Genomic DNA, 536607 nt, shown 5'->3' with positions numbered 1-536607 from the left:
TGCCCAGATTGGGCCCTCATTTTACAGACCGAGCCAGCTCCCGCTGCGGGACTCCCCAGATGAAAACCTGCAGGGGGCGGCAACAGCAGGGGCGGGAGGAAGGCGCTCCTGGAGCACCCGGGCCTGCCCGGGGAACCTGTGCGCTCAGGGCCCTGCTGGGGCCCAGCGTCGGTGTCCTCCGAAGCCTTCCGTTCGCAGCCTTTGGCCCGGGTCCTCCATTGCCTGGCTGATGGCTGGAGGCCAGGCCTTATCCATCAGCCAACTGAGAACCCTGAGAGACTGGCCCCTCAGAGAACCCCGGGGAATACAAGCAGGTAGCTGGAACAGCCACTGCCTGCCTGTGCCCAGAGCCTGGGGCCCAGCCCAGGAACTCAGCCCTGAGGCCCTGATTCTCAAATCCCCAGGAGGGCCCCACCCCTTTCACAGATGAGGTGACTGGAGTCCTCTTAATTGGCCCCGGGTCCCCAGCAGGTCTGAGCGGGCCTTTGACCACAGGGCAGCGGGCAGGGCCCAGGATCTTGGCAGACACTACCCGTGACAGCCCAGGGAGGGCAGGTGTCCCGGGAGCTGGCCCCTGCCACAGGCCTGTGGCCACCACCAGCATCTTTCTGGCCAAGGCCCTTTGACCCTCAGGGCTGATGCAGTGACATGATGTGTGTGTGTGGTTCCAGGTTCTTACATGGACCCTCTGGGTTCTCCTCCCCGACGCCTGGATGCTTCGTGCAGCAGCCGAGAAAGAGTGGTTCGAAGCCACTACGTGCCGGCCAGACTGAACTCAGGGGTCAGGAGAAACCCTGAGGCTTCAGCGAGGGAGTGGCTTTGTCCCCATCTCAGGCGCCAGCAATTTACAGACCCCAACACAGGCCGCACATAAGCATACACTCTGCAGTCAGAATCCCACACAGGGAGCTGCAGGGTGGGCTGTCCTGGACCCCGTGTGGACCCCTCTCTCCCTCAAAGTCTCTCTCACCTGAGGAGGACAGAGACAAGAAGTACCCCTGATTGCACCAGAGACAGCAGTGGACGGTCACGGTGCTGCTTGCCTTCTCGTTCGGGCCGTCCTGCAACTGGACTGGTGCCGGGCATTGGCCCCTTGTGGCCTCCATCTGGGCGGGGTCCTCTGTGTGGGTGCCCAGCTGCGCCCTGTGAAGGCAGAGGCAATGCAAATGCACGGGACACAGCCCTCTGGCCAGGAGCTTATGCGGGAGGGAAGGGGGAGGGATGAGAATGGCAAGTTTTTGGGTGGAGCAGTGGGCCCAGCAGAGGGAGTGGCCACCTCCACTGCCAGGAGGCTGCGGGACAGGAGACTGTAGCTAAAGTGTGATGTCCACGGGGGAGGGCTGAGGCACAGGGGAGCGGACAGCGGGCAGCGTCTCCTCTCAGAATCCGTAGTTTAATCACGTCTTTGGCCAATAAGGAAAGAGTCGCAGGTCCTGGGGATGTGGCCATGTTTTGGGAGCCACCACTGAGCTCGTGACAGGCACTGAGCCTGCAAGGGGGCAGCAATCTGGGGAACTCAGGAGGTTGCAGATGGTTCTGGGAGGGGCTGGGTCTTGGCAAGAGATTAGATTGGCGAGGTCACAGAAGTGGGGACGACTGAAGCTGTGATGGTGGTGGTGGGACAGATTTAAGATGTCTCTGCAACATGCGAACAGTAGGATCAACAGGCCCTGGCCCCCCTCTGGACTCCAGTTTCATCCTGGCACCAACAGCCCATAATCCCAGGTGCAGCGCAGGGGGGCTGCTGTGGGTTTCGTTTTCCTAAATGACCCTTTAAGGGCTGGTTCTGGGTTCCCGATGCCAGGGACAGACCCCCGCTGCTCAGGTGATTGTGGTAACCTCGCCCCCATCCGCCCTCCACTGGGCAGCCAGCAGCTGCTTCCCAACACTCAAGGCCCACCCTGTCATTGCCAAGTCCAAGCCGCTCACTGACGTCCCTTGTCCCACTGGCTGAAGCCCAGACTGCCACAGAGGAAGCAGTGTGACATCGTCTGATTTCCAGTCCTGTCCCTCTAGCTGTGTGACTTTGGACAAGTTGTTTAACTTCTCTGTGGCTCATCTATAAAATGGAGATGATAGAAATACCTCCATCATAGTGTTGTTGGAGAATCAGAGCTATTATTTAAAAATGCAAAGAGTACCTGCTTTGGCTGTTATTGTGGCTTTGGCCTCTAATTTGGTAGCCCTGAGGTCTCTGTTCTTGGGAGAGTATGCAGAGCCAGGACGAGGTGGCTGATGCTGGTCATGGGTGTGGGGTTAGTGCTCAGACGGACAAGGAGACTCTAGCCCCAGGTCCTGATGAGCCTTCTGGAGCCCCGAGAAGGAAAATGCCTGGTCCCGGCTACACAGCGCCAGGCAGAGCCAGGGCGGGCTCCAGGCTCAGCCAGTGGGCTCCCCAGTGCCCAGCCTGAGCCCTGCACAGGTGACACCCGTGTTGTGCGGGTAGCCACCAGTGCCGTCAGCATGTGGAGGCTGCAGTGACTGCCCCTTTTTCCCACAACGTGGCTGTGTCAATCAGATACCTTCATCCACATCTTTTTTTAATTGAGAGGGAATTCACATACACAAATTCCACCACTTTAAAGTCTATACTTCATTTAGATTTTTTATGTCCTCACAAGGTTGTACAACCATCACCACTAATTCTAGAACATTTCCATCACCCCAAAAAGAAACCCCATACCCAGGGACCGGCCCAGTGGCATAGTGGTTAAGTTCGAGTGCTCTGCTTGAGCAGCCCAGGGTTCGTGAGTTCCGATCCCCATTGTGGACCTAGCACCGCTCTTCAAGCTCTTCAAGCCATGCTGTGGGGGCCTCCCACATAAAACAGAGGAGGACTGGCACAGATGTGAGCTCAGCAACAATCTTCCTTAGGCAAAAAGAGGAAGATTAGCAACAGATGTTAGCTCAGGGCCAATCTTCCTCACCAAAAAAAAAGTAAAAACCCATACCCACTAACAATCACTCCCCACCCCCCAGCCCCTGGAAACTACTAATCTATTTTTTCTTTTTTGTCATTGCCAAGACACTTTGTTTTTAAAGTTTTTTCCAGCTTCATTGAGGTGTAATTGCCATTGATAAGGTTAAAGTGTACGGCGTGATGATTTGACAGATGCATACATTGAGAAAGGGTGACCACATGTCCGTCGCCCATCTCCTCACGTGGTTGCTTTGCTTTTGTGGTGAGAAATCTCAGCTCTGCCTGATCTGCTCCTGTGGGTCTGCCTGTTCGGCACACGTCCTCCTTCCTGAGGGTCCTGAGTTCCTCTGCCCCATTCCCTGAGTCACGGAGTCAGTCAGTGCACTGACACAGACTCTGGAGAGAAATTGGGGCTCTGGATCTTTCTGAAAGTGGGAAGAATCGGCCCACCTGGGCGGGGTCCTCCCCGTCTCCCCTTGAACCTTGTACTCCAGCCACACCAACGCCCCATTCCCAAAGCATCCACCTCCAGGCCTTGGCAAATGCACCCCAGCACCCTGTCACTTAGCAAACTCATCTTCATCTTTCAAAGCTCAGAGCCAGTTACCTCCTTTTGGAAGCCTTACCTGGCCCTTCTTTGTGCTTGTCTGGCCCAGAGGGCGGGTAGTTTCACTTTTTCTGGATCAAAAGAGCAAATGCTGCAGAACCACTCAATCTTCCATTTCTCTGACGTGAACGGGGCCTGGCGTCCGGCGGCTACTCGGAAATGTGTGTTCAGTTGAACGGGCAGCCACGCGTTCACACTCACAGCAGGTGCAGACGTTTACGTGTCAAGTTTGTAAAGCCAAGTTCAAGGGTGTGTTAGAAAACTCACTGTCTGGGTCAGGTGGAAGGCAGGCCTGCCCGTGACAGCACGGTGACATCCTCCTGCGGCAAATTCTCACTTCTGGAAAACTCCAAACCTTACTTAAAATACATAATGTTGAGAAATGATCATAAAGTCAGTCCCTGGAGCCCTTGAGTGTTGGCGCTGCCTCCGTCCCCCCAGCGCTCGGCACACAGGAAGGACCAGCGAATGGGTAAGAAATGCTTCTCTGGACTTGCAGAAACTGAGTCAACCACCGGTGTCCTGGGCTCCAAGTCAGTGGGTGACGTCATGTATTTAAACAGAACTGTGTGTGTGCAGGAGTTTGGGGAGTTTGGGCAGGTTATTTCTTTGTGGTTGCCTGCATAGACTTGATGAACCACTCAGCAATTCCTAATTCTTCCCAGTACGTTTCTAAGATCAATCTTGCTTGGCTGTGAGGCCCTTGACCTTGGTGGGGGGCGGGGGGGGTGGTTGTGAGCAAGGAAGAGACGGCCGTAGGGCCCTGGTGAGTGGTCCTCTCTGGACCTCCGTTTCCTCATCTACAAATCAAGGGACTGCTCACAAAGGTTTTCTTATTTCAGCTCCAAGATTTGGGATATAAGAAAAGATTTGAAAAATGTTCCCCATTTGAGTCCCGCTTTTGGATTTGAGGTCAGAGCATTGCCGTTTGGGGTGATCGATGGGCATAAAGTCAGCAGAAGTTGGTTTTTTCGGTTGGGTAAGCGTCTCCAAGATGCTGGCAGCTCCAAATTCCTCTGCTTTGCCCATTTTCTTCTCTCACAGTCCAGGCTGCTTTCCAAAAGTTCAAACCTGTCCAACCCTAAAATTAAGGACATTAGAGTAGAAAATATTCAGGGCAAGGAATGGTGTAGCTGTCCAGCTGGAATGAACCTGAGAGGATATCCAGGGACCCCAAGGTTTTCTGTCAGGAGGGAGGGGGGAGAAAGAGAAGCGGTCCTCCCAACAGAGGCTCGTCAGTGCTCCAGGGGAGGGGAGCACACCCACTAGTTACGTTTTATTCTGGGGGGGGTGGGGGGAGGCTCCAATTCAGAAGGTGCAGCTCCACAGTCTTGCCCGGGGAGGAAATGCAGATGGAGTGAAGATGTATTTATCTTAGGTCGAGGGCTTTTCAGAGCTCGAATAACCTCCTCGTTCTACACCCCTGTTTTACAGCCAGCGAAACTGAGGCCATCGAGGAGTAGGGTGCATTGTCACCGGCCACTCAGCAGAGAAGTGACCCCGTCCCTGGGCCTTTCTGCCTATTCGTTGCCCCTGAACCACAGCAGTGAGCTTGCAGACCAAGCCAGACCCCTCTCCACGCTCGCTCCCCAGGGCCCCCCTGCCCTGGCTGCACCAGCACTCTGTGCTGGCCCGCCCTTTGCCCTCCGGACCCACTCTTTGTCTCACCCTCTCTCTAGGCCTGCATGGGCGCCCTCTGGCCCCTCAGGCTGGCCCTGTCCATGGAAGGTCACGACTCCTCCCTGGCAGCCTCGGGTCTTCCAGGACCCCAGTCACCTCTCCCTGCCGTCCTCCTGCTGGCGCAGGGACGGTCACACCTCCCGTTGCATTCTCAGCCACCGGGCCACCCCTTCTGGGCCCCACACCTGTATTTATTTGAAATAAAGCCTCCTCAAATGAGCCCATTTTAGTAGCTGTCTGCGACCCCTTGGTGTCTGAACTGATACAAATGCGAGGGGAGAACATTTTTGCTCCTGCCTGGCTCGTCCCCAGAGGCCCCAGGAAGACACCGGGCAGACCCTGCTCCAGAGGAAAGAACTGGAGGATGGTGAAACACTTTCCCTGCCATTATCTTTTTTCTTTTTCTTTTTAGCTTCCCCCAAATTCTGAAGTGGAAGGGGCAGGCATTGTTGTACCCATTTTACAGGTAGTGAACCAGCCTTAGGGTCGAAGCGACCGTAGTAACAACAGCTAACCCCACTGAGTGCGGGCCAGTGCTCCCTCGGCTGTCTCTCAGTCCCCTCAAACCACCTGCTGGGGGTCCTGTTCTTGCTCCATCTCTCAGATGAGGCCACCGGGGCTTAGATGAGATGTGGTAGTTAAGAAATGCTCGAACATCTGTTGGAAGAAGGGAGAAAACCAGATGTTTTGAGGACCTAGTTCAGGTGTAGACTCCCTACCCAAACCGAGCCCCCACCGCCTGCCCCAGCCCGGCCCTGCCCCCTGCTCGTGCCTCTGAGCTGAGGATCTGGCTAAGCCTCCGATTTCCCCTTCTTGACTCCAAGTTCCACTCGGGCCCCAAAACAGGGAGCAGAAATCCCATCAACCTGGAGATGCCCCTCAAGTCCTGAGTGTGCAGCCGGTCAGGCTAGCTGAGTGGCCTTGAGCAGACCCTGGACCCTGCTGGGTCTCAGTTTCCTCCTCCAGACAATGAGGGGTTGGGCTAGAATGATAGCGTAGTTCCCCTCCAGCTTAAGAGTCCCCCTCCCATGTGGTTGACTCTCGCCATGACAAGAAGGGCCCAGGACAAGTCAGAATCGGAAGTGTGGAGGGCATGTTGAGGTCAAGGTGTCACACAGGCCCCGGGAGTAACCCACCAGTCAGCAATTCCCAGCTCTGTTCAGAAGCGCTCCAGGCGCACCCCGCCCCGCTAAGTCCCAGGTTTCCAGCGTGTAGCAATAACTTGTATTAAATTATTTAGCTGGTAAATGATTACGAAAGCACTTTTGCCAAAGTAAAGAACCACAGAAAGGCCAGCTTCTCATAACAGTAACACCACCGTACACTCGAATTAATTATTGAATCTTTTAAAAGCCCACAGATGGATGAGTGCAATTCATTGCACACCCCGTGGAGCCAGGGTCCCTGGGAGAGTGTCTGAAAGGCACAGGTCCCCGGGCGCACTGCACATTGCGCAGCGCAGCGCAGGGCTAGACCGCGTTGCAGGCGGCTCCGCGGTGACCGAACGGGGCTCTTCCACGGGTGACGTCCCCGAGCCCGGGGCTGGGGTCTGGTGTTTGCAGAGAATGAAGTTAGCACGTGGCTGATCCACAGGCTCTGAGCTGACGGAGGACTGCTGGCCGTGGCATGATTTTTTTTTTCACATCCATAATTTATAAGCTTCTCTCTGTCCGGCAGGCGCCCCTTGTTTCTCCAGGTCAGCTGGGGAAGAGGAGTGGGTTCCTTGTGAGCAGATTTTCTAAAAGCTTAAGTTTTTAGCCCCCCCCGCCCCCAGGTCTAATTGTCCTCATTTGGACCAGAATCATTCTAACATGCCCTGCCTTCCAAAACAGAGGATGTTGGAAAGAATTTACCTCTTCTTGAAGAATCAGGTCAGCTTTATGCACAGAGCTGGACCCGGGACGCAGGGCTGGGAGCCCTCGTACACGGAGGGGCCCCGGGCCTCTGGGCTTCGTGCTGGGGCTGCTTTTGTTGCTATCTCTGACCATCCTCACCACTCACCCCATCGCCTCTTTCCCATTTGCTGTGAGCAGAGGATCCAAATTGCCAAATTTTTATTAGAATGACATCAAATAAAAGAGTAAGGAGGCTACAATGGGTTGAATAATGTCCCCTAAAAATTGATGTCCACCTGGAACCACAGATGGCAGCCTTATTTGGAAATCGAGTCTTTGCAGAAAAAAATTGGTTGAGGATCTCAGGATGAAGTCAGCCTGGATTTAGAATTAGCCCTAAGTCCAATGCCCAGTGTCCTTCTAAGAAGAGGAGAGGACACATGGAGAAGGCCGGGTGATCAGAGTGGCAGAGAGCAGAGTCAAGCTGCGACAAGCCAAGAGCACCAAGGACTGCCACCGGCCACAAGTAGGAGACAGTCATGCCACACCTTCTCCCCAGAGCCTTCAGAGGGAGCACGGCCTGCTGACACCTTGACTTTGCACTTCTGGCCCCCAGAACTGAGAGAGGACACAGTTATGCTGTTTTAGTCCCCACGGTGTGTGGTCGTTTGTTATGATGCTTCCTCTATTTTCTGTGAGACGCCGCCACAGTGTGGCTTGATGAACAGTGCTAGGTCTGCTCCCAAGATCTGGGCCTGCGAATCGCGGACCTCCCCAGGAAACTAATGCAGAAACTCCACAGCCCGAAGAGCTGACTTAACGCCTTTACACTTTATATCTTAACCTAGTGCATGTTTTGACCTCATGTGCACTTGTGTGTGTGTGGGTGTGAGAAGGACTGGCCCTGAGCTGACATCTGTTGCCAATCTTCCACTTTTTGCTTGAGGAAGATTGTCACTGAGCTGACATCTGTGCCAGTCTTCCTCTATTTTATGTGAGACGCCACCACAGTGTGGCTTGATGAGTAGTGCTATGTCTGCGCCTGGGATCCAGGCCTGTGAACCCCGGACCACTGAAGTGGAGTGTGCAAACTTAATCACTACACCACCGGGCCAGCCCCTCATGTGCATTTTTTAAGTAGCCTGTTACCTGTAAGGAGACCTAAGCTTAGCAGGTGGAGCACCTGCTCAAGGGCGCATAGCTGGAGGTGGGCTGGAGCCGGGCCGGGTCTGTGTCTCGGGTGCGTCTGTTCCTGCTGCATTCCTCCCCGCTCTGGCCTGTGAGCTCTGGGAGGGCAGAAATGGGGCTCCTTCATCCTGTCCCCCAGGCCTAGCATGGAGCCTTCGCGGAATACGTTCTGTATAAATGGTGCTCCGGTTGCATCGAAGGGACTTGAAATAGGCAAGAAATGGGGAGGGGGAACGGAGGGTGGTGACGTTCTTTGTTCTCTGGGCCATCTAGGCTTCCAGAGATGGTTTTTAAACTTCTAACAACAACCCTTGAAGGTGGAGTGACAATATTTCCTAGCAAAAGATGCATCCATCCCTGTGAAGTGGGGGCTGGGCTGTTCCCCGCTTCACCCCACGTGCAAAGAGATGAGATTTATAAATGATACAGCTCATTGTGTTTTTTCTGCAAGATTAATTTTATTGTCCCATTATCGGCTCCTTCTGAATCCATTCAGGGGTGGAATATGTCTTAGCTTTCATCTCTGGAGCTTTCATTAATAATTAGGTCACCTTTTAGCCAGGAGCCCTGGGTGGCTCAGGCTGGGGAAGATTCCAGCTGGAATGGAAACCCTCAGCATGTTATAGTGCTCTCGCTGCTCTGGTCCGGGGAAGGGAGCTGCCTCCAACAGCTGATGTCAGGAGTCAGGCAACTATGACCCCATTTTACAAGAGAGGGGCCAAGGGTCACCTCTGCAGGCTGGTAGAGTGGGAAGTCGTGTAACACAGATTTGAGCCAAGAACAGCTTGCCCCAAAGCCAGTGCTGTCCCCACCCTGGCACATGAGCAACTGTCCCTCCAGGGTTGAGAGAGTTGGAGGATAGAGTTTCACTCTCCTGAGATCTAAAAGATAAACCAATTGGAAATGCTGACATTGATTAATTCTTCTTCTTCTTTCTTTTTTTTTTTTTTTTGCTGAGGAAGATTTGCCTGAGCTAACATCTGTGCCAATCTTCCTCTATTTTGCACGTGGGTCACCATCACACCATGGCTGACAAGTGGTGCAGGTCTGTGCCCAGGATCCGAACCTGTGAACCCAGGCTGCTGAAGCAGAGTGCGCTGAGGAAGTTTAATGGCTAAGCCATGGGGCCGGCCCTAGTTCTCCATTTTTTTGGTTGGTAAAAGATGGGGCAAGTGGTGGAAGGGTTGGAGGTTCAGATACAAATGACAAAGCACCAGCTATGTGCTAGACAAGCTCTGTTTCTCATCTCTGGTCTTCACCATCATCCTAAAAGGTAAATCGTATTTTCTTCTCTTTTCCAGATGAAGTAATGGAAGTGCTGGGGCCAGATGTTGAATGATTGGCCATCATTTGGGACCCAAACAACACTTCTTGGACATTTAGGATGTTTATGATTTTTCACAGTGATAAGTAACAGTGTAATGAACATCTTTGGGGACATACAAGTCTCTGTGCACAACTTTGATATAACTGTTGACATAGGAATTCCTAGAAATGGAATTAGTGGTCCAAGGGTATTGGTATTTTTGATCTACTATCTCACAGAAGACTGGAAAGCTAAATACTTGATTTTCCAGGCTCCCTTGCAGCTAACGAGGCTATGAGACTCAGTCCTGGCCAATGAGTGCTATACGCAAGTCTTCTGGGAGTGTCTATGGGAAAGCTTTTGTTTTCTTGTGGAAGAGGGACATACAGGCTGGCAACACTCTTCATCCTTCTTCCTGCCTTGAATGCAAAAACGATGTTTGGAGCTGCAGCAGCCTTTTTCTATCCATGAGGTTCCAAGTCTGAGGATGGAAACCAACGCTCAAAGTGTGGTCATCTTTGAAATGACTACACTGCATAGCAGACAAACTCTCCCTGCTCTTCAAGAAAATCAAAGACTTATCTGCTTAAACCCCTTTGGGGCAGGATTTCTGTTCCTCAAAGCTGAGCAATTCCTAACGGAAATAGGCTCAGACAGGTTAAGTATACCACAGATGAGGATTATTCCCCAACATCCATTCTCTCCAATTTCTGTTGTAATAAAAATTTTCTCCAGGCATTTGTCTCCTCAGAGTAAAAACACCACTGTCCCGCCTCCCTTCCATCTAGGCGTGGCCCTGTAAGTGAATTCTGGCAAGAGGGAAAGGAGCAGAATTGTTGTGTGGCAGATCCTAGTAACCTCCCTAAGGGACACTGGGTGCCCACTCCTTGCCTCCATCTTCTTTGTGCCTTCCTCCCTCCTACTGCCTGTTATGTGGGTACCACCTTCTTGGACCGTGAGGATAGAGGCCCCACCTAGGATGGTGTAGCTGGAGCTGGAAGGAGCTGGGCCCCAGGACTTCATGAGGCACAGCCCCTCCCGGGCCCAGCCCACTTACCTCCAGACTTTGCATCCAGCTGTCTTCTTTGAGCCACAGTTATGGGGGATTTTCTGTCATAGAGAAACCTAGTCCCTGCTGTATTAGTTTCCTATGGTGGCTGTGACAAGTGACCACCAACTCATTGGTTTAAAACAATACAAACTTACTCTCTCACAATGGTGGGGGTCAGAAGTCTGAAACCAGCTTCGTTGGGTAAAGCCGCAGTGTAGGCAGAGCTGGCTCCTTCTGGAGGTTCCAGGGGAGCAGCTGCTTCCTTGGCTTTCCCCCGTCTGCTGACCACCTGTATTCCTCAGTTCATGGCCCCTCCTCCACCTTCAGAGAGCATCCTCCAGTCTCTGCTTCTGTCGCCGTCGCATTGTCCTCTCCTCGGCCCCGACTCCTGCCTCCCTCGCACAGGACTGTTGTGATGAGATCACGCCATCAGGATAATCCAGGATGATCGCCTGTCTCAAGATCCTGAACTTGATCACATCTGCAGAGTCCCTTTTCCCATGCAAGGTCACAGTCATGGGTCCCAAGGATTCGGACATGGACGTTTTTGGGGAGACATTATTCAGCTACCTCACCATCATGGACTGAGTGTCATGCCCCCCATTCATGTGTTGAAGCCTAGCCCCCAGTGCGACTGCATTTGAATTTAGGACTGTGAGGAGGTGATAAACACTGAATGGGGTCATAAGGGTGAGGCCCTAATCTGAGAGGGCCAGTGCCTTTCAAAGACCAGGAAGACACCCCAGAGAGCTCGCTCTCCCTCCGCCTGTGAGGGCAGTGGGAAGGCGGCCGCCTGTGAGCCAGGAAGAAAGGCCTCACCAGGAATGGACTTGCCGGACCTTGATCGGGACATCTGGCCGCCAGGAATGTGAGAAATAAATGTCTGTTGTTTACGCCCCCAGCCTCTGGTATTTTGTTATGGCGGCCCGAGCTGACCAATACACTCCCGAGCTAATCCGCTCAGTAGCTTGCTCACGGTCACCAGGTTGGCAGGAAGGGCAAATGTGGGATCTGGCCCGGCTCTGATGCCAAAGCCCATACCCCAGAGGCCGGCCTCTGATCAGTCAGCGCAGGCAGCATCCTGATGGGTTCTGAGGCCTGGGCGCTACGTCGGTGTTACCAAGATTTAGCTGCGATGTCACAATGTCAAAGATGGGTATGAAGGTTGCAGCGGGCAGAATTTAATAACAGGGATCTGGGGAATGACATTTCCTTCTGTCACTGCGAAGAACGACTCCAAACTCCCTAAAATCCACGAAGCGAGGTCTGGAGTGTGCGAGTCAGTGGAGATCAAGCTACGCTGCCAGAACAACGGACCCTAAAATCCAGCGGCTTCAACAGAGAGGCTCCTGCTTGTGTCCCCCGCGGGGCACTGTGCTTCTGCTGTCCATCCTCTTTATTCTGGAACATGGAGGAAGCAGCAACTCCTCTCCAGGACATGCCGATCGTGGAGCAGAGAGAAAAGAGAAGCCCCCTCGCGTGATGGCTCTTAAGTTCCTTCTCAGAAGCCCACGTCACTCCCACTCAGGTTTCATCAGCCAAAGCAAGTCACATGACGGGAGATAGACTCTTCTTGTAGGGAGAGACAGTGAATAACGGCTAATAATAGTCACTGCGGGCAGTTTTTAAAGACTTGACCGATGGTCTGCAGTCTATAGTTTCTCCTGAGTCCTGGGAACTGGATGTCAGGGCTGAACTGTGTTCTCTCAAAATTCCTGTGTTGAAGTCGTAAGCCCTGCACTTCAGAACATGGCTGTGCTGGAGACGGTAAAACGAGGTCGCTACCATGGGCCCTGATCCAGTCTGACTGCAGTCCTGGTAAGAAGAGGTGATCAGGACCCAGACACGCACAGAGGGACGACCAGGTGGGGACACAGGGAGAGGACGGCCATCTGCACGCCAAGGGGAGAGGCCTCAGGGGAAACCAGCCACCCACACCTGCTTCTGGGACTTCCAGCCTCCAATGCTGAGACAGCACATTTCTGCTGTTTAAGCCCCGAGTCTGTGGTCCTTTGTTATGGAAGTCCTAGGAAACTAGCATACTGGGCTTTAAAAGGTATTAATAGTTATAATTTTGGTAGAAATGATATAAACCTTTATGTTTCAAAGAGTTGGGTGACTGCAGTGACACAGAAAATAAGACCTTGCTCCAGACGTCCATGAACTCCCCTCATACACCCTCCAGGGTGTCTGGAAAGTGTGATAGGAACAGACAGGCCTGAACCCAGACCCAGCTTACCGCTCGCTTGCTGTGTGATGGGAGGCAGGCCACTTAACCTCTCTGAGTGCAAGTTTTCTCATCTGTAAAATGCGCCTGCTATTCCCAGGGATAAGAGTGTTGGGCAAGCTAGCTCAGCGTGGCTCCAGTCCTCACCTTTGGTGGGCTGAGAGTAAATATTAGCAAGCACTCCTCTCAGTTTTCACGATCCACTGCTCCTGACTCAACCACCCCACATAGCCCTCATTCATTCATTCATTCAACAAATCTAACCGAGGGGCTCCTCTTACAGCCAGGCCCGGCACATGGTGTCAGCAATCCAGAGAGGGGTGGACGCAGTCTCTGCCCTCCCAGGGCTGTCCCGGAAAGCCAGCTTCCCTCTCAGAAGCGCTGGCCGGTCTCCCCGTGGAGAAATGTGGAAGGATCTCAGGCTTCCACGCTGGAGCCCTGCTCAGCTCCATTGCATGCACCACGGCACTGAGCGCTCTGCTCCCTCAGCCACGAGCAGAGGCCTTCCTGCTGTTGACCGGCCCTCCCAGGCTCACTGCCCCACTGGAGTGACATGGTAACCAGTCAGCACTTTGCCAACTCTAGAGCACGGGCATGTTGGCGGAAGCGTTATTTTTTTCTGAACAGTAACCGTAAATCTTAGCCCTTACTGAGCGCTGACCGTGCCTCAGGCCCTGTCCTTGGGGCTTCACTTGGATTCTCTCTTGAGATTTTTACCACATCCTCTGTGGCAATGACTATTGGTGTCTCCAACTTACGAAGGGGGATACTGAGGTCCAGAGAGGTTCCCTGCATCCCCATGCCAGTCCTCGAAGACTGTAGGAGCAGACGACCTTTTTCAAACCAAGGGGTTAATGGTTGGTAATGGCCTGACCCAGAGTCCAGGGAGATTGGAGGGAAATGGCCAGTGGCTGGAGCAGAAGGGGATGAGACCTGAACCACAGCCACGGCCCTGGGGGTGGCAAGGAGGCTTGGATTCTATACCAAGGAAGCAGTTTTTCAGGTATGAGATTGAAAAAAAGAGGAATCGCCCAGAAGCCCTCTGAGCCTGCGAGGAAGAATGGACCCCCGAAAGCCTCCGTCAGGAAGGGAGGTGTTTACAGCACTTCCTCTGGGAGGTTGGGGAAGAGGAACGCCCATGGGGCTTATCCAGATCGACTCGCAGGGAGCCACCTGCCAGCCCCTTCGAGATGCTTAACAACCCCAGAGACGGATATTTACTGCTCGTGAGGTATCGTTTCTCCCCGGACAAGCTCTGAGCACAGGCCGTGTCTTCCAGCTGGAATCCAGTCTCACTAGTAGAACGGCATCTATTGGGAACAACCCAACGTAAGGACACCTGGCCTGCCGCGCCTCGCCCTGAGCCCGCCACAGCCGGGCCGGCCCGCTGACCGGGGGCCATTCCGCTGAGCTCCACGAGGTTCCTGCATTTGCAGAAACACCACTTGAACGGCCTCCACACACAGAGTTGAAACGCCGTGGTCCGACTGACTTGCGGCAGAGGCAGACGTGCAGGCTGACAGTGACAACACATGTGACAAGAGCCCCCGTGGCGCAAGGAAGGTGAATGGGCCAGACGGGGTGTAACACAGAATCTACCGGCACTGGGGCCGATGCCCGCTGAGCATTGAAAGTGCGTCATCATCCGTGATGGGATTGGGAAGAAGATGTCACTATGCTTATTTTATACCCAAGGAAACTTTGGTTCAGAAAAGTTCAGACTTGCCTAAACTAAGGTCACGCAGTTAACAAGAGGTAAAGCGGGATCTGAACTCAGGTGTTCTTTGCCCCAGGCGGTGGATTCCACAGGAGATCATGGAGGTGCCCGGTGGCTCCAGCATCCTCCTGTGCAATGGGGCCAATGAATGGAAGACACGTTTTGTGAGAATTTTCAAGTTTCCTGTGTATTAGCTTCCTGTGGCTGCTGTAACGAATTACGCCAATCCGGGTGGCTTAAAGCAACAGAAGTGTATTGTGTCACAGTTCTGGAGACTTGAAATCAAGCTGGCAGCACCCCCAAAGGCTCTGGAGAAGCATCCAGCTTGGCTCTTCCAGCTTCTCGTGGTTCCAGGCTTCCTTGGCTTGTGGCCACGTCACTCAATCTCTGCCTCCAGCTCTGTGTGACCTCCTCCTCTGTGTCTGTCTTCTCTCGTGTCTCTTATAAGGTACTTGTCATTGGAATTAGGGCCTACCCTAAACCCAAGAACTTGATTACATCTGCAAAGACCTTTTTTCCCCCCAAATAATGTCACATGTCCAGGAGTCAGGACACACGCATAGCGTTTGGGGTGCCACCATTCAACCACTACACTTTGTGTAGTGGGAAAGTATTCTTTTCTCATTCAAGGGAATTCAGATCCCCTTGGCTGGGGAATGTGATTGCTCCCTATTTCATCAGAGGTCTCCTGGCATCCCGTGGAGAAGTAGCGTGATTATAGCAGGGACTCATGGAGAAGGCAATTTATTCTCCCACTTCTGGAGGGCAGAAGTCCAAAATCAAGACGTCCCCAGGGCCACACTCCAGGAGACTCTGGGTACAATCCTTCCTCGCCTCTGCCTGACTTCTGCCTGGACGTGGGTCCTGGATGTTCCTTGGCTGGTGGCCGCATCACTCCAACCTCTGCCTCTGCTGTCCCATGGCCTTCTCCCACGTGTCTCTCTCTTCTTATGAGGACACCCGTCATAATATAATATAATATAATATAATATAATATAATATAATATAATAATAGATCAGAGCCCACCCTAATGACCTCATCTTTATCTGATTCCATCTGCAAAGACCCTATTTCCAAATGAGGCCACAGTCACGGGCTCCGGGGTTAGAACCTCAACATGTCTTTTGGGGAAACACAATCCAGCCCCTAACACTCGCACATCAATGCGTGCCAAATGTCCAGACAGGACTCTCAACGTCCACCTGCCACCCCTACCGCCCGTGGCCAAAATCGTAGGTTCTCTGACTCGACTTCTGTCCTAGCTTCCTTCTCACGTACTTTCCTTGGACAGCTTCAGACAGAACCTAGACAGCTCTAAAAAGAGAATCTGCATGTACCAGACTCCCTCAGCCCTGGCTCCAGGTGTGAGTTTCAGTTAAACTCAGGTCGTCTGGGTGGGCCCTAACCCAGTATGACTGGTGTCTTTATACAAAGAGGACATTAGGACACAGGTGTGCAGAGAGGGACGACCATCTGAAGACACAGGGAGAAGAAAGCCAGCAAGGAGAGAGATGTCAGAAGGAACCAGCTCTGCGGACACCTTGACCACAGACTGCTAACCTCCAGGACTGTGAGAAAATGCACGCCTGTGGTTCAGGCCCCCAGTCCGTGCTGCTTCGCTACGGCAGCCCCAGCGAGCCAACACAATCAGCCAGAGGCGCGTGCCTGAGTCCTGAGCTTGGAATGAAGCGGAGAGGAAGTGGCAGCACACGAGGCCTTCCCCCCCGGGGGCATGTGTTCCTGGAGCCCACAGGTGGGACAAAGCCCTTCAGTCTCCATCTTCCTGGGTGCGGCTCAACAGTGGATTTCTTGATGGCCCAGTTCAGCGGAGCTGCCCCGGAAGTTGTTCCTGCTCCTTCAGCTGTTCCGAGACTGTGCGTGCATCGAATTCCCTGCGTCAGCTCACTCTCTGCCAGGAGCAGCAGGAGTGGTTTCTGCCCAGCCCGAGTGCTGGCCCATACCCTGCTCCTCTCCCAGCCTTCCCCACCACGAGCAACACCTGGAAATCATCACTGATTCCGTCCATTGGCTCACCAATCCCCATCCAGTCCGTCAGCAAATCTTGTCACTTTCACCTCCAAACACAGCCCCAGTCTGACCTCACTCACCGCCTCCATGCTACCCACCAGCCTAACCAGCATCCTCTTCGCCCGGTAGCTGCCTGATGCTCCCTGCTTCCCCTCTTGCCCCTGTAGCCCATGCTCCACACAACAGCCAGATGGTTCTTTTTTTCTGGGATATAAAGCATACTCTTCATTTCTTTTTTAATTTATGTACAGAAAAATTCACTTTTTTAGGTTGTACAGTTCAATGAGCTGTGTAAGCAGCATCACTATCAGAATTCCCTCTACTTGTCCCATCTCTAGCCCCTTGGCCAGCACTGGTCTGTTCTCCCTCCTCGTGGCTTTACCTTCTCCAGAAGGTCATGTAAATAGAATGATAGAGAATGAATAGTCAGCTTGGGTATGCCATAAAAACACCATAGACTGAGGAGCTTAAACAACATGAATTTATTTCTCACAGTTCCGGAGGCTGGAGTCCAAGATCAAGGTTCCAGCCTGCTGTGGACTGAATGTTTGTCCCTCAAAATTCCTATGCTGAAACCTAACCCCCAAGGTGATGGGGCAGGAGGTGGGGCCTTCAGGAGGTGGTTAGGTCATGAGGGCATGAATGGGATGAGTGCCCTTAGAAAAGTCACTCGAGAAGGCTGCTTGTCCTCCCGCCATGTGAGGTGACAGCTAGAAGGTGCCGTCCATGAACCAGGAAGTGGGCTCTCACAAGACACCAAATCTGCCGGCACCCTGATCTTGTTCATTCCAGCCTCCAGAACTGTGAGGAATACACATCTGTTTGTAAGGCTCCCAGTCTGTGGTATTTTGTTGCAGCAGCTCAAACTGACTAAGACACAGCCCGTCTGGTTTCTGCTGAGGGCCCTCCTGGCTTGCAGATGGCTGCTTTCTCACTGTGTCCTCACGTAATGGAGAAGAGAGAGTAAGAGAGCTCTCTGGTGTCTCTGCTTATAAGGACACTAATCTTATTGGACCAGGGCCCCGCCCACATGATCTCATTGAAACTTAATTGCTCCTCGAGACCCTGTCTCCAAATACAGTCACGTTGGCGGGTAGGGCTTCAACACAGGAATTCGTGAGAAGAGGACAGTTCAGTCCACAGCGGAGAGCACGCGGCTTTGGGTCTGGCTTCTCTCTCTTAGCACAGCACATTTTAGAGGTGCTCATGCTGTTGAGGGTGTCAGCATCTCCTTGTGTGGACACGTCACAGTTTCTCACCCGTTGAAAGATATGCAGGTGGCTCCAGGTTAAGGCAACTATGAACAGAGCTGCTATACACATTGATGTACAGTTTTTGTGTGGACATAAGGATTCAAATCCAGGAGTGGGGTTCGCGGGTCATATGGTAAATGTATGTTTAACTTTATAAGAAACAGACACTTTTCCAAAGTGGCTGTGCCATTTTGCATTCCCACCAGCAATGTATACGTGTTCCAGTTGCTCTGCATCTTCATCAGCACTTGGGATTGCCAGGTTTTGTGTACATTTTTTTAGCTTTTCAAATTGGTTCCTAGCAGTATCTCTTTGTGGTTTTAATTTGGGTTTCTCTAAGGACTAATGGTGTTGAGCATCATTGCTTTTTCTTGCCCTTCATACCTTTTCCTTGGTGAAGTGTCCATTCAAGTTATTGGCCATTTTAAAAATTAGGTTGCTTGTTCTCTTATTGTTAACTTTTGAGAATTCCTTTATATTCTGGATACAAGTCCTTTGTCAGATGTGTGATTTGCAAATATCTTCTCTTAGTCTGTAGTTTTTCATTTCATTTCCTTGAAAGTGTCTTTCAAAGGGAAAAAGTTTCCAATTTTGATAAAGTTCAATTTATCAACTTTTTTCTTTTATTCATTGTGAGTCTAATACCTAAGAATTCATTGCTAAATCTAAGGTTGCAAAGATTTTCTCCTATGCTTTCTTTAATCATTTCGTGGTTTTACAGTTTACTTTAGTCCTATGATGCATTTTGAATTAATTTTTTTGTATAAAATGTGAGGTATAGGTTGAGGTTCATTTTTTTGTATATGGATGTCCAATTGTTCCGATCATTTGTTGAAAAGATTATTATTTCTCTATTAAATTGCCTTTGCACTTTTGCCAAAAATCAATTAAATATCTGCTGAGGGACTTGTACTGAGGATATATAAAGAACTCTTAGAACTCAATTGCAAAAAGGCAAATAACCCAATTGAAAATGGGGGAAAGATCTGAATAGATACTTCTTCAAAGAAGATACACCAATAGCCTGTAAGCACACAGGAAACTATTCAACATCACTAATAATCAAGGAAATGCAAATTAAAATCACAGCAAGATACCACCTCACACCCACTAGGATGGCTATAATAAAAAAAGACGGGTAATGACAAGTGTCGGCCCAAATGTGGAGAAACTGGAACTCTCCTACACCACTGGTGGGAAGGGAAAATGGTGCAGCTGCCCTGGGACATGGTCTGGCAGTTCCTCAAAATGTTGAACAGACTTACCATACGACCCAGCGATTCTTCTCCTAGGCGTATACCCAAGAGAACAGCAACATATGTCCACACAGAAACTTGTACATGAATGCTCATAGCAGCATTGCTCATAATAGCCAAAAAGTGGAAACAACCCAAATGTCCATTAACTGAATCGATACATAAAATATGGTATATCTGCACAATGGACTATTATTCACCAATAAGGAGGAACAAAGTACCAATACACGCTACAACATGGATGAACCTTGAACACATTATGTTAAGTGAAGGAAGCCAGACACGAAAGACCACCTATTGTATGATTCCATTTATACGAAATGTCCAGAATAGGCAAATCTATAGAGATTTGTAGATTAATGGTTGCCTAAGGCTTGGTGGGAGGTAGAGGACAGGGTGATGGGTACAGTACAGTTTCTTTTTGGGGTGATAAAAATGTTCTAAAATGGATTGTGGTGTTGGTTGCACAACTTTGTGAATATACTAAAAATCATTGCATTGTATGCTTTAGATAAGTGAATTGTATGGCATCAGAATTATACATCAATAAGGTTTTTACCAAAGTCAAAAATCAGTGGGCCATATATTTGTGGGCCTACTTCTGAACTCTATTCTGTTCCACTGATCTATGTGTCCATCCTTTCATCAAGACCACAGTATTTTGATTAGTGTAAGCTTTCTTAAGTCTTGAAATCAGGTTTTGTCAGCCGCCAGCTTTGTTCCCCTATTTCAAAGTTATTTTGGCCATTTAGTTCCTTTGCCTTTCCATATAAATTTTCAATCAGTTTGTTAATGAATACAAAAAATCCTGCTCAGATTGTAATTGGGATGCATCATATATCAGTTTGGGGGGATCTGACATCTTGACGGTATCAACTCTTCCAATCCATGAGCATAGTATACCTCTCCATTTATTTATATATTCTTTGCTTTCTTTCACCAGTGTTTTGCGTTTTTTGCATACAGGTCCTGAACACATTTTGTTATATTAATACCTAAGTATTTATTTTGGGGAGAATAATTATAAACGGCACTATTTTTAAAATTTCAGTTTCCAATAGTTTATTTCTAATGTATAGAAATATGATTGAGTTTTGAATATTGACCCTGTATCCTGTGGTCTTGCTAAATTTACTTATTTCTGGAAGCTTTTCTGTACATTCTTTGGTATTTTCTACTTAATCATGTCATCTGCTGATAGTGGTAGATTTATTTATCTTCCCAATCCATATGCTCTTTATTTCTTTCCCTTGCCTTATTGCTTTGTCTAGGACTTCCATTATGATGTTAAGAGCATAGGAATGGTGAGTGCATACATCCTTGCCTTTTTCCCATTCTTAAGGCGAAAAGCATTCATTTTTCTACCATTAAATGTGAGTTGGTTGTAGACAGTTTTGTAGATATCCTTTTTTCCAATTAAGGAAGTTCTATCCTAGTTTACTAAGCGTTTTCTGGGTTTTTAAAAATCATGAATGGATATTGATTTTTGTCAAATGCTTCTTCTCCATCTATTGATGTGATCTCGTAGCTTTTCTTGCGTAGTCTTTAACGTGGTGAATTACAGTGATCAGTTTTCAAATGTTGAACCAGCCTTTAATTCCCCAGATAAACCCCATTTGGTCATCATATACAATTATTCTTCTCATATGTTGCCGGAATTGATTTGCTAATATTTTGTTGATTTTTCCCTCTGTGTCCAGAAGAGATTTTGGTCTGTAGGGTTTTTCTTCCTTGTAATGTTGTTGTCTGGTTTTGGTATTAGAGGAATGCTGATCTCAGAAAATGAGTTGGGAAGTGTACTCCTTCTGTTTTCTTGAAGAATAGTTATTTCATCCTTAAATCTTTAGTAAAATTAGCCAATAAAACCATCTGAGCCTGGAATTTTCTTTGTTGGAAATTTTTAACTTTGAATTTCTTTAATAAATATAAGATAAATCAGATGATCTAATTTATTCATGCACGAGTTCTGGTAGTTTGTAGAGCTCAAGGAATTGGTCCATTTCATCTATGCTGGCGAATTTAACTTATGAGTCTAGAGTTGTTGATTTTCTCCTGTTAATTAATACCTGTAACATCATATGATAACATGTGTCTTCTCTCTTTATTCTTGCTTAGCCGGCTAGAAGTTTCTCTCTCTCCCCCTTGCCAATCAGGCTCCAGCCCCCAGGGCTTCTTTCTCTTCTTGAAACAGAGTTACCCTCTTCTGGGCTCAGCACTTGCTGGTGCCTCAGCTCATGTCCTATAGAATTGGGATCCTTGAGTCAGAAGGGCCCTAAAATGACCTCTGGTCATGCTCCCTCCTAGGTGCCGTGGAGTGACTCTGGCTGGTGTCAGGCTGCCTCAGTATGGGTCGCATCAGGTGCCCAGCTCACTCATCATGTCACACTGTTAGCAACTGTGCTTGTCAAAGGCAATAACAATTACCACTTATCAACAGCGGTCACACAGCTAGCGGGTGGAGAACCCACACCTTTCACTCCAGCGGCCACTTCCCTGGGCACTCCCCTCTGCCAAGTTCTGGCTTCTGTCCCCTGGACCTCCAGGCTTACCTGCATGCCCTCTTCTCTGTAACATCGTGCTGGGCAGTGCCACCGCCGGAGCCAGACTGCCTGATCAGAGCCCAGCTCTGCCCTAGGTCACCAGCTGTGTGACCTTGTGGAAGTTACTGAAACTCTTTGTGCCTCAGTTTCCTCATCTACAAAATGGACCTGATAACAGTTTCTCCCTCTTAGGGATGTTGCGAGGTTAAGTTCGGATCATCATGTGGCTTGGACAGGGTAAGAGCTCAGTGGATGTTAGCTCTGGGTTTTCATCATGCGAACGTATCGTATTAGTGGTAGAAAGTACGCTGCCTCTGCCCCAGGCTCTCTCAGCACCTCCATCCGCTCTCACCCGACCTGTCCCTTCCTCTCTAACCTCTTACCTTCAAGGTCACGTGCAGGTCCCACCAGGACACGCGTGTGTTTGTGACGTGTCCTTCCCACTGTGAGTCTAGGACCGACCCAGGATTCCGATGCTGTGAGAGAGGCGTGGATGCGCTGCTCGGGGGACACTGGGAGGTGGCAGCCACAGGGGATTACTCCTGAGGTCTGCAGACAGGACCCTGCGGAGGGGCAGAGAGAGCCTTCCAGAAGCAGCAGGTCATTGGCACGACCGAGCAGGGCTCGGCGGCGCACGTGGGAAGGCGAGCAGCTGACGCTGCTGAGGGCAGCAGAGGCCAAGCCTGGAAGGGCCTTCAACCCAGTTGTGAACAACGGCCCCCACGGGCCTCCAGGCCCTAAGCCCTGACCCTGCGCATGCCACCCTATATGACAAAGCGACTGGCAAATACGATTGAATGGAGGCTCTGTAGATGGGGAGGGGATCCCGGTTATGTAGCAGACCCCAACTGTAATCATGGGTGTCCTTTGAGGGGGGAGGCTGAGGGAGATTTGACACAGGAGAAGGCCGTCTGACAATTGAAGGCAGACGCTCCATGGCTAGCTTTGAAGATTTGAACATGAAGGGAGGGGCCGCCAGCCAAGCAACGCAAGGAAGGCAGCTCTGGAAGCTGGGAAAGGCCAGGGAAAGGCAAAGATTCTCCCTGGAGCCTCTGCAGGGACCACGGCCCTGCTGACACCTTGATCTGGGGCTCGGGGAGACTGCTGTCCGACCTCTGCCTCCAGAACAGTGAGAAAATTAATTTCTGCCATTTTAAGCCCCCAGTTTGGGGTAACTTGTTACAGCAGCCACAGGAAACTCATACACCAGCCTAAATAGATTTTAGCTTTCTCCCAGGGTCACGTGCCCCAGTGAAGGGTCTGAGCAGGCGGGTGACACAGTCAGGTGTCTTAGGAAAGTCCTGCTGGTGACAGGATGAGGACAGAGTCCCTGTGGTGGCTGAGCAGGCACAGAGGGCTCTGTATTCAGTAGGTGGATCTGTCACCCCTACACCCCTCGCCCCAGGTGAGCTCCCTCTGTCCCCTACCAGTGGCTACTAAAGCCGCCTTTCCCTCCCTGCCACACCTCTTTGGGGTGCTCCCCAGCCCACAGTGGCCCCATTGTCTTCCATATGAGCTCCTACCCATCCCTCAGAGCCCCATACAAACACCACTCAACCCCCAGACATGGGCCCCACCGCCCCAGTTGGCGAGTCATGTCTTCTTGCCCCAGGAGGGTGTCCCACATTTGCTGAGCACTCGCCGCCTGCCAGACGCTATTTGATGCTTTGCACAGATCAGTAGGTTGACTCGAATGATACTGCCGACATCCAATTATTTCTGACTTGCAAAAATGAGAATTCAATACGATTCAACCTAAATACTTCAGTTAATCCTTAAAATAATTTACAAGTTAGGTGCTACTTATAAGCGAGGAAATGAAACTTAGATGATTTGGGAATTCATGCAGTCACAAAGCTCCTGTATTAATTTCCTGGGGCTGCTGCAACAAATGCCACAGCCTGGGCAGTTTAAAACAGCAGAAATGTCTTCTCTCACAGCGCTGGAGGTTAGGAGTCTGAAATCAGGGCGTCAGCGGTGCTGTCCTCAGGGGAGGATCCTTCCTGCCTCTGCCAGCTTCTGGGGCGACAGCAGTCCTTGGCTTCTTGGTAAACGGATGCATCACCCCAGTCTCCGCTTCCGTCTTCTCCTCTCTTTCTGTCTCAAATCGCCCTCCGACGAGGACACTCGTTATTGGATTTAGGACCCACCTGAAATCCAGGATGCTCTCATCTGGAGAGCCTTAATTTGATCACACCTGCAAACACTCTTTTGCCAAGTAAGGTAGCATCCCAAGGTTCCAGGCATTAGGATGTGGACACTTTTTCTGGCGCCACCATCCAGCCCACCACATGCTCCTATGTGTGTCATCGGGCATGGGGCACTGCATCCACGCTCAAAGCCAGGACTCTGGTGCTTGATTGGAACTTGCTCTCGCTCCACTTCCCCACCTGGCTCACACTGTGCTCATGTGGCACCTGCCCCGTCCCCACACGGGGGCTCCACTGTGGCCCTGGACCCAGACCCCAATCATCCGCAGCCTCTCCCTCACTCTTCCCACCACGGCAGCTCAGAACCCCTCGGGAGGTTATTCTTACTCCTTGGCATGAAACCAGACTAAAGATAAACATTCACTGCTTCTTGTCAAAGAATTCTAAGAACCACGTGTAGGAGGAGCCCACGCTGACAAGTGTGTGATCTCTCGGCAAATATTTGATCAGCAAGCATCTACTGGGCACAGCTGGGTGCTGCGGAGACACAAAGATGAGGTGGCTGAATTCTAGTGAGGACCCCACTTGCGAATGGGGGTGCACGGCTCGCACAGAATGAGCCGTGATCTGATGCAGAGGGGGACAGCACAGATGAAGAGAATGAGAGATCCTAGGATCTCTGTTTCCAGAGAAGGACCCACACCCTGCTTCCTTCCTGACCTTGCTGAATCCTCTCAGTGGTCCTCTGTATTATTATTCCCACTTTAAGGGAAAAGAGAGTTGTCTAGAGAAGGTAAGTCACTTTGCCAAGGTCACACACCAGCAAGCAGTGAAAGTGGGTTTTGAACCCATGTCCCTTTGACTCTTTTGTCTACACTGGGTGGATGGAAGGGGAGTGAACAGAGATCTGGAAAAACTTTGTTTGGACCAAGGGTGGCTCCAAAGCCACTTATTTGCTCATCCACCACCTCAGCACCCACACTGGGCTCTTACCGAGGGGGACACAGAGATTAGCCCTGTTTTCCGGGGCCTCGGTGTCTGGGGAGCAGACAGGCACCGGATCACATTTCAGTGGTGGTGTTATCAAGGATGCCACGACCACCCAAGTCAGGGAAGGCCTCAGGCAGGACATGTGCGCGGGGTGGGTCTCGCAGATGAATGGAGTTATTCGGGCATGTTTGGGTGGGCGGACTGGTGGGCATCTATGGGGAGGAGGAAGCATGGGCAGGAGCTGAGGGAGGTGGAACGATGACCCCCCCAGAGTGCTCCCAGGGGAGGGGTGGTGCCAGAACCCCAGGGAATTTGGCGGTGCGGGGACATTGAGACCAGAGAGGGCCGAGGGCAGGTCCCAGAGGGCTTCCACACCCACCCTCCGGAGCTCAGAGCCTGGCCTGGGCCCGGGAGGCTCCTGCACGACCATGGGGGTAGCAGCGCCCCACAGGCCTCCCGGCCCAAACCCCAGGAGCATCCAAACCCACAGGCACCCTGTCAGTCTCTCAGCCTGTCTGTCCACTCCGGGGCGGCCTCGGGACAGACAGGAAACCTTTTGGCTTGAAATGATCGTTGCCCTAAGTGTTGGACTGCGCTCTGCAAATGTTCAGAAGACTGAGAGCTCACAATGACCCGAGGAACGGCAGAAGTGGCCCAAGGGCCAGCGGTCCACTTCACTGCACCCCAGTGACACTGAGCCACCAGGCGTGGCCTCCAGGCTCCAGTGGGACTGCAGAGGCTGCAGTGGCCGGAGCGCCATCAGTGGCACCAGAACGCCTTCCTGATGGACACATTCCTGCCGAGGAGTCCAGACGACTGGCGTGAGCCCATTAAACGAGCCCCCAAACCCGCTCTTCACTGGCTGCAGCCCCCTCGGCGTCTCCACCGAGGCCACTGAGGCCACCGAGGCCCGCGAGCCTGGCTCGATGCTGGTGCTGGGCGTGCCACCGCCCACCCACCGCCCTGACCTGCAGCTGCAGGGGGCCAGCTCTCCAGGCAGCATCGAATCTCAGGCCGCAAGGACAGTGAGAGGCTGTTCCCGGGGCTGTGGGAAAGGAAAGAAAATGCGCTCCCTGCCGACAGGGACCTGGGGGAGGGGAGGCTCAAGACACCTTGCCAGCATGAAGGGAGCCTTCTGGAACAGAGCGATGCAAGGAGGGAGGAATGGGGAAAGAACGGAGGGCTGCAACCCAGCCTCATTGCACATGTTTATAGGCCCATCCTAAATAGCCCCACACTGCCAACCTTTGGAGTTCTCGTGTCTTCTTGTTATAGCTTTTCTGTGCCCCACTTCAGCTACCATGCCTTGCTGCTCCCAGACCTGCCTCCTTGCATCTATTTGATCAGAGCCGTGGTCAAACTGTGGGTTCTGGAGCCGGCCTGCCTGGGTTCAAATCTCAGCTCTGCTATTTATTAGCTGTATGACCTTGGGCAAGTTAATGAACCTCTCTGTGCTTCTATTTCCTCATCTCTCAAATAGAAACGATAATAAAATTATATACTTCCTGAGGTTTTGGGGAGGATTAAATGGGGAATAAACAAGTAAGAGCTTAGAATCCCACCTGGGGGATAATGAAAACTCAAGAAATGTTAGTCGTCACTGTTCCCCGTCTGCTGAAGGCTGGAAACCCGATGACCGAGTTCGCTAGACTCAGGCCTAGAGGACAAAAGAGTTTTTGTGAGGAGCTGGGGAGCCACGTATCAAGGAACTGTGGTGTCTGTTTTGAGAGCTTGGACCTAGAATCTTTTTTTCTTTCTTGCAAGCTCTGACGTTCGTAGCTCGTCCCTCGCAGGTGAGGTTCCTGGAGAAGTGAGTGCTCCCCAGTGTGCACCTGTGTGTCGCTGTGTGTGCCCTGAAAGGAGCCTGGCCTTGCCCTCCAGAGGCCAGCAGACGGTGGGCGCACAGGGCTGTGTGGCCCTGTGCCAGCTCCCCTGCAGACGAGCCCAGGATGGGGAGGAGTCCCCGTCAATGAGCCTGTCCTCCAGGCCCCTGCCAGACAGGAGGTCACACGCATGACCTCTGATGCCCACAAGATCTCAGCAGCTGCTGTGCGAACCTCAGAGAGGGTGGGTCACTTTCCCAAGGTCGCAAAGCCAGCTCCACACTCCAAGTCCATCTTCCTCAGCAGGCTGCCTCCCCGCCCAGGCCCCACACCTGGGGAGGGGACCTCTGAGAGGAGTGAGTGCCGATGGCTGCAGAGGTGTTCATTCATTCATTCATTCATTCATTCACTGGACTCACACCGTGAGTCAGCCCCTTGGAGGGCTTTGAGACAGAAGGACCAGACGAGCCCTGTCCTACATATGGGAGCTTTCGGCAGAGTCAAGAGATGGGTGAGAGACCCAGGGTCTCCAGCACCAGGGTCTGAGGCCCCCTTCCTCATTTCTGCACCTCTGGGACCCTCAGGGATTCACCAGAAGGCCATGGGGGCACTTAACTGAGTCTGACAACCAGGAAGTCTCCCTGTAGGAGGTGATGCATGATTGAATACTGATGTGCAAAGCAAGTGAGTTGGGCAGAAGAACTGGCATGAACCTAGACCCAGGGATCCTTGAAGGAGCCCCAGTCAGGGCACCCCAACTGGCCAGCCAGTCCTACCGGACAGAGCCAGGACTCAGGAGGGGCCAGGGGGAAGGTGGGGCTGGGGTGGCTGGGGAGGCTAGGCTGTGGGAGCCGTGGGTGCAGTGAAGGAGCTCAGCTCCACACTGGGTGACGGGGCGCCCTGGAAGACAAGAAGCAGATGACACAGAAACCATCACTGTCGACATTTGCTGACTTCTTTTTCTTGCTAGGGCTGCTCTTCCTGCCAACTCAATTCTCACGTAAAACCCTAGGAGGAGAAGGTGGGATGGTGCAGCCGCCGTGGGAACAGTCTGGCGGCTCCCCAAAAACTTAAGCAGGGTTATCATCAGAGCTGGGCAAGCCCGTTCTGGAGACACAGTCAATTCCGCTTCTGTGTATATACTTGAAAGAATGGGAAACAGGACTCGAACAGGCATGTGGGCATGCATATCCACAGCAGCACTGTTCCCAACGGCCGGGAGGTGGGGACAGCCCGAATGTTCACAGAGGATAAACAAAACGTGGTCTCTGTGTACAATGGAATAACATCCAGCCTTAAAAAAGAAGGAAACTCTGACACAGGCTAACAGATGAACCTTGAGGCCATTACGCCAAACGAAACATGCCAGTCCCAAAAGACAAATCCTCTGTGATGCCACTGATGGAAGGTACCTGGAGGAGACAAATTCACAGAGACAGACAGCAGGACGGTGGGGGCCAGGGGCCCAGGGAGGGGCAGGGGAGTTAGCGTTGAATGGGGACAGAGTTTCAGTTTGGGAAGATGAAAGAGTTCTGGAGATGGATGGTGGGGATGGCTGCACAGCAACGTGAATGTGCTTAATGCCGCTGACCTGGACACTTAAAAATGGTTAAAATGGTAAGTTTTATGCTATGTGTATTTCACCACAAATAAAAAGATTTTAATGGTTAAAATGGTAAATTTTATGTTATGTATATTTTACTACAATAAAAAAACAAGAAATTTTAAAAATTAAGAAAGGAATAAAGTTCTGACACGTGCTGTCACGTACGTGGATGAATCTTGAAAACATTATGTCAAGTGGACGAAGTCATACACAAAAGGTCAAATACTGGATGATTGCACTTATGTGAAGTATCAAAATAGGCAAATTCATAGAGACAGAAAGTGGGTCAGAGGCTCCGGGGTCTGGGAGGGACCATGAGGAAGTATGGACTAATGGGACAGAGTTTCTGTTGGGGTGATGAAAAGATTTGGCAATAAATAGTGGTGATGGTTCCACAACATTGTGAGAGTAATCAGTGCCCCTGAACTGTACACTTAGAATGGTTAAAATGGCGAATTCAATGTTATGTGTACAGTGAGTGAGGGGAGGCGCAGGAGGGAAGACGGCGTGTCAGAGCACGGGGCCCCGCAGAGCACCCCTACGGGGTTCGACAGACCTCTGCAGGTTCAAGGAGGAGCAGGCCTGCGGCGGGAGGCCTGAGCAGGCGGTGGGCTGGAGGCTGGGGGTGGGGGCAGAGGGGACAGGTGCACAAGACACAGCGCGTGTGGGGCCCATGTGGGTTTGCCTTCCAGCAGCTCACAGTGTGGCCTCATGGGATCAGGACCCCAGAAGCTCAGTGTGGAGGGGGTGGGGGGTAGGGGGGGCTCTCGTGGGAAGGACCCAGTTGACACTCAGGGAACAGGTTCCGAGCTGGGTGGGATTTACCCAAAGGCAGGCAGGGATATTTCTGCTTGCCCTTCGCCTCCATCAGACTGTCTTTTCTGAATCACGAAGCCTCAGGGAGGGCAGGTCTGGTGAGGGAAGAATGGAGAAGACCCTAAAAATAGCTTGCACACTAAGGAAGTGCACTGGGGAGAAGCATTTAGCGAGCCAGAATCCTTTAGTCTGGGTCATAAGATGCTTTGGGCTGGGCGGCCATTTTTCTTCATTGTAAAGAGAGAACCCAGTGTCACCCACCATCATACTCCTGGGGAGGCCCCGGGGACGTCATCAAACAGCCACAGCTGAGGGCTCCTGTTACGTCAAGAGAAAGGAAAGCTGAGCCTAGGAAAATGCTGGGGCCCAGGGAGCCCTTGGTGGGTGAGGGTGGGAAGGGGTGAGAGACCTCTGAGGCCCTGGGGATGCTGAGTTCAGCTCCCAGCAGCCCTGGGGCCTCCGTGACCTGAGCTGGTCCATGTGTCCAGCCCTGTCCCCTGCCACCTCTCCCAGCATCATCCACTGCAGGCTGGTTGGGCTCTCCCAGAGCTGAGGGTCCCTCACAATCCTGTGCTGTTGACAGGATGGTCCCTTGGCTGTTCCTGAAGGACAGTCTCCCCTCATCCATGCAACTAGGCTCAAATGTCACCTTTTCTGGCTACCCTGCCCCACCCAGGCCTACAGGGACAGTTAGCTGCCCCCCCATAGCCTCCCTAGTTAGAGTGGGGACCCTCTACGGGGAGGGCCCACATCGTTCATTCTGGAACTTTGTCAGACCTGGTCCATGGCAGGTGTGCAAACAACACTCACTGAACCGAACTGGATTAAAATGAAATATATTGAATAGAAATGAAATGAATTAAAACAAATCATAAATACACTGACTATAGGTGTATGTAATGAGTTGAAAGTTGACGCCCCCCACCCCAAAAGAAATGTCCACGTCCTAACCCATGTAACCTGGGAATGCGAGCTTTTTTTGGAAAAAGGGTCTTTGCAGACGTAATTAGCTGAGTGGACCCTAAATCCAACGACAGCGTCCACATGAGGCACTCAGAGGAGAGACAGAGAGATGAGAAGACACGCGAAGTGGACGCAGAGACTGCAGTGACGCAGCGACAAGCCAGGGAACACCTGGAGCCACCAGGAGCTGGAGGAGGGGAAGAAGGACTCTCACCCGGAGCCTTTGAAGGGAGCTTGGCTCTGCAAAACGCCTCGATTTCAGACTTCCGGCCTCAGAACTGTGAGAGAATAAATTCCTGCTTTTCTTAAGTCACCCGATTTGTGGTACTTTGTAACGGCAGGAACATGAGTACAGGGGTAGCAGAAAGAATGTGAGATATTTGGGTTCAGACAACGCCAGCTCTGCCCCTTGCAGTCTCGGCTAGATCCCCAAGCCCTGTAAGTCTCAATTTCCCTACGTATTAAATGAGGACCCTAATCCCTACCTCTGGCGGTCATTCCAATGAGCAGATCAACCTGGAAGTTCCCGATCGTCCATGACATGCAATCGCTACTCACCAAATCCTCAGGGGGTCTTTATTACAGTTGGCTCCATGCCAGGTTCTGGGGATTCACGGTGAAGAAGAGACAGGTCCTGCACTTCAGGAGTTCACAGCCCAGAGGAGAAGATGGCTGCCAAACGAATCATCACAGTGGAAGCAGATGAGAGCTGGGAGGGGATAAAAGATTGTGGGAGCAGAAGAGGGAAACTAACTCACTTGGGGACAGTCAGAGAAAAGTTCACAGAGGAGGAGGCAACTCATCTGGGTTTTGAAGGATGTATAGGAGTTTGAGGAAGAGATGAATGGGAAGTGGATTCCAGTCAGAAGGAAGAGCATTGGCGAAGGTGCAGAGGAATGAAAGGGCTTGGCTTGTGGCTGGGTGAGGATGAGGCTGAGAAGTTAGGCAAGCTGACGGGAAGACCTGGCCTTCCAGTCCGGGCTTGGAGTTATCCTGTCCTCACTGGGAAGCTATTGCAGAGGTTGTGGCGTGGGAGTGAGCTGAGTGGATTTGTCTTTTGGAAAGATCAGTGCGGAGGAGGGAAGAAAGGCGGAGGGGGAGCAGGAGACCAGTGGGGGCTGCGGGGGCTGGGGTGGCTGTGCCACCTGCCCAGACTGCTCCAAAACCTCACGTCCACTCAAGTGCTCCTTGTCTTGGGGGATAATTTCTAGGCTGGGACAACACCCCCCACCCCCAGGTTCCACTTCTGTCCCAGAGATGGTCCTCTCGCCAGAATTGTTTTTTTTCCTCCTCCAGGGAGGTGTGGACCCCCTGATGAGGTTCACCATCGCAAGCACAAGGCCTTTCTTTCCGACAATTCTGTACACATTTGTGGTCCTGCTGGATACATGATGTGTATCCTTTTTCACTTAGCACAGCATTCTTCTAAGTTAGGAAAAACTCTCTGTGAACATTTTTCTATCAAGCTGATATGCCCCTGTTTACTTAATCTCTTCTGGCTAGACATTCAAGCTACTTCCAATTTATTTTTTACCACGATTTTTAAAAAATGCTGTAATAACATCTTCGTACAGAAAATCTGACCGCATCTCTGGTTATTTCCTTACGAGAGATTTTTAGAAGTGGAATCACTGAATTCAATGGTATGAATCTTTGGCGGCTCTTGGGAAACACTATCAAATTACTTCCCCAAAGCGGCCACAAGCAATGTAGGAAACTGACTGTTTCGACACACCATTACCAGCATTGATGGTTACCATTTAAAACACAAACAAAACCTTTCACTACTTTGAAGGGCAAGGAAAGGCATCCTGTGTCAGTTGGTACTTGTCTGACCACCAGCGGGATGGACACATTTCCAGGCTGGTTAACTAGCGGCCCTTCCGCCCGTGGCTCACCTGTTCATACCCTGTGCCTCTGACCTCTCATGATCACAGCAACAGCCTCGGAGCTCCCAACACAGACCAGGGAAAAAGGCCTGGAGGGGAAATTCTAGAAAGGACAATGAACAAGCCAAGAGCAGAAGTCCCTGTTTTGCAGGATGGGATTGCACAGCTGGCCCCACAGGTGACAGAGCTCGGGGCACCGTGGGCACTGCCAGTGGCTCCCCCAGCCTCTCCTGTCCTCTCTCTTTGTGCTGGAGCCTGGGGCTAAGAGCAGATGGGGCTTATACTGGTTGAAGAGCATCTCCCCCAAATTCCTGTCCACCTGGAACCTCAGAATGTGACCCTATTTGGAAGTAAGATCTTTGCAGATGTATTAGTTAAGATGAGGTCCTGCTGGAGCAGGCAGGCCCTAAATCTGATATGACCGGTGTCCTCATAAGAAGAGGAGGAGAGACGCAGAGACAGACACAGCGGGGAGACGGCCACGTGACGATGGAGGCAGGGATTGCAGTGATGCGGCCACAAGCCAAGGAGCCACCAGAAGCTGGAAGAGACCATGAGGGACCCTCCCCTGGAGCCGTCAGACAGAACACGGCCCTGCCAGCACCCTGCTCTCAGACTTTGGGCCTCCAGGACTGTGAGAGAATACCTTTCTGTTGTTTCAAGCCAGCCAGTTGGTGGCAATTTGTCACAATGGCCACAGGAAAGCAGCTCAGGGCTTACGGAGGAGCAGGGACAGTGGGTAGGACGAGCAGGTGGGCAGGGGCCAGGTCACCGAGAGGCACCAGCTCTGTGCTCTGCTCAGAGGCTGCGCACATGTGAACGGCCAGAAAGACCCCAGGGGGATAGCGGGGAGCTGGCGCTCAATCCCAGCCCTGCCCTCAGAGCTCAGTGACTTTGGGCCGGTTATGTCACCTCCCTGTGCCTCAGTTGCCTCTTCTGTAAATTGAGGACGATAACCAGTCCACGCAGGGCAGTTGTAAGGATTAGAGGATGTGACGACCCAGTGACACCCGCTGACACAGAGTAGTTGCCCAGAAAATGTTATTCCTTTTTCTCCTTCGCTGTTTCAGCGTGGGCCCCACGTCAGACTGCCTGGGTTCAAACTCTAGCTCTGCACGTTCTCAGCTGTGTGACTTGCCAAGGTCCCGTCCCGAAGCCTCAGTTTCCTCATTCGTGAAAGGGAGCCATTACTAGATCAAAGCAAACAGTGCATGCACGGCCCCGGCTCACAGGAAGGGCTCGGCAGAGTTGTCACTCGGCACGTCCAAAGTACTCTTCGGTTTAGGACTGGGGTCCTGTAACGCCTCACTACACAAAGCCTGGCCCCTGAGCCGGCAGTACGGGCCCCACCCAGGAGCTGGTCAGAAAGACAGACTCTGGCCCTTCCCTCAGCTGCTGAACCAGAATCTGCATTAACCCACCGCCCAGGGGGTTAGTTGTGTGCACAGTACAGTGTGAGAAGCTTGACTGGCATGGTGTTTCTGGACTTTCCCCGCTCTAAGAATCACCAGGAAATGGCCCTGACCACACACGCCCAGACCCCATCCTGGACCAGGCAACCCCCACCCTCTGGGGTGGGGCCTGGGAACCCCCAGGTGATTCCTCTCACCTGGGACGTTGAGGCCTCCCTTGCGATGGGAGTGTCTCCCACCTGAGCAGGGCGTTCTCCTGCAGGGGAAGCTGGGTCGCTGGGCCAGGAAGAGGAGGCAGACACTCTGCTCATCGCTCGGTCCTGCCAGGTGGGGGCACGGAGGCCTGGGGCGAGGGTTACAGAGCTCAGATGAGGGGATGGACGGCAAAACACCTGGCACACCATCAGAGTGAGGGATGAGTGCCCAAGAGATCATTGCTGAATCAATGAATGAGTGAATGAATGAATGAACAAGTGGCAACAGAACCCTGGGAAAAGGCAGGAAACCACTCAGAGTTCTTGCAAGTGTTCCAGCCCCTCAGGGCAGGAATATCTGTGCAGCTAAAGCCTGCAGTTTATCCCCCTGCCTGCATTTCATACTCGAATTCAGCTAATCGTATGTGCGTCCCTAACGCATGCACGCATGTGCACACACACACACGGGCTCAGTACTGGCACCCTGACCTCTCCCCTCATTCAGGATCCCTCATCCCTGCCCCTGCCCTCCCTGGTGGATGAGACTGGTCTGCAGGGGCCCCAGGTGCTGCCCTGCTGTATTAGCTTTGAGCATCAACCAATCTCCGAAAATACCTTGCTCACTGTGCGCCTACTTGTCTCCTCCAGTAAAAAGTACCCTCCGCGAGCTCAGTGTCCTGGTCACACAGCTGGGTCTGCAGCACCTGGTGGCTTCAAGTTGCGTCCACTCTGCCTCCATCATCCCATTGCCATCTTTGTGTCAAATCTCCCTCTGCCTCCCTATTATAAAGACACTGTGATGACATTTAGCACCCACCAGATAAGCCAGGATAACCTCCCCTCTCAAGATCCTCAACGAAACCACAGCTGCCAAGTCCCTTCTGCTGTACACTGTGGCATTTGCAGGTTCCAGGGAGCCGGACCGGGATATCTCAGGGGGCACTGTTCAGCTGACCCCGGGGGACCTCGCAGAAAGGCATCTGCGCAGGGCGGCCCGCTGGAAGCCAGGCCTGACGGGGTGTGGTCAGCAGATGGAGGCCCCAATGACTGGGCAGGGGGCTGGGGCAGGCTCCAAAGAACCCACCCCAGTGCCCACAGAATGACCAGAGGACTGGGTGACTGCCATGGCCTCCTGCTCAGGGAACTCATTCTCCCTCCGGAGGGCACGGCAGCCTCGCTGTAGGAAACCTGGTCACCATCCACCATGTACGCATGCGGGAGAAGGGACCTCCTCTATGAAGGCTCTCCCTGGGCTTCCGGACGAGCAAGCCGCCCCTTGAAAACGTGAGTTAATTAACCTCAGCTGCACGAGGACTGATTCTCGCAACGTTACCCTGCCGAGTCTCCCATCCTAGGACAGTCTACCTGTGCCGCCAGGAATGACCACGGGTCTCAAGCAGGTGAACCTCACCAGCGGGTGTGTCTGTTTCAGGAACGGCTCTGACGTTCTGAACTAGAAGCTCAGCCTGGGCCGTGGGCCTCCACGGGGGGTCTTACCAGGCCCGAACCGTCCTTTTCATACTGTTCCAACACTCCTGTGTTCGACACGAATGCGGGATGTCTGTGACGAGGAGACTGTTTCCCTCGGGGGAGCTGTCCCTCTGCCTTCGCCTGGCACGTTCCGGAGACCATTCGTTCCAGCACATTTGTATCTGTCGATGTGAACAGGGACGAACCAAGCCAAGGGTGATGGGTGTAACACGGACGGCGTGCAGCCCCTGCCCCCAGCGTCTCACAGTCTAGTGGGCGAGACAGGCACGGAAACCAGGGGGCACAGGGCCCTGCCAGAGAAAGGGGTGCAGGTAGTGGGCTGCTGTACCTGAACCAGGCCCAGGTGAGCCTGTGAATGACCGTCCTGTGATGTAGGTAGGTACGGACCTTGGGGATGATGTGCGAACCCCCGTGGGCACCCTGCACCCACCCATCTGAGCACACTGATCCCCCATCCATCGCCTTGACTAGGTGAGAGGCCGGGGCGCTGATCTGAGGCCCGAGGCGTTGTCCTGGCCCACTATCACTGGCTCCAGGAAGGGCTGAGTGTCTCCGGCCAGCCCCAGGGCACCTCCTCTCCCCTCGAGCCTGGAAAGGAGCTGGCTGATGAACGGAGCTGGTCCCTGACGGTGCAGCCAGATCAGAGTCCTGCTTCTCTTGATTTTGTTTGTCCAACTGGGAGGTCCGTTTGAAATGCTCAGGTTCCGTAATTGCATCCTCTGGGGTATTTGCAGGGAGTGCCAGGTCGCTGCCGGACGGGTCCTCAACAGCCGGCAGAGGAGGCCTAGCTGGGTGTGCCGGCGGGACTGGCGGAGGCTGGGGCTCGGTCTCCGCCTCCCAGGAGGTTGACTCCCAGAGACTCGCCTGCTGGGTGACCAAGACTGGCAAAAACAGGGAGGAGGGAAAGAGAAAGGGCTCCCGGAAGAGGGGGCACCGGGGCAGGGCCTGCCATTCCCTCCTCCCACCTTCCAAGAGCTTTGAAAGCAATCGAGTCCTCATGTTCAGCCTTTCCTGCTTGAGATAACTAGAGGGGTTTCTGCTTTCCTGGCGGAACCGCACAGGGCCTCCCGTAGAATATGCTCCTGATCACCTTTGATTCCTGCCATTCCTTGTAACTGTGCTGTTGCTGTGATGTCCAGGTGACCGTCCTTGCGCATCCATCACAAGCACTTCAGATGCCACCGTCTCTGCAAAGGCTTCTCAGCCGGCAGTGCACCCTGACTGTCGCCTTCTCCCAGCTCAGTCGTGCATTCGTTCAATGAACTCTTATTGAGGGTCTACTCTGTGCCAAACAAAACAAACAAAACTAGATATTCCATGGTGCTTGTCAATTCCATCCTATTCGAATGGACGGCACTGATTTTACCTGAGCCCTGTGCTCCTGGAAAACAGCAAGCAGGTAGAAATCCTCTCGCGCTTTCGTATTCTGGAAAAACAGCTACTGCAAAGCAGTAACATTCCCCATGTGACTCAGTTATGGCTCACAGATGCCCCCTTGTTTACCTGTGACGAGGAGAGACCCAGACCCTCCAAACTCATTCTTTGCTCTAAAAGATTAGCTGAACTGTTTGTCCTCAGTGACCAGCCTGGACATGTCCGTTCATCTGACGCCACCAAACTTTTTTTTTTTTGAGGAAGATTGGCCAAGCTAACATCTGTTGCCAGTCTTCCTCTTTTTTTTCTCCCCAAAGCCCTAGTACCTAGCTGTATATCCTAGTTGTAGGTCATTCAAGTTCTGCTATGTGGGACGCCGCCACAGCATGGCCTGATGAGCGGTGTGTAGGTCTGTGCGCAGGATCCGAACCCGCGAACCCCGGGCCGCCAAAGCAGAGCGAGTGAACGTAACCACTTGGCCACCGGGCCAGCCCCTTGACCAAACTTTAGTGACACTTCCCTCTTCCCTCCAGGCTTCTGAGCTTTGGCCACCCTCAGCCTGGGCCAGGAAATGACCGCTCCTTGCACCATCCCAAGGACGCTTGGCAGACGGCAGGAGAGATGTCCTCTGATCTACTGTCCCATTGCTCCACCTGCCCGGCCCCTCAACCCCCGACAGGGATCGCCCCCGCCTTGTTCACACCTCCCTGCAGAAGAAAGGCCTTCGCTTGGGGTGCTGACCACCTCATGGTCTCACTCTTCTCTCTGTTGCTGCTGTCCCTTTCTCTCCTCTTGCAATAATCCATTCCAATAAAGTCTCTCCTTATCTAAGTCCAGATTTGTCTGTTTTTTATATGTGCTTGTGTCTTATTTTTACTCATGGTAAAAAGTACATAACATAAAATTTACCATCTTAGCCATTTTTAGGTGTACCGTTCAGCGGTATTAAGTACGTTCACATTGTTATGCAAACATCACTGTGGCCGGCCCAGTGGCGCGGTGGTTAAGAGCGCATGTTCCGCTTCGGCGGCACGGGGTTCACCGGTTTGGATCCCGGCTGTGGACATGGCACCGTGTGGCAAGCCATGGTGTGGTAGGCGTCCCACATGTAAGGTAGAGGAAGATGGGCACAGATATTAGCTCAGGGCCAGTCTTCCTCAGCAAAAAGAGGAGGATTGGCAGCAGTTAGCTCAGGGCTAATCTTCCTCAAAAAAAGAAAAAAAGCAACATCACCACCATCCATCTCCAGAACTTTTTCATCTTGCAAAACTGAAACCCTGTCCCCATTAAACAACAACTCCCCATTCTCCCTCCCCACCCCTGGCCCCCACCATTCCACTTTCTGTCTCTGTGAGTTTGATGGCTCTAGGGACCTCATATATGTGGAATCATACAGTATTTGTATTTTCGTGATTGGTTTATTTCACTTGGCATAATGTCCTCAAGGTTCATCCAGGTTGTAGCGTGTGACAAGGTTTCCTTTCTCTTCACCGCTGAATACTATTCCATTGTATGTCTTGACTGTACTTTGTTTATCCTTTCATCTGGTGATGGACACTTGGGTTGTTTCCACCTCTTGGCTACTGTAAATAGTGCTGCTGTGAACATGGTGTACGGATATTTCTTTGAGGCCCTGCTTTCAATTCTTTTGGCTATATACCCAGAAGTGGGACTGCTGAATCAATTTTTAATTTTTAAATATAAAATTTTAATTGAAAGAACTTTTGAGGGAGCTCCACGCTGTTTTCCACAGTGGCTGCCGCATTTTACATCCTCAGCCACAGGTCACAAGGGTTCCAATCCCTTCGCATCCTCACCAACACTCGTGATTTTCTGTTTTTTCGATAGTGGCCATCATAATGGGTGTGAGGTCAGATTTGTTTCTGTTTGACAAAACCAGTACATATTTTTGACACAGCACTCGCTGTGCTCCCAGCACCGGGGGATGCACACGGGTGGTCGGAGGGGTGAGAAGGTGACGCTGCACTGTGTCACCGTGCAGGAGGGCAGGAGGGGGCCCTTCTCTGGGCCAGTGCCCTGCAGAGGCCCCGGGCTGCAGGGGCAGCAGCGAGTCATGTGGGTGCTGCTTGAACGATGTGTCAGGGGCTGCGAGGCGCTCCCACACAGGCCGTCTCAAGAGAGGCACAACCTAGCGAGAGATGGACGCTCGGAACCAACTCAAAGACCGGCCGGACCGTGAGAGCAAAGCAGAAAGGCTGGAAGAACCATGGTCTGGAGGCCTGAAATAGAAATAAGGAAATTCTAGAACATTCTCTCCTAAAGGAGCTTTTGAGATGATTTTGTCTGGGGCCATCATAGACCTTCATCTTTGGTGCAGCTGGTCGGGTTGGCAACGTTCACCTACAGCACCGTGTTGAGGAGGATCCTGAGGTCAACTCGAGCTCAGGAAGAAAATGCTACAACTGAGGGACCAGCAGTGTCACTAGGAGTGCAGGTCTGGGTGAGCACGGAATATACTGGAAACTCCTGATGGTAACCCCCTCGATTCACAAAGGCAGAAAGCAAGGCCCAGAGAGACTGTGTGCTTTTCCCAAGATCACACAGCAGGAAGCGGCAGAACACAAATTGCCTTAGGACCCTTCTCTCAGCCGGGTGGGGGATAAATCCAGAGCAGTAGGTCGCTCCTGAGGCTCCCTCCTCGCCAAGCTGCTGACCTCACCGGCCACATCTGCAAACACCCGGGAAGCTCCCTGTCACACAGGACCGGGAAACGGGACTCCTCTCCCCTGGCACCTGGCTGGCCCCCGCCCTGCGGTCTGGCCCGAGCCCCAGCCCATGGATGCCCACATCAGCTATTTCTCTGGAATGAAAACTGACACTAGCTGCTGAAAGAGGATTGTAAAGCCTTAAAACCACAGGGCTGGAGGGAAACAGATTCTAGTCTACTGTTTCCCAAAGTGATGATTTCATGGAAAAAAAATTCAGTGGCAAAAAAGTTAACTATAAGAAAAATAAGAACACTGCCAAGTAACATTTATTTCTAAGCACCACCCAGGTGCCAGGCACTGCGTTCAGCACCTGGACCTATCAATTCTATGAGATGACCAGCTTAGCCTTCAAGAAGGGCTGAGATTCCAATAACAGCTTCCTTCTTTGCTTTGGCCACCAGGAGGCTCATGGCTGAAGGTGAAGCGCCCGTGTGTTAGTCGGCAGGATGTTACGCGCATTAGCTTGCTAGGGCTGCCATTACAAAGAACCACCACTGAGCGGCTCAGACAACAGAAGTTTCTTGTCTCACAATTCTGGAGGTCAGAGTTCAAGATCAAGATGTTGGCAGGGCCATAGCCTTCTGAAGGCACCAGAGAAGGTTCCAGACCTCTCTCCTCGCTCCTGGCAGTTTCTTGGCTTGTGGCAGCATAACTCTAATCTTCTGATGGCGTCCTCCTTTTGTGTGTCTGTGCCCAGAATTCTCCTTTTATAACGATACCATAAGTCATCAGAGTAGGGCCCACTCCCCTCCAGTATGACTCATCTTAACCTCACTAATTCTATCAGAACTAACCTATTTCCAAACAAGTCCACATTCTGAGGTAGTGGGGGTGGGACTTCCATATACGAGCTTTTGTGGGCCATGTCTGCCTTCTCGCTCTGTCATCACATGGCCTTTCCCGGGTGCGTGTGCAAGGAGAGAGAGAGGAAATGAGATAGGGTGTCTGTCTTAGGAGGACACTAATCCTGCCAGAAGGGCCCCTCCCTTATGACCTCCTTTAACCTTAATCACCTTCTTAGAGGCCCCATCTCCAAATGCAGCCCCCCTGGGGCTCAGGCTTCCCCCTATGAATTTGGGGAGACACAAACATGCCGTTCATAAGCACCCACAATGGTACATTGTACATTGCTACGTAACAACTATAGCCCTGGTGTCACCTGCCTCTAGTTTCGCTTTGTCTCCCTCTCCTTGTGTTTGCATTTCTACAGTTCTCGGAGCGAGGCAGGTCTCGATGAGCAATGAAATGATGGAACGGCCCCGTGCTGATGCACAGGAGGCCGAATGGCAGGAAACGCAACGACGTTCCTGGGAGTCTCTTCTGTCCCCAAGACCAGTGCTTTTCACACAGTTGTCCTTGGAGCCCCCTCAGGGTCCAGGGCTGCTTGGGGACCGAGTGATGAGGGGCCTTGCACACAGGGCGCTGGCCCCAACTCCTTGAGTCAGAGAGGCTCGTCTTCTCTCACTGTCTGGATTGGGCTTCCGCCTAACATGTCATGGATTAAAGGTCCCATGGCCGAGACCGACTGGAAACCCCGAGGCCCAGCCAGCACCAGCCGGTCAGCCAGTCAGAGGAAGCATCTCTGTTCACTCTCTCTGTCTCCTTTCCTGCAGGTCAGACAGCCTCCAGCCAAGGCCCCTCAGAAAATCACCGGGTCATGTGAGAATCCGAGACCAAAGTGCAATGACCGATTCCTTTAGCAAGTGGACTTGTCTGTCGCTGGCCTTGCTGCTGTGGCCTCTTGGGTTGGGAATCATAGGTAGATTCGTTCTCTGGGTCACTCAGGGCACTGCTGGCCCCAGGCCCTGGGGGTCTTAGTGCTGCTGCCTCTGCAGGGTCACCCAGCAAGATTCCCAGCCACCCTCTACACCAGGGACTCCGGCCTGTTTCTTGCTCTATGTTATAGGTTGAATTCTCTCCCCTCCAAGTTCATGTGTTGACGTCCTAACTCCCAGGACCTCAGAATGTGACTTATATGGAGGTCTGGCCTTTAAAGAGGGGATTAAGGCAAAATGAGGTCAGTTGGGGGGCCCTGATCCAACACAATTGGCGTCCTCCTAGGAAGAGGGGATCAGGACACAGACACGCACAGAGGGACGACCAGGTGAGGACGCAGGGAGAAGATGGCCGCCTGCAAGTCAAGGAGAGAGGCTCAGAGGAAGCAACCTGCCCACACCTGGATCTCAGACTTCTGACCTCCAAACCGTGAGAAAATAAATTTTTTTAAGGCGCCTGGTCTGTGGTACTTTGCTAGTACAAACTAATACATTCTATGTTTGGAAATCTACCAAACTCAGGCATCAGTTAAATAGTAAACAAGAGAAAATTTTGTTTCCATCTGGACAAACCTTCACTTTCATAAATCTGTTAAAAATCATTTTGTAAAAAAAGGTAAAATCATTCCTCTCACATAGGTTAACAATGAATCTGTGTTAAAGATTTTATTTAAGTCATTAATCAGGGAGGGAACCGGGCAGACGTTCTAACTGGTTCCACAGAGAATGCAAAGAACGGACACACTCTGAGAGCGGGGATTCTGAAGTGAATATGAAATGGAGGCAGGCCTGGGTTTTCACAGCGGGGAGAGAAGCCAATTCAAGCTCTGCTGGACAGACCGGAATTTGCATGTCCGCAGACGAGAATTATTTTGCATTCCTATTAGCCCCAGGCTGAATTAGGTTATGCTTCTGCGTTACATTTAACTATAAGGGGCACTATTTTGAAAATCCTTAATTTTGTTTCTCTTTTGCCTCTGAGACCACAACCTTCTTCATGATGATCACGAGCATCCATCCGCCCTGTGTGGGGATGGGGGTGAGATCAGGAAGATTCCAGAGGAAGCAGAGAAAGATCAAGACCCTATTCCGACTCTGCCAGGCAGAACGGGTCTTCCAGCAGGATGATAGCTTCGAAAGCCAGCGTTTTGTTAGAGAGACAGGATTTTCAAAATTCCTTTCTCTCGTCTGTCCGCACATCACGGGCCAGGCCCAGCTGGTATAGAGGATTCTCAGGAGATGGCGAGGCCGTCGGGATATTTTTGTCCTGAGGGTAGAGGGAGAGGAGCAGACGGGGGTCAGACACAGGCCATCAGACAGGTCCTCAAGCCTCCTCCTCCAGGCAGCCTGCGGGAGCTTTAACTCACTGAAGCCACCCCCTAGGAGCAGGGGCAAGCCACGTCCCCACTTCCTGCTTAGCTCTGGCGTCTCTTTTTCTTCTGTGGTACAGGGCCCCAGAATTATGACCTCAATTTTTCGGGGGAGACACAATTCAGTCCATAATAGCTACTATCTTGTTTCAGAACTTTTTCATCGTCCCAAGCGGAGACCCCAAATTCAGTAGCAGTCACTTCCCATCTCCCCACCTTGCCCCTGGCAACTACTCATCTGCTTTCTGTCTCGACAGATTTGCTCATCCTGGACATTTCATAAACATGGAATCATATAGCATGTGACCTTTTGTGTCTGGCTTCTGTCACTTAGCATCACGTCTTCAAGGGTTCCCCATGAGGTACAGCCACTTTTCAAGCCCATTTGTACAGAGGAGGCTGGGACAACCCTGGGGAGCTGTGCCAAGCTCACGAAGCTGGTGAGCGGAGCCCCCCTTTCAGAGCCGTGAGGCAGGGGCCTAGGCTGTGTCACTCTGGGGCACCTCCTGCAGGAACACTGGTGTGTGGGACATCGCAGCACTCGACAAGGTTGAAATATAAATGAGCAAGTGACTTCTCCTAGGACACATCCCTCTAAACCGGGGAAAGAGAGAACGCCACCTGGCCAACAGGCTTCCTGGTGGGCTCGTGGGGGCTCCCGTGGGTGAAACGCTTTGTGATCTGCAGGGTGTCACAGAAATGCTGCGCGCCCAGGCAGGTGACTCTGGGCCAGCTTTAGCATTTGAGGTCACCCCGGCCATGCTCTCTGCTTATTGTGCAGGGCATACCGCCATCTGGTGGTTGGAAGAAAACCCAACACAAAACAGCCAGAGGGATCCATAAATTTCCCTGTAAATTCACGGAAAAGAGGACTTTTTTTGTGGAGCACCTGCTGTCTGCCCAGATCTGTGCTGGACCCTTCATAAACATCCTCAAGGTGAAGGGAAGTGTGGTGGGGATACTACACAGGGACTCAGAGCACTGAGGTCAACATACATTTTTTTGACAAGGGAAGATATTGATGATAATTTTGCTATGAGAAAAAGCAAAATACGTATGGTATGAGCTGATTAAAAAATTGTTTAAGTGGCTGAATTTATTTGTATCTGAATGCAAAGCAAACGGTCTGGAAGGAAATAAACCAAGGTGTAATCAGTGTACCACCTCACTGGGTGTTGGAGGGGCTTAATGAGATAATGCACGCGGTAAGTCTTGAAACTTAGCTGTTGTCGTGAGTACTAGAAATGTGTTTATCATCATCATCGTCATCTCTGGGTGATGAAATTATTTTTTATTTTTACTTACGTGCTTTAGGTGCTTTTTCTCTGTTGTTCATGTTACTCAGAAAAAAGAAGAAATTAAAGAGGAAGAGGGTGACAAGCTCCCACCGAGACACGATCGATGAGTTTCACGAATATCATGGCAGCAGGTTCTTCTCTCAAAACCCATCACTAACTGGCACGTGAGCCCTGCATCCCAGGCTGGCTTTGGGCTCTGCCACTAACTCTCCCTGGGACCTTGGGACCCAACACTGCCACTTCCCGGCTGGGTGGAACTGGGCAAATTCCTTCATCTCTCAGGGAGTCGCTTTCCTCATCTGTAAGTGGAAACACTCCGAGGCTCGACCTTGCAGGGTGGTTAGGAAGTTCAAACGAGTTGACACTCGTGCAGCGTTTACCATCGCGCCTGGCACACGATAACGCAAGGCGTCTTTGCTGCTATCACCTCCCATCTCAGGGCATCTACCCAGTGAGGGATTGAGACGAGGTCAGGGTTTCTTCAGGTACAGCCCTTACACCACCTGCCTCAGAAGCATCTGGGAAACCCGCTAAAATGCAGATTCCTAGCCCTTGCCCCTGACCTACAGAATCAAAATCTCCAAAGATCTGCATTGTTAACAAGCCTTTGGGCAGAGCTCATGGACAGCTGAGACCCAGGAAAACAGGAGATAATTTCCAAGGTCTCTTCTGGCTCAGACATTCTAAGATGCTGGGAATCTTCTGAAGACCTGCCCAGCCTCTTAACTTTTGCACCTGAGTTTTATAATAAGAAAGACACTTTGTGGCCTTGGCAGATTCTGTAGGAACCCAGTCACAGGCTGTTCTCAGAGCACTAAAATTGAAGACGCCTCATTCCATAGTCAGGACGCTGAAGTCCAGAGAGGGGAGGGCATCGATCACGCGGTTGGCTGGTGACGGAGCTGAGAACACAATCCACATCTCCTGACTCTGGGATCAATGGTGTGTGTGCACACACACGCACACACACATGCGCGCTCTTCTTCTGGCTGTGGATGGCCCAGGCCGTGTGCGCACCACAAGGTCAAGGCCTGGCCCACTGCCAGATAATTTGCTGTCCAAGTGCACATTCACACACTTGCAAGCCTCTTCATCACTTCTAAGTTTTTCTTTATTTAGGTTAAGGCTTTGGGGCAGAGTGATAAAGAAGAAAGGAAAGAGACAGGATATATGAATTATAGGAGATTTAGATTTAATTTTTTTCCTAAAATTTTATTCTATAAGAACAAACTCTTGTCCTCATCAAGGAGATTTATTCAAGGAGTGTTCCCTCAGCCCAGGCAGGTCTTATTCTTTGAGCCTTGGGCAAACTTAGTGCATGGCATACAGGAGGCACTCCATAAATGTGGGCTGATGAAAGCGGGGTAACTCTTATGGTTTTTAGTCTGAGCAACTGGAAGAATGGGCTTGCCATCCAATGAGGGGGGCAAGAGCAGGGAAGAGGACGAGGAGCTAAGTTTTGAAAAATTTCAGTCTGATGTCTGTTGGACACTCAGATACAGATGACGGCGAGGCAGTGGGGTACAGGATTCTAGAGTTCTGGGGAGAGGCCCAGGCCAGACAGAAGTTTGGGTGTCATGAGCAAAAAGATAGCACGTAAGGTCATTAGACATCAGAAGGCCTAGGGAGAGAGCAAGGACAGGCGGGGTCCTGGGTCTGTGCTCTGAGGCCCCCAACTTTTAAGTGTGGGCTGATGAGGGGAAAAGGAGTCTGAGATGAGCAGGCAGTGAGATAAGGGGAAATCTAGAGGGAGGGGTCTACCGGGAAGTCCTGGTTCTTATCTCATGGAGGAAGAAGGGATCAATCAATTTACTGCTGAATGGTCAGTAGTGCCCAAGACTCAACTAAGATGGGGATTGAGAATTGACCACTGGGCTGGTAACGGGGACCTGGACACAAGGTGTGTCAGTGGAGTAGTGGGGACAAAAGTCGTCTGATTGAACAGGGTGCCAGAAAGAAAAGAAAATTAGAGGATCAACCAGGAGGTCCAATATTTTGACGAAAATGTATTCCAAGAACATTCCGTTGGCGATTATTTACTGAGCACCTACTCAGGGCCAGGCATGCGCTGGGCACTGGGGGTACAGCAGTGAACAAGAGACGAAAATCCTGGAGCTTACATCCAGGTGGGGAAACAAATAAAATCTATAGTAGGATGGACAGTGGTAAGTCCTAACAAGAAAAACGAGCTGGCGGGGGGGGAACCGAGGGGTGGCGGTGGGGGAAGTTTGCAGTGGTAGAGGGGGTGCAATCTACAGGCACAGACCAGGGAGTTTGGTACGTGTCGGGGAGCTTGAGGGGTCCTTCCTGTTTGCTTCTACATTCTTGGAGAAAGAGGAAGACCGTGAGCAGGAGGACGGAGCAAGGAGGTGTAGAAGTTGGATAAGAAAACAGGAACTAACCGTCTAGGACAGCAGGGGTCTGCATCAAGGAGGAAGGATTCGAGATGGCCCCAAGGCTCACCAGACGTGAGCTGTAGTAGAAAGCAGAAAACGGCAGTTTCTCACCAGCCTGGCTCAGCTCCCCAGGTGCAGGAACAGAGGGCAGGGTCAGAGGTTTACTGGGTAAGTTGGATAGAGGCTGGAGGGTGGAGCAGTGCATGGTGGGCCATGGGGTTTAGCCTGGGAAGGTGGACAGGGACATGAGGGGCGCGAAGGGCAGTGAGAAGATGAGTGGATCAATGGACTGTAGTCCTAGTGCGGATGAGGAGCTGTTGGGGCTGGGGTACGGGAGAGGGAGGAGCTGGAAAGAGGCAGGGCAGTGGGTGAAAACAGGACAAGTGGGAGGAAGGAGGGGTTACCACACACGTGAGAGGACCACACATCAAGTTCCCTCCCAGCACACCCAGGGACCTAGGTTCTTGCCCTTAGAGGCTGCACCTTTTTGCGCAGGTCCCTGTACCCACTGAACCTCGGTCCTTCCACCTGTAAGCAGGGATAATGCATGCTTGCCGCACCAGCCTTGCAGGACTCAGTGCAGTGAGCGGTTGGGAGAGCCAGGAGTTGACCCTGAAGCTGACTTCAAAGTGGATACTCTACTCTGCAACCATGCGGTTTTTCCACGAAAATCTTCACCTGCCCGTGTTTCTCTCGTCGGTGTAATATTTCTGAGTTAGAGCTGATAATGATAGCTTTTGGGGGTGCTTTCAAACACTGTGGTCCTCTGGGGAAGCAGTTTTATAGGCAAGTAACTTGCGTTGCGTCATACAGGTAACTGCATTTTCACGTGCTTGATCTCACTTCTACATTCTAGCGAGAGCTAAGGACGCACCTCATTTTCTCAGAGGCCAGCAAGGCTGCAGCCAAGGTGAGGGGAAGGCCAGTCAGGCCACCGAACCTGGGGGAGGGATTTTTCAAGAGCATGATGGGACCATGTGAGCCTTATATGAATGCTGGAAGGTATTCATATCATACTGTAGAAAACAAAACCCAGAGAAGATTCTGAGGGTGAGCAGCTTGCCACGATCTAACCAGTAAACGGCAGGCAGGATTCAGGCTCTGTTCCGACAGCTTCTGAGGCCCGCTGGCCCGGGATGGCCGACTGAAACCAGGACTTACCCTTGCAGGGGAGCCCTCGACGACGTTCATTTTTTTTTTTTAAGATTTTATTTTTTCCTTTTTCTCCCCAAAGCCCCCCAGTACGTAGTTGTATATTCTTCGTTGTGAGTCCTTCTAGTTGTGGCATGTGAGACGCCGCCTCAGCGTGGTCCGATGAGCAGTGCCATGTCCGCGCCCAGGATTCGAACCAACGAAACACTGGGCCGCCTGCTGCGGAGCGCGCGAACCCAACCACTCGGCCACGGGGCCAGCCCCTTGACGACGTTCATTTTTACACCACTACAGTCTTTAGATTAATAATGATGTTGGAGAAAACACACAACATTATATAGAAAGGCAAGTTTCCTTTACTCAAATTAAATTATAGCACGAGTTTCATATACAAATAAAATCTTTGTGTAAATAAAAATACAAAATGCTACAAATTTCAATTATGTAAAAATGCAAAAATAACATTGGTATTTTACATATACATACATATTTCTCCCTTTAACATGACCAAATTGTACAGCAGCTGACCCAAAGTCTGCACCCTCCCATGCGCAAGTCAGTGAGACGGTCTCTCAAGCCTTTGGCTTCTGGGACGCAAGCTGTCCACTCCCGTGCCTGCTCCCCCGGGGAGCCAGCGGCCTTTCTTCCCAACCCCGAGCTCAAGATGCTTCCAATTATCAGCCAGCATCAGGAAGGAAATGGTCCAACCATTCTCGGGCTGCCCGGAAGGGGCCGTCACAGGGAAGCGGCTCTCCTGGAGCGTTGATACAAGGCTGCTGAACTCAGAAAATGCCTCTGATGCTGAGCACCATGGACGGTGGGCATCACTGCTCCAGCTCGTTTTCATTCTGCAGCGTCTTCATCGCCAGCCCCCAGAGAGTCATGCTGGAGAAGAACTGCCCTTCGGAGTTCCTGTAAGCCGTGGCAGACACTCGGCTGCCCAGGGGGTCACTGCAGTGATTGTCCAAAGCGGCCAGCGACGAGCGGACCATGGCCATGCCGTCGGCCTGCAGCGGCTCGTCGCTGGCTGAGGCGTCCACGTCCGAGTAAGCGTACGCCTGATGCGGGGCCTGCTGCATCTGGGGCTTCCCAAGTTTAACAGGATCCAAACTGAGCTTCTCCTGGTCACCGCCTCCGTGAGGCTGGAGCATCGAGCGGAACTTACAGTAGGAGCCGGCAGAGTGACTGTCAAATTCTGTCACTGAATCTTCCACTGGGTGGACAGGGAGCTTGACAGACACGGGCATCAAAGTCACAGCCATGTCTTGGGAAAAAGAATCTGAGCTCTGAGACTTCTCCAGATCAGAGGTCTCGATGGCCTGCGTGAACTCCTCCAGGGCGTCCTGCCCCTCGTCGTCGGCTCTGCAGTGCATCTTTTTGTGCCGCCGTAGCACGGCAGAGCGTGTGAAGCACTTGTTGCAGATCTCACACGTGTATGGCTTCTCCCCAGTGTGAGTGCGGACGTGCCTGCGGAGGTCACCTGAACCCCCGAAACACTTTCCTGGAAAAAGAAAAAGAGATCCTTTGAGAAGAGGGCATTGTGGAAGAATCCTCCCCTTCTAAAACACAACGATTCTGCTTTAACAGGAGCCGCGTTGAGCCCTGCCGTTGCCTGCTCACCCAGAGGACTACTCCGTGCTTCTCCCATCACAGGCCCCTCCAACCTGCAGCCTTTTGGTTCTGGGGACCTCAGAGCGAGCCTTCTAGAGACTCTGTCTCCCTGAACAGGCATGCCATGCTAGGTAAGCCGGATGCCTACCCCTGCCGGCCCAGACAGTGCTGGGTGAGCTGGGTGCCTGCCCCTGCCGGCCATGCTGGGTGAGCTGGGTGCGGGTGCCTGCCCCTGCCGGCCGTGCTGGGTGAGCCGGGCGCCTGCCCCTGCCGGCCCGCGCAGTGCTGGGTGAGCCGGGCGCCTGTCCCTGCCGGCCTGGGCAGTGCTGGGTGGGCCGGGCGCCTGTCCCTGCCGGCCTGGGCAGTGCTGGGAAGCCCTGTCAGTTTCGTTTAAATTTCCATAAATCCAACACAGCCAATCTATAATTTAGAAACATCTCTGCTAAAGGTACTTCTGTACTCATCGTTTAACATAATTTTATGTACACCTCTTCTAGTTCTATTTCCTTTCTCTGTGTGTATGATAAAGATAGGGGATCTATTTCCATGACTGGATTAGGTAAGAAGATCAGAAGAGAAAAATCAATAAATAACCTTACAGAAGTCATGATAGACTACAAAGGTCTGCGAACAAACTTCACAATTATGTGGACTTACATTTAGAACTTCTCACTTATCCACGTGTCACCATATTTGAATTCTTACCCATCCAGCCCCAGTCCAGCAATGGTGGGCCATTCACAAAAAAACAGCCTTTGAACAATCTAACTAGACATCAATGCACATGTGTTAAAATGTGGCTTTTTCCCACATAAAAAATACTGAAAGCTACGGCACTAACTCTTTCTTTGTTTTTACTTCCACATTCTGCCCACAACGTCAGGCTCAGTCTCCTTCACCTAACACTATAGTAAAAGCATTTTTACAGTTAACTGCACTGTCTTTACAACATATGTATAATATGTTTATTCAGACAAGCGCCATTTTGTGGATTAGAAGCTGCCTAAGCTCCTCTATTTCTTGCACATTTGGGCTGTTTCTACCTGCTTCCTACTCTACTTGATGTTCAGTTAGCCTCATTCTTTTCATTGTTTCCTTCAGATTCATTCTCAACAGCAGAATTACTGGGGAAAGACGACAAGCATGTCGAGGGTCCTTATTACGTGTGAAGTTCAGCCACAGTCGAGTTCCCACCAAGGGAGGAGTGTGGCAGGTGTCTCTCCTTTATCCCTCAAGTCAAGACAGGGGTGCAGGCTCGACACGTGTCCCCGCCATGAGGGCAGAGTGGAGTGGCTGCTGCCTCCTGCAGGGAAAATCGAGCAAGCCACGGGGCAGCAGAGAGGGTCCCCTCTGCAGTGGCGAGGCCTGCGGCCCTGGCGCACAGAACAGGAGTGGTTCCCACATCGGGTGAGGGTCACGCCTGCAAGAGAGCCGCCTGGGGTGCTTTAAATCCGGCCTGAGAGGGCTGCCCAGGGGGCCACGAGACCCTCAACAGAGAAAGGCTCCTCGGAGTAATCTGCTACAAAACCAAGGGCTGGGGGAGAAGGTCCAGCTGGAGGAAAATGCGAGTCGGCATGTTAGTGCAGTAAAATGCTGCGGGAAGGAAAAGGGAAGGGAAGGGAAGGAAAAGGGAAGGGAAGGCTGTCTTTGGAAGGAGCAGGAAATGAGAGAATGAGAGAGAGGGAGAGAGAAGGAGGGAGGGAGTGGGGAGGCAGGGGAGCGGGGAGGAGGGAGAGGGAGAAGCATTACCTTACACGGCCCAGAATGCGAAGCCATCTGAAAACAACCTGTCTTTTGAACCCAAGAAAATGAAAGCATACATCCATATGTGAACTTGTAAATGTCCACAGCAGATTTGCTAAGCGAAAGAAGTCAGTTACAAAAGACCACATCTTGCATGACTCCATTTATATGAAATGTCCAGAATAGGCAAATCTATAGGGATAGAAAGTAGACTAACGGTTCCCTATGGCAGGGGGCTGGGAATGGGGAGTGACTGCTAATGGGTATAGAGTTTCTTTCTGCAGGCGATGAAGTGTTCTAAAATTAGACTGTGGTGAGGGTTGCACAACTCTGTGACTATACCAAAAACCACTGAATTGTTCACGTTAAATGGGTAGATTTATGGTATGGGAATTGTATCCCAATAAAGCTGTTATGTAAGAATATTCCTGCTCCCTTTCCCACTTCCCCCCAAGCTGGCCTCGTCAGGGTCAGAAACCATGGTTAGTGAGGTGGGGAAGCGGTGGAAGCCTAAGCTGGGGAAGAGAGGGTCCCGCTTGGCTTCCTCCCCTACAGGCGTCTTAGCCAGCGGCAGGTCCCAGCTGGGGAGGGAAGAGAAAACTTAACCTTAAATCAAGTTGACAGTTGCAATAATAATTTGGAACTGACACTTTAAATTAGTGATTTGAGACTGCATTCATGATTTAAAGCGATGCAATTTTATTTTTTAAAAGTGATCAGAATAGTCAGGGAGTTGCCTAAATCTGTATCCAGGAGATAAAAACAAAGCTGCCTTCTGCTTACATCCCAGAAGTCCTGCCCTATTTCAGATACCAACTACAATTAGAAGGAGCCACAGCCGGACTCTGAGCATTTTCCCCGCTTGTTCTAAACAGGAAATCATAAAAATGTTTATTCACTTATTCACCCATGATTCAATCTGCATTGTCTAGTACTTGTCAGGGGCACATATGTGCATGCACACTCCCCTCCCCAGCCCCCGGTTCTTCAGAGGCTCCAACTCTCTGTGATCTCAGGTAGCGGATGGCTTAACTCAGAGTCCCCATGTCCTCATCTGTGCAGTAATGTCCCTTGAAACCGAGGGCCGCCAGCTTTGCCTCGCCCTCCTTGATGACTTCACCGATGCGTCAAATGCCCGGAGAAATGCCCTTTGTTTCACACTACAGTCATGCGCTGCATAACGACGTTTTGGTCCACGATGGACCACATAAACGCCGGGCATTCCATAAGATTAGTACCAGAGAGCCTAGGTCTGTAGTAGGCTATCCCATCCAGGTTTGTGTAAATACACTCGACGATGTTTGCATGACGACATCGTCTAACGACACATTTCTCAGAACGTATCCTGGTCGTTAAGCAATGCCTGACTGTACACGATCTCACGGAGCCTTCCCTCTTGGCCCCACCGCGTGCTCCCGATGCTCCAGCAGGACGGACAAACCTGCAGCTCCCGCACCCTGCCCTTTGGGCTGCTGTGCTCTGGCACCTGCTGCTGCACAGCACGCTCTTCCCGACTCTTCCAATTGCCTACGCCCCACAGACACGGACCAGGAGCTCGCAGCACCTGGGACTCCTTATCAGTCATCTGAGTACCTGGAGCATTGCAGACAGCTCCTGATACCTCAGAGACACTGAACAAACATCTGATATGTGAAGGCGGAATGAGAGAAGACCACATGGAGTGGTAAAGAAACGGCGTCACTCCCATTTACCTATGAGAAAAGGGAAGACTTATTCGAGACTCCAAAACAGCCAATGACAGAGCAGGCATGAAGACCAGCGCCCTTCCCACACCAGGGATGCCCAGCTGACCGCCTGGTGTGGAATGGTCAGAAACTTACCACAGGCAGAACAGCTGTACGGCCGCTCACCCGTGTGCCGAATTCTGTGCTTCACCAGCTTCCTCTGCATATTGAAAGACTTTCCGCATTCATCGCAGGTGAACACTTTATCAGCCGTGTGCGTCTTTTTGTGCTCCTTCAAATTACTGAAGTTACTAAATCCTAGAGAGACCATGACAGGTGTTCAGCTGAAGGACTGAGAACGTTGGAATCAGTAATCTTCAAGAAAAAAACACTCAGCTATACCTCGACCACAGATGTCACACAAGTGTGGCTTTTCTCCTGAGTGAATAATGATGTGACGTTGGACATCACCAGAGGCTGCAAACCTGTAATATAATTTGGAAATTCAATTAAGAGCCTTTCTACCTTACTGCAAATTTATAATTGCAAGTCATTGAGAGCGGAGGTGAACTGCTTCCTACACTCCTTCAGTAATCAGAAGTGGCCTGATTTCACTTGAAACATGCATTTTTAAAAATCTTTACTTTTTGCTCTTTTTTAAAGGAAAGTAGAAAACGATGCAAATGTTTCGTTTTTAAAACATTATTTTCTACCTAGTTTCATTAGTCTTTCTTCTTCAGAGATGGTCACTAACTCAACTCAGGGAGTAAGTCCAATCCAGGCCTTTGAATATGAAAACCTATGCTCTTTCCTGTCTGCCACACTTGATCACACAATGATATGTTATATTTTGGGGGAAAATGTTGCATGTAGATATGATTTTAAATGCATGCCTTACTTTTAAGTGGAGTTCAGAGGCTCACATTTAAAACACCACACAAATCCAGACACTCAGGGACCAACAGTGAAGTGGCAGCAGCTGGAGCAGCAGGGGTTACGCAGCTTGGCCGTGAAGCGAGCAGTGCTCCCTGGGCAGTGCACTGGGCCCGCACGCAGGCAGCCACGGCAGTCAGAGAGACATGCTGGCTGGGGAGCTTCCCCTCTTTGCCTTCTACCATCTGCAGAGACAAGTGTTTTCCTGCAACTGGATCAAGAGTTGCTTCTTCCCTGGTGTCCCAGGTATGTGCCTCAGAGGACTCTGACTTTAATGGTGCCCATGCCATCTCTTTCCCCCATACTCTAGAGTACGAACTTATCAAAGGCAGAGAATTTGTACTCTTTATTTTTACGTTTTCCTCGCAGCACTTAGCATACAGCAGGTGCCTAATAAATGTTGAATGAGTGACTGGTTAAACAGATGAATGAATAACATGCTATGTGACTGGTACAGTCCTGACTGATGCCTGTTGTCCTGGCACAACTATCAGATGAGAGCATGTGGACTCCTGCCAAATGACCCCAGTGAGGGGACGGGTCCACAGCGGAGGCCTGTGTGCACCTAGGGGGGACCATCTCCACATGTGCATTCCATCTCCAGAATGCGACTCTGTTGCCATGTCAATTCTTCCTTCCCAAGTCAAAGCCCCAGCCAGCCCTCAGGGTCAGCTCGCTCCTTCCTGCTGAGCTCACAGCCCCGCTTACGGTCCGGCTGGCGCCCTTCCTCGTGCCCTCTCTGCTGATGTCTAGCATTCAGGCCGCAAGTCTCACGTCCCCTACTAGCCACTCTCCTCCGTGGGCACTTTCATCTAGTTGAATACACATTTTTGGAATGAACAGTAATTTTAGTATAAAATAATTATTTCCTGTAAAATCCCTTTTCCTGAGACTTGTGTCCTAGATTTTCTTTCTTTCAATTAAGACTTCTTTTTCTTTTTGTCATTCTCATCTGTGTCACAAGAAAAGCCAGAGTGTTTGACTTTACCTGTGTCCCTCAGTGAGGGTGAGCCCACGGGCAGCTCAGAGAACACTGACTTTCAGAGCTACCCAGACTAGAGCTGTTCCTTACACGTGGAAGAACGAGCCCAGCACTGACCTCTTTCCACAGATTTCGCAGATGTACGGTTTTTCACCAGAATGCCGACGTAAGTGAGTCTGCAAGTTACCTGCCTGCAAAAATGGAAAAGAAAAAGCATACCAATAATGAAAATTTTTTTTAAAAGGTTATAAAAATTCAAAAGGAAAACTGACAGACTTAGTCAGGTTCCATTGCAAATTCCAAACGAAGACTACAGAAGCACAACTCAGAAGCAGCCACGTGCAAGGCGATCGGGCACCGGCCGATTCTAACCCTGGGGAGGGGCCCCTGCCCAGCAATCTGCAGAACACAGATGCGCCTCCATTCTGTGCTCCTGAGTGAACGTGCTCTGTGCGAGCCCTGTGTGAGCCTGGCTCGGCCCAGCTCAGGCAGCACTGCGCTGCTTCTCTCTTAAAGCGGCCCAACATGCTGTGGAGGCTGTGCTGGTGGTCACTAAGCTTGTATTTTAAGCAGATCTTGATGTCTTTCACTTTGTATATTTTTTAATTTGAACCATCTACATGCAAGCATCATTTGAAAAACAAAGTAGTGCTTCTTCTTGGTTATTTCAGTATTCATTGTTCCTTCCTAAAAACATGCTTTGTTCATAAAGAAGGTAAGACATTTCCAACAACTATTCCCCTGGTAGCACAGGCGTCCTGCCTGACAGGTCTGTCGTTCTAACTTCTGTGCAAAGATGTAAATCAGGAGATTCACAGGCGTCACTCAGTTGTGGGCCTTTTATGCTCCTCATTTCTGCAACTAGCAGCATTTTACAAAGAATAACTTATTTAAAGGGATATCACAAAAGAGATTCCCATGTACTCATCAATAGGAAATCAATATTAAATTGCCTAAAGTACAATGAAATTAAAATTGCAAAGCCCTCAGATATTAAAAAAGCTTCTGGCTAATGTTTCAAATTACAATTTGGAAACAAAATCTTCCATTGCTAAATTTACGTTAATAGTCTCAATCTGTCATTTCCCACACAATTTTTTATAGTGTTTTGTTACAAAAACAATGAAAATAATGAATACACCCCAGGGTAATAATGTGCAGGTAGGATGGACAAAATAAGCCCAAAGGGGAGAAGTAACAGTATTACTCAACTAATAAACTTGGCTTTGTAAATGTGTAAACTACATTTTAAATAAAATGCAAAGACAGCTCGTGGTTATAGGCTTGAAGATGGGTCCAAAGTCCACCTGTGAGTGGAAACTTACAGATATATCGAAAGTTGTCTGGATTTTATGTTACAAAACACAGAAGATTCTTTCTGTCTATGAGACTCTGGGAAACACTGGGTTAGATGCTACACCTCAGAATATGATAAATGTGGCTCAGGAAACACTCTGGCTCATTTTAGACAGCCAAAGAGAAGGAATTTGGCTGAACACTGGGAAATACCCAGCTTTCAACAGAATAACCATTAATGATAAGAAAGCAGCAAGAGTCCACAGCAAAATACTTCTGGCTCACTGAGACCTTTACACACGTCACCAATTTCCCTTAGTAATCACTTTTTCTATTTTCTAAATGAAAAACTGAGATTCAGATAAATAAACTAGCTGTTCTAGTTACATGGCTGGGTCAGAAATTAATATTAGCTTGTGTGAGTCTAAACTCTCGTCTTCTGTGAGGGGAAAACCTGGATGTGCACGTTTCTGGGAGTAACTTGGCCTGTGCTGACTGCTCCCTAAGACGCAGTCACTCTGCCGCTCAGGAGACAGCTCACTGGAGTTCAGATAATGCACACCGACTCTTTTAAATCAGCCACTTCCAAATTTCCGAAAAGCTCATCAGTTATGTAACAATTTAAATAACACCATCTGCTCAACTGTTAGATTAAATCCCTCTTGTTCCAAGTTATTTTGCAAACTACGTATTACGACTGAAACGCATTCTGAGCCAATTCGTACCAACACTGCATTTTTCCTTTCTAAATAAAGCATAACGATCGCTTGTTTTCAAAGCAAATATAATTGGAAGGTCTTCCACCTAATACTATAATAAGCAGTAGTAAAGCACTGTATAATTTCTTTAGCTATTTAATACTGGAAACGTATAATGAAAATAATTATCTTTCCCCCAGATAAAGGAGCACATATTAGTCTGAGAAATAGTGTAAAAGTAGATTAAATAATGGAAAGGTTCAGACACAAAAGTCCAATAATGCATTCAGATAATTTATACCAAATTACATAGCAAACTGGGGCCCAGATTATTTGACCTTAAGTCAAGTGTGTCTATTTTTGCCAAACTTTGATACATTTTTGCCCTAATTATATCTTCAGTACACAGACCACATCTCAGAGATGATCTGCAGTTTGATCCCTGAAAACTGTCATTTACTAAGAGCTTACTGAGGAATGAAGCGCTTCGGTAAGCAGCTGCAAACAGGACTTCACATTGTCATCACCATGTCCTTGGTGAAGCATTGCTCACAGTTACAGAGACGGAACGGAGGCTCAAGGAAGGAGAGAGCCGGCCTCAGCCCTCCAGCTGGGACCGACGCTAACTCAGCTCATGCTGCTGAGGTGCCAGAGGACATTTGCAGCAAAGGAAGTTCTACTCTTTCTAAGCAAATACCATTTTAAATTAGGATGGAGTTACCAGAACTCTCAACTGAAAAACTCTGTTGTAGAAAAGAACTAACATTTGATTGGCAGTGTAAATTTAAAAATAAACTCCTAATATGTAGTTGAACAGCAGTATTTAAATATGATCAAACCAAGCATATATTCTCTACAAGAACTCTTCCAATAGCAGATGGTGGTTTATATAAAAAATAGTCAGGGAACCATAAAACTTTGGTGATAAAAGGGAACTCAGATCTTAAAAGTCATTGAGTTCAGGAGTTCTAAGACTTTAAAAGCGAAAAAAATCTGAAGATTAACTTAGAGATGTCACCTAGATAACAATGATCATTATTTTTAATAAAATGACATTTAACACCGAAAGTGTGGGAAATATCAGCTGGGAGTTGAAAATTTCGTAACTTAGGACAAGTTCACTAAAATATTCTTACTTTTGCATTTTCACCACAGATGGGACGAAACTCTGCCACCTCTGGCATCAGGGCCCTGCAAACCATATCGCTAAGCAGCCTCCTCCAGAAGGCGGCACCCTTCACTCACTCCAGGACACAGGAGCCACCCCACTCCTAGCAGTGTCCTAGCAGCGCTCCTAGCAGGACACCGGCCCTCTCAAATGCGTCTTTGTGCACCAGCTGCTCAATGCTTCTATTTCCGACTCCTTAGAGAGACAAACAACCCTACTCCTCTCCCAAAAGACAGCAAAAAGCATCAAGGTTCTCTCTTCCTGTTTCTCATGGGACAGGCACTCCAGACCTGTCCTATCTTGGTTTTCTCCTCTGGATGCACTGAACGGTCCAGGATCTACTTTGCACAGGAGACGTCACTCCAAACGGAGCCTCACTCGTACTCTGAAGGACGGCGTGACTCCGACTTCCTGAGGTCGGGGCACGGAAAGTGCCCAGAACGGTAGTAATTCACGTGCATTCTGTTGTCACGACCCAGGCTTATCCTGCTTGCTGACTCATCACTAAGGTGGTGGTGAACTTTTTAAAAAGACTAACCCCACTAAATACTAAATTGAGTAAACAGCATAAAAGATTAATTCTTCTTGGTAAATCTGTTTTCTAACTTTTGAATCTTCCAGAAGGGAAAATATTTACAAACTCTCTTCTACCAAAGAAAACACTGGCAACTACATGGGACCATTCCAACCCACTGGAACCAGAAACCTTTATTCCAGTTCATATGAGAAATGAAGGTTGGCTCAAGGCGAAGGACGGGCTAGTGGGCCTTATTTACTAAGCACGCCTATGTAAAGACTACTGACTGCCCCCTGGACCTGGGAGGCCAGAGGCTTCCAGGCTTATCAAACGCCTCCTTGTCTTCAGGGCTCACCTAAGCAATCTCTTAATACATTTCACAGCCTCATCCCACCCCAAACACCACTCCTTCCAGGTGGAAATGACAACTTTCTTTTCTCTCCCATGCTGTTCCCTGTACATATTTCTGTCACAGCACTTCCAATGTTTCATTTATACATCTGTTTCTTCCTATAAACAATGAGCTTCTCGAAGGCTTATTCATCTTTGTCCCCAGCACAAGGCAGAACTTCTTGGACACTGTAGGCTTGCAACAAATACTTGTTGAATGAAGTTTTTTTAGAGTCCTTGTTCACAAAAATTTCATCATTTCACTATGAAATAAAACAGCAATATACAGCTGAAAACCATAATTATACATAACTCTACATTCGAAAAACCTGACAGAAATACAGACATCAACACAGAGGAAAAGAGGATTTTTGCAGTGTCCATCATTCAGGACTGCCCTCGGTGGGACTGGGGAGGGGAAATGAAGGACAAGGTCTGAAGTAGTGGACAGGCCTGTACATCAAAACTGCTGTGTTAAAAAAACACCACCACTCGAGCTCCACCCCAAACCAACAGAGTCAGAACCTCTGAGGGTGGGTCCCAGCATCAAGGCCAGGGGAGGAGGCTGAGGGCAGACTCGAGATGCTTGAATGTCGGGTTTCACTTTATTTGGTTAGCAAGGAAGAGTCATGGAAAGGTTCCAAGCAAGAAAAGGACAGAAATTTTTATTATCACAGTTTATATGTATAAAGGGCTTTCATGTCCATTTTTTCATTTAATCTTCCTAATATCCCCATGAGGGAGTATTATCTGTATTCTAAGAATTAGAAAAATGAGGCCCAGAGAAGTTGTAATTGCTAATTATTAATGGTCTTTAATCCAGGCCCTATGCTTTCCCACTACACCCAAGCTGGTAAGATCAAAACGGTGGTGGTGGGGGCGGGTGTGCCTTAGGAAGACTGACCTGCAAGAGCAGAGGACTGAAGACATGAGAAAGGAGGTGATGGCAACAGGATAGGGAATAATGATGTTTCCTGAGTACATGCTAACTAAGCACCAGGCAGGATTCTAAGTATTTATTAACTCATTTACTCCACACACTCTATTGGGGTCACTAATATTATTTATCCTTGTTTTACAGATAAGGAAACTGAAGTGCCAAAAAAGTCAGGTAGCTTGCCCAAGGTCACAGCAATAAGCCAGAGGCAGGATTCAAATCCAGACTGTCTGGCTTTAGAAGCAAGTTCGGAACTCCCAGGCTAGGCTCGTATGAAGCAGCACAGCCTCAACGAGAGCAGCAGCTGGAGGACTGACCGCCTGTTCAGTCACCAGAAACTTCCTGCACACTTAGTGGGTGCTAGGCATTCTCCTGGATGATCAATAAGACACGGCCCTGGCCTGGACTAATACACAAAGCAAGACATTAGGACATGGGAAAATGATGAAGGGGAAAGTGGAAGCGTTGGCCCCACAGGGAATGTGTCAAAAGATGGCACTGCTCTGGCTGTTTCTGTGCTCCACAGGGCCTACCGACCCAACCCTTACCAGAGCTCTCTACTCCTCTGTCAAGGCCCAGCTCGAAGGTCCCTGCCCCAGTGAAGCCGCACTGGCCTGTGCTGCTGCTACAGGACTCTTCGCGCCGTGTGCAGAAACAGCTGTGCGGTGACTGTTTCCTCTGCAGCACTGCGCACGTGCTCAAGAGCAGCTTCTATCTTATTTACCTCTGGAATGCCAGTTCCTGGCACATGGCGGATGAGGTTACCTTCCATTTCAGAAGGAAAAGTAGGTTCCCACAAGCCATTCTATTACTTTCAAAATTTTCTGTAAAGTACTAAAATCTCTAGGTTTCTTTATGTCCAGTGCCAGATCAGTACACAGCCCCTAGAAGGGCCCAACAGATGCTGGCTGAATGAGAGAATTGATACATGTCCTAACGATCTTAACAGAGGTCAGCTCAAAGGCAGTAAGAGGAGGGAATGAAACTGTTTGGCCTTTTCCCCAACGTTCTCGCATGCACAGTCCCAGTAAGAATATGAAGACATCTGTCTTGGATCCAGCCCAGCATAATCTGCAGCCTCCAGGTGGACGCTCAATGTGGATTACCGGGAAAGAGAAGAAGTATACTACAATTGGATTAATGGGGGGAATAAAAGGTATTGTGAGAGTTCACATGCTTATCAAAAATGCTATTTTTTCCCAACGAACTGGAAATTGGTTTTCTTGAAAATTATTTTCTTCTGAGTACGAAGTCTGTTAAGTTACAAATATCATCAGAGGCTTCTCTCACAAGTCCAAAAGTATATCTTACTTATAATAGAAATAAACACTGGGTTTCAGGTTTCCAATTATTAACAGTAAATAAGAGTATTCCCACCTGAGAGAAATGTTTCCCACAAATGTTACATTCAAAAGGTTTCTCACCTAAAACAAAACAAAACAACAACTTGTAAAATCATTAGTAATACTGGCACAATGATTTCTGTTTAAAATGTTTAGATGATCTCCTGTGTCCGACCTTTCAAAACAGAGCATTTACCGTAACAGTAGGAAAACTGGGACTCTCTGCATCCTCCTCACTACTCATCCTTAGATGACAGGCAGAGATGATAAGTGAAATCTATATTTACTTTTCTCTACAAAGTTAAATTGTTCTCCAAAGAGAAACCTATGTTAAAATCAAACTCATTTATTTGCATTCACACCATCCCCAGGCTTTGGACGGTCTTCCCCTTCAGGTGACAATCGAATGTGAGTTTTCTGGCCGAACAGCACGAGCCTTGTTCGCCTGTCCTTCAGCCTGACTCCTTCACTTTGCCAGCGATTCCTAACAGAACTAGGGTGACGCATTCCCACCCCCCGAGGCTCAAATACGGGAATGCCCCAAACAAGGTGGGACCTCCTGAAAGCGGACAGGGAAAAGGCCCTCTGCACTGCCTTTCAGCCGTGGCTGAACCACACTAACAGGGAAACAAGATTTCACTCAGGGAGCTGGGCTCCCTTGCTGACTGCTTCCTCTCCTCTGATTTTAGTGACTGAATAACTATATTTTGGCATAGAATACATTGTAGTGAATGGAACTCCACTACAAAGAAAGCACAGCAGTTCTGAATACACTCTCTAGAAAATGATCTGCTCAAAAGTATACTTCAAGGCACCACCTTGAATCTACATAACCCTAATGAACACACTTTGAAGACCAAGAACTTGACATTTTCCCCATTCCCCTCAAATCAAGTGGCTTAAGATCCTCTTTAAAAAATAGCAACGTTTCTCTTCTTACTGTACTGCTGGGATGTACTAGCTTGCTGGCTTTCTGGGCTCCTGCCAGGATATTTTTACTTTGATCTTTTCCTGAAACTGTTGAACAGCTTCCTGCAGGATGAGGGAGGAGCTTCTGACCCTGAGTAATTACAATCACATTAACTCTGTATTCTGGGACTGTATTTATGTCTAAAATTATGGGGATAATAGATAATGTTAAGATTCCACTATGAGACACAAGAGTTTGGAAAAGAGGTCCCTGTTTACTAAAACCCACAAGTGACCAGGGCTAACAAGCCTACGCCAGTGGTCCTCAAACACTTCGCTCTCAGGACCCCTTCCCACTCTTAATCGAGGCCCCTCCAGGGCTTTTATGTGGGCTATATATGTGGGTAGAGTCCACGTTAGGAATGAAAACTGAGTGATTTTTAAAACACATGACTAGACATTTCATTGGCCACCAGCGCGTGGCCTCGTCACACATCCTGTAGCCTTTAGCCGACTCCACTGGACACTTAGGAGAGAAGGAGAAGGAAAAGGCAAGTAACACCTCATACTACGATAGAAGTAGTTTTGGCCTCACTGACTCTCTGAGAGCGTTCCCCAGATCACACTTTGGGGACCGCTGCCCTTCTCAATTGAGTAACTTACCCTAGGAAGCACCTCTGCCACCTAACTGTCTGACTGCTGTCAATCAGAGACATTCTCTCAGAGTAAACGATTTAATTTTTGTTTCCTTTAAAGCTAAACAATCAAGTTTCTCAATAAAAATTATAGTGATCATTAGGCTCTAGGAAATTTAAGCAAGCAGAATGAGCTAAATTCAGTTTTTTCAGGGCAAAACTGAGTCAATGATACTGCCTTCTGTATGGAGTAATTCTGAACCTCTAGTAATAATAATAATGATTTATATTCAGATACATTAGGATTTATAAAGGGCTTTCACAAATATTAATTGTCTCCCAACAATACAACAAGGTAGTAAACATCTAAGCAAACTGGGAATCCAAAGCGATACTAGAAGGTCGCACCAGTAAACGCAATACATGAGCACCTCAAGAGCAGTGATTTTGGAAGCCTCCTGCAGCATGTTACTACTTTTCATGCCCATGAGGCAACCGTCATTAATTTATAATGTATATTAGAGTCCTCATGTCTAATTACAGGGAGGAAAGTAATATATACGTATCGCATAACATAATCTTTATGTATTGTATAACACTTAAAAAAGCTTTTGGAAAAAGTAAACTTTTTGTGGAAAGAGGAGGAGGTATGAATTAAGGTAAGAAAACTTTGAAAACTCAATGTTCAAAACGGAAAAGTTTTCATTGGAAAATATCAAATGGTTAAAGCTGATCCTTATTAAAAAGTTCACCTCTTGGGGCCGGCCCCGTGGTCGAGTGGTTAAGTTTGTGCGCTCAGCTTTGGCAGCCCAGGGTTCAGATCCTGGGTGCGGACATGGCACTGCTCATTAGGCCATGTTGAGGTGGCATCCCACATGCCACAACCAGTGGGACCCACAACTAAAATATACAACTATGTACTGGGGGGATTTGGGGAGAAAAAAAAAAGTTTACCTCTTGCCTCCTGAATCACAAGTTTTAAAATCAGATCTTCAAATCACTTCCAAGAGAACTTTTAGAATTACCCAAGCTAAATTTAGTCTGAATTAAACTACACTATGCTTTTAAAAATTACATTTAATCTAATTCTACAGAGACAACTAAACACAGCTTATCTGTTTTAGAATTAGTTTGAAATTTTGAGTGCATCAAAATAATTACTATACTTTAGGGATGGAAGGTTTATCAGATAAAACTGTAATTAAAATAAAAAGTGAAACTGGCTCTACAAAAGCATTCACATAACTTCAAGATTATCCTTTAAGAGGCATCACCAAAAATACAAAATAAAAAGTCGCTAAGACTCCTTGACTTTGTGGGTGGATATCAACGACGTCATCAAGCAACAGCAAAACTCCTTACAAAAACAGGAGCAGGCAGCGGGGTGGGATCCCCTGCGTCACTTCCTCTGCCTTTGCCTGGTGCGGAATCAGTGTACCTGTGTGAGACCGTTTGTGAAGCTCCAAATTGCTCGGGTGTTTGAAAGGTTTCCCACACAACTCGCAGGCGTACTGTCTCTGGGACTGGAGCGTCTGGGACTGGTCCTCCAGCGCCGCAGGCTCTTCCGGCCTCTCCACTTCATTAGCGCAATTAAAACGCTCAGAATTGACGAGTGCTTCACTTTCTTTTTCTTCAGGACTTTGGCCGCTATCTTTCTCTACAGTATTTTCATGAGCACATTCAATCCTCTTTGTTAAGCTGTCATCTGACTTGGGGTCAGACGTGCGTTCTGCAGATTCCTGTGACTTTAGGAAATTGAGCTTCTTCAGGTGAATGGCCTTTTTGAGCCTCATCTGCTTGGTGGGTTGCTGGCCTGTGCTGTCTGACACAGGGTCTGCGGAAGATTCACTCAAAGGCTGGGCCAGGAAGTTGGAAGGCAAGTGCTCAGCAGACTCCAGGACACATTCGGAATGACCAACAGCACACGGCTGGTTTTCTATGGCACCGAGGTCTGTGGCTGTGTTGAGGGTGAAAGGCTGCTCAATTGTTCTCTCGTGACTGGGACCAGTAGCTTGTTTATAGTACTGCTTACTGTAAAAATTCCTGAGTTTGTAGTAGCAATTTGGCTGTTTGAAAGGCAGTTCTGTGCAGCTGCCATCAAAAGTACCAGGGGCTTCTTTAGACGCTTCACTTGTCGAGTGAGGTGGATGACCTGACGGTGGAGCGCGAGAATGCGGTTCATCCAACGCTTTGCCGTGCTGAAGGTCTGCGGAGCACTCCTGCAGCAAACGAGCAGGGTGGCTCTCACTCATAACACAGCCAGCGTCAGCCGTCAAGGCGCCCTGCAGGGAGAAGGCACTGGGACAAGGCATGCCAGACGGCTGGGCTACGGCAGCTGATTTCAAAAACGTGTGACATAGATTCAGAACATTCTGAACTTGCAAACACTGTGCTATGTCCAGCATGACTTGTATATTGTCTTGGTTAAGATCTAGATGAGAAGTGTACATGAAGTCCAGGATCTGCCCGATGCCGCTTACATTTTTAATATCCAAGTGAAAAACATCATTCTTCTGGCCTGAGGAATTCTGAAAGAGGCTCCTGATAAAAGAAAGGACATCTGCTTACAGTGGTAAGAATTCATACATTCTGGTAACTTTTTCTTATAAATAATATTCATATTAATATTCAAAATTACTACCCTTCTACAAATGCCAAGATTTTAAAATTACGTTTTCATCCTTTAAAAAATTGTGGCAAGCCATCCAATAAAGCAATATCCATGAATTAGTGTGTTGAATATCCAACCTTCCAAATAGATCTCAAAGAAAAATTCTGAAATATACTCATTGTTCTTTTTCAAAATCTAATTATCCATATATGTTATTAATTGCACACAGATAGGGTATAGCAAACTAAAGGACACACATTTTTCAATAATTTATGTTTAGTCTGACAAATTATCTATTTCAGGTCATAAAACACATACAAAAGTATTCCGTATCTAAATGCCTTAAAAACATTTAAAAATAAAAATAGCTAAAAAACCCAAACCTGGATACATGCTCACTTAAAAAATTTTAATATTTTAATCATGGCAAAATATACACATGTTAAATTAAACACTTAAATGTGGCTCAAATGGTAAATTTGGTGGCATTGAGTACATTTGCATTGTTGTGCAACCATCACCACCATCCATTTCCAGCACCTTGTCATCATCCAACAAAAACTCTACACTCAGTAACAACTCCCTATCCTCTCACCCCCAGCCCCAGCAACCACCGTTCTCCTTTCTGTCTCTGAGTTTGACCCCTCTAGATAGCTGATAAACACTCCTTCTGTAATCAGTAATTGATTTGGCTGTTAGAGGTTTTTCAGCAACCCAACGGTCCATAAACCAGCAGTGAGAAAAGCCCTACGAGTCAGTGAGGAAAAAAGGCACCTTAAAGCCCAGACACTTCATTCTGGGCACAAGTCAAGTTCACAGGACAACAAATTTGTACTGTGTATAAAACACCAGGCTGAGTAAGGTAAAGTATCTTGCAAGTTTGTTGAAGACATTTTATCAAATGTAATCATCTGCTTTGCCAAAACGGCTTTCAGTTCTGCTCTTACCTAAGGAAAGTGCAAAACAGAAGTGGGGTGGGGAGAACTCACAACAGCCAATGTACCACAACACCTAAACCCAACTATCCTGGGGAGATGGAAGAAACAGACAACAGCCAAGCCAGAGTCTGGGGCCATTCTGGACAGGGACAGAAGGCACCGCTACCTCACTGAGCTGACCCATTATACTGTGCCCTTATAGCACTGAGAGCAGCTGAGGTTTAATTTGATGAATCAGGATTATCAAGGAAAGATTAAATCATGTTCCATATATTGTTTACTAGTGCAGCGAAACGGCATAGATTTTAGGGGAAAAAAGGTACTAAAAAAAGAAGCCTAGTGCCTAAAGGGAGATAAATCTCAGTTACCAGAAGATATATGTAGAAACTTAACTCTCATAACGTTAAAATAAATGAAATACTACTTCTTTGTATTATTTATAAGTAAATCTTTCATATAAGCAATAATGATTATAGGAATAAGTAAACTGACTTCAAACCTGTTTTCTTAGAACACTCAAACGAGAAACCAAAACTAAAATGTTTTAATTTTTTAAAAACCCAAAAAACAGTATGTAGGATGTTTTCCCCTCTCCAATTTCTTATCACAGAAAAGTTCTTACCAGAAATTCTATTCTTCAACCTTTTCATCCCGAAAGGATAAGAAACATATACAGAAGACTGACATTAATTAGAATTATTAAATTAGTGCCAAAACACTTTCCATAACCCCAAATATATTTTAATTTAAAGGCTCTCTTCCTCTCAGGCTACTTTAAATACAAAAGCAAAAAACCCACAAGGCCTTACAAAAGGGCTGTGAAATTCAAGAAGAAAATAAAATGTAGTAAAATACTTCCATGCTAGCTTTTTCTCCACACAATGAGAAGAACAAAGTCTAAAATACGTACCTAAAATACTGACTGAACGCTGCTAGAACATTCTTATGTGCTTTAAAGCAGACTCCTTTCACCACCAACATACAGTCACACAGCAGGCCTTGAATACGCTGCTCGTGCAGTTGCTGGAGGAGATGGCAGCTGTGAGTAGCAACTGGGTCCATGCTCAACCATTCAGGAGACCTACAACAGAGAAAGCGGATCAAACAGCAATTCTCCATGTCATGACTGGAAACTAAATGGCACCAAAGCCCACTGATGGATCTGTGGTTCACTGTCATGAATCCTTGTCACAGTTAAAACAAACATAAAAACGTTGTCTCTTAAGCATCTAGACAAGTGCTGTTCAACAGAACTATCTGTGATGATCAAAATGTTCCATATCTGCACTGTTCAACATGGTAGCTGTCGGCCACGTGTGGCCACCGAGTGCTTGAAATGTGGCAGGTATGGTCAAGGAGCTGAACTTTTAACTTAATGTATACTTAAGTAGCCACTGCATTTGACAGTGCAAATCTAGAACATGACCATGAGAATACGATATGCACTTCTCTCATTTCTACTTAGGAATACTTCAATGAAAAAAAAATATATAAAAACACTTACGAAGTTAGAAAAAAGTCAAGTGAATAAGATCAAATCAATATTTATTGGGCAGCTGTATACAAGGCACTGAATTAGAAGTTGAGGAAATTAGGAGCCTATTTGAGGAGAAAAGGTACAAGTCAAAATAAATCACCACCACTAGACAATGAGAAAAGAGGCATCTCAAAGCAGCGTGTCCATTCATTCATTCACGCCTCTGAGAAGGAGCTCCTGTAGCAGAGACCTGAAGGAAGTAAGAGACTGAACTGTGCAGGTACCTGGGGCAGAAATACTAGCAAGCATGACTGGTCTGAGACAGGTGCTTGCTGAGCTCAAGACTGTGGCTGAAGCCAAGAGAGTGGTAGGAGATGCTGGGGGTCGGGTGGGGTGGGCTGGGGAGGGTCAGACCACGTAGAGCCCTGCAGTGCCCTTTAAGATCCCTGACTTTGATTCCAAATGAGATGGGAAGCCATTACGTGGGTACAGACAGTTCCATCATCCAACACCTACTTACTGACTGACCACCGTGCGCCAGGGTGTAGGGTTACAAGAACGAGGAAAACACGCCAGGTCCCCCCGCCACGAAGCTTAAACTCTAGGGAAGGAAACATACACAAAAAAGTGCATGACACACAACTCAACAAAACAGTTCAAGTCAGACACACAGATGAGTAAGACACGGGCTCTGACGTCCAGGAACTCAGTCCAGTAAGAGATGATTTATGGACAATGAATAGCAGGGAGAAATGAAGTCAGACTGGAACAAGACTGTGGTGGTTAAAATGGTAGTTTTATCTGCTTTATTTGCTTTCAGTCTCAGTGCATTATATAAGTAATATTCAGTAATCAGCATTACTGGAAAGTCACTAAACCACAAAGCTAAAATCTAAGCTTTCTAATACAACCCCTACTTCTATTATTTGTATTATTATTGCCTTATCTCCTATTAGTCCCGCTATGTGCCGGCCAAAATAACCTACCTGCAGCTCCCCAAACAAGCTACATTCTTGGCCAGTTTTTAGCCCTAGCCCACTACTCCTTAGCTATGTGACCTTGGGCAAAAGACTTTTCCGTGTCCTACCTTCCGCATCCTATCTCACAGGTTATTGAGATGACTGTGGGAACCCATGGACATTCAGAATAGCGCCTAGCACATTAAGTATTCAAAAAAATGTTATCTGTCAGGAAAAACCTGGAGAGCCTGTTAAAAGTGCAGATTCCAGGACACAGGCCCAGAGTTCTGTTTGGTCCAGGGTGGGGCCTAGGTATCTGCATTGTAAGCACTGGGGTGACTTTGAAGTATGTGGATTGCAGACCTCTTCCTCACTCTCAACCAAAAGCCTCTGGTTCTGACAGTTCCCGTCCTGGGAATACTTGCTTTACATCTGACTCTCCCACCTTCTGGACAATGCCCTCTCCCTATCAGGGCTCAGCTGAGCCGTCTCCCACTCCTAGAAGCCTCTCCTGACATTCTTAACGTGTTTCCTCTTCCCCGTTGGTCCCTCCTCAAGTCTGTCTCTGGGGTCACTGTTTTGTGATCTTACCCCATACATACTTCTGTAACACAACTCGTCATTATGTTCCAACATCTGTGTCTTCAACTCTGCTGTGAGCTCTGAGGGCACCACCTTATTCATCTTTGCCTGGCACGTAGCAGATACTCAACCACTAAAATTCATGCTAACTAACCTCTGTTGCTAATTAACGATGGTTAGTAATGTTTTCTATTTATGTCTTTTTGACTCCCTCTACAGTCCCCACAACAGCTCTTCTAAATCTTTTCCATTCTCTCCACTCCCACACGTCTGTCTCCCTCATCCATAAAAATGACTGTGACCCTACCTTAAGAAGGTTGAGCCCATGGATAACTGGATACAACCTGGATGCCTTTAATTTCTTTTCTCAACTCCCAATTTCCCACTCACCCCTCCCTCAATCCCTTCAGCCTCACAGGATGAAGTGTGTCTTCTACCCAAAGCAAACTTCCCTTCTCCCCTCGACCCCATTCCCACCTGCCTCTGCCAGGATTTGCTCCATCATCACCCCTTTCATTGCTTCACTCTCCTCCACGGGCTCATCAGTTCCTACAAACACACCAAGATTACTCCATGTTGAAGAAGAGGAAAACAAAACATGAGACCAAAACCCACCCTCTAGGCATATCTATTCATCCCAAGGCTCTCCTACTACATTTTTCAAAACAGCAATCTACACATCCACTGTACTTTCTCACGACTCCTTTTTCATTTCGCAACTTTGCTGCTCTCACTGTGCTGAACAGACCTGCCCATAACGGCCTGTCCTCAGTCCCACCCTCCCAGCTTTCTGCAACATGTGGCACTGTAGTCTGCCCACCTCCAACTCGAAACTCCTCTTTCCCTACGATGCTTCCAGTTTTCTTACTGTATCCCTGATCTGTTCTAGCTCTACGCTGGACTTCTTACTCTGCAAGCCCCCCAAATGTGAACGTCCCTTAGGATTCAGCACCTGTGCCCTCTTCTCTCTCCCTTAACAATCACATCTCTTCTTGGCCTTCATCCGTTCTAAGCAGACAACTCCTAAACTGGAAACTCTAGCTTCGACCACCAGTTCCAAATATCCAACTTGCTGCTAACATCTCCAACGGTAAGACCCCTCAACTCAGCATCTCCAGCACTCCTCCCCCATCACGTCACCCCCAGCTCTATACTTATTCTGGTCTCCCTATTTCTTTACTGAAAGCTTAGTTTTTGCTAGGTAGAGTTTGGGGTATTAGCATGCTCTCCGGGTTTGAGATCAGAGTGGGATTCAGAGAAAATGGGGACCAGAGATGATGTCACCTATAAAGAGCAACACTGAAACACTGGGAGTGGGTTATACTACCCAAAACAAGAATATAGAAAGGGAAGCATTATGTCAGGTGATGGAGCACTGTCCCCAGCTTTGAGTCCTCAAAGGCACTGAACAGCCAAATGACTGAGTAATCAGTTACCCACCCCTGCTCCATCAGATGTCTGAAAACTAAAGGCCTCCTGGTTTATTTTTATTAGCTATCATTTACTGACTGCTTACTAAAGCCCGGGCACAGTGTTAAGCATATTATATCCATTAACTCAAAGCTTCAAGAACCCTATTATCAGCATTTTACAAGTGAGGAAATTAAGAAATGGGGATTTTAAGTAACTTGCTCAAGATCATAAAACTGTTATGTTCCAAAACCAGGATTTAAGTCCTGGTTCCTAAACCCTGGAGTCTATGCTATCTCCCAAGAGAAAAAAGACATTAAAAACACAACACAAACCCTTCCTCCATAGACTTAAATGTTAAAATGCAGCAAATATTCTGAATCTACCTTAGACATTTTCTAGCTATACACAAGTGATAAAGGAAAAAAATGCTTTGGCATGACCCTTAGAGTTATGATGATATGCAAATTTATGAACTATTCCACAATTTACTTTGACCATAAAAATTTTAACCATTCTATATTATTTAGTGTAATTCTCTAATTGCTTCATGATGTCAACCCTGTTCCTCACCAATATTATAAAAAGCTCCGGAAAAAGAATCAGTCTTATATTTCTTGTGTCCTATGAATAGCAAGCATAAATAATAATGTATCCTGTACCTAGTAACCCATATTTATAAAATGTTTCCTATATGCTCAGCACCATTCTAAGCCTTTTATACACAGTAACTCATTTAATTCTCAAAATAAGTGTAAGACAGGTACTGCCACTGTCTTCCTTGTACAGATGAGGACAGTGAGCCACCTGGCAGATTAAAGACGACCACAACTTCTTCGACTCTCCTCCTACGGAACACGTGGGATCTAGGTCTCCTCCCCTCGAATCTGAGCAGCTTCTGCCTTAATCAGTAGAAGAGGCAAAAATAAGGGCGTGAAGCTGTGCTCATCTCTGCGCCCAGGACCCAAGAGCTAACAGCTTCCACCTTCCATCTTTTGGGACATTGGCCCTGGAAGGCCTGCGTTGGCAGTCAGACTGTAAGACGCCCAAGTGGAGAGACTCAGGGGGCGGGAGAAGACTCCGTGGAGCTCAGCCTTCCAGCCACCCCTTCCCAGGACCAGATATGGGAGCAAAGCCACAGCGAACTCGCCAGAGCAGCCCCCTCAAGCTGAACACCACGTCCAGTCGACACCATGTGGAGCTGCAGAACTGTCCAATGGAGCCCTCCCTGAATTCCAGACCCACAAAAATGTGAGATAAAATAAAATAATTTTTAAGTTACTGTTTTGGGGTAGTTTACGGCACAGCAAGAGATAACCTGATCAGGTACAGAGAGGACAGTCAGACAGCTAACGAGTAAGAGGTAATCAAGGAGGGGCAGAGTTGGGATTTCAACCCAGGGAACCTGACTCCAAAGCCCACCCCTCACCCACTATTCCAAGTTACATGTGCAGATCAAAGGCTTTCCGTGGATGGAATCAGTTGCTTCTTTAGTCTACTGCCAATGCCTGATTGTCCAGGTAACCCCACAGATAAGCACCTTACGGCACAGCCCTCTGAGGATGACCGCGCGGCACACAAGGTGGTGTGGTGTGACACAAGGAGTACAGGGCTCTCCTCCATCTTTGCAGTTAACTGACTTTGTGACGAGGAGCAAAAACCTCCGGTGTCAAGACGTGTTCTACATCTATCTTATTGATCAGCCTATCTCTGGTATCCAGAAGAGTGCCCTGCACACAGTAGGTGCGCAATACATAGTTTTTGGATGAATGGAGACTCTGGGTCTGTTTTCTCACCTGTAAAACTGGAGAGGTCCCCCACTGGGTTAGATAACCTCCAAGGGATCTTCCTGTTCTAAATGCTGCAAATCTATACCAGGAATGTGATGATAGGAAGATGAACGAATGGCATCAAAAGGAAGTGAAATACAGGAAAAGAGAACAAACAAAGGCTTAGACGGATGTGAAAGAACAGGTGCTTCCAGAGGGAACAAGTCAGAATGGAATTTTAACCTACAGAGAGGGCTCCTAGAGCAAAGCCCTTCTGTTCGGTGAAGCAATTCACCAACTGGTCAAACACCAAAGGAGAGAATCTGGGGAAGTCTGCTCAGCAGGGCCAACAATAGATTAGTTTACAAGGGCCCACAGTTCATGCCCCTCAGCACCAAGCTTGCCTTAGAGTGGTCCTACCTTCCCCTCTGGCCACCATGTTTTTCAAATGGCTTGTCCTCTACCCCTCAACCCAACTTCAACGACAAAAGCACTGGCTTCAAGCAAACAAGCCTGGATTCTTGTCTCAGCTCTCTACTGACCTATGATGCCAGGCGGGCCACTTCAGTTAAACTGATACTGTGTGCCTAATTTGCGCACGACGTTTTTGTGAGGGTGGAATGTTGATAAACTGAACAATACATGTGTCCTGCCCTCCACAGGCTGTCTCGGTTGTCCCATCATTCACTTAACTTTACAGACACCAAGGGTATGTCAGACACCCAGCCCATGATGGTGAACAACTCAGATCTGATCATCTATGCCTTCCGGAAGCGCCAGCCTAGCGGGAGAAACAGGTACGGCACTGTACTAGGGACGTTAAAGGAGGGAAGTACAAATTAACTTGGGGAGGACGGTGAGGGGAAAACTGCCTGGAGGAAGAGACATCTCTGCTGAAACCTCCAAGTGAAGTCGGCCTGAGAGAGGGAAGAGAGTCCGCCCTGAGTTTTCAGGGGGATCAAATGAAAACAAAACCAGGGGAGGGCAACCAGGAACGAGGCACACATAGGTGCCTGGCACAGCGCCCTGCTTTCAAACCTCTGGGCCATTCTGTCACCTCTGTCGGAAAATATTTCCCTTCTTGTCCACTGTGGTGAATTCCTTCTGTTACGGGCTGAACTGTGTCCCCCCAAATCCACATGTTGAAGTCCTAAGCGCCAGCATCTCAGACGTGACTGCATTTGGAGGCTGGGCCTTTAAAGAGGTAACTTGAGGTCGTCGGGGTGGGCCCAGATCTGACTGGTGTCCTCACAGGAAGAGGCGATCAGGACGCACGGAGACACCAGGGATGCTCGAGCGCAGCGCCAGGAGGACGCGGCAAGAAGGGGGCGTCTGCCAGCCAAGAAGAGACCACCGCGCTGACACGGCGACCGTGGACCGCGGCCCCCGGGGCTGTGGGCACGCGCGCGCCGTCTGAGCCCCCGGGCTGCAGCGTGCGGTTACTGCGGCCTGGGCACCAGCACGCCTTCTGTGCCAGGCCCGCCGCGCTCGCCTCGAGTGACAGGTCCTTGTCGCCCCCGCCCCGGGCTCACGTCTGCCACGATCCCCTGCTCACCCCCCGCTCAACTTTCAGCCCCGCGCTCCGGCCACGCGCACCAACGGGGCGCGTCTACGCAGACCCTGCCTGGGGCGGAGAGGACGGACCACGGCGACGTGCACTCACGGACGGGCCCGCGCCGAGGGCTCCGCTCCCGCGAGCACGGAAGACCGCACGCTGTCACGGCGGCCGACCGAGGCACAGGCGCCAGCCTGAGGCTCGACCCCGGCTCGCCTGCAGCGGCGGAGGGCGTGCACCGAGGCGGCAGGCCCGGCGGGCGCCCCGGGGGCGGCGCGGGCGGGCTCCAGGCCGAGGACCGGTCTCCCGGGGCCGAGCCGCGCAGACTCCGCCGCTCTCCGCCGACCCTCAGACCCCCACAGGTCGGCCCGGCGGCCGCCTTACCCTCGGAGGCCGCGCCGCGCCCCGCAGTCGCCTCTTCCCCGCCACCGCCCCAGCCCTCAGCGCCGGGCTCCGCCGGCCGCGGAACCTGCCCGACCACGGAACCTGCCCGACCACGCCCCCTCGCCAGGCCCGTCCCGCCCCCCGGCTTCCGGTGGCGTCACTTCCGCCTGGGGTTAAGCTGTGCGACCGCCGCGCGCAGGCGCAGGGCGGCTGCAACCCGATTTCGGCGCCGGGAAGCGCTGGAAGGAGGCGGCGGCTGCGCTGGGCGGGAGGCGGCGGTTCCACGTGCTCTAGCGGCCGGTTGAAACCGTTGGCGGGCGGTGGCTGAGAGGTGAGGGCGGTGGCTGAGAGGTGAGGGCGGTGGCCCAGGGGCCGACCCGGGAGGCTGGGGCTCGGAGCGAGGAGGGGCGGCGGCGGAGTGGCCGCCTCCTGCACGTCCCCACTTGGCCCCCCTCTGGCTCGCACGCGGGGCAGGAGGAAATCCATTCTGATCTCATTCGGGCCCCGGGGAAGTGAAAGCAGTCCTGGACTCAGGATGGCCGGTTCTACCCGATTGTAGAACGGAGAGGTCCTCGTGTCGGGAGCCCCCTCTCCTCGGCAAGCCAGGGTGGTTGTCACGGCTGGTCTGGGCGTCAGGCTTGCTACATGTTGGGCATGAGGCTCCAGCCTTCCCCGAGTCTTGGGGAGCTCGGTCCCCAGGGAGGAGGCCGTAGAGCATAGTGGCTGAGAGCACGGACTTAGGACCAGAATAACTGCGTGTGAATCCGGGTTTGCCACTACCTGGATGTGTGACCTGCTGCAAGTTACTTAACCTCTTTGTGCCTCAGTTTCCTGGTCTGTCAAAGGGAATAATATAGAAGCTAACTCAGAGGACTGTTGGATTGAGTGAGCACAAACGTGTTAACCACCTACGACAGGGCTTGGCACATGGTAGGTGCTCAGTAAATGTCAGGATTTTCTGCAGCACCTGCTACCTCTGAGGAGACAGGTAGGGGAGCAAGGTGGGGTGTATTTGCAAGGCTGACTTCGCCGCAGAGAGGGCCCGCTGGGACCTGTTCACCCTGCACCCTGGTTCCCCCAGCGCGCAGCATGGTGCTCACAGGTGGTAGACTTGCACAGTTATTACAGCAGCAAAGGGATGCCGTGTAAAACAATGCTGGTGATGTGTGAGGGGTGAGGTGGAGTGGGGGAGGCGTGGTTTAACTTCTCCCAGCCTCAGTTTGCTCATCTGTTAAGTGAAGAGAGGTATATCTACCTCTGAGGGCTTTTGCAGGGAGCGAGGGGGAGGTCCCGCGTGAATGTACGGCGCCACCGTCATCACCCCCACATTCAGGTGGTTAGGCGGGATGGTGGACACTGTGTACTTGTCTGTCCTTCCCTTTTCCCGTACCCTTGGTTTCTTGGAATTGTACCCCCCGGAAGGGGCTCAGGGCTGGTCTAGTTGGCCTGCCCCATTGTTTCACAGATAGGAAAACTTACAGTTCAGAGGGGACCGTGACTTGCTCAAGGTAACTGCTCATTGGGGCTGTTGCCAGCTTGGACCCTCAGGTGAGCTGTGGTGGTGGTGGTGGTGGTGGTGGTGATGGGGTTTTAGGTCTGTGTGTGTATATGTGTGTGAGAGAATGTTTTAAGAATAGTTAATGTAGTTTTTGTAAAAAATAAACAATACCAAAATGTAGAGGGAGGAAGGTAAAAAAATAACTCCAGATATAATCCCAGAACCAAACTTGAGTCATGTGATCAGGGCACAGGATGGTGGAGTAGGCAGGCACCCATGGGGTGGGGATCCAGAGGAGACTGGAGTGAATTTATGATGCTGCATCGGTGGATTGAGGGTCATATTTAAAGAAGCTTGGGTTTGGAAGGAGACTGGTTGCAATAGTATTGATGTACAATTAATAAGTCACAGGAAATTCTTTCTACTATTGGGTAAGGATGAATCTTTCACATTGGTATCTTATTTAATTTTCCACTCAATGCTCCAAGATAGATATTAGACCCATTTTACAGATAAAGAGATTCTGGAAAGTTAAGTTACCTCGAGGTCATTTAATTTTTAATTGGCAGATGTGGGCTCCAGCTCAGATCCTCTGGCCCTGAGTCCAGGTCCAGGTCAGCAGAACCTGGTCAGTCTTGATGACAGGAGCCTGAGGTGCCTGGATTCCTTCGCAAGTCCCCGGTCCCTGAGTGAAGCTGTCTGCTGCCCTCAACTCAGCATCACTGTGCAGCACCTGCCATCCTCTGCTGTGACATGGCGCTCTCTGTGCCCAGTGCAGGCTGGCCTTAGAATGCAGACTTAGGGTCCTAGTATTTAAAATGGAAGGTCACAAGCTGTACGACATCTGAGCCTCGTAGGTGGGGTGTCCTGAAAGTCCTAATGCAGCACATTTTCAGCTTTCCCAACTTCCGAAGTATGAATGTTACGAATTTGCTAAAGACATCATTTGAAAGTTTAAGTATTTAAATTTTTTTCATATTTATTTAGTCTCGTGAAATCTAAGTTTAATCTTTTGCTTTAGGCAATGCTTGCTGTCTTCAGTTAGAGGGACTGCATTTTTATATGGGGTCTTTTTGTAAGTTCAAAGTATTCACACTTATGACGTTGCTCAGCTGCCCTGTCTGCCATGCAGTTAGGATGGTTCTGAGCTTGCTGTTCACAGCCCGCTCGCCATACAGACACATATGTGTACTGCATAAATGAAAGGTGTTTGCAGGGCCGACCCTGTGGCGTAGTGATTCAGTTCACACACACTGCTCCATCAGCCCGGGTTCACAGGTTGGGATCCCGGGTACAGACCTAAACCACTCGTCAAGCTGTGCTGTGGTGGCCACCTGCATACAAAATAGAGGAAGATTGGCACAGATGGTAGCTCAGGCACAATCTTCCTCAAGCAAAAAGAGGCAACGAATGTTAGCTCAGGGCCAATCTTCCTCAAGCAAAAAGAGGCAGCAAATGTTAGCTCAGGGCCAATCTTCCTCACAAAAAACAGAAGTTTCCCTCAGAGGCTGGGTCAGGTGTAAGGTATAATCAGGGTGACACTTGGCTGGTGATGGGGTGTCCTCTGGGCTCTGAATAAGGGAGGGGTAAGCGCCTTCCAGGCCTTAGCTCATTAGCAAGCAGGCAGTCATGCTGTCCCCACTTCAGATCAGTGTAGAAATGCAGCGATGCCTCTGAAGCTCCAGAGGAAGGCCTGAGAGACAGTTCTGACTTAACTGTGCAAGCTCCCTACCCTGGCTTTAAAAACGAGCACATCTCTAAATGGGAACATTGGCCGCAAAGGCCATATGGAATGGTTGGAGAGGTATCTTCCCGTGGGTGTGTGAGCACGTGCTGACCCTCTCGGGAATCCGTGTTTCCGAGGTGCGGCCAATCCCCAGAGGGATGGCATGCTTTGCACGGATACTCCGAGCGTCTTTTTTGTCAACGTCACTGGCTCCTTTCAGCTGATAAATTTGGTTTTCAGCTGTCCGTCTCAGGCCTTTAATTCCTGACCTTCCCTGACAGACTGAGCCCCCAGCTGGATCTTCCTCCCTCTCCCTGCCCCTCCTCGATGAAGACACAGAATAGGCCTCAACAAGGAAGGTCGGAAAGCCCTAGGCCCTAGCTTAAGTTGGAGGGGGTGTCTTTTCATTGTTGAATCTTACTAAGAAAGTACTTTTAAAGTTTTCAGCAGATAATTTGGCTCAGTGCAGCTGTTTCTGCCTTGGGTGTCTGGTGACAGTCCGTTTCTTGGTGACTAATTAATGGTTTACTCCTGTTCCTACACAGAAGTGCCCCAGAGACTCTGATGCTGTGGCTTTCGCTCTTGCTCCGGTCTTTGTTCTCCGTGAGAGGCAGGGTGGTGCTCGCCCTGTCTGTCGTTCACTGAGCTTCCGTCTGCCGGGCGCAGAATGCTAAGCTTCCAGAGAGCTGGGTCTTAGTCCCTGTGACGCCGGCTCCATGGGCATGTGACTGTTTCACCCATCTTTACGATATGATGAGGAGATGTGCGAGGTGGCCGCACGTCCCAGAACACTCATGTTAGCTCTCCTCTGGGTTCCGTGTTAGGCTGTGCCTGACCACGTGTCCTCCCTTGCCACCCTCCCCTGATGGTGAGCTGGGGAGGGCCCCCCGGGCAGGGGCCTGGTTTTTGTATGTGGCGTATCAGGCAAACTGATGTCCGACAGTCTTCCTCGGGGCAGGAGGCCTCCATGAGAGACTGGCTGGGCCTGTGTGAACCCTGGGGTTGCAGCCAGGATGCACCTTTCCATTCAAGGCAGAATGGGTGGGGACAGCCCTGACCTTGCTGAGTGGTGACCTTTCCAGCAGGGACCTGGAGCATGCCAGTGGAGGGGAAGTGGTGATTTCACGCCTGAGGATTCTCATTTGTGCTAAAGGATTCTTGCGTGAGGTCTTACCCTGAAGCTAACTGCCTCAGTTTACTTGATCCTTATCTTCATTTTCATGATGAGGAAGAACGCCCTGGGTTAGACAGTTCTCAGTGTTTTTGCTGTGAAACTTCTTTATGATGTGAAATGACAATACTTTTAGAATCTAGTGATTAAAAAATCATATAACCATGGAAAGTTACTGTGACTTCTGTAACACTTTGGGTGAATTTGTGTTTTGCTGAACACAATAGCATATCCCTGAAATTTCTAAGTGGTGGTTATGTATATGTGCAGATGTGCTTAATCTTGGGGTGGTGCTCAGACGCCTGGTCTGTGAACGCCCCCCACAATTGAGCACCCGGCGTTTGGGACACCCGGTTATGGGTCCATTTCTTTCTGAGTGATCTGACAAGAAGCCACGCCTACTCCCTGTCCACTAAGACCGGAGGGCACATCTTCCTATTTTAACACCTGTGGAGACATTATTAGGCCTGTACGAATGCTTTTTGTGCTTATAAAAATTATTTTTAGGCCTCTTCTCCCCTTACTAAGCCTCCTTCAGTTCCTCTTGTGCTATGTTCTTAGCGTATGTGGGGACCTGAAATAATTTGCAGTGCACACCTAAAGGCGTTAGAGAGAGAAAGAGAACATGTGTGTGCACTTTACTTTATTAGAAAAGGTATGATATTTCACTCAGTGCCCCCAAAACTTGTCATCTCTGGAGCCAGCCTGCCAAGTTTCAATCCTGGTTCTGCTGCCGTGTGACCTTGAGCAAGTTACTTAGTCTCTCTGTGGCTCAATGCCTCATGTTAATTGTGAATAATAATAGTTCTTCCCGCATAGGGTTGCTGTGAGGATTAAATGAGTGAACAGACGTAAAGCCATAGAATAGTGCTGGCACGCGGTGAGCACACGCCCCACAGACATTAGCCCTTGTGATCACTGTTATCACTTTACTTGCATGGTGGTAGTTTTATGTAGATTGCTAATCAACTTTGCTTCTGTTGTGTAGTTATTTTCATGTGAAATTGTGGTTGAGAAGTTACCTGTATGAATCATTTTTTTGTAATGGAAGTTTCAGATTACAATGGTAATTTTATTTCCTTTTAAATTTTTTTAAGGACAAGACTTAAACCTATCTGGGATAGAGAATATTTAACCATTTAGCTAAAAATGGTATTTTTTACATGCAATGCATGTGGTGAATCAGTGAAGAAAGTACAAGTTGAGAAGCACGTGGCTATTTGCAGAAACTGCGAATGCCTTTCTTGCATTGACTGCGGTAAAGATTTCTGGTAAGTTCCACATAATTCCTGTAGATCCATAGTAAAGGTCCAGATCAGTTTTGGAAGCCCCGACCCCACAAAGCTTTAAAAAAAAAAAATGAAGCAAATTTGAGGAAAGAAATTAAGAAAAAAATTAAAAGTGCTTTACAAGACCATTTGCTTTTTAAGGACGGTTTAAAGAGACGACTAAGGGAAAGGGAGTAGAGGGGTTAGATCTGATCAGTCTGTGGTGCTCGCTGTCCTCTCCTTTCACCATTGCCAGACCCAGGGAGGTGACCACGCCAAGTCAGGTTTCAGGGGTGCCGTGTGTTGATCACACTGAAGGGATGGATTTATAGACCAGAAAATGAATTAATTCACAGTGGGGGGGGATATCTGGAAGAAGAGCCTAGGTCCTCCCCAGAAATTTGGAGGTGACAGGGAGAGTCAGCTCTTCCTGGTCCTTCCACTGAGGGGGCCCCTGGTCAGGTGAGGACCCAGCAGGAGGGGACCAGATGCGCTGTGTCTGCAGCAGGGCCATTTGCAGATGGCTAATGCTGATTCCCTTCAGCTTCAGAGGCTTCAGGTGGAAAGGCAGCTTTTGGGGCATCTGCCCCAGTGTCCTCTGTGGCATTTGGATGATATTTGCTATTTTAATTTCATTCTACAGAAGTGATATTTAAAAAAAATTTGGGGGGAGCTGCCAAAGTCTTTGTTTATACTCAGTCCTAGGAAGAAGCTTGATATATAAAACCGGAGAAAGTTGGGCTATTTCTCCATAGAGGACTTTGCCCAGACCTTGTCCCAAACATCTCCCTGAGGACCCCAGAAGGCTTCAAAAAGGTTATATGAGACAGACTTGAGTTTCCTTTTTTCCAAGATTCTGAGATCCAGAACTTGTTAGTAACCTGATACCACCATTTTATACCAGCGTTTTTTTTTTTTAATCTTCTTCTCCCCAAGCGCCCCTGGTACATAGTTGTATATTCTAGTTGTGAGTGCCTCTGGCTGTGCTCTGTGGCATGCCGCCTCAGCATGGCTTGATGAGTGGTACCATGTCTGCGCTCAGGATCCGAAGCGGCGAAACCCCAGGCTGCTGGAGCAGAGCACATGAACTTAACCACTCCACCACAGGGCTGGCCCCTATACCAGCTTTTAACTTATTCTACAATGGATTATTGATTGTCTACTATATTACCAGGAAATCATACAGATTTTGTAATTTAAGATAAAGCCACCCTATTGCGAAAAATTATTTTCTTTTTCTGTTTATATTCACTTATGACAAAAAAACATTATGTATCAATTTGGTTTAAGATGTTAGTATATAAAAATGGATGGAAAGTTTCGTGGTGGGTTTTATATTGATTAGTTTGTAGGAAGGAATGTGGCTATGATCAGGGGGTTATAAGCATAGTTAGTGAAATAGGTGGGGTATTTGTGCAGTGGACAGGTGTGAAATACAAGTGTGGCCCGCAGAAGGTAGGAGCAGCATGCTCGAGTGAGACAGAGACTCCAATTTGAGCATCAGTCTAACGGTGGAACCTTTTATCACTTTAAGGGGTGACGACTATAAAAATCATGTGAAATGCATAAGTGAGGATCAGAAGTATGGTGGCAAAGGTTATGAAGGTAAAACCCACAAAGGCGATATTAAACAGCAGGCATGGATTCAGGTAAGGTCTTTCTGCTTCATCGTGTAGCTTCATCTGACATCTTCCACTTTCTTTGGAAGCCTGAGAAACTAAGAATAAATGCCTCATCCATGCAGACCAGACCCAGAAACGTGTTAGGATAGACCTAGGTTGAGCAACTAAACTTTCTTGAAAAAGAATTCTTTATTTCTCTGTTAATACAGTTGCAATGTATTTTGCCTTTAATCCATATGTTTTACACGTTTCTTGCAGAACTATTTCAGAATTCTCACTAGCTTTCCGTTGGCTAAGCTAGTGTATCTGCTTCTAGTGATAATGCAACTTTTATAACTCAAACCATGTTAATCTCTCATGTCTGTCAGTCATGAGACTGGGCAAAATAAAGACATTTTCATAGATACGAGGAATTTTCTACTTAACTAAAATAAAACAAAAACATGTGCAAGAAAAATGGCAAAATCAACAAAATCCCTAATTCACCGAGAGGTATGACTTCCAGAACGTTATTCACCTTTTACAGAATAGATAGCAGGAGGAAGGATTCAGAAAGGAAGGTGGGAGACAGAAGACAAACGTCATCTGTGGAAATTCTGAATTCTCCTAGAAACCAAATAAATAGTTACTCCCTTTGACGATAGAGCTTAAACCTGAATTTGCTAATATGGACCAGTTTACTGAGTTAGCTGACTCCTGGGTGGGGAAGTCTTCTGTTCACGAAGGACTAACCAAGGCTGCTCAGTGCAGATTGGGGAGCTAGTGAAACCCCTTATCTGAACTAAGATATTTAAGCTGGCGACCGTCAGCCACACTTTTGGGCACTATATCTGTAATCTCCCTGAGGACCAGGTGATACTCCTAGGCCCCTGAGCTGAAGTACCTGGGTGTGTGAGTTCCTTCTCTGTTGCCATCACATCTTGAATGAAATCGTCTACAGCAGGGGTTAGCCAGTGGGTCAAATCCGGCCACCCCCCTTTGTAAGCAGTTTTCTCAGCCCCCAGCCGTGCCCATTAGTCTACATACCGTCCGTGGCTGCCTTAGTGCTGCAAGGGTGGTGCCGAGTGGTCAGGCCCTGAACGGATGGTCCGCAAAGTTTAAAATCTTCACTCTCTGGCCCTCTGCAGAAGAGGCTTGCTGACCCTGCCCTAAACTGTCAGGCTTCAGCAGCTATGTCACAGTCTCAGCAATCAGGAACTTGACTTCGGGGTCTGTCATGGTCCACTCACCCTCTGATTCTGATTCCTCCCTAACTCCCTGGTTGACGTTGTTAACAGACGGATAAGACTAAATGTGGCGTGCTGGGGGGATAAACGGGGCCTCCTGTGACCCATCTGACAGAGATGGATTTGGGGGTTTTGTTCTTTTCCTTAAATCCTTAAAACCTTTATTTTTAAAGACTGAATTTTGAAATCCTGTCAGTGTTAATGTTCGCCAAGCATCCTTCCAGATGTCTCTGGGCTTACACACAGAGTGGATCAATGGGTTAGGGAGAGATATCCCACTGTCTTGGGTCACAGCGTTTCCTCCACACTGTTGCCCGTGCCCTGTCCTCTCCTGACTCTGAGCTCGCTGCTCCAGCCGCTGCTGAGCCAGCCTGACTTCTGCCGTGTTCGTCTTTTTCTTGATTTGTTTTCCTCCCTGGAGAAGTTTGCCTTATCCTCGCCTGAGTATCCTGTATCCATTTTTTTCTAGTCTGTTTATATATAGCTTCCGTTCTTTCCTAACACAGGGACATTTTCCTGCATTGTGTTTGTTTAGCCGCATCATTTGTCCGTATTTGGCTCATCGGTGACCATCTTTCATGTGTGCTCTTGTCTCCCTAACTTTAATCAGTACCTTTCCTCTGCCTTCACTGTGATTGCCATAAGCATTTTCTTAGGTCACTTATTTAATTTTAATCTCTGTTCTGTTCTTGCTATTTCAGATTTATTTATCAGATCTTAATACTCTTGTCTTGGTCCTCAATTAATTTCCTAGTACCTATAATATCCATTTTTGTCTGATTCTTTGGATCACTTTTGGTTTGTTTATACATTTTTTCCAGTGTTTTTAATTTGTGGTAAATTATACATGACATAAAATTTACCATTTTAACCATTTGTAAGTATACAATTAAGTACACTCACGTTGTGCAACCATCACCACTATCCATCTCCAGAACTTCTTCATCATCGCAAACTGAAACTCTGTCCCCAGTAAACAACAATTCCCTGTTCTCTCTTTCCCCAGCCCCTGGCCCCCACCATTCTACTTTCTGTCTCTGAATTTACTGCTCAGGCTACCTCCTATAAGTGAAATCATACAGTATTTGTCCTTTTGTGACTGGCTTCTTTCACTTAGCATGTGATGTCCTCATAGTTCATCCATGTTGTTGCACGTGTCAGAATGTCCTCCCTTGTTAAGGTTGAGTGGGATTCCATTGGATGGATGGACCACATTTTGTTTATCCATTCATATGTTGGTGGACACTTGTGTTGCTTCATCTTTTGGCTCTTGTGAATAATACTGCTGTGAACATGGGTGTGCAAATATCTGTTCGAGTCCCTGCTTTCAGTTCTTTTGGGCACATACCCATAAGTGGAATTGCTAGATTTTTAAAGTTTTTTGAGGAACCTCCATGCTCTTTTCCATGATGGCTGCACCACTTTACATTCCTACTAGCAGTCACAAGGCTTCCAATTCCTTCACAGCCTCCCCAGCATTTATTTTCTATTTTTTTGATAATAGGCATCCTAAGAGGTATGCAGTGGTACCTCATTATGGTTTTGATATTTGTTTCCCTATTGATTGATAATGTTGAGCATCTTTTCATGTGTTTATTGGCCATTTGTATATCTTCCTTGGAGAAATGTCTGTTCAAGTCCTTTGCCCAGTTTTTAATTGGGTGGTTGGTTTTTTGTTGTTGAGTTGTAGTTCTTTACATATTTGGGTAATTAACACCTTATCGGATAAATGATTTGCAAATATTTTCTTCCATTCCATGAATTGCCTCTTCACTCTGTTGATAGTGTCTTTGATGTACAGAAGTTTTAAAATTTTGATATAGTCAGTCCAATTTACTTTTTTCTTTTTTGTGCCTTTGGTGTCATATTGGATCAAGAAATCATTGCCAAATCCAGTGTCGTGTCACTTTTCCCTGGTGTTTTCTTCTAAGCATTTTATGGTTTTAGCTCTTACATTTAGGTCTTTGAGGTGTTTTTTTTTTTTTTTTGAGAACGATTGGCCCTGAGCTAACATCTGTGCCCATCTTCCTCTACTTTATATGTGGGACGCCTGCCACAGCATGGCTTTATAAGTAGTGTGTGCGTCTGCGCCCAGGATCCGAACCGGTGAACCCCGGGCCGCAAAAGCAGAGCGCATGAACTTAACCACTATGCCACTGGGCTGGCCCCACCATTTTGAGTTTATTTTTGTAAACGGCATTGGAAGAGTTCAGTTTTACTCCTTTGCCGTGGATATTCACTTATCCAGCACCATTTGTTGAAAAGACTGTTCTTTCCCCATGACTGGTCTTGTCACCGTTGCTGAAAATCTTTTGGCCATATATGCATGGGTTTACTTCTGGGCTCTCTATTCCACTGGTCTGTCTGTCTGTCCTTATGACAGTAGCCCACTGATTCGATTACTCTAGCTTTGTAGTAAGCTTTGAAATCAGAAAGCATGAGACCTCCAACTTTGTTCGTTTTCAAGATGTTTTGAGATTCCATGTGCATTTTAGGATGGAGTTTTCTATTTCTGGAAAAAGAAAAATTGTCAATTGGATTTTGATTGAGATTACATTTGAATCTGTAGATCACTTTGGTTAGTATTGACATCTTAATGATACTAAGTCTTCCAATCCACCAACACAGAATGTCTTTCCATTTATTTGTGTCTTTAATCTCTTTCAGCATTAATTTACAGTTTTCAGTGTACACGTCCTTCACCTCCTTGGTCAAGTTTATTTCTAAATATTTTACTTTTTTTGGTGAGGAAGATTGGCCCCAAGCTAACATCTGTTGCCAGTCTTCGTCTTCTTTTGCTTGAGGAAGACTGTCCCTGAGCTAACATCTGTGGTAATCTTCCTGTATTTTTTGTATGTGAGATGCTGCCACAGCATGGCTTGATGAGTGGTGTGTAGGTCTGCCCCTGGGATCTGAACCCCAGGCTGCCGAAGCAGAGCCTGTAAACTTAACCACTACACCACTGGGTCGGCCCGTAAATATTTTGTTCTTTTTGATGCTATTGTAAAGGAATTGTTTTCTTAATTTCCTTTTTGGACCATTCATTGTTGGTGTATAGAAGTAGAACTTCCTTTTTGAGCATGGATTGCGTGTCCTGCCACTCTGCTGAATTTCATTGGTTCTAACAGGTTTTCTCCTGGAGGTCTTTAGGGTGTTCTACTATAAGACCATGTTGTCTGGGAACAGAGATAATTTTACTCCTTCCTTTCCAATTTGGATCCCTTTTCTTTCCTGTTCTTGCTTACCTGCTCTGGCTAGGACTTCCAGTACTGGAGCGAATTCGTGAGCAGAGACACTGATACAGAATCTGGACTTGAAAGGTGAACCCTGTATCCATTAGTAGGACACTTTAGTTTGGCTTTCATGAAACTCACATCAGGTATTTATTGTTTTTGTTTTCTCTTCCTTTTTTGCAGAAAATTAATGAATTAATAAAAAGACCCAATGTCAGCCCCAAAGTGAGGGAACTTTTAGAGCAAATTAGTGCTTTTGACAATGTTCCCAGGAAAAAGGCGAAATTTCAGGTATGTGTTTGATCTGACTCCCGACTGGAGGGGATGCGTAGCTCCTTGGTGACTGAGCATGTGCCTGTCAGAATGGGCTAAGGGGGGGTTTCTTCTTTCTGTTCCTTACAGAATTGGATGAAGAACAGTTTAAAAGTTCATAATGAGTCTGTTCTGGAGCAGGTGTGGAATATCTTCTCGGAAGCTTCCAGCACTGTAAGTCAGATCTAATTTTAAATTTGTAGTGTGGCAAAAATGATTAGTCAGAATGAAATGGGAATGTCTTGTCTTTGGAGGTCAAAACAGCCTTCTTTTTCAGAGCGCCTCTGTGTGCCTTCATTTATGGGAGGAATAAACTGAGTGCACTGCAGAGAAGATGTCCTTATTGTGCAGAGAAAGGCATTTAATCCCCGTGTTTGATAACAAGAGCAGCTAACTGGAAGTACTGGCTTAAACATCAGGCAGCGGATGCGCTGGAAAGAACAGGCGCTCTGGGTGTCTGACACACCTGGTTGGAATCCCTGCTGTGCTGTTTGCCGCACATTTGATCTTGTGCACATTATTTAACCTCTCTGAGCCTCAGCCTCCTTTTCTTAGAAAAATGTGGATGATCATCTTCATTCATTTATTCGGTACTTAGTGAGTGCCTGATCTGTGCCAGGCTCTGAACAAAAAATATAAAATATCTTGGGTGGTGATAGTGCCATGAGGAAAATAAACAGGGTGAGGACGTCGAGAGTGACTACGAGTCCTCTCGGGTGGGGGTGGGGGTCCCAGAGCGCCCTTACAGCTGTGCTAGTACAGCAGACGAGGCTATAAAAGCGTCCCCTCCTGCCCTGCGTTTGGTGGGCACTTGATGAGCGTTCATCTCCTTCCTTCTGGTGGAGGGAGAATTCCCTTAGAGTAGCTCAATCACCCGCCTGTCAAAGTGGTTTCATCGGAGACCCCGGGTGTAATATACAGGTGCAGAGTCTCATTTGATATCCGGTAGCACACTGTTGGTTACATTGTTAATTTAAAATTTTCCCATTAATTCACTTGTATTTGCTCCTATTTGGAGCTTATATCCCATTTGGAGACTTATATTAGTAGTAGTTTGACAAAAGGTAGTGGGTGTTTTATTCTAATCACATTGTCAAGAGTTGTTTTGCTTTATAGCAAGGAAATAGTTTTTGTATTAAATTGGGATAAAAATGAAACTTTATCTTGGCAGTCTAGCCTTTGTCTCTTTCAGAATATATGAATTGGACCTTTGAAACCTTATAAACAGTCATTTAATTGGCATTTATGTGGCAGCTGTTTTTTAAAGGTTATTTCCTTTATTTTAACTAAGAATCAAATATTTGAAATTACCTAGTTCGACTATATAGTTTAAAAAAAGTCTTTCCCATTTCCCTTCTGAAGCTGCGAGCATGTTAAGAATTAAAAACGATAATCACTAACAGCTCGTGGTAACTCTGAGTCTGAGAAATATGTGTGCTTGCCTTGCCTTTGCCCCCTGAGCCTCACAGCACGCCCCAGTGTGTGGGTGTGCCGTCCGTTCACCTGCAGTGTTCGTCCTCCCGTTGCTCTGCACCGGCCTGAGGTTGGGTGCTTCACCTCCTCCTCTACCATGGGACCATCTCTAGCCCCGCATACATAGTACCTGGTGTTGTGGGTGCAGCATAATCAGGCCGAGGTCCTGCCTTCACAGACTGTGCTCTAGTCGGGGAGACAGACACATGCGGATGTGGGTTTGTGCTCTAATGTCAGGTCATGATAGGTGCCAGGAAGAAACAGAAGGTGGGGAGAGGGGCAGAGTGAAGCAGGCGCTCTGTTAGGTGAGAGTCAGTGGAGGCGTCGCTGAGACCTCATTTGAGGAGAGCCTGGCATGAAGTAGAAAGAAGACAGGGCATGAATTTGTCTAGTCATTTCTTGAGTGCCTGTGGTCTCCCACCCTCCCTCTCCAGTGGCGAGGAGTTGGTCTGGACGTGGAGGGGACACGCCAGCTAGAGACTGGGGCTGACGTGTGCGGAAGGAAGCCGAGGTCTTCGGCACTGGGTGGTTGTAGTAATACCCGACTGTCAGACAGGAACAGAAGTGCGGGATGGGTGGGGAGTGTCTTTGTCCCCTTCTTCCGCCCGAGTCCGGTTCTGAACTCTTCTCTGCCTTCGACCCCGCATGCGTCTGGACTAGTGGATTTCTCTCAACTGCTGCCGAGAAAACGCCAACCATTTAGTTGAATGTCCGTCTCCTAAATGCTGCTCTTCTGGGCAGGGGCGAGCGTCCGGGTCTGAGTGAGGCGTGGCCTCTGTAGAGTCTTGTGCGTGAGCAAAAGCCGGCCCTTCTTTATTTGGTCCACCTTCGGGGGCAGTAGTTCTCCCTTGTGACTGAGTCTCCTGAAGGTGGAAGACTGGAGGTGACTGTCTGAGTCACCTGGCTGGTGACTAACAGAGATGGAACTTGGGCCCAGGTCTGCAGATGCTTAAGTCCAGTGGTTTCTACCACAACTAAAGCGACCTGAGAGCTCCTGCCATTGACCCCCTCCTTCCCCTCCAGACGCATTAGGGCTCCCAGAGCAGTTCAGCAGATTGCTCATGTCGTCTCCTGAGAAGGGGCTGGCGTAGAGACTCCAGCGTATTTAGAGTCAGGGAGCACAGCAGGCACTGGGACTAGCCATGCTGATCTGTGCTGATTTGGATAGGGTATTGCAGTAAACGGACAGCTGACCTTGTTCCAGTGCTTGTGGTCATTTAGTTCCCCATGGTTCCTGACCCTCCGTCCAGGTGTCCCTGACCCCTCGTCTAAGGTACCCATCTAATCTGAATGAGGATGATAATAACAATACCTCTGTCTAGTCCTCGATAGTTACAAAACCCTTCCCGCTCACCGGGCCCGTTTACTGGGCATGTCCCGTGCTAAACACATGGCATATCTTATTTGATTTGTTGATATGCATCAACTGCATAAGGTAGGTGTTACTACCTTTGTTTTATAGATGAGGAAATTGGTTTAGAGCAGCTAAATAACTTGCCCTGAGTCACCTGGCTGGTCGTGAACAGAGCTGGAACTTGAACCCAGGTCTGCAGATGCATAAATCCAGTGGTCCTGCCACATCTAAGTGCTCGTCTTATTGCAAAGAAAAGTGAATAGTGAGCCACAGTTAAAGGTCTGGCTTGCGTGACGGAAGGATGCTTCAGTTTTCCCTTGGAATGAAAATGTCTGTTAAATGCAGAGAGGGGTGTGGGCCGAGGCAGTTATTCCCAGTTCGTATATTTATTGCTATATTTTAGCTATTGTTTAGCATTTAGCACAGTTATAAAATGGTAAGTAATAAAGACATTTTTCTTAGAACATTTTCTTCAGTAGATACATGCAATGGTGTGAACAACTGTGTCTGGAATGAGTATTTATGTGTTTCTTGGTTTTGCTTAATAATAAGGAACCTGTCAGTAAGGAGCGAGATCAACAGCCACTCAACCCAGTGGCGGATCCACATGCAGAAATCTCCGCCAAGGTTCCATGTTCCAAAGCAAATGATACCACGGAAGAACAAGCAAAGGTGAAGAAGAATAAAAGAGAAAGGAAGGAAGAACGGCAGAAGAAAAGAAAAAAAGAAAAGAAAGAACTAAGATTAGAAAACCACCAAGAGAATTCAAAGAGTCAGAAGCCCAAAAAGCGCAAAATGGGGCGGGAGGCCGAGCAGGAAGCTGGAGGGGAGGACAGCCCCAAGGCCAGCGGCTCCGCAGGGAAGCCTAGCCAGAGGAAGAGGAGCAAGGGCTTGTGCGCCGAGGACGGGGCAGTGGGTGGAGGCGTGGACGAGGAGGAGGCAAAAACCGGTCCAGGAAAGAGAAAGCGGAAGCATTCGGAGAGTACGTGGCTAGCTTATGTTCCCAGGCTTGTTAAAAACATTTTGAAGCTGTGAATTTGGGATACATAAAATCCATTAGACCTTGCATTTTGAACCAAGTAAGGCAAAGAGCATAAGCTTTGGGATCGGGCCGACCTGGGCTCAGTCCAGGCAAGTGACCTCCCTCTCAGCTCCCCATCTCCTCATCTCACGTGGAGGAGGAGAAACCCCACGGTGCTGGTTGCTTGGGGAGTGGGAGAGGTGATGGATGTAAGGGGCCTGACCATGTATGGCTCTCGTTAAATGGTAGCTTCTGTCATAAATGCAAAATCTTTTTCTTTCAATCTTTCTAATTACTTAGTTGAAGCAGAGTCCAAGAAGAAAAAGATAAAGTTCCCAGGACATTCTGAGGGTGAAGAACCAGAAAACCATGAGGCTTCTGCAAAAGGTATTGCTGCCATCATTTGGAAAGCTTTGCCCTCCTTAGGGTGGGGAAGGAGGAGGGGAAGCAGGGCTTTCTGGCAGGTCGTACCCTCCAGAGGCATGTGGAAAAATCTGAAAGCAAAGTAAGTTCTGTAGGATGTGACTCCAAAGAAATGAATGAGAACTGTGTGAGCCACTCTTACAGTGTCTCTGTCTAGCTTTAAAGATAAAAAGTAAAGCTGTCTGGATTGGAAATAGATACTGTGTTTGGAATTTAAAATAAACCCAGCATGACTCTCTGAGCCCCTGCTCCCTTTCCCCTCTCCTTGCTTCCCCTGTCGCTGCCTCTCATTACTCTCCTAGACGTGCCCTGAGGTCCAGCCAGACTCGGCTGTTCCCTCTCCCCACGTCTGGGCCTGTTCCTGGTGTCTCCTTGCTTGAAACTCCATGGCCACCTCCCTAAGCCAGAAGGTGTATTTGTCAGAATCCATTCCCTGGCCTTCCAGCTTCCTCTTAACTGCTGCCTCCTCCACAAAGCTGCTGCTACTCCTCAGGCCCAAAGCCTTCCCTAGGCTCCTACCAGTCAAGAACAGACCCGAGGACTCAAGTGGGAATCGAGGCTTTATTAACGGAGGGTCAGTGACTGCCCACCTTGGGTTAGATCTCTTAGCTTGGAACCCTTCCCCAACTTTGTATAAATGAGGCTTTTCTGAAAATAAATTTTTCGTTTTGAGATAATTGTAGATTGACATGCAGTTATGTGAAGTGATGCAGACTTGTGTATCCTTATGTATCCATGTATCCTTTCCCCATGTACCCATGTCTCCAAGGGTAACACCTTACACAGCTATAGTACTGTCTCTCCCCAGGGTGCTGGCACTGACAGAGTTAGGAGACAAAGGTTTCCATTGCGCAAGGATCCTCCTGTTGCCCTTTTATAGCCACGCCCACTTCCCCCTCACTCCCACCCCCTTCTTTGCCCCAGCAATCACTAATCTGTTCTCCATTTCTATAATTTTGTAATTTCAGACTGTTGCATTTAGTATGTAACCTGAGATTTGCTCTTTTCACTCAGCATTATTCTCTGGAGATTCCTCCAGGTTGCTGCACATATCAATAATCTATTCCTTTTCGTTGCTTAGTAGTAGTCCATGGCATGGATGTACCACAGTTTGTTTAACTATTCGTCTACTGAAGGATACCTGGACTATTTCCAGGTTCTGGTTATTATGAATAAAGCTGCTGTAAACATTCATGTACAAGTTTTTGTGTGAACATACATCATTTTTTCTGGAATGTATGTTCAGGAGTACAGTAGCTGTGTAGTATGGCAGTTGCATGTTTAGTTTTTTAAGAAACTGCCAACTTTTTCAAGAGTGGTTGTACCATTTTATATTCCCACCAGCAATGTGTGTGTGATCCAGTTTCCCCACATCCTGGCCAACATTTGGTGGTGGTACTGTTTTTTTAGCATTCCGATAGGTATGTAGTAAAGCTTATAGTGGTTTAAGTTTGTATATCCCTAATGATGTTGAATATCTTTTCATGTACTTATTTGCCATCTGTGTATCTCTTCCTTGAAATGTCTGTTCTTGTCTTTTGCCCATTTTCTAATTGGATTGTTTGTTTGTTTGTTTTACCTGTTGAGATTTGAGAGTTCTTTATATATTCTAAATATTAGTCCTTTGTGGGATGTGTGGTTTGCAGGTTTTTTTTTTCCCAGTCTGTAGCTTGTCTTTTCATCCTCTTAACAGAATCTTTTGTAGAGTAAAAGTTTTTAATTATGAAGAAATCTAATTTATCTATTTTTCCTCTAATAGATCATACTTTGGGTGTCAAATTTCAGAACTCTTTGCCTAACCCTAGATCTCAATGATTTTTTTCTTATTTTTTTTCTAAATGTTTTATAGTTTTACATTTTACACTTAAGTCCATGATCCATTTTGAGTTTTTTTTTTTTTTTTTTAGGAATATTAGCCCTGAGCTAACATCTGCTGCCAATCCTCCTCTTTTTGCTGAGGAAGACTGGCCCTGAGCTAACGTCTGTGCCCATCTTCCTCTACTTTATATGTGGGATGCCTACTACAGCACGGCTTGATAAGTGGTGTGTAGGTCCGTGCCCAGGATCTGAACCAGTGATCCCTGGGCCGTTGATGCAGAGCACATGAACTTAACCACTATGCCACCAGGCAAGCCCCCATATGGAGTTAGTTTTTATATAAAATATGAGACTTAGTTCAAGGGTCATTTTTTTGCCCATCAATGTCTAGTTGCTCCAGCACTATTTGTTGAAGAGGCTATTTTTTCCCTCATTGAATTGGTTTTGCACTTTTGTCAAAAATCACTTGGGGTATTTGTATAGGTCTATTCTGGGTTCTTTATTCTATTTCATTGATTGTGCATCTGTCCTTCTACCAATACCACACATTCTTGATTACTGCAGCTATCTACAGTAAACTTGAAGTCTTGAAATTGTGTAGGCTTATTTCTCCCACTTTATTCTTTTCAAAATTAAGTTTTAGAATAATCTTGTCTATATCTACAAAAAAATCTTGCTGTGATGATGTAGGAATTGGATTATACCTGTATATCAATTTGGGGAGAATTGGTATATTTACCCTATTGAGTCTTCCAATCCATGAACATGGTATATCTTTCTATTTATTTAAATCTTTGATTTCTTTGATCAGCATTATGGATTTTCAGCATACAAATCTTCTTCTTCCCAGGAGCAGAAGTCCCACAGATGAGTCTTTTAGCCCACTGTATAATAATTATTTGTAGCTGTCCCCTCTCTTAAGCTCCTTTTGCTCATCTTTGTCTTGCTTACTGCTCTTGGACAGCCCCGTGATCTTAGTGGATGCTTAGTAAATCTTTAGTTCATTAGATACCACTCTGTCTTTTTACAGGAACTTGTAGTAGTGATGGTACTTAGGATACTTAGTTAACCTGCTCACTGTAAGAACGAGTACTGTGAGGGTAGTCAGTACTGCTGGGCCACTGTGATTGGATGGGTCAAGTGCCTGCTACACGGTACCATGGTGTCCTGTTCATTCAGGGTTAGTTCATTTTCCAGGTAGCAAAGAGATGTTGCAGAAATCATTTCTTTATCTTCCTGGTGATATAACTAAACAAAATGTTTTACAGATTATTCTTTATATTATAGGTAAATTCAACTGGAAGGGAACTATTAAAGCAGTCCTGAAACAGGCCCCAGATAACGAAATAGCAATCAAAAAGCTACGGAAAAAGGTATGGTGTACGAACCCAGGTATATAATCTCGGGACAATCAGTTCTTTATTTTAAAATGTACAGTTTGTTGTTTTACTCTGAAATAGTATAAATGTTGTGTATCTTGGTGACTTTCATGCTGCTCCAGGAGCCTCTCAGGGTTTGTGGGGAGGGAATGGGGCCAAGTCCCATGACACTTCCTCAGCCACCGCAGTGCCTATATTAAGTGTGAAAATTATTGTTCTAGATATTTTTCTATCTTTTGATTATTCCAGAGCAATGGTTTCTTCTTTTTGTTTAATTCTTTATCAGTGTCTGACACAGGTAAAGTGCTCATGTGTGTACAGTTGCACAAGTTTTCACAAGCAGAACACACCTGTGTAACCAGCACCTGGCTTGCTATTATTTTTTACTATTGGCCTACTTCTGGATTAAAGGACTTTTTAGGTCAATTTTCAGGACAAATACACCCATTTGACAGTTGTTTCTCTTTGTGAAGGTTTTAGCTCAGTATTATGCTGTGACAAATGAACATCACAAATCTGAAGAGGAGCTTCTGGTCATCTTTAACAAGAAAATCAGCAAGAACCCCACCTTTAAGTTATTAAAGGACAAAGTCAAGCTTTTGAAATGAACATTTTTATATTTAAACATTGAATCCATTCTCTTGATTTCTTCCTTTCACTGCTGTTTGTAAAACATGTAATGAATTATAACAACTCATTTTCCTTTCCAAAGTTGTATTTTTAAGTTAAGAAAAATATATATTTTTGGTAGAACTTTTATGAGAAAGTAAAATATATTCTTGTCCAAAATTCTAAACTTGTGGTGAAAATTATTATACTTTAAAATTATTATACTTTAATGTGGAAAATATTTTTAAATGTGACAAGTCAAAAAATAATTCCTTCTTTGGTCAGACTAAAAAGTAGTTGTTTTAACTACATCATTGCTATGCATTTTCAATTAGAGGTTTTCGTGGGTTTGTTTTTGTGTTGTTAGAATGCATATGTGAGTTGCAGCATTTCATCCAGGGACGGCCATAACAACGATCTTGTGTGAGTGATAACCCTTACCTCGCCAGCAGTTCCGCTCTTTAGAGGCTGTCTCTCTGTAACAGTTTGGCCTGTCTACGCTGTGGCTCAGTCTATCTTCAGCCAAAGACAGATTTGCAGTGACTGGATTTTGGAGTGTGGCCTGTGACCAGGTTCAGAGAAATAGCTCGTTTGAGACCGAATCCAGTATTTAGCTGTATTGCTGTTCTGGTGATCCAGTGGCTTGAAACGCTGTCAGAAACGGTATTGTAAGTCCTAGTTGATTGTGCTGGAGGAGAGCTGTGTGCCACTTTTTGATATTTGAGTAGATTTTGCCAGAAGTCCCTTCAAAGCTGGTGCGTGTCGTGAGCATCAGCCCTTTAACCAGTGTTGACTGTCATCGTTAACAGTACCTCCCGGTACAGGGGAAAGCAAGGGTGGGACACGGAACAAGTGTTAAAAGGACCAGGCGGGAGGATCAACAGGAGGAGGGGGCAAAGGGCCCACAGAGATGCTCTCTGAGCCTCTGAGTTCCCGGATGAGCCGAGGAGCCGGCCTCTCCCTGGACTTGCAGGTGAGCTGAGTGGCATTGTCTCGTTCTGATTTGGGGATGAGCCGCTGTGTGATGAGGGGATTCAGTGGCACTGTGTCAGGATGAAGGAGGACCTAGGCTTTAGAATCAGGTCCCAGCTTGGCCTCTTAATAGGTAACCCTCTGAACCTCACTTTTTTCGTCTGGATAATGGGACAGTACAGGTCGCTCCTGGGTTGTGAGTGAATGAACTAACCCGTGTAAAGCTCACAGCACCATACCTAAAACTCGGTAGACAGTCCTTCAGTGGTTGCTGTCGCTACTGTTAGTGTTTCCAGTAACAGTTTTGAGCCATGAGAAGCTTTAGATGTTTTGGAATGCAAAGAAGAAGTGAAGTTTGACCCAGACCACATGTTCAATTAGGGACGAAAGCAGAGCCCAGCTGTGACTCCTGAGGCCAGCCCAGGACGTCTTCCTGCTCCAGGGAGCAGAGTGTGCTCCACTGTCCTCCCAGTGCACAGTGAGGGTGCAGAGCTGCTCCTGAGGGTCACATGTCGAGGTACCAGCACTACAGTATTTCAAGATTTATGCTGATTTCTATCTTTCTTTTAGTTTTACTGTGGTGCATTTAAGGCAAAATTAAGGCAAATGTGACAAAACTAAAACATAAACTGTGGTAGGGTCCTCATTTCTGCCATCCTTGTAGCCACTACCCAAGGTTCTTGAGTTAGAACTTGCCAGCAGCACAGGACAGACATGGGGTGGCTGCTCAGGCATGCCAGCAGAGCGTCCATGCAGTGGGGCTGCAGGAGGTGGCCTCTCAGTTCCCTCGAGCCCCACGAGGATGAAGCAGTAAGGCTAGCCATGGCCATTCTGAACGATCAGTGTCATGGAAGGGTCTCTTCATTGGAAACTGCAGTGGTGGCGGGAAGGGACCCCATGCCTGCAGCTGCCCCTGCGGGTCTGGCTGCAAAGCACAATCCACAGGTCCCTCCCGAGGTTCTTTCACAGACCACCCTTGGTTTTGGCAGTCGCTTGCCTGACTTGGACTCAGACACACACGCTACTGGAGCTCCAGGGACTTTAGAAACCAATCTCATGGTATTTGTGTCAGGCTTTACAGCTTCATTTTGTCACTGGTTTCCTTATCTGGGACCTTCCTTTCTGGCATTTGTCCACCATGTGCACTGGCCATTTTCTGTGATCCTGCTTATAAGCAGGATTTGGGAGAAGATGGGCTGTATCTTGCCTTCCAAAGGATTCAGATGCGCAACTGTCTTAGGCTGGGGCCCTCCTCTTGTCAGACACACGAGGCGTCTGCAGTCCCAGGAGGAAACCGAGGCCAGGCAGGAGAGAATCCAGGGCTGCCCTTCCCTCTAACCAGCTGTGACAGCCAGACGCGGGCTGATGCAGAAGTCTGAGAATCAAGCAACTGATGGCAGAGGGGCATGTACAGGGAGAAAGTTTAACAGTTGCAAAACCCAGTTTCCCCAGGTTAATCTTGCTTCAGACAGGTCCAAGAGGCTTGCTGCCTTGGTGAAATAAGATGACCCCTCTGCGGAGAGAGGATTTCAAGGACCCCGCTCCTAGTCTCTGCTTAAACCCCCTCACAGTGGGTAGGAGAATAAGCTAATAAAAAGTCAAGATTAAGAGCATTTTTACAAGTCTGCAGATTTTTAAGAGAACCTTTGAAAAGTTCTCATATTATCCTTCTAAACATGTCATTTTACTTTCAAAGTTATAATTGGGCTGACAAGTTCCAGTTAAAACAATTTACTTTGCTGATCTCACTAGCCTGTAATTACCTCTCTTTTCTAAAATAGATTTCTAGGAATGGGGCGGGGCAGCAGTGGTCTTTGGTATGGATTGTTTTTTAGATAGCACTTTTGCAGCTGAACAAGGAAAGTTTTAAGAGATCAGTGGTTTTATCCAATTCATCTCCATTAGTGAAAGCTATTGATAAGATATCAGTTCTTTATTCCACCATGGAAGACTGATCCTCCTAGCTGTTTTTTGGTTTTCGTGTTGTTTTGTCTCTGGTGAACTTGGACTCCAGCATAAATAGGAGATAATTCTATATTGCTGACTTTCACCTGAATATAGAACCATGCACCATAGCACTCTTCTTATTGTAACTTCTTCCCTTGTGGAAGGAAACTGAAGGTCAATTAATTATACTCACATAAGCTAAGAGAAAAGGCATATTACATATATTTACCAATACTTCCTGGTCACTAGATCTCAGCATACATTCAGCTTTTATCCCTTCTCCAGTTAAGCTTTCAAAAAATGGTTAAAATAGGCCTTCTAAATCTCCTTTTTTACTTAGTGAGCCAAGGAGAGCATATTATGTTTCTCATTTACTGGGTACAGAAAGTGTTACTGTATATTGACTCCTAAATTACATGTGAGCAAGAGGTGGTTTGTATAGTTAATCCTTGTTCTTGTTCCAGGAGGCTGGGTTTTGGCAGAGGAGTTGATGCACGTGAGAAAGCTCACCCATTTCCATTTCAGAGGAGGAATCACTGATCATAAGCATGTTGTGGGATTTCACAGTTAAAGAGATTCTGTTGGGAAGCCAGCTCGCGTGCACTGAGTTTTGCTCTCCCTCACAAACATGTTTGGACCTGAATCCCCTGGTACCCTCAGTGGCTGAAATTCTGCACTCAGCCCTCTTGTTGAAACTGCTCTCAGGCAGGAGGACTAATGAGAGAATTCCAGAGTGCCCACCCTGGGCTGGCTCTGTGCTGTCTTTAAGGAGAGGGAGACAACCAACCTTGAGGCCGGCACAGTAAAATGTGCTGGGGGTGTACTGGTGGCAGTCTGGGCTCAGAGAGGGCGGGAGTCATTCCGCCTGGGGTGGGGATGGAGGGAGTCAGGTTAGTGAAGCCCCCTGGATTGATTCGTGAAAGGTGTTTCTTAGCCCCCTGATGTACTGAGTCAGCTTTCTCTTATTCCTGCCACCTGACCTCCTGTCACCAGCTCGCGGCAGGCAGTGGGGTGCAATGCTCTACACAGGACTCTGTGCCAGAAGGAGACTTGATGTCCAATCCGCTTTGTATTTTACTAGCCAAGAGCCCCGCACGGGCAGGTTATGTTGCCTCCCTGAACTCAGGGGTTTTGTCTATTGTACTGACTTCCCAGGTTGAGAGAGCGAAATATCATACACAAAGCATCTGGCTCACAGTAGGTATCTGGAAACACCTCCTCTTGGAGTGCATGAAGTATGTGCAGCGGCAGTGTCTGCCAGTGAATGCGGCACTGGCCCGGCACACAGCTCCCCAAGGACTGGACTGCAGAGCAAGGACTGGTGCAAGAGCAGCCACAGTGGCCAAAGCAGGTGGCGTGGCAGCATGTTTAGATGAAGAAACCACTTCAATTCTGAAGCAACACTCTAGTTGACAGTGAACATGTAACCATTTTTCAGGTCACAGATACAGTCATAAAACTGCCCAACAAACTCAGATGGGTTCATTTTTTAATGTAAACTTTCTATTGAAGTATACACATAGAAACATAAAAACCTAAATGGACAGCTCAGTGAATGTCACAAAGTGCACACACCTGTGCCACTACTACCCAGGTCAAAGAAATAGACTATTTCACCCAAGGGGAACCAAAGCCTGCCTGCTGTCAGCAGGGACTGGTCCAGCCTGGTTTTGAACTTTATGTAAATGGACTCCTAGGGCATGTGGCCTTTTGTTTCCGGCGTCTTTCACCCAAGATTCCATGAGGTGCATCCACATTGCTTTGTAGCAGGTGTTTATGCTGTCTTCATTGCTGTACAGCATTTATCTATTCTACTGTTGATAGAGTGTGCAACTGTTTCCAGGGTGGCTGGCTTTCTAATGAAACCAACATCTTTCACACGTCTCCTGGGGCACGTGCTTTCTCATTTCTACTGAGTGTTCTAGGAGTGGACTTGCTGTCATCAGGTATGTTTCAGCTGTAACAGATAGGGCCAAACGGTTTTCAGAGTGCTGTTACCAGTTTACACTGCCACCCTCAGTGTCTGAGGGCAGATGAGGTCATTTGCCCAAAGATGCACTGAAATCTATTTCTCCAATTTCCATCTCTATGTCTGTCTCCTCAAAATAGCTGTTATTCAGTGCTGTCAAGTAAAATCATTGGGGGTTACCACTAGATTATAAACCTGTGGAAGACTGGATCTCCAAGTTTTCATAGCAGATTTCAGTCTTCAGTGATGTTGAAAATAAAACAGAATTGCAGTTTCCCCCAGCTTAACAAATGACATCTTAGGTGCTCTCCATCTGTGCTTTTAACATTTAAAGAAACTCAACATCTTGCCCAGCTCGCTTATTAGATTTTTCAACTTCTGTAATTTGGGGTTGGACCTTCCTTCTAACTGTCTGTCTTGGTTACAAAACAGTGAGGGTTTCTGAGAAACAATTGTCTGCACTGTGAAAAGAGGAGTGTCTTTGTTCTGAGTGCAGAGGCTAGTCCGGCTTTCTCTGTTATGGGACCAGGGAAGCTTTCATTCATTCCCTTTGATATAAGTGACCGAACTGCCTCTCTGGTAGTTTAAATTGTAATTGCTGAGTAAACACATATGTTGGTCAGAGTTGAAGGGTCAGACAGCGCTGGGAAGGCCAGGCCTTTGTGTGGCCACAGAGCAACTATTGTGAGCTGCTCTGCCTTCCTGGTGACCTCAGGCCGACTCCGGGGGAGGCCCCGGGTAGTCCATATATTAGATTTCTCCACCGTAGATCAAAGGTGGGTACAGGCTCGGTTCTCCTGGCAATTCCTAAGAGCGCTGCTCTCGGGATTTGGCATCAAGTTTGCATCAGGATACTAATGGTGACGTTGCAGGATAGCCCTGCTCCGACCAATTTTATCCTTAACAGGCAGGTATTTTATAGCTAAAACCGAAGCTGCAATCTCTCTTCTAGGTTTCAGAAAAAAGCTAAGGTAATAGAATTTTCCCAATTGTAAGGTGTCCTTGCATAAAATTTCTTAAGCTTCTTGGTACGTGTTACCACACAATTCTGGTTTAGATGCTATGAGAACTGGCATAAACTTTTATAGCACTTGATTATTTTTCACCTATTTTATCCATATTTCACGATGTTCCACAAAAGCGCCCGATATTCCACTAATTCAGTGAGTTTGAGAATCCTGGGTCTGTGAGGAAAGCCAGTGGCTCCAAACCTTGTCGTGGCAGCAGGCACTGTATGCTGAAGGCTCCCTGTGCAGCGCTGCGCAGGTCCCTGACGTCAGGTCTCCTGCCAGCGTCATCCTGCCCTTGACGCTGTGATCCATGACGTGGCCATCACTCTCCTCACGGGCAGGTGCTCTGCTCTCCACTGCCCATCTTGAAAGGCTGGTGTCTTCTCCCCCTTGTTTTGTACTTGAGGGCCCGCAGGTCACCACAGGAGTTGTGGCTATGGTATTGGAGGTGACGTCCAAGGGGAGGTTACAGAGTCCAGCTGACCCTCTGTGAGTGGGACTTTGCCCTCCAGTACAACTTGAAATACCTTGGTTTTTCTACGATTGGCAGGGGATTTCCCTATGGGCTCTGTTAAAATATGTGTTTGCATATTTACTTTTGTGATTTTCAGTACACCTAGCTGAGCAATGTGCGAGTCTCCTAAGGAATGACACGAAATTTCTTATTGGCTTAAAAGCACTCCCCAGTTTGCATTTCTGTACTGTTGTCTGGCATACACTAAGCCCTTAGACTAGGGACAGCAAATCGGTTTTATCTGACCTATCAACTCTAGTCAATTGGTGGTGATTTGCTGGTGTTCTTCAGGATATGCGGGCCCTACCCTGGCTCTGAGGAAGGGGAAGAAATGCTGTGATCGATCAGAATGCCTGCCATGGGTCTGGGTGGGAAAGGGGCAACAAGGTCACCACATATTCCCTTCCAGGCTTCTAACGGAACAACGTGGTCCAGCAGCCTGGAGCCAGCATCCAGCAAGAAGGAGCCCCAGGCACTCTGACTTCTCTGTAGCTTCTGTCCTGAGATACTCTGAGTCACCAGAGGCAGTCAGCAGGGCAGCCCAGAGCTTAGGCCCTGAAGTGAAATGTGCCTGGGTTCAAATCCTAGCTCCACTCACCAGCTGTGTGGCTCTGGGCAAAGACCTGGGCAATGACGGACCTTTAAACTCTGACAAACACGAGGTGTTTACTCAGCAATTACAATTAAACTACCAAACAGGGAGTTTAATCACTTATATCAAGGGAATGGAAGCTTCCTTGGATCCCATAAGAAAAACCTGTGCCTCAGTGTCCTCATGTATAAAATGAGAATCATACTGGTAACTACCTCGTATGGTTGCTACGAGGAGTAACCAGTTACTCCATGTAAGGTGCTTGGTCAAAGACGGCCACTGTTTTCATCATCGCCGGTCCTCCTCCCCCTCCCTCTCTGCAGCTGAACTCTTCCTACTGGCGTGGCCACCAGCCTGACCCCTTCCAGCCCTTCAAGGCTGTACTGCTGTGACCTGCTGCTGCTCCTCTGGGATTGACCACATACCACTCCTGGGCTGCCCTTCCCCACTGCCGAGATTCCACTTCCCCAATAACAACAACAACAACAATAATACTTCCCTTTTATGGAGTACTTCCTATATATCAGGCATGGTACTAAGCCCTTTATATATATACACACTTACATGCCTATATATATAATGAAATCTTTCAACCACTCTAGGAGGGTGATATTATTGCACCCATTTCATGGATGAGGAGGTGCAGAGAGCCTAAGTGACTTGACCCAGGTCACAGAGTCCGTAACAGAATCAGGATTTGAATCTAGATGTCTCCTTGATAACTTAGATTTTTTTCCTCCTGGCCAAATTTTTCCTTTGGTTAGGACCCCCTCCTTGTTTCTACCTGCCTTTTCTTAGCACTGATGAATTAGATAATTATTATAAAGATTTTCCAGGTAGAGATTTTTTTAAAGAAATGTCCAAGCCAAGGATTTCCAAGTGGTTTCCACAGTGACTCGGGATCAGAAAGTCCTTTTCATGGTTTTATCCAATTCATGTCCTTTGTGGTTACCGGATCTCAGAATATATTCAGCTGTTATCCCTTCTTCCAGTTAAGCTTTCAAAAAATAGCTAAAATCTGCCTTCTAAGTTTCTTTTTTACTTACTGGAAATGGATGATAATGGGAGGTAGAATATGTTATTTAAAATATGTGGGCTTTTTGAAAGGAAAAAAATGAGCTTGTTTTATTTGATCGCATGTACACAGTGACAGGCCAAGTTCTAGGCACTGAACAATTTAGGTCATGTCAACGACAAGACTGGCATTAACAGCCTGAGGATTCTGGGCACCTGGGGAGGGCAGACAGCCAGGGTCAGCCAGGACACACCTCCATTCTCCTTTGGGTTTGCAAACCTGGTAGCAGCTCTCAACTTAAATGTGAGCAAGTCACTATAAGAGATGGTCCTCCCACAGAACCCCAAAGACCCAAACATTGCTCCCAAATTGGCCACAAGCCAGAAATTTCAGGAGTTACTGTGGATGCTTAATGGTCAAGGATTCCTGCCTACTGGCCTCTCCGTTCTAGGCTGGTTCCCTCCCACTCGCCTCCAGCTTGTCTTTCTAGTTTTGGGAATGGTCCTTTTTCCCCTGTCCTCATGCTTTGGTTGAGACCAGCATCTCTCTTCTGATGAGAGAGAGTGGCAGCCAGAAGGAAGCTTCTCCTCTCTTCTCCCCAACATCTTATCCCAGAAAACAACACAGTGCCTGTCCTGAGAGGCTCACGAGGGGCGTTTTCTGCTAGCACAGTAGACATCTGTTGGGCTCACACTGATTTCCCTTCTGTGAGAATTCCCTCCATCTCCCACTGCTTAAGAAGAAAACCCCAGGCAAAGCGCCACAGGTGTGAGAGTCGGAAGCAGGCTGGCAGGCACTGAAATGAGAAGGGCCCGAGGGATGATGGCGGGCCCAGCACCATGTGCTGCAGACACAGTGTCCTCAAAGCTGAGGCATGTTTGTGTGCCCGGAGCTCTCCTGGGTGTCACCTTCATTCACACTTGATTGAAATCTTATTTTTCTTTCAATCTTGTGAAATACTTCAGAGGAATTCCAATAAGCTTCTTTAAAAAAGAACCATATGTATTTTATGATTATAATGGTTATTACTATGGTGGTTGTTATTGTTATTATTATTTTTTGTAGGCTGGTAAGAGTTGGTTTCAGTTGTGGTTAACTAAAGGAAACTCTCGGGGCTGGCCCTGTGGCCGAGCGGTTAAGTTTGCCTGCTGTGCTGCGGCGGTCCAGGGTTTCACTGGTTCAGATCCTGGGCATGGACATGGCACCGCTCATTAGGCCACATTGAGGCGGCGTCCCACATGCCACAACTAGAAGGACCTGCAACTAAGAAATACAACTATGTACCAGGGGGGATTTGGGAAGATAAAGCAGGGAAAAAAAAAAAAGAACCTCTCCCAGTATACCTAGTTGAGTAACAGGCAAAGAATAACTAGGTTGATTTGAAGAGGGGTCAAGTGACATTTACTGTGTACTATGTACTAGTATATATACTAGCACTGATTGAGCACTTTCGACCTGCCAGAATTTCCCACTTAGACCTCACTGGGCAAGCTCATTCAAGCTCTCACTTCATCACAGGCTATAAGAAGTAAAGAAAACAAAACAACACAAAACATAGGTAGGAACATGATCAAACTTAAAAGGAAAACAGTAAACTGGAAAAAATAAACTTGCCACAAACCTGACATTCAAAGATATCCTTGATCCATAAAAATAAGCAAACAATGAAAATCCCAAAAGGAAAATGATGTGCAACTAGCTAATTAATATGTGAAAAAAATCTGTTAGTAAAGAAAAGAAAAGTAAAATGTCAGATGCCCCCCCACCCCCGCCCCAATTATCAATTGGGAAAAATTTACCAAAATGAAAAAGCCAGTTGTTGGTACAAATGTTGAAGAATGTTTCTCCTGCCCACTGCTGGTGGCAATGTAAAGTAGTACAGTGTACCCTTTCTGTAGCCGGCTTGAAAATATCAATCAAAAGCCTTTAAAATGTTCATATCTTTTGACGTAGCAATTCCAATTCTACAGCTTTTATCAGGGAAATAAGTTGTGTAGAAAAAGAGACACATATTTCATTGCATTATTTATATAATCAAAGCGGGATTTTTAAAAAACTGGCTTTCTGGGGCCAGCCCTGTGGCACAGCGGTTAAGTGCACACATTCTGCTTCGGTGGCCCGGGGTTTGCCAGTTCAGATCCCAGGTGCGGACATGACACTGCTTGGCAGGCCATGCTGCGGTAGGCGTCTCACATATAAAGTAGAGGAAGATGGGCATGGATGTTAGCTCAGGGCCAGTCTTCCTCAGCAAAAAAAGAGAGGAGGATTGGCAGCAGATGTTAGCTCAGGGCTAATCTTCCTCAAAAAAAAATAAAATAAACTGGCTTTCTTCTTGGAATGAAGGGCAGTACCCCAAGTGATATACATTAACATATACTGAGCACTTTCCATATGTCAGGTGCTTTCCTAAGAGCTTTATATATATGAACTCATTCCTGGAGGCACTCAGTCTCACTGGGGACTACTGGGGCAGACACATGGCACCATGAGAGAACAGGGCTGTACTGGGCCAGCCTCAGGGTATAAGTAATAGAAAACCACTCAAATTAGCATTAGTTTGGAAAAAAAAAGGTGTTTTTTTTTTACTCAGAAGTCTCAGCAATGGATAATAACAACAGGCAAGACTTACTGAGAGCTTTCTGTGGGCTACCCACTGTTCTAAGCTCTTTGTATGTATTTTTAATCTTTACCCAATCCTGTAAGGTGGGTACTATTCTTAACCCCATTTTTCAGCTGAGGGAACTAAGGCAAAAGAGAAAATAAGGGGCCTGACCACAGTTGAAACAGCAGTAACCAGAGAACCAGTAATGACAGCCAGCCAGGCAGCTGGCTCCAGAGCTCATGTTCTTAACTAGGTTCTTAACATGGCTGGATTCAGGAGTTGAAACAATGCAACCAAGACCTCTTGGCTTCGCTTGCATCTCAGAGCTTCCTTCCTAGGTGGGCTACCTCCATGTGTCCCCATGGTGGCAGCCCCAAGCCCACATTGCCCTCACAACTCACCACACCAACAAAGAAGTTGTTCCCAACAGACCCTGCCTAAGTCCTGGGGACTGACACGTCTGGTTTGCGTCATATGCCCTCCCCTAGGACAAGGTCAGCCTCCTGAGCACTCTGCAGGACCACTACAGAAAGGAGGAAAAGTGGTTTCTCAGAGGAAGGTTGCTGGGTGGACACATGCATGCCCACAGTGAAGACCAGTTCATTGCGATCAAGGGCCAAAGCAGAAAGTGTGTAATGGAATTCCTGCTACGTGCCAGTTGTTTGCAAGGCACTAGGGAGCTACTAAGACATGGTTGTTCCCCCCGATCAACTGCGGAGAGCACAGGCAAAAGGAAAATTGCAACAAAGAGTAACTGGAGCCTGAGGATACGGTTATAACTGATGAAGACGTGAGTAGGAGCCAGATCTGGAAGGCTGGGCAAGCCCGACTAAGTGGTGGTGAATAGTAACTACCACTGCTTGAACTTATACCACATGCCAGGCACTAGGCTAAGCAATGGGTATATATTTATCTTAACTCTGGTACCCATTGTGCCACACATGAGGAGACTGATACTGATAACAATGAAATAACTTGCCAAGGACCCATAGTGATGCTGTCAGGATTCAGTAATCTATAAACACATTGGACTTAACCAAGTTGCTAAGGGGAAGCCAGCAAAAGTCATAATCAAATTAATTTTTCCCTGCAAGTAATCCACATTGAAAATGAAATTTCTTGGTTGGTAGCAATCTGATATATATCTATCATTAAGGTCCGCAGTACACACATTTAAGAAGTTATTTAATGAGCCCCAGCAAAGAAGATGTGGTCATTAAATATTGGATTTTTTCCAAGCTGCTTTTAAGTATCATCAATATGGTGTGCAAGTAGTGCCATTTAAAATATCAAGGAAAAAAAGCTGGAAGGATTTCAGATCCAAATACAAAGACCCTGAAACAACCAAAGGGGAAACAGGATCTGACCGAGCACACTACATATGGAAACCCTGGAATCGGTGCCAGGCTCTTGGGAATATTCAGTTACGAGGGAGACCCAGCACTGACCCTTCTGCCAGGAGACAATCAACAGAAGACTGTATTTGATAGGGATTCACTTCCTGTTAACCAGACTTCTAACCCTGTACAAGAGAGAGAAGAAGGGAGGGCAAAGACCCCAGTTGGCTTTGAAGAGATGAACGCTGATTCTTTAGGAGTCTGAAAAGAAAAACAAAAAACAAAGTGGGAGAAAAGAGGTATTGTGTAGAAGGCCATATGATCCACGTGGCTGTTAAATTCTTTGCTCCAAAGGGTTTGCTAGAAAGGCTGAAGAAACGGCAGAAATAAGCCAGCAGAAACTTGAAATTCTTTTCTGGAATATTTCTCTTTACAGTTTTTCTGCAGATACCCACGACGTACAGGAGATCTTCAAGAGTGGCTACTAACTAATCCGCATTCTACTTGCTGGGTGGCTTTCTGGGCTATGCATCCCCGTATTCAACCCACCTCAAGCCACTCTCCCTCCTCCCCACACTCCCCAGGAGAATGAACTGCTCTCCATTCGGTACTCCCATAACCACATACGCAGTGTTTCTGTTATGGCTTTGTATTGAAATTGTCTTCTCCACTAGATTCTAACTTACCTCTGTCTTCAGCATTTTAGCAGACGCAGCTGCTCAGAACACATTTGTTAATTAATGAAACGCTTCCATACTTTTATAAACATTACACTATCCCGTATTATGTCTCTGTGGTCATCTCTGGTCCAGGAGCTCCTCAAGGGCAAAGTCATGTCTTATTCATCTTTATTCCCATTGCCTAGCATGGTGCCTAACAGTTCGTAGCAAATAGTAGGTGCTCAGTAAGCGTTCAATGGTTAAGCACAAAACTTCTCAACATATGACCCGATAGGAAGGGGGTAGTAGAGTCATAAACAGGATTATTGATGGAGCAAAACTTGTGAATTAGTGACACAGTCTTTTTCGGTTTATGAGCGTGAGCGATGGGAAATGGCAGTTTTCTGGGAAAGTACACATTTAGCTCCCAAGTTCCCAGCAGGGGCAACTTCTCATAAGTCGGAAGCAGGGGGCTAACATGAATCGCATACAGGTGCTTCGCATTTAAACTTCACAACAAACCCATGAGGCAGGTATCCTCTCCGTTATGTAGAAGAAGAACCAGGCCGGCGAGGTTTATTTCTTGCGCAAGTCCACCTAAATGGTCAGTGCCAGGCCCGGGGCTCGACAGCAGGCGCACCGGCCAGCCCAGCGGTCCTTTCCTCCTCCTGGGGCTGCCTTCGACACTTTCAAGTCTAGCTGGGCGACTCTTGAAGAGGAGAATTAGGAAAGACACTAGGGGCTGTGATGCTTTGGACACAGGGGAGCCAGGGAAGGCTGCGGAGGGACAGGGCAAAGGCAACCAAGAGGCGCCACACAAGGGCGCATCCCTGCATGCCACGCAGAGCGGCGTCAGCAACCTTGGTCCTTCTGGCCTTCCGTAGCTCGGAATAAAAGGGATATCTTCCGCCGGGAGACGACTAGTATCTTGAAATTCAAATCAGGTTTGCGGACTCGAGCGCAAAGATTAGGGAGCCAACTCGGACCTACATTCCCATTAACCAAAACTCCGAAGACCAAAGAGTCTCCACCCCTCACATAAAGACACCCCTCCGCCGGAAAGCCGATGGCGGAAGTTCCGGCGGGCTTGACGTCACTTCCGCCGGGGTTCTGGGCGGTGCCAAGATGGACGCTTCGCGGGCGCGGGAGCGTCTCCGGCGGCGGTATCTGTTGCCGCCGGACGCCGAGGCCCCGGTGGACGGCGAGAGCTCTGCCGGGCCGGGTGAGGCGCTCCCCCGGGCGCGCTCCGAGCTGCGCCCAGGTTCCCGGAGTCGAGGCCCCCGGAAACGGCCGGCCCGCGGGCCTCCCGCAGCCCTCCCCAGTCAGGAGGGACCGGGTTTCATTTTTCGAGGCTTACCGAATAGTTTGGGAAGTCGGGTATTTGGTGTTATAAAAGATCCTTAGAGAACACGGAGCCCTGCGTATCTTCCTCTCAGCTGCGCTCCAGGATTCCCAGGAGAGCTGATTGAACACCTGTTGGGCAACATCCATTAATGTTAAAGATGCCCACCGTTCTTTCTACGAATCTACCAAAGGAACATACTTGTATCAGTATGTCCACAAGGACGTGTGTGTAGTGTTTCACCTCAGCATTGCTTGTAATAGCGAGCGACCGGAGACATCTGATGGCCTGTCAGCAGAGAGCTGGTTCAGTACGTTTAGATGTATCCATACATGACACACCAGGCCGACTTTTATATACCGATGTGGGTGATTTTCAGAGGGAGGCGCAGAACAGAGTCTGGTATGCCACCATGTGGGTACAAACCAGATCACGTGTGATGTGTGTTCACCTGTAGTTGCGTAGAATTTGGAAGAATTCGGTATAAGTTGACATTGGTAGTTGCTTTTGGGCTGAGGAACTGCATTAAGGATAGGAGAGAGAGAGATTGCATTTTAGCTCTTGTCTTGTACGTTGTAAGTCCTGTGCATTTCTTACCTTTTCAAAAATAAAGAGAAGAAACATCATGCCAGGCATGCTTATGTATAAATTTTGAGGGTATCTTCCAGAATTTGTTCTCTCAACAAGTTCCGCAGGGATCCTGACGGTCAGCTAAAGGTCAGGAACCTCAGATGTATACTAGTGGTTGTCATATGATCTAGAGGAAGGGCGTGTCACTCACCTGGGGAACTTGTTAGCAGTAACTCACCTGAGCCAATCCCAGCCACCTGTTCTTTCAGATCAGGTCCCAGATGGAAGAAATTTGACTTGTCCATCACCTGAATAGGCGGTGCTGTGCCAGGACTAGCCCTCCCAAGTGCCCTTTCCATTTTTGAGCTGCTTCAAGTAGTTGTGTTTAAAATAATTTAAATATGTAATTAAAAGTATTTTTTGAAAATCACAAGTCTATTTTGTCCTTTAAGTTTTGCTGTTTGCATTTTTCTTAATTAACAGGACTAATTACATCTCTAGGTGATATATGAAACATAATGTTAAAATTCCTACACTACCAGGTGGCATCATTCTTTCTGAAAGACTATGAGTATGCAAATTTGGTTTCAAAATTCATTTAGAAGAATAAAGTTGATTGTTTCGAACATGTTTTTTAGCAGGCTCCTATAATTTCTGCAAAGAAAAACCTACTTTGATGGCTTTACAGAAGAAATTGGTACTATAATGGGAGAAAACCTGGTTCTTAGAAAACACTAGGAATTTATTTTATTTGGCTTAAAATAAGTGTGATTTTTCTTCATAAACTTATGGTAACTTGATAAGTTGAAACCTTCCTTATTTGCAGAAGCCTCTACGGCAGTTGAGAAAAAGGAGAAACCTCTTCCAAGACTTAATATCCACTCTGGATTCTGGATTTTGGCATCCATTGTTGTGACCTATTATGTTGATTTCTTTAAAACCGTTAAAGAAAACTTTCACACTAGTAGGTAAGAAAACTTTATTGCTTCATACGTTGAACACCCTTGTCTTATTTTTTATGTTCTGTTTTGTCAGTTGAATTCTTTAAACATTTGGTAAGCACCTGCCCTCTGCTGGGCACCGTGTTGGAGGTACTGGTGATACAAAGATGAGTGAGAGAGTGTATGCTCTGGGCGTATACAGGAGAGTGGGTGAGAGTGGAAAGTATTTCAGTGTGCCTTTTCAGCACAAATGTGTTGTAGGATGGGGAAGGGAGTGACTTTAAGAAGCACCTAATCCATTTGTAAAACATAGAGGGAGAAAGACTGACTGCAGGTCTTTATGAAGATAAAGTGCAGGGGTAGTGGGAGGAAGGAATGAGAGTTGTTGTGGGTGAGAATTGGGTCTTGGGACTTGTTTTCAGAGGATAGTTACAGCTAACAAGGTAACTACAGGGTGTGAGTGAATTAGAGTTGAGGTCATTAGTGGGAGGAGTCAAGCTTTGAGGCAAGATGTCAAATAGTCCATCATTCACGAAGATTGAGATCTCCAGTATAATCTCAGGAGTTGACATGGAGGAAAAAATTGTGAATCATATCCCAGAGTCCTCACTGAACATTGAAGAATGTTCTGGAGGCCCCCAGAATACAGAAGAAAGAGGGAGAGATATTGGTGAGTGTCAGAGCTGGCATTGGGAGGGGTGGTTTGCATAGGTTGCAAGCATGACTGGAAGTACTGTCAGGGCTAGAAGACAGGTGCAGACAGGACTGTTTGATCCTGTGTTATCGTTGGGGGACACAGAGTTCTCCAGAATCCTTCAGGAGGAGCAGTGAGTGCCGGAGGGGAGCCAGGAGCTCGATGGAGCACACAGTCAGGGAAAAGCAAGCATAAGCGAGTTGATTTAAACTATTAGAGGGAGAAAGCTTGTTCCCCTCTTATTTCTGTGAGCAGGAACTTTCCTTAAACACTTCCATCTTCCTGGCCCTCCCCGTCACTTGCTCCTTCCCTGGGAGGTGGTGTGACTATCTGATTGAGTTTGGGATGAAGAACTAGACGTGTAGTTTAGCACCTTCTTTCTTTTGGGAGCCAGCTGCCCATGGGAAGCACAGACTCTGGTCCGCTTTTCTTTGCCATCGTTTTATGGGGGCAGCGCCAACATGAGAAGATCTCTAGGTTTTCGTTTCAACTTGGAATCTTGGGTAAGTCTGTCTGTTTCTGAGTTTCAGTATCAGGAAGCACTTTGTCACTGGCTTTGTCACCAAAGCCATCTTCCCGCAGCTCTGTCAGTTAAAAAGCTGACAACTCATGTTCATCATCCTCACTCCTTTGTCTCTATCAGTTGGTTTAGAGCTTGGGCTGGGAAAAGATGGAATGGTTACTTCACACACCACCAGTAGCAGCTGCCCCTGTGTTCATCAAATATTTCGTGAGAACCTGAAGTGTGTTCACCTGTGGTGACAATGATGCATAAGGCACATTTTTAGCCCTCCAACAGCTCCTTCTAGGCCAAGACAGGGAGATGCATAGGTCACGTGGTGCAGGCTGTGTGAGTGTATGTATGGGATGCTACGGCAACATCTAGAAGGGCACCTGATCCAGAGCAGTCTTAGGAGGTAGACCTGTTGGAGGTTTTAGGAGAGATAGAGGACTTCTCTATCTGTGTCCTTATATTAAGTATTCTTAGGAGTTTAACTTTAAGGAAATGATGAGGTAAGGAATAATTAGCCGTAGAAGATGTTTGGGGGCACCTGCAGGAGTAAGTGGAATGCCAGGGAGCATACCGCTGTGGTGTGGCAGAGCCAGGACTCGGGACCAGGGCTGTGAGAATGAAAAGAGAGTAGGAGTCATAGGCCTGGCCTCAAAAAAGCATCATCTTAGAGAAAAAAGACCTAAGTGCATCCTCCGAGGCTGAAGATTTTGAGTAGCATGGTGTTCTTGCTGAGGGCCTCAGTAAGCAGTGGGGAGCTTGAGCAGCCGTGGGATAGAGTGGTACTCAAAGATAGTTGAGGCTGAGTTCTGCTTTCTTAAAAACGTTCATTCCTCTCACACCTGAGGGAGTTCCTTTCTTTACCCTGCTGTTAGCCAAGTTCAGAAGCTCGAGACATTAGGGTTCTTTAAATCTATGCAAGGCTACGGATTGTATGTTCAAAGATAGGAGAGACAAGTCAACATTAAAAATAAAGCAAAACATCCTGATGCTTTGGAAATCACCATTTAAAAAAAAATCCTGGTTGTTTGCATCAGAATCAACTGTGGAGTTGATTAAACTACAGCTAAAATTACAATCCCAGATGCTCAGGGCCTTCCAGACCCACCAGGTCAGAAACTGGGGCAAGATAATTTCCTTTTAGAAAATCACAAAGGTGACTCAGATCAGTAGCCAGGGCTGAGGACCACTGACTGGCAGTACTTTATTTTGTTCAGGCAGTTTTCTCGGTTTTTCTGTCCTTTCCCATATCTGGACAGAGCAGCCGCACTAGGATTCCGTGTGAAGTTAGAAACTGAAATGAATAGAAGGAAGGATTCTGACAAAGCAAGGAGATCACCGTAACTCTAGCACGGTGTTCCACAACCTTTCTTTATTGTCACCTCCTAAGGAGCCGTTTTTAACCATTTTTTCCTAATCACCCCCTTATGTGCTGCATGCATATTTGTGCTTTGTACATAGAAAAAGAGTGAGATTTTTCTTCACTTTGAGGGTGGTATCGCCCCTGTTGAGAATGCATACTCTAGCAGAAGAGAGCTCTTTGAAGACCCCTCAAGAGGAACATGGAAATATTTTTCTCATGGATAACATCAGTGGAATAATGATCGCTACTGAGGTTAGCTGTGTGAGAAACACTTTCCTAAACACTATTTGATTCTCATAGCTCTTCTATGCGTTAAGTGTTGTTAATATTTCCCAAGCACACTGAAGTTAAGTAACTTGCTCAGAGTCACAAAGCTAGTCTTGCTGGAGCTGACATTCACACCCAGACAGACAGATTGCAAAGGCTGTGCTCCTAACCACTGAATTATCCACCTCTCATCATTCTGAATCCAAGAATTGCATCATCATAAAGAGCCTTAAAGGAAGTCATCACTTCCTTGCCATTGTTGGAAGTCAGCTCAGTGCCTGTTAACCGGACTTTTGCAGCCATCTGTTCCATCTCTCCTCTACCCGGAGCACCAGTCTTTTCCCCTTGGAGAAGCAAAAAATAGTGAGGGTTTGGGTTGATTTGGGAGACTGGGAAAGGGACTTCATTCCCCAAGTCTGGCCACCTCACGTGACCAGCAGGGGCTGGAAAGAAGGGGCTGATGAGGTTGCCTCACACACACTGAGTCAGGTCTTGGATGGAATTGGAAGGAGGAAAAAGACGTGGCCCTTGGAGGAAGATTGGAGACATTCTAAAAATGGGAAGGTTTCATTTAGAAACCATTTATGAGAGGCAGTTTGAATTAACTATCTTCCAAATTGATTTTCAGTATTCCAAGAAACCCTACTTAGAGGAGTTAATGGTACCCTTAGAGAATCTTTATTATTCTAACACTTAAAACTTCAGAAACAACCAGAAAGCCACTACCTTTCCTGGGTTTTTTTTTTTTTTTTTTTTTTTGCTGAGGAAGAGTCACTCTGAACTAACATCTGTTGCCAGTCTTCCTCTTTTTCCTTGAGGAAGATTGTTGCTGGGCTAATATCTGTGCCAGTCTTCCTCTATTTTGTTTGTGTGTTGCCACCACAGCATGGCTGCCAATGAGTGGAGTAGGTTGGTCCCGGGAACTGAACCTGGGCTGCTGAAGCGGAGTGTGCCAAACTTGTCCATGGGGCCAGGCCTCTTTCCTGGTTTTTAAAGAAAATGCCTCACTGTTCCAGGGTTCTTTTTGGGTTGGCTAGTTTATGAAAGTGTGTGTGCATGCATGTATTTGAAGTCTTTTTTCATTCTTCCATGTGTCTCAGCCTCATCCTTTCTCCCCCATCTCCCATTAGATGGGGACTTTCTGGAAGCTGGATTGAGGAACTGTGGGTCCTTCTGTGCTCCTTCCCCAGCTGATATTCTTCTTAGAAATAGATTTGTAGGCTGTCAGTGCAACCTGTGAGACATCTGCTAACTTGCCACGTGCCATCAACCCTTACGTTATTTCTGTCTCTACAGCTGGTTTCTCTTTGGCGGTGCCTTGTTGCTCGTCAGCTTGTCGATTGCATTTTACTGCATCCTCTACCTGGAGTGGTATCGTGGAATTGGAGATTATGATGTCAAGTATCCAACCTTGATACCCGTTACAACTGCTACTTTTATTGCAGCAGGAATTTGGTAAGTTGAGTTTGAAATGACTAATAGGAATAAAAAGTTTTTTGATCAAATGATGGACATGGTACAAAATTCAAAGGAAGAAAAAAGAATAACAGGAAAATAGTCTCCCTATCATTCCTAGTCTCTGATTCCCTCTTCAGTAGTATCTTTCTCTCTTTATTTATGTATTTATGTATTATGTATTATTTATGTATTATTATTATGTATGTATTTAGTTATTGAAAACACAATATACACGCTCTTTTGTTTTTTCTCCCCAAAGTCCCAGTACATACTTGTGTATGCTAGTTGTAAGTCCTTCTGGTTCTACTATGTGGGGTGCCTGTCACAGCGTGGCTTGATGAGTGGTGTGTGGGTGTGCACCCAGGACCCAAACTGGCGAGCCCCAGGCCGCCGAAGCGCAGCATGCAAACTTAACCACTATGCCACCAGGCCAGCCCGCCGTCTTTTTTCTTCTTAATGGAGCCCTATAGCTTGGAATTCCTCTGTGTTGGTGTGTGTAGATGCGCCTCATTCTGTTAGTCATCACTACATGGACGTACCATGATTTATTTCACCAGCTCCCTTTTGTGGGGTTTACTGATGTTTTTATTCTTATGCTGTTATAAACAATGCCATAGTCAGTATCCTTCTTCATAAGCTCATAGGTACTCAATGAAAAAAATACTGATTTTTTTTAATGTTTATAAAAGTATACTTGCTCACTGAAGAAAAGTCTGTTACAGAAAAACACAAAGGAAATAAATCCTATGATCCTGCCAATCAGAGAGAAAAACTACTCTTTATACATTGTGTATGGTCCTTTAGTTTTTTTCCTTTCTTTAGAGTAAGTGAATTTTGATTTTGGAGAAACCACATACCTTTGTACATATTCAGTTTAAATATCTGTTTTTTAATGATTTTCTGTAGTTCAAGTGTAAGGGTCTTTGACATATATTACATTGTGATGTGATTATTATTACTCCTTCCGTGATGCAGGTAGACAAGTGTGTTACTTTACATTTTCTATTTTTTTTTTGAGGAAGATTAGCCCTGAGCTAACATCTGCTAATCCTCCTCTTTTTGCTGAGGAAGATTGGACCTGAGCTAACATCTGTGCCAGTCTTCCTCTACTTTATATGTGGGACGCCTGGCACAGCCTGGCTTGATAAGCAGTGCCTAGGTCTGTGCCCGGGATCTGAACTGGCGAACCCCAGGCCGCTGAAGGAGAGCACACAAACTTAACTACTACGTCACTGGCCAGCTCTTACATTTTCTTATAAAGCTAACATCACTCCCGGAGATGCTATTTTATTTTTTAGCTATTTTTCAAAACATATATTTAAATCAATAACTATCTGAAACACTTATGTAATTAACTATAATTTTCCCTTATTAACTTCTGCTCTTATGAATTCAGTCCATAAAACTCATTTGCACTTAAAAAATGTTTTATTCTTACCTTGGTGAGGGGAATAGTGTTTTTCTCAATAGAAAATTAATAGCAGTTTATAGACAATTACTTTTTTCATTCTGTTTCTAACAGAAAAATAACCTTTAACTGTCTTTTGTATTATGATCGTTTGATATAGTGTTTTAATTCATGTTCCGTTAGAGACACTAACTTTAGGAGACTCACGTTTCTATTAAGCCATGCTGACTCGTTAGAAGACCTTTAGTGACTCCAGTTCCCAGAATGTTTTGAAGAGATTGTGGTATTTCGAGTATTGGCTGCATCATGTATCTGAGAAACATGATAGATGTGTATAAAGTTGCTGGGTGAATGAGCTTTTCCAAACTGAGTAGAAAGTGAGTTCTTTAAGTCTGGATTCTACAATGGGATACATTTGTGTAGATTACAGGTGGAGTTGTCAGCTGGGTGTTTTTTGTCCTTTTCTTTTCAGCTTCAACATAGCTTTATGGCACGTGTGGTCATTTTTCACTCCACTGTTGCTGTTTACGCAGTTTATGGGGGTTGTAATGTTGATCTCACTCCTGGGATGACTCTAAAGGTAAGATTTCTGGAATGGTGTTTCCGATAACGTACTCATTTGAAAATGTCTTTCATGACAGTTTTCCGCTGACACAGCAATAGCAGACTACTTGTGAATTATTTCAGTTGTGTTCACACTCGAGCTGTTCATCCATTGAACTCTGCGATGAAAGGGCCTGAGACCCCTTCCCATTTGTATAATTTAGTTCTAAGTGACTACTACTTAGAGAAGGCACACTGCCTTTCAAGAATCTCATGAAGACAATTTTTTTTCCCCTTTCAATATAGGTGAAGTGCACACAGACCATTTTATACTGAAGTCAACTTCCATCAGTTTATACACAAGTGGCTATTGGCTAGATTTTCTCGAGAAATGGGAAGCTGGGAGAATGGGTAATTTTACCCAATTGGGCAAAAAAGTCTGCCATTTTCTAACTATTCTGGCTACCTCATAAATGTTTGATGGAGGACACATCAACCTTTTCCTTCTGTGTTACTTATAGAGTCTCTGCCTCCCCATAGACCGTTGCATCCCTGGGCCTGCTGTCTTACACAGTGGGATCTGTTGGCTGAGTATCAGATAACTCTGTTATTTAATAAGTATGTCTTAAGAGTACTCACTCTGTATGCTTAGGGACATGGGAAAAAAGACAGATGGGCCCTCTTTTCATGTCACTTACATCAGGACTTGGAGGAAATACTCCATACGTCAGTTTACAGGTAGGAAAACTGAGGCCCAGAGAGGTAGAAGTTAATACAGTAAGTAAATTATTGGGGTGCAAAAGAAAACTGACAGTTCAGCCAGCAGATGGCATGTTCTTCCTTTGGAGTTTTAAAGGGAACTCATTGTTACCACGTAGAGAAGAAAGGGATGTTATTGTTGCTGGTCTGAGAGTAATTGCCAGCACGTAAGTGACCATGCTGATGTGTAGAGTCCCCTCTGCACGTTGTGCTGTGGACTGTTTGGATTCTCACAGTCTGCTCTCGTCCCGGTTGATGGGTGTCGCCACAAGAACATTCCCGCATCTGACCCTGGCTCCCACCTCTCCCTCCTGATTTCGTTAAATCTTTGGCTGTTCAGTTTTGAGGTTTTACACGTTTGGGAGCTTATGACTGACTGTTGATACAAATGTATAATTGGTAATGGAGAACCAGATAGTGCTGCAGGCCTGTAGATGGAACTGTGCTTTTTTAATATAAAATCCAACAGTTTAAGATAGAATGTTTCACTTGGGACATAAAAGCTGGTTTTCTTTCAGATTTAAGGGCATGTCATTTTAAAGTGAATGATTAAATACCCAGCTATCTGAAAGCATCGCAGACATAATGGAAGAGCTACAGTGTGTTTTTGCCTCTACGCAGTGAATGGTTTCCTGAGAGGAACGGTAACTTTATAGATCTGTGGTTGAAAGCAGAATAAATTATATTTCATTTGTTTCTTCTTAAACTCACGTGGTGATTGAATTTTTTGTATTCAAAATAGAAATAACTAATTTGGAATGTTAATCTGTTTGAATCATTGGAGAAATTATTGGTGTAAAACTTTAAACAAAGTTTCAAAATAGGTACATAATGTACACTCAGTATTACAGCTAAATTGTTCACTTTTCCATTTAAGGGGTAGCAGTTCATTGTACAAGGTGACTGGATGTGTGTGTAACGGAATGATGCTGTCCTGTGCCTTTAAGCCAACTGCAGCAGTTACTATGTGTCTCACTTTTATAATAGTTTTGTTAGGTGAGAGGACCAATTGAAAATATTTTATGTGTTCGCATCACTTCACATATTATGATTGTATAAATTATTGGGTTTTTAGCATTTGTTTAACATATGGACTTTTAATCATTTTTAAGTATGTATAATTTTTCTTTAACATTTAAATTAAATATTTTTATAACTTTCTTGTGTGTTTTATTAATACAAACTTTGGATTAGTTCTGTTTCCAGCTATTAGCACTTTGAGTTTACCAAAGAAATAGCCTTCTTTTTAGAGAAGGCTACTCTGCTCTTCACAGACCTGTGAAAACAGTATTTGCACTTTCAAATGCAAATCTGTCCACATTAAACCCGAACATCATAAGCACTGTGACATAGAAAGTCCCTGATGTGGATTCTTTTTCCCTGGAAAGGGACTTCCTGTGATGAGCAGATTCAGTCTGCCTCAGATCACACCCTGCACCTGCTGCTGTCTGACCCTGAGGAGTGTTCATCTTCCTCCAGCTGGCAAGGGCGAATAATAGCTGTCTTGTAGGGTTGTGCATAATAGGAACCATGTTTAAAAAACACATATTGCAGTGCCTGGCACACAGTAGGTAATCACTCTGTAAATGGTAATGGAGAGGGAAAGAAAGAGAAAGTAGATCTAGGATCTGGGGTGGGAAAAGGCAGGCATGATCAGTAAGCAGAATCAAGGCCAGTCTGTGTACACACATATGTTAGGGTGTGTAGAGAGACTTTCATTTATAGTAAGGAGCAAAGTCAGGCAGGGTCAGAATCAGGTAGCCAAGTCACTCAACAGTGGGGGGGTCCGGTGCCTCAGAGGATGTGGGAACCCCAAAAACGATTGCTTGCCCGCCTCAGGATTTGTCCCTGTATCCCCTGGCCTCCCAACTGATATCCTGGATCAAATATTAGTGTAGCTTACTGGGGATGTGCTGGCCTGTTTAGTAGAGAGAGAGGGATCATAGGCAAGGTGCTTCAGGACTGAAGAACATATTGACAAGAATCAGGAGAGTGCCCGGGAGTAGATCCTGGTGGTGCTGGGTTAAAAGCAGAATATCAAGTTGGATAAGGGAGAGTTTGTCCATTTAGGCACTCCCTTGTCCTGGAGGATTTAACACCCTGGCAGGGGCTTCAGGGGATGGCTCTAATCCACTGCAGCTGTGGTTCTTGGAGACTTGGAAACATTAAACAAAGTAGAGATGTCAGGGTTGCCATGATGAATTGTGGAGGAAGGGATCATTGGGCCCAGGGAAGTGGGCATGCTCAAAGGGCTCTGCTTTAAAAGGTCAGAAAACCCACCAGCTGACCATGTTCTTGGGAAAGGCCCAAAAGACTTTAAATATAAGGATACAAGAAATAGGCTCAAGGGGAGGGGACGGTCATCATTGGGTTGGTGTGAACTGAGGTAGGAATGCTGTTAGAGAACTGGTCTCCCTCGTAGCAGCTGGAATGATCAGACACCGTAAATACCAGAGGCCATGCCAGTTTCGCTTTTCCTGGTCGGGTCTAACAGGGCACCTTTGCAGCCTGACCCCAGAGTGACTCTGCTCTTGTTATCTGCCGTAATAACACATCTTGATTGTCTTGACATTCTACACAACGTCTCATCAGCCCACTCCATTGATAATGCTGTAGTCGTTGGACTGATGAGCAGGAGGGAGCAAGTACTCAATGCCTTCTGTGTCACGGAGGGTAAAGATAAACCCTACAAAAATTCAGGGCCCTGTCACTTCAGTGAAGTTTCTGGGGGTTCAGCGATCTGGAACATGTTGAGCTAGCACCTCCAAGGTACTCCTTGTACTGGCTCCCATTAAAAGAGGCACAGTATTTATGGGAATTTGTAGATGTTGGAGGCAACATACAGCACATTTAAGTGCGTTACTTTCACCTGTTTACGAGGGAGCCCACAGGCTGCTGGTTTTGAGTGGGTATTAGAGCACGAGAAGGCTCTGAAGCATTTCCAGGCTGTAGTGCAAGCTGCTCTACCACTTGGGGCTTAGAACCCAACAAAGCCGAGGACACGTGAAGCGTTTGTGGCAAATAGTGATGTGTGGAGACCCTGGCATGAACAATTGGAGAGCCACAGTAGAGACCACAAGGATTATAGAGCAAATCCATGCCCTCTTCTGCACATAATTATTTCCTTTTTGAGAAACAATGTCTCACTTGCTACTGGGCCCTGGTAGAGACGGAACACCTAACTCTGGCGTGAACTGGATGTTACCTGATCTACTAAACCACAAGGTTGGGCGTGCACAGCAGTAATACATTGCTGAGTAGAAGTGGCATGTAAGACGACTTCAGCAGGGCTGTAAACCGTGAGTAAATTGCGTGTGCAGGTGGCTCAGGTTCCTTTGAGACTGACTCCTGCTGCATTGTCTCCTCTCCTTTAATCCACACCTGTGGTCCCAGGAGGAGTTTCTCATGATTGAGGAGCAAAAGCTCAGGCTTAGTTTACAGGTGGTTCCGCATGATATGACGGCACCACCCGTCACAATATGATGTCCAACCATGTGGACACCTGCCGCATTACAGCCCCACCCACGTGTGGCCCTGAAGGGAAGCTGGTAAAGGAAAATCATCTCAGTGGGGAGAATGTGGTATATATGGTTGTCCGCTTTGTCTGGATTGAGAGATGTCCAGAGTCCGAATCTACATGAGCTCATGGGTGATTGCTAACAGACTGCCAGTTTGGCTGGATAGTCAGTGATTGGAAAGAAAAGAACTGGAAGATTGGTGACAAGGAGGATTGTGGAAGAAGTATGTGGATGGACCTCTCAGAATGGATTAAGACTGTGAAGATTTGCGTCTCACGTGAATGTGCACCAGCAGCATCCCCTGCAGAGGAAGGGGATAAAAGGCATGTTCTGTGGGTATCTGTCAGCCTCTGCCTAGCTACTCTGTGCTTGCACAATGGGTCCATGTACAAGGTACCTGGTGGCAGGGATGGAGGCTGTGCATGCACTCAACAACATGGAAGTCCCCTCTCCGAGGCTGACCTGGTTAACGTTAGTGCTGAGTGCAGAACCTACTGTGATGATTTGAAAAGAGGGGCCTAATGTTTTGTTTTGCTTTGTTTTCAAAGAAGAGGTTTTTTTTTTTTTTTTAAAGATTGGCACCTGGGCTAACAACTGTTGCCAGTCTTTGTGGGGTTTTTTTTCTGCTTTATCTCCCCAACCCCCCCCGTACATACTTGTATATCCCAGTTGCAGGTTCTTCTAGTCGTGGGATGTGGGACGCTGCCTCAGTGTGGCCTGACGAGCGGTGCCATGTCCGCGCCCAGGATCTGAACCCTGGGCCGCTGCAGTGGAGCGCGCGAACTTAACCACTCGGCCACGGAGCGTGCCCCGGGCGTAATGTTTTTGACACTTCTCCCATTGAGGGGGATCTTTATCCCCTTCCCTTGCATCTGGGTGGGTTTATGACCGCTTTTACCCATAGAGCCTTCCAGAAGTGATGCTATGTGGCTTCTAAGGCTAGTCGTAAAGGCCATCCAGCTTCTGTTAGTTCTCTTGGAATGCTTGCTCTCCAGATGTTCCCTCCTGGGATGCTCCCTCTTGAATCCCAGATGCAAGGCTGTGAGAGGTTCAAGCCACATAAAGAGGCCATGTGGAGGTGCTCTGGTCGACAGTCCCAGCTGAGCCTAGCCTTTGGGTTATCCCATTCCAGGCACCAGAATGTGAGTGAAGACACCTTCAGATGCTTCCAGCCCTGGCCACTGAGTCACACCCAGCTCTTCAAGCCTTCCTGCCTAAGGCCCTAGACATTGTAGACCAGAGCAAAAACAATCCCTCCTTTGTCCTCTGCAAATCCTGACCCGCAGGATCCAAGAGCACGACAAAATGGTAGTGGTTATATAGCACTAAGTTGGGGAGTTTGTAATGCCACACTAGAACAGCTGCTGACCGCAGAGACCAACGCCGAGCTGCTGATGTGGCACCGCTCCCTGGGGAGACTTGCCTGGTGGACGTTTGATTATATTGGACACCTTCCATCATGGAGGGAGGAGGTTTGTCCTCCCTGGGTAAGACACGTATTCTGAAGATGTATTTGCCTTTCCCTCCCGTAAGGCTTCTGCTAGCATTCCTATCTGCATACTTCAGGAGGGTCTTACCATTGCCATGGTATTTCACACGACATTACTTCTGATCAAGAAATTTATTTCCTAATAAAAGAAGTGACCTTGGAACCCACCAACGTCCAGGACTCAGAACCCGTGCCTAGTGTTTTCCAAGAGATCTGTGTAGAAAAATATGACATCAGTGGAAAAAGTAGCTAAGTCTGAATAAGATCTGTAGTTTATATTTTTATATCAATGTTAATTTCTTAGTTTTGACAAAGGTACCCATGATGTCTAAGATATTAGGGGAAGCTGGGGAAAGCTGGGGGAAGGGTAAACAGGAATGCAACCCTTCTGTAAGTCTAACATTATTTCAAAAGAAAAAGTTAAGGAAAAAAGGAGCTGGTATTGACCTTGCCCCGGCGAATGGTCGCCATGCTATGATGCCAGATGTCCTCTGGGGGAAGGCTTGGAGGGAGAGTCACAGGGCATTTCTGACAGTGTCACAGGGCTTTTCCCAAGGAGACCCAGCCCCCTCTTCCTTCAAGGACTCCAGGCCTGTGAACTGGCTCAGGTTTGGGAATTGAGTGAGAGTTTTTGACTCTCTCATAATGATTCAAGGTAGATCTCTGTTTACCTTACCTAGAGATTTTCCAGTTCTCTAGAGCAAATAATGCTGTAATAGGCTGCCTGTTGTGGGTTGAATTATGCCCCTCGAAAGAAATGTTGGAGTCCTAACCCCTGGTACCTGTGAACGTGACCTTATTTGGAAATATGGTCTCTGTAGATGTAATTACGATATAAGTTAAGATGAGGTCCCCCTGGAGTAGGGTGGGCCCTTAATCCAGTATGACTAGCATCCTTCTAAGAAGAGGAGAAGAGACAGACACATAGGGAAGATGGCCATATGATGACGGGGGCAGAAATTGGAGTTATGTGGCCATAAGCTAAGGAACACCAAGGATGGTGGGTGGCCCCCAGAAGCTAGAAGAGGCAAGGCGGCATCCTCCCATAGGTCCCCGAGGGCGCCTGACCCGCCCACACCTTCATGTCCAACCTCTGGGCTCCAGAACCGTGAGACAACAAATTTCTGTTGTTTTAACCCACTCACTTGGTGATACTTTGTTACAGCTGCCCTAGGAAACTAAAACACTGCTCACCTCTTATTCTTAGAAACTCTGGATTACATAGCCACCACCAAAGGTAACTGGGGGCAAAATCTTCTAGCTGGCACTTGGGTCCTGTTCCCATGAGGGAACTATGCCTGTGTTCTCTGTAGCATTTAAGCCCTGCCACGTGACCTCTGTCCCTCTGGAATCCCTTCATCCTCATTGAAATTGGGGAGCCCATGTCTCAGGGGCAGCACATCTCAACATCATCTGCACGACACTCAGCTGTCACTGGAAAGCAGCTGCCTGGTCAAGGCATTTCCAGTCCCTTACACTGAGGTGAGCCATGTGACCAGCTCTCACAGTGGCATGTGGGTGGGAGTAACGTGCTCCGAAGGAGGTGAAAGCGAGGGGCCTGGATGCCATCAGAGCCCGTTTCTCACACCCATGTCTGCCCACCACTGAGCTGGGGTTAGTTATAAGAAATTGAGGGTCCTCTGTGGCTCAGACCTTTGAAAAAATTTCATCAGCAGAAGGCAGAAAGCAGTGTGGGCAAATTTCTTGATCAGTTTTAGCATTGTCTTGAGTAGAGAGTAAAGGGGAAGTCTTTAGTCTCTCTCGTTTGTGTCCTGAAACTTACACTTCATTGCTTATTAAAAAGAATCAGGCTTCCTAGAGAAGGGAGTCCCCCTGATTTTCAGATGGGGATTGCACATTATTTATCTTTGTGCTCTAAAGGAGTAAAGGTAATGCGAGCTTCTGTAACAGGTAAATTTCAAAATCACAGTGGCTTAGCCCGATAGAAGTTTCTTTCTTACCCATGTCAGGTCCAGCTTCAGCAGGAAGAATCTGCTCCACCGCTCACTGTGGGACTCAGGCTGGCAGGCTCTGCGTCCTCAGCACGAGGCTCCCAAGGTTGCTCTGGGTGTCGGTGGGACGTCCAGCTGGTAGGAGGGGTAGGAAAGAAAACGGAGGATCACACGAGGTTTTCCTGGGCCAGGCCTGGGAGAGTGCACAGCACTTCTGCCTGCACACCACTGACCAGAACTTCGTCACCTGGCCCCACCTGGGAGCACTGGGAATTCGAGTCCCTGGCTGGGCAGCCGTGTCCCACTGACAACTCTGCGCTATGAAAAGGGTGCAGGTGTTTGCTGGATAGCTGGTGCCTCTCCTGCACGGCCTCGGCTCACTGTCTCACACTGGAGGTGCTCAGTAGATCAGAAAGTCTCGGTACACTGTATTTGGCAGGCACTTTCCAAAGTGCTTTGTATGAACCAACTCATTTTGTCCTCGGAGAAACTTTTGTAAGAATAGTTCCTATTAAGAGCTCCATTTTACAGATGTGGAAATTGAGGCACAGTGAGGTTTAGTAACTTGTCCAGGGTCACACAGCAGTGAGTGATGGAACCAGGAGTCAAACCTCGAAGCCTGGCTTTAGGACTCACCCACCTGACCACCACTTGATAGTGCCTTTCTCTACAAATCTGATTTATGAAAAAGAGATAATGGATGTGAATGTGCTTTATAAAATTGTAAAGTGAAGTAAAAGGAGAAAGAGATGGTTTTTCTGGAGGCCTGGGACATTCACGGAGCCCCTGCCATCCACAGTCACTAAGTGCTGACTCTATCTCCTTCTCACCCCCGACCCCCAGGTCCCGTGGCAATTGGTACAAACTGTGGGCTTCATCTTGTTGTCCCCAGGCCTGGCCCTGTACCTGGCACATGGGAGGCGCTCAGTACACATTTCTCAATGAATTAGAAAAAAAAAAACAACACACAGTGGGTGCCAGGGAGCAGAATGAATCAGACATAGTTCTTGCCTTTGGAAAGCTCAAAATTGGAAAGACAGTTAAAAAATAGATTATACCATGTGGGAAATAGAGGGATGGAGAGGTGGACAAGTTAAGTCCACAGGAGGCCGCAGAGTGAAGGGGCAGGGTGTCTTAGTTTCCTGGGATTGCTGTAACAAAGACCACAAACTGGATGGCTTACACGACAGAAATTTAGCATCTCACGGTTCTCAAGACCAGAAGCCCAAGAGGAAGGTGTTGGCGGGGCTGGTTCCTTCTGAGGGCTGTGAGGAAGGATCTGTTCCAGGCTCCTAGTTTCTGGTGGTTTCAGGAGTTCCTTGGCTTGTGGATATCATCGTCCCTCCATACGTGTCTGTCTTCAAAAGTCCCCTTTTTATCAAGACACAGTCATATTGGATTAGGGCCCACCCTAACCACCTCAACTTGATCTTGATCATCTGCAAAGACCCAATTCCCAAATAAGGTCACATTCGCAGGTGCTGGGGTTTAGGACTTTAACGTCTTTTGGGGGGACACAAGGCAATACATATATTGAGCACCTGCTATGTGCTGGGCATCACCGTTTACAAGCTAGAGATGCAGCAGTGGACAGGTCAGGCGATGTCCTTCTCATAGAGCTCGTGTTACAGTGGGAGAGGCAGGCCACAGGTGTATTCACATTCCAGGTAACGATGTGTGCTGAAAAGGAATGAAGCAAGGTCAGGGGATGGGGCACAGTTGGGAAGATGCAGCAGCGGGTCCCAAACCCTTGTTGATCTGATGAGGATTCGGAGGCCTCACTTGCTCATTTGTGCAGCGTCCATCCATTTGTGCATTCATTAACTCCTTGGCTTATTTACTGAGCATCCACCTGGCTTGGCTCTGGGGACACCCAGCTGAAGGTCACACTCTAAGCTTGGTACTGACAGACACGTTCCCTGGTCGCTACCTGACTGTTTACAATCATTTCTGTGCGTGTGTTCCATCCTCTCTCTGGAACGCCCTCCCACACCCTACCTCATGTCCCCTGGCCAGCTCCTGCTGCTAGGATAAAGACTGTGCACGTGCTGCCCCTCCAAGAAGCTCTCACCCTTCCAGGCAGAATCTGGGCTCACCCAGCCCTCCCCTCCAGGCAGCCCTGCTCACAGGGGCTGTTTGCTGGGCCTCCCCCACTGGGCCATGAGCTCCTGGAGGGCAGGGCTGAGTCTCACCTTTGATGCTCTCCAGCTTCCCAGCGAGTTCTCAGTAAATACTCAGTAAATATTGAGTGTGTCTGCATCTGCATGTCAGCTCCAGGAGGACAGTCTTTCCCAGCAGAATCCCCAGCACCTAGAACAGCCTGGCAAATGATGCAGTGTTGATAAGTGTTGAGTGAATGGATTGAAAAAAATGAATGAAGGAAAGGCAAGCTCCCCATGTTGACTCCCTCCCCGTCCAGGGCTCTTGGCAGCCAGGACCCTCTAGCACTCAGAACTGACTATGTCATTTGAACCCACTGCAAAATGAAAATGTGAGCCCCCTTGTTCAAAAATGAAGAATTTCAGGGGCCCGCCTGGTGGCGCAGTGGTAAAGGTTAAGTGCGCATCGTCCGCTTCGGTGGCCCAGGGTTTGCTGGTTCGGATCCTGGGTGCGGACATGGCACCGCTTGGCAAGCCATGCTGTGGTAGGCATCCCACATATAAACTAGAGGAAGATGGGCAGGGATGTTAGCTCAGGGCGAGTCTTCCTCAGCAAAAAGAGGAGGCTTGGCAGCAGTTAGCTCAGGGCTAATCTTCCTCAAAGGAAGGAAGATAGGGAGAGAGGGAGATGGGGAGGGAGGGAGGAAGGAAAATTTCAGTACAGCAACAGCAGAGCATTAATCCAAGGCGGAGAGGGTGTCTCCTGGGTGCTGAGCCCTATGTTGCTGCACGGGTGGCTCGCCTATGAGGCATGCCTGCCCTCTCCGAGGCTCCAAACCCCCAGTGGCTCCCTCCCAGCTCCTGGCTACGGCCCCTCCCTCAGCCATGCCTGCCCTTAGGAAGCTCTTTTGCAGAACCTTCCAGGACCTCCTCTTAGAGGCATCTAAGCTGGGCACCCTGGCCGACGGTCAGCTTACGGCGGGCTAGAGGGGCTGAGGAAGGCGCTCGGGTGCCCGCGGTTCCAGGGAGGATCCTGGGCACCCCCTACCCCCAGCCCCACTCGGTCCAGAAGCAGCTCCCCATTCCCGTGGAGGAGGGAGAGAGATGATCTCTTTTCTTGGGAACTGGCTCCTGATCCGGGCATTCCTGGCAGACACACAAGTACATCAGACCGACAGACAAACATAGACGCAAAGACACCTCCTCCCCCTATTCATAGATCGAGGGATGGGCGCTGCGGCACGCCGCTCCCCCCACCCCCAACCCCCGCCCGTCCCAACCAGACACACCCGAAGACAGATGGCCAGACAGACAGACTCGCACAGAGAAAACATACCGCAGAAATACGCAGGGACGAGGACAGACAGACTCACGCACGCGGACGCTTCCAGGCTCACCGAGACTCTCCGGTCCGCGAGGCAGACGCTCAGGAGCCGGGCACGCACCCGCGGAGCCCCGGGCGCCCTGCTCCGCCGCAACCACGCCCCGGCGCGACCCCTTGGCTCCCCCCTCACACCGGGAGCCGGCGGGAGGCACCTGTAGCCAGCCAGGCTTTCCGGGGCCCCTGGCAGGGCTGGGTCTGCCGGCGTGGGCGCAGGGGAGAGGGCTGCTGACAGCAGGAGGGGTCGGGGCGCGCGGGGAGGGCTGCGGGAGGACGCGCGGGGGTTCTGCAGGGCAGACCCACGTTGGAGGCATCAGGGGCGGGGAACGGCCCTAAGAGGAAGGGGGCAGTGCGCCTTGGGGAGCACGCAGCAGCCGGGATCAGCTCGGGTCAAACGGGTAGGGGACGGTGGTAAGTGGACCGGGCGGGCACCTTGACCCAGGGCAGGGCGAAGAAGCGGGGAGCGCAGGCGTCGGACGGCGATTAGGAGACTGGGGCCGATTCTCAGAGGGCGTCGGGGCAGGAACTGGAGGGGGGAGCAGGAGTGAGGGGCTGGTTGACAGAGGGGTCAGGGCAAGGGCAGGGGTCAGGGCAGCAGGTGGGGCCCGGGCCGCAGCCACTCCAGGGACTAGGCTCGGTGCGGGTCAGTCAATGATGCCCGAGGGCCAGAGGGCTCCTGCCTCTCCCCAGGCGGCTCGGAGCGCGGGGGATAGAGAGTCCCCGGAGTCCCCGGCTCCTCGGCGGGGCGCCGTCTGCGCCAGCGTCCCGCAGAAGCTGGCCGAGGCGCTGAGCAGCCAGTACGGGCTGAACGTGCTCGTGGCGGGGCTGCTGCTCCTGCTGGCCTGGGCCGTGCACGCCTCGGGCGTGGGCAAGAGCCACCTGCTCTGCTTCCTCACGGCGCTCATGCTGCTGCAGCTGCTCTGGATGCTGTGGTACGTGCGCCACAGCTCCTCGCACCGCCGCCTCATCCGCCTCAAGGACACGGAGGCCGGCGCGCGCTGGCTCCGAGGTGAGTCTCCCAGCCGGCGGGCAGGTGCGCGGGAGCGAGCGCACCGCGAACCCAGCCTGCTCGCCCGCCAGCTGCAGCCTGGCAGCAGCCGTGCGCCCTTTCCTCCTTTGACTTCTTCCGTTTTGTCTTTTCTGCCTCCCTCTTCCTGAGCATCTTTTTTGGCTCGCCCCTCCTGCCCTTCCTTCTCTCTTTCTCGCTCTTCCTTAAGCCTGGATTATTGCAGTAGCCTCTTCTTTCTGCCTTCAGGCTCTTGCCTTACATTCCATCGTTAGAGCTACAGTTACACAAACCTGTTCACATCTTTCCTTGACTTAAAGCCCTCCAATGGTTCCTCTGACCCCAAGCTGGAGACCACAGTCCCTTTCCTGGCATTCAAGGCCTTCTAAAATCTGGCCCCAGATGACCTCTTTAGGTATAGCCCCTCATTCTGTGCTCCAGTCTCAAAGGCTTTTGGTTCCCATCACAGTATTTCATGTTTCTGTGCCTTTGCATATTCGGTTCCCTCCTCCTAAATGCCTCCCACCTGCCCTGCTTTCCAAGACAGGATTCAGGCCACACCCCATCCTCCCTAGTGAAGCTTTTCCCACCTCCCCCACTTGATGGTTCTGGCCCCACTTCACCCCTCCCTGTGCCCTGGGTAAACACCGTTGTTCTTGTTGACACATCTGCCCCCTCCACTGCCATGGGGAGCTCTGTGATGCTCGTCTCTTGGTCCTAGAACTGCTGCAGGTCCTGACATAGAACAGGTGGTAGGAAAGTGCCTTTGGGATGAGTGAAGTAAGGAATGAGTGGATAAACCTCCAGACAGTGGGGAGAATGTCTGAATTCCTGAATTCCAATGTCAGTTGCTGGGAATTCACAACCTGTTGATTGACACATTGTCAAAATAGAAACAGTCCACTCCTCAAGGCGCTTTCACTCTTGAAAGGGAGACAGACAAGATGCTGGTCAAAGGGAGGAGGCATGGGGAGTCTAGTTTCGGAGAAAGCTGCTGTCTGAGAAATCTTCATAGGAGAGGCTGAGTACATTTTGCTCGGAGTGGTCCACACACGTAGCACATCTCTGTTTGAATTCTCATGTTAGAGCTGAATTGAAATCTCCCTTCGAGTGTGGCTTTCACTCTCCTTGCATGCCCTTGGGCTGGGTACTTAATCTGTAGCCCCTACCCCACCGCTGTTTCAGCGTGCGTAGAATGGGACTCACGCACTTGGCAGGACCAGTGTCTGCTGGCTGTGGGGCGGGTGCCCAGCGCACTTTCGTCCTTCCCACCCACATTCCCTTTTCGAAGGTCTGGCCCCAGCGCTGCCCTCTGCACGTGCCTGGCAGGCATCCCTCTCGCTCCCACAGGCCGCCACGGCTCTCTCTGTGTAACGCTCTTCTGCTCCTTCTTGGTCTTTGCCTTGTGCTGTGACGAGTGGGTATGAGCCTTGTCATCTGGATGAGATCTGAGGTGTCGGGCTCAGGGACTGTGTCTGATTCATGTTGCCTTTGGAAAAACTGCACACAACTCCAGGATGGCCCAAATTCCTGTTCTGGAAATGGTTGTTTTAGGGAGGTTCGTGGCTTTGTGACTCTGCCAATGGCAGTGAATCCAGTGCCATGTCAAACAAACAAGCAAACGGCAATGAAAGGGTCTTTTGAGGATATTAACTTAGGCTAAAAATACCACGCACACTGGCAGTGACCTATGCTTTCCTATAGTGGGAGGATCCTGTCTTTGTCCCTCCCTCCCTTCGTCCTCCTCCATCCTTCAGTTCTTCCTTCTTCCCTCCTTCCTTCCCTCCTCATCATTCCTTTCTTTCTCCGTCACCCCTCCTCATTCCTGCCTCCCTCTCCTCCCCTTCTGTTCTGTTTTCTTCCCTCCCTCTCTCCCTCCTTTTCTCCTTTCTTTTTCTTCTTCTCTCCCCTCGTCCTTCCTTCCTCTCTCCTTGCTCCCTTCCTTCCTTTATCCTTCTTTCCCTGATCTTCCCCACTCTCTCCCTCCTTCCAGAAAGACTCCAAGCATTGGGGCCTGAGTCAGTTGGTGAATGGTGGTGTCATTTCCCAGGGTTGGGAAGACAGAGGAAGAAGCAGGAGTGGGGATGCAGAATCAAGGTTTCTCTTGTGGATGGGTTACATTTGAGATGTCTATTTGACCCCAACCAATGATAGAACAAATGAGGCAATAGAGAGAGAGCACATAGTAGGTGTTCAATAAATAGTGGCTGTTTCGACACTCAGCAAGTTGCCTCAATAACATAACCATTCAAATGAGGCGTGTGGGTGGTGGAAGTGGCGCTGGCCCTGGAAGGCATGACTTGATGCCTCAGCTATATTACTGCCACCTTTCTGAGGCCCGGTTTCCTCAGCAGTAAAATGAGAATCCTGATTGCCTCTCAGGGAGGAGCTGGGAGATGTCGAGGGAGCACAGTTGGCCAAGCCCTCTCCATCCCTGTAAGAGAGGCGCAGTTCGTCAGAGAAGAGGAGGCCAGTTATCCCAAAGGAGCGTCGGGAGGCCACGGTGCCAAGGGAAGTGCCTTCAGCCCCAGCAGGGACTGGGTTTCTCTGGAATCGTAGCTGGAAAGACGGGTTTGACTTAGCTCTGCCCTGGCTTCTTTGACAGTCTTGGACGTCTGGGGCTCTGAGACAGAGCCAGCCTGGGGCATTCCAGGCACTGAGGTTTTCCAGAGAAAGTTCTTGGGTTTTGTTATGGGCTGTGAGGCATTTCTTCGAGCGGGAAACATTCTATTCCACCTACTGAGTGTGAGAAAGTGAAGACTTCCTTTGGAACAAAAAATATTGACCTATGTAAAAAAAAAAATGCAATAGAGATGGTGGATTATTAATCCAGCTCCTGTATTTGCTAACTAAAGGCATTGATTTCTTTTCGAAGAAATGACCACAGCCTCTGTATCTTGTGTCAGCCCAGTATGCACAGTGACATGAAAACCCAGTGAATAGCTGCTTCCTCCCATTAATTACCAGAGGCCTGCTTTTGTCCTGTTTCTAGTCTCTTACAAGACTGCGGTGGTAAAGGTAGTTTTTTTTTCTTGTTTCTGTCCTGTCTCAAGCCCAGGGAAGTGTTATTAACACAAAGTTATGGGAATGACAATGATAAGAGTAATAGCTACATTTATTGGGTGGTTTGGAATGCTGGTACACTAGAAGCATTGTCCCAGTTATTTGTCACAGCAATTCTTTCTTTGTGCGCGTGAATAATCACCCCCAAATTTACTCCTTTTGTGAAGTCAGATTTTTACGTAGTGCTTTTTTCTTAAAATTTGGCACACCTGTGTGTATGACACATTGCCTCTCTGTCCAGCACGCCATCCCCGGAAATGGGCTGCTCAGAGCACTATGCTCATCGTCCTTTAAGGGACTGGAAGTAAAGGGGCAGATGTGAGCTGCTTATGTAAGATCAGCCCGGGGTGGCGGCTGTGCAAGTTGTAGAGATAAAGGTCGGACACACAATGATGGGGTTTGGAAACAGGCTGTCCCCAAGTGTGAGAGAGTGAAGGTTGCTAAGAGAGATGGGACCGAGGACATGTGTGAAGAGGGGCAGGCGTCATGGGGATGGTGGCAGAGAGCAGAGGAGAGGGACTCAAAGATGCAACAGGAGTCCCTGCTGCTCAGGGAGCCCACAGGCTGGTAGTGCAGCCAGGACTCGCGAGGAACCACCGGAGGATGGTCGACGGGATTGCAAAACCTGGTGTGCGGTCACACGGCAGCGTCCGGTGCCGCAGAGGAGGGAGTGGTCAGGCTGGGTCCTCGTGGGATTCCAGCCCGCCTGCTGACTTCAGGACAGATGCAGCGAGTTCCTGAACATCGATCCAGGCTGCACTTTGTTCTCCCTCCTCAGAATGCGTGCTCCTCTTATAGCCTCACTCTTCGGCAGACACAGCCTCTTCCAGACACTCCTCGTTTCCTGGAGCTTCTGTCCCTGCTATGGGTATAGCAAGCGCCAAGTCAGCGTGTCCCAGCAATTCTTCGCCTTCTTGTTAAAGACAGCTTTATTGAAATGTAGTCCACATACTCCGCAATTCGCCCATGGAACGGGCACAAGTCAATGGTTCGTAGTATATTCACAGACATGTCAACCATCACCACAGTCCATTTTAGAACATTTTTCTCATCTCAAAAGGAAGCCCTGCACCCTTCAGCTGTCATCCCCCTATACCTCTTATTCCCCCCTAGCCCAAGGCCACCACTAATCTACTTCCTGTCTCTAGATTCGCGTAGTCTGGACATTTCCTGCAAATGGAATCACGTAACATGTCATCTTTGTGACTAGCTTCTTTCACTTGGCGTAGTGTCTCAACCTCACAGCGCTTCTCGAGGTGGGTGTTATCACCCCCATTTACCAGACCAGCAAGCTGAAGGGGCTTCAGGAGGAGGGTTGAGCCCCCATCTCTGGAAATATTCGAACAGAGTGAGAAAGAGAAGAGAGACAAGCTCCTCGCTTTGGGGTGGATGATATGATAGCAACAGGTGACCGAGAGGGCAAACCCCCTCACTTACATTTGGCTCCTGTCTTCTCCATCGAGCGGGAGGATCTTTGGAACTTGCAGAGAGCAACAGAGAAGGGAGCCGAGCCCACAGCATGGAGACAACTTTTGAGGTGGCTGGGCAGGACCTTTGGGTCTGGTTTTCTTCCACAGCCTGGACTGAGCTCCCATCTGTGCCAGGCCCTGGCTGGGCTCTGAGGATGCCAGAATGATCAGGCCCTGCACGGAGAGGTGCAGGAGAGGGCGAGGACGGTGCAGACGATGAGGGGCAGTGGAGCATGATGTCTGAGAGCATGGCCCCTGTGCAGGGCATATAGATCCTCTTCTCTGCCTCAGTTTCCTCATCTGTAAAATGGGGATGTTGATACTGCCTGTCACATAGGGTTGTTACGAGAATCCGTAAGTTAGTACATATAAAATGCTTAGAGAAGCCTCTGGCACATAGTAAGAGAAATGTATTATTATTATGAAATAAATTATTCAGTATTATGATGTGCAGGGGTGGGTGGGTGGGCAAAAGAGTAGCCTGGGCATAAGGGGGTTTGGAGGTTTAGGGAAGGGTCCCCAGAGGAGGATGTTTTGTTTTTGCTGGAGTCTGGAGCAAGTCCAGAGATGCTGGTAAGATCTGTGGTAGGTAGAACCCTACACGCAGACTTCAGACCTTGGCTTTGTCCTGTGGGTAATGGGGAGCCATTGAAGATTTTACAGAGAGGGAGGGATGTGATTGTATTTGCATTTCAGAATGATCGCTCTGTCCTCAGGGTGTGACCCGAGTTTCAGAGGAGTAATACAGGAGGCTGGAAGATGACCCTGAGGAATCAGGTGACAAGGGGAGGAATAAGAATATGTCCTGAATTTAAAAAAGATGAAAGAATACAGAGAATGTAGAGGACTGAGCACAGCAGTGACACCCAGCAAAATTCTGGAGCAAATCAATGCACAGGGGGTTTTGAGCAATTCCCTCAGGAAGGGGAGCAGTGACCCCCAAGACCCAGCCTGAGGTCACTATGAGAGAGTTTTACCTAACTGCATGCACTTTCTGACTTATTTGTTTGTTTGGATGGGATCCCTGGTCTAATAGAAAATACGAACATAACGTCAGGATTTCAGCATCAGCAAGAGCATGTGGCTGCCCAAAAAGCTGATGATGGTTTGGCATTCCTTGGAAAGGAAGTCAGACTGCACGTGGCGTGTCTTGTGCCCCTTTGAGCCTCACGTGGGCACCTGTAGGAGGGGGGCCCGGGAGGAGTGAAAGGATGTTCAGTCCGGAAGAGAGAGGATGTGGAGACGGCAGGGTAGAAAATGCTGCCGCCTCACTGCCTCAGCTCCAGGCCCTCCTCTGGCTTTCCGCAAACAAGAGTCCCTTCTTCAGGGAAGCCTTTCCTGACCCTTCAGACCCGTGCGGCTCCTGGGATGTGAGTTCTCAGAGCACCCTCTTCATCGTCTTCCAGCACTAATCAAGCAGGGGGTCGTGTTATTCAGCGTGTTCGTTGATCTAACCAGATTGTGAGCTCTCGAAGGCAGGGATCCTGTCTGAATGTGCTCCCCATTGTATCCTGAGCTCCCAGCCTAGCACCCGACATGTAATAATATTTGTTGATTACATTGATATTTACTGAATCATCAAATGAGTGAATGCATGGATGAATGAATGAGTGAGTGAGGGATGACAGAATCTCCAGGGAAGAAGATGGCACTTCTGGGAGACTGACTGCAGTTCGAAGTAAGGAAGAACATTCTAATATGAGCACCAGTTGGTGATGGTAGGGCGCACTTTGAGAGATGGGGCGCCTCCCCGGAGGAGGGGGAGCTCTGGTCCAGGTGGAGGCCAGGTGGCCGCCGGTCTTGATGCAGTGGGAGGCATCCTTGCATGAGATGGGCGATGCAGACTAACTCTGTGGGACCGTCCACCTCTGAGAGCCCACAGTTTAAGACTGTAGACTCCTAGGAGGGGTCTGGGTGCCTAACACAGAGGATGGGCCTCCCTTCTGCCAACAGTAGACTCTAGGATTATTCTCAAGTCATGTGACTGGTAAACTTTCTGATTTAAACTTTTCTTTGTGGTTGAGTGATGATGATCATAACATCCTATTTGTAGAATTTTCTATGTGTGGGGCACTGTTCTGGGTGCTTTTAATGTAGTGACTCATTTAATCTCCTCTACAACCCTATGAGATGGGCAATCTTATTATTATCCACATTTTACAGATGAGGAAACTGAGGCACAGAGAAGTTAAGTAATTTCCCAAGGTCATCACCTAATAAGTGATAAAAAACAGGATTTGAAGTCAGGCCGGCGGCTTCTACCCTGCACTGCACTGTCTTTTTATAGCACAATCGATTTATGTCACTGTTCCGTGGACGTCCAAAATTACATTTTCTCTTTTTGAGGTATGCAAGGTGACATTATAAAATCAAGTTTATTGATTGTGTGATTCAGTTCTTCTGCGTCCTCTCTTATGTTTTGTCTGCTAGATCTGTCTAGTTCTGAAATCTTCCACTCGATTCTTTCAGACAGTAAACATACCAAGCACAAACTATTTTATCTGGGCGCACATGTGACTAGTACCTCCTCCTCATACATTATGTCTTTTCTCATGTGTAATGATAACGGTAGAAGGATTCTTTATCCTATTTTTATTACATTTAACCTTAAATTCCTTATGATGTGATATTAATATCGCCGTTCCTGCTTTCTTTTTGTTTGTGTTGCCTGGTTCATCTTTGTCCACCCCTTTATTTTCCACTGTTATCACTTTGTTCAAAGTGTGATTTGTATAAAGAGCATATAGCTAGGTTTTATTTTCAATTCAACATTCCCATCCTTGTCTATTAATTAATGGGAGATTTAGATCATTCTAATTTACTGTAATCATTTATATGCTTGACTTTATTATTTCTGTTTTTCTTTGTGATGATTATAATGATTTATTTTACATATTGTTCCGTCATTTTCCTTTTCCACACGTTTACTTTTTGGAGCACTTGAACATCTTATTGTGATTTTCCTAGTCCATTAATGGCCCTCTTCCTTTTCCTTGTTCTCACAGTCAGGTAAAAATTACCCCATTCTTATCTGAAAACAAAATACCACACATTTCCCCCAGCAAGACACACTGCTTCCTGCTCCAGGATCCTCCCACTTCCTCTCTACTCCTATGAGACCTGTAGAATACATCTGCATCCCTCTTTTTGCCCTTTCCCCCTAGTACCCATCTCTCTACCATGAGACCTTTGAAAGGTTTTTTGTCTCTGCTCCCCACCCAGACCAACCCCAACTTTATCCTGTATCACAAGTCTTTATAGGGCATGTAGATTACACATTTCCAGATAGTTTATCCTCATCCATTTTGATTTAACTTCTTTTATCTTGTTTTCTTTCCTATTAATCTATCTACCTACCTACTGGACTATTCACCCACCCGCCTACCCATCCATCCATCCATCCATCCACCCATCCATCCATCCATCCATCCACCCACCCATCCATCCATCCATCCACCCACCCACCCATCCATCCATCCATCCATCCATCCACCCACCCATCCATCCATCCATCCATCCATCCATCTATTTTACACCAACTCTTGCTCCCTCCCCTCCACTCCCTTCCTCTTTCCTTCCATTACGCCTTCATTCACCCCTCCAATTTTTACAAAGTCTGTTGCTCACTGTTGTTCCGTCTCCTCTTCATCTTCCCCAATTTTGAGGACTCTCTCCCAGTTCACTGGTTGTTTGGTTAAAGCCCTTTGTCAGACGAGTTATGTGGATGATATTCTTCCCTCATCCTCTATTCTCTGTTCCGTTGTCACCTTCTCGGAGACTCCTTTCCTGACCACCTACCATCAGCCTCGCTTCTCTTTGCTGCTTTACTTTTCTTCATGTATTTAGCACTTCTTGACATTTCTTCTGTGTTTATTATTCACTTGTTTGTTTTCTGTCTTCCCCATCGAGAGCATATACTTCATTTTATTGACTTTTTTATATCTACAGTGCCTGGAACAGTGCCTGGATCATAGTTGGTGCTCCACAAATGGTTGTTGAGCAAATTATGTTTTGCATATCCTCGAATACCTTTCTGTCTTTTCCCTGACAGGTGGGCCGCATCTTGTCTGGGAATAGGATTCTTGAGCTGCAGTCCTTTCCTTGCAGTGGGCTCTAGCTACTCATCCACTGGCTTCTGGTTCCCATGCTGCAGATGAGAAGTCTGGCGCCAGCTCATCCCTCTATATTTTGTGCACACCCCAATTTGTGCAATATAATATGTGCGCATTTTTGTTTCTCCACCAGTCTTGTTTTGAGCCCCTGGCAAAATGCCTTATGTATAGTAGGAGTCCCCAAAATATTTGCTGTATAAATAAGAGGATGGATGGATAGATAGATGAAGGAAGGAAGGATTTTAAGAGTGTGAGAAGGTACATGATGTATTGATCACAGAACTTTTGAAATGTCACTGACAGAGATGTTCTGGACCAGTGGTTCTTAAGGTGGGGTCCCAGACCAACAGCATCTGCCCCACCTGGGAACTTGTTAAAGATGCAAATTTTGAGTCTCCACCCCAGACCTAGTGAATCAGGAACTCCGTGGGAATAGAGCCCAGCAATCTGTTTTAACAAGCCCTCCAGGTGATTGTGATGCACGCTCAAGTTTGAGAACCCCTGCTGTGGACCAGTCTCATTTTACAGAGCAGTGACTTGTCTGAACTCACGTTCCATCAGCGGCACAGCCGGGACTGATGCCCAGGTGCCCACGGCTACACCCTGTGCTCTTGTCGCCCCAACCAGGTTGCTGTGCCTCATCTTGTTAGTTCTCTTTGTGCTTGCTAGTTCTCTTTGTAATCAAAACGAACCATGCATTTGTCAAACCATTTCAAAGGACTGGGATTCAATCTCCACTCTTACAAAGTTTCTGATTTCACTGGGGTTTTTCCAGGCTTCAATAAAATCTGACTTAGAGTCGTTTCTATAAGGCTTTGAGCGATGGGAAGGAGCCAGGCGATTGCATTACCCTTCACTGCAGGCTTCTGAGGCTGAGCTGTAAGGTTATAGCTCACTTACAGCTCATGCCCTCTCTCTCTCTTGCCATAATGCATGTCACACACGATCCAGTTTCCTCCCGTTGGTGGGAGAGAATGTGTGAATGGTGGTCAATGTTGGCCCAGAAGAGGGATTAGGAATGCTGACGTTGGTCAAGTCCCCATGATCACTATGTTTTTCTCCCTAATTTCTTCGTTTGTTACAAGTTTCTTCTTAATGTATTTGCTATATTCCTTTCTAGGCTTTTTTTCGTATGCATATTTTTTGTTTGTTTTTATTTTTTGTCAAAGCCATGCTGGATACACCATCAACGAGTGTTTTCTTTCTTCTCTTCACCCAGCATAGACCCTTTCCCTGATGCTACCATGGATCCTCCCATCATTATTTTAAAGGAAACTTTCTATTTCAGAAAAGCTTTAGATTTACAGAAGAGTTGCAAACGTAGTACAGAGACTTCCGTGTACCTGTATATCCCTCACCCTTATTCTTCTCAAGAATAAGCATTTTAGGATTAGAGAACTGAGATTTTTGAGCAGAGCCGTGACATTCTTCGACTGATCGTTTTTTGCCAAAAGCTTCTAGAGGCCTTCTGTTGATTCGGCCAAACTTTTCTTGAATGTGTATCATTTGTCAGACCCTGGGATATGCATGGGGTGGGTACCGTAATAAACAGGACATCATACTGCCTTCTGGCTTCAGATTATCGGGCCAATAGTAGCACTTATTTTATAGATATATATATTTATTTTTAATTGTGGTAAAATACATATAACATAAAATTTACCAACAATCATTTTTAAGTATTGTTCAGTAGTGTTCAGTACATTCACATTGTGTAATTAATTTCTAGAACTCTTCCCTCTTGCAAACTAAAACTGTCCCCATTAAACAGCGCCCCATCCCCCTCCCCCCGGCCCTGGTAACTCCTATTCTACTTTCTATCCCTGTGGATTTAACTGCCCTAAGGATCTCCCGAGTACAATCATACAGTGTTTGTCTATCTGTGAGTGGCTTGTTTCACTTGTGGAAGATTCACATGTGAGAGATTATCCTTCCTCTTTAAAGCTGAATAATATTCCATTGTATGGATAGACCACATTTTGTTTATCCAGTCCATCAATGGACACTTGGGTTGCTTCCACCTTTTGGCTATTGTGAATAATGCTGCCAGGAACATGGGTGTACAAATATCCCTTTGTGTCCCTGCTTTTGATCCTTTTGAGTATATACTCAGAAGTGGAATTGCTAAATCAAGTTGAAATACTATTTTTAGTTTTTTGAGAAATTGCCATACTGTTTTCCATAATGGCTGCCCCATTTTACATTCCCATCAACAGTATGCCAGGGGTCCAATTTTTCCACATCCTTGCCAACATTTGTTGTTGTTGTTTTTTCTTTCTTTCTTTCTCTCTTTCTTTCTCTCTCTCTCTCTGTCTCTCTCTTTCTTTCTTTCTCCCCCCCCACCCCGCCACTTTCTCTTTTCTCTTTCTCTCTCTTTTCTTTTCTTGATAGCAGCCATCCGAATGGATGTGAGGTGATGACTCATTGTGGTTTTCTCAATTGCATTTCCCTAATAATTAGTGAAGTTGAGCATCTTTTCCTATGTTAATTATCCATTTGCATATCTTCTTTGGAGAAATGTCTATTCAAGTTCTTTGCTCATTTTTTAGTTGGGTTGTTTCTTTTTTGTTATTGTTAAATTACAGTTCTTTATACATTCTGGATACTAATGCCTTATCAGATATATGATTTGCAAATATTTTCTCCCATTCTGTGGGTTGGTGGTGTCCTCTGATGCATAAATTTTTTTCATTTTGATGTAGTCCAGTCTATCTATGTTTACTTTTATTGCTTGCGTTTTTGGTGTCATATCCAACGAATCATTTCCAAAGCCATCTTGTAAAGATTTTCCCCTACATTTTCTTCTAAGAGTTTTAGGTTTTACTTTTAAGTCTTTGATTGCTTTTGAGTTAATTTTTGTATATAGGGTAAAGTAGGGGTCCATCTTCATTCTTTTGCATGTGACTATCCAGTTTCCCGGCACCATTTGTTGAATCGACCGTCCTTCTCCCATTGAACGGTCTTGGCACCCTTGTCAAAAATCATTTGACCATATACGTGAGGGTTTAATATAACTCATTTTGAAATGACATCAGTGCATATTATTTATATGTGTGTGTTTCTACCCCCCCCCCCCCAATTTAGGTAGTATCACATTGTTTGCAGCCATTACCATCATCCTGGGATGCCTTAAAATTGGGTACTTCGTTGGATTTTCTGAATGTTTATCAGCCACAGAAGGAGTGTTCCCTGTGACACACGCAGTACATACTCTGCTGCAGGTAAACCACACAATGTTTATTTATGTTGTCTTGGGTCCTGTTAAGTATGCTCCAGGGTGTAGAAAATGGGGGCAGCACACGGTGAGCTTGAGTCCGTCTCTGAGGTTCGGGTCTTCAGCTGCCTCCACTGTAAAGTGGGACTCTGTGTCCCCTTGGTTATCTTTGTGGGAGACCTATGAAGCAGAACTGCCATGTTGGAGAGTCAGGAAATTCTGCCAAGCCAGGGTCCACCAGAAAAGGCTTGGGGCAATTTTAATATAACACCTTTATGGAGATGTAATTCACATACCGTACAATTCACCCATTTAATGCATATAATTGCGTGGTTTAGTATATTCATAAGGTTGTGCAACCATCACCACAATCAATTTTAGAACTTTTTCATCATCCCCAAAAGAAACCCTGTGCCATTACAGTCACTCTTCTGGGTCATTGAAACACTTTTTGTTTGCCTACTTGTGGATTAAATTCTTTTAGAAATGTATGAGAGGTTCCTTCTCAGCACTGGTCAACTTGGTGTGGCTAAGAAATAAGGATTTGCTGTAAGTAATTTAAACAGATAGCTTAGAATCAGAAAAATCTCATGTTTGAAAAGAATCTTAGATGGGCCTCCAGTATAGCTTCCATTCTTAGCAGAAGTCCCTGGTGATGGCTGTCAGAGTTGGGATCCCTGTTACTCTAATAATAAAAGTGATCATTCATATTTCTGTAGAACTGTAGAGTATGCAGAGGTACTTTTCATTTATCACTTCGTGCAATGACTCCAACAACTCCACAAGAACAGGTGTTGGAGCACCACGTTCATTTCTAAGGAAGAAGCTGGAGGTGAGAGAGGACAAATGACTTGCCCAAAGCCACAGCCAAGACACGATGATTCTTCTCCTTCACATGAGTCGCCCTGACGACCATAAACGTGGCGCGGTGATACTGTCGCTGCTCAGAGTGTTTCTGGATTCCCAGGTTAAGAAGGTCCTCCGGGACCAATTTTCCACCTCCAGAAGGCCACTGATGCCATTGATGAGCTCTGTCCTTTATCACAGCGGTCTCCAGTTTGTGTACGCACGTGACTTGCCGAACAGCTCTCAATGACCTTAGGATGTTTCCTGAGATCAGACATTCTTACAAGTGAAGCTCTTTGAGAGGACGTGCCGTGTGAGCTCGGCAGCAGTGTGGCTCTGCGGTGGCGTGGTGGCTTCCTGGGGACAAGTTTGAAGGGGTCACCTTGCATTTGAGTTGCTATGGGCTGCAATGGCCAGCCACGCCCCCACAGTTCATATGCTGAGTGTTAACCTGTAGTACCTCAGAATGTGACTTCGTTTGGGATAGCGTCTTTACAGAAGTCATTAAGGCTAAAGACTAAATCAGGTCCTATGGGTGGCCCTCATAGAGCAGGACTGGCGTCCTCGTGAGAAGAGGAGAGTAGGACAGAGGCTCACAGAGGGAAGACCGTGTGAGGATGCTGGAGGAAGACAGCCATTTACAGGCCAAGGAGAGAGGCCTCAGAAGGAACCAACCCTGCTGGCACTTTGGTCTTGGACTTCTGGCCTCTAGAACTGCGAGAAAATAAGTTTCTGTTGTTCGAAGTCACCTTGTCTGTGGTGCTTTGTTATGGCAGCCCCAGCAAACTAATACAAGGGTTAACTGGGGGTTTATTCCAGGGAAGTCAAATCTCACGGTATGAGAGTCTTACAGTGACACCAGCGGCAATGTGGACAGCCTCAGTGAGACCAGAAAGAGCTAACTTCCCTCCTTCCCTCCTTCCCTCCGAGCCGGGCAGACACTGTGTTCGGTTCTGGGGGTACCAGGGTGAGCACCGCGGGCTGCGCCCTCCGGAGCTGTCAGTCAGATGGGGAGACAGTCACAGAAACAGACAATGACAACACGGGGGCTCGAGGCCTTGACCCAAGTCCTCCGGTGATGAGGGCCGGGGGGGGGGTCTCTCGTCAGCTTTGGGGAGAGCGGTGGTTTCTGCCAGGGAAGAGCCCCAGAGCTGTCAATGAAAGAGGGGTGTGGTGTGTAAGAGGCCATTGAAAGAGGACATTTTGGGGATGTGCAGTCTTTCTACATGACCAGGGAGAAGATGTGTGGGGCTGTGTGGGGAGGTGAGCTGGGGTGACGGGCACAGAATGGAGCCATGGTTTAGCATAGGGCTTATAAGCATGGACTCTGGGCAGACCTGACTCCGACTCATACCAGCTGTGTGACCTCAGGCAAATTTCTTAACCTCTCTGGCTCTCACAGTTCTCATCTGTAAAGTGCCTATTTCATGGGGTGATGAGGATTGGAGATGCTGATGTGTGTAAAGCACTTTTCAGTGAACACTTAGTCAGGGCTGATGGCTGCTTAGGAGCTTGGACTTTATCTTGAGGGCAATGGGGAGCCATTGAAGGCTTTAGACAGAGGAATAACCTGGAGAGATGTGAGTTTTCAAAATAATGCTGTTACTTGGTGGGTTGGAGATCTGGATCTTCTTAATTTAAGGCATTTTATCAGTCAGTCAACCAATTAATCAATCATTCTCTACTTTACTACGTGCCTTTGCTACATTAGGTGACTGGAGAGTGAAAACCATTATTTTTAAAAATATAGTATTTTTTTAAAAAAATTGTAAAATACACACAACATAAAATTTGCCCTCTTAGCCATTTTTGAGTGTGCAGGTCAGCAGTGCTGAGTGTATTCACATTGTTGTTCTACACATCTCCAGAACTCTCTCAGCTTGCAAAAATGAAATTCTCTTCCCATTAAACACTGGCTCCTGAATCCTCCGCCCCCAGCCCCTGGCAGCTGCCGTTCCGCTTTCCCTCTCTAGGAATTTGACTCCTTTGGGGGCCTCGGATAAGTGGAATCACACAGTGTTTGTCTTTTGTGACTGGCCTACTTCACTTGGCATAATGTCCTCAAGGTCCATCCACGTTGCAGCCTGTGACAGGATTTCCTTCCTTCCTAAGGCTGAGCAATGTTCCATCATATGGAGAGGTCACATTTTGTTCATCCATCGATGGACACGTGCGTTGCTTCTACCTTTTGACTATTGTGAATAGTGCTGCCATGAACATGGGGACACAAATATCTTTTTGAGACCCTGCTTTCAATTTTTTTGGATATGTACCCAGAAATGGAATTACTAGGTTGTATGGTAATTTTAAAAAATTTATTTTTAAATTATAGTAGAACATTACTGAAAAAATTGGAAACAAGAATAAAAATACATCTAACTGTAAGCCCATTAATGGAAACATTTGTTATTGTTTTTATCTATTTCCTCCATTCCTTGTACTCAAGTGTACATTCCTGTCAAAGTTTTACACAGGAGGTGTGGAATTGTCTATTATGGGTTTTTCACTTTAAAAAAGTTATAAATGAGGGGCTGGGTCTGTGTCCTAGTGGTTGAGTTTGGCACGCTCCGCTTTGGTGGCCTGGGATTGTAGGTTCAGATCCCGGGCACAGACCCACACCACTTGTCAAGCTACACTGTGGCGGCAACCCACATATAAAATAGAGGAAGATCGGCACAGATGTTAGCTCAGGGCTAATCTTCTTCAGAAAAAAAAAATTATAAATGAAACAGTACATAAAATATTGACCACCTTAAATTAATTTTGTTTCCTTAAAACAGGTGATTTTATTTTATTTATTTTGGTGAGGAAGATTGTTGCTGAGCTAACATCTGTGCCAATCATCCTCTGCTTTATGTGAGATGCCACCATAGCGTGGCTTGATGACCAGTGTGTAGGTCTGTGCCCAGGATCTGAACACGCGAACCCTGGGCTGCAGAAGCAGAGTGGGCGAACTTAACCACTACACGACCAGGCCAGCCCCCAAACAGGTTATTTTAATCAAACTTTGCTCAATAACAGAGACGGCACTGCACATGTGCCAGACGGGAACCCATAGCCCTGGGATGACCCTGGAACCAAGAATCTTCCTTCAATAAGGAAAACCCAGCTTCAGGCAGCCCAAGCTGGCCATATATGGACTGATTCAAGACTAGCCAATCAGCTTACATGGGCCCAGCTGTAGCTTAGAAGCCCCTAACTCCTTAAGTTTTGCCCCAAACTCTGGATCCGAGAGACAGATTTGAGAGCCTTGCCCCCTGTCTCCTCGCTGCTCGACCTCGCAATAAAGCCTCTTCTCAAAAGCTGGTGCCATAGTATTGGCTTTGAGCCCTTACTTGGTAACATAACTTCTCTGTGTTGCCATGTAGTCTTTATAGAAGCACCAATTAAGTAGCTGTCTAACTTAGAATTCATTGGTGAATGCTAGATTACTTGACCGTTTCCCTATTGTTGGGCTGAATGTCATCTTTACCAGGAGTCACTGCTATCCGTTTTTTAAATTGTCAGGTATTTCAACAATCATACCCCGAAAGTGTTTTCCAGAGCAGGACAGTAAGTCTTAGGTAAAACAAGGTGGAAGAGATGGTCTGTATAAGTGTATTTTCCTTTGTGCTGTCTGGCTTTCTTTTTATGGCACTTAATTGCAAAATGAAGATGAAATGAGACAAATTTATGAAGTGCCCAGCATGGTTTGGCATACAGTAGATGCTAGTACAGGGGTCCCCTAATCCATGGTTTTGCTTTCCGTAGTTTCAGTTACCCGCCGACCACCATGGTCCAAAAATATTAAATGGAAAATTCCAAAAATAGACAACTCCTGAGTTTTAAATTGCACACCATTCTGAGTGATGAAATCTCACGCCGTCTCTCTCCACCTCATCCGAGGTGTGACTCGTCCTCTGTCCGTTGGATCCACGCTGTAGACGCCACCCGCCTCTCGGTCACTAAGCAGCCGTGTCAGTTATGAGACCGGCTGTCGCAGTATCGCAGTGCTTGTGTTCAAGTCACCCTTATTTTACTTAATAATGGCCCCAACGTGCAAAAGTAGTGATGGTGGCGATTCGGCTATGCCAAAGAGAGCTGTGAAGTGCTTCCTTTAAGTGAAAAGGTGAAAGTTCTCAAGTTAATAAGAAAAAAAAGTCATATGCTGAGGCTGCTAAGATCTATGGTAACTTTTATTACAGGATATTGTTATAATCATTCTATTTTATTACTAGTTATAATTGTTCATCTCTTACTGTACCTAATTTATAAATTAACCTTTATCATAGATACATATGTATAGAAAAAACACAGTATACATAGGGGTCTGTGCATCTGCGGTTTCAGGCACCCACTGTGGGTCTTGGAACCATTCCCCGCAGACAAGGGGGGTGGACTAGTGTATGTGTTTGTGTCTAAAATTAGGCCCCAAATATTTTAGGAGCTCAAATGCTGCCTGGTACCTGGGAGGTGCTCCTTCAATGCCAGTGAATAAGTTGACAGTGGAGAATGTTCACTGAAAATGTCCCCACTCCAGGCACTCTTCTAAGTAGTTGACATGGATTATCTTATTTAATTGCTCATGACACCCTCCAAGGCAGGTTCCGTTGTCACCCCCACTTCACAGATGGGAACCACATGCAGACGGGCTCCTTGGCTTGCCCAAGGCCACGGCCGCCAGAATCCGCGCAGGTCCAGTACCAGCCTCCTGGCGTTCGGCGCTTGCCTCGCGTTACTTCTAGTGACTGCACGCCAGGGGCCGGGGCCACATGGGTAATAGAGTGAAATAAAAGACCAACCCAGATCAATTCTGTTCTTCATTTAAAGGACACAAAATTGGGTTTCTGGCCACTGGCGTAGTAACTGTTCAGCGGATATTTCTCGGATGAAGCCTAATGTGGATGATATAAATGGGTTAACGGGCTCGTGACAGGCAGGCTGCCACCCCCAAACCCTCTTCCACGGCAGACATCCTCAGTCGGTCATGGCACCATTTCCTCCTGAACCTGGGGCCTCACCCTCATTCTCCCCAAAGTGCTCTGGGGCACTGTCCCCACTGGGGAGCGGCACTGCCACCCAAGACGAGGATATCGACTCGCCAGTCTTAGGGTGGGAAGTCACTCCCTAACATTTTCCCAAACCTCTTCCTTAAGTCTCATAGCTTCTCAAGTGTGCAGATATGATGATCTCCCACTGATGCGTCTTGCTTTTCTTCCTTTCTTTCCGTCTAGGTATATTTTCTTTGGGGGCATGCAAAGGATGTCATCCAGTCTTTCAAAACACTGGAAAGGTAAAAACCGTGGGTAATTGAATTACATATTGAATTTGGTGTTCCTCTAGAACAAACAAAACTCATGGCCGCCGTCTTACTTGGGTTGTAAACATGAGACAACTCTCCTCCCCATCCTGACGGGCAGAGCCCTCATCGTGGCCCAGAAGCAAGACCTCCCACCTCTGGCCTCTTCCTGGGGACCGCCTTGGAAGTAGGAGGATGTGTGTTTGAATTTCCACTCTGCCATGTTAGACATTTCTCCTTTGCGATCCTCAGTTTTCCTCATCTGTAAAATGGAGATAATAGCATAGCCAATCTCTGAGGACGGAAGGAAGTGATCGATGTTGGGTCTATGACTACCTCCATCCACCTCTCTCTTGGGGTGATTGTGAGGATCAAGAGAAAGAATCTGTAGGATAATGGGGTGAATTACCTCAGTGCCACCTATTATTATTACGTAAGAAAGCCCTATATGCACACATGAACGCTGCTCTGGGCCAGGTACCCAGACATTTACCATGAGGATCTTTCATCCAGGGGACCTCTGAGGGACTGGGACATGGCCCTTCCTTGGCCTTGCTTGTTGAGTGACTGGAGACAAGTCACTCCCTGTCTCTGGGCCCTTTCCTAGACTGGACAGTGAGTGGCTTGAACCAGAGATGCCAATAGCTTGATTTAGCCTGTTTGGTTTGTAGGGAAAAGTGTGGAACATTTTTGAGTTACTTATCACCTTTAGGTTTTCGATTTAGACTTCTCTAGAAAATTTAGACTTCTTCAAACAAAATGGAAGATTTGGCAATGCAAAATGTGCATGTCACCAAAGGGCTAGAACTGAATCAGTGTTGTTCCCTCCAGATGGGAGCTGCCCCCTAAGTTTGCTCCAGTCCCCACCACTCCCTAATGCATGCTAGACCTGCTACATTCACTGACATTTTGTGCCAGGCCCTGAAGGCTTAGGAACTTACCACCCTTGGCCTTACTGTTTTTTTCTGGTCTTTTGAGCCAATACTCTACTATCCTACACTTTTAGTACATACAGGGACTTTTCTCCTGATCTGAGAATTCCTCTTGTTGGTTTGAGTCCTTTTCTTTTCCCAAGGGCGAGGTTTAGAGGAACAGCAGCTCCGAAAGCAGAGCTGGAAACATAACTTGAGCTCAGAAATGGCTCATGGAAGCCTCTGCTTTATTGTGGTCCGGGTTTATGGGATCCGAGTATGAGAAAGGAAGCTTGGCATGAGGAAATGGCGTCTGCCTTTAGTTTGTAGGATGGTTTCCAGGTCAAACCAGAGGGAGGCTGCTGGCTCGCAGGGAGCTTGCATGGCAGCACGGTCTGCAGCCGTGGGCGGCATTGGCATCGGCATCACCCCTCAGGTTCTGTGGGCCTGGCTGTGGACAGCGCCATCTGGACCAGGAAAGTGGAGAAGAAAGGAGAGCTGTGTGCATTATGAGTCAAAGAAAAGCCAGCCAGTCTGAGGCAAACAGCATTGTCTGCGTTTGTCAAAAGCTCTATACAAAGCCTTCCAGAGGCCTCGGGGAAGGCTGGCCACAACCGATAGCAACTGGGCCAGCACCAGGGGTGAGCAGATGGGCAAACACCTGCCTCCCACATGCCTAGGAGGCTGTTTCCTTCTCCAGTTGTGCCTGGACATTACACAGCTGCCCAAGGAAGCCAGGGCTCAAATGAAGGGAGATTTTGCAGGCCGTCGCTCATGGGAACCCTAGAGGGGTCAGCTGGGGCTAAAACTCCGAGGAGAGGCAAGGTCAGGGTTGAGGAGCCAGCTGCACCGTTTTTCCTGTGGACAGATTATGCGAGAGCGAGCTCTTGGTTAGGCAGCGAGGGGCTTGCTTCCTCCGGGCCTCTGCTCTCCAACTGAGGCATGACCAGCCACAGAGAGAGCTTGAAGGAGTGCCTCTCTCGAATCCCGGGATTGGTCACACCTGTGGCATGCAAGGCCCACTGTTAAGTACCCTGGAAGCTACCAAAGCTACAGTTTAAACCGGCAGGCATGGCGCAACTTCAGAGGTTTTGAAGCAGTCAGTGACCCCACTGGAGCCACATTTGCCCCACATCTCTCCTCTATTCCCCAGAATCCAGTGTCCACCTTCCGCTTCATCCCTTTTCTTCTTCCTTTGGAGGCAGTATGGCATGGAGGCAAGGGCAGGCCTCTGCCGTCAGACTGGAGCAGCCCTGCTGCTTACTAACTCTTCAAACCACAATGCGGCTATTTACTCTATTTGTGACGATGGTCTAATTCCTGAAGCTGTCTGAGCCTCCAGCAGCGCAACAAGGTTGTCACAGAACAGACTCTTCCTATATTTCCACTCTGCCGTCCTCAGTGGGTCAGGGTTTCAGCCCATGCAGGTTGCTTCATGGTTACAAGATAGCTGCCACAACTCTAGCCTTCGTATCTACATTCAAGGCTGGAAAAAAGGAGGGAGGCACAGTCAGTAGGCTTTTCTCATTCTTATCTCTTTCATCAAGAAAGCAAAAGCTTTTCAGTAGTGCGCAGTAGACTTCACCTCACATCCCACTGGCCAGAATGGCCATGCCTCGCTGCCAGGGAGGCCAGACAGCAAGTCTCTGGCTTGTTTTGGTGTCTTTAGAGGTAAGTGGCAAGGCAGAGGAGGCGGATGATGATCGTTGGGTTGGCCAACCAACAGAAAGGGTACACCCAACTCTCCAGATTTCCAGTGTAGCCCTTTCATCTTTCACTTATTGTTCTCTCCTCTTCCCTTCTGGAAGAAATGGTTTGGGGTATGGCGGGCTTGGTTGCCTGCTTTTAGTAAATTTCCATCCCTGTATCACTGCTTCCAAGACCCAGTTTCTTTGTGTCCCGTAGACAACGCATTGAGTACAGGCAGGTTCGAGGTTAAGGCAGAGTGCCAAGACTATGGTTTTGGAAGGTCCTGTGGTACTGCCCCTCCCAGCCAGACGGGGGCTCCACCCAGAGCCTGAGCTGCCACATGAAACTCGAATCGTGGCTAGGAAGGAGGGATGTGTGTGTTGTGTGTGTCTGTTGTGTGTGTGTGCAACATGTCTGTCTCACCCCGTGGGGCTTGGCGCTTCCCAGGGCTACTCAAGGACTGAGTCCTTGTGTTTTCAGGTTTGGGGTGATCCACTCGGTGTTCACCAACCTGCTTCTGTGGGCCAACAGTGTCCTGAATGAGTCCAAGCACCAGCTGAACGAGCACAAGGAGCGGCTCATCACTCTGGGCTTTGGCAACATCTCCATAGGTGAGTGGTAAGGGCTCCGGTGTTGGAGCATCTTGGAAACCTGCAGGGACCAGATCGCGCAGAGATGGAGGGACAGGTTCCAAAGAGCCGCAGGGTCCACCCAGCTCAGCATCAGCCAGACAATCCTCTGTTGTTGAAAATCCATCGAAACCTCCTCAGTCTCTCGTCCTGCTCCATGGCAGGGTGTGTGGAGCATAATTAAAGGTTTCTCCAGTGACTCAGGGACTTGTCGGCCCCTATCATTTTGATCACCATTTTTCAAGGTCCAGTTTGATATGGAAATGAAGGTCTTTGTTTATACCTATGGAAGATTGGTGGGTGTTTGTGTTTGTGTTTTTAATTAAGCCTTTATTACCAGTTCTTCCCACTGGAAGTATAGCTTTAAAAAATCCACGGAAGTCTGATGGTAGGTTGTGGTTAATAGGTTTTAGTTCATGGAAGTTTTTATTTAACTCTACTTGGCTTATGACTTTGGCCCATCTTTATTCCTCCTTGCTCCTATTTGAGAGCCTGTAGTGCTAATCTTTCTATTTTTGAATTCTATCTTCCAAAGTTTTTTTTTCATTTATGACCTATCGCTTCTATATTAGAACATTGGGGTTGAGAGGAAAGTACATTGTGCTGGGAACTGGATGTCTCAGGTTTAGGTCTTGTTCCCATCACGTACCAGCTGTGTGACCTTTGGAAGCCATTCAACCTCTCTGAGCCTCCCTTTTCTCATTTGTAAAGTAAGGGGACCTGAACCATGTACTCTGAAAGCGTCCCTCCAGCCTTAATGCACTGCACGTCTATACTCACTGTATGACCCCAGGCCGGTCACAGAGAGCAACTTTAAACCCGTTTCCTCACCAGTGGGTGGGGATGATGAAATCAGGGGCACGTGCTATTATTTCGTCACCACCCCCTGCTAACAGCCCCCTCTCGGCAAGATCCTTCTCTCTCTTTGGGCCTCATTTCCTCGGTATCAACAACAGTGACGGCAATGACAACAGTGACAAAAGCACAGCTTTGTTAAGCATTTGCTGAGTGCCTGGTGCAGTCCCAGCCACTGCATGCACCTCATTTACTCTTGTCCCAACAGTCTGAGGTGGACGACGTTGACCTCGGTATGCAGATGAAGCCATCCAGTCACAGAGAAGTGACAAGCCCCAGGTCACACAGCGAGGAAGTGATTGAGCCAGGATTTGATCTGGCTCCTGAGCCCTTTGTGAAAAGATGGGATTACATTATTTTATGAAAAAGGACTCCGTCAGCTCTAACCCTCTGTTAATCTGACCTGTCCTCTTGACCTCTCCCCGTCTTTTGCATGGTACTGGCTGGGTTCTAAGTGGTGAGGAAACTCCTTATGCTTTGAAAATTGCAGAGTATTTTGCAAAAGGGAGGGTGATTAATGCTACCATGAGGCTTTTCCACCTGCTTTCGTAAGTAGTACATGCGTATCCTAACTTAAAACCCTGCCATAGAGTAAAGAAAAAACCCACGATGATGCCTACCCAGAAACACCGTTAAATGCTGTTAGCATTTGCTGATTTCTTTGTAGTGTGCTGTTAATTTCTAGTTGAAATCGTGCTGTATATATTCAGTTTTTTCTTGACTACAACCCACAATGAAAAATAGATTTTACGTTGCAATCCGAATGCACACATACCTGTGTGTGTACACATATGTCATAAAATAGTCACCTTACTATGTCAGAGACACTCTCAAATTTCTGTTGTATTCGATGCCATTCCTTCTATTACATTACAATTCCATTCTGTTAAAAAAAAATACTGGTTGATACCCTATAAATTTATTTCACAACCAAATACTGGGTTGTGATATGCATTTAAAAAATAGTCGATATATAATTTGTTCTTACTTTTTTCCATTGTTATTGTAACATGATTATTTTCTTGTATCATTAAAACACAACTTAATTATAATTTTTAATGGTTGCTTACTATTCCATTGTGTGGATGTATCAAAATTCACTTAATTTCTAAATTGTTGCACATTGGGATTTCTCTCTCTCTCTCTCTTTCACACACGCACACAATTTTACCTAATGCTTTGATTACATTTTGACTTCCTTAAAATTGACTGAAATTATAGGTCAGACTATATCGATATCATCTTTTAGGCTTTTGTTACGTATTGCATTATTTATTAACAGCATTTTCCCTCCCTGTTATGAAACAGTTCTTTATACCATTGCTAAGGGTCTTCTGGAAGCTAATTCCAACTCGCGCTCCTGCCATCGCTTTGGAGGGTGCCCATGTCGTGTCATACTTGCCCACGTCTGATATTCTCAAGAGGACAATCTTTGCTAATAAGAAGGGGAATTTTCTGTCACAAAGTTATCGTTTAAAAAATAATTTAAAAATCACATATGGAACTCATATTCACAAAGAAAGCTTAGAAAATGCAGTGAAGCAAAATCTAGAAGAAAATAGCACATTGTGCACCATAAACTTACACAATGTTATATGTCAATTGTATCTCAGTAAAAGGAACATAAAAGGACATATAAAAATTTCATTTACTGAAAAGAAAGGAAGAATCACCTGCCCTTTTTCCATACAGAGATAACCATTGTTAACAGTTTAGTTTATGTCTTTCCAGATTTTCCTATATCTGTCTGTCTCTCTATCTATAGATCTGTTTATCACATATGTATCTATAATTTACAAGAAGAGAGTCATACTCTGTCCCTCTTGGCAGGCTGCTTTTGTTCAACAATATCTTGTGAACGTCTTTATATGTTGATAAGTAAATTTCTACAATGCCATTATACTGGCTGTATGATATTCCAGTGTGTGGATAAAATATGATTCATGTGGTTAGTACTCTTCGGGGATGGTCATGCTTGTCAATTTAACCATGATATTAAATATGATAATAAGCCATGAACTAAAGCTTTTGATTCAATGGGAAAGCCTGAGTATGAATCCACAGTGACAGTGTTTCTTTGTGCTTGTCCGCTTCCCCGCTGAACGTGCTAACCGCCCTCCCCTGGATCTGCCTCTCTCTCCCAGTTTTAGATGACCACACACCTCCGTGTAATTGCACACCCCCGGCTTTCTGCTCTGCCATCTCACAAGGGGTTTACTATCTCTACCCTTTCAACATAGAGTATCAGATCCTGGCTTCCACAATGCTCTACGTCCTGTGGAAAAACGTCGGACGCAAAGTAGACAGTCATCGGCATCGGAAGATTCAGTTCAGGTTTCACGGGGTCACGGTGGGCTTGGTCCTGGGCGTGGCCGTGCTGGCCGCCACCATCGGGGTCGTGGTGGCGTATCTGATTCAGATCGGGCGTTCCAAAACCAAGAGCGAGTCGGCACTCATCATGTTGTACCTGTACGCCACCACCTTGCTGATGCTCATGGGGGCTGCAGGGCTGGTTGGAATCTGGATTTACAGGATAGATGAGAAATCACTAGATGAGTCCAAAAATCCGGCCCGCAAACTGGACGTGGACCTCTTGGTGGGCACTGCCTTCGGCTCCTCGCTCATCTCCTGGGGCTCCATCTTGGCCATCTTCTGTGCCGAGTCCTGCCCCCCGTACACCTGGTACAACCTGCCCTACTCCGTCCTGGTGATCGTCGAGAAATACATCCAGAACCTCTTCATCATCGAGTCCACTCACCGGGAGCCCGAGAAGCTCTCCGAGGACATCAGGACCCTGCGGGTGGTCACAGTCTGCACCGGCAATGCCACATCCCTCACTTCTTTCTCCCTCAAGCATGGAGCCGTGGCTGGAGACGTGACTCCCCAGGGCAGCAAGATGCCACCTGCAGTCAACGGAAATACGTGTCTGAGAGAGGGCTGTGGCAAAGAGGAGGAGGAGAGGAGCCGGGAGGGGGCCCCGGGCCCAGCCTGCCACCCCCATTTCCTGCAGGGCAATGCCAAGAGACGAGTCTTGAGGAATATCACAGCCTTTTTGTTCCTCTGCAATATTTCGGTAATCTGCATCCAGTTATCTATTTATTTTAAAAAATTAATTAATCTATTTTCCTTGCCTTTTTCAAATAAGGGATGGAGGCAGCTTGTAGTCAAAATAATTTAAGTGTAAGGCTTAAAAATGAGGCTAGAACGTAGGCTTATAGTCTACAAAGCAGGTCCTTACTGAGTACCTGCTGTGTGCCAGGGGCTGGGTGGGAACTAAGGATTAAAGGGGAGAAAACTTACTCTCTTTCCTCAGAAAGGTCAAAGCCTAGTGGGGGAGGGAGACACGTTAAAAATAGAATATGATGAGTATGGCAAGGGTGGGACAGGCGTGTGTGCGAGGGGTAATAGGAGCATGGGTCCGGGGGGAGTTCAATGAGTAGGGGATGCTTGAGGTGAGGCTCAGTCTCAATTAGGAGTGCTTTTGGCTGCAAATAAATAGAAAGCTTGACCAGCAGCATCTTCAGTCTTAAGATAAGAATTCTGGAGGTTGGCTGCTCAGAGTTGGCCTGGCAGCTGAACCTTATCACTGAGGATCCAGGCAATGTTCATCTTTCTACCTGACAGTGCTCGGTGTGATCCTTGTTGCCACATGGTCATAAGATGGCTGCAGTAGTACCAGGCATCACATCTGGGTTCAAGACAGGAAAAAGGAGGGAAGGACTGGTGCCAGGCAATGTCTCTCATGTGGCCACCCCTCGCTGCGAGGGAGGCTGGGGAAGTGGATAGTTTGCTTTCCAGCCTCTATGATGGAAGGTAGCAAGAAAGAAGAAGATGTACAGTCAGTCAGTCACTAGCATCTTCTTTGGCCTCCAGGAATGGTTGGAAGTCAAAGCAATGGTGGTCAAAGCAAGGAAAAGCGTTTGGAGCAGAGGGCACACAATGTGCAAAGACACAGAGGCGAAAGACACCCTGGCTGATTTGGGGAGCATGAAGCAGTTGAGCATGAATTCCGTAGACGTTAAGCAGAGCAGCAGAGCGGGAAATGGGATGGAGGGTCCAGTTACATGGTCTGGCCGGAGCAGACTTCCTAAGCCTGCTGAGTCTGCTCTTTATGCTGAGGGCAATAGAGGACGCTCTTAGATGTGTGTTTTGGAATGACCCCTTAGCAGCTGTGTGCAGGAAGGAGGCCGGAACAGAAGCTCTGCAGGTGCCTAGATAGAAAATGATGGGAACTTGAGCCAGGGCAGTGGCGGTGCGGATGGAGAGAAGAAAAAGAAATGAAAAACATTGTGTGCTGTGGGATTTGTTCTAGAAACTTGTAGGGGGATGGCAGGGCTTGGTAAAAGGAGGGAGAAGCAGCCTTTGGCACCACATAGGCCTCTGCAATGACTGGCTGGCGGGATGGTGGGGACGCCCCGGTCTATGGAGCCTGCCGTCATCACAGCCAGCTCTCCACTGCCAGCCTCCTTATCATCAGGGCCACTCAGTTTCCCCAGCAGCTCATTGGCTTTGAGATTCCTCCCCATCAGTTCAGCTGGTGTACACCCAGGGGCTGCAGCATTGGACATAAGTTACGCTAGGGCCACAAAAGTGGAGGGTCCATCCCAGGCCAAAATGTGTCTGCTAATCAAATTGGATTCCCGCTTTGGGTCACTGGGGCCTCAGTCCCCCTTCAGGTTTGCAGACAGTTAGGAGGAGCTCTGAAGGAGAAGGGGCCCCAAAAGGGTTTGGTTCTAGGTGGGCCCTCTTCTTTCATCTAAGAGACATTTATGGAGCACTTGCTGTATGCCAGGAACTAAGTCAGGGCTGTGGGCACAGCAGGGAACAAAGCAGTTAAACAGGAAAACGAGAGAGAGGTGTTAGTGAGTACGGCGGGGCTGCATTTTATGTGAGAGGGGGTGTATCTGCTCAATTTCTTATAAAGTCAGGGTTGGTTCTAGAATTCCCCTAAAGCATATTGTTTTTGGACGTACCCCGAGGTGTGAGTGTATCTCTTTCTGGTAAGTTCAGGAAAGCCACATTCCCCTTGATGGTCCTTAGCTTGACCACCGGGTGAAGCACTTGGCTTGTGTTCTTGGACTGGCTCCAACAGGAATAGCACTGCTTGTGATACTAGAATCTGTGGGTTCCTCCCAGGGGGAGGATGCTCCTGTCTCCTCACCTCTGTTCTCCGCGCCTGATGGCCCAGGCCTGCCTCCGATCAGCCAGAGGATGGAAATCACTGAAGACGATGTCTTAAGATGCCGGGAGCCGACTCGAAGGGCAGCACTTTGAGACCCTGTGGATGATCCCATGCTGTGCCAGAGACACCTGGCAGAGGGCAGGCATGGTTCTTCTCCAGGCCCAGGAGCTGGCACAGAGGCTGCAGCTGGAGGTGCCGGTGTGCATATCCACATGAGGGAGTCAGCGGCTGGGGAGCGGGCAGTAAAGGGTGGTGGACGTGAGGATGGAGGAGTTCAGGGCACTGTGAGAACACTGGGGTCAGGGAGGGCCTCGCTCCTGGAGAGGGGGGCTGGTGGGGGTGGGGCAATCTGGGCAGAGCAACAGGCACGAGGAAGGCGTGGATGCAAACCAAGGCAGGGCTTGCTGGATGCGCTCTAGGAACTGGAAGGAAACCCCTGTATCTAGAACACGAGGAAGGGCCCAGAGGCTGAGGGGGCGCTGGGGCGAGTCACACGGCCTCGTAAGCCAGGACTTAATCCTAAATGCAACAGAAAACTGTCCACGGGTTTTACGCTGGGAGTGACAGGAGTTGATTCACGTTGTTTTCTTTTTAATTTAATTTTTAAGTGTGGTAAAAAACACATAACATACAATTTACCGTCTTAGCCATTTTTAAGTGTGCAATTCAGTAGTGTTAAGTAAGTCACACTAGTGTGCCAGCATCACCACCATCCATCTCTCAACCTTTTTTCACCTTGCAAAAGTGAAATTCTGTAGCCATTGAGCAACTCCCCATCCCGCCCAGCTCCTGGCAACATCATCCTGCTTTGTGTCTCTATGAGTTCGCCTACCCAAGTGCCTCATGTGGGAGGGACCACGCAGTGTGTGTCTCTCCGAGACTGGCTTATCTACTTAGCATAATTTCCTCCAGGTCCATCCATGCTGTAGTGTGTGGAGGGAGGGAGGTGTAGAGGATGACGCCCAGGTCCTGACGTGAGTTCCTGGGTTGATGGTGATGCTATTTACGGAGATCGGGGGCTCTGGAGGGGGAGCAGGCTTGGGAGGGGGCGCAGTGTGGAAGGAAGTACGTGAGTTTGGTACTGGACATGCTCAGTTGTAAGGTGCCTCTGAGACATCCAAGGGGACATAGCCAACAGGCAGATGTTCTGCTTTTCTATTGCTGTGTAACAAGCAACCCCAAATGTATGATAAAAACAACCATTTTATTATGTTTTATGACCTTGCGGTTTAGAAACTCTGGCAGTGCTTGGCTGGGAAATTCTCCTGTTCCATGTGGTGTTGACTGAAGCTGGTGGACGAGCTGGGCTGAAGGGTCCAAGATCTGATGCCTTGGTGGAGTGGCTGAAGGGCTGGCTCAGCTGGGACTCTTGGCTGCAGCATCTGCATGTGGGCTCTCCAGCATGCTGGTCTAGGCCACGTGACTTCTTAGTGGGCGGCTCAGGGCCCCAAGCCAACCTTCCAAGAGATTGGAAGTGCCAGTCCCTTAAGGCCTGGGGGTGGACATTGCATGGCATTGGTTTTGCCATATTTTATGGGTCAAGCAGCGACAGCATCACCCAGATTCAAGGGAAGGGGACATAGGCCCAATGGGATGAGTAGCAAGAAATCCGGCCAATTTCACAGCAGATAGAAAGGTCTGGATTTCAGGAAAGAGGTCCAATCATCTCTCCTTCCTTTCTTCTCATTTTCCCCCTCCTCTTCCCTCTCTCTCTCCCTCCCCCCATTCCTCCCAGCCTTCCTGAAAATATATCCTCTGAGCACCTACTGAGGGCCAGCGCAGCTGTGAGTGACGAGGGTGTGACATGACCGAGATCTCTGGCCTTCCTCTTGTGGGGCTTACAAATCAGATGGCAGGACTGTCAATAAACGATCAAAGGGGAAAACCCCTTAGAGGGACTCGTGCTCTACAGAGAATTGAGAAAGGAGGCTGTGCGAGACAGTGCTGGGGCGGCCACTGTAGATCAGAAGTCCTGGATGGCGAAAAGGCCTCTCTCCGGGAGTGACATTAGAGCTGGGAGCTGAATGGCAGAGAGGAGCTGGCCGCAAGGGTTCCAGGAAACAGCAGGTGCAAAACCCCAGGTGGGAGTGAGCTTGTCTTGTCTGAGGAAGAGGAAGACGGGCCATGGGTGGGGCCGGGTGGGTAGGGGACAATCCGAAGAGCGGGGTTGGAGGCGGTAAGGGATCAGCTAATGGACGACTTCACGATCCCGTGTAGGGGCTCTGAGGACTCTGAGGGTTTAATCAGGGAAGGGACACGATCATATTTAATGCGGCAGCTGAGTGTTGACTAGGCTGTGGGGTCAAGAGTGCAAGCAGAGAGGCCAGTCAGGAGCCCACTGCAATGGTCCCGGTGAGAGATGAGGGTGGCGGCCTGGAAAAGTGGAGGTGGAGAAAAATGGGTGGAAGATGACTGAGCAACTGGGAGGAAGATGTCACTGAGGAGGTGGGGCATGGGGAAGGCATGCTGAGTTTGAGATGCATCTTAGACACGCTGGTAGCCAATGGGATACACGAGCCTGGAATTCTCGAGGGTGGACCAGGCTGGTGATTTAGGTTGGAAAGTCACAGGCTGATAGCTGGTATTTACAACCAGGGACTAGGTGAGATCATCCAGGGGTGATGAGTATAGAGAAGTGAAGGGGACCCAGGAGTGAGCCCTGGGATCGGCCAACATGAAGGGACTGAGCAAAGAAGGAGGAGCTTGAAAAGCAGAACAGGAAGAACCAGCTGGAGTGGTTGGAGGACCCCTAAGAGTCTCAGAACCCAGAGAACACAGTGGCGTAGAGATATAACCCAGGGAGAGTCCTGCATGTGCATGCTAATGAAAGCCACATGTAGCAGTTATTGATTGCTGTGTAAGAAATTACCCCAAACCTAGCAACTTAAAACCACAAACGTTTATTATTCCACAGTTTCTCTGGGTCAGGAGTCCCAGCGTGGCTTAGCTGGGCGCCCGGCTCAGGGTCCTTCAAAGGCAGCTGTCAAACTGCCCACAGGGGCTGCAGTCATTTCCAGACTTGACTGTTGTGGGGAGGGGATCTGTTTCCAAACCCACTCGTGTGGCTGTTGGCAGGATCCAGCTCCTGGAAGGTTGTTGGGGTGAGAGTTTGAGCTCCTTGTTCGCTGCTGGCCTGAGCCCTCCCTCGGTTCCCGGCCACACGGCCTCCCCATCAGGCAGCTCATGGCATGGCCGCTGGCTTCCTTTCTTATAAGAGGACACGAGCAACATGGACTTGAGAGACCTTTTGTAACCTCAGAAGCCACATGCTGAGACTTTGTCATATTCTATTTATTAGAAGTGAGTCACTAAGTTCAGCCCAACTCAAGGGGAGGGGGCTCCACAAGGATGTGGGATCACGGGGGGCTGCCTGCCACAGCGCACGCGTGGAGGAAGTTGCAGACGTGTGCATCTGAAAGGGAAGCAGGCGAGGAGCCAGACAGTTCAAGGGGAGGGGGAGGAGGAGGAAGTGGGACAGGGAGACTGACAAGGGGCGACCAGGTGTAGGTTCCATGAGCATCAGAAGTACTAGGTTATTGCTTTAGGTTTTGCAAACTTAGTTGCCATTTTATTCTCATCTGAGACCTCTGAGACAGGTGTTAGTATTCCCATCTTACAGATGAGGAAACCGAGGCTTGGAGAGGTTAAATTATAGTCTGTAAGTCACACGAACGCAGGTCTGGTTCCAAAGCATGTGCTTCTCCCCCTGATCAGGGGGATGTGGACAGGGCCTGGGCTGCCTCTCCAAGGCAAGGACAAGCCCGAAAGGAGACCACAGAACACGCCAGCCCAGACCTAGCGGCTGGGATCTCCAAGCACCAATGTTGGTAAAGGCAGGATGGTAAACAGGCAACCTCTGCTGTAGGTAAACACTGGGGGCTGTGGGAACACAGAGGGGTTTCCTGCCCTGACCTGATAGATCTGGGAGGGCTTCCTGGGAGGGCTTCCTGGAAGGGGTGGTGTCTCAGAACTTGGAAGAAGGTAGGATTTAGCAGAAGAAGGAAGAGTGGGAGTCCCCAGAGAGGAAGAGGCAGGAGCAAAGGCCTGAAGACTTGGGGGAGAGAGGCACATTTGGGGACTGTGCATGGCCTGAGGAGGCTGGCAGGATGAGGGACATGGAGAAGCGATGGGTTCCGGATCACGGAGGGGATCTGGACTTGCTCCTGAAGGTGCTCAGGAGCCACTGGCGAGTGAGAAGCAGAGGAGCGACAAGGTCAGATGTGTGCTTGATAAAGCGCACTCCCACAGCCACGCAGGGGTAGACGGGAGGTGCCGGTGGAGTGGGGCGGTCACTTGGAGGTACAGCAGCAGTTCAGGTGGGGGATGCCGAGCCCCCGACCAAGGTGAGGGCCGTAGGGGTGGAGAGAGTCACATGGGTTTGAAAAGCGTTCATTCAGGAGGGCGACTGAGGAAGGGAGAAGGCTCAGGGGCCCCAACGGGCTCCGTGGAGATGAGAAATGCTGTGCAGATGCTGTGTCATCCTTAGCACGGTGACATCCCCTGAGTCCTGGGACTTGCGGGGGCCTCCTAGGCAGAACCAGGACGCACTCCTCTTCTCTTGCAGCTGTGGATCCCTCCCGCCTTCGGCTGCCGCCCCGAGTACGACAACGGGTTGGAAGAAACTGTCTTCGGCTTTGAACCCTGGATCATTGTGGTCAACTTGGCCATGCCTTTTTCCATTTTCTACCGAATGCACGCAGCTGCCTCCCTCTTCGAGGTCTATTGTAGGATCTAGTCTGGGGCAACGTGAAAGTGAGCCAACGAGAGAATGCCTGGGAGCCACCTGGGAATGGCCAGTTGGGCAAATATTGCCTTACACATGCGAGGAGGGCCGCCTTTTGTCTGCAGTGGTTGTATTTCCCATGGGATGGAACGGCCCATCACCCCGGATGAAAGCAAACCAGTTAGATAAAAATCAACAAGGCGGCTGAAATCTGTGCCTGGTTGGTTAATTCTAATCAAACCCAAATTACTTCATCTCCTTCCAAATGAGATCTTCTGTTTTAGAAAACTGTGATCCCAGGTTGGAAAAAAAATTTATCCAGTTTGTTTTTCATAAAAATCATTTTCTGTTATCATGTTACTACATGCAACCTTTTTCTGACCGTCTGCGTTAGTATCATCGGCCTTAAATTTTATCCCTCCCAGAACTGATAAATGTAGAGACAATCACATTTAGGTTATATTGTACTTTCTGAATATGTCTCATTTTTTGAACAAAGTTATTTTTATATAGATCAATACAAAGACATATTTCTTCCCTGAAATTCTGCCACATTTTTGTTCGTGATCATTTTGAAGTTTTTAAAAAAATAAACCTTACTGTTCTGTCTCTCATTATAAATACATACATGCTTATTATAGGAAATTTGGACATTTGAGAAGAGTAGAGAGAAAAAAAATCACCTAGGATGCCATTGTTCAATTGACAATCGCTTTTTAACATTTCGGTGTATTTTTTTGCCGTGTGGATGCAAAGGTTCTTTTTACTGTTGCTATTGTGATACTTGCCAGCTATGAGGCGATAGATTCAATTTTGTATCCACTTTTTTCCCACTGAACAATATGGCATAAACCATCCCCCCACATTGTGATAAACTCTTTGTAAATATCGTTCTAACACTGTAATGTCGTCTACTGAGTGAATGTTCTGTAGTTAACTGAGTTTCCTACTGTTGGTTTTAGAGTGTTTATAACTTCTTATTTTTATAAATGACTCTGCAAAAATCAACCATATTTGTAAAGTACTTCCTATATTTAGAATTGCTTAAGATACATACTCAAAATCAGGATGCCTATTCCAAAGGTTATATTTTAAGCCTCTTAATTGACATTTGGAAGGCCTTTGTAAATGCTTTTCCATAATTATTTTAAAATCATAATAAAATTACTTCACTTGTTGTAAATACTAATGCGAACATCTTTTCATCTGAGTGTATTTCTTTTTTTGACAGCACAGGCAGTGGGACATTAAGAAACACCGAATTTTTTTACATGACTAAGATAGTTTATGTTCATTTTAGAATAAACTAAAAAGTGGGCAGATAGACTAAAAGCGAAGTAAAACATCATTTATCATACCTTCCATCTAGGGCAATGGTTTTCAACCCGGGGCTGTCTTGTCCCCAGGGGACATTTGGCAATCTCTGGAGACATTTTTGATTGTTACCATGAGGGGGATTACTGGCCTCTAGTGGGTAGAGGCCTGGGATGCTGCTAAACATCCTACAATGCACAGGACAGCCCCCCCGCAAGAATTATGTGGCCCCAAATGCTAATAGGGCCAAGGTTGAGAAACTGATCTAGAGGTAATCGCTGTTAATTTTTGGTCCCTAGGTCCCTATTAGTGCGCACACAGTCTCACACACACACAGATGGGATTGTCTTTATGTATGCCGAATTTGCACGTCACTTGCTTTTTTTCCTTTAATACACCAGCATGCTTCTTAAGTATTTTAGGGTCCCCATGGCATTGATTCTCACACTTTAGTATGCATAAGAATCATCTTGGGATTCCTGCCCTCCCAGCCGAAGTTCTGCTTCTGTTGGGCTGGAGTGGGGCCCAGGATGCTTAAATAAGCATCTCAGGTGATGCCAACTCCATTCCAAAGCATCATCTCAGGAGTCCATGGACCCCAGGGAAAGGCTCCTTGACGCTGTGTACTCTTCTGCAGTATGGCTTTGGATGGCTTCAAAGCACATTCCGTGGAGGGATGTACCATTCCTCATTCAGTCCAAATCCTGATGCTGGACATTTAGAGACATTTAGATGGTTTGTTTGTTTGTTTCTTCTTTTCTTTTCATTTTTTGCTATCATAAAGGACAGCACAGCAAGCATCCTCGTGGCTGAATCTTTGCACATTGGTAGCCCACCCCGTATGAGATGACTGAATGGGCATGCCAGTGTCTCCAAGGGACCCCATTTTGGTTGGTGTTAATCTTCCCCTGTGATAAGCACATCAGTACAGCCATTGGGCCGCAGCCTGTGGGTTTCGGGCTCTGCCAAGGAGATAAAGGAATCACGGCAACTCTGGGAACAAATGATCCGGGTGCGGTGTTTTCAGAGTGGACCCGGGGCACCATCAGAGCTCGGAAAAGTCAGCACGGTCTTGCTGGGCGCAGGGCTTCTGCGGAGTGACCTTAGAGATAGAGCCTCACCTGGCCCTAAACAGAAAGAGCCCGCAGCCTTGGGGATGGCTGTTCCAGCCAGGCGGCTTCAACCCACAAGCAGTCAAGCATCCTGACTCAACCAGCTTAGGCAGCAAAGGAAAATTTATTACCTTAGTCCAAGGCAGTTCTCAGGAGAGTAACTGGAGTGTGCAGTGAATAAGTGTCAAGATCTCAGGGTTAGAGTAAGAGAAATACATATTAAAACAGTATGAGATACCATTTCCCGTTTATCAGATTGGCAAGGGTTGGCAAGAGGTGAAAGAAAGGGAACTCACATGCACTGCTGGCAGGAGAGCAAGTTGGTAGAGCCAGACTGGAGAGCCACTGGCAATACTGACTAGGGCTGAAGGCACACATTCCTAAGACCTAGCAATTCCACCCCTCGGCACGTGCTCCAGAGACACCCTCACACAAACGCATAAGGAGAAACGATCAGAAACGTGCACTGCAGCAGTGCTTATAATTGGGAAAACCTGAAAACAGCCCCAAAGCCCTGAGTTAGGAGTATGAATAGATAAATTATGGACTATTCTTACCATGGAATATTACACAGGCGTGAAAAATGAACGGACCAGAACTATATGTGTCGACATGGGTAATCCCCCCAAATAATACTGAATTAAAAATTGACTAGCATAAAAGTATAATTGGTGTGATATCATTAATATAATGTTTAAAAACAGACAAAACAATTCTTGATATTATTTGGGGGTTACATAGATATGTAGCAAAATTATAAACACACATGAAGAAAGAATGCACCCAAGTTCAGTGTAGTGGTTACCTGTGGGCTGGGAGGGAGGGAGGGGCAGGGCTGGAGTGGAGACAAACAGCTGAGTGCATGCTGTGGCTGAAATATCTTTGAAAAGTGGCTGGTACAGAAGTATTCATTATATTTTCTTCTGTACTTCTTTATGCGCATGAGATATTTCATTATAAAAACATTTGAAAGAAAGCATAAGAAAGACAAAAAGTCATCAGAGAAGGTGAATTCCTAATATTCATCCCCCATTGCTGGGAGGAGCGTCTGGTGTCCCTGGTGGGTAGATGATGGTAGATCCCCGCGTGGGTGGCTCAATGCCATTAGCTGTAAACATCACTGGCTGGCTCCCCAGGCATGATTCTGTGTCATCAGGAAACCCAACATGGACTTGCCTTCCCAATGCCCTGGGGACAGCCAGGAACCCAACGCTGGTTTTCAGGAGCATCTCTGACTTGTCTCTTGCAGCCTCATCCAAGGGGAGGCGGTGCATTTGGAAGCTGGAGCTCAGTCGTCCCTGAACCCGGTCAAGCCAGGCTTCGAGCTGTGTGTTTTGGGTACCACGGCTCTTGGTGAGGCCGAGTGGAAGGATGAGAGCTTTGGAGCTGGACCCCCAGGGTCACAGCAAGCCCCTGTGGCACCTGGGTGTGCGTTAGAAGGGCTGTGCGCCCCTTCCACAGACACTATGAACTCTCGCGCTAAACCCCGCCAGCGTCCGCCTGGCCGCCGAACGTGGAGTCAAAGTCTCTCCGTCTTTCCGCGGCAAACACCAGGGACGGGACCCAGCTGGAGGAACGACCGTGCCGCCAGGCCCATGCGTCTGTCTCTGTCTTCGGAGGCTGAGCTCGGCGCACCTGCTCAGGTAGGCATCGCCGCTCTGATTGATCGGAGGAAACCTTCGGCCACGCCCACACGGCAGTAGGTCGTAGCGATTGGACTATGACGCCTTTAAAAAGCTCATTGCCTTTTCCTCTCTCTTAGCCACATCATCTTAAAGACAAAGTCAGCTCGGTAAAAACACCCGTCAAACAACTGCTTGAGGATATGATACAGAACAAGCCACCAAATGACAGAATGCTCCCCTTTCACTGAGTTCTCAGTTGCTACACTTGGCTCAAAATGGGGAAGAACCGAAGCCGCTGGAGAACCAGCAGGTGCCTCCGCCCCCGGGAGCTCCGCTGCAGAGGAGCATCACCGGCAGGGGGCGCTGGTGCCTTTCCTTCTGAGTCCTGGTCGCCTGCGCTGTCAGATGAGCGATGGGGACCTGGTGCGTGGGCAGCAGCCTCAAGGGTAACAAATGAGAGGATGGGCCGAAGCGCCCGACTGCACCCTCTCCACAGCGTTGGGTTCCTGGCTGTGTGTCAGAGAAGGCTGTCACCGCCCCCAGGGGAGGGCATGCTGAGAACTAGTTACGTTTCCACAAGGATGTTCCCTCCACCTGCTCCCACAACCTTTCACTCCCCGTGGGGCATCCTTGTCCCTGGCAAGAGGCTTTGGAGGAACAAGGTGGTTGCAGGGTGTTCCCGTGAGAGGGGAGTCCCCAGCATGAGGGTGGGGGGAACTTTTTGGGGGAGGAGGCTGGGGCAGCTGGCAGGAGGGGACTTCCATGGGGTCTGATGGGGAATGACCGGGACACCAGCTCCTTCTAAGAGCAGCTCCTAGGGGACCATGGAGAGGGGGCAGGAGAAGGATGAGCGCAGTGTTTTAATGCTCAAAAGGGATGGTAATTCTGGTACGGTGTTTCAGCCACGTTAATATCATATGAAACACCACAACAATGATAGTGATGTTAATTGTCTAAAAAAATGTACATCAAATCAAGTCACACCTGCTAAAAACTCTTCAATAGCTTCCCACTGCTTTTAGAAGAAAGCACAGACTCCCAACCGTGGTCGATGCAGACCTTCAAGATCTGGCCTCTGCTACTGCATCTTCTCATGCCAGTCCCTTCCTCTGCCTCCCCTTCCCTGGGCATCCCTACCTGTGTGGCTGCAGCCATATATGTCTCCCCTCACGTCCTTGCATATTCCATTCTTCTGCTCCTCAGGACCTTTGCACGTGCTCCTCTCTTAGGAGCATGCTTCTTCTGGCTCCTTGAAATGGAGGAGTCTCTTTCTCATCCTTCAGGCCATGTGTAGAGGTCCCTTCATAGTGAGGGGTGCCCTGGTCATCTATCTGAACAGACCCCTCGTCATGCCTCTCCTTGGCACCCTTTGCCATTAGTTGTTTAGTTATTTATTCGTGCCGTCTCTCCAAGACAGGGCTGTCCACCTGGTGAGGGTGGGGCTAGGCCCCTTTCTCTCCCGGGGCCTCATCACATGGTTGCATGAACATGTGTGCAGGCTTCACAACAGCAGACTATTGCAGGGCGTAAGGAAGTGCCAGGAATGCGATGGGGGCTCACGGTGGGCATGTTTCCTTGCATCACATAGTTTTCCAGACCTTGGCAGAGTCTCTGCCTGCTTCCAGCACACACTCCCAGCGCTTGTTCACCTTTAAGGCACAAGATGGCGCTCGGAGCCTGGTTGTTAGCAAAGAGTCCAGAAGCGTGAATCAGGATGTGCTCTCCTCTGCTTGCTCTGGATCGTGGGGGGTGCTTGCTCTGGATCGTGGGGGGCGTGGGGCCATCTCCCCAGAGGCTTTCAGGTGAGTTCAGCTTTCCTTCTCGGACAGGGAAGAATGCGGTCCAGGGCGTGACAGATGCGCCTGCTTCCCCTCGGCGCTGCACTTCTGCCGCAGGCCTGGAAGGAATGGCATGGCCCACGCCCTGGGCAGGACTGAGCCACAGAGCCACAGGGTGGGAGGGTAGCTGTGTCCACCGGCTCACAGAGCAGGGGTCTGGCTGGTGGGGGAAGAGGGGAGTGTTCACCTTCCCAGCTGAGCACAGACCCCAAAAGGGCAGCCGTCAGGTGATGTGATGGCACGAGGATGATTAAGACCATGGGCGCTGATGAACTGCAGAAACCCGTGAGGCTCTGTCCCCGATGTTAGAACCAGGGGCTCCTCGAGGTCTAGGCTGGACCCCAGAGGACAGACAGGATTACAGCGAGTCTTGGGGGTGCAGCCTCAGGGAAAGGGGCTTGATTCTCCCGCCCGCAGGAGCATGCAGAGCTGGGGCTGCCCTGTGACAGGGCCCTGCAAATGTGCTTCCCTGGCAGAAGAGCGATGTGGGGAGAGGGGCAAGGCTTTGAGGTCAGGTCCAGGTCTCTGCCGTGGTGACCTTCCCCTCACTGAATCTTGGCTTCCTCCGCTGTAAGACAGTGGAAACAGGATCACACAGCTTACAGAGTCCTTGAAAGAATGAACTGAGATGATGCACTGAAGCCCAAGCTGTGGAGTCTGGCACATGGCAAGCTCTGACCAAGGCCACATGGAGCATCCGAGGTCTCTGCCTCCAGGCGCTGCTGCTCAGGTAGACCAGGCATCTCTCTTTGCATGGACATGGTGCTGTGCCAGGAAGTTCTCAGATTGCTGGTCCTCTACGTGGCTCAGAGAGCCCGTGGGAAGGGCAGATGATGTCCCCTACAGCTGTCCACGTCCTAATGCCTGGAACCTGTGAATATGTCACCTTAAAAGCAAAAGGGACTTTGCAGATGTGATTAAGTCAAGGACCATAGAAGGGGAGGTTATCCCGGAATATGTGGGTGGGCCCTAAATGCAATCGCAAGTGTCCTTATGAGAGGGAGTCTGACACGGAAGAGGAGGAGGTGATGTGATTAGTGAGGCAGAGGCTGGGTATGCAGCCACAAGCCAAAGAATGTGGCAGCCACCAGAAGCTGGAAAGGCAGGGTTGGGGTTCTCTCCTAGGCCTCTGCCAATGGCCTCCTGACAGCTTGATCTTAGCCCAGTTAGGACTCATTTTGGATTTATGACTTCTAGAACTGTAAGATAATAAATTTGTGCTGTTTTAAGCCACTAAATTTGTACAGCAGCCATAGGAAACACATACAGTCCCTTTGCCCTGCTTTTTTGTGCCTCACACAAAAAGTAAAAAATGGGACAAATGGGAACTGGGGAATGTAGTCATGGTTGGCCCAGGAAAAAGCTGGGTGGTCTGGGGCACGGCACAAGCCCCTCTGTGTCTTCTGTCTCCGCTTCGCTGTCTGCAGAGAGGGTGAGCAGCGTGAACAGGGTCTGGGCCTCGATGACACCCTCCCTCTGGCACTGTTCTGCCTCTCCGCGGCCCCCACACCCGGCGTTGTTTGCAGGCTCATCGCCCTTTCTTGGCCATTTGGTGTTGGAGTGTCCAGGGGGCGACACTGGTCCTCTTGGATTCTCCTTGCTTTTCTTGGTGATCTAGTTCACGGCCAGCCACTTGCTCACATGGAGATGCTGCTGACTCCTAAATCTGCATTTTCAGCCCTGCCTCTCGGCTCCCCGCTGCTTATTTCCAGTAGCCTACTCAGATGTCCCCAAGGCGCTTTAAATGAATGTGTCCAACACCAAACTCAAGCTTTCCCACTCCTCTGGCCAGTGGTCCCTCCATATTTTCCATGCCATGGATCGTACCTGCCTCTGTCATGCACACCAGGTGTACAAGGGCTGTCTTTACACCACCCTTATGCCTCCTCTCTCGTCAGGGGCCGCCACAGATCCCCTGCCTCTGCCCTCTTCTCCCCACTTCCACCTCCATCACCCTACTCTGAGTCCCTCTCAGCTCACGATGGGTCTTCTGAAGTAGCTTCCTCACTCGTTTCTCCAGTTCCTCCCTTGCCCTACCAGTGTGTCCTTCTCACTATGGCTGGAATGGTGTTTGAGAAAGGCAACTGTGCCCATGTCCCTCCCCTGCTCAATGTCCTCCAACGGCTTCTCATTGCTGTTGAGATGGAGAACCTTACCTTGGCCCCCTGGGTCCTGCGTGGTCTTTCTTGCCCACCCTGATCTCATATCGCTTCCTTGTGTTTCACTTTTCCTCTGTGCTTCATCACCCTGACCAGCTTCTTTAGTTCTTTCGTGTGCTATCTGCCCTCCTGCCTCAGGTCCTTTGCACTTGCTGCTTCCTCTTCCTTTCACCTAGTTAATTCTACTGATCTTTCAGATCTCCATCCAAACAACAGGGAAGTCTGCACTCACCCCTAGACCAGGTCTGGAGTCCCTGTTATGAGTTCTCGCAGCCCCACCTAGCCTTCCTTCACTGTGGCTACCTTCCCTTCTAATCACACAGTCATGTATTGGGTTGTTTGACTAGTAGTCCTTATTTTTTTTATCACTTAACTATAAGCCTCAAGAGGGAGAGACAATGTCTGTTTTGTTCCCCAGCCGTATCGCCATGGCCAGCAGAGCTCTGTAATTATTGTTGCATGAACAGACAAATGGGTGGAGGCTCAAAGATCTTTTGAGATAAAAAATGGGAAGTGAGAAATAGTTCAATATTATGGAAAGTTCAGTTAAAAAACATGTATTTTTTTTGATATTTGTCTGTGCGGGCTGAAAAGTTATTTATTTATGTGCTTTTGGAAAGACTCAAGTCTGTGAGGTCACATTTTCCTGGCACTTGATCCTAAGTAAGCTCTGAAGGGGCTTCCGCGCTCTGGGTGGAGGGCTGTGGTGGCCAAGTCACCGGGATTGCCCCGAGAACAGGCTGGGGGCTCGCGGGGGTGAGGCTGGGTCTGCAGCTCTCTAATTCCGATGCTCAGTTCCGGCAGTGTCGACCCGAGCAAATATTAATGGCGGCACACACTGTTCATTGCCTTCCCGGTAGCAACTCCTTTGCTTGCTAAGAAAACCCTGGTTTTGGTTGGGGACACAAAGCGCCGGGTCTCAGGCGATGAATCACAGTTTGTTAAGCCAAGCGTGGGCGCTGTTCCCTTCTGCCTGATCTTGAAACAGTTTACAGCCTGCCTTGTAGCTAGGGGCGGCCGTGTGGCTCACTTCTGGCTAATGAGACTTCCGGTCCTTCTGAGAAGATTTTCTTCACTGGTGACAGGTGACAGACACATCAAGAAAAGTTCCCCTGACATAGTGTCCCCCATTTTGCTCCTGGAGTTTGAACTCAGTCATGATGCCTGAGGCTGTAACAGCCATCCTGTGATGGTGAGGCTCCGAGGGCACAAAGCCACAATGTTGGGAAAGGTGGAGCGTTTGATGAAAAGACAAGAAGAATCTGGGTCATCCTTACCTCCCTGAGCCTTTGCACCAGCCTCTCTGCCTGCTCCCTCTGAGTGTCCTCTTATGTTAGAGAATTGAATGTCTTTATTGCCCAAGCCAGGAAAAGTCAGGCTTTCTGTTACTCGCAGCTGAAAGCATTCTTAATCAACATATTTATTTAAAATTTCTTTTATTTTGAAATAATTTCAAACTTACAGCAGAGTAAGAGTCAGATGAACTTTCATGTGCCCGTCACCGAGACTCACGGATTGTTATGGACCACATTCACTTCACCTCTTACTTCATATATATGAGAGGAGAGGAGAGGAGAGGAGACGACATTGATCTTTTCCTGAAGCGGTGGGAATTTAGCTGCAGGCTTCTGCTCCTTTTCCCTTAAACATTTCACCATGTGTTCTCTAAGAACAAGGAGAGTCTAATGATCGAATTCAGGAGATTTAAGGCTGATGCCATACAACTGTCTAATTGTCAATAATTGTCAGTTGTCAACGGTCTAATTGTGAATGACTGTCTAATGTACAGTCCTCATGGACGTTTTGCCAAGCGTCCCAGTAATACTCTTTAAAGGGTCTTCTGCCTGATCCAGTTGGCGTGCCTCCTTAGTCTCCTTTAACCTGTAGCGCTTCCTCCATCTTCCTTTGCTGGGACATCGATGCTTTTGAAGACTTCAGGTCAGTTGTCGAAGGTCCCTCAGTCTGGGTGTGTCTGATGTCCCCTCAGGGAACGGGAATCCCAGTAAGGATGCTGTGGCCCTGGGGCGTCCCGTCACGGGGCACTTGGCCAGTCTGTCCCATTCTTGGTGGTGGGAACTTTGTTCACCTCATTAAGGGGGGGCCTGCCAGGGTTCTCAACTGTAAAGTTAGTATTTTTTCTCTTTGTAATTAATAAACAATATGCTTGGAGGTGCTTTGAGACCGTGCAAATACCCTGTTCCTCTCCAAACTTTTACTTAGTGATGATTCTTGTCTAAATCAATTATTACTATTATGGTTGCAAATGTGATTTTCTAACTCTATCATTCCTTTGACATTTATTAATTGGCATCCTACTGCAAGGCCGGCTCCTCCGTCTCTCTCTCCCTCCCTCCCCCATTCCTTCCTTCCTTTCTCTTTTTATAAATATGGATTCACGGATTATCATTTTATTCAATCGATTACAATCCATTAGTATTATTAATTCTGATGCTTACATTGTCCCAGAGTTGGCAAGTAGGAGCCCCTTCAGGTTGGCTGTTGTGTCATTTCGACACATCTCCATCACTCTGTGAGCACTTTCTTGCTTCTGGTACCATGAGGTGTTCCAGGCTCACCTACTTTCCCTCCCCAGCTCTGGCATCAGCCATTTCTCCGACCCTCTGAGTCCTTCTGGGGAAGGATGATGTTTATAAGCCAAGATCTGGGTGCCCTGTGGAGATTGAGCAACATTCAGTCAGACGCCATGAGAAATGGAGCAACGTTTACTCATACATACATGTGTTAGTCACGCTAGAAATGGAGCAACGTTTATTTATACATGTATTAGTCACGCAAATTCATGCTAGGCTAGGCTGCAGTGAGAAATAACCCCACGTCTCCGTGATGGGGAGCAAGAAGTGTACGTCTGCCTCATGCAAAGTCTGGTACAGGTCACTGGGGGCCTCCTCCGTCCGGGAACCCAGGTATCCAGTCAGACTCTGTCTTTGCAGCTCTGCCGTCCCTGCACGAGTTCCTCGCTGCAGAGAAGAGAGGGGCGGGAACCATGCTTGTTCTTCGGTGCTTCCAACAAGGAGTGCTGCATCACTCCTGCTCGCATTCCCATCTGCCAGAAGCGCGAGGGAGCCTGGGCAGCATGGAGCACAAGGGAGGCTGACGCGCCTCATCCCTTCTACCACGTGTCCATTCATGCAGCAAATATGGACCGGGTTCTGCCTGGCCAGGCTGACTCCAGGAGGCTGAGACAGCTTCACCTCAGGGGGTCTGCTGCTGGGGGAGGAAGGTTGGTAAACAGTAAGTGAGCAGACCATCACACTACCATGGGCTTGCGCGCTATAGTAGAGGTGGGTGCCGGGTCCTGCAGGAGCACAGACACAGAGCGTGTCACCCCCTGGAGCCTTGCGGTCCATTGGCACTGGCTTTGAAAGGCCAGTGGGAGTTTGCCGCCATGCAGAAAAGAGTGGGGAGGACATCTCCAGCAGGGGGAGAGCAAGCAAGGGCACAAGACCTGAAGGAGCGGGGTGTGCTGGGAGAAGAGGGACCCATTTGGGGCGGGTTAAAGATGGGGTCTGCTGGGGAAGGCTTGGAAGGCAAGAGACGAGGCTGGCAACCAGGTAGGTAACCAGGTAAACGGGTAGTGACCAGATTGTAAAGGGCCATGCTAAGACCTTTGGAATTAATAGATTAATCTTTGTTAGTTGAGTTAGTAATTCATAACACGAGTCATGGGAATCATGGGACATGCTTAAGTAGCTAAGGGCATCATATCTTTAGGAGAATCATCTTGGCGTAGAGCATCAGGTGGAAGGGAGAGAGGACAGCAGGACCTGGGCCTGCCACGAGGCTCTGGGCAGCATGTGGGCACAGAGCGATGAGGACCTGAACTGCAGGTGGCAGAGGGGATGGATAGAAGGGATTGGCTGTTGGAGCCATGTGGGAACAATGAACCAATAATGGTTTCCACTTACTGCAGACTGCATGGGTGATATTATTTGCTTACACTTTTTCCTGGCCTCCACACCTTGCTGGGGCTTCCCCGTGGACGGGGCATATTTCTTGCTTGGCCACATGACCTGCTTTGATCAGGGGCACGTGAGCTGACACATGCTCTGTCTGACTGGAGGCTCCAGGTGTAAGTGTGGTTGGGGCAGCCCTGTCGGCTCCCACCCAGCACCCCAAGAAGAGCAAGCCCAGGGGAACCATTGCCCTGGGAATGAGAGACTCAAGGAGCAAACTGAACTGACCCCCATCTCAGGGCAAAGCTTTCTCAGCTGACCACAGACCATTAGGGAGAAATAAATGTTGGTTGTTTTAAGCCACCGAGATCCTGGGGCTGTTTGTTACACAGCGTTATGGTAACAAAACTTGACTAATACAGAGACTTACCGTGTCCTACAGACAGCATGTCATTTATTCATAATATCTCTGCGTAGTAAGTACTAGTGTTACCATTTTAAAGATGAGGAAACTGAGGCACAAAGAAGGTTCAACAGCTAGTAAGTCAGAGAAGAGGGTTTGAGCCCAGGACTTTCTGAGTTGCAAGCCCATCTTCCTTCCTCTGTCTGCGAGAAGATGCTAACCTTCTGAGATAGCTCTTCTGATCTGCCAGAAGTGGCCGATCCCAGCCTGCTGTGTTTCTGAGCTGGGGAGGTGGGGAGACCCAGGGACTGAGGCTTGAAGAGGAGGTCACCATCAATGGACGTGTGCTCCGGGTGGCTTTTCCAGCCACGGGGATGCACGTGGCTGGGTCCTCTCTGCCTTTCTGCCTGGGCTCCACTGAGCCGAGCTGAGCACGCTGGCAGGGCTGGCACAGGGAGCTCAGGTGTATCCTGTAGCCAAGGAACCAGGTCTTTCTGCCTGTAAAACACAGTTCAGTCTTTTGACACCAGCTGTGGCAGCAGCGGCAAAATCCTGGCTCTTGTCCTATTGATTTTGCGATTTGTCTCAGTGAAGCAAATCCAATTTAAAATATATCTTCAGAAAAAGGAGGATCAACGAATTCAAATAGAATAATATTTGCTGACGGATTAGGAAAACCCTCTCTGTGCTAAATTGCTCTCAGCAAATCCTCTTAGTATAATCTGGCAGGAGCCAAACGTGTGAGCGGATCATGTCCTCGCTGTCAGCCTCTGAGAGCAGGACTCTGGCTGGAGAAAATAAGAAGACGAGTTTATTAGCTGTCCCGTTGGTTGGAGTCCGCGCTGATGAGGCTGGGTTCTGAGGCTGACTAAAGACACTCCTCGGTTTTAGTTGCTGGCTCTGCCCAGCTCTTTTGAAGAATGTGGGAAAGAGGCTGGGTGAGAGAAGGCAGCCACCACTTACACAAAACCATCATCCCCAGCAGACAAACCGCTCCAGGAGCCCTCCTGTGAAGATGGGAGAGACACGAGCTGCAGATTGTTACTTTGCATGCATGAGGTCTTATTGATAGAAAACTCTCAGTTTCCAAAAATGATGAGAAACATGGTCTTTTGGACAAACAGAAGGAAAAGCCTTAGAGTTCTGAAAATCTATCCTTTCACACATGAAGTTTCGTGCCTCTGGGCCTTTGCACATGCTGTTCCCTTTGTTAGGAATGTCTCTCTACCTCAGATGCTGGTGGGCTCTGTTTCACCCTCCAGCTTGAGTGTCCTCTCTTCTGTGCAGCCCTTCTCGGTGCTGCCCACGCAAACTGGCAGTCCATCCCCTTGCCCTCACGCCACCACTGAACCTTGTTTATTCCTTGTGCCCGGCAGGGCTTCTTCGGTCACAGGAGACAACTGAAACTCAACTCAGACACACGTTAGCAAAAGGGAGATTGATTGGCATTTGTAACTGCAAAGACCAGGGTCTGACTGGATCAAGGGGTCCAAAGATGTCATTTCCTCTCTCTCTATTTCTTTTTCCTCTTCCCCTCCCTCTTCTCCTTCTCCCCCTCCCCTTTCCCTCCCCCTCCTGCTCCCCCCACCTCCTCCAGTGTCATAATTGTTGCATTGTAAGCAACACAGGGATCTCCTGGAGCCCAAGACACGGGGCAGTCCACAGAGTCAGGAGCCCTTGAGCCCAGCTATGACTTGTGTACCTCTCCTCCCTGCTCCCCGCATAGTAGGTCCTCAGCAAATGCAAAATCGTGTGGGGAGCGTGTGTCTGCTTTTGTTGGTTGAACTGTCTGTCCATTGGTGTCACAGTGTCAGGCACACAGCCCCCTCTTTTCTACTCGTCCACCAATAAAGATTTGTCAAGCACCCACTCATTGTGTTGATTTGGGGAATTCAAACTTGAATAAGACGCGGTTCCTTGATTTAAGAAGTTCAGAGTCTAGAGGACCAAACAGCCATGTAAATGAACAATGACAATACAGTGTCATAATTGCTGCAGTATGAGCCCACACAGGGGTCTCCTGGAGCCCAGGACACCCACTCAGTGCAGAAGAGTCAGGTGGGCTTCCTGGAGAGGTAAGTTAGAGTGAGAAGGAGGGAAGGGCGCCCACATTGTTAAGAGCTCCATATCACTTAGAAAGCCATGGTCCGTATGGTCCCGTCTCCAGTGTTGTGTCCAAGAAGATAATTTCCAAGTTCAAGTAGTTTTCTTGCATTTCTTAAGTTTTGGGAAGGCAATAGGTGATCTTTCTCCAAAATCCCCTTTTCCTTTCCTATCCATTTTCCTACGACCCCAGTTCGCTCACCACTCTCACAGCAAATGCCCCTGAGCATTCAGTCCCTCTCCCACTCTTCTCCTGCTGCTCTTTGTTACGAAGAGACGAACACAGTCTCTTCCTTCTGGAACGGTTCCTTCCTCCTCCAGCTCGCAGGTCCAATGATGCACCCACTTTCTGACTCTCCCTCACAACAGCCAGGGCAGGAGCCTCCGCAGAGACAGCCCAGGCCCCTGTAGCGGCACAGCCAGACGAGAGGGAGGCTCGCAGCCACTCATGCGGGAATTATTTTGGCCTCATCACACTTACCTTTTAAACTACTATTAACTCATTTTGAAGACGAGAACACACGCTCAGAGAGATCAAGCAACTTGCCCAAGATCCCACAGCTAGCAAATGCCCGTTCTCCCTGCCTGCCGCGTCCTTCCTTCTCTCTGTCTCCCCATTTGTCCACTTAGCTGTGATTGCAATGCAAAAATGGACTTCCCCGGGGAAGCCCTGCCTAAGGGTCTTGTCCAGGTCAACCCCCTATTGGACACTTTCATAATGCTGCGTACTTTGCCTTCAGAGCACTTGTCTCAGTTCTAATTATACATTTCTTTGGATGATTCTCAGGCTAAGGTCTGTCTCCAACCCTCGACTATAACCTCGCAGAGGGAAAGGACAATATATATTTTTTTATACACCCTTGGATTCCCAGTGAATGAAAGAGCATCTGGGACATAATAGGTGCTCAATAAATATTTGCTAAATAAAAGAATAAGGAACTGAAATTCAAAGCCCTGTCTCCAAAACCCGCGTTCTTTTCTGACATCATAAGTCGCTGCTCTCCAGGAGGACAAGACGGGGTGGAGGTCGTTCTGGGATGAGGAATTACCGTATAACCATTAGGGAAATTACAATTGGTGGGGTCTTTTTTTTTTGGCCCTTGGTAGTAGCTTGCATCCAGGCTGTATGTGAGGGAGCAGGAGCAGCAGGAGGAGCACTGAGCAAGGGGAAGAAGACAACCAGACTCCAAAGACTTCACATGACTAAGGACCAGGGATGGTAGGGAGCGACGGGGGGTGTTCCATCTGGGCAATGACAGGACCATAGTGATTTCCGAGAAGGATCACTCTGCCTGCCATTGATTGGAGCGCGGACAGAGGATCAGGGCAGACCTGGAGGCTAGGCTAGTGTCACCATAAAACAGGTTGGAGAAGACGCAGTCCTGGACAGGGACGTCAGTGGAGAGAGGAGTGGTCCAGCTCCTAGAAGATGGGGAGAAAGAGGAGGTGAGCATGACTCTCCAGTTTTAGGTGTAGACACCTGGACAGACAGTCTTGCTGCCTCCAGCAGCATAAAGCCCTCAAGGGGCAGAAGGTGTCAAGGGGAAGAGGCTGGACAAGGCTGCGCAGGCGGGTCTGAGAAGCGGGGCCCTTGTAGGTGTTGGTCCAGGGGGCAGGTGGGGGCCAGGAAGAACGGAACAGAAGGGTCTGAGCAGAGCGAGCGATTAGGGAGTGGGTGAGAGTCCAGCCTTGTTTCTAGACCTTGACGCAGGGCAGCTGTTTGGGTCAGTCCCAGATGGAACTGTGTAGCATGCTGCTGCCGCATCCATTTCTCTCCCCGGCGGCCTTCAGCTGAGCTTAACACGAGAGGGATGGAGGGGGAGGAGACGGAGAGGGAGAGACTTGGTGGTTCACAAATGGAACTTGTCGCTGGGGTGGGGTGAGGTCCAGGAACACTGCTCTCCCTTTCCAGTGTTTTCCCACCATTCTTTTCAAATATCTGGGCTTTGGGACACCTGTGAAGCATCAGTTTCCTCTTCTGTCACGCACTGAGATACTCATCCATCCCTCTCAAGGTTAAAAAAGAGGGAGCCGGAGGAAGTGCCCTGAAGGGCAAGAGGCTCCCAACGGGCTGCAGGCTCCCTTCCTCCTCTTTCTCTTTGGGGTTCATTCAAAACTACTCCCCAAATGAAAAATCGCTTAAGGTTGGGGGTGGGGTGGGGAAAAGGCTCTCCCAAGAGGTCAGGTTAAGCCCCAACCTTAGGACGGATGTTGGGGGGAGGCTGGGAGAAGTCGCTCTTAGGAGACACGGCCGCCAGCGCGTCGCTGAGCCTTTACACTGCTCGGAGGAGCAGGAATCCTTACCCCATTTTGTGGATGCGGAAACCAAGGCTCAGCGAAGTTAAGTAGAGCGCTCAAGGTCACACAGCCAGGAATAAAGTCCGGATTGGGACTCAGGTCTGTGAGTCCCTACAGCCGCTCTTTCCCCATCTAGAAGCTAGAACTCCGCGCCACTGCCCCCCGCCCCCATCCCTACCCACTTCGCTGTTCCTCAGACTTGGCCAGGGCCAGGGCACCAGGGCTGGGCCAGGCACCTCGTCGTCTTCCCGGGGCGCGTTCTGCCCTCACGGGGAGAGGGTCGGGCCCTGGAGCGCCTCTCGCCCCGCCGGTTCGCTCCCTGACTCCGGCGGGCGGTGCGCGGGAGTGAGGGCGCCAAGCGCAGGTGGGGCGGGCGCGCGGGAGAGGGGAGCGCGGAGGCGCGGGGGGCGGGCGCGCGGGCCCGGGGAGCTGCGAAGGACGAGGCGGCGCAGCAGCGCGGCTCCCGGCCCCCGCCCCCTCGGTGGCGGTCCGCTCTTCCCTTCTCCGGCTCCGAACCGGACACAGCCGCCGCCGCCCGGCGCGCTGCCGGCTCCCGGGAACAGCTCCGCGGCCACCGACCGCTTCCTGCCCCCAGCGCCGGCCCTGGAGGGGCGCAACGCGGCCACCGACCCGGAGGTGCTCAAGGAAGCGAGAGGGGTCCCCGCGCGCTCCAGGGCTCCGGCGCAGCGCACGGTGAGCTCCCCCCGGGGCTCAGGGATCCCTTAGCCGCGGGTCCCGGCGCGCCACCCCCTGGGTGCCCGATGGGGCCGCCCGGGGGGCCCAGGGCTGAAGTTGGGACAGCGCGCAGCCCACCCCTGCTGCCGAGCCCGACATGCTGCCACCGGGGCGCAACGGCACCGCGTACCGGGCGCGGTTCGGGCAGCAGCAGCGGGCGCAGGGGGGCACCGTGGGGGGCTCGGAGGGGGCGGCGCCGCTGGGGCCCGCGCAGGTGGTCACCGCCGGCCTCCTGACCCTGCTCATCGTCTGGACCCTTCTGGGCAACGTGCTGGTGTGCGCGGCCATCGTGAGCAGCCGCCACCTACGCGCCAAGATGACCAACGTCTTCATCGTGTCTCTGGCCGTGTCCGACCTCTTCGTGGCGCTGCTGGTCATGCCATGGAAGGCTGTCGCCGAGGTGGCCGGTTACTGGCCTTTTGGGGCCTTCTGCGACGTCTGGGTGGCCTTTGACATCATGTGCTCCACCGCCTCCATCCTGAACCTGTGCGTCATCAGCGTGGATCGCTACTGGGCCATCTCCAGGCCCTTCCGCTACGAGCGTAAGATGACCCAGCGCGTGGCCTTGGTCATGGTCGGCCTGGCCTGGACGTTGTCCATCCTCATCTCCTTCATCCCGGTCCAGCTCCACTGGCACAGGGACAAGGCAGGCTCCTGGGGCGGGATGGACCCGCCATCCAACCTGGCCAACGGGACGCCCTGGGAGGAAGCCGGGGAGCCAGAGGGGAGGGCAGAGAACTGTGACTCCAGCCTGAACAGAACTTACGCAATCTCCTCCTCTCTCATCAGCTTCTACATCCCCGTGGCCATCATGATCGTAACCTACACGCGCATCTATCGCATCGCACAGGTGCAGATCCGCAGGATTTCCTCCTTGGAGAGAGCGGTGGAGCACGCGCAGAGTTGCCGGAGCCGCGCAGCCTGTGCGCCCGACACCAGCCTGCGGACATCCATCAAGAAGGAGACCAAGGTCCTCCAGACCCTGTCGGTGATCATGGGGGTCTTCGTGTGCTGCTGGCTGCCCTTCTTCATCCTTAACTGCATGGTCCCGTTCTGCAGCGGACACCCCGAGGGCCCGAGGGCCGCCTTCCCCTGCGTCAGCGAGACCACCTTCGATGTCTTTGTCTGGTTCGGTTGGGCCAACTCCTCGCTCAACCCCATCATCTACGCCTTCAACGCCGACTTCCGGAAGGTGTTTGCCCAGCTGCTGGGGTGCAGCCACCTCTGCTCACGCACCCCGGTGGAGACAGTGAACATCAGCAATGAGCTCATGTCCTACAACCAAGACACCGTCTTCCACAAGGAGATCGCAGCCGCCTACATCCATATGATCCCCAACGCTGTGGCCCCGGGGCACGAGGAGGTGGACAAGGAGGAGGAGGAGGGCCCTTTCGATCGTATGTCCCAGATCTCTCAGACGTCCCCCAATGGTGACCCTGCTGCAGATTCAGTCTGGGAGCTGGACTGTGAGAGGGAGATTTCATTAGGCAAAATAACGCCTTTCACCCCAAATGGATTCCATTAAGCTGCATAAGAAACCAGCCCCTCATGGATCTATATAACTGCGCAGATATTAACGAGCATGCAGAATACACGTGCACACATACACGCTTGCAGACACACACACACGGACACACACGTTTCCCGTGCTGCTCACTTTATCACGTTTTCTGTCTGTATAGCAGCCCGTGTGCTTAGGAACCTCACTACTGATTTGTTGTTGAAAGAATTGGCTGAGGCAGTTGGAAGTAACTCAGTCAGATATACCCCAGCCTAGCAGAGATGGACCAGTGATCCTGTGAGAGAAGAGAAGGTGGTGTTTGGTGCTTAAAAAAAAAAAAGTGGTACTTGGTTTTAAAAGATGTACTCTCCCCTCCCCTTTTAAACAAACGGATTGTTCAGTGATTTCTGTTTGGGTTGATTTTAAACAACAGGTTCACTGTCTGTGTAGTGCTGATGGGGGGCGTGGCTTTCCTGTCCCTTGCTTCCTGTGGCCCTGTGTTTATGCAGTTTCTGCTCTCCGTGTGTCTCTACCACAGCGGAGGAATTCTTGCTGATTTGTTCTGGTGTCTAATAAACACAAATTATGTGCGTTTTGGGGTGATTATCTTTGCTTTGCCAGACTAATTTTCCGGACAGCTCCTGGAGAAGCCAGGACAGCATCCTTACAAAGCAGACAGTTTGGCCCTTAATGATACATACAGGGGCAAGGGGCCTTGCAGAGCTTCCAATTTCTCAGGTTTTTTTTGCGTGTTAGACACACACGTCTCGAGTCTGTGCTAAAAGCTGGCTTCAATGCCATGGCATCAGATGTCGACTTCACAAGCCTGGAATTCTAATTTTTTTTTTCTCATTTGGAATCTTCTTTTTAAAATAGCATAACATAAAACAATTCTCCCGATTCCTAGGCAGATGCTACCAGTTCACTGAGAAGATCATATAGATTAATAGTTAGAGCTTTCTCCATCTCAAATCTGTAGTGTTTTAGAGTTACGTGGCTTTTGATAAATCGTGCTTTCAAAGGACTTTGAAATGTGTGAGTCGATGTGCTTTAAAAAACAAATCCCACTTTTCAATAGGTATTTTGATTTGTAGATAATAGTAAATGAGGGAATGCATTTTAAATAAAATGGAAGAGCCAGAGATGTAATTTAAATGAACTTGAAATTGGAAAATCTGTTGGTTGAGGTGCCCAGCGAGGTCCCATCTTTTCGTTTTTGCTCTCGGCAGTCTGCACCGTGGAGGGGAGGGTTTTCTTCCAGAGCCATTCCAGTTGAGAGCGTATTATTACCATCAGATCTAAATGTGAGCATTGTTAATGGAAGCAAATGAAATGTGAATATGTAATTTCTTACAAATCCCCACTTTGAGGCAGGCGTCTCAAGGACAGTTCAATCAATTTTGATCTCTTTATAATTTTATTGTCAGTCTACCGAACTATGCCTCGTTCAATGCAAAATGTGCAGTGCCTGGCACATAATGCTTAATAAATATGTGTTGAATGAATAACTGTCTATTTCTGGAGCAGTGAGATTGAAAGCAAATCGTATTTGATGCATTAGCTTTCATATATGATTTAGTCAAACTGATATTACGTCTGTGTTCAGTTTTTGACCTCTTGTGAAACGATAGCTAAGTGGACCATAGGGAAAACATCAGGGGCAGTGAAAAGCGCCCTGCTCTAGGATGCAGGAGGTGGCTATGTGACTTTGAATGAGCCAGTTGACCTCTCTGGGCCTCACTTTCTGTCTGTGTCTGTAAATTGAAAGACTTATACTAGAGCACCATTTTCTGAATTCTGCATCACGATGCAGATGGTAATGGATGGGAGCTAGGCTGAAGTAAGTTCAGCAAACCCAGGTACAATATCTGTTTTCTCGACGGGGCTTCTTAGAGCTCTCCTATGCCTGGTGAATCCCCAAGCAGGAGAGAATCCTGCATTGTTTCCCAGCTGTGTGACCTTGTGGATCCTTGTTTGGTGGAATTTGTTATTATCATCTCTCTGGAGACCACAGTTGCAGGGAACGTGGTTGGAGAAACTCTGATTGATCTGGAAGTCTCTAAAATTCAGCTGTTCTATTCTAAACGACAGGTTGTTATAGGCACAATCTTTTGTGGCGAATATTCTAGGGCTCTGTTTGAATAATTTCTGTGTTAGGAAAAATGAGTTATGGGAGCACTTTGGAAGTCCCTTCTGCAAAATATCAATCATCATTCATTACGATTATTTACACCTACTGTGTGCTGGCACTGTTCTCGGGATGTGGTCACAGTCAGAGACTCTGAGGTCTTAGAACTTACATTTTGGTGGGAGAGAGACAAGCAAATGACCACTGCTATTGTGTCCTCTACTGCGGCGTACTAGAATATATAGCCTCCGATAGAGCGTGTCCCTGATGAGCGATGTGATGCAGAATAAAACCGAGTGAGTAGAGGGCTGAAGCTGCTGTTTTATTTAGGGTGGTCAAAGAGGGCTTCTTGGAAGAGGTATATGGAGGGAGACTGGATGAAAAGATGAGGTGGGAGCGATGCTCCTAATGTCTAGGAAGAAGAGTGCTCCAGGGGGAGGGAATGGCAAGTGGAAAGGCCTAGAACTGGGCCTGTGCTGGCACGCAGGGAGAAGAGAAAGGTGGCAGTGAGGCTGGAGGCCAATGAACGGTTAGTGCTTATGATAGTAAGAGCAGTAAAGCAGGCCCCACAGAGACTCATTCTGTGCTGGATACACGCGTGTGCTAATTCCTTCAATGCTCACAACCCTGGGAGGCAGACACTTTGTGACCCCCATTTTACAGTGAGGAAACGAAGTCATTAGGAGGCTAGATCACTAGCCCAGGCTCACATAGCGCCTGAGTGGCCGAACTGGACTTGAACCCGTGCAGCCTCACTACGGAGCCTTTAATCTTAACTGCCATGCGGTGCTGAGAGGGGCCGAGGGGCATGCCCGATCAGCAAATGCACGACGCCTGGATCAGAAGGTTCCTGTTCGTTAGTTAATTAGCCGGTTAACCGACGTGTTCCCATATCCACACGTGAGCTGACCTTCATCATGCACCTGCTCTGAGCTCCCCTTCGTGTTTTGAGGGGAAGCAGCAGAGGGCAGTGGAGAGAAGAGCCGGTGTCTGCAGCCCCGACGTGGATGGCCATGTGCTTTCTGAGCCTTCTTGGATCCCCACAGTAACCTCGCAGACCATTATTTTTCCATTTTACAGATGAGGACACTGAGGCACAGAGAGGTGAACTTGCTTGTCCAAGGCCATATGACTAACAAGTGGTGAGACCAGGTTTTGCACCTAGGCCAGTGGTTCTCAATTGGGGTGATTTTATCCCCCAGGAGGATGTTTGGCCATGTCTGGAGGCATTTTTGGTTGTCACAACTGGGTGTGGGGTGCTCCTGGTTGTGAGAGAGGCCAGGGATGCTGCTAAACACCCTACAATGCACAGGACAGTCCCCTACACAGAGAGGTGTCCAGCCCCGTGAGGCCCTGACCCAGGCTGACGGACTCCAGGTCCCAGCCGCCTGCCCACAAAGCCACGCAGCCCAGGCTTTGACGCTCCAGGGTCCGAGTTCGAATTTTAGCTCCCCCACTTCTTAGTTGTTGCAGTTTGGGCACCTCTCCTAGCTTCAGTGTCTATGCCTGAGAAACGGGTCCGTCAACCCCAGAGGTTTGGGTGAGGATTAAGTGAGTGTGTATAACACTGAGGTTATTTTTGCGTTATTCTTTTTCCTTGTCTTTTCTCCTTCTTTAAGGGACGCTATGGCCTGGTACATTTTAAGAAGACTTTGAGGCTCCTAGCTTGAGTAAAGTATGTCGTCCTGAAGCTAACAGCCACCAGAGCTGAGAGTCGCTGTGTCTTGCCCCCACTGTCTTCTCAGCCCAGAGCAGTGTCTGGCATGGAGTAGGCTCAGCACATGCAACGTCTCTCTCCACCTCGCTCTCCTACACACACCCACCCCCCAGTCTTAGGTGCTGCAATGGTGTGAGTAGCTAGGTGTTTACACAGCGAGTCCCTGGTGGTGTTACACATGGTGGTGCCATCGTACAACACACCTGGATGCTCTTTTATAACTAGCACAGTGCCTCCACCGTGACCCTCACAGCCTCACAAACACGGGGTAAGGTCTTTCCGGACTGCCCATTAAACAGATGAGACAGTTGACGTGGGGAGGGTCCAGGGACTCAGGCAAGGTCACCCATCCAGAGAGACACACTCAATTTGAAGGTGACCTTAATTCCTGCACTCTATCCACCCTGCTGGGCCCGGGAGGTGAGTGGTTAGCGCTCCCTTAAACTCTGTGTCTTGCTCTCTTCGCCCTATTCCCGGCTCTGTGTGATCAGGTCTCCCCTGTGGTCTCTCCAGCATAGTGGCTTCAGAATCTGGGGACTTCGTACATGGGGGCTCAGAGCTCACGGGTGCGTGCCCTGAGAGGGGTCAGCCGGGTGGACGCCAAATCTCCCTTTGTGACCTGGCCTCCAGGAGCCGTACTCCTTGGAAGTGAGTCCCCAAGGCCAGACCTTGTTCAAGGGCAGGGATTAGACATCACCTCTTGATGGGGAGAGTGTCAAGCAATTTGCAGAAGAGATGCTTTATGTTTTACTAAAAAAAATTCCAATGTGATTCACACTTACAGAAAAGTTGCAAAATATTACAAAAGCATCCTAAATACCCTTTAGTCAGGTCCCCAAATATTAATATTTTACTATGTTACTTGGTGTGTTCCTCTCTGCCCCCGTCTCTCTTTTCTGAACCATTTAGGACATGATGTTCATTTACCCCTGAATAAATCAGTGCATATTTCCTAAAAACAAGAAATTTCTTATCTAATCTTCAGAACTTATTCAGATTTCATGATAATGTCCTTTCTCACAAAACAACCCAAGACCGTGTGTTGCATTTAGCTATTATATCTCTTTAGACCTTTGTTATTCTGAAACAGTTCCTGCCTCTTTGTCTTTCGTGATTTGACTTTTGTGAAGAACACCCAGCCAGTCACTTGGTAGAATGTCTCTAAATTCAGGTTTGTCTGGTGTTTCCTCCTGAATAGATTCTGACGAGTGCTTTGGGCAGGAAGACCAGAGGAGCGAAGCTGAGGTCCTCCCAGGGCGTTGTGTCGGGGGCACGAGTCAATTAACCCCATTACTAGCGATATTAGCCTTGATCATGGGTTTACAGTGGTATCCACTATAAAGTTGCTATTTTACCCTGGGTAATTACTAAGTAGCCTTTGGAGAGCTAATTTGAGACTACGAAAATACCCTGCTATTCCTCATGCTTTCACCCTCTGGTTTTAGCATCTGTTAAAATCCTTTCCCGAATCAATTATTGTTGTGATTGCCAAATACTATTTTTTAAAATTCCATCATCTTTTTATTGCTGGTTTTCTACCGTAAGGAAGGACATTTACATATCTATTTATTTGCGTCAGTGTAGACACTTGGATTCCTTGTTTTTCCAATAGGTTATAAACCTTTACTTTCCACATTTATTATAATGTTTAAATTGTCCCAGATTTGGGCAGTGTGAGCCCTTTCGAATTGGCTCCTGCATCCTTTTGATATGCTGTCATTATTCTCCGAGCACTTTGCTATTATTTGGCACAAGATATTTCAGACTCATCCTATAGATTCCCTGCCTGAGCCCTGGAATCAGCCATTTCTCCAGGGAGCTTCGGTTTCTTTTAGTGAAAAATGGCATTTAAAAGTCAAGATCAGGGTGCTGTTGCTACTGAGGTGACATTGCTTCTAGACTCTCTCAAAGGACAGAGCTGGAAAATAGATATATGCATATACATACACACGTATATTCATATGTGCACATGCACAGCTCCACAAGCATCTATTTGTATATTTCTATATCTAGCTACGTATATATATAAGACCCATGGGTTCATTCTGATACCTTGTGGACATATTTTAAAGTCATCACCCCTGTTCAAATTCTGACTCTCTGACTTCTTAGTTCACGAGAATTAGAAGTCAAAGAGTTCCTGCCAAGGTTTTTTTTCATATTAAAATGGGGATAACAGCTGGACTTACCCTGTAGTTTATTGTCAGGGTTATGGGATATGATGCCAGTGGAATGAGTCAGGCCGTACACACAGTGGGAATTCAGAAACTGTCAGCTCTGTGACTGTGTCTGTGACTGTGTCCTGAGAGCACAGGGCAGGACCTCTCTGTGTCCACGTAGTAGTTCCGTGCTCCATTTTAGGGTTAGTGCAAGGACCAAGAGCTCCGGGGCCAAGATTCATGAGAGGGATAGAGTGGGTCCACAGCAAACCAGGTGTGGCCACACTTGGAACAGGCCGAAACAGGACCAGATGTCAAGCTTCAAGGAGAGAAATGGTTGAGACGAGAGGAGACCTAAGAGGAGAATGCTCTTGAGATCATATGGAACCCCTTGGAGTTCTAGGCCAGTTCAGAGGACTTAAAGGGAACATGAATACCCAACTCACAAGTGGGGGCAGAGCCATCAGACTTTTGCTTTGACACTGTCAAGGAGATGCCATTGTGACATTCCTGGTTTGGGGCCTGGGGACGCATGTGTCCCATCTGTGGGATATTAACACAATGCTGCGCCCAGGGGAAACACTTAGAACATTGTTTTCTATTCTTTTCTAAGACCATCTCTGGGGGAGCTGGCACTCCACCAACAGTGACAGAAGAATGGTGATAACCAGCATTTGTTGACCACATACTTTGTGCCGGATGCTTTATATTTATCTTTGCATGCCATCGTTGGAATATTCTTGTGAAGTAGGCACCATTATCTTCATTTGAAAGATGAGGAAAAGGAAGCTCAGAGAGGTTCAGTAATTCACGTAAACTTATGTTTCTAGTGAGTGAAAGAAGTGGGCTTTGAAGAGAGGACTGTTCAGAAAGAAGGTCCTGCACACACTGAGCCATGATCTGTCTCCCCGGAGAGTCCCCCTCTGGGGCCTTACGCAGCTGCTTGGAAGGACTCAGACGGAGGGTCACCTCTTCATATATATCGCCCCATGGGTCTTCTCTGAGCTAAACATCTTGGAGTTCTGAAAACATTTCTTGCCAGACCTGGTTGTAAATCCTCTCTCCATCTCGGCCCCTCTTCCTTGCTCTTCCAATAGCCCTTTAACAAGGGGCAATTAGACCTCAGTTGTCTACATCAGGTGGGGTCTGCTCAACATAGAGGGGGCCCTAACTTTCCTCCCCCCCAATAATTTCCAGAATTGGGAAAGCGTGTCCAATATGCTTGTCAGGAATGGCAAACATGTCCCAGTTCATGTGACCACTTGGATTCCTTGGAGTGGCTCTCAAGAATCCTGTGATGAGAAAGATTTCAAGGCTGCATCCCAACTGCGGAAACGAGGGGTCTGACTGATGAATGACGTCTGTTTCGGGCTTGGGAGGTGGGATGTGTGACATGTTCGAAGCATTTGCCGTTGTGGGTCTCCCGTAGTCCTCAATCCTGTGTGTCCCATAGACCCACCTGAGGATTAAGATATTAATGTCTGGGACTTGCCTCAAACCAGCTGAGTCCTGATTTCTGAGGGATAGGGCCTAAGCCTTGGTATTTTACAAAATTTAGATGAATTTGAATGTGTAGCCACAATCAAGAAACACCACTGGTCCACACTGTCATTAGGCATGTTCCAAATGTATCTGCTTTGTCTCCTCAAATTGCCCTTTTCCGACAATATTCAATGGGCTCTTATAGGCAGACTACATCTGACAATACTCTAGATCTCTTATTATCTTGCATTATCCTTAATATTCTGCCACAAAAAAGAACTCAAATGGCTAGTCTTTGTGGTAGATGATCTAAGTAGTTAAACCAACTCAAACTTCACTGCAGGTATGGCTAGAAAGTTCTCATTGATGGAGAACACTAAGGGTCCTTTTACCGAGGGGAAAACAATCCAGTGGGCTCAGCTATAATATTTTGCCTCTGATTCTGACTCCTCACTGAGATGCAAATGAGATGCAAAAAAAGAGTATATACTAAGTACCTAATAAATATTTGTTGAATGAATGAATGAATTAGTGGCATACAAAAATCAAAACTCTTGTTAAAAATCTGGGGAAAAAAAAGCAAGAGACATAACAGTTATCTTTCGGCTGTTACACCATTGTATGTTAGAGATCTGTATCTCTTTAGTTCCACAGGCCCATGGATGGAGAGGAACTGTGTCTAGGAGCCGTGTGTGAGCAATTGTGCCCAAGGAGCTTCCTCCAACCATGGATCTGATTAGATGAGATTCTGGACTTTGAGCTGATGCTGAAGTCAGAGGGGACTTTAGGGATCTTGGGAGGAAATGAGTCCATTTTGCACGTGGGAGGGGTGTGAATCACTGGGGGCCAGAAGACAGACTGGTCGCCAGCCTCTGAGATGGCCTCCAGTGATCCTTTCCAGCGCTCTCTCTTACTCTTTTGGTTTCCTGTTCTGCTGGAATCCGGCTGCAATGTGGTGAGCCGTCCTACAGAGAGGACTAGCAGCGTCTCCCTCAGTTGAGCTGTCAGATGAGACTGTGGCCCCAGCCAGCACCTTGACTGCGGCCTGTGAGAGACCTTTAGCCCGAAGGCCCAGAGAAATTGCCTGGGCTTCTGAGTCATAGAAACTGTAAGATAACAAATTCTTGTTGTTTTAAGCTGCTAAGTTTAGTTAATTTGCTGCTGAGTAATAGATAACTAATACAGAAGAGAAGGGAGGGAACAGCATCTGTCGAGCCCTTCACTCTCCCCAGGCACTTTGCAGACCTTTTCTCCTTTCAACCTCCTGCCAACCTGAATGAAGAAATGGAAGTTCAGAGATGCTGGGTGAGTGCCCGGGGTGGGATGCCACCCTAGAACCTGTACTCATTTCCCTATTCCAGGATGCTACCCAGGAGACATTGTCCATGTTTCTGAAGTCAGTAACTGGATGACTAATGCTGTTGTTAAAATTTTTGCATAAAATGAGCCATGATTAGTGTGTCTACACCGGCAACCTGCTGTTGCCGACCCCCTCGCCTCCCCAGCCAAACACACACCAGGGCACTTATGCACACACACATGGACACAGATGCCCACACAAATACATTTGCAAGCATGTGAGCTCACATATGCACCCTTAAACACACACAAGCCCACACATGTGCCCTTACATATGTCTGTCTCCACCTTCGTCGTCTAAGGAAAGACCCTTTACAACAGTCCATACCTAATTCAATAAACACTCAACAAGGGTTTCCAGCCTGAACAGAAATGGCCACTGTCACTTTTTTCTTTAGCAATATTCCACGTACTTTAAGCAAATTTGAAATCTGGCTGGAGACTCGAAATTATTTTGTCCACCCCCTTCATTGTCCACATGTGGAAACTGAGGCCCAGAGAAATTGGGGGACTTGCCCAAGAAGCCCAGCAAGGTCCCACAAACTAGAATCCAGGTCTGCGGACTCCCGCTGCCTGGTCTTTCCGCAGCACTGTGCACCTTGGGCGGGGGCGGGCGTGGGGGCGGGGAGTGCTCCCTGTCCTCCACCCTCCGTCCCCAAAGGAGACCATGAGTGCCAAAAAGTTCGTTCTCCATTGTTCTTTCCATGTAAAAGAAGCTGATGGCATTTCTGCTGTTCCCACAACATCCCCTGTTAAGATAGAATGTTGTTTGTGGACTAAATACAGATGCAAATGCAAAGGGATTTGGTTAATTCTGATCGAAAGAAGTGTGGAGAATGGTAATTTACAACTGACAAATGTTAGCTCTTTGAAGGGCAAACAGAGTTTCAAAGACTTAGGTTTTGTTTGTTTTTGGTATTTCATGAAAGAGAAACGGGCTTTTCAAGCAAAGTGGCAGGCAGGAAGCCATTTTCAAAGAAGAGCTAAGGGGAAAAGAGAACTTCAAAAATATATGAAAACAAACTCGAAGGCCCGGCTTTCATCACTGCAAGCGCTTCCCTCAGGGAGAGAGGCCGTTCGCGTGAAAAGAAGTTAAGCAGCTTTCTGTCCCCTCACCCCACCCCCAGTTCTGGTAAAATGATTCAGACATTTCAGGCAACAAAGAATGAGCATCAGGTCAGGAAGCAAGAGACCTGGTTCACGACCCCGGTGTGGGAATTTAAGCAAATGCTTCAATGACTGAGTTCAACCCCCTCATCTCTAGTAATGAAGAGCGTGCTGACGTCACAGGGTCATTACTAATGTAGAAAATGCTCACTTACTAGAATTCACTCCAGACCGGACGCCACGTTTGGACCTGTGCAGAGGTCTCCTTGATCCTCTATGGCAGCCTGCTATGGTCTAAATGTTCGTCTTCCCCCCAAATTTCCTATGTTGAAACCCTAACCCCCAGCTGATGGTGTTAGAGGGCGGGGCCTTGGGGAGGTGACCAGGTCATGAAGGCTTTGTGGTTGGGATTAGAGCTCTAATCAAAGGGGCCCGAGAGAGTCCCCACACCCTCTGCCATGTGAGGACACAGGTGCAGCACCGACACTGTCTAGGAAGCAAGCTCTCACCAAACGCGGAATCTGCCGGCGCCTTGATCTTGGATTTCCCAGCCTCCAAAACTGTGAGGAATCATTTCTGTGGTTTGTAAGCCACCTAGTCTGTGGTATTTTGTTACAGCAGCCCAACCTAAGACAGAGCCCTATGAATAGGTCTGCTCATTCCCATTGTACAGCTAAAGATACTGAGGTTCAGAGAAGTCCTGTTCCTTGCTCCAGCTCACACAGCTAAGAAGTGACAAGGTAGGGATTCACAGCCATGCCTGTCTGACTTGACACTATCCCACATGATAAGAAGGTGATGACAATAAACTGCAACCGAAAACAAAATAAAACCCACAAGCTTCAAAAATGTATTGATTGCCTACTCTGTGGCCCTGTGCTAGGAACCCAGGATTAACGATGGGTTAGCATCATGGTCTCTGCTTCCATGGACCCTACTCTGTGGAGCCCTCAGCGGCCCGGGAGGAAGGGGAGTCTGGGGGTGGTGGTGAGTGGGGACAGTGCTTTTGGATTCAGCTTTGGACTCACGGTTAAGGTGCACAGGGGCCATCCAGGTGGGTGTCTGGGGTGAGCACCAGGGCAGAGGTCTGGGTCTGGGGCCACCGCCTCCAAAGATAACAGGCAACACTGACCAACAGCTGACTTTGTGCCGGCGCTGTGCCAAAGGGTTTCCAGGTGTTAATCCAGTCAGTCCTCACGATGGTGCTGGCGCGGAGCAGCTAGCATGATCCCCTCCAACATGCCCTCTGTTTTGAGTCACTTTCAGTCTTGCAAGAGATCCCCTGTGCCTTTATTTTGCTCCATTTGATTCTTCCGGACTCGGTGCATGTCGGAAACTTTCTCCCTGAGAGCTGGAGAGCTTTTTCATGATGGCTGTGTTGAAGGAACCTCAGGAGAAGCCATTTGCACACTAAGAGGAGCAACTATACCTCAATTCCTGATCAAACAGACAACAGGAAAGGGTTCGCCGGCAAGGACATGGTGAGGGATGCATCGACCTGGTCGGAGCACAGGTCTCCAGCCCCAGGCCCGTTTCCCTGCAGAAGAACAGGGCACGTCCACGCTCTCTGTCCCCAAAGGACCTCAGGGGCACCAGAGAGCGTGCTGAGCAGCGGGTCATGATAACACCGATGAATTGGGTGCTTGCTCCCTGCACAGGCACTGTGCTAAACATTTTATAAATCTTAACTCATTTAATGTTCACAAAAAATCTCTCTTCCCTGTGCCTTCCTCCCTCCCTCCCTCCCTCCCTCCATCACGTTGCAGTATTTCTAGCCAGGGGAAACAGCAATTAAAAAATCTACATAGGCCAGCTTTCCTTTCAGTTACCTTTCTTTTTAATTATATAGACATGTACTATACCTGGAGGGCCTCTCCCTGCCTTCTCTCCTTGTTCTCCTCTCCATCCCTGGCAGACACTGTGGATCGGGTACCTGATGGATACGCTCTTTCCAGATCCCTTGCCCGTCTCTCACCATTTCACATGAAACATGGAAAAATGTTCACAAAAATTTTATGTTAAAAAGGCAGGCTATTGGAGCTGGTCCAGAGGTGTTGTGGCTAAATTTGTGCTCTGCTTTGGTGGCCTAGGGTCCGCGGGTTCAGATCCCGGGCATGGACATAACACATCGCTCATCACGCTATACTTTGGTGGCGTCCCACATACAAAATAGAGGAAGATGGGCACAGATGTTAGCTCAGGGCCAATCTTCCTCACCAAAAACAAAAACGAAAACAAAAGGCAGGCTGTCCAAAAGTGGCAGCCATCCAAGTGTCTATCGATGAATGACTAGATAAACAAAATGTGGTCTATACATCTGAGGGACTATTAGTCAGCCTTAGGAAGGAAGGAAATTTTGACACGTGCTACAACATGGATGAACCTGCAGGACATTAGGCAAAGTGAAATAAGCCAGTCACAAAAAGACAAACATCGTTTAGTTCCACTTACCTGAGGTAACTCTATCAGTCAAATTCATAGAGACAGATAATGGAATGGTGGCGCCATGACCTGAAGGAAGAGGGGGATGGGGAAGTCACTGTTTAATGGGCAAGAGGTTTCAGTTTGGGAAGATGAAGACGTTCTGGAGATGGATGGTGGGGATGGTTGCACAGCAACGTCAACGTGCTTGATGCCGCTGAACTATACACTTAGAAAGCAATTGAAATGGCAAATTTATGTTCTGTATACTTTACTACAATAAAAAGGTAGGTTATTAAATAATCTTCTATAAATATTACATAATCTTCTAGAACAATTTCAACAATTACAACAATATAACATTTGTTGCTTTTTCTGGATTATGTAACAAATACATGTTCAATGACACAACTGAAAAACCCAGAAAACCTCCAAAATAAAAGTGGCTCACATTTTCACCCTCAGAATGAACAGCTATGCATGTTTTGTTGTGTATGATTTCCGTCTTACATTTCCATCCTCACACACATCCTCACCCATTTGGAAACCTTTCTCTAATAACAAAATCGGAATCTTCTTGTTCTCACACTCTGGGAGTTTTTATCCCTCTTACTTAAAAATATCATAAATAGTTCCATTGTCTGGATGAGTTTGGTTTTCAAGTTATTTATTCATTCAACAAATATCTAACGGGCACCTATTCTCTGCTTAATTCTTGTCCCCCTACAAAGTTCACAAAATGTTACAGTGAATACCTGCTAACTACGACCTTGATTTTCCATGAACGTGTTGCCATCCTTGCTTCTCTGCTATCTGTCCATTTATTCATCCTTAATTCATCTAATTTTTGAAGCATTTTAAAGTAAATTGCAGACTCAGTACATGTCCATCTAAATCCTTCAGTGTGCTTACTACTAACTAGAGTTCAGTATTTGTTTGAAGTTTTCTTTTGATGGAGCATTTACATACAACAAAATGTTTATATATTAAGTCCATACTTCCTGAGTTTTGAAAAACACCACCGGAACATCATCCTCACCCCTGGAAGTTCCCTCTCGTGCTTTCTCGGACAGTCCTTGCCCCACACCCAAGAGACAACCATTGCCCTTTTCCATTATAGAATAGTTGTGCCTTTCTAGAATTTCATGTCAATGGAATCATCTGTATGAGGTCTTTTCATCAGCAGAGTGTTTTTGAGACTTAGCCATGTGTCAGAAGTTTTTTTCTTTTTAACGCTGAGTGATATTCAATTGTGTGAATAACCAGTTTGTTTTTCCATTTTCATGTTTGGATTATTTTCACTTTTTAGCTCTTATGAATAAAATCGCTACGAAAATTCTGGTATGTTTTCTTTTCTCTTGGTCTGTGTGATGGTTAATTTTATGTCTCAGCTTGACTGGGCCCGGGGGGGGGGGGGGGCGTGCCCGGATATCTGGTCAACCATGATTCTGGGCATGTCTGTGAGGGTGTTTCTGGATGAGACTGAGTAAAAGAGATTGCCTTCCCTGACGTGGACAGGCCTCATCCAGTCAACTGAAGAGCTGACCAGGACAACAGGCTGAGTGAGAGGGTACCCCGCTCCCCCAGCCCGGCCTGACTGCTGAGCTGAGGCATTGGGTACTGGGGGAAGAGCAGACCTATTTGTGGGGCTCTGACTTAGTCAGTTCAGGCTCTACAACAAAATAGCTCACACCAGCTGGCTTAAAACAACAGAAATTATGTTTTTTTGGCCTTTGGCCTTGGAATGAAACCTCGGCTCATCTTGGGTCTCATGCCCATCTCCTGCTTACCGACTGCAGATCTAGGGACTCCTCAGCCTCCATAGTTGAATCAATGAATTCCTCATAACAAATCTCTCTTCATATACATATATATATATACATCCAGCTGGTTCTACTTCTCTGGAGAACCCTGACTAACATAGTCTCCGACTGGCTGTTAGGTAGACGCGATGCCATGGAAACTGGGCAGTTCCAGAGGCCATTTCTGGAAATTCGAAGGGTAAGGTAGGTGGCCAGCTATCCAGCAGTTGGCACTGAGGTTTCCAGTGGTCTGAGAATCTAAGCAGCAGAATCTGTTCCTGTGGGTCTGGTGGGGGCATTCAGGAACCCTGTCCTCGGGAGAGAAGACCAGCACTGGGCTGGGAATGGAAAGAGTCTGTCCCTAGGCAGCCCAATCCAGGAAGGGCAGCAGTAGTGGCAGTTGCACAGCTGGGGTTCAGGTAGAGCCCCAGGCTGGCCAACAGGTGGATTAACTTATTAATTCATTGACTAACTCATCACAGAGGGGTTAGCCGCTCAGGCTCTGGAGTCAGGTTGCTAGGTTAATTCCTGCTCTCCTACTTAGCTAACTATATGACCTTGGGGATAAGTTGTGCCTCAGTTTCCCATTCTGTTGAATGGGGATAATTATGATGCCACCCCGTGCAATGCTATAAAGATGAAATAGGAGACTCTATACAAAGCACCTGGGACAATACCTGTCACATTGTTAGTACTGAATTAACTCATCGTTAGTACTGGGCTAGGTGCCCAGCGGAATCACAAGTGGCACCTTCTCAATCAGTCGGAGCATCTGCATGGTCCCGGTCACGCACCCCAACACCCACTACAAGCAGGGCCTGCCAGAGAGACCTCATTTTCTTCATGGGTTATTTATAACCAAATCATAGAGGGAATTGTTATGTAAGGATGCTGTTTCCCTCCCTCCTCTGGGTTGTTACTCTCTGCATTTCATGTAAGGCTCTGGCTGCAGCCATCAGACCTAACGAACGGGCTTGTGAACTGGAAAGTGCTAAGGGCAAAGGAGTCGTGTTCCTCTCATCTGGAAGAGATGAAGAAGCTCAGAGATAAAGGGGGCCTTAGAGATTTTTCTGGTCTAACTGTCCCATGTAAAAACTTGAGGATCAAAGCACTTAATTAATGAAGTTGGATAGTTATGAGAAGGGCCAGCTTTAATTCCGGCTTAATCACTTATAATGTGTGTGATTTTGAGCTGGTTACCTAGTGTTTCTGGGTTTTCTTTCTGGAAAGTGGGAGGCTAACATCTATTCTGAGATGATTAAAGTGTACAGGAGGCTGGCATATGGTGGACACTAAAATGATGACTTCCTGCCAGAAGAGGCATGCCGGAATCACTCTTCTCTTCCCGTCCCCCACGCTACTTCAACCACAGTCATGCTGGTGCAGAACCACAGACTTCTATGTTTCCTGGCTCTCCATGTGCCTCATTTTTCATGAAGACAGAATAAGCAGGATCATTTGGGAGTTCTTGTTCCCCTAGATGGACAGAAAATACCAGTGGGAGGCAGGCAGGGTGGAGCTGACGGACAGAGGTAGACGCACCCCATGATCTCCATGACTCATTCTTTGACAAGTTCTTGATCTTAGGTAAATTGCTCTGCAAATCCAGTTTTCAATGCTCCCTCTCACAGACTGCTGCCCCTAAGCTCCTCTCAACAGCAGTCCTGGTGCACCCTCAAAGCCTGGGCTCCAGAAAATGCTGGATGGACAGGAGCAGGCAGGAGTGTGGTGGAGGTCTAAGTGTCTTGGACTGAGAGACTCGGGTCTTGGGACTCCCTCTGTCACTCACTCAGTGTGTGACTGGTGGTCATTTACCAAGCCTGCTTCAAAAAACACAACACACACACACACACACACACACACACACACACATTTTTTGGCACTTGCTATTTTATGTATCTGGAGTGGGACATTCCCCTTGTCCACTGTGAATGAACCAAATAATCTGTCTGTAAGACCAAAGAGACATTGAAGAGATGTCTCAGCAAAAACAAAACAAACAAACAAAAAACAAAATGAGAGTATATTTCCCTCATAGACCAGCAGTTTTCAATGGGGGAGAATACTTCCCACTGAGGATTTTGAACATTATATTATTGTACCAGGAGTGGGGAGCTATGTTAACACAAAAGTGGAGTATGTGGCACGGGCTCTGGGGCCAGGTGGTGGGCGGCAGGAAACTGCTACTGGAGATGGGAGAGGTGGTGATCTGAGACGTGCAGTGGTGAAATATTTGGTGGAACTGCTGTCTGAATAACTTGGAAGGTAGATGATGTACTGAAGGAGCTTGTGGCTGAGCGGGAAAAGGTTGGAAAACAGAATGTTAGTAGCACGTCGTGGTTGCTCCTGAAAGAAAGAGATGAGCTCAGAAAAGAATTGGCTAATTTGTAAGCAGGTTTGAAAAGGAATGGAGAGAGTTTGGGAATTCTGGGACTCAGAGGGTTGAAAGATTCAACTGCTTCTCATCTCCAACCAGTAAAAGGTAAAACTGAGAAGGTCTTTGATGACAAATGCTAAATAGAAGCCATGGCTAGGGCCATGATCCACCATGTGACCACAGATGCATGAACAAATCCAGCCAAGATCAACCCAGAAGAACCTCCCACTGACCAGTAGACTTATGAGCTAAATGAAATTTTGGAGTGGTTTCTTCCAGCTATAGCTGTAGCTAATTGAGGATAGCTATAACCTAACAGAGGAAAAGCTAGTTGAGGAGTGTTAGTGAGCTGGTTACCACTGTGGGCTCAACCTCACTGGAGATACTGTAGGAAGCTGTCTAGACTGCAGTCAACATTGTAACTCTGAGGATGATTCTCATTTTCCATTGCTGAGAGTTGTTCTCATGGGCGTTAACTCTCCTGAACTTCTGGGATCTGGGACTGAGCCAGCTTCCAGAGCTTCAGAGAAAGCCCTGAGGTAGAAGAGTTGAGAGACCAGACAGGCCTTGAGATGAGAAGCCACCAGCGTGGTCGGGAGCTGTCCATCCTCGCAGCAGCTGAAGTCAGACGAGAGGATGTGGGGTGAGCGCTGGTGACATCTACTGCAGATGGGGACTCTCAGTGACAGTATGGGCAGTGCAGTGATAGGAGGGGGTCCAAGGTAGGGAGAGTGCCTTAAGAGGACGGATTTGAGAGTGCTAGAGCTATGCATACTGCTGAGTAGAGTGCATTGTAATGGTTATTCTTAACCTAACTCAGGGGATCACTTGATGGTGAACATTTCAAGCAAAGGAAGGCAAACTTGGCCTCCCAGAAGCCTGACTGGGGAGCTGTGTTTAAGCTGCAGAGCCGGGGAGCTCTTCTTCGCTCCACTGGAACCGCTCCTTGGGGAGGCTGCCTGCTCTGCTCAGCGTGGCGGTGTTCCTGCTTCTGTAATGACAGGCATTATCAGCACGAGACAAGTGCTTATCAGCCAGGCTTATTTACTCAGCGACCAAATCTTTTAAATGGCCATCCCAGGGGAGGAGTGGGGATGTGTGTATATGTTTGATTAGAGATGGGATTCACAGATTAAAGGTTTTGGGAGAAATGTTTCCTGCACATGCTTCTTTTAAAAACTAGAATTCAAAATGAGAAGAAATGAGTTTCAAAGGAGTGGTGGTCTATGGGTACTGGCACAGTGTGGAAAATGCAAGGCTGGGCATGTGGGCCAACCCCAAGCAACGCTTCCCTGGGTTGTTCAGGGGGCAGCCAGCACCACTCTTTGGAGAAAAGGGCTCTGTGGGAGGCACACGCTGGAGGATGGGACAGAACATTCTCCTCTTGGGGGAGCCGTGATGCTCATTAGCATGTTTATCTCCCTCAGAGGATGGGCAATAAGGAGAGCTCCCTCATCTTGTCTTACTCAGATTTCCCAAAGGGACTCAATCATAGGACCTTTTAGATTGATAGACCCCAATTAACTTCCCTGGGAATACTTGGTAGACACTGGCCGGCAGGAATTAGTCATAAACTCATTTCCTTGACAGGCGTGTGGTCCCAGAGGAGCCGAGACTTGCTCGGTGAGTGAGACGGAAGGAGGATGGGCCCCTGGGAATCAGAAGGCCTGGAACCAGAGCCTGGCCTGGCACTATCTTGCTGTTTGATCTGGGAAAGTCACTTCTCCTCTGGAGGGTTCAATCTGTCCAGTGCTTTCTGTTTTCTCATCTATAAAATGGGATTAATAATAGCTGGGTTGTTTGAGGATTAAATATGAGTTCATGGGAAATACTTCTAACAGCATGTCACATACTGTGAGCTACAGATTGTTATTGTGACGGTAACGATGGCAGTGATGATGATGACGTACTGGGCTTTGTGTTTATTTTACTACATCATCTAGTAACACTGTCATTTATTGACCTATTTATCTACCACAATCTATGCTAAACGCTTTCCATTATCTATGCGTTATCTATTTTAATCTTCAAAACAACTCTTAAAATAGGCAATATTCTCCCCATTTCAAAGATGAGAAAACTGAGGCTCAAGGAATTTATGCCACTTCCCCACGGCCGCAAAGCCAGTGAACAGCAAAGCCAGGATCCAATCCCAGCCTGGGATCTCATTACACTCAAGGGGTGGGTCACTGTTCACCAAGAGACACTGGGGACATCTTTGTTGATGGCCTGATCTGCAGAAACACTCTCTGGACCCTGACTCTGATTAACTATTCTTAGCAGTGGTTGTTATTACTTGACATTAAATTATATGTCTGTGGTCCGTCTGGCTCATAGAATGTAAGTGCTGTGAGGACAGGCTTCCTGACTGTCCTTTAACTGTTATCCTCAGTGCCTAGAACACAGCTGTCACCTAGATGGCTCTCAATAAATTTCGTTGGGTAAATGAATGAATGATAAACTTAGTAAACACTTCCTATGTGCTCGTGCATATATCAGATTCTATGGATACAACAGTCACCAAGACAGACTATTTACACTTGGAATGAAGCTTGGAGTAAGTTATCTAAAGGTTATATCAATTCATTTCTTCTCCTTCCTCCCTTCCTACAAAATAAGTATGAGGCACTTTTGTTTGTTAAACCATTAGTGTTCTGAGCAATAATCTGGAGATGTCTGAGCCAGTATTACTCTTCTCAAGAAATTTATAGTTATTAGGAGAGCAAGACACAAGGACAGATGATTTTTAAAAGTCATTAGAAACACTGTATATGAAGAGGGGCAAATAACTCTACCTAGGCGTCTTGAAAACTTCTGGAAAAGAGGTGATGAATATTCGTGGATGAACAGATGTTCCTGAGGCGCGCTCAGAGTCAGGGACTTTCATGGCTCTAGGGTGACGAGAAGGTCTGGGCTGAGAGACGTAACCCAGGGATAGAGTTCACTGGGGCTTGGTTTCCTGTCCATAGCTTCTTCCAGTGGCCCTCAGTACCATCTTCCATTCTTCTTTTTGTCTCTCGTTCCTTGCTTCCTTTGTCCATGGACTGCTCAACTGAGCAGAATTGTTGCAAATCTGTGGAAAGCAGCTTATACTCAGGGAGGAAGGGCGGGGGGGTGGGACTTCCTACATTCTCACAGATATCCTAGAAGTAGGTATCACCATTACCCTATTTTATAGATGAACACCGAGGCAAGACAGGTAAAGTAGTCTGACCAGAGGCCCACAGCAAGCATATGGTGGAGGCTGGACTTGAACCCAGGCTCCCCACCTCCAGAGGCTGCTGGGAAGTGCTGCACTCCAAATCAGAGACTCCAGAAAAGGTGCTTAGCTCGTTGACTGAACCCAGTCCGCACTTTTTAAATTCTTTCCACCTTTATAAATTCCCCTCCCCTCAGAATAAGGCATGTGTGTGTGTGGGAGGAAACAGTGAGGAGAGTGGGGACGCACCGGATAGTGGGCCAGCCCCACGGTGACCTGGGAAAACGGGCTTTCTCATCCCTTCGTGATACTTCTCCTAAAAGCTGGGGAAATGGCACTCTGCTGCCTGGCTCTCAGGGCAGGGGAGAGCCACTTAAGAGGATGTGCTTGACTCCAAATAGCTTTTTGGGAGATGCTTGAACTGGCCAGAGAAGTGTCTGATGGGCTTTTAAGACTCTTAAGGCCTGGGAGAGACCAAAATCATTGATTTCTTCCCAAGCTTTCTCCTCAGTCCACGTTGTTAGCTGACTGACATCCACCTGTCTGGCTTGCGTGGATGTTTATGTGCAGTTTGTGCTGGAATCTCGGTACAGAAGAATTGACATTGTTTCTTAAAATAACCCCAGATCTAAGTGGCATCCAGCTTTTTGGTGTGTGGACAGAGAGGAGAAATATCACGATTCTGGAAAACTGGAGGCGGCTCGTTCACGAGGGACCAAATCTAGGTGAGGTCCTCTCCCCCCAGGTTCTCGGCCCCTGCATCCCTTTGGCCTCGGTCACCTGCCACTCTCCTTCTCCTACTTGGGGTTGCAGCCATATTGAAGTGCTGAGTGTCCCTGGAACGCACCATGCTGTTTCATGTTCCTGTACCTCCACTCAGTCTATTTCTTCTGGAATAACGTTTCTCCCTTCTTTATCTTATGCATTCCTACACTCCTTCAAGGTTCAGCTGAGGTGTCTCCTCCTCCAGGAAGCCATCCCTCATCTCCATCACCCTCCCTGCTAATACTAGGCAGCCTCCTCTCATTCGAGCTCCCGTTTTGGCCTGTTTTGACATTTTCACAAATCCTCCTTGTCTATTCTTCAGCTTTCTCCCCCACTTTACCGAGCTCTTCAACAGCAGGCACCATGCTCCTTGCTCCCTTGCATTCCCGGTGCATAGCATCCGTACATGATGGATACCCATCAACTGAAGGATCACTCAAAGACTTCACAAACTCAAACAATCAGATTTGAAGCGCAGGAATCTTACTGACCTTGCTGGGGTGCAGGGGCCAGGTTGCCAATAGTCAACCTCAGGCTTGATGGAAGATTTGGCCAGAATCCAAGATCACCCAAGTCCTTGGCCAGCTGTCAGTAGCCAGGAGAGTTTCTCTAAGGAGCCGTTCAGAAAAGCTGGTCAATTTTCTGCTTCCTGTTATTCTCCAGGCTCTGGCCTGAAATCGTAACAGAGTGTACTCAGCCCGGGAGTGAGGTTGGACCCTGTGGGCCTCTGTGAGCCCCCTGAGTTACTGTGCCCCAGGCCTTGTTTCTTTCCTCTTCGATTCCACCATACCTTGCCACCTGGCAGCTGGGTTGGCTCAAAGCCATGACGGAACCGTGGATAAAGTTCACTGTCTCTGGGAGGTGCCCTGGCTCCACGGCACTGTCCTCGGCCAGGTGGGAGCTGGGCTGTCAGTGTCCTGACTTGACTTTTGAGACTTGTACTCATAGCTCTTCCAGCAGCTATGCACAGCTTCCCTCTACTGCAGGCCAGACACTTCTCAGAAGACCCATTTCCATTTTGATGAGGTTCTCTGCACACTGGGGCCAGTGCTGGTCCATCCTGGTGTCCTTGGTGTCTGGCATATTCCATGCCTGTCCTTCAGGAGCCTTTGATCACATTCAAACTTCAAAGCACTAGTTTGGGGCTTTTGGTGATGCTCTGCTGGCATCAGCCACAATGGGAGCTGGGCAGCCTCAGAGCGAAGGATGGTATCCCTGTTGAAGGGCCGTGCTTGGCTGGCAAGGCTTGAGTGACTCTGGAAGTCAGTCTCGAGTGGAAATCACAGCAGCCACTCTGGGGCATGGGGCAGAAGAACTCTTGTTAGCCCTAAGCCACTTACTGAGTGTCCTCTTTATTCTAGGCACAGTGTGGGCACTGACTATTTTCTCTTTTGCTCTTCACAACAAATGGTTGATGTAGGGATTGTGGTTTTCCACATGAGGAAACTGAGGCTCAGAGGGCTTCAGAGGCATAAAGAGCATCTAAGCTGCCCTGGGAGGCCAGCCACGGGCAGGCAGCCCTTGAAAAGAAACCTGGAGGATAGCTAGGAGTTTTCCAGGGTAGGAGATGGAAAAGCATTCAAGGCAGAGAGCACAGCATCTGCAAAATCTTAGAGTGGTGGAGGAATGAGGAAGGGCAAGTGGGACTTGAGCAGAGGACTCAAGGAGAGGAGTGTGGGGAATCAGGCACAGGCCACAGAGTGAAGGGCCCCGTGGGCCCTGTGAAGGAGCTGCAGTGAGGAGTCACGGAACTGTTAAGCAGGAGCCCGACATGACACACCTGTTCTTCAGAAGGACCGCTCTGCTGCCATGGGGAGAGTGGTTTGAGAGGGAGCAGCTATGGAGCTATCGCAGGGATGCAGACGGGCGAGGATGAAGCTCCAGACGGGCAGAACAATGAGGAGGGGATGGGAAAGAGGGGCACACTTTCAGGAGGCAGCATCGTCAGGACTTGGGAGGCGACTGCATGTGGCGGGAGAAGAGAGCAGAGTCCACCTGGCCCTCAGGTTCCAGCCTGGGCAGCTAGGGGGATGCTGCTGTTCTCTGGGTCAGAGTGATGGAAGGAGGAACAGGGGTGATGCAGAAGGAGGAACGGGTGTATGCAGAAGCAGGTGGAGTGCTGCTTTGCAGCCCCTGAAGGGTGTCCAGGTGGAGCTGTCTAACAGGTGTTTTAACCAGGTCTGCTGCTGGAAAGGGAGTTCTGGCAGGAGACACGCATCTGTCAGTCTTCAGCCTGTTGGGTTGTTGAAACCATGGAGATGGGAGATATGGTCCAGGGCTGGCATTCGAATGTGAGAAGGGATGAAGGCCGGAGATGGAACCTCAGTGAGAAAAGAAAGAGCATGAGTCAGCAAAGGCACCTGAGCAGGAATGCTCAGAGAGCAAGGAGGACCGGGTGACCCCGTGTCGGACAATTGACTGTGCAAGTCACAGCGGGGACAGAGTGTGAGCCATCTAACCTCCCCTGGTGGGTCAGGGGAAGCTTTCTGGAGGAGGTGACACCTGAACTGAACCTTGAAAAATGATGGCAGCTGGAGAGAAGGAGGGAGGGAAGGCCGCACTGAGGGATGGAGAACTTGCATGTCATTGGTGACATGCTCAGGGAAATCTAGAAGCGGGCTGAGGAAGGGGACATTCCTTCACTCGGGCATGTTTCCAATACCCAAATCTGACCAGCTCATTTTCGTACCTTGAAAAGCCTTCACAGTCTGCCCCGAGGCTCTGGCAGATTTCCCAAAGAATGTTCCATGGAACAGTTACAGGTATTCCATTCCTCCTGGCCAGAGCTGTTTGGAAAAGCGTGGGTTAGACAGAGTTGACCAGGCTTTCTTACCGCTGGAACTCCCAGAACCTTTGATACGCTAATGACTCTGACTCTCCAAGAAAGGTGGATGGTAGGAGGGATTTCCCAAACTTGTGTGACCATGGAACCCCTCTTTCCCAGGGCACCTGGGGTCTAGGATTCCATGAGGCACACTTTGGGAACTGCCTGTCTTTGGCACAAAGTCCTTATTCCTCAAAATGGAATGCAAGGTCCTGTTTGCACCTTCCTGCCTTCCTAAAACATCCTGTGCTCCGGCCATACCAGCCACGTGCATGTCCCCATGTGCCCTATTGTCACGTATCGTCGGGCCTCTGAGTAGTGGCTCTTTCCCCTTTGCTTGCAAGGCCCTTTCCCTCATCCATGGCTCCCTCCAGTGAGAGCCCCCACCCCTAGGAAGGCTTCTCTGATTCTCTCAGTTGGCTTAGGTGCCCTCCCATCATTCCATAATGGCTCTGCCTCCCTCCCTGCCAGCCCTCATTCTCTGCCTTGTGATGAAATTGTGCTTCTGCTGCCTTTCTCATCAGACTTCACTCTCTTTATTGGCAGGGCTGTGTTCGACTTATCTCTGTATTCCCAGGGCTGGCGACATGCTGAGTGCCCCTAATCATGGTCTTTTGAGTTAATGGGAAGATGCAGGAGGTGGAGACAGAGCTCGCTGGTAAAATTTCTGCTGGAGCAGCATTCCTTGGCCTGGCTGTTACCAACCTACGAGCAATTCCCTGTATTCTGGAGTCCTGTCTGGTTTACAAGGCTCTTTCTCATACACTCTCTCACTTCCCGAGATTATAAGGATGGTTTCACATTTAAAACAGACTTTGGAATGCTTCCACCAGTGTCTGGCACCCACAAGTAAAGATCTTCCACGTGGGATGAAGCTGCATGAATCCAGTCTTTGGGAAAGGCTTGCTCTGTCCCTTTGTGCCATCCACTTCCAAGGGGAGCAGCCGTGTGAGTCCCGGAGAAGCGCTGTCTGGCTTAGGAATCTCTCCCCTCTGTCTTGGTTGGAGTGGGGGTCAGCGTTGCCCTACACAACCCTGGGAGTGCCATTCCCACAAAAGAAGGGCCAACATGATGGCCCTGGCTCGGAGCAGCCCTGGCGGGGTCAGTTCCTTCTTGTATAGACCCTGGGGGCTCGCCGCAGCCCTGCCAGTGGGGCACATTCGGTTTGCCCAACGGCCTTTCTTGGGAGGCTCATGCTGCAACTGAGAAGAGGCAGGGCCGGTGCGCCCCGGGATGATCCTGACCCGCCCTGGTTGGGAACATACATTCATTCTTGGGACAAGATGTGGCATGGTAGAAGAAGCATTAGACTAGGATTTAGAGTATTTAAGCTCAAATATACACTCCACCAGTCATCCACTAAGAAATCTTGGCAGGTCCCAGACTTCAAACTAATTTTCTAACTTATGCAAATGGTACAAATGGACAAATAAAATCCCTGCCTTATAGTTTCCTGGGTGGGGGGCCAGGTGGGTGAGTCGGAAGTCCTCGGGCATCACATCCGGCTTTCCTGGGTCCCTGCTCAGGCCCAGTTGTCTGGTTGCTGATGCAGGGGACACAGGTGCCAGGCTCAGAGGCTGGGGAGCACCTGGTTAGTGGGAGCTGGAGGGAATGCGGTTGGCTGTTGGTGGCCAGATGACTTTTCCAGGCAAACAGAAACACTCAGCTGACCACTGGGAGGAGACGGTACGGGGAGGTGGGGCTCGGGTCTCTTGTGCCTATCATCGCAGAGAGAAGGGAGCAGAGTGGTTAGGGTAGAGGAGGAAGAATTAGGGAAAGGCTGGAGAGAGGAGCAGACAGCACAGCAAATTCCAAAGAAGCCGTCCGCCTGGCCAGCATGACTCACCATGACCTGCCCTCTCCCAACCTTTCCTGGGACAAATTATCCAACCTCAGGGAACCCCAGTTTCCTCACTGGTCAAATGGTGAGACTAATACCTGCACTGGCAGAGTCATCATGAGGATTAGAGGCACCGGGCACAGCTCAATAAATCCTACATATTCCTATTGGTATTACTGGTTTTCACTGATCCTGACCTATGCAGTGCTAACCTACCCACCCACCAAGTCCTTTATCCATGTTCTGTGTTGCTAAACCATATCTCCTCATTCTACCCTTGTGCATGATGATACCCTAGAGAGAATTTCATTCAGTCAACCGATTTCGTAGGTGGGCATCTGAGCTCCATGGGCAACAGTTGGATGCTATTCTTACATTATCATTTTCTGGCAACCCAATCTAAAGTCACACACAGACACTTCCTAGCACATCATCATGGTCTAATTATTTGCATTGGATTTGTGTGTGTGGTCTATTTATTTTGCATCTCCTTGCACTTGAATGTCAGCTTTGTGATAGCTGGAAATTTCCTTCTTTATCCTCATGTCTCCAGCATCTAGAACACTGCCGGGCACATAGCAGGGCCACAGAAGTGTCCTGGGAATAAATGGATGGTAATCAATGAATGGTGAGGGGGCATTTTATCGGTTATGGTTGACAGCTTTGTGACTTTGCACAAGCTGTTTTTCTAAGCCTTCGTTTCTTCTGAGGTGAATTGGGGACAATACCTAGAGACACAGCACGAACTCAGGCATCTCCAAGAGGCCTCAGGGAAACGCCTCAAGTTATCAGATTTCTGCAAATTCACCATGGTCTGGCTTTTAGCCTTAAAAATGAAATCTTCTTGGTACCTGAGAATTGAACTGGGGGATGACTCACACCTACTATTCTTACAAGAGACTGATATATAACCCAGACACGATAATTTACTAATTTTTGCTATGAAAAATAGAATTATTAAGAAAAAGCAGAGTTCAAATCTGTTTGGCCAGTTTTCTGGAAGCCAAATTATATTCAGAAGGCTTCCAGGGCATTAAGAACGGGAAAAAGGGAAATCACGAGGTGACTGACGTAAATATTTGTTATTTCTGGCATCTGGCTTTGAGAGTTATGCATGTATTTCCAAAATAAGGAGTGGTGGACAGGTGGGGTCTGTGGGTCCGGGCATCCTTATCCTTGAGGGGGCCAATGGGCTATGCTTTTGATACTTTGAGCTTTACTCTTAGGCTTTCATAGTTGATCATCATCCCCTTATGACAGACAGAGCCTGCCTTGGAGCTTGCTAGCTTTAGTTTTCTCTCTGAACATATTTTTCCATCCTCTTCTGGTTTGCTGAGGACTCCCTCCCTGATTCTAGGTGGTTATAGAAGAGTTGTCAGTTAGATTGCACTTCCCTTTGCCCTCCCCCCTGCCCATCACTTCCGGGTTGAGCATATGAGCAACTCAGCCTCCCAGGCCACCATGGTGACTCGGGGATATACACGTGACCTGAGGAGGGCAATCAGCATCTTCAAGAGGTTGACATCTGGACGTTGGGAGGTGGTAGATGTTTTGTAAATCTGACTACCACAATAACCCCTCCCATCCCACATGCCCCTTTGTGATGTGACTTAGGTGCCTCTCATCGAGAAGTGGAGTCTATTTCCCCTCCCTTTGAATTTGGGCTACTTCCATGACTTGGTTTGATCAGTTGAAGAGATGTTGTCTGGGTTCCAAGCCTCAGACTCTAGAGGTCTTACAGGCTCTGTTCTCATTCCTTTGGAACCCTGTCATTTGAGCAAACCAGGCGGGAACCTCTTTGAGATTGAAACACTTCACGCAGAGAGAGACCGTGTAGAGAGAGAGAGGCCCAAAGATCTCAACTGTTCTAGCCATCCCAGTTGAAGCCCATGATGTGTGAATGGCCATCTAAGACCAAACAGCCTCCAGTTGACACCACCTGACCACAGATGCCTGACTGAATCCAGAGGACACCTCATGGACCCCAAGAACTTGCCTAGCTGACCCACAGAACTGTGAGCAGAAAAATGGCTGATCTTTTAAACCACTGAGTTTTGGAGTGTTCCATTCCATGGCAATAGATAACTGATACATTAGGAAAGAGAAGTAATTTCCCCACTGGGTGGCCAAGCTGAGAAGGTGCAAGCCTGAGGCTACTGGAGGCTGCCATATTGAGGAACTCAAGGAGAGAAAGCCAAGCAGAGATCAGTGGAACCAAGAGATAATGGAGACAGAGTTGGAACCGTGAATGCTATTATTTGAGCCCCTGAATCCAACCAAGATTTAAGCCAGTTGCCTTACTAGACTTTCTAATTATGCAAATAGAAAACTCCCTTCTTTAACTTTTAAGCTAGTATGAGTTAAGATTCTGTCGCCTGCATCTCTAAGAGTCCTAACTGATGGGCATTCATTTTCTGAGTGTGTTCTATGCAATTAGGTTTCAGCCAAATTTCATGGACCTGGTGATTTCTGCTATCTTTAAACTTAGTTCCTATATCTGTCAAAATTCCCTGATTTCAAAAAATTGCCTTATTTACAATTAATTTATTCATTCAGCAGCTCTTTATTTAGCACTTACTGTGTGCAAGGAACTGTGGTAACTGCTGGAGATTTAGCAGATGATATGACACATCCATTGTCTTCGATCTCCAGTCCAGGTTATTTAATTAGAATTGTGTTAAGTTTCAAGAAGGAAAAGAAAAATACGAAAATGTAAACAACCTACCCCATATTCTTATTGTGAGAACCAAAGGGGATAACATGGGTGAAAACACCTAACATAGTTCCAGCACAAAAATATTTACTTTTATTTTCACTCATGGTATGAAACCATCAGCCCATTTCTGAAATATCTGCTCCCATCACTAAAAATACCTTCATTTAGAGATTCTTTTCTGCTTCTAGATGTGACATGGAATGCAGCATTCTCAATTTGCCAATGGTGGGGCAGCTAGTAGCTGAGAAGTGCCTGCTCTAAATTAAAGAGGCAGACAGTCATGGAACTGCTGGAGGTTTGGGCTTCCAACACGCTTCTGAAATACTGCCTTTGTCTTCACCACCCACTCTTCCTGCTCAGAACCCAAGTTCTCTTTTTCCTTTGCCTTTATTGCTTCCAAGCTCTAGTTCTTGGCTGAGACAAACTGCAGTCCCCAAATGCTGTGATTTAATGAGAGGAAATTTACTTGACTTAATGTACAAATTTGCCAGGGGAAGTGATTCTGATAAGGATAATTACAGCCACAGCTTAGTGTAAATTACAGCAAATATCTCAAACTGTGAGAAGCTGCCGAGTCCCTGTCACTCAACGTGACCTCCATCCTTTCGGGTTCACTACCAGCTAATGAATGTTCAGCGGAAGTGAAATGAGAAGAAGCCTGATTATAATGGTCTGACCTCCCAGAGTCCCACCATCTATTCAGATAAGAAATAGTGTCAGAATAGGGGGTTTCCTGCCTACGCCTGTTCAGTCTTAGATGAAAGGTCCCAGGTATAGTTAGGAAGTGGCATCAGTATCACACTCTAGAAATCTGTGATTTTTCACAGTCTAGACCCAAACTACCAACTGGCCTGATCTCCCATTCTCACCCTAATATCCACCGTATTTGGGGCCACACCAACAGTTTGCTATTCTCTGACTATGTCATTTAGTTGTTCATTCCCTTGTTACTGGGCTTTTTGTCTTGAATTCCTCCTCCTCCTCTTCTCAGTCTAATGGAATCCTAATCCTCCTCTGAGATGCAGCTCACATGCTACCACTCAGAAGCATCTGTCCTAATCACCCCAAGCCACAGCCATTCTCGTCTCAGGAGTCCCGTCAATCCTCCTCATATCTTTATCATGGCATTTATTTGTTCAGTAAATATGTAATAAGCACTTACCCGGAACATGAGGTCCTGAGATGAATCACTCATTTTCTTGTAGGATCTTAGAGTCTAGTAGGGGAGACATTCAAGTAAAAAAAAGATCACCACAATTCTAACACAGTGACAAATTCCTCAATAAAGGTGAACACAGGCTTCTGTGGAAATCAAAAGGAAAGAACTCAGCCAAGAGTGGGAAATCATAGAAAGAGTTCTAGAGGCAGGGGTGCCTCAGCATAGTCTTTAAGGATTAGTAGAAGTTATCCAGGTGAAGAGAAGGAGAAAGACCTTCTATCTGGAGGGACCACCAGCTTTGTGCTGATTATCACTAGTTTGTTTTCCTCAACCTCTTCTAAATCTCTTGAAGGAAGAGATTGGTTTCATCCACTTTTGTATCCCCGTTACCTAGGAGAGGTGTGTAGTGAGTGCTCAACAAATGATTGCAGGATGAATGAACTAGACTTTACTCCAGAGAATGTTAATTCTGTTCTTGTTTGGGGAATGGGCTCTAAGTAGTGCTACATAACTCAGTGAATAATGTGAAGACGTAACCCAAAATAATGGGTCTGCATCAGCTATCTATACATGGTTTAACAAACCATGCAAAAACTTGGCAGTTTAAAGCAACAATAGCTTATTATTTCTTGTGATTCTGTGAATCGGTTGGATGGTTCTTCTGCTAGTTTCTCCTAGACTCACTCAGACAGCTACATTCAGCTGAGGGGTGGGTCCCTGGATCTGGGCTTGGCTGCGACAATGGAGCTAAGTGGAGATCCTTTTATGTGTCTCTCATCCTCAAAGAGGCTAGACTGGGCTTCCTCACATGATGACATTAGCATTCTAAGAGGGGAAGCCCTAGACTACAAGTGTTTATCAGGCTTCTGCTTGTGTCACATTTTCTGATGTCTCAGTGGCCAAAGAAATTTGCATGGCCAAGTCCAGACTCAATGTGGTAGGAGATTACACAAGGGTGTGCTTACCAGGGGGTGTAATTCACCAGGGCCATTAATGCTACAATCCACCACAGGTCAGTGGGTGTCAGGTTGTCACAGTGGAAGGGATTAATATACGGGTATGGTACACCCAGGTAGGGATACATGTCCGAAGCATTGTTCTGGAGACAAGGGCCTGGGGCCAAATTTCTGAGGTCCTGCAGTGCAGTGATGGGAGCACTAAAAGTGCCTGGACTTAGAGTTGGAATAACAGGGTTTGGATCAAATAAAATGAATCCAATAATATTATTTACAGATTATCTCCAGCATCAAAGACAATAATGTGAAAGTATTTTGCAAACTTGAACAGAAGAGAAATTAGTATAGTTAGGCAGAAAACCCAGGTCAGCACCACAGACAGCTCCAACAGAGCGGCTGTAACTAGACAATCCTGGAATGTGAACCCATGCTCCCTTAACCTGGAAGCACCCGTGCTCTAGAGAAACAACTTGCTGAGTGTCTAAAGAATTTGATTTGCTTCATATACTCTCATTTGCCTGGGGCTCTTTCCTGTCACAACCTGCATGAATTGAATTTGGGTTTAGTCATGAGTAAGAGAAACCAAAAATAAGAGAAGCTTAAACAAGATAGAAGTTTTGACTCTCACCAGCAAAGGCCACTGCTGTGCAGTTCAGGGCTGTTATGGCAGCTCTGCTCCAGGAAGTCCAGACCCAGAATCCTTACTGCTCACTGCCCTGCACCCTTAGGGTGTGGCCTTCAGCTTCATGGTCTAAGGTGGGTGGCCAGTGCTTCTGTCACTACATCTACTTCCTTTCATTTGCTTCTCCTTCCAACAAAGTCAATTTCTCTGGGCCTACTATGTACCAGAAAGATACTAGAAGGTATTCCATGTGTAAAATTAAAAGTCAGTGCTATTGGGATTCTGAGGAGGAGAGGAAGAGAGAAGTTTTTCCAAATGTCTGTGAGGAGAAGCAGCCAAGATGTATAATCTAAGTAATGGCTAGTCTGGGTTGGGACAGTGTTTGAATCATGTAAAATGAGTCCAGCAATATTTACTTATTTTATTTTATTTTATTTTATTTTTGAGGAAGATTAGCCCTGAGCTAACTACTGCCAATCTTCCTCTTTTTGCTGAGGAAGACTGGCCCTGAGCTAACATCCGTGCCCATCTTCCTCTATTTTATACGTGGGATGCCTCCCACAGCATGGCTCTTGCCAGGCAGTGCCATGTCTGCACCTGGGATCTGAACCGGCGAACCCTGGGCTGCTGAGAAGCAGAATGTGTGAACTTAACCACTGCACCACCGGGCTGGCCCAAGCAATATTCACTTCAAAATGAAAGGAGAATGTAAAAAGATTTTCTTCTCAGATTCCAATGAATCATCTTGTGCACTGAGGACTCATTTCTCACTGTGGAGACAACTGCTCTAGGCTATTTGTAGTAATTTCCTATGGCTGCTGTAACAAATGACCACAAACTTAGCACCTTAAAACAACATAAATTTTGGGGGCTGGCCCAGTGGCGTAGTCGTTAAGTTTGTGCACTCCACTTTGGTGGCCCAGGGTTCACTGGTTGGGATCCTAGTCACAGACCTACACACTGCTCATCAAGCCATGCTGTGGTGGCGTCCCACACAGAAGGACTAGAAGGACTTACGACTAGGATATACAACTATGTACTGGGGTTTGGGGGAGAAAAAAAAAGAGGAAGGTTGGCAACAGATGTTAGCTCAGGGCCAATCTTCCTCAACAAAAAGCATAACTTTAAAACAAAAAACCACAAATTTATTGTCTTATGGTTCTGGAGGTCAGAAGTCATAAAACCAATATGTTGGCTGGGTCGCATCCTTTTGGGGTCTGAAGGGAGAATCAGTTTCCTTTCCTTTTCCAGCTTCTAGAGGCAGCCTGTACTCCTTGGTTCATGACTCCTTCCTCCATCTTCAAGGCCAGCAGTGGAGCATCTTCAAATCTGTCTGTCTGTCTTTCTCCCTCTCTCTCCTCTGCTTCTGTCATCACATCTCCTCCTCTGACTCTGACTCTCCCCCTCCCTCTTATAAGGACTATTGTGATTACATTGGGCTTGCCTGAACAATCCATGTTAATTTCCCCGTCTCAAGATCCTTACCTTAATCACACCGTCAAAGTCTCTTTTGCCATGTAAGGTAACACATTCACAGGTTCTGGGGATAAGTCCCTGGACATCTTTGGGGGCCATTTTTCTGCCTATTACACTACCATTTATTCATTTAACCAATATTTATTGTACACCTACTATGTGCCAGTTACCATGTTAGCTGGATGCAGTGTAGAGTCGAACAGACATGGCTTCTTCCCTCCTGGAGAAGTTCTTCATTTTCTAGATTAGCACCAGCTGATAATCCCCAGAGCAGGTGAACATATGCAATAATATCAGAGAATGTCTCATACGCATAAAACATAGACGCAAACACTTTCACTCACTTACATAATCGCTTCAGTACAAGTCTCCTTGTGACTGTAAATGTTTAGGATGAAATGCCCACCCTGTGTTCTCTTTTTGAGTGAGCAAACCCTCATTATAAGGAAAACATCCTTAACCCTCAGTGCAAACACCTCTAACTCAGTCTCAGTAGATGATAAAAAGCAGAAATTTTTGTTCCACTAAATCCTGTGCTTCTTGGTAATCCCAGCTCCCTAATCTTTCGAGGGTCCTTGGGTGACTCTAGCCAGTGCTATAAGAGCAGCAGTCCACCTCTGCTGGGGGAAGCCAAGCATGACCAACATCTGACTTTCCCTGTCCTTCCTTGCTTGCTTGTGATTGGCTGGACAACTGCAGCACATTAGTGGATTGACCAATGAATATCTGGCTAGGGACTAATCTGAGGGCCGCCTTCCAGTGCTGCGTTACTTACAAAGTTTCCCACATTATGGGACTAGCTCGGGTGGAGAATGATAGGCTCATGTGTCATCTCATTCACAGAGGCCCAGCACCTTGAGTTCCCTTTCCTGTCTGCACTCCAGAGATGGAAGCCGGATCATGGATGATTCTAGCTGTTCCAAGAAGGTATCCTTTGCAAGACTTTCTTCTCCATCTGACACTGTGTTTGTAGCCAGCCATTATCTTTTTCTTCCTGAGTCTCTTCAACAGGAACTTATTCTCTTCCATCATCCCTTTTACTTACTTCTCCCCCAAGGGGGGAGGACTGGTTTTCTTGGATTGGGGAGATAGGGAACTGACATTCATTGGTTCAAGTTTTCTGATTGGGTTCAGTATATGGGTTTAAAGCTGTGCGTATTGTCAAAGATAAATTGTACCAGACAGAGTTAAACAGGCAAGAAAAACATTAAGACTATTGCAATAGGGGTTAATACTATTGAATGTGGGGCAGAGATTGAGCTGAACTCAAATATGAGAGGCAGCTTGGGATTTAGAGCCAACAGGCAGGGCGAGGGAGTCACTGGATGGAAATTACTGAGAGGGACTTGGTTAGGTATCAAGAGCGGGGAAAAGAGGAGCTTGACTGGATATCACAGAGCGCGGAGGGATGGGGGAGAGGAACTTGATTAGATGTCAAAAGTTGAAGTATTCTCACTAAACTAGCTTAGCAGGATTCTTGCTAAAACTGAGGTCAGCAGGCCAAGGACAAGGCTTAGTCAAGAAGCGTGCTCAGAAGAGCATGACTAAAGTTCGGCCAAGGAGGGGAATCCTCATCAGTATCACTGTTTTCTCTGCACCTCAGGAATCGATTTGCCACACAACTTACACGCACCCTGTTCCTCCATGTGTGAATGTCCTGGCCCCTTGAGTGTGTGTGAGAAACAACGTATGAGTGTGTGGGGCTGGAGGTTGGTGAAAAGCCCGTGGGCTGTGGTGCATACATTCAGCTCAGGGGCTCAATATTAGGAAACACGCCTAAGATGTTTTCTCCAGTACAGCTTCAGCTGGTAACAGAGACGATATTTTGATCAGCATTCCAGAGTGGCAGTTCCTGTTTTTCATTCCCACCAGCGATGTATGGGAGTTCCTTTTGCTCCACATACTTGCCAGTACTTGGTATTGTTCATTCTTTCACTTGTTTTTCTCTGTTATTTGGATTGGGTAATTTCTATTGATCTCTCTGTAAATTCACTGACCTTTTCCTCTGTCATCTCCATTCTACCACTGATGATGTAAGGTTAATTTTGAATTTCAGTTATTGCATTTTTCAAGTCTAAAGTTTCAATTTTTAGAAATGGTTTTCATTCCTTTGCTGAGAACTTCTATCTTTCCATTCATTTCAAGAGTGTTTTCCCTTACTTCATGGAGCATGACTATAAGAGTTACTTTAAAGTAGCTATTATATCCGGGTCATTTGGGGGTTGGCCCCTGTTGATTGTTATTTTCATTGAGAGTTGTTGAGGTTTTCCTAGCCCTTCATATGTCAAGTAACTTTGAGTTGTAGCTTGGACAGTTTGAACATTATACTATAACGCTGTATGTCCTATTGAAACTTTCCAGGCAATTTTTTTAAAGCAGGCAACCAATCTGGTTATGCCCAGGCTGCAAGTCCTGACCCACATTCTGTGGACTCTGTTTCCAATTTCAGTTTAGTTTCCAAAGTCTTTGCAGTGCTAATTGTGTCCACCCTGTGTGTGCGACACCCAGGGGCCAGCCTGGGCCCGTGTGGTGGTCTAACTTATAGGCAGTTCTCAAAGGTTTTGCTATATTACTTCCAGTCAGCTTCATGCATGTGGCACTCCGGGGTGAGCCCAGGACTTCACATGCAGATTTAAGGTGTCACTCTTTTTAGTTGTCTCCTCACTGTGATTTCCTCTACAATCTCCAATTTCCAGTTGTCACTTCTCCTGGCATTTTGGCTGGAAATCTAAGGCTTTCGCCTCCCCATTGTGCTACACTTTCACATCTGGGTTTGCATCTGGGGCAAAACATCGACAGAAAAAAAGGGAGAAAAGAGTAACAGGCAGTCCCTCACACTCTTCAGACCACAGCGGCCCGTTTTGCCAGTTCCTCTCATCAGAGAGAAGAGTTTTTCTTAGATGTTTAGATGTCTGTGTGATCACCATTGCTGCCACCATCCTAGGAGTTCAGCTTCACGACTTGAGCTTGTCTCAGTGCAAAAAATGGGGGGGAGTGGCAGTTTACTCTTTTAAGGTGACCCTCCCCGACCCCATGCATTCTTTTCCCCATAGAGTCACCCCTTCTGTCCCTCTGGCCAGATAGGGAGGGTTTCTCTGGGAGCTTTTTCTGTCAGTGCTCATTGTGCAGTTCTGGGAATTGGCCTGTCCTGGAGCATAAGTCAGGAGATACGGGAAGAAAAAATGCAGAAAACTCACCTGCCATATTGGTTGTTCTTCGGGTTTTGATTTCCCTCCTCAATATGCCTGCTGTCATTTGTTCTTCAGAGTCTTCGTATGTTTGTATCATGTATTCTGTCCTGGGTTTTTTAGTTATAAATCAGTGGGAGAAATAGGGTGGAGTGTGCTTATTTCATCTGAGCCAGAATCAGAAGCTGGAAGAGTTACTTTTCTTTCAGTGAAGCTGAAAAGAGGAAACGTCAACTTCCATAGCTTGGGAATGAAAGGATAGGGACAATAGTAAGACTAGGGCCTAATCCCTAATCCCTGGGCAGGAACTGGAACAGGAGGCCTGCTAATTTGAGTAGAGAGTCCTTTAGGGCCATGAACGGGTACAGGACACTATCAGTGGTTAGTACCATTCAGAAGGCACCAGAGCCTGTGCAGCAGGGCCCACGGAGATGTCTGTCTCTCTGACTCACCACTCTCCATCATCTTTCAGCATCTGAAACACAGCTCTTTCCATGGAGATTCACTGCAGTGGATATTAGAGCATGGACAAAGGCTTCGGAATTGATTTAATGTAAAGTGAAAAAAATAGGAGATAAAGGACAAGATAGTTGTAAATTGCGTTTTACGTATTCTGTGATTATAACAGGTTAAATAATGGGCCAGAAATGGACAGAGATGTGTAAAATTTGAAACGATAGTGTCAGAGAAATTGAAGCATATGAAATTATGAGTGTCTTATTATTTTTTAAAAATTTACTTAATGTTGTTCTAACTTTTCAAATGTAGTAATGTACAATTCCAGTCCTATTGCCTGATGGTCATGTCGTTTCCCCTTCCACTTCTGTACTTATTTTGGAAAGCTTTCTTGATTCTCCTCTCTCACCCCAACCTCAGACTAGGTGGCCCTGTTACATGTTCCTATAACGCCATGTCCCCCCGGCCCCGGCACTGATTTCACTTTCTCGTTAATGCTTCTTTGATGTTCACTCTTCTGTGGTGGACACGAGCTAAGGCAGCCGAGGGCAGTGGACTTTTGCTCACTGCTGTATCCCCAGTGCCCACCTCATGCCTGGTCCATGGCAGGCACCTAGTAAATATTTAGTGACTAAATACTCAAGTCTGCAAATGAAAGAGAACACTCAAAAGCTCCTATTTCTTTTTATACTTTATTTGGCCTTTTTGGTCTCAGGTACTTCTTGTACTCACATTTCACTTTCTTACCATATTGACAAACACTGTCCAAATTTTTCAGCCAAACCAAAGCTGGATGCTATGGTGTACTGAACTGGCAATCAACCAAAGGAGAAGACCAGTGATGAAAAAATATTCAGTAGGAGAGGAAAATCAGAACTCAGATTTTGGCACGGCTGCCTTTGTCCAGAATGGTCAGAAAAAAACGAAGGGATTCCAGTGGGGTTGCTAGGTCCAGAGCCTTTCCCCTCCCTTCTGGCTCCACTCCTACTGCGACATGCTAAATTCAAACACACAGGTGCTAATTCACATGCACTTTCATCTACATATGGGCACTTATGTTTGTTTCATTCTGGAGGCAAGTGTAGGGCATCACCCAACCCACAAGGCAGGCATTATCACGGCACGCTGCAAGTTGTTCCGACCCAAACAACCCTAGCACATAAGGGTTGGAAGAGTCCTTAAACATATCTACTCGTAGCAACTTCTTCCAACATTGACACAGATTTCCCTAACAACAACAGTCAAGACAAGCAATCACTCAACCTTTGCTTGAGCACTTTGAGTAATGGAGAACTCACTGTCTGTGATGGTTAATTTTACGCGTTAACTTGACTGGGTCATGGGTGCAAACAGTGAAAGGGAGTTACTGTGCCAGCTGGGGCGAGTGATCCTAACTACCAAGGGGAAATTGGCTGCTACTCCACAATGGCGGGAAGGGAGAGTGTGTCTGGAACACAGGAGATCCCTTTGGGCGTCTCTCAGTATCACCATGCCCTGTGATTAAAGGCAATGGAAAACTGCAACAATCTCATTCAGGCAGGACTACTAACGGCCCAGACCCTTCAAGAATGGTTTCGGTCACTCCACCAGGTAAAGAACCATGACCAGCTGAGGTGCTTGCTGAAGGCAAAAGGAACGCAGAGTGGCTAGTGGAAGAAGGTGTTTATAAACACCAGCTATGACCACATGACCAGTTATAGAAATGAGGACTGTAATTGTCCTGAGGATTTCCTCCTTATTTTGTTATGAATACTTTGTGTATCTGTTTGTCTATCTAACAATATCTTTGTTTTCTTTCCTCTTTTATTCCCTTACCATGTAACACAAGATGTGTTGATTTTAGGTCATAAAATTCAAGTTTGTTAATTTTACATCATAGTACTTAAGTTATGGGATATCAAGGAGAAGAGAACCTCACTCAAGGACTTTATCTCCTTTTGGGGGAAGGGGCTAATATGTTTTCAGTTGTAGGCAGGATAGTTGTATCACGTTAGGTGGAGTTACGACCTCATTATTGTCTTTATTTGAAGATTAAGTATGGTTTAAAGAGATGTATATGGGTGCCAAGTCGACAAGGGGTGGACTTGTGATGCTTAATTTTATGTGCCAACTTGACTGGACCATGGGATGTCCAGACAGCTGGTTAAACACCACTTTGGGGCAGGTCTGTGAGGGTTCCTGGGGATGAGATTAGCATTTGAATTCGTAGACTGAGTAAAGCAGATTGCTCTCCGCAATGTGGGTGGGCCTCATCCAACCCGTTGAGGGCCTGAAGAGAAAACTGGCAGAGGAGGGAAGATTTGCCCTCAGCCTGCCCGCTTGAGCTGGGACATCGCTTTTCTTTTGCCCTGCGACTGGAACTTACACCATCAGGCTCCTGGTTCTCAGGCCTTTGGACCTGGACAAGAGCTCACACCACTGGGTCTCCTGATTCTCAGGCCTCCAGCCTTCCTGCATCTCCAGCATGCAGATGGCAGATTGTGGGCCTTCTCAGCCTCCATGATCACATGAGCCAATTCCTCATAACAAATTATACATATTCTTTTCCTCTGGAGAACCGCAATACACTATCTTTTGCATAATCTCCTCCATGATTGGCAAACATGGGGTGCCTCTGTGACATTCCCACTCTTGCACCTGTGGCAGACATCACCAATCAGTCACAATGTGCTTCCTCTCCAAGTCTAGGTTTAGCTTCAGAGCTTAATACTCTTATTCTTAATATTGTTTTTTCAAATGATCAGAGTTTGATTTGCAGTCCCTGGCCCTGCTCCTGGAAAGTGACTTCGTACCTCTGCTCTCCAGGTTTTCCACATATTGACCCGCTCTATGCCTTTTACGACACATCTGATACTCTGATGTGAAGATGTTGTGGGGCTGGAGGTCTTGAGCCCCACGGGCACATAGCCCGGGAAAGGCAGAACCTGGAGGACGGTGGGTTGGTTTCAGGCCCTCCTGAGCCTGAGATCCAAAAGGCAGAGCCAAAGATTGGAAACAGGCATTTATTAGGAGATGGGGGAGTCTCCCCACTGAATTCTGAAACCTTCATCCAGGACCAAAGCCAGGGGTCCACTGAGGCTTCAGGATCCAGGTCAAGGGCAGCTCAAGGCTACTTATGAGAAGGGCTGAGACTAGGGTTCAGCCTGTGAGTTCCAGTCCGTCAGGCCTTCGGTCACGCCATACTGTTCTCCTTCGAGAAAGCATTCAAATTCTATTTCTCCAATTTCATTTTGAAGGCATAGGCCAAGTCATGAAGAAGGCAGGTGACCTATACAGAAAAATGTTGGGTCTGCCAAAACATAGGGTAATTCTTTCCAGCTTCCTAAAAGCCCAAATGGTTGCAGGGTTAGATTAGCAAAGGTTTATTTTTAAACACTTAAAAATGTTAAATTCAGAGGAAATCTTTGGTTTCCTGAAGCGGTGCGATCATCCATCTACACAACCCCGTTTTTGACGTAGCTGTCCAGGGTGGAGGAGTCCGGTTCAGGATTCCCAATCATCTTGTCGTCAGTTACAGCTAAGTCGATCTTCTCCTCTGGTGGGAATGCCTTGTTCCTTTTGGCGAATGCCTGGCTGATTTCTGCATAGGTTCTGTTTTTGGTCTCAGGGAGGACGAAATAGAAATAGACAGCACCTGTGAGGCAGATTGCAGCAAAGACCAGGAAACAGTAGGTGTCCAGACTTTTCTGTGGAAAGGCAGAGATAAAAAACATCAAATAGACAGTCACAAACCCGGCTGCAAAATCATTTCTGGATAGATTTTTTTTTTATAGATCCCAATTCATGTATCAATATTCCTGGATAAAACACCACATGTGTGATGCTGCATCCATAGGCAAATGTGCCTTATAAACGTCTAGATAAGATGCTCTCACAGGAGGCACGAATAAATCAACTTCAAACCCTGGCAAAGATGAGGAAATGGCAGTCTTTATTTTTCTTGAAAACTAGGCATATAAGAATTAATCCTGAAAGCAAAATGTAATACTTGCTGAACATTATCTTAAGTTCATATTTACCATTAACCACATTCTCCTTCTCCCCCACAATATACACTTGAGAAAAGTATGATGTCAAAAGGGGAGCGAAATTCACTAGTTCAAAAGAAAATTATGGCGCATAGACTAGGCCAAGATAATACCATTTTTCCTACTACGCAAAAGATACTCACTAACTGACACTCGGATATAGCCGTGTACAAATAAGAGACATGAAAGAAGAGAAACGTAGAATGCAATCACTCTGTTTCATGTGTCCTGATTACGACACCTAATGCCTGGACTAGAATGACTGCCAACTGCACTAGACCTTGAGCTTCTCAGTGACTCAGGCAGCAGCTATGGGGCCTCGCACAGAGCCTGGCAGTTGCTCACTAAATGTTTGTTAAATAGAAGACTTTACGGCTTCCAGTCGTTAGGACTGCGGCTTTTTCACACAACAAATGTCTGTTGATTCAAAGATAAGGTGACCCTGTTTTTGAATGATACTTTACAGGAAGCCATATCTTGACTTCAGTCAATTCCATGCTATTCTTTGATTTGACATTTATTTTTGGAGTATAACATAGTACTTAAGAGCTTGATGTCTGCATCACATCTCAGATCCACCATTCACTGAATCTGAGGCTCTTTGGGCGTCAGTTTCCATAGCGGCAAAATGAGGATAATAATGGTACTTATAGGGTTGTTGGAAGGATTAAGCGGGATACTCCCTTTAAAGCCCATAGAACAGTTCTGGATGTAGTAAATGTCCCACACCTGGGAGATCTTAGCTCTGAGGGTAGGTACCTTCCCCTTGTCCACAGATTCCATGAGCAGCACAGAGAAGGCAGAGTGTGGGCTCTGCAGTCAGTTGGGTAAGTTTCAAATCCTGGCTCCATTATTTACATGCTGTGCCAACACTTAAGATGTGCCATTTTGGGACAGAACTTGAATCCACTGATTGAAGTTTCCTCATTTCTGCCACAGTGATACAGACCACATATCATTTGGGAGATTAAATGAGATATGTCCAACATGGCATTCAATATCCCCATTGCATGCTGAATGGGCATCTGACTTATCAAGTCCCAAAGGGAGCCTCAGAAACTGCTCCTGCTCTGGTCTTCCCCATCTCGGCTGATGGCACCTCCATCCTTCTATTTGCTTAGGCCAACCAAACACTCAGAGGCAGAGCTGGCCCCTCTTTCTCTCTCCCATCCACATCTTATCAATCAGGAAGTCATGTTGGCTGTGTCTTGAAATATATTCTGGATCCTAGTGCTTGTCACCACTTCTACTGCTACCATTTTGGGGCAAGCCACCATCATTTCTTGCTCAGATTATTGCAATAGCTTTTCAACTTATTTCCCTACTTCTCCCCTGCCCCTTAAGATTCTTCTCAAGAGAGAAGCCGGAGTGATTCTGCTGAGCCAAAGGACAGGGCAGGAGCTGTTATTTTTCTTGTGTTACCAGAACCCAAAAGAGTGCTTGACACATAGGAGGCACTCAACAAATGTTTATTGAATGCATGAGTGAACTGAGGCTCAGAGAGGCTCCCTCCCCACCCAGGCTGCACCTGCAGCTGTCTGGGACTTCTCTGCCACCTTCAGGGCTGCCACCTGCTTGGCTTCCTTTCCCAAGACTCGATCAGTGGCACTAGGATTTTTCTCACAATTTCATGGAACTGCGTTAAGAACCCTGTGGCTATTACAGTCATCCTGGGAAAGGACACTTGCCCCCCTCAGGAGTTTCAGGGGGCAAAGGTATGGGAAGGCCAGGTGAGAGGGCCCGCCTCCTGGGCACAGGCTCCTCCCCACTGGCCCCAGATGAAAAGTCCAGCTGGGTCTCCTTCCCCTTCAGTGACCACTCTTATGGAGGGATGGGGCCTGCAGCAGACACACGCTCACCAGCCCCTACCTGTGCATACAGGTAGAATTCCAGAATTCTAGAATTCCATAATCCTGGAACCAGCTCTGCAGACACGTGCTCCTGAATAAGGGGTGTTGGTGAGGCCGGCTTATGAAGTGAGAGGAGAGAAGGAACTCAACAAAGTGAGCATCTTTTCTGCCCAGATGGAGATAGATCTTTCATACGTGTGCTCATTCCTGCAATGGGGAAACAGGCCCATTTGGTCCCTCTTTACAGAGGAGGAAATCAAGGTAGAGGGGGTCATGCTGCTTGCCCAAGGTCACACTGCTAGGACGAGCGGGCCTGGAATAGGGTTTGGGCTGGGGGACAGGAAGGGCCAGCCTAATGCTGACAGTGGCACTGATTATTGATCTCTCAGTCAGCTGGGACCGTTGACTGGTTTAACGTTGGCACCAGCCCTGTGGCACTGCTCCTATCTTACAGACGAGGAGACTGAGAGGGGGAAGTTGTCAGTCCATCGCTTTTGGCCTGAGAGGCAAAGCTGATTCAAATCTGGCAGTCTAAGCCCAGAGCAATGTGTGTCACACTGTGCTCATGGCTCAGAAAGTAAGGACGGGAGAGAGGACAAGGAGACACCTGGCTGAAGAATCAACGGGGCAAAACCCTCAGGCCACGCCAAGCCCCGATGTTCAAACAGAAGGTCCTGCCAGCGCTGGAGCAGGGCTGAGAGCACTGCATGGATGCAGGGAGCCACATGGCTGGGAGCTGGAATTCACGGTGTGCCTGGCAGCCAAGGGACATTTGCTGGTATCTGACCTAAATGATTCCATGCCGGCAATCATGCAACAACCTGGCGTTACTGCAAGTACGTGATTGCATTTAATCTGGGAAGAGAAATGCACTTATGAAGCACCTCCTGAGTGCCAGCAATATTACAGACATTATCTCATCTGACGCCCACAGCCCACACTGTGATACAGCCATGTTTATTTCCATTAAAAAAAAAAAAGAAATTGAGGATTAGAGAGGTTCTGAAACAGCTCCAAGGCCACGAAGGGATAAATGAGTCAGGACTCACACTGAAGTCGGCCTGACGGGGAGCTCGCGCTCTCTCCATTATTTATCACGCCTCCCTCGCTGTTGTGCGTGAGCGCTGGGGAGTGAAAGGGTACTGGGATCCTACAGTGTCCCCGCCCACAGCTGGGAAGTAGGTCTTCTTAACCTCCTCTCCCAGGTGAGGAAATGGAGGTCAGAAGAGGTGAGGGATTGGCCTGCAGTCAGCCAGCTGGTGATGGCTGCCCCTGGATTTGAACCCAGGTCGGCCTGACCCGGAGGTCACTGTCTCTCTCTGTCTGCCTTCCTTGGGCAACTTCATTCGATGCAATCTGTCCGGCAAAATGCCGGGCACAGAGAATGTCCTTTTTTCCTGTCTCCTCCTTTACCTCAAAACAGCTCAGAATCCGCTTTGTGCCCCGCTGCTCCTGAGAGGTTACTCCACCACGCCTGAGTTACTGCCGGTGTGGGAGGGTCTGTCCGGTGCCCCCTGAGCGAGGAGTTGAGAGGCAGCCTGTCTGCAGTGGGAAGGACGCTGCCGAAGAATCGACAGACCTCCATTCCAGACCCCACTCCACCAAATACCCAGCCCCTCCCGTGACCCTGGGAAGCGCCCACAGCCCGTCTGGGCCTTATTTTCCCTGTTCATAAAACAGACTTAACCACATTCAAGGTTTTCCGTAAAACACTTTCACATTCATAAAGCTTAGTCCATAAGTGAGAAAATCGATAAAGCCGGCTACTTGAAACTCAGAGCGTCTATTCCTCAAAAGGCACCATCAAGAGAGTACAAGAGCCACAGATGGAGGGAAGGTGTTGTGACACACAGCTAAGAATGAATACCCAAATTAACAAGACAACTCTTAGGAGCCCATAAGAAAAAGATGGCCTGACAGATAAAAGGGCGGAGGGGATGAACACACGTTTCACGGAAGAGCAAATACAAATAGCAAACACGCTGATGGAAAGCTGCTCGTTGTTCTTAGCAATTCAGGATAGCACAAGTTAAAACTGTAATGTATACCGTTTCACACCTATCAGGTGAGCAAAAATGTAAAAAGTCCAACGATGCAACACGAAGTGTTGATGAGCAATACGAATTCTCATACCTGTGGGTGACACCGTAAAGAGCTGTAATGACTTTGGAGAACACCTTGGCACTACCGAGTCCAGGGGAAGTTGTGCGTGCTATGACCCAGCAATGACACTCTGGGTACGTATGTTCCAGAGCAATGCCGTTTGAATTGAAATTAATTAAAAGTTCAGTTTGTCAGCTGCATGAGCCACATTTGGGGCGCTCAACAGTCCCGCCCGGCTAGTGGCTTCCTCACTGCACGGTGGACAGCCAGCACTCCCGTCGGCACAGAAGCTCTTACACGCTGTCCTGGGATGTTCACGGTAACACTGTTTGTAGAGCGAGCAAATGGGAAACGACTCACATGCTTACGGGGAGGAGAAGGGATAAATAAATCGGGGTCCACGCAGACAAAGGACTACCACAGAGCAGTGAAAACCAATGGCTCATAGCTACGCATCTCAACACGGATGGCGCTCAAGAAGACACGAAGAGTAAAGAACAAGGCCCAGAAAAATACCTTCACGATGATTCTCTCTATATAAATACAAAAAGCAGACAAAGCGAAACACTAGATTGTTCAGGGGAGCATTAATATGAATGTGAAACTGTAAAGAAAACCAAGAGAACGATTAGTACAGAATCCTTGCTCCTGGTTCCCTGGGGTCAGGGCGAGGCCCCCCGGGCCTTCCAAAGGCTTAGGCTGGCTGAGGAGGTACACTGATTACCTTCCTACTATTTTTATATATCATGTATTCTATAATTACAAGAATAAAATTATTCTCTTTGTATAGATGATGCATTTCATACTCTTTTGCATATAACGTATTTCATAATTATAATAAAAATTTATATGTGTATATACCATGTATTACAGTATATATGAAAGAGCCTGAAATCAAGCAGGAATTCACTCCTGGTGAACAAGTATTGAATGGAATTTTACCAAGAAGAAAGCTATAAGGCTGGGGGCAAATATAAAACTTCAATTTGAAAAAATCCCCCAGGCCACAGGGCTCACCCCGCAAGTGGTTTAGCTGTGGAACAGTCTAGAGGGCGGAGGCAGGCAGCTGGCCCTCTGATCCCCCAGGACCCCAGAGGGAAGGGAAGTAGGAGAGACAGCCTAGCACCTCATCAGGTGTAGGTGCTGGGCCCTCTCACCCGGCGAACACCCCTTCTCCATCCTACATAAAAGCTATTGGCTAGAGTTACTCTACTTCTCTAAACATACCTTCTGTGTTATTAGAAATGGTCATGAAAATGTTCATATTCTCTGATACAGAGAAAAAAATTTCTTTTGAGAATGCACTATACTGCCAAATAATGCTAAAAATATAAGGCAATTTTGCCAAAGTGCTATTTTTAGGAAAAAGGTCCTTGATATTAAAGAGAAATCTCAGCTTTCTTCTACTCCCGTTTATCAGAATCATGTGAAAACGCAGCAGCTCTTTAAAGCCAGCAACTTCCTCACATGAGGAGAGCAGACGCACAGCACGTTGCTGGAACGATGCTGTGCGCTGTGACAAAGGAGCGCCTGCATCCCTTTCCAGATCAGCTGCGTAGACGTGCGGGGCAGGGGCGCCACCTGGAAGTCTACCCACAAAAAGCCACGCGCTCCAGCGGTAACAAAATTATAACCCTATGTAATTCTGGGTTAAATTTAGAAGTAGCCATTCAACCGGACTATCAACAGGAGAAAGCGTTCTGAGTTAGAGTGAGTAATCCTTGCAGTAGGGGCCACGCCCCTGGGAGAACTGACCTGTCGACCTCCTTGCAGCAGGCAGCACACGTTCCCGTCAGCACTGACGCTCTCGAACACGGTACCGGGTTATTCACGGTGACGCTTTATACAGCAAGCAAACGAGAAGACTCGGATGCTCACGGAAAGAGCAAGGGTGGCCTCTTCCACGCTCTTGGAGGGAAAGAGGCTCTCTCGCCCTCTCCTTATAAGGCCGCTAGTCCTACTGGATTAGGACCCCATCCTTACGACCTCACTTAACCCTAATTACCCCTAAAAGCCCCATCTCCAAATATGGTCACGTTGGAGACTCAAAAAGTATCCTCTTCTATACTGAGAAAACTCCTTCATCCTCCACGCTAGGTCCAAACGAGTCTTCTCCGTGAGACCTTTACATGCACAAACCTCTCCTGAGCACGTCCCATATTTTCGAGTCGGCCGCATCCCAACTGTGATCTCCTTGAGATTGGGGGCACATGTCACTCCTCTCTGGGTCCCAAGAACCCACCACAGTGTCTAGCACAGACTTTCTTTTTTTCTTTTTAAGGTATATTTTTTGGTGAGGAAGATTGGCCCTGAGCTAACATCTGTTGTCAATCTTCCTCTTCGTTTTTTTTCTCCCCAAAGCCCTAGTATGTAGTTGTGTATCCTAGTTGCAGGTCATTCTAGTCCCTCTATGTGGGATGCTGTCACACCCTGACTTGATGAGCGGTGTAGGTCCATGCCACCAAAGCAGAGCACGTGAACTTAACCACTTGGCCACGGGCCGGCCCTCAGTCTGTTTTCTTACATGAGTTAACTGTAGCATGTGGAGAGCAGCGCCTGGCACCCAGCATTACGTAAGTGTTGGCTCCTCTGCCTGTCTGTGCACAGGGTAGATGACAGCGTTTGAGGCTCGACTATGCCAGCTGAAAACCTGATCGTCACCCGGGACGACTCCTGTCCCCCCAGCGGTCGTGTGGGATCCAGCCACCAAGTCCTGGGCTGTTTCTTTCCTTATACAGGTCCCTAGTCTAGCCTCCCTTGGCACCTCCACTCTGGAAGTCTAGCCCAGGGCTCAGCAAACTTTTTCTACAAAGGGCCATTCGGTCTCTGTCAGGACCACTGGACTCTGCCCTTGCCGTGGGAAGGCAACTGGAGATGACAATACATAAATGAATGTGCATGACGGTGTTCTAATAAAACTTTATTTAAAAACATAATCCAGGTGGTGGGCCAGAGTTTGTGGACCTCTGCCTCACCCAAGGGACCACTGCCTCTCACCTTATTAACTGGTGTCCCCCACCCAGGGGGCCTCTCCTCATTCTGTTCTTCACAGTGCACCTGAAGAGTCTTTCAGAAACAAACCTTGGGGGGCTGGCCCAGTGGCGTAGTGGTTAAGTTTCAGGCAGTCCACTTTCGCGCCCTGGGTTTGGGGATTTGTATCCTGGCCCTGATCTACACCACTGGTCAAGCCATGCTGTGGCAGTGACCCACATACAAGGTAGAGGAGGATTGGCATGGATCTTAGCTTGGGGCCAATCTTCCTCAAGCAAGAAGAAGAAGATTGGCAACAGGTGTTAGCTCAGGGCCAGTCCTCCTCACAAAAAAACCCACACAAACCAAAACAACATCCCTTGGTCATGCCAGCCCTCTGCTTAAAACTCCTCAGTCTCCTCCTGTTGCTCTTGGGATGAAGACCAATGTCCTTAGCTTGCCCTGAAAATTGATGAGGTCTCCTCCTCTCCACCACTCCTGCTCCCTGTGCTTCCTTCACATGGGCTCTTCCTCCCTCTCACCTCCCTCCAAGTGCACACCTCGAGGAAAGGCCATGTGAGGCCACAATGCAAAGGGCCACCTGCAAGCCAGGAAGAGGGCTTATGCCAGCAACCACCCCTGCTGCCATCTTGACCTCGCACTTCCGGCCTCCAAAACTGGGAGAAAATAAATTTCTGTTGTTTAAGCCCCCCCAGTCTATGACATTTTGTTAGGGCAATCTGAGCAGACCAAAATACCTCTAGCTCCAACAGCCTATCATTTTATGACTGCATAATTACCAAACCTGGATCTAGGCTGTGAAATAAAGGATATGCGGTTGAAACGGGCAAATTCAAATACTTTGCTATTGGAATGGACAAGTCAAGAAGAAAGGATATTTGAAATGATTTGTCTCTACAACAGACATGTGAGGAGGAGGTGGGCCAGCCTTTGGCCTGGGCTCTCCTGGGAGCACTGCCAATATTACTAATACTCATGTTTGTCCTCAGCCATATTTGTTGGGGATTCCGGGCCCAATACTGGGCGAAGTTCTCTGTACTCAGAGGAGTTTAGCAGCTTGCCCAGGGCCTCCTGTCTGGTTAGTGTTAGGCTGCAAATCCAAAGTCTATGATCTTAACCACTTGGCAAACTGGCTCCGGGTGGCCAGGCTTTGGCGTCGTGGCACACCCAGTAAGTTGTTACACATACGTCCAGGCCAGTTCCCTAGGCCACAGCTGGCTGATGGTGGGTGGTAAGCTTTATAGGTCTCTCAGGTCTGAAAACGCCTTCTCCCCTCTCTTATCCATGAAGGTACTGATTTCTAATTTCAGAATATTTTCCTCTCAAGGCTGAAGACAGTGCTCCTTACCCTCCGGGTAGAGTCTCGCTCAGGAGAAGTGTGATGTCATCTGATTGTCATTTCTTTTCAGGTTGTCTGCCTTTTCCCTATGGAACTTCTAGGGTTTTCTTTTTAACTCCAGTGCTCTTAAATTGCACGTCACTGTCTGGAAAGGCATCCTTTGCAGCCGATTTGCAGTGCGTGAGGTGGGCCCGTTCATGCAGAGGACTCGTCTTTCCGCAGGTCTGGGAATTTTGCCTCTATTCCTTCTCTGGCCACTCCTGGTGACGCGACCTAACCAGTCCCCTGCTCCCTGTGCCCTGGGGCTACTTCCACCTTACTCAGCTGTCCTGTTCTGGATGCGTTTGGGGCCAGATTCCCTCCATCAGTTCACCCCATCCACCCTCTGGAGATGTACTCACAATTATGGGTACAACCATGACACCCCTCCTTGTTTTCTAGCAGGTGGGACATTTCTCTTTATTTTGAGTATATCTAGGATGTGGGTGGATGGGGCGCGCAGGCTGGTGTGCTCACCTGCGTTTCAACAGACACCTGCCAGCTGAGCCCTGAAGGACAAGAGGTGTGGAGGCTGCAGCCGTGTGGGACTCCAGCTGACGGAGGAAGGACTGTCCAGTAGGTGCTAGATGCCTCTCTGAGAACCTGACAAAAAGCTATGAATCCCCTCCTCCACAAAAAGGAGAAGCTCATACACTTGACATTTTCAACACTTTTTCTGGCGTGAGGGCATTTCATGATCTTGCTGAAGTTCGCCCATAGGCCCTCTGGTGTCCACAGGCCCCAGGTTATAAAACCTGGCTTGGGTGGTAAGTTCCATGACGGCGGGATCCGCGGCACCTGCTCTCCATTGTACCCCCAGCCCTAGACAGTGCCTGGCTCACTGGAAGCATTTTCTTAATAAAGTACGTTGGATGAGCAGACAAATGAATGAAATGAGAGGACTTTTATGGAGATGCATGAGGTACAAAAGGCGGTCCAAGTTAGAGTCTCATGATGTGACAAAAGCATAATTTTGCTTAGTTTCCGCCTCCAGGCACAGAACGGGAACACTGGCTCATTGGTGATTCACACCAAAATCCTGGAGGAGTCAGTGCCAGGACCCCTACTTAAGAATTGACGGGAAGGCAGGTGCCTCACACAGGTAAGTCGGATTCTGCAAAGAGCTTTAAAAGGTGAGGCTGCTGCACTTTACCAGCAAAGTAGACTGGAAACATTAGGATGTTTCTGGCGGAAGGTGGAAGAGAGCAGAGATCCTAGTGACAACTTACATCTCCCGTGTGCTCTGTGGCTCCCAAGTCACTGTCATATGTACACTTAAGACTTTGTTGGGGCTGCCCAAGAATCTTTGTGGCAGACACAGCCCCGTGGCTGCCTGGTGACATTTCAACTCAGTATGCCCTGCTGGAAGCCACATTTGACAACTCTGCCCACATCTCTCGCAGCCTCCCCCTCTCCCTGGCAAGGCTGCCCTTCCTCCACCTGTCCTTGGAATGGCACTGCCATCCTCCCACTCGCCCAAGACCGACACCTGCAACCACCTTTGACGAATTCCTCCCTCTCTGCCTATCTTTGCTACTAAGTCCTGATAACTTTCCCTTGAAACATATTTTTCTTGTAAGACACACAATTTTTTTAAGCAAGATAAAACTGACATGTAATAAGCTGCACAGATCTTAAGTGTCCAGTTCAATGAGTTTGGAGAAAAGTATATCCCTGTGTAACTAACCCCTCTAACGAGATGTAGAACATTTCCACCACTCCAGAAAGTTCTTTACGCCATTTTCTGGTCAATGCTCTCCCGAACACACAGAGAATTAACCAGTGTTTTGCTTTCTATCATCTTAGCATCCATTTTTCCTGCCTCTACACTAAATCTGGTTCCTACCGGGCAGCCAAAGAGTTCTTTTAAAAGTGCAAAATGGATCATGTTCTAAATCACGCAGTGGCTTCCAACAGTCCTTCGGATGAACCCCAAATCCCTCTCATGCCCTCAGTGCCTTGGGGGCTGTGACCTCAGCCTCCCCGTGCTCCCTCAGAATAACCCGCAATCCTCTCAGTCTCTCGGATGCCTGCTCGTGCCCACCCAGGGCTCCTGCCAGCATCTTCCTTCTCCCTTCCGGGCATCACCTCCCTCCGCACCCCGCCCCATGCACTTACTTCCTTAATCTCAGCTTGAAAGGTCCCTGCACTGGTCAGCCCCATTAGGCCCCCCATTTCACCTCCTGCTGTGAAGCACAGACTACACCTGTCCCATGATGGGCACGTCTGTTCTTTCTGAAATGTTAGGGCAGAACTCTGCCCCCGCTGTTCACTGCCTGGCCTCCAGGGCCCAGCGTGATGCTGGCGCCGGAAGAGGCCGAGTAAGCGAAAGACATTCCTTCCTGCCTTCAGACCGAGGAGCATCACCTGGACTGCCCGGAGCGGCGAGGGGCAGTGGTTTGCCTTAGATCCCGCCCCCCTAGGTCAGCTCTCCCCCTCGCTTTGCATAGGCATTTGGGATATGACTCAATATTTTTCACGTTGAAAAGAATCATTTTCTCTTTTCCAGACTTAATTGAACTCAAACGGAATTTTATAACTCTGGTGGAATCAAGCAGACATGCACTGCATGCAATTTTCTCCAAAGCAGGAAATATTGGTGCTAATGGCAGACATCAAGTAGTGTGCAGGCCTTTACAATGAACCACCCAAGGGACACGCTGATGCTGACCACGGCAAAGGCCCAGAGGAAGAGGCAGCCTGTGACTGAGGGCAGAGACAGAGCATGACACTAATCTCCCCAGGGGTCAGGGCGGCCCACCCCACCCCACCTCATATGTAGGACATTTTGCAGGAGGGAGCAGGGTGGTCGGAGAGAGGGGGAAGGACAGGGAGAAGGCAAGCTTCGAGGCGCAACTTGTCCTGGATGGCTCAGCTAGGACGGGGTGGGTAGGCTTCTGGCACTTTCCATGAATTGCTCTTTCAGTCTTGTCTCCTCTTCCCAAGTGACCCTAGGATGGCATGGCAGGAAGCGACCTTTCCAGTACTAATACAGATCATGACAGCAACCGTTCCTGAATGTCCACGGGCAGACACTGAGCTCAAGTCTTGATTTCATTTCCAATTCTTTCTAGCCCCCAGCTGCAAAACTGGGGCCAATTCTCTTGTTTCATAGACATGAAAATTACGGCTCAAAGAGCAAGTAAGGTCAGAGGACGTTTGAGCAGCCTGGCCTTCACCTAATTGCTGAGGGCATCGCCAGGACTCAAGGCCAGGTAGTCTGACCCCGAAGTCTGTGTGGTTTCTCAGACTGTGTCTCATTTGTATCTGAAATAGTGCCTGACAAATGAGGACAACCAGAACAACAACCAACCACAGCGGCTCCTGTTTATCAAGCTCCTCTGTCCTGGAGATGGGCGAGCATCTCAGGTCCTGCCCCAGGCGGGGAGGTCCCGGATGCAGAGCCTGAGACAGGGGGTGAGGGCAAGGCGCTTCGTCGGGAGATGATCCATGGCACACTGGTGGGGAGGAACTGAGATGGGGGCAGGGTGGCCAACTGTCCTGGGTTCCCCGGGACCAAGGGGTTTTCTGGGATGTGGGACTTACAGGGACAGTCCTGGGCAAACTGGGATGACCTGGTCACTCTAGACAGGGAAGGTGTTGTGGGCTGAATTGTGCCCCCCAGATGATTTGTTGCAGTCCTAACCCCAGTACCTGTGAATGTGGTATTGTTTGGAAATGGTCCCTGTAGGTGTAATCAAGCTAGCGTGAGGTCATACTGGATTGTGGTGGGCCTTAAATCCAATCGCTGGTGTCCTTATAAAAAGAGAGATGGAGAAGCACACACACAGGGAAGGTCAGGTGACGACGAGGCAGAGAGTGCAGCGATGCAGCTATAGGCCGAGGGACACTGAGAGCCACGGCGAGCTGAGAGGAGGCCAGGGAACAGCTCGCTCACTCACAGCCTGCAGAAGCCTGCAAAATCTTCATTTTGTCCTTCTAGCTTTCAGAACCCTGAGAGGAGAAGTTTCTACTGTTTTAAGCCACCAAGTTTGTGGGACTTTGTTATGGCAGCTAGGAAACTAAGACCGAAGGGGAAGTGTCCAACTGGGACTCAGTGCTTCTTCTGGGGACCTGCGGGAGACGTGGACCACACAGCAGAGTTGCCCCCACACACACGAGGAGGGGAAGTTGGCGCATATCCTCCAACCGCACTGGCTGTGGCCACCCCAACACTTCTGCCTGCTCCTCCCACAGGCTGAGGACAAGCCCAACGCAGGGAGGCCAGGGGCTGCCAACGGGCTGTTACAGACACTGTTTGTAGCACTGTCAGCACCGTCTCTAGACGACGGTGAGGCTGAGGGGACATGGGCGGGGCATCAGCGGCATCTGTCACAGAGCCTTTGCTCATTTTAATCCTTATTGCAACCCGAGGAGGCGACAACAGTAATTGCTAGTGCTTCTGTGGCACTGCCGCTGTGCCAGTACTGTCAGCCCTTCACCCGTGTGAACTCCCTCAGCCCTCGTGCGAGCGGCGGGGTGGAGCTCTCCCTGGGTCTGTGCTCAGACGGGGTCAGGGTCTAGCACACAGCCAGTGGAGGGGGCTGCTCCAAGTGCACGCAGAACCTCAACAGCCTCATTCTCCAGGGGTGACAGAGAGTTAAGGATTTCCCTGTGTGAACCTCTCGAGGCTTGGAGAGCTTCAGGAGCCGGCCCGGGGCCCCACTGCCAGTGAGTGTGATACCCTCCAGGTTTGATTCATGCCATTGTCCAGAGCCAAGCAGGCTCCGGTATTTTTTTCTGAGGAGGAAGTCCAGGCTCCTGGCAGTCTCTGTTTGGGATTGCGATACACGTTCCGCTGACACACTTTGGAACGAGTGAAAGGATCAAGATGCTTGAGCAGTTCCATTGGTTGGCTGTTACAGGCTGAATTGTGCCCCTCCCAGATTCGTATGCTGAAGTCCTAACCTCCCTGGACCTCAGAATGGGACTGTATTTGGAGTTAGGGTCTCTCAAGAGGTAACTAAGGTAAAGTGAGGTCACTAGGGTGGACCCTCATCTGATGTGGCCGGAGTCCTCATAAGAAGAGGAGATTAGGACACAGACATACACAGAAGGAAGACCCTGTGAGGACGCAGGGAGAAGACAGCCATTTGCAAGCAAAAGAGAGAAGGCTCAGAACAAGTCAACCTTGCCAAGGCCTCTATCTCAGACTTCGAGCTACCAGAATTGTGAGGAAACAAATTTCTAAGTCTCCCATGGTGTGGTAGTTTGTTATGACGAACCCAAAATGAATACAATGGCTCTAGATCGTGGCTGCGATGGCTTCCAGAAGGGCTGCAGAATGGAAAGAGTTCATTTATAGAGTCTATAGCAAGCCGAAGCTGCTCCCATAGGAGGGTCCGACAGGGGTGGGAGATGTGAGTCAGAACCTCTAAGTTCCTCGTTTCTCTAACACATTCATCATTGCCAAGGGCAGCCCCAGGAGCCTGGCCCTCTGCCTTGGCAAGCTCCCATCCAGAAAGGAAAGGATTCATCGCTGCCTTCCCTGGCTTGGGTCAGGAGGCTGACATTGCACAAAATCAAAATGTGGTCACTCGACTGGTGTCTCTATCAGCGTGTCCAGCAAGGCCGTTCCGCTTGCATCTATAGTCACACATTCAGCGTTTCCTGAACGGGCCCTGAAAACCCAGGGACCCTGGAGATGCCCCAACTTGCAGGACCTCTGCTTCGAGAGGGAATTTGTTTTAAAAATGCCCCAAAATTTCCTTAAAAATGGGCATAAGGAAATGCTCATAATATCATATCAGGTGAGAAAAGCAAAAAACAAAACTAAAAAATTGGTTCCAATTTTTATAAATATGAAAAATTACATATATTTGGAAGAAAAGAAGGAAGCAGCATCATTAACCCATTAACACATATTTTTGTAGTTTCTGCAGTGAACCTGAATCATTTATAATTAGAATTTCCTCATAACTTTACAGGAAAAAAGGAGGAGGAGGCAGAAGAAGAGGAAGAGGAGGAGGAAGAGGAAGGAGACAGCTCAGTGACTGTGCCTACGGAGAACTGCTCTTCTGTTCCAGTCTCTTAAAGGGACCCGCTCAGCCAGCTTCAAATACTGGCTGAGTGAATGAACCCTCAGAGCCACACTCCCGAGAAAACGTACATAAAAGATCAGGTCTGGGGCTTGGCACAAAACACAAAAAGATGCTCAGCGAAACACTGATATTATTGGGACAATGTCATTACTGTCACGTGGGTGTTACTGGAGTGCTCCAGGGGGCAAGGCTGGGTGGCTGATCTGTCTCCAATCTCCACCTCCAGCCTTCCCCAGCTGATCAGTGGGAGAAGCGCCAAGGCTGTTCCTCAGCTACCATGTCCTGAGGCTTCAACTTACTTAGCTATTTTCCTCCCACTCCCTCTCTTTCAGCCCCCCGTCCCCACTGCACTCCGCCCCCAAGTGCACAGGGTCGAGTTAAGCATATTCCTCACCTCTTGACATACTGTCATTACTGGACTGTGCAATGTTCCTCTCATTTGTATCTGTTCATTTGTTTCTCCTCTTTTAATCTTCAACCTCTACTCTATTCTTTTTGCCCTGCAATGCTCTCACCCCAACTCTGGACAAACTCATGTTTAAGTATTTGATAAATGTTCTTCAATCAACCTATATTTCTTGTCTGTCTATCTATCTGTCTATCCATCTATCTATCTATCTATCTATCATCTATCTATCTATCTATCTATCTATCTATCTATCTATCTATCTATCTACCTACCTACCTACCTACCTACCTACCTAGCTATCTATCTATCTGGATGCATATCTACCTATCTATCCATCTATCTGCCCATCTATCTACATCCATCTGCATCTATCTATCTATCTATCTATCATCTTTCTTCTCTTCTTCATCATCATCATCATCTATCATCTGTCTTTGTGAAAATCTGCAGTGCTGTTTTAAATTTATGGAAGTAGTATTGGGCTACAGATGTCACTCTGTGCTTGACTTCCTCAGCACTGGGTTTAGGTTTGTATGCACTGCTGCTGAAGGTGCTTCTCACTGCAGCACACCTATTTTGCAGTGTGCACCTTCTTGCTCTATGTATGTGTTCCTCAAAGGACGGCTACCAGGTTACCTCTCACTCCTCACTGCCACAAACAGTGCCGTAGTTAGTATTCTTGTGCAGCCCATCTCACGGACCTGGGCAAAAATTTCTCTGGGATATCTAACTAGGGGTGGAATTTGGGGTCATGGGGTATACGGATGCTTAATTTGATTAATTGCCAACAGACTGTTCCACCGGTGCAGGAGGGCTCCCAACTCCCTGCATCTTTGGTAACACGTGGTACTCTGTAAATTTCTAATTTTGATAATTGTGCAAATACACAGAGCTGTGTTATTGTTTTCATTTGCCGTTCTTTGATTTAAACTAGTTTACAGCATCTCTTCCTCTGCATGTTACCATTTAGGGTTCTCGTTCTGGGAAGCGCACTGTCTTCTTCTTGACCCACTTTCCTAGCAGGACTCCGTCTTTTCATTGTCGACTGACAGGAGCTCCTTGATATTCTAGGCACTAATCCTGATCAATTTAGAGGTTCCCCATGGCTCCTCTCAGTCCTTGTCTGCGGCACCCTTGACCTTGCCGTCCCTCACTGGGTGGAAACCTTTCATTTTGAGATCACTGAATCCATCCCTTCTCTCCTCATCATTTGGCCTTTTAGGGTCTTGTCTTTCCCCAGCCTGGTCACGATGATCCCTTCCTTTTTATCTTCCATTGGATTTTCAGTTTTACTCTCACATTTGATTCTTGGAACCGTGTTAGGCATTTTACCTATTCACTGCCCCCTCTTTTTTTTTTAAGTTTGAAAGTTTTTGCTTACACAAAGGGTTCGATGGGCGAAAATATTAAAAAACTACTGACCTATAAAATACCCTTTCTATGAATAGCAAGGAAGCAGAGACTTAACATTTTTTTGACTCTGTACTGCTGAACTTTTGAACTGTGAGGCCTGTGTCACATCCGTGGACATCCTTCCTGGGAACAGACTGACAATCAATTAGCACTTCCATGACTTGAGACAACTGAGCAAGGAAGGGAACGAGCTGGCTGAAAGGGGCAGGCTGTAGGCGGAAAGAAGGCCTGGCTATCAAATGGCCCTCACATGGGCCTTCTCTGGCGACTAAAATCCTCGTTTCCCCTCCTGATGATGCCCACGGCCTTGTTTAAACTGCAGAAAACTTTCTGTGGACCAGTCCAGAGGTATCTGTGCCATGAGCTCAACTTTGAAGGCAGCAGTGCTGATCAGCTGATGCTGGACCATATCTGTAGGAGATGCAGACCATCCTCATGAGCTGCCCTGATGGCAGGGTCATTGTCACCAGCTTAGCTGTCTGCCCAGCGAGGGCTTGCGTCTTGGCCCAGGTGCTGCCTCCTGCAAGCTCCCCCACCCCACTCAGCAAAGTGGATTTACTCTGTGCCTGACTGACCCCTCCCCTTGGCCATCGCCCTAATCCAAGCCTGAGCGCCATTTCTCCTGCAGATGACAGAAAATGCCAGCCCCCAGGTCTCCCTGCCCACAGTCTGCCTTCTCCAATCCGGCCTCCAGGCAGCCAGAAGGGTCTTCCTGAAACACAAATCTGATCACTCATTCCACTGCTTGGTCCCCTTCACTGTTTCCTAAACATCTGCATCGGGGGTTCTCAACTCTGCTGACATGGCAGGATCATCTGGAGCACTTTAAAAAATACTGATAATTCTACCCTCCTCTCTCATTGATTCAGAATCTCGGTGATGGGGGTGGCAGGTCCCAGGCATTAATCACTCACTGATCTTAAACTCCTCAGGCGGAGCTCATGCCCTTCCAGGGCTGAGCACCTCTGATCCACAGGATCAAGTGCAAGTCCCCTAGCAGAGCACTCAAGGTCCAGAAGGGCCCGTCCAACAGTCATGGAACAAACACCAAACACCTAACATTAAAGCCAGACAGGTGATTACTATTTGTAGTTAGCAAGTAATGAGTCAGGACATGAATGTCCAGCCTGTCCCCTGCTCCTAGGCATGTCGGACTCCTCTGTAATCTGCTGGAGCCCCTCCACTTCCAAGCTGACACCGCATGACGCCTCCTGTGGCTCTCAGGACCACGCTGTGCTCCGCTGGGGGGTGGGGGGTGGGGCAGTAGTCAGGGACTCAGCAGCACATCTGCCTGGCTTCTGGGTACCCCCGATCACGTGTCCAAGTTCTGCTTCCAAAATGCGCCCTTACTTCCTGTAGTCAGCTGCATAACGGCCCCCAAAGATATCCCGGTGCTGATATCCTGTGACTGTCACCTTAGATGCCAAAGAGACTGTGCAGATGTGATGAAGTTAAGATCTTGCAATGGGGAGATTATCCTGGTGGACCCTAGATGCAGTCACAATTGTCCTTAAAAGAGGGAGCAGCGACACAGAAGGTGACGGCCATGTGACCACTGCAGCAATGGGCCCACTGAAGCACGATCTATGCTGCTGGCTCTGCAGATGGAGGAAGAGGGAAGGGGCCAGCAGCCAAGCAAGGCGGGGAAGGCGGCTCTGGAAGCCGAGAAAGGCAAGGAGACGGACGCTCTTCTGGAGCCTCGGCAGGCAGCGTGGCCTCACTCACACGTTGCCTTTAGCCCAGGGAGACGGATTTTGAACTTCTGGCCTCCAGAACTGCAGGAGCATAAACTCCTGTCGTTTTCACCCACTCAGTTGGTGGTAGTTTGTTACAGCAGCCCTAGCAACACATGCACTCCCCACTCCTCAGTTCCGTGGTTCCACCTTGCTGTCTCCAGCCCCTTAGACCCTGAGGTCCCACTTGCCAAAGCTCATCTGCCAGCCAGCACCTCTGTCATCTCTGCCGTGGCCTGTCCCCTGCTGTGACCCATCCAGTATAATAGTGCTTTTCAAGTATCACACAACTTAGTCTCACAGTAGCCCTCTGAGTAGGCTGGCATTATCTTCCACCTCCACCTGAGGAACAGAGGTCCGGAGAAATCCAAGGTCACACAGCTTATCAGGAGCAGAGGAGACACTCAGGCCCTCTGACTATAAGCCTGAACCCTCAACCACTGTTTCCACGTTTATTAAGCGCTACAACAGAGCCCGAAACCCATCGCTGTCCTGCTGTGCAGTGAGGTGGAGGATCTACAAGTAACTGGCTTGGCCTCCTCGGTCAGCACCGGAGAAGTACCAGGCCCTTTGCTGGGTCTCTTCCCGGGGGGAGGCAGGAGCCCAGGAGCAGGAGTGAAGATAAAGGTCTGCTCTGCAGGCTGCGCAGAACCAACCCGCATCTAAAGCTGGGGAGAGCTGGCCAGCCATCGCCGTTCCACGGGCTTGCTGTGGGATTCCTCGGGTCAGCAAGGGCGACAGATTCCCTCACCCTGATCAGTGGCCTCCACCCTAAATAGCCTACCCCAAATAATTCTGCCCCAAACAATGTGCTTAAGAAATTTCATACAAACAAATCCACAGAGAGTCATTTTCAAGGTTGGATTAGCACCTCTCACCCTCTGCATGGGAGACACCGGTCAAGATTTGTGACTCTCCTGGGGGCACTGTATAGTGTTGTGGTTAAGAATGCACAGCCTGGAGCTGCATGGGTTCCAAGCTCATCTCTACCACTTGTTAGCTGGGCAACCCTGGGTAAGTGGCTTAACCTTCCTGTGCATTTGTTTCTCCATCTGTGAAATGGGGCTCTAATGGCACCCACCTCACAAATGAATTACAATAAGAGCATGGAATAGAAGCGGGTAGACAGTGACCCTGGGCCAAGCTCACTCAGAGTGGCCCATGCTCTGGATCACTTCACTCCTCCGGGCCTCAGTTTTGTGATTTGTAAAATGGAAATAATTGTCCACAGGGCTGTTGGATGAAGAAAATGGATATGACTTGTCTTGGGCTGGGCTCCCCAGAAGCAGATGAGACTGTGCCCCCCGTGTGTACAGCTTATGGAGTGCTGCCCCCTGTGGGGCATCGTACAGCTGAGACATGTGGGGCTGGGCCACATCTGTGACTTGTCCACAGTCATTTAGTGATTAACACACAGGTTCAGGATGCGAGCCGAAGTCCTCTGGTCTCAACGCCATTCTCGCCCAGCACTTGGTGCAAAACGGAAGGGAGTCGTGAATATGTGAACACAGGCGTGGCAGGTTGAGTAAGGGCCCCCACAGATATCAGGTGCTACGCCCTGGGACCTCTAATTGTTACCTTATATGGAAAAGTCGTGGAACGCCCTTCTCCTCCAGCACGGGGCTAAGTTCCACTCACGCTGCAGAGCGGAGCTCCTCACCTCTCTGAGAGGCCTCCTGGGTTGACTCCTGCGGTTGTGACCATTGCCTCTGCTGAGAGCTGCTACAGTCCTGTGTACACGGTGTCGGAGGACTTCTCCCGCTCTGCCTGGCACGACCACCATTCGGGTTCATGTCTGTCCTCTCTCCCACAGCCCACCACCACCCTGGCTCAGAGCCCTGGAGGGCCGTGCAGGCTGGTCATCAGTGTGTCCCCACACCTCGCACAGTGCTTGGCAGGTTGTACATACTGGAAGGGTTCCTGGAACGAATGAATGAGTGAATATTTGCATTTTGAAATCTAAATGGTTTCTGGCTGGAGGCCCAGACAGACTTGCATTTGACTGTCGGTCCCGCCCTTCCGTAGCTGTGCAATCTTGGCCCCCTCATGACACTCAGTGTAATCTCCTAGTCAATGCAATCAGGTGTGTCCCACATCCCCCTGTGGGTCCCTTGCAGACATTAGCTCCCACCCAGACATTCACTGGGTCAAGGAAGGCCTTGTGCTACAAAGCTGGACTCAGTGGAGCTCAGTGCCTGGCCTGCACACTCCGGCCGCCTCGTTTGGGAGACAGAGCAGTTCCCACTCATGGACTCATTGCCTCGGTCTGTACAGGGAGTGCGCTCTAAGGATGGGATTTGTAACAATGGAACCGCCCCTCCTCCAGCCACAGAGACCCCTGTTTCCAGAAAGTCCAGGCGAAGGCCTGATGGCCGCCTGGCAGAGATGCAGTAAAGGGGTTCCCATGTTCACTGGGGTTCCCTTCCCACACTGAGACCCACCCCGCCCTCGGTTCCTCCTTCTCACAGCCCCTTCTTTCTCAAGTGGTCCCACCAGCTTTCCACGACTGTGCTACTGGCCCAGCGTGTTCCTGCAGGGGGCTCTGTGGTTGGAATTGCTCCCTGGCTCCTCCAGACCACCCGCCCAGGTCCCTGATGTGGCTGCAGACATTGCCAGGCAAGGTCAAGGTCAAGGTCAGGTGGGGTGGTCTCTCTCTGATGTGGGAGCAGGAGCCATGTCTCTCTCCAGCTCTAGCCCCGAAATGCCAAAGGCAGTGATGAGCTCTGAGCCTCCCAGGGAATAGATCAGAGCCTGCCTTCCAGGCCTTCCCCAGCCACTCGTCTTTCTTTGCCACCCCTGCGCTTCTCCTTGCATTGTCCCAAACCCAAAATCCAAGCCTGTAAGTAGTGGTGGTCACGCCCCTCCTGTGACACCTGTGCCCCTGACACGTCTGGGAGGAAACAGCTGGTCTGACATTGTAAGACGGGCATGCAGACTTGTGCCATTTGTGCATGGTGGGACCTCAGTTCTGCGGGTGAGTGGCATCGCCCCCAGGCCCTGAGCCCTGAAACTGGGCCGAGCCCTCTCGGGCCTCATTCCCCTGCCCCAGGCCAGGCCCTGAGCGGGCCCAGGGGCTGACGTTCTCTATGAAATCTGGCACATTGGATCACACGTTAGGTTGCACTTTCAACCACAGTGACAGTCTCAGCTCGCTTGGGTGCTCCTCCAGGGCCCTCGCAGGAGGGACACTGCAACCACTCAGAGTCCTGGTCCTAGTTTGCCCTCAGACACTCCAGCACATCACAGCATGGTGACCCAGGCAGAGTAGTGACCCCAGAAACCTCTCAGGCTCCTGGAGCTTCCAGCCAGTGGGGTGCCCGGCTGGAAGAGCCAGTTAGAATGAAGGTGATCCCCACAACACGTCGTCAAGGCCATCAGAAATCGGGTCATTGTGAGAGGAGTTCGAAACACACAAAAGCCATGTGGATAGAGAAAAGGGCACAAGTCCATGCTGTGATCATGTTCCCCCTCTCGCCAGCTACGGGGCCTCAGGTGAGTCTCCCAGCCTACTGAGCCGGACCTTCTGCCTCGGAAGGCAGACCACATGGCTGTCACCAGGAAGGACGCAAACTTTCTGACCCGTCCCCTTCGGGACACATGGCAGTTTGCATTCCCCGCAGGTAGGGAATTTGCATGCTGGTGACACATGTCACTGGCCACGTTCCCTCCACCTGCCACAGGGGCAGCTGTTGCAGAGAGAAGAGGCCCTGGCAGCCAGCATCCCTGAGTTGGGAAGCTCTGGGGCAGAATCTCTAGTCCCCCACAGTGAACACCCAGCAGGAGTGAGACATGGTCCTGGGGGTTTAAAGCCACTGAGACTGGGGGGCTGTTTCTTCCTGCAGCAAACCCCAGCCCATCCTGACCCACAGGTGGGGGTAATAAGACCTTCCGTGTAGTGGCACGGCCGCACGTGTGACCTGGCACATAGTGAATGCTCGGGGTCACTGTGCCCCCACCCTTTCCTTGACAAGTAGTCCAGCTGTGTCAGCTGAGCTAGCATGCATTTCATGGAACTAAGCATAGGCCCGGGCCCAGACACACGAGTCTGAGAAAGCATCTCAGGGAAGACACAGCATTGCATCTCCATCCAAGAGGAGCTGGGGGTGGGCTGTGATTTGCCAAATAGGCACAACGTGAAGGAAAGGGTCTGACGGATCCCATTTTGGCTGGAGGCCTTTCTGATATGTGCGTGCGTGTTTGTATTTTTTAAGATAAGCTAACTACTCAAACCCAGTTCAAATGGACTTTTGGGATGGGGTCCCCTTCTGATAACTGAGGGCTCCTTTTGCCCTTGTCTCGAGGTGAGGATGAGAGACTGGGGCCCAGCCCTGCTGCTGTCTATCCCAGTGGGGGCACCTTGGGAAGTCCCTGCATCTCTCAGCTCCAGTCTCCTGGTCCGTGAGAGGCAGAATGAGGGCACCCAGGAGGGCACGCCTTCCCTGCCCGCCCCTTCTAAAGCAGCACGTCCGCCTCTGTCACTTCCCTTTTCAGCTCCAGGACTGAAAAGGAACACAGACTTTTGTTCCCACCCTGTCCCCACTGCCTGACACAGCGCCCGGCACGCGGCAGGTACTCAGTAAGTGCGTGCTGACTTAAAGAGCAGGCGAATGAACGGATTGTTCACCTCCACAAAAACAACTTGTACCCAATTCCAGAGTTAGCATTTTCCTGTCAATCACTGTCACCCTTGGGACAAGCACCCCATTAGCTGTGGTTATGATGACGAGAATGAGGATATTAAACACGTGGCAGGGTCACAGTGTACACTGGAACTCATATGGACTTTGTCTAACACAGCGACAAGCACATTGCAAAAATGAGTAGTAGGTTGTGGGTTGGGATTCTAACCTAGGTTTCCTTGCATACCCGCAGTAACGGGAAGCTCACTCCTTCCGAGGCAGCCCTTAGCATGGAGGGGCAGCTCCTGCAAGGTGCGGGAGGAGAGAGAGGATGAAAGGTCTGGGCCAAGCACACTTCCCCCTTGCTTAGGACAACGGCGTGGGTTTGCAGCTGGGAGAGGATCAGCCTCTGCTCTGTGAGCCGCCCGTCACTCAGGGGGCTGCGGATCAGAGGGGCTCCCAGGGGCAGGAGCCCTGTCAGTCATACCTGAATGAACGGGAAGAGCAGCCCGACAGCAAAGTTGGAGAGCCAGTTGACGGTGCCCGCGACGATGAAGGCAGCCGGCCGCTGGGACTGCTGGAAGAACTCGCCAGTCAGGATGAACGGGATGCCACCTGTGACGAGAGCCGGGGTGTGGAATTAATCCCCCCAAGAGGGCCAGGCTGCCAGCATCCTTCTCCACCTGCCAGGCCTTCGACCCGCCCCCGTGGCAGGGAGCACCTTCTGGAAAGAGCCGGCTTTCCTACGTGAGTGCCGGCTTCAGGAGTGGGAGCTGGAGCTACAGCCCTTACCTCCTAAAGGGATGAAGATCATTTCTCTGACCCGGCCCATCCAAAGGAGAGATTCTTCATCCTCTCGGCTCTCCAAATGCCTTTGAAATCGAGTACTAGGTGTACAACTTTGACTTACAAGGCCGCTGACATTTACTGAATATAGAGTGTTAAGAATGTTTGTAATTTAATCTTCAGAATAACTGAGTCAGGCAGGAATTGGCTGCCATACTCCCTGGGTGAGAAAACCGAAGCCCAGAGAGGTTATTTGATTTACCCAGGGTCACCCAGCTCATGAGTAGCAGAGCCAGAACTCAGGCTTGGGGCTCTGACCTCCAAATCTCAGCGTTTCTCTGCTAGTCCCTGCTTGAGAGAGGAGGAGAGCCCCCGCCCAGCTGGATGTCCTTTTGTCCTTCTTCTCTCCCCTCAATTGGATGTGCGGTGGCCCCAGTCCCTGAGTCGCCCCGGCAGTGGAGCATGTGTTACTCAGTGGAAGAGTCACTGGCAGTGGGGCCGGACAATTCTCTATTTTGAGAGGCCGTTTTGTGCATTTGCAGGATGCTTATCACCCCTCGCTTCCTGGTGCCAGAAGTGCTCCTCGTTGCCATGGCAACCCAGACTGCTTCCACAGGTTTCCACATGACCTCCACATACCACACCTGGCTGAGAATCTGAGGTCTGCACCCCCCCCTCTTCCTGAATGTCCCAATCAATGAGAGTTGAGTTGGGTCCTGTGCCCAGACTCAGGACCTGTGGCTCAGCATGACCACTAGGGTATGCAGCCCCATCCCAACCTGAGGCCCCCTTCTGCCCATCACATCTCCTTCCAGGCACTCCACAGACAAGACAGAGCAGGCAGCGGAAGGGAAATTCCTAAGGGGCCTTCACCAAACTCTAGGGGACAATGAATGGTTTGGAAACCAGGAGGCTGGAGCCCTTCCTTCCATCGACACTCCATGGTTAACGACTGTGCTAGGGCTCGTCCCACAGTGGTGGATGAGAGTGACAATGTCCCTGCCTTCAAGGGACTCCCTCGTCTGGTAGGAGAGAAAAGATGACTCATTTATTAAAAAAGAAGTGAGTGAATGAATAAATAATTACAACAGGCGATGAACACTCTGGAGGGAATGCACAGGACAACAGGGGAGGGTCTGTGTGAGTAGGGGTCTGGGGGGGCTCTTTGGGGAGGTGATAGCTGAGATGTGATTTGAAGGAGGAGATGCAGCTTGTGAAGATTTGGGGAAGATCATGCTGGGTGGAGGGAGGGGAGAGCAGAGGCCCTGAAGGGTGAAAGGGATTGGGTCAAGGTCTAGAGCAGAAGAGGCCAAGCTATCTGGATGCCTGAGGGACGGTTGGGAGGAATGGGATGAGGTGGCGAAGGTGAGCAGGGCCAGTTAGGTAGTCTGTTGTAGATCAAGAGAGGGGTTTGCTAACGAAGAAAACCGACGAGGGGTTTCAAGCAGGGGTTTATGTGGTCAATTTGCATTTCGCAGACATCACTGTGTTTGGAGAAAGGACTGGAGGGTGTAGAAGTGGATGCAGGAGGCTGTTGGGCAGTGCAAGGAGGAGGCAATGGCCGTCTAGAGCGCCCGGATGGTGGTAGTATGGATGGAAGGAAGGGGCTGAATTCGGAAACTCTCCATCCCACGGAGGCAATGCTTTCATTGTGAGCAGTGCACACAACCACAACACTCATCAGCAAGTCCACCCAAGCAACCTAAGGTCACGGAGCCAGGACCAGCTCAAGCCTGCGTCTGTCCCCAGCACTCATCGTTATCACCTCACCATGCTGCCAGCAGGCCTAAGACTCCGACACATCAAAAATGCCTCAGAACGGCGCACCCCCTCACTCCCCACGAGACTGTGAGCCCTCCAGGACAGGCAGCATCTCCATCCGCCTGGCATCTTTGACAGAGTGTAGATACTCGATCAATATTTACGTACTTGAATTAAATGCTCAAAATTTGATTTTGAAGAGATTTGGTATGTTGTTGACCACACAGAAAGTGGACTCTCCGTATCTTAAAGCTATCTATCAAAATGTGCGAGAACAACGGTTACACATCGAAATGTGCTAAAACCAGACTGTAGGTCTATAGAGCGTGTGACATTTCATTGTCAGAAAGTGTTTGTGTCACGCACCCATCTGGTCCTGCCTCCAACACTGCTGGGAACCTTGCAGCATCTCCTAGGGGGTCAGCTCACGGCTATTCTGAAGCCTGGATGGGATTGAGGGCTGGGGTTTCACTTCCCTCGACTTCCCTAGGTGTGTTTGGAAGCAGCTGTGGATAACTTCCGGTGCTGGTACCTCAGCCTACGATGGACAGAATGTGGACAAACCTGCCTCCCCGCATGCACACCTCTTTGTTGCTTCAGGGCTGGGACCATGACTTGTTTACTGCTTCTGGCCCCTGCTCCCAGCACAGCACCTGGGACACACATACGAGGTGCTCTGTCAAGGTCTGCAGGATCGATGGAAGAGCGGTCAAGACACCATGGAGTTCAGAGTACATCGACATCAAAGCCCCTGTCTCCTTCCTTCCCTGGGCCTTCAGGCCACCCCCTGAGGGCAAAGACAACCAACCAAGAGGAGCTTGCACAGCCCATTGTGCTGAGGGGTTTTCATTCCTATTATCTCCCTTGAACCTAACAACCAGAACAGGTGGTGAACCATGCTGGGCTGGCACCTGGGCTCTGATGTCAGTAGGAACAGGCTTAAGTCCTGGCTCCAGCAAACCTCGCTAGAGTTCAGGTCTGTCACCTGTGAAGTGATGACAGTAGGGACTTGCTACTGTGGGTGTTTCTGAGGATTAAATGAACTACTGTATGCAAACACTTAGTATAAGTGTGGCACATGAGAGGCAGTCAGTAAGGGTTAGCTACTATAATAATAAGTTAAAACTCCTCTGCATTATTCCCCCCCATTTTATAATGAGCTAGTTGAAGCTCAGAGAAGGGGCGTGACATGCCCAAGGTCTCTTAGCCAGGAATGATGATGATGAATGATGATGGTGATGATGATACTAGTGATGATGATGATGATGGTAGAAATGAAGATGATGGTGGTAATGATGATAGTAGAGATGATAATGGTGCTGCTGCGGCTGCTGATGGTGGTGATGGTAGCTAAGTGGAAGGCACTGTGAAAAGCACTTTGCATACCTTATTTCATTTAATTATCACTGTTTTGTGGCAGTTACTACTATTATTTTTCCCATTTAACATATAAAGAAACCGAGGTCTAAGAAAGTTGAGTAATTTCCTCAAGATCACATCACCAGGGGGATGCCAACTCAAGGCTGGGTGACTCCCAAGGGTGAGTCTTAATTACTCCATTGCGGTGCAAACGAGTCTAAGACAACATCCTTTAAAACACGTGAAAGAAACTTAGCAGTCTTCATGGTTTTACCCAAACGCTCTCCCAAATCCTGGAGTTCATTGGTCTCTCTTTTGTCTGAAGGCACTGGTGACCTGATTTCCTGAGTCTCTCACGGTCTGTTTCTTTAAATCCAGGGTAAAATGAGAAAGAATGGGCGTTGATATGGAAACAGAATGGATTTCTGGTAGGTCCTAGATTTTTGTTTTGTTTTTCAAAACAAAAATAGTGTTATTATTTATTTCTGATTGTTTGTATCATGAGTAATATTTGCCCATTTTAAACAATTAAAGAAAGCATGCATTACAGAAAGGCATAAAAAGCAAACAAAAGTCGTCCCTAAACCTTCCATCTGGGATGATCTCCATCTGTATCTGACACTTGGCATTGACATTGAATGCTGCTATAAAGAAGCCTAGAGCTAGTCTAATATTTCTCCTTTAGGTGATTGGTTTTTTCTACCTAAAGCCCTGAAGAAATCTTTCCTTATCCTTGAAGTTATTAGCTTGACTATTCATTAACTGTGATGGATCAGCTATGTTGCTCTCCCTGTAACAATCTTTCTTGGAACACAGTGTGTTGTTTGAACTATAGATCCACTCTTGTTTTTTTTTTTTTTTTGCTGGGAAAGATTTGCCCTGAGCTAACATCTGTTGCCAATCTTTCTCTCGTTTTTTTTTTTCCTTCCCAAACCCCCAGTACTTAGTTGTATATTCTAGTTGTAAGTCCTTCTATTTCTTCTAGGTGAGCCATGACCACAGCATGGCTATTGACAGATGAATGGTGTGGTTCCACAACCAGGATCAGCACCCAGACCACCGAAGTGGTGACAGTGTTGAAACTTAACCACTAGGCCATCAGGGCTGGCTCGAGATCTACTCTTCATTCACTTCCTACATTGTTCTTGAAAACGACTTCTGTTCTGTGTGTTGGCTTCTTTACTTCAGAGACACTTATTATCCTTATGTTGGATCAACTTTGTCTCTCTTCTGTATCTATCATCTCTTGAATGACTGTATTCTCTTGTTTTCTGTATAGATTTCGCACGCTCTGGGCAATTTTTCCCTTCTTTCTTTTTTCCCTCCCTTATTTTCTTCCTCCTTTTAGTGTCCCACTTTAGTGCATTCCCCATGCCGTTCCTCTATGTCTTTCCTATATGTAAAGTGAGCTGCTCCATCCAGATTTCCATGTGCTCCATACGGTAGGTGATTCAACTTCGACACCTTTTCTCCTTATCTTCTTTTGTATTGTCTTGTCTTTCAAGTCCCAGTTTGCAATGGGAACACTGTCTTTCAGTAACTTTTCTATCAAAGATGGGGGTGGGGCGTGAAGGAACCTGGTTAGGGCTGTGGGCAGCCGTTTCTGGAGGATCTGGGCTCTGCTCTCTCTCCTCTGAGATTTTGTGCAGTGACATGCACCAGCACCCACTCCACGAGGTCAGGAGTATATTCTACTTCTGCGGGCTTCAATTGGTGTCCTCAAATTAGGACAAAGTCTTGGGAGACGAGAAGCCCCAGGGCCTTGGCAAGGGCTGCTGTGTGGAAGGCATCTTTTTAATCTTCCCCCAGGATCGCTGACTCACCTCCTCACTCTATTTCCCCCACAAATCAGGGATGTCAGTGAGAGTTCTTAGGGGTTTCTTTGAATCCCCTTTTCTGGTCAGTGCTGTGGCTGAAGAGTGGAGACAGAATATACTGTAGTAGAATTATCCTTCATTGGCTGCCAGTTTTCAGTTCTGGCATGTTTCCTTGTTTGGTTGCTGCTGGCCATTTTTTTTCCATGTAAAGGTTTGTTTGTTTGTTATTATTGGCTTTTTAAAAGAACTTTTTATTTGTAGCTCATTTTGTTGGGTATTTGTGGGAGGGAGATTCTGGAACAAGGCTATCCAGGACCATATTTACCCAAAATCCCTTGGTAATTTGTCTCTTAAAGGTGAGGTATTCGTGTTTCTGGTGGTAGACGTGTAGGTGCTGCTCATCTTAAAACGACACGCTTCAACATAAAGGACAGCTGGAGATACCCCTTCTTGTAAGGGATCTTGACAAGGGAACGCCTTCTGTAAAATTCTCCAGTTTGAGGCCCTCTATTTTGTGGACACTTTTTGTTTACAAAAAGATTTTGCATGCCTTGTCTCACTGAATCTGTCTTCACGACCAAAGTATGAGTTACGAATTGTGCCTACAGATTAGGAAACCGCGGCTCTGGAAGATGAAGAGCCTCAGCCGTGTTATGAGTCCCACTTGCAAGAGTTAGGACACTGTTGACTCTTCTGACTCCAAATCCGGCGTTCTTTTGACTGTGCCTCCGTTCAAAAGGACAGAAGATGGTGATGGATTCGTGCTGCTGTTTCCTCTGTAACATGCCTCGCACGGGGCTCGCTTCATACCACAGTACTCAACTTCGATTGCCTAAGAGCACAATACAGCCTAAACTTTGAAAGTGAGCCCCAAATGGTTACGTCTCTTGGTCAACATATCTCATTATCTTATTTGGTTCTCATTTGTTATTTTATTTGGCTACTTATTCTGGATTCCCCCAGAAGCAGACCCCGACAAGTAGTGTATGTGAGAATTGATCCCAGGACACACTGGTAAGCGTGTGGGTAGCTGAAGGAAGTGAATAAAAGGTGTGTTATCAGCAAGTCACCACTGTGGACCACGAGGGCTTAATCCATTTGGGACCCTTGGGAAACTATACAGAAAACACATCTCAGAGTCATCCGACCTGGGGAGCAAGGGAGCTGGGCACTTATCCCCCAGGCCTGTAGCCATCAGTGGAGGGCTGCTCCTTGGGCAGCACTTCTGGCAGCCATGAGAATGGGCCAAGTGGGCTGTGGCTCAGACAGGAAGGTGCACCTGGTGGCAGTTGTAGGTCTGACGGGGACGCACTGAAAGGGGGCAGCAGGGGATTTGGGGAGGGGCATATGAGTCTCTGCCACTGTCATCTGTTCTTTAAGTGTTAGACTTCCTGGTGACCGCTGCGGTAATGGGCCTCTAAGATAAGGTATCTTAGAGCCTACTTTAGTATTTGCCTCAGGAGTGGGAGTATAACACCATGGTTAAGATCATGGGATGGGGTATAACACTATGGTCAGAGCATGGATGGGGTGTAACACTATGGTCAGAGCATGGGTGGGGTGTAACACTGTGGCCAGAGCATGGGTGGGGGATAACACTGTGGTCAGAGCATGGGTGGGGTGTAACACTGTGGTCAGAGCATGGGTGGGGGATAACACTGTGGTCAGAGCATGGGTGGGGTGTAACACTGTGGTCAGAGCATGGGTGGGGGATAACACTGTGGTCAGAGCATGGATGGGGTGTAACACTATGGTTAGAGCATGGATGGGGTGAGCACTGTGGTCAGAGCATGGGTGGGGTGTAACACTGTGGTCAGAGCATGGATGGGGTGTAACACTGTGGTCAGAGCATGGATGGGGTGTAACACTGTGGTCAGAGCATGGATGGGGTGTAACACTGTGGTCAGAGCATGGATGGGGTGTAACACTGTGGTCAGAGCATGGATGGGGTGTAACACTGTGGTCAGAGCATGGGTGGGGGATAACACTGTGGTCAGAGCATGGGTGGGGGATAACACTGTGGTCAGAGCATGGATGGGGCGTAACACTATGGTTAGAGCATGGGTGGGGGATAACACTGTGGTCAGAGCATGGGTGGGGTGTAGCACTGTGGTCAGAGCATGGATGGGGCGTAACACTATGGTTAGAGCATGGGTGGGGGATAACACTGTGGTCAGAGCATGGATGGGGTGTAACACTGTGGTCAGAGCATGGATGGGGTGTAACACTGTGGTCAGAGCATGGATGGGGTGTAACACTATGGTCAGAGCATGGGTGGGGGATAACACTATGGTCAGAGCATGGGTGGGGTGTAACACTGTGGTCAGAGCATGGGTGGGGGATAACACTATGGTCAGAGCATGGGTGGGGTGTAACACTGTGGTCAGAGCATGGGTGGGGGATAACACTATGGTCAGAACATGGGTGGGGGATAACACTGTGGTCAGAGCATGGATGGGGTGTAACACTGTGGTTAAGATCATGGGTGGGGTGTAACACTGTGGTCAGAGCATGGGTGGGGTGTAACACTGTGGTTAAGATCATGGGTGGGGTGTAACACTGTGGTCAGAGCATGGATGGGGGATAACACTGTGGTCAGAGCATGGGTGGGGGATAACACTGTGGTCAGAGCATGGGTGGGGGATAACACTGTGGTCAGAGCATGGATGGGGTGTAACACTATGGTTAGAGCATGGATGGGGTGTAACACTATGGTTAGAGCATGGATGGGGTGTAACACTATGGTTAGAGCATGGATGGGGTGAGCACTGTGGTCAGAGCATGGATAGGGTGTAACACTGTGGTCAGAGCATGGATGGGGTGTAACACTATGGTTAGAGCATGGATGGGGTGTAACACTGTGGTCAGAGCATGGATGGGGTGTAACACTGTGGTCAGAGCATGGGTGGGGGATAACACTGTGGTCAGAGCATGGATGGGGTGTAACACTATGGTTAGAGCATGGGTGGGGGATAACACTGTGGTCAGAGCATGGGTGGGGGATAACACTGTGGTCAGAGCATGGATGGGGTGTAACACTATGGTCAGAGCATGGATGGGGTGTAACACTATGGTCAGAGCATGGATGGGGTGTAACACTGTGGTCAGAGCATGGATGGGGTGTAACACTGTGGTCAGAGCATGGATGGGGTGTAACACTATGGTCAGAGCATGGGTGGGGGATAACACTGTGGTCAGAGCATGGATGGGGTGTAACACTATGGTTAGAGCATGGATGGGGTGAGCACTGTGGTCAGAGCATGGATAGGGTGTAACACTGTGGTTAGAGCATGGATGGGGGATAACACTGTGGTCAGAGCATGGATGGGGTGTAACACCATGGTTAATCTGTTCTGTGGCTCAGCTGTCGTCAACAACCAAGCTGTGTGGGATAGCAGCACCCCCTGGTGTCTACTGCGAGGAACCACCTGACACCTGTTCTCTTCAGGCAACCTCCTTTCTTTCTGCTCAAGGAGATAAACCTGATTTAAATCCCCAGCTACTTCCTCGCTATGTGCCCACAGGAAAGTTATGTCTATGGTCCTCAATTTTCTCATCTATGAAATGAACATAACAATAGTTCCTACCTCAACATTGTTTTGAGGATTAAATGAAACAAGCTTAGCGATGTGAGCCTGGGGGACCCCTCAGACAGCTCTGTTATCTTTGCTCCCATCAAGCTCCCCGGCACCCGGCCTTCAGCCCCTCCCTCCTTTTCTGTTTTCTGACTCCTGCCAGGTACCTGAGTAAAATATCCAATTTTATTTCATTTTTGCATAAAAGAAATAAAAAGCAACTGTCCAAACTTTTCTATAATTCATTTTACTGAAATTCCTCTAAGGGAACACTGTCATCAATTTCAGAAGTCCTTTAAAACGCCCAAAGCCTCTTACTAATCTCCACAAGCATGTCCATATGTTACTTTGTCCTCGAATAAGCACCAGCTTTTAAAAAATTTTAAATTAAATACAATCATTTTGAAGGGGCGCTGTCCGCTCGGAAGCTCCTCACCTCGGAGGACACCTGTTCAGCCAGACAGGGAAAAGGCAGGTCTGCCCTCCGGTCTCTGAGAGGAGTTTGGACACCCACCTCCCCAGGTCTGTGCTTCCAGCTAGGGAAGGATGGGAGATGGGGCAGGTGGTCCCCAGTGACCCCTTGCAGACGCTCATCCTGTCCTGACTCTCAGTGGGCACCTCTGGCTCCACGGATGAGAAGGTGGGACGCTTGGGTCCTTCTCTAAGCCTCAGTTTCCCCACCTCTAATCCAGGTGAGCTATTTGAAATCTTGGTAAAGCTGGTTATAGCACTTGCTTGGCACACAGTAAATTATCACCATGCTGAGGCGGCTGGGACCTCTGGCTTCAGAGTCAGATAAACCACACTTGCAGCCTGTGTGACCACAGGCAGGTCATATGGATGGCTCTCAATGTTCTCGTCTATAGAGAAACGGAAGGGAGGCTTCTCTAGGAGGGGTGTGAGACTCGAGTGTGCATTTAACCAGACAGAAGAAGGAGGTCCCTTTGCCACCATGAGTCCTTCCATGGGTGGAATCATCGTCTTTTTATTTCTTTATTCTTTTGCTTGTTTATCGTGCTCTTTGATGGCAGGTAACTTGGTTCTTTTGCTTGCTGTTGCTTTCCCTGTAGCAAATTGTGTCCCTTAATACATGTCTGGGCTCCATAGACATTTGCTGAATGGATGAATGACTAGGAAACGACGGCAATTACACAGGCCTTTAAGGGTGAGTGGCACTTCATTATGTGGTCAAAGGAGTGCTACACGGGAGCGGGTACCTGCTTGGTGGGAACTCAGGTTGAGACGGGGGAGTGGGGCAGCACAGGCATTGTCTGGAGAAGTTGCTGGGCGGATCCTAGAGTGCCTACACTGCCATGCAGGGTGTTAGGAGTCTGTAGGTGGGAGATGCAGCAGGCCAGCTGAAGGGTTTCAGCAGGAGAGCGCTGCCATCAGATCGGGGATTTGGAGAGTGGTCCCTGATGCGGAGTGGAGCAGGGGTCAGCAGAGGAAGGGTGTGGAGGCGGACAGGGACACTGGCTAGGGGACAGTAATTAAGAACGTGAGAAAAAATAGGAAAAATGTGTGAGAAAAAGCACTTCATGCATCTCAGTGTCATTAACAACCATCCTCTGGGTTCCGCCTTGAAGTTGCACAGGATCCATCACGTGACTCCGTTAAATTCCTCCCAGATTCGGCTTCACCGAAACATAAAGTGATTCCGCTTCTTGACTACCAATCAGGATGTTCGACAGACTTCATTCCCATGGCATTTCTCTAATGTGGCCTTTTAAGCAGCATCCTCAGGTTTGAACGTCTCCATCCTGGAGATCCTAGGGGAGAGGCTGTTTCTGAGGAGTCCGGGAGCAAACGAGCCACGTAGAGGCCAAAACGACTCTGCTAATTCTAGTTAAAAATGAGGAGCTGCCACATCCTGCTGAGGGTGGACAGCTAATTCGTAGGTAAAAAACACAATTAAAATCCATCAGGGGAAAGCCACAGGGATGTGTTCCGGTTGACGGGTTGACCACACTCAGAGGATCTGCTCCTAAGCTTGGTCGGCAGTTTGCATTTCAATAAAGACAGAGGTCAGGGGTCTTGGTAGTAAGTTCTCACGGCACACTTTGACATTCTTCCTTTAGGATGAGCACTCGGGGGGTGTTAAAACAGACGAGCAAGGGTGACCGGACAGGGAAGGGTCTTGGGTGTGGGTGCTGCCTGGAATAAGGTCAAGGACCCTGGGGACACAGTGCATTTCAGTGACTCCAGGCAGTTGCACCTCAGCCTGGGTGTTGGTTTTCCCATACGTGGAATGAATGGGTTTGTTTATTCATTCAGTGAACACGAATTACTGAGTGTCTGCTTGGGCTGGCGCTGGGCTGGGCAGTGAGGACACAGCCCTGGGCAGCCACGGTCCCTGGTATCCTCAGTCCTGCAGGGTCATGGTGTTCTCTGCTCGTTCCTGGAACGCTGAAGCAGATGCGGTTGGGGCCCGTCCTGATTCCATCGGCCCTCCTGTGAGTCTCAGCACGGCTGGCCCCGCCTGCCTCCAGCACCCGTGCAGAGGGCTTTGTCCGGCTTCGGCAAGCCAGGGGGATGGAGAGTTGACACCTTTTTCCTCCAGGACTGACCACAGGGAGCTGGCGTAAGTACTTCCTCGGGGATGACTCTGAGAGGTGTCCTTCCTCCCATTTTCAGATTCTCTGGCAGGATTCTGCTTGGGTTCCCACGACAGTAACTTGTTCCATTCAGCACGTTCTTATGGCTGCCTTCTCTTTCCACCTCACGTGCCTGCTCTCCTGCCGGGGATTTCTGGAGTCATCCCCTGAATAAGCTGCTTCCTTTGAGCCCTTGTCTTAGGGTCTCTTTCTGGGGAAACCCATCCGAGTTTTTCAAAGTCCTGCTCTGCCCAAGACTGAAGTCCCCAGCAGCCTGTCCTTCTCTGAACTCTTATTGATCTATAATCTAGACTGCAGGGGCATCCAGGGTGACCAACTCAAGCCAGCTTAACAAACGGAACGTCCCGCATCTCAGAAATCCCTAGGGCTGTGGTTCATCCCAGTGCTATCTCAACCTGATTACTTCTTGATTGCTTAAAAGGGGTCATTGAGCACATGAGACAGGGGAAAGAGAAGATACCAGGTCATAAGCATTTTCAGAGAGACTGAATCCATCTACACAAAGAAGGACAGAGCAGAAGGAGAAGAGAGAGCCGGGGAAAGCACAGGGCTTAGAACGAGAGGGAGATCCGGAAGCCCAGAGTGGGCAGGAGCTGAGCTTTGCAGCAACTCAATCCCTTAGCGATGCTGACATCCAGAGAAACGGAAAACGAAGTTTCCAGCAAACTCTGCTGCATGCTGCGAATGGCCTCTTCATGACCGGTTGTGGGAGAATTTAAATTGCTCGTTCTTTTTGGATATCGGACTGATAGTTCTGTAAATGCGACTCTACCAAGGCTGGCTGATGGCGGGTGGGGGTGGGGCGGGGGGTGGGGTGCATTTTCAGGTTTATCAGTTTTCCTTTGTATTCTCTTCTTTCATTCTCCCAGAAGTCCTGGAGGGTGGCAATGTCATGCCCATTTTATGGATAGGTGGGGAGACCATATGGTTCATTTTCCAAATGTGGACATCTTCAGAGAGTCAGAGGGTCACATCAGGATATCAGGTGCAATGAGACTGTCCCAGGCAAACGACCAATGAGGAAATGAGGCCTGGGTCAGAACTCTTAGCTAAGGTCCCACAGCTGGTACGGCAGTGGCAGAGGTGGGATTCAAGTCCAGATCTACTGGACTTTCCATGGAATCTTCTCTGTCAAGGTGAACCTCTTCAATAAGATGATATCCACCATGTGCTGAGCACCTGCATTGTCGCCACCCAGGCAGAGTTATAGTGATGGATTCTAAGGTGCCTATGACTTTTGAGGTAGGTGGGATTATCCCCACTTTACAGACGGAGAGACTGAGGCACAGAAAGGTGACTTGCCCAAGGTCATCTGCCTAATACGTGGCAGAGACAGGATTCCTCGCACAGTCTCCTCACCACCCCAGCTGTGAGGCCGAGTGAGGGAGCACAGAGAAGGAAGCCCACGCACAGATGATTAAAACAGAAGACCGGAGAGCTCCCGAACAGATCACAGGCCACAAAGTTGAAGCACTCTGTGCCCACAGGACCTCATCGGGCCTTCAGACGTCTTCTGACTTCTCTTGAGAGCCTCTCATATGGTGAGGTGAGCTTATTTTTCTTTTCCAGGTGTCTTCCTCAAACCTGCACTGCCCACAGCTCTGGCTGCTGCAGAAGATGTTAACGCTGAGATAAAAGCAGCTCCTGGTGGAAGGCAGGGAGCACTCTCTTTCCAGAACGAGTGGCCGGGCTGTGTGTTCATCCCGGGGTTGGCTGTGACAGGCTGAGCCATTTCCGGATCAAAGGGCTGAACCCCTCTCGGGCTCCGCTCAGCCCTGGCTCCTGAGAGTGGGGAGCAGAAACCTTCCCGCTGAGCAGGACAACAGCTGTTCGGCTGGCCCATTTCCACAGCCTGTTCTTTTTCTGCCATGTGAAGTTCCAGCCTTGTCACAAAGGGCAAAGCCACTGAACCCGCAGCAAAGGGGGACGGCCTGCGGCTCCTGACGGCACCTGGCCCGTACCAGGTGGTCTCCTGGCATGGAATCCTTTCCCTTTCCTTCTCCTCCACCCCGTCTGCCTGGAAAATTCCTTCTCACCTTTTAAAACTCACCGCACATCACTACCTTTCCTCCCAGGCCTCTGGCTCCTTCCTCTGTGCGCCCACAGCCCCAGCCCCCTGACGGATGCCACCTGTCGTCCCCAAGGATCGATGAGCGACAAAGCAACAGGCCTGGCCCAGACGAGGTGCTCAGTGAGGGGGTGTGGAGTGAAGGGAGGCGATGCACGAATCAGTGCCTGAACAAATGCATGAGAGTATCTAGAAAAGAATAAAGGATGGAGCCAATGGCCGACGGAGCAGTGGGAGGAATAGTAAACGATGAGCCGAAACCCTCCTTCCCCAGCACAGGGCTGGATTTGAACCTGGCCTCAAGCCCCTCACTCGTTTCGCGTCTTTAGCAATCATGCTGTAAGCCTCCCCCAGCAGAATGTCCCTTCTTGGGCTACGCCCCTCCCAGCTAGGGCTGGACTCCAGGTCAACCTGGCTCCTTTCTATGGGATCCCATCAACAAAGTTCCTTGCATACCTCAAGTGATGGGGAACTCACTCTTTGTGAAAGAAAGAGTCAGGTTATTCAGTGCAGCTCAGATTTGAATCTTGGTCATCCCCCAAGCTGCGGCTCAGAGGTCACCTCCCCGGGAAGTCCTCCTTGAGGGCTGGCCTGTGCACCTGGGGAGCTTCCAGCTGACCCCGAGCTTCCCTCTTGAGCACCGAATGAGCACCGAATTACACACAGGGTCTTTGCACTGCCTGTTCCCTCTGCCTGGATCCCTCTTCTCCAGGTATCTGCATGGCTGCCTCCCTCTCATCTCTCAGGTCTCCGCTCCGTCACCACCTCCCCACAGAAGCCATCCCTGGCCGCCCGGTCCTCCTCTACTCTCCCTCCGCCCATTTTGCACGCCCTTCCTCCAGGGCACTCGTCACTGCCTTACATCCTATTGCGAGGTGTTTCCTGTAAGCCTCCTTGAGGGCAGATACGTTGTCTATTTTGTTCCACGTGCTGCCCCAATTTCTAGAACACTCTCTAGCACTCTCTGGCACAGAGTATAAGAGCTCTATAAATATTGGCAAATGGATGAATGAATGAACCAACCATTTCCCACTAGATGAGTCTTATTCATGTTTGTATCCCTGGGGCCTAGGGTGGAGCCAGGCGCATAGCAGGTGATTACGAACGATTGCAAACATAAATGCAGCTCTCACATTCTGAGGACAGACCAAATCCCTCTTCTGCCTCAGACTTCCAATAGCTTCCCACTGCACTGAAAATAAAATCTTAAGTCTTACCAAGAAGTTACGAGATCCTCCATCATCAGGCCCCTCCTATCCCTCCGACTTCATCTCTTTCTCTTGCTAACAACACTCCAGCCATGCCTGAACCTTTCAAGCAAGTCCCTGCCTCAGGACCTTTGCACATTCTTCCGCTAGATCCTCCCAGGGCTCTTCCTTCTTAGTATCCAAGTCTTGCCTCCAATACTAGGTCCTCCCAGAGCCTGCTCCTGTCCACCCTCACTAAAGCAGCCTTTCCCTCCATCACTCCAGCCCCTCAGCCCATTTATTCCTTCTTAGCCCTTGTCACTAACCTTAAAGGATTTATCAGTTTACTGGTCAGGGTTCTTGTAACTCTGCATTTGTGGTGGGGCAGCTCGGGGTCTGAGGTCGCCTTGAGATGTAAGGTCCAAGAGGAAAGACCACATCGCTGAGTCATTCACCAGGGTCCCTCCTGTGCTGGGTCAACATAGGAACTGCCTGATAAGCACTTTTAAATGAACAAGTGCGCTCCCTGTCGCCCTCACTCACCCAGCTCCTCTCACTGTTCTCGACAGTCACGCCCCCAGAGTTGGCAGGTCCCCCGCTGGTCTGTAATTATCAGTCTGAGTGGCTGTCTTCTTAATTAGATTATGAACTCCGCAAGGACGGAAAACGCCTCTGACTCCGTTTCTGCATCCCCAGTATGAGATGCAGTGTCTGCACGTAATGGGTATTCAAAATCTTTTGTTGAAGGAATTAATTTGGGACATAACTGAGAATAAGTAAAAGAGGAAAAAATCTGCTGTCGACAGCCAGCATAGACTTTGGAAAATGCCTGCACTGAAGCTCATGCTTTTTTTCTCAAAAAGAGAGGCCCCCGCAGGCTCTTTCAAGACCTAATTCTAACAAGCCTGGTTCTGTATTTCCAGCCCTGTTTTATTTAACTGGAGAAGTTGGGTGCGCAAAGGGGACCCGCAGGGGAGGCAGCACGTCCACGGGACCAGCTCCTTCCAGACCGTCTGAGAAATGAGGCTGCACGGCGGGGAGCCTTTCTGTGGGAGGCGGCCCCCAGCTCAGGAAAACAACCCCGATGTCGTCTCAGAACCAGCTCTCCCCGCGAAGGCTCGTTTGATTTGGTGAAGGCTCAAGTCTCCGACCGCGGCCTCGGAAGACGGCGGAGCACCTGAGGGGACTCCCCCGCAGACAGGCTTCAACTGACGAGGTGTGAGCCATCGGCGTCAGCTTTCTTAAGCACAGGAGGCTGACCTGCCGTTTAGGGAAATCCTTCTGACAGCCTCCATTTCATCTCTTGAGTGCTTTTAGGAGTCAGCACTTTATTAGCCACTTTACAGGGATTTCTTTTAAACGGACACCAACTCTGCAAGTTATGCATCATTGTCACGTTACAGCCGGACCGGCTCAGAGAGCTGAGCTAACCTGCCCAAGGTCACAAAGCTGTTAAGCGGGGCCCTGGCCTTCGGGCCCACGGACGGAAGAGCACAAAGCCCGCAGTTTCTCAATTACGCCAAGATGCCCAGGGGAAGCATAAAAGGGAGGAAATGCCATTTCATATTCTTGGTTTTCTTCTTCCCTTCATGCAAACTTAGAGCATAAAGGATGTTGTGAGAGAAAAAATAACATGTCCCCAGAGAAGTCCCCATCCTAGTCCCCAGAGCTGTGAACACGCTCCCTTTGCTGGCAAAGCCACTGCGCAGATGGGCCTAAGTTAAGGATCTCATACGTGACACAGCGGACACTCGATAAAAAACACTGTTATTTAGATATGAGGAAAGAGAAGCGGAGGTGAGGAAGAGGAGGAAGACAGACAGACAGACGGACACACACACACACACACACACACACACACACACACACACACGAGACTGACTTGCCCAAAATCCCACAGCGAGAAAGGGGTGGAGGAGCCAGGTGGGCTTGAGTCGTGAGCCTGTGGTTATTCCAAAACACGAAGTAATGACAGCGGCTCCCAATGAGGGGTGGTTCTGTCACCAGGGGACATTTGCCAATGTCTGGAGACATTTTTGGTCATCCAAACTAAAGGAGCTGCTAACCAGGTGTGCTGCTCAACATGGCGCAATGCACAGGACAGTCTGCACAACCAAGGGTTATCCAGCCCCAAATGCCAACAGTGCCGAGGTTGAGAAACCCTGTTCTAGAATTTTCTCCCACAAGTCATGTAACGGCATCATTAAATTACCACTTTGCTCATGATCTTGGCAGGCTTTTGAAAAAATCAAATTTCTGTAAGACTATTTGTCATTTCCTTCTAGAACTGTGAATTTATAATTTGTGTTGTTACAAAACATATTTAAATCTGCCTTCATAAAGAGAGGCAGGCAAGGAAGGAAATGGAACTCACCAAGCACCGTCTGTGTGCCGGGTGCCGTGTGTAACGCTCAACAGTCCTCACTCATGACAACCCTCAAGGTGGAGGCTGTCAGTCTCAAGCTAAGTGACTGTGCAAGGATGTCACAAGCTGTCAGAGGGGTTGCCTGGTCTGACCCCAAGCGGATACCGCTCCCTTAGTGCCATGTGGCAGGGCAAGTTCCCTGCTCCCTTTCTAGGACACGAAGGAGGGAAAAGCGTGGGAGCTGGTTCCACAAGTGACACTCTTTGAAGATCTGCCGCCACTGGCAACGAGACAGCCCGAGGTCCCTGCAGTAACGCTGGTTTGCAGGAAGCTGGCCCCAGGGCCCATGATTTGCCGTCTTGGCAAATAGAGCGTTTCAAAGCATATGGTTCTTGGATGAAAAGAAATGAGGCATGGCGAGCGCCTCGTCTGGGACCCCTCTGCTCCAGCGACTGATGTCAAGGGAGTGGGGAGGCGCGTGTGGCACGGGGAACGGCCCCAGGCCTTGTTCTGATACTAACTGTTATAGGTGTAGCCAATTACTTACTCTCTGAGCCCCAGCTTGCTCATCTGTAAGATGGGTACACTGATCCAATAGGGTGGTGGGTGTGAAAGTGGCTGGTAAACTCTAAAGACTTGATTATTATTATTGGAGTGGTGTTATTATTACTAAAACAACTACAGCTACTGTTGCTACCATTATAACTTGCCTCAGAGGAGCTCTCTGAGATGTTAGGGGCGCCTCCTCCAGTCTGCTATCCCCACAGCAGCCAAAGCGCTCATTTGAGAGAGAAATCAGATTAAGTCAGCCCTCAGATGAAACCCCCAACAGCTACACGAAGCGCGCTCGCAGCCTCCACCCCACCCCGACTTGCCTCCAAGAACTCCCTCCTATTGATTCCTCAAGATTCAGACACTGCGTGTGCTCCTTTTCGATGCCTCCCTGACCCTCTTCAGTGGAGGTGACCACCTCTTACCTTGTATGCACACTGCTATTGGTCAATATTCACATTGTACAGATAATGGGATAATGTTAATGTGGAAGCTTCATTTGGACTCTGGACCAAGAAATGACAGAGGTGGAAACTCCAAAGTTGGCTGCCGGGTCACCACATGCGGTATGCATGGGGAAGGCCAGCAAGGACCGGTTCATAGCTCTCGAGCCCTTCACGCATTCTGAGATTAGAAATGGGGGAGAAAGTGGAGACGGAGGGAGGATTTGTGTGGCAATGGGGGGCTACTGCAGAGTCGTGAGCCCCTCCCTGGCCCACCACAGGAGAGAGGTGGGCTGCTCCTTACTTACCTCATCTCGCAACCCCTGGAGTGTGTGAATATTACTTTATATGGCAAAAGACATGGTGAAGTTAAGGGTCTTGAGAGAGGATGCTTCTCCTGGATTATCAGTGTGGGTCCTAAAGGTGATCACATGTATCCTTAAGAGACAGAGGCAGTATTTCGGGGACAGACACAGGAGAAGGCAACGTGAAGATGGGGCAGAGACTGGAGTGATGTGGCTACGAGTCAAGGAATGCCAGCAGCCACCAGAAGCTTGGAGAGAGGCATGGAACAGACTCTCCCCCAGGGCCTCTGGAGGAGAGTGGCCCGCCAAAACCTTGATTTCAGACCTCGGGTCTCCAGGACCGTGAGAGATACATTTCTGTTGTTTCAAGCCACCAGTTTGTGGTCCTTTGTTACAGCAGCCAAGTAACACTCAGACAGAGAATCACGCTCTCCCCATCTCAGTGGTTGCAAGGAACAATGAAGTGACAATTCCCCTGCCAGCGTCCCCCAGTCATAGCTGGGAGGAAGACGTTGCTGGTGGAAACCACGGAAAAGCCCCAGGAGCTGGGCCCTTGTCACTGGCACCAGGGACTGCAGGACCAGCGTTTCTAAACCTTTCCACGTTTCTGTTGAAAATCCAGGCTCATGCACAGAAACCCCGAAGGGCTTAAATTCTTCCTCTGAACAGTGTTTGCTTAGGATTGCTTTGGAGGGACGATCCTTTCTGGAAAGGCCTTGGCAGAAAATTGTAAAGACCACTGCCATATTTTCCCATCCGTGTTTCAGAAGATAAGCTCACTAATTAACTCTGCCTTAGGCTGTGGGAAAGAGATAAGTGAGAAAGCTAAGCATTTGGAAACGTGTGGGAGAATGGCAGGCAAGATTAAGATCTCAGAGTCGGGTGGATGTGGGTTCAGATCCTCGCTGGGCTGTCTACACTCCGTGTGACGGGGGCAGGGCAGGCTCCCTGGAGCCCAGGCATCCTTACGGATAGGGCATCTCCTTTGCAGGGCGCTGCGAGGATCAGGGTGAATGTGGCAGGGCACCTGGCGCTGAGGACAATATTCGGCTCAGCTTAAGGAAGACAACATTCCTGTTAAAAGCTCTCCTTGGTCTGCTTGAAGCAGCAGAATGGGCACCACACGCTTGGCGAGCAGCCTGCCACCCATTGGTTTGGTGTTAAGTGTTAGATGATGGAAATGTCATTCTCAAAGCCCACTGGCCCTGCGTCTACAGCTGCTGGAGGAAGGCAATATTTTCCGGCCACTTCGTCCAGTTTCCTAGGGCTGCTGTAACAAGCCACCACAAACTGGGGACTTAAACCAACAGAAGTCTCTTCTCCCACAGTTCTGGAGGCCAGAAATCCAGGTGTCGGCAGCGGTGGTTCTCCGGAGGCCGTGAGGGAGGAACCGGCCCACGTCTCTCTCCTAACCTCCGGCGTTGCCGGTCACCCTCGGCGTTCCCTGATTGTGGCCAGGTCACTCCAGGCTCTGCCTCCTCCGTCTTCACGTCGCCTTCCCCTCTGCCTGTGTCTCTGGGTCCTCTCCTCGTCTTATAAGCACATCAGTCACTGGATTTAGGACCACCCTAAATCCAGGACGATTTCTTCTTGAGATCCTTAACTAATGACACTATAAAGATGTTCTTTCTACACAAGGCCACATTCTGAGGTTCTGAGTGGATGCACTCTTCGAGGTCACTGTTCACCCCACTATAGTAGCTAAGAGCACAAACACTGCCATCCCACCGACTTCAGGAGCACCTGCTCTGAATGGCTACAGGAGTCATACCCTCCCCGAGGCTCAGCTCTCTTATGGTCAAAACGGGAATAGATGATCTGCCTGGTGAGGCTGGGGTGACGGCTGCGTGGGACAGCTTGAGGGACATACCCAGCACAGACCCTGAAATGCCCGGCAGATGCGCAATGGTTCACACTGTCACCGTCACCTCGACTTTGACTATGGCCCTAAGGGTCTGTGCAGCAGAAGGGAATGGCCAGTGCTCTGCTTGGCCAGCCCACCTAGGTGCTGGTCTCTAGGCAGCCATGGAGCTCGCCACTAAGCCTGGAGGCTTCCTCAAACGGGGACGTGGTTTGGGCTGGGCTGGCTGCTTAGGAATCATCCAGAAAATGTGTTAAAATGCCATTCCTGTTGCCTACCCAGAGGCCTGGGCGGGGGGCGGCAGGTATGTTGGACCATGGAAGGGGGTCCTGAAGCACAGCCACTCAGCTAGAGAAGCCCTGATCTGGCTCAGCCCCTCATTTCGCTGATGGGGCAACTGAGACCCAGGAAGGGACAACGACTTGCCCAAATCAGTGCAGATTTTGGCAAAGTCGCAGTGAGATTCCAAGAGCATCCACTGACTGTCTTTCTCGAGCCCCATCCCTCCCTGTGTGTTCCTTGGAGCAGTGGGGTGTGCTGTCTCCTTGTCCTTGCCCCGAATTAGAGCTCAGAGAAGTGACTAATGAAGTCGTCACATGGTCGGCTGAAGGTCAATTCACCAAAAGACGAAGATGTAAAATGCGTGGGGATCAGCAGAGCGTGGGCCAGCAGAGCAAGACTGCCACGTGGACCCACAGACTTGGGAGCGATAATAAATGGGCGTTGTTTAATCCACTAGGTCTGGGGTCTGTGTTACACAGTGATAGCTAGCTCATACAAATTCCTTATCGACCCGTCTGAATTCACTCTTACTAGGCCTTCCCATCTTCCATATTTTACCTCCACTTTAGTCCCCACACTGCAGATGCTTTAAAGGCCAGTCTGATAAGGTCACATTGCGGCCTCAAACACTTCAGTGGCTGCCTACCTCCACGAGGACAGAGTCTAATGACTCCGGCCCGCAGGGGCCGTGATGGTCTGGCGGTGCCTGCCCTGCATCTTGACCTGCCTGCAGCCCTGCTCCTCCCACGTCCCCTCCTCCTGCTGTACTGAGTGTCCTTGGGCCCATGAGCAGGCCGGCTCTCTGACTCCTGTCCCCTCCCCACACGTGCTTCCTCTCCTTTTCAGCTGGCCACCTCCAGGGCCAAATGGCACTGCTGCAAATTAAAAATGTGCCCCTTCGTCAAATAAAAACATCTCATAAATCAGTATGTTCCTGTACAACCTGGACGATCACTCCCCGTGTCCCAGGCCGGCTTAGCCGGGGGAGCCCTCCAGATGCGCGGCAGGCGCAGCCCCGAGGGTGCACGTGTGTGCCCACACGGTTGTCTGCTCACCCCAGCCAGGAGGCCAGGGCACACCCTTGCTCCATGCCCTCCCCCCAGAGTGAGGCAAGCAGGCCAGATTTGGAGTCAGGCAGGGGATGGGAATCAGGCCTCTGAGAGTGGGCAAGGGCACACACGTGTGGGTGTGCATGTGCGTGAACCATTGTGTGTGGGCACACTTCCCTGGGTGTGTGCACAGCTGTGTTTGCCTGTGGGTGGATGTCAAGGTCGTGCAGCCCTGTTGTATTAGAACCTGGCTGGGAGGCCTCCAACCTCCACAGGTGCCCATGTTCTCATATGCCAGTGTCTGTCTAACAAGGGGATGAGGCATCTTCAGACATGGCCCCTTGTGCAGTGCACACCCTGAGAACCCATACTTGGTGGCACTGCTCTCGCCAGCTCAACATTCAGGAATCTGTTTAACTTTTACCTCCTCTGGGTAACCTGACCCCCTACTCACCTGAATAATTGTCTGGTCTGTTCTCCCACATGCCCAGGACCTGCCTTATCTCAGTGGCCTATTGTAGATCTTAAAACTCAGGCTCTGGAGTCACACGAACCTGAACTGGAATCCTGACTCCACTGCTCAACAGCTGTGTGACTTTTGGTAAAGCACTTGACTTCTCTGAGCTTCAACTTTCTATCCGCCCTCCTCCCCCAATGACGGTTAATTACTTCCTCTTCTTCTTCCTTCCTTGGGGACTGCCTCTAATCCTGGGCTCTGAGCTCCTGGTTGGGACGTTTCTTATTCCTCTTTGTGCTCCTAGGGAGCAAGGTTCTACTCTTATTGACTTATTGCAGCTATATCTTTATCTACGTCGTGCATTCTCAACTGGGATGAAAATTAGTTCTTTGGGGTGGAAGTGGCGGAAAAAAAACACGAAATATCCCAGTGGTTTGTGGAGCTTCAAACCTCAGTCTTATCTGACACAATCTCGTTTCTTAATATTTAATTTCTCTTGTTAGGGAGGAATTAATTTTAATTAAAATGAGCGTGCCCGGTGCTTACTCAGGCCTGAGGGGGTGGTGGCAGCCTCCCGCTGTTCCTATCCCTATCCTCAGGTATCTCCATCTTTTCTATTGACTCTCTCCAGCCTGGCCACATCTCTGGAAATAGGCCATTCCTGCAACTCCCTTTGAAATCCCAGCTGACAGTACCTTCCTGCTGGACTCGACCTGATTCCAAATTCATGCACAGGTTAGAGTCACAGGGTGGTTTAGAAAGGTCATCTCTTCGTTCTCTCCCCAAGGCCCAGGTGGGAATGGATGCGGAGCTGGGGTCTCCTGCTTTAGATGGGGACGGCTAAGAATTCACGCCAGCAACACGGGATTCAGTCTCGCTTTCTGTATAAATTCCTCTTAGATGCAGGGATGTGTCCTGAGCAATGACGCTGCAGTTCTTTTTAAACCTGCGATTGTGAGACATTCCCATTTAACTGCCCTTAAACAATTTTTCCAGAATTAGGACCATGCACTGATTTGGTGTCAGGGTACAGCTCTTGATTTATAGCCCTAGTTATTTTAATGTATATATACCCATTTCTTCTACCCAATAATTTCTGCTTGGTCAAGAAGGTTAGAAATTAATTTACTTGTTATTCTGCTTTGCACATAGTTTCTTAACTTCTGAGTTGAAACGAGTCATCTGATTTGACCCCCATCTAAGCTCTGGGCTACTTAATGCCACTGGGTGGAGGCCAGGGCCATGGATAGGGTTCTCTGTCATTTGTTCACTCATTCATTCATTCAACAAGCAGAACTGTCCTGAGTGCCTGCAACTGTCAGGCACTGTGCTGGGCTCATGACTCGGAGACCAGTGTATTGCTGGCAGAGCCTGGCCTCCCGCCCTGACCCCTGGCCTGGCAGTTGAGGCCCTGCTGTCTGCTGACCAACCGCCCCACTGGGGCAGTACAGGCTGGTGAATGGATTCTCCCAGCAGGCCTGGTGTACCGCCTACCCCATGGCATAGGGTTCGTAGGCAGACACAGCTAGACACAGCGCCAGCCACCCTCCCCAGCTGAAAGGCCACGGATCCAACCTTGGAGAGAATTACAGGGATAACACTGAACGATGCTGGACAAATACCAGGCATTCCACAAACATTGGTCTCTTCCTCTTTCTGTCCCCACCTCCTGCAAATCCACGGAGCGACAATCACTCATTTTCAGCTGTCTCCCGCGGGCTCCTGCAGGGCAGGAGTGGATGTTTTCTAGCTCCTTTTCCCTAGACTTGGTGGCTGTGGGGGCAGCATTCTGGTAACACGGAGCAAGCATTTGATTTTGACTCTTTATTTCACTTGACTCTCCTCCTAGGTCTGCTGGGCACGGCCTCAACCCTCTGGGCCTCACCTCTCAGGGCGGGCCCACCATTCTGTGCATTCTGAGAGCCTGGCTGGCATTCCACACTGTCTGTGGGAGGCGGTCCCCCTCAGGGTCAACCTTAGCCAGGGGCCAGGCAGTGGAGGGCTCCAGCCCCTTCCTCCACCCCTCAGTTGACCTCTGCGGCCAGTGCCTCGAGGGCGCCACAGGGCCAGGCCGTATGAGGACCAAGTGTCCATACTGGACATCTAACCCAGCAGCTGCACCAGGCGGGGGTGGGGACACTGCCTCGTTTGCCCTTTATCTCCAGTCCCTCCCAGAGTCTGGCATTGTGGTATAATAAAAAAAATAAATTTAGTCTTTGTGCCCATTCCTGGCACAGAGCACGGAGCTCCTAAAACCCTTGGAGTTTCCAGGTGATACAAATGTCCCTTGTTGTTCACGATGCGTCCCTTTCCACCACCTGGGTTCATGCCAGCATGGTGACTCGAGGTGCGCCCTCAGATGGTTCCAGGGGAGGCGCTGGCCTCCCTCAGAGGGTTGGAACTTCCAGCGCGACCTCCCAACCTCCAGGGAGGGGCGAGGGGCTGGATGTTGAGGTCCAATGGTGGACTCGATGCTACACAACGAAAGCTCCGCAGAAACCCTGAAATGGCGGGGCTGGGGGACACACTGAGCGGCTGGGAAGGTGGTACAGCTGGAGAGGGCACGGAAGCTCTGAGCCCATTGCCCCATACCTTGCCCTGTGCATCTCATCCATTTGTCTGCTCTTGAGTTGTACCCTTGATAACAAGCTGAAAACATAAGGAAAGCATGTTCCTAAGTTCTGAGAGTCATTCTAGCCAATTATTAAACCTGAGGGGGATGGGTCTTGGTAGCCCCTGAATTTGTAGTTGGCAGGGCAGAAACGCAGTCACCCGGGGACCCCACTCGTGGCTGGTGTCTGAAGTGGGGGCAGTCTTGTAGGACTGAACCCTTAACTTGTGGGGTCTGTGCTCACTGTGGGTAGATGGTGTCAGAATTTAATTGAATGGCTGGACACCCAGCTGGTGTTAGAGAACTGGAGAACTCGTGTGGAACAGTGACACACTTGGTGTCAGCAAAAGCCACACATTTGGTGTCAGAAGTGGTGTCAGTACACCCCACACACCACACATTGGAGACTCAAGGAGTGTCGAGTGAACGCATGCAAAATATAATCCTTTACAGAGTGCTAACCAGTTGTCAGGCTCTGGGTTTGGTGCCTGGAATATAGAAGTGATGGAAACAAGGTCCCCGCTCCTGAAACATCCCCAGATCTTAGGAGAAACTGAGCAACACGGCCACTGTAATACGGGGTGGAGAGGGCGGCCCTGGCAGCAAAGCTACGAGCCATGGGAGCACAGAGGAGGGGTTGTCTAGTTCTAAGGAAGGTTCTGGATCCAGCGTGAGCTGACTTTTTAAAGATGAGAAGCCATTCCTCAAATGGAAGGAAAAGGGTGGTGTCCTAAGCTGGGGAACAGGTGTGCAAAGGCTGGGATCATGCGAGCAGGAGTGGCAATGGGGCAGCTCCATGTGGCTGGAAAGCTGGGAGAATGTGTGCTGTGGGGGCGGGGAGAGAGGGGGCAGGTGGGACGGGCAGAGATCCCAGAGGTCCCCTCAAACGTTAGTTCACTCGGGCAGTCTTTCCAGATTAAATCAACGTGATAGAGGAGTTCGTTTTTCAGGCCGGGCACGTGTTCACAGGGCCCAGGGTGCATCCCCCATCAGGATCGCGCTCGCCTTCTGGGCACTCGGATCCTAACGTGCACCTTTCTAAGAGCAGGGACGGTACTCCATCTAATTGGACAGACTGTGGTGCCTCTGTCCTTCCCACCGGCACGTAAACTGCGCTTAGACAGCTTCACTCAGCGCCCGGCACGTCGTCAGTGCCTACGAAGAGTTCCCAAACTCTAACTGACACGCTTTGGTGATGATCTCCTTTTCGCAAAGAGAAAGCTCTTTTATCGGGCCTCGTTCATTACGTGGCTCTGCCACCGCCCTGGGGTTATGCACACAAATAAAATACGTAGCAGGAAACAGCCCTCCCTGTTTTCTTTCTCTCCCTTCACCTAATTTCAACTCCCTGTCAAGTCCTCTTGCGCTGATTTGCTCGGCCCAGAAGTGGCCTCGGGCAGAGTCACGCTTTCTCTCCCAGGAGGACAGCCTTTTCATTTCATCATGGACGGGCAGCCTCTCAGCCATTTATCCTCCAGCATCTCCGAGCCACACTTTCCCAGGCGGCTCCTCTTAGGATCCGCTCCTTCCTGTCCGCTTAAGGGGTATGAGATGGTTTTGAAACCCAAATGGCAGCTTCCCCAAGACGGGTAATGTCTCTGGGTGGCTTAAGCTGTGTGCGGCCAATGTGAGTTCAAGTGCAGCTTCTAACCCTGTCAATCTCGGCTGCAGCAGTTGCCGGTGAGCAAGGTCCAGCTGTGGGGTGACCACAGGGGTCTGGGGAGCAGAAGGGAGGGACAGACAGCCAATCTGGGACTGGGCAGCTGGAGCAGACATAATCGGAGAGCTCGGAATCTAACGTGCTGGAAACTCAGCGGGCTCCACAACGGGGGAAGGCGTGTTTGTCAACCCTGGGAGTGGAGCCGCATCATCGCAAGGAGGGCGAGGGCTGGGCAAAGAGCACAGCAGGCAAAGCTTTGTGGTTTTGGCCAGGAAAGCCCTTCAGCCTGTGTGGAGATGAGTCCAATTTAGCTTACGTGTGTCAGTGGACAGGGGGGAAGATTTCCCTTGAGACAGGATGTCAACATCATTGTTCTCCCTGGGAAAACAGCTGTCATGGGAAAAGATAACTGGAAAAGTCCTAAAATGACACCATGCAACATAGAGCTTCCCCTCAGGGGCCTGCCCGCATCACAGGGCCCTCTTTGTGGGGTGGCCCGCCCAGGCGACAGGCCCTCGTCCGGGTCCTCGTTTCCTGCAGCCTGTGTTTCCCACTATAGCAGCCCCTGGCTGGTGTCTCTGCCTCTGGTTTGTTCTCTCCCAGCTGCCTCCCAGACCCATTCTTCTCACTGCAGATCTGCCCTGTGAAGTCCACCCTTAAAAACCCCCCAGCAGACCTGTCTGGAGCTCAGAATAAAATCGCAAATCCTTAACGCAACACCCCAGGGCCCCTGGATCTGCGTCCAGGGCGTCTCTCCGACTTGTCCTCTGTGCTGTGTCCCGCCCTGAGCTCTGGGCAGTACTTGTCCCTGGGCTGCCCCCCAGAGACTCCCACTGAGCTGGCGTCGGGGGAGGCCTCAAGATCAGCCTTGCTGTAGTGCTTGAAGCCAACAGGTGGCTATAATATACTCAGCCAGGGTTGAAAACCTCGCTCCAGCCCAGGGGTTTCTCAAATTTGCCTGCACATTGGAATCACGTGGGAGCGTTAGAAAATGGAGAAGTGGGTCCCACCCCCAGCCTGTGACTCGGTTCACCTTGATGCAGCCTGGGCATCAACATTTTTAAAGGCTTCCCAGGTGACTCAGCTGCTCTGGCCCAAGCGGTTTATTTGTGGCCCCTCTGACGTTAACTTCTTTTTCCATTCTGACGTTTTTGCTGGCTGCTCCTGCTCTGTGGAAATCCCTCCTTCCCTACCTCACAAGCTAGCTCACTCTCTTTTCTTCCAAATATCAGAATTGGGGGATTACAGCAGGGGTCAGCAAACTTCTTCTGTAAAAGGTCAGCTAGAAAATATATTAGGCTTTTCAGGCCACACGTGGTCTGTGTCACACATTCTTCTTTTTTTCTCTTTAAAATGCAAAACGTGTTCTTTGCTTATGGGTCATATGAAACAGGCCATGAGCTAGCTTTGGCCCACAGGTTATAGTTTGCTGACCCCTGGACTATAGAGTTGTCTGTTTTGTTAGGTAGTGAGTTCCCCATCAAGGGAAGCCATCAAGTCATGGTTGAAGGAATTCCTGGCAGAGAAACCACAGATGGGACTTAAGATTCCAATGCGTAACTGGACTAGAAAAGGTCTATGTCCTTTTACAAACTTGGGCTGCCTTAATTCTAATTCATTACAGCTCCTGGACACATTTCCTCATCTGCTAAATGATTTCTGAGGTCCCCTCCAGCTCTGAAATTGTTTCCATGTTCTGTTCTGCCTCAGTTCATTTTGAAGCTCTGCATGTGTCAGCACAGCCTTCATTTCATTGCTAAGTGCCATGATTTAGGTGTCCGTGAGTTGAAGAGACAAAGATGAACCACCGCTCCTGACTTCTGTGTGCAATTTCTGAAGCAGGAGCAGCTGGAGACCATGCAAATCAAAACGCTCTGAATTCACCTTCAGCCAAGGAGGTCTGACGACTAGACACGAATGGCAAAATTACATCTTTCCATGTAGACACAAACAGGACTGATTTATGATGATCAGAGTAGACCCAGCCTTGGGAGATAAAAACAGAAGCTTCCCCTCCTGTCCCAAATCCTCTGGGTCAGCTGGCCTTGCAGGTCAATTTCAAAATGGGCCTAATTCCACTCAATTTTTAGCAAACAGCCAATGAGCACTGACCATGTGCACAATGGGAGCTAAGACTGCAGGTCCTAGAACAAGATGGTGTAGATTCAAAGCCAGCACTTGCCTCTTAGCTGTGTGACTTGGGGAAAATTACTTAATCGATCTGTGCTTTGGCTTTTTCATCTATAAAATGGGAATAAAATTAATCTGGGAAGGAAATGTTTCGCAACTGATCTGTAACTCATCTTCTATCATCTGGGACAGGGAGAGAGGGGAAAAAAATGACCTGGTCCATTCTGCTTGTAAACTTGCTAATCCAACTCATAATTTACTAGCAAAGAGACAAGAGAGAGTCCTAGTGTATAAAATGGTTTTAGTGGGCTATACCTGGTCTACTTAGATTGGAATGCACAGCTCTGGGGATAGCCCACTGGAAAATGGCAGTGTCAGCTATGTGATGATCAAAGTAGAAAATGGAGACTTTCGTGGACAAGATAGTTGCCGTGTGTACGTGACGCCCTGCGTGTTTTTCTTAGAGCCCTCATAAATTCCACCTGGACCACAGTGCACCCTAGCACGGCAAGGAAGAACCTAGGCTTCAGACTTCACCTGTGTCTTGCAATGCCCAGGATCCTGTGAATTATTAGTAAAGTTTGATTGAGTGAAACCTCTGATTTTTGTGATTTTATTTTGCCAATGACTGTGTTATCTCATATTCACAGTATTTTTATGAGAATTAAAGCACTTAGAACAGAACGTGGCACACAGTAAGTGCTCAACATATGCTACTATTATCAGAGGCCTGGTGTAAGGACCAGATTAGGGACAGAGGGAACATGCTGTGAAAAGCTCAGTGCAGGGCATGGATGTGAATTCCTATCCTTTGCATTGGGGAAAAGAGCACAGGATATTAAAGATCGGTGTTCAAATCTTGACTCCAACTCTCACTAGCTGTGTCGTGTTAGGGGACCTTGTAACCTCTCTGGGCTTCAGTTTCCTCACTCGTCAATGGGAGCAGTTAATCCTCACTTCAAGACAATTGTGAAGAAGGGGTGATGTGTAAGGCACCCAGCGCAGGATGGTGCCAGGGGAGACCTAAGCCACTGCCTCTGGCATTAAGCAAATCACTTTTGGGGTGCCATCCCTTGTCTCCCTCTTAGAAGAGCTCAAGCTGTGAGAGTGCCTGCCCTGGCCGCTTCTCTGAGTTCTCTGGTCATAATTAAACCATCCGCAAGTCCGTGCCTAGAAGGTCTCAAGCCAGCCCTGGGCACTTCGGGGGAAGCTGGTGTTTCAAGCACAGACCCTGCTCAGAGCAGAGCTGGCTAGTTATGATCCGCTTCCACAGTATAGATCTGTTGCTGGTCAGTGGCTGCCCACGAGGGCCTCCATTCCCCAGCCCTCTTTGCATCTAGGTCCGGCCACATGATTGTCCTCACCATTGGAATACGAGCAGAAGGGATGGTGTTACTCTGGGTCAAGGCTCTTAAGAAGCATCCTCCACATTTGTTTTCCCCTCCTGCCTATTTGATGCAGTGGACAAGGAGGTCCCAGGGGCGGCTGGAGCCACAACACAGAAGGAGCCTGGGTCTAGGCCACCACTTACCAGGGACACCGAGGATGCGCACACGAGTGAGCAGGTAGTTCCCCTGTGGTAAGCCACTGCTGTTTTGGGGTGTATTTGCTAGGCAGCTAGCATTGCTCTGACTGATGCACTGCTGTCAACATGACTCAGAATTCCGACTCCACACATGAGACACTCAAAGGACATGGCTCAGGAGTATATTAAGGATCGTCTGTCTTGGTCAGTGGCCTTGGGACTGTTTTTAAGTTAGTAAGGTTGGGTTAGAAGCTATGAGACCACTTTTTTTTTGGTGCACGATTAAGGAATTGTTAGGCCCTAAAGTAAATGCACAGTACATTGTCATATGGATGGAAGAGTGGCTGAAGATACACGATGACAAATACACACTCTTCAATTTTGACTTTGAGGTTTAAAAAATCTGATTCAATTTCTCAAAATCGCTTGAGAAATTGATTTGCATAGAATTAACATTATTTTTGTTCTTTCTCTAATAAAAATTTTGACATTAGCTTAACTCATCCCTTTACTACACGCCATTGGCTAATGTCACCTCAGTATTTTCGCTGACACCATGCAACCCAGCTGCCTCCTCCCCAGGAGTTTCAGGGATGTGCAGAACAGGGTCCTGCTGTCTCCACCCCCTCTCTCCCCTGAGGCTTCATTTTGAGAACCGTTGCTGCCCGCTCCGGCTCCACTCTTACACCCATTCACAAGAGCACACGTCTTCCCTGCCCAGCTCTTTCCTCAGCTGTTTCATTCAATCTTTAACACACATTTCTGGAGCACTTCATGTCCTCAGCACAGCTCTAGGTTCTCAGGATAAGATTATGAACCACAAACAAGGTCCTTTCATGGAGCTTATTTTCTAGTTGGGCGAGACACATTAAGGTAGACATTAGCAGACTATAGCCCAACGGCCAAATCCGGCCCTCCACTTGCTTTTATAAATAAAGTTTTATTGGAACACAGCCATGTCTATTCAAATGTTCATTTACACATTGTCTACATTGTCTATGGCTGTGCTTACACTATCACCACAGAGCCACATAGTTGCAACAGAGGCTGTGTGACCTACAATAATATGTACTGTCTGCCCCTTTACAGGAAAAGTTTGCCAATCCCTGCATTAAACAAATGAGTATGTAGGAAACAGATGAGCCAGTGAGAGGTGCTATGAAGGAAGTAAACCAGGATGATGTGAGAGAGAGCATGTGTGTGTGTATACGTGTGTGTCCATATATGTGTACATGTGTGTGCGTGTGCATGCTGATTTTACATTAAGTGGTCAGGAGTGGCCTCGCTGGGCAGGTGACATCTGAGATTTCCACAGCAGCCCAGAAGCCCCGTGAGGGCAGAACCTGCCTGTCTCTGGGTTTGCTCCCCAACATTCCCAGGCCTAGCACAGGCCCACTGGCCTCACGCCTCCAGGGGCACCGATGTGAACGGTGCCTATGGAGTGGGTGATTCGGGGGCCCTGGAGGACTAAACACAAGTACTCCTTGAATCTGCTTACACTGCATATGTTCTCCTTGTCCGTTCTCCTGTCACTTTGCTACTCCGCCTGGGAGGTGCCGCCTTCTTCCTCCAGCCATCTGACTATCATCACAGCACCGCATGGGTGTGTATGCACAGACAGGTGCATGCCTGATGCCCTCCATCGATTATTCCAAGGCCCACTCCATCATCTCATTAACATCCTGATGTCCCACACGGGGACAAATGCTTTTCATCTGTCACAAATGTGATAGGACATGGAACATGATGACCCCACGAAAATCAGCAACGCAAAGGGAGAAACGGAAGTTCCGGTCTAATTGTTCTGATGGAAACTTCGTGCTGCTCCCATCAACACAGAAACCAAAGCAAAGAGGAACCACGGCAACACCTCACAGAGGGATCTGTGGCACTGTCGGGCCTGCCCTGGACCACTTTCTCAGTCCACCACAGCCACCCATGTGGGCCCCTGAGGGCACAGACTCAGAGCCAGGGGTTGGCAGGGCCCTCAGTCTCATCCACCTTGGCCATTTTACAGATGGGGAAACCGAGGCTCAAGAAGACGAGTGGACTTTCCCACCAACCATGGCTAGGAAATGGCAGAGCTGGGGCTGGAGGTGAGTCCCGGGGAAACTGAGGCTCAGAACACTCCAGAGTCCACACTCGTGCAGAAACATTGTCAGGTGGTATTCGGGGCTGGAAGTCGGGCAGCTCCATCACTGCTCGCTCTGTGCAAGCCACTTCCCATCTCCACCTTCTCTAGAGCTGTCCCGAGCCTCGAATGAGTTAGAGCGCATCAAGCACTGGGCTGAGCACAGTACACAGGCAGTGATCACTAAGTCTCAGACACTAAATTATTATTATTATCGTATCTTCCACATTAAACTGTAACGTCTCCGTGGGCACAGACTGTAACACAATTATCTTCGATTCATCCCAAACTACTGTATCTGGCTCACAGCTTTCGCAACAGTTAATTGCTGCTGTGCTGTTGATGTTATTAATGCATCTTTGGGTGTGCGCATCACCCACCATCTGCTGGGCGGAAATGAAGGCAGTCACTGCATTTAAATGGGTGTGGAACTCTCTCTTCCCTCTCCATTCCCAGTCGGGCCTCTTCCCTCCCTGGGCCCCAAGCTCCCCATCTGGACAACAAGCACCCCCCACCGTGGTGGTGCCGTGAGCCCCTGGGCCAGCCAGAGTGGAAGCAGGGGTGCCTTACCTGGGCCGCTGCAGAAGGAGGCAATGATGGCCAGAATGCACACGATGCTCAGGTAAGGGACCCAGGGGGCGTGGTCCTGTGAGAGGACAGCGACATGGGCAGGTGAGGAGGCAGCAGTGCATCGAGGACCTGGCTTCCCACCCCAGCTCCTCGTCCATTCATCTGTGTCACTTTACAGGTCTGAGCCCAAGTTTCAGTGTCCATAAAATGGGGCTAATGATAGCCCCTAAGCCATTCCATCCGCGTGTTTTACAGATGTGAAGATGAAATGAGATGGTCCCCGGCACACAGTAAGTGGTAAGTAAATACACAACTAACACTGATGGGGTCTTAGTCTGAAGCAGACAAGATGAGCAGTTTTTATAGGCATGATGACATTAAAAAATTTCTCTTCATTATCACTATTATTATGCAAAACACCATATTTCTACTGCTGCCATCCTGACAAGGTATGAGGTGAGTTAGCTCATGTCATTAAATATGCTTGGAGGGGCTGTCACTTGTCTGGCGGGGGTGGATGAGACGGCTTGGTGCTGGGTATGGAAAATGTTTAGGGAATTGTCCCCACTGTAGCTGACTGGATGGTTGATAATTAGAACATGGTGTCACCAGTGCTGGGACACGGTGACCACGTGGGGAGGTGCCAGGGACCCCAAACCCAGTCTAGAGAGATTCGGGGATGGAAGGAGCCTGCGCTCACCTTTGAAGGCTGAGCTGGAGTCAGTGGAGAGGAAAAGGAAAGGAAAGGAATTCCAGAAGAGCGTTCTGTGTGGGCAAGGGCGTGAGGTACAGGAACACAGCCCAGGGGTGGCCACAAACACTCAGAGTGGAGGGCAAGCGGGAGAGAGGGGAGAGAGAGAGCGGCCCTTCCCTGTCCAGGTCCATCAGCTCTTGCTGGGAGGGTCTGGGGTTGAGAGGAGAGATGCAGGTTTTTGTACATTGCATGGCTCACTGCTGCACTAAGTCATTCATTTATCCATCCATCCATCCACCCATCCATCCACCCATCCATCCATCCACCCACCCACCCATCCATCCACCCATCCATCCATCCACCCATCCTCCACCCATCCATCCATCCACCCACCCACCCATCCATCCATCCCACCATCCATCCATCCATCCATTCATTTGGCAGGTGGCTCAGAGTTGCCCCTGGATGCCATGCACTGGGCTGAGAGGTGGGGATGCAGAAATGATACAGCCCTGGCCCTCGCTCCCACAGTTCACTGTCTATAGGGAAAGAAAGATGAGTCAACAGTGAAAGTCAATGCTTAGTGATAAGTGATAGTGCAGGGTTGCCCCTCGGGGTCCCTGGGAACAGAGAGGAGGGCGCCTCACTCAGACATGCAGCTAGGGGAAGGCTTTCCGGAGGAAGAGGTATGCAACAGGTATCTAGGGCCTGCTGAGGCCAGAAAGCACAGAAGCCAGTTGAGCTCTGGGGGGAGGAAAGGGCCAGGCTCTCTAGGGGGCTGCTTGGGAGCAGGGCGGAGCTCTGAAACCTCGTGCAGCAAGGCCTGGAGGGGGCTCCCATGCTCCAGGCAGCCCTTCCACACACTGACACAAGTTGCAAAAAGATGCCCCAGAACATGGCCCAGTTGGCTTCCTCAGGACCTCTGAGGACTCGGCTCGGTCAGCCCAAGGAGCCTGCAAGGGCGCCTGTGCAGGACACCCGTGGTCTGGCCGTTGGGAATAAAAGTGTCTGCCAGCACATCACCCCCAAGGGAGAGGATTCCATCTCCCACCCGGTCAGCACGCCCAGCAGCCTCCTTTCTGAAGGACGAGCTATGGTCCAGAAGACACCACCAGGCTAGTACTGCCTTTTCTGGAGACGTCTGGCACATTGAGATGCGTGATGTCTAAGGCAGATGATCAAACGGGCAGCTTTCCATTTAGGGATTCATTTTTGAAAAATGCAAAGATTTACTGGCCCTTGAGACCTAGCCTCATGCTCCCTTTAGCGCTGAGTGGGGCTCGAGGTACTGAGTAGGTGCTCAATTAATGCAGGTAGCCCCGAACCATACGGGTAGCAGAGGGGAGCCCCGAGATCCTGGGCTCTCATCCCAGCTCTGCCATTTACTGGCTGTGCAGCCTTGGGCAGTGTATTCGTTTATATTTATGCCACAGTTTCTCATCTCCATAAAAAGAAAAAGCAGCACTTTGATAAGGATTACGTACAGCACTGTCCAACCCCAAACATCGAGCGCTTGTTTGTTCCAAGCACTGTTCCAAGTACTTGAAGTGCATTTTCTCTGAAGTCCTCACAACACCCCCGGCTCTGGGGACAACTGTCCCATTTCAAAGATGGGGCCTGAGGAGCAGAGAGGTTAAGTGACTTGCCAAAGGCTTCACAGCGAGTGAGTGGGAAAGCCAGGATTCACATCCAGGCAGTCTGGCTCTCGAGCCCCTGCTGGTCCCATCAGCGAATGACGTGACAGTCATGCAATTGCCTCATGTGGCTGTGCCAGGCGCTCCATGCGGGAACATGACAGCTGGAAGAGGCGTCTTAGGAGTCATCTACTGCAATCTCCTCTATTCCATAGATGGGTAAACTGAAGCTCAGAGAGGGGACACATCTTGCCCAATGTCACACAGCTCATTTGTGGCAGTGACAGGACCAGAAGCCAGGTCTCTCGTCTCCCGGTCCAAGGACCCTTTACTAAACCCTCCTCTCCTCCAGGGCGCCCTGCAGCTTCAGTGCTGAGAGGCCCCTTGGGAGCGCCACATTGCAAGCCTTATCTGTAGACAGTGTGCACTCCCCAAGCCGGGGGCCGCAGACTGGTGACACCAGAAGCCAGCTCCACACCGACCTCCCTCTGGGGCCATAGGCACATCCTCTCACCTGCAGCGTCAGTGTAGCGGTGAGGATCCCAAAGAAGAGGGTCATCAGCCCAAAGCCGCCGATGAGGAGTGGTCTCCGGCCCAGGCGCTCGATGACCAAGCCCTAGGTCAGGGTCAGAGAGAGACGGTCATTATTTACTTCAGCAGCAAGCGGAGGGGACCGCGGTGCTGGGGGTGGCTAAAGGCAGGCTTTGACCTGGATTCAGCCCCACCACCTTCTCCCCAGCCACTGCCAGGGAGGCAGTGATCTTTATGAGAAAGGAAGAAAGGGAGGGAGAAGAAGGTCACAATTCTTGAGCACCTACTGGGTGTCAATACATTCACTTTTCCGCCTAATCTTCCTCCTTAGGGGGTTGGGCAGGGGGCTTATCTGCCAGGGAGTCTGGAAAAGGAGAGCCTACTTGGGAGCCAGCCTGCTGTGGAAGGCGAGGCTGCCGTTCCTCTAGGCCCCCAGGGCGTGGGCTTCACGGGGACAGGCTCCCGAGGCGCGGGGTGCAGAGGCGGGAGCGGGCAGAGAAGGGTCTGCTTTTCCTGCTCTGCCCGTGCCTGGGAGCGCCAGCTTCATCCTGGGGTGTGACACCGGGAGGCCACGCCACTGCAGCCCCTGAAGCCATGTCCCTTTACTGAGATTGACCGTCTCAGTGTGACCGGCACGGGCCAAGGCCCGGGCACACAGTGACACTCTTACTAGGCAGGATGTTCCAGGATGTTCCGTCCTTTCTTCGGAACGTGCAGAACTTGGATACCCTGCGTCTGCTGAGTTAACCCTTCACTACACATGGGGATAATAACCTTCACCTCGCAAGAGACAGAATTTTGTATTCTAACACATAACAGAATGGATAGAAGGAAACTTTTATTATTTATTCTCCAAAAAAAAAAAAAAATACCTGTATCCCAGCCTCCCCTATATGATTCCACAGCTTCACACATTCTTCCTGTCCTTAGGCCAATCCAGCCCTTTCCATTGGTAAACGCCCTGTTTAAAGCCCCTCCTCCAAGAAGCCCTCCGTCCTGGCCAATCCCACAGGAAGCTCCCTTCAGCAGACAGACACTCGCAAGCAATCTCTCATGGTTACTTTTTTCTTAAAGAAATATGGCATGATTTTTGTAAAACTAATATACGCTCACTGTGAATTCAAGCAGTGCAGAAAAGCACAAGAACCAAATGAAAAGATCTGAGATTGACACGTGTCGCACTGTTCCACTGAGATTACTATGTACCTGTTACTGACTTCAGGGATTTCAGCTTTTTCTTTTTTTATTCTGTTTGTTTTAGTTTCTTCAAAGGCACCCCGAGCGGTGTCAGAGTCAGAAAGAGTGCCCCAAACACAAACCAATGGCGAACCCCTGTCTTACACCGTGATGCCGACTGTCAAGCGCTTTTGGGGGATCTGGCTGTTTCGTTTCCCTAAATTCTCTGATGAACCAGTAACCTGAGTCAACGTAAAGCTCCCTGATTTGGAAACCCTCTCTAAAGCTGGTCCAGGGAGACACCAAGGAAACAGCCGTGCAAGAGAGAGAAGAGAGCAATGCCACCCTCTCCATCCTCGTGGGAAGCAGTATCCGTCTGAGGCTCCTTTCTTCTTCCCGCCTCCTTTGAGCCCTGTTCAAGTGCAGCCTGTTGGAAGGGATCCAAGCAAACATGGTGCTTCCTCTCAGTGTTAAATCACGGGTGAGGACGTTAACTCAGGGAGGACAGCTGCCTCTGAGGGCTACTGACGTCAGCCGGGATGGACTGTCAGCCTCTTGATGCTCCCAGGAAAGCCCCCCTGGGGATTCCTGAGCCATGGGGTCATTCATCCAGCCAGTGACCACTTACCCAGCACCTAGTGCCCACCCCACAGTGCTAGGACCTCTGGTGGGATAATTATAGTCAAATATTTTTTTGGTTAGGATTTAAAAATCAACTTTCTTGATGTGTAGTTAGATTCAATAGAAAGCATTCATTTAAATGTACAGTTTGGTGTGTTTTGACAAATTTATACACCCATAAAACCATGACCCCATCAAGTTATAGAACATTTCTATCACTCCAAAGTCTCCTTGAGCCCCTTTCCCCAGCCCCAAGCAACTACTGACACCCTTCCGTCACCATAGACTAGATTTGTCTAGATAAGATTGGAGTTCCATACTGGAGATCACTATGCTTTGAGAGTCATCCCTTTTTGATATCTCATCACCATTTGAGATCAATGGTTCATTCCTTTTTAGTGCTTAGCAATAGTCCATTGAATGGATATACCACAATCTGTTTCTCCATTCATCAGCTGATGGACATTTGGGCTGTTGCCAATTTGGGCTCTTATGAATAAAGCTGTTGTGAACATCAGTGTTCAAATCTCTGTGTACATGTGTGCTTTGATTTCTCTTGGGTGAAACTTATGAGAAGAATGGCTGTTATAGTAAAAATTTTATAAGAAACTGTCAAACTGTTTTCCAAAGGGTTGTACCGTGTTCAGTCCCCACCAGCAGCATGTGAGAGTTCCAGCTGCTCCACATCTTCATCAATGCTTGGTATTATCAGTCACTTTAACGTTAATCTCCCTTATGGTGAATAGTAGTATTGCTTTGTGGCTTTTAGTTTTAACTTCCCCGATGACTAACGGTGTTGGGCATCTTCTCATTTGTTTGTTGACTTTTTTGAGATCTTCTTTTGGAAAGGGACTTTTCAAGGCTTTTGCTCCTTTTCAAGTGGGTTGTTGGTCTCCTTATTGTTGAGTTCTAAGAGTTCTTTACATATTCTGGATTCAAGTCCCCTGTGAGATGTGTACTTTGTGAATATTCCCCAGTCTGTAGCTTGCCTTTCCATTTCCTTAACAATGTCTTCTAAATAGTCATAGATTTTCATTTCAATGAAATCCAATTGACGAATTTTAAAAAATGGTTCACACTTTTTGTGTCCCATCTGAGAAATCTTTGTTCACCCCAAGGTTGCAAAGACATCCTCCTATGTCCCCTTCTAGAAGTTTTTATAATTTTAGCTTCTATGTTTCAGTCTATGGTCCATTGGAGTTAATTTTTGTGTATGAAATGAGATAGCATTGTCTTTTATTTTTCCCATGTGAATGTCTGGTTCTTATAGCTCCATGTTGTAAAGACTACTTTTCCCCACAACTTACTGTGGCACCTTTTGTCTTTGTGAACTCTACTCTGTTCCATTGATCTGTACCGCTATCTTTAAGCCAAAACCATGCTGTCTTGATTACTGTGTAGTGCACATTGTTATAACACTTACTATGTACCAGGCACGGTTCTAGACGCTTTACATATGTTCATAATTTAACCCTCATAACATCTGTATGGGGTAATGCTATTATCATCCCTTTACATCCAGAAATTGAGGCTCAGAGAGGGGTAGCAGTCTGCCCAAGGTCGCACAGTGGCAGAGCCAGCATTCAAACCCAGGCAGCCTGGTTCCAGAGTCTTGCTCTTACTCCTGCACTTCCCTGACTCTCCTCACTGTCAGTGAGACAAGTGCACAAACAGATTTACCAAGAGGATATACACACTGTCCTGGAGCTTTCCTCCTTCCTGTGTGTGAGGCCCCGGCACTGGGGTACAGGGGAGACAACGACAGGAGTCCTCGCCCTTGGGGAGTGTTGGGGATTCAATTGTGTCCTCCCCAAAGAAGATACGTCAGAGTCCTAGGCCCCTGTACCCCAGGATGTGACTTTATTTGGAAATGGGGTCTTTACAGAGGTACTCGAGTTCAAACGAGGCCATCAGGGTGGGCCCTGATCCAACAGGACTGGTGTCCTTATAAAATGGGGACATTTGGACACGGCAGGTGTGCACAGGGGTAGAATGCCCGTGAAGACGGAGGCAGATGTCAGGGTGATGCTTCTATAAGCGAGAGCAACAAAGATGCCAGCAAAGGCCCAGAGGCTGGGAGTGAGGCAGGAAACAGATTGTCCCTCAGGGCCTCAGAAGGAATCCGCCCTCGGACAGCTTGCTCCCAGCCCTCTCCCTCCAGAATGGTGAAACGGTAAACTGCAGTGTGCCAGCCACGCCATCTGCGATACTCTGCCAGGCAGCCCAGCAAACCAACGCAGGGAGCTCGCGCCTGATGGAGTCTGTGAAATGACTGAACCCAGGGAGAGAGAAGGAAGACGCGCGGGGAGGGAAAAGAGTCTAAAATTCCATTTATTTCAAATGTGACTCAATCAAAGCTTCCACCTTTGACTTAATGTGCCTTTACAGCATTTTACATGTGTTACTTTATATGAATTTTATGGGTCCATCTCCATCTATGTCGTGTTCAATGTTTAAATCCATGTACACAGGGCAGGGAGCACCCAGCGCTCCACAGAATTCCCAACACTTCAGGGGCGCAGAGCCCTGTAAGAGTTCATCCCCACAAGATCAGGGAAGGCACCCTGCTCTTTCTGTCCTATTCCAACTGGGGCCTCTCCTCGTTCTGCTGATTCCCATGAACTCGCCTGGCTTGACTGGCTGCTCATGAGCATGTGGGCCATGCGGGCTGACTGTGTGCAGGGCTCCAGAAGGAGGAAGCGCTGTGGGCGGGGGCTCAGCCTCCCTTGGAACATCAGACGTGGCAGCCCCTGGGCACAGGGCATGGCGCCTAGCCAAAGGCAGGGGGCTCTGTGTAGCTGGCAGATGCTCCTGCCCTCCACCAGCTTTAATTGAGTCTTACTCAATTAGTAGCTACGCACTGGCTGCTTGTTATGGGCCAGCGCCTGGCCTAGCAGAACACAGGAAGATCAGGGTCTGCAGAGATACAGTATGATATCTGCCACTGTCATTTCTTTAAACCTACTGTGTGTGTGTGTGTCTCTCTCTCTCTCTCTCTCTCTCTCACACACACACACACACACAATCTGAACGCTGCTGCAAGATGCCACCCAGCTTGGGGCCAGCACCCTGGAATCCCAAACGGCTGCCCTTGATCTTGACACTTAGGGGATGGTGGGGTCTTTGAGAAGCCCTTGCCACACCAGCAATTAGTGCCTCTCCAGGCGGAAGCTGGATTACTGCCAAAGCTTCAGCTATAGAAGGATGGGAGAACGGAACTCGAATGCTTTCATTATCGCTCTCTCGGCAGAGAAAAGCAAGCGAAGGCAGATGGCAGGAGAACGTCCTATTTCGGCATGACTTCTAACTGCTTGTACTTCTGTTTTAAACATCCAAGCGCGAGTCTTTGCTTTCACAAGTCTCTGTCTGAAAAGCAGAGACCTCGGTTATCTGCAAGTTAATGGAGTTTTAAAGTCTGTATTCAGAAGACAGGGTCTCAGGAACAATTTTCTACTTGGAATAGGCACTCTCTAAACTTAAAATTGAAAACTGTTTATTGAAACATAAACTTTGTCCAGAAATGTCTGTTTAAAAGATGAACGTGTGAGAGACTTGTATATCTGTTTGGGCCAAAGGTATAAGAAATGAAAAAAGTTATTTTCTAAATGATTATCATTCCAAGGTGGTCCATGATGCCCACGTATAACAAATTAAATGGTCTTGAGACATTTCAACAAAAGTGCAAAATCAGACATGGACGGGGCCAGCCAGAACAGAAGGAAAGGTGCCAGGAGCCCAGGCTTTTCCAAGTTCTCAAGTCCTGGGGAAAATTCTTCCTTTTGGGTTGCTTTAGAATTGGCTTGAAGCCATAGCTTCTGCAGCTTCTAAGGGTAATACGCCCCCCACTCTCCTGCCCCTCTTGAGAAGGAAAAGGTGGTTTTTAAGAGGTTTATGATCATAAGTCTAAACCATTCTCGATTTGGGGCAGGTGGAAAAAAATTCAGCTCTTAAAGAAAAGGAGTTGAGAAAGCTGGGTGGCCAGCTGACAGGAATCAGTGCTCCAACATCAGGAGCACGGAGTGGAGGGAGCCTGGTGGCAGAGGGGAGAGGGTGGTGGGAGCAGCTGCCGTCTCCACCTGACCCCCAGGGGCCATGTCCCCACCTTCCTTTGATGGCAGCAGCTGGGGGGACCAGCCGAGGCACAGGGGAGCCAAGGAAGCCACCAGAGATGAAGAGGAAATCAGGAGACATTTGGAGGGAAATAAAGCATTGGGAGCACAGCACAGGAGCCCGAGGGCGGGCCTCAGGGGACGGACGTGTGGTGCATCCTTGGCCAAACTCAGAAATAGAACCACAGGATCAAAAGGTGTTTTCAGAGTTGAAACTGGAAAGCCACATGTAAAAGAATGAAAACTGACCATTCTTTTTCACCATTCACCAAAATAAACTCAAAATGGATCAAAGACGTAAAGGTGAGACCTGAAACCATAAAGCTTCTAGAAGAAAACATAGGCAGTACACTCTTTGACATCAGTATTACAAGGATCTTTTCAGACACCATGTCTTCTCAGAGAAGGGAAACAATAGAAAGAATAAATAAATGGGACTTCATCAGACTAAAGAGCTTCTTCAAGGCAAAGGAAAACAGGATTGAAACAAAAAAACAACCCACTAACTGGGAAAAAATATTTGCAAGTCATACATCTGACAAAGGGTTAATATCCATAATACATAAAGAACTCACACAACCCAACAACAAAAAATCAAACAACCCAATCAAAAAATGGGCTGGAGACATGAACAGACATTTCTCTAAAGAAGATATACAGATGGCCAATAGGCACATGAAAAGATGTTCATCATCGCTGATCATCAGGGAAATGTAAATCAAAACTACACTAAGATATCACCTTACACCCATTAGAATGACAAAAATAACCAAAACAAATAGTAACAAATGTTGGAGAGGTTGTGGAGAAAAAGGAACCCTCATACGTTGTTGGTGGGAATGCAAACTGGTGCAGCCACGATGGAAAACAGTATGGAGATTTCTCAAAAAATTAAAAATAGAACTACCATACGACCCAGCTATCCCACTACTGGGTATCTATCCAAAGAGCTTGAAGTCAGCAATTCCAAAAGTCCCATCTACCCCTATGTTCATTGCAGCATTATTCACAATAGCCAAGACATGGAAGCAACCTAAGTGCCCACCAACTGATGAGTAGATAAAGAAGATATGATATATATATACAATGGAATACTACTCAGCCGTAAAAAAGAACAAAATCGTCCCATTCGCAACAACATGGATGGACCCTGAGGGAATTATGTTAAGTGAAATAAGCCAGATAGAGAAGGACAATCTCTGTATGACTCCACTCATATGAGGAATTTAAACATGCAGACAGAGAGAACAGATTTGTGGCTACTGGGGGAAAGGTGGGGTGGGGGGTGGGCACAAAGGGTGAAGGGGTGCGCCTACAACACGACTGACAAACAATAATGTACAACTGAAATTTCACAGGATTGAACCTATCATTAACTCAATAAAAATTAAATTAAAAAAAAAAGGTGTTTTCAGAGTTGAGGGTGGGTGGGAACAGGGCCTCCAGGGAAATGGGCTTCCAGGGAGAAACCGCCTGTCGGCTGGGGGTGTGGGGCCTGCCTCTGCGTGCCCCCTCCCTACCCCCCTCCCATGAGGATGAGCCCTCAGAACCAGGACAGTCCTTATCTCTATGCACGCTCCCGACCAAGACAATGGATTACATAAGCTCTTCTCTAAGGACCATGTTAGCACCCAAGAGGAAAAGCTGCTTAGTCTGAATCGTAATTTCTCAGCTCTGGTGGGTGCTGCCGGCTTGGACGGAGCCCCTGGCAGCCGTTCACGCCCCACCCCCCAGAGCTTGGGGCCCAAGGGAGAAACCTGGTGCCACTTTTGCTTGATGTGGTTCCCTCCCTCCGCGAAGTTCCTGTAAGCTTTGTCAGACAAACTGGGGACTTCCTCTAACACGTGAGTGGAGGTGGGGGGTTGTTTCTTCCAGCTACTCTGCGGCCCATAGAAATGCAGCAGAATCCGTATTTATCAACGGGAAGGTTTCCCGGGCGGAGGAGGATTCGCTGCGCTCGGTGGTCTGATGCCAGCGTCAGAGCACACGCGGTCCGATGAGTCCCTGGGGAAATCGGCCTCTTTTCGAGGCTCCTAACCGTCTCCCTGTGTCTACCCTGCCCTCCCCCCCGACACCTATTCTCTTTACAGTGGCCGGAGGGATCTGTTTTACACCTGACATGGACTCTGCTTTCCACAGCCTGGGCCCAGCCCTCCAGCCCTGCCCGCCCCCCACCACCAGCCTCCCCGTGGTCCCTCAAACCGCTGCGCATGCTCTTGCCTGTGTGGGGCCTGCTCTGGACATCCTCTATTCACCTCTCCAGAGCCACCCTGTGCCCTGCTCTGTGTCCTGGAGGAGGACCCATAGGACCAGATCAACAGGCCCCATTGCACTCTGCCTCTGGGTGGTGTCAGCAAACGAGGCCCCAGTAAGAAGTCAGAAGGAGGAAAGAAGAGAATGGACTGGGGTGTGGGTCCCCTGGCTGCCCCCCTACAGGCACATGTGGCTGGCTGTGTCCCTCTACTGAAGGTCCCCGCTCCTGATGGGTGGCCTACCCACGCTACAGACCCACCCACGCCTGTGTTCCTCTGCCTTCTGACTACTCACTTTCGCCGTGCCTCTCTCTCCTGCTGGGGCCTGGCTGATGCAGGCCTTCCTTCTAGCTGCTCCCTCGCCCAAAACGTTCTTCTGGTCATCTGGGTAGACAACTCCCTCATCCCTTGGGCCTGACCACAATATTTAACACAGCAACCCGCCCCACCTCTCGATCCCCCTTTCTCTGCTCCTCTGATCCTCAGAGCATCCTTCACCTTCTAACCCACCACACTGTTCCCTCGCTCATGTTACTGTTCACTTTCCCGCCACGAGGAGCCTGCCTTCTCCTGGGCAGGGACTTTGTCTCCTTTGTCCCCTGCTGCATCCCACACCTAGCCCCGTGCCCGGCACAGAGCAGGGGACCAGCCAGCACTTGCTGAGTGTTGAAGGAATAAACACTCTGGCCCCAGTTTCACCTTCTATGTTTTGGGGAGGCAGCCGGGCATCTTCAGATTTTTCCACAACATATGTTGGGTTCTCTCCTGGAAGATTAGTAACCAATAATAATTGTATTAGTTTGCTAGGGCTGCATAGCACAAACTAGTGGCTTTCTTATTTCAATTTCGAATTTCTCAATTCAAATTTCAATAGAAATTTCTTCCCTCACAATTCTGGAGGCCAGAAGTCTGGGATGAAGGTGTCGCCAGGGCCATGCTCGCTCTGAAGGCGCAGGGAAGCACCTGCTCCAGGCATCTCTCCCAGCTTCCGGGAGTCCTAGGCTTTTGCAGCACACCTTCAGAATTCTCATGGTGTTCTCTTTGGGCGCATGTCTGCATGTGTCCCCTTTTTATCAGGCCATCAGTCATGCTGGGTTAGTGGTCCACTCCACTCCAGGATGACCTCATCTTAACTAATTACATCCACAATGACCCTGTCTCCAAATCAGGCCATGTTCTGAGGTGATGGGGGTGAGAACATCAACATATGAATGTCGTGGGGACACAATTCAGCCCATAACAGTAATTAACATTGAGTACCAGCTCTATGTGAAGCCCTGTGCATTACTGCACAATTCTCAGGATCACACCTGTTGAAGTATCGATCAGTCATTATCCCCACTTTTCCTAAGACAAAATGGGGGCTCAGAAAGGTTAAGTAACTGGCCTGAGGTCACCCAGCTAGTCAGCGCAGGGCCAGGAGACCACAGAGCCCACACAGTCCACCATTCTGCCTCATTGCCTCTTCCACTCTCTCCTGTAACACGTGACCGATGCAGGGGCTCGAGATGCGGCCGTGAACTCTCAAGCCTTTGATTCTGAAATTGTGGACTCCATTGGGAAGCAGAGGGGACTGGAGGTGGCAGAAACCATGGGATTTTTTTTACTTCAACTCTAGGCATAGTCGCTTCCTGACAGCTACAAAAACTCACTGCGAGGAGGAAGGAGCAAGAGTGACGTGAATTCCGTTTCCCCTGATTTGGAAAAGCACAGAGTCTCTGCTCCTCGACGGAATAAGCCTCGTGCTCCACAAGCCGCTGCCCCACGTGGCCCAGATGCTCAGGCTCCCACGGCCCGAATGACCCTCAGTGGAAGTTCACTCCTCAGAGAGTTAATGCTGCACCAAGAAAATCAACTTGGAAAACCAGCTGTTCTGCAAGGTGGCAATTATTGACGGCTGCCCATGTTGACGAGCAATGCTGTGAGCCAAAATGACCTGCAGAACAAATGAAAAAACGTGCCTTTCCCCTCTCCATTTTATGAGGCCCCAAAGCCATTTTAACAGACTGTCAAAATAGGCTTCTCGGTAAGAAGAAAGGAAAAAGTTGGAAAGTCCTTTTTGACAGGCAATTACCTCGCAGAGTTGGGTGAAACAGTATCTATATTTTTGGAAACAAGGTAACAGAAGCTTTGTAAAGGCCAGGGATTTACTGAACACTGACCCCGGCAGGAAGGGCACAGGCACCTTCATGCACTCTGAGTTTCGTTTCCATTATACTGGAAGGTAGTGAATTGGCTTCCTGAGGCTGCTGTAATAGATTACCACAAATTTACTGGCTTAAAGAAACACATATTTAATGGCCAATAGACACATGAAAAGATGTTCATCATTGCTAATCATCAGGGAAATGCAAATCAAAACTACACTAAGATATCACCTTACCCCCGTTAAATTGGCAAAAACATCCAAAACCAAGAACGACAAATGTTGGAGAGGTTGTGGAGAAAGAGGAACCCTCATACACTGTTGGTGGGAATGCAAACTGGGACAGCCACTATGGAAAACAGTATGGAGATTTCTCAAAAAGTTAAAAATAGAAATACCCTATGACCCAGCCATCCCATTACTGGGTATCTATCCTAAGAACCTGATATCAGATATCTCAAGAGTCCGTTGCACCCCTATGTTCATCGCAGCATTATTTACAATAGCCAAGACGTGGAACCAGCCTACATGCCCAGAAACTGATGATTGGATAAAGAAGATGTGGTATATATACACAATGGAATACTACTCAGCCATAAAAAAAGACAAAATTGGCCCATTCACAACAACGTGGATGGACCTCGAGGGCATTATGTTAAGCGAAATAAGTCAGTCAGAGAAAGACGAACTCTATATGACTCCACTCATAGGTGGAAATTAGTATATTGAGAAGGAGATCTGATCGGTGGTTACCAGGGAAAAGGGGGGGTGGGGGGAGGGTACGGAGGGGGAAGTGGTGTACCCACAACATGACTAACAAAAATGTACAACTGAAATCTCACAAGGTTGTAATCTATCATAACATTAATAAAAAAATAAATAAATAAAAAATAAAAAAATAAAAACAAACAAACAAAAAAAAGAAACACATATTTATTCTCCCACAGTTCTGGAGGCCAGAAGTCTAAAATTGGTCTCATGAGCAAAAGTCAGTTGTTGGCAGGGCTGTGTTCCTGCTGGAAGCTGCAGGAGGGAATCCATCCACCTTTACCAGCGTCTGGAGGCTGCCTGCATTCCTGGGCTTGTGGCCCCTTCCCCCGTCTTCAAAGCCAACAAGTGCCTCCCTCCAGCCTCTGCTTTGGTCAGTACATCTCCTTCTCTGACTCTCTCTTGGGATTTTTCTTGGGCCACCCGGATAATCCAGGATAACCTCCCCATTTCAGGAACCTTAACTGACTCACGTCTGCAAAGCCCCTTTTACCATATGAGGTAACAGTTTCATCCTGCCAGGAATTAGGCCACGGACATTTTGGGGGGCCAGTATTCTGCCTACCACAGGTGGGCATGGTTTTGTCCATTTTACAGACCAGCAAATAAATTCAGAGATGTTGGACAATTTTCCCAAGACCCCTCAGCTGGTAAATGGGTGATTAGGATTTGAGTTCAGAGCCACCAGGCTCTAACGCCAAAACTCTTTCTCCCCCAGCACATTGTTCCATTCCCAGTCTCATATTGAATCAACATCATGGTTTTCCAGGGATTGGGGTAAATGCTACCATTTTAAGGACTGTTTCCAATGGACTCTTCTGCATCCCAGCTCTTTGAGAAGATACACTAGGAAGGAGAGCAGGTGACCGGGGACCACGCCCACAGTGTGCCAGGGGCCGGGGACAGGCTGTCCAATGCACTTCACTTCCCTTCACCTGCCTAATTCCTGCTGGCCCTTTAGCTCTTGGCTTCCTGGGCTCCTCCTCCAGGAAGCCCTCCCAGAAGAGCTCATCCCAGGGTTGTACACGGTACACGTCTGTCTCCGAGTCTGTCTTTCTCTCTAGACCATGGCAACGTCACTGGTGACCTCCAGCATGAGCATGATGTGGGTGCCCAAGAGTTGCTTGTGGAATGGAGGAACGCATGAATGAGTGGATCCACCGCCAGACTAGGAAGCCCGCACTCCCCGCAGTGGGCCCACATGGAGATTCCCGCCCCTCTGGAATGTACATGATCCCAATGACCGTGATCCACCATGATCCCGACCTGAAGGAGCAGCAGGCAGACTCCGCAGAGGCTGTGACCCTGGTCCTGATTTAGAAGGCCCTCTTAGAGGGCACAGTCACTGACTCCCCTTCCTGGGGTCAGCACTTCCAAGAAACACTTTGTCAAATATTGTCAGCTTTTAATGAAGATAGTCTGCCAGGCAGAGAGAGGAGGCCGGGGGTGGGGGCTCCTGGAGTTGGGGAGGCCGAGGTTAGCAGCGCCACCGCTCCCTCTGCCTGCTCCTCTTCCGAAGGGGGGCGATGACCGACCCCTCAGGAGTGGGGTGAGCCTTCACGACACCCATGTCAAGCACTCAGGGTCTTGGGGAGCAGTGGGGGCTCCCCCACTTCCTCAGGCTCTGACTCCACTGGCTGTGTGTCCTGGGCAAGTCACTTCTCTGGGACTTACCTCAACTGTAAAAGACTGTGGAATAAATCCTCTGAAATCGTGCTGTCTGCCAGGACACCCCCACAGTCCCACAGCCTAACTTACAATGGCGGTCAGTGGACCCCACCAGTGGAGGAAGGACAGTCCACAGCCACCGAGAGCACAGCCCTTGCCGGGCACTGCTCACATCACAAAATGTGTCCTCATTCGTTCAACCCTCACCCCGTCCCTATGAGACGGCAGTGGTCTCCTTATTACAGCAATGGGGAAATCGAGTCACAGGGCTGTTGAGTAATTTACCCATGGCCACCCGGCTCAAAGGGGACGGAGCTGGGATCAGAATCCAGGCCGTGCAGCTCAGTTGTCCAGGCTCTGAGCCGAGATTCTCAACAAGCCCCACCTCGCAGACAACAGTCAAGGACACCACTGGGCCGCCAAGTTTTGAAGAAGGATAGTGTGAATTCAGAGGGCCGAGGACCTGCGTACTTTTCCGTATATATGTTACACTTTAATAAAAAATTTACTGAAATGACAAATAAGGAAAGGGAAAATAATTCTGACATAAAGTTATGCTAACAAAAGCAGGATGAAAATGAGTATATGGAATAGGATTCTTGCTGTGAGAGAATAAAACATACATGTACGCAGAGCAAAGACAAAGGGAGCTTTGGCCAAACTTCCCTGAGTAGCACAATCGGGGAATTTCTTCTTCGTTTCTTTCTACTTTTCTGAATGTTACAAAGTTACCCTAATGAGCTCATGTTGATTTCTTATAACAACAAAAAAAATACTTTACCAAAAAACAAACTCTGTAATTTTCCCATCATTTTCATGCCACGCCGACTCTGCCTTTCTGTTGATCAATGTAAAACAACTAATCACGACGGGATGGGGTCTGCACCTTGAGACAAGAATTTCGTGAAATCTCCAGATGGTGAAACATTGACATATTTTCCCTCTGACAAGAAACACTGCAGCGGAAGGGGAAGGAGACAACGTCGGTCCCCCGCATGTTTTATGGCATCCATTTTTAAAAGCGTCTTGTTAGAAGACCCCATTAAGAGTGACATAAAGCGCTCTGTTGAAAATGGGTCAGAAAAGCCACTGGAAGCCTCTGCGGGTTTGCACCGGTATCCATCCTGTTAGTACAAAGCAGCGAGCAAGAGCGGAAAGAAATGAGCCCATCCCTCAAGGTCAGGGAACGCTACTCTGACCCAACCCTCTTCTCTTTCCTTTGGAAAAGAACCCCATCGTGTACTTTGTGCCCAAAATGTGAGGCACAGACCGCACACCCACAAGATAGAAGAGACATGAACATCCCATCAAGAGAGAAACTGAAGCTCAGAGAGGTTGAGAGCATTGTCCAACATCATACAGCCAACAAGTTCCAGAGCCAAGATTCAAATCCAGTTTGGTCTGATTCCAAAACTGTGCAATTTCTGCTAGATTCTGAAGTCCCCTAACTCCCCCGCCCCAAATGTTTATTTCGCATATTGGAGGTCGAGAAGGAGGGATGAGCTCCATGTCTTCTTTTGGACATTTTTGCTTATTGTTAAAGTCACGCTGTCTATCACACCGATCAACTGGAATGTCCTTTCTCCTTTGCTTTGTCTTGTAAACTCCTACATGGGGTTTGGGGTGGGAAGATGACAGCTAGTGGTTCTGAAACGGTTTGAAAGTCATGTCAACAGACATTAGGCTCATGGGGACTCTGATCTGCACTCCCGGGGGATGCGGCCCCCCGCACAGGGTGCTCATCACATCGCATCATTTGTGACTAGGGGAGAGTTCAAAGGAGGGACCCAGCTGTTAAAAGGAAGACACAGGGAAGTAAAATATAAATAAGAATATGCTCTAGATGGGTGAAACATCAGTGACGGACTTCACGATAAACTCCTAAAATTCAGACACCTGCCCAGTGACGGAGGGCAGGCTCCTTTAAAGGCGAGCCCGTTTGTTGCCTGTGCATCTGTGTGTCACCCCACTGCCGCCCCCCACCTCCCCTGTGCTGTTGACCCCCCTGCGATGTTCTCAGGAATGACGCTCTGTTTACTCACAGAGAAGACGGCAGCCAAAATCTCGATGCCGCCCGTGCTCAGGGTGATGTACGGGGTCTTTTCCGGAGGGATCCCAGCTTTTCCAAAGATACTGTTGGTGTAGAACCAGATCTATAACGCAGGAAAGGAAGAGAAGGAGGAGGGTCAGGAAAAGGCATCCATTTCCTAAATTAAATTCAGGTACAAGGTGGTCTCTGAGAGTCGCTGCTAAATCCGGGGTCGCAAGGTGGAGCTGTGTGGCGTGGCCCATTACTTGTTTTCTCCCTTCTCCCACATTTTCCCGTTCTTCATTACTAATAAAACTCCTACAGTACTGGGAGTGACGTGTGCTCTGCAAAATGTGGCAATGAAATACAAACAGAAGTGGTGGTGGGGCTTCCACAAAGTCTCCTTAAAACGAGCTCTTCATCAAGAAGGTGTGATCTCATTTTTCCACCCTTTCTGCTGTCTGCTGTCAGAATGGTGAATGTGATGGCTGGAGCTTCAGCAGCTCTCTTGGATCACTAGGTGACCACAAGACAGCACTGCTGCTGACACCCATGGTAACTCTGTGAGAATTAGAAAAGGTCCCTGCTCCACAAGACACTTTGTCATCCACTGGAAAACTGCCATAATAAATCTACAATGGATACAATGTGCATGATGCTCTTGAGAGTTGTGCAATGCACAACCTGCATGATATACAGAGAGCACCTGCTGTAGGATGGAAGCCACCTGCTCAGAAGCTGGAGCAGGCAGTTAGAAGAAGCCTGTATTCTTACTCACTAGAGTGATTCTTTAATTTATTATCCAAACCTGGGCACTTTCAAGAGTGTTAATAATTATTCCAAGACAAGAGGACTAAACAGGGACTGCCCTGGACCAAGCAGGAAGTGTGGCCCTGGGGCTGCTCTGCCAGCCTCCCAGTTCCCCTCACGGGAGAGAGAAAACTATTTTCATTTAGGTCACTGTTGAAATCCCTGCCACATGAGGCCAAACCTGACCCTAACAGCCACTCGCAGGGCATCACCATCACGGCTGTGGAGTCCGGAGCCCCGGCTCCATCCAGGTCTGGCTGCAGGGCCTCCGTTCACCCCGCCTGCTGGGATTCCTTGTCCTCTGGTGTCGGGACCTGGGTAAGAACTGCCACTGCTCATTATTTACTTAAAGTCTTGGATCAATAGGCTGGACACAAATCACTTGTTTTCTTGCAATCCCAGCCATTTCCTCAGAAAGCAAGAGCTTGCTGAATGATAGGAAAGCATGCTGTTCTTATATATGCAGTCTGACGGGAGACCCACTGCCTCGAAGGGCCTCGGAAGCATCATAAACGGGTCATTATTACGCGGAAACGTCCGAGCTCGCGGCTCGTGCCCCGTCGGGCTGACTGTGGCTGGGAGCCCTCTTCCCACGTGGCTCTTACTGCCTTTCAGGAGAAAGCTCTCGTGTCTACAAATTTGTCTTGTCACCAGCATTTGTCAGCAAAGTTTGTCCTGCACTGGAGGAGAAGATCTAATCTACGACCTCCTTGGATCTACAGATGATTTATTTTGTAGGGAGGCGAGTAATTCTTTGTAAAGTGATGGGCGTCCTACAGACTCCAGCGCAACGGCTGCTGGGACGGCTCCGAGCCCGCGCGCACCGACGCGGCTGTTGGCAAACACGGGTTTTACCGTCCACACACAGCAAAGGCCCTCCTGTCCTGCGTCTGCCTCTCACCTGAGTGAGCTGAGAAAATAGAATCTTAGACTCCATCTTTGCTGTCGCATCCAGAGAGTAAAGCAGTGGCTTCTGATAAATTCATTGATTCCTACAGCTCTCAGGGCTGTGACAGAAGCTAAAATTATTCCAAAAAGCCTCAGTCTGAACTCAATTTGTTTATATATGTATATATAATAATATATATTATATATATAATATATATATTATTTTTTGCTTATGTATTATTTAATATAATATATAATTATTTAATATAATATATATTATATATAATATGTTTATTATATATAATATATAAATATATATAATTATTTAATATAATATATATATTTTGCTTATATATATTGTTTATATATACATATATATATATTTTTTTTTTTTGCTTGAGGAAGATTTGCCCTGAGCTAACATCTGTGCCAATCTTCCTCTATTTTGTATGTGGGATGCCACCACAGCATGGCTGATGAGTGGAGGAGGTCCACAGCTGGGATCAGAAGCCCCGGACCTGGGCCGCCCAAGTGGAGCGCACTTAACCACTAGGCCATCGGGCCAGCCCCATAATCTGCCCCCTTTTGAAGGTAATTGTGGTCCCCAGCACATCTTCAGGGATGGATCAGAGGAGCTTAAACGCCTTTCTTAATCTTCACCCCAATTCATTGATTCCAATAGCCCAGGGTCTCTGCGGGCCCTTTCCATGGCCCAGGCTGCCTGGCCGCCACCTGTGCACATGTGACCCTGACGTCTGTGTTATGCCCAGCCTCGGTGCGGAGCCCCACGCCCTGACCTGCTCATGTTCCAGAGGCTTCACAGCCTCTGCTCCTCCCCTGGAAGCTGCACTCCGGCTTCAAACGTGGTGCTCCCTCCCGGTTCCTCGCACCCCCTCCACCCCATCTTCCTCCCTGCTTCCAATTCTCTCCATAGCAATGCTGCCTTGGGCGCACCTGAAGGGTTTAAAGGTTAGTGAAGAGTCATCGAGCCTAAAATTACACGCTCCTCAGGGACAGTTATGAAAGCAGCTCTGCAGTCATCTCACACTTAAAAGCATTTACCCAGCCGTGGGCAGAAATTGGCCCTTCAGACCCTCTCCCCGAGTCCAGAGCTTGCAGGGAGGACCTGCTGGGCTGGCCCTGTCCCCAGGGGGAAGGCCTGTCCATCACACAAACTGCCAGTCTCATTCTCTTGCCTCTGTGAAGCCATTTCCGACTCCCGGCATCATCGTATAGAGCAGGAAGGCAACCGCCTCGGCCTCTGCTCCTGCTGAGGTTTATTAGATGCGGCAGTTTGAGGGCGGCAGACAGGCGAAGCACCAGGAAATCTGGAGTGTGTCCCGCGGGGCCCCGGCCACGGAGCGCACTCTGCGTTGACCTTGTCCGAGACACAACGGGGCTCTCGACCGTCTCCTCCCCCGGAGGCGGAGGATGGAGAGGAAGGAGCAGCAGTTCTGGAGGGCTGCCCACCCGACCCCACCCCACCCCCAGCACTGCCTCTTGTGAGCTGGGGGCCCTGTGACTTCTCGGCTTTGAGCATCCATTCTCTGAAAGAAAGCGAGACTACTCGGTCTCTCAGGGTTGTTGTAAAAATTTTTCAAATGATGAGGTAAAACATCCTTTATACAGTTGGTGCATAATGAACGGTGAGTGTCATTCTAGAAGATTTCCCTCTCTCTGCGGAGACGCGGATGCTCCTCGGTAAAGAACACGGACAGTCGCGCACAAGCCGGGGAGGAAGCGCGTCTGCATTAGCTTCTCAGCTGCCGGCTCCTCCTTCTAGGGGGGCCTTGAGGGACCTGCAGCGGGCAGCTGGGAGGGGGGCAAGGGAGAGGGTTTGGGCCTTCTCCACTCCCCACTTCTAACGCCCTGAAGCCCTCGTTCTCAGCTCACCACACAGCGCTTTGGAGACAAAGCATAAAGTGCATAACCGTTTTCCACCCTCAGCAGCTTGTGAAGGTGCCACTGCTGGAGGGTCAGCGAGACCACATGTAGCCGGTAATGCCCCAGCGGTGGGGACCTGGCTGTCGGCCTCCTGGGCCTGGCTCTTCCTGCTGCCGCACAGGCTGGGCTGCGGCTGTGAGCCCAGCACACCGACCTGAGATTCCTCTTCTCTCCGTCGCTCCACCTCGCCTCCCATACATGCCCATGGCCTTGACTGCACGGCCTTCGACTGAGAAATGCCTTCCAAGCTCTCTCTGGCTGAGCTTCAGGAGCAGCACAACACTTGATCTCCCTTTGCCCAGAACCAGGTGACAGGGACAGAGAGTATGACTTGGCACCCACTTGCAGGATGTGGTCAGCAGCACAGTGGTTCCCCCAAAGACGTCCACGGCCTCACCCCAGGAACGCAGGAAAGCGTTACATTACATGGCAGCAGGGACTCTGGAGATGTGGGCAAGTCAAGGGTCTTGAGATGGGCAGGTATCCTGGGTTACCCAGGTGAGCTAGAAATGTAATCACAGGGGTCCTTATAGGAGGCAGGTAGGAGGGTCAGGGGTCAGAGGTCAGAGAGAGAAGATGCAAGGATGGAAGTGGAGGTCAGAGGGAGAGGGGGAGTTGTAAACACAGAGGTGGTGCCCACAAACGGATGGTGGGGCACAGGCCCTATTCTGAAGTATAGAAGACAGGAGAGCTTGTCATTTATTAAGCACTGTGTCCCAGGAAATGTGCCCACGCTTCCTCCACTGTCAGGCGGGGACCTGCTTTCCCTTCACTTCCTGTTGCCATTTGGGGAACACGCCTCTCTCTCAGCCCAAGGGACAAGGGACCACATAAGGGATAAGGGACAAGGCCTTCGGAAGGAGGAGCTTTGTGTGCTCACTGGTGCCCCTGCTGGGCTCTCTGTGCACCTGCCTCCTGCAGGAAGCTCGTGTCCCCTCTGCTCTCTCCATGCAGGGAGGGACCTGCCCGGGGCGGGTGGGCCTCGGGTCCCTTCCTTTTGTTGCCGCTGGGTCTGGGTCAGTGCCTCAAATCTGGGAGTGCAGAATTAACCACAATTTCTGAAGTCACATCCTCTAATCCAGGCCCACTCAGCATACAGCTGACATTTTTCTCTCCGTCTATCTGATTCCTGTGTCCATCTCTAACCTGCTCTGAATTTCAGAGGAGAGGAAAGGGAGCTCACATATCGTACCTCCCCAGACCCATCACCTACATGACCTAATTTCATCCTCACCACAGCCCAGTGAGGTCGATATCGTTGACCCCATTTAACAGACGAGGAAACGGAGGCTGGGCCAGGTGAGGGCTGGGATGTCAGCTCAGGTCACTCCAGTCCTTTCTGCTGCCTCTGGGGGAGAGGGCATCTGATTTCCCTCCTAAGATGGAATGAGGTGGGTGTTAAATCGGGTGGAGTCACTCTGGGAGGTGGAGGGAGCAGAGAGCATCAGGGGAAAGGAAAATGATAGACCCCTGAAGAAGAGCAAGACCTTCTCCCCTGAGGGAGGGGCCCCGCGCTTCTGACAGCGCCTCAAAGCCTGCACCCTGGTCCTCGGCGGAGCGGCCTCATCCACCACCCCAAGCACACGGCACCCCTCATTCTCATCAGGCCTTGCTTCGACCCGACAACGGAGGTGCAGGGTGAGCTGACTCTCCCTGCCTTGCTCAGCAGGACCAGCGGAGGCCTCGATTCAGCAGCATGCCCCCCCCCAAACCAGGACCCACAAACCACTCGGGGGCCCTCTCCAGGGCTAGCTGGGCTTGTGACTCAGCCCCTAACGTGGCTGATTTCCCAGTCAGGCAACTTCAAATCTAAAGTCCCCTCTTTGTGAGCTGCTATCGTTTGGAAAGGTGGGAGACTGTGAGAGGACAGAACAGGTGGTCGCCCGGCTGTCGCCACCAGTGGCGAAGATCTTGACTCGGGCCTCAGCCTCCCGGCCTCGCCTCACATCCTGAAAGTGAGCATGAAGAGCTGGATGGCGGATCCAGGGTGCCCGACTCTTGGTGCTCTGTGAAGGGCTCCCTTCTCTGCCCCTTGCTCTTTGATGTCATGAAAATCCAGAAAGATAGAAAGTAAGCCCGCAAATGTTGAGTGAGAAAATCCCAGCTTTTAACAACTTTTCTAGGCGTGCTGGATTCCTCGGTCTTTCTCCTCCTCTCATAGGTAAGAACACAGCCACACCCTGCGCAGCCCTTCCCCTCTGTACCCCACTCCTTGCCTCCTTTGAGTCATGTCCCCATTTTACATCTTAGTGATTGAGGTCAGAGAGTTACGTGCCAGAGGGTTACATGGGTGGGAGGTTGGAGGACGTGGGCTGGACCCCAGGCTGCCTTGTGGTCCCAGGGCAGCCCTCTTTCTACAAGACGATAGCTAAGATTATCCAGCACCACCTATGTGGCTGGCGCTGTGCTGAGAGCTTTAGACGCATCCTTTCATCCATCCTCACCACCATCATATGAGGCGGGTACCACCTCACTGCTGGGGAAACTGAGGCACGGAGCCGTTATGGCAACTTGCCCCATAACTCGCAAGTTCAATGCTGGGAGTTGAACACACACAGCTGACTCCAGGACTTGTGCTCCGGACCACGACTCTAGGGTGGCCACACGGACGGTCTCCATTCAGCATTCTCTCCATCCGCGAGGACACAGCAGGTTCCTTCAGTGAGATGTCTTGGTTATTAGGGAAACAGAACATTTTTAGTTCTTCATTTGAGTTAGGAAGTGATTTGGGGAGGAACTTCAAAACAAAAGCTATCTATAATGCTTCCGAACTTGCGATTAGAAGTTTTGTGCAAAACACGATTTGGGCTGCAGAATTCCTAACAATGGTTTGACAGATGAGATGGACCTTCATGCGGTTCCAGGCCAGCAAAGGGGGAAGGTGTCATGTTCCGCCACAAGCCTGTCTAAGGTTTTCTTGTCTCCCCCCAACCCTTCCATTCAATTGTCTATGGAGCGCTCTGCTAGGCGCTGGGGTTCAGTGGGAACAACACGCACGTCCTCATCCTCATAGCCCGGGTCTAGCAGGGAAGGGAGGCGTCACGCGACAACTAGTAAAGGACTCGAGGGACACACCAGCAACCCAGGGACGCTGTGATGCTGGTGCACCCAGCACGTGGACAAAAACTGGCAGCAGACAAACGCATCTGAGCATCCATAACAGACGTCCCCAGGCCTACACGGCTCACTCACAGCCTGCGCCCTGCTCCACTCTTGTTTGATAGCTATTTCTAACAAGCTTGGGTGTCTTGTTTCCCAACCAAGACTGCATGTCTGAGCAGCCGAGTTTGAAAATGTGTGGCATCGAGGGAGAAGAAAACAATGCTGATCATGGCAAGCGGGGAGGGAGATGGAGCACAAGCCCGGAAGTTACCATCTGTGAACTAGTCCATGCACATAGCTTCACATAGTCCAGCTGTGCAAACTGAGTATTAGTATCATCCCCATTTTTCATAACAGGAGACTGAGGCCCAGAGAAGTCAGCATGATTGGCTTCCTCTGTTCAGACGGAAAGAATCCAGGGGAAGGAAGGGCAGTCTGAAGTCAATAAGTACCACCATAATTCCAGAAGATTCAGGAAGGTTCAAGAAAACTGTGCTTCCCTGTACAGGCTTTGACAATTGGTACTGATCCAATTATCAACCCCAGGACTGGTAGAAACAGCGCTTCCCTACCCGCTTGTTCTTCTCACTTCCTACTCCTTCCTTCCTCAAACGTCCAGGGGCCTGCCATGTGTCCTGCACGGCTCTGGGAGCTGCAGACACAGGGCCATGAGACGGGGCCCGCATTCCTGAGGATGGTCAGTGAGGGGAGCAGCATCCGGGGTGTGGGAGCCGCTGTGGCCCAGGGAAGGGACGGACTCTGCGACGAGCAGGCTCCTGCTCGCGGGCGAGAGATTGAACGTTTGCGTGAAAGCCCTGTTTTCATGCAGAGGACAAAGTGCTCAAGAGGAAGGCAGCTGGGTCGATCAGTCATTTTAAGTGACAGGTCTAATTTTAGAGAAGGGAATTTGAAAGCTATTGTCAGAAGAGGAAAAAAACAATCCAACACTGAAAATGAATTTAGAAACAACCAAATATTGTTAAATCCAACTTAAGTTGATTTCTAAAGTATGTGAAAACCACCCATTGACGCTTCAGCCAAAATGCACGGAGCAATATGTGATGTGTGTTTAATACAGTGATTCTCAACCCAGGGCAAGCTGGCATGCCTAGAGATGCTTTTTGCTGTCACAACTGGCGGGGTGGGCTATGTCATCTAGTGGGGGGAGGCCAGGGATGCTGCAAAACATCCTACAGTGCACAGGACGGCCCCCAGGACAGAGAAGTTTCCAGCCCCAAATGAGCATGATGCTGAGCCTGAAAAACACTGGTTTGGGACAAGGCACCTGAGTCTTAGAGATGGGCTGGCCAAGCCCGGCAGGGAACCTGGTGCCAGGGGGTGTGGATCTGACAGCACAGGCACCGCTTGCTCTGACCTTGAGGAAGTCCTTGGCCCTCAGAAGCCTCAGTTTCTTCATCTAGAAAATGGGGAGAGCACCACCTACCCTGTAGGACATTTGGGGCCAGAAGAAGGTGGTGCATGGCGAGATGCCTAGCAAATTTACAACTGTCTCAAACTATAGGCCATGTACCCCAAAATAATTTCTGGTAAAACCGAGGCCACAAAGCAAGTTTTAAAGCTTTTCACCTGTGTCAGACAGCTCTCTTGCGTGGTCTCATGAATTATTTGGATTAAAAGGCGGTGGTGCAGAGGCAGAGCCTGGACTGAACCACAGGACAGCTGCACTGTGATGCTGGCATTTGCCACAACCAGTGTTTGTCCCTTCCTATGTAAAACAGAAAACATAAGACGTGTCCCATTGGCTCCCTAGGGATAGCCAGGGGATACAGCCCAGTGACACACATGGGGATGCTCTGAGGGGGTGTTGGGGAACCTCCCAGCTTGGGGCTTAAGCATCCAGACCTCCTGGCCAAATGGCTGGGGCTCAAACCCCTTTTCCACCATTCCTAGCTGTGTGACCTTGGGCAAGTCTCTCAAGGTCTCTGTGCCTAGCCATGGTGCCTGATTCATAGGGCTGCCATGGGGACAGATCCTGGCTCAAGCTAAGACCTAAATAAGTGTGTGCTTGATTATTATTATTATAGCCGAGGAGACGGAGGCTGGCTGAGGAAAAGCGACTGGCCCAGGTTTCTCACTGAACATCTGCGGTCATGGCGAGACAGGAAGCCAGGCCTCCGGATCTTGTTCCAGAGCCTTTTGCTCTGTGTCAGGTTAAGCACGCCAAGCTGGAAGTACTACTCCTTTAAGTACTCCTGACTTAAAGATTAAAAATAATCCTCAACAAACTAAGAATAGAAAGAAATTACCTCAACATAATAAAGGCCACACATGATAAGCCCACAGCTAACATCATACTCAACAGGGAAAAACTAAAAGCTTTTCCTCTAAGATCAGGAACAGGGGAAAGCTATTCCGTGTTCACGAACTGGAAGACTTCATATGGTTAGAAGGTCCGTACTATCCACAGCAATCTACGGATTCAAGGCCATCCAGATCAAAGTCCCAATGGCCTATTTTACAGACATGGAAAACAAATCCTACAATTCATATGGAACCACAAAAGACAATGCATGGCCAAAATAATCTTGAGAAAGAACAAAACTGGAGGCATCACACTTCCTGATTTCAAAATATATCACAAAACTCCAGTAATTAAAACAGCATGGTACTCACATAAAGACAGACATCTAGACCAATGGAACAGAACAGAGAGCCCAGAAATAAACCCAGGCATGTATGGTCAACAGATCTTCAACAAGGGGGCCAAGAATACTCAGTGGGAAAGGGACTGTCTCTTTGACAAATGGCTGGGAAAACTGGATATCCACATACAAAACAATGAAACTGGACTCTTTTCTTCACTCAAAATGGATTAAAGACTTAAGCATAAGACCCGGAACTATAGGGCCTGGCCCAGTGGTACAGTGGGTTAAGCCTGCACATTCCCTTTCAGTGGCCCAGGGTTCGCCGGTTCGGATCCCGGGTGCGGACATGGCACCGCTTGGCAGGCCATGCTGTGGTAGGCGTCCCACATATAAAGTAGAGGAAGATGGGCACGGATGTTAGCTCAGGGCCAGTCTTCCTTAGCGAAAAGAGGAGGATTGGCAGTGGATGTTAGCTCAGGGTAATCTTCCTCAAAAAAATAAAAGACCTGGAACTATAAAACTCCTAGAAGAAAATATAGGGGGAGAGCTTCATGACGCTGGTCTTGGCAATGATTTTTTGGATATAGCACTAAAAGCAAAAATACACAAGTGGGACTACATCAAACTACAAAGCTTCTGCACAGCGAAGGAAATAACCAACAGAGCGCAGAGGCAACCTACAGAACGGAGAAAACATTTAGCAAACCACGTATCTGATAAGGGGTTAACATACAAGGAACTCCTTCATCTCAATAGCAAACAACAACAAAACAAAATCTCCACATAACCCCACTAAAAAATGGGCAAAGGACCTGAATAGACATTTCTCCAGAGGAGACATACAAACAATCAACAGGTAAGTGAAAAGCTGCTCAGAATCACTCATCATCAGAGAAATGCAAATCAAAACCACCACACGATATCACCTCGCACCTGTTAGGATGGCTGTTATTAAAAAAATTTTAAAAAGGTAAGTGTTGGTGAGGACGTGGAGAAATGGGAACCCTTGCACACTGTTGGTGGGAATGCAAACTGGTGCAGCCACTAGGCAAAACAGTGTGGAGGGTCCTCAAGAAACGAAAAATAGAAATACCATATGACCCAGCAACTCCACTTCTGGGTATTTATCCAAAAGAGTTGAAAGCAGGATGTTGAACAGATATCCGCACTCCCACGTTCACTGCAGCACTATTCACAACAGCCAAGACGTGGAAGGAACCTAAGCGTTCGTCGACGGATGAATGGATAAAGAAAATGTGATACATACATACCACGGAATATTATTCAGCCTTAAAAAGACAGAAATCCTGCAAGACGTGACAAACATGGATGAACCTGCAGGACAGTGTGCTAAGCAAAGTGAGCCAGTCACAGAAGGACGAACACTGCATGACTCCACTTAGGTGAGGAATCTAAAATGGTCCAACTCAGAGAAGCAGAGAGGAGAATGGTGGCTGCCGGGGGCTGAGAGAGGAGAAGGAATTGCTGCTAATCAACAGGCGTAAAGTTTCAGTTCTGTAAGACGAACGGCTCCTGAGCTCTGCTGTGCAGCGTCGTACCTATAGTCAACACTACTGCATCGTGCACTTAAACCTTTGTTAAAAGGGTGGCTCTCACATTAGATGTTCTCACAACAATAAAGCAAAGAGAGCGATAAAAAGCACTTGACACGAGGAGGCAGAACACTGAAGCTGCAGTCTCACCGTGGCCGGCTCTGGGGGCAGACGAGATGCTTTTTTTCCATCATAACACTTATGCATCCGGGCTTACGGACACGCCCTGGTGGAAGTTATAAAGTTATACAGGGTATGCAGATGGGAAAATTATGTCTCAGCGGAGGAGCACATTCTGTTTAGAAATGTCATGGTTCTCAATCTAAATGCCTCACTAAATACAGATTCCATATGTGGCTTCTACGACTCCAAGTGTGGGCTTGGAGAAGCGCATACTTCTCTCTCTGCTCTCTCAGAACAGGGAGGGTGGCTTCCAGATGGTCCAGCACGACCTGGCTCCTGTAAAGGGGAGGAAACAGCAGGACTTGCCTGAGGCCACGATGTTGACCCAGGGGCCTCCTCACTCTTTTTTTGTTTTGTTTTTGAGGAAGATTAGCCCTGAGCTAACTGCTGCCAATCCTCCTCTTTTTGCTGAGGAAGACTGGCCCTGAGCTCACATCCGTGCCCATCTTCCTCTACTTTATACGTGGGACGCCTACCACAGCATGGCTTTTGTCAAGTGGTGCCACGTTGGCACCTGGGATCCAAACCGGTGAACCCCGGGCCGCCGAGAAGCAGAATGTGCCAACTTAACCGCTGCACCACCGGGCTGGCCCTGCCTCCTGACTCTTTGGCCTTCAAACAGACCAAGGGACAGGCAAAAACAAGGAGCAAGATGAGCTCATTCCATCCCAAGGTCTCTGGAAACAGGACCAAAAGTTGTTGGAACGAGGCAGAACACCTGGTGTACCCTTCCACGCTGTCATCCTTCTCTGTCAGATGGAAATGCTCTCTTTGACATCACCTCCCCCACACCCCCAGACCGCCCACTGAAGGTTCATGCTCGTTCAGCGTAAATAGACACAGGGGTTCAGTGTGTCTGGGACTCTTCAGAGGTCCCCTCTCCCTCCCTCTGGGCCCAGCTACACTTCTCCTGAGCTACGTAAGTGACCTCAGAAGGCGTTTGGATGCTTCAGTGTGAAAATGTCCTCTACGCACCCCTGCCAAGTGGCTGGCCAGCAGCTTGCACACCTTCATGAATGGGGAACTTACCACCCCTGGAGGCAACCCACTGTTTTCCAGAACCAACAATAACGATGATGATAACGATCCCAGGCCCGCCTCCCTGTTCCTCCAATCTCTGGATTCTCCCTTCTGGAGCCCTCGAGAGAGAACAGGAGCTGCACCCGTCTAGGGTTTGGGGGACCTCATGGGCGACCTACCCCGACTTCCCTGCCCACATCAGCTCAGGCCCCGAGAAACTTTTTCTTTAAAGCTTTAAGAATTTCTCAGGCCAAAAGTCATGCGCTGAAGCCAGCCCAGCCAAGAGTACTTTTATTTAAATCATCTCACTTACAACTTCCTAATAGCCATTTTATGAAGAAATGTGACAGTTAAGTATTTCTGGGGGTAGGTAATTCTAACGACAGGCAGCATGGATTAAGGGATGTGCTGGCAGCTGCACTGAACACTGGCCTGGATTGTTCCTTTCGGTGTCATCCCACTGCACAGACGAGGAGATGAGGGCCAGAGTGTGTGGGTGCCCAGTGGCACAGAGCCGGTGGGGGTGGCGGAGCTGGGATAGGGACCTGGGCATCCAGGTGCTGAACCCACCCCCCCAACCCCCCGTCAGGTTCCTCCCCTGCGAGGGGCGCTCACCGCATTGAGACCGCAGAGCTGGTAGCAGGCCATGGTAATGACCACGGTGCCGACCTGCCAGCGGACGAAGGGACTCGTGAGCAGCTCCAGCACGGACACCAGGCGGACATTCCTCTGCACGCGCCTCTCCGCCAGGACCTCCTCCAGCTCTCGGGAGACGTCCTCCTTGCCCAGGAATGTCCGGAAGGCTGCCAACGGAGACAAGCGTGGACTTTCAGCAGGGATCAGGATGTGTCTGAGGCTGGGCCCCGCAGGGACGGTCCCTCCACCCAGACACACACCTTGTCAGGGATGGAGCTGGCAGGGGCCTTTGAGACCAGGGACGCTTGTTTAAAAATAGGAAAACAGGGGCCCAGAGAGATGCAATGACTTGCCCAAGGTCACCTAGTTGGCTAGGAGAAGAGTGAGGAGAGAGCCATGGTCTCCAGCTTGCCCCACAGTAAGCAGAGCATGCCTAGGGTTCAAATCCCACCTCTACCACCGGGCGGATGAACAGGCCCCCCCCACCCCCATATTCGTCTTCTGGAATCATTCCTGCCTCATGCGGCTGCTGTAGTCACTGGATCATATAATACACACTAAACCCTGGCTCCGAGCTTTGCACACAGGAGGTGCTCTTTCGATGAGTACTTCGTGAGCACCTCCTGTTTGCCTGGCCCTGTGCGCTCATCCTCGTTGGAGGTGTCCACTCAGCGGTCAGATCGCCACTCGGCCAGGATGCCCGGGAGCCAACTCTGTCATCGGAAGGAGCATTGAACTGAATGAGCCCCAGGGCCCTTTCCACGTGCCTCTCTGAAATACAGAAACCTCGCAGGAAATATTCCCAGAGCTCATCTTCCCAGGGCTCAAACTCACCCTGTGACTTACGCCTTTTCCGGGCCGAACACTGCAAATGTCCTGCCTCAGTGCACCTGCGCCTTTTTACCAAGCCCTTAACTGTGTAAACCTCCGCGGACACAGGCGCGAAGGCCCGCGGACTGATTCGACCCCCGAGATCATAATCGTCAGACGGCGGGAGACCCTTTAGAGTGTGGATTAAGTTATGCAGCGCTCTGCTATTCACCCTCCAACAGAGAAACGTGGCTGCTGTGACGGGACCTGCGGACAGTCCATTCCCGACACAGTGGGCGTCATCCCTAAAAACACCGCACCACAGGACGTGTGAAATTGCTCTTTTTAAGTAGCAAAAAAAAAAAAAAAGAAAAGAAAAGAAAAAAGAAAAAGCCATTAAACTTGCTCCAGATTCTCCAAGAAGCAAGGCCACGAAGGCTCTGGGTGTTATTTCCTGTGGTATACTGAAAACTGCTTCAAATGTCTCTTTTGTAAGCTATGATTTAATACTTTTCCTAGCATTTGTTAAGGATAAATGGGAGAAGTAGCTGAACGAGTAACATTTCCACATCATGCACTAAATCAAAGCATTTCTAATACTTTCTCAAAATTCAAAATGCAACATTCATGTGACAAAGTAATCCTAGAGTTTTAGGGCAGGAAAACATTTCTCTCTCCTCCCTGACATACATGCCTTCCATATGAAATAAGGAGAACTTTATAACCTGCTTTTTTTAGTACCCTTTTTACCTTGGCTGCCAGGAAGCTCTCAGCCAAATTAAATGCTCAGCTCTCAACAGAGTTTCCTAGAACAAAAATCTCTCTTCCTTCTCTTAAAAGTTGTGATCTCTTTCTTTTTTAAAAGCATCAATTTAATTTCCTGTTATATGTGTTCATAAAAATAGTTTGTCTCTACTTGCCCCACCCCCCTTCTTATAAGGGTCCTGTGACTGGATGAGGACGCGTACCTTGCGTGACTAGCATGGCAGACACAGAGATGCCCCACTCAGGTCCCCTTCAGGAAAGGACTCACTGCTTGGCTATGAGCAGTGTAGACAGCTGGCAGCCTCCAGCTCTTAGTTTCGTGGGCATCCACCTCAACTTGGAAGGCCAGGTGATGCTGTTCTCATAGTGGCTCCCAGCCCACGAGTGCACACGGTGGTGGGACAGGGCCCAGGCATCTCCGCCCAGTGGGTGCTCCTGTGATGCACGGGCACTGGGCCTGCAGACACTTTGCCACATGGCGCTGAGGTCTGACGCTCCCCTGCCTGGTCCCACTTCTGCCCCCTTCCTCCTCGGGTGTTACTCCCCAGCAGAATTGCTGTCCCCGACCCTTCTCAGCACCTGCTTCCTGGAGAAGCCGACCTGCAACAGCTAATCCCTTGACAGGGTGAAACAATCGATCGCCTTAGCTCCGTTTTCAGTTTTTGAAGCGCCGGGCTGCTTCCGGGCACATTACCTTGCCCTGAGCGGTTGCAATAGCCCCAGCCGCTCTCCTGGGTCCCGTCTCCCCACGCCCTGCAGAGCACCTCCACACACCTGTTCTCCATGCTGTGGGCTCCACCACACGCCTTCATTTCATTTTTCACCATTTCATTTTTTATTTTAAGATTGGCACCTGAGCTAACAATTGTTGCCAATCTTTTTTTTTTTTCTGCTTTATCTCCCCAAATCTCTCCATTACATAGTTGTATATCTTAGTTGTAGGTCCTTCTAGTTGTGGCAGGTTCACTGTTTCATTTTTAAAGATTTTATTTTTTCCTTTTTCTCCCCAAAGCCCCCCAGTACATAGTTGTATATTCTTTGTTGTGGGTCCTTCTAGTTGTGGCATGTGGGACACTGCCTCAGCGTGGTTTAATGAGCACTGCCATGTCCGCGCCCAGGATTCGAACCAACGAAACACTGGGCCGCCTGCAGCAGAGTGCGCGAACTTAACCACTCGACCACGGGGCCAGCCCCATCACTGTTTCATTTTTAAAAGGCCGCCGGGCTCTCCGCCGTGCACAAGGTGAAGCCCAGCCTCTGCACCCGACCCATGCTCCCCTTCAGCTCCCCGTCCTGCCCCTTCCGTCTGTGCATGCCTCTCTCTTGGATGTGCAAACTGCTCGTCCCTCCTGCACACACTGTGCTTTCTCGGCTCTCTGCATTTGGCCATGCTGTTCCCTCTGCCGAGAACGTTCTTCCCACCTTCCCTCCCTAGCCAGCTCTCCTCCTCCCTCCCCGATGCTGGGCTTCCCTGGGTTCTCGGTCCCCTGAGTCCCCTCGCAGCACTTTCTCCCTGCACTGTCGTTGGCAGCCCCTCTGTCCACTCGCGGTGAGCACCTGAGGGCCACCTCCCGGGGCCAGAGAACAGGCGCCAGGTTAGTGCCTGCTGATCGGAGCCGAGCCCACCCAGCTGGCCAAGCCGCGCCCCGCCGTGCGGCAGGTACTGACAGCTCGGTGGACAGCTCCGTGTGGCGGGGCGCCCCGTGCCTCGGAGGATGGTCAGCAGCCTCCCCGGCCTTGGCCCCCCAGATGCCTGAAGCACCCCCTCAGCTGTGACAACCAGCAGCGTCTCCAGCATTATCTACGACAGCCAAGACCTGGAAGCAACACGAGTGTCCAGGACGGACAAGCGGATAAAGGAAACGTGTCTCTGTGCAAGGCAGTGTCACTCAGCCACCAACAGAAGGAAGTCCTGCCTCTTGAGACAACATGGCTGGACCCGGAGGGCGTTCAGCTGAGGGAAGGAAGTCAGACAGAGACCCATACTGTATGATCCTGCTCATATGTGGAACCTAAAAAAACCCAAACCCACCCCAAACCGAACTGGTAGATACAGAAAACAGATGAGTGGTCGCCGGAAGCAGGGGGTGGCGCTGGGCAAAGGGGCAAAGGGGGCCAAAACGTACAACGTCCAGCTATAAAACACATAAGTCCTGGGACATCATGTACAGGCTGGTGACGACAGTTAACAACACTGTAGCGTGTATCTGAAAGCTGCTAAGAGAGTGGCTCTCAAGAGTTCTCATCATGAGAAAAAAAACTGTAATTCTGTGTGGTGATGGATGTTAATTAGACTTATGGCGGTGAGGGGGTGTTTCAGGCTGACAGAAGTCAAGACAGAAAGTCACCTCACACACCCTCACCCTCAGGAGAAACAAGACACATGGGTGTGTTTGCTCCTTTCCTCTTTCTGGAATATTCTTTTGACTTTCTGCACCTGGCTACCCTACTTGTTCTTTGAGTCTAAGCTCAGACACACCTCTTCCAGGAAGCCTTCCCTGATTCTTTCTTGGCCAGAAGTCATAAGAGGAGCAGGCCAAGGAAGGCCTGGAGTGCCTGCGGACGTTGAAGGCCCTGCCACAGGTCTCGTCTCATCCCCAAGCCCCACTGTGATTCCGCCTTCCTGATCTCTAGTGCCATGTGCTCCTCTGGGGCCCCAGGTCCAGTCTCACTTCAGGCCTCAGCGTCGCCCCACTGGGCTCCCTGCCATAGTCTCCACCTCCCAGGTGACCATTCTCCTGCACTCAGGCCTTTGCTGTCCCGCCCCTGCCAGCAGGACCCGGCCCAAAATTCGGTCTGCCTCGCAGAGCCCTCTGCCCACCACCCCTGCTTCGCCCGAGCCTGCTCCTCCCCGCCTGTCCTGCTGCTGCCGCAGAGGACGCCCCCCAAGACGTGCCTCTATGCCTTGCACATGCTGTTCCTTCTGCCCACAATGCTCCGCCACTTCGTGTGGCCTGTGGAACATTCTTCCCTCAGGGCCCGCTCGGCAGCCACGCCTTCCGGAAGCCTCCCCAGGCCCGGTCATGGCTGAGCGCCCTCTCATTCCGGCACTTTCACTCCCGGCTGTGACGACCGTCCACACACCTGCCGAGACTCCTCCTAGGGACGCCCGCCGAGCAGGGGCTACTGAAGGGATGCAAGATGCAGAGGGAAGGCCATGGAGCCAGAGCAGCCTGGGCTTCACACCCACGCCTGCCTCTCCTGTGTGACCCCAGGCAGGTTACTGCATGTCTCTGAGCTGCACTTCCATGAAACGGAAATCAAAAACCTCCCTCTGGGGCTGTTTCGGGGAATAAAAACAAGGTATGTAAAGTGCTTGGTACATAAGCGGTGTTCAACAAACAAGGATTATTATTACTGCTGTTGTCTTATTTCTTCTCTGTAGAGCCTGACACCGAGGGTGTATGCAACTGACGCGTTCTGCATAAACAGTAAAAATGGAGACTCTGGGGTGACGGGGAAGGAGGAGCATGTTGCAAACACTGAAGTGGGGGCTGTGCCTGCGCGGACAGACACGGAGAGAGACGACTGAGTGTCAACAGAATTAAACCAGTGGAGGGACCAGTGTCCCAGTGGCCTCCCCGGCTGTTCTGAGTGCAGCAAGGTTGACAAGCGACAGGCTCCCTGTGGTCCTCAGCCACCCTTGCCCCCCAGCAGAACAGCAGTGACAAACCGATGCAGCTGGGGGCACCGGCACACGGGCTGCGAGGGGATGGGCACGTGCTCACGTGCCTCCCGCGGGGCCTGCACAGGCTGCATCCTGGGCCAGGGCCCCTCCCGGCTGCAGGCCCCCCAGATGTCCCCGATCCCAGGAGGAGCTCCCCTGATCCAGACGGCCCCCGGGCACCTGGCGGGGCACAGGAAGGGGTGGGCTGCTTCCTGCCGGCCTCCTGTGGGTCATCTCAATGCCCTCTTTGCTCTGGAGGCCACAGGGCTGCTGCCAAGTGGAAAGGCGGCTTCGAATCCTCCTCTGCCTCTGTCTCTGCCTCGGGGCTGGCCTGAGGCCTGGCCTCCACTGCAGTCCTGGGTGGTTGGGGGGAATTGGTTTGGCCCTGCTGGTTGGCTGACAACTGAATTTCAGGTATTCCAGGCTGATGGTCAATTCCAGCAAGTTCCAGGGGACACACAGCCCTTGGGGAGAAGGCACAGGCCTTTCAAAGGGACAGCCTCAGGGCTGGTTGACAAATCACAGGCCCCTTCTGAGCCCATTCTCAGCACAGCATTTACTGAGCTCTACTATGCTCCAGGCACTGTGCTCAGGGTCGGGGGCCAGAGGACAAAAACTGCAGACCCTGTGTGGTGTCCCCATCACACAGCCACATCACATTTCCTAAAGTGCATTTTGAGGCATTCCAATCCCAGGGGAGGCTCCATGGAAATAAGATTCTTTGGTCAAAGAAGTTTAGTAACGGTGCACGCTCTGTCTCTTTACATTAGAACAGTAAAGGTTCTGATAAGTCCTGCAGCAAAGACACTTGTTTCATTCTGTTTCGCTCCATCTTTCCTAAATGTATTCACTGGAACACCTACTGACAACCTGCACGAGTCCATCAGGACATGTCACTGGAACTGCGTGTGGTATGTGAGCGAATCCAGGAGAGGTGATTCCATGGAGGGCATGGAGCACAGAGTGGAGGCAAATATCACTGGGTTACTGGCCACCCTTGTCCTTTAGGAGGCCCCTTGGTAGGCAGAATAACGGCCTCCCACATAAGGCCACGTTCTAAGCCCCAGAGCCTGGGGATGTGTGGCTTACATGGCCAAAGGGCCCCTGCGGCTGTGGCTCGGTTAAGGACCCTGAGATGGGGACATGATCCTGGATTCTCTGGGTGGGCCCCGTGTAACCACAGGGTCCTTATAAGAGGGAGGCAGGAGGTCCGGGTCGGAGAAGACGTGAGGATGGGAACAGAGGCTGCAGGCGCCTCTGGGAGCTGGAGAAGCAGGAAGAGTTCTCCCCTGGAGCCGCCAGAAAAACACAGCCCTGCGGCACCTTGGTTTCGCACAGGGAGACCCGTTTTGGAGCTCTGCCTTCTGGGACTGTAAGATAGTTAGTCTGTGTTGTTTTAAGCCACTAGGTTTGTGGTAATTTGTTAGAACAGCCACAGGAAACTCATACAGAGCCACTGAAATCAGACAGCTGTTGGTTTAATGCCCCCTCGCTTTCCGTATGACGGGGGAAGAGCATCTGATCTCGCAGGCCATAGGGTCTCACCTGTAAGGTGGGGCTGAGGTCACCTGTGTCTCCAGGTTGTCATGACAGCCACCTGGGCCCAGGCATGCAGAGCACCAGCCCCGAGCCTGGATCCCCGTGGATGCAACGCTCATACTGTCCTCTTTCAGGGATAAGTAACCCGCTGGGAGACTAGCAGCCATGAGTGAAACCAGCATCATGCAAAACCTAAGGGCAAATGTGGGGCGTGTCTGCCCAGCGCTGCCCGAGGGCTGGCAGTGAGGGTGGAAGGGATGGGGTGGAAAACTCAGACTGGGCAGCCCCAAGCCTCGTGTTTGAGCTCACAGCACTAGGGGCAGGCTGGTGGGGCTGGAGCCCCTGCTACGTCGGGTCCTGGCTGTGTGACTATGGACGAGTGGCTCAGCCTCTCTGTGTCCCTGTCCTCACCTCTAGCAGCGATGACACTAATGCCTGTCTCACAGGTTGCATGAGGGCCAGGTAGTGAGCATACACCTGGAGAGGTGTGGGGCCGGCAAAGTGCTGAGCAGGTGTGCGTGTCAGCTGGGGAGCCTGCCGGGGTGGCACCTGGCTGCCAGGCAAGGGCCTTCTGGGGCGCCGGTTCCCTCGAAGTGCCAGGATGGAGGACAGAGCTCCTCGGGCATTTCCTTCTGCCTACGCAGTCATGGCCGCCTGGGGCTGGGCTCAGAGGGATTCTGAGGTTGTCCTCTCCGCCGGTGGGGAAGGGTGTGGATGCTGGGTTGGGCTGAGCCCAGCGGGCAGGGTGGTGGCTCACATGCCCCATGTTAGCTGGGCCTGAGTGGACAACACAGCCACCAGCCTCCATGGGATGGGTCTGGGAGACCTTTCATGGCCGGAGGCAGGACAGCCCCGGGATTCGGAAGCAGCCGGTGTGCTGATCGGGGAAACGGTGGCTGGGCTGGGGCCGTGTGACGCCATGTGCTTCCTCTTGGTCACATCGCGGGCTGAGTGGCGGCACTGTGTCAGCCCACGGCGCACACCCTCGACAGAGAATAAAGAAGAGCAGGTGCTCTTGACCGGGTCCGGATCCCAGCCCTGACGTTTCTGGATCAATCATGCAGGAACTGGAGGTTGCGCCTGCACCTGGCCAGCTCAGAGGGAGGACTGAGGGCCGGTCGCAGGCTCCTGCAGGCCCCCCAAAGCCACAGAACGCCCACCCCACGGGGAACACATGCGGCACAGAGGAAAGGGCACGGCCGTGCAGACACGCTGGACTGGGCTCACGTCTGGTCTGCCGCCATCAGCTGTGGGACCTTGGCGGGGCTCTGCAGCCTCACGCACCTCCATTTCTCAGGTTCCAGAGGGGTCCGTGTGACGATCTGGTGCGACAGCACCTGCGGAGTTCCCCCGCCCGGTGACCGGCTATGTGATCATGTGATATGGCGGCGAAGAGCCCAGTGTGGGGGCCACACTGACTGGCTTCCAATCCCCTCTCCACCACCTCTCACCTAGTCTGACCCCAGGCCAGTTACTTCATGGTTCTCTGCCTCAGTTTCCCCATGTGTAAGATGGACATACAGCGTTGGGCTGCCAGCAGTATTAAATGTCACACACACGAGGTCCTTAGAACAGTACTGGCTCTTAATGAGCAATGAGCACAGTAAATCTGTTACCTATCACAGTAGTACCTGCTACAGCCCCCGCCCCTGTGTTCTATTTTTCCTTCCTTTTATCTTTAGCCCGACAGTGGGTACAAAACGCTGCAGCCTTCTGTTGTAGGTCGAATTGTGTCCCCATAAACATGTTGAGATCCTAACCCAGTACCTGTGAGTGTGACCTTATTGGGAAGCGGGGTCTTTGCAGATGGAATTAAGACGTCAGTTAAGATGAGGTCACACTGGAGGAGGGTGGGCCCTGAATGCAATATGACTGGTGTCCCTATAAGAAGAGGAGAGAGCCACAGAGACACGCACACAGGGGGAGGACGGCCATGTGAAGATGGAGGCAGAGATGGGAGAGACGCCGCTGCGGGCCCAGGAGCTCCGAGGACAGCCGGCCGCACAGAAGCTGGGAGAGAAGGCGGGTCCCGCTGACACCCTGACTTTGGCCCCACGGCCTCCAGAACTGTGAAGTGTGTGAAGGCTCCCAGTTCATGGTCCTTTGTTACGGCAGCAACTACACTTTATCACCTCCTTTAGCATTATCACCTCCTGCCAGAGCAAAGCGCAGAACAACCTGCAGACGCCTTCCTTCTCGTGGCCTGGAGAGCCCCTGTGGCTAGGTGCGAGAGGGACCTTATGTGGAGCCCGGGGTGATGGCCCCCTGTGGTCACGTGCCGGGAGCAGCGCCAGCTCCTCTCTCCTGCACAGCACAGGCCTCGGGGCTTCTGAAAATAGGAGGTTTCATCAAAGCATTCATTTTCAACCGCTATTGGGATTTATGTTTGAGTTTGTTGGGGTTTTAACTTAGTTTTCGTGTCTTTTTATTACTGACAGCAGTAGGATCCAAAGTGGGGGACCTAAGAAGAGGTGTAGTTGAAAATATTGGGACTCCTGTTTGTAGTTTTATAACATTTCATTATGGACCCACCCTAGAGCCCTCACAGGGCCCCAGGGACGGGGAGCGGGGGCTCCAGCAGTGGAGGAGCTGACAGCTGCCCTTCATCTCTCTTTGCTTTTGGCGTAGATTGATACGTTGGTTTACTTGTGCAATTATCAGTTAGGGGATCTGGGAATGGCAGTATTTGGTTTTAATTGAATTAACCCTGAGAAATGTACAGGCAGTTTATAAAGAATCCTTCAAAGAGACCGGGGATGAAAGATATTACGAACAGTGGCAGCACAAAGACGGGAGAACACAGCTGCCTCCTCCTCCGTGCCCCAGCCCGTCGACAGCTGCAGTGGCTGCTGACAATAAGCTGCCTAGAAGAGGTTTTAAAAGGCAAGACATAAGTAATCCATCTCTTCAAGCTAAGGTGACATGTTAACAAGAGGGAGAAAGTAGCAACTTCTTGAAAGAAATTGTTCTAAGGGAAGAGACGTGTGGAAAGATTTCCATCACTGCGTGACTTGGAAGCCAAAGTACATACCCAGGTCGCCAGTTCAAACTCTCTCATCTGCACATTTAAAAAAACCTTACAAACTGTTTAAAAAATATTCCTGTTTAAAAATATTCCAAATGAAGAGTTTCAGTGGGTTTTGCTAAACTATGGTTGTTAAAATATAAAAAGGCAACATCTGATTATTTTGCAAAAACAATGGATTGACACTGGGGAGGGTGGAAATTTACTAGTTGCATTTCCACCTCCACGAGACGTTTCCTTCCTAGAGGATGGGATTCAAGACAAACACCAGATGCCTGAGTGCAGCCAGACTGTTGCCTTCTTCCATTTGGATCTATTTCCATCAGTGAGGTTCTTTTTGAGCTATCATCACCATTAAGGTCAACACTGAAATGATACTGGTTAGCGCTCTCTGAGGGTTACTCTCTGCTGGACACGGTTCCATGTGCTCCATCTGCCTTTACTGATTTAACTCACATATAAGCATGCTCTGAAGTGGACAGTATTCCCATTTTTCAGGAGAGAAGAGGAAAGAAACTTTCCATGGTCAGGAGAACTAGGATCCCTAAGTGCAGAGCCTGAGACAAGGATTGAGTGCAGGAGGTTGACATGAATAATGGTTGCAGAAAGCGGGTGTGAGGGGGTGGGGAGAGTGAGGCAGGGGAAGAGGAGGCCACACAAGGCATGTCACTGAGGAGCCTTCTAGGGACAAAGGGGGTCAGTTCTGCTGGACTTCTGAGCAGCACATGGAACATCTCCCAGAATTGCCCCCCAGGGGAGCATGGGCAATTATCTGCCAGCTCCTGCCCCAGGGGCATTAACTCCTGCACCTCAGGCCTGGCCACCCAGGTAATTTGTGCTTGTCTTAAGGGCAAGTGTTACAACAGTTTGGGAAAAGGTTGTGTGGTCAACTCAACTCTGGTGTGAATTCATTTGAATATACTTTCTTCTCGCCTTAATAAAAGCCAGACCCCTTGTAACTAGGTAATGTACTTTAGCTACTAGCACAAAAGAGAAAATGGAGTCAGACAATAAGGGCCATTATTGGGGCCCACTTCTGTCCACCTGGATGTGACCTTGCCTTCTGGATGTTTCCAACCATCTCTGGACTGTGGAGCAGCCCCTTAATCCAGCTCAGGCCACTGAGGCAGTTGCCCAGAGCATCCGTGGGTAAGGGACATTGACATTCCCTAAGGCACTAAGGCATCATTAGAAATGTGCTGAGATGCAGGGAGTTGATTTCAGCAGAATGCAGTTGACAATCCTCACAGGGTGGGAGTGAGACTGCCGGGGGTGTTCGGGAGTGGGAAATGAAGCCATTCCCATTAACTTCAGCGCTTTCACTTAGCTCATTATCAGAGCTCGTTCAGCTTCACCTCTAAATAAGCATCAAGTGGCTGTTTAAATAGCAACACTTGGAAGGAATCATGAGTCAGCCTCCAGACACCGCGAACACCTCAGTCTGGCTGGTCCCAGCCAATAGGTCCTCCAGCTGCTTTCCTTCCACACGGTGGCCGACCCTGCTGGTGGCCAGATGCTCTTACTCATTCTCCCCGCCTCCTTAGGAGCAGGCCCTGACTTTCCGTGGCAAAGTGCTCTAACTGACTACATTTCTCAGCCCCCTCGGCAGTTAGGGGAGGCCACGTGGTCATGCTCTGACCAAAGAGACACGGCGTAAGTGCGTGAACCTTCAAGGAGACTTTTTAAAGTGGAAGTGCAAGTAATCCCTTCTTACCCTCCTCCTTCTGGCTGGAATACAGATATGATGGCAGCCACTTTGGACCATGAGGCAACCTTCTGAAGATGGCAGACGGAGAGATGAAGGGCAGGGGTCCCTGACAACCTGAAGACTCGTAACAGCCTTAGACCGTTTGACAACATTTTCTTATGTGATAACAGAAATAAACTTATATCTTGTTTAAGACGCCATCATTTGGGTTTTCTATCATAAGGTGGCTGACCTTAATCCTGATATGCACACCCTTCTCTACAAAAACAGACAGACCTCTCCTGATCGTGATGGCAGCCAATAATGGGAAGTCTCCTTTTTCTATTTAGGCCAGGATTCTAGCTAGTAACTGGCTTCTGAATGCTACAGGAACATACTCCCTCCCGTCCACAAAACAACAACAACCAAAAGCATTGCTTTTTGCTTGTCTGGGGACTATGGCCGGGGCCCTCTGCCTAGTCTATCTGCCTGATTGGGGTTCCGGCAGCAAAGACCAATACAGACGACAGAGGAGGGGAGACAGAGCACGCCCAGGGAAGGAGCATCAAGAGGTATCGGTCCTTCATGCTGATGCACAGCTACAGCTTTTTTATCTTGCCTGTATCTTTTTCTTGAAGCTATCATCCTAGACTCCCTATAATTCTAGTAGAGACGTCAATCAAACCTTACAGCCCTCCATCCTCCAATTACCAGAATAAATGCAGACTAGCCAATCAGGGAATTTTAACTCCCAGGACAGTGATGGGTTCAAGGATGGCCATGTGACCCAAGAAGGGCCAATTAGAAGTCTTTCCTTCAGGGACTAAGACGTAGGCTGTGTGAAAGGGAATCTCTTTCTAAAAACAGCGTTTAAAGTTGGAGCTGCTCAGGACTATCTTGGTGCCCAGGGGAGAGAGCCTGTCTAAGAATGAAACCAGTGAACTCGAAGAATGTCTAGGATTTGTTGAGAGAACGACAGTACCTTAATGGCTTGGTTTTAGCTCCTGGATCCCACCATGCCTGAAGGAAGGCCAGTCCTTTCACTCCCTATTATTAGGAAGAACACTTATTACTCACTCCTAATAGTGCTTTCCTCCTGGAGCAGCATTACATTGGCATTCACTCCCTCTGTGCCCACCCTGCACTCACTCCTCCCCAGGAGATGAGAAGGGACTTAGCTGGTTGGTAAGCTGGGGAGAGTAATGGCCCACACAACCTAGTTCCTCCCTTTCATTTTGGGATCTGTCTGGCTGGAGGGGCACACAGTCTCTGTTCTTCTGTGTTCTAAGTTTCTCAGGGGCAGGCCCTGTCCGGGAGCCCATGAGTAGATCGCGAGTTCAGGGCAGGAGGACCATCTTATAAGGCTCTCCTCACCAACAGACCTAAAGCCACTTCTCCAAGTAGTCTTTCTCCACACTGAAAGTGACATTTTTACCCCATCTCCTCCACTTCTGCATCCATCTCTCAGCTGGCGTCCAACTTGGGCTGGAAAGAGGAGTGTTCATTATTCGAACCCTCAAACCCAGGGAAAGTGAGTTAAAAGTTTCCCTTTTGCTTATGCAGCTGAGTTTCTGTTTCTTACACTCAAAGATGTCTTGATCGATACAACTTCCCTGACTCCGATGTCTGATGCAACATCTTATCACATTCCCTGTGCTAATATTTTATTTCTACTCATTAAACAAACCCCCTTTCTCACAGTGGAGGTTTGGGCTCTTCCCCCCATTTTTAGGTGCTGAGCTTCTGCTCACCTGACAAGAGTGGCTCAAATGAATCAGATCCAGCTGGGACTTAATCCCTGGCCACTCTGAACTCGGGTGGGGAGGGGTGGGAAAGCTGGAAAGGGGCCTGTGGTATGGACTGGCTGCACTGATGGCCCCACTCATGGCCTCCCTACATCTATGGCCTTTGCTCTGTAACTGCCTCGCCCCACCCACTCTGACTCTGGGCTTGACCATGTGACTGACTTTGGCCAATAGGATGTTAGCAGATTTGAAGCTTGAAAAACTGCTTGTGTTTTCCACTTCTTATCCGGGGCCTCTGTGATCACCATGAGAATATGCCTGGGCTAGCCTGCTGGAGGATGAAGCGTGTGGAACAGAGATGGGCCATCCTGCCTTAACCAGCTGACCAGACATGTGAGAGAGCTTCTGCTGAGACCAGAAGAATTGGAAGCCAAGTCCAAATGAGATGAGCAGATTTTTACAGCTGGCCTGTAGACCTGGGAACAATTAGTGCTTCTGTGTCAGGGCAAGGAATTTCGAGGTGGTTGGTTATGAGGCATTATTATAGCGATAACTAACTGCGATGGGGCCCCTTCCCCCCAAATTACAAATAGCCCAGGCAAGGTGTGTCTCCCACAGTGCCCGACAAGGTGCTGGTAACAGAGTGCGGTTCATTTATGCTCACAGGTTCTAGAACAGGACTGTCAGAGTTCAAATCCCAGGGCTGCCTTTGTCCAGCTTTGTGTCTTTGGTCAAGTTATCCTGTCCTCAGTCTGTCTTCAGATGGGAGTAATAACGTGACCACTGTCCATGGTGGCTGTGAGGATTTAAGGATCTAATACACGTGAGGTGCTTAGATGGGAGAGTTCTCAAAACAGATGAGCTATTAACGAGTGTGTCCAGCTCCCTGAACCAGACCCGCACCCTCACCTCCTGGAGGGCTGGAACGCTGTTTCGTGCTCCTCTCTTCCCCCATTGCCTGGCAGAAGGCCCAGCACAGTAAATACCCACTGTTTGCTGAATGTCTGCAGCGCAATTAGCACTTTATGAGTACAGATGCAAATTTCAACATTCTCTTTCAACCTAGCCAACATCTTTGTTCTTTTTACAAAGCGTACGTGTAATATTTATCATTTTTTCACAACCGGCCTTCTGCCTCACTCCCCACTGTGCTAGGAAATCAATCTTTTAAGCCTGCTTCACTGTCCTGCATTTACATGCACTGCCCATTCCAACTGAGCTTAGCTGAAGTGCTTCCCAAAAGCTCTTCCCGAGTGGAGGGGCACCCGGGAGAGGGAGCAGGAGGAATCGTCTTCTTCCAACAATCCGCAGCCCAGCCTCTTTCCAGAACCAGACCCTCTGGCTCTTTCTGAGCCTTCTTTTTGCTCCAGAGCCCCACCATCTGGCAAGCAGCCTCATTCCCTGAAGACTGATTCCTGGGCTCTGGACGGCTTGCCTCCCCACGGGCTGTGTGGGAAATCCCCCAGGACATTACCCACTGGCCTCCCTCTGGGCATGAGGGTGGTGGGAGGGAAACCACTCTTGCATCCCAATCCTTCTGTCACTTACTGGCTGTGAGCTGGGGGAGCGGTCACTAACCAGCATACCCCGCCCCCCCCCCGACCCGTGGTCTTCTGCGGCAGTATGGGCTCAAGTCCTTCCCCCACCCCCACCTCATGCAAATTTTGTGCATATGGGTGCTCTATTGAAGAAGGCTCTATCTATTGAAGAAAGCTCTATCGAAGAAAGATCTGAGGTTTCCATCACATTTTTAAAGGCCTCTAGAAAGCAAAAACCACATAACCACAGCCTTGGGCAAGTCACTTCACCCCTGTAAGCCTCAGTTTCTTCATCCAAAAAAATGAAACAATGAAAATGTTCTCTGGTTTCACTTTATAGAAATGTTGTAAACAAGAAAATGGATCCAAACCATAAACTGCTAGACAAATAGAGGTAACGATTAATATTTCATTATGCTATTTTTTAACTCAGAAAGTACTTAGCTTGTGTGGATTTTAAGAGATGTTGCACAAATTATATTAAAGACTATATATTATTCTCAATTTTTTTTCATGGATGTGGACATTAGTAAAACTTAGATTACCGGACAGGACATGGAGAGAAAAGAGACAGAGTCCTCAGTAATAGTAACAGCAGACAATACTATGAACCTTACACGCATCATCTAATTTAATCCTTACAACGTGCCCATGGGGGGGGGAGTTTACATCATTTCCTTTTTACAGATGAGGATTCCAAAGCTCAGAAAGGTTAATAGAACGGCTCCAGGTCAGACGGCAGAGCGGGATGTCAAGGGCGGTGCTGGTTACTCTAAACCCCTCACGCTTAACCACGGTGCTGCCGACTGTGTCTCTTTTATGAAAAGAATGGGAATGCTGTTGTTCATTCTACATTGTCTCCCTCTAGACAAAGTGATTTTGCCTCTCCTGGGTTCTGCAGAAATGCTTCTGATTCTGAATACTGGGCCTTGCGTCTGACCCAGCGCTTCAGCATTTGGGGAATTTAAGGAAATGTACCTAAGATGACTCCCAAGCCCCACCATGAGCCTCATGTCTCTCCCGTAAAGCGGGTCTACTTCTGTCTCCCTCGGGGGCCGCTGGGGACGTTCTGGTGGGCCACAGAGCAGAGGCACCGGTCCAGTGCCGGTGTGATATTTGTGCTCATTCTCTGCTTGTATATTTCCTTTCCTTTCCTTTCGTGGGAATGTTAAGACAGGAGAACTGGTCAGTGAAGAGAGAGGGAGTGGAGAGAGGGCTGCGACAGACTTGAACCACTAAGAGATCTGCGTTCACATCCTCTCTGCAGCGGGGACCAGTGGAAAGGCAGCAGTGGAAAGACACCACACAGCACTGAGTACACCTGGCTCTTATCCTGCTCTGTCCTGGCTTTTCCAGGCCAACTGTGTGACCCATGTCCCCTCCCTGGGCTACCTGTAGCAGGCTGTTGGGAAGATGAAATGGTATAGGGCGTCCTAGGGCACCCAGCACAGCGCCTGCAGAGAGGGACAGCCGCAGGTCTCCCCACGCCGGGCGGCAGTGACCCCAGGAAGAGGCTGGAACTGGTGGGAAAGACAGAGGCCCCTACCTTGCTCGGCTGCCACCTGGTCATGCTTCTCAAGGAGCAGGTAGCGCGGGCTCTCGGGGAGAAAGGGCAAGCTCACCAGCTGGACCACGGCGGGGACAGCAATCACTCCAAACAGGTACGGCCAGGTGCTCTCCTGAAGGGAGAAGAGGAGGCCAGTGAGTAGACATGGCCTTTGGTCATTATGCTGGGGCTGGGCCACAGGGCCAAGCAGCTTTGGCTCTTTGCAGAAGGGCCCTCTGCTCTGTGGTCCACACGGACCAGCCCAGTGTGTCTGGCATTCTCCACGCAAGAGGTTGGTGAATCCACCTGGGAGGCAGTGACCTGAGAAGGAGGAGTTCAGGGGGGCCAAGGAGTGGCAGACCCCATCACCCCTGGGGCGTCACCGCGAGCCTGAGGGGCTCCACTCTTTCCTGCTTGTGTGGCCTCGGAAACCATCCTCATGGCCCCTCAGAGTCACCTCTTCTGTGGGATGCAGACAACCTCAGCTGCCTCCCAGGCTGTTGTGAGAGTGGGATCAGATAGTGCTCTGACTGTGGGGCCTGGCACACAGTAGGTACACAGAGGAAATTACTGCTCAGGTTGGTGCCACCACCTAGACGCGTCTAAGGCCGCGACACCTGACGCGTCCTGCTCCTGTGAGCGTACAGACAAGAAGGGCGGTGGCTGGAGATGTCCCAGTTCCCTACAGAAATGGGGGGCCGGGAGCCGGTGGTACAGCCCACCCTTGAGGTAGGAGAGCTTTTCACTTTCCAGGCGGCTGTGAAAGGCAAGCAGGGCCCCACAATGTGCTTATTCAAGAGGCTTTTGAGTGGCTTCCCACAGCACCATTCAGCTCTAATGCAGCTTAAATGCAGCACGGAGCCCTGACACTGTGTCCATCAAGGCGGCATTCTTCCCCATCTGCTTTTTTTTTAACCCAGGTTTACAAATAAACTCTCGCTGTGCCTCTCAAGAAAACAGATTATCAACGTGAGGCAGTTCTGATGGGGAAAAGGATGAAAAGCAAAATGCTTAGTGCCAAGGTCTTGACATGTTTTATTTCCTAAGAAAATAAAAGGAGACAGCCAAGGAGAAAATAAGACACATTCAGACCTGAAAAGACTTCACACAATGGGCGATGGTCCAGTGGGCTTCAGGTGGGGATCCCACAGGAATGTGTCTAAAGAACCCATGAGGGCCACACTGGCAGCGCCCTCAGGGTCAGTCTCTGTGTCTCTCCTACAGCTGTTCTCTTGGAGGCGGACTCCCCCCGTGGCGCTCTCCCAAGGCTCCCTCCCTCCCGGGCTCCTTGATGACAGAAGCCCAGGTACGTTCTCAGGTCACATGAGGGTAGAGGAGGCAGGGACCCCTGAAGCAGAGCAGGGGAGTGGCTTGTCAAAGCATAAGAGCCCTCTGGTTTGTCCACGTCCTGATTTTCAATTCTACTCCCCTTTCTGTATATAATAGCGATTTATATGCACAGAACTCTTCTGATTTCACCAGCCAGCACAGTTCTGTAACCACGGGCCCCCAGGACCAGTTCAACTGACCCCATCTTATCAACAGAGTAATTAAGAGTCGTCTTTCAGGAACTGAGAGCTCCGCCTTGTCCAGTTCAGGCCATTTGAGACCACCAACTGAGCCAGCACAAATACCCAGTAAGTGACCTCTTTGACATCAAAGGGCTGAAAACTCCACCCTCAGGTCATACTAAAGCCATCATTTTGTGAACATGTGTCCTATGAAGAGCCACAAGGCTTGACTATGTTCGCACAGATCATCGATGACCTCTCTTCTCCTCACTGCCAATCATCCATCGTCACACTTCAGACCGCCCTGCCCTTCATCCCATAAATTTTGCCCCAAGCCCTGGATCGCAGAGACAGATCTGAGAGCTGATGCCTCCTGTCTCCCTGTAGATCAATCTAGCAATAAAGCTGTTTTTTTTCCCTAAAAGCTGATGCTATAATAATGGTTTTCTTAATGTGCATAGGGTAGGAGAACCTCAATTTTGTCCGGTAACAGTCCCTCCACTGCCCTGTGAGGCCAATGCCAGCTTTTCACGTTGGAGGAGACCTCTATGTCAGAGATCAGGAGAGGAGACGGAAGGTGGATCAGTGGTTGCCCGAGGCCGGAGGGAGTGGGGAGTGACTGCTAATGGGTGTGGGTTTCTTTTCCTAGGTGATGAAAATATTCTGGGATTAGAAAGAGGGGATGTTTGCACAACTTTTTGAATACACTAAAAACCACTTTAAAAGGATGAATTTCATGGTACGTGAATTATATCTCAATTTTTACAAAAGATCATGGAATCAAAAAAAATGACATACATATACATGGAATTTTCACTACAACTTTTTTGGTGTGTGTATGTTGTTGTTTATTTTGTTTTCACTTAGAGCTTGGCTTGTCAAAATTCTCAATAGAGGAGTCGTTTTAAATGGAGTCGGAGCTGCCTTTCCAGAGAACTGCCCGGCCATCTTGAACCCGGCTGGGCTGAACCTCTGGACTGGGCCAGAACGGCAATTGTTTATAAGCAATTGTGTGAGAAGTCAGCAGGAGAACGGACATCCTGATCACAAAGACTGAGGATGATGGGCTTTCCGAAGACAGAATCAACTGTCAATCAACGTTCAGCCAAGACTAGCTCTCTGCCTCTAACACTAATTAGCATTCTCTCTGCTACAACCTCCCTTCTTTGCCTTTAAAAGACCCTGACTTTTACTCCCTAGCGGGACACTATTTGGATTTCTGAAACTGTGCTCCCCGAATTACAATTCTTTGATTCCAAATCAACACCTTGCCTCTTAATCTGGTTTCTGTTTTTGCAGGTTGACAGGCTGCTGCCTCGGTAAGAATAAAAACAGAAAGCTGAGAAAAAAGACAAGGGAATCAACACAATTAAGCTCCTGCTATGTGCCAGGCACGGTGTGAGCTCATTGCATCATTGTCTTGTTCAACCTCCCAGCAGCCGGGAGAGGCTGGTGCTATTTTTGCACATTAGATACGTGGAGACGGACATGCTTGTGCTAAGGCCTCCCAGCCAGGAGCCGCACAGGCAGGAATGAAGCCCAAGCTTTTCCCACAGCATCATAACAAAGGGGCATGTCCCAGGGGTGGCATCCTAGGAGCTGCCACTGGGTGGAAGGAGGAGATGAGCTGGAAGGGCACTCCTGGAATAGGAACAGCACACACAGATGTGCAGAGGCATGATCCACCCACGCTCACTGGAGAACAACAACTGTAGCAGGATTGTGGGACCAGGGGATGCTGGAGACGGCGGAGCTGAGGCTGGAGTCTCAGATGGAGGCTGGGTCGTGGGTGCTTCACTGTTATTCTGTGGCACAGGGACCTGGCTCTGAGGACAACCAGGGGCCTTAGAAGCATCCACACACTTAACTGAGATGGACACCCTCTATTTCCTTGAATCTACAGGTCAGTATTTCTGGAATCGTGCAGTCAGCGAGTATACTGGATGGATTCCTCTTATTACTGAGAAGCTGAGCCTGTGGTACAGCCTATGACCCATGGCATCTCAAATACAAGGACATGTGCAATCTTTCCTAAGGGTGATCACTTGGGTGGCTGTGGTCTGGTCTCCACCTCTGGAAAAAACAGATGCTACTGACCCCTGGGTTGGTGAACCCCAGTTTGAGATGCTGACAGTGTCTGGACTGGAGGAGAATGGCAGGAATGTCCTGAGTAGAGTTTGGGCCTCAGTTTTCTCATCTGTAAAATGGGGGTGATGCCTAATCACTGGCTGTCGGGAGGGTTCAATGAGTCACGAGATACACAACGTGCTCAGCATTGGCCCCTACCCACTGTGCGCCTTCAACAGGAGAGAGTGCTGTTTACTATCAAGCACGGTGTGAGGCATGTTACACAGACTGCCTCCTCAAATCCTCACCACAGCCCTCTGAGGTAGAGCCTGTTATTATGCTCATTTTACAGAAATATTCACTGTAGCACAGAGAGGTTAAATAGCTCATTGAGGCCACAATTCCATCAGAGGCAAAGGACTGAACACCGGTGTCGGATCCCAGAACCCGAGTTCTGATCCATCACAGGTGCCTCAGTGACCAGGGAGGGGCCATGAGGCCGCAGACCCCGGGGCATCCAACCGTCTTCCATCTGCTTCGGGCCAAAGAGTCCTCTGTGGCCCCTGACGGTGTCCCGGGGCAGTTGGTCCCAGCCTGGAGCTGAGGACTCAGCATTTTGCATTACGCTTGTGACTTCTCGCCCTCTGAGGGCACATGGTAGCTGTTCAATAAACATCTGATGGAGAAACGAACATGCATGGGAGGGGGCTTTCTTACACACAGACCCCTGCCCTCTGCAGGGGGCAGCCCCTAACCTTCATTTTCAGGAGCTGTTCAAACAAGAAGGCATGTTTTAAAAAACACGTATTATTCCCCTAACACAGGACCACGAGGGGCCACCAGAAGTTAATCCCAGAGGAGTCTTTGTGCTGCCAGCGAGAGCTGATGTGTTCAGTGAAGCACGAGGTGAGAGTTCTGGCAGACGCTTATTTTAGTCGGGAGGAGGGACCAATGGATAGTCTTGTCTGCCGAGATGATCTTTAACTCCCTCTCAGGTCAGGTGAGTGGGTCTTGCAATAACCCGATTATCTCGCTTTTCAATCTGCAAGGTTTCCTTTTTTAACACAGTCTTGTCTTTGATGTCGTACTTCCCCCAAGCGATAGACGACTTCAGGCCTTTCCATAAATAGCGTCCTCCTGGACTGTGATGAGACAGCGAAAAATCTTAAGTAGAGTTGGAACCATTGATCTTACCCTAAGCGAGGTCCTTATTAAGGACATCACAGCATGCCCTCAGCCTCCCAGACCAGTGGAGAGGGAGGGTGACGCTGGCTGGTCACTCATGCCACCAACGTGCCACTGACGCTCTGTGCTGCTGGAGGCAAGAAGGGGAAGACAGAGACCTCCCTCACATGGTGATTTGGGAGGTGATATGGGATATATTTCTCCATATGTCTTCACACTAAGGCACTAATTATAATAACGGCTAACATTTATCACGCTCTCCATGTGTCGAGCTCCATGCTCGGTGCTTTTGAAACATAATTGCTACAGCGTGCTAAATACGCACAGTTCATGATGTCGCCAAAATACAGCCATGGTTCCTGTCTCCTGCTTACCTTTAAAATTTAACCAGGGGGGTGTTCTTCCCCCCATCCCAGGGGCTCAGTCTTAGGGGATAGATAGTCCTGGTTTCAATTTTGACATCAGAATGGCCAGCCCAAAATAATAACCAAAATCAACCCGACTGAATGACAAATTTCCTGAATCCCAGTCCGAGCCCGCTTCGGGCTGAGTCTGCGGTGGAACGAATCGGGGGGGGTGGGGGGTAAATGGTTGCTTCTCATGTCTATTCCTCTCCTTCCTACCCCCAACTTCTCCCCCCGCTTCTAGCCAGTGTCTGACCCTCCTGGGTCCAAGCTGGGGATGGAGGAGTGGTAAGGAACTAGGTTGGGTCTCTAGGGCCGACAGATGTTTACAGCTGATATTTTTTCCTCGTGAGCACCGTCATGGGAGCTCTGGAGAGTTCCATCCCTGAGACCACCCTCTCCTCTGAAGTTTCCCTGATCCGGGAGTTTGCATTCCTTTTTCTCTGCAGCCCTGAGGAACCCAGGGTCAAGGCTACAGTGTATTGTTGTGAAAGTTGCACTCAGTACCCCAAGGGTCCTGAAATCCACTCACCCTGATCTCCAAGATGAGGGCCCATGGGGCTGCCTTATTAATTATGTTTTATATTTTCTGTATTTTTTGATGCTTTGGCATCTTGGGGCCTTACTGATCCCGGAGGGGCTGCCTCTGCCAGGACCAGCTACGTCCTAGGATGACAGACCACTTGCCTGAGAGCATGCCTCTAACATGCAAACCGACCAGCGGGAGCCACACTCCGACCACCCCCTTTATCTGACTCTCACACACCACCCCAGGATTTCTCCTGCACTGTCAGCCCAGCGTCAAGTATCAGACAACTAGAGCCAGCCCCTGTAGCCCAGAGCCCATCCCAAATTATTCAAACTATGTAGTCCTAAACTTGTTCAAGCTTGCCTACCCTGCCTCGCCATTCCGCCTCGCAGAAACCACAAGAAAGGCCCTGGGCCATGTTTTCCCTCTCCTTCTGCCTTCTGACAGACACTGGTGCTTCCTCGTGTGGCCCTGCGTGGGAACGGGGTACCCCCTCCACATGGGAACTGTGAACCGTAAACTTCTTTCAAAGGCAGCGTCTCCGTGACTGTCACTTTACCATACCTGATTAAAACCAAATCCCAGGTCATTTTAGAACAGCGGGCCACCCCTCTCCCCCAGGCAAGGTACCCCATAGGTTCTTGCTGCAGGTGATCACTTACTTCTTTCTGAAGTCCCCCCAATCCCTTGCCTTCCAGGACACCCCTTTCCTGGTTCCCCTCCAGCTTCTTGGGACACCTGCCCGGGGTTTTGAGCCCAGCCCTCCTTCTGTTCATTGCTCTTCTCAAATGCTTCCCCAGGGCAGTGCTTCTTACAATTGGCTGCACAGTGGAATCACTTGGAAGTTTTGAAAACTACTGATGTCCATGGTCTCCCACACTAGGAGTTTGTGGGTTAATTGGCCTGGGGATGCCGCGTGGGTGCTGGGTACTTCAAGTTCTCCAGGTGGCTCCAGTGGCAACCACCTGAGAGTCACTGTCCCAGGGCCTTCTCTCCACCTGCAGTGAACAGTGAGTGGTACATGCCCAGAAGTGACGGGCTCATCTTCCAGCTGCCAGGAGTTTTGTGGCTGTGGGACTGAAGCTGGGTCTCCCCAGAAGCGCCCTTGAAGGATGCCTTCTCCACATGGCTACCAACCCCTCCCTAGGAGCCACCTGCATCCAATGGCTGGCTGATGTGGGGGCACAAAGGCCAGCCTCTCTTCCTCTGTCTGAAAATTGGGCAACTTGATGGGCCCTCCAGGTCCAGAGTTCCCGCGGGCTCGGCTGAGACCTTGTGACTGAGGGCAGCTCACTCCCTCTGCTGAGCCCCGCTTCCTTCACTCCCTGGCAGGTGTTGATGTGAGCGCACTCCCTAGTCAGCCTCCTGCCCACACATCTCCATCTCAGGGTCTCTTTCTGGGGAAGCCAACCTAAGACACATCTGTGGGGCCACGACTCCAAATCTCCACGTCCAGCCCACACCTCTCACCGGGACCCGTAACTCCCATTTCCAGTTGCCTAGTGGACAGCTCCACTGGTAGCCCTGGGTTCCATAGCCCCAACACAGTGTCTTACCTCCCAGCCCATCCACGCCGATCTCTTGATCACAGTTGGGGCCATCGCCACCTCTCCAGTAACCAATTCAGACACCTAGGAGTCCCCTCCATTCCCCCATAACTCACAGCCTTCCCACCACCAGCCGGCTGCTGCACACCCTCATAAGGTCCTCCTGGCTCTGTTTCTTAACCCTTTCTCCTGTGCATCTCCTCCCTTCCTTCCTTGCTAGCATTTGCCCTAGGGGAAGACCTTACCATGATTTGCCCAGATTCTTGCAACAGCATCTTAACTGTCTCCAAATCGTCTTTCATTCCTTCCCATTCCCCTCACAGCCTCAGAGTGATCCTTCTAGAATGGGAATTTGATGTTCAAAGTTACTTCTCTAATACCTTTTAGCGGCTGCCTGTTGTCCTCACTCTCAGCCTGAAATACAAGGCCCTGTCTTCTTAGAACCCTGCCACGACTCCAGCTTTGCCGCTGGCTACACACCAGCTCCCTGTGCCCCTGTCCTGGTCCTGCCGATCTGTGAGCATGTTTGAATCTACCATGCTGATGTCATGATGCTATGCTTTTGCGTATGCTCTTTCCTCTCCCAGAAATGCCTGCTCTTATCTACAGAAAATCTATTTATCCTTCCAATTTCAGCATTCCCTCCTACAGATGACTTCTCTACCTGGTACAGAATCCCATTAAAGCACTTGTTACCTGTGTCACAATGTATTCTCTATGGGTGTGTCTCTCCGACTAGACGGAGCTCTTCAGGGCCACTTCAGGGCCACCCCCTGCCGTGTTGTTATGTTTCTGCCCAGTGCCTGGCACATGGCAGGTGTTCAGTAAGCGCTTGTTGATGGAATGCATGTTGGGTAAGATGAATGGCACAGGTAAGTGATGCTGCTAGAGATGGAGACTCCTGAAATAACAGACACTCCTGCTTTTAAAGAACTTTATTTAATGCTAAAACTTCCCTACGTGATATCTCATTAAAAGGCTAAAATACCATAAATAATATTCCCCATGAGGTGTTATTATAATTTCCAGTCTATAGAAGAGAAAAATGAGGCCCAGAAAGGTGAAGTAACTCAGGCAAGGTCACATGAGAAAGTGGGGGACAGGTGAACAAGAGCCCGGCTCTTCTGATTCCCGCTCTTTCCTGAGATCACACGGTTCTCGGAGCAAAGCAGTACCACGTCACCTCCCCTCGTGGCAGCTGCTAGCTGAATAGAGAATTTATAAGCAGGTTATATTAGCTGATCCAGCCCTGCTCCTCCATAGCAAGTTCCATACAGAACTCATCAGTGATCACTCGAGCTCAGCCCCAATGGCTCATGCTATTAGCCAAACACGTGAGGTCTCCATCAAGGGAAGGCGCAGGCGCATGCGTCAGCCGCTCCACACGGGAGAAACGTGGAGGCCTGGGCTCGCCTTCAGAAGGGAGGCTTTGGGAAATGTCTGAATGCCCCTCACCTGTTTACGGGCTGTGTCTCACAAGGGAAACAGCTCTGGCCAATAAATGTTCCTGACACCACTGAACCTGTTATTGCTGGAACCACCTTCCAGGGAGGGACCCTGCTGGCCACAGCTTGACAGAGCCCAGGGGTGAGGAGCGTGTGCCCAGCTGTGTCTGCACCGCCTTACTGACATGTCGGTCTGTCACCATCTCCTCTCTACGTCTTGCAGAAATCGATACCACCTGACCCTACAGTGTACAATCCAGCTGCTAAGATTCATCGCAGCAAATGTGTTGTTCTAGAATTGCCATTTTGGGTATGTATTCATGGTTGGATTCTATTCCAAGAACAACAATAACAAGGACCTAAGAACACGGGCTTTATGATTACCCTTCATTTCCCATGTTAGAAACAATACTGACATCATAACACTCGCTTCTTGGAAAGGTGTCCTGAGTACCAGGGGTGAGGGAAGCACCCACATAGGACCCAGAGCGGCCTTTGAGGAAATGCCAGTGCCCCCCATTCCTACACCATTTCCCTGCTTTTCCAAGGGTTTGGGTGTCCTCTGCCTCACTCTGTTCTCAAGCAATCTTATGGGAAAGTAAGGTCGGAAGCTGTTATTCCCGTTTTACAGATAAGGAAATTGAGGCTGGAGAAGTGGAGAGACCAGTTGAAAATCCTGCAGCAAAATCTTCCATAAAATCAAGTTTGTCCCTTCCTCACTTTAGAGAGAGAAGCCATGCAATCATTAAAGGCTGCCTTCCTGCCAAGTGCCTCCCCTGGCCAACCTACAGTGACAGGCTGGCATCAGGCACGTTCAAACCTGCTAAGTGCTTCACACATGGTAACTCAGTTTCATCCTCACAGTACTCTTGCCTTCATGCCCATTGTACAGCTGAGGAAACTGAGGCATGAAGGAGTTAAGTAATGCATTCACAGTCACGCATCTTATAAATGGCAGAGCTGGGACTAGCCACAGGCAGCACGATGCTCAGCTCTGTGCTCTCAACCCCTACTGCAACCTCATGCACAGACAGGTCACCCCTTAGCTGCCCTTTGTTCAGGCCCATCCAATTTCCTAAGGATACAGTTATAGAGATTGCTCTTCTTTCCTGGCAAATTAGCTAACCACCATTCTTTTCTAAATAACGTTCCCTGGACTTGAAGCCCGTTATTAATCCCTTTGTCAGCCTACAGAGTTCTAGCTGAATCACCCTGGTTTCTGGGTCCCATTGTTCAGAACTGTTCACACCACGGCTCTGTCTGCCACCTCCTTCTACAACCCTCATTGTGGATTATCTGCCGTCAGATCAGTGTCCTCCAAATGGAATTCAAGAAAGGAAGACAAAACAAGTGTGGTTTGTTCTAAGGCTCATAAAAGCACAAGGATGCTCACGTGAATTGGATTTTCCCATCGATGACCTCAATACTGGGAATATGTAGAGTGTGAGGCTTGATTATCAGTGGCGAGGGACCAGCCCTGGTTACCAAGAAGCTCTGTGACCTTGGATGTCAGTCCCTGCCTTTCACAGCCCTACTCAGCTCTGGAATTAGACCCACGTTCAAGTTCTGGCTCTTCTACTTACTAGCTATGGGGCCTTGAGCAAATTACTTATTCTCTCTGGGACCACAGATGTCTCAGCTAGAAAACGAGAACAGTAATTAACACTTTATTTGCAGGGCTGCTGTGAGGTTGACGGAGGTGATATCCTGAGCACGGGCTGGGTACATGGCTGGGAGCCAATAGATGTTGGTTCTTTTTTCTCTTTTTTGATGAACAAGTGGTCCTGAGCCAACAGAAGTGGCCCGGCCTAATCAAAGAGGGGGTCTGAGGTTATATCTGTTGCCCATGAGCCTGCGACTTGGTGTCTGGGTTGAGTGTATGGAACTCACACCTCGGCCCTGAGCAGGAAGTCTAGGAGTTGAAGAACCAGCATACCCACTCTCAGGGACGCCCCCCCATCTGACTTCATCAGCCACTGCCCCACCTCCTTGGATGCTCTCTCGCCCTTGGGGTTTCTGTCCAGCTGTCTGGTGCTCCTGCTCTGGACACAGACACTCCTGGTGGCCCTTTGCTTAACCCGCCGAGAACAAGCAGGGCTCCCCTCCCTCTTGGGGCGTGGTCTCCCCATCTGTAAGATGCTAGGCTATACCTAATTCTGTGCTCCCATCCCCTCCACCTCTAAGGGCCCTTAAATCTTGGCACACGTGGGGTGTGAGGCTGGATTTTCAAAGTGATACCAATATCTTGTTTCCTTAACTCATTAACATTGTCATTCATTCAATCTGTGGACATTTGCAGAAGGTCAGGGCAAGTGTGAGGACAGTAACAGCAGGGCAGAGCAGCAGGTGGGGGAGCCTCCCATGGAGCCCTGAGCTGAGTTCTAGTTTTTTCCAATGAATCTCTGCCGTCAGCTTTGTCGTGTCCGACGCACCCCCTTTTCATAAAGCTGTGGGCCAGTGCGTCCCAGCCCGCCGGGCACCCGCTGCCCTCGATGAGCAGAGGCCCCACTCATATTGTCATTGCTTATCAAGAGGGTCTTTTGCAGAACCTCACTTTTTCTCCTCGTCTTTGAAAGACCTTACGTGTCAGGAGGAGACTGAAGCCGAAGAGAGCGCAGAGAGCTCAAACCCAGGACCATTTTCTGGTACTGCTTTTTGTCCTCAGCCACTCCTCACACAGGTGTCCCTCCTTCCAGGCTGTGTGCGATCAAGTGAGCAGGTGAATGGGTGTGCACAGGTAGGGGCCTGAGGGCAGGTGGAGGCTCCCAGCCAGCATCAGCATAGCCTGTGCCCAGGAGTCTAGGGAGAGGCCACATCTTATCATGGAAAGAAACCACCAGAAAAGGGCTCACCCTCTAGCTTCCAGGTGCTCCACGTGGCCACCACTGTAGCATCAGCTCCTTCCCCGGGGTCCTTCCCATCCCCAGTAGTTTCAAGCTCTCTCAAAGAACTCCTGTTCTCTGATACCTCTGAGCCTTTGCACATGCTGTTCCCTCTGCCCAGAAGACCTTTGACTTCCTCTGGCCTGCCTGGCAAACTCTTACTTCTTCCTTTAAAACCAGCTCAGATGTCACCTCCTGTGGAGCCTGCCCTGAACCCACAGGCAGTTAAAGGACCCCCCTCATTGATGCTCCATTGGCACGTGCCTCTATTACAGTCCTTTTTGTGTGTGTGAGAGAGGAAGATTGGCCCTCGGCTAACATCTGTATCAATCTTCCTCTACCTTTTGTGGGATGCCACCACAGCATGGCTTGACCAGCTGCGCTAGGTCCACTCCTGGGATCCAAACCTGCAAACCCTGGGCTGCACAAAGCAGAGCACACGAAATTAACCGCTACACCACCAGGCTGGCCCCCTATTACAGCCCTTTTAACATGGCGTTGGGTAATTGTTTTTTGTGCCTGCTTCACACTCTGGAGTCCAGCTTGGTCAAGAAACTGGTCCCATGGGAGATCACTGGCCAGCAGTGAATGCAGCGTCTACGGCATGTGAGAGCATCTGCAGAGCTGAGGTCTAGGGCGTTGGTGTGGGGGATGCAGTCTCAGGCTGGGGAGTCTGGCTGTCCAGAGCCACACACCCTGAATCCCCTGGGAAGGTGGTGGGTGTAATGACAGAGGACACAAACTCTGCAGCCAGGACACCTGCATTCTCCTCTTAGCTCCGCTGCTCATTGGCAAAGTACCCTTGGGTAAGTTACTTAAATTCTCTATGCCTCAGTTTGCTCATCTGCAAAATGTGTATGATGCCATGTAATTGTACTTACTCAATAAGATTGTTGTGATTAAATGGGTCAATACGTGGACAGTGCTTGGAATGTGTCTGTGATGGAGTTAGTGCTATTTGAATGTTTGACACTATCTCTATTAACATCATTATGTCACTCATTAGTGGCATGTCTTAGAGCAAGTCACTTCCCTCAGGCCTCCATGTCCTCATCAGTCCAATGAGGAGATTGGACCAGGCCAGCTCTGTTGTTCCTTCTAGACATATCAGATTCCCAATAAATATTTTGAGTGACACCACGGATAGATTTTGAAGCAACAGATTCCCTGTGTTTTTTTTTTTTAATGAGTGAGGATAGGATCTGGAGTTTGGGTAATGGGCCATTCCTTAGGTGACATTTCCCAAACCTAAGCTCTTCAACTTGAAAACATAAGGTTTACATGAAGGAAAGCATGGTTTAAAATGTGTGCATTTCCTAGAACAAGTAAAAGTTTTAAGATTATGCATATTCCCAGGGAAATACAGCCATGCTGCCCGTTCATCTGGCGGCTTCTCTCTCAGAGAAGGAAGCGGGGAATTGGAGCCCAGACCACCTCCTACCCTCAGTCATGGCCAGACAGGCTCAACGTCTGTCTCCTACTTTTATTTCTTCCCATAGCCAGTTGTTCCAGCACCATTTATTGAAAAGGTCACTCTGTCCACCTTGAATCACCTTGACACCTTGGTTGGAAATCCATTGGCCATATATGTTTAGATCTCTCTGTTCTGTTCCATTGATCTATTTTCTATTGTTTTGCCATACCACACTGTTCTCATCGCTGTGGTTTTATAGTGAGTCTTAAATCCAGGTGGTACAGGACCTCCAACATTGTTCTTCCTTTTCAAAATTGCTTTGACTATTCTAGGACCTTTAATCTTCATAGAAACTTTAGAATCAGCTCATCTGTTTTACACGAAAAAACAAAAGGCTGAACGGATTTTGATTGGGATTGCATAGGAATCACTGACGACCGTGAGGTGAACTGACATTTTAACAACAGTAAGTCTTCAAGGCCATGATAGTGACATAAGAAAATCTCTCAGAATGAAAGGAAACAACTCAGAAGATTGACAGGGATTACCCAGAGCTCTGCACAGTGAAAGAGACCCACACTGAAGGATACAATTGTAAAATTCCAAAACAAGAGATAAAAAGAAGATTGTAAAAGCTCCCAGAAGTAAACAATAGTTTACTTAGAGGTGAGCAGAAATAAGAAAGGCATCAGATTTCTCATCACACTGCCAGATACTAAAGGACAGTGGAGGAATGCCTTCGAAATTCTGAGGAAAATTATCCTCATCCAGCAGTTCTCTATCCAACCTCCCCATCTATTGGGTGTAAGTGTAGGATAAAGCCATTTTCAGACATGGAAAGTCTCAAAAGATTTGCCTTCCTGGATGTTTTCTTAGGAAAGTACCAAAGACAATGAGTCAGCAGAACAAGAAAATAAACCAAAAAGAGGAAGACACGGGGCCCAGGGAAGAATAGACCCTGCCCAGGAGAGAGACATGACAAACCCAGGGGGACAGCTCTGGACCAGGACTAGAAACAACTAGTTTACATTAAAATAATCTAAAAATAGAATTGATAGAACATCTGTGATATAGTTCAGCATTTTTCAAATTTATTGCCAAGTGTTTAGTGTTAGAGCATTTGGAAAAACTCAACTCTGGGTACACAGAAAACTAAGCAAGTGAGAAATAAGAACAAAAGAATTATCAACTCCAGGAAAAACAAAAAGTTGCATGAGAAAAGAAAGTACAAAAAGTAATCAGGGTATATAGTCATAATAATATAAATATTAACCACTGAATTAATAAAAAAAAAACTGTGCTGTAACTGCAGTGGTAGGATGAGAAAGGTGAAGAGAGGGATAGTGGGGTAACTATGCTTTGACCTCAACTATTACCATAGGACATCAATGAAAAAGTCTAAAACCAGTGAATCTACAAGTACTGTCATAACCAATTATTTAGCTATAGATATACAGATATGGCTTTATTATAAGGAACTGGCTCCAATTATCTTCAAATATGGAGGAATTGCCAAATCACAGCTGAAAGAGTTGCAAAAGGCTGGAGGGGGTGGAGCCGTGGACCTCTGTTATTCACTGTAAGCCTTTTAGTACTACTGGATTTTTTTTTTAACTATTTGCATGCAATGCTTTGACTAAAATAATCTAAAATTTGTTTTAAATCAAATATGAAGTTCAGATCTGAATAATTTTTATTCAAGGCACTTTTCTGGAGTTTCACTCACCCTGCCCCTCGCCTCATGCCCCGAGATTCCAAGTGGTGACTCCCTGGTCTATGCACTCAGCAACATTTGCTGTCGTTCACCCTCGAAACCAGAACTGGTCTGGGGCTGAGAAACCCGAATGTTCTGACTCTCGGGGCGGGGCTGAGTCACATCCCGGGTGGGTCTAAGAGCTGGATGGGGGTGTGTGGGGGGAGTGGGTGATGACGGATCATTTCTTTCAAATCATCGTCATTTTCAACACAGAGCCCTCCTGGGCAGGGACCCAGGCGAACCGGGTGACATTCTCCCCTCAGCATTCAAAGCACAGAAAGGAACCGTTCCCAGTGGGTGCTGGTGGGGAAGCTCAGAGGTCAAGGTACATGTGAGAGGAGTCTTATTGTTCCAGATACACATTAGGACTCGGAATCTGCCAGAAGCAACATCTGCCTCATCCAATTACGGAAGCGCAGCGTCTGAGTCTGCATCTCTCCGGGGCCCTGTGCCTACCCACGCCTCTCAGACTCCATTAACCCGCACAGACTGCCACTGAAGAAACAAAAGGGCCCTTCAGCCTGGAAAACAAGCTCTGCCTTCTCTCGCCCCAGGTAGCACCCTCCATCCAATTAAGCTCATAAAAGAGGCTGCGGGCCCCCTGATGAAATGCTGCTTCAGCCCGTCAACAACGCCAGTGACAGCCGCTCCACACGGGGCAGGGCAGGGACAGACAGGTGGATCTGGGGGGAAAGGTGGGTCCGGCCCCAGTGGGCCCACAGTCAGAGTGAAGTCAGACAGGAGCACGAAGAAAGGGCACGTCGATGTTACCCTATCAGACAGAAGGCATGAGAAATGTCTGTTATGAGAACTTAACCGAGTGAGCGAAAGCTTTTGTGGGAGCATCAGGCCAAGCTCGAGTGGTGTTTGGCTTCTATTTTCAGAAGGGCTGTTCCCCTACACTCCTCTTCTGGAGTGTGGAGCATTTGAGTTGGGTCTTTCTTGAACGCTAAGGGATGTGGACTGAGAGGTGAAGAGAGAATCAACGATGTCGGGTGAGGCAATGGCAGGATTACCGGATGGTAGGAGAGCAGGAGGGGTGGTTAGGAAAGTCTGGGCAGTTGAATGGTGCTGGAGGCTTGAGGCATTAGAATTGGAGATTGGGCCCAAATTCAGGGGCCTTGAATGCCAGACCAAGGAACTGGGGCTTCATGTGGCAGACACAGGAGCCATGGCAAGGCAGATGGCAACTATTTATAGAATTCAGGGACAAGCACTTTCATACACAGCATCTCTTCCAGTGATTACACACTAACTCCATGGAGGATGTACTATTGTGCCCATTTTACAGATACAGAAACTGAGACTCAGAGAATTGAAGTAACTTGTCCCATCTACACAGCTGTGAAGGAGCAGAGGCAGGAAATTTCCAACTTTCTGACTTCCAAGTCTCAGCATTTGCCACCGTGCATCCCACCCTCCCGGGGAGGGGCTTGTTGTGACCCGGCTGAAGCCCTGTCATAGGAAGTGGGGTGGGCAGAGGTGACTGAAATGACAGGGGCATGGAGGGGTGGGGTGAATGTGACCCCGGCTGACCTGTCCTCCTCCTCATCTCTTGTCGTTGCCTCCCTGGGGCTCTTATTGAGCCACTCTGTTTCCAAATGTGCCTAACTCTCTCTCAATCTTATTGTTTACTTTTTTCTTTGTTTTTTGGTGAGGAAGGTTGCCCTGAGCTAACATCTGTGCCAATCTTCCTCTATTTTGTATGTGGGACGCCACCACAGCATGGCTTGACAAGCAGTGTGTAGGTCCGAGCCCAGGATCCGAACCCAGGAAACCCCGGGCCGTGGAAGCAGAGTGTGCAAACCTAACCCCTATGCCACTGGGCCAGCCCCTAAATCTTCTTATTTTCACTTTTTTGCACTGGCTGTTTGCTCTGCCTGGAATGGTGTTTCCCTTCCCTCCCACCTCGTTACTTACTTGTCCCCTAGCCCTTCGGGTGGACACAACCTTCTCCAGAAAGGCTTCCCTGGCCCTCCCCTGCTGCGTTAGGGCTGTCCCCATGGTCCTTCCAGCCCCGGGCTTCCTGCATGGGCCACCACTGTCCGAGATCCCATCTATCTGCCCCTCTAGCAATGAGCTCCTTGCAGGTGGGACTTTGACTGACTCATCTCTGTGGGGTCTGGCCCATCGGGGATGCTCAATGAATGTTGGTTGATTTGAGCAAAATGAGTTGATTGGAATTATATGGAGGTAACAGGTAGAGATGATGGGTGCAAGTCCTCAGCGGTGGTCCAGAGGCGGGGTAGGAGGGCCTGAATTTAGGGGCAGTCAGTGGGGGACAGGGAGGCTGCATGAGATGGAGATGGAGGTGGATGGGCAGCACCAGCAGGGAGCAGGAAGACGACAGTTTAGGTAAGGATCTCTGGGGGGGGGGGGGGGAGGATCCTTCCCCAGGGACCTGTCTCAGCCCTGGAGGCCTCCCCGCTCCTTCCTGCTTTGTTCTGCTTCACAGCTTCACGGCATTCACCACCGTCCGACCTCATATGTTAGTCTCTGATCTGTGTCTTCCACTACAATGCAAGGTTCAGGAGGGCAGGGATCCTTGTCTGTTTTCTTCACTGCTGGATAGAGCCCAGAACAGTGCCAGGCACACAGGAGGCGCTCAATAAATGTTTGCCGAATGAATGAATACATCACCAGTGGGCAAACTGGTCCAAACAGGGGCTTGGGCTCCTGCCCACTGCAGACAGTAGGGGGCGCCTGATCACAACACAAATCTGGACGCAGCATCCCTGAGCTCCCCAAATGTTGTGCCCTGGTTCTGGGGCAGTGGCTCCCCATAAAAGTGGGAGTCCTGGGCCGCACTGCTTTAGTTACAGACAGGCAGGGTGATATCAACAGCGGTCTGAGCTAGACTGCACAGGCTGAGTCCTGGCTGGGACTCCTACTACTGTGTGGCCTCGGTTTGCTCATCTGCCACTTGGTATGATAATAGCAATCACGTCCTGTAGGATTGTTGTGTGCTGTGGGGCTCACATCAGACAACACTGGTGAAGAGCTCAGCACAGCTCCCGACACAGGGAAACCCCTCCGGAAACGGGGGAGGAGCTTTTACCCATTTATTCAATAGTATCTTCTGCGTGTCTTCTAGGTGGTGGGCACACGCCATGCTCAGAGGATGGGAGGTGAGTTGGATACTCCTGTCCTCAGGGAGAGGAAAGGAAGGACCAAGCACTGTGCCAGGGGGTCTCACATACGATAATGTATTAGTAACACCTACCCCTCCCCAGGTCCACACCATGTCCAAGATCACGAGCCAGACAGTTCCTGGAGGAGTTTCCCCACTCAGTCTCCATCTTCTAACCTGTCAAATGGGGGGATAAGAGAACCAATTTCCCAGGCGGGGGCACGGGTCAGGTGACATGACATGGAGAAAGCCCACGGCTCGGCAAACTCTGGTCCTCCTGCCCCACCTCCCATCTCCCCAGCTGTGTGAACAAAGCCTCATTCCCCATTCTCCAAATGGGGACACTGGGCCTGAGAGACGCTAAGTGACTGCATGAGACAGTCAGGCCAATCAAAGATCAGGATGGGACTGAGCTAGCGATCTTGGCAGGTTGCTCAGCTTCCGAGGCCTCCTCACTTCTCTCCCGGTAAGGCTCCCCTCCCCCCAGGTGACAGTGGGGACTGCATGAGATAGCTCAGGACCTGTGCCCAAGAGATAGTGGCCACTACGCAGAACAGTGGACGGGGCTGGGCCTGGAGGCCAGGAGCTGAGGGCACGCTCCTCCTCTGCAGCCCAGACAGGCCTCAGGGGCTGCCTGTCTCTGAGACTTGGCCCTCCTCATCTGAGAAATGGGTCTAATGATGTCACCATCCCCGGAGAGGATGAGCCGTTGCACAAGGAGCCCTGGAGGCTGCATATATCACCCACTTGCACATCTGTACAGCGATATGCAGCTCACAGAGCATTTCAGATCCATCTTACTGTCTTTCCGATGGCCCCACGAGGTGGGGATGAGGACAAAATGGCCAACACCTGGAGGTGGTGCCTTTGCTTTTTCAGAAGCATTTGTTGAAGGGAACGTGTTATAACCAGACCACCCACACAGGCAGAGCTGGCCACGGGCAGGGAGCATTTTGTTACAAGCACTTCTGCTGAGCTGGGTTCTGCCCGAGAAAGGCCAAGGCTGGAATGGCAACAGTGGGGATTCTAGCAGTGAGTTCGAATCTCAGCTCTGCCACTTGCTACCTGCGTGACTTGAGCACGTTTGTTAACTGACCTGTGCCTCAGTGTTCTCATCTGTGAAGTGGGGATGATATCGATGGTAACTAATTCACAGGGTCGCTGCACAGATTCCATGAGTTAGCACGCTGAACGAGCTTAGAACAGAGCCTGACCCACAGTGCGTGTGAAGTATCAGACTTGGGGCCCAGTCTGATGATGCACGACCCTGCTCTCTGCCTGACCTTTGCTGAATTATTCTGCCTTCAAGGCTTCGCTCCGAGGCAATACCAGCCTGGCTGCCGGGGCCACAGGAGTTACCAGGCAGCAGCGCCATGACCAAGCCACTTCCAGAGCCACCCACCTTTCCCTCCATGGGGCTCAGCAAATTCTCTCTCTTCCGACACCCACTCCAGGCCACCTGCTCGTAGGGCAGCTGAACCAATCGTCTTCCCCTGAGGCTGTCTTCAAGATAGGACAGCAAAGTTCAGCAAGTTTCAATGGTCTTCTTTAACATTCCAGATGACATGGCTTCAAGAACTACTATATTTATCTTCGTAGCCCTTCAATCTTCCTTGCTTGCAGACCAAGATCAGCTGAGCTGACCAAGTGTCTGAAGTGCCCCAGCCCAGGGGGACACGGTCACCACCAAGCACCAGCCACCAAGCCAGCAGCTCAAGCAGACGGGAGCTCCGGAGCGACGTTAATGCAAGCCCCTCCTTTCAGTGCTGAGGAGCTCGGGGTCAGGAGAGGTGACTCCCCCGAAGTCACAGCATCATCTTCATCATCCGAGGTCAAGGAAACTTTGTGCATTTCTTCCACATTTAGGGAGCATCTAAACATCACAGACCCCAATGTCAGATCTATGATGGTACAAAGATGAGACCTCTCACCCCGTTCCTGGGAAAGACCAGCAGGTGAATGACCACTCGACTCCGAAACAGAGCAAAGCAAGTCTCTGAGAGGACAGTGTTGTTTGGGGAAGACTGAGGTGGCAGCAACGAACTCTGATGGCTCACAGCACAGAGGGGACGCAGGTCGAGCATCCGGCACACACCTTGCACAGGGTGAAGTTGAACAGAGTAATATTTAGAGGTGATTCCTCTGTGCTAGCCGTTGTCCTAAGAACTGTACAAGTGAGCTGTGCACACTTATCCCCATCTACCAACAAAGATACTGAGGTACAGAGAGGTTAAGTAACCTGCCCAGGTCACAGAGCTAGTAAGTAGTAGAGCTGGGATCCAAACCCAGCCGTCAGTCCCGGAGTCCTTGCTCTGAATCACGCTCCTGGGAGTTCTCAAACTTAAACAGGAGTCAGATCCGCTGGAGGGCTTGTTAAAACAGATTGCTGCGCCTCACCCCAGAGTCTCAGAGGCACAGGAACTGTCAGGGCAGGGACCACACTGTGAGGATCCTGCACGGCAGCACAGTGACTACAGCTGTGACGGGTCCCTAAATAAACCCTCAAGATTGCGATTTCCAGACATCAGCTCTAACCCCTGACCAACAGCACAGCCCTTCCCAACAGAACGTTATTCTTTTTCCTACTGTCACAGAGGAAGACCAGTAATTACAGCCGAGAGAGGAAGCTAACAGGACAGACATGGCCCCATCTGAAGAGCGTGAATTACCTAAAAGAGAAGATTCAGAGCTCTATTGTCATTTGAAGGAGTTTGGACGTCAGCCTGAGAGGAACTCAGAGTGGCAGGAAGAATGCAGAGGTGACAGTTTCTAATTTTCTTTCTTCTTATTTCCCATCAAAGAGACTTCATCGTGTGGCTGCTCCCGACGCATCTGAACGTTTTCTCCAGCTGCGGAAAACACCTGGGTCACGCCTCAAAATGAGATTCTTCATTTCAGAGAGAAAGGTGTGATTTCTAAGTCCCTGGAGAATAAAGACGACTCTCATCCGGTGAGAGTGGTGTTGGGCTGTTTGGGGATGCAATCACTTTAAAATGAATGAATAGGTTCCTTTTTATATTCTTATAAAAATCAAGCATTCTTTTCTTCCTGGGCTCAAATGAAGTCCAGAGAGTTCTAGATCAAATGCTCACAGAAAAGAAGTGCTTTCTGGCACTCAGGGGCCAGGTCCACAGAGAAAAATAGCAGCCTGAGAAGGACTGGCCTGCCTCCTTTCTGTGTCAGGACCCTCAACTCGGGGCTGCCTCCCCACGCCCCCCACCAGCCAGGCAGGATGCTGGTCCTACTGCAAAGAGGGCACACACTTCAGAGCCAGGAAGCTCAGCCTCCATAGTCACCAGGGGTAATGATTAAACCTCTCTGAGGCTGAGCCTTTAATCTGTAAAATAGAAAGCAATAATACTTATTTCCAAGTACTGCTACACGAATTAAATGAGATTTTGGCTGACATCAATTTAGCACCAGCTCCAGGCACCGGGTGAAATGCTTGATATATATTTCCCTCTTCAAGCCTTACAAAAGCCCCATGAAACAGGTGCCAATGTAACCCCATTGAATAGGTAAGAAGACAGGCTCAGAGAGGTCCAGTCGCTTACTGCAAGTCCCACAGCACGTGGGCGGCAGTGCTGGGATGCAGACCAGGCTGTCAGCACCAGAACCCAAACACCCACTGCGCTCCACTGTGCCACAGCTGGGCCGCTCCGCCCTTCCCTCTGGAGTTCATTCTTTACAGAGCCGCATTTTGTCACCTCTTTTTAAGCTCCTGGGGAATTTTTCTGGTATGAGGGCCCATGTATTTGGTAGATTAGCAATAATGATTGTGAGGAAACAACGATCATTTTGTAATGCCAGGTCGGTATGTTATAATGTGCTAAGAAAGAGCGACCGCCCTTCAGCAAACACAGAATATTTATAAAAGTTGATTACAAACTGGTCACAGAGTAGCCTTAATGTGTCCCCAAAGGAGAAGTTTACAGATTACTTTCTCCTACGACAAAACAAAACTGGCAGTGACTGACAACAACGAAGTCACATCCACTTGGGAACTGAAAAAATTGTTCTAAATAACTAACTGTCGGGAATACAGAATCCAATGACAAACTATTTAGAACATTGAGAAAGTAGCCTATTAAAATTTGAGGAATGTTGGCAAATCTATGTTCAAAGAAAAAATGTATGAATAATAATGACAAAGCAGAAACGAATAAAATTGGAAAGCAATAAAATAGATAACAGACTTTAGTCTTTCAAATAACAAAATTAGAGACAACCATTTGGAAATTTTATTTTTAAAAAGAGAGTGAAATCAAGTAAATAAAATTAAGACGAGAGAGGATACAAAGAATAGACATGGAGGACACGAAAACTCATACAGTTGTATGCATATTTGCAAACATATTTGAAAGTCTGAATGAAATAAGTGAGTATTGAAAAGACAAAAATTAACAAAACTGACTCAAAAGCAAAAGATCAGATTGTTAATTAAAGAAGAAACTGATAAAATTTCCTCAAAGAATCTCTTCCTGAAAAGACTAGGTTGAAATGGTTTTACTAGCGAGGTCTTTTGATACTTTAATTACCAACTAATGTTACATAATCTGTTCTAGAATGAGTAAAAGATAAGAAATAAAAACATGAGTTCAACATTGAAAACTACAGACAAATCTCATCTATAGATATAAGTATATAAATTCTAAACAGGATAATGATGAATCAAATTTAACAACATATCAAAAGAACACTCCACAATGACCAAGAAAGATGTAACCCAGGAAGGTAAGGATGCTTTAAGACAAGACACTCCAATAATACAACATATCCAATAATTGATTGTCAGGTAACAAAAAAGCACCAATAGCCTAATAAAAATCTGGAGATATTTTACATATTGCTGATAGTTTATAAAAACTAAGAGAGATAATTCCTTACCAAGATAAATAATATCCATTTCAAATTAATAATAATTAACATACTTAATAGTGAAAGGCAATAGGTATTCCCAAGAAATCAGGAAAAAACAAAGATGCCTACTACAGTCAATATTGTTAACATATCCTGGCCAATGCAATAAGACATGAAAGTCAGTAGAAGGAAATAAGAGGTATAACTATGAGAAAGGAGGGGACAAAATTATCACTTTTTGCAGATGCTATCAATAATCCTTCATTTGAATCATCTAGGTAAACAAACAAACAAACAAAAACCATTAGAAAGCAAAAGAGAGTTCCAGGTTATCATATACAATCAGTAACTTTCCTGTATTTTGTTAGAAAACATAATGGAAAAAAATTCTAATAGCAGCAACAAGATAGGAAATATCTGGGGACCGGCCTCACGGTCGAGTGGTTAAGTTCGTGTGCTCTGCTTCAGTGGCCCAGGGTTTCACCAGTTCAGATCCTAGGTGCGGACATGGCACCACTCATCAAGCCATGCTGAGGTGGCGTCCCACATGCCACAACCAGAAGAACCTACAACTAGAATATACAACTAGGTACTGGGGGGCTTTGGGAAGAAGAAGAAGAAAAAAAAAAAAAGGAAAGAAGACTGGCAATAGATGTTAGCTCAGGTGCCAGTCTTTTAAAAACAACAAAAATATCTAAGTAATTAACAAGAAAATTACAGTTTCTATTTCTTAGTTGGAAATACAACAGCAATAGAAACCAAGGGCTACAAAGGAGAGCCCAAATGAAGAGGAAGGCGTGACAGGCTTCCCAATGGAAACAATGAATGATGAAAAACAATCTCAGTTGGGTTAAAATTAATGAATCAGTTCAACACACTTGCGATAACCATTTCAATGACATTTCTGTTTGTGTTGGAAAATGAGGAAATAGTTTTAAAGTTCCCACAGGAGAATAAACAAGTGAATGTTTCCGGCACAGTTTTGAAAATAAAGACTAGTGAGGACAGTATTAAACATGCAATCAAGTGACAATAACAACAACAACGCAGTGTGGGCACTAGAATAGAAATAGAAGGAACCAAGTGAATGGTTCAGGGCAGAAACTCATGAATAGTATGAATTTAATGTGTGGTTAGGAAACCTCAAAAATCAATGGGGGAAATGTTGTTTGGATTAGTGAATAGTTTAGGAAAAGTGGTAACAGAGGTCGGGAAAAAATTTAAATGCTTCACACCATATTCTAAAATAACCCAAAAGATTTTAAGAATTAAATGTAAAAACTGATATCATAAACAACCCACAAACACATACAGAGGATTCATCGTACTCCTGAAAGGGGAAGAGATTTCTAAGCTAAAAATCAGTGCAAGAAATTTCAAAGGAAAAGAAAGACTTAGCTACATAAAAATACTTTTTATAATTCACACATTGAAAATAAAAAGGAAATTAAAAGTAAAAAAAAGGCCATAAAAATATTTGCTCCAAATATATCAAAGGGTTAATATCCTTAATAGCAAAAGAGGTTGTAAAAATTACTAAGAGAATCATTAACATCCCAATGACACATGAGGAAAGTACATGAATAGAGAGATGTTTACAGAAGAAATATTTGAAAACTGACTGACTTATTGTGATGGGCTCAGTAACGGTCGTCTAGAAGATATCCAGGTCCCTGGAACCTGTGATTAAATTATGTGGCAAAAAAAAGATTCTGCAGGTGAGGACCTCCAGATGCAGAGATTATCCTGGGTTATCTGGGTGGGCGCTAAGGGCTCTCACAGGTGTCCTTATCAGAGGAGACCAAGGGAAATCCTACCCCAGAGAGAAGAGGAGAAGGCAGTGTGACCACAGAGGTCGAGACTGGAGCAATGCAGCCGCAAGCCGCAAGTGTTTATCCAGAAATGGTGAGATACAGACATTTTAATGTTTTTATTTCCTAAATTCTCCCAAATTGTGTACAATGGGTATGGATGCATCATAATCATAAAAATCAAACAAGTAAGTAAATAGGAAGGAGTTTAAGATTTACAAGAGAGGTTTGTCTCAATATTGTGCATGTTGGTGAAAATTCAGAAGCAGCAAAGGCATTCAACAACGGTCAATATTACAGTGCAGCTCTCTGACGGAATATGACGCTAACCCGAACATTTATTTACACTATTTTAAAAATAGGTGTCTGCAAAGAATCTTTACTGATATGGAGAAATGGTTTTGATGAGACGGTAAGTCATCTTTTAAAAGCAAAACACGAGGCTACACACAGTACTCTCTCTACCGCATAACAGATATATAGAAATGCAGAGAGAAACGGCCCAAAATATTAAAAGTGGCCACCCCACCTAACATGGCAGAATTTCAAGTGGCTTTACTTCCTTTTCTATATTTTCTAAATGTTCTAAGCTGAGCACTAAATATTTCTATCGAGGAACAAAACGGACAGAAGTTGTATGTGAAGTCTGCCCTGTTAGGACCTTGAAGAACTCCGACTCCTGCTTATTCCCTGGGTGCTACCTGCTGAAAATGGCCATTCTCCCACCTGGGGAATCATTCAGTTATGACCTCAAGTCATTCCCCTGTCTTCTCACACTTCTGCCTTCAATTTTCACCTAAGTTCTTTTCTTCTTCATCACTTCAGGAGAGATAGCTAATTATTATGGTTTTAAAAATATCCTTTGGAAACATAAAATGTCACCTCAGGGGCCAGCCCGGTGGCATAGTGGTTAAGTTCATGTGCTCTGCTTCGGCGGCCGGGGGGTTCATGGGTTTGGATCCTGGGAACGGATCTACACACTGCTAATCAAGCCATGCTGTGGTGCCATCCCACATACAAAATAGAGAAAGACTGGCACAGATGTTAACTCATGGCCAATCTTCCTCACCAGAAAAAAAACGTCACTTTGTGGGCCGGCCAAGTAGTTAAGTTAACGCACTCTGCTTCAGCAGCCCAGGGTTTCACTGGTTTAGATCCTGGGAGTGGACATGGCACCACTCATCAGGCCATGCTGAGGCGGCATCCCACACAGCACAACCAGAGGCACTCACGACCAGAATATACAACTATCTACCGGGGAGCTTTGGGGAGAAGAAGAAAAAAAAAAAACATTGGCAACAGATGTCAGCTCAGGTGCCAATCTTTAAAAAAAAAAAAGTCACACAAATGTTCAACCCCACAATGCTTTACAATGTGTGTTTGATTAAATTCACGGCACCAGCATTAATTCCTACATTTCTTTCCCTCTCCCTTCTGGGAACCTGTTCTCAGAGCCTCTGCACTTCAAAGCCGCGGCCTGCACTGAAGCACGGCTTCGCTCTCTCTAATTTTTTCAGAAGCTCAGTTGTGTCTGTCTTTGAAGGTAAATGAGAAATACGATTAAAATAGAGAAAAGGAAATTCCGACACTTAGTGAAATAACTGTGGCTCTTACTTGGCCGGAATATCACCAATCCCCCAAGAGAAGAATGAAAATTTCCCATTTGCCGCTCTTCCCTGGACCAGAAGCCCAGCATGGAGCATGGATTTGAAAAACAGGCATCTATTGAGTTACACATCCTCCTAAGCAGCTCTAAGACTATCTGGAAAATTCCAGTCTGAATGGGAAAAGACAGCCTCTGGGGACCAACGGCACATGGTCTTGGTTGGCTTGGGGCCAGAAGGCGGGCATGGGCGCTGGGCCCCTTGGCCAGCATCAAGCTTTGAGCCCACTGCTACAAGGAACAAGGACCACTGCCCAGGAATCCAGGGTCCTCAAACGGGCTCTGCCTCAAGTTGCTCTGCGACCCGGGCAGTTCATTTCAGTGACCTTGCCATCTACACTCCTGCAAAGCTTCTTCTCCTCCAGGGCTCCCTGTCTTAGCATCTGGCACCTGCCAGATGCCGTCCTTGACTCCTCCTCCCTCAGACACCGCATCCCATCGCTCACTAAGCAGCCTCATCCACCTGTCTCCACGCCCACCCCCATCACTCTAAACCAAGCCCCCGGCGTCTCTCGACTGGACCAGCGCAGCCGCTCTGGGCTTGGCTGGCATCCAATCCTTTCTCCCTGCGGCAGCCCGAGTCTCTTTGAAAGTACACATCTTACCTGCTGTCGCCTTGCTCCACCTGTCAACGATTTCTCCTTGCTCTTGCATAAAGATAAATCTTCACAGGCACGCACACTCCCCATCAGGGTGTACGAGAGAGGCCCACAGGCTGGACCCAGCCCACAGATGGGAGGGGTTTTGTTGGTTTGTTCTTTTAGAGGTTAACTTGTTTCCAGTATTTAGAAATCAGGAAGTATGACATAAAAATCTGGATTTCTAACTTCTCTTGAAAAGCAGAAAATCTGTCAGTCCTGGCCCAAGATCTGTCATGGGAACAGTAGGTGGTGCCCTCATTGGACAGGGGATGTCCCCCCAGTTGACACAGGCCCCACCGAGCCCGTCATCTTGCCCACCCTTCACTTACTCACTTACAACACAGGTGTGGCCCTCCTGCCCCACGCGATGTGGCCCGCTACCTCTCCAGGGCACCACACTCCCCATCTCAGTGCTCCAGCCCCTGCGGTTTCTGCCTCTGAGCAAATGCCGGGGCCTTCACTTAACCTGTTCCCTCTGCCTGCAACGCCCTCCCCCCTTCCGCCTCTCCCCCCCAGTCCTGGCCTGGCTACACCCTATCCATCCTGGAAGCGTGAGTCTAAATGTCACTTCTGCAGGACACCATCCCCGGCCCCCGGCTCTAGGATGGAGCCCTACCCTTCCCCATCACAATGGTCATCGCTGGCCAGCTGCCTTCCCTGTGAGCCCCCCAAGGGCGGGGAGAAGTCTGATCTCCTTGGTACATGCTCACCGGCCACCAGCCCAGCACCTAGCACAGAGCAGGAGCTTTCTAAATACTTGCTGAATGAGTGAATAAACTGGAAACCTCTGGGTTTACTGTACATACGCTTCCATGACATGATCCACTGGAGGGAAAAGATGCAGAAGCAAAGAGAAATAATAGTACAGGCCAGGCTCGTGTACAAGCTGTCTGTCCTGGGGACATGCTGAATAGTGTCACTGTTTGCCAGAAATGTTTCCTGGAAGAAGCCATGCTGGAGTGGAGCTTGGGGATTTGGGACTTGTGAGCACGCCTGCCACTGAGGAGGACACTGGCTCACAGAGGTGGGGTGACCTGCCCAAGGTTACACAGTCCATGCAGACTGTGAACATCAGAAGGGTGTGGAATATACCCAGTTCATGGACATGCTCAAAACTGTAGCACCAGCATCCAACTGAGTCGTCAGCAAATGTGCTGAATGAGTGAATGAAGAGCGAAGACAAGTTCAAGAAAGACCCGGGGACCTGTTATGGACTGAATATTTATGTCCCCCCCAAATTCATATGTTGAAATCTTAACCCTCAAGGTGATGGCATGAAGGGGCGGGGCTTTGGGGAGGCTATTAGGTCATGAGCATGGAGCCCTCGAGAATGGGATTAGTGCCTTTATATGAAGAGACAGGGAAGAGAGGATGTCTCTCTCCCCTAGTTGAGGATGCAGAGAGAAGGCGGCCATCGACAAGGCAGGCAGAGGGCCCTCACCAGAACCGCACTGTGATGGCGCCCTGACCTCAGACTTCCAGAACCATGAGGAATAGATTTTGTTCATAAGACACCCAGTGTACAGTATTTGTTATAGGCGCCCCAACAGACTAAGACAGGACCCAAGCAGCAGAAAGGACCTCACGCTGACTTACAAAAGAGGAGCGTGAGGAGTGACGAGGGATTGGAGATTCTCCCAAAGGAGGAAAAGCTTAGCCTTATTGGGGCTGATATTCATTTATTTTACTCCTGGAGGACACCAGTACTATTCGTTGACTTTAAAATACATTTTTATGTTTAAAGAACAGAAGCTGTAATTGTCATACCGTTTTTATTGTCACACGCATAATGCTCACTTTTAGAATTTTAAAATATCTTTAAAAACGAAAAGCAAAAATTTCTTTAATGTGGGACTTCATTGTGCTATGGGAGACCGTTTCCAATACACTCACAGTAGTGACAGAAATTGTCGTGCATGTGACAATCACAGATGTAAAGTGTGAGTTGCTTCTGCTTTTGCAAAGGAGAAAAAAAATTGTAGTCATAATAAGCCAAAAAGGCCGATAAAAGATCAGAAGCCGATGCCTCTGAGGTGACCTGGCCCAGCTGGAATATAAAAGGTCATGCACAACGCTATGGAATTACACACTTTCAAACAATGGTAAACCTTGTGTTACGCGTATTTTACCACAATAAAAAGTGTTAGCAAAACATTCAAAAAACATTTTTTTAAGTGATAAATGCCAACCAGCTCCCATTGTCCCACCATCACGTGTCCATCACGCCTGATTCCTCAGCTTATAAACCTTTGTGGATGAAGGCAAGAGCTGGCTCAGGGTCAGGAAGGCTCAGGCACAAAGGGGCCCTGTGTCCTCCTCACCGAGGCTCTCACCATGATATTGTGATTTATAATAAGAAACATGTATTTGGTCTTTGTCCTATTTCTGGCACAGAGCCCCTAAAACTCTTGGAATGTCCTAAGTGATAGGAATGATAAACTGATAAACGTGTCTCGATATTCACAGCAAACCCCTTTGAACCACACCTGAGTTTCTGTTAACGAGGTGACTTTTGGAAAGCACCTAAGGATGGAGCCTGGCTGCCAGGGGAACCAATCCTGTGATTCGAGGGGCTGGAACCTTCAGTCTCCTGCTACCTCCAGGGAGGGGAGAGCGGTGGAGACACATCCCGTACGTGGGTCTGAAAGCAGACAGACCCTGGTTCTGATCTCGGCTCCAACGCTTTTTTTACTGGTTGGTTCTATACCTCAGCTCTCTCTGCTTCCATTTCCACAGCTACAGGTATGAGCTGCTCACAAAGCAGCTGTGAGGATTTGATGACGTCGCAAGTAAGTATTTTACACAAGCACCGTCCGATGGGCGCCTCTGTTCCGCTGCTTTCTGCTGCTGCCTCCTCCTGCTGGGGTTCAGCCCACAGGGCAGGGCTGTCAACTGTACTCTGTTCCAGGGCCCGAACTGGCGGGCACTGGACCCTCATTAGAGGTTTACTCTCCTCCTTCCCTCCTGGCTTTCTTGTGTAGGTAGGAAGGGAATGCTTCTGCATCCTTGGGAGGCATCCTAGCCATTTTCCTCCCCTCATCCTCATCGGATAATCAGGCAGAAAGCCCTGTGGACTCAATCCACCCCGTCTCTCCCCAGGGCAACTGCCTCAGTCCCCTCCCTCCTTTCCTTATCAGGAATACCAACAGCAGCCGTCTCCCACAGGGTCCTCTCCTCTCTTGTTACTCTTCCCACCCTAGTCTACAACACGGCCCCCTCACCCCCTCCAAAGCCACCTTCTAACTCAGATCTAGCCATGTCACTCCCCTGCTCTAGTATTGCCCGGGGCTCCCTATTCCCCTAGGACGATGTCAGTGAATAGGGCCCTGATCTCTCAAGCCCCAGCGCTTGCTCTTCCCTCAGCCCCCAGCCACTCCCAGTTCTTTCACAGGCCTGCTCCCACCCCAGGGCCTTTCCTTTAGTTATTCCCTCTCTCTGCAATGTCTTCTCTCCAAACCCATCATCACCTGCCTAACTCCTGCTCCCCCTTCAGGGCTCAGATTAGAGGCCACCTCCTCTGGGAAGCCTTCTCTGATCCCACCCTACCCCATCCCAACCTGGGTGAGGCATTCCTCTGTGTCAAGGCCACACAGCAAGCAAATTGTTGAACTGGGATTCAAAGTCAGAAACTTCCTGCTTCCAAAACAGGAAGCCCAAAACAGCAGACTGTGCAACTACATATTTACATAGGAAAGAAAGACTCAGGAGTGAGGTAGAGCTAAGCAACCATCTTGGAAATATGCCCAAAATATAGTCAATGAGAGCAGCAAGTTGCAGAACAACGTGTGTGGCATGACTGCACTTTAAAAACGATATATGTTTATACAGGTTTCTCTAAGCAAAGAAAAAAGCCTAAATGAATACTAACCTAGCAGTTAACAAGATATGGGGTGGGTGGATTTGAACATTCTGTAAGGTTTGAATTTGTTATGTATTCTTTTTATCCTAAAAAAAAAAATCAAACCCAATCAAAAGAACACAACAACAACTTCTCTCCAATCATAAGCGAAAGGCTAGCATGCTCAGGGAGTCCAAGACACAGGGACAAGGCTTTGGAGGAAGGGCGCACCTCAGGCTACCCTTTATCCTGCAAGGGACATGGGGAGCTGTGATGGTGACATGAAACAAGAAGGGCCATGGCTGGCCGGGAAGCCACTCTTACCTTTCCCAGCAGCTCAGGCAGGCCCAGGACCTGCCCGGTGAACACACCAACGCAGATGAAGATGGCAGTCACCTGGCCCAGGGAGCCACGGATTTCCTTGGGCGAGATCTCGCTCAGGTACATGGGGAGCGCACTGAGGGCGATGCCTACGAAGGAAGCATGGCAGCAGTGAGAGAGACGACTTCTCCAAGGGAGGACCACCCTGGTCAGTGAGAGAGATCTCTTCCTAAGGGAAGGCTGGTCGCAGCTCCTCCCTCCGCTTTGCGCTTGACACAAATAGCACTGTAGCCACATAGTATCAGTCCCAGCACTCTGCACCAACTGCCAGTGCTTCTGTATGCACTTTTCATTTAATCCGTAAAGTCTGGCTGGAAGGTGGATTTCATAGGAGAGAAAATAGCTGGTGGTGATACTGGTGGTGGTGATAGTGGTAGTGATGGTGGTGGTGATGGTGGTGGTGATGGTGATGGTAGTGGTGGTGGTGATGGTGATGGTGGTGGTGATGGTGGTAGTGATGGTGGTGATGATGGTGGTGGTGATGGTGATGGTGGTGGTGGTGGTGATGGTGGTAGTGATGGTGGTGATGATGGTGGTGGTGATGGTGATGGTGGTGGTGGTGGTGGTAGTGATGGTGGTGATGATGGTGGTGGTGATGGTGATGGTGGTGGTGATGGTGGTAGTGATGGTGGTGATGATGGTGGTGGTGATGGTGATGGTGGTGGTGGTGGTGATGGTGGTAGTGATGGTGATGGTGGTGGTGGTGGTGATGGTGGTAGTGATGGTGATGGTGATGGTGATGGTGGTGGTGATGGTGGTAGTGATGGTGATGGTGATGGTGGTGGTGATGGTGGTGGTGGTGGTGGTAGTCGTGATGTTGGTGACGTTGGCAGTGCTGGTGGTGCTGGTTAGGATGATGATGGTGATGATGGAGATGGAGATGGTGGTGGTGGTGGTAATAATAATAGCCAACACACATAGTCCTTACCAAGTAACAGGGGTCGTCTCTCTTCAGGTACATTAACATATTTACCTTTCATAATAACTCTCCGAAGTAAGCGTACTATTATTATTCCCATTCTAAATATGAGGAAACTAAAGCACAGAGAGGTTGAGTAACTTTCCCAAATCACCAAGTAACATCCAGAGATGCCCAAAGAGATTATTTTGCCTAATAGTTCAGGTCTCTGATTCTAGAACTTGAGCTCTTCCCACCAGCTAACAGCACCTCTTTACATAAATCATGGGACTCAGTTTTGAGATACCCTTATACACATTTTACAGCATTTTACAGACTAGGTCACCCACATATCACCTTATCACCTCTGAGATAAATTTACATGGTCAGAGGCTTATGACTGATATGTCTATTCAAAAAAGTAATAGTTATAAATACACCTCGCAAAATACAGTACACTACACACACAGAGGGTCTGTTAGTAAAAATAGCAGGAAGCTTGTCAGTTTCAAGAAACTTTCTTTCCCAGCCATCCCTGAGCAGGGTTCTTCCTAAGACAGTTTATAGACCTGCAGATGTCTACAAATGCACTTAAGTATCCCAGGCAGACGTGGCTTGTTTAGAGCACAGACCGCACGCTCTGGAGTCACACTGCTCCCAGGCTGTAATGCCTACAGCTTACAAGCTGTGAGGCCTTGAGTGGGGAGCTTCTCTCAGCCTCAGTTTCTCTATCCACAAGATGGGATAAGAACTGAGTCCACCTTCATTGCTGTGGGAGTTAAATCAGACACGTTCAGTCATCGCTCATCGTAAAGTAAGAGCCAGACAAATTTGTCTTATTCTTAGCACTCATTCTTATTGTCTTCTAATTTTTCACCAGATGGTGAGGAATCTAAAATCTCTCTCCTGCCCTGGCCTCCCAAGGCCTCTGGCACAGTTCCCGACACACTTCAGGCACCAATCAATGTGCTTCAAGTTCAGCTGAATTCATCCCACTGCCGGCATTCAGGGAGGCCCTTCCTAAAAAAAACACTAGCGAAGGGAACCTGCAGCCCGATTGATGAGCTGATGATCCCGTTCACGGCCTCGCGGGCAGGACAACTGTCCCCCTTCACCACTCGAGGCAAACACGAGCCAGGGGCAAAGAGACGGGAATTATCCACAAAGTCACAACATAAACCTGATGAGATCTGAATTTTTATCCTAAACGCGCATATTGGGCTGGCCACCGATCAACGTAGGACATTGCTGCTCAGGGGGCAGGGCCACAGAGGGAGAAGCAGACAAGGATTCAAGTCGCAGAGCCCTCGTCTCTGCACTGGGAGACCTGGATCGAGTGAATCCCTCCACTTACTCATTACAAAATAAGGGTAGTAATCACGGTCTGTTCCTGTTGTGGTGGGAATGCAATCACCGCACGTAAGGCTCCCGGCTCACGTGTGGTCACTTGATAATTAAAAACAGGTGGTTTCCTTACCCTGACACTCCTCCTACCCCCAGGGATAAGTGTCATCGTCTCACAAAAATCTAATAAGGAAATGACACAGCCAGCAGGAAAGAGGCTCGCGGGTAGTGGGGAAGGGCATGGAGCTACAGTGGAGATAGCAATAATTCCTCCTTAGTATGGGGGCCGGGCACGCACTGAAGCGACGTGAAACACTTAGCAGCGTGCCCAGTATACAGTAAGCTGTCAATAAATAGTGACTGTTCTTACTTGGCCGTTGTGAAATGACATGGAAAAATGAGACGCTGGCGGCTAAACTAGTGGTGAACGAGGAGACAGCCACAGCGCGGCAAACTCATCTTGGTTTGCCGGGGACCGTCCTGGTTTTAGCACTGAAAGTCCTGTGTCCCAGGCAAACCAGGACAGTTCCCTAGGCCCATGGTGCTGCACCAAGCATCCCACACACCTGAGTGGCCTCTCTGGACATATGACAGCATCTCCTGTCACTCTTCCCCCAGGTGCCCCAGCCTTAGGGTTTACCGAACACTCCAGGCTCATTCTGCTCGTAGGATATCCGCCTTTGCAAGGCTGTCACTCTCTGGATATTTATTTAATCCAGGCTGCAGAAAGGGTGAGGTCAGTAGAGTCATCAGTGGTTGGGAGTTGCAGACCCCTGGCAGCCTGGGACTCAGTTCTAATCATGGTCTAAGGAAACAGGCCCCAGAGGTTAGTCTGATGGGGGCTGCAGACTCCAAGAGGCGAGCAGAGAGCACCACGGCTCTGGCTCTCTCTAAAACATCAACAGTCCCAGTCTACAGAGCACTTCACACCTTCCAGAACACCTTCCCCTTCCACAGGCTCTGTGTTCTGAGCGGATGCAAGGAGCAAGCGGGGGTCTCCCTCACGCAGAGCTCGCCTGACGTCCAGATTCCTCCTGGCATCCAATTCCTGCAGCAGCATTTTGGCTCATGAAAAGCAGAAGGGACCGAAGGAAAGTATTCTCTAGGGACAATCAGAGAGGCTGAAGAAATACTCTACGGACAACCAGAAATTTGCATTTTTCTACTGGGGTGCAGCAAAATTTGAGTCCAGCCCAAAATTTGTGTCATGTTTTAAAATATCACACATTTTAAAAGTGCACCAATAATACGTGCACAGTTTGATGAATCATCACAAAGTGCACACACCTGTGCAATCCCCACCCAAGTCAAGGACCAGCCTACAATACCAGCACCACAGCGGGCCCCAGTTCCTGCACGTCCTCAGAATCACTGTCCCCTCCCTCCGCCCCAGAGGGCACCACCAGCCTGACTGCCATCACGATAGATTAGCAAATGGATCAGAGAATATCTATTTCTTTTATGCCTCACCTCTTTTGCTGATATTATGTTTGTGAAATGAGCCCATGGTGCAGCGTGCAGCTGTGATTTGTTCATTTTCATTGCTGTCTAGTATTCCATCATGTAAGTCTACCACAGCTTATCCATCCTACTCTTGATGGACACTTCAGTGCTTTCAGTTCGGGGTTGATACTAATAATGCCTCACAAGCATTCTTGTACAGTCTTTTGGTGCACATGCATGGAAGTTGTATAGACATACATATATTGCAGTCATAATGTAGGCAAGTTCAGTTTTACGAGATAAAGCCAATTTCCCCAACTTACCATACTAACTTATACCTTTATAAAAGATGTATGAAATACCCTTTGCTCCACATATTTGCCAATATTTGACATTATCAGTCCTTTTAATTTTAGCCATTGTGGTTTCAATTTGCATTTCCTCAATTACGAATGCGATTTTATTTACCCGTTGGCAATGTTGTGCAGATGCCTGTTCAATCTCTAAGCCACTTCTGTAATAGGTTGTCTGCCTTTTCTTATTGATTTGTGAAAGTTTCTTACCGTATTCTGGATATGAGCCCTTTGTCATTTCATTGATTGCAAAGATTTTCTTGCTCTCTATGGCTTGTCTTTTCATTAATGGTATTTTTTTTTTTTAATGAACCAAAGTCCTTTATTTTAATGTAGTCCAACTTATCAATTCTTTTACTTTAGTGCTTTTTCTAATCTGTTTAAGAACATTTTCCTTATCCGAAGATGGTGAAAATATGATTCTGTGTTATCTTCCAGAGTATTTATTGTTTTGCCTCTCATATCGAGAGCTACAATCCACCTGGGGTGAAGCAGTGTTCAGATTTCTTTTTTTGTGTGTGAGGAAGATTGGCCCTGAGCTAACATCCACTACCAATCCTCCTCTTTTTGCCTGAGGAAGATTGGCCCTGAGCTAACATCTGTGAAAATCTTCCTCTCTTTTGTATGTGGGATGCCGCCCCAGCAAGGCCTGAGGAGCAGTGTGTAGGTCTGTGCCTGGGATCTGAACCTGCAAATCCTGGGTCACTGAAATGAAGTACATGAACTTAACTATTACACCACTGGGCCGGCCCCCAGATTTCATTTTTGATGGAATTAAAATGTCAGAGTGTCGATACAAATGCAGCATTTGCCATCCTGGACTGTGCTTTCTGTACTCCATCCCTCAGATAATTCCCCAAAGAGAAGCAGCAGCAGAACAACACAGATAGCAACTCCTGAACAGTAAGTTTTGATTTACGTAAACAGCCACGTTGTAGAAATAATAACCTAAGCTGTAATTGTAGAAATTTCATATGACCATACACATAAGCAAAAAGGGATTCTTTTTACAGTTGCTGATACTATTACATTCCTTCCTAATTACCCCAGGCATCCATGTTTCCAGAAGGACGCAGCACATAGAAACATTCCATTTTTAAAAACTTCACATAAAATTTTCCTGGCACAAAAACAAAGGTGCATATGGACATTCTGCTTGATTCTTGGAGTCTGCAGCCCCCCTCAGACTAGCCATTAGGGCCCGTTCTCACAGAGCACTGTTAAAACCAAGTACCAGCCAGCCCGGGGTCTGCAACTCCCAACCAGTGGTGACCCCGACTGACCCGACACCATTTATTGAAAAGCCTCCTTCCCTCAGCTCTCCAGCTACACCTCTGTCACAGATTACGAGTCCATACATGCACGGGTCAGCTTCGGAAGTCTCCTTTCTATTCCACTGATCTATTTTCTATCTTTGCACCAATCTACGCTGTCTAAATTGCTGTAGCTTTGTAACGGCTGTTGATATCCAGTAGATTCAGTTCTCCCATTTTTCTTCTTCTGGAAGATTATCTCATGAATTCTGAGCACTTTGCATATCCAATAAATTTTAGAAGCAGCCTGCAATTTCCACTTTACAAAACCTGCTTGGATTTGATTGGGCTTGCACTGCATCTATAGATCAATACAGAGAGAATTCACATTTTTATAATATTACGAACATGGAATACCTTCCATTTATTTGTCTCCTTTAATTTCTCTTTATAACGTTTTATAGATTTTTGTGTAGGGGTATTGCACATTTCTCATTAGACTTATTCTTAGGTATTTAATGGTTTTTATAATATTTTAAATGGTGTAGCTTGTAAATCTCATTTTCTATATGAGACTACAATTGCTTTTAGTGTATTAACCTTATTTATAGAAATAAAATTGCATATAGGATTAGGATTATTTGTTCTGAAGTTTATTTATAGATTCCGTTAGATGTTTTATAGATTCATGTCATCTCTAGAAGATGACAGTTTTAGTTCCTCTTTTCCAAACCTCATATCTTACATTTAAAGAAATTTTTGTTTGCTTTGTTGCATTAGCAACGACCTCTAGTAAGTATGTTGACTCAGAGTGGTGACAGTATGCAGCCTCTTTTGCTCCTGAACTCAGAGAAAAACCTGTTAACATCTTAGTATTGAGCATGATGATTGCTGTGGGGTTTTTTTGAGGAAGATTAGCCCTGAGCTAACTACTGCCAATCCTCCTCTTTTTGCTGAGGAAGACTGGCCCTGAGCTAACATCCATGACCATCTTCCTCTACTTTATATGTGGGACGCCTACCACAGCATGGCTTGCCAAGTGGTGCCATGTCCGCACCCGGGATCCGAACTGGAGAACCCCAGGCCGCCGAGAAGTGGAACTTGTGCGCTTAACCACTGCGCCACTGGGCCGGCCCCACCTGTGGGTTTTTGTACATAACCTTTATCAGTTTAAGAAAATTTCCTTCTATTCCTAGTTCGCTAGGAGTGGCTTTAAAATTTTTTTACCATAAACAGATACTGAATATTATCAAATGACTTTTCTGCATATATCAAAATAGTAATATGATTTGGTCTTAAAATGTATTCTGTAAATACGGTAAGTTACCTTTATTGACTTTCAAACAATCCAATCTTCCATTGCCGGAATAACCCAGCAAGGTCTTGACACATTATCTTTTTATGTTATGTTTATTGTTGGAATTGTTTGCTAATTCTTTGTTTAGGATTTTCGTGTCTATGTTCCTTAATGATAGTGACCTGTAATCTTCCTTTCTTGTAAAGTTCTTATTAGGATATGATATCAGGGATATGCTCATCTTATAAAATGAGTTGGGAAGCGTCCTGTCTGGAAATGTTTGTATGGGAATTGACATTATTCTTTCTTAAAGAAGCCAAGCGGGCCTTGAATTTCCTTTGTTGAAAGGTTTTAAATTACATGGTCAACTTATTTAGCAGAATAGAACTATTCAGCTGTTCTATTTTTTCTTATGTCAGTATTGGTAAGTTTTTTCTTTCTAGGCATTTATACATTTCATCTAAATTTTTCAGATATATTACATAAATGTGTTCATGATTCAATCTATTTTTAAATTTCTATTGTGATTTCTTTGTTGTCCCACTAGTTACGTAGAAATATACATTGGTTACTTGGAAGTACACATTGCTTACATCTTAACTTCCAAACATATGAAGATGTTCTACTTACATTTTTATAATTAGTTTCTAACCTAATTCTATTGTAGTCAGGGGACATAGGCTAATTTCAAGTCTTTGAAGTGTGTTGAGACTTGCTTTATGGCTCATATGGTCAATTTTTGTAAATGGCTCATGTGTGCTAAAAAGGAATGCGTGTTTCAGTCTTGAGATTTGATGCTCCGTGTATGTTAATTAGTTCATATTTGTTAATTGCGTTGCTCATATCTTCTGTATACTACTGATGTTTTGTCCACTTGTTCAATCAGTGACTGAGAGATTGGTCCTCATTATGAAACGTCTCTCGTTGTCTCTAGTAAAATCCTTCTTGCCCTGAAATCGCCTTGGCCTATTGTTAGCACTGCTGTACCAGCTTTATGGGCTGGTGTTTGCTATTATTTTACTGTCAACCCTTCTATGGCCTGATGTCTAAGATGTGTCTCATACAAGCAGCATATAGGTATTTTTTTTTATCCAATCTGACCATTTTTATCCTTTAACTGGAGTATTGAGTATATTTACACTTGCGGTAATTCTCATATCCTTGTCTTTAAATATAACATCTTACTATTTGTTCTTATATGTCTCACTGTTCTATATCCCATTTTCCCTCCTGTCTTGCCTTCTTTTGGATTAAGTATTTTTATTGTGTCTTTGCTTGTTATATATTATTTTCTCTTCTTTTAATTGCCATAGAGATCATTTCACACATCTGTGTCTTATTGAAATCTAATATAAATTAGTACTTTTTGCATTTCCCAGACAATGCAAGAACTTTAATTCAGCTTAATTCCATTTACTGTCTTCCTGATGTATATGCTATTTCAGTTGTGTATTTTAATTTTCTCTCTCTCTCTTCATATACACACATGAAATCTCACCACTCATTGTTTCCTATATTAAACATATATATATATATATATATATATATATATATATATATACAATATCCACTTAGATTTACCCAATCGTTTACCCTTATGTTGTTCATCATTATTTTCTGGATCCTCAAGCTTCCATCAAGAACATTTTCCTTTTGTCAAAAAACACTACTTAGCATCGCTTTTGTGCAAGTGTGCTGGTGATAAATTTTTTTAGCTTTTGCTTGACTGAAAAAAATGTCTTCATTTCACCTTTATTTTTGAGTGAGATTTTCACCAGGTGGAGAATTCTAGGTTGGCAGTTATTTTCTTTTGGCTTTTTGAAAATTTCATTTTGCTGGCTTTTGTCTTCCTTTGTTGTGGTTGAAAAGTCAGCTGTCCATTTTATTCTTATTTATTTGGAGGCAATAGATCTTTTAATTCTGTTTTTTAGAATGGCTTTTTGCCCTTGGTTGTCAGCAGCTTTACTAAGCCATGCAGAAGTGTGGTTTTCTTTGTTTTTATCCTAGTTGGGGTCCACAGTTCTTCTTGAACTTCATATCTTCCATCAGTCTCAAAAAAAAATGCCGCCATTATTTCACAAAAATTCCTTTTTCTCTATTCTCTGTCTCCTCTTTTCCTGATCCTCCAATTTACATATGTTAGGCGTTGATACAATTCCCTAGACATTTCTTAACCTCCTTTCAGTGTTTTCTATGATTCAGTTTGGATATTTTCTTCTGACCTTTGATGATTTAGTTTCCTGATTCTCCCTGCAGTTGTGCGTAATCTGCTCGTAAAACCACCCATTACGTTCTTAGTTTCAGTTTTTGCATTTTCTAGTTCCGTAATTTTGATTTGGTAAACCAAAATATAGTTTCCATTTCTCTGCCAACATTTCTGACCTTCTCTCTTGATTATTTGAACATATTAAGCATAATTTTCATAAAGACTGTGTCTGATGTTATTTTCAGAATCACTATCAGTCTGTTTCTTTTTTCTGTCATTTCTCTTGGTTTTCTCCTTGCATGCCTGGTTATTTTTGATTGAATGCCACAGTGTATAAAGACATCACAGACATAATTTGAGGTTCTGGATGTCTGCCTCTGGCAGGGTGACAGGCTAGAGGCATTAGCAATCCCAGCTCACCACAATTCAGCCAGTCACTGAAATAATCTGAAGATTGGATCTATTTCTGGTTCTCCTTGCTCCTGGGGTGTAGCCCTGCAGTGACTAGTAACCCACTCCTTGGCAGGATTGCAACTCCAGTTCCTTGCGGTCAGCCCCATGAATCGGTTGAAAGCCTAATAAGCATCCCAGGTTCCCGGCCGTCATTCTGGGATTGGAAGATGTCTCCAGAGGGAAAGTCACCCCAAATGCAGGGCTCACCAATCTGGGTTTCACTCCTTTTCTGGACTGTGGTCCTATAAGTGCTCTCTACTTCGGTAGCTGCTGCATATCTTTAAACAGACACTTTTTCTAACTGTTTCCAAAAGCAGAACTCTCATTGTATCCATATCTAAACTTCCCGTGTCCTTATCGTGAAGGATCCTCTCTTTCCATTTATTTACCATTCCACAAATATTTATTGAGTGTATACAGTGGTGGTCACTATTAGACACCAAGGCAACAGCACTGAAGGAAACGGATAAAATCCTTGCTGCCGAGTCGTTCGCATCCTGGGAAGGGAAGGTGTTGGAGGGGCTGAACGGGAGCATGAAGAACGTGCACATCCTAGACGGTGACTCCTGCTCCGGAGAAAGACAGAGCGGAGGAGGCGCCGGGACGCCGGGGTGGGGAGATCTGCAATATGACAGAGGTGGTCAGCGAGCCCTCACTGTGCTGACATCTGGGCAGTGTCCTGAGGGGGTGAGCGAAGTAGCCTCACGGATGTCTCAGAGAAGACTGATCCAGGGAGAGAGAACAGCATGTGCAAACTCCCCGAGGCAGAGCATGACCGGTGTGCTGAAGGCCAGCATGTCTGCAGTGGGCTGAGCGAGGAAAGTGATGGAGAGAAGTCAGAGAGGGAACAGGGATGGAGACCACTTCGGGCCTGACAGGCCACGGCACGTTTTTATTTCTTCTCACACATATCTATTTAACTTTTTTTTTATTGAGTTATTGATAGGTTACAATCTTGTGAAATTTCAGTTGTACATTAATGTTTGTCAGTCATGTTGTAGGTGCACCACTTCACCCTTTGTGCCCACCCCCCACCCCACCTTTCCCCTGGTAGCCACTAAACTGTTCTTAGTCCATAATTTTAAATTCCTCATATGAGTGGAGTCATACACAGATTATCCTTCTCTAGCTGGCTTATTTCACTTAACATAATTCCCTCAAGGGCCGTCCATGTTATTGCAAATGGAATGATTTTGTTCTGTTTTACAGCTGAGTAGTATTTCATTGTATATATGGACCACATATTCTTTATCCATTCATCTGTTGATGGGTACTTAGGTTGCTTCCATGTCTTGGCTATTGTAAATAATGCTGCAATGAACATTGGGGTGCATGGGACTTTTGGGATTGCTGACTTCAGGCTCTTTGGATAAATACCCAGTAGTGGGATGGCTGGATCGCATGGTAGTTCTATTTTTAATTTTTTGAGGAATCTCCATACTGTTTTCCATAGTGGCTGCAAAAGTTTGCATTCCCACTAGCAGTGTATGAGGGTTCCTTTTTCTCCACAACCTCTCCAACATTTGTTACTATTAGTTTTAGATATTTTTGTCATTCTAATGGGTGTAAGGTGATATCTTAGTGTAGTTTTGATTTGCATTTCCCTGATGATCAGCGATGATGAGCATCTTTTCATGTGCCTATTGGTCATCAGTATTTCTTCTTTGGAGAAATGTCTGTTCATGTCTCCAGCCCATTTTTTGATTGGGTTGTTTGATGTTTTGTTGTTGAGTTGTGAGAGTTCTTTATATATTATGGATATTAAGCCTTTGTCAGATATATGACTTGCAACTATTTTTTCCCAGTTAGTGGGTTGTTTTTTTGTTTCAATCCTGTTTTCATTTGCCTTGAAGAAGCTCTTTAGTCTGACGAAGTCCCATTTGTATTTAACTTTTTTTTTAATGACTCCATTTAAACAAAAGTAATGAACAATCATTGTACAGGAAAAACAGAGAAGAGAAAAAGTCTTGGAAAGGGTGCAGGAATGCCTGAAGCACAGGGTGCCCTGACCCCCAGATCTCCCTCGTTCCTCTAAACCTCGCACTTTAGGAAAAGTGTGGCGGCAGGCATACCCGGCTCCACCTCGGCCCGCGACATCCAAACTCAGAGCTTGGGCAAGGTTCTCCACGAGGCTCCATCTGCTCACGTGCAAATGCAGGCAAGAGCTCTGACTCCAGGGGCTGCGCTATTGAAAGGAGCACATGCACACGGACACGCACAGCCACCCATCTCTATGGTACCCGAATATTGTCAGGTAGGCATCATTATCTCTACTTTACACAAGAGGAAACTGAAGCTCAGAGTGGTAGTGAGGTTTTCCTTAGGTCACCCAGCCAGTAAGTGGCAGGGCTAGGACCAGAATCCATTTCTTCTGAACATCTTACCCTCTCCTTGTCATGTTAAAATCTGATTCAAATCATAATAATAAATTAAAAATACTGTGTGTTTTTATCAGTTTCCTATGGCTGCTGCAACACATAACCACGAACTAGTGACTCAAAACAACGCAAATTTATTATCATACAGTTCTGCGAATCAGAGGTCCAAAATGGGACTTGCTGGGCTAAAGTCAAGGTGTTGGCAGGCTGTGATCCTTCTGGAAGCTCTAGGAGAGAATCCGTTTTCTTGCCTTTTCCAGCTTCTAGAGGCCGCCTGCATTCCTTGGCTCATGACCCCCTTCCATCTTCAATGCCAGCGATTGCATTACTCCAGTCTCTGCGTTCATCATCGCATCTCCTTCCCTGACTGACTCTCCTCCTCCCGCTTTCACTTATAAGGATCCCTGTAATCTCACTGGACCCACCTGGATAATCCAGGCTAATCTCCCCATCTTTAGATTCTTAATCACATCTACAAAGTCCCTTTGCCATGGAAACTAACATAGTTAGCTAACAGGGGTTAGGATGTGGACATCTGTAACGGCAGGAGGCAGAATACTGATGAATAAATAATTTGCTTGTGAGAGTAGCACACACCCCTGCTGGGAGCCTGTTGGGGGAGGTGGTTGGGTAAGTCTTGATACACGTGGGCTGACCCCACCAGACAGGAGGGTCAATGTTTCTGCCCCACATTTTATTTCTAAACTTCCTATTCTGTGATGTTGTTTAACGAGTGAACAATAAAGCTATGTGGCATGTGAGGTCCAGAAGTGTCAAGAACAGTCATGGTAACAGCTCTAAGGTGAGTATAAAAAGGAGTCAAAGCAGATTGTTAGAGCTGGTGGAAACCTCAGTAGAACCCAATTCTCCTTATTTTCTAGATGGCATTACTGGGGCCCAGAGAGGTAAAATGATGGTCCTGAGGTTCACCTGGCAAGTCAGTGGTAGAACTTTAAGTCATATCCTTGGCCCTGATTCCATGTCCTTTCCACGCCATGTGCCTCTCTAAATGTTGCTACTTGAATTGGTCCAACAGAGAGCTCCTGATGACAACAGAGAGCAGGCGTGGACTTGTCTATTGAGAGCTCTTGATGCAGCAGGCGTGGACTTGCATCTTTGGGAGTGTGGGCAGCACTGGGAAGCCTTGGCAGGGACCTGTCCAACACAACCTTCTGCAAACACAAAACACCTCTGCACTCTTTTACTCTGACATTACAATCTTCACGGATTTTGCCTGCAACACCATGCTGCATCCTGTTTGTTCCAATGTAAAAATAATGTGTTTATTTGTTCTCCACGCCTTTTAGGAAAAGGACACTTCAGGAAGGTATCCAGTATTTCTACTATGGTTCCAAATACTTCATGAGAACCCGAGTTGAGCAGCACAGCCTTCTAAAAATCCTCTATGCTTATCATTTGGCTTTAAATTATTTATTACGAGCAGGGCAGCCAATTCATCTCATGACCAGCAATTTTCCCTTCTTCCTGACTAATTGCCTTAATCACCTTAAATGCCCTCAAATTCCTGCCTCTGCTTTAAGAGAGTTTGGTGAGAGTAAATGACATGAGCCTCCACATCTCGGCCCAACTCCATCTGGCCACATTCCAGAAGTCAGAAGGAGTCACTGTTTTTCCTCCCCTCCTTGTTCTTACTTTTTTTTTCTCTTTTTGAAAAGCTCATAGGAGAAGGGGTCTAAAAGATGTTTGTCTTGAATATGTGGTTTTGTAGAAATGGCATCTCTGTTTGAATCCAGCTTATTTTTAATTAGGAAATTCAGAGAGCAACTAGTTATGTGTAATGAGTGTCACCTCCCCTAGAAGAGCTAAACAGTCAAAGCAACAGGCTAAACGGGTAAAATACAAAACTGCCGGAAAGAGAGACTCTCGGTGGCCTCTGTTAGGAAAGGACTTTCAAGGTCATATGCTCCAGTCTCACCCACTCTTTCTCCCCAGCAGGCAGGGTCTTTGAAACCATACCATGTCGGTCCAAAGCTGGATCCCTACCTTATTAGCTGACAGTAAAACAATAACAGCAACAATAATAGTAATGGTACGACCTCTGGCATCGGGGGAAGGTGCTAAATGCCTGGAACATATGACGTGCTTCAGACACAGTCTGTCAGGGAATTTTTACATACCCAACGCGGGGGTGGGGGGGGGGAGCGCCTTCCAATTCAGGCCCTTTGCCAGATGGGGCAAGACAGTGAGGCAGACTGCTGCTATGTGCCCCCAATTTGTTCACTCTCCCTGAGTCCACATCCTTGGGGGGTTAGACTCCTCTGACACTCACTCTGCACCTGGCCATGGGACTTAATTTGGCCAATGGGACACTAGCAAATGTGTCACAGGCAGAGACTTGACAAGAGTTTGCACGTTGGGACCTGCCCCTCTTCTTGCTCACTGGAACCCCAAGAATTCCACATGAAGAAGCCCGGGTCACCCTCTCAGAGGCAGAGACCATGTGGAGCAGAGGTGAGCTGGCCCTGCTGGGACCTGCTGAGACCAACCCACCTGCCAACAACCAAACACGTGCCGGAGACCATCCAAAGTCATCCAGCCACTGACCAGCCTGCAGCCCACCACAGACATATGGGAGAGTCTGGTGGAGATGGGTAGAGCTGGCCCAGATGAGAACCACCCACCAACCCACAGAACTGTAAGCTCGGCAAAATGGTTACTGCTTTAACCCATTATGTTTTGGGGTGTTTTTTTTTATGCAGCAAAACCTAACTGATACAGACAAGGTAATGAAATTAACCTGGGTAAGTGGCAGAACCCAGGTAGTCTGAATCCATAGCCCTCGGCTTTAACCACTTTACTGTCACACATCTCAGAGCCTCGCTGTTCTCATATGTAAAATGACAACAAAATAACAGCCTTTCAGCGTCAGTAGGACATCAAGGGAGATGAAACATATGTGCATCATTGGTCAATTATAAAACACTACATGAACATCAGACATTATTCTCACCAATTAGCACTCTGTCTACAGGCACCACCCTTCTGAATACCAAGACTAAGGAGTCATTTCATGCTGAGCTGGGTTATCACAAAGTCCTGAATTATTTCCCACCAGCACAGCGATGAAGGTGAGTGAGGTCTCTTCCTCCTTGACCTTTTTTTCGGGCCCCTCCCTCTCCCGCTCACCTCTCCCTTTGCCGTTCAGCTCACTCATAAAGCCTGGTGCCCTCAGCTTGTGAGAGATCCACAAGGAAGGGAATTAGCCTTTAACAAGCACGTACTGGGTTCCAGCAGCACTAGGCAGTTCATATTTTATAAACTTTACAGTTTGTATGTGGCTTCGTGGCAGCCTTAGCACAGCCCTTCAAAGTAGGTATTGTTATCTCCACTTCACAAATGGGGAAACTCAGGCTCCCAGTCACCAAGTAACTTGTCAAAAGTCAGTAACTAGCAAACGGCAAAGCAGGGGTTCAAACCCGGGAATTTCTAACCCTAAAGCTTGTGACCTGTCCACAAATGCCTAAAACTAATACTTCACAGACTTGCGTATTTAGAAAGCAAGCAAGTTTGTTTTGATGATGTATTTTGAGTCTCTGACTCTCACATCCCACAGCCAGAATCTGGCCACATCTCACCACGTCCACTGCCGCCATCTTGTCCCAGCCATGGCCACCTCTCCGGGACAGCTGGTCCCCTGACTCCACTCCTGCCCTCGCCTTACACTCTCCTGTCTGCAGAAGCAGGAGGAATCCTACTGAAACACAAACCAGCACATGCCACGTTCCTCTCAACCCTCCCCTGGCTTCCCATCACACTCAGCACAAAGCCACAGTCCTCATGAGGCTTATAAAATCTGCCCGATGTGATCTGACCCGCCCCTCTTCAACCTCGTCTGCATCCACTCTCCTCCGGCTCACAAGCTCCAGACACACTGGCGGCTCCTCACCAAGGACGCTTCTGCCTCAGGGCCATTGCACTCCTCTCTGCCAGGAACCCAATTCCTCTGGTACTCACTTCTTTCTCGCCCTCGGTTCATTCTGGTCTCTGCTCACACGTGTCCTCCTCCAAGCAGTCTGCCCTGACTGGCCTATCTAAAACGGCCCTCGCTGTCCTCTTGCCCTGCTTCATTTTCCTCCTGAGGCTTGTCTATGTATCTGTCCACCCACTAGAATGTAAGCTCCAGAGGTAGAGACTTGGGGGTTGTGTTCACCACTGTGTCCCCAGCGTGCATAACACCAGGCACAGCAGGTGCTCCATAAATGCCTGGCGAATAAATGAAAGAACGAACGAGTCAGAGGCCTACACAAGAAACATAACCCTTATAAAAACCCCCTGGAAACCACAGGTAACCTTGGAATGTGAATTTTATAGTGAAGATCATGCAGGTCTTTGGCGCTGACTTGGGTCTTTCCCACTCACTGTTCCTCAGTTAGGAGCCAGAGCATCACGAGTGGTCATCCCATGGGACGGCCCCACTTGATGCAGGGGTCCTGCATCCTTGGTCTTGGCCAACTCAATACCAGTAGGGGCCCAGACATGTAACAACTCCTAACACTCCTCACGTTTTGAAACACCCCCAGGACTGTGTTACTGCCCCCTCCCACCACAGGAAGTCTCACCTCCATCCACGCCCATGATGAAGCGACCCACGATGAGCATTTCAAAGGTGCCTGCCTGGAGGGAACAGGCCATGAGCAACGCAGCGGAAATCGCAAACCCATTGTTGACCAGCAAAGTGTACTTCCTGGAAGAAAAGGAGAGGCTTGATGAGGACACCCCACCACGAGGCTGTCACCGGCCTGTCCATCCCAGGAGCAGGGGTCAGGCCCTTCAGAAGGGTCAGCAGAGCAAGATACAAGTACAGTGCAAAGAGCACTGGCCTAAGGGTCAGGAGCAGGGTCCAGACCCCCACTGTCCCCCCACTGTCACATTTGGCTATGTGACTCTGAGGAAGGCACTTCCCTCTGGGTTTACCACTGGGGTTGATTAGGTCACCTCCAAAGGTACTGTCAGCCCTGACAGTCTATGAATTCCCTGTTGCAGTATTTTATTTCATTGATTGTAACACTTTCATTTAAAATTTCTGAAGTCAAGATGTGTCTTACAATCCATGAGTCAGGGTCCAGGCAGGAAAATGGAAACCACTCTGGTTATTTTAACAGAGAGAATTTAACATAGGGAATTGGTTAAGCAGGTATGGGAGGAGTGAGATGTCTAAAAGGGGGACCTCTGAAGAGGGAGTGCTGCCAGTATGGTGCTAAAACCTCGGGGCCTCGGAAGGGAGACCCCAAGAGCTGGCTCAGGACTTCCAGGGTGGGCACTGGCTCCCTAGGATTGTTCCCTCCAGGGCACCAGGAGTCTAGTTCTGAGGAGTGGACACAAGCTGGGAACTGGAATCAACTGCCAAAGTCACCGCTGGGTCTGGGAGGGAATTCAGGCAAACCAAGAGGTCCAAACTCCTTGTCCCTCTTCCCCCAGTCCCCCCTAGTGGCAAAGCGCAGATGAAGTGTGCAGGTTCCAGCCCCTGCCTCACAGGGCAGAGCACAGAAGGGGAATTGTGGAGCTGAGAGACAACAGCTTGGTGACCAGCACAGCATCCTAGGACTTGAGTGGGCAAGGGTTTTTCTTTCCTTCTTTCTCAGTGGTTCACATCACAAAGCTTCTTGAACCCAGAGGCATCTTTGATTTGATGAACGACAGCACTGAGTGTGAGGCTGAACTGACCCCCTCAATCAAGGTACGCCGATTCCTATGGCAGTAATTACTCTGAATTACTCTGTGCCAGGACTACTCTCACTGTTTATGAACAAATCCCTAGGACCTCATGGTTGAGAAGCAGGCCTTGCTCAGGGGCCTGGGGGCCTGCGCTCCCACACCAACTCTATCTTCCATAAGCCAGATGACTGGTACTTTCTCGCTCTGTGTTTTCCTTCCCCCATCTGCCAAATGATCATGACAACTCACATTTATGGAACTCCTGCCATATGACAGATGCCACTCTGAGTACTTGACATGAGTAGCTCATTTACTGCTCAAAATGACCCCATGAGGTGGGTATTACCATTATCCTTGTTTCATAGATAAGTTAACCAGGACACAGACAAATTAGAAGCTTGTTTTAGGTCATACAACCAGTGAGTCCAGGAGCTGAGGAAACATCTCAGCCTCTTGCTGGGTAAGTTTTTCCCTAAAGACTCAATGAGTTAACAGATCTTAAACTGTTTTATAAATGGAAAGGAGCTACGGATTTGAAAGGGGACTTTGTTATTACTTTTAGGAGTTAGATTTCCTAACTTCCAGGCCAGAGCTCTTCCGACTATTTCTGCCTGATCTCAAGATTCCCGTTAAATTTTTTTCCCTGTCCTACATCTTCTTGGAGAATCTCCAAGTTAATGACTGTTGCAGCTCAATGATGATGGTACAAAGACTGCCCAGTGCAACATCTCCTGTAACAGCAAACGACTGAAACAACCCTAGCACCCTTTAACAAGGAACTATTAAATAAATTATGATACACCTATATAGTGGTACATTATGCAGACATGAAAACAGACGTAGCTTTCTATATTCTGATATAGAAAGATCTCCCAGATATACTGGTAAGTGCAAAGAACAAGGTAGAGAACTTTGTGTAGCATATACAACAATTTGTGTGATAAAGAAATATATGTGTGTGAGTTTGTGTGCAGAGATCGGCACAAACCTTGGAAATGATACACAAAACGCTGATAACACTGCTTGCCTCCAGGAAGGGATCTGACCGGCCAGAGGACAGAAATGAAAAGGAAACTTCTGACTTTACATTCATTTGGTCCTTCCCGAAGTTAAGCCACATGACTGTATTAATTCTTAAAAAAAAATCCCACCTTCCAAAAAATAATTTAAATGAACGTCTTGATGGGAAAAAAATCATGATTTAGCAGAGACTTAAAACAAAAATTCCAATGTGGGCTAACTTCCCTTATTCCGAGGCAGACTCCAGATTCCGCAGATTCTCACAGACTCAGATTCAATAAAGATGAGCCTGAAGGTACTAATCTCTGTTATTGGTGGAACCTCAAAGTATGAAGACCATACCCTGCTCCCTGATGGCCTTTTCCCGTGGTCCTCTGAGCAACTGATGGGTCAGTCTTACGAGAAAGCAGGGCAATGGTGGGAAGGAGTGGTGGGGAGACCCAGACCTCACTGAGGAGCTTTCACTCGCATATCCACCAGGAAATATTTAGGGAGCGCTAGACAGCAGGTAGACCACCAGGAATATGAGCCATCTCTGTCTTCACCCTCATGGGCTTTACAATCTAGTTAGGGACACTGACGTCAAATAAATCGTCACACAAAAGTCATTTAGCATTTAGCACAATTTGTGGCTTCTAGAAGTAAAGATGTAGAGGCTATAAGAGCGTATAACTGGGCACTGTGCCTGTCATTTGCCTATCGGTCCTCTGATCCCTTCTCCTTTCTCTGCCCTGCTGTTTTGAAGGAAACTACACTTCCCAGCCTCCCCTGTTTCCAGCTTCCTGGTAGGACTGGCCAATGAGAGGCTTGATGTTAGTCTTGAGGGAGGGGAAGGGAGAAGCAGAGTATTTCCCTCCCTCTCCCTGTGCTCCTGTTGCAGGTGTGTCTCCTCCACTGCCACAGCCTTCTCTCTGTAGTCCCAGCCTGTACCGTGTGGCCCTGGCTTTTGGACCCCAGTAACGCCACCTCTCCCTTTTGACCTTCCATCCCACAGGTTGTAGCAGCTTGTCTGTAAAGCTGCCTTCTCACGACAAGCCAAAATATTCTCCCTGTAGCTCCATCTATAGGTCCCAGTTCTACCTCTCACTGACAAATCCCTGTTGGTGTAGAGTCCGGTATAAGAGGAGTTTGTGGAGAGGCTGTAGGTGGGGTGAGGCGGGAGAGGAATCCTGTGGCCAGATTCGTAGGGTTGTTGGATGTTGGACAAAACAATATATTCTATAATTGTAGACAGTGAGCAACAAAAAGCTTGGTTAGAAGTCATGCCTCAACCCCTATTCCTATACACTTTCTCCACTTCCTTACTACCGTTAAACTGGACATTTGATGCTAGGATGATATTAATGATAATCATAAAAATTGCAGTACTCAGTGGTTCTCAGCCTGGTTGCTCATCAGATTCACCAACAGCTCATAAAACTAGAGATTCTTGGGTCCATCCCTAGAGAATCCCAATCCTTGGTGCAGACTCGGTGAGAGCCCTTTGGTACAGCACTAGAAAGAGCACGGCTTTTACAGAAATTACCTCCTTTCATCTTTAATACCCGTAGCTGCCAGTGTTCGTGAAGTTGTCATTTCACAGAGGAGGAGGCAGACGCTCTTACCAGGTGAGGACCACCTCATCTCCCACCACCAAATTCACCCACCTCCCTGCGTTTGGGTGAAGCTGCCCCAATGTAAGGCGCATCAATGAGGTCCCTGCTTGGACAGCCCAGCCACACACTAACGGAACAACTGTGGGCAGGTTTCTTACGCTCTCTGAGCCTTGGTCAACTCCACCTGTAAAGTGGCTATAATAACGTCTATCTTGTAAGACTCCTGTGAGAATCAGATGATTTACATAAAGTGCTTAGAATGGCACCTGGAATTGATTTGGATCCCCAGGAAATTAAAAAAGAAATAAAATAACACCCATGGTGATAGCAAACATTCACTGAGGGCTCACTCTGTGCCGGCATGGTTTGAAGTGCTTTATACTCACTGGACACCCTATGAGTTAGGTTAGCTCATTACCTTACTTCCTCCATGAGACAACAGATGTAGACGTTAAGTTCGTGGCCAAGGTCACATGCTATTTAATGGGAGATCTAGCATTCCAGTAACCACAATACTAAGCTACCTGCAATGGTGGCCACCATATTCACTCATAGCCATTCATTCTCTCCATAATCATTCATTCATTCATTCAACCGACATTCCTTCACTCAACACATGTTTGAGTGTGCACTGGGTGCTGAACAGCATTCTAGGTTCTGGCATACAGCCATGAGCATGACAAAGTCCCTGCTCCTCTGCTCTTCTCAATAAACAAGGAAAAAGAAAACATCTGTAGTATGTCAGATGGCAACAGATGCTGTAGAGGAAACTGAAGCAGGGAAAGGGGTGTCATTTTACACACAGTGGCCGGAGAGGGCCTCCCTGAGAAGGTGACACAGACTTGAATGACAGTAGATGAGCCATATGGATATCGGGGAGCAGCGATCCTGGCAGAGAGGTACATAGAGCCAGACATGGGCTATTCCAGCAACACCAGTGAGGCCAGAGTGGCTGGAGGCACTGGAGGGCCAGAGAGCAAGCAGCAGAAGGTGAAGGTGGGGGGAAGAGGCAGGGGAGCTCGCAGAGGATCTCGTATACCACCATGGCAACTGGGTTTCTACCCTGAGATGGGCAGCCGCTGGAATATTCCAAGGAGGGGAAAGGCATGGCCTGACTTATATTTTAACAAGTCCACTCAGCCCTCTGTGTTGACCACGGACTGTAGGGGTAAGTGTGGAAACAACGACCCTGACTGGGAAGCTACTGCAAGAGCTCAGGCAAGTGCCGATGGAGCTGTGGACCCGGATGGTAGCAGCGGAGGTGGTGAGACGTGGTCAGATCCCAGTGTGTTTTGAAGCCATTTGATGGGATCCGTTGAGGGAGTGGACTGAGATGGAGAGAATGAGAGGAGCCAAGGACGCGGCCAAGGGCTCCTGCCTGAGCTCCGGCACTGAACCCAACGGTGTATTCTGTGCTCTGCAGGGAACGTTAAAATCGCATTCAAGCCTGACTTGAAACATTGGCAACCAGGGCTGCACACCCTCCACGCAAGTTCATCATATTAATATATTCCTTCCCAAAATAACCTCCAGCCTGACAACATCCCAGTGAGGATGGAAACCTTATTTGCAAATAATTCGCAAAGCTGACTCACTAGGGTTGAGAGACGGGGTTTAATCATTGTCTCTGCTTTTTCCCAGGGATGAACATGGCAACAGAAACAAGGGGGATCAGCGCCATGGTTTCTGAGAGCAGAGCTCCAGCACCCCCTTGGAAATCCACCTGGGACACTGGATTCCTTGTTCTGAGCTTTTCCAGTGGTGTAGTATCTTCCCTGTGCAACCCAGAAGATCATCGGCTCTCGGCAGAAGTGGCCAAACGCAGGGAAGAGGGATAGGGTGATGAGGACAGCAGAAATCATGTCCTTTGAGAAATGGTCAAAGGCACTGGGGACATTTAGCCTGGACAAGAGAAGGCTCAGGGAAAGGGTGAGAGCTGCCTGCGACAATTTTATGCTTTAATGTGATACACAGGACCAGGATCAATTAGTGGAAGATATGGGGAATACTACCCAGTTTGGATTTACAAAGTACTTTTCGTTGAGGCCTAGTAAAATGGGGAAGCTCTGGAAATACGGCTCCCACCACACGTCCTTCCAGCAATTCTTTAGACCAACCAAGTCTATAAGCCAAGATGGTACATTGCTTCTACCATCTGTCACCTTCCTTGTGTCCATCCATTTCTGCTTATCCAGCGTGAATTCCTTGTCCATCATTTTAAACATTCGAACACCCTCAATTCCTGGACTAAACCGCCTTCATTATATGTGCCTGGCAGAACCCCAACCCTGATTAGATCCTGGCTTGTCTTGCGCATGCACCACACAGCTCAGCTTGGCTGGAGAAAAACACACCACTGTGTTGACTGGTCTCACTTGAAATTCATGACCACCAATCTCAAGGGGTCTGTAGGGCTCCCTAGCAACCATTCTATAGTTTCCTGGCTCGTTCAGTCTCCGGCTCTCCTCAAGGACTATTTCATACATCTTCTCTCTCTTCAAATCCCTTTGTCCTCTTTCTCAGCTGACGGCCTTGCTTTCTGCTCCACTGAGAAAGCAGAAGCAATCAGAAGAGATCCTTCCAGTCTGAAGATACGTGTTCCCTCCACATGTGTCAATCTGCCTCCACTCTGCCTTCCCTCTTGCTCCTACGGACAGACTTTCCCCACTCTTAGCTGAGGCTAATCCCTCCCATTACCTACTTGTTCCCCGCCCCCTCACCTGCTCAAGGACATTGCTTCAGCAAGTTTCACCTCTTGCTCCTGACTGTCAGTTTTTCCCTCTCTGGTGGAACATCTCATTAACATGCTGGTGTAGCTCCCATCTTAAAAGAAAACAAAAAAATTCTCCTGATCCTACACCTGCCACGCCATTATCTCTGCTCGCCTTTAGAGTAAAACTCCTCAGAAATAGCCATCTACACTCATTGTCTCCAGTTTTTCTCTCCTTCTCTTAAACACACTCCAACGATTGTCTCCCCCATTGTGCCCTTGAAATGGCTCTTGTCCAGGAAACCAGAGACTTCCATGTTGCTAAATCCACCAATCAGAGCTCAGCCCTTGTCTTCATTTCTCAGCAGTGTTGGCCATGGTTGATTACCACCTCCTTCTTTCACTCACCTTCCAGATCTCACTCAATGGTGGGTCTGCTCCAACCGTGTTGGCTGATCCTTAGCATCTTCCCAACCCTCTGAATATTGGAGGGCTCCCTCTCCCCTGAGCTCTAGACCCATAAAGCTAACTGCCTACTCGACATCTCCACTAGGAGGCCTAACAGAGAGTTCAAACCTAATATACCTAAAGCCGAGCTCCTAATATGCCCCTCCTCCTTCCCCGAGAACCCTGTTCTTCCCAAGGGCTTCCCTACCTCAAAATATGATACGATCCATGGGTTCTCAGGCCCCAAATTTCTCTCTCTCACTGCCCACATAATCCATCAGTAAGGCCTGTTTTTTTTACTTCCAAAGCATGTCCAGAATTCAAACAATTCTCACTACTTCTTGCTGTGTCTTGTAACACACCTGGTGCAAACCATGTCATCTCTGGGTTATTGCTAGATGTTCCTAAGCAGCCTCCCCGGCTCCACGGATAACAGCAAGCCTTTCTAACGTAAGTCAGATCTGTTCTTAACACTCCAGTAACCTTCCATCTTGCTCAGAGTCAAAGCAAAAATCCCAACCCTGCCCACCAGGTCCTCAGGATCCGACCCCAGTGATCTCTACAGTTTCACTTTCTACCCATTGACTCAGCCCCAACCACACTGACTTCTGTCTTATCTTCTAAGAAGTTGAGTCTGTTCCTCCCCCAGGACCTTTGCACTTGCTCTTCCCTCTGCCTGGAGAGCTGTTACCCCAGGGACTTCATCAACTTTGCTCATCCCTGAGTCCTTGGCATATAGCAAGTGCTTGATCAGGTGTCCTAGCTGGTATCTCTCTGCCTCTCAGATCTCTGTTCCCATCCCCTAATCTGTGTGTATGGCTGATGGAGGATCCTAGCTGAACCTTCTCCAGAAGATTGACCTCCCTAGAAGACAGATCTGCCTCCAGCAGGGCAGCCTGAAGCCAATAACTGACGAGTGGTAGGAGGCAGGTGCAGACCCCTGCCTCAGACAGGATAGCTCTGTGGTGGGATTCATGCTTCAGACTCCCCGTGGACCAGCCAAGGGCAGCCTGGACCTGAGAGCACCACGTGGGGTGGCTCTTTCCCCTTTTCTCTCTTCTTCCCTCACCTTAAAGGGGACGCTTGAAGAGCCGTCCCTCAACAACACACGCATATCCCAAGCCTGGTCTCAGGCTCTGCTTCTGGGGGACCCCACTTCCTAAGACCACTCCAGCCTGAAAGAAGAGAGGGTCAGCAATCAGCGTATGCGTTCTACTGTGGACTGAACTGTGTCCCCAGATTCATATGTTGAAGCCCTAGCCCAGTGTGGCTGTATTTGGAGATAGGGCATTTAAGGAGGTGATAAAGGGTAAATGATGGCATAAGGGTGGGGCCCTAATCCAATAGGACTCGTGTCCTTACGAGAAGAAGGAGGGACACCAGGAGTGTCTTCATAGAGAGAAGCCATGTGAGGACACAGGGAGAAGATGGCCATCTGCCAGCCAAGGAGAGAGGCCTCAGGAGCAACCAACCCTACTGACACCTTGATCTTGGTCTTCCAGCCTCCAGAACTGTAAGAGAAGAAATTTCTGCTGTTCAAGCCACCCAGTCTGTAGGAACTTTGTTATGGCGGCCCCAGCTGCCTAATACACGCTTGCCACATGCACTGTGGGCTCCTCCAGCAGACATCTAGAGAACTAACATTCTTTCCTACTTTAAAATAAAGACACATTTTAAAAGACTGAACTAGAAAAAGATGAGGAGAAAAATAATACTTTCGAGAACCTGCTATTTGACCGGCATGATGTACAGGACACTGGCTGTTGATGCTTGTTCAACATCCATCCCCCTTCTAATGAGGGTCCCTCGAACCTCCTCCAAGAAACACTCCTGCCCTCACTCACAGTGTGGGGGCTGGGGGTGGTCACGTCTGCCCCCACCGTGGCTCCAGGAACGGCACATGGTACCGTAATGTGAAAGTGCATTAGGATGTTCCTTATCAGGATTTCTCAGCTTTGGCACTATTAACACTTGGGGCCGGAACATTTTTTTGTTGTGGGAGGCTGTCCTGTGCATTGTAGGATGTTTAAACACATCCTTCGCCTCTACTAGATACCAGTAGTACCCTTTGTTGGGACAACCAGAAATGTCTCCAGACATTGTCAAATGTCCCCTGATGGGGCAAAACTGGCCCTGGCTGAGAAGCCCTGAGGGCATGCAACCTCACTCAAGAAAATGAGATTGAGGCCTGGGACTTGAACTAGAACCAATGGAAGAAGAAGTTCACGCTGGGGATGCTGAGCAAGAACAATGTCACCGTGAGCTGCTGGGGCCATCTTGCTCCCACATGGGGAGATGCCCTGAGCATGACGCCAACACAGAGCGAGGCAGAGCCGAGAGACGGAGAAGACAGATTTCATTACAATATCATACAAGCTATTGGATTCAACTGAGTTATATTTTAGTTATGTGAGCCAATTAATTCCCTTTTGGGCCTAAGCCAGTTTGATTTGGATTCCCGTCACAGGCATTCAAAGAGCCTTCCAAGTGACAGGAGACATTCTGTAAATATTCCCTCATTCAACCCCGTAGCTGCTTCTCAGGTGGGTTTGCTTATCTGAGCTTTACGGATTCAAAAATGAAGGCCCGTCCCAGCTGCCTCTTCCTGGATCTCTACTTCCCATCCACAGCGCTTCCCGCAGTCATAATGACTCGCAGGATGAATCCTTCAGGGCCTGCCCGCCTGCCAGAGCATCAGCCCTGGGCAGCAGGCATTGCACTCTTGTTTGTCACTGACGGCCAAGCGCCAAAAACAGCGCCTGGCTCCTGGGAGGTGCTCGAAAATGTTTGCTGAATGGCTGGACATGGTTACATGGTTTGGCCTAGAATCTGACCCAGGATCTCATTTCAAAGCCCATGTGAGTGTCCCTCCCTGTAGTTTCTTACATAATTTCTCTGCTTTGCCCCAAAGGGAAGAACTAGATCCAATGGGAGGTGTAAAGAGGCCAATTTCAGTGAAATTTAAATGACATATTCACAATTGGCTCTGCCAAACGATGGAATGAGCCAGCTCAGGAAGAGCTAGTGATGACGGTGATGGGGATGACGATGATGATGCTCGCGAACTTAAGTTGGGTGCTGACTCTGAGTCAGTCTCCGAGATGAGCACTTTATATTCACCATCTCAGTTAATCTTCATGACAACCCTCAGACATGGCCTCTACTTTACCCGCATTTTACTGAACTAGGTGAAGCTCAGAGAGCTCGTGTAACTCACACATGGCCCCATGAATGGCGAGCATCAGAATCCAGAGTCAAAGCTGGGCCTGCAGCCAGCGTCCATGCACCAACATGGTCACTGTCCTGTCTCATGAGGGTTCTGTCACTAGAGCCATGTAAGCAGATGATAGGTGACCCCAAACGAGGGGTGGGGATTCAACCAGAATTCTCTATGGCCAGAATTCTGCAAGCCAGAGACTCTAGGAGACGAAGAACCTACATCCCTGAGACCAGATAATGGGGGTGGCTCATCTCCAGAGAAGGTTCCTGGCCCCTTCTGCTCCCCTGTCCTCACCCCTCTCCCAGATCACAGAGGAGTCCAACATGTCCCAGCCAGGATCAGCCCCACAGCTAGATGTGCCAGTGACCAGGCCCATCTGACTCCGAGGACCGTCTGCTCTACCCAAACTTCCCTCCCAGTCACACGTTTGAGCCCCTTGCATTGGACCCCAGCCCAGCCTCACACATTGAGCTCAGCCTCCACTTCCCCCTGAAAGCCCCCATGGGAGACGAACAACCAGGCCCCAGGAAGCAATTGTAATCACACCATGCGATGGGAAGAGCGCAGGCTTGTGGTCAGACAGACCCGGGTCTGAAATTCAGGTCAACTGCATTCTTTGCAGCCTTGGGCAAGTTGCTGGGCCTCTCAAGGCCTCAGATTCATCATTTGTTAAACAGGGACAATGATACCAACGAGAGTTGCAACTAGTAAATGATACATCATATGTCAAGCAGGGTATGTAGCCCAAGATGAATAAACGGTAGCCTTCTTTAATTTTTGCTCCTTTTCCTCCCAACAGAGTTACTACTATTCAAGCTGAGACTTCACCCCAATTCAACTTTTACTCCAATAATGATGAAAAAAGGAATTGGCCACTGCTTGGGGCATAAGCACCACACCCTTTGGTCTAATCTCTCTCGTCCTAGGACTACTCGAAAATTCAGTATGTTTCAATGCATTTTCTCTTTTGCTTTCCTTTTGCTTTTTTTTTCCAAAGATTTTATTTTTTTTGCCTTTTTCTCCCCAAAGCCCCCCGGTACATAGTTGTATATTCTTCGTTGTGGGTCCTTCTAGTTGTGGCATGTGGGACGCTGCCTCAGCGTGGTTTGATGAGCAGTGTCATGTCCGCGCCCAGGATTCGAACCAACGAAACACTGGGCCGCCTGCAGCGGAGCACGCGAACTTAACCACTCGGCCACGGGGCCAGCCCCTTTCATTTTGCTTTTTTGCTGCCATGTTCTTGAGGGTAGTAAAGCCACTTTTATTGCCTTCATTTCACACGTGAGAAAAGCGCTGGTTGAGAGGTGAGGTGACAAAGTCCCAAGGCCCAAAGTGCTTGCTGGGCCATGGCATCCTGACCCCGATTCCAGCGTGCCTCTCCCCCTACCACGTGCTGGGGTTCAGAGCGTTCTGATAGGGCAGCCTTGGGTACAGGTGCCATGGCCAATGTAAGGCAGGTACACCTCACAGGCCACAGAACCTGAGGCCAGGGTGACTCCCTCTAACTGCAACAGCCAAGGGGACTAGGGTCAGAGCCCGGATTGGGCCAGAGGGTGAGCAACAATGCCTCAGAGACCCTGGCCAGTGGTGCCAAGCTGGGGCAGCCAGACACTTCCTGTTGTCAAACGGTCGTGGCTTTTACAGCTCCGCTGCCAGCAGGGCCCTGACTAGATCTAACTAACTAGTGGAAAGATCATGGGGCTTCGGCTGACACGTGTTGGTTCCAGCCCGAGCTCAGGCACCGTGTGAGCTGGCTGAGTTTGGCAGATGCCCTAACCTCTCTCAACTCCCATTCTCCATCTGTAGACCCCACAGAGTAGAGAGAATTAAACAAGAGAGTGTGTGTGAGTGCCTGGAGCATGGGGGACCTTAGAAAAGGGCAGCTTTCACAGCATTATGCAATAGTTGTGCTTCCCTGGTACTGAGTTCCCATTAGGCGCTGCCCTGCAAGTGGCCCTGGGGATAAGGAAAATATCACCACCTCGCCTACCTCACTGGGGTACCACAGACCCTCGTGAATACCACATGGATGTTTTCAGGATGGCTTCCTGCCCCAGCCTTCAGAAAGCCTGCTCTGAAACACCATCAGTTCTAATTTGCTCCTTGTTTGGGATGTGAGGCCAGCTGTAAAGAAATCGGTACAACCTTTCTTAACAGTGTGTCTGTAGCCCCAAGGTCTGGGGGGATTTCCTAGGGTCTGTTGAATCTCCTCTCCAATTCAAGTCAATGCAATATGGAGATCTGTTGAACACCCACTATGTATGGAAGTCAAGGTGATGAGGAGGAGGATGGTAAATAATATGGTAAATAATAATAGCTTTTATTTATTGAGCTAGTGCTAATGGGCCATACTCCTTCCTTCATTTTCTCTAGCCTTTAGAACGTTCCTGGCAAGGTAGGAAGAATTGTCTCCATTTTACAGATGAGGAAACTGAAGTTCAAGTACATTAAGTGACTTGGCCAAGGGCACACAGCTAGGAGGGAAAGACTCATGATTCAAGTTCAGACATGAATGCCACAGAGACTCTGCTTTTTCCACTAAAACCTCAGTATCTCCCAGAGGTTATGAGCAAGGATATAAAGAAAACATTTGGGGGAACCTACTGATAAATCAATCTGATCTGAGATGAGTCTATGCCAAAAATAAGCAAGGAATGAACCTCACAAGGTAAAGTGGATCTGATTGGAGAGAAAACAAATGGGAAATTTCAACACAAAGTTTTTGATACTCACTGCAGCCATATTTGTAATATAAGAGACTGGAAATAACCCAAATGTCTATCAAAAGGGAAGTGGTTAAATAAATTATCATCCAGTCATATAATGGAAGACTGTCGAAGCACCTGATTTTTTAAAGAGCAGAGCCCCATGTATTTACATGGAACAATCTCTAAGACACAGTGCTGACTGCTCCACTTGCCCCTACACTCAGATCCACCTCCTCCCTCCCTCCCCTGCTCCATGCCCAGGGACCTGGACCTCCTGGACTGCTTCAGTAAGGCTCCTGGTTTTTCTGGCTTCCACTTGGGTTTGACCAATGAGAGGCGCCAGCAGCAGATTGGGAGTGGGAAGAGAGAGAAGCTAGGGTGTTTCCTCCATGTTCCTTGCCTGTTTGGAATATAGGGTTCCGACGTAGCCCATTCCCTCTGCAACCTCAGCTCCTGCTCATCAGCCCACTGTCCACGGCTTCACTTTGCCTTGACCTCTAGTGCCCCATTTCCTCCCCTTGCCCTTCTGGCATTAAAATCTCTCCAGTTGAACCATCTGGATGGAATTCTGTTGCCTGCTGGGATCCTGACTATGATACAGACATATTATGAACATTATGGAGGAGGTCCCCACACAGAGTTGGCCCCCACTGACCTCCCAAGAACTCTTCCAATCAGCTTCACCATTAACGTCCCCACGAGTCCACCGATGGCGAATATGGACACGGTCACAGACCAGAGCAGAGTCAGAGTGTCCGGGTCTGTCGGATGGCCATGCCTTCTCTCCCACGACTCGTTGTAAAAGGCCTTGATGTACTGAAAACAAACAACAAACCATGTTAGTCCTTCTGTTCCATTCTGCGGCGTGAAGCCAGCCGGCAGAGAAACAAAATAGTTTTTATAGAGCACTTTCTTTATGCCAGGCACTTCGCTAAGTTCCATCTGAGCTTTACGTCATTGAATGCTTCTAACAAATTTTGTGGATGGGGGCCATTTTTACCTCATTTTGCAGTTAGGGAAACTGAAGCTCCGAGAGACAAAGTGACTTGCTCAGTGAAGTGGCAAAACTGGGAGACTGTTTAAGCACTTGATTTTCTAAAAAGCAGAGCCAGATGGATTTATGCGGAACAAACTCAGATCCAACTCTGAACATGGGATAACCATTATAGCCAGACTTCTCCAACTTTGGTGCACAGCAGTCACCCAGGAAATGTGTTAAAAATGCACACACCAAATGTAAGAGAAAATATTTGCCATCTTGGGTGGACAAAGATACAATACACACACACAAAAACCCACTAACCATAAAAGAATAATAAAGAAACACACACAAAAAGAATAAGAAAAACATTTGGATTTCATCAAAATTAAAGTGTTCTGCTCTTCAGAAGACACCATCCAAAAATGAAAAGACAAGCCACAGACTGCACTAACATATTTGCAACACATACAACTACAAAGGACTTGTACGCACAATATATAAAGAACTCTTCAATAAGAAGAAGATAAACAACCCAATTAAAAATGAATGAAAGACTTGAACAGACTCCGAAGAAAATTCACATGATCAGTAAGCTAATGACATGATGTTCAACATCGTTAGTCAACAAGGAAACGCAAATTAAAACCACAATGAGATACCCACTTCACACTCGCCAGATCTCCACTGCTGTCAATTCTGATTCAGGGGGTTTGAGATGGGGACAAGGCGATTCTGATGTGCACCAAAGACTGAGGTCATGGCACTAAGCTCCCCAAGAGAATTCCATCCCCAAGATGCTCAGCTATCCACCGCCCCCAATATGGGCCCACAGATCTCTCCATAGCCAGCATAGGACGTTGCAGAAGAAGCATAAGTTCAGGTTGCACAGATTTGGGCTTGAATCTCAGCATCGTGATTTGCTAATAATTTAAGCCAGCTGGACCTTGGCTTCCTCATCTGCAAAATGGGAATGATGACACTGACACTGCATGATGTTGTGAGAGTCAAACAGGAGCTTGGAGCGGTGCCCAGCACTTGGGTAGAGCTCACACAATCCCCAGGAGGCTAAAATTAACGAGTCTGCTAAGGTTAAGTAGTGATCGATCTGCAGGTTAATGGGGGGAGTTGAATTTGTCCAGCCATCTTAGAAAACAGTTTGGCATCATCTAGTAAAGTTGACGATGTCCCTAACCTACAACCCAGAAACTTCCATTTCTAAAAAATTCCTCTAAAAAACTCTTTCCCATCTGCACTACGATATATCTACCCAAATGTCCGTGGTAGCATTGCTCATTACAGCCCCAAACGGGAAACAACTCAGATGCCCACTGAGAGTAGAGGGAAAAGCACGTGCCAAGACTACACCGCAGAAGAAAGCTCGGCATGTCCACAGAAGTGAAGGAGGCCAGTGGCATGGGATGGGACCAGTAAGAGAAAGAACGGGCCACATGGAGTTGGAAGAGCAGGAAAGGGTGGGTCACATGGGGCCTGAGAGGTCATGGTAACGAGTTTGCTTGTTATTTGGATGTTTCAGATGCAGTAGGAAACCACTGGAGAGATTTAAGCAAAGGGAGGACATGTGTGGTTCGCCTTTTCACAAGACCCCTCTGGCTTCCGCGTGGCGAGGGCATTAGAGGGCAGCTGGAGAGCAGGCTGGCACCCTGCTGGGAGCCACTCCAGCAGTCCAAGATCACGGTGGCCTGGACCAAGCAGTGGAGATGAGCGGAGGAGATGGATTTGAGATGTTCTGAGAGTAGACGGGACAGGACTAACTGGGTTACTGGCTCCAGGTTTGGGGAGCGGGCGTGTTGGAGATGGCAAAAGAGGAACACAGCAGACGGCCAGGTTTCTGGCTTAAGCAAACAGGCTGATGGAGGAGATGAGGAAAGGATGGTAGCACCCTCTCTCTGCGAGGTATTTACCCTCTTCCCATTTTCTCTCTCCTTCTGGCTCCATAACTACCTTGCTCATAGTAAGGAGTGAGGCCAGAATATATTATCGACAACTAGCACTATTCCTAATGATGATGAAGTTTCCATGCCTTAATATACAAGACGTTCTGATTTGTCATCATCCACTGATTCACTCAACAAACATGTGCTGAGTACTGGGACCTGAGCTGGACACAGACATAAACCAGACACGGCTCGGGATCCCGAAGATCTTCTAGTCCACTGGAGCTGATAATGTCTTGTACTGTTTAAGGATGCTTTTAGCTGCAAGCAACAGGATATCCCAACTCAAAACAGCTAAGCAACAAGGACACTTATTAGCTTATATAGATACAAACTCACAGGAGGGGTGAGCTTCAGGACTGTTCATCTGGTGTCTCAGTAGCATGGTAAAGAATCCAGGTGCTTCCTGTTGTTTCACTCTGCTTTCCACAGTTTTGCCCTCATCCTAAGGCAGCATCCACTCATACCTGTAGGATGGCTCCTACTGGCAGTTTTGGCCACGTGCTTTCCCACTCATGTAAGACTGGGAGAGTAGTCCTGGCTCTTAGAGATCTCATGATGTCAAGAAGAACTTTCCCAGAAGCCTCTAGAAAACCTCTCTTTATGTCCTATTGGCCATGGTTGGGCATAGGCACCTTAAGTAATTCAATCATTGGAGAGTGCAATAGAACCGTTGCCTGGACCTCTGGCCCTGAACTCCGTTTCTTATCTTCTCCTTACCTTAGTAAACAGCACCACCATTCTCCAGTTTCTCAGCCAAAACCCATGAATTCATCATTAACTCCTGCCGTCGATCCATGCCCCTCAATTAAACCATCCTGACTCATCCCTACCCTTTATAGGTTGAATTGTGTCCCCCAAAATTCATATGTTAAAGTCCTAACCCCCACTACCTCAGAATGTGACCTTATTTGGAGATAGGGTCTTTCCAGAGGTAATCAAGTTAAAATGAGGTCATTAGGATGGAAAATCCTTAATCCTTAATCCAATACGGCTGGCGTCCTTATAAAAAGGGGAAATTTGGACACAGAGACATGCATAGAGGGAACATGATGTGAAGAGACACAGGCAGAGAAGGCAACTGTCTACAAGCCAGGGAGAGAAGCCTGGAGCAGATCCTCCCTCACAGCCGTCAGAAGGAACCAACCCTGCCAACACCATGATCTTGGACTTCTGGCCTCCAGAACTGTGAGAGAAGAAATTCCTATTGTTCAAGCCACCAACTCTGGTACTTTCTTGTGGCATCCTTAGCAAATTAATACTCTGCCCTACCTCCAAAATACTTCTCACCACGTCCACCTGTCAACCCCGTCCAGGCCACCCTCCCCTCTCACTGGGACTCCATAACAGCCTACTGTCAGACTCACCAAGGTGCTCTGTGCAGCCCCTCTGAGTGGGTACCGTGCTGTCAGTGGCTGCACGTTAAGCTAACATTGACCACTCAGTTTTCGTGTACTCCAGTGGCCATCTGTCATCATTTTGGCTACTCAGCATCAAAATCCCCCTTCCCATTTGGGAGAGCTTCTTGTCTCATGAGCCCTGTGGGAAACAGAGCCCACTCATCACTACAGAGGTAGACAATGCCAGACACCTGCTCTCCCAGCATCCTCTGCAACTAGGGACTGGACGTGTGACTGAGGCTCAACCAATCAGAGCCTGGACTTTGTATGACTGTGTGAGGCTAAGAAATGGGGCTGGAGCTCCGGCAGGATTGGGTTTGGGGGCAGCGGCTGTGGGAGCTGCGGCGTCCTACGCCAACAGTGCAATAGACAGCAGTGGTGACTGCAGGGGACCCTCCAGGACCTGCACTGGGTGTGCTGTGGGGTGTTATCCCAGGCTGCAGAGCTTCTAAGCCTGGCTCGCCAGTCTGCCCAGCAAGCCTGCCAGCTGCTCACTATTTCTTCAACAATTTCTTTTTCAGCTTCAATCAGACAAAATTGTTGTTATTGTTTACAACTACTGAAACGCTACCAAAACATATAAATTATCTCATTTTATCCTCACGACAACCCTCGTGGGAGACACCCTCATTACAGATGAGGGAACCGAGAGTTACATAACCTGCCCACAGACACGTGGCTAATCTGTGGTGGAGGGAGATTGCGCAGGGTCTGCCTGACTTCAGAGCCTGTCGCAACAACCCATTAATGGACTCTTCATCTCACGCTGATGGCACGAAAGTTAAGCAGCTAAGTCCAATAGGACATTTATTGACTTAGAGGTCAATACCAATTAGGCCCTTGTTATGAGCTAGACACTCTGTCAGGCCCTGCAAGTGCCACAGCGACAAGCCTCAGGAGCACAGAGTGTAGGAGCAGAAACAGTGAGACAGTTGCTGAGCCAAAGGGATGGCGGGGCCACAGGAAGGCACGGGTGCAGGATGCCCGAGGGCTAGAGCAAGTATTTACAGCATTGAGACCCTTCCGAGAAGACGGCAGAAGGAATGCGTATCCAGAACTTCAAAGGCACCCCTCCTGCCACCCAATAATCAGGAGACCCCAAGGCAGAGAGGGTCATCCTTGGATGTGACCGTGGCCCCCACTGCAGTCCTGCACTGATTCAGGCAACGGTGGCCTTGCCGAGACCCACTCCAGACAGCCTCTCATCACCACGCTTGCAGCCACGACCAGTTTCCAGGAACTAAAGTACAGAAACCAAAAGGCTGCTGTTTGGGGACATTTTCTCTTTTCTCTTCTAGCCATTCAGGAGCCCAGTGGGAGACGGGGTGCCCTCATATCGTGCATGCTAGGCATTGCTTTGGGAGCCTGTGCAGAGATTCCTTATTTCAATTTTGGGAAGCTGGAGGAGGGAAGCCTCGCAGAGAGGGGAACAGGCTGAGACTCGCAGCATGGCCTGTGCCCCTGCAGAAACACGCTCCTCACACGGCCCCCGAAAGCTCATTTCAGAGTGACACCTTTTGCGGTTAACTGTTTGTCTCCTTCAGGTGTGAATCAGCAAAGGCCTCCATGAAAGGCAGCCTGAAGGCCCCTGGGACAGCAGCAGCCAGATGATGAAGGCCGTTCAGCTAATTATTTGCATAAACCCTCAGTGAGTTTGAGATTTGTGGCTCTAATAAATGGGAACACCGACTTGTAGTGCGGGATACAGAACAAGTACTTCAATGACTGTGTTTCAAATTGAGTTTCTGCTGTGGGTCAGTCAGCACATAATAATACAAAAGGTAACCCAGACATCATATTTACAGCATGCCATGCACTATTCTAAGACCTGGACACACGTGAGCTCATGTCATCCCCCCACAACCCTCTGAGTCAGGGACTGTGTTTCACCTTCTCTTTCAGGCAGATGAGGAACCTGGGGCACAGAGCTGTCAGGGGCTTTCCCAAGGTCACACCACTCCCAAGGACTCAAACCCAGGCAGCTGGGCTTCAGAGCCCATCTCTTAACCACTCTTCTATTCCTACTCTTAGTGTAGAAACTATAAAACTGATTGTATCCACACCTTGGTTGCACGTTGAAAAGCTGGATTAGGGAAGAAGAGACACGGAATGAAGATTGGTTGACTGCTAAGCCTCGACCAGACATCTGTATCCCGTGTCTCAGCTAACCCGTGCAGCCAGCCGGTGAAGTTTCCTTAAGAGCAGAGAACTCTGGAGGTGAGAAATGCATCTGGAAGCCATCCAGAATGTTGTGGAACTCCAGAGCCTGCTCACGATGACAGTGTCTGTGCTCTCCTCTTCCTGGCCACACTGCCAGGTCACATTTCTCAGTGCCTTGCATCAGGGTGGGGTCATACGACTACTTCAGACCAAGGCAGTGTGCGCAGAAGTGATGTGTGTCACCTCCACGGAGGGATTCAGCCTTTGTGTTCCTTCTCCTCACTCACTCCCTTTTTTTGCAGGCTGGTCATTCACAGGGGAACCAGCAGAGCCCTCTGAAGCCCTAAGGAAGGGTGGAGCCACTCAGCTGAAGGAGCCAGGGCCCCTGAGCGACTGCACGGAGCAGAGCACCCCCACTCACCTGCTCTGGATGACAGGAATGGGAGACGAACTCGCATTGTGTTAAGGCCCTGAGATATAGGGGCTGTTGGTTATAGCAGCTCATTGACCCTAACGCAGTCAACCTGCCTGCAGAGCCCCTGCCATGGCAATCTCTGCGACACAAGGCTGCCTGGAGGAGGAAAGACTGAGGCGAAGTCAGGAAGGGTAAGCAGGCTTGGAAAGACGGGCCTCCAATTAGACGTTTCCTTTTATTTTGGGGGGAACTTGTAAGACTCCATTCGAAAAAAGTATTCTGCAATATAATATAGTTTTAAGATCTCTGTGCCAGTCAGTCTCTAGCCCATCTCATTCATGCATTCCTCATTTCACTTTTCCACTGGGCCTGCTTCCAAGAGGCCCATTCTTGTGTCTTTCTGTCTGGCTCTACAAACCTGCTTCCTTACCACCAGGGGCTCAATGCTTAAGGGCCCTCAGAATCCACTTTATTCAACTTTCATCTCTGCCACTTCTCTGCTGGGTGATCTTGAGTAAGTTACTTAACCTCTCTGTGCCCCAAGTTTCTCACCTGTTAAATCATTTCCCTCCTTAAAGAGTTACTGTGAGGATTTAATATGAGAATGAATATAAAGCCCCATGCTGGGTCCACAAGAAGCACACAATAAAAATCAGAAACTGGAGTGGCTGGCAGTGGTGTTGATATCATTATTTCTGATCAGTAAAATAAGGGGCCTAGACTCGTTTATTTCTCACGTCTAGGAATCCATGAATAGTTTATCACTATGTCCCCAGCCAACAACTCAGAGGCCAAGCTTCTGGCCACAAATTGAACTATGCAATTCCTGGCCAGAAGACCTGGCTTAGAGCCTGCAAATGATGACAGGAAATTGCCAGACAATGGGAGGCCACTTTCCTTGTAGCCTGTTTTACAATATTAATGCTCCTTACTGATTCACAGAAAGCCTGTCATAAATTCTCCTAAATTTGTTCTCAGGAGTGCTGTAAAATATATATGAACAGAACGCTTTTGTGGAGGGCCCGAGTGCACGTACCATTCGAGGCACACCAGAGCAGGTCATGCCCACAGCTGCTCAGGGATTTGCAAAGACCGCCCACACTGCTGAAGACACAGGCACAGCGAGCAAGATACGGAAGTCCTTACAAACCAGGCTCTTTGAAGGAAGGACCACAGAGGGACAAAATTCCACAAGCCCAGCAGTGCCACCTAATGTCACCTGGATACCGGAGAGAAGGCTTCCGGTGCAGAAAAAGTTAACACATCCAGCCTGAAACTGCCTGCTTGCAAGGCTGGCCCCAGGCTGGCATCGGGGAACTTGGATTTCGAGAGGATTCCCACCATTCCCAGAATTGACAGGCGTGGCTCACGGAGCCCAGGCTGTGCCAAGAGTGTGGTTTATGCTGCACACCTGCTTTCCTTCTGGAGTGAGGAATCGTGCACATGCTGAGCAGAACGTGCCCATGAGGCCAGCCTCTAATAAAAACCCTGAACTCTCAGTCTCTGATGAGCTTCCCCGGTGGCCCACACTTCACTTGTTGTCCTACTTCTTGCTGGGGGAACTAAGCACATACCGTGTGACTCCACTGGGAGAGGATTCTGGAAGCGTGTGCCCGGTTTCCTCTGGACTTTGCCCCACGCACCTTGTCTCTTTGCTGATTTTCCTTCGTATCCTTTCACTGTAAGCAATCGCAGGCGTGGGCAGGACTACACGCCAAGTCTTATGAGTCCTCCGAGTGAATTGTCAAAACTGGAGGTGGTCTTGGGTACCCCAACACACCTCTCGGGACCTAAGGAAAAGGTCCAGCAGCCACTTTGACTTGACATTTATCTGCATGTTTGCGGTGGCTTTCTCCTCCCCGCTGCCTGAGTCCCCTGGAGGAGAGTGGCTAACTGGGCAGGAAAGAAGCCTCTGTACTTCTAGACAGCTGAGAATATTCTGCTCCCATGGCGGGCTTTCAGAGTGAAAACCGAACGCGATGAGAAAGGATGCATCCATCGCAAGCAATTGTCAGGCAAGGAAGACTTCCAGAGCTTTCTGGGCTCCCCGCTCAACCAGCTTTGCAATGAGGGGGCGTGGCCTGACCCTCGGGTTTAATTATACAGAACATGAAGGATGGAAGATCCATTTTCTACTTGGCCCCAGGCAGAAGCAGAGAAGTGTGTGCCCTCCCAAATAGCCTTCTTATTCTACAAAAATTAATCCTTAGCCTCTCTCCTGCTGGAACATTCTTCTGGGAGACTGCATAGCTGTGTTTGGGGAGGCGGGGGGGAAGGGGGGCGCCTTCACGCAGACCTCTGACATTTCCCTCTCCTTCCAGCATGGCCTCCGCTCGGCTGGAATGAAAAAGGCGAGTGTTTTCATTCTGTTCAAATTACTTATGGCTGCCAAAAACCAGTCTTGAGGCAGCAGGGGCTGTCAAAGGGCATCTGATCCGATCCAGTTCAGCAAGATGGTTCTGACTACTGATTCTGGAATGACTTACTTTGTAGAACAGGAGTTAGGACCCCAGCTTGCAGGTGGGGCTGCTGGAAGGATTAAACAAGGGTGTGGAGTCCCCAGCATGATGCCGGCATGGAGCAGGTGCTCGAAAATCTCGACGTCTCTCTGCCGTGGGTCAGAATCAGAATGTTCCCAGGCCCACCAGCAGCCCTGCTCCAACAGGCTCCCTCCGGGTTTTCCCGACTGCCCGCCCTGGGGGGCCTGCGGGCCTCTGCTGGCTGTCTGACTACAGCACAGAGGGGCCCCAGCTCTCTCAGCAGAGCTTCCATTCCCCCAGCCCTAACGGGACCACGGTCCTTTCCCCTCTACATCCAACAGAGGCATCTTTCCCAGAGGAAGTTTATGACATAAGAAAATTCTGAATCAAAGATGCGGGCTTCCTGGCTCCAATAAGCTGGGGAGCCTAGGGGAGGGAGCAGGCAGGGGTGGCACCCACTGTCCCCCAGGCCTGGAAAGGCCCCCCTTCTCCTGGTAGCCAGCAGCTCTGCCAGCTCCGATTAAAACCAAACCAAACCAAAATGACTCACAGCTCCCAATTTAAACAAGGCAGCAGCATCTTACACTACAGAAAAATGGGAAACAACCTAAGAGGACTGCAAAGGGAAGATGGGACACCCACATGATGCACAATTCACAGCCATTAGAAATCCCGGGGATGGAGAATTTTCAATAACCCATGAAAATGTTCATAATATAAACACTAACCCCCCCAAAAAAGACGCTCTTTGGCAAAAAGAGTAGATTTAGACAAAGTCTTAAAAGTGGCCTCTGGGTGGGGCCAAGGTTGTGACTGTCTTGTTCAGACACAGGATGCCATCCACTGGCCGAGCGGCCGTGGGCCAGTTACTCAGTGTCTCTCCTCCTGGGTTCCTCTCTTTGCAGAAGGGGATTATCCCCACAATACCTGCCATGCGGGATTCATAGTGGTCGTTTTAGTATTTAGTCTGCCTGTTCTGTTTGCTTTCTCTAATAGAAGCCTGTTTTGCTTTTATATGTAGTGAGACAAGGTGAGGCAAAAGGAAGAGAGAAGAAAGAAAAGAGCGAGAGAGAAAGACTCTGGGGTTCAAAAACCAAAGGCAGTCATGTTCCACGCTCAAATTAACCAGAGACACTCATTTCATCAAAGTAATTGCCACCTGTTTCTGACAGGAGGCACAGGTTTCTCCTGTGACCTCGGCCCTCTGCCGCCAAGACGCCCAGCCCCACTGCGCCGCCATCAACCTGCCCAGCGCCCGCGTCTTTCACAGGATCTTTACACAACATCCTTCTCAGTTTTCCTGAGAATTGGCCTCAGGCCACACCGCGGTGCCCTGCCACATGCCACGTGCCCCTGCTTCTCTGAGAGCGCCAGGGCTCCCAGAACAGTCGCTAAAACCGCAGCCTGGGGTGGGATGAACCGAAGGACCAGCACTCACTCGTTCCTGGGCCCTCTGTTCGCTGGTTCATTTGAGCAGCTTCTAATGTCTGAGGCTAACTGGGGTGGCTGTGCTCTTGCAGAGAGATCATGATTTAAGTCTTTATCGCCACTTGTTTACTTTCCCTTATGGAAGGAGCAGGGAGAGGAAAATGATGGAATATTTCATCTCTGCTGGGAAATTCATGGGAAGTCAAATGAATTGTTCTGCAGAAGCCCTGGGTTTAAATACTAAGACCAAACGTCACCAATCAGAAATCCCTGGAAAGGCGAGTAGTTCATTATGAAAGCCAAACCACTCACTGTTATTTTTGTGGATGCTGGTTTTGCTTCAAAGTCCGAATTGATAGGAGTGAGGCAGTTAGACCCAAAAGTTCTCATCCATTCTTTCTCTCCCAGTCCGCCCTTCTCTCATTCACTAATTCATTTAACAATTTTTTTTTAGTATTTTCATGTTTTGAACATACATTTGTATAATATACATTGCATATATACAATATACAGTTGTATAATTAAGAATTTGGCTGGCCTTTCTCCCTGGTTCTTGGAAGGTAGCCTCTAAACTCTTGGAATTTCCTGAGTGATCATAATGTTTTTGTTATTCATGGTGGGGGGGCCTCTCAGACCCCACCTGATGGTTTATAGAAATGAGATAACTCAGGTTGGGGGCGGCCATGCTAGGAAGACCAACCATGCGGTTAGAGGGTTAGGGCTGGGAGCCAGGTGACATTAGCCCTACCTCCAAGGAGGGGAGGGGGACTGGAGATTGATCTGCTCAGTCATGCCCAAATAATGAAACCGCAATAATAACTCTGAATGCCAAAGCTCGGGTGACCTTCCCTGGTGGACAGTGCTCTGTGCGTTGTGACACATCGATGTGCTGGGGGGTGCATTGCGTCCCGACTCCCTGCAGGGCGATCACCAAAAGTTTCCTGTCTGGAACCCCCACCCCAACCTCACCCTATGTGTCTCTTCTTTTGCCTGATTCTGATTTGTATCCTTTCTGCAAAAATAAAACTGTAGTTGTAAGTATAGTGCTTTCCTGAGTTCTGTGAGTTATTCTAGCAAATTATCAAACCTCAGGGCGTAGTGGGAACCCCCAAATCTGCAACCAGTTGGTCAGAGTTGTGGGCGGCCCTGGGATCCCTGAGCTTGCGGCTGGCGTCTGAGGCAAGGGCAGTCTGTAGAGGGCTATGCTCTTAACCTGTGAATTTGGCCCACCTCTGGGTAGCCAGCGCCTAAAGGCAGCGCCTAAAGGCATCGCAAATCTTTACGCCAGGCCCTCTGCTGGGCGCCGGGGAAACAAATGACCAAGATTTGGAATGACAGTGCCCTGCAGAATCCTGTCTGCTGTACCTTTTGCTAAACCTCCAAGCACTTGCCTGCACTATAGGCCAGGAACCGGGCAAACAGGAGCCAGTGTTCACTCTCCATGCCTGGAATCAGCCCTAAACCATCCCTCCCACCCACCTTCCATCTGTTCTCCCAGACACAGCATTCTCTGTTTGCTTCCTAATTCCTATTTTCCCTCATGCCTCCTATTCAACACATTCATTTAGCTCAACTTTGGTCCTTTTTGGTGACTCTTCTGAATATCCACCCCAGTGGTCATCCTGCTGGAGGCTGGCCACTCTCTCAGGCCCCTTGCAGCATGCCTGTGGGCTCATCCTGCAGCCACAGGCCCTGCATGAGTCTCGGGCAGGAATGTATTCAGGCCCGCCACTCCTCACCAGATGGTCCTTGTGATTGGTCATGCTTGAGCCCCATCCCCTTTGGGACCGTCCTTGTCTTTGCAGGTCCCCTTTGGACCAGAGCCTGGCCTCCAGACTGTCTACTCGGGCTCAGACCTTGCCTTTCTTTAGAACACTGCTTCCAGAATCTTCCTGTAGACTCTTTGGACAACACCCATGAACAAGAGTTTTGACTCATGCCATGTGCTGACACATGACCTCGCCCAAGCTGCACCAGCGGTGCCTGCCCAAGGATAGGCACCCCCCTCAGCTCCTGGAGAACAGCCCCGGGATCCCAGAAACCACGGCCCCGCCAAGCCTGTGAGGTCTCCATCCAGCCCTCCCTGCCCTCTCAGGTGGGAGCCAGACACTGGGGGCCCTCAAGAACCAAGAGGACCTCTCCCACCACAACTCTGCCAGCCCCGGATTATGGTAACAGCACTAATGAAGCAGATCCCAGGCAAGCGACATTCTCCTGCTGAAGGTCAAGGCTTAAAATGGCATAAATCTAAGGCCATTTGCCAGATTTCAGATTAGCGTCTTTACTTGCATTTATGACTGCTTGAAAATTCAAGCAATTACATTAGATTTGATTGGTATGTAAATTAGCCCCGAATTTTGCACAGCCTTTTACAAGGACATCAGAATGCTTTAGATAGACAGATAAGTAGGTAGGTAGGTAGGTAGGGAGATAGACAGTACCAGGCCAGTTAGAATTAGTCATTGGAAACAGAAAAGACAAAGGCTTAGACACACAGCAATAAATGGACAAAAGAGCGAAAAATATTGGGAAATGTACTATCTGTAGGAAAATTCACTGCTTGTGGATTAATTGTTCATAATGCCAGTCAGCTCTCTGCCAGGAGGTCCTAAGCACACCAGGCAGCCACGGGACACCTTTCCTAGAACCTCTAGCACAGAGGTTAGCAAACAACAGCCCAGCCAGTGGGCTAAATCTGGCCCACTGCCTGTTTTTGTAAATAAAGTTTTATTGGCACACAGTCTTGCCCATTCATTTACATATTGTTTATGACTGCTGTCTCACTACAAAGGCAGAATTGAGTAGTTGGGACAAAGACCTTATGGTCTACAAAACCAAAAAGCTCTAGCAGATCAGCTTGGTGGAGCAGAAAGAAGGTACACTTTAGCACGAGATGGGCCTGAGTTCAAGTCCCCATCTGTGTGACTGTGGTATGGGCAGCACTAGAATTTTTACATAGGACAGACTCACAGCTGAAAATTTGGTTGGGGACAAGGAGGCCTAAGGGACTTGCCTTGGAACTGCATTTGCACACAAAGAACTTTTTTAAAAATCTTAAATGTATCCATTTACTCATTTAGCAAATATTTATTATAAATGCTTCCTGTTATCGGTGCTGGCACCATAGAAGCAAGAAAACCATGAAGTCTGTGTCTTCATGGGGCTTAAATTATAAAATGAGGGGAAGGATAGATAAGAAGCAAATAAATATATAATCTCTCAGGCAGTGCTAAATACTATAAACAGAAATAAGCATAAGAGGCCACCGAGTGATGGAAGGTGCTATTTTGGTTGGGCTGGTCAGGGAAGACCTCTCTGAAGAGGGGACAGTTGAGCAGAGGCGAGAGGGAATCTAAGGAGAGAGCAGAGGACTATCTGGGGAAGAGCGTTTCAGGCAGAGGGAACAGCAAGTACGAGGGCCCTGGGGTGCCAGCGTTTGAGGAGCAGCAGTGGGGGCGGGAGGCCGAGCGGATGGAAATGAGAGAGTGAGGGGGAAAGCGCTGGTGAGGACAGCAGCGCGGCCACTAGGCGCCAGATGCCCTGGGCTTGTAGTCCGTGGCGGTATGGGCTGTTTTCCAGGGCGATGGGCAGCCGTGGGGAGTTCTAGCAGAGGCACAATACACTGCCTTACTTTGTAAAGGATGCCCCTGGCCTTTGGGTGAAAATAAACTGTAGGAGCCAGAGTAGAAACAAGAAAACCAGTCAGAAGACCCCACAGTGGGCCAGACTAGACACTGACTCGGTGGTGGCTGCTGGGGTCGTGGTGATGGTGACCAGAGCACCACCACAGCACAGAAACCCTCAAGATTCAATGGCCAAAGACAGTAAAGATTTCTTTCTAGCTCATGCCACACCTAGTGCACATCAGACAGTTCTCTGCTATCTTGTACCTATGCCATCTGGGGGAAGAGAGAACTAAAGAACCTTCTGGAATATCTTCCAGAGCCAGGCCTCAAGCGGCTTATAATCACTTCTGCTCACATCCCCTCGGCCAAAGTGGGTCGAGGACCCTGCATGGACGCACAGGACACACGGGAGTTCTCCTCCGGATGCGGCAGGACCCGGAGTCAGATTCCAGGGGTTCTTTGAAAGCAGGGTGGACAACATGGACATTCACTTAGAGCGACCATGTTGAGAAGAAAACAGTGGAAGTTTAGGGAGCGAATGCTAAAGGGCCCCCAACCCGCCCCAGGAACTTGGACACATTAACTCCCCTGGCCTCAGCTTCCCCGTCTAGGAAACGGGTTAGTTATGGGTCCCTCACAGAATCGCAAAGAGGATTAAATCCGACGCCCTACAAACCATCCCTGACATGAGCAAGCGCTGCTCGTGCCCACAGGGGAGTTATTTTCGTTATTGGCGTTCCAGAAAGTTTCCGGATATCTGAGGAGAGAGAGAAGCCCCGTTGTCAGGTTGCCGCTGGGGGGCACTCAGGGCCAATGTCGGCTGCCGCACGGGTTGTTCAAACAGTGAAGTTCTGCCTCACCCGATGGTAAGTAGCCACGGCCAGCGGTCCCTCTGTGCTCCTGCCACCACCTGGATCCTAACGATCCCACCACTCAAGAGCTGAAGCTGCCCCCGGGCCCTGCATCACTGCTAAACCAGCCGCCCTTCCCATGGGTCAGTGTCCACCTGTGGCTTATCTTCATCAGCACCCTCCCACAGCAGCCTCTTCCCGCCATCTCTTCCCGGTCTCCTGGACCCTGAGGCTGCCTCGCTCACCCATCCCTACGCCCACTGCAAGGGGAAAAGAATTCTGAGTGATCACTACACACCTGGCTGAGCTCCTCCAACATCAGGCCGCCTTTATTTCTCACGGCCACTTCACAAGGCGCTGGTTACTACCCACCTGCAGAGGCGCCCATGTGGGATTCGCATGGAGGCTCCAGCTCAAGGCGGTTTCCACCCTGGGAGGGCCTCTCCCGCCGAGCCTTAGCCCTCAGCCCCCTCTGGTGCTCGCAGGCTGGCCAGCGCTGGCTTGTGCTCCTGTTCTGGCCCCTGAGACCCTCCTCGAGCTGGCCCTGGAGCCCCTTTCCACCCTTTGGACCCCACAATCTAGACCATTCCCAGAAAGGCCCCTGCTCTCTCTCAAGCCCCAGCAAGGGCCCCTGACCTTCCCAGGTAGAATCAAGTCCTTCCACAGGCCTGTGTTTGTATCTCTGCACAACATGTCCTGGACATGTGTCACTGCTGCTGGTCTGGGACAGGGACCTGTGTCCTGTTCATCTCTCTACTCCAGCACCTACCCACATGACACAAGCAAGGTGAACACACAGAGCAGGCCACTGAGGATCTACTGCCTATTTAGCCCTCTCTGTTTCTAAGGAGCAACATGAGTCAAACACGAAGCATTAGGGCCTGTGACACACCTTCAGGCAAAGCACGAAACGGGGCTCCAAGCCTGCCGGTCTGCTTCAAGACTTGCTATAAAGCTCCGGCAGTCAAGAAAGTGCAGCACTGGTGAAAGAAGAGACAACTAGATCAACGGAATGGAACAGAGAGCCCAGAAATAGGCGCACATAAATACAGTCAACTGATCCTTAACAAAAGCACAAAGGCAATATAAATAATGGCGCAAAGATTAGTCTTTTAAACAAATGGTGCTGGAATAATAGTCATCCACATGCAAAAAAAAAGAGAGAGAATCCAGACCCAGATCTTATACCCGTCATAAAAATTAACTCAAAATGGATCACAGACATAAATGTAAAACACAAAACTATGAAACTCCTAAAAGACAACACAGGAGAATATCCAGAGGACCTTGGGCATGGCGGTGACTTTTTAGATATAATACTGAAGGCATGACCCATGAAAGAAACAATCGATAAGTTGGACTTCATTAAAACTAAAAACTTCTGCTCTGTGAAAGACAACGTCAAGAGAACCAGAAGTCAAGCCACAGACTGGGAGAAAATATTTGCAAAAAACACAGCTGATAAAAGGCCGTTATCCAAAATATACAAAGAACTCTTAAAACTCACCAATAAGAACATGAACAATCTCATTTAACAATGGGCAAAAGACCCAACAGACACCTCACCAGAGAAGACATACGGATGGTAAGTAAGTATTTGAAAAGATATTCAACATCATATGTCATTAGGGAATTGCAATTTAAAAGAAGATACCACTATACATCTATTAGCATGTCCAAAGTCCCAAACAATGACCACATGGAATGCTGGCAAGGCCGTGGAGCAGCAGGAGCTCTCCCTCACTGCTGGAGGGAATGCAAGACGCTACAGCCTCTCAGGAAGACAGTCTGTCAGTTTCTTACAAAACTAAACAGCTCTTCCCATCCGACCCAGCAATCAGGCTCCTTGGTACTCACCCAAATGAACTGTATGTCCACACAAAAACCTGCACATGTGTTTACAGCAACTTTATTCATAATTGCCAAAACTGAGATGCACTCAAGAGGTCCTTCAGTAGGTGAGTGGCTAAGTAAACTCTGGTCATCCAGACAATGGAATATTATTCAGCGTTAAAACAAATGAGGCAGGCCAGCCCCATGGCCTAGTGGTTAAGTTCACTCGCTCTGCTTCGGCCGCCCGGGGTTCATCAGTTTGGATCCCGGGCGCAGACCTACATACTACTCATCAAGCCATGCTGTGGCAGCATCCCACGTAGAAGAACTAGAATGACCTAAGACTAGAATATACAACTAGGTACTGGGGCTTTGGGGAGAAAAAACAAACAAACAAACAAACAAAACCAAATGAGCTTTGAAGCTATGAAAAAACACGGAGGAAACTTTAATGCATATGACTAAGTGAAAGAGGACCATGATTCCAACTATGTGACATTCTGGAAAAAGCAGAACTATGGAGACAGTAAAAAGGTCAGTGGTTGCTGGGGGTCAGTGGGGAGGGAGGGACGAACAGGCGGAGCACAGAGGATTTTTAGGGCAGTGGAACTATTTTGAAAGATACTGCAGTGGTGCGTACATGTCATTACACATTTGCCAAAACTCATAGAATACACAACTCCAAGAGCGAACCCTAATGTTAACTGCGGACTTTGGGTGTTAACATTTGTCAAGGTAGGTTCATCGATTATGACAAAAATACCACTCTGGTGCAGAACATTGATAGTGGGGGAGGCTGTGCGTGTGTGAGGGCAAATGGTATATGGGAATTCTCTGTACTTTCTGCTCAATTTTGCTGTGAACTACTCTAAAAAATAACGTTTATTAATTTAAAAAAATTCTTTTGAATGAATGAATGACAGAATCGCTCCTTCCTTGTGTTCCCACAGTCATTGCTATTATTTTCACCTATACCATTCTATTCCAGGTTCAAGTTTTTCGTGTCTCTTTGCTCCACAAGTCATAGATTCTCCACCCTCTGCTGGAGGTTCTGCAGAACTTTCAACATGAAACAAAAGTCCAAATTCCCAGTCCTCCTTTAAAGACAAGGATGGACAAATCAGACCCCATCTCAAGACGATATTACAACGACAGAATCAAAGCCATTGACAGATGCAAGAGTTCAGAGAAGCCACCTAGGCCCCCTGGCTTTCAAACTGTTTTTAGCATCAGAATCAATTTTTCAAATGAACTTACACAGAACTCCAAAACAAAAGAGTTAACAGAGTAAAGTACAGGGCTGTCCTGGCACAAACAGAGGTTGCATCCCTGAGGCACCTCTGAAAATCCCAGGGCTCCTGGGAACCCTTTGGGACCCACTGGTCTGGCCTCTCCTGAGTTTTGCACACAGGGATACTGGGCCCCCAAACCGGATGAAACTGGATGAAAAGCATCCAGGAAGGTCCACAGCCTGGCTCCTGTCGCCGCCTCTTTAGCTCCTGCCCTATGCTCCCCAAACACATCCTGTGCCCCAGCCACATCATACCTGCACTTTCGCAAAGGTTTCACAACTCAGGCCTCCAAGCCGATGCAGAATCCCCTCCTCCAGGAAATCTTCGCTCACACCCCCACCCACCTTACCCCAAGGGGGGAGGTAGGTCAAGCAGAAGCAGCAGCCCCCCGGCAATGGGTAGCACCTAAACCTAAGGGCCTAGGTAGATGGGAACCAAACCTAGGTAGATGGGGGCGGGGGGGGGGGGGGGGGGGGGGGGGGGGGGAGCGGTTTACAAAGGCCTGGGGGAATTGCACCCAACGACAGGATTCCAGACAAAAGCAAACAACGGTCTTAACCAAGTGACCTTTGGCTGTGATTAAAAGCCATAAATACAAAAAGAGCAAATCAAGAAAACGTTTCTATGCATAAGGTACCTCCGTGGCTCCTCAGACTCTGTGCTCCCCGGCCTGAAATAAGACCCTCAGGATCAGCCCGGGACCTCCAGAGGCCCCCTCCTCTGCCTACACTCTCCCAGGACACCCACACTCCAGCCATAAGGAACTGACCTCCCACAGTGCCATCACCGTCTATTTTTGTATCTCCCAGCCACCCTCAAGGGCGGGGGCTGGTCTCACTCCCTCTGCCCCTCCTCTCTCCCCAGTGTCCAGCGAAGGTCTGGCCCGGAAGCGGCCTGGGAAGGTGCAGAATCGGGTACCATCCCGGGCCAGCCGGTAACACCTGAAGCTTTCCGCGTCGCCGCAGCGCCCTCTGCCGGGGGCATCGGAGGCCGCGTGGACTCACCGGAGCCGGGGCGTTCACCACAGAGAGGTTGTACCCGTAGAGGAAGGAGGAGCCGAAGGCGCCCACGAGCGAGGCCACGATGAGCGAGCAGGACCAGTCCTGGGAAGGGAGAGGACAGCACGTCAGACCCGGCCCCCGGGCGCAGAGCCAAGGCCCCGCGGGACGCATCTGGAGGCCGTCCCGGGAACCCCAGGGCAGCCCCACCACCGGCCTCCTCGCCCGGCTGCGCAAGGATCCTTCAGACGCAGACCTGACATCCTTAGCAGGGGCTCTGTAAACTGCTGCTCATTTATTTTAGTCGAATTTGCCCAGTTTCTGACCCACATGGGAGCAAAATCAAAGCTCGCCTACGTTGCCAGCAGTAGCAGCTGGCACTTCGGAAGAGCTATGGGCCAGGCGTTGTTCTGAGCGCTTTCTGCGTATTACCTCATGGAATGCTCGGATCAGGGCTATTTTATCCGGATTTTACAGGTGAGGAAACAAAGGCACAGGGCTGTCCCTAGTGCTGTCTGGCATGGGGGGCTGGAGCCCAGGTGGGCTGGCTCCAGCACTCAGTAGTCATCACTGCACCACGCTACCTCTCCCCACCGCCTCTTCACCTGGAAGCAGTGTCCTGAGGCTGCTGACAGCCACACTGCCGCACACAGACACACCTATGAAGGTACTGTTCCCTGCTGGGGTATCAATCTACAGGCCAGTATGAGCACCTCTGGACAAGGGCCTACAGACAGAGAGAGACAGGGCTTGACTGAGAGAACAAGGCATTTACCTCCATGTAATCCTGTCCTGTGGCTCCATCCAAGGATGGCCACAGCCACAACGAGACCTGGAGCAGAAACATCTGGGCCCCTTGGCAAAGGCTGACCAGCTGGCAGGAGCCAGAGGAGGAAGGCCTGCTTTCCTAGGCTGGCCAGGGAAATGTGGGCCGCTCTCCAGATGGAGGGGACCCAGTGCTCTTGGAAGGCATTCTTTCTCTGCCATCATTTAATGTGTGTGTCTGTGTGTCTGTGTGTGTGTGCTCCGGGTACCAGGCCCTAACAGAGCTCTGGGGGTACAGCAGGAAACAAGAGAGATGAGTCCACAGCTCAGGGAACTGTGTCAGTCAATACTGTTTGGAAGGGGAAGCAGGACCCAATAGCCAATTCCATGCCCCACCCAGCTCCGTAGCCTTCTCCAGCATGGGCTCCAGGCCAGACGGCTCCACCATGCAGCTGGGGGAGCCTGAGCTGGTGTCTTGACCTTTCTGGGTCTCAGCTTGTGCAGCTGTACAACAGGATGTAAATAGTAGCCCCGGCTGCAGAAGTTGTTGAGAAGTCAGTATGATGCTGGATGAGGATGTTCAGAGTGTTGCATCCCGGTGCCAAGTGTTCAGAGAGGGTGTTTACTCTTTGTTTTCTCTTTCCACTCCCTCTGCCTAGCCATACAGAATGGCCGTTGCCTAAGTTTCATGCCGAGGTCTCTCTTGACATGGCCCGAGTGACTATTGTCTACCTGAAATGCTCCCTTCTAGACACTTCTGTTATCTAAGACCCATTGCCAGCGTCTCTTCCGAAAGCTCCACCTCCTCGTTTTTACCATTAACTCTTTGATTCAACTCCATCTGACCTCCAGGTCTGTCTCTTCTGACTGTGTAACCTTGGGCCAGTTACAGAGCTGCTCTGTGAATCTGCCTGCATCTGCAAAACAGGGATGACAGTGGACCCCACCTCGTAGCATATTATGCAGAAGAAAGGAGTTAAACCAGGTAAGGTCCTCGCCTGTCCTGTGGTAGGTGCCCGTGAATGTCAGCAGCAGAGGCTGGACAATGGGTGGGGTCTTACTTTTTGAGGGCGGGGGTCTTCCTTCCAGTAGATGCTGGTGATCGGATGGAGGCAAGAGGAAGGATTTTTAGGCCCTGGAGATGGACGTTGCCACGTGTGAGGCCACAATATTTTTCTGCAGTAAGAGGAGCTTGAGCTGAATGGGATTCATTCACGGAACAGAATCACATTTTGGACAGAATGCCCGTTCTCCACCGCCTTTTGTCCTCAAACTCATCCTCCAGGTCTTAGATGTCACTCCTCCTGACACTGGGAGTGAGGCCTCCCTCACTCCCAGCCCCATCATTCTTCCCTTGTCCGCATCCATCAGAAGGCAGACAAGAGCAGGTGGGAGTCATCTCCCTGGAGCCCCCTGCCCCTGCATGGCCTGCCGGTGCCCACCACCTCTCACCTCTGGCCCCAGGGGCAGAGGTGAAACTGGCAGTTAGCCAGTGATGATTAAGTAGCTAGTAACGTTAGTTTTTTCCTTTTTGCAATTACTGATTCTAGCTTTTAGCTGTTTAACCCGCCCATCGTTAACTATGCTGCTTAGGCAATATGCTATCTGACTCCCACTAGGCTCCTATAGATAACATCACCCTGGAGCCTGGGTCACCATGGAAATGGGTGTGTGAGCTGTTTCTCAGGAATTAGAACCCCTTGTCCACTTCAGGCCAGTTGAGACCACCAACTCATCAACCCGGCCCACGCAGATGTCTGATGAGTGACCTTTTGATGTCAAGAGGCTAAAAACTCCACCCTCAGATCATGCTAACGCCGCCATTTGGTGAACATGGGTCCTATGAAGAGGCATAGAGTGTGACTAGGCTTGCGCAGATCATTGATTACCTCACCTCTCTCACCTCCAGTCACCTCTCTCCACATTTCAGACCACCTTGCCCCATCCCATAAATATCCCTGAGTCCCTGTTTTCCAGGAAGCGAATTTGAGGCTCATGCTCTCGCTTCCTCACATGGCTGCCTTGTGATTAAACCCTCTCTCTGCTGCAATCTCGTTGTCTCAGTGTTTGGCTTTGCGGGCGGCAGGCAAAAATGAACCTGGTGCCGTAACAGAGGGTGCCCGCTGGCAGGGGGCAGGCAGGGAGGAAGGGAGTGCTGCCCAGCCTGTGCGAGGTAGTTCTCTGCTGTGGCCTCATCACATGAGCACCGCTACGCTGCCAGAAGATGCTGTCAGCCCAGGAAACTGCGGCTCGAGAGGTGGGATGCCAGAGCTGGGTCACAGGGACCAGGATGCAGGACCCACATGCAGGGGTCCCTGAGCAAAGCCACAGCCTTTCAAGCACAGAGGTCCTGTGGTTGGCACAGAGGCTGGTGATGGTAGTTACCTTTCTTCTGCTCCCGCCCAGTGTCCCGCTGCTCGGGCAGGCACCCTCGGGAGGCCCCGGGCAGCTCGGGCCGCATGGGAGGGGAGCCAAGCTCAGTTCCCAGGAATCCATGCTCTGTTTCCCCGACCGCTGGCCCCGATGGCCCTTGCTGCTGGCGACTGGGCCCCCGCAGGGCCTCCAGCTGGGCTCTGCCGGAGCATCTCCCTGAATGAGGAGCAGAGGGTGGGAACACGCCAACAGGAAATGTGGCAATTTTCTCTCCTCTGAACGGGAAGTTGGGCAATGTTCTCTGTTTTGTTTTCTTTTCCCTGTTCCCAAGTCGTAACAGCAACTGAAGAGTATTAAAGGGAAACTCGTCTTCTGAGGAATCACCACCCGGGGTGTGGATTTTTCCTTTGGCATCTTTTTATTTTCCCTCTTAACAAGGCCAACGCAGGGAATGGAGCAACTGGCATTACCCCGGGCCAAGTGTCCCAAAGGTCACTGACTTCGCAGAAGAAGCCTGGCAGGGTTCCAGCCCTGACTCCACTGCTTTTTAACTATGTGTCCTCAGGCAAGTCACTTTGCTTCTCTGAGCTACTGGTTTACAAGTGCAAAATGGGAGACTGGTCCCGCCCTGACTGACTGCAGTGTGATTCCGAGGCTGAAATAGAAGACACACGGCCCAGAGCAGCCTGTTGCAGATGGACGTGGGCTGCCCTGAGGCTCTAGAACAAATGAGGAGGCTGTGGGTTTGGAAGAAAAAGAATCTGCCACTCAGTGCTTCCTCTGTCCCGCTCATGCAGCACTGGCTGAGGGAGCACCTCCTACTGCCCGCCCCGGGCTGGCTCAGGGAAGGATTAGGGAGGCAAGACCCCTCATGCTCACTAGCACGTCATGAGAATCAATCGCTGCATGGCCGATTTGCCCCAGATGTCAGAGGGGCACCTTCACTCGTGTCTAGGACAGGCTGCCTCAGCCATTTGCTCCCAGAGGCAGAGAGCAGGTATGGAGGCTGGCGGGGCAAAGGCGAGTTTGGGGAATGCAGAACGCCTAAGAGGCCAGGGCAGCCCTCCAGTCCACAAAAAAGAGACAAGAAGCCAGCAAACTGGGTTTAATGGAAAGCACACATTGAAATAAAAGGTGTGGAGTATTACAGAAGTGCCGGGAGCGTGGAACATCAAGTGCACGTTCAAACATCCAGCCCGGAGATGCACAATGGCAGAAAAAAAGCTGCTCAAGGGGGAACCAAAACTTGCAAAAGGAAAAGCCAACCCTCCATACTGAGGCTGGTTATTTACTGAGCACACGCGTCACTCAGTGCAATCACCGCTCTGTGTATTAATCATGCATGGATACCTCTCGGAGAGTTGGCTCTTCCTGGAGTTGGTTTTCAGCCAGTGAGCGATTGGCACCCTCACCTCACGGAGCTGTGGTCCAGAGCACATGGAAGCTCTTGATTACGACCTGACGTGCAATGACCGAGGCTTCCCCAGGAAAACATGGAGAAGGTACCGAGCCAACCTGAGGCTGGATCAAGGAAGACTTTCTGGAAGAGGTGATTCCTGAGCAGATTCTTAAACAATGTGTAAACCCAGGGAATATGCGGGCAGAGAAGGGCTTGGGATGGGAGGCTGCTCAGCCCGGGCCTGCAGGCATGGATGCCCTGGGGTATGTGGGGAAACAAAATAATTGAGCGTGGTTGGTTGGGGCCTAACGTGTGGGAGGGGAAGAGACAGCTGCTTCCCCGTGGATTGAGGACCACCCTGTGTGTCCTGATGGGGACTTTATATTCTTCATCTCAAAAGGCACCAGGACCTAGGCAGTCCACACAAAGGTGCAGCTGGGTGTAAAGTGGGAGGGAGGGTGCTGGGTCCCTGGTGTCTGGGGAGTCCCTGGGCTGAGAAGGCTTCCAAGGTCAAAAAGCATTAAGGGCCCTGCCAGCCAAGCTCAGCATGTCAACAGGCCACACTGGCCCGAGGCCCAGCGGTGTACCCTGCGTGTGGGCATGGGGCCCTGTGGAGCTGCCCCTGCCCACCTCCGCTGCCTCAACTTCCCTGACCCAAAGTCCTGCTGAATTTGAGCTCTGAGGGCAGAAGCCAGAGGGGCTGCTCCTGGGCCTGCCCGGCACCAGGGGCTCTGCCAGAACCAGGGACTGGACCCAAGTCACTAGAGCATGAGAAACTTGCAGGGCACACTCCCTTTCTCTCTGGTGGCCTGGAGGCGGAACTTGGCCTGAAGAGTTCCTCTTATTGGTGGAGCCAGGTGTCTGTAAATCTTCTCCCCAGGCTGCCAACAAACTGGCTCAGGGGTGAGCAGCGACTTGCCCAGAGTCACACAGCTGAGAGTAGAACCCAGCTGTCCTGGCTCAAGTTCCAGGCCAGTGCTCTGGCTATTTAGAAAGCCCGGCCATCAAATTAACTGCACTTTCTTCCTTCAGGCAGATGAGTGATCTCCAGTCCCCAGTGGTGTCCCCAGGGCTTCCTAAGGTGACAAGATACACAGCTTGACTCTCTGAAAGCCTCGGCAAAGGTGATGGGAGCTGTCCCTTCACTTCGCCACAGCTCAGCGTTGCAAAACCCAGACGCTGGCGCCATGCTGCCTGGGTGTGGGTCTCTGCCCAGCCACTTACAACCTGTGAGCTCTTGGGCAAGTTATTCGGCCTCTCTGGGCACAGCGTCCCCATCTGATTGGTGGGCATGATAACAGCACCACCGCCTCACAGACTTGTTGGGAAGATTCAATGAGTTTATACATGAAAAACGCATAGAACCCTGGAACCCAGGACAGCACCGGCATATGGCAAGCGTATGATGAATATTCATTATTTTTCTTCAAATCACCTTGTTCCCAGATAATGTGCTATTTTTTGACCCAAATACTTTCATCCTTTTCTAAATAAATGCCATCGGGAGGACTCTGTGTAGAAAGATTTGCTCCCCTCGGGAAGACACTGTCCTCAGCAGTAAAAGGAGAGGTCTGGGGCCAGGTTGATGTCATGGGACAATTGCTAAGGCCCATGCCAGTGCTCAAGTTCTGGCCCTCTGTGAAGAACGTGCTGTGGTGTGGCTCTGTGAACCAGAGGGCAGCTGGCCAGGGCTCCCCGTTACCCAAAGCACCCTCCTACCTTTGTTGCACAGTACATGTCTACACCGCTTTGCCCTTGGCCAAGTGTTCACACCCAAGATATCACCAATCCCCCCAGCAGCTCTATGAGGGGCCCACTAGGCTGATGTTATGGGGAAGAACTGAAGTTCAAGGAGAAGTGGATTTGTCCGTCTCCAAGTCCAGCGCCATCCCCCCATTCCACATGGCCTGTGGCCCATGCTCTCAGGCAGATCGTAAGAAAATTAGCTCCATCAAGGACGTGGTCATAAACAAACATTCCTAGGGTGCTGGGGCCTTTCACCTGTTCCGACACTCATTCCTCATGCAGACACCCACTCATCGGCATCCATCAAGTGAGAGCCTCCTCCTGCAGGTTCTCCTGGCCCTTGCTCAGGCTCTTCCCTCTGGCTCCCTACAACAACTTTGCCCGTTGTTCAGTACTCAGCTCTCCCCCGCTGAGCCCCCAGAATCCTCCCTGGACCTCTCTCTGCCCCGCTCCTGTGTGCCACGTGCTGCTCACAGCTGCGCCCGCTCTGATCGCTTTCTTGCAAGCGTCTGCCCTCGTGTGTGCCTTCCCCTCTGGAGAGGAGCTCGCCGAGGGCAGGGACTGTGTGTGTCTGTTATGAGGTGAACTGTGCCCCCCAACATCCATATGTTGAAGCTTTACCCCTGATACCTCCAAATGTGACTGCATTTGGAGATAGGGCCTTTAAAGAGGAGATTAAAGTAAAATGAGATCACGAGGAGATCCTAACCCAGTATGGCTGGAGTCCTCATAGGAAGCGGACATTAGGACACAGACACACACAGATGCGAAGTCACAGCGAGAAGACAGCCGTCTACAAGCCAAGGAGAGATGCCTCAGAAGAAACCAACTCTGCCGACACCTTGATCTTGGACTTCTAACTTCTAGGACTGTGAGATAATAAATTCCTGTTGTCTGTGGTGCTTTTCACGGCAGCCGAGCAGACTCACACCATGTCCTGAGCATCTCTGCTTTCCCAGGGCCTTCCTCCCCACTGGCTCAGGGAGGGGCCCGGTAGATCCTTCTGGCACTGAACTCAAACTGTCCTCTGGATGATTTGCTGAGGCTAGAAATTTGGCTTGAACAAGATGAAAATTTTCTGCCAGGAAAGGGTAGGAAAAAAGGGGAGTTTCTGTCAAGTATCATTTAAGCAGAAGGTTTGAGATGACTACACCTCTTTCTTCATCAGACCGAATGCCTGGACGGTGGAGCCTTGACTTAAGCTAATATAGACACCAAGAAGGATATACAGGGAATCGCTCTCTATTTAACATGATTCCGCCGTGTCCCCGGATGACCTGAGGCAGGTGGCTTGGCCTCCCTGAAACTCCATTCCCACCTGTGAGATGGGGATAATGAAGCTCAGCCTGCTAATTTCAGATGTCCCTGGCAATTTAGTGGATACACTTGTGTTGCTCTTTGTCCTGATAAATAAAGGTTAATTACAAATATGGACATATCTTCTTGTGAGTCCTGGTTGCTTCCATACCCATCACAGGAGACAAGGCATAGAGGGGCCAGGGTTCCAGACCAGTTGCACCTGCAATTGGCTATGTAGCCTTGATGAGTGGCTTCAGCCTTCTCTGAGCCTCAGTTCCCTGCCTGTAAAATGAGGGGAGTGATGCCTTCACCATGGTGTGGCCAAGAGAACCAAATGAGAGACCCATGTAAAGGTCCAGCACAGAGCGGGTGCTGTCTGGCTATTGATTTTTTAATTTGGCTTAAAGGGAGGGTTCAAGGAGTCCCAAGGGGGGAGAGAGTGTTTGTAAGTGCTGAGGACTTCCAGGAGGAGGGGGCACCTGAACTGGGCCTTGTGGTGGGGTGGAGGATGGGTCTCAGTGTATCCTTAAGGATGATGACATCATTACCTTCAATATCAATGTCCCCTCCTGAAAATGACCTTTGGTATGGAGACATCACCCCCCTGTCCAGAAGGTCACCAGCAGATAGTATTATCAACAAAGTACAGTGCCATCAGTGGCCTGCGCCTCATCGCACACACTTTCCGACTTCTCGGCTCCTTCCCACATAACTGTGCTCCCAGCCTCTGCTCACTCTCCTCCGCCTGACCTCACCTTCACCCCCACTTCCCAGGAGGGACCGCCCTGGCGTATAAGGGAGAGACAAGGAATCCAGGACTGACCGATTTCTTTTTCACCAAATCGCTTTCTTGGCTATCTGCTGGGTCCTTTTCACTGAGCTGCATGGTTTCTTTTTCAGATTTTGGGCTGGGCTTCTTTGTTCCTGAGAAAAAAGGAGGAAGTCATTAGACACCTGATGTCGCAGATGGGTAACTCAGGGGAGGTGGCCCCGAACAGGTGAGGGGCCCTGACGAGGACACCAGGATGGGGGACCCCAGCTCCCCCTGGAGACCTAGGCACCTCCTTCCTCTACTCTGGCCTCCGTTTCTCTATTGTGAGATGGTTGGGTTGGACTACATCTGTTTCCCACACTTGCTGCATTGCTTATTAAATACAGGCCCCTTTCCAGAAGATTCTCATCAGAAAGTCATTCTTAGGGTGGGGGTACATCTTGGAAACACTAGAGTTTCTGTCCCCAAGATGTGAAAATAAAAGCAAAAGCAGTACAAATTAAAATGAAGCACTAATGTCCCCATCAATCTGGAAACTATTACCAAAATTGTAAGCAGAGTCACTGGTGTGACAGAAGGAGAAAACCGTACAGCTTTTCTGCAGTTTGGAAATATGTTTCTAGAGCCATAAAAATATTTAGGCCCAACTACTCCATTTACAAATGGCTCCATTTATAAACTCCATTTATAAGAAGTTAGCTGAAAGCAGTAATAAAAATGCGCAGAAAGATTTAAGCCTGAGATTGTCATTACAGCATTTTTCATGTTAGAAAAACAGTATTCACAATAGGAAAGAATATCTTACCAGAAAGTGTAGATAAATTATGGTACATCCGTATGATGGAAACTCATGCAGTGCTTAAAGACTTACATTAAAGGGGAACATTTAATGTCATGGGAAAATGTTTAGAATTCTTACTTGACAAAAAGAGGAAGACATATAAAAAATATATATTAGTCAGCATTAAAAATAGAGGTACTTCTATGGGCCGGCCCTGTGGCCTAGTGGTTAATTTCAGTGCACTCCACTTTGCGGCCCAGGTTCGGTTCCCAGGCATGGGCCTACATGATTATCGGCAGCCATGCTGTGGCAGTGACCCTCATACAAAATAGAGGAAGACTGGCACAGATGTTAGCTCAGGGTGAATCTTCCTCAGAAAAAAGAAAGGTATACTTATAGAGTCACACGATTAAACAATTTATGTACTTAAACTATGCCTATGTGTTTTTTAAATTTAAAATTAAATTTAAAATAAAATGTTTATATATTATTTATTCAACAATTCTTTATTAAGCTCCTAGTGTCTAGGTTAAGAGGAGGCAATCCTGAGCAAGACGGCACTTGCTCCGCCCTCGTGGAGCTTGTGTTCTAGGAGAAGAGACAATTAAGGCAGAGAGTGCAGACCGCATACAGGTGCAGGTGTACAGGTGAGCGGGCTGGCCCAGTGCAGGATGGGAGAGCAGTGGGGAGGGGCCGTGGAGATGAGCAGAGGACAGTCACATGCTTATGTGCACAGAAAATAGATTGCCTGGAAGCAGCGACACATAACAGCAGTTACCATTTGACTGTGGCATTTCAGCCACCTTTCATCTGATACGTTTGCCTGTAGTTCTCCAATTTTGTAGACTAAGAAAAAAAAAATTTTACAACTAGAAAAACAAGTTTTTAAAATTACTTAAAAAAAATTTTTTTTGAAGAAGTAAGCCCTTACGTTCTCAAGTAGACCTAAAAACATTCAATTCTGGAAGAATACATAGTTTTGTAACATGATGGCTCTGAGGTCCAGAAGTCATTTGAGCTGGCCTGACAAGAAGACTGGGGAGCTGCTGTGGCCAACACTTGAGTGGGACATTCAAGGCCCTCCACTGAGAGACCCCACCTGTCTCGTCCCAGCACACACCCAGGGACACTCCAGCACGCTGGACCTCTGTTTTCAGGCCTCTCTTGCTGTTTCTTGGGCTGTTCCCTTGGCCTAGAATGCTTTCCCTCCTTCCCCTGTCTCACCCTCCAGGCCCACCTCCTCTGCCCATCTGTCTGTTCCTTCTGGAAAATCTCAATCACTTCCTCCTGTGCACGTATCCTAGCATGTCCCATTAGCCTAGCAGGAAGAAAACTGTACAGGCTGACTCTTCTCTTGTCTGTGTCCTCACGAGTGACTGAGACCTCCTCCCAATGGTTCATGTTACATGTTGACTTGGCAAGGCCATGGCGCTCAGTTGTTTGGTTGAACACCTAGAGAACAGGCTAGATGTTGCTGGTGTGTTTTATATACAATTAAGATTTACAATCAGTTGACTTTAAGTAAAGCAGTGACACTCCATAATGGGAGTGGGCCTCATTCAGTCAGTTGAAGGCCTTAAGCGCAAAGACTGAGGTACCTTGAAGAGGAAGGAATTTGGCCTCAAGAGAGAAACATAGAAATTCGGTCTGAGTTTCCAGACTTCAGACCAAGACTGCAACATCAACTTCTACCGGAATTTCTAGCCTGCTGGCTCACCATATGGGTTTTGAGCTTGCCAGCCCCCACAATTGCATGAGCCAACTCCTTAGAATTTCTCTCTCTCCCTCTCTCTCTCCCTCACTTTCTATCTATATCTACATCTATGTCTATATTTATATCTACACATATCTATTATATAGTTATACATCCTACTGGTTCTGTTCCTCTGGAGAACTCAGAGTGTATTCACTTTCTGAGGAGAACTCTGAGGAGTGTATTCACTCCTCACACTTGGGGGCCACAGCTGATCCATCTCTGTGTCCACAGAATCTGACAGAGTCCCTGGCCCGAGAGGTGTATAGAAAACAGAATGGGTGGGGTGGGCAGGAAAAGAGGAGTCAGAATGGGATCAGATGGGACAGGATGGGACAGAGGAGGCCAGAATGACGGTATCCATGGCCACCACTTGCCCACTTCCAGGGGCTGCATTCCCATTCTAGTTTATGTGAATGGCTGTCACCATATAACTCCAGAGAGAGTCATTCACACAGATGACACTGTAAATGTCCCCCTGCAGTTATGCAACATGATGGCCCTACAGATCCCTAAGGATGAAGATGGGCTCTAAACCATCAGGCAAGAGCCAGGATTTGAAAGGACATGAGCAGAGTGGAAGGAGCAAGGCTATTGGAGTCAGAAACTTGGGTCCTAATCCTGGGTTTTGCAGTTGTGAGTGAGGACAAGTTACTTAACTTCTGGGTCTGTTTCCTTATCGGTCAGTTAATGATGGTCATGATCCTCTCAGATCACGATTGTTAGATAAGGGATAATGTATATAAAAGGACTTGGGAGATGCCTGGCAAGTCCCTGGTGTGTAATTAATGGCAACTATCATTCCCTGAGCTGGAGAAGACTCAGAAGGTAACAGATGTTGGGATGGCAGGAAATGGAGAGTTCTGTTTAAGAAGTGTGGAGCTCAAGATGTTTGAGTGACATCCAAGTGCAAATACCAATGGGGCATTTGGAAATGAGAGTGGTGTTTGAGAAGCGGTCTGAGCTCAGGATAAATTAATGGTAATAAAACCATGGGATTAGGTAAGACCACCCAGGGAGAAAGCATAGAGGGAGAAGATTCCTAGGGAACTCCAACACAGAAAGAGCAGACAGGGGATTGAAATGGCAATGGAGACTGAGTTGGAGAAAACAGAGAGAGCAAGGTGTTAGCAATGGCAAGACAAGAACTTTCAGAGGAAGTGAGTGGTTAGCTGTGTTGAATATGACTCACGGGTCAAGTAAGAGGAATGAAGAGTGTCCACAACATGTGGCCACATGGAAGCCATTGGTAAGTGTAATGAGAGCGACTTAAGTTGAGTGGTTGGGGAGAGCCTGGAACATCTGGAAGAGCAGAACACTGGCGGAGGGGAGGAACAGAGAAGAGGGCAGACAGTGGGGTGTGGATCAAAGGACGGAATGTAGGAAAAGGATGACTAGGACTGCAGATACGGAAGTGGAGAAATGAGGGACTTCTGTTGAATGGCATCTGTACCCCTCAGTGAAGCACAAGGCCAAGCAATCAACTGAAGGGGAAGGAGGGAGGCATGTGGCAGGTTTGCGAAGCTGTGAAATAGTCACTAGGGACATCCGGGGAACAGCCTTAAAAACCAAGCCTGGTCAGGTAGCAGGATGGTGTGCAAGGTCCCTTCACGGCTCAGTACTGGAGAAGGAAGATGGTGGGTCTTGCTAGCTTTGGGTGTTCATGAGGGAGGGACAGAGGGTGACTGACAGGCATGACAAGGCAGTTACAGGAGAATGTCAAGCTTTCACTGGGGGCTCAGATGGGGGAACAACTGAGAGAAGACATGATTCAAGCTGTGGTCCAAGGGTGGCTTTTGTTAGGATGTACCTTGCCCATCCAAAGCTGGAACCACTGGAAATCAAGGTCAAAGCAGATGAAGAACAGTCACAAATGTGGAGGAAGCCGTGGGCACAGAAATGGGTGGGAGGAGAAGAGAAGGCAACAACAGGACGTAAAGAAATCATAGTGTGCGTTAAGTATCTTCATGTGCCATAATTAAGGTGGGGTGGGGTGAAGAGCGGCCTCAGCAGATCCCAATGACAGGCTGAGTAAATCCTCCGTGTTGCAAGGTGAGGGGAGGTGTGCCATAGGTCAAGGACAGGGAGAGACTTGTGCCTTCCTCCCAGAAAACATGTTGCCAAAGGGGAACATTGCTGGCACCAGGAGGATGTGTGGGTGGTGGGCTCTGCTTCCTCCGGGGCCACAACCAACTCTGATCTTCTACTCCCTGGCCAAGAAGGACAAGGATTGCTAAGTCAATAGGGACCCACTGCCCAGGGGAGCTATCTGCAGCAGAGGTCTGAGATTGTGCACCTCACTCTACAGAGACCACCACAGAGCTGACAATGACCTCATCATCCCTGAGACATCACATCACGGTGGGAGGCTGCCTGCCTTGCAGTGCAAGGCTGAGTGCAGACAGCTTGCACCCCAGGCAGCAGGACCAGTGGGTTCAAATCCAGCTCTGAGCTGCCAGCCATGTCAGAAATAAAGCAAGCAGGGCTCGGAGAAGAATCTTTACCTTACCAATCTGTCACAGAGGTCGGACAGAACCCAGAAGCCTGAAGTCAAACCATCACTGATAAATGTGTGTTGGGTGAAAGGACAAAAGCAGAGACAAGGCCCCAGAATGCATCAGTGCATCACAAAAGGGTGGCTCACAGCCAAGGTGGCCTTCTTGTCCCAAACCAGGCTCCTGCAAGCTCGACGCCCCTTCCTGGAAGTGCCCAGGGTCGCTGCCCTGTGCTCTGTCCACCCTGCTGAGCGAGGCCCAGAGGTTCCAACAGCCGCTGCTGACAGCTCAGGACACGGAACGCCACACACTCCCTGGTCCCCGAGTTCTCAGTCTGATTACCACTTGGCTGTGACTTTCTTCTTAATTTTCAGGGTTAATTCTCTGCTGACTTTGGCATGGAGCTAAAGTAACCGTAAAACAAGATATTGAAAAGGAATGTAGAAAATAGAGCAGCTTTAAAAGAAAGAGAGAGAAGAGAGAAAGAAAGGAAGGGAGGGAGGGTTGAGGACATTTACCAGATTACCAGCCTTTGGAATAATAACCGTGGCCATAATCACTCATAATCAGTTTCATTTTTGTGTTAACATTCCTCAGACACCACATTAAGCACTTTATGTGCATTTTCTCACCTAATCTTCACCAAGTTGATTTTTAAATCCCTCAGTTTTCAAATCCCGTGTTCCAGCTGTTCTGTAAGAGCCTCAGTAATTCTTGAAATCATCCCAGAAGCCAAGCCAAGCCTGTGAACGTAACTTACCAGTTTCCTGGAGCTTCCCTCCCAGTTTGCTAGAGCCGACTGAAGATGCTTCATGGATAGATCAGCTCCTGATATAATCAAATAGAAATCTGGGAAATTGTGAAAGAAAACAGCGTTAATGATTACACAGCATCTAGCTGCTACTGTAAACATTCTGTAATGAGTAATAAATGATTAACAGTGAATTATTGATGGCCAGCTCAACGTATTAAAAATGTGCCCAGCCGTAGGTCAGTGAGTTCTGGACAGGGAGTCAAAGGCAGAGGTGTCCTGGCAAAGCCACTGCTGAGTAACAGATTAACCGTCCTGGGTGTCTGCTCCCTTCCTGCTATCATGAGGATGTGACCAGGGCCAGACCCACCTGCCTGGACTGGGAGGAGGGTCAGTTGAAATAACATGCTGGAGTTCTGAAGCAGGACACAAAGGAATGCAGGCGGATGGAGTCCTAAGCCCGGAGGAGCAGGACGAGGAGTTAACTCTTGCCTCTTGCTACTCTGCCAATGAAGGAGTAAAATCAGCCCATGGAGAAATACAGGAGAGCCGTCAACTGGGAAATGCTGCCTCCATGGCCACTGCCATTGTTGGTATTTTATGAACGCCGCGTTGTCCTCCTGACCTGTCTCTCTACCTTGAAGGTGATGCTCACATGCTAATCCCATTCTCTCCTCCAGACCCTGAGATAACTGAGCACTGGTGTGGCAGAGAGATGTGAGGGAAAGAGATGAGGGACCCAAGAGTGCAGCTGGGCAGCCCGGGCCAGAGCCAAGCTCAGCCCAGGGCACCAAAAAACCCTGACCAGTTCACAGAGAGAGGTGAGGGTGTGGGAAGTGACGGATGGTTCTGGGGTGAAGCACAGAAAGATGGGCGCCCAGGAGACCCACCCACCATGGGAAAGGGATGCTGTGCCTGGCTCAGGCTCTGGGAGACAGCACTTCTCGGAAAACTGGAAACGCCCATCCAATTTCCTTGACATTGATTCAGAGCAACCAGGAAAACTTTTTCGATTTCCGCAGTGCCTTGATGTTGACAAAGGGGTGGCCTGGAGAGCAGAAAGAAATCACCTGATCCCTGGGAGACAGCCACCAAGGTGTCTTTATCAACCAACCTCCGATGTCTGACACAACCTGCAGATGACATTTCTATGCCCGGGAGACTTTAGCTGTGCTTAAGGAAATGCAAACACACCAAGACGGAGGCTGCCTCTGAGCCATGGGATTGCTTTTCAGGCCTTTCAAATCTTCCACCGTTATCCAGCTGGTCCCCAGCCCCTCTTTTCCCCAAGCAGTCACCCAGTCTCTCTCTTGACGTCTTTTTAGCTACAACAGATCTTTCTCTGGTGCCAGGATTATTCAACCACTGGCTTAGCAGCATCTAGATAGACAGTATAATATGAGGAGATTTGATGTCAGACCTCAAATCCTAGCTGCAGCCATGTTCCACTGGACAAGTGACCTCTCTGCAAAGCGAGGATGAGGGAGTGCTCATCTCAAGGTCATGTTGTGCAGCTCAAATGAGATGCTGCCCTTGGAACTGGCTGCTGTGTAGCAAGCACCCAGCAAATATTTGCTGTTGCTAATATTGTTGGGAAATCTCTTTATTGATAATTATTTTCATTCCTGTTTATTTATTCTTTTTAAATGTTTTTGGAGCTCCTACTATGTGGCCAACATAGTGCTAGATACTGAAAGGACTGCCGAGAAGGGCACCCCTTTCACTTCTACCTGGTAATGAAACCGAGAAGGAAGGAGTTAAACATATTCCTAGAGCAAAACCTTTGAGATAAGTTTTGCTACATGCAGCTGTGCATATTCAGCATAATCAACCGTTGTTTAAGACTAATCAGTCTTTCTGGCGCTCCTTAGTATACGAGTGAGCTGTCTTTCCCGGGAAGTCAAAGTCCAGACGTCAAGATTCAGCCTCACAAGGCTGCGGATGAAAACTAACCAGAAAAATCCAGACATTCAAGGGAAAAGAAATTCAGTCTTCAAGGCCAGACACAGGCTGGTGGGAAGGCGCCAACCCACAAGGCCACGTGCTCCCCCACCCCTACCTAAAAGCCCAGATAAAAACCCCTACCTTTTTCCCTTCTAGGAGGTGGATCTGAGTTCTAACTCCCATCTCCTCATCTGGCTGCCTTTTAATACCCAACCTCTTTCCTCACCACAAGCCTGGTGTTTCTAGTTTTTTGGCCCTCCCGTGTGGCAAGTAAACAAACTTGTGTTTATGATCGCTAACAGTAATTCACAATCTAGTCAGAAGGATGAGCCAATGTAAGGGACGTACATTCAGTCAGCACCTACTGTGTGCCAGGCACTGGTTATATATAGCCTCATTTAATCCCCAGAGCAGCCACTGAAGTTTTGTCGTTTCTATTTTATGGCTGAGCATACTGGGGCTCTAGAGGTCACCCGACTTGCCGAAGCACCACAGCTTGTGGATGAGAATACAGGTTTAAGGCAAGACCACCTGCTCTGCCTGCCCCAACCTCTATTGACACTGCTCTGTAGGAAAGCCCCTCACCATAGAGTGAGCCTCAGGCCTTGATGTCAGACGCGTTTCTCTTTTTCCTTTTCGGTAGCCCAGCATCCAAACAGACTTCTCACTTTAGAGGATCTCCCAAGTTTGTGTGGGTCTTGTGGGCACATCCTTCTCCTCTTCTCAAGGATTTCCCTCCAGCAATTATCCCATTTCTCTTCAGCATCATCAATTTCTCCCTCTCTATTAGATTATTCCAAGCTATGCACAAAAATTTCTTAATATCGCCAATTAAAAAACAAAAACAAAATTAAGAAGTGTTGGCAAGGAGGTGGAGAAATGGGAGCCCGCATCCCTTGCTAGTGGGAATGTAAACTGGTTTAGGCACTGGGGGAAATAGGTTGGCGGTTTCTCAAAAAGTAAACAGAGAATTACCATATGACCCAGCAATTCCATTCCTGGGCACATACCCAAGAGGACTGAAAACGGGTGTTCAAATGAAAACCTGTACATGAAAGCTCACAGCAGTGCTATTCACAATAGCCAAAGGTGGAAACAGTCCAAATGTCCATCAACCAATGACTGGATGCACAACTGTGGTCCATCCATACGATGGAATATTATTCAGCCATAAAAAGGAATGAAGTTCTGAGAAATGTTACAATGTGGAAGAACCCCAAACCCATTATGCTAAGTGAAAAAAGCCAGACAGAAAAGGTCACACGTTCTATGATTCCATTTAAGTGAAATGTCTAGAACAGGCAAATCCATAGAGGCAGAAAGCAGATTAGTGGTTACCTGGGCTGGGGGAGGGCGTGAATGGGGAGCAACTATGTAATGGATACGATGTTTGCTTTTGGGGTGATGAAAATGCTTTGGAACTAGGAGGAGACGGTGGTTGCACAACCCTGTGAATATACTAAGTGCCGCTGAATTGTTCGCTTTAAAACGGTTAATTTTATTTCAAGTGAATTTCACCTCAATTAAAAAAACAACTTCCTTTGACCCCATGACCTCTGTTATCATCCCATTTCCTTGCTCTTTGTTATAGCAAAACTCTCCCAAAGAGAATTCACTGTCTCCACCTTGCATCTTCATTCCTCAGCTCATGCCAATAGGGTTTTCGACCCACCACACCACTCAAGTTGCTCTTACTGAGGACATCAACGACCCAAAGTCAATAGTCAGTCTCCTGTAACCTCCCAGCAGCTTCGATGAAGTTGACCACTCCTCTTCCTCCTGGGTCCTTCTGGAAACTTCCTCTTCCCATCTTCCAGCCAACACGCTGGCCTGGTTTTCCCTCAGCCTCCCTGGCCACTCATTCTTAGTCAGCTCGGCTGTTGCCCCCTCGCCTACCAGACCTCCCAGGTGGAGCGTCCCAGGACTCAGCCCGAAGCCCTCGTCTCTGCTGTGCATGCTTTCTCCTTGGGTGACTTCACCCAGACTCGGAGCCTTAAAACCATCGATATGCTGCTGACACTCCCAAATCTCTCTCTGGGGCTTGAAGCTTTCCCTGGAGATCCAGACTCACCTGTCCACCCGCTGGGACAGTGTCCTCACTCCACCTAGAAGCTTCTTAAACATAGCAGGTCCCAAACTGAACTTCCGACAGCCCTGCCCGAATCCCCTCTTTCCTCAGGTCTCCCCTTATTCCAGGCCCCCCTCCCAGTGTCTCAGGTCAAACAGTAAAGACTCCTTCCTTCCCCTGGATTCCCTCCTAGTGGCTGTCCAGGTCATCAAAACCCTCATCAGTTCTGCTGTCAATTATATCTGGGGCAGACGACGTCGTCTCTCACCAGGGAGATGGCCACAGCCTCCTGGCAGCTGTCCCTTCTCATCCCCGACTCCCCAGACATAAAATGCAACCCTCATCATTAATCCACCCCCATAAGCTCCATCTACCCCACCCTGATTTACTTTTGGAATGGCACCAGTCACCACCGGATGAACGTTTACCTGTTGGTTGATGTGTGTCCTCCAGCTAGAATATGCAGCCCGGAGAGCTGAGATTTGGTTGTCATGCCGGTCACTCTCTCTGCCTCCCTAACTCCAGTCCCCACCTTCTCTGCCTGGCTCTTGCCCTGGGAGGCTGGCCCTGAAGGACCGCATCGGCTGACTCCCTTGCAACTGGCCCTTGGCCCAAGAAAGGCACTGGCAAGAGATCAGGGGGTGGAAAGAGAAAGAGCTGGGAGTGTTTCTTCCTTGCTACCTCCCTGCTCTAATTCAGCAGCTCCGGCAACAGCTGCATCCTCCCCAACCACCGATCCCTACAGGCCGCCGTCCTCCATGGCTCCAGCCCTCCCTGGGCTCCCCAGACAGCACTTCCTCCCCTTGCCCTCAGTGCTGGCAGTAAGGGCTCCTTGCCGTCACAGGGAGCCTGGCCATCCCCTCTGTAAGTCCTCCCTTCACACACACCATCTGGGATGGATTCTGTTTCCTCCTGAAACCCTAGCCCAGCCAGCACCTAGGATAGAACGCACTGGAACAGAGTGGGTGCGCAATTAACATTTTTAATTAATTAATTAGCAGAAGAAGGAATAGAAGGAAATCAATATGCTACTTAAAGGAATGAATAGATCAAAGAAGGGAGCAAACTGTCTTTTGTCTTTGAAGTGAAGAATGAATTAAGCCAAGGAGTTAACTTTCATGGAAGCATAAAGGGGAAAGAATGTCAACAAAATCCATTGGTTAATTTGAATTGTGTGCTCAACAGAGTTCTCAATCTGTCTCCTCTATTGGCTTTTACTTTGAAGGTTAAGAGTACAGGACCTTCCTTCCAGCCAGTGGATGAAGTCTCTGAGATCCCCTTGACCTTGGAGCCCCCCGCTGCCGGCCCCACCTTCCGGGCCTGGCTGCACATGCTCTGAGGTTGTGTGTGGAGCGTTCAGGCTTACCCTCTGCCCGCAGCGGCACAGGCTGTGCCCTGCTCAGGGAAGGTCCCCAGGGCCCACGCCCCTGCACTAAGGGGAGGGAACACCGAGGGGCTTCTCCAACAAGAGGGGACCTCCCTCACTAAGCAGGAGCACCAGCCGTGAGCATCAGCTCCTCTGGTCTCCCTGGTTCGCCCTGCTTCTAGCCTGCAAGTCAGGTCTGTGGCTTCGCAACAGCCCCAAGGGTGGAGAACCAGCATGAATTTGGAGGCAAGACCCGCAAGTACCTCAGCCTTCTAGAGGCTTGGGCCAGAGCACGGCAGAAAAAAACAAAACAGCAAATCCAAGTGCCACTGGGCCAAGACGTTACAGGGAGCTGGGAGAGGAGGCTCTGCGGCTGCCGCCCCTTTCCTTGTCTCTGTTTCCCGAGCAGCAGCTGCCGGGGATGGCGGAGCAGAGGCACTGCCTCCGTGGCATTGGGTGAGGAGGGCAGTGTCTCCAATGAAGTCAGGGGAAGCCAAGTTCTCGCTCTGGGGAGAGGGCAAAGGGGCAGAGCAAGGGAGGAGCAGAGTCAAGACTGACCGCCCGCTGACGTCAGTGTTTTGCCCAGGCTAGCCAGGCTGGATCACCCTGTTGAAGTTTGACAGACCTGAATGAGCTCCTGGGGCTGTAAACATCCCAGCCGCTGTGCTGGGGGCTCATTCTACCCTGAGAAGCAGCCACAGGCGAGGCTACATGTGGACACCTATTTGCTACATTTTGCCAGGTAACGTCTCCTCTGGGGAAGAAATCCATCCATCCATCCATTTGCTTACTTATTCATTTATTCAACAAAGTCTTCCTGAGGACTTACTAATGGCCAGGCCCTTTGTTAGTTGCTGGGGATACAGAAATGAATCAGGTAAAGTGCCTCCTGGAAGGAGCTCACACTTGTAGAAGGGAGACAACCAGGTAACGGAGAACTGTAACAGTGGAGAACGTGTTCCTTCATTCATTCGACAAACGTTTACTGAGTGTGTACTGCAGTCCAGGCACTGTTCCAGGCACTGGGGATGGAGCAATGAAAACACAGGCAACAATGCCTGTCCTCAGGGAGCTTACGTTCTAAGGAGGGAGACAGATCACAAACAAACCACATAAGTAAATGATACAGTGTATCAGAATGTGATAAGTGCTATGGAAAAAACACAAAGAAGGAGACTGGGAGTGCTGGCATGGTGATGGTGGGGCAGAGTGAATTTTAAAAAGATGGTTCTGGAAGGCCTCACTGGAAAGGTGACATCTCAGCAAAGACTAGAAGGAAGAGAGAGGTTGAGCCACGTGGAGAACTGGGCTGTGTGTTACAATCATCAAAGACCCAAGAGGCTAAGTGCCCGGCAGCCCAGAGCGAGAGCTGTCTGGGGGTGCAGGCAAGGAGACGTCCAGCAGAAGGACAGCCGAGGGATAAGGGCCAAAAGGGCAAGGGGCTACCTCAGTGCAGAGTGAGTGGGTGAGGAGAGTGATGGGAGATCTTTCCAGAGAGGTAAGGGGACAAGAAGATGGGACCAGCCTAGTTGCTTGGACTGGATCCCGTCGGCGAGGGGTTTGCTTTGCGTGGTGGGCTGGCGGAGTGAGTGAGAGATTAAGATGCTGCTACTAGACCACCGGGGCTCAAACCCCAGCTCCACCACTGGCTCTGTGACTCTGACCAAGTCATTTAACTGCTCTGAGCCTCGGTGTCTTCCCTATCTGTAAAATGGGAAGATTCACAGAGCCCACCTCATAGGATCAGCGACTTAGAACTGTGTCTGCGTTATGTGTTCCTCCGAAAGGGCGTGGAAGGCGGCCTGGAATAGGGGGCTGGGCCAGAATGGTGGCCTGGAGGCTCATTCGAGATCTCGAGAATGAGAGCTTGCAAGACCCTTGATCACACATCCCAGAGCGGGATGTCTGCATGTAGAGACGATTATCCCTTCATTGGATGCATCTTCCAGGCAACATGCCAGAGATACAGATGTGGTTCTGGCCTCTTGGCTTTGCAATCTGGCTGTGAGGGCACAGACACCAACATGCACCATGCAGGGCAGGCTTCATAGGGTGTGTGGGGTCAAGGGGTGAAGCTTGACCCTTGAGAAACCTAGAATGCCAGAGAGGGTGGCGACAGCAAGATGCAGGTCATTGCTACCACTTGGAGAGTTTCTTAAAAACATACATTTCTGGCCCCGACCAAAACTCACTGATTCTAAAAATCCAGAGGGAAGTTCTGATAAGCTATAACTTTAATGGGTCCCAGGTAATTCTAACTATCAGCAAAATTGGCAAATGCTGATCCAACACTCTCCTTCTGCAACTCTCTCCTTCTGGAGACAAGCAGCGTGAGGTCCAGAGATTTGCCCAAGGATGCACAAGCAGCACGTCCCAGAGGCAGGCCTGGAAACAGGAGCCCTTGCTTCCATCTGCATTCCTAACAAATTTCCTAGAGCTTCCTAACAAAGCCCCGCAAACTGGGGAGCTTGCAACAGCAGAAATGTATCCTCTTGTAGTTCTACAGGCCGGAAGTCTGAGACCAAGTGCTGGCAAGGCCACGCTCTCCTGAGGGCTCTGGGGAGACTCTGTTCGACGCCTCTCTCTCAGCTTCCGAGGATTTACTGGCAATCCTTGGGGCTCTCTGGCTTGCCGCTGCATCGCTCCGATCTCTGTCTCCGTCCTCACATGGCCTTCTCCCTGTGTGTCCTCTTCTTATAAAGACATCAGTCATATTCACTTAGGGCCCACCCTACTCCTGGGTGACTTTATCTTAACTAATTACATCTGCAATGACCTTATGTCCAAATAAGGTCAGTTCTGAGATACTGGGAGTTAGGACCTCAGCATATCTTTTGGAGAGACACAATTCAACGCACAACACCATCCAAGGCTTATCTGTTCCTCTCGCTGACATATTTAGTTGTTATGGCCCGCTTAATTTCAGGAAGGTTTGAGGGCACTGACACTAAAATAAAACAGTTAAAAGGGCTAATATAATAAGAAATAATGAATAAGTAATGCCAAAGAACCACAAAATGGAGGCGGGACCATCACAGTAACAGACACTTTGGTGAGAGACGGTTTGCAGCCAGAGAGGACTCAGTTTCACTCTGAGTGTCTGGACTTCTGACTGCCCACGGGAATGCCTCACACTGGCAGTTATCTTTACAGGAGTGTGGCTGGGGGGACCAGAAAGGACCCCTTCAAGCAAAGCTAGCCTTAGTGACGTGGGAGTGTGTCACGCGGGCCTTCCAAACTTGTAGATATTACTCCCCAAGCTTGGTTCACAGGTTGTTGTGGAAAACCAATGAGATGATGCAAATTAAATAATAACTGGAATAAACAACATTTTATAAGGCTTTGCAAAATGCTTTCACATTTGTTATCAGAGATCATCCTCCCTAGAATTTTGTGTAGTGGGTCCACCCACGCATTATACTCACGATGAGAAGACTGAGGCGCAGAAGGTAACTCAAGGTCACGGTGAGTTATAAATGAGTCACAACTAAGCTAGGTTCCTGGATCTCAGCCCAGGCTTCTCCCCACTGCCTCTCCCATGACAGCGAGGCTTTAACGCCCCCCACAGCTCTTCCTGTCTTCAGTTTTCAAAGTCATCTCAACCAATCCAACAATCAATCAATCAGTATGTAAGTCCAGTAAATGGCTATATTTAATAAAATGATTATTTATTTTGGTTATTACTTAATTTACATTATCTCATCTGTTTTCAACAACAATCTGTGAAACAGCCTTGACAAGTATTACTGCAAGGCTGGAATAAAGTCAAGAGCCGCCAACATCCCAGCCAAGTGGGGTTCTATTGAATGAGACCCTGAGACAGGATGCTTGAAGGAATGGAGGTCCCCCTCAGCCTCCATTATAAGCTTCAACCTCCTCTCCAGCATGGCTTCCTTCCAGCTAAGAGAGACAACCACTTCCTGGAGAGTTCTCAAGCCAGAATACATTGGACTGAATCGAATTGAAAGGATCCTTTTAAAGGCATTGAAGAGAGCCACTAAGGTGAATCAGCTGGGTTCTGTAGCTAAGCTAGAGTTTGGTACAGAAGCAAAGATGGAAATCAATATGTATTAAGTTCGTCCTATGACAAGCAACAGCTTGTCGTTATTAGGAGCCCCTCAAATAAACTATTGCATTTCATCCCCCTAATCATCCTGCAAGAATCCATTTTTGAGATGAATACACTGAGACTCAGGTTAAGTGGCTTGCCTGCTGTCAAACCATCCTGCTGCCTCTCTTCTTCTGCCAGGGGCGTCACTCAGGGTGCCCAGGTTTTCCTCCCCCTTCAACCACTCTGCAGGCACCAAGTACCCACGTGACCAGGCTGTGGGCACAGTGGGGAGTAAGTAGGTATGGAATTCTCCAGATGTTCAGACATGTGCTTTCTGGGCAGCAAATATTGGAGGTTCCAGATGAGGAGAGTTACTCACCATCCTGCAATCTGTCTGAACATGAAGCTCCCCGCAAGTTACAGCCCAGGAAACACTCTTGCCACACACACCCTCAAACCATGTTCCCAGATGGGGCATTCGTCCTGCCTCTCTGTCTCCTTCCTGTCCTAGGGGACCAGGTTGGACACACTCAGAGAAGCCTCATCTCCCGCCTTGAGCACAGAGCTTCCCCCTAAAGAGCCCCCAGTGCACCCAGAAGTGCAGCCTGTCTGCCCCTCGCTGCCCTGGGGTGAAGCTTGGCTCAACACCTCCCAGGTGTCAAAGCGTGATTGACTGACATTGGCTGGTCAGCATCCTCCCTGTCTCCACTGTGAGGCAGACCACGGAATGTCTCCCTTCCTCCGGAGCGCACCCTTGACCTTTATAAAATGGGTGGCTCCTAAATGCCTTCTGAAGGACCAGAGCCAGGCTGGCTGATAAGAACATGGATTTTCCAAGCACAGCCCTTGGAATTCTGATTTAATGGATCTAGGATGGGTCAGGGCATCTGAAGTTGAACAAGCACCGACCCCACCACCCTCAGATGGTCCAGATGCGCAGCCTTCAAGCAAGCCATCAGCTTATGAGTGTCTCCCAAACTTCAGCCTTAGTTCGCCCATTGATGATATGGTACTTTAAGTAGAGTTATTTATATTTTTTTATCCGGCTTTGCCCTAGGCCAGTAGTTCTCACCCTGGTTGTTCATTAATGCTGCTTGGAGAGTGTTAGATAAAATCCTAAAGCCAGGCCCCCTCTCTGGGCTGGAGCATTTGAAAGCTCGCTGGGCAACTGCGAGGTGTGGCCACGGTTGAGGACCACTTCCTTAAGTAATGATGTGCATGAAATCAAACAGATACTAAAATATACGCATAAACACTAAAATGAAAGCTTGCTCACCCACAAACCACCAAAAAGCGCCCTGGGCTCCACGCTTTGAGGAACCCTGGACTAGATGGGACTGTCCTCCCAGTCTGTCAGGTCCCCGTCTAGAAAAAGACAGAATTCTCTTCAATGAGTCTCTGGTACCCACTGGAGCCTACCAGGCCACTTCACAGGAGTGACCTCGTGATCCCCCAGGGCAACCTGCCACAGGAGGTCATTACCATCCCTATTTTCCAGATTTGGAAACTGAGCCTTAGAGGTTCCCAAATGCTGACTCTTTTAGAACCAGGAAGTTAGCTGCAGAGAATGCAACTCCAGCTGCCCAACTGTCAACGCCACACTTTTCCTATCACGTCAGGGCCAGAGAAGTGAGCAGCCCCGCCTTCCAGTGGGGTTGGGGTGAGGGGCGGCGAGAGTCTCCGTGTGTGCTGGGGTGTAATGTTGGCTGAGAAGAGCCTTTCTTTCCAAAGGGTCAGCATGGGGATCAAGTGTGCTTGGATGAACACATCCCTCTGCGAGCAGTCTGGTCTTACCCCACTCACTCCTGTCATTAACTCCCTCTGGTCTCGTCTAAGATTAGAAAAAAGGAATAAAGTTTCACTACCATCAGAGGAGCCAAGCTTCAATCAGCGTTATAAACATCAGACTTGTCATTATTCAGTCGTTTGTGTGGCTAACAGGCTGGTCCACGACCTTTAATTCCTGGAAAAGTCTAATTGCATGAAAGCTGAGCACAGTTTGAAAACAGGCTGCATTGTTTACTGATCCAACCTAATTAGCTTCAAATTTCCCGAGCAGCTAAAGAGCAATGAGACGCATTGTGTGTTCTCCACAGCGAGTGAGGAGGCCTCTGCTCCCGGACAGCCCCAGACAGCTTGGCATTTGGAGGCTGACCCTTCGAGGAGGTTTCAAAGCATCATCGTGAGGGACACAGTCAGATGCCAGGAGGGAGTCCCCAAATTTATTTTACTTCTAAAGACAACAATGAACGCTTCTGGTTATGAAATCCTAGAATATCAGTCCTAGCAATGCAGGGTCCAGAGGAAGCACGTTGCAGAATTTCATTTTAGAAATGAGGACACAGAGGCCAGCCCGGTGGTGCAGCGGTTAAGTGCGCACATTCCTCTTCAGTGGCCCGGGGTTCGCTGGTTTGGATCCCAGGTGCGGACATGGCACCACATGGCAAGCCATGCTGTGGTAGGCATCCCACATATAAAGTAGAGGAAGATGGGCACGGGTGTTAGCTCAGGGCCAGTCTTCCTCAGAAAAAAGAGGAGGATCGGCAGATGTTAGCTCAGGGCTAATCTTCCTCAGGAAAAAAAAAAAAGAAAGAAATGGGGACACAAAAGACTCAGAGCAACGGGGCTGGTTATTAGCAGGGCCAGAGGAGGAAGAAGCCACGTACCCCGAGGCTGACTTCATTCTAGATTCTGAGCACCATGACTGCTGGGATGCATAATGATTAGCCCTGTCCCCTAGGACTGCACTGTGGATCGGGGAGAGAGGGGCTCACACAGGGATCAAATGTTCTGACATACTCTAACACAGGTTAGAAATGGTGTGCTGGGGAGGAGGCGTGCAGCCGTGTGGTTGGAGGTTCGCCCATTCGTGCATTCATTTATTCACTCATTCATTCATTCAACAGTGTTTACTGAAGATCTGCTCCATGCCAGGCCTACCCTGTGCTAGGCATTATGGGCCCAGGGCTGAACAAGGCAGAAAACGTCCCCGCCCTCCTGGCCCTTACGCATTATGACTAATCAGACATTAAACAATCGCGCGCTTGAATAGCTGTTTAGGTACATGTATGGAAAACTCTAGAAAGTGATGTAAGGTGGTAAGAGAGGCTATATCAGAAGATTCTGACCTAAACTGAAGAGTGAGAATTAACCACCTGTCCATCCAGGTGGAAGGAGCAGCGGACAGAAAGGGCTGGGGCTGAAAGGTGCTCGTGTGTGAGGGTTGGAGAGACAGCGTGGCTGGAGACCCCGCCGTGGGGCTGGGCAAGGGCTGCCTTGCAGACGAGGTTGGGGATACAGGTTGAATCCTAAGAGCAATGGGAAGTAGCGACGTCTCTAAATTTGGGCAGGGGGGGTGGGGAGGATGATGAGGTCGGCTCTTTACAAAGCCCTCTCGGGCAGCCACATGGAGCATTGAGGGCAGACGGCAGGATGGTGACAAAGCGGAAGCGGGAAGAACCAATTTGGTTCATATGAAAGATGATGGAGCTTAGACCAGGGTGAGGCCAGGGGCAGTGAACTACTTGCAAGGTGGTGCTCAGAATCTCAGGAAAGGACAACCCAGACTGAGTCCTACACACACGGGCTGCCGTGGGAACAGTGGCTAGCTCAGCTGCTGTCACTATTGAGCCCGTCCTGCCCTTGGTCCGTGCTGGGAGGTGACGGTTAGCCTCCTTCACAGCCTGCAGGAAGTCTCTCGAGGGAAGATGCTGTAGGGCCGTAGACAGCACAGGAACTTCAGCTCAGAGACACACCAGGAGGGCTTCCAGTCCTGATGACGTAGCTTTGTAACCCTGGACAGGTTATGTAACCATGCTGAGCTACAATTTCCTTCTTTTGGAAAAGGGAAATTTGAATTTCTTTTGGCAGGTCGAGCGCTACAATAAAATAAGATGTGTGTCGAGTCAGGCACTGTGGAGCGGTTCATGAAATCTCAGCCCCCACCTCTCAACCTTTCTGGTGGCACATATTCTTCTCTCCATCCTCTTCAAGCGCCGAAGAGTCTTTGAATGCCTAGTTCAATGTCCTCCTTTTGTCTTGCACTCCATGAAAATCAAACATCAGCTCTTACTGGCTTGTTATGACTGATTGGATGATATTACTGGAAAGAACTAAGATTGGTTGTCTTGCAACAGATGGAATAAGTAAGTAGGACGCTTTGTTATGTCGTCCCACCCTGTCCACCAGCCCTGATGTCCCACACCAGCCTGGCTCTGCCGGAGACCCGTCCACCACCCCGAACTGCACACACTGCGTGTCCAGAACACCCGCCTCCCTCCGCTCTGCTTCTCTGGATGACACTCACGTTTCAAAACTCAACCTAGGTCTCGCCTTTTCCAAGAGACCCCCAGTAACTACCCAGAAATCTTGTGGATATAGTATTCTGTTTTGAAAGTGGAGAAACTAAGCTTAAAACCCTTGGTATCCACAAACAAGTCCAAATTCTTCAGCAGAATACACACCAGCCTTTACCACTTGGCCTCACTATCCATTTCTGGCCTACACTAACCACGAAGCAGCAAATGCAGAGTTCTTGAGCCATCACTCCCCTCTTACTCCCATGGCAGACATCATTAATGAATCGTACAACCCTTTCCATTGAGCCTGGATACAGCCTCAGAATCCTTCTCATCGCAGCACCACAGGCATTCAGTATGATGCAGGCATGACCCAGGCACCAGAGTTGCCGAATGAGGTGCTGCCTGCTTGTGCTCACTGCTGACTCAATGTGCGACGTGAGTGGGCCACACAGTGTGACACCTGTGTGCTTTGGTCCATATTCTCTGCCTTCTCCTCCTGCCACCGCTGCCTAATTCAAACAATGCCTCCTTCCTAGATTGCCCAATGCAGCCAGGCGGAACTAACCATTCCTCCATCCTACCCTGGGCTGCCAGCACCCAGTCCTTACTGAGCCTAGTGACTCGGGGAGGAGTTTAAAATGGCAAGCTCATCCTTTATTGATTTGCTTTTTAAATCACAAGAGAGGCAGTGATGAGAGCAGAAGAGGGGAAAATATAAAAATGGGATAGATTTCACTCAGGCCGAGCTTCTGGACCAAGAATTCCCATAGCCTGGCTCAGCGGGGGCCAGGTTGCTCTGAAACCTTGGCGTTCTTAAAATACGTACACGGAGAAGTCCCAGGATGGCCAATCCTCTCTCCATCTCTACAGGGCTGTCTTCCTGGCTGGTTATCCAAATGCGGCCGTTCTCTGCTTTAATTATCAAGGCCTCCGTTCTGTGCTCATCCACTCATTTGCTCAATCAACCACTCAATCAATACTAACACCTACAGCGTGCCAGTTGACCTGAGCTGGGCCCGGGGGCACTGAGTGGACAAGCCAGTCTGGTCCATCCCCCATGGGGCTGACCTCCCAGTGGTACTGTCTGAAATCCGGGGTGAGGTCCATCCAAGCTGTTCCCTTGAAGAGCCACACACACCTCCTGTCCTTGAACCCTAGGGTGCAGGTGGCCCCAAGCCCTGCCTCCCTACAGCTCTTTCTCCCCTTCTCAGGGGTTTCCCCACTCGCCTCTTCTCCTCCCCAGCGCTCTCTCCTACCCTCCCTGGGGGACGTTTCTCTCCTACCCTACCCGGGGGACGCTTCTCTCTTCGGGATCTTTCCCCTGACAGTCTTCCACAAGGCACCCCCATAGCCCCCATCACCCCCAATCTACGCCATCCCTTGCCAGTCCTGACATACACCACAGAGTCTCCCCTATGGAGTCATTTCTCACAATCCCCGTGAGGCACTTATGGAATAGGGAGAATCACAAAACTAGAGAAATCGTGGATTCACAAGAAATAGCAAAAGAACAGGCGTCAACTGAAGTATATATGCAATATCTTTTCTTCAAGTTTAAATCATTTAATTAATTAACAGCTTTAAGTGAAACATACACAGGAGGAGCTGGTTCAAACGGAGATGAGAATCAGGCCCTTCCACACTTCCTCTCCTGTCAGCCCAGAACATTCGGGCAGCCCTGGGATCGCAGCGTCTCTGGGGTGCAGCCCAGCCTCAGAGTTTCTGGTTATGCTGGGAAACTGCCCCACTGGCCTTCAGGGGAGACCAGGGAGACCACGGCTAGAGCCAGTCATTTGGCATTTTACAGGCCTTTGTCATCACAAAGGCCATCGGCATTCCAGGGGCAGCCAGAGCCCCTTGTTAGGCATACATGACCTGGGACCCCATGGCCTACGCTCGAATCCCGCCTCCTCTCCCCAGTCCCTGTGACTCCAGGCAAGTCCCTTCACTTCACAGGGCTTCTGTCTCCTCATCTGTAACTAGGGGTGAAGACCATGATGCCAGCCTCAGAGGAGTGTTGTGAGGATCAAGACAATATGTCCATAGCACTTAGACCACCGTCTCATGCTAGAAATGCTCAATAGCAGGTGGGGGGAATTGAGGCTCAGACAGGTGAGGCTACTAGCCCAAGGTCACACAGCAAGAAAGAAACAGAGTGACGCTGAGCTCTCTCTGCCACACTAGCTCATGACGCATGTTGGAGGTCACTGGCCCTCAGGTGACAAGTTTTCTTTGTATCTGGGCATGGAGTCAGGGCACATAGGAAAACTCCAGCCTTGCAGCTGACCTTTGATCCAAAGGGACCTGGGACTTCTGGATGAGGGCCCTATCGTCAGTCTCAGGCCTAAAATCAATCAATCCTTCTCTGCATTGCTGGACTCCCATCCAGTGCAGGCCATTTTTCCTGCTTTTTCTCATCTTGGCCCCACCTCTTACCCTCTTGGCCTCACTTCCTAGAACACTGCTGGCATGGGGATTTCTGAGGTCTGAGGCCATGCAGCACTGAGAGGTGACATGTTGTGCAGCGTCCTTGGTACCCGGGCTGGGCTCTTTCTGCTGTGCTATCAAGATCGCTGGTCTTTGAGCCCCCAGGCCCTGTGCACCACCTCTCTCCAGGGATTCAGCACGGGACAGACCTAAGCCCTCTTTCCCAAGCCCGCTGCCCCTGCCCCCTGGCCTGCCCGCCTGCCTGGCGAGGACGCCCCGGGCCGTGGCCCACTCTCATCCCCGGCCCGCTCCCACCCTCCTGGGGAACGTGAGCTGGCGGGAGCTCCGCCCTGGGTCAGCCGGCAGGTGTCCCAGCCGCTGCACTCCTGGCTGCTTGGCCACGAGCCACTATTGCGTCTTCCCAAACTTCAGCGTTGGCATCTGTGAAATGGGAACCGCAACAGCGAACCCACCTGACGGCCGGCTGGGAGGGTGAAGGGTTCTCGGGAAGGCTCGTTCTGTGACTGCCTGGACAGTCTCCTGGGACAACACTACGGATAAACGTCAGCTGTGGCTATTAAACCAGAGCTCACAATTAATCCAATCCTTTCCACACTCACAATTTTTGTAACGAAGAAAAGAAACGTCGCCTCACAGTTATGAGCAGAGATGAGTTAGGGAAGCTTGGGTCCCACCGCTTGCAAACTGCGTGAACTTGCACAGGTTTCCTCAAATCTGAGATTTAGCTGCCTCATTTGTAAAATTGAAAACGCAGTACCGAACTCACTTGGTGTCAAGATTAAAAGAGATAATGGAGTAGATCTTCAAAGTTCTCGTCACAAGAAAAAAACTGTAACCATCTGAGGGGAGAGACGTTAACTAAACTTATTGTGGCAATCATTTCACAGTAAATACATATATCAAATCATTATGCTGTACATAAAACGAATACAATGCTTTATATCAATTTTATCTCAATAAAAGGAAAAGAAGGCAGTTACTGAGTGCCTGCTACTTGCACAGTGGCTGTCACAGCATCTACACAAAGGAGGCACTCAATAAATATAACTGGAATGAATGCATGATTGAATGAATGAATAAACGAAGATTACGAATGTGAAAAGGAACCAGCCCCTTACCGCAGAGATGACAGCCTGAGAAGGGAGACCCGCCAGCCATACTCTAAGGCAAGGATCAGTTCTAAGGAGGAAATGCAAAGTGCCAAGACAGCACATAAAGAAACGATGAAATGCACACGCTAAGACTAAGAGGGGCTTAGTCACGCAGGCCGGACAGGGATCCAGTGCCAGAGCAGAAGAGAACGAAGGAAAGTCACGTTCCTAATGGCAGGAAAAAAAAACGCGTAGTGACTTGATTTCATCTACTCAGCACCTCTCCTCCTTCTTTTGCAAGAAGGAAGAGCTACACAAATGTCATCTCCACCCTCCCCAACCACGGGGTCAAAAAAAAGAGAGAGAGAGAGAATGTACGAAAAAGAGAGAGAGAGAATGTATGAAAATGTCACCGCACTGTGCTGACGCCGAGTACAAACAAATCCATGAACAAGTTCCTCACTTCACCCTTCCTCTGCACACATATGTCTCCACGTTCTCTGAAAATCCACCCTTGGCGCCCTGTGGCTACGTCCCCAGCTCTATGTTGTCTCCCTAAACCTTTACCACCACCTGTCAGTCCCGTATGTGTCTATTTACTTGTGGGGTGTGTGTGATGCATTTTAAAAAATGAGGCCAGATGAACGCGTGCAGCCAGACCAAGGAGTGAATAGTTCCTCCATCCCTTGGATTCTTCCCTGAGAATAGACTTCAATAAAGGAGCTACTGGGTCAAAACGCCACGCACAGTTATAGTCTCCTGCTGTCTGTTAATGTTTCACATCAGCGTTTCCCACAACGATGTGGAGGGTGTCTCCTTCACATCCAGACAGAGCCTGGGGTGACAAGCAAAGAGTCCTGAGCTTTATTCCCTGGTCCCGCAATCACGATCAAACACCCCTTCACAGAACCAGAGAGGAGGGAATGCTCTAGAGCAGGGCTGACAAACCCTGTAAAGGTTTTCTGTAAGGGACCAGATGGTTTCCAGCTTCGCTAGCCAGACAATCGGAAGCTACTCCTCAGTCCTGCCATTGGAGCGTGAAAGCGGCCAGAGATATGTAACATGCACATGGGTGAGTGTGGCTGTGTTACAATAAAACTTTATTTATAAAGACAGGCGGTGGGCCGGATTTGGCCTGTGGGTCATGGTTCGCTGCCTCCTGCTCTAGAGTGTTCATATGGGTTCACTAAATCTCGGACTTAATGCTTAGTATAGAAATGGGTGGAATGGCCCTCAGCACAGCTCTTAGCAGAACTGCCTTACTAAGAACTTTCCCCAGACAGTGTAAGTGCCGCACACACTGAGCCGTGCCCACCAGAGCGCCCTCATCCTCCTGCAACAAGAGCTTTTGGGAAGCATGAGCGGCAGGTGGGCAAATGCATGAGTGAATGAATGGATGACTGTCTGTCGGTGATGAACAGCAGAGGGCACGGCGCAGGAGGGAACTGGAGTCGTGCAAAGTCCGTTTCCGCGAAACCCTCAGTTTCCTATGAAGAAGACACTTCCTCCTCCTTCACCTCTATCTCCACGAATAATACCACCAAATGCTCCCTGCTGCTCAAGCTAGGTAACAGCTAGATAAACTGTCATCATCCTTCTCCTGGACCCCCACATTCAGGTGATTCTGTCTCAGAAGTTATCTCTGACTGGGTTCTCTCCATTCCCGATGCCATTCTCCTGGGCCACCTGGACATCAGCCTGCTGACCAGTTTCCCCATCACCGGTCACAGCCTCCCATCCAATTCTCTAACAGCATCCTCTGGGGTAACCTTTCTCAAAGGCACACAGCATCCTCACTTCTCTGCTCAAAACCCTTCAATGGCTCCCAGCTGCTTCTAGATTAAGCCTCTACTTAAAGAGAGGAGGAAGCAGGAAAATAAGGCAAGAAGGGAGGGAGAGAGAAGGGCAAGCATTTACGAGGTCGTGTTCCGGGACAGCACTGTGCCAGCGGCATCACTAAAGCGTCTCATTCTCTGGCCCGCCCCCACCCCCAGCCTCTGCACCCGCCTCCTTTCTGACCGTGCCCTGCAGACACAGGCCCCCAGACAGAGAACTCGGCCTTCTTCCCACATTTCTCCCCCTGCGTGCTGTGTTCACCCTGCAGGCAGGGGTGCCCCTTGCCCACTCTTTCCACCTGACTGACTCCTACTCATGGTTAGAATTTGCCTACGATCCACACTTTTCTATGCAGCCTTCCAGGACAGCTTCAGGCAGAGCTCATGGTCCCCTCTGGAGTCCAGAATGCTGAATTCTGGTGCCTGGGGCCAGGCTCAGAGTGGAGTTGAGTGAATAAAGGGCAATCTATTTTGGAGAACTGATACTGATCAGGATTCAACAGTAATTATCTGTTTGTTTGCTTGGCTCTTCAAAGTTAATCCTCGAGCAAGCCCATCAGGACCAAATGCCAAGCGAAGAAATCTAGAGGAAACCATGCCTCACTGTACTGTTAGGTCACCTGCTTTCCAGGCTGCCTGCTCACTTCCCTAGGGAGAAAAGCGACCTTTAAACCTCTCTGTGCAAGTGCTTTCTATGTGTTCTTTCATTCACTCCAGGATACAACAGTGCTGTCATTCCCATTTGACTCCGAGAAGTCAAGTAACTTGCCTGAAGTCACACAGCCAGGAATTGGCACTGACTGCCCTCAGTCTTTTCCCACACCAGGCTGCGCCCGCAGACACAAGAGAGACGGAAGTGCAGTTGCTGTGCTCTCCCCATCGGTGCAGTAGCAACTGCAGAGCCACGCTCTTCTGAATTTCACAGGGCAGTAGAGGTCTTGTAGACCAGACACTTCCTGTTGGTTTCTGACCCTTTAGAGATTCTCAGGTTGGAGGAACCTGGAGAGGGAGAGCATGATCTCTAGCATCACAGCCCCTGGGCTCGATTGCACTGTGTTGGTTTGGAGCCTTCTGAAAGCATTTTAACCGACAGGCTTCCTGACACACAGTATCCCGTGGCTGCTGGCCTAGCCACAGACAATCTCAGCTCCATACGTCCCTTCCAGTGGTGAAGACTCCAAGTCGTCCTACCCTGAGGGGGAGGGAGCTGAAGTCCCTCCTCCAAGGCAACGCTGGCAGCGTGAAATCTTAACTTGATGGACACAGGTTTTCAAGCCGGATACTTTGTGTGCTGGAGAATGGAAGCACCGCCCACGCTGTCTCCCTGTGGGGGTGTCAGCCCTTCTCTGCTTCTCACTGTGACTTTGGTTATTGACTTTTGTAGGTCAAGGCAAAAATCAACAAACCTAGTGCTTCCCCGGTATTTGGTGAAACACCCGGCAGGGTATTTTTTACTAGAACCGAAAACCAGACTAATTGTTCTAAATACAGGCTTTTTTTTTGCTTGGAAGCAGAAAGAGACACGCAATGAGACCTGGCTGATGCGGCACGCTGGGGAAGGGAGGCAGCCCAGAGGACTGCAGAATCTGCAGATGTCTGACTAACTTTGAATAAAAACCACTAGTGACATGCCATTTCCTTTTTGCCAAGATGAGAGTCCTCCCTTCATAAATATCAGTAAGGAAATGATTGTGATGAATAGGCCCTGCGGTTTACAACAGGCGTATCCATCTTACTCAGTGGGTGCAGCCAAAGTGCTTGGGAAATAAACCGATGATTATAAACCACACATGAAAAAGTCAGGAAGGTAACAGACATTTCTCCAAAGATGATATACAGATGGCCAATAGGCACATGAAAAGATGTTCAACATCGCTAATCATTAAGGAAATGGGAATCAAAACTACACTAGGATATCATCTTATATCTGTTAAAATGGCTATAATCACCAAAACAAAAAACAACAAATGTTGGGGAGATTGTGGAGAAAAGGGAACTCTCACACACTGCCGGTAGGAATGCAAACTGATGCAGCTGCTGTGGAAAACAGTACAGAGATTTCTCAAAAAACTAAAAATAGAAATACCTTATGATCCAGCTATCCCACTACTGGGTATTTATCCAAAGAACTTGAAATCAACAATTCAAAGAGACTTATGCACCCCTATGTTCACTGCAGCATTCTTCACAATAGCCAAGATGTGGAAACAACCCAAGTGCCCATCGACTGATGAATGGATAAAGAAGATATGGTGTATATATACAATGGAATGCTAGTCAGCCATAAAAAAAGACAATATCATCCCATTCACAACAACATGGATGGACCTTGAGGGTATTATGTTAAGTGAAACAAGCCAGACAGAGAAAGACAAACACTATATGATTTCACTCGTATGTGGTACATAAACAAACACATCACAAAGAAAACAGTTCAGTGGTTACCAGGGGGAAGCGGGTTGGGGGGTGGGCACAAAGGGTGAAGAGGAGCACTTATGTGGTCACAGACAGATGATAACGTACAACTGAAATTTCACAATGTTGTAACTACTATGACCTCAATCAAAAAGAAAAAAAAGTCAGGAAGGAAACACGAAAAAACGTTCACAGTAGTTTCCAGAAATGTGTTGGTTCTGTTTCCCTCTGCTTTTCTAATCTTTTCAGTTTTCCTAATCATGAAAACACATTATTTTGAAGTAGAAATTAAACTTTATTTTAAAACAAGTGCTTACAATGATTTGCAGCTTTCAAATGATCTTCCAATTCAACACAAAGCAGCTTCCACTCTATTTGCTGGCCAAGCCTTTGGAAATCGTGTGCATAGTTTTATTTGACATCATGTGCGCAGACAGGCTTTATGATATATATATTTAAAAACTTTTATTTAATTAAATACTTTCAATACTAAATAATTAAATACTTTATTTAAAAATAGGCACACGTTTTTATGAGATAGCTATATAAAAAGACACACTCCAGCTCAGTCTTTGGGCAGGAATATCCCAAGTCCAGATGGGGAGTTTTCGGTGAAGAAAGCTCACTGTCAGTGCTGTGGCATGTTTTCACATCTCAATAATTATTAACAGATTCCATGTTGCTGGCTCCCACAGGCGTGTTTAATTTATGGCTCAGAAGACTCTTGAACTCCTGGCTTGCATCATCATTTGTCTTTTGAACTATTTCAAATAGGGAAATGTTGATATCTCAGAATCTTCCAGTTCAAAGTGGTTCCACTTTGAACCTGCCTCATGACCTCCATCTGAATTACCTGCCATCCCAACAGAAGCAAGTGCCCCATCCAGTGTAGGGAGCAATGATGGGCATGCTTCTTTCCCTCAAACAGTATCTTTTCATACAGACTCTTATTTAATTTTCAGAGCAACATGGTGAGCTCTGACATTCAGGGTTTACGTTTTTATGAGTTGAATTGTGTCTTCCGAGAAAGATAGATGGAAGCCCTAACCCCTGGTACCTATGAACGCGACCTTATTTGGAAATGAGGTCTTTGCAGGTGTAATCGCATTAAAATGAGGTCATTAGGGTGGGCCCTAATCCAGTAGGACAGGCGTCCTTACAAGAAGTAGAGACAGACACGCACAGAGAGAAGGCGTGTGACAATAGAGGCAGAGGTTGGAGTGATGCAGCCACAAGCCAAGGGACGCCAAGGATTGCCAGCCACCACCAGAAGCTGAAGAGGCAGGAAGGATGCTACACAGAGTCTCTATCCAGAGGGAGCGTGGCCCTGCTGGCACCTTGATCTCAGACTCCAGCTTCCAGAACTGTGAGAGAATAACTTTCTGTTGTTGGTGGTACTTTGCTATGGCAGCCCTGGGACACTGATCCAGTACTCTTTCAGCTTGACCATTTCTGACTATTCTTGTCCCTTTGTCACTTTAGCTTCTCCCAAGGTCACCACCCCTCACTTTTCTCCATAGTCTCTTCATCTAAGTCAGATTCCAGCTTTTAACTTATCGTCCATACCAATATCCTAAACTTTCTCCTCCCCTTCCTTCTTCATACCTCTCGGCCAGACCCCCAAGCCTGGGTGGTCGTAACTCTACACTTTCTCTTCTGCCGGGTGGACAGGCCAGCACAGCAGGTGGGTTCCATTGCACACACGTGGCACCGTGCTCAGAAGGAGGCCATGCTGCTGGCATCTCACTCTCCACAAAGTGTTTTCCAAGCCTCCTTTATTTTTCTTCATCCTCTACCCTCCACATCTACTCCTGGCTCTCAGCAGGCGGCCGTCACGGATGCTATTGATGTCACACCAACGGCCCCTTGTTAGCCAGCGCAGCACCCATCCTCTAGCCACGGTGAGAGTTGCTGATAAAATCTCACCGCTGCTCCTTTCTCTACAGAACTTTCCTCAGGCAACAGGAGCACCTTGCCTGGCAGGACACCAACCCCCAGACTCAGCCAGTGACTATCTGATACAGGGTACAAACAGCAGGCCTCCTTGCCTTAAGGTGGAATAGCAAGTGGATAGAGCAATGATTCCCTCATTTAACCCCCCAAAGAGTTCACGGCCAATTACTCAAGTAACCATACATGAGAGGAAATTAGCAATCAAGCATTTCAAGGGCTGTTACAGGGTCTGGGGTGACACTGATATCCAGGGACCCAAAACATCGTCATGGCCCCCCATTAGCATAATCCATTCGGGAATCAGGTAGTCAATATAGTTCTGGCCCAGGTATGTCGCACTGTGGTGCACTGAGTCAACAACCCACCCTGTGGTGATTTCCCTGGTTCATTAACGTTTTTAGGAGAGACACACTGAGTCACTGGAATAACTCTCACACTGGCTTTCTGACCTGCAGAGTAAGAGTTATTGTATAACAAAGGCCAATCTGAAGCCCCAGAACGTCCTTCCTGCCAAGACAGTAAATGAGAAACAATACTACATCCCGGGGGAACGGCAGAGATCAGTGCCGCCCTCAGAGTCTTGGAGCTTCCAGGAGCGTGATCCCCATCATATCCCCATTTGATTCACAGTCTGACCCTACAAAAACCACATGGAGCACAGCAGGAGACCCCAGAACTGTAGAAACTTAACCCAGTAGTAGCCTCACCTGCAGCTGCTGCCCGATGTGGCATGTTTTCGAGCGCAGATTGTCACACTCTAGGGATGTGGAACGCAGCTGTCAACTGGCAACTGGATTGTTTCCCGTGCTGATCAGAAAGGAGGATCAGAGCAGCTCACCTTCACGTGGGACAAACACGGTACGCATTCACAGTCTTGCTCCAGTGCGCACACACTCTTTTGCTCTCTATCATGATGTGGTCTGAAGGGACTTGGGCATCTGGACATCCTACAGGACATAGTTACATTTACCATGTTGATGGCATTGTGTTATATACACTTGAAACGCATGAAGCAGTAATGTTCTGCTTGCCTTGGTACAGCATCTTCATTCCAGAAGGTGGGAGATAAAGCTTACAGCGATGCAGGGGCCTGGCACGTCCGTGAAGCTCTTAGGGGTTCACTGGTCTAGGGCATGCCAGTCTATCCCCCACTCCCTCTTGAAAAGAAGTACAACCTATGACAGGCCTCTCCAGGCTTGAGAGGCGCATAGTCCACACTTAGGGATAAGACCTCTATTTGTTTACCAGATGTGGAAGGTTCGCGTGGGACCCAAAGGAGGGAGGGGCTGTGCAGCAGGCCCAGGTTGAGGCATAAGCAGCCTTGACCCTGGGCCGAATCGCCCGGCAGACCCCACAGAACCACGGGCATCTGTGGAGAAAGATGGCAGACAGAACTTCTGGCAGGCCCCAGGAGGGGAGTCACAGTGCAGGCCACCAAGAGTCTAGAGCAAGGCCATGCCATCTGCAGCAGAGAACTGCACACTGTTTGAAACCAGCTGCTGGTATGCTGCTGGGCCCTGGGAGAAAGTGGGCGTCTGAACATGAGACATCAATGCCACTCATGACCTTGGCATTTTCTAAGGTTGGGCAGGGTCTGCAGGAAGTGGTACATACGGGAGTGAAGGGCCAGAAAACACAAGCAAACTGCATGAACAGGGGGCCCATACCCCAGGGTACCTGCCTCTGTTGCACTGATGCTTCTCTCTTAGCTGATGCTTCTCCCCTCAGTTGATGCTTCTCCCTCAGCTGATGCTTCTCCCTCAGCTCATATCCTTCACCTGGCGGGGAATCCCCTTTGACCAGCTGTCTTAGTCTGCTCAGGCTGCCATAACAGAAGGACATAGATGGGGAGGGGCTTAACAACAGAAATTTGTTTTCTCACAGCTCTGGAGGCTGGAAAGTCCAGGACCAAGTTTCCAGTAGGGTTTAGTCTTTGGTGAGAGCTCTCTTCCTGGCTTGCAGATGCTGCCTTCTCTCCGTATCTTTGCATGGTGGAAAGAGAGAAGGGGCAAGCTCCGTGGTGCCTCTTCTTACGAGGACACCAGTCCCATCAGATTAGGCCCTCACCCTCATGACCTCATTTAACCTTAATTACTTCCACAAAGGCCCTACCTCCAGAAACAGTGACAGTGGGGTTAGAACTCTAACACACGAATCTGGAGGGACACAAACATTCAGTCCTTAAACCAGCTGACAGAGAAGGAGAGTAATCTGAGTGGGAAGCATGGATGGATCAGCTGGGTGTGGGTGCAAGCCAGAAACAGCCTACTGCTGACCTGCAGACCACTCAGAGGTGGCCTGAAACATACGGTTGGAGGAAGTCCTCCATGGCCAGAGCTTCAGGGGTGCCTCCAGCCATCCTCTTTGTGGCCCGAAGCAGAGGCACAGGGCACAGCACACACGGCTCTTTCTAGGCTGGCCCCAGCCTGACTCTCTGGCGTCATGTCTGCTGGCTCTCCACCACGCTACACACGCTGTTTCCTCACCCTTCTCTAAACATTACAGATCTTTTCCCAAGCTGTCCCTCTGCCTAGACACTTTCTCCCACTCGGAGAACGTTTATTCATCCTTCAAGACTCAATTCCAACGTCCTTTCCTCACCCTGCCCACACTTACAGAATTGGCGGGTCTCCCTCTGCTCGCCTGGCGTCGTCTACCCAATGTAAATCCTGGCGCTGTCATGCAGTGCTGCAGTTCACCACAAACGCCATTCCCTACCAGCTCACAAGGCATCCACAGGCTGACAGCTGTCAAATTTATCTGTCCGACCCAGAATGCTCCCCCAAGCTCCAGACCCGCATATCCAACTGCACACCTGACATACATTATCACCTGGGTGACTCACAGACCCTTGAGTTTCTCCCTCAAACTTTCCCCCATCCTTGGCCCCATAATTGCCCCGATGTCTCAGTAAGTAGCCCCACCAGCTTCCTTGGTTAGCTAGAAACTTCGGCAGTATTCTTGATTCCCTCTGCTTCCTTTTCAACCTCTTCGATGCGTCAGCAACTCTTACTGGTTCTAGATCCAAACTGTCTCCCACCTCCATCTCCTCTCTCTCTGGCTGCCACCTGGCTCTCAGCGCCTCCCTTGGAGGATCATCTCTCGATGGCATCCTGCAGCACATGGAGGACCCTCTGAGTGTCTGCCAGGCCCTCCCTTCATTCCCCATCCAGCCCCTCCTTTGTGTCCTTCCTAGCACTTGTCACTCTTCACAATCATTCTGTCTGCTGACATGGTGTTTGCTGCCTTCCCCAGGGGGGCGAAAACCTGCGTGTGTCTTGTTCACAGACACACACTAGCAGCCTGCACGGTGTCTGACTCATAGAAAGTGCTCAATAAAAGCTTAGTGACTTAGTGATGAAGGTGTCATTGAAGGCAGGCTGAGCTGTTCCTGGAGCAGGTTCTTGGGCAGCACGCAGACATGGACAGTACCAGCTTCCACCGTGGGATCAAGCACTTTTAGCCTGTGTTTCCAAACCAGGGTTAACAAAGTCAAACACAATCACAGTAAGTGCAGCGCCAGAGGGCAGAGGAAGGAAAGGCAACCCACTGGGTGAGGAGCCCCCACCTCTCCCTTCTGCACTGGCTTGAAGTCACTGGCGGCACTTTCCTCCTGGAAACTGGAGCAGTGCTGCGAGCAGAGCCGAGGTCCTCAGCCAGGAAATTACATCCTGATTTCTTGTGTGCAAATCGTCTACTCTGGAGCCCCAGGGAGGATGTGCAGGGGGAACTCGCCCCGTCACCCCATCTAGTTGACGTCTGACAACATTTAATTAAGGACATCTCCTCAGCAGCATCCACCTTCGCTCCCACAATGCTTCATTTTCACCCCTTTTCTTTTTCCATTTAAGTGCTCATGTGTAAAAATGGAAGAGGGCCTACTTCTTGGGGAAAAAGTTGAGAGGGCTCCAGAGAACCACGGTTCCATTTCTAAGGTCAGTGATAACGTTGGTCCTTGCTGTCTGCTGATGCTCTGTGTCTGCTGGAAACCACACTGCATTCCTCGCCTGGGTTTTGGTGGTGCAGGAAGGCAGGAAGACAGAGAAACAAAGAAATACAGTTTTAGAGTCTTGACCTCTCTTATCTGGCATTATTTTCTCCCAATTCTGATTTTTAACGTTTTGTTTAAAAGCCCATTTTGTTCTTTGAAGAGTCAAGTTAAAAAAGAAGACAGCTTTATTATAAAAAGCAGCTGCATAGGCTGAAACCCATGTGGGAGACTTGCCAAGTGGACATCATCTGGTTCTCTTCCTGTTTTCGTAGAGAAGAAATAAGGGAACTGAGGCGGGTGACTCAAGTCCATCGTCTGTGGTCATAAGAACTCAGTCCAAAGCCAGCTGTCCTCAGCCCCCGCGTTCCTGGGCCTTCAACGGGAAGGGAGGTCAGGGTTCTTGAGTGACTGCTATGTGCTGGACAAAGCGCTCATCTGAGCTTATTTCACTGAGTCCTCAATCGCCCTGCAAGGGCACCATGGAGAGCCCACAGCTGGGAAGGAGAGCTTGAGTGACATGCCAAGGGCACATAGCAAGGGCTGAGACGAGGTGAGATTCGAACTCAGATCTGTCTGGTTCCAAAGCCTGGGGGCTCTCCCTCATGTCCTTCCTCCCCGATTCAAGCACCTACATGCTCACATCTGCTCTGCCTGCGAAGGCCCGTGGCTCAATTTTCCAGGCCCCTTGTCAGTGTGCTGAGCTCAGCTCATTTGCCGGGGCCCAGGGTCTCAGCCCACCCTCTGCTCTTTCCTCTTAAAATGCAGTCAGCCCTCCAACATCCACTCCTTGGGGGTCCTCCAGCCATCCCAAAGGGCCTATGCACCAAACACAGCATCCCAGGTTTGTTCTGGGGCATTTGCATTGATCCCTAGAAGGAAGAGACATGTAATTCAACGGTAATGAAACTTTAATGACAATAACTTATTGATTTCTTTGCAGATGTTATACCTCATAATAACCCTAGAAGGGGAATGCTATTTTTATCCACACTTTACAATGAGAAAACTGAGGCCCAGAGCAGTTCAACGATCCTTCCAAAATGCAATGAGCAGTGAGCAGAGCAGAAGCCAAACCAGGCCAACAGCTCCACCTCACTGCACAGACTCCCAAAGTTCGAATGCCTAGAAGTATGGGCCCCAAATTCAGACAGCCAGGGTTTATATTCCAGATGTGTGACCTTGGGAAAGTTACTTAACCTCTCTAGTTTTCCGTTCCTTCATCTGTAAAGTGGAGATGCTAAACATCCTTCCTGCTTCACAGGGTCCCCATGAGGATTAACTGACACAGACATGTAAAGCCCTTAGAATAGTGCCTGATACGTGGGCTTCATAGATGTTAGCTGGTATTTTTCTTCTAAGAATTTTTGTTGCATGAAGCATCATAGGGGCTGGGGTAAGAATCTTAAGTGAAGTCAGAATTCTAGAAGGTCAAACTGACGCCTTCGGCCCACTCTCGCCAGACCCGTTTTTTTTCTGTAATGCCTCTTTTCTCTTGCTTTGATCTAGAAATGAAGAAGGGAGGAGTACAGAATGGAAGGAACAGCAATAGTGATGGGAAAGAAGGATTTCTCCAGTTCCACCTCTTCTTTCTCGTCATGAAGGGGGTGGAACTGCAATGTGGGTCTCAGCCTTGCTGTTTATAAGCGGCATGATCTTAATCCAGTTACTTAATCTCACGAGTTCCAGTTTATTCTTCTGGAAGGTGAGGAGAACAGTACCAGCTTCACTGGACTGATGGAAAATTGACTCTAACGACCTATGGAGAGCACTCCCCAAAGATGGTGGCCCAGAGGCCTGCAGCCATCCACCAGCACAGCGGCGAGCCTTCACTCACGTGACCCCTTGGGCCTGGCTGAGAGTTTGTTTGGGCTCACAGACCCAGGAGCAGAATTATTGGATCCTACATAATGAGTGTACTTAATTTGAGAAAGTTTGCATCACAATGTTCTCCCAGGCACGTTCCCACCTCCAATGGGGTCGGTCTCCACACCCACATCCCCAACAACATTGGGCATCACCTGCTGAAACGGTGTTGACATTAGAACTGGGATGACTGTGCCCCACCCAGAGGGCCTGTGCCTCACACACGAGGGCCTCGACTTGGCGAGTGAATCACTCGGCTCTCCCGGGGCGGCCCGGCTAACAGGGTGTTGGTTTCATCTGCACGTCTCTGGGAATTAGCTTCAGTGGACTCTCTTCAAAGACTTGCCCCAGCTTCCTGTTTCCGTGTCTGTGATCTGCCCATTAATTTCCTTTGCCACTGCTCCATTGCGCTTCCTGTCTTTCTTGGTGATTTTCAGAAGTTGCTTGTGCATTGTAGACATAATCCCACGTCAGTTTCAGATATTACAAATGCTTTCTTCCCATTTACCATCCATGAACTCGTCCTCGGTGTCCTTTCCTCCAGTAGACATCCTCCATTCTGACATGATCTAATTCATCAGCTCACTGAATGGATCCAGCTCCTCTGAATGGATTTCAGCTTGTCAGGATGCCTCTCATCAGAGAAGCCCCCAGAATGGAACAGAACACTCCGGATGTGGTCTGAGCAGTAAAGTGCGACTCCGTGTGACTGAACCTGGAATCTAACCGCAGAGCCGCCTCGCCATTGATCTGCATCACACACCAACTTGTGAGTTTCCATCCACCATTTCAGACTGTTGAGATCATGTTGGATTTTCATCCTGAAACTGCACAGAATTGTGTCGTCACAAAACGCTAACAATCATCCATGTTGTGTTTTGGTTGACGTCTTTGACAGGTCGAGACGAAGGACAGCACATTCCACTCCGTACCTTTCAGAGATCATACGATGCATGACAACAGTACCCTTACTTGCTGAGTGACCTTGAGCAAGTAATTCAACTTCTTTGAGCCTCCACTCTAGTATGGCAATGATAGCAGCACCTATGTCATCGGCTGCCTTGAGTAGCAAATGAGTTAATCCATGGAAAGCCGCTAGAACAGTGCCTCACATGTTAAAAGTGTGATAAAAGTGTTTGCTATGATTGTTGGTATTATCGTAGTGTCACCTCTATAGTGTTAGGAGATATTGAAATGGAGTCTCAAAGAGTTTAAATAACTCGTCCCAATCATACTGCTGGTGCCAGCAGAGCCAGGGCTGCATGCTCCTTCCTCGGACCCCACAGCCCATGCCACTTCCATTATGAGATGTCTAGGTGAGCTGAAATCTGCTTCTCTACCTGTCCCTCACTCGGCTTTGCTCTTGGTGTCTAAGGGCACAGAGAATCAAGGCTACCTCTGTTCCCCACCACAGGCATGCGAGCATTTGAAGAGAGTGCTCATGAACCCCTGCCCCAAATGACCTCTCCTCCAAGCCACGTGATCCTTTCCTTTAAAGAAGCCTTCTGGCCAAAGAGAAGTCACTGTTTGTCACACCCAGACACATTCTCCCTCCAGTCTTTGCCATTGGTGTCAGTCAGTGGTGCAGAGACAGGCCCACAGTGGCTCAGGCCAAGAGTCTAACCCTGCTCCATCGCTCACTACTTCTGTCACCTGACATTTAATCTGTCCCATGGGCTCTACTGCTAAAACGGATCCCACAGCTGCCCATTCCCATCGCTCCACCCTGAGCCGTCACCATCTTGCCCGCATCGCTGAGGCGCCTCCCCAACGGCTCTCCGTGCCTCACCCTTTCCACCCTGCAATCCAGTTGCCCTCAACGGTAAGATTGATCCTTTTAAATGTCAATCAGATCATGCTGTTACCCTTCCTAAAACCCTCCAGTGGTTTCCCATTTTCCTTAGCATTAAACTCAAACCACTTAGCCTACAATATTCCGCTGATCTGACCCCCATCGTTGTCATCAACGTCACCTCCCTCTGCTCTTCTCCTTTCACTTTCTCCAGCACCCCGGCTTCTCCCAGTTTCCTGAACATATATCCCATGGAACCAGCCATAAATTACAAGGCCTAAGTGGACATTCACACGCACCTCCAACCACGTGTCGCCCAGCCTGCTCCTGCACCTTCGGTCACACGTGTTTGTCACCCTGAGGTTGAGGCACAGTCATCTCAACACAACCCTCCCTCTCTGTTTGTCTTTGTCTTTAACATCATCCTGGAAACATGCTCTGGGATATAAGACACACAAGAGAGCAGAACCTCTGGGGTTTTTAAAAGACATTTAACTTGTTCAAACATGTTTTTATATCATCCAACTGGATTCACACAACCGCCTGAATTGTTTCAACATCCCCACTGACAGACAAAGGAACTGAAGTGTCATTTACTTGTTTATTATCTAATTCACTTTTGCCAGTTATTCATAAACTCTTTAATAGACCCTTCCTGAGGGCTGTCTGCAATTGGTGTTGTGTTGAGAACATCACACACATTACTGCTACCCCTGGATGCAGCCCAATTGCTCAGAAGTTAAAAGGCGAAGTCACACACATCTTAAAATCAGTACAATAAGATCATTCTTGGCAGAGAGAAGACCAGAACTCTGGCGTCCGATCCCTCCCCACTGGGCCCCCGGGGAGTTTATCGGATTGCTCCCGAGGTTTAAAACAACCGCAATCCGTGCAGCCACAAACACTAAACAGCTACTCACCACCTCGGGCGCCGCGCTCAGACTTGGTGCCAGAACTCCCTCTGCGAGACCTTCAGAGTTCAAGGCCGCTTAGGAACGTACTCAAGCTCCGCCTCCTGCCCGTGAAGTTCCCATTGGCTGGACTCCGGGTCCTGCCTCCGAGGCCTCACCGGTCCCTCGGGAACTTCCCTGAAGCTTCTTGGCCTTTTCAGTAATGTTACCCCGGACCCCGACTTGTTTTCCCCGTCCTGTTCGGTTCGCCTTGCTTCTTCAGGGCTCCTTCCTAATTTGAATGCAGTCCTCCCCCTTCCACCGGGTGTGAGGTAATTTCCTTGGTGACTAAGAGTTTCCCCGTCCTGACCCGGGGTTTTTCAACCTTGGCACTGCCGCATTTAAACCGGGTAACTCTGCGTTGTTTGCAGCATCCCCGCCCCCTCTGCCCGCTCGACGCCGGTACCAACCTCGCTTCCCCTCCCCATTCCCTCACTCCCCCCCCCCCATCATGACGACCAAAAATGTCTCCAGACACTGCTAAATCCGGGACAAAATCACCCCAGGGTTATTTCTCTTTGGGGGCAGGGGGTGGGAAGGTGAGGTGCGTGTACTTTTATTTTGTTAAATTGTTTGATTGAGGTCGCATTGGTTTATAACCTTGTGTAATTTCAGGTGTGCATTATTACAGATCCGTTTCTGTATGGACTGCATCATGCCCACCACCACTAGTCTGGTTTTATCCATCACCATACGTATGTCTCCTTTTACTCCTTTCCCCTATCTCCCACCCCCTTCCTCTCTGGTAACTGCTACTCTGGTCTCTTTATCGGTCTCAGCAGCGTCTCTTTGTCTTTTCCAATGCCGTGTTTACTCAGGCAAGGGAAACAAAAGAAAAAATAAACAAATGGGACTACATCAGACTAAAAAGCTTCTGCAAGGCAAAGGAAACCAGCAACAAAACGGAAAGACAACCCACCAACTGGGAGAAAATATTTGCAAATCATATGTCTGACAAGGGGTTAACTTCCAAAATATATAAGGAACTCATACAATTCAACAACAACAACAAAAAACAACCCAATCAAAAACTGGGCGAGGATATGAACAGACATTTTTCCAAAGAAGGTACACAGATGGCCAACAGGCACATGAAAAGATCTTCAATATCATTAATTATTAGGGAAATGCAAATCAAAACTACAATGAGATATCACCTTATACCTGTCAGAATGGCTAAAATTACCAAGACGAAAAATAACAAATGTTGGAGAGGATGTGGTTAGAAGGGAACCCTTATACACTGCTGGTGGGAGTGCAAACTGGTGCAGCCACTGTGGAAAACAGTATGGAGATTTCTTAAAAGATTAAAAATAGAAATACCATACGATCCAGCTATCCCACTACTGGATATTTATCCAAAGAACATGAAATCAACAATTCAGAGAGATCTGTGCACCCCTATGTTCAGTGCAGCATTATTCACAATAGCCAAGACGTGGAAGCAACCTAAGTGCTCATTGACAGATGAGTGAATAAAAAAGATGTGGTATATACACCCAATGGAATACCTCCTAGCCATAAAACAGAGACAAAATTGTCCCGTTTGCAACAACCTGGATGGACCTTGAGGGTATTATGTTAAGCAAAATAAGCCAGACAGAGAAAGACAAACACCATATGATTTCACTCATATGTGGAAGATAAACACACCCTAAGGTTATTTCTATCTCTGCACCCGTATTTCAGTTAGACCAAGTGATCTGTATTATTCTCCCCTAGACTGAAAATTCTGTGCTTCTATATCCTTCATTGTCTAGTCATGGTTTTCCAAAGAAGAATGGATGCTTTATGTATGATTTTCTTGAACAAGAGGCCAATTTTGATTATGGCTGTGTGTTACGATTCTCCAGAAAAACAGAACCAATAGGATTTGTAGGGGTGTGTGTGTGTGTGTGTGTGTTTGTGTGTGGAGATAGAGAGAACAGAGAGAGAGAGAGAGATCTATTTTAAGGAATTGGCTCATGTGATTTGTGGAGGGGCAAGTCCAAAATCTGCTGGGCAGGTCAGCAGGCTGGAGGCCCAGGGAAGACTGGCAGTCCGAGCCCAAAGGTCGTCTGCTACAGAGTTCCTTCCTGCTCGGGGGAGGACAGTCTTTTTTCTCTTAAAGCTTTCAGGGGCCAGCCTCGTGCTGCAGCGGTTAAATGTTCACCTTCCACTTCGGCGGCCTGGGGTTTGCCAGCAGTTCAGATCCCGGGTGTGGACAGGGTACTGCTTGGCAAGCCATGCTGTGGTAGGCGTCTCACAAATAAAGTAGAGGAAGATGGGCACGGATGTTAGCTCAGGGCCAGTCTTCCTCAGCAAAAAGAGGAAGATTGGCAGCAGTTAGCTCAGGGCTAATCTTCCTCAAAAAAAAAATTTTCAAAAAAAGCTTTCAACTGGTTGGATGAGGCCCGCCCACATTACGGAGGGCAATCTACTTTACTCAAGGTCTACTGATTTAAGTGTTAATCTCATGCAAAAAACACCTTCACAGAAACATCCAGAACAGTGTTTAACCATATATCTGGGCACTGTGGCCCAGCCAAGTTGGCACATAAAATTAACCATCATAGGCAGCAATGGATGAGTTAATTTATGAGAAAGAGAGGGAGCATGAACTTGAGCTCATCTGGAATTTGGTGCCAGGCCGCCATGATTACTGCCTAAAATGTCAATGTTCTAGATGCCATAATGGGGCCACCGGTGGGTCTCAGCCCTGGCCATTACATTCATCTGGGGAGCTTTGAAAAGATACTGATGTCAGAGCCACCCTCAGAGAGTCAAATCCGTTTGGTCTGCGGTGGGGCTCTGGCCTCAACATGCTGTTCGAGATCCTCAGATGTTCCTAACGTGCCGCCGGGGTCGAGAACCTCTGGGCTGAGTGATGTCTGATCCTCCTCCAGGACGGACCAGCAGAGACGAGCACAGGCTCTGCAGCGAGGCAGGCTGGACTGGGGTCCCCCTCCCTTCGAGTGATTATGGGGTGCCAGAACAGCCATTTACCTCCATGAGGCTGTTAGTTTAGTAAAAAGATGCTTAGAAGGCACCCAGCACAGCCCTGGGAGGGAGGAGACACAGCATACATCAGTATATGTCAGTATATGCCTGCTCCCACCACCTAGCTTGGTATTAACAACCTGGGGGTCCCTGTCCTGTCGTTTTTATTTAAGTTCTTGTTAAAATATAATAATAATTATGCTTTGTCTAGCATGTATTGAGCTTTGAGACAGACACTGTGCCAAAGGCAGATATTATCTTGCCTAATTCTCACAGTAATCCTATGAGGAAGATCCTTTGGTGGTCCCAGGTTACAAATGAGGAAACTGAGGCCCAGAGAGGTTAAGCAACTTTCTCAAGGCAGATGCTGGCAGTCTGAGATTTGTCTGACTCTGAAGTTTCAAGCTTTTTAAGGAACTTGCTCCAGGAGACATAAATCAGGGTTATGGCCCATGGGGAAGGAGGAAACAAAAATGGCATAGTTTCCAGATGGCACCATTGTGTACCTAGAAAACCTAGGGAAATAGAAATAAAAATTCTTAGAATGAATATGAAAGTTTAGCAAAGACTTGGTGCATGCCCAAAAGTCAGTAATGTTGCTGGTGAATAGCAACAGTCAGCGGACATTATATTTAAAAATAAAGAGCTCATTTGCAATAGAAACAAAAACATGAAATACCTAGAAGTAAATCTGGTGAGAAAAGTGAGGTGTGTAAATGAATTCAAGTATCACACTTCATTAAGGGCCTTAAACAAGGGTCGACCTTTGGAGAGATGGCCTGTGCACATGGGAGATATTGTAAAAACGTCAAGTTTTTGAAAATTAGCTATAGGTTAAAACAATTCCTTGGGCTGGCCCCGTGGCCGACTGGTTAGGTTTGCATGCTCTGCTTTGGCGGCCCAGGGTTTCACCAGTTTGGATTCCGGGCGTAGACATGGCCCTGTTTGTCGGGCTGTGTTGGGATGGCATCCTACATGCCACAACTAGAAGGACCCACAACTAAAATATACAACTATGTACTGGGGGGATTTGGGGAGAAAAAGCCAAAAAAAAAAAAAGATTGACAGCAGTTAGCTCAGGTGCCAATCTTTAAAAAAAAAAAAAAACAGAAGAATTCGTTTCTTTTTTCAAGTCAAAATTAGGCATTGCTGGACCGGCCTAGTGGTACAGTGGTTAAGTTGACGCATTCCACTTCTCAGCAGCGGGGTTGGCCAGTTCGGATCCCAGGTACGGACATGGCACTGCTTGGCAAAAGCCATGCTGTGGTAGGCGTCCCATGTATAAAGTAGAGGAAGATAGGCATGTGTTAGCTCAGGGCCAGTCTTCCTCAGCAAAAAGAGGAGGATCAGCAGTAGTTAGCTCAGGGCTAATCTTCCTAAAAAAAAAAAAATTAGGCGTTGCAGTAATTTCTAAATGATTCAAAAATGTCAAGGTGCAATCTCTAGGATGCCTTCTGAGTTCCTGGCGACTTCATTATCTCAGAAGTAAAGAGTCAGTCCTGAGCACTTGAGTTGGTTCTGGATTTCATTTCAGAGCTTGCCACCTAAGGCAGTGAGATCTTTGCCTGGCTGCACATGGGCACACTCAGATCTGAAGTAATTTATTCAAAAAAATTGTATCACAGTTTTTGAACTTTTAAATTGTGAAACATATCATAGGTTCAGAAATCTCTGTAAAATATTTACATGTATTTATGCATACCTATATGTATACATAATATGTATGTACACTAACGTATAGCTATGTAATTTATATATACAATTTAACGAATAATTTAATGAACACTCATGGAACCACCAGGGGCAGACAGGCTCTTAAGAAGGCCCCATGATCAGCTTTCATGTGCTTGCGTGATTCCTCCTGTTGAGTGTGGCAGAATCTGTGACCTGCTTCTAGACACATAGAATATGGCAAAAGTGAGGGGATATATGTGATTGCACATGTGTGATTACATGACATGAGACTGAAACATCTGGTACATGCAGCTGGGAGCTTCCCTATGGAGAGGGCCACGTGGCCAGGAACTGAGGGCAGCCTCCGGTCCACAGCTACCCAGAAACCGAGGCCCGCAGTCCAGCAGGCTGCGGGAAACTGAAGCTGCCAACAGCCACATGAGCTTGGGAGCAGTTCCTTTTCCAGTAGAGTCTCAGAGGAGACCACAGCCCCAACCAACACCTTGATTATAGTCTTGCAGAGGACACAGCTGAGCTGTGCCTGGACTCCTGACCCACAGAAACTGTGAGATAATAAACATATTTTTTAAAGTAGTCAAGTTTTGGATAATGCTGTTATTCACCAATAAATAACTAATGTGCCACCATCCAAGTGAAACCACAGAATATTGCCAATACCTTAGAATCCCCCTCGTGCCTTTCCTAATTCCATCTCCTTCCCTCCTCCCCCCAAGGAAGCACTATCCTCATCTTGGTTTTGATCATTGCTATGCTTTTTTTTTTTTTTTTTTTGTAGATTTACCATCTATGTAAGTACCACTAAACAGGATATGGTTGGTTTTGAAAATATGAGTAGCAAATACACACCTAACTCTGTAATAGTAATTTAAAAAAAGGTCAGTGAGGTAATTTTTAACCTGACAAAGTAAATTTGAAATTGATCTTGAAGAATACACAGAAAATAAAGACAAAATATCTGGAAAAAGAAAAGTCACGAGGTGGATTCTCCTATTAGATATTAGAAGCTATTGTAAAGCTAGAATAATCAAACAATGCGGTGCCACTGCAGAGTGGATTGAGGATGAGACAGGATAAATATACCAGAAATGACCCTACTGAGCTTAAAAAGTTGTATAAATTAGAGGTGACATAACAAACAGTGGTTTACAAAAAATAGAATTTTCAGCAAATTAGCAATTGAAAAATATCGAGTTGGATCCTTGCCTCATGTTGTGCTTGCGTGCTTGTGTCTGCACGCACTCCTTATAAATTGACGTACAGGTGAAAAGTGAAACCACAACAGAACAGAAAATACAGGTGAATATTCCTTAGTAATGAGTTTTTCAAGGTTTCTAAGCTTAAAAGCAATGAAAAATCATGAAGAAATTTATGGATAAGATTTGACTACAGAGAAACTTAACTCATTTTATCAGAAGTCAACCTAAACAAAGTTAGAAGATAAAGAATAGTCCATGAAACTTAGTCACAACAAACATGAAACAGTATCAGCTTCTTTATTTATCTATCTCAAGAGCTCACAGGGACACTCCAAAGACTAAGAAATTCATATAGGGAAAAGAGAAAGTAATAAACATATTAAATACAAATATATTAGCATTTTATTTATTTATTTTAATGGACACAATTTCTTTTATTCAGGTGCAGAACATTATCAGTGAACAACCTCCATTCTAGAGGGGAATGAGAGGGGAAGTCAGTAGTTGACTCGACCTTTGCAAGGCTGGAATGAGACAGGCCCTCGCTCACTGTTGAGAGGAATGCAAATTAACAGAATGGTTTTAGAGAGTTTTGCAAAATTGTTCGTAGGTCTTAAAAGTGTGCATAGTTTTTGTTCTAGTTATTCCATGTTTACTAATCTATCCCAAGGCAATCATCCTAAATGCTGGGTTGATGTTAAAGCACGTTCATTAAGACATTTGCACTGGCCAAAATGGAAACACAGTAAATATTAGGGGAATGGTTAAATGAATTGTGGTGTATCCATCCCCTTGTTGGACAAGATGCAGATATTTAAGATGATGTTTATGTATCACTTTTTATGACAGATACATTCTTATGGCCATAAGTTAAACAAAAACAAGGCTGGAATCCTGTAGTAGACTCTTCCACCAAAGCCACAGCACTTGGTCAGCACTTGGTTGGACAGATCGGGGTCAAATCTCAGCTGCGCCACGTGCTGGCCGTGTACGTTTGTGAAGCTGCTGAATCCTTTTGAGACTCAGTTTTGCTCATCGGTTTGTTTCAAGGATCCAATGAAATCACATCAACAAAATAGCCCTGCATATTCTAGACGCTTGACAAACGTCACCTGCCTCTTTTTGTTAATAATGCTGAACATGGGGATTATGAAACATGGACATAAGAGGACAGAATCAAAAATCATGTACAGACTGATTATAAGTTTGAAATATGTATTTATCCACTAAGAGTTGGACAGGTGAAAACAATTGGTTTTAGTTTTCAATTTTTAAAGACAAGTGGAAAAGAGTCGCCCATCTGTGTTTCCCTGAGAGCGTGGCTTCTGTCTCAGGTAGAGGCTGTGACAATCTTATTCACAGGGTCCTAGTGCCCGATCCTAACAGGTGAGAAATCTCATGCCAATCTTCTTCTCTAGAGACAGTGGAAATCTTGTAATGTTCCAAGCCAGATGGGAAATGGGGTCTGGTGTGAGTTGGGGGACAAGAAAAGCATCTCTTTCACAATCCACACAGCCCACAACACTGGTCGTTAAACTTCAATGTGCACCAACACCAGCAGGGATGCAAACTGCAGCTTCCCATGCACGATACTGAGAGAGTCTGATGTGGTAGGTCTGGAAGGAGGCTTGGAAATGCATGTGCGTGTGTATAACAAAAAGTCAAGTTTATAAATCTTAAGCATAGAGCCCAATGCATAGATATATACCTATGCATATCTGGTATGTTCACGTACCACAGTGTACCATATGGTATACTATGTATGAGTATAGATCTATATACATATTTTTTCACATACATATAAACCTGTATAACCACCATTTAGATAAAGACATAGAAAGTTCCAACAGCCCGAATGCCCCTTCCCAATCAATAACCCCTGCACCCACTCCCGGGAACCGTTATTCTAACTTCCGTCAACACAGATCAGTCTGTTCTTGAACTTCGTATAAAGGAAACCACACAGCTTCCCTGTCTTCTGTCTAGGTCTCCTGCGCAGCGTCCCGTTTGTGAGATGAATCCCACACTGTGGTCTGTATCAGTGGTTTGTTCACTTTTATTGCTGAATGTGGATAAACCACAATTCGCTCCTCCGTTCTCCTGTTGAAGGGCATCTGGGTTGACCCCAGTTTGGGGCTTTTTTGGAACAGCGCTGCTCAACGCTCCTATCCAGGCTTTAGCTGGACATGCACACCCTGTTCTCCTGTGTGTCCTTAGGAGTGGGGTTGATGGGCTGCAGGACAGGTACGTGTATCTTTAATTCTGCTAGACACCGCCACACAGTGGAAATCCATATTTTTGTAAGGAGTTTCTGATGCGAGTGGTCGTGGGCCACACTTTGAGAAACACTGTAGCCAAAAGCCCCATTATATGAACAAAAGCAAACATCTTCCCTTTGATGCGCTGTTTCTTGGGGTCCTTGTGTGGAAGAGCTTCCTCACACTCCCCCGCCCGGACGAGCCAGACACCAGCTAGGGGACTTGAGGAAGAGGAGAGAATGAGAACTTAAATCCATACCATCCGTTAGCACCTCTCAGGAACAAATCTTTGCAGTGTACCTCTTTCCCCTGGGAGAAAGAGGCTGAGAACAGGAGCTTTGGTAGGACCAGGAAGGTAAGACAGCTCACTGGCCACTCCCCTTTGCCAGTTAGAATAAAGCCCATTTATTTGCTCATAAAAAGGGGTCTGTTTTGGGGGACAGCCTGGTGGCGTAGTGGCTGGGTTCATGTGCTCCACTTTGGTGGCCCAGGGTTCAGAGGTTTGGTCCAGGTTGTGGACCTAGCACTGCTCGTCAAGCCACACTGTGCCGGTATCCCACATAAAGTGGAGGAAGATGGGCACAGATGTAGCTCAGTGACAGAGGAAGATTGACCACAGATGTTTGTGCAGGGCCAATCTTCCTCACCAAAAAAAAGGGGGCGGGGGAGGGTGTCTGTTTGGGACTTTAGGTTATCCCTGTGTGGAGTGACTGTATCTTCTGTGTATTTTTATATAAGGTACTTGCAAAGTGGTTTCCTTCATTCTGACAGCAGCCAGCCCACGCTCTTAACAAGGGAGTGGCTTGCAGGAGACAAAAAAGATGACATTCCTCCTCCTGGGCCCAACAAATGCCAGTTATGGGAAATCTTTCCAGGTTTCCTTTTCAGCAAACTCTGGCCATTTCAGCACTGGCTCAGCAGCTTCTCTGAGGTCAGAAGTCCAGGAAACAGGTTTCCTGCTGGCTGAGGCTGGGAAGGAGGGCCACCTGGCGTGTTGGCCAGGCTCTGCGTCCTTGGGCCCTCTGCCAGGAGCTGGTTATCCGTCCCGGCTCCAGTGCCTCCCGCAGGTCAGTTCAGCCTCGCCCAGCCGTGATCCCAAGCTGCTCTCTGCTGTTTTTAGCTGAGCACTACAACCGGGGCCTCAGAAACCAGAGGAAGCGCAGGTCTCCAGACATGGAAGAAGTGCTTCCACAGGCAGGCAGGCAGGAGGAGAGGGCTGTGGGTGTGAAAGCAGCCAGGCTCTGTACCTTCAGGAGCTCCCCAAGCCTGAAAGGTGGGCTGATAACCCGCACCTGCCCCACTCCCCCGAGGCTGGGTCTCACGTCCGTCCTCCGGGCTCCCACGGCTCCCCGAACGCCCTCTACCACAACCCCACTATGCTGGATTCACTTGTTGAACGTCTCCCCACCACTCTGTGAACCCAGTGAAACAAGACAAGCCGCGTCTGTCTTCTCACAAAGCTGAGCATGTTCCCAAAGCTGAACGTGTTGTGAGGTACAGAATAGATGATCAGTGAATATTTAGCTGAATATCTCAGTGAATTAACGATTGAGTAGACTTCGAATGAATGAATAGAGGGAAGAAGCCAAATAGCTCATTCACGTTCTGTTTAAGAAAGTTAAGCAGTTAGGATCATGGAGTTGTAAACGCCTTCTACCTAACAACAACAACAAAAAATCCTAGCTCTTTCAAAATAAAAAGGAATGCTTCGTGTCTGAGTTAGCAACGTCTGGAGGTATTTTTGGTTGTCACCACTGCGTCAGGGGATGCTGCTGGCATGTAGCGGATAGAGACCAGGGATCCTGCCCACCTCCTGCCATGTACAAGACAGCTTCCACAACAGGAACTGTCCCGTCCAGGCTGTTACTAGTCCTGAGGTTGAGGGAGCCTGAGGGAAGGAAGCGCCCTGCTGGAGGGCTGCTGTGGACGTGGCTCACTACAAACCGGTGGCAGCAAAAGCTGCTATTGAGAAATTTGCTCCAGTTAAAAGCAAGATTGAAAAATGGCAATAGACAAGGACCATTTGGAGGAGATTTTCAGGTTATACCAGCAAAAGCCAAAGAAATGCTCCAGCTGTGTGTCAGAAAGCGAAGAAATGGGTGGCTTCTCTATAGGACATGTCAACGAAACCCAGAAACGTGTTTGCCTCTCGTGGCTGAGCCAGTGAGAGAGGCAGCTTTCCTCCCCGGTCAAAGGCTGTGGATTGCTGCCTGAGTGTTGTCTTCATTGTGATGAACGGGACATTGCAACTTTCAAATATTATCAACTTTGTTTCTAAATCCAATGGACTGGATGCTATGATGGAAAAGAAAGAAGGAGGGAAGGAAGGAAGGAAGGAATTCAAGGCACGATTGTCAAAAACCCAAGTTATTTGGGGTACCTTGCTTGACCTGACTTCGTGTACCACAAACGACATGGAGGCAAGCAAGAATTCAGGAGACAAAGGCACTGTGTGTGCTTCTCCCCAAAGCACTCAGAAGGTGACCTTTCCCGCTCCCAAATCTCTTAAAAATAACATGTCTCAGAGCATTATCCTTGGAATGCCTTTAGACTCATTCGTGATTAGATGAGAAGAAAGCAAGCCGATGATGATAATTCAATTGCTGATGAGATAGTGTCTGTCTTCACCTGTAAACTCTTATCTTGTTCTCCATGCAGCCACATTGATGGTTCCAGCCAACATCCTTGAAAAAATATCATTTTTTAGGGGTAGGGGGGATACACACCATGATTTCCTGTGAAGATTGTACTAGTTGAAATTTAATTGATTATACAAGAATGCAAGCTCCGGATGAAGTTCTTAATAAGTCGTTCCCTGCTTTTGTTCCTCAATCACTCTACGAAATAAAAGTCACTCCCATTCTGGCTTCCCAGCATCTCACCTCCCCTGTGGAACATATAGGAGGGGATTATCCCACTTCATACACGGAGGCTCAGTGGGCAGAGTTAGCTTGTCGAACACCACTCAGGAGGTGAGAAGCAGACCCAGGGCTACAAGCCATTCTTCTGATCAGCACCTGATGCTGAAGGCAGCACCTGGAAATGCAGTAATATTTATACTGGCCACTCAGCCTGTAGCTACTTGCTTCCAGCTTAATTTGTCCATTGGTGGTTGCCTTTACTCCCCCAACCCCTCAGGACAAGTCCTGAGGTCTCTTTCCTTTGTTTACTGAAGACCCTTCAAGTCAGTCTGTCCTGTGACAGCCATCATGAGACTTGCCCAAGGGACGCCCAGCTGGGAACCGAGGCTTGTCTCGCAGCTGCCCAACCCCTCTGTGCAGTAAGTCACTCCAGACCCAGCTGCCGCCAGTGCCGCTCCCCATGCTTGAGAGTGGAGAGATGATGCTGACTCACACACCGGGGCCGGTGAGGACCAGGAACCTTGGAAGGGGAGCTCACTGAACAGCTCTGCTGCGCAAACCCTGGTGGCTATTTACGTGGAAGATACTAGTGCGGTGGGCAAAGAGGTTTTTTATCCTGCCTCTTTTGTGGAGTGGTCATTGTACCAGATCAGATACTATACAATCACAAAATGCTGCAAGAGAATCCAAACTAAAAGGCCCAGTTCAAGGTCACTTCTGCTAGTCTGGCTCATCCACCAAGAACACGCTTTTCCAGGTCGATCCCTTCTTGTCGTGGGGTTTCTAAAGTCTCGGGACGTATTCAGCCAATTGCCCCCAAGGTTCTTTTTTCCTTTTCAAAATTAATTGGTTAATTATTAATTAAAAATTAATTATATTAACAACAGTAATATTTATTAATAATTAACAAAAGCTTTTATTTTAATTATTAATATGATGCTAAATTAAGAATTAATTAATTGATAATAAATTATAAGTCAACTAGTAAGAAGACTTCTGTGGTGACAAGATCTCTGCCTTGTCAGGTAGGAGCAGGTGCTAACGGGGTGGCCCAAACTTCCACCTCAACAAGTGAAAGCTCGTATATTGTTGTCAATGCTCTCACGTATCATCACGGCCTAAGGAGATTTTCTAAGCCTCGGCACGTCTCAGAATCTTGTCCTATAATAAACCTATGAAAACGACTCCTTATCTGCCCTCAGTTTCTGCTTCCTGCTAGCTGCTAATTAGATGCCCATGGTCCCGGATTTTAGACAGGATTCTGATAGCCAGGGATAAGACAGCCCGGGGTTAGTCAGAAAAGAGCAGAGTCACAGAAATCTAGGACTTAAGACAAGAATAGAAAAAACAGAGATTTTTGGCTAAAGAATGAGAGGTTTAGAATTATCTCCATAGAAGGAACGAATTAATGAATCCAAGTGAGAAGAATATTCGATGATATGAAACCCGGCCGTGGATATTCTGCAGGAATGGCACATCCTGAGGCCTGTCTGGTTTCCTGAAAGCATCCTCCTCAGCCTGAGAGAGCACCTGCTCCAGGAAGCCTGCCCTGATTTCCCTTCTCTGAATGCTCCCTGGGCTCCTTCTGGGGCACGAGTCACCTCACCTGGGCTCCTCCTGGGGCACGGTCGCTATTTGTTGTATATTATCATTGGTTGGGTATTAACTTTGTGTCCTGTATTCACAGTGGTACCTACCATTTGTACATTACTTATAGTTTGCTAATTGCCTTTTACATCTATAACAACAACAACAATAATGTTGAATAATAATTGTGTTTTCTGTTGGCCAAGCACTGACTTAGGGCTTTACTTGGAGTATCTCATATAATCCCTACACAACCCTAAGAGATGTGTACCATTATCATCCCCATTTTACAGATGTGGAAATTGAGGCGCACTGTGGTAGACACTGCTCATGGCCCCAATATGCATCCCATTCTTTTTTCTTTCTGTATAAGGCAGCCTAGGATGGGCTCTGCTGTGGTAACAAACAATGAACTCTCAGTGGATGGATGGAAAAAGGGTTTGTTTCCTGCTCATACCATGGTCTGCTGAGAGCCCGGTGGTCGTCCCCCATCACAGGGTAGCCTTTCTGGACCATGTGGCCTCCAAGGTCAGGAGTGGGGAACAGACAGACAGAGGATCCACACTGCCCTTAACCGCCTCTGCCTGGAAGTGCCCCACACTTGCCTTTGTGGTCACAGGGTGAGGATGGGAAACATGAGGACCATCCGATATTCGGGGAGTACAAACTGGCTCAGCCAATTTTGTTTGGGGTGGCAGTGTGTCCCGCTAAGCACTACATTCCCCAGTGTTCCCTGCACCAAGCAGTGGCTCAATTCTGGTTAATGAGACCCAATAGAAAGTCTGCAGTCATTCCAAGAAAAGTTTCGCTTCCCTGATATAAGGACCGCCTCTCCCTCTTCCCTCAGCCTTTCTCGACCTTCCTTCCCAGCAGGCAGATGTGACATTGGAGGGAGAGCTGCCAAAATGGAATAACAAGGCAACAGCACGAGAACGAAAGAGACAATTTAAAGATGGTGGAGCCAAAGGACGGGAGCTGGGATGAGGATGGTTTCATGGCAGTGTCTGCAGGACTGCCCCGTCAGTTAGTCACGGGTTGCTCTATCCTGTCTGAGCACCTGAAGGCAGTTGCCAAGGGAGAGAGTCACAGAGCTGGGGAGGAGAGGAACGAGGCCCTCCAGCTCCTGTTGGGTTTGGCCAATGAGAAGCACCAAGAGTACTCAACTCCTGTTCCTGACCACTGCTCCTGTTGGGTACTGGTTCTAACACCTCCCTGTGTGCCTTAGGTCCAGCGTCCTGCTGAGCTGCCTCCTGGGTGCTTCATCACCCCTTCATGATTTCCTTAATCCCACCCACACCCCTCCCAATAGTCCTTCGTTCAAATATCTTCAGTTAACCCTTTGCGCTGCCATCTGTTTCCTGCACATAAACAGGGGTGTGCTGCTCACTGCTTCAAAGGCATCCCCCCCCCCACTGTAGAGCTGCAGCTCACCTCCCTGTCTCCTGACAGGTCTTGAGAGTGCACTCTGACCTAACAGAGAACTTCCGGCGAACACGCAGTATCAGCCACACCCAATTTCAGGGCTATATTCTACTCTTTACAGGAGTTCAGTCATTTGCCCAAAATTACCCACCTGATAATTCTCAGTTTCAGCAGCTGTGACCTGGGGATAACACTCACACCGCATAGGACTATTGTGAGAATTAGATGAAATAACGATATATGGTAGGGTTGCCAGGTTTAGAGAAGAAGTACAGGATGCCCAGTTAGATTTGAATTTCAGATCAACTGATTTTTTTTGTCTGTGCAATATTTGGGATATACTTGTATTAAAAAATTATTCATTGCTTCCCTGAGATCCAGATGTAACTGGGTCTCCTGTATTTTATCTGGTGAACCTAAATATCTGTGACGTGCACAGCACATTGATTGCACTTTACCTCCAGTGAAGCTAATATTACTATTTTTAATTCTCTTTTCCCTAGTCCCTAACAGAGTACCCGGCAGAATGCTCAAAAAAACAGCAACTAGGGGCCAGCCCCGTGGCTGAGTGGTTAAGTTCACGTGTTCCGCTTTGGCGGCCCAGGGTTTCGCTGGTTGGAATCCTGGGTGTGGACATGGCACTGCTCATCAGGCCATGCTGAGGTGGCATCCCACATGCCACAATTAGAGGGACCTACAACTGAAAATACACAACTATGTACAGGGGGACTTTGGGGAGAAAAAGGGAAAATAAAATCTTAAAAACAAAAAACAGAAAACAACAGCCACTGTCTTTGAATAAAGAAATGGATGAAAAAATGGAGAAACTGAGAACCAGGGAGGTGATTTGTCTGAGGTCAAATTTGCCCCGCTGGTAAGTGGCAGAGAAGAGCCTGGAATCTGGGCGTCCTGACTTCTGGCCCAGCATCCCTTTCTCCAGATCACTTTGAGGAACAGAGAGGAGGAAATTGCCAGAAGAGGGAGGTGATCCTAGGGTGGCCCTGAGTAGATTCCTAAATTCCCTGGAAACAGCCTTTATTTTTATTTTTTAAATTTCTTTTATACCGAGTACAATAATAATGTCCTTACTTTAAAATGAAGGAATAGTTATATTCGTCCTCCCGAACCGCTTCCTTAGGGCCGGGGTGAGAGCTGAAAAGGCAGTGCTGTGCTTGCTGGGGACTTTTTTCCTCTTGAACAAAAGATAAATCATTAAAAGTTAGACATTAGAAACCTTCTGTCTGGACCTAAATAATCATCAGGAAATTTGAAGTTTTTTATTCTATAATAAAATAAGAAATAATTTCTTTTTAAAGAGTATCTAATCCAGTGGTTGTCAAACTTTTTTCAGTAAAGCTATTTTTATAAATAAAACTTACACAGAATCCCAATTTATAAAAGGGTTAAGCAGGATATTTCTTAGTTAAAAATAGTGTGCTCTTAACTCCAACGTATCATCAATGTAAACAATGACACAATTTAAAAAAACCAAAGTTTAAACTACAGATTCAGATGGCAGCTTTGTATCATGTTTCTATCCCACGCAGTTGAACTTTTTTACATACCAGGTTTACATCACCGGGGGCTGCAGTTTCACATCCATCCCAACAATTTCATGTCAGTCTCAGTAATCAAACATTTCTTCATTTTGTTTTAGTTGCAGAATATTGAGGAAATTTGGTTCATGCAGAAGAATACTTGCAACTGATGAAAGATTTTTAAAATTCATCTTTTAATCCAAGGATACTGTTAACTGAGATATCAGGCAACATTATATTCCCAGATCTGCCCCAAACCAAATCAAGCTTAGCAAGGCAAGCGAATGCATGGTGGTGCACTCGAATTTGGTGTGTGGTGGGGCTGGCTGGCTCCTCCTCTTCCTCTTCCAGAGCAACAAGTCATTGCTGGGCATTGGGCACCTAACCTTGGCTGCATCTCCCAGCCCCTTACTCCAGCCATCTCGCTGCCCTTAGCAGGTTAGGTGTGGTCAAATGACTAAGAGGCTCCCCAAAAATAGGAGTGGAAATGATGGGCCCTAAAGACCACGTGTGTGCCTCCTCTATGCTTTCTTCCACCTCCTGGAATGTAAGACCAAAATGCAGAAGCAACTCAACCTCAACCTGGCCAACAAGACCCCGAGGAACAGACACACCCAAGGACCTGGAATATCCATTTGGAACTGCCAGGTTCTGTGAGCCTGATAGCTTCCTATTAGATAATGACATCTCTGGTGAGGTTGGTGGTGATCTGAACAAATGTGATTTTTTGGATACTGTATGAAATGTGTTAGCATTTGAAAGATCTGTACAACTCAATGAACCAGTATTTTTCAAATAGTCAAAGAATGTCACAAAATTATGCATGGATCAAAGATGCATTCAAAATGGATTTTAATATAACAGAGCACAAAAAGTTCATTGGTAATGGTTTCAGATTCCACATTGCAATTAACCTTTAAGAAATTTCCGCTTGTCGAGTTTAGATATAGTGTGAAAGATGAATACCCACAATTCTGTGAAAATACTATTCAAATTCTTGTACCTTTTCCAACCGTGTATCTGTGCAAGGCCAGATTTCCTTCATATACTTAAACTAAAAGACATATTTCACAGATTGGAGAAGCCAGATATTAAAGAGATTTTCCAAAATATAAAACAATGCCACTTTTTTTTCGGTTTTGGAAAATATTTTTCTTAATGGTGTGTAACATGCAATGGGTTTATAATTGTTACTTTTGAATACATTAATAACTTTTAAAATTTTTTCTTGGTTTTCAGTTTCTAGTACAGTCATATTGATAGATATAATCCGCATAATCAAAAGCTCTTCGGAATCTTCAATAACTTTCAAGTGTCCAGAGCACCACAGGTCGTTGTGCTGGTTTATATCAGAAAGGGGGCCCTGGTGCTCGGAGGTCCAGGTGGGAGGCATGAAATTTTAACAGGCTTAGGGTCACACACACACTGGGCACATTCACATAAGGTTAGACCCAAGAGACCCTTTTTTCAATACAGAAATCACTTAGAGAAGTAGTTTTATGCCCAACAGTTGGTTGGTCTGGTGATGAATACAATTGTTAGCAGTGATCAGCAGTAAACATGAAAGTTTTCTTCTACGTCAGATCCAGTTCCAGCACATCCTTATATTTAGCACATGCATGCACACAGACGTGTTTTGCAAAAATTGATCAAACTGTTCAAATGCATGTCATCTACATGATCTTTTAAAAAGAGCTGTGCTCTGATGGAAACAGACTTTGTTCTATACTCCAAAAGAGGTCCATAGGGGCTAACATTCTTCTAGTCGAACTTCATCTTACCAAAAAAGAGAAAATCTTGGAGAGGCTGGGTGACTGGCTCTGAGGTCACACTGTAAAGTGGCAGACCTGGGACAGAACCCAAGATCCCTGAGTCTAGCTTTCTTCCCACCACATTGCCTCTCTAGGTCGGGTCTGTGCTCTCCTTGAGCTGGCGGATAAGCAGGATAGGAGGCACATGTTACCCCCATCCAGGTACTGGTCCTTGCCGGGCATTGCTGATGAATTTCAGATCAAGGCAGGGTTCTAGTGAGCCTAACAAAGTCCTGGAATCCTTACAACTGTTCCAGATAACCAGAGCTGGTTTGCAGAAGGAAATGAGGTTGGTGTGCGTCAAAGTACTGCCCTGGGCACAAGTGGAACCGAGAGTAGGTCCGGTCTGGGTCACTCCTGCAAACGCAGCTTCTCCTCCCAACAGAAGGAATGTGACCTGCTGCTTAGGCTGTGACCAGAGATCACCAGCAAACCGTTAGGTCACAAAGGCCACCCACATTCTTCTTCTCTCTCCAAAGATAAAGTGGCTTTTACTTTTAGTTTACTCTTTTAAAAAAATTTTACTTGTGAGTACAAAGGTCTCGCTCCTTGAAATGAGTGGGGATCTTGGGTATACTCAAGTTCTGCTTTAAGCCCCCTGGTGATGAGTGAAGGGACTGTGGGAGGTGCCCAGGGCTGGCTGGAGAGCACCTCCGACCTCCCTCCTTCCTGGGGACCCTCTAAACCTGAAAGCCTGGGTTTTAATCTTTTTTCATGTGGTCACTCTGCATGCATTGTCCGTTTTTAATGATGTATTTTGAAAACTTTCTCATGTGTGGACACAATTCCCATTTAAAAACTTCAGAGCGCTCAAGGAAAATTCTGCCAAGTGTCATACTAACACACCTTTGGTCTGGCGCGTGCTCAGTGTGCCGTTTACCGTGTTTTTTATTTTATGGTGGGCTTTTTTTCTCCTCTTCAATGCAGATTTAAATAAATATATACAGTCAAATGTATCAATCTTTTATCCTTTACAGTGTGTGTCATTCTTAGAAACACTCTTGTTGTGTGACTACATAAGGTCCCCAAGTTTTCTTCTAGAACTCTTATTTAAGCTCCATTGTTTAAAATTCAAAACTTTGACCTACTGTTAGTCTGGTGGAAGGACAAAGTAAGCAATTCTATTTATTTTTTTATTGTTACCCAGTTTTACCTCGACTGTTTATTGAATAATTCACCATTTCCCCATTGATGTGAAAACTACCTTGTCCCCATTCAGAGCACACACAGGAACAAAGCCCATTTCTCTCCTTGTGTTCTCTGGTGGCCCCAGCTTTAGATGTTACAGACTAACACTTCTCTTTTCCTTTTTTCAGCTTTTTATACATGAACTATAGAAGCAATATGATGAGACCACAAGGGGAAAAACATTTTTTTATTGGGACTGCAAATTTATAGACATCTTTACAATGTCTTTCTAGCCAAGAACAAGATAATCTCTATTAATTGGGATGCTTGGGAATTTAGTTTTTCCCAACATCCAAAGACATGTTATTCCTTACTTTTGAAAGCAGTATCAGAAAGGTCACAGACTGCCACACAAGTTGAGAATCAGCTGGGAGCTAGACATCATTTGGTCCAATGTTTTCAGTTTAGAAATAAACTTGGGCCCAGAGAAGGGAGGTAAGGTGGCTCAGGTCACACAGCAACTTGGCAGTCGGGACGGGAACGGGACTCAGGAATCCTGGCCCCTTCCCTGGGCTTCTCTCCTACCACACAGTGGATCTAACTCTGCTCCTGAACTGTCACCAAGGCTGCAAGCTGGTGGATACCCAAAGCCACGAGGGTCCCACGCAGCTCGCCACGCCACACCCCCCCCCACCACGTGCCCCATCACAAAGTCAGCGATCCACAACGAAGAGAAAAGATATTTAATTATTTCGCGGTCTTAGCTCATAAAGCGCTCAAAGTGTTTTCACAAGTGCAAGGGGAGGGGTGCTGTCAGCCACATTTACCAGTGATTCCGACACACGCACAAATTCAAATCACTGTGCTTTATACTTACTTGTAATTTCTGCACTGAGAACGAAAAGGTGAAAACGGTGACAGGTGAGTTACAGCGACTCCATCTTTGCCTTTAAATTAACCTTTGCTCTTGGGGGCAGAAGGGGAGAGAGAGACAGGAAAACATACAAGCCCGACAGAGACCCGGCACCGAGACCCTCAGCCCGGCCCGCAGGACTCTGAAGACCTAGAGACGGCGCCCGCCACACACTAGCTGTGAACACCGACACGCAACAGGTAAGATACACAAAGAAAAAAACCAAAACCCACAGTTCCATTCTTAAAATCAAGCACAAAAACCGACAGAGAGACACAAGGCTCCCGCGTGCCCTCTGCTCTGGAGCAGCTGTCCCGGGGCAGGCGGGTGGTACGGCCTACCCCAGCACCCCGTGACATCGCCCTCCGCAGGATGCCGGCCCGCTGACGCCCCCTCTTCTCGCCACGACGGCCACGTTCCGCAGGCGGGGAAGTGGGACACACGGGCGGCGGGGTCTGTGTGCTTTCGAGGCTGTGCCTCTGGAATGTTCTGCACTTGGGCTGCGCAGGTGGCGGGTCTGAGTTACGCTCCACACATTGTTTAAGTGCTCGCTTTATTTTTCATGTGCAAACTGTCACTGTCTAAAGCTTTCAGAAGGACGTGTACAGATCTGAACACCCTGTAGAGAGATGAGGGGATTCACGGGTTAAGGCCCCCTCCCTCCCAAGCGGGCGGGGGCGGGACGCGCTAGAGAGGATTTAGAGAAACGCCGCGTTCTGCTGCAGCTGAATCTCGTCCCTGATGCGGCCCGTCCACAGGCGGGGCCTCAGTAGGCGATTGTCCACTCCTTGACAGAGGCGTCGTGGGAGGTCGTGACCAGCGTGTGCTCGTCCAGCCAGGCCAGGCTGCTGACGTGGTGTAGGCGGTGTGCATCTGGGAGGAAAGGACACGAATTTAAGGAAAACCAAATTCTCTGCTAAAATCGACACAGCCCCCGAGAACCCGAACACAAGAGTGTCGCTCGTCGCACCCCTCCCTCTCCTCAGCAGGACGAGAGTCTAGAGTGACGGCAGGTGGGAGCGGGCATTGTAACCTGGCACTGCTGACGCTGGGCACTGCAGGGTGCCAGCAGCATCCCTGGCTGTACCTTCCAGACCCAGGCACGGTTGTGACAACCAAAATGTCCCCTCCCCCCAGGGCAGAAGAAAATCGATTTCTCTGTGCTATAAAGCAACAATCCACAGACGGCACACACACAGCTGCACAGGCATCTGCTGCATTTAATGGGGGTGAGGACGAACAAGGGTTGAGACGTGGGGCTGAGGACTCGTGTGACTTGCCCCTCTGTAAGTCACACTGCGGGCAAGCAGATTCCATCAGCCTTGCCTCTACCACTCGCCTTCTGACGGAAAGAAGCTGCCCGTGTGGGGCTGTCTCCTTGGCCACCTGCCCCGCTCTGAGGGGCAGGAGAGGGAGCCCCATGGGCCTTCGCCCCCAGTCTCTAGGCCTGTAGCCCCATGGGTGCTGTGCTGGGCAGTTCCAGTTGTGTTCTGTGTCAGAGCTCTGCCTACATCACCACCGATTCTGTCCACATGGAAACTCGTCCATGTGCACGCCTTGGCCTAACCTCTCAGGATCTAGGAAGCCACCCCATACACAGGACCCAGAAACCCCATCCTCTACCCTGCTAGCTCTTGCTGTATCATGAACTTGCTGGAGTCTTACAACATAACTCGCTTTCCCTGTAGACCAGGCCAACCCATCTGAATCTGTTCCTGCCTGCCTCCATCCTGGACGGCCCACCCGCCTGGGCTGCAGTCTGCTGGTGCCCTCCCTCCACCTGCAGCGGGGGAAAGAGCTCTGGGGGCGGACTCTGAACTAGCTTTAAACAGGAAAGGATTCCATCTACGTTTTACACAGAAGGCTGCCTGCCGTGTAGAGCGTGGAGGAGAGGGGCCCAGGCTGCACGTGATGGCTAGGGAGGAGCGGTTCATGAGGGAGAGGCGGCGGGGTGGGACTTGAGGACAGAAGTTAAGATCTACCCTAGACGGGCACAGCGCCACCTGGGGCCACGGGCCACGTGACTACAGAGCCCTTGAAGTGACCTACTTGCCACATGTGGAAATAACATGTTGGGATAAAATTTACTATTAATAATTCCACCTTGTTCTCTTTAAAATGTGGCTGCTAGATACACGTGGCTCACATTATACTTCTGTTGGACATTGCTATAGCAGAGAGTAAGAACCTGGTCTGGAGTTCAGATTTAAGGGGGTGCAATGGGAGAAGGGAAGGTGCTGTGGTGTGAACATGTGTCCCCCCAAAATTCTTAAAGTGAAGACTGAACGCCCAGTGTGACAGTGCTGGGAGGGGGGCCTTCGGGAGGAGCTCAGGTCATGAACAGGATGGGTGCCTTAGAAAGAGGCCACCCAGCACTCCCTCTCCCCTTCTCCCAAACGAGGACACAAGGAGAAGTCTGTGACCCAGAAGAGGGCCCTCACCCGACCATGCGACACCCCGATCTCGGGCTTCTAGGCTTCAGAACTGTGAGCACTAAATTTCTGTGTTTACAAGCCACCCAATCTGTGTGTTTTGTTACAGCAGCCCAAATGGAACTACGACAGAAAGTGTCAGGAGTGACCCGCTTCCTCAGCACCTGTCCCACGCATGGAGACCACCTGCTCTCACGCTGGGAATTCGAGTGCCCTCAGGTGCGCTGGGTGTCTGGCAGGTGTGGGCAGAGGCCAGGGTTTGCTGAAGAGAATGAGAGCTAGGCCTCTATGGGGTCTCCTCCTCAGCAGCACAGACACGTAAGCCCTAGGGCTAGTGCCTGGGGACCCCTGGCCCATGGGCATTCCCTGCCGACATTGGTGCGAGAGTCACCTTGGATCTTGACCCTGGTCTCGGGGTCACTGAGGGTCCAGACGTACACCATCATGTCCATGCCGCCAGAGGCAAAATGCTCGTTGTCTGGTGACCAGGCCAGGCAGACGATCTTTGCATGGTGACCATAAAAAAGGTTGTTCTCCTAGATGGAGGGTGAAAACAGAGGAGGCGGGTCAGAGTTCAGGCCAGGGTCAGCAAGCATCATCTCCTCTAACCCTCACCATGACAATAAGGAGGGCTGGCATTTACAAAGCGCATTCTCTGTGACAGGCAACTCTTACCAACTCACCACCACCTCGTGAGAACCCGAGGTGACTGCCACTCTTAGAGAGGGGGAAACAAGGCCCAGAAAGGTGTCCTCCAGGACCACCCTCAATCACAGCCTCTACACCAGTGCTGGACGTGCCTGCTCGCCTCCAGAGCTCTCAGGCTAGTGAGGGGACAGAAATGTCTGCCGAATGATGAAGAGACGGCAGTGCCTGGAGGCTGGCCTGCCTCTCCCCAGAGACCCACCCCTTGTGGAGCCTGCAGCCAGGTGCATCCTCAGCCACAGGCTTTGTGTGCCACCATTTCCGAAGTGTGTCCCAGCCTTGAAGCCCTGTCTCATCACAGGGATGGACGTGGATGACCAGTAACACTTTCCTGACACGTTGGGGCACCTTTCCTTCAAAGCGCCCACCTTGTTGCTAATCCCCAGGAACAGGTGACTTCACCACCATCTCTCTTTCAAGTTTGCCTCTTCTGTCCTTTGTTGATTCTGCTCTTGTGAATTACTCAGCATGTCCTAAGCAGGACTTAAGTTATGTGCAGATGAAATTGCTTAAAATGTGATGAGTGCAAAATCTAATGAACGTGGCGCGAGGCCCTGGGGAGGGGTGTCATCCTGAGGTCACGGGTGCATGCTCACCACAGTGTATACTTTCACTCACCTGTGCCTTTCCCTATATGTAAATTTTACAGCAAAAGATAAAACGAAGACACTGCTGAACTCTAGTTAGTATGTGAGCTGGAGTATTTATGGGGAAATGTACCGAGGCCTGTGATTTACTTTAAATGCACCACAAAGCAGATTACTGGATGGATAGACAACAGAACATGGTAAAGTGATAACAGCAGAATCGAGGTAGTAAATTCTCTCAACGTTGTAGATTTCAAAACCGTCACACTGTGGTGGGGGCAGGGTAGGCTGTCGCGGTGGAGAGTTCGGGAACCGAGGAGCCCCACCCGTCCTATCGCAGCAGCTCTTCCACACCCAGTGACCGAACCTCTCCTCTCCTCACCGCAGTCTAGCATTTGTGAAACGGGACCACCCCTGCCCAGAGCAGAGCCCAACTGGCGATGAAAGAGGACCACTCTCTAACCTCACGGGGAGTTCCCTCAGCCGTCCTCCCAACACAGGACCCGCCTGTTCTGCTCGGAGGGAACGAGCTCCCAGGTGCCTTTGCGACTGGGCCCTCCCCTCCCAATCCACTGCCCAGCTCCCCAAGAATGAGAAGTGTCAGGACGATCCGCACTCACATCTGACAGGGTTTTAATGAAACTGAAAGTCCGGTCTAAGCCCTTTGACAGAGCAGAAAAATAAGGTCCCAGAGGCCAGAATGTTATTAGCAAGGCCGGCCAGATGAACCAATTATCTGGTCTTCACAGCAAGCCTCGCTGCACCTAGATCCCTAACTTTGGCAGCTGTGCTCTATCTCAATTACAAGACAGACCACAGGTGCCCGCCACAAGCTCCCAGACACTAGGGAAAGTCTCCCTGTCCCAGGTCACTCATGCTCTGAGAGTGATGAAGCCATGTGGTCTCATTTGTATCCACCTGGTTGGTGACGACAGGAGAGAAACTTTGGCCCCCGCCCGCCATCTGCACTGCCCAGCATGGGGACAGAGGGCAGTCCGCCCACTTACCGAGTAGCCGTCAGCAACGCTGAAGACTGTGACCACTTTGCTGGCATCACACACGGCGAGGAAGGCACCATCGTGGGAATACGCCACGTCGGTCACAGGGCCCTTGGCCTCCAGGAGCTTGCCCTCGTCCTTGAGCGTGGTGCCCAGGATGGAGTACAGGCGGACATTCCCGTCCTGCAGGACAGAGGGGCAGTGGGTCACACACACACTGTCGATGCCCTTCTTTCTGGAGGGAGAGGCTGGGGTATCAGTAAGAAGTGCTTTTCCCTCTATCTGCTGCCCCAACTCAGCCACCAGCCCACGTACTGCCCCCGCAGCCAGGCGAGCTGCTCCTTCCACAGGGCACCAGAGGATGCCTCCTCAAGTCCCTCAGAGCTCTCCTGGCTTACTCAGCACAGCGGCAGAATTACTCGGAAGATGGTTAAAATGCAGAATCTTAGGCACCCCCAATTCGGATTCTGCATATTTGGGTGCTCAAGAATCTGCTTTTCTTCATGAATACTTTAAAAGGTTCCAATGCAGGTATTCACAGGCTGAGAAAACGCCTGTACTTGTGTCAACTCTCCGGCAAGGGCCCTCGACCATCTGGCCTTGTCCCCTCCAGCCACACCATCTGGCCCCTCGTGCTCCCTGCCTGCTCCCAGCCCCCAGCCGATTCCTTCAGGCGCCAGGCTCCCCTCTCTGGTGAAACTTCCCTCTGTCCAGCCCGCCATCTCCTACAGACTCCCTAGGCATCGCGGTCCAGGCACATCTCGGGGAAGGCACACCTGCTCTTCCACAGGGTATGCGCCACTCAGCCACTGGCTGTCCCTGAACTCCAGGGGTCCTCGAGCCAGAGATGCCCACAGAATGTTCAACAGCCCAGTTCCGCTCTGCTCCCCAGCTGTAGCCTCCAGGAGCTGCCTGGGCATCTATGCTGACGGTCCCACCTGTGCTTTGGGAGCTCAGCTAGGGTGGAGGCACTTTGGGCACCTCCCCTCTAGGCCAGGGATCCCCTCAATTTTATGCTCCCAGAGCCCTGTCCAGGGCCAGGCCCTGAGAAGCGTAACACATGCTGGAATGAATCAGTGAAGGTGGCAAGGCGAGCAGAAGGGGGCCTGAGAAGGAAAAGGGAAGTATTGGGGTGGGTGGGGACCCTGTGAATGCCCGAGGCTGCCCTGCAAGGCAATCAGGGACCAGCTCGTCCTCTCAGGGCAGCTGAGCTGTCGGCCTTCCAAACAACCACAAGGTCTGCTATGTCCACGACGCCCTCCTGCTTTGCCTCTCTTGCGGGAGGAACACCAAGTTCAGCCCCAGGAGGCTCTCTGAGCACAGCAGTCCTTGAGGCCACTGACCAGCCCACTCTATGCCTCACGCAGCAGGAGTCTGGGCTCTGTAGTCTTGTGAAGAGGAACCTGCCCCCAAGGGAAACTGGAAGGAAGGGAAAGGCTGCATTCACAGATGGCACATGGAGATCATGGGAACCACACACTGCCGATGTCCACCGTCAGGGTGAGTGACACTCACCCGCTGGAATGTTATAACATCATTAAAATAAATGACACTCGTATGTATGGGACAATGCGGTAACTCCATAGAAACGCAGATGTGCACCTGTGGGATGTACAAAAATGCACAGGCCTAGGACTGGAGACAAGTTGGAAAGATGAAAACTGCCGACGCCTCAAGGTCCTAGCTGAGAGAATGGACTACCTAGCAATCTCTTTTTCAAGAGATAAAAGGGAAGGTCTAAGAAGCAGGGCATGGTGATGTGGCTGTGCCAGAGGAACAGCAGGTTCAAATCCCACCTCTGACCTGAACCTCCTGCCCCAGGACCCTGGCTGGGAACCCCTCCCTAAAAAGGCAAAGGCTGTTTCTCAGGACACGCCTGAGGGTGGGTGGGGAGCAGCCTGGCCCGTGAGGAGAGGCTGGCTCTCGAGCTGGCTCAGTTCCACATCCGGCACCTCCAGATGAGACGGGGCCCGGCATGAAACGCCTGCCCGGCCTCTGGCACAGGGATGGCGCTGCCCAAGCACTGGCTTCCCCCACTAGAGCAAAAGGCCTGATGTTCCAGCCGCAGAATCATTCACCAGCGACCCTGCCCTCGCAGGGCCAGGTGAGGACGGAGGCAGTGTGGCCCGCACTCAGACCTGGGCTGGCAGACAAACCCTGCAGTCCACGCAGCACTAGTCTTCCTTAGAGAGCCGGAGAACTACAGTGTGGACGACACAAGTCAGAACTCCAGGAAAACCGTGAAACCATCAGGTTAGTACTTTACTTCGCAGGTGTTAGGATCTGCTTGTCACTCTCCTCCCTGCAAGCTCCCAGCCCAGCTTGTCAGCACCACTCCTGTCCCAACACGCCACACTCTCGCACTCCTCAGCCACTCACGGGACCCTCACCGAGGCCACAATGTCCCCTCCTCTGGGCTCCCTGCCGTGTGCTTCAGCACAGCCCCTCCTCACCGCGGGGCCCTCTGTCTCCTCCACACCACTGCACAGGCCAGGACGAGTGTCCTGGGGGCTGGGCAGCCCAAGGGGGCTCTCACTCAGGCAGCAGGAGATGTCCCAGGCTGGTTCCCAGGGGCCCAGTCCCACTGCCCTCCCGTGTGCCCTGAGACAGAACCACACTCACGCAGCTCAGGTCGCCCCAAACCACCCAGATACCCAGAAGGCGAAGGCAACGGGGTCCTTACCGCGCCCCCGACAGCCACCATGTCACCGCTGGGGTGCACTGCCACAACTTCGGGCTCGTAGCCGGGGTTGTCGATGCTGAAGCACTTCTTCTGATCCTTCAGCAGGACGATCTAGGAAGCATGCAGACAGCCAGTTAGAGCCGCAAAGGCCCGGGACAGACGGGTCAGTCCTAGTCTATGGTCCGTCCCAACCCTCCCGGGGGCAGGACAGTGCGGGGCCAGGCGGGCTCCAGCCACACTGACTGGGCTCAGGCCTGTGCTGAGATGTGCTTCCTTCCTCATCAGTCAGTGGGCACAGTGACAGTTCCTAGTCACAGGACTGCAATAAACATTGGCTGTCACCACCACCATCGTCACTACGTTACTGCTACCACTACTGGCACCGACCTCCCAGGAAGCCACGTGGCGTGGGGACTTTAGTTCCTCCAGCCCCACAATGAGCACGATAAACGAGCTTTGCTCAACAGAGTTCTCAGAAGGCGCAAGAGGACAAAAGCATTTGGAAATGACGAGGCTCTAAATCAACACTGGAAATGAACATGACACGTGAGGATTCTCAGTTCTGGCTTCCCAGGTCCGAGGAATCACCCTTCAAACTCTGACCCAGAGTGTATGAAACATCCAATGTGCGTCCGCTTGTTAGTCTCCCACAGCCTGATGCCCCCTCTTAGAGGGAGAAAACTGGGGGTCCCCAGGCAGACAACAGAGCTGGGACCCCCCCCAGGCCCATGGAGGCTCTCTGCTCTCCACCAGCATAACTAGCCTGAATGCAAGGACAAGGACAGGGCAGATGGCTCACAGTAAGGTGGTCTGGAGGCACCCCGGCGCACCTATCCTGCGCTCCACCCCACCAGCACCTGCCTTCCTACTCTGACAGGGACAGGACAGAGTCCTTAGGTGGGGGTGAGTGCCCAGGTGCCCAGGCCCTAAGGAAGGGCTCTGGAGACAGACAGCCCAGGGCCTGATCCTACTGCCTGTGGGCACAGCTCATGACCCGCCTGAGCCTCAGCCTCCTGGGGGGTAAGAACCTAGCGATGCCCAGACATCAGGAGGATGGAAATTCAGCGCTCAGGGTCATTAAATATCTAATAAAAGCAAAGAAAAACACTAATTCATGTCCACACACATTGCTAAGAGTGTTGCATGCCTTACATCCCTAGGAGATGGCAAGATCTCCTTCCCATGGTATAGAGAAGAAAATGGGGTGCAAAGAGAGTCCACCACATGCCCAAGGCCTCACAGCTCTTAGAGCTGAGCCAGGACTCATGCCTGGGCCGCAGGATCCTGGAATCCCTGCCCTGGCCACCACCCTGTAGCTTCTACCCTCTGGCAACAAGCAGAGGTTACCCCACATCGGGGGCCGTCTACTGCCTCCTGCTCCTACTTGCTCCTTGCTATCCCTCCTAGTTTTAACTTACTGGACTGTTCCTGGACAGTGTGGCCGAGATCTGTGATAGCTCTGGCTTCATCTCGTCGTACCCCTGCCAGCTGTCCCACTAAGGGCAGGCAGGCCCCCTCCCCAACCTCCCGCTTCCACGTGTATCGTGGGCTGAGGGAGGCGGGGGAGGTACTGGGCGGATGGGAGGCAGCAGCCTCACTAAAATCCACTCCTGAAAATGCACTCGAGAGAAACATTCACCTGTGTCATCTGCCCGACTCAGAAGTGGGCTTACCTATCTGATGGATAAGGACCGGGGGCATAAGCATTTGCCCAAATTTGCCTAAGAGGCAAGATCTGGACCTGGCTGTTTCCTGACCGAAAACCAAGAGCCCCTCCTAGCACATCCTGCTGACTCTGTGATCTGCAACGGGGCGTTCCACAGAAGCCTCCTCCCTAGAGCAGGGGCCACAGATGCCTGTGAGAACCGGGTGAGTAACAGCACATCACAGAACAATCGTGCACACCCGATCCCAAGGGGCCGGGACTCATCAGAACTTGTGGGCCCAGGGTAGGAGCCCTGCTTGGGCCTGTCCCGGCATTCTCACCGGCCCCTCCTGAGCGGAGCAGCAGGCCTGCCCCTCTCTGAACGCGCTCATGTCACCCTCACTGTGCACCCCAGAGGAGGGCCTGGCGTGACGGCCACTCCACAGACAGGAAACCAAGGTCTGGAGATGCAGAGCTCTGCCTGAGGCCCTGCAGCTGTGAGAAGGCGGGCCTACTGCAGAGCCCAGGCTCTCACCCTCTCACCTGCAAAGGCCAGGTGTGCAGACACCGAGGCTGGAAGAGCCCACGCCACAGAGAAGCAGCCCTTCTAGAACGTCGCCTTTCAGTCTCTCCCCCACCCCGCCAAGGCGCTCCAAGCCATTTATTCCTTCTGTGCCCCCACTGGCCACTCAGGCTGTTTGCAATAATTGCTTGGCAGGAAGTCTGTGTTATCTAGGACACACAGAAATCCATTCCCCCGAAGCAATTAAGTTCACAGAACGAGGAGGGCGGTGGATCCTGAACAGCAGCTTTCTTTAGCAGGGTTTGTCACTTGCGCCACCGGGGCTCAGTCACACCTGCCTTCTCCAGGCCACATGCTGGGATGCCACGTCCACGGAGCAGAATCCTGCACAAAGTGGGTTAGGCTTGGGTGTCAGTCAAGGGTGCTTCATTCCAGAAAGTGCAGAAGAGTAGCATGTAGGTGACCTCGCTTTCTTGAACGAGAACCCAGGCTGTAGAGTTGGAACACCAAACCCATTCGGACTTGGGAGGCCCCCTGCCATCATATGGCCTTGGGGAAGTCACCAGATCACACTAACCCTCAGCCTCCCTGTTCATGAAAGGAATTTATGATGGTACAAGACGACCAATAGGTGTCCTCATATTCCTCCCTGTGAGCTGTCAGGGATGAGAAAACTGAAGCTCAGCGAGGGTAGGAAAATGCCTGAAGTCACACAGCTCCGATGCTGCAGGGCTGGGGTTTGAACACGAGCGAAGACAGAACCACCCTTGTAGGCCTCACGGGCAGATGGACGTGCAGGGTGGTCTAACTCCCAAGTGCAGGCTCTGACCAGGCTGCCCGGGTTCAAATCCCAGCTCTGCTCTTCTGCCAGCCGCAGACCTTGGGCAGCTCACCCTCTCTCTGCCTGTTTCCTCATCAGTGCAACGGGGACCACACTGTGCCTGACTGACGGGACTGCTGAGGATTAAAGGAGCGAATGCATGTGAAGCCCTAGCAGAGTGCAAACAGCACTCAATAAAATCGTCTGTTAGAGCGACTGTCAAACGGGAAACGAGCAGGATTTAGACAGACACTGAACGGCTGCCAGCTCTGATCTGCCATCCACTCTCTTCCAGCCAAGGCTGTGGTGGGACTGTACCTGCCCAATGCACACGACCACGGCGTATCCTCCAGGGCCGACGGCGACGCACTTCGGTTGAACATCCAGTTTCACAACTCCCTGTCCGCTGAGAGAGAGAAGGGAAAATGTGTCATTTCCATCTCCACGGGCTCAGTGTAGGTATTAAAGACACACTTCCTGCAAACCCACGGCAACTCAGGCTGTTTCAGAGAAAAGAATTCTACAGCAATCTATACTGAAGGAGCAGTTTGCTAAAACACGGGAGTCAAAAATGACTCAGATTCTGGAAGAGATTAGAAATCACGCTGGGGGCTGGGGGTGTGGGGAAGGTGGTGGCGAAAGGAAGCAAAGCGAGTGATTTCTGCTCCTGCTTATCTGTGACAGGACCCGCCACCCTATCACTGTGCCCAGTCATGGCTTCCGTCCCATCTGTCGACCACAGGCCCTGTGTTCCCTAGGCACAAACAGAACCGAGCTGTGCTCCCCTGACTCCTGAGGTCATAACCAGTCTTCCCAACAGGGTAATTTTCAAAAGTAATCTGTTACTTTTCATGGGTGAAAACCACGTTATCTCTACTTTTAGCTAATGCTATGAAAACGCAGCCTAGAAAAATTTGCACGCACACACAGACTTCTTGAAAACGGTAAACTGGGGAAAATTCCATGGAACTGGGCCAAGTGTGGTGTCCTCAAGGCTCACTGGATGGGCACCTGTGGCAAGGTGACCAGCTGGGGCTCAGCTGGGGCTCTCTCATCAGCTGAGGCTCAGGGCAGCAGCACAGCCCCCTGCCCGCCATGGGAAGATATTCACAAGCGGCGTGCTAATGCCAGGGGTCCTTGCAGGGCAGCATGAAGAGATGACCGGCCCTGGACACCTGGGTTCTGGGGCAGCTTCCACACTTTTCACCAGGCTTGACTCACTCACAATGTCTAGTTTGATGCCAGGCAAGTGAGACCCACAAAACTTATGGGGTGCTGGAGGCATGGAGTCTGACCATCCACGAGTCAGAACACGTCCCTCCTTCCTGCTCACCCTGCACTGAGACAGCAGCTCATCTGTTAACAGATGCCATCCCAGCTCCAACGACTGCTGACCAGGAGCACCGGAGCCAAACCAAACCCAATGCTCCTTCTACTCAGGTCACCTGTGTGCCGTCTGTCCTTGTGGAGGACCTGCCATGTGCCAGGTGCCTCTGACAGTCTCGCTGGACCTTTCCAATGGCCGAGGCAGGCTCTGCGGTCACCGGTTACCCTCCTTTACTGACGAAGGGGGAGCTCGGCGAGACCTGCTCTGCCTGGATTCCCAGGCAGAGTGTGCCTGGTCTGGTCTGTGCAGGCCCCCTGGCACAGGGCGGGGCATCAGGAGAGTAAGTGCTCAGGGAAGAAGTGAGACAAGCAGAGAAAACGTGTCATGAGCACTAACCACTAGAAGCAGAGGGCCTCTGTGGGGCTCTGTGGTGCATTCTGGACCCCCAGACCCTGATGCACCCCAGTCCTCGGGCGGCTCTCACCTGTAGTCCCTCAGAGTGAGGTTGGTGTACCGCACCGTATCGTCCATGCTGCAGCTCACCAGCTGCCCAGACTCGTCCACGGTCATCCTGGATACCTGGTTCGTGTGGCCCTTTCCAGCAAAGGAATCATTTTCCCCTGTCTCCGAATCCCAGTAATGTGGGGCAGGGGTTAAGGAAAAGCCTAACTCCAGGAGGTGGTGCGTGCCCTCTGGGGAGGCCGTGGCCAATCCCTCATCCCGGGCAGCATGTTGGGGGCAGGAGAGCGAGCTGCGCCTGAGGGGAACTCCTGGCGCATGTCCAAATTCGAATTTCAGAGAGCAGACGTTCTGGAAAACCAGCAAGACGGCCTGGGTGCAGGCCAGCAGGCTATTTATAACCCAACTTGCCCAGTTAGAGACAGACTGTCTAAGCCTCCTAGGACAGTGTCGCACAAGGCTGCCAGGGCAGATCTCAGACTCGTGCTGCCATAGCAGTTAGTGCTGGGAACGCATCAGAACCGAAGTGGTGGCTCCTGCATTAAAGGGACAGCACTCTTGGGGCAGAGGCTTCAGAAGGAAGCTGCTTTTCACTGTGACTGTAGCTGAGCCAACGCTTCATCCTGCTCTTTCTGTAGCCTGCGGTCAAGCCTCTGACCATTAATAGGAAGCTGGCTGTGCCCCGCTGCTGAGCCGATGGCCACCCAGGTGCCGCCGGGTGACGGCCCGCGGCGGATCCACCTTGGCGGGGCTGGTGTGTGGACTGTAAGCTCGAGGGGCTCAGGTGGGACATGTGTTTTAAGTTATGAAATTCTTCTTTCAGGTCAACAAAGAGAATCTCATTTTACATAAAGACCATTGTTCCCTTTGGGGAGCCACGCGTGTATTCCATCAACACCTTCTCGTGACGCAGACCCCAGCCATCGACCCTAAGGAAATGTGTTAAGTGTTAGAGGTCAGAGGTTACTGTCCTGGTGCACTGATGCAGGGATGAGCAGGGAGAGGAAGGGTGGCACCAGTAAGGGGGTGATGCTGGGCCCGCTGCGGATACACAGCTACAGATTTTCATGCTGTGCTAGGAACTTCTCTGCCCGCCGCGCACGGCCCCCCCCCCCCCCCCCGGCCCCGATGTGACACAGGTTAGGGCAAGATACCCTCCCCTCCTCACATTTAATGGGGCAGAGGGTGACTTATCTACCTCCTTCCCTCGGGGCTGTGTGGAGACCTCCCTGGATCTTGCTTGTGAAAACTGAGAAGCCCTGCAGGGACAAGGCGTGAGAGGCACAGGGTGCCTGGGGAGCCCCTCCCAGGGGGAGTGGCAACACATACACTAGGAAAGTCTACATGAGGCAGGCCTTGCACACGGCTCCACTGCTGGGGTCGGGGGCAACAAATCAGCCCAATGACACCCCCGCTATGAGCCAGGTCCCCCTCCACCCCTACAGACAGCTGCTCCAACATGGGACAGCCCTGGGAGGTGGGGGTTACTAGCCCCAGGTCACAAACACCAGAAGGGGGGTTGTAAAGGCTGCCACCCACGCCTCCAGGGACAGCAAAGAACCTCACCAGGAGAGGGGGACTCGGTTTCAGTCCTCGCTCCACTGCCAACAAGGGTGCGACTTTGGGGAAGCACTTCAGCAACCTCAGCTTCACTTTTCCCTTTTTTAAAACAGGGGAACTCTACTAAAAGGTTCCAAGTCCTTTTAGATTCTAACACTCACTATTCTACTGCCTGTGAGAGAGAAAAGGCTGGTGCTAGTGTCATACAGGGGAGAAGCAGCTTAAGTTCAGAGAAGTTCAGCAACCACTCAAGTTTGCACAGCGAGAAGTCACCCATCAGGTCAAGGCTGTGGCCTGAAGCTGGAGGCCCTCCACGTGGACACTGGCATATCTCAGCGGCCAGGACTGGTTTGGAGTCCTGTTGCTGCCACCTGGCTGGCCTCGCCTCTGGCACTGGTACCGTGGGAACAGGAAACTCCCATCTCTCCTGCCAGGGTCCCCGGAGCCAGCTCTGAGTCAAAGGATATTAATGTGCCCGTCGTGGCTCCCAGAGTAGATGTAGGACTTGCCGCCGTTTTTATGCACCGTCAGACACTGGATTGACTTGCTGTGACCCTGTGGAGGAGACAGACGGGGCAGGGTGAGCCGAGGACACGCCATCCTGCCTCTTTCACTCGCGACTGCTCTCTACTGACCACAGCCCCGTGTGAGAGGCAGAATGCCCTCCATGTGCCGCAGCCCGGTGTGCCTGAAACATCTCCCATGAGCCACGGTCAGCCTTCCCCAGTGGACTGACTGACAAACCTCGTCGTTCTGGCCCTCCCTCTGAGGCACCTAGCTGTGACCAGGGCTGAGCATGTGGGTCTAATCAGATCCCCAGCAGCCCAGCACCCAAGTCCATGCAGACTGACCCCGGCAGCACCCCAAGGGACGAAACGCTGCTCTCAGGACGAGGACGAGCCCTGACCCAGGTTGAGCCTCGACAGAAGGGAAGCAACAGTAACGGGAACAGTCATGGGAGGGCTCAACCCTCACACAGCAGGCAGGGAGACCTCCGGGCCCCCGGGACCCACACAGTCCCGGATGCTGTGGACAGTGTGTTCCGTACCCAGAAGCACAACTCACCACTCTGGCTTCGGCCCCCGGCTTGTGAGGTTTCTCTGCCAACTCCCCCTCCCCATCCAAGCTGCCGGAGGGCTCTGACCCCTACAACCTCCTGGACTGGTGACATGGTGGGCACAGAGCACTCATCCACAACCAGACACTGGCTTCAAGGGGGCACTTAGCCTCTCTCGTAACTGCCCTTGGGATGGAAATAACCGGCTGAGGTGTGGTCTAATCATAGCTCTTTCCCTCATCAGCGGCAGGCAAGTCTCCCTTGGCTCTTTGTCAGCAACGCTCTACGGCCAGGTCGCACAATTCCTGCCTAGGCCTTTCTCCCAGGAACTGCCCAAGCAGTCTATTTGTTGCCATGATGTGGCATGTATCTTCAGAGAAAGGTACACACAGTTCTCAGGAGATGGGAGAACCAGTGAACAGACACACTGAGTCACTTCCACCCACATCTCCTTCCAGGACAGCGTCCTGCTAGCGCTGCTACCTCAAGCACAGTCCTCAGACTGTCGCCTCGCTGGGAGTCTCCCCCGTGCAGCCTGGGGACTCAGAACACAGGCTCAATGAGACGCCCAGGGACTGGTGCACACCCACTGCCCGGGGACTCAGAATGCGCATTGAATGAGACGCCCAGGGACTAGTGCACGTCCACCGCCCGGGGCAGCAGCCATGCCTGGGAGCCTGTGAGAAATGCGAGCCTGCTCTCACATGTGCACACTCCGTGAGCAGGGGTGCAGCCGGCTGCGTGTTCTGATCGGGGCCCTCTCAGGTGAGACTGAGGCACCTTCAAGCTTGAGAAGCAGAAGCACCTGCATGTGTCTTCAAAGTACCGCACCAAAGAGCCACCCCTCAGCTTCTGACTGACTCCCTCTGGGGCCGGCCCAGCACTGAGCCCTTTTCTGAAGCTCCCAGGTGATTTGAACGAGTGCTGCAGCTGAGAACAGCGATTCTAACTCCAGCCTTCTCCCGAGATCACACACAGCCTGAGATCAGCACCAACCCCCGCTCGGGAGTCAGGCAATGTGTGGCAGGAGAGCAGGGAGGTGAGTTTCTTTTCTGCCCATGAGACTGGAGCCGGGCCCACAGTGCCTGTGCTGTCGGTGGCAGTGACATCAGCAGGAGCAGTCACATCCAGGCTTCCCTTGTTCCCAGGGTGGTCCTGGGGCACCAACAGTCACGGAGTGATGCCTGGGATGGCCACCTGGGCCCACTGCTGGAGCAGCCCACGGGAAGCTGCTCCTGGGCAGAGAAAGTGGGCTGACAGGAATACCTGAATCTCTTGAGCAATTTCCCTCCATTTCACGTGCAGGCCCAGAAAAGTGACTGTTTCCAGGGACCCCTCCCAGCTCCCCCAGACTCTGTGCCAGGCCGTACACAACTTCATATTATACTCATCACCCTGAGTGGGAGCCCACCGAGGAGGAGGCCCCAGTGCCCCTATCCTCAGGGGTCAAGCACACCTTCGAGAGCAGACGGCACAGAGTGGCTAGCGAGGCCCGATGCGGCTGTTGTTCTGCATCAGCCCTTCCTGTCAGCAACGCCCCCACCAAACAGAACGCAGTGAGCACCTAGCTGACCCGAGCCTCAGGAGCCAGTCACACGGGGTTAAGGAGGCAGATGGCCTGGCTCAGCCCCTTCCTTGTAGGCGAGGTCGTCTGTAAAGTGGGGTCAACGAGAGCTGCCACCTCACAGAGACTATGAGATACATAAAGCACTGCAGGTCCGGGCACGAGGCTGACACTCACTGACCGCGGAGGTACGGACTGGGGTCCCCAGGGGAATAGTCCCAGCCTGGCCCACACCAGCCCTACCGGGTCCAGGCACCTATCTCCACAGCAGTGAAGCAGCCAGGTAAGCAGCACATGAGAAAGCACTGGGGTCTGCCACCTGGAGTGGCTTAAAACGACCCGGGGGCTCAGCTGCCAGGATGGGGTGTGGCATGGAGACCAGCTGTGGAGACCCTTCCCTTGAAGTCATGGCTCAGGCTCCTTAGAGGGGGTCACCCGCCCGGGGCCACCAGAGCAGGTGATCTGGAGCTCCCACCTCTGACAATGCCCCTACCAATTCCCTCACCCTTGTAGAAGCAGGGTTTGCAGTGGGCAGCACCAGAGCAGGGCCCCAAGGACACAGGAGCTCCTGGTCCTAGTCTGGCTGCAAGTTTCCTGAGATGTCAAAATCACCAGGGCTGATGGATGGGGCACCCAGGGCAGATGCTGGAATCAGGTGCCTGAGTAAGCCCTCCCAAGTACCGAGGATGGATACCAGGTCAGGGTCCTCCTACCCCTCAAGGCCCCCACTCCTCCAACTTCATCTTCTCCCACTCCCCACCACTCCCTCAAGCCTTCTTTGCTCTAACCACACAGAACAAGTGCCTCCCCACCCTCATTCCCGTGTTCAAATCCCACATCGCCAAGGTCCAGCTCCACGGCCTGCTGCCCCTCCCAGCATGGTGATGCTCCACTTACCCCGGCTTGGGGCTCAGCGCATTTCTGGTCCTGCCTCACAAGTGAAGACACAGCCTGTGAGCTCCTGAGTGAGGCTGATCCCCTCAGGACATAACGATGACTCCTGACAGCAGGGGCAAGGGCCCCTGGCCTGAGCCCCCAGGCCCTAAACTCTTATAGTAGCTCAAGGGGAACTCAGTGCCTGGCCTTCCACCCCTGCTATACTCACATTCCAAAAGCAACCAGCATCCTGCCATTCCAACAAAGCCCCCAAGGGCGAGCCTCCAACTCTCCCTCACCTGTTGCTGCCCTTTCCTAGCTGGGCGCACACCTCTCTTCCTTGTAGCCCCTACAGACAGAGCCCAATGCAGCCTTACCTTGATGACCCGCAGAGGTTTGCTGGGGTTGTTCTTGTCCAGGTAATTGATGTACCCAGACAGAGAGATGCTGAGGAGGTGGTCCTTCTGCCATAAGCAGCCCAGCTGCTGGTCCAGAACATTGGAGCCCATTGTAAACGTGCTGACGACAGAATTCACATTGACGTCCCAAATTTTAGAAGTTTTGTCTCCAGAAGCAGAAAGCAAATGGGTGCTATCAGGACTCCAACTAATCTACTCAAACAAAATGGCATGTCACATGTCAGAGCATTCCAGAAAGGGAAGGGACCCCAGAAAGCAACCTGTCCACAGCCCTCATTTCTGAGCAGGGAGAAGGAAAGCCCGGGAGGTGATGGGATACACCAGGGCAAGATGGGATGAGTATCTGGGCCTTCTGTTCTGGCCACTTGCTTCCCTAGGCCACGTCACCCTGTGCTCTGTGACCCTGAAACTCTACACCTCCTCCCTGACTCTGAATCCCACATTTTAACCTTCTATCTGCAACGCAAATACAGTCCACCCACAACCACAGAGTCCTGAAGCGTGAACCCATACTTACAGCATAAATGCCTCCGTCGTGAGCCTTGCCTCCTCCCAGCGCACACACTTTCTCTCCCGTCTTCCCATCATAGATGTATATCTTTCAAGAAATAAAAATATATGTGGATCATCTGTGTGTGTGAGTGAATGCACTTAATAGTTAGCACCCCAAATGAGCTCTTCTTTATTTATCATTGCTTTATCATCAAGCGAGTTTGTAACTGCGACTCTTAAAAAAAAGAATTCGTTTAAAAAAAGTGCTAATAGCTTGTGTTTCGAGCTCCATTTAAAAGGAGAGAGACGGAGACGTGTCTGCTGTGCTTTGAGGACACAGCCCCTTAACCAAGCCACGTTCTGGGAAGTGGGAAGAAGGGAGATTTCTGAGTTCTGCACATCAAGACTGGCTTTACAAGTGTGTCTGTTCTGAACAGTCGCAGAGGACAATGAGATGAAGTCCCACCCCACGGCCCCCAGCCCCTACCTGGCCGTCAGCACTGGCCGTCGCAAATCTGTTCCCGTCAGGAGAGAATCGCACACAATTGACAAAGCGGCTGTGGTCCTGGGGGAAAGCGGACAGTTAACATCTGACAACAGGAAGTTCAGGAAAGCCCTCTGTGAAATACGCAGCCTGCTTCAAACATCAGCTACTGCGACCACCGTGAACTGCCAGGCCACAGGAGACTTGGGAATGAGTCGGAAGTAGCTGCTCACTGGCTGGGAGGTCTGACTCAGCCCACCGGGAACGCCATGCTCCAGCTAGGCCTCCCTCCGCTGAGACGTGTCCCCTGACCTCCGTGGACAGCCCTAACCCTTAAGCTTCCTGATGCCAGGATCACAAGGCCTCTTCCCCGGGTCTCCAGGGCCCGACCAGGCCCAGTACACAGCAGGTGCTCAGTGGGTACTTGCTGACGAGTAACTGAGGTTTTCAAGAAATTAAAGAGGTTATGACCTTCATCGGAATGAGAGTCTCAGCAAGTGAGGAGAGGTCACCTCCAGGCTGATTCCCTCCCTTGAAAGGTAAATGAGCTCATTGTTTGCTCAGTCAAGAAGGGTTTGCACCAGGGAATGATCCTCTCAACCCCGCAAACACTAAGCTCCTTAACACAAGGCCTTGCCCCTCTCGCACCTCACCTGCAAGCACGCGTTAAGCATCAACCATGCACACAGAGGGAAGACCATGTGAAGATGGAGGCAGAGACTGAGGCTGTGCTCCCACAGCCAAGGGATGCCTGGGGCTACCAGAGTCTGGAGGAGACGAGGAAGGAATGAGAGGGAGCACAGCCGCTGACACCTCAGCTCGGACTTCCGGCCTCCAGAACTGACAGCATGAATTCCTGTCATTTAAGTCACCCAGTTCGTAGTACTTTGGCACGGCAGCCCCAAGAAACTAACACACGTAACAAACGTCTGTGGTGCTCACGTGATAACCCTTCAAGTAAACTGTGCTCACTGCAGTGCTGAAGAAACCCAGGCCAGGAAGGAGAAATCGGTGCCACGGTTCCCCTGCAGGGGAGCCCCAGGGCCAGGGATCAAAGGGACCAATGGCCCTGCAAAGTCCACTGGGGAGGGTCAGCAGGAGGAATGGGCGTGCGTGAGTAGTGGTTTCCCTGGGTAGGCAGCTCTCCTCCTGGGAACCACACGACTGAGATTGTGGCTCCAGGCCGCCCGCCTGCTGAGACCTCCAGGCCAGGCGCTCACCCTCAGCCCTATCAGATAAACCTCTCTGGCCAGAAAAGATCCAGTCCAGAGCACCGATGCAAAGCAAGCCTGCCCTTCCCACTCACCAATTCAACTGTCAATTAAACCCTCAACTGACAAGGCCAGAGCTAGCCGAAATTGCATCTGGCTCCAGGGGTCCCTTCTCAAGGGTCATGACCCTCCCACCGCACTGATGATGATGATGAAAACTTGAGAACGCCAAGGCCCCTGACCACAGGGAGCGCAGAGGGATGACTGCTTATCACACAGTCACAGCTTCCACCCTGTACAGGCCCCCATCTCGTCTTGCCTCATTGCAGCCAGCACCATCGTGGGACTGAAGAGCTTGTCCTCTATGGGGTCATCACCAGCACCCATGACGGGGCGCAGGTGCCTCCCAGTGCTGAGGCTCAACCAGGCCCCACAGCGAGGTCTGCAAGGTGCCTTGGTGCCCCGCAGGTCAGGGCGACCCAGAGGCCCGGAGGCAAGGACAGCACAGTCTGGGTGTAGTGCCTGAAGCGCCGTTTCCTGTGTTCAGGCTGAGCTGTGTGTTCTGTTCTTTAGCTTCTCCTGCCCGCTCATCCTGGCTCTAAGGCTTGTGTTCTGTTTTCCAGCGGTCCTAGGTACGCGGAACTGAAGGACAACGGTTTCCTAGTAGGTGCAACCCACCAAACTGAATGGAAGTGGAAACAATCAACTTTCCCAAATGCGATCTCTCAGGCCCTCCTGACTGTTCTGCCTCCATGGCTGCCACACGCCCTCCCCACTCCCCCCTACGAGGGGCCTTGCAGAGCCTCCAGGCACATCTGTGCAGGAGACAGCCAGGCCCAGAGAGGCTGGGTCAGGAGAGCCCAGGTCTCCAGTTTCTTGTCTAGAGGCCTCGACTCAACTATGCCAGCTCTGTGCCCCTGGCACAAGACGGGGAGGCACCTGGAGTCAGATCCTTAACAACTCAGGCTGACTGCCACCATTCTGCCACCCATCCAAGGCTGTAAGGGAACCAGCTGCACAGAGGCCCATGTCCCTCTGTCCCTGCCACCCCTTGGGGTGCCCACGTCCCTCTGTCCCTGCCAGCCCTTGGGGTGCCCACGTCCCTCTGTTGCTGTCGGTCCTCAGGAGGCCCATGTCCCTCTGTTAATGTCAGCCCTCAGGGCCCCATGCTACTCTCCCTCAGGGCCTGCAGGGCCAGCAGTGGTTCAAAGCCAGTCATAGGAAGGTTTCTGAGAGAAAGCTGCCCAGACTTCTTGCTCATTCCTCTCAGAACCGCCTTGTGGGGAGGATGGGGCAGGCAGGCACAGCTCCTTCTTCTGGATGAGGTTAAAGGAAAATCTCTTAAGTGACAAAACCACGGCTCAAGTTCTAGACATCTGAACAAACGTCAGTCCGCTCATCCGTGAGCTCTACTTGCTCACCCATCCCCGCTGCTCCCGGTTTCCTCCACAAGGTGGAGGAGGGGCTGGGGTTGGCTCCCCCCTTGGGTCCCTGTGACCGACCAAGCCTCGGCTGGCCCAGTGAAGGACGACTCCCCAGGAAGTGGGATGCCGAAAGACCTCGCAGCTCAAGGGAGTGCCACAGTGGGGCGCTGACTTCTCTTTACTGGGCATAAGGAATATGCTATGAATCAGAGGAACATTCAGCCACCGTTCAATTCCAACTCGTAACAAACTCCAATCTCACTGGTCCCCTGCGAGGAGAACAGGGACAGCCCCTGTAAACCCCAGCTCACAAGGTCAGGAGGCCCTCCTGGAAGACAGCACAGACACCCAAGCCCGCGGCCGCCAAGCTCCAGACAGTGACTGGAGCGAGCCTCCCCCAGAAAGGCCTTCCCTGACTGCCCGGTCCCTCTCCCTGGATCCGTTTCCTTGGTCACAGCACTCGGCAGTCCCCACCATCATGGGGACTGTGCATGTGTTGACGTGTTTGTCGTCCCCTTCCCCAGGCCATGGCACAATGCGGGCTCCTGGGGGACCGTGACTGGCGTGGAGTGAAGGCCAGACGGAGCAGACGCCCCCCGAGGCCTGGGCTGTGTGGCTTTAGGAACTCCTCCCTGTCAGCTTTTCCTGCAACTCTAGCCAAGTGTCCAAATGAGCAGGAGACTGATGTCTGCTCCTGAAATAGCCCATTTAAAGGGAGGGAGCAGTGAACAGCCCATTAACCAAAAAAAAAAAGAGGACTAAAAAGAGCCCCTTCGACAGGGAGGTGAGGCCAGAGTACAAAGTAGGAACAGTGTGGGGAGACAACATGCGGGGTTCCTGGCTGCCACCTACTGAGCTGGGGCTGCCGGCCCCTGTCCCTCCCCAGCCATGGGGTCCCAGCACCGTCCTGTGGGCCGAGCCCCCACTCACTGGGCCTCCTCTGGTGTGGAAGGGCCTTGGTACTGAGCCACTCCTGCCTGCACCTCAGTCACAGCCAACACTCACTGGACTCTGGTGGGACTGTGTCAGTGGATCCTCCCAAGGACCCCCTGACTGTCATTACCCGCACCCCCACTCATCCTGTCATTAACCCCCCCACTGTCATTACCTCCCCTACACAGTGTTGCCTCCCTCAGCACTAAGAAAACTGAGGCGTGAAGCAATTAGGTAATGATTAAGTAATGCACCCAACTCCACGTCACTGATAGAGACACAGTGGACTGGGCTCCATGGCCTGACTCCAGCATGCACAGGTGGACTAGCTGGTCAGCTCAGGTGTCCCCTCTGGGAGCACCCCCTGCCTCCTCCAGGCTCAGCTGCCCCTGGATGTAGTAGCCCCAGGCTACTAACCCTCACACTGCAACGCCCTGTGCCCCTCTGCCTTGTTCCCTTGTCATGAGCCAGTGGAGGGAGAAACAAGCTCAGGTGCCTGTGCCCACCACACCTCCTCCCTCCCTGGGCGCAGCACGTGCCTCCAGGGTTGGCGCTCGGAAACGGGTTTCCACCCTGACCTGAAAAGCTGCCTCGCCCTTCTTCAGCCCACCGCCCCCTCCCAAACCCTCTGTGGAGTCTTCACTGTAAAGTGCCCTGATGGCAGCAGCATGTCCCTGCCTGCCTCAGCTTGTTGAGAAGCAGGAAGGAGACCCCGCACTCCACCTGCCTCCCCCACAGATCTGCCCAGTTACCTCCTTCCTCTGGAGAAAGAGACCCAGACAACAGGACAAAGGCTCATTCTAATCCTCCTTGGGCCCCTTACCACCCACATGAGCTTGGCCAGGTCACTCACCCCGCCATCAGCTGTGGTCTGCTCAGGAGTGGAGCGGGAGGGAGACGAGGGGGAGGAAGAGGAGGCCCTGCTGAGCTCCTTCTGTGAGCATCACTAATGCACACACAGCTCTGTGAAAGCAAGACCAGCCGACACAAGGGGGGATGGCTAAGGACGAGGCAGGGGCATTCTGTGTGCCCAGCCCAGTGCCACGTACAGTGTGGGCACCCGATACACACTTGAACCAAAACTGCTGCTTTCTGCCCTGTCATGAGTAAGGAAACAGGAAAAACCAACCAGAAAATCTTGCATAATAGAGCTCGAAGTTTCCCTAGTTGTCCAGGAAGGCAACACTTCTATTAACAGCCAAGACTGAGTTTTCTAACTCAACTTGCCTCCAACTGTTTGGAAGGAAGTGGGACACCCCGTCTAGAGGCGGCTGTGATGTGTGGATCACACACCTGTCCTGGCGCAGTCGGCCAGCCGTGCAGCTCACCTTGGCTGGGAGACCAGGCATCCCCTCCACCACAGCTGTGCTCCACCCGCTCTCAGAGACGGGTAGATGTGGCAGGAGGTTTCCAGTTCCAGGTCCCACAGCCACAGCCTGGACAAATGAGCCCCTGACACTCGTTGCTCTAAGCAATAATTTCATTAGACACAGTGTCCCATCAACTGCAGCACCTGGGGTGCGGACACAGCTCTCAGGGGTGCCCGCTCCGGAAGGGGCGGCTGTGGTCATCCAGGCAGCTGACCTGCTCATCTAGCGGAGGAAGCAGGAGGCCAGAGAGGTAGAAACTTGCCCAAGGCGCAGAGAAAAGGCAGGCAAGCTAGAGACCTTTACTAGGGCCTGTCATCACACATGGAGACACATCTATCAAAGGGACGTGCTCGGCGGGAAGAAATCCCTATGGCGGAGGCAGGCAGAGGCAAGGTCCCACCTGCGCCCTTCTTTTCAGGCCATCCTTCGGTCCTCAAAGGGGAAGCTAAACCTTTGTCCACAGAATGCCAGAGCTGGAGGTGGAGACCCTGCTGCCCAGGGCCTCCGTCCCACAGCTGGTCTCCTATGATCCTGGGAAGTCACCTCCTCGGCCACCCACTGCATCAGAAATGTGAGTGGGCTGTGGGCAAGCTGGTGCCCGAGCCTATTCCAGGTGAAAGGTTCCTCCACCCTGAGCTCCTGCAGCCTCTTAAGCCCATTTCGGGTTTAGGCAAATGAGGACTAAAGCTGGCCCGAGCGGGAGCTGGCAGTCTGGCTAAAGCTGAGCCGTGACTTGGCTCTGGTGGAACCAGGAGTCAACACTCTCATTCTGCACAACATGAGAAGCCGGTTTAAACCAACAAACTCACGAGCAAAAAGGAAAGCAACATGACCCCCTGCACTCAGGCCAGCAGGATGGACGGGTGGCCTGACCTGATGTGAGATAAGTATAGTCACTGCTTTGTCTTGGAAATACTGCTTTCACTCCCACTCGGGTGCAAATAGCATCAGTTTTGTTTCGGCGGGTACTGAAGTTCACAACTTACTCCTTTTCAAGACAGCTACTTGAACTCAACCCCTGTGCTTCTCATATGCCCAGCCCTAACCCATGGCATTCACTATGGTCAAGAGGAATGTGGCAGGAACTGGAACATGGATGAACAGGCAGCCTCCACACGACAGCTTTATTCTGGGGTTGTGAAGGCCTAGGGCAGATACACATGAGAAAGCTGCAGACTGATCCTAAAAGTCATCAACACCTTATAAGGCATTCTGGGCGGGTGTGGGGGACCTGAGTGCCCTCCTGTCCTTCCCACGCCAGGCCAACGGAGCCTGTTAGAGTCCTTTCCAACAGAAGCCCAAGAACTCCTCATGGAAACTCAGACTTTCACAGCATTTCTCACGTCCTTTCTATAGCTCTGTAGGGCCAGCGGAGGACGGTCATCATCATCCTATTTCCCGGGGGACCAGAGGCCTGACCAGCCCAGGAATCGCAAAGCCATCCAGCTGCAGCGCTGGGCTGCCACCCAATGTCCCCCCATTCCTGGTCCACAGCTCCTTCTGATCTCTCCTAGATCCTTACACAGGACCCACCGGCAACGGGCTGCACCAAGACTTGAGGGTAAGTTGTGTGCTCACCCCAGAGACAGGTGCCAGCTGGGCAAACATTTCCACCTGACATTACTGGGCCTGGGCCTCGGGGTAAGGGTTCTGATCTCAGGTTAGAAGGAAAATGGAAAGAGAAAGAATATTCCAGCCAACTCCCTGAGTGAGCACACGGAGAAGGCTGGCAGGTTGGTGAGGGCAAAGGCTCCAGTGGACTCTACCACCCACCACTGGGCCGCTCCCTGCTGGGTTTAATCTACATCTGCAAAGAGGAAACGATCCCTCTCTGTGCCAGGAAAAGAACCCCACCCACCCAAAGCCCAGATCAGAGCCAAGTGAAACCAAACAGAACGTGTCGGGGGCCTGAGAGCAGCACAGCTTCCCTGAGACAAGCTAGGATGGCCTCCTGTTGCCACAGAAGCCTCTGATCTCCCTCCTTCCTCTTCTGGGTGCAGAGCAGGATGTTTGGTTATCTGACTCAGCATTTTCACCTGGTGTTCCACGGTGAACAATGACCATGAACCACAGCCTTCAACAGAGCCCCCACCACCTTCCAATTAGGCAGCAGCCACAGGAGACAGCATCTGAGAACTGCAGGGTGTCAGGAAGGGACCTTGGAGCTGCACACCCCGCAGGGCACAGAACCCCTTGCTGTGCTTCCCACACAGCCAGCCAGGCCCTGCTCAGTGGCCCCAGGAGGAAATGAAGCCCGCTTTACTACAAACAGGGAACCTGCGCAGAGCCCTTCTGTACCCGAGCCAAGATCTGTGTCTGGAAATTCTGCCCACTGCGTGAGTCCTGCCCTCTGGGGACTTGCTGAGGAAGCGTCATTGCCCTTAACGGCTACGCCCTGCCTGCTGTTTATGATTCACTGTGTTCAATCATCAAAGTTAACAGGAGCCCACAGCCAGCCACTTGAAGGGCATTATCTCATATAATCCCGATGAGGCAGGATGCTGAACCGCTCTGCATCTTTGGGCCGTTGTGCACAGCTGAAATTCATGGTTAAAATGCTCTGATGCTCGTGCCCTCCACACTCAGCTTGCTGATGGGAAAGGTGAGGCTTAGGAGATCAGGCCCCTGTGCCAGTCAGGGAGCATCTGAAGAGCTGGGACTCAGACCCCAAAGCCATTTATACGCAACACCCATGACATTCCACTAGGGCATGTGGAACACGCATCTTCTACAGACAAAGCATCTCATTGCCTATCACTTTACAGGTGTGTCCCCACCCTTACCATCTCTCCCGAGGAGACAAATCCAGATGTCCCTGGAAGCTCACCAACTCTGCCATTTTGGTGACTCAGCACGTCTCAAGTTGGCACAACCAAAGAGCAGGCTGACACCACGCCTGGACTCCCCTTTCGAACAAGGCACCTCCAGGCCAGGACTGGTCACACAGCATCAGAGATGCATCCTACACCACCCCAGAAATATATATATATCGCCCCAGGGCAAAGCTCCCCCTCTGCAGACCCCTTCCTGCTGGAATCATCCACATGTAGGATTAGGAGGACTGGGAACTGGTGTGGTGTGAGGTTGCCCCTGTAAACCCTACTTTCCAGCTACACATCACGATATTAATGGTGTATGTCCGCGACGTTCCTGCCATCAGCATCTAACAGGTCTAGACTCTGCTGGCTCCACAGACAAACCACAACGTTAAAATCACTCTACAGAGAGAAGTCTACTTACGCCAATTGTAAACTTGAACTTGAACGGTGGCCCCTCAAAGAAGGCGGCGCAGTTATCATCGCTGCCCGTCGCCAGCCGGTATGGCCTGCTTTGCTTGATGTCCACGCTGTTGATGATTTTATTGTGTCCCGTGATCTCGCCCACGGAAGAGCCGCTGTCCCACAGGAAGACGGCACCAAACCTTTGTCCAAGGAGAGGAGTCACAGGAAAACAAACCAATCAATCCTGGGGAAGGTCGATGAAACTGGGCAGTGGAGCTGCCGGTGCTCAGGAGGGGAGTGGGTGCTGGTAGCACAGCTCCAGCCCACGCACTTGTGACAAGAACAGACACTGAAGGCACCGGGTGTCTTTGTCTGTATGGTCCAGCACCCACGAGCCTCCACATTCAGGGTGCTTTAAAAGCACCTGCCAGGGGAACAGCTTTATGGCTTCATCAGTTTCATAAGTTTTATTTGGGGGGAACCAAGAAATAGACCAGTCACCATCCCCTACTAGAAAGAAGGTGATGCCTTGCTCTAGGCTGGCTGGCATTCAATGAAAATGCTTTGGTTACTATTTGTAACCAAATGAAAAAGGAACGGTTAAGACTAACAGGAATGACTTGAAAAACTATGTAAGAATTAATACCTACCAGAACATGCACTGAAAAGAACCTCTGAGGAGGAGAAATAAAGATGTGTGCCTGACAAGTTCAAGTGCCTGCAGCCAGCTGTGGAGGGAACCCTGACCGCAACAGAGTAAGAAAACCTGACCCTGCTGGTCGCTAGACCCCAAGCAGCCACTCAGGCCGCCTACCCAGTTATCTACCTGCCCCTTCTTCCTTAGTAAGGTGACCTCAGGGGATGGGCCCAGCTAGGGGGAAAAAATATGGCCAGGCTCCCTTATAGCTAGGTGTGGCCATGTGGAAGCTGTTGGGAGGGACCCCAATAATGCTCTTACGAGCTGTATCCCTTTCACTTTCTCCCTTTACTGCTGCCTGGAATGTGGGGATGATGGCTGGAGTTCTAGAAAGTGAAAGGCCAAGGATGTCAGAGACAGACGGAGAAGGTACCTGGGCCCTGAGACAAACCCTGAGGGGTTCACCCATGGTTACATGTCGTTGAGGCCAACCCTGAAAGAGCCAGTGGCTCAGGCTAGTCACACCCCTGTGAAGGGGGCTGGAGAGTTCTGGCACCTATGGGGTCTCAATACACACTAGTCCATGCTGGCACTGATGTCACTGTAGCCCTCCCACCAGGGGCACCCAGGAAAGGAAGCCAAGCAAGGGACAAAAGCAAGGAGGGGCTGACTCACTTCTCCCTTCCTTCTCCGACCACAGCAATCCTCTTGCTGTCTTCTGTCCAAGCAATGTCCTTGATCTTCCCCGCAAAAGGCTGGTACTCATACTTCAAGAGGTGCTCCCTCTGCGTGGTATCCCAGATCCGCAGCTTCCCAGATACATCTGCAGACACAGTGGGGCAGCGAGAGCCATGGTGACCACTGGGCCAGGGCCACGTGGGCACAAGGCATGCCCATGCAGCACCACCCAGGGTTCACAGGCTTGCTGGAGTTGGCCGAGGCTGTAGCTGGGAGGAGGGCTGTGTTTTAGGTAAATAACACCCAGCCACTCCTCAGTCAGAGCCTGCTGTCTCCATGAGGACCACTACTGGCTCTCTGCCTTTCACCAGTAGTCACCTGGATTACAAGGTGTGTGTAGGCATCAGAAAGCTCAGGGACACACGGTGGCAAACCCACCGCATCGGGAAGCGGTTCTGTTTCATTTTGTATTTCTATCTCTGTAGAGGGATCTAGGCTTATGGGCCTTGGGCAAATTCCTTAACACTCAGGAGCTAAAGTTTACTTCGTTTGTAAAAGTGCCACCCACTGCTCCCGTGCAGTTGCTGTAGTAACTGATGGAAACAAGGCATGTGGCTGTGTAGCCTGGTGCCCGCTGTGACTTGCGTGGCAGCCCCCACCTTGGTCTGTAGACCTGGTCCCCCCGCAGTTCCTCACCCGCGCACCTCAGGCAACGAGTAGCCCCCACTCATGCCCTCGAGGCTTGATCCACAGCTCGTACGGTTGGGGCATGAGTAAGAGCTTTTTGTGAGACACACGTGGTGGGTGTTGGAAGGAATCGTACTACAGACAGAAGGTGACGCAGGCCTCTTCTCCCGGCAGCATCTGCAGCACGCTAGTAACAAAGTGACAGCTTCTCTCCTCCCCTGCCACGATCCTGTCACCAGGATCCAAGCACCAACCTGACACACCCCTTCCCAAGTGAGCACTCAATTCCCAAAATAGCAGGAAAAATGGAGCATTTTCCCTAACTCTTCAGTCTTAAAACCTCAGCCCAGAGTGGGTCTGGGGGTGTCCTCCCAGCAGGCAAGCTTGTGAAGGACCCCCAGGCCCACTTCAGTGCTAAATACAAACTCTCCAGCCGGCTCTGCTGAAAACAGCCTTGGCTCTGTTCTGGCCGAGCAGGAGGAGGGCAGAGGAGGAGGCTGCACAGGGCAGCACTGAGAGCCAGCCCCTGCCCCGTGTGGACACAGACCAGCCGGACTTAAAGGATCTCAAGATTGCTGCAGCGGACTGCAACCCATCTGAAGTGAGCTTCCCCAGGTACTGGGACCTCTAAACTCGGGGGACCTGGAACTCAGGGACCCCGTCCCCTGGCACACCAGGTACCAGGTAACTCGTTCAGCCAGAGAGCACGGCGCTTTCCCAGCCTCTCTCCTCCTCCCTCCAAACCCCACGCTATTTTTAGCCCAGGGCCCTAATCTCTGCAGTAAACGTTTCATTGTCTTCACTGGATTCAAAGGCCCAGCGTGCTGGAAACGTAAAATGTGATCTTCGCCCAAGAATACCTGGACCTGTGTGTAGCCCAAAGCTCCCTCCGTTCCTCTGCCAAATCAGGCGCTTCTAAGAGAGGAGCATGTCAAAGTGCCCTTCACTCGTGTGGACTGAACTCTGCAGGTCTCTGCGACAGCCTCCCTCACCGACTCTGCATTAGCATCTGAAGAGCATCGATTTCTGTCGGGGTGAACGCCCACCCGGGGACCCGGAGAGGGCAGCCAGGCCTCGGCTGTGGGGGACGCTGTGCCAAGCAGGCAGCGGGGGCCCATGCCAACCACATTTCTCTCCTGAGAAGACACGATTTTAAAAGGCACCAGGGCCAAATCTTGGGGCTTTAAATGAAGAGACATTTTGCTGGCAAGCAGGACTGGAAAAAAAAATTCAGAGGGCTAAAATAAATCAAGGGTTATATTAGAGCAAGTTTTACAGATGGAGTCAGAGTAGATCCAAACACAAAAATCATTAAATGCCTATGACGTGCCAGACTCCTGGCCAAGCCCTGCACACACAACCCCGGCTGGCCGGCATGAGCTGTCGCCTGTTGCCCTGGCATGTCCTGGTTTTGGTGACAGACCCTATGGTCACCCGCTGCCAGGTGCCCACTAGAGCAAGAGCCATCGTAGGCATTTTACAAGAACTGCCACACTGGATCCTCCCCTTAAAGAGCAACTGAAAGCCCAGGAAGCTGAGTTATTTAAGGAAGATGGTGCAGCTGGGAAGGGGTGAATCCTTCTAGGACAGGGCCCTGCATGGCCTGCCACGCAGAGAGCAAGGAGTGTGGACAGCACGCTCACCAGTGTGCACCAATCCTGGCCTCCCCTATTGGCTGCTTAGTTCTTTCAGCAATTTGTTCATTCCTGTCACTCTCAGGGGAGGCTGAGAAGGCCCATTCACCTGGCTCTCCCTGGAGCCTGGACCGGTCTCGGCACAAGAAATATTTGTTGAACATATGAATGAATGAATGAACGAATGAATGGGAGACACAAGGTAAGCCACTCTTAACTTGTGTGCCTTTCTTGCCTGTAAATGTGTGTAAAAGGTCTACCTCCAGGGTTAAGTGAATAAAGCATCCCATACCCTAAAGCTCTCTGCGCCCCTCCTCTCACCCAGCCTCCCACGGAGCCATACAAAAGCCCGGCTGGAGAGAGCAAAGGCCTGACCACAAATGAAATGGAGCAAATGGAGCGCTTGCCTCGAGGCTGGCATTGTGCGGGGCAGCGGGAAAGGAGCAGCGAATAAAGGTGACACGAGACAAAGCTACGATTCAGAAACGCGCACGCGCACACACACACACACTGAGCTCCAATATACCACGATACAGCACCTGCAAAGGCCTCTGGCCAACCTCACAAGAGCATTTCTGCTGACCTCTGAGTTGGAACCAGCTGGAACACTGCAAACTACCAAGTTCTGGAATGGGGCTTTTCAGGGGCTTATACCTTCCCTGTCAGCTCCAGCTGAAACTCATTACACTGCTTCCACCCGCCCCCTGGTCCCCTCCACCCCGCTTTACCCTCTTCCCTCCTCCTCCCAAGCCAGGAGGCCAGCTTAGCCCCAGGACTGGGCAGGGGTGGGACAGCAGCACCTCGGCCACACCACATGCGTCCAGGAGCCATGCACTGGTACACGTACCTCCGGAGGCGATGTAGAATCCGCTGGGCGCGTACTTGGCCACCACCACTTGATGGGCATGCTCCGTGTAGATGTCAGCGATGGCTGGGTTCTGTGGGCGGGAGACCCCAAGTGAGCACAAGGAACGTAGGAGCAGCCAAACTGCTTTCCGCTCTCCCAAATAATGCGTTTGGGGGTTTCGGGGGAGGGGGATGACATACACACACAAACTTACATTAAAAGCTTCATAAAGAAAACCCGGAAGTATGCTACCTGCCTACACACCACTGCCCACCTTCCTATCTCTGGGTGACAGAATTCCAGAACTCCAGGTAACGGTAACCCTTTCTCTCTAGTCTACAATTACAGAATTTGAGGCGATTTTCTTCAGTCTGCTTTTCTGTATTTGCCGTAGTACGAATATGTATTTGTGAAATATATACATGAAATAAAAGTTTTCATTAAAAAAAAAAACCTATGACGCTAACTTTCTCCTCTTTGTGGGAAGCTGCCAGTTCTTCAAGTCACAGTTCCTGACTCTCAGAGCTGCCTCCCTGCCGAACCAAGCCTACCCCAGGTTGCCAAGCAGTGTACAACCCGAAACAGGGCCTTCGTCTCTGAGGCCCAAGAACAGAGTGGCTGCGAGCCTCTCGTCAGCAGCCTTCCTTCGGGAGACGTGGATTCCCCATACCTTTCGTAGCACAGATCAAAGGTTGGCTGGACTCTGTGGCAAGTAAGGGGCCAGCACTTGGGACCAGAAGCATCTTCACTACTCCAATAAGGTTTTAACATACAATTTACCAAAAGTACATCACAGCACCCCGTCCCTCCCCAAACACACGCAACCAATGGGCCTCAGCAAAACTGAGACACACCCTGGGATGCTCCGTTTGTCCCCACAGCCAAGCTTGCTTTCAGGAGGGAATGAAGACTCAGCTGTCCAATCCCGATACCCACTGTCAGCTTCCCGTGACCCAAGTGCTCTTTGAAAAGAGGCAGCTTCCCACATGCGGGACTGAGGACACGTCAGGTCCCAAGGAGGCCATGCAGCTTTCCAGGAGCAGCTGCCGGAGGCCCACTTAACCTGACTTCTAACTGCGCCCCCACCTGTTCTGCCGCCCGGTGCTCTCTGCTCCCTCATCTCCTCACACCCCCCAACAGGATCAGAGGCCTGTTCTCTTCTCTGCCTTCCAGCCACAGGATACCCCCCTCCTCCAGCAGACTGAGACGGGAGAAGTACACCTTAAATCCTAGCCCCGTCAACTACCCTTCTGCCCTTCTTGTCAGCCCCATGTCTCTGTAAACGCTGTTCCCTCGGCCAGCAACACCTCTCCCTGCCTGCGAATGCCTACTTCTGCAGCAGGCCCAAGGGAGCCGTGTGCGCGAGCCTCCTGCGGTGGCCAGTTCTCTCTCCTGTGCAGTTAGGACACAGAGTCCCTTGCCTCTTGCCCTCTCTTCCAGCTCTTCTCTGACTTGTTTCATGCGCCTTCATCGCTTTTGCCAGCACAGCAGTTAGCAAATAACAGGTACTCGATAAATGTTTTTAGGGGGAAAAAACCCAAGTTTACAGAGTCTTTCTCTTTCATCCCTAGGACTTAACATTTAGCATTATGTGAATATAGCAGGCACTTAAGATATGTGGTTCATAAATTAGTCCATCTTGGAATAAACATTTGCTAATGAAATTAGAAAGATATCAGGTATCTGAGGAAGACACTACGAACAGCAAATGAGCACATGAGAAGGTGCTCAATATCATAGCCTTTTGGGAAATACAAATCAGAACTACAATGAGATATCGCTATACTACCTAATTCTATATTAGAATAAAAGACTGATGTCACCAAATGTTAGCAAGGATGGAGGGGGCACTGGAATGTTCACATAGTGCTGGTGGGAATGCAAAATGATACAGCCAGAAAAGTCTGGAGGGTTATTTATAAAGTTAAACATAGTTACCACACTAAACCCACCTGTCCACAAAGACACGGCGCAAAGGTTCAGAGATGCCTTTATTCATAACAGCCCAAAATGGAACCATGCAGTGTCTGCCAACGGGTGCCTGGAGAAACAAGCTGTGCTGTATTCGTCCAGTGGAATACGAGTCAGCAAGAAAGAGGAACAAACCACACCACGCTCAACGACACGCTGAACCTCAGAAGCATTACGCTACATGGAAAAGCCAGACACAAAAGACAACACTGGACCGCATGATTCCTTTTTATGAAATTCTAGAAAAGGCAAGAAAGTGACAAAGCAGAGCAACTGGGGGGGAGGGGGGGGCGAGGGAGCCAACTGACTGAAGGACATTCTGGAAGGACTAGAAGGTTCTACATCACGAGTGTAGTGGTGGAATGGGACTGCATCTATCTGTCAAAACTCAAATTGTACACTTAAAACAGATAACTTTGATTGTATCTAAATTGTGCCTCAATACAAGCACAACGCCTGGGATCTGTCAAATGCTGGCCTAATGCAACCCGTCCCTGCCCACACTAGCCTTCCACATGCTACATGGACAGTTCCCGCACAAAGCAGCCAGCAAAAGCTGTCTGTGGACAGGCTGCCATTGTGTCTGTTTCAAGGCAGACTGAGGGGTCTTACGCCCTATACAGTGGACACTATGAGGCCATGTTACAGATGAGAAAGCCATCCCACAGGCAATGAACCACCCACACTGGCACATACAGCCTGGCACTACCTTTAAAAGGGTGGGCTCCAAGGGGCCCTGAGGAAGGGACGGAAGATGAGTAGGCAGCAGCCTGGGAGGAAGTTCTGCTCCCAAAACATCCTTCCCCTAAATGGTCAGGGTGTGTGAAACCCCCAGGGTCATCCCCAGCAGGCTTAGCACCAGAATCCTGGGCTGGATGAGACGTCACTCTCTTCTGTATTCCAAATACAGTGCACAACAGGGCCAGCGAGGAGATGAGATTCTCCAGGGTGGACACAACGACTACACCTGGGCCAGTGGCAGCCTCCTCTCCACTGCTCCGCACACAGGAGGGCCAGCTGCCAGAGCTGGAAATGACACCTCCCCTGTCCCCAACGTGTCCCACTGTAGGTCAGGCTCATTCCACATCAGCTGGGTCCAGACGGCACCAGGACTTGGACCCGATGTCCTCCCGGCTTTTCCCCCCTCTCTTCCTGTCTCGGGGAAGGAGAACAGGATTTGAGGTGAGTAGTTTATCTGGGGAAGGGCTCGGGGAGGGGGAAAATGAGACACAGAAGGGAAGAAAGCCAGCTCCGGGAGCACCAAGGAGCATCACTCTTGGAGGGCCTCGGGCGACCATTCAGAACTGAGCGTGGAAGTGGGGGCGCTCCTCCTCCGGGCCTTCCTTCCTGCACTGCCGCAGGCCCCATCAGCTCTCCGCCCGAGGACAGGAGACTTCAGGCAGGAGCCAGGAGGAAGCGCTGACACTGGAGGCCTCACGGGTGCCTAGCAGATGTGGGCAGAGCCCGCTAAAAGCCTGTCATCTCGCCCTCCACCCCAGGCCTGTCCCAGCACTGCCCTCGCCCTCATGCCCGTCCCAGGCCTGCCCAGTCTTCAAGAGCTCCCAAACTCACCTCCTCTTTCCCCCCAGGGCCACAGATCCACCCAGTCCTTCCTGGGATCATGGTGACACCTTTTTAAGTGCTCTCTACCTTCTATCAATCTGCCAGTCTTGAGGCCCCAACACTGATCACCTCACACCCCTGCTTGAAATCCTTCCCTCAGGAGCTACAGGGCCTGACCTGCAGCTTCCGCTCTTCCCAGACCCCCCAGGGCCCCTTCCCTCCCCAGGCCCACGAGGCTGGAACAGGAGGCCCCTGCCCCCGGTGACAGGGAGGGCAGGGCAGAGCGCAGGGCCAGGAGCCCCGGGACAAGCCTGAATGCTCCCCACACCTGGGGCATCAGGGAGCCTCACAGAAGGCACGTAAAGTGGGGTGCTCGACAAGTCGCAGGCAGGCCAGGGCTCAGACCCCACCCCAGGCCCAGCACACCAAAGGGCCTCTGACCCCCCCTTCCTCCCAACCCGGGGCGCTGGCCCTGTGGGATTCGCCCCGACACAGCAGGGGGAGCCACTCAGACACACTCCAACATGTCCCGGGCAGTGTCCGACTGAGCCACCCTGTGCTCCCCAAAGCTCTTTCACGTTCCTTCTGTCCTCTGGGCCCAGGGGCTGAGGCAGGGGTCAGAGGTCACCACACCATTTACAGGTCAGGTTGAGGGATGGCCCAGGCGGCAGGGCGTGGCAGCTCTTACCTCAGCACCTGGCCCACGGTGGACCCGAGGGACATGTTGGGTGGCGGCGGGGAGGGCCTCCCTGGAGCTGTGTGGCACAGCACTCCGCTGCGGCCGCGCACGGTCCCCTGGAGCCTCAGACAACCCTGGGCATCCTCCAAACTCCAGCCAGGCAGAGTGAGAGGGACCTTCGAGCACCACGTTTCAGAGCACTGGCTTTCTAAACGCTCCTCGTTCCTGAAAGCAGCCACTAGAACGGACCTGCGCGGTCCCCACGACCTGCAGGGCCCTCTGTTCACTGGCGGCTGAGGCCACACTCAAATCACTGCAGAGCAGGCCAGCTCCACAACCCTCTGTGCCCCCAGCCCAGCAGGTCTGCACCCGAGGCTCGGCCCCTCCAAACTGCCTCACGGGCAGCAAGGATACACAAGGTGTGGTCCCTTCGTGCCTTCCGAGAGCTCCCCCATCCACCCTGAGCTGGCCCTGGGGATCCGGCAGTGAGCGGATGCTTCACACAGAGGGCGACCAGCCACGAAGCAGGAGCCGTGAGCACCACCTGCTCAACTGTCAAGGCTCCCTCTCACCCACTTAGCTCTGAGCTTCGATCCAAAGTCCACTCCCCATTACGCCCTCCTCCCTCAAATCACTATGGTGACATTCTTCCCCTTACCTGCCTCAGCCTGGAATGCCTTCCCTCCTTCCCGATCCCAAGGAAGTCTCCTAATTATCTTCTAACACTCAGGTAAAGGCCACCTCCTTCAAGAAGCCTTCCCTGATGCTCCAAGCTGGAAATAACCTCTCCCAGCCCTGAAGGCCCACACCACATCCCTACCCCCCAAACCACCGCCCTTATCAGTTTCTACCTTGTACTACACATGCCTTTCTTATACCCACTTGGCTTCTCACTAAGTGGATCCCACAGAGGGCAGGGTCGGTGTTTGATTCACCACAGCAGCCTCCAAATACCCCAAAGACCAGGGCGTGCCGGAACCTGGGAGCTGATGAAGAGGAAACAATCATCGGAGCCTGATGACTCACTCTCAGACAGCCTCCAGGTGGACCTTCCAGTTGATTCTCTTTGAAACCTCACAACACCCACTAAAGGAAGGTCAACTTTTACAGCCGAAGAAATCTGGGCACAGAGACACGGAGCGACGTGCCCAATGGCACCACTGGTAAGTGGTGGGGCTGGACCTGAACTCAGGTAAGAGCCTTTCTGCCTCAGTTTTATTCACTCACTTATGGTTGGTACCACCGGTAGCCCGGTTCTTTAACTCAGGGAAGAGGAGTCGGCACTGGCCGCCAGTCACACGTTTCAGCACCACGTGGAGCCAGGTCACTGAGCCGCAGGGCTGGAGCAGTCAGGGAGGGACCCGCCATGCCCAGAATGACTTTCCTTCCTGCCTCCCAGCTCAGCCCTTTCCCATGAAGCAAACCAACCTTAGAACCAGGGCCCGTGAGGACTCCCCACGTGACCCTGGGCAAGCCATGCCCCACTGGACACAGGACTTGCCACTTCCTTTCCTGTCTTCCCCTTTCCCTCTGCCTGCCTCCGGCCTTCTGAGAAGTCACAAGGGGAGACTTTGAGGGTGGCTGCCTGGGTTCAAATCCTAGCACCACTTCGGTAGTCTCATCTCTAAAAAGAGAGACTGCATCCACCCAGCAGGGAGTTGTGAAGAAGGCGGCAGAACGTGCACCGTCACGGCCCAGGCAACCCTCTAGGCATGCTTGGGAATTAACTCAGTTACACTGAGTCAGTTACACTGACACCGTAACATCGTTGTCCCCATTCTTACAGACGTGGGAACTGAGCCGAAGGAGGCAAGTACACCAAGTGCCTGGGCAGTGCCTGGCACGAAATGTGCTCAACAAAGACGAGCTCCGATGGCAGGGGTGGCGCTCAGGGATATGTGCTGGACTGGAGTAAGCCAGCACTCCCGGAGATCAGGGGCGGGCCTATGGGGCAGGACTGGAGTGCCTATGTTGCGATGTTCAAATAGAGTCTATGGTAGAGGAATGGCCCTTTTCTGAGTGAGACCCTGGAGAGCAGAGGTAAGTCCTGTGGGTAGAAACTATAAGCAAGCCGACCAAAGCTTAGGATCCAGGTCTTTCTAAAGGGTGTGTCACCACCAAAGATGGGAGACTCCACCACTGAGACTTTGGAAGAGAAGTAAAAAGGGCCCTGTCCACTCCAGGGTCTCCACACCATCTGTAATAAGGGCCTGCAGGGTGCTGGGGACCATGTTACAAGGGCTGGGACTGGGCAGGATCTGGGTGAGCATCTCCGACCATTCCGAAGCAGGGTCAACTTCTATAAGCCAACCACAAACAGGGCCACCTCTCCGCTGGCCTCAGCACGACACTGTAACCGTTTCTTTTACCTAAAAAAAGCCTTTGACATCCCTCTCCACACCTCCATCAACAGGCTACGAAATGTACCAAAACCACCCGCAGAGTCCACAACGGCGCTCAAAGGACACAAGTCAAACTTCTTCCAACCTCTGCGCACATCTGCTTCCCTGTCTAGATTCTCCACATCTCTGCTACGTTGCTGTCTTAATCCTCTTTGTGAAGAACTCTTACTCATCTTCCAAAACCCAACACAAATGTGCCCCTCCTCCAAAAGCCTTCCCTGCTGCTCTGTGGTACAGATGGTTCTTCCCTCTTGTTCCAAAATCACTCATGACATTCTCCTCTTAACCTGGTGTGTTACATTATCTTCCAGGGTTCTCTGGTGCTACTGACATTTTGGGCCAGATAATTCTTTGTTGTAGGACAGTCCTGTGCATTGTGGGAAGTTTGGCAACATCCCTGCCCTCTACCCACTAGATACCAGGAGCACAAAAAATGCCTTCAGACATTGCCAAATATCCCACAGGGGGGTAGGATGGGAGCAAAACTGCCTGTTGCTGAGAACCACTGACTTAAATCTTGGGCACAGCAGCCATGGGCAAGGCTCAGCAGGACGGGGGCTTAGTGAATGTGTGTGGGAAACATCAAGAACCAAGGATGGGTTGTCCCAGCTGATTAGCACTTGCTGAGCGATGCATTCATCTTGGAGCAGCTCCCTAATTGGTGTCCCTGCCTCCCATCCCAGACACAGAACAATCTCTCGACTGCAGAGTTGCTCATTTTACTCAGCTGCCTAACCCTGCAAAGGTTCTGATGGCCACCGGAACAGGACCAGCTCTGTCACAGGGCTGCCTGACCACCCACCCAGAGCCCCACACTCCTCTCCTGCCTGTTCCATCCCTTCCCCTCAAGCCCAGTGCTCTAGCCATGACCATCACCCCGAAACTCCACCACCTCTGCAGGACCTTCTTGCTGCCCCGCTCCACCTGACTGGCACCAATGATCCTGCAGGGCCCTTCCTCAGGCCGCAGCTGCTCAGACCCTCCTGTGGTGAGTGCCCCACGGGACCTCCACTTCCTCAGGTCAGTTCCGTCCCCCAGTGTCAGACTGCCCCGCTGGACTGGGAGCGCCAGGAGGACAGGCCCTTGGCTGGGTGTCTCCAGGGCCTGGCATGGGCTTCCTCACAAAGCAGGGGCTTGATAAGTATTTGTAACAGGATGGACTGGAGCTCAAAGTACAGGAGGTGGAGGGGAAAAAGAGCAGTGAGGAAAGAAATGGAAACGCCTACCCTGGGCCAGCTAACACTCAGGGAGCCCCTGCTGTGACTGGCAATGGGAGGGACACCAAGATGTCACAGCCAAAGCACCCGAGGATTGCTGGCCTGAGAGCCAAGGAGGTACCCCCCAAGACCACTGACTTGGGTACCACGCAGCTCTGACCTTTGCTGAGCCCCAGTCTCCTCACTTCTTAAAGGTCAGAGAGGACCCCAGGTTCTCGCCCTGCTCTGGCCCCCACGCGTGCTGCCTGCCTGCCTGCTCCTTTTCTGCCCAGGTGGTAATCAAACACGCCACTGCCTTCTGTCGCCCGCAGCTTGTTTCCCCCTTCATACTTATTATAGCACGCAGCCACTAGATGAATTCGTGGCCTCCTTATTTTCCGTGTGTCTCCTGCACTGGAGTGTACATTCCACGGGGGCAGCCCTGTGTCTGCCAGGGTTACACCTCTGCCATCCACACAGCAGGCGCTCAGTAAAGACTTGTGCACTTTTCCATCCGCTCAGGCAGCACTCAAGGGCTCCCGCTGCCAAGACAGCGAGCTCCGTGCAGGCAGGGCCTCTGTATCTGTGTTCCCTACAGGGCCGGTGGCTATCCTGGACACACAGCAGGGAATTGTAGGCATGTGCAATTGGACAGAAGGGACGAAGTCCGTCCTTCTCAGGCCATCTGCCCCTTCGCATATGCACCCTCCCCCCACCCGGAGGGGAGACACAGGTGGTCCTTCTGCAAATGACTGGCAGATCACTCCACGTGAAATTCAGCACTCAAGTTCAACATCCTCCAACTGGGCCTATACCATGCTCAAGGAGATGAGGCCACCGGTACTGCGCATGGAAGCACAGCAACGTCAAACTGCTATGAACATCTCCCTGCATGGAATTTAATTTTACATACATAATTTTTTCAAATATATATATGTTAGTTCTGGAATCTAGGGATTGGATAGTTTACAAAGCCAGCCCCAAACGTGCCCTCGTAGCAAAGCTGCTGGCTGCTGCTGGCAGCTTGTAAGGGGCCTCTGCTGGGAAGCTCGCTGCCAAAGCTGTTTTCCAGGGAAGTCATCCTGGGCAGTTTAGAATCACAAAGAGGCTCCTTCACAGCCACTGGGAGTAACCCTTCCCAGTGGTTACGTGGTGGGCAGGGGCGATGCGGGCCTCCAGGTAAGAGCATATCAGGTAATAGTATATCAGGTTCTCTCCTTCTGGAATACTTGTTTCTGGATGGCCACATCACCACATGCTCTTCACTCTGCAGAGGAGCATTTCCTCTCAAGGTGTGGCATTCACAAGTGTTGAAAGAAAATAGATCAGAAATTCTCTTTTCTATAAGCTTAAGAAGCGCCAGCATGCTGGGTTCACAAAACAACCTGTAAGCCAACAAAATGAATGACAGCTGTGGCTCCAAGTGGAAGGTCAGCAGAGGGACTGAGACCCACTTGGTCCGAAAGAAGGTGGACGCCACACGATACAGGTCCAGCAACCTGAAGCAGGCCGAGCCTTTCTCACTTCCATGCAGTAAAACCTTCAGTGGCTGCCTACGACCTCCACGACACAGCTAGGCCCTCAAGACCTTCTGATCAACAAATAACTCACCGAGCACCTGTTACAGGGCAGGCACCCCCTCTAGACGAGGACATGAACTGAGAGAACAAAGCCCTGCTGTCACAGAGTTAGTCTCATTCAGGAGGACAGGCAGAGGCGCACATGCACTCGCAGGCTGCAGTGGCCCGCTGGCTCGCTCCATATTGTTAGCACTGAGGGGTAAAGGCCAGGATGCGAGTGCGGTTTACCGGACGCCCTTCTGATATGGTGACACCTAAACAAAAACACCAAGGAAGGTGGGGAGCAAGCTGTGCAACTATCTGAGGGAAGAAAATTCAGGCAAAGGCCACTGCAACTCCCACATCCTGAGACAGATATGCGGCATGTTGCAGAGAAAGCACTGGAGGAAGTGTGCCCGGAGGTGAGTGAGGGAAGGGGGCTGCGAGGCCAGAGCCAAGGTGCAAGGCTAGCCAGTCGGCGAGGCCCCATCAGCCACGGTGAGGGGGAGCGAGCAAAGGAGTAACGCGATCTCAGATTTTAACATAACCAGTCCAGCTGCAGCGTTGAGAGCAGCCTGGAGGAGAGCCAGGGGGGAAGCAGAGAGACCAGTTCAAGGTTTTCTTGCAATCCAAGACGGAGAGGATGGTGACTTGGATGAGGACAGAAACAGAGGAAATGGTGAAAATCTGTCTGATTCTGAAGATACTTTAAATGTAGCATCAACAGGATTTGCTGAAGAATGAAATACAGCACGGAAGGGGAGAGTTAAGCAGAAGTCCAAGGTTTGGGGCTTGAACAGCTGGAGGAATGGTGGAACAGGGGAAAGACAGAGGGGGATCCCAAATTTGGTCTGGGCATGTGAAGTATGGGATGCCAATCAGACATCGGCTGGACATTCCACCATATGATCCCAGCCTCCCTTTCCTGCCACTTCTCTACTCTCCAAGCCTGCATCCTAACCAGATCGTCTTCCTTCCTAAACCCTGAATGTTCGTGAGGATGCATGTCTCACTTTTCCAGTATTCTGCCCTAATGAGGATGGCACCCACCTTTACTTGAGTCTCAAGTGTCCACCAATCAAACTAACAGGAAGGATACATTAGCAGCACCCAATGCTGTCCTGGCACCGCACAAACTTAAAAATAGACGGGAAGGGAAAACAGATGCACCCTCAAAAAAGAATGGAAAACTCTGGGGTACTGGTAAAAATAAAGACCTTAGAAGGAATGAGCAGAATGGGTTTCAAAGTCAGGGAATGCTTCCTGCAAAGGCAAAGCTTGTCTGTGGCTGCAAACAGCTTTTCCATTGGAAGCAGCTCCAGTTACTGGCTCCTGCACCCCGCTGAGCCTGCGACTCTGCAGAGCAATGGGCCCACTGTGGGGGATGAAGGAGTTGCTGTGGTGTAAGAACATCTCACAATCCCAGCCAGAGGGCAGGTACTTCACATGAGGTCTCCCATCTGGAGTGAATGTACACTGCCGTGACATACAAGCCTTGTTAAGGTCAAACCCAAGTATCCCACTGCCCTGCAGCCCTGAGAATGCTTTAGTGCATTTTATTTGCCAAACTACCAAGTGAGTCTCTACTCAAGGCCATCTCAACTCTTATTTTCTCAAAATCTCAGGACCTCACACAGGAGACCTCGAATCATTATAACCTAAGTCCTTGGCGATGCTTCCCCCAGTTCTGAGCGAGGCCAGATCCGCTTTCTAGGAATCCGTGTGACTAGCAGAGTAGCTGTTAACACCTTCAAAGCACATTCACACCCACCCGTCCCCTCATTCGAGGCGCCCAGCAATCCTGGGCAGAGCAGAAACTGCCAAAGGAAGCTCCGTCTTCCAGCAGAGGAACAAGAGCAACTGGCTGGCTTAAGCAGAGATGGGGGCAGAGCCCGCAGCACCTCAGACCACGCAGAGGCCTATCCTTTTACACACGCGGAAACAGAGGGCCACAGAGCCCTTTCATTCCCTCAGCCAGCTGCAAGGTTCCTGAGGGGAAGTGTGTCCGATCAGTGGTAATCCTAACCCACCCAGGGTAACCACTCACAACAGACATGAATGCAAGTTGATGCCCCCCGAGAGCATCACTGATCAAAATCACCCACCTACATACGGTCAGCAAGGTCCACCCCAAGCACAGCTCAGGAGCAGCCCCCTCCAAAGGCTGTGCTGTATCTCCATCCCACACCCCATTCCATCACTCAGGCTGAAGAAGGGAGAAGAAAGATTTCAGTGTGCAAGCCCGGCAGTGGGGAGACTGACAAGTAAAAGACTAGGTCATTTCAATAATTACAGAGGAGTACTAGAAATTTGAGAGGATTTCCCAAGGAATTGGCTCTGGAAGCATTCTCAGCCTGGGTACAGGATGCCTATGCGAATGACTCATGGGAATAAACTAATTTTTGCACTGGGGCTCAGATGTTTAGGGAGGATATCAGGCTGGAGTGCTGAGGCTCGGGTGTGAGTCCAGGCTCTGTCACACTGGGAGACCCTGGGCGTTAATAACGATTAAACATAAGTGCCATTTACCAAGCGCTGGGCGTGTGCCAGGCATGCTGGGCTGGAAGGACGCATCATCTCCTTCAGTGAGCTCAGGCAGCCAGGGGAAGTGGGGGGAGCCTCATCTCACTATCTCCATTTTACAGACAAGGAAACTGGGGCTCAGAGAGGCCCGTCATCAACCACCCCAAGGTCAAGCAGCAGCTGACCGGGGTCTGTCTGATTCCTCAAATCCAGTGCCCTTATTCTTATGGACTGAGCTAATGTGAGCCTCAGTTTCCCCATCAAGAAAGAGAATTGGACCTGGATGAACTCCGAACCTTCTTCCACAGCTTGCCAGGTGTGGTCCCCAGGCTGAGGGGGCGTGGCGTCCTCACCCTCCCCAGGCCACTGGGCGGGAGATGAGGGGGAGAAAGGGGAAGGAGAGTGAACCTGAGGGCTGCACGCCTGGCGGAACCCGCGCCTGGTGGGGGGAAGGGGGTACTCACGTCGATGTTCCTTAAGATGACGCACTTTCCATTGGTGTAAAGAAAATTGTTGCCCTTGGGGTCGCCGCCGATGATTTTGGAGACGCCTCTCTCCACCTGGGGGAGGCTGGCGAACACCTTCTCTGCGGAGACACAAACGCCGCAGGGCACATTAGGGGCAGCCCTCGCCCGGCCCCCAGCGAGCTGAGGACAGAGGGGAGGGAAGGGGCGGGTGGGAGAGGGGCCCTGGACCGGTCTCAGCCGGTCACCTGTTGCCTCCACCGGGAGGGGTGGCCGCCACTTTGAAGGAGCGCAGGGGACGGCGCGACTTCCTGGTCTGCGCTCCCAGCCGGGCCCTTCGGGGACGCGGAGGCACCGCCGGGTACGACCCGCACCGCCAACTTCGGGGGGTCCCCTGGGCGGGATCGTCGCCGGGCGCCTCCAGGGCGGCGGGGCGCTCGCCGGCCTGCGCCCGCACCCCTCCCCCGGGTCCGGGGATCCCGCCGGGCCGCCCGCGCCCCGCGCCCCGCCGATGGCCGAGGGAGCCCGGCAGCGCGGGCGCCCACCCCGGGGGCCCCGGGGCGCGGCACTTACTGATCTCGTACGGCATCCTTGCCCACTTGTTACCGCGCCGCGCTCGCCGAGAGCCTCCGGGGCCGCGCGCGCCGCGAATCAGACCTGGCCGGGGCCGAGCGGGGGAGAGGGGCCGAAAGGCGGCGCCGGGCGTGCCGGGCGCGGAGGGGGCGGTGCGAGGCCGCGGCTCCGAGGCCGGCTCGCGCCCTGCCCTGCGCGCGGCCGCTGCGGACGCGCCGAACCCGGAAGCGCGGCCCCGCGCGCGGCTCGCCCCCAGCTTTGACCATATATAGTCAAGCGCTCAGCTCGGCGGCTGCAGCCCCGGCGAGCCTGCGCGGACCCGGCCGTCCCTTCCCCCAGCGCGGGCCCCGCCCCGGAAGTGACGTCAGCACGCGGCCCAGTGAAAAGGCGGCTCGGGCCGTGCTCGCAATCGGAATAGTTTGGGGGGTGGCTGTGTGAGGGTCGCTGCACGTTTCCCGGGGGAAGAAAGAGTCGGGTGCCAGGGCTTGCTTGCCCTTGAGGTGCAGAGGGCTCAGACGAGCTTGGGTGGGGGACCGGGGGGCCCTTTCAGTGCCTGTGTTTGTGTAGCGGGCGTTCCCGAGCCGCCAGCCTTCCGGCCGAGTCTGGTGCCCGCTGTTTGCAGAAGCTGTGAGGCGCCCACTGGGGTTTTGCAAACAGAGGGGTGCTTTTTCTTTTTTTTTTTTTTGAAGCGTGACTAAATGGGAGTTGCTCTTCCTCGAAAATAGCTGCTGGCAGCGGGAACTTCAGGGATGTGTTTGCTGGGCCCGAGCTCTCGCTCAAAACTTCCTTTTAGAAAGCTAAGAAGCCAAGAAAAGCGAAGGGGGACCTAGGTTCTAAGAAAACCCAAGGTTTACTTCCTAATTAAAGCAAGAGAAAAAGGGGAACTTCCACTTGTAAGATCCGGGCAGCGGCTCACTGAAAGCGGAAAAGCAAGGGCTCTAGGGGGTGTGACTGTGAGCCCCATCGTTCCGTAGGGGGGATGCTATTCTTCCCTCGGAGTTAGGGGCCGGGCGGTTAAGAAGAACGCTGTGTAAAGCATCTGTGGGTACTGAAACGTTCTGAAACCCAAGCTGGAGAATCCTTGCAGTGATCCTTGACTTTATTTTCCTTTCTAGTCTTTTGGGAAATCCTATTAGCTCTATTTTCAAAACGTATCCAGGTTAATCATTTCTCTTTGGTATTACTCCTGCAGAGCCGAGCCCTGAAGGCTCACCTGGGTTATTGCAGGTGTTTCTTATCTGGCCTCTAGGTTTCTGTTCTTACCCTGCCCCACCTTCATGTCAGTCTGTTCTCGAGATTGCAGACAGAGTGTTCTTTTCAAGCTGTAAATCAGATCTAGCTGTTCCTCAGTTTAAAACCTATAGGAGTTGAGTCTCAAAAGCTAAAGTCCTGAAAATGGCTGCCGGGGCTCTAGGTGATAGGTCTCGGAGTTACTTGAGACCCCATCCTATTACCCGTTGCTCTCAGCTGTACTCTCTCGCTTGCTTTCTCCACGCTGGCCTCCTTGATGCTCCAGGTGTGCTTCTGTCCCCAGGGTCTCTGTGACATCTGTTCACTACCTGGAATTCTTATCTCCTGAAAAAGTTCTTCATTGCTTTTTGTCACTTTAACAATGTCAACTACCCTGACCACCTTATTTTAAATCGCAACTTTCCAGCCCTTGCAAACACATTTCTGATAGCCCCTCCCCTATGGCTTTTTTTTGAGGATATCGCTTGTACATGGCATATGCTCACATAGATGACCCTCGCCCCCCATGTAATCCTCTATCAGGAAACGATGGAAGCAAAGGTGGTCTTGTGAACTGAAGGGCTCTAAAAATGTTAAGTCTTTGTACAAAGTGGTGAGATTCCTAAAGCAGGAACAAAACACAAGTGGCCTTACAAGTAGGGGCTATAACTATCTGCTGAGAACCCAGGATTTAATTATCGGATTAATGAGGCTGGTGAAGAGCAGGTGTGACAAGTTCACCCTAGGGCACTTATGTAATGGAAGGGCTGTTATATGGAAGTAGAGGTGAGGTGCCAACCTCAAGCTCTTGCAGGCTGGTGACCTTTATGTGGGCACGTAAAGCCTCGCTGGACTTCCTGCTGTTGAAAATGAGACTATAAAGCAAACTTGGATAAAACATTCCCAAACCCCTGGAAGGATGCTAGGCTCTGTGGCTTATTTTTAGCATAAGAGGAAGTTATGTGTAGGTCTAGGGGTTTGAGAAGGAAGTTTGCATGGGAGTGGGGATGTTGTTTGCCATAAAAAGCACAGGTATGTCTAAAGACAACGTGAGTTGGCAGACAGTTGCTGGGATTGAAAGGAAGGAGAGGAGGGACCCTGGGGCGTTATTCCCTTGGGTGACCTTGGCTTGCTTGTGTCTCAGCTCAGTAACACCTAAGTGGTGTCACCTGGGGCTAACTGTTTCTTTACCCTGGGCTCTCCCACTTCCCACCCGTACCTTTAACACACCCTCTAATAGTATACCCTTGGTCTCCAGTGGGAACCCTGAAATGTCTGTACCCCAGCAACTCGCTTCTCTGTTTGTCAGCCCAGCCACTTCTCTGACTACCTCACCTGTAACCAAGCTGCCTCCTTGGCATCTCAGTGGGAACGTCCTAAAGGCACCTACTTGGACCGAACCAAAGCCCAAATGAGACCAAACAGCTCATCTTCCCCTCCCCTCCCCTGTACAAAGACTGCTCCTCTAAGATGACTGCACAACCTACCAGGTAGAGAGACTTACAAGAATCTGTAACATACAGACCACAGCTTCAGTGGAGCAGTGACCCTGTCTCCAGCAGCACTGGCCAGAAACCTCACCCACCTGTCCTCACCCCCAGTCAGTCCTTCGCCAAGTGCAGTCTGTTTGCCTGCGTCGCTAGAATTGATCATTCCCTCGTAAACACTGCCTTGCTCCAAGGTTCATCTCACCTGGGCTACTTTAATCACCTCCTAACTGGTTTCCCTGTGTCCGCTAGAGCCTCTCATTGCAGCCAGAGTAACTTCAAAACCTTGCTGGCTTCCCCAGCTCTTTGCCTCTATCTCGAGAGAGACCAACAACCTCCCTAGGCCTACAAGGCCCCTGGGACACCAGACCCTTCCTGGCTCAAGTAGTGCCTTCCCTGTATCTTTCAGTTCTGCCACTCTGCACCTGCTCTTTCTGGGCCTTCCCTGACACCCCAGTTCAAGGCCGGTCTGTTCAACTGTGAATTCTCAAATGATACTTAGGCAGTACTTGTTACATTCATTCTTACACCTGCTGGATTAAGCGAATTGCCTCCTGCCCCTGCTGTAAACATGAGAACAGAGACCACGTGTTTTTCCAACGCTTAGCATAGGGCCCAGCAGGCAAGAGTGAAGCTGATCTGCATTCTAGAGGGAATGAGCACCAAGAGCCTCACCTGAACTTGCATTGAATTCCAAAGCGTGAATCAGTGTCTCTTGGAAACATGCTACTTGGGGCAACCCCTTAAGTGAATCTTTGAGGAAAACTCCTAGGCTGGCTTTGGGTAAACTGGTTAGTTACTTGGGTAACTGGGATGAAACCCTTAGAGTAGCTTTAGGCGTGTGAACGTGGCCCTACCGCTTCCCCTTGCAGGACGGAAATGGACTTCAAGTCAGTTCTGCTAAAAGCTTTGCCACAGTGAAAGGGTTTGGGATACTTGGCTCTGTGAGAATCCACCTCGTCCTGAGCATGACTAGCCTCCGAGCCCTTGTTTCCTTTTCCATAAACTGGGCATATGCAGGAGATGTGTGTGAGGCTCCTGCTCTGGGGAGGAACAGAAAAGAGCAATTGGACAGGAATTCTGAACGTCTCTCCAAGGCCTGTAAACCTGCTTGCTCACTTTCAACCCTCATGTCTGGCCTCAGAGGAAAGGTATCTTCTTTCTGTCCAAGTGTATTGGGTCCCTGCAGAGGGCTCTGTGCCAGGTGCTGGAATGAGCAACAGGGAGCTCCTCTCTCCAGGAACTCATGGTTGAACTAGTCTGCCTCCTAGAAAGGATGTGTGCCGTGGGGAAATCTGTCACTGGCCCTGCCCCTTTTGGGACTGTTTCCCTGGGTCCTTCCCTATAGCTTGCTAAACAAGCTCAGGTAAGCCACACTCAAGGACCATCTCTAAAGTGTCCCTGGAATAGGTAACCTCTATCTGCCTTAAGCCAGCCTTACTGCCATCATTTCCAATCTGCACCATGAGTAGCAGACCCTCGTTCCAAATTCTCAAAACGTAGCTCAGGTTGGATCAAGGATCCGTCAGTAGTCCAAATAGCTGTGACTAAGGCTGACTGGTGGTAAAGTCTCAGAGCAAAATTAGCTGCGAGGTACCTACCTCGTGATCCAGGAAATCTGGGGGCGAGGCCTTGGGCTGTCCTAGAGGGAGATCTATTGAGGGCTGGGCCATCCCCCATAAAAGCGCTCTACTGCGTCTGTCATCTATGCCTTCGTCAAAAAGGAATAACAAACCCTGACCTGCCCACATAAACCTGTAAAATAGTGTTAACCTTTAGTGTGTAAACTCTTTCAAGGCAAGAGCAAGGAGTGAATTCTTACCCCAACCCTGAGTACAAGCTTATTACTGGGTCCCTCCTTGGGCTGCTCCACTGAAAACAAATGGTATTTGATGGATGGGCTGCAACGGAGAGTTGTGCTTTGCAAACAGTTGAATGCCTAACACGTGTACCCAGTGCTGCAAGAGTGCTCACGTCGCTGCAGCGTATGGAACCTTGTGCATAAGCCACTTTCTCATTTGAAGTTAGCTGTATTATATATTCTTAGATGTACCCCTAAGAATTCAACGTCACTGCATAGCTTTACGCTGGTTTTAACGTAGCAGTTCAGGGAATATATCCCTTGTATCAAGTTACTGACCTATCCTTGTTTAAACTGTCGCTTCATAGGCAACTACACCTCCATTATCTGATCCTTCTAGGGTCCAGGTGAGGGCTAAACTGGAGCCAACCAACCTGACTTGGGAGGCTTGGACCTAAACCTGTGGCCTGCACTCCTTCACACCTCCCTGCAGGGGCTCTGGGCCAGTCACTCCACTCCTCTGCCATTCTGTCTTTTTGCACAAAGAACTTCCGTGAGTTGTAGTATGACCACAGCCACTTCTCCTCTTGCCTCTCCCTGCTGTCTGAGACTCAGCACGGTGGGTGAAGTCGTGTCCTGAGGGCTGGTGACAGTCCGTCCTCACCTCTGCTTCCCTGAAGGACCCTTCCTAGAACATCAGACTTTTCTGCCGTTGCACTTCTGAGCGCTTTCTGTGAGCCAAGCATGGTCTAGCATGCTCTCCCTTGGATCAGAGGGTATGAGTTACCCAACTTCCAAAGCAAGGAGTGCAACCAGGATTCAAGGTTGAATCTGCCTCCAGAGCCCAAGCTGTTGTCCTTAACACCTGAGAAAGGGCTGAATTGGACAGACCAAGATCTGCAGATCTGTTGTCATCTCGAATAGGTTAAGCTGTCTTGTTCCAGTAGATGGTAGAGTCCGGTGTCTCTTCAGGCAAGTTCAAAGATGGTCAGTCACACTCTCCAGTTGAAAAGCTTTGTTCTTATCAGATGAATATCCGCAATTACAATGCTTTTGCCTTTTCCTTCTCCTGACTTATGCCGAAAATGATCAGGCCCTCTGGCTGTGTGGTCAGTCATGATCTGCTTGGCTCTAGGCGGTGGCGTCTGTCCTGGTTGCATGAAGCAAGGGCGTGGCTACATGATTGCTTGATGTTCTGCAGTGCTGTGGGGTGCCCCAATCCTGCAGAACTAGATCTGAGTTGCTCTGAGGATCTTGGAGAGCGCCAAAGCATTCCAGAAACTCATCCTGGCTTCTGCCCACACTTCCCACACCAGACCACTACCCCAACTCCTTGGAGGTCACTGCTGGCCACTTGTAAACCTTCACACTATTGGTGTTCTCTCTAGTCCACTTTTTTTTTTTTTGGCTGAGAGGGCTATCCTGCCCTTCTGCTTCCACAGAGAGTAGCGCTGACTGGCTGGACATGCTCATTTTCTCCACCCTTTCAGCTGGGGGAGGAGTGATCTGACTGGTAGGTCGGCCTAGGAACAGGACAGGCATCCTGAGCCCTTTGGGTTCTGCCTGCATGCTGAGGACAGGTGCTCTGCTTCCTTGAACTGGTCACATGTTTCCACATAGACATCCCCACCCCAAAGCGGGGCCGACCTTGTCCAGGTCTGCATGTGGCTAGAAAGGTGTATTGGTTTACTTGGGCTTCTGCAGTTAAGTACCACAAGCTGAGTGGCTTAAAACACGTTGTCTCAGTCTGGAGGCTGGAAGTTTGAGATCAAGGCAGTGGCAGTGCCTTCTGAAGGATGTGAGGAAGAATCTTCCAGCTTCTGCAGGCTTGCTTGCAGTCTTTGGCTTGTGGAAGCATCACCCCAGCCTTTCATGTTCACATAGTGTTCTCCCTGAGTGTGTCCCGGTTTCCCCCATTTTTATAGGGACAAAATTAGATTTAGGGCCCACCCTGCTCCAGGATGACGTCATCTTAACTGGTTACATCTGCAATAGGTCTGCTTCCAAATAAGGTCCCATTCTGAGGTATTGGGGATTCAGACTTGACCGTATGATGGGGGGGAGGGACACAATCCAACCCATAATAGGAAAGATGGGGCTTATCTGTCTTACCCCCTCTTATACTCCCCTCAATACCCTAACTCTGGCTTCAGTCCCCCCCTGGAGGGAAAGGATACAAGTCAGTTGATTTGCAGATACCTGCTTTGTCAGTGACAGTGGCATTTACCACCATAGTTTTGCCATCCATTCTGGGGTGTTTACCCTTGGGGAAAACCCCCAACCAGGGTACAAACTGAGATCAATGGGCCAGTGTCCTGCCAAAGAGTCCCCAAAGAAGTGACTATGAAACAGCTACTCCCCATCCCTCCCCTAAATCTGGCTTCCATTCTAACATGCTCAAATGCAGCAGCTTAAAATAAGTAGCAGCCTTTAAAACAGCCACCAGAACACTTTTGTTGTGTCTAGGGAGTACTTGGCACCTGGTGGTACCCATGGGGCTGTGGGCCCAGTTCCTCAGTCTGGCTGATATGACTGTGAGGTATTGCGTCCAAGTGCAGCTGGAGGATAGTGGTGGCCTCAGACACCCAGAAAATGCTGCTCTGCCTGGATGCCAGCTTGAGTCTGAGCTTAAGGTTCCAGGACCGTTGTCCCCCTCTGGGTGGGGTCCAAACCCTACTGATGGCATTATTGGGATCGGATAGTAAGGGCCTCTGTACACAGACAACTTCAGTTGTGTGTTGTTTGAAGTCAATAGATCCAAAGGGAGATTCCAGACGTGAAGCTGTAGATGAATGAGCTCAGACTGATGTCAAAGTCGATGGATCGAGTAGCACCACTCTGTACACTTTGGGGACATTTGGCATCTGGTTTTGATTTTAAACAAGGCTCAGTCTTATCCAGGCATGTCTGTCCCATTGAAACCCTGCATCTATTTGGGGCTGATAGTTCTCGGGAAGTTGGTACATTTGTCCTATTGATCCCAAAAAGTGGGGGAAGCTGCAGTGTTGGCCAGAGTGGAGACCTACAGACTCGTGGGAGAGAGTGAGCATGGGTCCTCAAGAGGCACGGCTCTGTAAGTTAAAGATGATGAAAGCCAGGCAGTGTGACGTTTCCACATCAGCCAGGCACCTGGTGTCTGCCTGGTATGTTGTGGATGTTGAATAAATGATCCTCAATCCCTGCACCACTAGAAATCAACGGGAAGTAGTTTTCAAATTCTAAGACTGTTGGAAGTGAGAAATGTTCATAGCGGTGTTTCTTGTAACATCTAAAACTTGGGAACTACAAGTGCTTAGTCCTGGGCAGAGCAGATGTTGAGTCAGTGGTTCTGGTGGACGTCTGTCTTTTGTGTGTACACAATACGTCAGTATTGGTTCACAAAAGATCTTATTTGAACCATCTCTTGGGTGTCCCCCCAAACCACACCCCAATCTAGTACCAAAAACACTTGAGTATTACCCTTGACGGTGGAGAAAATGTTAAGCCAACATAACCTTGAAATATCCCGAAATGTGACTCTATTTGTGGAATCATGCTTGTAGATTACACGAAAAATCACGTACATACTCATTGCATTAATGTGGACACAAAGTTTAGAAGCAAATGGAAAACGTTCTGGAGGTTGGTGCGTGTTAGCTTTTCTATCCCTCTTCGTGAAATTGTATCACAGGAAAGAAGCATAATCTTGCTGAGACAGGTTGTATTGGAAGAACCTGAGCATCCTGTATGTGCCAGGGAGCTGGAGGAGCTATGGAAAGTGGGGCACGTTGTCGCTCACTTTTCTAAGAAGGTCAGGGAACATCTTGCAGGAGAAGTGACTCCAGAGTTGAAACCTGAAGGATGAGTAAAAGTGGGGAGGTGTGATGGTGCAGGGAGACTGCGTACAATGTATCCAGCAGTAAACCTGAATGTGCTCAAAGTAACGTTCTGTGGAATGGGAGCTGGCAGAGGAGGGTGAGAGAATGCTGAGACGTCGTCTCATACCGTCCTCTTGAAAGTTCTCTTAAGTTCAGACTCAGTGGCACTGAGGAAGTGTTTCAGAGGACTTAGTTCTAGATTGTTGGAGCCACTCTTCTGGCCTTGTGGAGAGTGGATTGGATGGAGGCAGGAGGACCAGCTGGGGACCACTGGAGTGCTCAGGGTGAGACGATGGTGGTGACCTAAACAGGAATAGGGGCAGTGGGGAATGGGGAGGAGGGAAAAGGGGGTGTGGGGGCAGTGGAGTGTACAAAACTGTACTTAGTGTTGGGGCTGAGGGTGAGGAAAGGAGCCCGGGGATGTCAGACTTCTGGCTTTGGACATCTGGGTGGTGGGTGATCTTAAAGGTAAGCCACAAGCATCAAGGGATCTGAGTACTGCTTTCTACCCACTAGTAAGTGCTAGTCATTTTCCTGACTCAGCATTTGCAAACTTAGGCTCCTGGTAGCCCTATCATTGTAGAGAAGGGAAATGGCTGAGGGTAGCCTGGTGTGTTTTGGTTGGGCTTAAAATTATAACTAGCGGGGTTTTTTCCTAAAAAACACTTGACATGTTAGACATGTAGTGACACCCTTCACTTAAAGAATTGCAGTTAGACTGTGACTTTCAGGGAGTAGAGCGTCATGCAGCCAAATCTATGACACTCTGTAAGAAATAGGCTTCATTTTAAGTTCATGTCTACAGAGGAGTGGTGTCTATCAGGGGTGTGTAGATCCACGGTCGTAACTAATAGCTTATTACTTTTCGAGGTAATAGCATTGTTGGGTGCAGTACGCTCAGCTGCAGTCTGTTCTTTGGGGGTGTCACGACCACTATCGGCATGAGTCCAGGCAGCTAGAAGAAGCTAAGGTGAGCCCTTGGACACGATTCTGAGAGTAAATATTAAGTACCTACTGTCTTGCGTTGTCTCTGCTTGATACAAACATCTGGATTTAGAATACACAGCTGACTTGCTAACCATCTCAATCTGGACAGAATTTGTGTGCAAATATAGTTGAAGAGGATTTAGAATCCCAAAGTTACTTCCTATAAAGCCTCATCTGATTAGTTAGCAAATCAACTAGTTTCCTCTGGCTGACTCATTAATGATAAGTTCTGCTTAGTGTGAAGGGAATTGGCTGAGCTAATAGTGCATGAGAAACTTTAGTGTCGATAAAGTAGCTTCATATGTAAGGGGATATCTTGGCTGTAAAAAGACATTCTCATTCCTGTGGCAAATTACAATCACTAACATGGCAAATTATATGATAGCAAGCTAGACACTTAAATAGTAATTAGTTGCTACTTTGTCATTTGTGCACACACAACTTATAAAGTCTAGATAGACTTGGTCTTGTCACTGGTTATCTGTATTGTTTGAATGCTTTTTGGCTAATCTGAAAGTGAGCGATGTCTCCCAGCTTAAGTTGGGCCCTGCAGACGGGAATCTTGACTGTTCAAGTTGCATCTGACATTGGATAGAACATACAAATGAGCGTTGGCCTCATGGACGCGATGTGGCACAGGCTATTTCTAGCTTCTCAATCTGCTTGACAGTGGTGAATACCTAACTTATAAGTGGTGGAATAGTTTCTTGGGGCTTAGAGAGGATGGTAAAGGTACTTTGTAAACTGTCATTGCTCTCCGAGTATGTGAGAAATCAACATAGTTAAAACTTAAGAGGCATATTATGTTCCAGACAGCTGCTGAGTGCCCAAGACATCTCGGCTAAAAGACTGAGGGACTACGGCCCAGGGCTGTCCCATGCCCAAGTCCTTGCTCATAACTCTTAGGGTACATAAGGACTGCTAGGGCCTTGTTTTGGAGACTGCGCTGGCAAGGCGTTTATCAAGCAAAGGAGCTTGGATTACTCATGGGGGAGGTGAAAGGATGATAGCATTTACCCAGGAGGAGTCTGGGTGAGTTCACATGGAGGAGGGGTGCTCCCTACCTCTTGTGATCTGGAAAGACTTTTTGGTGGACATGGCCTTGGGGATCCATCTCACTAGGAGTGAGGGTGTGCAAAAGTAAGGAGAGCCTCCCAGCCAGGGGAGGAGTCTATAAAAGGCAATCAGAACAAAGTCTGGTGGCAAGTGGTAGGGTGTGTTGTGAGGCTGGTGAGTTATAGAGCCAAGGGTTATCATAGGGTATTATTCAGAGAGGGCTGGGGATGGGGCTGGCCTGGGTGAGTTTTCCTGAGGAGGAGGGTGGGCAAGCCTTTGGAGCCTTCTTGGCAGGGAAAGCTCTCCAGACTACTGCTTGAGGGCCTGGCTTGTGTCTGTTGTCCCCACATCCTCAGGGACTGGCAGAGAGCCCAGTGAGTCCCTGATCTAGGGACACTCTTCACAGCTGTGCTGGGTGGACTGTGCAGATGAGGAAGAGCAGGAACAGGGATGGCTGTTAAAGGCATCTTCAGGAACACCCTTTGCAGTCTGTTCTCTGAGATATGGGACTGTCTGGTTCTGCTGTGGTGACAGCCAAGCTCAAGTGGATGGGTCAGGGCCTTCTCGGAGTAGGCGCCAGTCCTTTAATACAGGCATACCTTGGAGACTTGGTGGGTTCAGTTCCAGACCACTGCAATAAAATGAGTCACACAAACTTTTTGGCTTCCTAGTGCCTTATAAAAGTTATGCTTATACTGTAGTTGATTAAATGCAATAGCATTTCTAAAATGATGTACATACCTTAAAAAATAACTTTATCAAAGGGTCGTGTTTATTGAGCTTCCTGGCTTGTGCATCTTAGAGATTTTCAGTAGTCTAGGACCTTCCAGCAAAGAGCTGTTCCCACATTCGTGGCCCTGACCTATAATCGAGGAAAGATGATTGTCCTGAGGGTGGAAAGGGTCTCTATAACCCCTAGATTAGGGACCAATCAGTGGATATGTCCATTCTGGTCCCTCCAGAGCACCCATTTTCACGTACCCCAACTTGTATAGTCTTCAGACATCAGCCACACACACAGAATAGAAGGTGGCTCAGAGGTGCCTCAGAAAAGCTCCATCCGAGAGAAAGGGCTCATGTCTTGTCCACACAGGGAATGTTTGACTAAAACTTGAGAATCACAGGAAAGAGAATAAGACAAAACTCCATTTCACCTAAGATAATACTTCGAGGAACACTTACAGGCATACCTCGGAAATATTGTGGGTTCGGTCGGTTCAAGACCACTGTAATAGAGTGAATATTGCAATAGAGTGAGTGACATGAATTTTTTGGCTTCCAAGTGCATCTAAAAGTTACGTTTATACTATATTGTAGCCTCTTAAGTGTAGAATAGCATATGTCTAAAACAATATATGTACTTTATTGCTCAAATACTAACCATCATCTGAACCTTCAGCAAGCTATATCTTTGCTGGTGGAGGGACTTGCCTCCATGTTGGTGGGTGCTGACCAGGTTGGCGGTTGCTGAAGGTTTGTAAGAATATGGCACCCAACTTTTTTTTAGGTTAGATCAGGTGCCAATCTTTTCTGCTTTTTCTCCCCCAAATCCTCCCGGTACGTAGCTGTATATTTTAGTTGTGGGTCCTTCTAGTTGTGGCATATGGGACACCACCTCAGCGCATCCTAATGAGCAGTGCCATGGGCCCACTCAGGATCCGAACTGGCGAAACCCTGGGCCGCTGAAGCGGAGCACGAACTTAACCACTCGGCCACGGGGCCGGCCCCAACATTCTTGAAAGACAACAGTGAAGTTTGCCACATCGAATTGACTCTTCCTCTCACAATGTCTCTGTAGCATGTGATGCTGTTTGACAGCATTTTACCCACAGTAGAACTTCTTTGAAAATTGGAATCAACCTTCTCAAACCCTGCCACTGCTTTATCAACCAAGTTTGTCAGATTCTAAATCCTGTGTCATTTCAACAGTCTTCATAGCATCTTCACCAGGAGTAGATTCCATCTCAAGATACCACTTTGTTTGCTCATCTATGAGAAGCAACTCCTTATCTGTCAGTTTTATCATGAGATTGCAGCAATTCAGTCACGTCTTCAGGCTCCCCTTCTAATTCTAGTCCTCTTGCTATTTCCACCACATCTACTCTTACTTCCTCCACTGAAGTCTTGAATCCCTTAGTCATCTTCCGAACTGCTGTTAGTGTTGATAATTTTGACCTCTTCCCGTGAATCATGAATGTTCTTAGTGGCTTCTAGAATGGTTGAAGCCTTTTCAGAAGGTTTTCAAACTACTTTGCCCAGATCCATCAGGGGAATCGCTATCTATGGCGGCTATAGCTTTATGAAATGAATTTAAGACTTGAAAGTTGAAATTACAGTAACATTTTCAGGTTGGTCACCTTAATGTAAGTACTTAGATTATGCCATGCCTGTGCTGCGTAGTTTGCATCTGATCCCCTCATCCACTGTGGTGCCCAGTTTCAGAGTGAGGGAACTAGGCAGACTTAGACCAGTCTGGATACAAGACTTGATTCTGTCACTAAGTACTTTGCTTCTGTAATTTCTGATCATACATGGAAAGACGATTACTTTTAGAAATACAAATCAAGGTTGTTCAAAATTCTGAGCTTGAACCCTCATTTTCAGGAAATTTTGCTGCTCGATTTCTCAGTTCTTCTATAGAACCAAGAATTGTTTTTTGCTTTGTGCAGTTCAAGACCAGGAGATCAATGTTTTGCCAGTTTTGGAAAGCACTGTCCATTTCTAGAAAGCCCAGCTGTTTCTGGCATTGTTCTAAATGCTGGTTGTGACAGCATGACGTTGCGAGCTTTGAGAATTGGTTGAGTTCTAATTGCTGATTCTAGTTGACCATTAGGATGAGCTGTTTCTTGAGGTGTCTCTGGAAATTTGGTGCTAGGGTTGTGGGTGGTGGGTATTAAGCTCTAGAAGGTTTCCCGGTTTCTATAGTGGGGGACTCCAACTGCCTACCTCTCCTCTCCATGGGGGAGGGGAAGGGGAACACCGCCCCCACCCCTGACCCTACTGGAGAGGACTGAGTTGTCCTTTTGACTTTCTCCCTCCTAATCTCTATTGTTCTTGCCACGAGGAAACAGGTTCCTTTGGGCAGTAAAATCACAGTCTTCCCAAGCCCTGGCTTCTGGCTCTAGCTTTCTTAGTTTTGGGTCTATATGGCTGCCCTTAGTGTCCTGCAGTACACTTCCTCCTCATGTAAGCTCACTTAACAGGAGCTTCTCATGCTTGTGTTGGTGTCCAAATCCAAGCTTCGTTCCCTTGCAATCTCTAGAGGGCAGTGTACTCAAGGAACTCAAAACAAATGGAGATGGGTGAATCCATTTTTGTATCGGTAAAGCTCAGCAAAGATAAGTTGGCTCAGGTTCCAATCTGATATGGAACTTCTAACCTCTCACTAAGTGCATTGTTTTAATTGTCTAATTGAAGCCGGAGACCAATGTGTTGGAAGAGAGAACTTGCTCGTGTGGCTACAAAGAACTGTTGGTGTTCTCTGCTTGTTCTTGGTAGGCGTGGGCTGCATAAGCAGGAAGCTGTGCTCTGAACCTATGTTGGCTGAAGTTACTCTATTACGGCTATCACTGGCTTTAAGCTGCACAGCCGTATGGGTTCTTGTAACAGCTGGAGCATCAAACATGGCTTTAGCTGGAGTCCTCTGCACGCTCAGTCTGAATAGACCTCAGGATTTGAGCAGTTTCTTTGCTGGGGTATGAAGAGCCTTGAGGAGAGCAGGCAGGGAAACCAGGACTCAGCACCAGAGCATGTGGCCCTGAGAGGAGCCATGCTGACTATTGCCTACTCATCTAAGTTTCAGTGATGCCTTCTGATAGTCCACTTTCATTGGGGCCATGCTCTGTGAGAAAAGTCAGACTTCTTAAGATAGAAGGCATGGGATGGGAGCAGGAGTGCTGTTTGGCTGCATGGTGTTATCTATAGAGCCCTTGTAGAGGTTGACCCTAGTGAAATAGACTTAGTGACCTCTGAGTGTGGAATGTATCCAGAGAAACCTACTCAGCAATATAATGCTGACTAACTTTTGGAGCCTACTTTGTGAACCAGAGCAGGTGAGCAGACCAGGAGCATGGAGGCTCTACCCTCGAGTCTTGGCCTGCCTCAGCTAGGCTTGCTGAGTGTGCTGCCCCTGTCCTGAGTGGATGGGGAGCTGACTTGGGGTTGCCCCAGGACACTGTTATTCAAGCAAACTTAGTATCAGTCCGAGTTGCAGTTGTCTGTCCCCCATGTGTGCAAGGCTTCTCTAGACCCTGCCTGTCACGCACAGGCTGCTGAGCTGATAATCAATAGGCTATGGGGGTGTGGCTGTGGAATTCACCAAAGAAAGTAGGGCTGTGCTAAAATAGGGCTTTGCTGGGATTTTCTCACCATACGCAAATGATGCTTGAGCTGCAGGGAATGGGGTCTTGGTGAGAAATCAACGAGGCAGGCCAATTTTGATCCTGTTTGCACCAAGATGATGGAGTAACTGTCGCTGAATAGCTTTCAGTGAGTACTCATCCCACCAGATACCCTAGAGCCCTCATACTGGCTTTATCTACCTGTTTATCTCCTTACTTCATGCTTTGTAACCTCTTGCTCACCCCCTCTTTTTTTTTTTTTTCAGGTGTGAGGGCTGCCTTGATTTCTTGCGGGGGGGGGGAGGGAGGGGTCGGTGGCGTGCATCTTGTGGCTCCGAACTCCCTTAGCTTTTGTTTATCTGGGAAAGTTTATTTCTCCACCATATGTGAAGGATATTTTTGCTGGATAGAATATTCTTAACTGAAAGTTTTTGTCCTTCAAAGATTTGAACGTGTCATTCTAGTCTCGCCTAGCCTATAAGGTTTCTGCAGACAAATCTGCTGAAAGCCTGATAGGGGTTCCTTTGTAGATTATTTTCTTCTGCCTTGCTGCTTTTAGTATTTTTTCATTGTCTTTTATTTTTGCCAGTTTCACTACTATATGCCTTGCAGGAGGTCTTTTTACATTGACATATTTAGGAGATCTGATAGCCCCTTCCACATGGATTTCCATCTCCTTCCCTAGGTTTTGGAAGCTCTCTATTTCTTTGAACAAACTTCCTGCTCCATTCTCCTTCTCTTCTCCCTCTTGAATACCTACAATTCTTAGGTTGCCTTTCCTAATTGAGTCAGATATTTCTCAGGGACTCTTTAGTGTTCTCTCTCCTATCTGGAGTGTTTCAACATGTCTGTCCTTGATTATGTGGATTCACTCCTCTGTGATGTCTACTTGAGTGTTCAGGGAATCTGTATTTTCTCCCATAGTCTTTCATCTCCAGTATTTCTGATTGATTCTTCTTTATAGTTTCAATCTCCTGTGAAGTAGCTCCTGAACACAGGTCCTCTACATTCTCTTAACTTGAATTATTTGATAGCTATTTTGAATTCTGCCACTTAGATTACATATTTCTGTCTTCAGGACTGATTTCTGGGTACTTGTCACTTTCTCTCTGGTCTGGAGGCTTAATATTTTTCATACTGCTAGAGGGCGTGGCTCTGTTTTTGCACATCATGGTATTTGGTTGCAGTTGCTGCATATTCTGAGCCTTCTGCCGAGATCCCAGGTGCTGGAGTGCTGGGCAGGTGGGGGGAGGGGCGCTTTCTTCTGTGTGCTCTTGGATTTTCTTGCTCTTCCCTCCTTATCTGCTCTCCTGGGGTGTTGACTTGATGAGGTCACCCCCATGTTAGCTTTCACCTCAGTAGGGGCTTTGAGGACCCTGGGGGATCTTTGATGTTCCGGTGAACAAATGTGTCCCCTCCCGTCCCTTCCCTCTCGGAGGCCTCCTGTGGTCCCAGATCCCAGTCTTGTGGGGAGGGAGTGAAGTTTTCTCTTACCCTGTTCCACCTCCTCCAAGGGGTCTCTAGCCTCTCTGCCCTCCATCATATGGCTGTGTGAGTCTCTTAAATGTCTTTTGTGTTGTTTGGATGTCTCTGTTGGAGTATGAATGTCCTTGTTGTATGGTGGAGGGGGAGAGATTATTGGGAAAGCTCACTCCGCCATGATGCTCCCCAGAGCCCTCATACTGGAGAGAAACACCAGGAACGTAGGAGATGTGGGAGGGCTCCCATGGGGAGAAACTCCAAATGTAACTGGGAGCACCTTGAACAGTCCTTATCCATTATCCTCCATGGAGAAGAATCCTTCTGTGTCAGCCTCCCATTTTTCTACATCCTTTGGGAAAAATCACCCCACACTAGAGAGAAACCCTATCCCTGAATTAGATGTGGTAAACATGTGAGCAAACCTCCTCCTTTCCTTCACTGGAAGGCAACACAAGCAGTGTGGGGATGCCCTCAGCATTTCAGTTAGTCTGGATTTTGTTGAGTAAATCTTTCTGGGATTTAACGTATTTCTCTCCTTTGCTGTAAACAAGTTCTTCAGAGTCCATGTTGATGTGCTTTTGTAAGACGACGATGAAGATCCTGTTAGATTGTCTGAAAGCGTGCCTCATAGGAGAGCAGTCGTCTGTCCTCCACAGCTCCGGGCACGGCGCCTTTAGATGGGCTGTGAATCCCAGTATTTAGGTCACAGCATCCACTCCTCGGCAGAGTATGCAAAAGACATTGAGTTTAAGATGGAAAACAAAGATGAGACCTGTGTGCATCAGTTTGAGGACTTGGTGGTCATGTCTCTGACTGCTGTGCGGACAACACTTATGTTAGTGGCATCTAGATGGGGCTACCTTGCCCTGGTCTTTCCTCTGAAGTTCTAGCTCTGCAGCCTTGGCTAGTTCTCTGTAGGCATCTGTCATGGTAATGCTCTAGTATCTGATTAAAAACCCTTCCTGGATGGAGATATCTTGGGAGAGCTATGGAGACAGATGCAAGGTTGGCCTGGAAGGGGGCAGACGCTGTTCCAACTTTTTACTCATGAGATGTTTTGTTTTCTTGTCTATTGATATTCACCTTCCAAATATGACTTGATGTTGTAGCCTATTTATTGCAGGTGCAATAAATGTGAGGGAGGGGGAGAGAAACAGCTATAAACAATGTGAATAGACTGGCTATGGGAATCTGGATCCTACTAGGTTTTAATGGGCTCTGGTGAAGTACTCAACAGAACTAAATGAAAATGTAGGAGAAAGTCAAATTCAAAAAAGCTATAACAAGACCAAATGCCTCCTTTTAAAAACAAAACCCCTCCATTGTGAGGGCTGCAGAGAAGGTCAGCTTTACCTCTTTGGCCCAACATCATGGCACTTTCCCTGCCTAACTTTTCCCCAAATAACATTCCTTTATGTAGGGCTTCTAGTTCGACGCAGCTGCTCCTTAATCTGTATCTTCACTGGCCAGAGGCCCTAGTCCGTGAAAGAGGAGCCCCAGGTGTGGTCGGGTGGCTGAAAGGAGACACAGGCAGAAGGGCAGGCTGGGAAGTGGCCAGCTCTGCACAGGAGCACAGCTGGAGTGGGCTCGCCAACACCTGCCACTAGGGGGCGCTGGAATCTGGGCAGTGGTGGGATGGGAAGGGACCAGGGATCCCATCCTGGGAGAGCTGGGCAAGATGGGCAGAAGGGCACCAGCAGCTTCTCCCAGTCAGTCGCTTTGGAATCAAGTCCTACTTGCCAGAATCGCAGTTCTACAAGTCTGAACTAAACAAGCTGTGTCTTCATATCCCACACAGCAAACATGTCCTGGAACTGCCAAGAAACAATCTGGTTTTCAAAACCTGCATGCCTGACATGGTTGAGGAGATGCCCTGATGAGGCAGGTGGGCACAGGGGCCCTTGGGGCAGCGTCCACAGGGAAAAGGCAAGAAGCTGGAGTTGTGAGCCCATGATGGGGTTTGGGAGGTGTGTGTAGTTGGATGTTTAGTAAACTGGTACCGAGTTGCTCAGTTCTGGCTGTAATGGAGATTGCCGTGTTTCTCTTACTGAGTGAGTGGGATGGTGTCAGTGCTGATATTCTAGAACCCTGTAGATCTCATGGTAATTGGTTGAAAGTGTGGGAGAAGACTTAGGAATGGCCTCTTCAGTCCTTCCTTCCTTTTGTTTACATATGTTTGGACATCCTGTCCGGAATAAGGTCCCCAAAGTCCAAGACCCCTGGCAAGACAACAAGCGGTGTCCTCTGCTGGGCACTCAGTGCCTCCAATGACACACAGGTCAGAGCCTCCTAATGTGCCAAGCAGGGAGTCCTCACTTGCTTCCTGCAAAGTGCTGGGGGCTCTGACCTGGGCCTCAGGATGGCTGCAGTCAGAGTGGTTTCCAAGACTGCCTAGAAAAGGGATATTGGGAATAAGAAGTTCATGGGGTTTTTTTTCGGTAGTGTCTGATGTCTTGGAGTGTCACAGTCCATGACGGATATTACAACTTCTTATGGGGGTGTGGGGGTGCTGGGGTGGGTTATGGCAGGTGCTTTTAGGGGCAGCATGCTTGGCTTGGTGTTCACCCCGGTGGACATGGAATTCTCCCCACAATGCCTATGTCATGTCGGTGAACTTGCAGGACCTGCCAGTTCTCTTCTCACCTGATTGACGTCAAAGTTGCACCTTCTCCACTGTAGTCTCTGCCAGACTGGAAGCTCAGCGAGGGCAGGGAAAGTGTATTGATGATGGCTTTGTTACTGGCGCTTAGGAATGGGATGTAAGAGGAACGTTCAATTCCCAGAGGTGTTGCGTGTGTGGATGTTACCTACACAGAACAGCCAAATCACGTGTTGGATCTCTGGTTTCTCTACACTAAGGTATTAAGGTAAACGATCAAGGCCGTTTTGAAGGGGAAGCTATGTTCCTCTGATCAAATTGAGATTTCACCCTTTAGGGTGGATAGAGCATGCTCAACTTAAGGGCACTTGATAATTGAGTTTGATCCCCTATGAATGGGATGAGGCTGCTAGTTTCTGGATGACTGACTGGTGTCAGGCTGGGAAATTGCTGGACTCTTGACCCTCGCTGACCCCTGCTTCTCCTGTTCTCCTTGCTATATACCTTGTCTTCCTTCATGGAGATGCCAGGAAAGGGGGATGAGGGTGAGGGAGAAAGCGGTCATAGATCTTGTCCTCAGAAGGGGGACAAATGGCCCAACTTCTGAATTCTGATAGTTGAGTATTTAATGACCTTGATCCACAGGCTGTTTTGGACTTGCCAAGAGAATCCTCTGTGGCATCTGAATTTTATTAAATAGCTTTATTGCTTGAGTGGCTTTCACTGACTCTTCCTGTGTAGATTTTTGAGGACACTCTTCTGTCAGCTCCAATGACTAGTCTTTGAGGCTTTGTTTTAATTCCATGTTTGCTTTCCTCTGACCTGTACTCATTTTTAAATTGGATGTGACAGATAACCCTTATCCATGGAAATGATAGCTAACCCTTGTCTAGTTCTGACTACAGACTTAATCAGTATAGGGGAAAGCAGTGATATCTCTGAAGTCGTTTCCTCATTTACATGCCAGACCTCAGGCCATTGGTGGCCGTGAGTCATGGCCCACAAGATGTTCCTGAGCTATGGGATGGGACACTCCTATACTGAGTGGTATCCCAGAAGAGTGGAAGGAGATGCACTTGCCAGAGGGGGATTTTTGTATCAATGAGATTATTATAGGTTCAGTTGTTCGATAGGCTAATCCTGATGGCAACAGAGAACCTTTTCTTTTTTTTTTTGTTGCAGTCTCACTTGTGAGCTCACCATGGTTGACTCAAGGGAAAAAGGTAAAGTTTTCTTCAAACTTTTTTCTGCCAAACACTGGTGGAGCCTAATCTGAGGTGTTCAGGTGAGACTGAGCCTGCACTAACTGCATAATGAGGTTGGGGAGGATGCTGTCTTGTTTTTGGGCCCTGGCTGGATCCTCTCGGGTTGTCTTGCAACCCTCTGTGCCAGATATGCCTACCTCTTGTCTGCAAGGGACGTGTTTCTCTTCAAGGATCCTGTTCCCTCAGTGCTCACATGTTTGGATGATTTTGTGGGCAATGTTACCACCTTATTAAATTGAGGTAGAAGGAAGAATGATGTCCGAGTCACTGAGAATAATGGGAAGTGTTTTCTGAAGTGTATTCAGGCCTTAATGCATGGGGAGACGCCTTTTGTAATTATCTCATGGAGCTGTCACCAGCTGGGTGTCTGGGCCCTTGCTCCTCTGCATGGACTCTTGGCTCTGTCCCCATGGTGGGATGTGCAGCTTCAGGGCATACGAGCTGCACAGCTGGAGAATTGCCTTGCTGGGCTCCTGGGGGAGAGCAGGCTAGGCTCATGGCCCCTCTGCTCTTCTGTCTAGGCTGTCTCTTGCCTTAGAAATGTCAAGATTTGCTTTGTCTTGGCTTTGAGTCTCGAATATGATATAGCCAGTGTAGATTTCTTGGTATCTATCCTGCTTGGATTTCTCTGAGCTTCCTGGATCTTTGGCTTGGTGTGTGTCATTAACTTTGGAAACTATTCAAGTATTTTCTCTCTATACATGAGACAGGAATGTTAAAGGGGCTGAAGTTGCATATTGCTCATCTCTCAGGTCCCTTAGGCTTTGGTAAAATAGTTTGCAGGCCTTATTGAGAACAGAGCTCTGAGCATATTTCAAAATGGCTATTCTGCCCTCTCCCTGCTGGAAGCACAAAGATATTTCTCTGATCCTGAGTGAGACCTGGTGGGGCTCCTAGAGGTGTAAGACAATAAAATTGTTGCCCCCCTCCCCAAGACTGGTCGTCCCGTGGGAGTTCTAACTCAACTAGCCCACACTGAGCCAAGCTGAACTTGTCAGTTAGTTTAAAATGTTCTTACAGGTACTGGCTCAGCTCAGGCTTCTGTTCCCTGTAATCTGAGACTGGATCCTCTTGTCTGGTTCTCAGTTTGTCAGGGCAACAGTTTAGCCTGTGACCTCATCTTTGGATCAAGGAGTTTTTCCCATTTCAGTGTTTTTTCTTGTTTCCTACTGGCTTCTGTAACAAAATACCATAGACTGCGTGAGTTAAACAACACATTTCTCACAGTCCTGGTGGCTGGGAAGTCCAAAATCAAGGTGCTGGCAGATTCAGCGTTTAGTGAGGGCCCTTTTCCTGTGCCCTCATGTGATGGAGAGAGAGCTCTGGTCTCCGTAATCCCATCATGGGGGCTCCACGTTCATGACCTCATCTAAACCTAATTACCTCCCAAAGGCCTCACCTCCAAATGCCATCGTTGGGGGTTAGGACTTCAGTATAAACTTTGGGAGGATAGAATCCTTCAGATTATAACATGTGGACTTTCTCTTTAGCTCTCACATCACCAAATAGATCTGCTCTTCCCACCCCCCCCCACCGTTTTTTGTGGTAAAATACATATAACACAAAATTTGCTATTTGAACCATCTTTAAGTGTACTGTCAGTGGCATTAATCACACTTGCAATGTTGTACAACTGTCATCACTATCTAATTTAAAAACTTGTTCATCACTCTGCAAAGGAACTCGGCAACCATTAAGCAATAACTCCTATTCCCAGCTCATGGCAACCTGTAATCTACTTTGTGTCTATTAACTTGCCTATTCTCAATATTTCATAAAATTTTATCATAGCATTTGTCCTTTTGTGGCTGGCTTATTTCACTTGGAATAACTTTCTCAAGGTTTATGTTGTAACAATATGTTAATGCCTCCATTCATTTTTCTAGCTGAATAATGTCTGCATATCAAGTTTTATCTACTCATCTGTTGGATACTGGGATTGTTTCCACGTCTTGGCTCTTGTGAATAATGCTGCATTGAACCTCGGTGTACAGGTATCTGCTTGAGTCTGTCTTCAATTCTTTCAGATATATACCTAACAGAGGAATTACTGGGTCAGATGGTAATTATGTTTAGCATTTGGATCTAAAGCATAAACTACTTCTGTGGAGGTGGTTCTATGGGGAAGGCTTCTTCCTGAGGCCCTTTTGGAATAAAACCCCTGTTAGATGACAAAACCAGCTCCTTGTAATTTCATACTTGAAACTGACCACCCAGGTAGGTCATATCTGCTTCATAAAGGCCTATATCAGGAAGCCCAACCTCCCACTTGGATGGTCCAGATCCTTTCTTACCTCCAGGACATTTTTAGATCAGTGGCTGTCAAGTCAACACACAACTGAAAGCTTAATTGGTCCTCTCTTCCCAGATCAAATATGAATTCTTTGAATATCTGGACCCCTTTGTCCCTGGTGAGAAATGTACCCAGAAAGGGCTACATGAGCCCCTGAGGCATCTTTGATCAAGATAATTTGGTACAACAATCTTGAGCGCCTACCAGTAAAGAGGTGGGATGTCCCAAGACATCAACGCCCATGAGATGCTTCTCATGGCTCGCCCTTCCTTTGAAGGTTACCCTCAAATGTAAGCCATGTGGATACACTCATCTGAAGGCATAGTGTGCCTAAGCGGATTGGCCACGCAGAATAGGGAAGGTTTGTGCTGCCTGATGCCTTGCCCCTGTCTCATAGGACTAAATACGGCGCATCCTTATCACCCCGGGGCACGTGCCCTTAACAGAGCCCGGAGAATCTCCAAGGAGTTACCATCCCTTTGGATCTGAGTTCACGCTTCTAGAACAATTCCTGCCTATAAAGAGTGGTCTTTGGGACCGCAGAGAAGAGGATCCAGTCTTTGCGTTGAGGTAGGTGCTCTGGAAAGATGTAGTTGTTGGCTGAGACCGAAGAGAGAGTTGAGCCTCTTGTGCTTCTAGGGGGAAGGAGGCTGTCAGGACTGCAGGACAGGCACTTGTCTTGAGCGCCCCCTGCTGGTCTCCATTCTGCAGTCAAGTGCTGGCGCTGCTGGAGGCTGGGCTGTGATTCTGTTTGGGGAGTGGGGGCTAGGTGGGTGGCGGGTAGGGCGCTGTAAGAGCAACCTGCAGGTCAACCAGGTTTTCCATCAGGGTCATCGGTGGTAAGTCTGACCTGCTTTTCTGAACTTCCAATAGTGTGAATCTTACTCTTTGATAACTGACGAGTAAAAATTTACATGAAATCCTGACTTAATTGTATTAAGCTTCATGACTTTCGTCTTATCATAGACTTTGAAATTTATCACTTACGCCAAGCGGCAGTGGATTTAACAATCGCCGCCTTGACTGACTTGTTAGCCTATTCAGTTTTGTTGTTCATGTTATTGTGGATATATTTTATAGTGTGAAGATACAAACACTGAAGCAATTCTTGGAAAACATCTGTTAACTGTCAACTTTGGCGGGGTTATGGGCTTTCAAACTAGCCTGTCCTTTGTCTATGACCTGGAATGGAATAGTATAAATGCTGCTCATCTCCCCACACTTCTGACCCCTTAATCTCAGTCTCCTACTGCTAAGGAAGGGAATGAACTGTAGAAACTACTTTATCCTGCTGTTGCACGACAGTGAGTTTTAAGATCTCATTAGGAACATATGTAGCGAGCATAGTGTAATGTCACCACACAAAAATGAGGTTCCACCTGATGTGCATAGAAAAAGCTGATGATTATGGCATCAGCTTTTGGGAAAAGAAATCAGCTTTATTGTGACACTGATCTGCAAGGAGACAGAGGCATCAGCTCTTAAATCTGTCTCCCCAGTCCATAGCTTGGGGCAAAATTTATGAGAATGAAGGGTAGGGTGGTCTTAATGTGGAGGCAGATGATTGGAGGTAAAGAGTAGTGGGGTAATCGATGATCTGTGCAAGTATAGTCAAGCTTCATGCCTCTTCATGGGACACATGTTCACAAAATGGTGTTAATATGATCTGAGGGTAGAGTTGTCAGCCCTTTGACATCAAAAAGGTTACTTATCGGGCATTTGTACAGGCTTAGTTGTTGGGTTGGTGGTCTCAACTGGCCTGAACTGGACAAGGGGTCTCAGTTCCTGAAAAGCCACTATTAATTACTCTAAGAGGGGGTCCGTGGTTATACTATGTACACAGCATGATCTTCTGGACTCTGCAAACTATTCTTCATCAAGTGCCTTCCAAAGACCCACCTGAAGGTGATCATGGGATGCTGCCTGTGCTAAGCAGATAATGGCCTATGTCACTTATCAGTCTAGCAACCAGTGAGCATAAAATCATCTAAGCAGGGACGTCTGTCAGGCTGGGGTCAACAGTGCCACTCCACCTAAATGTTGGATCTAGGAGATGACTTCTTCCGAGTACTGCTTAGCTTGATGACTGGGTGCTTACACGTTAAGGAGAATGCATCCCCCACCTCCCCAGACAGAGCCATGCTAACGTCCAGAGACGGGAACATCTCCTGGGGAGTGTCTCATCTCGGTGTGTCTTGCTGCCTGTGAATAGCATCTCCAGCTCGTCCAGCTGTTCTGAGATGGATGTGGTTGGGAGCTCCTTGGGGGTCTCTGTTCTGGTGCTCTCTGGCTAGAAGATCATGTGGTAAGCAGGCTCTTGGCCTGTGCCAGCCAACCAAGACCAGCCTAGCCCTGAGGCTGTTGCAGGGCCAGCAGAGAGGGCGCAGCTGGAGGAAAGACATGCCCAGGCATACCCCTGAGATGCTGAGTGGATGTAAGGGTGTTCCAATACTGGGCTTGGGGAGGAAATGGTTGCTAGTCCAGGCCCAGCCTGACTTCATGGAGTGTCTGATGTGGAGGGAAGGTTCTAGGGGGGTTCAGTTTTCAGAGTGGTCATCAGATCATAGGAAGGGAGATGCACAAATCAACCCAAATGGGACTAGGGCAACCAACTGGAATACTATAGTTGCAGGATCCAGGGCTCAAGGAGTGATCTGGGGAACAGTAGGACAGATTGCCTTCGCAGCAGGAATATACCATTTCAGGTGAAAATTCCACATTCAACTTTGCATCCTCTTGTTCAAAATCGGCGATTGCCCTGACTTCTACCATGAAGCCCAGGAGGCCCCCAGCATGCTGTGGTCATTGACCTGAACGAGTCGAGTCCAGAGGCTGTTTGCTCTGTGATTATCCCCAGGGGGAAGGGCCCTGAGGACTTCAGAAGGATCTGCTCTCCAAAGCAGTAGCAAAGCTTTTTCCGTAGGAGTCATCTTGTTGAACAGAGCAGTTATATAGAAGTCTGGTTCAAATAGGTGAATTCTTCAATGAGGCCTGAAGAGAACAAAAGTCTAGCTTATGCGCAGGTGATTACTCAAGAAAATGGTAGACATCAGTGGATTTCTCTCAATATTGTCTCTTTCTTCTCGGGGGGTGGAGGACGAGCTTGATGAATGAGGTAGTGTGGCTTCCTGGTGCCTGGATGTGGGCTCTGGGATAGGTAATAGAAGGATAAGGGACACGATGGGAACGTGTTACCTTGGATGGGGTGAGGGGAGCCATCCTACGAAACGATTTTTGGTAGAAATCCTTCGATATATCCTCTAATGCCTGTCCTGTCAACTAACCCCTTTTCTCCTTCATCCGTATTCCTTCCCCAACACAAATATAACAATTTTTCTCAGTCATAGGAAAGTAGACGTCTACACAGTGAACCCAGAGCCATTTGGGGAGGCCATATGCTGCCTTTCTCTAGCTGACCCTTTGACAATGACCCTAGACTGAGGAGTCCCTGTCTCTTGGAGGCTCGGCTTCTGTCTGCCTGGAACCCGGGGGGCTGGCTGCTGTCCCCGCTTACATCATGAGAAGCCACAGGCCAGAGCCTGCCTCCTCATACCACTTCTATGTGACCACGTTGTCTTGTTCTCTCAACTCAAGTTCAGCTACATTTTTTCCCTCTAATGGGGTGATGTCTGTGTCTCTCTCTCTTAGAAGATCGGTTTACTTGTAAAGATTAAGTTCTCATGGCCATAGGGGGTGTGGGATCTCCCAGGGTGGGGTTGAGTCCAGACTGTTGAGCTTCCACAGGCTTCTGAACTCCGCATCTGCTGTTGTGACATGCCAAGGCCACCAGGTGGTGCTAACGGACTCCCCTCAGCCAGCTGCCAGGATGGAAACAAGTCCTTGGCTTTCTGGAGACTCTCAGTGGGGAATCTTCCCTCTACCTGACCTCTTTGCTCTTGCCCTGTTTTCCTTCAGAGGAATCTTGATCCTGTGTGAACCATCTTGCCCCATCCCCCCCATACCAAGCTCGCCTGCCTCTTTAGATGTAGGTGGCTCCATACCTGGGTGTACCTCATGATGAGCGGGAGAGCCCGGATCGGCTGGAATGGGTTGGGCGCCTCCCTCAGAGGCCTCCCAAGCCAGGGGTCATGCACTTTGGATAAATTCATTTCTTCACACAATCCTGTTGATTGTGAACGTTTTGTGATGTGACTCATGTGGCCTCAGGGTAAACTATTAACATAAAAACACACTTAGGAACCACAACTTTAAAATCTACC

At 49.3% G+C, this 536607-nt stretch overlaps 7 protein-coding genes and 1 long non-coding RNA gene across 23 annotated transcripts; 5 read left to right on the top strand and 3 right to left on the bottom strand.

Moving 5' to 3' along the window:
• Positions 1 to 47370: 47370 nt before the first annotated feature.
• On the bottom strand, positions 47371 to 73692 carry ZBTB49 (zinc finger and BTB domain containing 49). Of its 8 annotated transcripts, none has more exons than XM_070506233.1 (10): positions 73570 to 73678; positions 68929 to 69000; positions 67431 to 67511; positions 66344 to 66514; positions 63323 to 64425; positions 60375 to 60421; positions 54109 to 54182; positions 52479 to 52561; positions 52233 to 52394; positions 47371 to 48538 (listed from the first exon to the last, which is right to left on the bottom strand). In XM_070506233.1, the coding sequence occupies exons 4-10, from the start codon at positions 66493 to 66495 to the stop codon at positions 47862 to 47864; spliced, it is 2298 nt and encodes a 765-aa protein (XP_070362334.1). In that variant the 5' UTR covers positions 66496 to 66514; positions 67431 to 67511; positions 68929 to 69000; positions 73570 to 73678; the 3' UTR covers positions 47371 to 47861. The 8 variants fall into 8 exon arrangements, with proteins under 8 accessions (XP_070362334.1, XP_070362335.1, XP_044623771.2 ...); XM_070506234.1 differs by lacking the exon at positions 73570 to 73678 and adding an exon at positions 71658 to 71775; XM_044767836.2 differs by lacking the exon at positions 67431 to 67511 and having other exon boundaries at positions 73570 to 73659.
• Positions 73693 to 73728: 36 nt separating this feature from the next.
• Positions 73729 to 93889, top strand: LYAR (Ly1 antibody reactive). Of its 2 annotated transcripts, none has more exons than XM_014864339.3 (9): positions 73729 to 73900; positions 79062 to 79235; positions 80767 to 80881; positions 85497 to 85604; positions 85716 to 85799; positions 89005 to 89434; positions 89774 to 89860; positions 93002 to 93087; positions 93567 to 93889. In XM_014864339.3, the coding sequence occupies exons 2-9, from the start codon at positions 79114 to 79116 to the stop codon at positions 93699 to 93701; spliced, it is 1167 nt and encodes a 388-aa protein (XP_014719825.1). In that variant the 5' UTR covers positions 73729 to 73900; positions 79062 to 79113; the 3' UTR covers positions 93702 to 93889. The 2 variants fall into 2 exon arrangements, with proteins under 2 accessions (XP_014719825.1, XP_070362338.1); XM_070506237.1 differs by having other exon boundaries at positions 73750 to 73920.
• A 13358-nt stretch (positions 93890 to 107247) lies between these two features.
• Positions 107248 to 117335, top strand: TMEM128 (transmembrane protein 128). 2 transcript variants are annotated; one of them, XM_014864333.3, is made up of 5 exons: positions 107248 to 107541; positions 109058 to 109199; positions 113304 to 113462; positions 115346 to 115453; positions 116694 to 117335. In XM_014864333.3, exons 1-4 carry the CDS (start codon positions 107445 to 107447, stop codon positions 115443 to 115445), a joined length of 498 nt encoding a protein of 165 aa, XP_014719819.2. In that variant the 5' UTR covers positions 107248 to 107444; the 3' UTR covers positions 115446 to 115453; positions 116694 to 117335. The 2 variants fall into 2 exon arrangements, with proteins under 2 accessions (XP_014719819.2, XP_044623763.2); XM_044767828.2 differs by having other exon boundaries at positions 107393 to 107541; positions 115723 to 117335.
• Positions 117336 to 127234: 9899 nt separating this feature from the next.
• On the top strand, positions 127235 to 159740 carry OTOP1 (otopetrin 1). Its single transcript, XM_014864316.3, has 6 exons — positions 127235 to 127623; positions 139349 to 139485; positions 145538 to 145596; positions 148683 to 148813; positions 151831 to 152759; positions 159433 to 159740. The coding sequence occupies exons 1-6, from the start codon at positions 127266 to 127268 to the stop codon at positions 159601 to 159603; spliced, it is 1785 nt and encodes a 594-aa protein (XP_014719802.3). The 5' UTR covers positions 127235 to 127265; the 3' UTR covers positions 159604 to 159740.
• A 16748-nt stretch (positions 159741 to 176488) lies between these two features.
• On the top strand, positions 176489 to 180093 carry DRD5 (dopamine receptor D5). Its single transcript, XM_014864319.3, has one exon. The coding sequence runs from the start codon at positions 177190 to 177192 to the stop codon at positions 178615 to 178617; it is 1428 nt and encodes a 475-aa protein (XP_014719805.3). The 5' UTR covers positions 176489 to 177189; the 3' UTR covers positions 178618 to 180093.
• Positions 180094 to 215019: 34926 nt separating this feature from the next.
• SLC2A9 (solute carrier family 2 member 9) lies at positions 215020 to 446736 on the bottom strand. 7 transcript variants are annotated; one of them, XM_070506228.1, is made up of 15 exons: positions 446370 to 446736; positions 438642 to 438750; positions 414341 to 414429; positions 408603 to 408703; positions 400204 to 400302; positions 381433 to 381593; positions 367982 to 368106; positions 351720 to 351865; positions 320713 to 320845; positions 304370 to 304557; positions 291662 to 291772; positions 276863 to 276964; positions 274021 to 274096; positions 241399 to 241526; positions 215020 to 218032 (listed from the first exon to the last, which is right to left on the bottom strand). In XM_070506228.1, exons 4-15 carry the CDS (start codon positions 408663 to 408665, stop codon positions 217781 to 217783), a joined length of 1584 nt encoding a protein of 527 aa, XP_070362329.1. In that variant the 5' UTR covers positions 408666 to 408703; positions 414341 to 414429; positions 438642 to 438750; positions 446370 to 446736; the 3' UTR covers positions 215020 to 217780. The 7 variants fall into 7 exon arrangements, with proteins under 7 accessions (XP_070362329.1, XP_044623760.1, XP_070362330.1 ...); XM_044767825.2 differs by lacking the exon at positions 438642 to 438750; XM_070506229.1 differs by lacking the exons at positions 438642 to 438750; positions 446370 to 446736 and adding an exon at positions 418772 to 418855.
• Positions 446737 to 465602: 18866 nt separating this feature from the next.
• On the bottom strand, positions 465603 to 510337 carry WDR1 (WD repeat domain 1). Its single transcript, XM_044767824.2, has 15 exons — positions 509991 to 510337; positions 509418 to 509539; positions 497061 to 497151; positions 493890 to 494037; positions 492597 to 492777; positions 484422 to 484499; positions 483960 to 484040; positions 483401 to 483634; positions 479994 to 480081; positions 477992 to 478148; positions 476499 to 476586; positions 473193 to 473303; positions 470519 to 470692; positions 468611 to 468755; positions 465603 to 466660 (listed from the first exon to the last, which is right to left on the bottom strand). The coding sequence occupies exons 1-15, from the start codon at positions 510004 to 510006 to the stop codon at positions 466554 to 466556; spliced, it is 1821 nt and encodes a 606-aa protein (XP_044623759.2). The 5' UTR covers positions 510007 to 510337; the 3' UTR covers positions 465603 to 466553.
• Positions 509134 to 532923, top strand: LOC139044896 (uncharacterized). Its single transcript, XR_011502358.1, has 3 exons — positions 509134 to 509269; positions 531981 to 532088; positions 532785 to 532923. It is a non-coding gene; the product is annotated as an uncharacterized lncRNA (long non-coding RNA).
• Positions 532924 to 536607: the final 3684 nt, after the last annotated feature.

The sequence above is a fragment of the Equus asinus genome, chromosome 3, assembly GCF_041296235.1.
Source record: "Equus asinus isolate D_3611 breed Donkey chromosome 3, EquAss-T2T_v2, whole genome shotgun sequence".
In the NCBI taxonomy this organism is placed as follows: domain Eukaryota; kingdom Metazoa; phylum Chordata; class Mammalia; order Perissodactyla; family Equidae; genus Equus; species Equus asinus.
Note: the sequence above shows the minus strand (reverse complement) of the source record. Positions and strands in the feature narration are given on the sequence as shown.

What these genes read in the sequence shown, in the direction of transcription:
- WDR1 (XM_044767824.2), bottom strand. An exon ending in TCATCTTAAGGAACATCGAC is followed by an intron (nt 497,152 to 509,417) that starts GTGAGTACCCCC and finishes TCCCGCCCACAG; the next exon opens with AACCCAGCCATCGCTGACAT. An exon ending in TGGTGGCTGTCGGGGGCGCG is followed by an intron (nt 470,693 to 473,192) that starts GTAAGGACCCCG and finishes TCTGTCCTGCAG; the next exon opens with GACGGGAATGTCCGCCTGTA.
- DRD5 (XM_014864319.3), top strand. Translation starts at nt 177,190, where the DNA reads ATGCTGCCACCGGGGCGCAACGGCACCGCGTACCGGGCGCGGTTCGGG.
- ZBTB49 (XM_014864334.3), bottom strand. Translation starts at nt 66,495, where the DNA reads ATGGACCCAGTTGCTACTCACAGCTGCCATCTCCTCCAGCAACTGCAC. An exon ending in GTGGGAAACATTTCTCTCAG is followed by an intron (nt 54,183 to 60,374) that starts GTGGGAATACTC and finishes CCATTTTTGCAG; the next exon opens with GCAGGTAACTTGCAGACTCA. An exon ending in GTGTGACATCTGTGGTCGAG is followed by an intron (nt 52,395 to 52,478) that starts GTATAGCTGAGT and finishes TGGTCTCTCTAG; the next exon opens with GATTTAGTAACTTCAGTAAT.
- LYAR (XM_014864339.3), top strand. Translation starts at nt 79,114, where the DNA reads ATGGTATTTTTTACATGCAATGCATGTGGTGAATCAGTGAAGAAAGTA. An exon ending in AACAGCAGGCATGGATTCAG is followed by an intron (nt 80,882 to 85,496) that starts GTAAGGTCTTTC and finishes CCTTTTTTGCAG; the next exon opens with AAAATTAATGAATTAATAAA. An exon ending in TCTCGGAAGCTTCCAGCACT is followed by an intron (nt 85,800 to 89,004) that starts GTAAGTCAGATC and finishes CTTAATAATAAG; the next exon opens with GAACCTGTCAGTAAGGAGCG.
- TMEM128 (XM_014864333.3), top strand. Translation starts at nt 107,445, where the DNA reads ATGGACGCTTCGCGGGCGCGGGAGCGTCTCCGGCGGCGGTATCTGTTG. An exon ending in CGAGAGCTCTGCCGGGCCGG is followed by an intron (nt 107,542 to 109,057) that starts GTGAGGCGCTCC and finishes CCTTATTTGCAG; the next exon opens with AAGCCTCTACGGCAGTTGAG. An exon ending in GAAAACTTTCACACTAGTAG is followed by an intron (nt 109,200 to 113,303) that starts GTAAGAAAACTT and finishes CTGTCTCTACAG; the next exon opens with CTGGTTTCTCTTTGGCGGTG.
- SLC2A9 (XM_014864331.3), bottom strand. Translation starts at nt 403,458, where the DNA reads ATGGATTCCTGGGAACTGAGCTTGGCTCCCCTCCCATGCGGCCCGAGC. An exon ending in TGGGCGGGAGCAGAAGAAAG is followed by an intron (nt 400,303 to 403,347) that starts GTAACTACCATC and finishes CTCCCTTCCCAG; the next exon opens with GACTGGTCCTGCTCGCTCAT. An exon ending in CATCATGGGCGTGGATGGAG is followed by an intron (nt 351,866 to 367,981) that starts GTGAGACTTCCT and finishes CTTCCTTCGTAG; the next exon opens with GCATCGCCCTCAGTGCGCTC.
- OTOP1 (XM_014864316.3), top strand. Translation starts at nt 127,266, where the DNA reads ATGATGCCCGAGGGCCAGAGGGCTCCTGCCTCTCCCCAGGCGGCTCGG. An exon ending in CAGTACATACTCTGCTGCAG is followed by an intron (nt 139,486 to 145,537) that starts GTAAACCACACA and finishes CTTTCCGTCTAG; the next exon opens with GTATATTTTCTTTGGGGGCA. An exon ending in TGTTCCTCTGCAATATTTCG is followed by an intron (nt 152,760 to 159,432) that starts GTAATCTGCATC and finishes CTTCTCTTGCAG; the next exon opens with CTGTGGATCCCTCCCGCCTT.